The 465609-nt window shown below is 44.3% G+C and overlaps 3 protein-coding genes and 1 long non-coding RNA gene across 22 annotated transcripts in view; 2 read left to right on the forward strand and 2 right to left on the reverse strand.

Moving 5' to 3' along the window:
• LOC104663459 (ubiquitin carboxyl-terminal hydrolase 47) overlaps window positions 1-56430 on the forward strand; it is an 84479-nt gene extending 28049 nt beyond the window's left edge. The window contains exons 6-28 of the mRNA XM_030918400.1: window positions 1296-1441; window positions 1854-1933; window positions 4015-4164; window positions 18724-18819; window positions 18910-19062; window positions 21285-21452; window positions 27982-28113; window positions 28591-28667; window positions 29234-29289; window positions 31529-31641; window positions 32356-32460; window positions 34824-35031; window positions 36812-36927; window positions 38977-39096; window positions 40877-41654; window positions 46468-46643; window positions 47001-47081; window positions 48416-48531; window positions 48891-49009; window positions 51256-51386; window positions 52979-53026; window positions 53117-53247; window positions 54096-56430. Coding sequence (XP_030774260.1) covers window positions 1296-1441; window positions 1854-1933; window positions 4015-4164; window positions 18724-18819; window positions 18910-19062; window positions 21285-21452; window positions 27982-28113; window positions 28591-28667; window positions 29234-29289; window positions 31529-31641; window positions 32356-32460; window positions 34824-35031; window positions 36812-36927; window positions 38977-39096; window positions 40877-41654; window positions 46468-46643; window positions 47001-47081; window positions 48416-48531; window positions 48891-49009; window positions 51256-51386; window positions 52979-53026; window positions 53117-53247; window positions 54096-54270 — 3475 coding nt within the window. The 3' untranslated portion in view covers window positions 54271-56430. The remainder of the gene's footprint in view (window positions 1-1295; window positions 1442-1853; window positions 1934-4014; window positions 4165-18723; window positions 18820-18909; window positions 19063-21284; window positions 21453-27981; window positions 28114-28590; window positions 28668-29233; window positions 29290-31528; window positions 31642-32355; window positions 32461-34823; window positions 35032-36811; window positions 36928-38976; window positions 39097-40876; window positions 41655-46467; window positions 46644-47000; window positions 47082-48415; window positions 48532-48890; window positions 49010-51255; window positions 51387-52978; window positions 53027-53116; window positions 53248-54095) is intronic.
• A 2796-nt stretch (window positions 56431-59226) lies between these two features.
• DKK3 (dickkopf WNT signaling pathway inhibitor 3) lies at window positions 59227-106139 on the reverse strand. Of its 3 annotated transcripts, none has more exons than XM_030918401.1 (8): window positions 105911-106139; window positions 105108-105346; window positions 99112-99249; window positions 95545-95628; window positions 64482-64574; window positions 63051-63195; window positions 61907-62063; window positions 59227-60789 (listed from the first exon to the last, which is right to left on the reverse strand). In XM_030918401.1, the coding sequence occupies exons 2-8, from the start codon at window positions 105318-105320 to the stop codon at window positions 60564-60566; spliced, it is 1056 nt and encodes a 351-aa protein (XP_030774261.1). In that variant the 5' UTR covers window positions 105321-105346; window positions 105911-106139; the 3' UTR covers window positions 59227-60563. The 3 variants fall into 3 exon arrangements, with proteins under 3 accessions (XP_030774261.1, XP_030774263.1, XP_030774262.1); XM_030918403.1 differs by having other exon boundaries at window positions 105777-106139; XM_030918402.1 differs by lacking the exon at window positions 105911-106139 and adding an exon at window positions 105608-105857.
• A 98219-nt stretch (window positions 106140-204358) lies between these two features.
• LOC104668570 (F-actin-monooxygenase MICAL2) lies at window positions 204359-449877 on the forward strand. Of its 17 annotated transcripts, XM_030917640.1 has the most exons (37): window positions 204359-204505; window positions 232365-232435; window positions 255122-255462; window positions 296236-296443; window positions 300374-300490; window positions 301909-302010; window positions 306041-306196; window positions 309313-309413; window positions 313326-313583; window positions 314776-314891; window positions 315751-315877; window positions 316554-316644; window positions 317814-317961; window positions 319289-319488; window positions 320049-320155; window positions 329145-329213; window positions 332415-332564; window positions 334003-334125; window positions 335178-335396; window positions 335629-335730; window positions 336956-337081; window positions 342147-342209; window positions 348625-348732; window positions 349763-349949; window positions 351410-351498; window positions 352736-352838; window positions 368919-369120; window positions 373919-374085; window positions 380084-380161; window positions 385142-385293; window positions 386555-387839; window positions 412573-412688; window positions 417197-417289; window positions 420399-420492; window positions 437258-437357; window positions 442208-442281; window positions 446026-449877. In XM_030917640.1, the coding sequence occupies exons 3-37, from the start codon at window positions 255199-255201 to the stop codon at window positions 446208-446210; spliced, it is 5880 nt and encodes a 1959-aa protein (XP_030773500.1). In that variant the 5' UTR covers window positions 204359-204505; window positions 232365-232435; window positions 255122-255198; the 3' UTR covers window positions 446211-449877. The 17 variants fall into 17 exon arrangements, with proteins under 17 accessions (XP_030773500.1, XP_030773504.1, XP_030773501.1 ...); XM_030917644.1 differs by lacking the exons at window positions 368919-369120; window positions 373919-374085; window positions 380084-380161; ... (6 more) ...; window positions 442208-442281; window positions 446026-449877 and adding exons at window positions 355447-355504; window positions 356526-356750; XM_030917645.1 differs by lacking the exons at window positions 368919-369120; window positions 373919-374085; window positions 380084-380161; ... (6 more) ...; window positions 442208-442281; window positions 446026-449877 and adding exons at window positions 355447-355504; window positions 356526-356747 and having other exon boundaries at window positions 204368-204505; window positions 232365-232439.
• LOC104668569 lies at window positions 367382-374900 on the reverse strand. Its single transcript, XR_748839.1, has 2 exons — window positions 374618-374900; window positions 367382-368036 (listed from the first exon to the last, which is right to left on the reverse strand). It is a non-coding gene; the product is annotated as an uncharacterized LOC104668569 (long non-coding RNA).
• Window positions 449878-465609: the final 15732 nt, after the last annotated feature.

A 465609-nucleotide genomic window follows, 5' to 3' on the forward strand; every position in this document is an offset into this window, starting at 1 on the left:
TTTGTCTTAGATGTATATTATGAATATAGAATTATTTTAAAGACTTTTGTGGGTACATTACCAACTTTAGTACCTCAATCTTATTTCTTTCCATGAGATCTTAAGTTCTTCAGTTGGGAATTCACTTGTTATTGAGACAGTAGCTGTAGCTAGGGCTAGACTGCTGTTTATCATAAGTTTGTGAGGGTGAAAATCTTACCTGAATTATTATTTAGTTTACTCTCTTGTATTTCCTTTTAAAATCTTTTTATTACAGAAAATTTTAAACATTCAATAAAAGGGAAGTAGGCTGAGTGCGTGGTTCACACTTGTAATCCTAGCAGTTTGGGAGGCGGAGGTGGGTGGATCTCTTGAGGTCAGGAATTTGAGACTAGCCTGGCCAACATGGTGAAACCCAGTCTCTACTAAAAATACAAAAATTAGCCAGGCGTCATGGTGCATGTGTATAATCCCAGCTACTCGGGAGACTGAGACAGGAGAATTGCTTAAACCCAGGAGGTAGAGATTGCAGTGAGCCAAGATTGTCCCACTGCACTCCAGCCTGGGCGACAGAACGAGACTCCTTCTCAAAAAAAAAGACAAATAGTGTAATGACTCCCTCTTCACCAGTCATTCAGCTTTGAATATTATTAATATCAACTCATAATCAATCGTTTTTGTCTATACCCTCCAACTTGATTATTTGGAAGCACACCTCCATCATATCATCTGTAAATTACATCTCAGGTCAGGGCTATGATTTCCCTGATTGCCTCGTTTAACAGTTTGTTTAAATCAGGATCCATATGAGCTGTATATTGCAATTGATTAATAAAATTCTTAATCTGTTTAATTTGTTTATAATCCTCTTTTATCTTTTTTCATCCTTGCAATTTATTCCCTGCAAAAAATAGAAAGAAAACTGATGTCATCTATCCTATAGTTTTCCAGTTCGGGTTTTGATGGTTGTATATTGTAGTATCTCATGTAATAGTATTCTTCTGTTTCCTGTATTTTTGTGAATTAATAATTAGGACAGAGGTTATGGTCAGATTCAGGTGCCACACTTAAATGAGCTTTGCCTTTTTTTCTTGAGAACTTTTGCCTTATTACGCCTTTTCTTATTAAAATCAAAAGTTCTTCTGAATTTATGAATTAGGGAAACACTAATGTTTCATTAGATATTATTCATTTCAATTAGCATTCAAACTGTATAGCTTCCAGGATTAAAATCTTACATTATTATGATTTTGATATTAATTATACTTCTAAATAATAAAATTATTTTATAATTTATTAACATTTTGTTTTAATAGGTGGGAATTTGAAGAATCTGAAGAAGATCCAGTGACAAGTATTCCATACCAACTTCAAAGGCTTTTTGTTTTGTTACAAACCAGCAAAAAGAGAGCAATTGAAACCACAGATGTTACAAGGAGCTTTGGATGGGATAGTAGTGAGGGTACTAATTCTCTTGTAATGATAAGTGTTCTAATATTCAGACAATTCTAAGAGACAATAATATTACAAACACATTACACATAACTTAATTACCTTTATCTGAAACCTTTCATTGCAAGTTTGTTGTCCTAGATTTTCTAACACATTTCGTAACTCTACAATGAAAAATAACAAACATGATGAATATTGTAGCATCATAAAGTATATACTATTTGTAGAATGCTGCAATCTCTTTATTTTCTGGTGTATGAATGCCTTTTCGTGACTGTCATATATATTCTTGTGTTCTTTTTTAAATTTGGCATTATTTAAAGTAGACTTTTCAATATTTCTGCCTATTTGCTTTTAAACAACAGATTGTTTCATTACATTAAGTTGATTGCTATTTCTAATTGAATTTTATCTTAAAATAGCTTGGCAGCAGCATGATGTACAAGAACTATGCAGAGTCATGTTTGATGCTTTGGAACAGAAATGGAAGCAAACAGAACAGGTAATTTACATCTCTCAAATCCAGGGGACTGTTTCCTAATAAATCACTCATTACCTTAAATGACTTTTATTCCATTGGAATGTTTTGGAACTTGGGGATTAGTCTCCTGGTTAAAGTACCCAATGGGGAATTGAAAGTACTGAGCTCTCATTAGCCATTAACTGAATTATAAATTCCATCATTAAACCACCCTAGACTTCAGTTTTCTCATCTTTAAGGAAATTGGGCTGTATAACCTGGGAGATGTCTTTTAGCTCTGAAAATTATACATTTAAAAGCTGTATATATGTGTTTTGGGGATGATTTTTGAACAGCATTTTCAGATAATTAGGTAAATTATATGTCCTGTAGTCTGTAACACTAGTCATGAAGCATTACTTTTATTTTGACCAATGGAAGTATAGTCTTATGTATTTGACATTTAGGATCCTCATTAATATGACCCTATTCCTATGTAATGGAAAGAGGAGCAGGTTAGGAGTGGAAAGAACATTAGATATTAGGATGAGGAGTAAGGCTGAATGGGATGGGGCTCAGTACATGGGAGGATTTATGCTGGGTATACTAAAAGAAGGTCACAGGGATAAAAGGGGAGGAGTATATAAGGTAGCTAGAAGGGTCTGATATCTGATTGGAACTACTGTGATGGCTTGGACCAGAGTTTTTCAAAATGTAGATTACAATCTATTCACGGCTTATAAAATCAGTTTATTAGACCTACAACAGTATTTTCAAAAAATGGAATAGAATAGAACATAAGAGAACATCACATTAGAGTAAGTATTATTTTATGAAGCTCTTGTTAAAGTTGCATGCACTAGGTTGCAGTATAAATTACTTTCTTATGGTGATTTGCTATTCAGTATTTGAAAAACACTGGTTTGAACCACTTCAAAAGGCTGGCCTAGGTGAAGAAGACAGTCACATATGACTGATGCTGATGAATGAAGAAGGCTTCATTAAATAAGTGGTATTAGTGTAGACAGTGATGGTCAATCCACTTTAAAGGCTTATAAATCCTATTTGTTTGAAGAAATGTAAATTTATGAAAGAGGCAAAATGTAGTACACTTATCCTCATGCCTATTCTTACTTAGGAGATAACGAAAAAATTTAAGTTCATTTAATGATCTAGTTTCTCTCCATAGTCTTATGGGGCTGTGTTTTAGTAACTATGTAGATGGTATTGGGGGCTGTTTCTTTTTCATAGGTCTGAAGTTGCCCTTCTTCCTTGTTACATCCCTTTCTGTGGGTCAACACTTCCGTTAAGATCAGTTGGGGCATTCCTACTGAGTTCCTAAGTTTTGGAACAAGACTCTTTGGTACAAGACTCTTTGGTTGTTACTTAGGGAGTTACCTGCTGCCTTTGAGTCAGAAAAGCCCTAGTTAACTAAGTTTGGGGACTAGGTGAGAGATCCATTCTTTTAGGTGAGGATATTTTGAGAGAGATGGATTTTAAGATTTTTTTTGAATTTCCATACATTTTTAAAAGATTGTTGTGTAATATTTCTCCATAAAATTGTTCTGTGTATATTACTGAAAGCTAAAAGGTTTGATTTGCATCTTGAGCTAGAGGATATGATTTATACATCAGAATATATTATTGTGAGAAGTGGTGATAGACATATGTAAGTTATAAAAACTCAACCAATTGTTTAACTGTATAATTATTAACATGCCTAAAGTGATAGGTTAGGATTTACTCTCATCTTAATGTAAAGATAATTTGAGGCTTAATGGTATAGTAAATTGGTAACTAATTTCATCAAAACTTACATTAATAGGTTTTCTCGTGATGAGTATTGAAATCGTTAATATTTGCACACTGACTCAAGTTAGTGTTAATCTAATTTTATTGATTTTTTTAGGTGATTTGTGTTTTTTTAATTTTTTCTATAAAATTTTAGATAAATTTAAATATTAAATATATAATAATAATTATAGATAAATATTAATGTTTTCTAAGATTTTAGCTGTAAATATCAATATCCTTTTGTAAACCATTCTAAAAAGTGTAGATTGTTACATGTTTTAAAGATTACTTTTAAGGAACACTTAAAAATGTAAATATTTTATTTTTAGGCTGATCTTATAAATGAACTATATCAAGGCAAGCTGAAGGACTACGTGAGATGTCTGGAATGTGGTTATGAGGGTTGGCGAATCGACACATATCTTGATATTCCGTTGGTCATCCGACCTTATGGGTCCAGCCAAGCATTTGCTAGTGTGGTGTGTACCTTTCACCTGACTGCTTGTGTATCCTTACACAGAATACATAATAGCACAGTGGTATAATCTCTTGTAAGGTAAGTATCATCCTAGATACACCTTCTTGGGTTGTTAGTCATTCCTGCATTTAAATTAGCAAGATCTAGAAGATTTTTGACCCTTCAGTGAGTCCTAATAGTGCATGTATTATAAGAGAGAAAGTGAATGCAAATGTACTGCCTCATGGTTCAGTGTTTTATTCTTTTGGAGAGGTGATTAGATGATTTCACTTTTATCTTTTTTTTCACCTCTAAACAGTCTATGTTATAAATGCTGTTATTATGACCACCTTTTGCATTGGAAAGTACTTTTTTGTTTTGGGGGGATTGTTTTGGTCCACACACTTCTAAAATTGGAAAAAGCACCTCTGGTTTTTATGACAAACAGTCCGTATTTTTAAAAGAAGCATCCCTACTCTAAATATTTAGTTTTAAAAGCATACACTGTAGTAGTAGCACAGATAATTTGAAGAATCAAAACTGTAATCACCTTAATTATTCACATACTGAGTATCTAACTGGGGATTAGCTGAGATTTTCTCATTGTGCTTGTCATCCATTTCTTAATTGCTTTTTAATAATTTTTTAATTGTATTTTATCTGTACGTATGTGTATTTACTTATACGACAGGAAAATCTTGGAAAGACTTAAGTTGATATTTAAAATTAAAGTGCTCAAAAACATTTATTTGAACCTACCATGTACCAGGGGAAGCTTTCAAAGCTAAACAAGATATCTTTAAGAAGTAGAATTTCATTATGTTTTATGTTTTGGTCTTATTTATGTTGTTACTAAACTGATGGTGGCTTGTAGCTAAAAATCAGTTTTTTAAAAGCTTTTCTATACTTCTCAGATAGTGCTAAAAATATGGTTTAGTCCTCTGGCCTCTAGGATGATTGATTCCTTTTGATTTTTTCTCCTACCTTTATGTGGCTGTTAGGAAATAACCAGCAATAAATTATGGAATCAGTCAATGCGGATCCAAAGCAAACATCTAAGTAAAAGACCTTTTCTGGGTAGTGTAAGATCAAGTCTCCTTTCCGCTACTGTTTTTCATAGTCAGCTTCCTGAGTATATTTAAAAATTTTTTTAGATGTTTAGTACTACCTTTTTAAATGGCCATCTAGGTGTGTTAAATGAGCTTTGATTTGGGTGGCTAGTTTTGGTTTTTATTTTTTAAGCCTTATTTTACTTTAATTTGGCAGTTCAAAGTAGAAATGATATACTGAAAAAACCATTGAAAAATAAACATTTGTCTTTCAATGACTGATTTCCACTAATTTTTAAATACTCGCATTTTTCTGACAAAATATACTAGGGAAATATTCGGTAGTCCCAAGTGATATGGACTATTTTTTCTACCTTATTTATTAAAGTATTTTTATGAAAAATTTTCCATATATACATTTAGGTTAGTTTTTAACATATTAATTTGAGTATTCACCGAATATAATTGCTTAGCTAAATCTTTATGTCATTATATATTCACCTGCTGATTTGCCACCACTCTCTTAAGTACATTAATAGACAAAGTAATGGAGTGATTTGGAGGATACTTCTGGGGATGTGAACAGTATCACATTTCTAAATGGAATTCTCCAAAGGTAGTATCCTCCACTGATGATACATAGGTGGTAGTAGTGGTGGTGGTTCAGTGGGAATTGGAAGTTGCAGCTATGAAGCAGTATGTGAGCAGGTCTATAACACACATGCGCTAATAGGGCTTGCGGAAGAGAACTTAAAACTTTCTAGACTTTGCTGGAATCTCTTGAGGGAAATTACAGCAGGTGAAACTACCCAAGATAGGGGTTCTAAGGAGGATACTACCTTCGGAGAACTTTAGTTAGAGGTAAGTGATTTCTCCTTATTTTCTGAATTCAAATCTATAGTCTAACTCTTTTTAGTCCACAAATATCATCATACAGCATCTAAAATTGTCACTGCTTGCCATTTTGTGTTTTGTGAACTGTATATGTTTTAAAAAGAATTGGAATTATGGATTGCAAAAATCTAGTTAAAAGAGGTATCATAAAAATCATTCATTCAGATTATATAAAATTGGCCTGAATTTTAACTGGACTCTTAAAATTATTATTCTACCTTTTTTAGTGGACTGGTATTTTTGCCTTATTTAATATATTAGATATAGATGTAGGCTGGGCACAGTGGCTCACACCTGTAATCCCAGCACTTTAGATAGCCGAGGCGGGCAGATCACTTGAGGACAGGAGTTCGAGACAAGCCTGACAAACATGGTGAAACCTCATCTCTACTAAAAATTAGCCGGGCATGTTGGTGCATGCCTGTATTCCCAGCTACTCAGGAGGCTGAGACAGGAGAATTGCTTGAACCCAGGAGGCAGACGCTGCAGGGAGCCAAGATTGCGCCACTGCACTCCAGCCTGGGTGACTGAGCAAGACACCATCTCAAAAAAAAAAAAAAAATAGATGTAGACATATACATTAGCACGTGCGTGTGCACACACACATACACATTGATGGTTATATATTCTGTTTATTGTATGTTTCATTTAGTGTGCCACAATATTATGGGTTTAATTTCAGATAATTGAGAGTGAGGTCTTTTAAAAATTGAAGGGTTTTTCTTTTTTTCCTCTCTCTCTTTTTAAAAATTGATTAAATATTTGTTTTATTTTTTAGAGATGGAGTCTTGCTGTGTTGACCAGGCTGATCTCAAACTCCTGGTCTCTAGCAATCCTCCCGTCTCAGCCTCTCAAAGTGCTGGGATTTCAGGCGTGAGCTACCACACCCAGCCAGGGATTTTCTTTTTTAAACCTTCATCTAAAATGTCCAATTTCTGGAGTTGTTTTATCTTTATGGTCAGATAAATTAACTTGCAAATAATAGGGAGGATTAAAATAGGACTGAAATTAGCACTCATCTAATTTATTATAATATCCACAATCAATTTTTATGGGACTTTTTTAGTATGATAACAGATTATATTTATAATGAGTGCTGGGAGACTTCTGCCGTTTTAAAAATAAGCTCTGGTAAAGTAGGGAGGCCAAAAAAAGCCTTTTTTATAATATTTTCTTTATTCAATAGATTTTTAGTTATTATAACTGATATTTGTTAGATTTCTGATCTTCATTTTACTCACCCAAGTAGGGAATCAATATCGAAAGGCTATTCTGCCATTCTGTATATCTCAGATTGAGTTCTGTTGAATACTAGTCTGTAAAAGGATTTAGTAAATATTTTGGGGAAAGTGTCCTTGATTAAACAGATTTGGGAAACTATAACAATAATCCTCTTTGGAAATACCACAGTGCATATTATATTGTAAATGCCCCAGTGATTCCTGTAGTTGAGAAGTATGTTTAAATGTGTTTAACCTAGCATTTTCTTTCTCTGTGGGACATCTGTTAATATCTCAAGAGACATTAGGATTCTGAGGAACATAATATGGGAAGCTCTACATTAGATTAAGGTGATTTAAGAATATCACTACTTTGTTTATATTTGTGTCCTTGGGATGTTGAGAGGGAGTGAGAATACTAAAATATGTGTTACAATTTTCTTTTGTTTTACATATTTTTTATTAATCCTGAAAATATCAGCTGAAGAATTACTTGTAGTAATCCTTAAATAATTTTGTTCTTAATGACTTATTAGACAGTTAGAACCTTCTATGTTCACTGACTAGATCAAAGTAACTTTGTGATTATTGCCAACCCCATGTGAGAATGTATTAAATAAGGAGATAGTTCTAAGTACATTCTAGTAATACATAGAAATTAGATATATTAACTTTTTGTTTGTTAATTATGAAAGCATAATTTATAAATTAAAGGAAAACGATGTAGCCTCATGTTTGACATTATCTAGGGAAGTGCTTTTTTATTTAACAGGAAAATTTTAGACACTTGTCTTTTTATTGGTATATTTTGTCATACAACATTTATTTAGTACCTACTCTATGGCAGACACTGTTCTAGGACATTTTCTTTTAGGATACTTTTATTCTGTTACTCATTACATACATTTAAATACCTGTTTATTATGACAAAAAATGTGTTCAAAAGTTTGATCAGGGTTTAGCTGATTAATTTCATATAGTGCCTTTGGAGAAATAAGATTATATAAAAGACTTGTTCCCTAAGTAAACATAGTTTAATGATTGTTTTAAAGTTTTGAATGGAAAATTGTTAAATTAGTAAGTATTTATGAAATCAAAAGCATTTCAACTGTTTACACAAGTTTATATTATAAGTCCTACCCTGACATAACAGGTGGTTTGGACATTCTTACATGGCTGACTCAGCCACAGAACTCATTTGGGTGAAGGAGTGGTCCAGATTTGTCCAAATATGTAAGCATCAGATAAAGAAAAATCTCTTCCACAGACTCTCCCCTCATTTTTCCAGGAATGTGTATGGTTGCACATAGTGGGAACAAGTTTAAAAAGTGGGGACTTCTGCTTTCAGGAAGATGAGGCAATCCCTATTCCTCCCACTAAAACAGCTGAAAACCTTGAGCATTATATATAAAAAAAAACTTAAGAAGACTGAAAGGTGGAGAGAAGGCATACACACTAGGGACCTCAGCACCCAAGGAATAGCATAGTGGTGAGTTCCATGGGTTTTCTTTTTGCCTAATATATCCGAGACTTGGAACTGAAGAAGCTGGCAGCCTGGAAACAATGGGCACAGACTGAAAAACCCTGTTCTTTTTAACTGAAGGACCAGGAAAAAGACAGCCTAGCAAGCCAGAAAACTTTTAGACCATAACTGCTGTGCTCTAACCAAACACCACAGAAAAAGATGGCCTTACATCAACTTGTGCCTGCCAGTGCTGAATGGGGAGCCTAGATTCTCTGTTCCTTCACCACCTCCCAGGGGTAAGGAGACGAGCCCCTCCTGTTTTTGTCAGTGTTGGGGTGTAGTACTGAGATACTCCTGCCCCTTACAGCCAAGGTTGTATCAGCAGAGGCCTACTGAACAGCCAGAATTCCTTTCCCTACCCAGCACTAACAAGGAACTTCCTCCATTCAGATGTCCACATAGGCTAAGTGGGAAACCTGGACTTCTAATGCCATCTAGCACTAATATGGCAGAGCCCTTTCCCCAGATGGTACAGTGTCAAAGGAAGCATTTAAACTAGAAGGTTTAAATATGGTCCAGAATCTCATAACACCTCAAATGTCCAGGTTTCAATTAAAAAATCACAAATCTCAGTTTGAGTTAAAAAAGAAAACCAGTAGGCATGAACACTGAAGTGACAAAGATGTTAGGATTATTTGATAAGTATTTTAAAGCAGCCATCATAGAAACACTTCAGTGAGCAATCCTAAGCACACTGAAAACAATGGGAACGTAGAAAATTGTAGAGAATCAATTAGAGATATAAAGAAATGAAATTTTGAGACTGAAAACTGCAATAAGCAAAATTAAAAACCCAGTGGATAGGCTGAACAGCTGAATGAAAGAGACAGTAGATCGAATCTGTGAACTTGAAGATAGAATGATAGATATTACCCAATCTAAACAGCAGAGAGAGGATAGACTGAAAAAAATATATACCCTCAAGGACTTATGGGACAAAAGATTTAACACTGTGTCGTGGAATACTGGGAGGAGAGCAAAAGGTATAACACTTGTGTCATTAAAGTCCTGGAAGGAGATTAAAAAGGAAAAAGAAGACAGGTACAAAGAAATAATGGATGAACATGTTCCAAATGTAGCAAAAGGCATAAACTTACAGATCTGAGAAGCTGAGCAAACCCCAAACAAAGTAAGCCAGAAGAAATCAGGAATGGCCATGTTAGTGTCAGATAAAGAAGACTTTAGAACAAAGAAAATTACCAGAGACAGAGAGGGGTATTATATTGTAATAAAAGTGTCAAACAACCAAGAAGACAACAATCCTAAATGTGTATGCAGAAAATAACACAGCTGCCAAAATACATGAAGGAAAAACTGTCAAAACTAAAAGGAGAAAGACAAATCTACAATTACAGTTGCAGACTTCAGTATGCCTCCCTGTCTTACTAACTGATAGGTAGAACAACTAGACAGAAATAGCAAAGATGTAGAACTCAGCAACACCATCAACCAACAGATCTAATGTACATTGCTAAAGTGCTTCACCCAACAGCAGCAGAATACACATCCTTTTCAAGTGTCCATTAAATATATACAAGGATAGACCATATACTCTGTACTATAAGACCTCAAAAAATTTAAAATCATGGAATGTGCAATTTTTTTCAACAACAGTGGAATCAGGTTAGCGGACAGGAAAATCACGAAACACTTGGAAAATAACGCTTCTGAATGATCCATGGGCCAAAGAGGAAGTCTCAAGGGAAATTTTAAAAATATTTTGAACTTAATGAAAATTAAAACATAACCAAATTTTTTTGAAGCACAACTAAAGCAATACCGAGAGGGAAACTTACAGTATTAAATGCTTATACTAAAAGACAGGAAAAGGGCCAAATCAGTAATCTCAGCTTCCACCTAACCTGAAAAAAGAAGAGCAAAAGAAACCCAAAGCAAGCAGAAGGAAGGACATAATGAAGAAAAGCAGAGAAATCGGGTAACATTGAAAATGGGAAAACAGTAGAGGAAGTCAACAAAACAAAGGGCTGGCTCTTTGAAAAGACAATAAAATTGACAAATAGCAAGACTGACAGAGAAAAAGGGAAAACAAAAATTTCCAGTATCAGGAGTGAAAAGGATATAACTATAGATCTTGCAGATACCAAAGGGATCACAACAAACAACTCTGCACACGTAAATTTGACAACTTAGATAAAACAAACCAATTCTTTGAAAAGAACTCAATAGGAATTAGATAATTTGAATAGCCCTGTAACTGTTAAGGTAATTACATTTTCAATTTAAAACTTCTTGAAAAGGAAATCTCAGTGTCTGGAATGTTTCACTGGATACTTGTATCAACATTCGAAGAACAGTGAACACCAGGTCTATACAATTTCTTTTCAAAAAAAAGAAAAAAGAGGAGGAAACCCATAGTCGTGTGATACTATTCTTACCTGATATTAAACCAAGATAGTTCTTTAAAAAAATCAGTGTCCCTCATATGTATAGTTGGGAAAGTTCTTTCCAAAATATTAGGAAATGGAATTAAGCAATTTATAAAAAGAGTTATACATTGTGACTAAGTGGGGTTGATTTCCAGGATTCAAGACTAGTCAATATTTTAAAAATCAATGAGTGTAATCTTCCATATTAACAGGCAAAAAAAGAAAATTCATATGATCATATCGATTTAGAAAAGGCGCTTAATAAAATTCAAAATTCACTTATAATAACTCAGATTACTAGGAATAGAGGAAAATTTCCTCAACTTGATTAAAAAACATATCTAAAATATCTATAGCTAACATCATACTTCATGGTGAGAGACTGCTTTCTTCCTAGGGAATGGCAAGCTTGTCTAGGCAAGGATGTCTGCTCCTATCACTCCTTTTCAGCACAGTCCTAGAAGTCCTAGCCAACACAGTAAGGTAAGAAGAGGAAATGAAAAGCACTACTAGACAGAGTGAGACTCTGTCAAAAAAAAAAAAAAAAAAAAAAAGGAAAAGAAAAACACTACTAAAGGAAGAAATAAAATTGTCTGTATTTTTAGGTGACATGATTATCTATGTAGAAAATCCCAAGGCTTCTACCAAAAAAAAAAAAAAGAAAAAGAAAAAGAAAACCCTGAACCAATACGTGAGTTTAGCAAGGTAGCAGGATAAAAATAAACATAAAAAATACATTGTATTTCAAGATACTAACAATAAACATGTAGAAAGTGAAGTTTAAAGTACAATACCATTTCTAATTTTGCAAAAAGAAAAAAGATGGAAATCCAACAAAAAATGTACTGAACCTATGTGTTCAAAACTACGAAACTTTGGAAAGATCTTGTTAAATAAGCTAGGACCAGAAAGACAGATATTACATGTTCTCATTTACATGTGGGAACTAAAAATAAAGCTGATCTCATGAAGGTGGAGAGTAGAGTGATGTTTACCAGAGGCTGGGAACAGTGTGTTTGAGAGAGATGGGGGATGAAGAGAGGTTGGTTAATAGGTGCAAACATGCAGTTAGAAGCAGTAAGTTCTAGTGTTTGACAGCAGAATAGGGTGACATATCGTGTATTTCAAAATAGCTAGAAGATTTTAAATGTTCGCAATACAAAGAAATGGTAAATGTTCAAGGTGATGGATATCCCAAATACCTTGACTTGCTTCTATGCATGTATCAAGTATCACATGTACTTCATAAATATTTACAATATTATGTGTCAAAAAAAACATTGAAAAGAATATTTAAGTAAATGGAGAAACATACTGTACTTATTAATTGGAAGATTCAACATAGTAAAGATAATTACATAGTCTTAATGCAGTTCCTGTCAAAGTCCAGCAAGATTTTTTGAGGACATGTACAAGCTTATTCCAAAATGTATATGGAAGCCTAAGAAACTAGAATAGCTAAGAGTTTTCAAAACTAAAAATGAAGTTACCAGTCTACATGATTTGGAATGGAATACTACTTAGCCAAAAAGATGGATTATATGGTTCTTGTAATCAAGACTATGTGATACTGGCAGAGGGGTAGACAAATAGATCAGTGGAATAGAATAGAAAACCCAGAAATAGATCCACACAAATATGCCTAACTGATTATTGACTGAGACACAAAGGCAAGTCAATGGAGGAAAAATGGTGTTTCCAACAAATGGTGATGGAACAACTGGACATCCATATCAAAAAATGAACGTTGACTTAAATAACTTTATACAAAAATTAACTCAAAATGGGTTATAAATGTAAAATGTAAGACTAATGTAACTTTTAGAAAAAACATAGGAGAAAATCTTCCAGATCTGGGCTAAGCAAAGAGTTTTTAGATTTTCTATCAAAAATACAGTCTGCAAACGGGACAATTATCAAACATTGAAATTAAAAATATTTACTCTCTGAAACCCCATATGATAAAGAGAAGCTGTAGACATTTGCAAGCTGTCTGTCTGACAAAGGACTCGTATCTAGAATATATAAAGTACTCTCAAAACATCAGTTTAGAAAAATTCATCTAGACAATTGACAAAAGACATAACATTTCATCAAAGAGGATATACAAATATCAAGTACAGAAAAGATACTCAACATTGCTGGCTATTAGTGAAATGCAAATTCAAACCATAATGAATATGTTATTCTTTACCTGCCAGATGGCTACAAATAATGATAGCATGGAAAACTGGTGACTATGTGGAGAAACTGTATCACTCATACACTGCTGGTGGGAATGTGAAATGTTATGGGTAGTTTGTTATAAAATGACACATGCAATTACCATAAACTCTAGCAGTTGAACTCTTGGTCATTTATCCCAGAAAAATTGAAATTTATGTTTACATGAAAACCTGTGCACAAATATTTATTCCATCTTTGTTTTTAATATTCAAAACTGGAATCAGCCCATATCTTCTTCAGTAAGTGAATGGTTTGACAAACTGTGGTTCATACAAACCATGAAATAGTACTCAGAAATAAAAAGAAACAAACTATTAATAAACACAAAAAACTTGAAAGAATATCCAGGGAATTATTCTGAGTGAAAAAAAGCCAGTCCCAAAAGGTTATTATATACTTTATGATTTTGATATGACAACAGTTTAGAACTATGGGACAGATTAACCATTACCAGGTCTTATGGATTTGGTGGGAGCAGGGAGAGGAGAAGCAGGTGGTTGTGGCTACAAGTTACCCTTGCATAGGAACTGTTCAGTCTCTTGACAGGCATTGGATACATGAACCTCTACAGGTGATAGAATTGTATGGAACTTGATAGACACATATACACAGGCAAATGAGTGCACTAAAGCTGGGAAAATCTGAATTAGATAGGTGTATGAATATCAGTATCATGGTTATGATATGCTACAGTTTTACAAAATGTTTCCAGTAAACTGGGAGAAGTGTACAAGAAGTCTCTTTATATTATTTCTTACGATTGCACATGAATTTAAAATTGTCTCAAAAGTTTCAATGAAAAAAAAGACAGTTTAGGTAAAAGTATATAGCCCTTTTCCTAGTTAAAAAATAGTAATATTAAAGTATATATTCTGGGAAAGACAGTTGAATATATTTTTAAGGCAAACATCATGTTCCTGTATATCAGTAGCACCAAAATTGCTTAGTACATCAAAATCAGGAAATAATTCTCAGTGGTGGATCTACTTTCTTTTTTTTCGTATAAAAATTGAAGTGTGGTGTTTTAACACTCATTTCTCTATTCAAAATTAAATAGATTTTAATTGATGAATAATTCATATATACATATAAGTGATTAAAAAAGGATTTGTAGGCAATACCATTCCTTGCATATACCTTTCGATTGCACTGTGCCTAGATTATCTGCATTAACTCTAAAATTGGGATAACTCATATTTTTTTTTTGGTTGGAGAACTAAGGATGTAAGAATTCTTTATGTTCTATCCTGAATTCTGAAAATTATAGTGTAAAAGAATGTGCAGGCTGGGCGTGGTGGCTCATGCCTGTAATCCTAGCACATTGGGAGGTCAAGGCGGAGGATTGTCTGAGCCCAGGAGTTTTTGAGACCAGCCTGGGCAATGTGGTGAGATCCTGTCTCAAATTAAATAAATAGATGTGCAGAATTACATTTTGCATGATATATGGGGAGCAGTAAGATCTAGAATATGAAACTGTTGTCACTCTGGAATTATCAACATGGTACTCTGACTGAATTAAATACTCTCAAATGAGCAAAACAGAACCTGGTATCCAAAAACTTAGGCAAGGAAATAGATTTAAAAAACAAAAACAATGCTGGAAGAAATGAAGTGGGAGTTCATCAAATTCAGGAAAGAAACAGAAGAAAAAGACAAAAATATCTTAGATGTGAAGAATCAATTGCAAAATGCTCAAGAGAAAATAGAAAGAATGAAAATCTAATGAATGACACTGAATGGAAATGAAATTTTTGTAAAAGTAAACAGGATCTCAGAAAAAAAATACTGAAAGAGAAGACCAGCAAAGGATGTCCAACATAATTGGAGTCTGTGAAGAAGAAAAATAAAACAGTGCAACAGAACTAATAGATAAACTATAATTCAGAGAAACTTTCTGGGAATAAGGGAAATGTTAAGTCTACCTTTTGAAGGACCTGGAATGATAAACTCTGAGGTGTATTTTAGTAAACTATTAAAGATGAATTAAGGCCAGTCGCAGTGGCTCCCTGTAATTCCAGCACTTTGAGAGGCTGAGGCAGGAGGATCACTTGAACCCAGGAGTTTGAGACCAGTTTGGACAACATGTTGAGACGACGTATCTACAAAAAAAAACAGTGACCAGTTGTGGTGGCATGTGCCTGTGGCCCTAACCATTCAGGAGGCTGAGGTAAGAGAATTGCTTGAGCCAGGGAGTTCAAAGCTGCAGTGAGCCAGCACACCACTGCACTCCAGCCTGGGTGATATAGCAAGACCTCATCTGAAAAAAAAGACGAATTGGGCTGGTATCAAATTTCAGAAGAACAACATGCAAATCCTGCCAACAGAGTAGCAATTTCCAGAAATTCAAGAAAGTACTAGCCAGGGGTTTGATAGCCAGGCAAGTTTTTCTTAATTATGACAGCTATAAAAAGACAAGTTTGAATATTCAAGAACTCATTGGATGTTATATCCATGAGCCATTGAGGAGTTCATTAGAGGATGAGCTCAACCCAATCAACAGATTACTGGGGCAGCTTCAGCAAAAGAACTGTGAGCACTTACTGTATTAAATTAAGGCCTAAATACAAGGGTGGGAAAATGGGTAGCAGAATAGTATGAAATGTTACATGTTAGACAAAGTACAAATAATACCACTTTTCAGAAGGGAGAGTGAAAGGGAAAGCAGAGTAAGATCACAGACTATTGTGTGGGTGGGAAATAAAGGAGACCATTTAAAACTGGCAGACACTGAAAGCTTAAGAAAGTAAACAGGGTGGGGGTGGGTGGGAAAAAGAGGGGTCCAAGGACACTAACAAAACTATAAATGCAAAAGTAACGTAGAATAAAATTACAAACCTTGCTAAATACCAAAAGAAAATTTAAGAAACAGCAAAGGAACACAATAAATATTACCTAATACACACAGTAATTACACAGTAGTGACTGAGATAGAACCAAGCTTGTCAGTCATATGAAATATCAGTGGGTTTAAATAGCCTATTAAAAAGATTTTCAAGTTGGTTCAGAAAACAAACATTAAAATTTGGTTTTGGCAGGAATCTAAGTGGATGTTAAAATCAAGGGTGGAAGATTTGGTAAGGCTCAGGATTTTTACATGGTCTCCGAGTGTCTCCTTACAGATTGCTTATTAGCCACGAGGGTAAAAATAATAACTGTATAGTAGAGAGACTGGACGATACCTTGACCAGATAATTAAAGCTAATATCGCTGAAGAGAAAGTTAGGTACATCATGGCCTGTGACTGTGCTACCCTTAGAAGGGCACATCTTTGCTAATATCATAGTAGCCTAGCAAGGAATGTATAAAATAAATCTAATAATGAAGAACATCAGACAAACCCAAATTGCAGAACATTTTATACAATAAGTGGCCTCTGTTCTACAAAAAATATCAGTATTATGAAAGAAAGGCAAACTCTGGAACACCTCCAGATTAAAGGAATCTCAAAAGACCAAACAAAATCTGTGGCCTTGGGATAGACTGTGTACTAGGTGGAGAGAAATACATTATTAAGGTAATTGACAGAATTGGAATATGGATGATGAAAGTACTTTATCAGTATTAAAATTTCCAGAGTTTGATTACTGTTTAAGAATATCTTTATTCTTAAAAAGGTATATCGAAGTTAAGAGGCAAAGCATAAGGTGTAAACCTACTCTCAAATGGCTAAAACAAAGATAATAATGTTGGGTTGGGCGAGATAAAAGCAAAGTTGGCAAAAATGTTTAAAAGTTGATGAATATGAGTAAAGTATTTGACAGTTCTCTGTTCTTCAAACTTTTTTTCCAAGTTTTAAATTTTTTAAAAAGATCTCTAGGTATTAACTATAAGCCAGAGACCAATATACACACACCAAAGTAGAATTTGAGTTACATAATTGTCTCACTCTCCCTCTCCCCCCATCCCTTTTTGAATATTGAGTTTTTACCAGTTCGAATTACCACTATTTGGAAAGCCTGACATTTAGTATCAGTCTGTGTTAAGCTATAGATGTAATTTCTTTTAAAGCTTGTTTTTCTGTTGTGTTTTTATAGAACTTGCTTTTTTTCCCCTAAAATATGCCTGAGAGAAACAAACAACAACAACAAAAAAAACATTTTCTAAATGTGTCCTTTGACCACCAATAAAATGCATGGTCATGTGGAAAAAAACCCAGCTGTTTGGTTTCTTCCCCACTTGTTTCCTTGTGTTCTGAGAACAAAATAGGGGATCAGATGGGTTTAGACACCTTGGAATATCTATGTCTTTTCTTATTTTTATCTTGTTCCACAGTGAACTCTATCAAACAATATGTGGACAGTAGTTTTCTAAGCTTTGCCAGCTATTTTGCAACTACCACCATTAAGCTCCTTTATCTTTTGAGGAACAGCTTGTCCTATATCAAAAGGAAAATATTTGAAGATACTTTGTCTTAATGATTCCATTTCTTTTAGTTTATGTGTAATATTTTCAGTAGTTCTGCTTAGCCCATGTGTGGAGAAAAGAGAGAACACATCAGATGAAATTTGAGATTATGCATCCAATCATATGCTACATTAACTAGTTTTTAATTGTGAAAAACCAATTATTAAAATAAAAATTAACTTTATGCCACTGATTCTTTAACAATATTTATATGAAGTTTCTTACTTCTGTTGTAATGCTGTATGGAGAAGAGAACCACATGGTTCTACCAAATTAACAATCCAGGAGCCTCATTATACTTTTCCAAATGGAGCAATATCTCACACACACTGAGAAGGTTGCGCAGTGTTTTTCAATCTTTATAACTAGTTCTGTGGCAGATTACTGACTGATCCTAACTATGGCAATTAACGATGCTTACATGATTTTTAAGTGTATGAAAAGTGTGAATTCTTTAGAGAGCATTGATATTTACTGTACAGTTTTAAATGCTTCCTTTTATAAGAAGATTGAAATGATGCATGCAACTGCTTTTCTTAGAAGTGTGGAATTACTTTTTATCTAAGGACTGAGGATTTTTTTAGAGATTATTTAGCCGAACACTGCAATGTAAAGTCAATGAAAATCAGGTTGAAGTGACTATGATACTGCAATACTAAGAAAGACAAATCTTGTGTAGAATGAAATAATTTTTTTTGGTAATTTTTATAGTGATAATACTATTTTACTGTTGATAATTTTCCTGGGTACATTTTGAGTTCCTAAATTTCTAACCATTCTACTTATAACTGTTTTAGTAATTGCAGTCTTTTTTAGTCAGGATTTTGTCATTAATATAATATTTTAAGTAATTATAAAACATTTTTTTCTAACTAGGAAGAAGCATTGCATGCATTTATTCAGCCAGAGATTTTGGATGGCCCAAATCAATATTTTTGTGAACGTTGTAAGAAAAAGTGTGATGCACGGAAGGTAAATGCCATGTACAGATTAATACTTAGAAATCTGAGATAATATTCCGTATTCTGTAGGGTCTCCCCCTTTTTGTTTTTTGTTTTTTAGGGCCTTCGGTTTTTGCATTTTCCTTATCTGCTGACCTTACAGCTGAAAAGATTTGATTTTGATTATACAACCATGCATAGGATTAAACTGAATGATCGAATGACATTTCCCGAGGAACTAGATATGAGTACATTTATTGATGTTGAAGATGAGGTAAATATTTGTTAAAGTATTTTTCATTAATCCACATTAGTCAGTCATGTATTTGAAAGAGCTGTTTGAGGTAATAACACTGATGTCATTTAGACTGTCTTCTTGATGGAAACTTTTTCTTATTTTCTAATGCGGAATTCAATAAATGACTTGCCTTTGTATAAGCTTTTCCTTACTGCATAAATTATATTTTAAATATTCTTGTTTGATCAGAGTAACTTATGATACTCTTTGAAAACACAATAAGGAACTCAGCTTTGGAATTATTTCTTGAAGTTGAGTGATAATCTTATGTTTTATAATTTCGTCGTTATTGAAACCAGCCTGAAGGTAAGCCATATTCATGTTTCTGATCCATAATAAATGCAGACAATGCCTGTGATGGAATGAATGAACCAACTGAATAGCATGGGCTTAATTTCTTGTACTTACTTGCTCTTTTGTATTTACTTACTGTTTTGTCTGTTTTCCTTTTTACTTTTTTTAATTTGAAACTGTTTAAATAATTTAAGCATAGGATTTTGAGTGACATATGATGTAATGCTTATCAATTTTTTCCCACACTTTGGCCTCCCAGAATTCTCTGGTTCCTCTACCCTTATTCAGTGAAAGACTTACAATATTCCACTCTATTATTTTGGAAACTCTTCTGATTTTATTATGTGGAATATTTATAATCACTTAGGCTAATTATTTCAATGTGATAAATCTTTATTATTCTCAGAATTACCCTGAAGCGTTTCTGTTTTTGTTTTTGTTTTTAACTGAAACTGATTACTATAGTTATAAAAAATGCCTTTTCCCAGGAGTTCAAAACTAATTTTAAACATTCACCAAGTTTTATTTAGTACTATTAAGTACTGTGAGGCAGTTTGGTATAGAAGAGCACATGTTTTAGGCCTAGCTAGATGTGGATTCAGATTCTTATCCTGCTACTTGCTAGCCACTTGACCTTGGATAATTCATAAAACCTTTTGAGCCTCATTTCCAGGTGCCTTAGATGAAGTAGCTATTAATTGAATGGTAACTATGACCGATAACATTTTGAAAAGTTTAATTTAAAATAATGTCTCAGACACTTGTGCTTAAGCTAGGAAATCTACCCAAAGTGTGCCAGACTTTCAGAGGAGAAATAATCTTTGTAGGATTTCTACTCAAGTAGAGATCAGTAGTAGATTGGTCTTCTGAATATGCCTAATATATTTCTCATAAAGGAAAATTTTTTCCAAAGAAAGAAAACCTATATACGAAGCTTAGTACAAACTTTCTAGAGAATTCTAGGTTTAGTTCTTGGGACAAGAAATGTTTTGGCTCAGCTTAAGGAGTTTCAGGAATTATATCTCTCTAGACTTAATTCTATAGCTGGATTTCACCTCCATTTTTCCTTGAACCTAACCTTCTTGAGAGATGAAGACTATATATTAGATGTAGTACCTACAACAGAGTTCCTGGCAAAAAGTTTGTGCTTATTGTGTATTGCTTGGTTTCACTCAAGAACTTCTATGCAATGCCTTACATATTTCAAAAGCCTGCATCTTAGAAAATTCTCAAATTATTTAAATAAAAACATTTTTAGGGATGTATATAAAGTGTGAAGAGGGGAAAGAATTATTTGGGGATTTCTAACAAAGAGAATTCTTCAAATTAAATTTGTGTGAATGTGGTTTAAAAACCATAAAATAGAAAAGCATAATGTGCTATAACCATTATATTTCTGCTTCCTGTAAAAAGATGGTAAAGTTCTTAAGGATAAATGCAATGTCTTGTTTCTCTTTCTAATTATCTATAATACCTAACGCACTGATAAACTGAGTTGAACTTTTTGTTCAAGAAAATAAATGATATTCTTTCATGATTTGAGAACACCAGAAGCTCATTTTGGAGCTCAGCTTTTCTGATTTTGTGGATTTTGCTAAAAGAAATGATAATTTCAACCATTACATTGTAACAGTAAACATAAATGAGGTTTAATAGAATTCTGATTCACTAATTTGTTGTATTAGAATTTTAAGGACGTGATAGAAATGCTTTTAAAATACACTTTTGCTTGTTTAATTTTACTTAAGGTCTCACTTTTTAAGAGAAAATAAATATACTTAAAATATTTTTGCTAATAATATGTTAAATTGTGTGAAAATATTAGCAGTATATAGGTACAAAGTTTTGTTGAGCATATTTTCTCTGTATTTGGTTTATAAGTAAGATAATTATGTCTTATTAAGAAATCTCCTCAGACTGAAAGTTGCACTGACAGTGGAGCAGAAAATGAAGGTAGTTGTCACAGCGATCAGATGAGCAACGATTTCTCCAATGATGATGGTGTTGATGAAGGAATCTGCCTTGAAACCAATAGTGGAACCGAAAAGATCTCAAAATCTGGACTTGAAAAGGTACCTTTTATAGTTTTCATTTTTTAGTTGAAAGTGAGGATAATCTCTGACTTGCTATATAATTCTATAGCTGTTGTTACTGATAAAGTTCTCTTTAAAAGAAACTTAATTTCTGAAAGTTAAAACTTCTCAGTTTTTTTGTGCATATATATATATATATATATATATATATGACTATAATTAAACTTCAAGAGAAACTGCTTACAGGTAGGAACATTAATTTTTGGGAGACCATACTGTAACTGTCTAAGCAAGCTGGATGGTGTAGAAAGGATGCCTAGTAGTCAAGAAACCAAGATTCTATTACTACCTCTGCCTTTAAGGTTGCAGCAAGTATCGATAAATTTTGTCTGAGTTTTCTTATATAGAAAAGTAAAATGTTGGATTAGTCATTGATTTTTAAAAGTCTGGCCATGGAACACTTTATGAGACAATTAATAATCTGATCTTTCTGAGTAGGGAAATGCCAAAGCCCCCAGTCTTTCTCCCCTGTCCTGTAAGAGTCCTCAAGACACTTTGAAAAATGGTATAGTTCCATGGATTATCATTTGAAAACCACAGAATTGCATAATCTCTGGGATAGGATCTTGCCTCTGTGTCAATAACTTTAAGGGTTTTTTTAGACCATTTTTTCCCACATGTATTCTGTTTTATTGAGGGAAAGATTATAGATAAAATGTCCTGAGCATGGTTTGACTAATAAACCACTAATGTGAAGACTGATGACTAACCCAAGTATTACAGAGTCATTAAATATAGGGATTTTTAAGACAATATTTCAAAATAGAGTTTTACTTTCATAAAGTCTGTTTTTAGACCAAGGCCATTCTTCTAATTATCACCACCACCCTTTACCTTTTAAAATTATCTGTTTCATTCAGGGCAGACAGTTGAGTGGGGATTGCTGTGTAATAAGTATATTATAACTTAGTATAGAAACATGGCATTTTAGCAAGAGTTGGCAAACTATGGCTCAAAAGCCAAACCTGGGCCCTCGCCTGTGTTTTTACATACACTATAATTTCATCTGCAAATAAAGACAGTATTCTTCCTTTCCCATCTGCATGCCTTTTTCTTGTCTCACTGCACTGGGTGGGACTTCCAATGCAGTGTTGAATAGCATGGTGAGGGAGAACATCCTTGCCTTGTTCCCAGTCTTCAGAGGAAAGCTTTCGGTTGCTTACCATTGAGTGTGATGTTGACTTTCAGTTTTTTATATTCTTTTCCTACTTTGTTGAAAACTTTTATCATGAATGGGTATTGGATTTTTCCAGATTTTTTTTCTATGTCAGTTGATATGATCATGTATGTAATTTTTCTTCTTCAGCCTGAGTTACATAGATTGATTTTCAAATGTTGAGCTATCTTTGCATACGTGGAATGAATCCTGCTTTGTCATGGTGTGTATTTCTTTTTATACATTGTTGATTTGATTTACTAATATTTTGCAGAGAATTTTTGCATCTGTGTTCATGAGATGCATTGATCTGTAGTTTTCCTTTCTCATATTGTCTTTATCTGCTTTTGGTAATGTTGGGCTCATGTAATAAGTTAGGGAATGTTCCCTCTGCCTTTATTTTTGGAAGATATTGTGGAGACTTGGTATTGTTTCTTAAATATTTGGTAGAATTCACCAGGGAAATTATCTGGACCTGGTGCTTTCTTTTTTAGAAAGTGATTAATTATTGATTCAATTTCTGTAATAGATATAGGGCTTTTCAGGTTACCTGTTTCTCCTTTGTGAGTTTTGGTGGTTTATGATTTTTAAGAAGTTGGTCCATTTTATCTGCGTTATCAAACTTGGAGGCATAGAGTTGTACAAAGTATTCCTTTATTGTACTTTTAATTGTCCTTTAATGTCCTTTTAATGCAGGGATGAACCTTCCTTCATTTCGGATATTGGCAATTTGTGTCTTCTTTTTAATCTTGGTTAGCCTAATTAGAGATTTACCAATTGTATTGGGGTTTTTTTCTTCCAAAGGACCATCTTTTGGTTTTGTTCTCTTTTTCTGTTGTTTTCCTATTTTCAATATTGATAAGGATTGCATTGAACCTATAGATCACTTCGTATAGTGTGGACATTTTAACAGTATTAAGTCTTCCAGCTCATGAACACGGGATGTCTTTCCATTTATTTGTGTCTTTAACTTCTTTCTTTGATTTTTTTTTTTTTTTTTTTTTTTTTTTTTTTTGAGATGGAGTCTTGCTCTGTGCCCAGTCTGGAGTGCAGTGGTGTGATCTTGGCTCACTGCAAGTTCTACCTCCCAAGTTCACGCCATTCTCCTGCCTTACCCTCCTGAGTAGCTGGGACTACAGGCGCCGGCCACCACGCCCGGCTAATTTTTTGTATTTTTAGTAGAGATGGGATTTCACTGTGTTAGCCACAATGGTCTTGATCTGAACTCATGATCTACCCACCTCGGCGTCCCAAAGTGCTGGGATTACAGGCGTGAGCCACCACGCCCGGCCTCCTTGATGTTTTATGGTTTTTCAGTGTATGAGTCTTCTGCCTCCTTGGTTAAGTTTATTCCTAAGAGTTTTATTGTCTTTGATACTATTGTAAATGGAATTGTTTTCTTAATTTTCTTTTTGGATTGTTAGTGTTAGTGTAACAATAAATTGTTAGTATTTAGAAATGCAACAGATTTGTGTGTGTGTTGATTTTGTATCCTGCATTTTTTGCTGAATTTACTTGTTAGGGTTTTTTTTTTTTTTTTTTTTTTTTTTTTTTATGCAGAATCTTTATTTTCTACATACAAGACTGTCATCTGTGAACAGAAATAATTTTTCTCCTTTCTTTCCTATTTGGATATCTTTTATTTCTTCCTGCCTGATTGCTCTGGCTAGGACTTCAGTACTGTGTTGAATAGAAGTGGTATGAATGGGCATCTTTGCTTTGTTCCTGATCTTAGAGGGAAAGTTTTCAGTTTTTCACCATTTAATATGATGGTAGCTGTGGGGTTTTCATATAAGACTTTCATAATGTTGAGGTAATTTCCTTCTATTCCTAGTTTGTTGAGTGTTTTTATCATGAAAGAATGTTTAATTTTGTCAGATACTTTTTCTTTATCAATTGAAGTGATCGTGTGGTTTTGTTTTTAATTCTGTTAGTGTAGTGTATTACATTGATCACTTAGTCATGATGTATAGTCCTTTAATGTATTATTGAATTTGGCTTGCTAGTGTCTTTTTAAGGATTTATGCATGAATGTTCATCAAAGAGATATGTTCTATAGTTTTTAGTATCTTTGTCTAATTTTGGTATCAAAGTCATGCTGACCTAATAGAATCAGTTTGGAAGTTTTTCTCCTTTTTACTTTTTCAGAAAGTTTGAGAAGGATTCATGTTAATTCTTTAAATGTTTGATAAAATTTTCTAGCAAAGCAACCTGGTCCTGGGGTTTTCTTTGTTGGGAGGTTTTTGATTACTGATTCAGTCTCCTTACTAGTTATAGATGTGTTCGGATTTTTTATATCTTCTTGAGTCAGCCTTCGTAAGCTGTTATGTTTGTAGAAATTTATCCATTTCTTCTAGGGTATCCAATTTGTTGGTGTATAATTGTTCATAGTAGTCTCTTATGATCCTTTTTATTTTTGTGGCTTCAGTATAATGTCTCCTCTTTCATTTCTGATTTTTGTTATTTAAGTCTTGTCTCTTTCTTAGCCTAGCTAAGGGTTTGTTAACTTTGTCGATCTTTTCAAAAAGCCAGCTCTTAATGTCATTTTTTTTCTATTCTATATTTCTGCTCTAATCTTTATTTCCTTCCTTCTGCTATCTCTGAGTCTAGTTTTTTCGTCTTTCTTTTTTTTTTACATTCCCCCCCCCAGCTTAGTTTGTTCTTCTATTTCTGGTTCCTTGTGGTATAAAGTTAAGTTGTTGATTTGAGATGTCTTCTTCTTCTTCTTCTTTTTTTTTTTTAATGTAGGCATTTACATCTATAAACTTTCCTCTTTTGTTTCATTCCATAAGTTTTGGTATGTTATGTTTTTGTTTTCATTTGTCTCAAGATATTTTCTAATTTCCTTTGTGGTTTCTTCTTTGACCCATTGGTTGTTCAAGAGTGTGTTGTTTAAAACAACTTACACATATTTGTGAATTTTCCAGTTTTCCTTTTGCTATTTATTTCTAGTTTCTCTTCTTCACTTTTAAAGGATTATTTCTCTGGCTATAGAATTCTAGGTTGGTGGTATTTTTCTTTCAACACAAAATATTTCATTACACTCTTCTTGCTTGCATGGTTTATAATGACAGTGTGCTATAATTCTTATCCTTGTTCCTCTATAGGTAAGGTGTTTTTCCCCTCTGCCTCCCCTAAAGATTTTTTGTCTTTGGTTTTGTTCAGTTTGAACATGATATGCCTAAACATGGGAGTTTTTGTATTTTGTTGTTGTTTTGGTTTTTGGTTTATTGGGCAGGTTGGGTATTTATTGTTTGGTGTTGAGCTTCCAGGTCTGTTGCTAAGTGTTACCAGTTTTTGTGAATAAAGATTTATCAGAACACAGTCACTCTGGTTGTTTACATATTGTGTATGTCTGGTTTAGTACTATAATGATAGAGTTGAGTAGTTGCGACAGAAACCGTATGGCCTAGAAAGCCTAAAATATTCACTCTTTGACCCTTGCATTAGTGAGCCAGATGATCTAGATTTTAGTTCTTACTTTGCCATTAATAAACTGTATCACTTTGGGCAAATCATTTAATCTGTGTGCCTTTCAGTTGCTACATTTTGGAGGAATTTGGACTAGATGCTTTCTGTTCTACCCAAATTTAGAAATTTGTAATTCTGTTTGCTAGTACTGTGTTTGAAGATGTATCCTCTTTTTATTAAGAGTAATGTATTACTTTGTTAAATAGTAGTAAAAGAGAAGAAAATGTTAGGACATGTTTTTGGGTAATTTTATTTACACATTATCATGCTAGATTTGGATAAAGGTACTTTACTTTCCTTACTACTTTTTAGCAGTGTATTTGATTTGAAACTAAAACTATTACATTTGAGAACCCTTACTCTATAATGACTGTATTATCTTTTGCTTTAAAATAGATATATACAATTCTAATTTGGAAGGTGTTTCAGCCTTCTGAATATATCACCATTACTGTCGTCTAGAAGTTGCTACTATTAGAATTTTCCAGGAAGATAATTATGTTGGCTTTGATCATTGTGATGAAACTTAAAAAATGTATAGCTGTTGGTTGGCAGGCTTTTTCTGTGTTTATTTTTTTTCTAAGTGGGGAGACTGCTTATCATAAGATACTGTTCATATCATTCAGTGATATCAAAATTTTGTCTAGTGTATTTACTACATTCAAAGCATTTTAATTTAATAACATGGAGTTACCACATTTCATAAGGTGTTCAATGCTTTAAGCACGTTTTGGATTGCAAATAAATTCTGAAACTTCCTCCCTATCACCACTGTGATTAATTTTAGTTGTAGGAATAAAATCTGAACCACATAAACAAGTTTTCAGACATTTTCAAAATTTGTTCTAGAAATTTCACTAATTAACAATATATTGTGGTCAGTTTAAAGTTATTTTAAGATAAATTAGAATTTCTTAAAAATTATAGAAGGCTCTAAAATGCTTTTTAGGCAAAGAATAAAGAAGAGAAACCCTAGTATTTGTAGAAAAGTAAATAAAATAAAGCTTGTCCATCATAAACTGGTAGTCTTCTGATGTCAGACTGCCTTTTTAACCTCCTTATTCTCTGTTTCTGTCTTCCTACCTGTTCTTTTTTTGTAATAGAGTTACTGGTCTGCAAAGTCTCCAGTATCTCAAACTGTCTTAGGAGTTGTGAAGTGCGTGGGCTTCTGAAAGAAAAGATTGTCTTAAATATAAAAACAAGTCATTATAAATGACCTCATTTTTTAAAACAAGTTGCCTCTTTTCTTGATTTTCTTCCACAAATACTTAAGTTTGCCTAAAATAATCTTTAGCTCCAAACTTTAAAGAATTGTTTGCAGCACAGGAAGCTAAAGAAACAATTTTAATTTATTGTAGATATAGTATAATTCAGGATTCATTCTTAATATAAGAGAGAGATAAATCAGTAGATCATGATATCACAGATAATGCATAAATGCATTAGAAGATATTCCAAATAATTATATTCCTCAGCTCTTTTGTAAAGGAAATAAAATTTGAATAAGAAACAGTATGTTACTTGGGAATTTTTTTATCGACTGTGCATTTTAGAACAGCATTGTAATTAGCATCTGCTTCTGAAATGTTAGACTTATTTAATTTTTACATATGTAAGTTTATATTTACAGATATATATGGTTTCAAAGGTTATAGCATAATTAAAATGTGAAAGAATGCACTGATGAAACTTGTGTAACTTGTGGTGTATACAGTTATTTTATAACTTGACATTTTTGTTTTGCCTTAGGGGAAAGTTGACCTATAATATATAGGACAACTAACCATGTTACTTCTCTACGTGTTAACAGAGAATAGGAAATACACAAATAAGGATTGTGTTTTTCTTCTCCTCTGAGTTACTTTTATTTTTTCCCCTTAGAATTCCTTGATCTATGAACTTTTCTCTGTTATGGTTCATTCCGGGAGTGCTGCTGGTGGTCATTATTATGCATGTATAAAGTCATTCAGTGATGAGCAGTGGTACAGCTTCAATGATCAACATGTCAGCAGGGTAAGGAGGTGTCCTTTAAGATTATACTCTGAAAGATGGGAGTAAGAATGCTTCTAAACAACAGTGAGTTTTATTAAGAATGAGTGAATCTGGCTGGTGGTACATCTTAAGACCCATATCAAATCTGTCTAATTTTTGCTTTTAGTAAAGTTCTTGCGTTTGTTTATTATTTCTTTGTTTTGCTTTGTTTTGTTTGGGGCTTGCTGAATATCTCCAGAGATAGACTACCAATTTTCCTCTGGGCCTGAGCCTTCATAGGTGCTACTTGTGCTTCACGTGTGATCAGGAATGCTAGAACTGACTGGCTGGTAAGCAGCCACTGATTATGATTAAATTTTGTGAATTGGTAGCTGTGTGAGCAATCGTGAAGGTCTTTCATATCATTTAACTCTGAGGTTAAAGATTGAGTTACATATTGACATTAATGTGATAGTGTTATAGAATTTGCAAAAAAAAAGTCATGTAACACATTTTCAGATAACACAAGAGGACATTAAGAAAACACATGGTGGATCTTCAGGAAGCAGAGGATATTATTCCAGTGCTTTCGCAAGGTAAGCAATTTCCTAATTTTCAGTGTTTAGAAGTTAGAATTAATTATAGCTTCTCAGTGTTTTTTATCATCAAAGATCTAACCAAGAGATTGACAAACTACAACCCATGAGCCAAATCCAACCTGCCTCCATATTTTGGAAGTGAAGTTTGAACACTGACATAGCCATTTGTTTCTATATTATGTGTTAATGCTTTTACACTATAATAACATAGTTGAGTAGTTGCAGCACAGACCATATGGCCTGCAAAGCCTGTGATTTTTACTGTTTGGTCCTTGCTGGAAAAAACTTGCTGACCCCTGACTTAACTGTTGTATGTAGACATTCCAGTACACAATTTTGTTAAAGACTTTACTGTATTACCAAGAAGAGATACGGAATCTTCTCTAAATGTGATTTTCCTCTTATCTGGAATGTTTTAAATCTGAATGTGTCTGTGAACAGTGGCATGATTTTCTAATTGTTTTTTAAAAAAATCACGATTTAAAGTAAGTACTTCGTGCTTAGAAGTGGAATCTTTATAATCTACTTTTTATCCCTATTAATCTTTTTTATGTTTCTGCTAGTTCCACAAATGCATATATGCTGATCTATAGACTAAAGGATCCAGCCAGAAATGCAAGTATGTTTACCTGTAGTTATTTGATTTTAATTTGTGTTATAAACTAATGTCTTTTGTAAGTATGCAAACCCAGATAACTACTTTTAAATGATAAGATAATTAAGTTGTTTTATGCCTGGAAGAATTATTTACAAAGACTGTTATAAAATAATACCAACTGGTAAGGACCTTAAAAAAATGTTGTTGAATTATTTTTTAGTATATGAAGAGACAAAACTACATTAAATAAATTGAATGTTTATTAGTAGTAAGATTATATTATGTGCAGTCTGATATAGGGATCATAACGTTTAGAATTATTGCTCTTAAAATATTGCAGTGTTTGTTTTTTCTTGCTAATTTTGACGCAGGCTGTATTACAAATGTATAGGGGGCATGTACAGATACATATACAGGTGATATGTTTGCTCATAGTCTTTTCATAATTAAAAAGAGTAATCACAATATTTGATTTCAGTCTATTTCCTTTGTTTAGAAACTACCGTTGCTGTTAGTAAATCTGTTTCAAGCATTATGTTTTTATTCACATTTTTGTAAACCCTCATTAGATGGTGAATTCAGTTGGTACAAGGCTTAGGACTTAGTCATCTTTTCACATAAAGTATATTTCAGGATGTGTCATATAGTAACGTTCAATAATTTACTATGGAATTAATGAAAAAAATAATTGGAAATTATATAAGTCATTTCAGAACAGAGATTTAAGAGCAGAAGCAATCATTTGTACTGTATTATAAAGAAACTATCCCAAAGAGTAAGCTGTCCCAGGTCATAGCTATCTGGAAGTAGAGAGTATTATAATTCATGTCCCTCATGTGGACCCAGCCTTCCAATAACGCAGTAACTCAGCCTTCCTTTACTCCCCCAACTCTAGTTTTGTTATAAAGCACCAGAGGGCGCTGTATTATATGATATGGAATATTTTTAAAATTACAGTTCTTTCCTAGAAGCAACAGCTTTTACCTTTTACAGACACATGCTATTTTTGATAAAAATTATTTTCCCTTTTTCATGCCAAATAATCATTGGCTTCATCAAATGGTGTCATCATTTCATATTGTCTTTGAGTTACATATGAAGTTGTGATTATTAAGAAAAACTTTTGTAAAAATGATTATAATAATCATTTTTTGCATATAATTCTTTCTTTTAACTAATTGTTTAAAAGTAGCCTCACAAATTATATCAGGTTGTCTTCACATTGCTATAAAGAAATACCCAAAACTGAGTAATTTATAAAGAAAAGAAGTTTAATTGTCTCACAGTTCTGCAGGCTTTGCAGGAAGCATGATGCTAGCATCTGCTCAGCTTCTGATGAAGCCTCAGGGAGCTTTCAGTCATGTCAGACGGCAATACAGGAGCAGGCATTTCACATGGCAAAAGCAGGAGCAAGCAAGTTCCGGTTGTGGGGGAGGGGTGCCACACACTTTTAAATGACTAGAACTCATGAGAACTCAGTATCGCAAAGACAGCACCAAGCCATGAGGGATCCACCCTCATGACCCAGACATCTCCCACCAGGCCCCACCTCCAGTATTGGAGATTACAGTTCAGCAAGAGATTTGGGCAAGGACAGATGTCCAAACTATATCACAAATAATCATCACTTTTTGTATTCAAATGAATCTTGACCATATAGACAGGGAGAAATCCAGTAGATGAAGGTGTCAGTTTTATGACTCTGCATTCTTTGGTCAGGAGGCAGCTAAACACTGCTTTGAGAACACGGGAAAGATAATAGTAAACAAATAGCTAGTATTTGGTAGCAGCGACAGCAGCAGCATTTATTAAGTTTTATTGTATCTCAGGTAGTAACTTTATGGGGTAGATGATATTGATAAGCTGAAGAGACCTACGTTGGAGAAGTAAACTTGCCCAAGGTCACACAGTTTGATGGGATGGCATGATTTGAAGTCAGAAATTATTCTATTTTCAAGTTGCAGAGCTTTTTCATTCTAAAATATTAATCCACGTATTGGAGTTGTTCTGGAGCCAAGAGCCATTTTGAATAAATACATGGCTCTTTAGGATTTGAGACCTAACCATGTGTCCCTGTTAACTATCTCTTAACCCTTTTCTGGACAAAGCTTGTATTCCAAGTTGAGAGAGGGATATAATGGAGATATATCTCCATGAGTGCTGTAGTAGAAGTATATACCATGAGAGCATAGTGAAGCAGGATGAATAAAGGGAGCTCAGTTTCAGTGACACTGTTTTATCCTGTTTTTATTACTAATAGAATTTCTAGAAGTGGATGAATACCCAGAACATATTAAAAACTTGGTGCAGAAAGAGAGAGAGTTGGAAGAACAAGAAAAGAGACAACGAGAAATTGAGCGCAATACATGCAAGGTTGAATTCCATCATTTTATTTTTAATTGAAAGTGCTATCTTTAAGCTTGGTTAACTGCAATTCTAATGACTGACTCATTGGGTTGATTCTGTAGACAGTTATGCTATCATGATCATTGAACAGTATAACCAACTATACTATAAAGGTAAAATTTGATTTGATTTGATTTGACGTGTAAAAACCCAGAAACACGTAGTGGCGGTGCTCAGTGCTGGTGAAGCCACAGTTGAGGTAGACACATTCTCTTATCCTACTAAAAGAAAATAAATCAGTAAAAATTGGATAGAAATTGAGTAGTAGTTATCAAGAGCCTTAAGCAAAATCATATTTTAAAATGTAATTTCTCTTATGGAATTATTATCTAATAATCATAATTACTGTAATACTTTGATTACAGGGATATTCATTATAGCATTTTCCAAATTAGGGAAAAATTGGAAACCCAAATGTATATCAGTAGGGGAATGATTACATAAACATACATGCTTTTAAGGAAACATACAGTTGTTAAAATTAATGTTTTTGAATTTTTGTATGGTGTGAGACATAATCAGTGTCAAGTACTAAGTGAGAAAGGATAGAAGAAAGAATGATCTCAATTATGTTCTTTTAAAAAATTAGAGTATTTTGACAATTAGGAAAAAATGCTGTCTACAGAAGAATTGAACTTTGACTCTTGAACTGCAGAGTTGATGATATTTTACATTTTCTAGATAAAATTATTCTGTTTGCATCCTACAAAACAAGTAATGATGGAAAATAAATTGGAGGTTCATAAGGATAAGACATTAAAGGAAGCAGTAGAAATGGCTTATAAGGTATGTTTAACTGCATCATTGGCATTTACTTACTAATACAACAGTATTAACATAATTTCCCAATTTTTTATTATGGATAATGGTTATATAAACACTGGCAGTAACCTTGGTAACCAGTTAATTTATCTCTTACTGAGTATCTCTTAGCTCTCCTTTGGAGCATAGTCAGTTGATTTTGAAAATTTTCTCTCTCTGAAAGCCATTTAAACTTTCTAGATCCCAGAATTAAAATTAGAAACAGAATGTTTATTTGTTCTTTCTGTTCATTTAACGTACATTTCTTGAGTGTTTACTGTATGAAACATTAGAGATATTAGAGTGAATAAGACAACATGAGGTGTTAGAGATAGGAAAGTGAACAAGACGTGGTCACTGCCTTCATGGAGTTTACAATGCATTGGAAAGAACAGACAAAACATATGTAAACATCACAATTTGCAATTATTTTATTATTTAGATGCTGTAAATACATTAGTAGTAAATTGAGAAAATTTATTTTGAGACTTTAACCATGAGAAAGGGAGGCAGCGATGCAAAAAGTTGAGGAGGAATATACTGGTCCATAGTTAGATGCATTACCCACTCTGTCACTGGCCCATGCTCAAGGAAGAATATTCTAAGTAGAGTGAACAGCATGTGCAAAAGTGCTGAGGTGAGGAGATGCTTGGCACATTTAAGAAACTGAAGAAAGGAGCCGTATGTTTAGATTGTTTTAAGTGAGCACAGAGTACCATAAAATGAAATTAGAGATTTTGTGAAATAGAAGTTTGCATTTTGTTCTCTAAGAGTAGTGGAAAGTTATTAATGAGGTTTGAAAGGCAAATGGGGTCACGCTGTTTCACCAGATCGTTCTAAATGTCATTTATGATACTTAACAAATTAAAGTTTTCCCCTTTCCATATAAGCATTAACAGAATGACTGAAATTAAACCATCATTACCTAGAGAAAAAAATTGCATACTACATCATTTTGTGTGTAGTTATAATGGAACCAATAAAATAACTAAAAATAACACACAAGATAGCTGACATTGTTTCTCAAAGTGTGATCCAGCACAATCTGCACCAGAGTCACATTCTTATTAAAAATGCTAATTGCTGCAGATGAATCAGAATTTCTCTGTTGGAGCCTGGGAAAAGGCATTTTAACACATACATCAGGTGATTCTTAGACATAGTCAAGTTTGAGAATCATTTATATTATACATCTGGTCCTGCATAGCACTTATCAGTATTGAAATTTTACATTTAATTGTTTGACTATTTTAATTAATATTACTGTCACTCACTAGACTATAAGCACATACAAGTGCAAAAACCATTCTGGTTTTGCTCACAATTTTATTTTTAGTATTCTTCCCTGGTATATAGAAAAGTCAAAAATGGTTGGGTATGTTGAATGGATAAATGAATGAACAAACATTAAGATGGATGGGTGGCTCTGGATTTGCCTCATTTTGGTAAAAATTCTTTAAATATAATGGTGGACTGCAAGCATTAGTCTTGAAAGTAGGAAGTGTGAAAGTTTGCAAATAAAAAGAAACAGAAGAGAGAAGTCAATCTTATATGCCAGAAATAGAGCTTCATTGTTGTGGATGGGAGTTGGGGAGGAGTAGAGATCAATGGGGATACACTGAGCCTTACAAGTCCTTCTTGAAAATCGTAATCACAACCTTAAATGAACATTGAATACTTTTAAGCAATTCTACTGTGTTTCTCTAGGAGGCTTATTTCCTATCAAGAGAGTTGTTGCAACCAGGGTATGTCATCTATTAGTGACATAAGCTAGAAGGAAATTTTATGATAGAAATTCCTATACCATGAGCTGTAAGTATTCTGGAGGCTAATATTGAAAGGGGATCTCTGGAGAGGAATGAGGTGGCACCTGAGAGACAGAAGCCATACCCTTTGTGATGGCTTTATGAGACATGCTGTCTTCCTGTACTTAGATTGTTACTAGATACACAAATTATCAATTCTACTCCAGATTAGATTAAGAAAACAAAAGATGCATATTCTAGTTGGCTGTTCGGTTGTTTTCCTCTGTGTTTCCAGCTTAGTTGATTACGAACAATAGTTATAATACATTGATTTTGTTTCTACATCTAAAGTTTATTAAGTTTACTTTTTAAAAAATAAAAAATGTATTTAATACATGCTTTATATGATTTGAGGGATAATGAAACATAATTATTTAAAAATAACATTTAAGTTGTGCCTGTAACTTTGATGTCTTTGATGCAAATCATAAATGTGTGGATTTTGTTAGGGCCTATTGTAGTGTTATTACCCAACAGACTAAAACACTGTGTATTTATATATGTATATATATTTTTTCTTTCTGGGGGATTACTTTCTTTTAGATGATGGATTTAGAAGAGGTAATACCCCTGGATTGCTGTCGCCTTGTTAAATATGATGAGTTTCATGATTATCTAGAACGGTCATATGAAGGAGAAGAAGATACACCAATGGGGCTTCTACTAGGTGGCGTCAAGTCAACATATATGTTTGATCTGCTGTTGGAGACGAGGAAGCCTGATCAAGTTTTCCAGTCTTATAAACCTGGAGGTGAGCAATTTTACACTATTTTTAGTTCTACTGTACTTAAAATGTTCATGAGAAAGTTTTTTTTTTTTTATTGTTGAAATGAACATAATTTTCATATGGTCTTAAAATGTAGAATAATTTTGACAGGTTGAGAAGTACTCAGCAACAGCTTGGAATTAAGTTCTAGATTACTTGCAAAGAGTTGTATGCATAATTTTAAAAACAACAAAAAAACAGCAAAACTTCTAGCTTATGGTCTTCAGTGGGTTTTTTCTTCTCCAGTGTGCAGTACAGAATCATTCTGGATGCTGTCAATCCCTAAAGTTATCAATTGCTGTCTTAGGAAGATCTCTCTTTCTCTTTCTTTCTCTTTATAGAGAAGACCTTGGTCTAAAAAAAAGTATATTCCCATAAAATCTTAGAAGTCGAGGCTGTTTTTCAGGATTTCTTTGGAAGGGTGGAATCATTATCCCATCATTGTCAGCATTTAAAATTTTTCTTCATCCTTTCTATTTCTACAGGTCCCAGGGACTTCAGCTTTTCTTTCTTCATTAAATCTATCACATTCACTCAGCACATTGAGTTTTTTGTTTGTTTGTTTGTTTTTCCTTTGAGACTGTTTAGGAAAACCAGAATATCATGCCCCTAGTTTTCCCAGAGACAGTTTCCCTGTAGACAGTTACATGGTCTGTTCATGTCCAGAGTTTTCTATAATTACCATATATAAATTGTAACAAATAGAAGAAAAGCAAAATGTTTATATAATTTTACAAAATCCTTACTGTTGTGTCTTGACCCTAACTCCTTTGCATTAGTGGTTAGTCAGAATTCAGACTTAGGTTTTCTGTGTTTTTTTCCTAAAAGTTGAACTTACAAAACCTTATTCTGCCCTTTTACAATAATATTCATCTGTGGATCCTGTATATCTCCTTTTTAAATGAAGGCCTCTCTTTACAGAGTAGGTTAGATATAGTATTCTTTCAAGGAGTCTACCTCTCTTAAGTGGGAAAATTTTATTTCTGAAAACTTTATGATGCCTACTTCAACTTCTAAGACTCTACCCTATCTATAGAGTCCCATAAGGACATTTCGTTGCTTTTTTTTTTTTTTTTCTTTTTGCTAGACAGGAAAAAGAATGATTAAGATATAACATGAGTCAGCAGTAATACCTCTTATTTGAAAGAGAACTCTAAATGCTAGTGTGGATTGTAAGACTTATAAAGTAGTCTTTATTCATTAATAATCAAGATCTTAGCGGAATATTTTGTCAAATTTAGATTAACAACGTAGGAAAAAAACTGAGGTTTAACATAAAACAGGTTAAAACAGATACAGAATAACTATGTATGAAATACAGTGTTTGAAGATCATTTATTTTTCAAGTGATTAAGAGTTTAGTTATAAACATAACCTCCTGAAAACAGAAGAGAAGAATTTGGGATTAAATTTCAATATAAAGGATTTAAGTGAGAAAACAAAGGCATAATCAGAACAGTTTTTGTGTGGAATTTTCCTTGGGATATAGAAAATATTATTTTGAGGATAGGAAATCTTTGATGATGAACAAGGTCTTGAGTGGCTTAATAAGGGGTTTGTTCAAAAGCAAGCAGGAGTGCTATGTTGCCTTTAGTATTTGTTTTGCAGTATCTGGTGATTTATATTTATTCATTGTTGTTGTTTTCATCTGTACTTGGAAGTTTGGATTTTTCATCTATTAGAAACACGTTAAGAATGTATTACTCATGTGAAATACATTAAAAAATAACCTCCAATTATGTGTTTATGTCTTCAAATGTGACAGAAGTGATGGTGAAAGTTCATGTTGTTGATCTAAAGGCAGAATCTGTAGCTGCTCCTATAACTGTTCGTGCTTACTTAAATCAGACAGTTACAGAGTTCAAACAACTGATTTCAAAGGTAAGTTTTAAAAGAGGTCTGTAAATACATTTTTGAGTGCCTGCTGTGTACAAGACACTGTGTGATAGTTATGAATAAGATACATGCTCTACCTCTAGGAGCTAATATTTGTAGTTAGGAGATAACTATAGTTAAAAGAAACAGATTGAGTAAAGTGTAGAGGTAAGAAAGTGTGAGGCAAGTACATATAACAACTTATATGTGTTGGCTGGATTATCATAAAATATGGGATTGGAAATATAAATACAGTTTATTTCATGAAGAGCTTTAAACAGTAAACACGAAAGTTTGGGTTCCTTTTTGGTGTAGGCAATAAGAAGTTGAGTTTTTGTTTTCGTTGTTTTTAAGCACGGCAATGCTGCATTTAGTGTCTGGTGACAATAGATTAGTGTTCCACATGCCTTGAGGGGAGTCAGGATTGGAGAGGAAGAAACTGTTGAAATAATTCAAGTGCAGGTGTATGACTGGAAATGAGAGAAGGCATAGAGTCCGAGAGAGATAGAATCTGTAGGACTTGTAATTGTTAAATGTTGGGGTAAAGCAGATGCACCAATGACCTGAGCCAGGGGTTTCAAACTTAGGTAACCAGAAAAGTAGAGATACATTTAATAGAAATAGAGGAGGAAGGTGAGGGTGTAGACTTGACAGGGAAGGTGATGAATTGAATACTGGCACCATTATATGAGCTAGTGATAAAGAAAATAGGCTCATTCAGATATTTTGAGCTGGAAAAATATAACAATGAAAACATTCAAATTTTGGAGGGCAAAAGGATTAGTCCACACCAGACAAATGATTATCATCCTTTCAAGGGTCCTATACTCGGCAGAACCTTGAGCATACAAACAGGCAAATTTTGCAAGGTTCTCGAACCATAGGTTAATATCCCCTGGTGTAGTGGAAGTTGTTCCATAATTACAAGTCGAGTCCAGTTTTCAGTCATTCATCTTATAGTAGTCTTGTCTTTCATCTCATTATCTGGGGTTATAAATACCTGTTTAACAGAGTTGTAGTGAACATTAATGAAAAATAAATAAATACTCTGTGGAAAAAAAAGTAAGGTATCATGTAAGAGTTGGTGGTTATTATGTTTAAAAAAAAGTCTGTATTTTGACTTCTATATATGACTTCTAACAATTTTGCTAAAGTAGTAACCAGGAAACAAATCATTTTGTGAAATTTTGTGATGAAATTGCTTGTAAATGCATACTATGTTGTGATAATATACTGTATATTACATTTTTAAAATATGAATGCCAAATGTAAAAAAATTTAGTTTAATGAGCACTCACACATAATACAAAAGAAAGAGATACAATAGTTTCTTCCCCAAGAAGTTTATAATCTTATTGAGAAAAATGTGTCTATAGAGAATAAAGGCAGTCACAAAACATCATGTGAACAAATACAGCATTTTTAACCAGCCTGCTTAAGAATTAGGTATATATAACTGATGACCTTTGTTGTATTGAAAATAAATTGTGTTCTTTTAAATGTAAAGTATTTTTGTCTGCTGCTTTCATGTAAAATTTATAAAATGACTCCAAAAATTAAAGATGTGGACTTTCAGAATAACTTAAAATTTTACCTACTAATCTTCTCATTTTACACAAAGGAAAATTGCTTATTGCTTTGATAAAAGTATTAACAACTATTCACAGACTACAGAAGGGCCTGTCAAAAGCCAAGAAGTTCAACGTTTTGATATCAGCAGTCAAAAAGTCAGTTATGCAGTTTCTTTGGAATCATATCACTCATTTACTTGCAAGTTTGAGAGTAATCGAGTTTCTAGGGGAAAATCCTTACCTTTCAAATAGTTTCAGAGTATATATTTATAAGTGGTACTTTGTTCTCCTGATTTGCAGCATAATTTATGGCTATAACTAATTTTTCCCTTCAATTATTCAAAAATTTTAAAACCTCTACTAAAATTATTTTTCTCTCTGCTGCTTTTGAGAAGAACTCAGCAGTGTCTTGCTTTCCCGTATTTTTAAGTCAAGCAGAATTATTTTTGAAAGAGTACTTTTTATTAAATTGCTTTCATTATAGGCCATCCATTTACCTGCTGAAACAATGAGAATAGTGCTCGAACGCTGCTATAATGATTTGCGTCTTCTCAGTGTCTCCAGTAAAACCCTGAAAGCTGAAGGATTTTTTAGAAGTAACAAGGTATGTCATTTATTTTTTAATTACTATTTTCATTATAAGCCTGGCCTCCACAGCTGTTCAACATCTGTCTGGAACTTAATGTAAAATTCTCAACCCAATAATTACCTTCCTTTGTAGTCAGGTCAGGTCAGCCTCCTTTCTGTCCTGTGAATCAGTCCTACTGGTTCTCCTCTTCTTTGCCTTTTGTTCATATGCACTCCTACCTGGAGTGTTCTTCCTCCTCTCCCTGTATTTTTTTGTTTTTTTGTTTTTTGTTTTCAGTCTCCAGATTAGTCCTACCTCTTTGGTGAAGCCTTCATAACCATTTCTGTCCACAGTGATTATGTCCCCTGGATTTTGTTTTTTCTTGAGCTTGTCCCATAAAGCAGTGCTTCGTGGTGAGGGTAAGAGGCATACCTGTTATAGAGAAAATTATAATCTTGAGTTCACCCAACATTATTCCCTTTGCCTACTCATTTTTCTCTGTTGGAAATGAGAAAGTTCATGTTAGTCCTCTTCTTCTGTCTTGCTATTATTATGTGTTTCATCATTTATCATTTTTCATATATGTTTTTATCACTTTCTAGTCTCATTCATCTTAGTACAGTCAAGTCTTTTATCTCATTTAACTTTATAGTATTATTTTATTAATAATATGTAAATTTTATTCACCTACACTTCTAAAACTTTTGTGTGGTGGGGGAGGGGATGTATGTGTATGTGTATGTGTGTGTGTATATGTAAAACATTAAAATCTCTAATCCCCTCCAGTACTTCTTTAGGGTAAGAACTGGTGTAGGGATCTAACTTTTCTTTTTTCTTAAATGGTTAGCGTCCTGGTTTCAATTTGTAACATTTACTGAATAGGATAATTATAGTGTTATCCTTTTATGCAACACCCAACATGCTATTTATAATTGCCAAATTTATGCCAAATACGAATTTCATTTTAAAAAAAGATGTATTATGGAAAATTTCAAACATAAACAAAAGTAGAGAAAATAGGGAAAATAGAGTGACCCCCCACACATCCCCATCACTCAGCTTCTACAGTGATCATCTCTTGTTTCATCTATAATTTAACCACCTACTTCCCCCAGATTATTTGATAAACTTCCCCAGGATCATTTCATCATTTCATCTATAGATAATATGAACATATATCTAAATGAAGAGAACTTTTAAAAAAATGACAATTACGTTACATACCTAAGAAAGACCTTAATATCAGCCAATATCTAGTCAGTGTTCAGATTTCTCTGATCGTCTTAGAAAATTTTTTTTCTGTAAATTTTCCTGTGTCTTTTTTGTTTGCTTCCTTGCAGTTTATTTATTACAAAGCCAGGTCATTTGCCCATTAAATTTTTCCATGATCTGGATTTTGGTGTTATATTCACAGGGTGTCTTTACACATGTTCCTGTGTCTGTAATTCAGGCTAAACTTGGATTTCCTAAAGGTGAAAGATTTATACAATCTAAAGAAAAACCAGAGTATTAATTTCCTAAAGAGAAGGATATGTAATACAACTTTCTGAAATTGGACAACCCAATAAACAAGATGTTTGTGTGTATGTGTATGTCCATGCCCTCTATCTTAATGTAGTCTTCTGGCTAGTAACAAAGACATATGAGCCTAATATTTATTTTATTCAGTCTGCAAAACAATACAGTGTCCTTCAGAAACTTTATCATCACACATTTTGTAACATAACTGTGTATTGTCTTGTATTAATGCAATATAACGATGATGAATGAGCATGTCACTAAAATTAATATATAATAAAACTGACTTACCATGTAGGTGTTTGTTGAAAGCTCCGAGACTTTGGATTACCAGATGGCCTTTGCAGAGTCTCATTTATGGAAACTCCTGGATCGGCATGCAAATACAATCAGATTATTTGTTTTGCTACCTGAGCAATCTCCAGGATCTTATTCCAAAAGGACAGCATACCAGAAAGCTGGAGGCGATTCTGGTAATGTGGATGATGACTGTGAAAGAGTCAAAGGACCTGTAGGAAGCCTAAAGTCTGTGGAAGCTATTCTAGAAGAAAGCACTGAAAAACTCAAAAGCTTGTCACTGCAGCAACAGCAGGATGGAGATAATGGGGACAGCAGCAAAAGTACTGAGACAAGTGACTTTGAAAACATCGAATCACCTCTCAATGAGAGGGACTCTTCAGCATCAGTAGATAATAGAGAACTTGAACAGCATATTCAGACTTCTGATCCAGAAAATTTTCAGTCTGAAGAACGATCAGACTCAGATGTGAATAATGACAGGAGTACAAGTTCAGTGGACAGTGATATTCTTAGTTCCAGTCATAGCAGTGATACTTTGTGCAATGCAGACAATGCTCAGATGCCTTTGGCTAATGGACTTGACTCTCACAGTATCACAAGTAGTAGAAGAACTAAAGCAAATGAAGGGAAAAAAGAAACATGGGATACAGCTGAGGAAGACTCTGGAACTGATAGTGAATATGATGAGAGTGGCAAGAGTAGGGGAGAAATGCAGTACATGTATTTCAAAGCTGAACCCTATGCTGCAGATGAAGGTTCTGGGGAAGGACATAAATGTATGTACTTCAAAAGAAAAACGGTCCTTGTAACAGCATCAGTTTTTCTCTCAGTTTATTTAAATTTTCAGTTAAGCGTTAGGTACTTAGTTCTAAGATCATTTGTAACTTTCTGGATTATAAGATTATTGACTTTGATTTTCGATGCAGTTATAATGAACACTGTTCTTAGACCTGTGCAATAAATTAGATGGTAATTACATCAGAACTCTGAGATAAGAAGTAAAAAAAAATAGTATTCAATATTAGGAAGGAATTATTATATAATTACTAAGTAAAAAATTAGGGAATATATTAAAAAGTAAATAATATTTTTTAAAAGCTGAGACACTTTAGAAAATTTGATATTCAATGCCCAGGAAAATGTTTTATTTCTACGTGCTCTTCCCTCTCTCCATTTCCAATGCAAACAACAATTCCCTTGCTATACACCCTTAAAAAGTCCATAATTAACTGGGAAAGTCAGAGAAAGAAAAAGCACTCTTAAAAATTTTTTTTGTTACTTTGAAGTAACTCCAAAGCAAGGAGTTACTAGAAATTCCAGTGCATAATCTCAGAAAGATGGAAGAGATCTGAGAGTTTGGGCATTTGGCATAAGCAGTAACAACAAAAACATTACAGCATCGTATGAGACTTAAAATAAAAGAACCTTTATAAAACCTTAGACTAAGGCCAGCCAAATAATTAGCAAGACAACCAGGTTTAAGATATAAAATCTTTCTTCGAGTATAAAAGAGAAGTAGCTGAAAATGTAAATACTTTGCATTAGTTCTAACAAAGAAAATATTAATATTGCCTCCTTATACTTTTATATTTTAGTTTTCAAAATACTTATTTGTTCTCACTTAAAGCTTCTCCAAACTTCATAAAGCAAACATTAGTATCCTTATATGACAGATAAGAAAACCGAACCTCATAGAGGATGAATGACTTGCCCAGAAGTGTATATATAATTAGTTAAGTGGGACCATTACTAGAATTGAAGGCATCTAATTGTTCCTTTGACCTTTGGAAGAGAGTACCACTCTTTATCCATCCAGTCATCCACCCGTCCAAGTAACATTTTCTAAATCCATACTAGATGCCAGGCCCTATGTAACTGTTAGCAGTAGAGACGACTGAGATGCAGCCTTATGCTTCATCTCGTGGGGAGGAGGTGCACAGTCACCCACTCTAAAAGTTAAGTGCTGTGATGCTTGTAGTCTCAAAATTCTATCTGCTAAAAGAAAGTAGTAGAAATTATGAAATAATACAAGTATTTAAATTTGTGTTTTTAACTAGTTGGGTTAAGTAACACTGGAATCATATGACATTCATACATATATCTTGCAAAAACTCAAGTGTGAAAATGTGGATTAGCAGAACAAAATAGAGGAAAATCGTATTATAATAATGCTTTAAATTTCTGTGGAGCATTTACCTCATAAGGCTCACTAGCTTACATTATTTCATTAGTTCTCTTAACAGCTGTGTGAAATTGTTATTGTTAGACCATTTTCACTGATGGCAAAATTGGTCAAACAGATTAAGTAATTTGCCTGTGCAGTCACATAGCTAGTCGCTCACACTGCTAGGATGAGACTCAGATATCATAAGCCACCACCCCATAGCTGCTACCACTGTTCTTTCCTTGCCATCTTAGTAAAGGAAAAATAGTAGTAACTACTCTGCTTTTTTACCATACTCAACCCATCAAGGACATTAGAAAAATTAAAAGTAGTTCCTCTTTAGTAAAAGGTTGGAAGTTTCTTTTAATTGGTTTGTTTTAGAATGGTGTGCTGAAAATTTAACTGGGTGATAGTCTCAACCGTAGGAAGAATTCAATGGGAATACTTAGAATTATAGTTTGAAAAGTCTCATTTCCATCCTAGAACAGTTAATAAAATCTTTTAAATGGAGAATATTGGCCATATTTGTAAATTCATACTAAGCTAATTTACTAGTGTTCATTGAAATAGTAAACATGGTGAAGAATAGAAACCATTCACTACAACTTATGTATTTGGGCTTTTAGAAGCCATAGAAAAGGTCTTGTTTGAAAAGAAAATGTGACCCTGGAAAATGCCTTCTCATGTGTAGAAAACTGGTTTGGAGATAGGGCAGTAGGGATAGCAGCTAGCAACCGGGCTTTTCTTGAGTCTGTGCTAAGACTGATTCATTGCAGCTCCTCAGTCATCTGGAAGTAGGTCCCTGGGAAAACATGTGGATGATGAGTAATAATACACATTCTTCAGAGTGATAAAATGGCAAGGAAGAACAGGTAGACAATGAATTTGATATTTGAAGAATGATGCGCTGTGCACAGTATAGGCAGTTCACTCAGGCAGTGATCAAACTGTATTTAAAATGATGGTCCTTAAGATAGCAGTTTTAATTCAAGAGTTGTTTCAGAGAATAATTGCAGATCATTCTCTGAGAACACTGTCCTGGTAGGACCTATTTATAGTTCGTAGGCACTTGGGTATAAACAAGAAAGCCAAGATAAATAAAGATGGTAGTGCATTTGCACTGAAACTTCTCTGTACAATTTTGGTTACCATTTAAGAAATATGTAACGGTCAGTTACAGTGCCTCACACCTGTAGTCCCTGCAGTTTGGGAGACTGTGAGAGGACTACTTGAACTCAGGAGTTAGAGACCAGCCTGAGCAACATAGTAAGGCCCCGTCTCTACAAAAAAAAAAAAAAATTTATTTAATTAGCCTGTAGTTCCAGCTACTTAGTAGGCTGAGGTGGAAGGATCACTTGAGCCCAGAGGGGAGAGGCTGCAGTGGGCTATGATCGTACCACTATACTCCAGCCTGGGCAACAGAGCAAGACCCTGTCTCAAAAAAAAAAAAAAAAAAAAAGGAAAAAGAATAAAAGAAGAAATACGTAAGAGAAAGGACAGAAAAAGGAAAATCATAAATATATTTTAAGGTTGTTCTGTGAAGACAGACTTTTCAGTGTAAAGAGGTAAATAGGAAAAATGGTGCAATGGTAATCTCTAAAACTACAAAGTAATTATAGCCAATAAATTAACACTCTTTGCCAAAGCTATGCTAAACATTTTACATGTATTGACTCCAGAACACAACTTTGAGATTTAAATACTGTTATCTCCATTTTATAATAAAGGTAATTTAAGTACAGAAAAGTTGAGAAGTCAGAGTCACAAATCTAATATATGAAGAGGAGCCAGGAATTCATTCAGGCTAGGCCCTCAAATTCCAGAACCAATTGGTCGTAATCACCATATTAAGCTATACCAATAACCAACAAACATTTTTGTCTTCCTATGACACGACACTACTAGAGGTTAGGAAAGAAACCAAAATGGCAATAAAAGCTTGTATTTGAGTAATGCTTTAGAAAAGACTTTTACTACATTTGTCACAACAATGTTATATGTTATGATCACATGGGAAAACTGAGGCTGAGGGAGATTGGATGACCTGCCTACAGCCATTTATCAGAGTAAAGTGACAAAACTGAAATCTAGACATAGGCTTTCCATTTCTAATCAAGTAATTTTTGCATTACACCCTTCTGTTAAGAAATTTAGTACCTCATTAGATAGCATAGACAAGCTTGTTTGCCATAAGCTGGGTTATTGATATAGAGAGAGGGGCACTCCTTAAAGCTTAAAAAGTGACATTTTAAACAAATTAAGAGAAATACTGTCTCAAAACTCAAAAGGTAGATAGTCAATAAAGTTCATCACCCTCTTCATATTTTCTTCTAATTTGTACTTGTCACATTTTCTATTAATGAGCCTATATTTTATAGCCAGGAAAACAATCAACATTAATTTATTCAAAAAGTCATGTGAGAAAAATTCAACCCAAGTGTTGCTATGACATGGGAATGTAAACCAGGAGTATTTTAAGGTCTCATCCTTTACCTTCCATGTAGCTTTAGCAGAGAAACCAGACCTAACATGGAGGGAACCTTAGAGCCAGGGAGGTCCAGTGGCCTGAGGCAGCGAGGCAGCCCTGCCTTATTAACTGAGAGTCCGGTTTCTGCTTTCTACTACAATATGAAGATCACAGTCAATAGAAGCATTCCAGATGTGTCCTCATGAGTGGCTTATAAAATTAGAGACAAAAGATTAAAATAATAAGCATTAGAGAAAAACAAAGCTCATCAAAGATAATCCTATTACAATACCAAGAGAGCTTAAATTTAAGCCGGGAAGAGGTAAGAGTTTCTGATCCATTTAAATACAGTTCCTGTTACAGCCCAAGCACTTGATAAATCAGACATCTTAGTATGCCAGTTACAACATTTTTTTCTAGTGAAAATCTGAAAATTAAATAATATTACTAACAGTTGTTGAGGCAATCATGCTGTATTTGGCACTGTGCTGAAAGCATGATAAATGAATTACCTCACTGAATTCACATTGCAACACTCAGGTGGGCACTATTATCATCTCCATTTTTCTAGTGAAGAAATGGAGGTACGGAGGCTGGTGTCCCATATAGTAAGTAAGCAGAAGAGGTGGGATTGGAACCACCAGTGCTTACACTATTACTGTATAGAGCTAGAAGTGTATATATTTTAAAAGAATTTCTAGAAGCTTGTTTTTGAGTTTGGCAACCTAAACAAACAAGCACTTAAATAGCTCAGAACATTTTAAGCTATCAGATAATACCTATCAGAAACTCTGTGTCCATGTTTTTTGTCCATTCAGTGTGGTATATTAGCTAAAGTCTAACTGAAAAGGAATACTTTTTCCTGCATACAGTATAGTAAAAAGTAAATGATCTGTTTCATTTATACTCAGAGGTTTCTTTCACATTTTTGTTCCTGTGTGTTTTTTTTTATGCTTAGGGTTGATGGTGCATGTTGATAAAAGAATTACTCTGGCAGCTTTCAAACAACATTTAGAGCCCTTTGTTGGAGTTTTGTCCTCTCACTTCAAGGTCTTTCGAGTGTATGCCAGCAATCAGGAGTTTGAGAGCGTCCGGCTGAATGAGACACTTTCATCATTTTCTGATGACAATAAGGTTGATTAAAATAATCTTTGAGTAGTTACAGTCAATTTTAAATGATAGATTCGAGAACAGCTTTTACTACTTCCAAGTAAGGTGAAGTAGATACACTGGAAGGATTTTTTTTTTTAATGATTAATGGTAATTTGGGGGGTTTTTTGTTGTTATTTTTCTTCACTCATCTAACAAACATTTGTGAAATGTTAACTGTGTCAGTTACTATTCTAGGTGCTGGGGATTCAGAGGTAAAAGATATGTCTTTTCTCAGAGAGCCTATAATCTGGAGAATTTTGGAAAGTTTAAAAATGGGATGAGAATGGGTTATTTATTCTGTTGAGGCAGCATGTCTAAAAAAATGTTTTTAACTTATAGATTACAATTAGACTGGGGAGAGCACTTAAAAAAGGAGAATACAGAGTTAAAGTGTACCAGCTTTTGGTCAATGAACAAGAGGTAAGTAACACATTTAAGAACAATATAAGGTTACTTTTTACAGTTACTGAAAACATACAGTGTAGAGATTTTATTCATACTCATTTTATTTCTCTGAAGCAAAGGTCAGCAAATTTTTTCTGGGCCTTGTAGTTTAGCAGGCCATACTGCCTCTGCTGCAGTTACTCACTTCTGCTATTTTAGCACAAGGAGCCATAGACGATAATAAACCAACGAGGTGGCTATGTCTCAACATTTTATTTACAAAAGTAGGCAACAGTGAACTTGGCCCTCAGGCCACTGTTTGTCATCCCTGTGCTCTAAAGTGTTGCTGCAAATGCTGAAATGAGACAAAATTTTCCTGCTTTTAAAAGGAAAAAATTTTTTTTCTTTGTGCTTGCTTTCTGGAAACAATCGTATAATGCTACAGGTGAATAGCAGTTGAAAGTCATTTTAGTATGTAACAAGCATTTATATAGTGTCTACTGTGTGCTTTAGGTGCTTACAAATATTAATTCATTTAATCCTCATCAATTAACTAAGATACAAGCACTATTTCTTATTCTCATTCTATAGATGAAGAAAGTTAAAGTGAGGCACAGAGAAGTATTTCTTGGTCAAAGTCACTGCTTGTAAACGGTGTGGGTTAATGATCTAAACAGGCTGTGTTTTTTAAGGAATAATAAAATATTTTAGTCCCTGTGGTATACTAGCCTTACCACAAATACCCAAAAGAATAAGGCAAAGATCATATTTTCAGAAGGTTATAGCATCCTACTATTACAACATTCTGTTACAACATGTTATATCATCCTATTGAACAACTAAACAAATGTGAAAACCATAAATTTATCATAAAATGCCTTTATTCATACAAGATATTTTAGCTGGCACCTGTTACTTCTCTTAATGTGACCCATTACAGTCATTTTAACTTACATATTTCATCTGAGTCTGTGGAAACTGTGTCTCTTTTGAGAATTGGTTAATGTATTTGGAGAATTAGTATACATTTCCCTCATTTTAGTCCATAAAAGTGGTTCTTTTTGCTTTCAAAATTGTAACTATTATAAGAAGGAAAATACAAATGTGTTATCCTATTTAACCTTTACAATGACTCAGTGAGGAAGGTACTGTTCCCAATTTACAGAACTGAGACAGAGATTTTAAGTAAACTTGCTGAAGATAGCTGAGCTCATAAATAGTGGAGTTGAGGTTTCAAAAAAGGGAGATAGAGTCCAAAATTCAGGCCCTTAATTGCAAATAAAATGTTTTGGTAATTTTTATTTTAATGTGTTAATATTAATGTATTAATGTGTAATTCACGCTCTGATTGTTTGTGTTTATATTTCTAGCCATGCAAGTTTCTGCTAGATGCTGTGTTTGCTAAAGGAATGACTGTACGGCAGTCAAAAGAGGAATTAATTCCTCAGCTCAGGGAGCAATGTGGTTTAGAGCTCAGTATTGACAGGTAAAGTAAAATTAATGTCATCAGTGATTTGAAGAAAGACTATGTGGTCAGTTGAAATGAACTGGTATGATTTTCTAAAACTGAGAGAATTAAAATTTCCCGTACTATTCAGAATTTTAGTACGACAGATTAGTTTACAAGGACTAAACAAGAGTATTAAAATTTTGTTTGGATTTCCTATAGAGGATTCTAAATTAGAATTACTAGGAACATTTCTTTATTTCCCCAAATTTTAACAACTCGTTATTTGACTTTTATATTTGAACATAGTTCATTTTTCTTTGGTGTCAGTTTAGTGTCAATCTTTAAATTGAGAGTTTCAAAGTATAGTCGTTTTAAATGTCTTATCACATTTGTAGGTTTCGTCTGAGGAAAAAAACATGGAAGAATCCTGGCACTGTCTTTTTGGATTATCATATTTATGAAGAAGATATTAATATTTCCAGCAATTGGGAGGTTTTCCTTGAAGTTCTTGATGGTATTTTCAATATTTTTGGGGGGAAGTATCAGTTAGAAATACTCTAGAGCTAATAGAAGCCTATAGTTTTTAATCAAATAATGAGTTACGAGGAATCTAATATACATTATAGTGTTTTGTGCTATATTAAGCATAACGATATCCTTATTGTGGATTGATGTGATTCCTACCTACGTCTTATCCCTGGGAGTTTTATTTTCTTCCCCTGTGTCCTAGTGTAACTGCTTAAGTTGTTTGTGAAAGAATAATCGGTGTCTTTCAGCCTTCTCCTATCTTTCTCCTATCAAATGCTACCATTTGCCTTTTAAGTGTTCTTTTTTTGAATGTTGAGAATATTAATTCCCCCTTATGAGGAAATTACAAAGTTAGGTTTTTAATACATTTTAAGAAAACTCTGCTATTATTTTTTTAGCCATGTTCTTTAGTTTCTTTTTTATTATTATGGCTTATTTTGTATTGAGGACATGGTACCGATAATTTATCAGAGACTCAAGAACAATGACTATTCGTGTCCTAAGCCAGGTGGCTTAAAGAATAGAAGTGTATTGTCTCACAGTCTGAGATCAGGCTGTCAACAGGGTTGGTTCCTTCTGAGTGCTGTGGGGGAGAATCTGTTCCATACTCTCTCCTAGCTTCTGTGGTTTTGGGCCATCATTGGCAACCTTGGCTTGTAGATGCATCACCCCAGTCTCTGCCTTCATCTTCATATGGTGTTCTTTCTGTGGGCTTGTCTGTCTGTATTGTTTTCCCCTTTTTCATAAACCACTAGTCTATTGGATTAGGGCCCACCCTGAAGACCTTATTTTACCTTGGGTATCACTGTAAAGACCCTATTTCCAAATAAGGTCACATTCGGAGGTACTAGGGATTAGGATTTCAACATGTCTTTTTGTGGGGGGCACAGTTCAACCCATAACAGTGACCTTGAGGAGGTCCAAGTAGCAGACCTGTTTGTCGCACCTCCCGGTTTTCATTATCAACATTGGTACATCGAAAGTATTGGTTTTTGGAGGGAGGCTCTGGGAGGAAAGTTGGCTTTTAGAAGATCACATCAAGGTAAACAGCTAGTTCTATATTCTTTTTTTGCTGTTGCTTAGGAAAATTTTAATTTTCCTTTTCTTCTATAGAAAGTAAAATGTCAATTCTGGATATTTTGTTACAAGATTATACTAGTTTTTAGAGGGCTCAATAATACCAACACCTCATGTATTTCAGGCTGCTTCAGGTCTAATTCAACCATAAATTTAAATGGTTGAAATTCTGATTGACAAGTTAAGTTGGGAGGTAAGGAACAACTAGGATACCATCTACTATGGTGTGTAGGCAAGTGCTCCAGATTGTGATTTCTTTGAGTATCTGGAGTCTTAGGGAATAATCACTGTGCCTGGGTAAGTCGGGAAGAGATCATAAATGACAAAGAAGTCGCCCTTGTAAGGATTAAGTATATTAGCAGAGATGGATTCATCTGAAAATGGTAGTAGATGGTGGGTGCCTGCATCAGTATTATTTCAGTATATTTTCACATCAAGATAGTTGAGTAAGAAATGTCATGTGATTAAATCCAAGATATATTTATTGATCTGTAAATTGCCAGACACTGCTAATCCCTTGTGCTACAAAAATGAGTAAGAACCACTTATTGCCCTCCAGGTACACACAATCTGTGGAAGAAACAGAACTGCAAACCTGTCATTCTAAAATAATAGGTACTAAGGGACTGAATCAGTAGAAGTTGTTCTTGTGTACACCAGAGAGAAAAGTGACAATTGAGTTGATGCTTGAAAAGTGACATAATGTAAAAGTGACAATTTTGAAGAATCACTAAATTGGGGATTAAATGGAAAGAGAAGAATTAATAATAGCTTGAGTGAAAAAAGAGGATAGAGTGAAGTCGATTTGATTATGATTTTAGATAGGGGTAGTAGCCAATAGGGAAATGATGATTGGAGATCCAGAGAAGAGAGTAACTGGTAATGCAGCGTTCAACAGGAGTCAGGAGGGAGTGGAATTAGGAGTACTGGTTGAACAATAGTTTGAAGAAGAGAGGAATTATCTTCTGAGACTGGAGAGAAGAGTAAATATTTGATTCTCAAAAACTCCTTGGGATAATTGGGCTTTTTCTTGTGCCCACTTTTTAAGAGTAACACTTGAAGTAAATTTTTTTGTTTAGTCAGGCACTAAGGGAAAAGTCGAATTATGAACCTTCAGAGGAAATAGAATGATGGCCTAATCTTGCATATTCTTAGGGGTAGAGAAGATGAAGTCCATGTCACAACTTGCAGTTTTGTCAAGACGGTGGAAGCCTTCAGAGATGAAGTTGGATCCCTTCCAGGAGGTTGTATTGGAAAGCAGTAGTGTTGACGAATTGCGAGAGAAGGTAAGTTCATTTTAAACAAAACATGTATCTTATGTTGTATATATATATCATAATATTTATAAAATATATAATATATAAACAATACATTTTTCCTGTGTTGCCTAAGAGAAAACCTAGGAAGCAGTACCAAACACTGATGCACCAACCTTTCTTTTCGGTTTCTGTCACACCTGGTGGCACACTCTGGTTGTTCAGGCTCTTGATTCTTTGAAAAATTACTTTGGCTCCTGGCCATTCAGAAGTGGATCCTCACTTTCTGTTGCTTGGACCAATTTTGTCCTAAGAAGTTAGAATTAGTTAGAAGTTACTAGATTGAATTGCTGTATGTCTCAAAAAAACAAATGAAGTAGAATTGTATAGAGAATCCAGATAAAGGTCTGTTTTGCATTTTAAGATGGAATATCTAAGGATCTCTGGGGAAAGGGTGAATTAGTCAAGCCGTGGTACCGTGGTACTAGCACAATGAGCATTTTGAAAAAGATTTATTTCCGTACTTCATACTAAACACAAAAATAAATTCTAAATATATTAAGTGTGTATATTAAAAAAGTAAATGTACTAGGTGAAAATATGTAAAATATTAAATACTAAAAATATTTTCATATTCCTGGAGAAAGATATTTGTAAGCATAATACCAGAAGCCAAAAAAAGAAACTATAGACCACATACAAACCCCTGTAATCCCAGCACTTTGGGAAGTCAAGGCAGGCAGATCACTTGAGTTCAGGAGTTCGAAACCAGCCTGGCCAACATGGTGAAACCCTGTGTCTACTAAAAACACAAAAATTAGCCAAGTGTGATGGTGCATGCCTGTAATTTTAGCTACTCAGGAGGCTGAAGCTGGAGAACTGCTTGGACCCAGGAGGTAGAGGTTGCAGTGAGCCAAGATTGCACCACTGCATTCCAGTCTGGGTGACGGAGTGAGACTCTGTCTCAAGAAAAAATAATTTATTTATTTATTTATGTATTTATTTTTGAGATGGAGTTTCACTCTTGTTGCCCTGGCTGGAATGCAATGGCGCGACCTTGGCTCACTGCAACCTCTGCCTCCTGGGTTCAAGTGATTCTCCTGGCTCAGCCTCCCAAGTAGCTGGGACTACAAGCATGTGCCACCACACCCGGCTAATTCTTTGTATTTTTAGTAGAGAGGGGGTTTCACCATGTGCAAGGATATATTCATGGAAGTATACAGTAGAGCTTTGTAACTGGGAAAAACTGAAAACAGTCTCAGTGTCCATCCACAGAAGATAAAATGTATATTGTTCAGTTATTGAAGAGCATGTGGTCACTTTGTATCCTATTCTTCTAGGAACAGAATTATTATATAGAGATATTAATCTAATTTTACATGTTTTTGGAACATGTGGGTGTAGTTTGTGTATGCATAGGGAAAGGTCTGGAAGGAATATACTAACTTGGTGTTTCTGGGGCATAGTATTTGCAGGGTGGCCGCTTCCATCTTTTTCTTCTAATTTTTTATATCAAACAGTTTTTAAACTGAGCTATTTCTATTGGTGGGGTAAAAGGAAAATAACTTTTCCAGGCAAGTTTATTTTTTAAGTGAACTCAAATAAAATGTTTTATTTTACAGCTTAGTGAAATCAGTGGGATTCCTTTGGAAGATATTGAATTTGCTAAGGTAAAGCCCTAAGAATGTTTGCATCTGTGTATTGTGCATGATAAACACAGCTAGTGGCATGATTTAGTCATTCATTCTTTTTCTTTTTAGGGTAGAGGAACATTTCCCTGTGATATTTCTGTCCTTGATATTCATCAAGATTTAGACTGGAATCCCAAAGTTTCTACCCTGAATGTCTGGCCTCTTTATATCTGTGATGATGGTGCGGTCATATTTTATAGGTAACATTCACAATGTTTTTGTTGCTGTTAGTAGTACAGTTTGGGTGTGCATAAATATCTTATTTTACCTAAGTATCTTTACTGTTTTTATGATATGGAGCAGCACTAATGAGTAGAAATACAGTGACAGCCAAGCATGATTATAATTTGAAGTTTTCTAGTTGCCACATTAAAAACAATAAAAAGAAACAGGTAAAATTAATTTTTAAAATATTTTAAATCCAGTATACCCAAAATATGATCATTACAAGTCATCAGTATAAAAAATCATTTATAAGATATTTTGCATTTTTGTATTGTACTGAGTCTTAGAAATATTGTATGTCTGTTATACTTCCAGCACATCTCAATATGAACCAGGCATATTTCACAAGCTCAATAGCCACATGTGGCTAATGGCTGTTGTATTGGACAGCACAGATGTAGAGGAAAAAGAATACTCATTGGAGCCTCACAGATCTGGGTTCAAAACTAGCTTTCTGATTTACCTAGCTCCTCATCTATAAATTTGCAACAGTGATGTCTACTTTGCAGGATTTTATGAGAATTAGAGCTATTGCAGCATGTAAAATAACTGGCACAGTGCCTGTTATAAATAGATGTTCAATAATGATAGCTGTTACTACTGCTCATAATATGGAAATTATTCTCTGCCATTTTTAGAAGCAAGCAGTGTGTTCCTGTGATAAACACCTTAGAAATGTGGGACATCCCAATATATAAAATAATATTACTTCACCTGTAACAGATTTCATTATCTTGCTGAGGAGCATCATAGCATTCAAGCATACATTAATAGAGGTGGCAGGCTCTACTGGCCTAATATGTGATTAATATTTTATGTGTAGGGATAAAACAGAAGAATTAATGGAATTGACAGATGAGCAAAGAAATGAACTGATGAAAAAAGAAAGCAGTCGACTCCAGAAGACTGGACATCGTGTAACGTACTCACCTCGTAAAGAGAAAGCACTAAAAATATATCTGGATGGAGCACCAAATAAAGATCTGACTCAAGACTGACTCTGATAGTGTAGCATTTTCCCTGGGGGAGTTTTGGTTTTAATTAGATGGTTAACTACCACTGGGTAGTGCCATTTTGGCCGGACATGGTTGGGGTAACCCAGTGACACCAGCACTGATTGGACTGCCCTACACCAATCAGAAGCTCAGTGCCCAATGGGCCACTGTTTTGACTCGGAATCATGTTGTGCACTATAGTCAAATGTACTGTAAAGTGAAAAGGGATGTGCAAAAAAAAAAAACAAAAAAAGCAAACCTTCTATTAGAAAAGGGGACAGGGGAATGAGTAAACTACTTCTATTGTGGACAAATGTGCACATAGCCGCTAGTAAAACTAGCCTCAAACAGGATGCTCATAGCTTAATAATAAAAGCTGTGCAAAGGCCATGAATGAATGAATTTTCTGTTTATTTCACTGATACACACATTACCTCATTGACAATTCAGAAGTAAATCCAACATGTGTTGACTCTTGGAAAGCAGCAAAAACAGGAGCTGAAGAAAGGAAATTCTTAGAACCAGCCGTAACCCAGTAAGGAATTGTGAAGTTGTGTTTTTATTTTGTTTCATTTTTTGCAGAGTATTAAGAACATTATTCTGGAACATCAAAACGTTTCCCTTAGAACGCTCCCAGCAGGTGGCAGCTCAGATTGCTGCAGTGTTGTAATTATAACTGATTGTACTTAAGTTATGGATGTAGAGAATATGTTTCATTCATTTATTCAGCATGTAAATAAAATTGATCCTGTTGAGTTATCATAATTGCAGTTCAACTATCTCCCATGGTTATTCTTTTCACGTATCATTCATTCTGTACATTTGTGTACATTGAGAAGTATAGCAATCTGTGTAAACGTAATCCTCAGTGAGCTTCCTTCAGTGCTAGGTCCCATAGGATTGTTGTTGCCCTTGTTAATGAGGTTTCTCCGTTCAGTGGCTTCAATTTTTTTCTCTTTGTACATCTAGTTTTGAAGATTTACTTCAAGTTTGAATCTTCTAGAATGCTTGTAAGTCCAGTTTTAATTTTTAGAGTCAATTTGTAGTTACGTGTAGTTTAACTTTTGGGAAACGTCTTAACATTGTTTTGAATAAACTTGCTAGTGAGGTCAGGTCATGGTACAGACTGATGCAGTCAACATGATTTCATTGCAGAGTTTATTAGTATCAGCAAGTTTTTGCTTTGCTAAATAAAAGTATTCAATGAACACAATTCTACATAAATTTTGAAATACCATCTAATTTATAAAAATCAGTAAAAAAAAAGGTTTTGGTAAAACTTTTTCATGCCAGATGCTGTTTACAACAATGAACATGCCAATAAAACATTTGTTCATTCTGTTGTGTTATTTTAGTCATTAAACTTCTGTGGATGAAGTATCTGGGTTAAGAATAGATTTGTCATCTTTAAATATAACATTTTGTAATGTGTATCGGATATCTCATTTCTACGATAAAGGTATATTTACCGTAAAGTTCTCATAAGAGAAATGAAAAGATGTATTATTATCTAACTTTGGGGAATCCTGTCAGTATTTCAGATCCGATTTTTACCCTTTTTTTTATAAGAAAGATAAAATTAGAAAATACTGTTAGCAAATGTGACTCTGCCATTTGAATATAATCACCGAGAATTCCATAATGTCTTAAAAGTCTCCTGGAATCCACAATGAAAAAAAAAAATCTTTTCTAGGTATTTTTCTGGCCAATTTTTATTTCAAAGAAGCTATAGCATTTAGCTAAACTTGACTGAAGTAATGTTCTGAGTTTGCATTAGTGGGATCGGTGATGGTCTCAGAAGAAAATTGGAAACACTTGTGATGAACTGTCTTTCAGATCACTTAGATTTTCTGATGTAAGAGGACAGCTATTTGGTTCTAATACAGGCCTGCTTACTTGGGATATAGGATTAGTAAATGGGGTTTCTGCTTTAAAGGACTGACTTGCTATCGCACAGAAGAGGCAGATTTGTAAACAAAATGGGCTTTGGAGTTTGGTCTGATTGCGTTTGGTTTAGTATTCCTGAGCGTAAATGGTAAAATTCTTCTGATACCCACTCTTTAGACTGTGCCTTCTGCTCTGTTCTTTGTTTGTTTTATGTTTAATTGCTGCTTATAATTGCAGGTGTATTACAGATACAAATAAGAGTAAAGAAAATATATTTCATTATAGAAAAGAAAACATTAAAAGCTTCTTGCTTTTCAGTGCCTGATAGAGTGAAAACACAATGTTGCACTTTAATAATTTCAATAAAAGCTAATCTGTGTCAGCCTCCCTCTGCTTCAGAGTCAGGTGAGCACCCATAACCTAACAGGCAGAGCCCTAGCAATGTGGATCAAGTTCCCTGAGCCCAGGGGCAGTGGAGCCTCATGATCTTTTATCTTTTGAGGGTGAGGTAGGTCACATGCAACAAATTGTGACCCTGCTCCCCACAAGTCATGCAAAGGTTTTGAAGAGCTTTTACCATGGGGCAGATGAACTTGTGTCAACCATGCACGAGAACCAAGTACCTGCGTTTCTAAGGCGGGCACTCAAGGTGAGGGGTGTATTCTGGCCAAAGAAACAAAAGCTGTGGTCTCAGGACCATGCCGTGTGTAGCTGGTCTGTATAGGACGTGTAATGTAAGGAAGAGCAGTCATGATAGTGATAGATAAAAACTGTGTGAAGCAGCCCTCACACTAGAGTGTTGGCTTTATCTCGTATAATGTAAGGGAAGGTACTTTAAAATTCTTCCCAGAATTAAAGCGATGAACCCAGCCTCCAGTCAGAAAATAATCCAATGAAATAGGCATTGGTTGCCACAGTTAGTAGTTGTATTGTGATACATCTAGAGGCCAAGAGAGCAGGAGAGAGCTACCAACTTACACTGTGGTTTGAGCATCATAGCATTGCAGTGTTGTTACTAAAATCTGGAAGTGATCTGTGAATGTATGGAATACAATAAAATATTTTATTCTGGTTCATTTGCTAGTACTTCCTTTTTGATTGGATACTGTAGTTCTTCCTCTGGATTTTATTTTGTTCAGCGTCAAGGCCCTAATTTTGCAAATGTAGTCTAAACCACAGTACGTGGACTAGAGGATACTCTGAATTAGCAAGTTTTTTGTTTGCTAAATAAAACTATTCCATCTTAATCCTGTGTAATTTTTGAAAAACACCGACATTTTGGTCACTAGTAGTCAAAATCTTATAAGGCCATATGTCCTGAAAGGCAAAACTGTGTGTATGTGTGATTTACCAGGGAGATAGTAGGACAGTTTTTATGAGGGTTTCAAAGGAGTTTGTGGCCCAAATGAAGCTTGTGGCCACCTAGGTTGAGTGTACATGAAATCGGAAGATTCTCCTTGATTGTAGTTCCCATGGGGAAGAGGTAGGCTGTGATCATTTGGTTAGATACAGCATTAATTGTCACAACTTGACTTTCAGAAACAAGAACACTGCACAAAAGCATGCATTGGAGCATGTGTTACTGTTTAGGAAAGAGTGCAACCATCAGTAGGTCAAGCTAGGAGGGCAAAAGAGAGTTGAGAGGAATGCTCTGCCCCTTCCCCAGAACAGCACTGCTCCTTTCCACCTCCTCACCAGCTCACACTGCACAAGAGGAGAATTGATCTCAACTGAGAGCCCTAGCTGCTGGAGGGACTGGGAACAGCTGTTGAGCAGTTTACCTGATAGCATCTGCCATGGCTTGGCAGGAACTCTGGCTCTGGGACAGAGCAGCAGCAAGATATTCAAGCACCACCTCCACCCAGCCCCTCCCACATTTCACTCAGGATTGAGTAAAGGAGACACTCCAACTACTCAGATGCTGGCTTCAGCTAAGCATTTTGCAAAGCCTTTCATGTTCTTAAAAGTTTGTGGCTATCATGACAAAATGGAGCAGCCTACTATACCTGCATATACAACTATGGAGGAACCTAGTTTTATCTCATTTACCACAATGTTTTCATTTTTTGGATGACATAATGTTTAGCCTCTTCTCCAAACACTTCCTCAAGCTTTCCTTGCCTTCCAGCCACTGCAAATGACTTGCAGTTTCCCCTACATGGCACCTGACCCTTGTGCCTCCCTCCCTCTGCCCACAGTCCAGAAAGCCCTTTCCTGTGCCCTCTGGCTTCCTGATAAACTCCTATCATCTTCAAGAGCCAGTTCCCATGCCAGCTCTCCCCATGTGCTCCACTGAGGCTCCCGTAACACCTTTGTTCCCACATCAGGTTGACTGTCTTTGTTTTGTCGTTGCTTGCTCTGGCTGTTCTCCCCCATTAGACTGGGATGCTTTCAAGGTAGGGACCCTATCTGGGTCAGCTTGGCACCGCAGAGCATACCACAGCACCTGGTTCTGAGGAGGCTCTCAGTAGATATCTGTTAAGTAATAAGAATGTAGGGTGGTCCTGATGGTTTTTGACATTGAATAGGAAACAGCTCCCTGTTTGATCTTAATCACTATAACCTGGACATACTTCTGTACTAGATGCTGTTTTCGTCTGACTTCTACTCTGTCCATCTCTTTGCAACTCCATTTGTTCATCCATGAAATGAAGAAAATGCTCATGGAATTCAGTGAAGATTAAATGAATGAATAGAGGTAATCTGGCACTTGCCACACAGCTAACTTCAATATAGTAGCTCTAATATTACGGACCTTGAGGATATTACTGTGTTATGGCCCCAAACTGCATTTGATTAAAGAAGGCTCCCCTAAAAAAAGTCATACGTATTCCATTTGTCCTTTCAGAAGGCAGTGAAGCATTTCCAGTCTTTAAGACAAATTCCCATCCAAAAATAGTTAAGATTTCTAAAATATTTTGATGCTGAAAGAGGTGTGCTTCGGTTGTGTGGAAAATTTGCTTCTATGGAAGAATTTTTAATACAGGTCATTTCTATTTTACTTTTTCTGGCTGAAAGGATTTTACATTTATTCAAAGTCAAGAGGGAAAAGGAATCCAAGAACTACAGAAGAGCAGTTGAAGTGATTTATGCTTGATTTCTAAATGCAACATGTGTTTATACATAATTTAGAACTCAAAGAAAGCATGCTTATACAATCATGTGCAACTTTAAACTTTAATAACTCTGGATGAATACATGGTGGCAACAGTCCATGACACCTGAAAACATCATTTGCGGAGTGGCGTAGAGTTCAATGTTCGCAGTTTGCATATTACAACCATATTTCACACAGCCCTGCTCAGTTTGATTTTCTCCACGTGGTTGATAATGGTCTTCAGTTGCTGCTAAGTGATTTTGCACATTTCATTTATAATCCTCACCCTACAATTAACCTACATACTGTTTCTGCAAGTTAACCTATATGCTATGCTCAGTCATGTACCTTTCAAAGTTACTAATGCAACTGCCAAAGAGGGACAGTGTCAAAACCATTGTTTCCATCAGAAGGATGGCTGCCCCACACTGTGAGAACACTGCTGTTCCTAACAGAAGTTTAATTTCAGAGGAATGTGAGAATTTGTTTGACCTTAATTCCAGATGTGCATGCCTCAAAAGAAAAGTCCCATTCTCCTTCCTTTTGGGGAGTGCTTTTGGTGGCACCAAGGCTGGTATGGGGTAGTGGAGAGAACACTGAGCTTGGAGTCCCAACCAGGTGAAACTGCTCTGGTCTTCACTAGCTGTGTGACTTGGGCAAGGAGCTTGCAGTCTCTGAGCCTCTGAGATCCCCGATGGATAAGAACAATGACCCCCTCCCCAGGCTGTGCTGAGAGAGGGAATTGATTGTGGATACGAAAAACGCTGTCCCAGCACAGAGGCAGGAGCTGAGCAACACTACTGGATGAATAAACACATGTAATGCAGGGTAAAGAGAACATTTCATCTGCAACAGCTTACCTATGCCCATGGAAAGAACTGCGTGGAAAATTCCTTTGTTGTATTTTTGCCAGGCTGATGTTTGCAAAGCAGGGCACTCTTCACATTTCCCCAAAACCCATCATAGGGAGACTCTACATTCTTTCCATCTCCTCCCCTCAAACAATTATCAAAGCCATGTAGAACAAACTGCTGTCTGCCAACCGGTAGAGGCAAAGCAGTCAATAATCTGGACGGGGTGACACCCTGGTCCTGTCTTTAACCCTGCCTGACTTTCCCAAGCACCAGACTGTGACGCCTGGAGAACAGCCTGGGGAGCTGAATAAATGCACAGCACCTCATGCTGTCAAGCCAGAAGGGAAATTTACTGGGAAGATGTAGGAAGAAGCCTGGTCAGCCCACGCCTAAAGCACACACCTGGGGAAATAAATTAGCTATTTCTATTGCACATCTACCCGCAGCCTGGTCCAGATCTAAATCTCTTCCCCTCCCAGCAGTGCGGCGGCGGCGGCAGCCGCAGGCTCCCCCAGCGCCATCTCTTCAGTCAGGCTCCTCTCCAGGTCCTCCAGCTCCTGGCGCACCTCCTCCATGAAGCTGCCAACTTCATACTCATCGGGAGCCTCTCTGGGCAGCAGGATCTCCCCATCTTGGTCACGGCTCCCCACGAAGGTCGGCTTGCACACGTACACCAGGCTGTGGCTGGGGAGAGATGGGACAAAGCCAGGCTGTAAACATGGGAGCCTGCCCAGGCCCAAGGCTAAGGCGCCCTGACTCTGTGGGGCTCTCAGCCTCACCTTTTCACCCCCTCCTCTCCTGTCTCTTCAACAGAGACACTTCACTTCCCATCAACATCTATCTTAAAATGATGGCTGACGGAGGCTCACTTTGGGAGAATGTGCTGGTGGAGGGCAGCTTCCCTCCTCCAGCGCAGGCCTGACCTCCTGTGACTCTCAGGCCTCACAGCCCAGGGGCAGGACCCGAGGGCTGTATAGCAGCACCACAGTTCCTCAAAGACCCTGGCCCATTCGGGCCTCCAGGCAGGAGTTAGCCTGACCCTGGGGTGTAGTCTAGCCACATGCAGGGAGCCATGGACCTCTGTGGGAGTGGGGAGGAAGAATTCCTTTTTTAAAAATAATTAATGTATTTGGTAGAGATGGAATCTGTGTTGCCCAGGCTGGTCTCGAACTCTTGGCCTCAAGCAATCCTGTATTGGCCTCCCAAAGCTCTGGGATTACAGGCGTGAGCCACTGCACATAGCCATGGGGAATGGGAGTTCTGCCTGTCTGCCTAGCAGCCCTGGATTCTGTTGGGAGAGAAGATTGAGTAGAGGCTGCAGGGAGGACAGGGAGATGTGCCCTGAGAAGCTGGCCAGGCCTGAGCCTGATGCCTCACGGAGTCTCAGCAGCCTCAAACACTGTGGGCTGTGCCCTCCACCTTGGTGGCCACTCCTGGCCTCCCTGTGGCCTCTGCCAGCTCCTTTTTCTCTGTGTGTCTGTCATTGTGATTGGTCTGGAGAGGAAGCCCAGGCTTTTCTCCCTCCATGCCCTCTCCCTGGGCCATCCACTCATGAAGCTTCAGCCACCAGCTGGATGAGCCCCAGATCTGTGCCTGCTGGGCAGCCTGGGCTCCAGAGCCCCAGAACTGACTGCTGATTGGACCCTTCCATCTGCATGACCCAATGGCCTCTCAAACCAATCCTAAAGGGAATCTACATCTCTCCCGGGGCAAACCTGCTTCTGCTCCTGCTCCTGTGCCCCTGCTGGATGGTACCTCCTCAGCCCTTGGCTCCCTTAGAGGGAGGGAAAGGGGGCCTCACCTGTGGGGCTGGCAGAGGAGGCCATTGGCACAAGGGCATCGGTCCAAGGCTCCATCAGGCTCCAGCTCCCAAGTGATGAGGTCCAGAAGCCGGCTGGCAGGGTCATGGCAAAGCTCGCCCTCCACAGGCAGGGGTGTGCACACAGGGAACAGCAGGCCTGGAACCAGCCCAGAGTCACCCCTGTGTGCCCAGTGTAGGCAGAAGGGCTCCGAGGGGAGGGGCAAAGAAATGGAGCACAACCTCCTACCTCCCACCGTCAACCCCAAAGTGCAGGTTTGAACACATGGAATGATAGGAAACAAGAATGGCAGCCTGGGCTCAGGAGGGAATGATTGGTAGGGCTGAAGCAGGGAGGACTGCCTGGAAGAAGTGGGCTTCTGCTAGAGCTTGAGGGCCAGAAAGTCTGAAGAAATTAAGAGTGGGGCAAAGGCATTCAGGCCCAGGCACAGCACCAGCAAAGGCCTGGGGTTGAGCTCAGTGGAAAATGTCAGGGCTGGTGAAATTCCCAAATAGGCCAAGGAGTAGTGGAGAGAAAAGGAGGACAAGTAAGTTGGAGCTGCATGAGGCCTCGCAAGACAGCCTAAGGGGTCAGAACAACGTGGGAGACAACAGGAGCTGCTGCAGGTCCCAGAGGGGCAATACCCAAAAAGCAGCCCTTTAGGAAGATAACGCAGGCGGCAGGTATGGGGAGGATTAGCGGGCTGGGGATGCAGAGCTAGGGTGGTGGCAAATGAGAATTTTTCAAAAGCCCTATGGGGGCAGAGAGAGCCTGAGCAGACCTCACCTGGGAGAGGCAGTGAGGATGGAAGATGGGAGTGGAAGTGGGTGATTCACAGGAAAAGGAACCTGGGAAATAAGGAGTGGTGGGAGGGAGGAGGCTGCTAGTCCCACCCATCTGGGGGTTCCTTCCAGACTGGGCTTTTGCATCTTGAAGTCATTTAACTTTTCTGGGGGAAAAAAAGGAGGTGGTCTTTCCACTCTGGGCAGAGGCTGTGGGAGGGCAGCACACACTGATGAGCATTTGGGAGCCTACCCAAGATGTGGGATGTGAACCCATGTGGTTGGCATGGACGTGGCCCCAGGAGGCCCAGTCTGGTTGAGCTTGGGACAGGGTGTTTCCTGCATCTGAGGGGAAGCCACTTACCTCTCTGGAAGGCACAACACAGTCCCGGCTGGCAGTCCCTCTGGTTGTCACAGATGGTCCCATTGCTGCCCCTGGTGGCCATTTTGGTGCAGTGACCCCAGACACACAGCTGGTCTCCACAACACTCACTGTCCCGGGTGCAGAGCTGCGGACAGGTGGGAAGAGCCTAGAGCGGGTGGCTCAGGGACTGGGGGCCTGCTGAGAGCCCAGCCTGAAGATACCACAGATGGGCCAACCTGCATCCTCCCATTGTAGAGATAGGTAGACCAGGCTGAGATTTCAGTGAAAGTCAACGGGACAGAGGTGGGAGCTTGGCTGGAGAGACATGGGGGTCAGAACACTGGAAAAATGACACCGGGAGGACTCATGGAGCTTAAGATTTTGCAAAGAACAGCAGGGGATCTTTGTGGTCCCCACAGACTTGTGCCCTTCTGTCTTTTCCTTAGGTCCCTAGGTCCAGGCCCAAAGAGGCAAGGCCCAATGATGAGCCGATTAAACTAAGGCCCAAGCCGGCCCAAGATGAAGATGGCCAGTGGGTGCCAGGGTCCTGCAGCGACACAGGGCATGGCAGTTAGAGAGCAAAGTGAGGTCCCCATGGCTGTGCCCAGTGATGGCACTGAGTGGGGTTGGCTGGGAGATGCAACAGCAGTGGCCTCACCACAGACAGCCGGGTAAGGTAATAAGAACTGCTTGACTTTCCAAACTTATTAGCATGCTGTGTTATTGTCTGAATAAGGAAAAATGATGAGGAAAAGTCTGCAAGTCCAAGTGGCTTCGTCCAAAATGCCTGTTGGGTGGAGGAAGAGTCTCCTTTGCCCTGGCTTCACATTTCCCAGTGTAACCTACACTGGAGCAGTGCCCTGGCCTCTTCCTGCCCCGTCCCTCTGCCGTCTCTTATTGGCAGATTGGGAGAAAGATCTGGCGGGTGGGGTGCAGGCCCAGAAGGAGAGCAGCTGCCGCTCTCCCCGCTTGGGGGCTGTGGGAATGTCTCTGTTTGTCTACTAGGATGGGTCATCCCCAGGGGAAGGAACAGGTGTAGGGACACCTCCTCTCCCTTCCCTCCCCTTCTTGAACTCCTGGCCTCAAGTGATCCTTCTGCCTTGGTCTCCCCGAAGTGCTGGGATTATGGGTGTAGCCACGGTGCCTGGCCGTCCCTCCTCTTCTCTGCCATCAGTGACACAAACAACATGACCAGAAGACATGGGGTGGGATGGGAGTGGCCCTGGGTCTGCAGATGGCTTCCTGTCATCCCAGACTGGAATGATTTCCTGTTCACTCCAGGAGTCAGTCCTTTGGGGAGCCCTCTTAGGTCCTCCCCATCATGGTGAGGCTCTTCTGGGAAGCCCAGCTGAGAACCCTGGGGCCCCTGGCCTTCTCCCCCAGGTGCCCGAGATCCAGGTGCCACAGTCCCAGAGGCCCTGGCATACTCACTGTCCGCTGGGCCCGGCACGGCTGGCAGGTGTACTGGAAGCTGGCAAACTGGCAGTACTTGCTGGGCCCGCAGTCCTCGTCGATGATGCACTCCTGTGGAAGGGCACAGGGAGCAGATGTGTCAATGGAGAGCACAGCAGCAGGCCCACAGTGCCCAGGAAGGGCTAGGCCGCTTCCATTCCCCACTCTTGACCCCATAGGCTCAGGAGGGTCAGGAAAGGCGTCCAGACTCCAGGTGCTCCTGAGCCCTGCGTGGCCACACTGCCCTTCAGCATCTCCACGCCTAGCAGGCTTGGCGGCCCAGAGCCTGGAGGATCCCACACCAAATTCACACAATCACCATCTGTGCACAGTTCTCCCCCTGCCCACACCCAGGACGGGAGCACAGGGACTCAAGGCTGGTCTTCCACACAGAACAGATGGATTTAATAAAAAGAGCTAATGAGGTCCAGGCCCGCCTGACTGCACAGGAAAGGCTGGAAGCCAGGCGCCAAGGGCTCTGCTGACTGTGAAGACTGGGAGGCAGCAAAGGGGGCATCACCAGGGACCCTGCCACAAAGCCACAGCCCTGCCCGCAGGGAGCGCCCTCAGGGTCCTGGGTCTAGGGTCCCCGCAAGAGGCAAAGGCAGCTGCCAGCATGGAAATGAATTAGAGGAGGCTGGACTCCAGCCCTCCCAGCCCAGGTGCTGTCTCCTCGTGGCTGCCAGCCCTGCCTGGCTGGAGAAATAGAGAGAGAGGGAGTGGGGGGAATCTGTCCACCCCAAGGCCTGAGTCACAGAGCAGGGAGGCATGGCTGAAGGCACTGTGGCCTGCCATGGTCACCGGTCACTGGCAGGAGCAGGGCTGCTTCAGCTCCTGGACCTGCTGTCAGGCTCAGGCCTAGGAACCGGCAGCTTTAAAGCAGGGGAAGGAGAGCAGGGGAGGAGGGAACGTGACGACAGGAATGGCCATTGATCGCCCTTTTGAGGTATCAGGCTTGACAGCCCTGATCTCCCTCAGTGACTCTTCCCAGCGGGCAGCAGGTAGGGGCTGCCTTCTGTATATTGCCAGCCGGGAAATGGAGGCAGAGAAGACCCTCCAAGATAATGTGACTAGTTGAGGTTGGACAGTTTCTTTCCACCACCAGCCCTTGAGCCAAGGGGGTTCAGGGCTCCACATGCAGCAGCCAGAGGTGAGAAGGACCCTCCTGAGGCCTGATATTCTGGGGCCCAGCAGACCTTCTGAAAGGGTCAAGGAAGGGAAGGACCAGCTGCCCCCTCTAACACAGAGCATCCTCCCATCCTGAATGCAGGTGTGGCGCCCCACCTGGAAGAGCCTGGCTGGGCAGGCCTGGACCTCCGGCAGCTGCCTCCAGTCCCCTTCCAGGGACTCTGCTGCTTTGATCAACACTGCAAGTGCTGGCGGCCCAGCAACCAGGGCGCTCCCTTGCAAAGCATTGATACTTTTGTTTCAGTTACTTTCCCAGCACCCCTCAAATGTCAGGCACGACACCATCGCTGTTTTTACGGATAAGAAAACCGAGGCTCTGAGTAGGGTGAACGGCAGCCCAAGTGAAGGGACTGAGTCTGAGCCAGAACCCCAATGGCCAGAGAAGTCCCAGGGCTAACAGCAAATCACAGATGCGCTTTGTCTCAGCCCAGCACACACTCCTGTGCACAGACACAACTCAGGCTGTTCAGCCGGAAGCCTCCTGACATTCTTTCCGAAGCAGAATGGCAAGATGGAGTGGGAGGGATGACATTTGGGAGAAAGGAGGGGCCAAGAGGCACAGAATCCCTTCTCTGAACCAGCTATATTTTGAGGGACTGAGGACACAAAGGTGAATGTGAGGAGGCCTCTGCCCTTAAGAAATTCATAATTCAATTGAAAAGAGAGAGAGAGAAAGAGCAACCCAGTAGTAAAGGAGACAAAAGGGTATGAACAGACAACTTAGAATAACAGAAATTTGCCTCTTCAAATAGAAAGACATTCAACCTCACCAATGAAATCAATGAAGAAATGCAACTTAAAAGAGCAGAATATCATTTTTTTCCACTTAGAATGGAAAAATTAGAAAGGCTGAATGTCTCCATGGTGGGAGGAATAATGGCATCCCCAAAGATGTTCACATCCCATTCCCTGGAACCTGTGGGTATGTTATGTTACATAGGAAGGGGAAATGAGAGGCAGAGGGAATGCAGGCTGCTAATCAGCTGACCTGAAGGTTAGGGAGTGCATGCTGGATTTTCCAGGAGCACCTGATGGAATCACAAGGGACTTTAAAAATGGAAAAGGGAATAGAGGAAGAGTCAGTGTCACAGTGATATCATGCAAGATGTCACAAACACTCCACTGGCCATCGCTGGCTGTGAATATGGAAGGGGGCCACGGGTCAAGAAGAGAATCTCTCTTAGAGCCTCCAGAGAGGAATGCAGCCCTGCCCACACTTTGGTTTTAGCCCAGTGGGACTTGTGTTGAACTTCTGACCTCCAGAACTGGAAAATAATAAATTTGTGTTGTTTTAATTCAGTAAATGTGTGGTAATTTGTTACAGCATCAATAGGAAACTAAAAAAATATTCAATGTTGGTTTCAGGAAACAGATATTGCCAAATGCTTTGGGGTAATTAAAATTGAAGGTTTTGTTTTGTTTTGTTTTGTTTTGTTTTGCAGGCAATCCATCAGCATCTATGAAATAGTTAAATGTATATGTCCTTTGACCCAATAATTTCCCTTCCTGGTGACTACCCTCAGAAACACTTGTCCATATATGTAAATATCTGAGAACAAGGGTATTTAAGGCTATATTGTTATATTATTTATAATCCAGAAATAACAGAAATGTCCAACAAGAGGGAACTTATTATTGTACAGTCATTTCACAGAAAAATCCCTCCGCGCAGACATTAAAAAGAATGCAGTTGTTCTTTGCATAATGATTTTTAAAACAAGCAAGGGTTAGGACCATAAACAAAAGCAGGAAAAAGATGAAACCATATGCTTTTGTAAAGCCCTTCTGTAAAGCAGAATACCACCACACTCATGCCTATGCCCAGCACTGTGCCTGGAACATCGTGGGCACACAATAAATCCGTGCTGAGTGGGTGAAAGCACTTGGATCTTACTGTGGCAAACAGGCTAACAAAATGCTGATCGTTAACAATGATTTGAGAACTAGTGCAAAAAACATACATTCCATTAACTTGGCTTCTCATTCCCCCAAAAGGCCTTCGTAGACTTGGGATTTTCACTATACATTTCCTCTCCTAGATCTTTAATTAAAAATATGAGCTAAGACTCTTCCAGCATCAACTCCTGTAAGACCCTGCGATTTACAATTATCCATCAAGACAAGTGCATTTTCATCCTTAGGAATATCTTCCTTTCCCTAAGCAGGCTCCTGTGCATGACAAAGCATTCCCTTCTAACTTAATTGTTTTTCTAGGTAAGGAAAAAAATTTTTGGCATGGAACTTTGCCAAAGACCTTTGAAAAATCTAAATATGCCAAAGCTCCTGGTTTCCTTTGGGGTATCAGCAAGGAGCACTGGTAGGTTAGTTCCGCATGATTCCCCTCAAGAAAGCTCGAGGCTTTTGTTATCATCAAGCCCACCAGCTTGTCTGGTTGGATGTGCAACTGCCATTCCCAGGAGGAACACACTCTTTAAGAATTATGGTCATACTAGAAACTTCGGGACTCGAAGGTGCACAAACTGAATCCTAGTTTTGCCACTTAACAGCTGTGAAACCTTGGGCTGCTGATTCTACCTCTATTAAAAACAAAGATGAAGGCAGGAGCTGTTTCGCAGGGCTGTTGCATGGAGTTCATGCTCAGTGAACGGTGGCCATAGCAACAGATAGCGATGCATCTGCTCCTCCACATATCTAATGCCTGATCCCGCCATGATGCACCCCTGCCAGGGGACCAGCTTGTGAGCCGAAAGGAAGGTCTAAATCAACAGGGCCCTAAGGCATCCACCAAAACTTGACATCTCTGTCCTGGTCAGCACTTGGGGATCACACATCTAGTCCCCACTTACCTACATCCTGAGGATGTCAAACAGGTGGGCAGCGGCCTGTATGTCCACCCCAGGCAAGTCCCCGGGCAGAGTGACCTTTTGTTGTACAAAGGCCAGGATCTCCATCCAGTAAAGCTGTTTGCATTGAGTCTCTCCTAAGGACCGCTAGCAGTAGGGGCTGGCCCCACCGTTCCCGGTGTTTGTTAGACCTGAGGAGGAGGTCAGGCCCTCTACCCTTAGCAGAACTGAGTGGGTGGGTGGAGAGGACATGTGTCAGTGCCCTCCAAGCACAGCCAGGCCCAGAGCTGAGAAATCCAGGTTTTATTCTTTTCAATAATTCTAATTGCTCTTAGCTATGCTCAAGGGTTCTGTCCACATTTGAGCCAAGGTGTTAAAGGGGCCTCAGCATCCAACTGGGCTCTGGATGGCTGAGAAGCTGAGATCAGAAATAAGAGGCCTGGGAGGGAAGGCAGGGGCTCTGGGCTTGGGGTCTTGTTTTAGTAAGGAATGAGTACCTTGCAGGGCCTCTACCTCTTAGCCCTGGGACTGGAAGAGGGACTCCATTCTGCACCGGGCTAAAGTGAAAGGCGCACCAAAAAGCACTTCAGAGGCTACGCCTACAACCCATCACATGCACGCAGAGCCCTGGCCAGATAGGACCACTAGTGCCCGCCACTTGGCACAATTTCTCTCTAGTCTCCTTGACATAGTCCTTATGCCCACTTCACAGATGTGGAAACTGAGACTGAAGGAAAGAATCTGCCGAGAGGTCACCCAGCTTGATGGGAGTGGAGCCAACAGACTCTTTTCATTTCTTGCTGGGGAGATCACCATTTCTCTCTCCTCTTCTTTAGTCACAACTTAGTAGCACCTGCCCAGGACAGGGCCCTGGGCCTCATGCATCCCCAGAGGCAGAAGGCAGGAACTCACGGTCAAGGTCATAGCCACTGGGCGTCTGGGCCCAAATGTCATATGGCTGGAAGACAGCACCCTGCTGCATGGACTTCAGCAGCTCCTCTCCAGTCCTGGCCACTCCTGTTTGCCCCCACTCCTCCCTCCCATCCTGCTGGGGAAATCTGACAAACAGCCCAGAAGCTGGCCATGGGGAATGCAGTCATTCAGAGGATGGCTTCTTTGTTGTCCCGAGGAGGGAACTATATTTAGAAAGCTCAGAAGCCGGTGGGAGAGAGGGCTGACCGGGAACACGCCATAGATTTGGCAGGAATGTTGGGCTGGAAGCAGCCCCGGTGCTTCGACACTATCATGAAATAGTGGAAAATGGCAAAGGAGTCATTCTGAGTCTTCGATTTTCCAGTTTAGAGTTGATCAGAGGAGAGAGGCTCTGAGAGAGCAGAAGTCAAAACCTGGAGGAGGGAGCAGACAACAAGCAAGTCCCTAGAGGCTTTCCCAGGGTCTGTGGGGGACCCGCAGAGGCACCGCTTCTTTGGGACGCTTTTGCTACTGCACCTCACTCCTCATGGTGGCCGGGCACTTGGATTTCCCACACTTCTCTGGAATCCCAGACATTCTTGTTCACTGGAGGCCCAAAGGAAGAGGCTGCTGGGGATAGATGCCTCCAGGGCCAGGGCCTTCCCCTAGCTCCTCTCAAGCTCATGGCTCTGGAGAGAACATCTTCAGGGCAAGAAGTGAGGGTCAACTGCACGCAGAGTGGAGGCTCAGGACCTCCATCAATAGGATGCACTTGTCCTCAGAGCTCTGCACACTGTGCAGGAGGAGAGGACAAGAGTGGAGGTTTAGAGAGTGCCAACCATTTGCATGCACATGCTTCAGGCTTTAAGTACAGTATGCCTCTCAGATCCTCACAGCCACCCTGAGAGGTCAGTCACCATCTTAGTCCATTTTTACTGCTATAGCAGAATACCCGAGACTGGGTAATTTATAATGAACAGAAATTTATTGGTTCATGGTTCTGCAGGCTGGGAAGTCCAAGATTGAGGAGCTAGCATCCGGTGAGGGCCTTCTTGCTACATCATCCCCTGGCAGAAGGTGAAAGAGCCACAAGAACGGGCAAGAGAAAAGGGGACCAAACTTGCCCTTTTATAAGAAACCAACTCCCACAATAATGGCATTAATCCATGTCTGAGGGTGGAGCCCTCAGGATCTAAATAACCCTTAAGGGTCTCACCTCTTAATACTGTTAAAATGGCAATTAAATTTAAACATGAGTTCTGGAGCAGTCTCTGACTCTAATTACCCCAGCATGTGCTTGACTCACAGCTGCCATTCACTAAAAGAATAACAGAAAGTTAGCTGGGCATGGTGACATGCACCTGTGATTCCAGCCATGTGGGAGGCTGAGGTGGGAGGATCGCTTGAGCCTGGGAGGTGGAGGTTGCAGTGAGCCAAGATTGCACCATTGCACTCTAACCTGGGTGAGACAGTAAGACCTCATCTTGGAAAAAATAAAAAATAACAGAAATAATGAACTGATGAGTAGATGAACCACTGGTCATAGAGCCTTAGAGCCCAACGGTGTTGATGGAAGAAAAGCTCAAATTTACACACACATCCATAAGAGCACAATCCTTCCCTCACAGCTCTCATAAGGAAACAATTCTGTTGACATCTTGATTTCAGACTTCCAGCCTCCAGAACCGTGACAGAATAGATTTCTGTTAAGTCATCCTGGTTGGGGTACTTTGTGATGGCAGCCCTAGCAAACTAGTACATGTGGCTTCCCTCCACACAAGCCAGCAGCCCCAATCTCCTCTGTTTTAGATTTTCCATGCACAGTCAGCTCTGCTCCTAAACCTTCAGCATCTTATTGCTAGAAGGTGACAGAGGGGTGGTCAGTGGGGAGGTACTGGTGCATTCCAAAGGATGTTGAGCCACAGGGACCAGAACAGGGTCTCTTGGCTGAGCCAGGCTCTGGCGCCCCAGCCCCATACACATTCTGGTCACTGAAGGTTTGGGTGGGGCATGTTATCTGTGGATTACCATTTCCTGGCACCCTGGGGGGTGGCATGGTCATGCCAGGCCCTGAGCGCTCCCAGGATGAACAGATGGTATAATTTGTGAGATAAACAAATATCCTCTTCTGGATGTGGGACTGTTCCCAGAACCCATGGGTAGGGAAGCAGCTTGACCCAGGCACCCTCCTGAGCAGAGGTGGTCCTCTGGTAAAGAGCCAGCAGTGTGGGTGAAGTGGCCAAGGTCCTGGTTCACCCAGGGCTAGGGGCATCCTGGGATGCAGGACTTGCAGTGCCAACACTGGGAGAGTCCAGGCACAGTTCCCCACTCCCCACTGGGCCCCCATACTCCCCTCTACAGGTTCTGTCGCTGCACTTGCCATACTGCTCAGTCACAAGTCAAGACCATATGGCACAAGTGTATCGGGGGCCATGTAGGGCTGAGACAGGCTTTTTGCACACACGCCTGGGTTCTAATACACATTCACTTACAAGCTAGGTGATCTTGGCCTAATTACTGAGTCTCTCTGGGTCTTATCTGTAAAGCAGGGAACCTCGTGAGGTTACTGGACAGATTAAGGAGATAACAGATGCATAGTGCTTAGTGGCCTCCACTCACTCTACCCCTAGAGTGGATCTCTATTTGCAGTGCTTAACTCACGGCAGGAGTTCAAAGGATGGCCTCTTCTGAGCTTAAGTGTGGGCCAATGGGTCCATTTTTTAATGAATACATTTCTACTGAAAAGGCCCAGAACATCAGGCTTGAGTCAGTGCCCTGCCCATTACCAACAGCACAACTTCCTGCTTCATCCTAGAGCCCTCTGCTCTGGAGGGGAAGACAAGAAGAAGGACGACAGTTGTAATGGAACCAACAGAGGGCCCAGGATGGGCCAACTACCAACAAGGACAAGGAGACTGCAAGGGACAAGAAAAAATAGACACAATTCAATCACCCCTGGGGGCTAGGCCCCCGGGCATCCATCGCCTCAGCTCATCCGCACACTATCCTGTCTTCCAAAGTAAGCAAGAGAAGCCCCATTTGACAGATGAGGAAACTGAGACAGTACAGTGAAGTCACTTGCCAAAATCAGAAGAAGTGGTAGAGCTGTACTCAAGCCAACTTCTGCTCAACTGCAACCCAGTGCTCTATGGTGCTCTCTCTGGGAGTGGGTGCGCTGGGTCGGGGCCCCAGCCAGGGGGCAGGAGGTGGCAGTGTGAGGCAGGAGGGAGCTCTGGAACTCTCAGGGAGGTGGAGTACTGCCAGTTGTGCCTGCTGCAGGAGGGCAGGGTCCACAAGGCTGGCCCTGGCACAAGGTGACTGCAGGATTAGGAACAGTGCCCTGAGGAAGAGCAGCAGGCAGCCTCCCTTTTATCCTACAGGATTCCCAAGTCAGGCTTTCCCCATTCCTGAGAGTCCTTTTTTGACCTTAAAACCAGGCCAGTCACAGAAGCCTGTAAGATGCACATTTGTCTGGAACACAACAGGGCGCCTCCAGTCTTTCCTGGATGCTACACTGGAAACTCTCAGCCAGCTCAGGAGGTGGGGGCTGCAAATCTCACTGAGGGGCTCGAGCCTGACCCACAGCAGAGACTGCCCTGTGGAAAAACCCAGGCAGGAGCCAGGAGCCCCTCAGTGCCAGCTATTATTATTCTGAAGCACTAATGTCTGCAAAGGCCTGGCTCGCCTGGGGCTGCTCCCACTAATTTTCTTCCCTAAGTCACACAGCCTAGGAAAGAGGAAAATGCACCCCGAGCAGAGCTTGGCACCCCAGTGGAGAACACTGCTCCCAACCCTTTAGTGCCTGTCATGCCTTGCTCATTCAGGAAATAGTCCTGGAGTTCTCTCTCTCCTCCTATCCTCCCTCTTCCCCTTCCAATACATACAGCTCCTACCTCTGGGGCTCCTCTGGGAGCCTCCTTTCTTTGCTGGTCCCTGGAAAAGCTTGTTCCCTCCTCCAGGAATCTTGTCCTGCTGCCAGGCCACCGAGAGCCAGCCCTCCACACACAGAGCCTCCCAACATTCTTTCAGTCTGAGTGGCATTTCCTCTGGAGAAGTCAGACGCATATTTAACTCCAAAGGAAGTGGCTTGTCTCTACTCATCCGAGTGTCTATCATCCCGCCTGGGTTGGCAGCTGTGGGGAGAGGTCTCTCTACCCACTCCCCTCAACACTTCTCCAGGGACTTAGGGTCGGCACAGCCCCCACCACCTATCCAAAGACACACTGTGTGGGTGGAGCGACTGAGTCTGACCTGGGTCTATCCTTCCCCAGACACACCGAGTCCACAGTTGGCACTCCACATGCAGAAGATCAGGAGGCTGACGGGCATTTCAGGCCCAAATACACTGACAAGTCCAGCAGCAATTCCAGGTCTCCCAGACCCGCTGCCTCCTCAATGGCTCCTTATTCCACTTGCATGGGACCGCTTCGTTTAGGGGCCTCAAAGTGGGGAACCTCATGAGGTTATTGGACAGATTAAAGGAGATTTAGTCAAATTTAGCAAATAAATTTTATTTAGCTAAATTTTATTTGCCAGATTTAGCAAATAAAATCACAAGATGCCCAGCCATAGCTGAATCTCAGATAAACAATGAATAGTATTTTCATATAGTATGCCCCAATTATTACACGGGACAGACTCATACCAAAAATTATTTTGGTATTCTATAGGGTGTCTTGTATTTTATGTGCCAATCCGATCAATGTGAAGATTCAACAGGTGCATTTCTTGGAAGAGAGAGAGTGGGGTTGGCCTTGAGCAGGAGAAGGTTGAGAAGGAGGGGCTGGTGGCCATAGAAAGAGAGGTGGCCTCAAAGACATCCATGAAGATAAGAAAACAAGGACATCGGGGTGCCTGCTCCTGACCCCAGACAGGAGCAGACGACACAGCACTCCAGGGAGGAGGCCAGGAAGCCTTCCTCCCCCTACCCACTCACCAACCCAGATTCTGGCCTGTGCTTCAGGAGCTCTGTATGTGCAGCTTTTCTTCTTCTTCCTTTCTTCTTCTTCTTCCTTCTTTCTTCTTTTCTTCTTTCTTCCTCTTCTCTTTTCTTTTCTCCTTTTCCTCTTCCTCTTCTTCCTCTTCCTCCTCCTCCTCCTCCTTCTTCTTCTTCTTTTTTCTTTCTTCTTTTTTTTAACATTTTGTTTGGTTTTGTTTTTATTTTTATTTTTTGTAGAGATGGGGTCTCTGTGTTGCCCAAACTGGCCTTGAACTCCTGGCTTCAAGTGATCCTCCCACCTTGGCCTCCCAGAGTGATGGGATTACAGGTATGACTAACCATGCTCAGGTGCAGCTTCTGTACTTGGAGAAAAGGCCTCTGGATTCTGTGTGATGATAGGGGTTGTCATGAAACAATCATAGCCATAATGGCCAACATTTATATTGCTTCCTAGATATTATTCCCAGAGCTGTCCTGCATCCTAAGCATTAACTCATGTGATCTCCACACAATCCACTGAGAGAGGACTGTTATTATTCCTGTTTTACAGACGAGGAAACTGAGGGACAGAAAGGCTGAGTAACTTGCCAAAGTCACACAGCTAGTGAGTGCTGGAGCTGGGATGTGAAGCAGCAGCTGGCTCTCCTGCTAGGTCAGGCAGCACATGGGGACCGGGATCCAAAAAGATGGCCAGGTTGAGTATCCCAAGGTAACAAGAGCAGCTACAGAGGTGGGGAACAGGTTCACTGACACAAGGAAAGGCACAAATCATGACAGTGAACGCCTCAGACTCTCCCCAGCCTAACTTTTCCCATCTACTTAGGGGCCTTGGCCTCTGTTCCCCAACCCACAGGAAGCTCCAACTGTCTGACCCTTGTGTCAGGAAATGGAGGCTGGGCGGGGAAGCCTTGGCAGGAGCAGCCCCTCGCAGCTGCTGCTGTATATGCTCAGGGCCCACAGGCCTTTCAGCTGCTGCAAACTCCAGGCTGCAAACCCCGCAGGGCCTACAGTGTCTGGATGCAGCACAGGAGAGCCAGCCCAGGTCCGTGTGAAGTCCTCCACGTGACTCGGAGAGAAATGCTTCCGGTCACAGGCGGGTAGCCAAGTTCTCACCAGGTTCTCAGGAACTGAATCTGGATGTGGATCCCAGGAGATGAGTGCCAGAGAGAAAGGAAGCTGGCTTCACTCCTAACTCTACCCTCCTGAGAAGTCTCTATTCCTGCCCAGCCCCTGCTAAGGCCAGGAAATTGGTGGAGAGGGGCTCTGGTGGTTTGGGGCTCACTGTCCTGGGGTTTCCTCCCAGGCAGGGAACGGCCTTTGCTACCCTCACAGATGCTCCCACCAGTCCTACCTCATCCTCTGCACAATGTGGCAGCAAGGAGGCCAGTGTCCAGCCACCAGCCTGCTTCCCTCTCCACCAGACTCCTTTCTGCAGCCCCAGTTATCTGCCTAAAACACAAACTTGATTATGCACATCATTGATCATAATTGTTCAGAAAGCTGCTGCAGCCGAGGGCCCCTGGAGAAGGCTAAGGGTTGCATAAATTCAATCAACACATAATCAGAGGAGGCAGCCCGCCTTGCAGGCCCTGGGAAGAGTCAGCCCGCATCTGTGACTCTGGCATCATAAAAGAATGTGACAAGGAGAGAGGGAGTGAACAAAAGGTGTGTCCCCAGTGACCCGGGGAGAGGGAGGCCTGGAGCTCTGTGGCAGCTCTCTGCTCTGATTGCACCAGGCACCCTGGAACCCACGACGTCCCTTCAGCGATCTCAAGCTCCCTTGGCTTTAATTCTCACTCACCCAGCAACCTACAGAAAACCAAACTTGTCCCCCAGGATGCTGACACCACATAAGGGGCATCCTGGGTGGGAGTCCCCACTTTCCTGCCACTGGAATGAGATGTTCCTCACCCCTGCAAATTAATAACCTGTGCTTTTGGTTTACACATTAGTGAGGTTGGAATTTAGTTAGCAAGATTGCTGAGCAGGTCTGGTCTCTCAATCTGCAAGGCTTATGGGGGTTCTGGACTGTAGCAAATTGACCAAGGTCATGAGTTCCCATAAGACTGTCACCCTGAGCACATTCTACCTCACAACTGACTGTCTCTCCACCTTCTCCGGCAACCATGACCTGGAGTCCAAACTGCAAGGTATACAAAGCTCTTAAGAGTCAGCTCCCAGCCTGTTTTCCAGCCTGATTTTTCTGACCTCCCTAGGACCCAGATTTTTGGCCCATGCTTTTAGAATGCCCTTACCTCCCTTATCTGTCCATTAATCTTTAGGGAGCAGCACAGATGTCTCCTTCTCAAGGAAGCCTTCCCTGACTCTCCCACCAGGCAGCTAGCGCCTCTCTCCTGGGTGCTCCCCAGCCCTGAGAACCCACCCCAGTTGGGTACTGAGGGGTGGGGTGACAAGGGGAGGAAAAGTTCAGGGTTCAAGGACCAACAGGTGGTTATAAGACATGCCAAGGCCGGGCGCGGTGGCTCAAGGGCCGGGCGCGGTGGCTCAAGCCTGTAATCCCAGCACTTTGGGAGGCCGAGACGGGCGGATCACGAGGTCAGGAGATCGAGACCATCCTGGCTAACATGGTGAAACCCCGTCTCTACTAAAAAAATACAAAAAAAACTAGCCGGGCGAGGTGGCGGGCGCCTGTAGTCCCAGCTACTCGGGAGGCTGAGGCAGGAGAATGGCGTGAACCCGGGAGGCGGAGCTTGCAGTGAGCTGAGATCCGGCCACTGCACTCCAGCCTGGGCGACAGAGCCAGACTCCGTCTCAAAAAAAAAAAAAAAAAAAAAAAAAAAAAAAAAGACATGCCAAGACTCATACTGGGAAAGCCAAGATTCAGATGGGAGGGCTGGAAGTGCCCACAGTTGGTTTTTCTCTCTGAGGGGTGGCCCTGTCCAGGCGACCCATGGCTGGTTGATCACTGGTGTCTCCAGGCAACCCAAGGAGGGAAATGCCTCAGTCCCTAAAGCCCCCAAGACCTGCACTGAAATCATTGGCCTCTTCTCCACTTAGAACACTCATAGCTTCTTTGATCAAGGGATTGCTTCTAGAAACAGAAAATAGTAGGGGGTTGGAAGGCAGCATAACAGCCCCTCAATCATACTGTCTTTATCCTAGCAGAGCACTTGGCTCTAACAACTCACTTCTAAGGAACTGACTATGGAGGAAGTAATGCTGCATAACTTCAAGGCTGGGTTCTAAGAGACAACACAGCTTCCATTTGGCTCTTTCCCTCGTCAGGTGCCTGCCCTTTGAACTAAGCCACCATGTTGTGAGGAAGTCCAGGATACATAGCGGGGTGGGGGGGGTGGGGGGGGCAACAGCACAGGCAACAGCTAGGAGCTTCCGGTGAAAAGAGCCTCTGGATGTCTCCAGCGCTGGTCATTGAGTCTCCCTGGCTTCAAGTCAGAGGTCTCAGGCATTACGGAGCAGAGACAAACATCCCCATGGTACTTGTCCAAGTTCCTAACCCACAGAATCCAGGAACATAATAAATGGTTTTTTTATCGCTAAGTTTGGGTAACAGATGCCCAGAACACGGTGCATCCAAACTCACTTTCTGCCTTGCCAGCCTTCCTGCTGGGCACTTTGAAGGTGATGATCTCAGGGCTCGGCAGGTATCACCGATGCCCATGGGGCTGGGTGGGGGTGCTGCTCCCCTGCAGCAAGGCTAACGAGAAGCAAAATCATGGTGGGGTTTGCGCTCTCAGCCATCACACAGTCATCTACAGAAAAGAGGCCTGTCTCATATCCCTGTCTTATCCTTCTCTCTGTCCCTCCACTTTACAGCTCCATAGCTGATGTCAGCAACTTTTCCATCTCCACTTTGCCCCTGCCTGGCCTTGGCTAGGACCCCTGGGCCTTCTTGGTTGCTCTCCAGGCCAAACAGGTTTGATATTATCATCCATGGCTAGCAGCTCCCCGCCCCCAGCAGAGCTTGCATTCCTATGAACCCGAGGACTTTTTATAAGATAGCTGTCCGTGTGGATGTCCTGGTCTCTGGATCAGCTGCTGCAGGTGCTCCCCAGGGTCCTAGTTGGTCTCTGAGTAAAGGACCACCCCCATTCCCCATGCCCCCTGTGATGCTGAAAGTCCATGGTGAGGGCCTCTTTTTTAAAATAAGTGTTCAGGGCAATGAACAGCAAGACATCTGGAGCTGCCTCTGGGGAGTGTTGTGGGTGCTCCAGGGTCATTGGAGGAGTCACGGGGGCCCCTGACCACGATGTGTCAGAGGCGTGGGGACAGCCCTCCCGGAAGAAATGCTGGAGGAGAGAGATCTGGGGAATCGTAACAAGCCCTCCTAGGGAAGATGACAGGCCCTGCTGGGTAAAGGGTCTGGGTGACATGCCAGGTCTCCTAGGAGTTGGCAAGTTAGCAGAAACATGTCCCACCATCTTCCACATGGCGCTGTCTGAAGGGTGGCACCTGCTCTACCCCAGCCTCTCCACATACTCAGCTACCTCCACAAATCTCCATCACCTTTTCCTCCTTTTCTGGCTTCGGGGTGCAAATAGCACTCTGGCTCACAGCTTCAACCATATCCTGCATCTCCTTGTCTCCAGTGTCAGCCACTTTTTGGGACATACCAGAATTGGTGGACCCCTCAGAGCTGACATCTGCCCCAGGCTAATAATGTTGAGCCGTGGGGAGGAGCAGTACCCTGCCGTGGCCACAGAGCTCTGGGCCTTCTCACTTCCATGGGCCAGGGAGACCATAGCCAGTCCTCAGGCCACAAGTGAGGATGATGTCCCGACACAACCGTGGTGGGCAGGGCCCAGGCAGGGCCTCCTCGGTGGCCAGAGTTTGTGTCTCTTTCCTCAGAAAACTCCTCTGGAGGCCCTAATGAAATCCCCTTTCTCTCAAACACGGCAATTAATGGGATTAAGTTTAGAGTGAGTCACACGATTTACCTGTACCCAGTTAAGCCTGGGAGTGTTCACAGGATTGGTTGTGCTATTCCTTCATTCATGCAAGGGAAGGAATGATGCAGGGGATGAGGGCTAGGAATTGGGCAGGATTCAGGGACAGGGTGGAAGTACATGCTTCTGCTTTTCGGTAATTACAGAAAGCCAAGCAGGCTCTGAGAGTGTCCTCACTGCCCAGCCTCATTTTGATCACATTCAGGACACTCCCCCTGCCCTTGAGGATAGATAGAGTTTCTCCAGACTGACTCAGTTGGTTTCTTGTTTGCTCTTTTTAGATGAGTCAGTGAGCTGATTTGGCCTAGCTCAGTCTCTTAAATTTGGTTTTTCTTTGCCTTGGGAAGGAAGTAATAAATGTGCCAAGTCCCTCCACATTCTCAGCACTTGGAGATAGTGCCTATGCAAGAGCTGGTTCCTCAGGAGAGAGTGCTTCTGAGACATATATCCCTAGGCACGTGTCCTTGAGAGAACTGGGAGGTGATGAAAACTGCATCATCTTTTGTATTTTCTCTGTCCATCCCAAAGGCCTAGGGCTGGAGCCTTCCATGGGGCAGGTGAAATCTCTCAGGAAGAACAAAGTTCCGGGGGCTGTGGCCTGTAATCCCTCCTGACATCACAAATCTCCACTGGATGTCATGTCTGCATCCTCCAGCTACACCATGGGTAAGACAGGCCGCAGAGGGAGAAGGGAGTCAGAGGATGCTTCACGCAGCAGTTCAGGCTGCCAAGCTGCGGCCATGGGCCAGGGGCCTTCTCCACTGAAGATCAGCCTTGGCTGCAGTTGTGAGCAGCAGGAGTCAGTGCAGGCCCCTATCTGGGCTACCCTGGTGTCAAACGGTCCATCTGGGAGATCCCCAGGATGAGTTGGGCACTCCTACATCTGAGACTGAGCCCAGGCCCAGCATTTTCAAGATCCACCCACCCACCCAACAACGCTGGTAGTCAGAATCTTCTCAATCTTCAGTTTCTTGAAAATGGCTCTTTGTAGTCTTTAGGATTCAAACCACCTGAATGGGGAGGCTGGCGTGACTCAAGGAACCTCAAGGTTAAGTCTTATCTACGATGGTGGGGATGTCACTCCAATGAAGGCAACAGACAGATCCTTCTACAGCTTCCCTGCTGCCCACTAGGCCATATCTGTATCTGTGACTAGGAGTGACTAGGAGGCCCCAGTGTGGACACTGGCCTTTTAAAAATAAGGGGTCTTAACTTTTTTTTTGTCCTAGGAACCCCTTTAACACTTAGATGAAGCCTGTTCTCCTGTTCTCAGAATAACAGAGTTAGATGAATAAAGGTAAACATACAGGATTACAAAGAAAAATGGTTGCCTTGAAATCGAGTTATTAGAATATTTTGAGAGACAGTATTTTGTGGGCTTCTTATGAATACACTAGATTGCAAGACCTATCGGCAACTCTGACAACTCTCTTCATCTCTAAGTGCTGAGCATAAATGCTATTTTAAGATATGTATAACAACAGTAAGAGAAAATAAAAATATTTGTGATTGCTACTGGTACGAAATACTGCTAATAATACTGTGGTCTGTTGTCTACATTTCAGATTAAGGGAAGTGCTCAATTTAATTTAAAAGTAAGTGAAAATAAAAACGCATTACTTTTCCCATGAGTTGTATCCAGATTAAGAAAATAATTCTGCCATATGCCCAAGGTGAAGAACCACTGCTTCAGTGCCCCTAATCCATTGCCCTCTTTATAAATACAACTCAAAGAATTCGCTCAATTCCCTTAAAAAAAAAAAAAAAAAAAAAGAAAAAGGTGAAGAAAATCTAAAGCAGAACAAAAACAGAAACCAGTTTGTTTTCCCTGGGCAGAAAAAAAGTCACTTCCCCAGCCCCCTGGCAGGCTGCTGGGTGGGGGACTGCACCTGGCATTCCCTGCCGAGCCTCTAAGGAGCGTCCAATCTTCTGCCTTCCAGCCTCTTCCCTGCCCTGCAGAATTATTCTTTCTTTCGCCTCCAACACTACCCACAAAGTTCTTCCACAGTGAGGATGGAAAGGGGTCTCCCAGAATTTTTTAACTTTTCAAGTTAAACCATTTATGCTAATGAGCCTGGGAAAAACTTTAATTTGTTTCAGTGATGGAAAAACATATGCTTTGACCTCATGTTGCTCACAAAAGGCCATGTCAAATCTTGCTTCACTTTTGTGGGATGGCAAGAAACATGGAAAGCTTCAGCTCCAAGGAGGAGGCCATGTGCAGATGGTCTAGGGAAGGGGGTCGAGGCACACCCAAGCTTCCTATTCCAGACACCCTGGAGCCACCCATCCTCATAATGGCCTTGGTGCTTCTTCTGGCTGGAGCTAGGAGATTCCTTTGTGCTCCAGCAGCAAGGAGCCCAGCCACACCACCAGGGCTGCCCCGTCTCTCCAAACCAAGACTAAGACAAAAGGCTCTAAAATGACCAATTCCCTGTACGGTGAGCTCCCAAAGCCTGCTGTCTTCCTCAGTTCTTGCTGGGCAAGACTGGGTAAGTCATTCAACTTCACTGGGTTGCAGTTTCCTCATCTGTAAAATGGGCATGATAAAACCTAACAAGCTATGTTGTCAGAAAGATTAAGGGTGATAAGTATGACCACATTTCATGGCATGTACCAGACATTCTGTTACTATGAGTGACCTTCCCACCATCTGATCATTTTGCAAGGCAGTGTTCAATGTACTAGAAGGTGTCGAGGCTTTGGAGTAAGACAGATTATCTGGAAATAATTATAAATCCCAACTCTGCCACTGACTAGCTGGGTGACCTTGACAAGTCTCTCTGAGCTTTTCACTCCTTATCTTTAACTCAGGGCTAGTACACCGTGCTGTAGGTGGGTTTGGTAAGAGTGAAGGAAAATAGCTCATATGAAATGGTCACACAGCATCTTAATGTATGTGCTTAATGAATGTTTCTTCTCTTTCCTTCCTCTCACCTTCCAAATCCCAGCAAAACCATAAGGGTGCAGGGAGAGGAGAGCAGCTCTGCACAAAGCAGGCACTGAGTATGACTTCTGGCCTTTGATTTGAACCTTCTGCTACAGGATGTGTGTTCTCTCTGGGGAAGGAGGTCCCCACAGATTTAATCAAAAAAGGAGGATCCTGGAAACAATGGAAAAAGCAAAGGCTGCTAGGAATCTCATGCACATGGGGCTGAGCCTAAGTTCTTCTGCTTGCCAGGCATGAGAAGGATAGAATCTGCTGGCCTCTGCCCATCCCAGCCACCCGGGGACCCCTGGCCTAGTGGGCAGGCCCCTCCGCCATCTTCAAGCCAGGGTGTTTTTCTATCCTAGCCACTACTCTTTTGTTCCTGCCTCCTTTCTGGGAGGGCTTGAATTATGAGACTATGGAAAATTCAGGCTGTTTTCCCTGTGGCTGTATTTTCCACATCGCATCACTGAAATGTGTCAATGGCCAACCTCTTCAGACACGGAAGCATGCCACCCACTTAAAATGCCCCTCTCCTGGTTTAGAATGTTCCTTTTCAGCAGCAGCAAGTCTGACACCCCATCAGTGGTGAGAACAAAGGGAAGTGGGTGTGAGATTCCACAGTTTCCTAATCATCTCCCACTGATATCTTCTCCCCTGAGCCCAAGGGGCTCTGCCATCCCTAGGAGGGGAAAACCATACAGTGGTCCTTTGTGATGTTGGTTTTCCATCTGAGGCCTTTGGAAGGGGGAGAGGCTCAATGACTCTTGAGCTCAATGACTCAGTGACACAAGCTGTAACTTGGGAATGGAAGGTTGGGGATCAAAACAACCCAACATTATGGCTGCAAACCATCATGACTTTATCAGAAATATATCTTCTTATTGAAATGGCCAAAATTTACATCTGGGTTCATACTCCAGTTCTACCATTTTACCATCTGCCATGACTTTTGGAATTTAACTTCTTTAAACTCCAGTGTCCTCATCTATAAAATAATATTATATCTACTTCATAGTGTTTTAAGAATTAGAAAATAAAACATGTAAAACACTGGGTATACAGCCCAACAAACAGTAGGTGTCCAATAATGTAGATGAGTGAACAAAGGCAAGAAAAAAAGAGGTTCATTTTTTTAAACAAATCAAACTCATTTACATACTTACAGCTCTTTACAGAATCTTATCTTCAAGGACTTTTACTTCTGTTTCTATTCCCCAATTTGCACCAAGGTCACACAGCTTTCATCTACTAAGTATTATTCAACTACTCAATGCCTATCCATGTCCAGCACAGACATAGGGATACAGAGATGACACACGACAGGTAAAGTCCCTGCCTTCCCAAGCTCAGTCTTTAGACAATTCTTTATGAACTTCTACATTTTTTTTCCCTGGGCCTGAGAACACCCTTTCCTGGCCGGTCTTCACCATCTTTCTCAGCATTAGGTGGCCCATCCTCTCAATTATTAATTTTTTGAGATATGACAAAAACAAGGGCACCAAGACCCTGCTTCCTGAAAAAGGAAATTCCAGGTCCACCATGCACTAAAAGCTGAAGTGAACTGGAAATAAGGGTCCAGATCTGATGGCTGCATGATTTGGAGAAAATTATATCCCCCATCTCTGTTTTCTCATCTGCAAAATGGGAGGTTTGGTCTGAAGCAAGGGTGGAAAATAGGTTTCAAGGATAGTCCTTTTCCAACTGTCAGTTGTTGCTTGAAGTGCTGGGCTGCCTCAAGTGCTGAGATTATCTGGGCTCATAAGGAAACAACTCTGCGATTGATTAGCAATGTCTGCCATGTGCCTGGAGGTGTGGTATGGCAGTGGATGGCCACATGTGTTCCTTCCTGGTTTAGAGGAGTTAAGGGGACCCTGTGAATTCTACCATTTACAATTGTGTGACTCAATGAAATACTGTTTTACTTTATCTTTGGCATGAGGCCTGTCTTTACACAAATAGCTTTTTCATCTGTTTGGTCTAGCACCTTAGCCACCATCACCTTTCAGAAGCCTTCTCAGTTACTGTTTCAAAGCAACAGCAACCTTACAATAAAATAAACATATTTACTGATTTATCACACTCATATTCAGTAAACTACTGCTTCCTGCCACAAGGGGTCCAGGAAATTAGGTCAGAAAGGAGAGTTCACACTTATTCAGCATCTATTAAACACTGTTTTCCAGACATTGCCTCCTACTTGTAAAACACCCTCCTCGAGCAGTCATTAAATCCTCCTTTCACAGAGCAGGAACCAATGCTCACAGCCGTGAGGGAAGTTGCCCCAGAAGCAGGGATTCCAACTTGCAGCAGTTTGGATTCCAAATTCTACCACACTATATTCCCCTAAAACGTAACCAAATATCTTGTTTATTCTTTCTCTTCCAGGAGGTGGAAGTGAAAAATGAAACTGACAGTAGACCAAGCAATGAGATCTGAGCAAACATTTAGATGACTCAATCTCCATCCGTCATTTTTCCCACAGTTTGCTGGGGATGTGACCAAGAGTAGAGGTTTCCTGCCTGATTTGAGAGACCAGTTCATTTATTAGATTTGGGGGCATGACTGTGAATTCCCTGGGAGCATTAAACATGTCCTTTTGCATTCCCCACTTCCCATCCTGACCCAGTTCCCTTCCACTGCTCCTGGCTCTGACCCTGAAAGAGGAGATGGCATGACCAGGGCCTCTGTTGGCACTGTCCCCTGGCCTACCTCCCGGGAAGCCCTCACTACCACCGGTGGGAATTAATAAACAACCATCATCACCACAAAACCTCCTTGGAGGCCTGAGTCCCCCATGGACCTCTTGGGAGTCTGGAGCCCCTTTATAGGGAAGTGGGAGGCCCCTCATGCCTCTGGGGAGTCTTTGAGGACAACATGGAGAAGGTGAGGGTGGGGCTCATAAAGGAGGGTGTGGAGTGGGTGTTAATTCCTGAATGGTCAAGGAAATCACATCTCTGGATCCCCACAATCTCCAAGATGCAGCCTGAGCCTGCATACGTCCAGGCCTAGGAGAAGTTTTCAGCATGTTGGCTATATACCAGGGTGAGGGGTGAGAAACTCAGGTCAGTGGCATCAGTTAAGCTTTAAAAACACTCCCTGAGACTATGGCTGCCACACTGCAGTGGCAACTGCTGGAAGCAGAGTTGGGGAAGGCACTGCCTTATCCAAGGGCAGCAGGGGCCAGGAATTTTGAGACAGTCCTTTAGCTCACATTGGGCACTTATGTCTCTAGTGCCTATAGTCATGAAGACTGAAAGGTTGAAAAAAAACTTCTACTTTGTGCCCTGCTGGTGGGAATGCAAAATGGCGCAGTCACTATGGAAAACAGTATGCTGGTTCCTCAGAACATTAAACATAGAATGACCATATGATCTAGCAATTCCACTTCTGGGTATATATCCAAAAGAACTGAAAGCGTTTGATATGAAAGAACATCAAAGAGATATTTGCATACCTGTGTTCATAGCAGCATTATTCACAATAGCCAAAAGGTGGAAGCAACCCAAAAGTGCATTGACAAATGAAGGGAGAGACAAAACATGGTGTGCTATGTATATACACATGCAACGTATTATCATTCAGCCTTAAAAAGGAATGAGATTCTGATACCTGCTACAACATGGATGAACCCTGACGACATTATACTAGGTGAAATTCACCAGTCACAAAAATACAAATACAGTATGATTCCACTCATATGAGGTACCTTGAGTGGTCAGAATCATAGAGACAGAAAGAAGAATGGAGGTTGTCAGGGGATTGGAGGAGGCAGGCATTGTTTAATGGGTATAGCATCTCATTAACACTGCTGAATTATATGCATAAACATTGTTAAGATGGTAATTTTATATTATATACATTTCATCACAATTTTTATATGTTCCATTAAGAACACGAGTCTTGGAAGTTTTGGAATCAACAAGACCTAAGTGTTTCATTTTATTTCTCTTTTTTAGTACTGTCTCAGCCACCTACAAGTTTTGTTTTATAATTTTCTCTGAGCCTCAGTTACTTCATCTGTAAAATGGGGTCAACTGGGTGTCTGCCTTGTATCATTGTCATGTGGATCATGTGAAGGAATGCAAGTCAGATCCCTGGCACAGTGTCTGACTAAATAAGGGAGTACGAGAAATGTTGTAGCCCTTGATGTTATTTTAAAAACAAAACAAAATGGACTCAATGAGTTTTTTTTTTTTTTTTTTTTTTTTTTTTTTTTTTTTTTTTGAGACGGGGTCTCGCTCTGTCGCCCAGGCTGGAGTGCAGTGGCGCGATCTCGGCTCACTGCAAGCTCCACCTCCCGGGTTCCCGCCATTCTCCCGCCTCAGCCTCCCAGTAGCTGGGACTACAGGCGCCCGCTACCTCGCCCGGCTAGTTTTTTGTATTTTTAGTAGAGACGGGGTTTCACCGTGTTAGCCAGGAGGGTCTCGATCTCCTGACCTCGTGATCCACCCGCCTCGGTCTCCCAAAGTGCTGGGATTACAGGCTTGAGCCACCGCGCCCGGCCTAAAAACTCAATGAGTTTTTTGGAATGATGCCAACAGGTAAAGAAGGACAGGGCCACATATTTGGCAGTCAGGATACAAAGACCCTATGGTGAAGGTTATCCAGGATGGTCTGGAAGGACCCCCAGGTCCTGAGCGCAGTGGACAGCCACACACCTGCATGGAGGAGCTGTTGGGCCCGACATGCCCAGGCTACTCAGAGACCACAGAAATCAGCTTGTTCTGCAGCCAACACCATCAACCTAATGAGATTTCAAGTTCAATCACTGTCACTTATCTGGCCTGTCTACTGGCACCAAGCAAAAGCAGAGTGCTCCATTTCTAAGTAACAGTTTCCAGATTTCAAGGCCGGAAGCCAGGTTTTTTTGCAGGGTACAGGCTTTGGAGCCCAAAGGGGCTCAAGCCCTCAGCTTCAGCAGGATTAAGCAAAGCTCCATCCCCACTAATGTCTGTCTTCGAAACCATGTCTTCCTGGCTCTTTCCTCTAGGGACTGCATGAAGGCTCATTACAGTATACAGCACAGGGCATGGTAAAGTATTGCAGATGCAGGATATGTTCCTAACTCAGCATGTATTCCTAACTCCTTGGCATGGCTCTTGAAGGCCTGCCTGATCTCATCCCTGCCTCTCCCCAGCTTCATCTTCTGCTCCCCCAAGCACATCTCCAGCTCTGGCATTCTAAATTGTTTAGTGTTCCTGCAACATATTCTTATTTCCACATGTCTCCTTGACTTTGAAGAAGAAATACTTTTTCAAGGAATATCCTTCTTCCCCACAACTAAGAATTCCTAGACATCACTCAAAATAAAACTCAACTGCCACGTCTTCCAGGGAGCCTGTCAAGAAGTGTGAAGGGTCTAAGATTCTATTCTATTTGCAAGATGATACATGTGCCTGCCACAGTTTCATGGCTTCTAGCAGAAGACATGAGACTTCCGGGTCAGAGACAAAGGGCTTTATTTCAGCAACACAAAAACAGCATAAGCCTCTTGTCTATATCAGCTCTCTTTGTCTGCAGGTTCCACACTGCTACATGGAGGAGTCCAGGTGGATGCTGCACGTGCATCGGGTTTACATTACACCTAAGGAATCTCAAGCTCAGAGAACCCAAACCTTTGATAATGGACTGCAAGAAAACCTTCCCTCTGCCATGAAGGAAGAGCTACCTCTGTTTATCAAGGCCACTGCCTATAAAACATCCTTGAAAAGAGGGCCTGGAACAAGAGGTCAATTAGTGTCAGATATAGTGTGGATATTTGTCCTTTTTAAATCTCATGTTGAAATTCGATCCCTAGCATTGGAGGTGGGACCTAGTAGAAGACAGCTAGGTCATGGGGACAGCTCTGTTATGGGTGGCTTGACACTGTTCTCACTCAATCGGTTCCCATGTGTTCTGATTGTTAAAAAAGAGGCTGGGCATAGTGACTCGTGCCTACAGTCCCAGTACTTTGGGAGGCCGAGGTGGGAGGATCTCTTGAGGCCAGGAGTTCAAAACCGGCTTGGGCAATATAGTGAGACACTGTCTCTACAAAAACAAAAAACAAAAAAGAGCCTAGCATCTCTCTCTCTCTCTCTCTCTCTCTCATCCCTCCCCCAGCTTCCTCTCACAATGTGACGCCTGCTCACCTTCATCTTCTGCCACGAGTGGGGGCTTCCCGAAACCATCACCAGGTGCAGATACTGGTGCCATGCTTGTACAGCCTGCAGAACTGTAAGCCAAATAAACCTTTTTTCTTTGTAAATTACCCAGGCTTGTGTACTACTTTATGGCAATGCAAATGGACTAAGAAGTGCCTTTGTTTATAAAATGAGCAGAAACAGGAGACCCATAAAGAACTCTCTCCCAAGCAAGTCTTCCGTAGCTACCTGGTTTTGCCCCTGCACCATGCCCCCACAATGCCCTGTGCAACCTTTGCCTTTCAAAGTTGTGCATCCATATTGTAAGGACTTGTTTATTTATATTTTTGGCCACTACTAGCCTGAATGGTCTCTGATGTTAGAGACTGTCTTTTACATTTCTCTGCCAAAAACGTAGCAAGTATTCAAAGAATGTGCAAATAAATGAATGAATGAATACTGATAATTTTGACAGCCATGGATTGGGCTACCAAAATAATCAAAACATAACAAATGCCTGCTATTTACTGACTTCTTATTCTTTATGTTCCAGGTATTGTATAATATATTGACCTGGGTTATTTTATTTTATCTTCATGACAATACTATATAGAAGGTACTTTTATTAAGCCCATTTTACATACGGGAAAACTAAGGCTTAGAGCAGTTCAGGAACTTAACCAAAGGCACACAGCTAATAAGCAATATAATTGCCATTTGAACTGGATCTGCCTGTGCCCGAGCTGTTAACCACCCTGAAGTGCTGCTTCTATCAGCAGTCATCTAAATCTTGTTTGTATTCACAGGGGTGGAGGGAGTAGCCCGCATGTCCCCACCACCCATCCCCTGTGACTCAGCCCATCAGCCGCCTCACATAGACACTGAGCACTGAAATGTTCCTGCTAGGACTTCCCACCTCCCTAATCACCTCACACTGGAATAGATGGTATTTGGTCTTGGGCACGGCCTGGAATGCAAAACTGACCTTTCTCCCTGACAGAGAAAAGAAGGGATAAGATAAATTTGCAGACTCTACATTTGATACAACTTAGAGTTCTCAAACAGCCATCCCCCTTGCTTATATTTCTTTGACCTAATAATCAAAGAAATATGAACAAAAAGAAGATATCTTTTTTCTTTGCCGTCATATGCTCATGCACTGTTAACACCCACTGTAGGTGAGGGCTGGTGAAACACAGCCTCAGAAATTGATGCTAAAAATAAAATGGGTGTAGCCCTCCTAGAGGAAAATTTGTCAGTATCTCTCAAAATTTTAGATATGCACACCCTTTGACTTAGCAATTTAATTTCTAGCGTTTACACTGAAAGTATTTGCAAAACCATTCAAATATATAGAGAGATGTTTACACCAAAATTGTAAATTCACAATTTCTTTTTAAATAAATAAATCTATAAAGGAAAAGTCTCTGCAAGCTTAAAATCCTCTGGAAAGATCTACTAATGATTTAATACACATTTTACCAGGATTTTTTATGCATACTTTTTTTCTAAAAATATTTCATACACCTTATATGTATATTTTATATACTTTAAATATTATATATACTGTTCTGCAATTTTTTTCACTTAATGTTTGATTGAAGACAACCTTTTATACCATCTCCACAGTATTAACTCCACAGTATTTTGATTTTAGATGTGAAATCACTTCTATTTAATGAATTCCTTCTTGGAAGATACTGAGGTTGAGGAAAGTATAACAATATACCAGGTAACAGCACAAAAAGAAATGCCTACCCCATAAAAATTGCTCACCCACATCAACTTTATTTATTTGGGAATTACCCATTTCTCAGAATGATACAGAGCTCTTCAATTTTCCTTATATATATTTTCCTACTGAATAAGGCATGAGGGCCTTATATTTAGCCATAAATCACAAAGTCAACGCAAAATATAAATCTCAAAACACAAATGTACCCAAACTTTGTGTGGTTCTCAGACTATGGAACCAAACATTCACACAAGCCTATGCTGTCAACCTTAGGACAATAAGTGTGTTTCTTTCTGCAGAAACCAGTATCACCCCTTGCCAACTTGGGGCCCCAACTTGGAACTTGTCAGTACCCAACCATCGCCTATTCCCCTGGTCATTCATTATGACCTATTCTTCCCTTTGTCTGTATCACCAATCCCCAACCTAGACATATACGACAGGCACCGTTAGGAACAGCAGCGGGATGAGTCAGCCTCATGGCCAGGAGCACAGAGCTTCTGGCAGAGCACATCACTCAGAGAGCGAGGCAGGCTGCTGCAGAATGAAAAGAGCTCGAGGCTACAAACATCAGAAGAAAGATGCCTGTGCCTGTGGAGGCCTTGCGCATGTCCCCCCAGTCTCATGCCATTCCTTTTGCCGTAAAGTTGCTGGGAACCAGCCAATTAGAAACCAGCTTTAATTACTCTTCAGTAATAATGAACCTCACACAAAGAGCTTTTATAAACTTTGCCACACTAGATTCTCACTCAGTCTTGTGAAAGAGGGATCATTAGCCCCATTTGATAGTTGAAGAAACCGAGTCACAGAGAGCAGAGCTTGTAAAAGTCAATGCAGGGCTCGAACCAAGGTCTGCATCTCACCTTCTTCAAACTTCTTCATTCTGCCTCAAAATGGACAGAAGGGAAGGGCTGCATTTCCTGGGACCCAGCCACCACCCCAGCCTCCCTGGACCTTGCAGGTCTCCCCAGGAAGCAGATCCTCCGGGAACTGATTGAGTCCCTCTAGAGGTGCCCCACCCTCCCCTGGTGCAATTCCGTTAAAATAATAAGCCCCCAGGGATTCCTCATCATGGTACCTTCTGACACTCCATTAAATGAATGGAGTTCAGCATCAAAACCCAGGGCGCAGGGAGAAAATAAAGCCAGCACCCCACTGTCCACACTGGAATGAATGAACAAGTTGGGGTCAGGGAAGAACTTGAGGCCTGAGGGAGAAAGGGCTTGTTCCACACACTTTCCTCTCCCACTTTCTCGCTTGGTCTCTCTGGGTTTGGAGGTGATGGGTGCTCACTACTCCATGGGAAAAGATGGCCACGGTTTAACATCCCACTCTCCCCAGGCTCCAACACATTTAACAAGCAAAGTATCCTCATAACAAGCGGTCTCACACTTGTCGAGAACTCCATGGTCACTCTCCTCAGTCTGCTGTCCCAGTTAAAAAGCCACCACCAGCACTGGAACAAGGAAGTCCCTGGGTCACTCAAATCTCTACAAGCTGGGTGCTTTTGGCAGGAAAATGCATGCACCTGTGGCCTCAGAAGTCTGTTGTTTGTTTGTCTCTAGAGACAGGGTATCGCTGTCACCCGGGCTGGAATGCAGTGATGCAATCATAGCTCACTGCAGCCTCGACCTCCTGGGCTCAAGCAATCCTCCTGCCTCAGCCTCCTGAGTAGCTGGAACCACAGGCACGTGTCACCAGGCCCACCTATTTATTTATTTATTTATTTATTTTTTATTTTTTGTAGAGGGGTCTCAATTTCTTACCCCGGCTGGTCTTGAATTCCTGTCTTCAAGTGATCCTCCCACCTCAGCCTTCCAAAGTGCTGGGACTACAGGTATGTGCCACTGTACTCAGCCTCTCAGAAGTCTTGGCCAGTATCTTGGAGTTGCTTGTATATGATTGAACCTATAGCTTCAAACGAGGTGTGTTCACTTAGATACAAACCAGCTCACTTTTTAACATTATATTCTAATGTGAAACTAGAAGGACAAAACATGCAGGATGTGCTAAGCCTTGTAGCTGTGAGTTGGATTTTAAAGAGGATGTGTCCCATTAAAAGGGTGCCTTGGCTAATTGGGCCAGACTCTTCCTATGTGGGGACACAGTTCCATAAATAAAAGTGTCCTATTAATGCACAATGGCTTGCCCATGCTCTAGCTTCCACATGGAGCGCAAAAGCAGCGCAGCATCAGGGCGTCTGCCACTGACCTGTGAAGTGGGGCAGGCGGCAAGTATAGCACAAAAGCCTCACAACAAAGACATCAGACCACATCCCCATCAGCCGACGTGCTCAGGTGAAATAACAAGCGGCAGCGTCCTTTTCCCCTTTCACATTTGAGTATAAAAACAGACCAGGGCCTTGCACATACTGCGTGCAATTTCTAGACAGGCATATAGTGTTACTCTCTGTAACTTTCTGTGAGCTTCCTCGGGTTACCATACACATTAATACACATTCCAGCATTTGAAGAAAGGAAAGTATAGGGTGTGTGGTGATTACTTTTAATTGAATTCATCTGGAAATTTTAAATCCTGAAAATTCAGCTCCTATGTGTAGTATTTTAAGGTTTACACAGCATATGATTTGTCCTTTGCCATGGCAAATCTCCCTTTTCCCTCTGAGAGAAAGTTTCTGCAGTGTGTAATGCATTTCAGAGTCAACTGTAAAAATCATTAAATTGCAAAATGATAGAATAGGACAGTGGTGAGAATGCAGAGCCCCCTGCATTCCTTTGATAGTAAACTAGTCTTTATCGCTTTCTATTCAGAGAAAGGAGCTCCGTGTCTCTGTAAAGACGTTGCTGAAGCCCTAGATCAATCGTGTTAGGACGACAGTGAGCCCAGGAATAGGAAGGCGGTTGAATGAAAGAATTCTGTGGACACGGGAAACAAGATCTCACTTCCCTGACTCTGGGCAAGCCACTCCGACAATGAGTGCAGCTCTGTAGTGAGGCACACATGCCACCTTTTCTGCCATACGACATCCTTCTCACAGGTGGCTTGAAAAGTCTCCAATCTGTTCTCCAAAGCCCTGTGGGATCTTCCAGATGCTGGCCAGTCAAGCATCAGATGCCCCAGGTCTCCCTTCTAGTTAATCAAATGGGAATTTATTCTCATATAGAAACCCAATACACTCACATCCCGTGGGTCTGAGCAGGCATCAACACAACCTTGGTGAGCCTCCAGCATGTGGGGTTCTTAGATCTACTGCTCTCCCCTCAACCTCCTGCATTCTCAGAACTGTCATATATGGGGGTTCAGATTCTGCCCTGCACACATAGAGGCCAAGGTGTGTCCTCTATCACACGATGGCCAGAGGAGACTGCATGGGCAGGTGTGGAGATTCTGGGCCTCCCAGATGAGATCTGAAGCAGAGTACACAGGGGCACACAAGGCCGTGCATGCTTGGGGAAAGTGACACAGCACAAAAGTGTTGGCAACCGATTTCTGCCCCAAGCATGCCCTTGGCATGTTCAAGATCTTGTCTCTTCCCCATCCCACTCTCAGAGTCTCAGTTCCCCTGACTAAAAGGCACCAACTGGACACAGCTGCCTTGTTGAAGGGGTGGAGGGGGCAGCAAGGGATGCAGGTGTGGCAGCCTAATGTGCACCTGGTCCTCCAGCAGGTGCAGGTGTGCTCACAGGCATGGCTGCTGCCCTCCCCAGAGCACAGCTGTACCATTGTGCAATGATCGATTAAGTTTTTTTTACTTGAGAACAAAAGATTTTTTCCTAATTCACAGCCCTGTGAGTTCTGTTTCCCCTGCCCTTTTCATTCCACAACTCTGCTCAGGCCTCAATGCTTCATCAAACCCCCAACACAGCCTGAGATCTGGAACACTCTAAACCACTTCCCTCTAGAACCATGATCATATCCTATGGCTGGCTGGTTTTTGTTTTGCTTTCTTCTGTCTCTCCCATCTTTGGAAGCTGGCCTTCCTTCCATTCCTGCCTTAGTTAACATTGTCTTTGTTTCTCTCTCTCTTTTTTTTTTTTTTTTTTTTTGAGACGCTGTTTCACTCTTGTTGCCCAGGCTGGAGTGCAATGACACGATCTTGGCTCACCGCAACCTCCGCCTCCCAGGTTCAAGTGATTCTCCTGCCTCAGCCTCCCGAGTAGCTGGGATTACAGGCATGTGCTACCACGCCCAGCCTATTTTTATACTATTAGTAGAGGCGGGATTTCACCATGTTGGACAGGCAGGTCTGGAATTCCTGACCTCATGATCTGCCTGCCTCAGCCTCCCACAGTGCTGGCATGACAGGCGTGAGCCACCGTGCCCGGCCAACCTTGTCTTTGTTTCAGAGGCTACTGTGCTGCCATGGCTGGGAGAGATGATGGACATTGTTACCTCACTTGAAGATGGGGAAACCGAGGTGTCCTGACTGGTAGGACAAAGTGAGGCTTCTAGACCCCACAGCCAGTGCCCTTTCCACTTCACTGCACAGTTCCTCACCCCCACCCCCAGGCTCCCTTGAATGGTGGGTCACTACCATTGCACACAGCCAACTGGACCCCCAGCCTGCTGTAAATGTCGGCCAGCTCCCGACATTTAAGCACTGTGCCAAAAACAAAGAAAAAAATCCATCAGCCACTAACCAAGACAACGCCACCTTCCTAACTGTCATCAGTACACTGGTTCTCTTCCAGCCATAAGACCAAAAGAGGTGGGGAACATCATCAATGCCCTGGGAAGGCTGAGGATGCATAAGCCATCTGGATACAGAGGGGCTGGCTTCTTGCAGTCTCCATAAAAAAGGCACACTTTCCCTGCTGGCCACTCCTCAGCAGGCATGTGCATCCGAAGCCAGCATCTCTTTGAGAAGATGAAGTGCAGTTGAGCCACCTCTGGTATGGGAGTTAGGAGACCAGTGACTCCAACCTGGTCATCCCCTGACCTATGCCCAGGTTTTTCTTCTGTGAAATCACACCCCTTCCAAATTTAGGACTCTATAATTCTGTGAAATCCATCCTGCCTCTGGATTAAGCAACAGGCAACTAACAGAAGCAATCACGGGGGACCAGAGCCTAGCCCTGGAATGGACCAACAGCCTTTTTCCCTTTAGGCCATTGGGCTCCACATAAGGTATTGTTGTTCTCAAACTGCCTGACCAGAGGTGGGATTACAAAAGGGGTGGCCATCCCAGACGCTTTGGGGATTTCACCACCTGATACACCAGGTCTATTACCAAAGTCCCAGTCAACATGTCTGGTACTCGCTTGTCCCCCTTTCAAAGCTGACATGGGCCATGCAAATGACCACTCAATTTAATTTCTCTGTTGTTTCTGATGCCAAGTGCATGAAGGCGTAACCTATTACTGGACTGCATCATTCTGGTCAGAAATGTAGGCACTGAGGGATCTTGGTAGAAATGAGTCAGAAGACTCCACTCCCTCCCGCCCATGGTCTGCATCTGAGTCACCGTTGGCAAACTGAATGAAAGTGAGTGTACTGGGGTGCAAGTACAGGGGAAATTACAACTTACGTGGCTCCTTCTGCCTTCTTCATCTCCCACAGACGTGATAACTGTCTCTGAAAAGACCATTTGGCCAGTCTGATTGTTGGTTATCTGTAGTAAAACAGGTACAGTGAAAGTAAAATAGAAGGAATTCTGGACAAATTCCACAAGTTGTTTTTGTGTTTTGTTTTCCAATTTCTGAAGCAGCGGCATCCAGTATAGGAGTTGAAATGCCCACCCCGCTTTCTTTCTGAGTTCCCTCGGCAGCTGTGAGATGGGCAGCTTCCCCTGGGCACAGTGATAAGGGATGTTAAGAGTCAGCCTCATAGGGTTGCTATGAGGAGGAAATGAGGGGATGCGGAGAAATCACTCCACACAGCGCCTGACAGCTAGCAAAATGCTCAAAGATGTCAGCTATTTCTATCATTCTTGGGGCTCATCACTTGAAACTCAATGTCAACTTTATTTTTGACAAATTACAAGTCTGGGTGTCTAGTTGAACATCTTTCATGAAAAGCAAGCAGGTTTTAGCTCTAGCAGCCCTACCTGATTCGAGTGAATGGTCTCATTTCATCAAGAAAGTGCTTAAGTACAATGAGAGACTTGTTCCAACATTGCTGTATCTATTGTCTGCCTCTGATTCTGTAACCAGGTGCAGGCATCTCAAAGCTAAGTCTAACATAGAACCCAGGCTGTTCCTGCCCCATGAAAGGTCATGTCTAATGTTTGGTTTGGTGATGAAGGATAGAAAAGATGTTTGGTCACCTGACCAAGATGGTGAAACCCCGTCTCTACTAAAAATACAAAAATTAGCCACAGTGGCAGGTGCCTATAATCCCAGCTACGTGGGAGGCTGAGGCAGGAGAATCGCTTGAACCTGGGCTGCAGAAGTTGTAGTGAGCTGAAATCGTGCCACTGCACTACTCCAGCCTGGGCGATAGAGTGAAACTCTATCTCAAAAACAAACAAACAACAAAAACAGAAAGAAAGAAAAGAAAAGATGCTGGCTCAGGAGCTAGGAGATGTGTATTCTTTGAGCTCTGGCTCAGTCGCCAATAACCATCTAGTATGTCACCTAGAACAAATCATATCTTTTCTCTGATTCAAGATTTTCTCACTTCTACATCATCTTTAAGATCTCTGCCAGCTCTAATACCACAGGAATCTGCAGCCAGGACAAAGTGGAAACTATTGTACTAATTTGCAGAAGGGAATCAAATTCTAGCTCTGAGAAGGTAAGGACCACATCTTAATTACCATGCTTTTATATTTTTACCTAAATAATTCCTCTCCCCAAAAGAAATGATCTCTTCCTTTATGCCAGCTTTTTATAGAATTAACCAATGTCACATTTTTAAAAATTCTACAAGCCTGTATGTATGGGTTGCATGACCTATCAGAACCTTTATTATAACAATTTGTATTTTTCTTAAATCTCCAGAAGAAGAATATATAAGATGATTTCCAAATATGTTTCACTACTACTGAGCCCTTCTTTTATGAAGCATTGCATAAGGCTAGTGTTTTTTGTTTGTTTGTTTGTTTGTTTGTTTTTTGACACAGAGTCTCACTCTGTCATCTAGGCTGGAGTGCAGTGGTGCGATGATCTCAGTTCACTGTAACCTCCACCTCCTGGGTTCATGTGATTCTCCTACGTCAGCCTCCCCGAGTACCTGGGACTACAGGTGTGTGCCACCATGCCCAGCTCATTTTTGTATTTTTAGTAGAGACAGGGTTTCAGCCATGTTGGCCAGGCTGGTCTCAAGCTCCTGACCTCAGGTGATCTGCCTGCCTTGGCCTCCCAAAGTGCTGGGAATACAGGCAGAAGCCACTGTGCCTGGCCTTTTTTTTTTTTTTTTTGACAGTTTCGCTGTGTCGCCCAGGCTGGAATGCAGTGGCGTGATCTTGGCTCACTGCAACCTCTGCCTCCAGGTTCAAGTGATTCTCCTGCCTCAGTTTCCCGAGTCGCTGGGATTACAGGCACGTGACACCATGCCTGGCTAAGGCTAATTTTTTTTTTTTTTGTATTTTTATTAGAAATGGGGTTTCACCATGTTGGCCAGGCTGGTCTCGAACTCTGACCTCAAGAGATCCTCCCACCTCAGCATCCGAAAGTGCTGGGATTACAGGCATGAGCCATCACACCCGGCTGAAGATTAGTGTTCTATAAAACCCATTTGAGAACTACTGCACTGTGTTGATAAAATAACTTTATTATAATAACAGTAATAATAAGAATACTGGTTTTTGCATTGCACTTTACAGTTTACAATGAACTTTCATATACTTTGGGTCATTTGACCTGCACAATACTGTAATGTAGATGTTGATATCCTTATTTCATAAATGCAGTTAGAGAGAATCAAGACATTTAAGTAATTTTTCAAAAATCACACTAGAGACTGGTAGGACTCACACTCAGGTATTCTGACATTTACAAGAAGCAACTTTAAGAAGCAACCAAACCTGTTGGTTAATTATTGTCAGAAAGGATGGCTTGATATTGGGTTTGACAAGAATAAAATAATCACCTTGAAAATATTCTCCAGTCGCAGATGAGCAATGCCAAAGGATTGTGTTCTGCAGGTAAACTCATTCATTTACTTGGAGGATATACTGTGTAGCTGATTCATCTAACTGAACCCATTACTATGCATTGGCAGAAGTGCCACACAAAACCTACTTTATAGTCAAGGCAATGGCACGTGAAAATTGATCCCCTATGCTCTGTGGCACAGAAACAAAAGTGAGGCTCTTTTGTGAAAGCCACTGTGGCCTTGCATACAGGAGTTGAGATGAGCTGAGGGGGCAAACTCCTTGATATTCACAATGGGATGCTAACAGTGATCCTGAATATCTGCACAGCACACAGTCTTAGGCAGTTCGCTCTCAGAGTCCTGCCAAATCATGTCAGAGACATTGCACACCAGGGGCAAGCTAATGCTATGTTCCTCGAGATTTGCAGAGCTTTCTTCATCAGGTCAGAATGGGAATGAACCTGGTTGCTCTTCATGCATGATGTTAGACCAAGAGGCACTCAGACACGTGGTAGTTTGGGGAAAAATCTGCTATAGAATTTTGAACGCACAACCAGCAAACGGATGAGAGTTTAATTTTGTGGCAATAGAGGGTTTCTCTTTTGGAAATGGGGTATATCATATTTACATGCCTCCTAAAAAAAAGTGAGGGTCAATTCACCGTAACATGACCTCTAGCTCAATCCCTACTGAGACATACATAAAAACCTATGAGATAGATCAATTCCACAAATGTAATGCTAGGAAAGGGTGTTTTTAGACATTCATTTGCTTTCTTTTTTCAAATGATAATCCCTGGACATTCCTTTGCAACTGGACTGGCAGGAAGCCTAGGGTTAAATATACTGCATAAATGCAAAAGCAATTTAGGATCCTGATACATTGTCTCTCCACTTTAAACAGTAACATTACTCCTTCTGGTTTTCAATCTGTATTTTATGATTCTCAATTGTATTTTGGGCTTGCATATCACATATGAAAAAAAAAAAACAAAAAAGCTTAGTTCTCTGATGGGACTGGACACTATAGAAAGGAGGAAGTGCTGGCCACGACTTACCTTGTGAATTTCTCGGTGCACATGGATGGTATTATTTCCAACCTTGGTGTCTGTGTTGGTCTCATTGTGATAGCTGGGAGGTAAGTTTGCCAGGTTCACTTCTGATGACGCTTTGGCAGCAGCTTCTTCTGCCTCCATCTATTAAATCGATGAATTTAATGAGCAAAATTATTTTCTCTTGTTACAAATGAGAGTCTATTAGAAAAAAAAATCTCTTTTCCTCTTCTGCAATTACAAAGAATCATGATGATGATAGGTGCTATTAATTGAGTACTCACTATGATAAGATATTATACTAAATGTTTTACATATACTACAGCACTGAATTTCACAACCCCTCTGGGAGGTGGGTGTTAATGTCCTCATATTACAAATAGGGAAACTGAGGCTCAGGAAGACTAGATAAATTCCCCAGGTTCCCAGAAAACGGTGGAGCTGGATTTTGAACATGTTTCCATTAGATAGTCTTGCTCCCTGTATAAATGCTGTTGATGCCCTGCCCATCTCCTGGTGGCCTAATCTGGAGGTCACCTGCATCCAGTTCCCATACATGCCAACAACCAACTCTGTCTCTCTCTGAGGGCATTCTCTGGTCACCAAAGTATGCTCAGTCTGCACAGGCCCCAAGTGCTAGGGAGTTAACATCCTAGCAGTGAGAGACAGGCTATGAAGGTAAGCACTCCAGCTTCTCCCTTCGCTAGACAATTCTAAAGCACATAGAATCTACGTAGTCTCCCTCTGAGGCCCCCAGTGGGATGGAGCTCTAGATGCCCAGAGCAGTAACCTGCTTGTGGGCATACCGTTGATTGTCTTTCTTTTCTTTCATCTCACTTCCCCACTTCCTGCTAGTATCTTCTGGGAACACATCCCAAATACACTATTTGCTCTTAAATCCTTGTGGCAGGGCCTGCTGGTGGTGGTGGTAGGGCAGGGGATGGAGGGGACCTAAACTTACTCCCTGTAGGTAGGGCCACAGCTGTGTCTCCTTCCCCACCCTACCTCTTGGGTACCCTTGTAGGAAATTCTTGGAGAGAGATCTTTGTAGAGGGTCAGTTAACCAGTTCCCGGGGTCCACACCCCTTCTGGTCTTCTTGAACGTATGTTCTTCTCTGGTGTCAGGTTTCTGTGGCCACTGTCCTCAAATCCTCCAGTCTCATGATCCTCCATAACATCTATACCAGATATGTCAGTGACCTCATGTCTGCACTCAACTTCCCCTTCCAGATTATCACCCTGTCCTAGCCCTGATGAGCGGGCAGTTGACAATGTCACCTGTTCACAGCTGATGGGACCCAAAGGGAGGCCACATCATAGACTAATTGAGCCAATCAGATACTCTGTCTAGGAATTTAAAATGAGCGACACAAAGAGAAGTTCTACTTGATATATGGCAATTTTCCTACACTGCTAGTTTTGACTGTAGGCTATTTTTATTTTTAAAAAGAATGCTCAAAAAATATTTTCCTATTTAAAAAATCACTGTCCTCTATCCCCTCAAGTACTAGATGAGCCCCTGCTTTAACCACCAGATTTGCTGAGTTGAGGAGGATAAGAGGAAAGAATCCTCATGTCTCAACGCAACACGAAAACACTAAACTCGAAGTGCGAAGAAAACCTGGTAGGCAGAAAGGCTCAACAAGGACTAAGTCAGTGGCCACCATGTACACAGTGCTGTGCTGGATTCTGAGATGGCTGCTGAGACGTTTGAAACTTGATCACTGGCTTCATAACAACAATAATTCTAAGAATAGCCCCCATGTTTGGGGCATTGACAATGTCTGAGCCGTTGCACCAGATGCCTTGAATATTCACAGCAATCTTATGGGAAAGCTGTGATTACAGAGTCACGTCCAAAAGTTAAAAAAATAGATATATCTGGATCCCTTCATGGACCTGCTGAATTGGGATTTCTAGAGGTGAGACCCCCGATGTTACTGAGCTTCTCAGCTGATTCTGAGGATTTCCCTCCCCTCCCTCTGACCCCTCAGTTAAGAATCTCTGTTCCAGGCAATAGGGAGCTACAGCAAGTTCCAGAAGGCTAGAGGGAAAATAATATAACGAGTAGACCAGAAAGAGAGGGGAGTCAGGGAACTGGCTAGAATTAGGTCCAGGAGATGGGAGCTACATCTGGGTAGGGGCCTTCTAGGTTGGAAAGACTCTAAGTAAGTCTAGAAGGATCAAGCCATTGAGAGATGGCCACTGGACGAGTCAAGTCGTTGCCTGCAGCATCCTCAGAGAGGAACACAGTGGAAAGTACCAGGAGTCTGGAGTCAGACAAGGTGGGTTCAAGTCCTGGCTCTGCCACAAAGTAGCTGTGTGACTTTGGACGAGATACCAAATCCCACTAAACCTCAGCTTGCTCATTTGTAAAATAGGGATGTCCTACTTTGTGGAGTAGATATAGGAATTAAGGACCATGACGTAGATATAAGAATTAAGGCATGAAAGACACTACCTGCCACACAGCAAAGATGAAATTCATAGCTGTTTTCATCATACTGCCCTTTAAGAAGGCAGTTTCAAAAGAAGCCAGTTTGTTTTGCCAGAGTTCTGAAGGGAATGGATAGCTAGAAGCAGGAAGAGCAGACAGTTGATATCACGTGTTTGAAGAGCTTGCCAACAAAGGGCAGAAGAAATGGTGCTGAGAGAGAAGACAGAATGGGCAAGAAAATGACTTTTTTTTTTTTTTTTTTTTTTTTTTTTAAAGCAAAGGACCTTGCCCTCAGTTACCACTCTGGTTAGTGACAGAAAAGATACAGCTGGGAAGAGAAGACTGAAGGTGCTGGAGAGGATCCACCCAGAAGAAGAGAATGTTTTAGTGTTTTTTAAATTCCCATAGGGATCAGTTTGGCTTTCAAATAATTGACAAGTTGCCAAACCTAGAGTTTCCTCTAGGCTGAGCAGATAGTCTTTTTATAAAACTTTTCCCCCCAGCTCAGTCACTGGTTATTTCAACAGAATGAGCTAATGGTTCTTAAATGGCACCATGAACTAAAAGTATAGTTTACAATGGAAATTTCAACCGCAACTATTATTGCCACTAGCAAGAGAAACTTAAGTCTGAAGCAAAAGGAGCTGTTTCATAGAGGAGGAATGTGAATGCTGTTAAAAATGGCATTTATAGTTGGTTAAATCTGTGTGTCTGCAAAAGGGGTATAGTAGGAAAAATTAAAGAGATGAATCCAGGCTTGGTATTAGAATTCTTGCTAGGAATAGGTGAGGCAGTAAGAACATTCTAAAACTAGTGAGCTACAGAGCTGGCAATAAGGGGAGAAGAAACAGAGTGGTTATATCTTCAGAATACATTGGTAGCACACAGAACAGTAATACAGGAAAGTAGTAATAGCCCTGATTGAAGCCATTTGAAGATTTGCTTTTCCCAACAATGACTGTACAACTAGACCTGCTTTGTCCTTCCCCTTAAGAAACTTCAACAGCTTGAGCCAGCTGGCACATTGATAATGCCAAGAAGCTTCTTGAAAGCAGATTCATGATGCAACTATGTAAACAAATAATGCATCTGGCCCAGGTCCTTTTTTATTTTTCCCCTGAACAATGACTAAATGCCGATTATCCTGTGTCTATGAGATTTAAGGGGCATTCTGGTAGTCTCTTTACAAAAAATTAATACTAATAACCACAGTCTATTAACAATCTATTGTATTCTGTTTTTGAAGATATCTAAAAGACACTTTTAACATTTTAAGCTTAATTTTTAATGCTTTAAGATATTTTAAAAGATAGATTCTATTGAGAACCACAGGCATCACAAGCTCAATTTAATTTGAAGCTGCAGAGTTAAGAGACATTGGGGCCTATCTGACTCCCTTCACCCTTTAATTGTTCCATGTCATGATTGTTTCGCAGTCACAGGAAACAAAGATCATGGATCTTGGGCTCTGGACCTGACCAGTGGATATTCAGGTCCAGTGGATATTCAAGAACGGCTGCCCAACTCACTGATTTGCTTTACTTGCATCATCTCATTGAATTCTCACCTTACCCTAAGAGGTGGACATTTCTCCACTTCAGACTCAGGATGCCATTGCCAGTAAGTGGCAGAGCAGGGACTGGATGAGGGAAGGTCAGTCCCCACTGCCTGTTCTCCTGCCACGGTATTCAACCTCTCTCATCCTGTACCCACGGCCAGTGAGGACACCTCTGGGAAAGAGTGGGATAGAAGTGACAGCCAGCATCTCCTCTGGTGGCAAACTTCAACCCCCAGCCTACACAGAGCCACATCTAGAGGGAGGAAAGCTGGGGTCTTAGCAAAACCCAGTGTGGATAACGCCCATGGAGAAGACTCCGTCACTAGGTCCCGCAGAGCCCCACACTGCTCTGCTCAAGAAGAGACTGCAGAGGCCCTTGCTGCTCCCTCTCCTGCCTCACCAGAAGCTAACGTCAGAGGACCATGCTGCAGACTTTCTGAACAGTGGTGGGCACAAAAACATAGAGGTGACTTACTCAGTCTTACTAGGAATCTGTGTGCAGGAGGAAAAGTCCTAGAACCTGGATAAGGAAAGCAGACGGCCTGTTCTAGAACCAGAGGCATCGCGAACTCCATTTAATTTGAAGCTTCAGAGTTAAGAGCCATGGGGGCCTATCTGAATCCCTTCACCCTTTAGTTTTTCCATGTCATGATTGTTTTGCAATCACAGGAAACAGAAAGATCATGGGTCTTGGGAACTGGGCCTGTCCAGTGGATATTAAAGGACAGCTGCCCAAGTCACTGCCTCCAAAGCCAGTGTCCCCTTCACTGCAAACTCCACAGGCTAACTGCTGTGGAGTGGAAGGGGAAGTAGCCCCAAACTACAAAGGGCTGCGGGGAGAAAGCAACTTCTCCCTGGAGACAAGGGCCAGCAGTTAAGGCTTTGTCCAAGGTGGCTACCAAGCTGGAGAGAGCAGGGATGTGAAACCAGACCAGGGGTTAACCAGCCTGGACATTAGTTTCCTGCTGGCTCCTTCACTGGGATGGCTGGCTCCTCTCTAGACACAGGCTACAGACAGAGCCGGGCCCAACAGCGCCCACGCCTACCCACCTCAGGCACCAGGGACAGCTCCCCGCACCTGTATGGAGAGGGCAGGGTCAGTGACATCTTCTTCCCAGGCAGCCCTTGGCATGCGTGGGTGCCCATCACAGAGGACAGAACAAGACGCCACCCACGGTGTTTAGACCTGGAGGTGATGGAGGGCAGAAGCTAGGCAAAACCTTGCTAAGGTACGTGGTATCTGATAATAATAGTTGCTAAATACTGTGCACCTATTACTTGCCAGATGCCCACACTTACGACATTTAGTTCTCACAGGGAACTGAGGTGCAGGATATAAATGATTTGCCCAATGTCACCCTGTTACTGAGTGGCAGAGGAGGACGTGAGCCCAGGACAACTGCAAAGCACTGTTGGGTGGAAGGGGGATTGCCTCTCACATCCTCATCCGCTACTCATACAGTGCTGAGATTTGGGATTTCCATCTTCCCTCTCTGCCCCCACATTGCATGAGAAGCAAGACAGCCCAGACAGACTGCCAGCAAAGCTCAGGGCTCTTTGCCTCTTTGTCCCTGCATGGCATCCTAACAAGCGCAAAGCATAACAGACAAGCTAGAACTTGGCGATGCCTGGAGCTTGCCCCGGGTCTCTGTGACACCACAGTACTGGAATACAAGGGGCCCTGCAAACCTCCGCTTACAATAGGGAAGGCCTACGGCATGCCTGACGCCGATTGCAGGCAGGTGGCCCCAGCTACTTAGGGAGGGTCCAGCTGCAGAGCCTCTCGGTGCACAGGCTCGGATCCAGACTTTTCGGCCAGGAGGCAAAACGAGGCGGGAGTAGGGATCACCCTGCGCTACCTCCAGGCCACTCCGCATCGGCTGTCGGCCCTTCCCAGCCCGTTCTCGGGACCCCAGGTCCCTAGTCAGCGCTCTTCCATGTCTTCCCAGCCTTCGCTGTCCCCAGCCTGGCTCTTCCCAGAGCCCCGCGCCGCCAGCGCGCACCCACCTCCTCCACCGCGCTGCGCAATTTGTGCTGCGTGTCCTCCATCAGTTCCTCAACCTCGCGGAACATCTCGTTGAGCGTGGCCTCCTCCTGCGGGTAGTTGAAAGCCGGGCCCGGCTCGACGGGAGCCGAGGTCGCCGTCGGAGCTGGCGCGGGGGCCGTGGGGACCGCCGCCGCCAGCAGCAGGCACAGCAGGGTGGCCCCGAGCCGCTGCATCTCCGCTCTGCGCCCGCAGCCGCCGCCTGTGTGTCCCGGAACGCGATCAGAGGCGCGCGGACCACCCCCCTCGCCTGGCCCGCCGCTCCGCCCCGCTCCGCCCAGCCGCCCGCCCCTGGCGCCCCTCTTTTCCGCACCCGCCCGGAGACAGGAGGAAACTGAGGCCACTGAAAATGCAGCTCCTCTACACCCGAAAAGATGCCACCCCACCCGCTCCAGCCCGAGCCCCGATCGCCCCAGGACCCCGCACCCCCATCTTCCAGCACAAGCTGAGCTCTGCCTCTCACCTGCGATGCTGGAGCCCTCGCCAGAGCAACCGAACCCGGATCCTCTACGCTAATACCTCCCAAGCCCCAGCTCACCTCGACTTAGTCCCCGGTTCAAACCCTAGCCCCTCCTCCCCCAAGTCAGAGTGCCCGACCCCTACTTCCACCCCAATCCTCTCTCAGCCCCTACCTGGGGTGGGCAGAGCACAGGTCAGCCCCCTCCCGTTGGCGTCGGGTCCTACTCGAGCGCCCCGCCCCACACCCACCCAAGGGAGGATGAGCTCAGCCAAGTCGTCCCCTCCCCCACCGCCGCCCCTCACCCACCCCGACTGGACTGAGCTGCGCTGCGGGCTGGACTGGATCTGCTCGCTCCCGCCGGAAGGCCGCCGGGAGGCCGCCGGGCGGCCACCGGGCTACGGGTGCGGCTGCGGCTGCGGGAGCGAGAACGGCGCGGTGGGCGGGCCGCGGGTGCGGGAGCGCAGCGGGGTGCGGCAGGGCTGGTACCCGAGAGAGCCCGCAGCCCGTGCCCTGACCGCCCACCAGGTCCCCCACCGAGCCCGGCCCGCCCACCAGGCCCACCCCGCCCCGCGGAGGGGCCGCAGCCCGGCCATTGGCCAGCCGGGGCGCCGTCCACCTCACGCCCCACACCCTCCTCTTCTGCCTCCGCGACCAGCTCTACGGAAGGCAGCCGTCTCCTTCACTGCTTCCCCCTGCCCCCGAGGCATCCCAGGCCCCTGTGTTCTCTGGCCTCCAGGCTTGCAACAGCCCACCGAGGTTGTGGGTGGGGGGAATGTTCCTCAGTCCCACCTTGGTCTTTCCAAGGCAACCTCCATCCTGTGCAATCTTCAGGAAAATTCCCAGCCCCCCAGCCTGGCGTTCAAGCCATCACCGCTGGCCTTAGTCTGCCATGGTTGACACCGTACTACAGCCAGGACAACGCACTTGCAGCTCCTGGAATGGGAGAACGTCATGAGAAAGTCAGCAAGCTCCTCAAGGGTGGCACAGAGGAGTGGTCTGGACCAGACACCTGCAGCCAGCTCTGCTCCTTCCTACCTTCCCTCCCCGGCCAAGTTACCAGATTTGTGTGCGTCCCAGTTAGCCCTAATGTAAAACATTGACAAGTCTCAAAAACGTAATATGGAGTGGGTAGTGAATCAGAGAAGTTAGACCATCAGGCCAAACAGCAGGTGAAGGCAGGGCTGGCCAGAGGTCCTGAGTGTAGCTGACTCTGCAGTTGGTGCTCTCCAGCTTGACGCCCCAAGACTGCCTTTCTCTGCAGCACTACCCACATTACTGTTAACCGCCAAAACACAGCTTCCAGCCTCTTTCCCTTCTACTTCTGGGCCTGGGGACAGGGCCCTCCTGAACTGCAGGGAAAGCCCCTTTCCGCGGCATCTCCTGCTCTGTCCCCTGGGCATCTGGCAGCCCTGGCTGAGCATTCATTAGCTTTCTGGGGGTGGCTGAGCCCGTCCAGGAACCTGGAGCTGAGTCTCCACATGCCCCAGCACGTCACTTCGGGCAGGGTGGACATTAGGAAGAAACTAATGCCGAACTGGAGGGTGCTGTGGCGGCATATTGTGGGGCCGAGCTAGGAATTGCAGTGGTGCGGGTTTACAGAGCACATCATGCTCTTCCAGTCCTTCGTGTTGCTGGCTTAAAGACCACGAATTTCCCCAGTAAGATTGTCTTCTGCCTTACATCTTTTGCCATGCGGTCTAGAGGTCTTGACTTTCAGACTGAACCTAAAAATCTCTATATATTGAAGTGCCCCAAGTGTCAGGCAAAGGGACACTTGTTTTCTTGTATGGAGTCAACATTTTGTATTCCCAAATGTAATAATTAATCAGTAGTTCAATAATTAGGTTAAACTACAAGCGAAAGAAAGAGAGAGAGAGAGAGAGAGAGAGAGAGAGAGAGAGAGAGAGAGAGAGAGAAAGAAAGAAAGAAAGAAAGAAAGAAAGAAAGAAAGAAAGAAAGAAAGAAAGAAAGAAAGAAAGAAAGAGTAAAGAAAGAGTAAAGAGAGAGGGAGAGAGAAAAAGAGAGAGAAGAAACGGTAAGAAAATCTACAGGTCTCAAATATAAGTGGCTTTCCTGCCCAGCTCCATGCCAGTCCTCTCACCAGCCTGAGACATTCATGGACCTAAAGGAAAAGCCCTGGGCCCAGCTGCAGAGCTGAGCCTAAACCAGATCTGGACAGGGAGTGTCAGCTCCAAAGAGCTCAGACTGGGGAGCCCAGTGGGGTCAGGGACTTGTTAGAGAAAGGGTCAGTCTGGATGGCCTTTGGGAGGTGAGGGGCACAGAGCAGGCAGAGAGTGCAGAGCCATCCAGGACAATCATATGTAGAGTAGAGAACATTCTACATTTCCACAATTCCCATTGTGTCACTGGCTAAGCTCTGTATCCACTAGGAACAGTTGATTTTTTCCTTTGACGGCATTGGAAACACTTTCTGGAATTATTATTTAAAATTTTAGGTTCTCACATTTTCTCTATGAGGGAGCTACCAAGTCATAAACTGGGTTCCCATTTCATGGTTGAGGAAATGGCAGCAAGGCGGATATAACTTGCTGAAAATTGCCTAGAAAGTGCACACAGCAATTTCACATCTAGCTGTCCACCCTCCAGAAACTCATGACCACGTGTAAAAGAAGACATGTATAAAGATGTTTACTGAGGCAGTATTTATAATGGCAAAACATGTGGAAACTACTTGCCCATGTTTTCCAGCAGGAGAATGGATAGACCGGGGCTTCTACGATAATAGAATACTGTACAGCAGGTAGAATAATGAACAACATTTATAGGCAGCAACATCACCAACTCTCAAAAATATAATATGAGGTAGAAAAGGCAATTTGCAAAATGACATATATGGGTTACGATTTGTGCATATCTTAGAAATGCAGAAAAATAGCATGTATTGTTTATGGATGCTCACATATAATAAAAATACAGAAATGTGCAGGCTGCCTCTGAGGTGGGAGGCAAGGAAGGGATGGAGGATGTCTTCAGTTGTATTCATGACATTTTATTTCTTCAAGAAAGGGAGTGTACCAGCATGGAGGAATTCTGAAACAAAAGTTTCCAAATATTCACATCTGTTTAATCAACCATGATTACTTACATCAGGATACATGGGTGTGGCTGGTTCTTTTTTATTATTTGTGGTATATTTTAAGTGTTTTGTGAATAAATTGGTAAATAAAAGCAGAAGGCACCATCCTCCAAACAAAACAAAGCAAAAACAACTCAATAAAACCTCTTGTAGTCAAGTAGACTTTTTTTCTTAGATTTGTTCTTGACAAAATGCTGACCTCCCCAAGGCCCAGCAGTGGCCTCCTTTACTGTGAGGTGAGGAAGGGCATCTACAACAGGCTGGAGTAGAGGTATCACATTATCTGACTTCAAACAATACTACAAGTCTATGATAACCAAAACAGCATGGTACTGGCACAAAAATAGACACATAGATCAATGGAATGAATACAGAACCCATAAATGAAGCCACACACCTACAGTCAACTGACCTTCAACAAGGTCAACAAAAATTAACAGTGGGGAAAGGATTCTGGGAAAATTGGCTAGGCATATGAAGAAGAATCACAATAGACCCCCTGCATCTTACCATATATAAAAAATTAATTCAAGATGGATTAAGACTTAAATGTAAGCTTTGAAACTATAAAAATACTAGAAGAAAACCTAAGAGAAACTCTTCTGGACATTGGCCTAGGCAAAGAATTTATGACTACGACCTCAAAACCAAATGCAACAATAACAAAAATAGACAAATGGGACTTAATTAAACTAAAAAGCTTCTGCACAGCAAAAGAAACAATCAACAGGGTATATAGACAACCTACAGAATGAGAGAAAATATTTGCAAACTCTGCATCTGACAAATGACTAATATCCAGAATCTATAGGAAACTTGAACAAATAAACAAAAAAACTCCAAGTAACTCCATTAAAAAGTGGGCAAAGGACATGAACAGACACTTTTCAAAAGAGGACATACAAGTGGGCAACAAATATATGAAAAAAATGCTCAATGTCACTAAATTCATCAGAGAAATGCAAATTAAATCCACAATGAAATACTATCTCATACCAGTCAGAATGGCTATTATTAAAAAGTCAAAAAAATAACATGTTGGCAAAGATGTGGAGAAAAGGGAACACTTATACACTATTGGTGGGAATGTATATTAGTTTGATATGGTTTGGCTGTGTCCCCACCCAAATTTCATCTTGAATTGTAGCTCCCATAATCCCCATGTGCCATGGGAGCGACCCAGTGGGAGGTAATTGAATCATGAGGGCAGGTCTTTCCCATGTTTTTCTCACAGTAGTGAATAAGTCCCACAAGATCTGATGTTTTTATAAGGGCCTTTTTCCTTCCTTTGCTCTGCACTTCTCCTTGCTGCTGCCACATGAAGAAGGACGTGTTTGCTTCACCTTCTGCTGTGATTGTAAGTTTCCTCAGACCTCCCCAGCCACGCTGAACTGTGAGTCAATTAAACCTTTTTTTAAATAGAAATTACCCAGTGTCAGGTGTATCTTTATTAGCAGCATGAAAATAGACTAATACAGCAAATTTGTGCCGGGTAGTGAGGCACTGCTTTAAAGATACCTGAAAATGTGGAAGTGACTTTGGAACTGCATAACAGGCAGAAGTTGGAAGAATTTGGAGGGCTCGGAAGAAGATAGGAAAATGTAGGAAAGTTTGGAACTTCCTAGAGACTTGGAGGGCTCAGAAGACAGGAAGATGTAGGAAAGTTTGGAACTTTTTAAAGACTTGTTGAATGGCTTTGACCAAAAGGCTGATAGTGATATGAACAATAAAGTCTAGACTGAAGTGGTCTCAGATGGAGATGAGGAACTTGTTGGAAACTGAAGTAAAGGTCACTCTTGCTATGCAAATAGACTGGCAGTATTTTGCCTCTGCCCTAGCGATTTGTGGAACTTTGAACTTGAGAGAGATAATTTAGGGTACCTGGTGGAAGAAATTTCTAAGTGGCAAAGCATTTAAGAGGAAGCAGAGTGTAAAACTTTGAAAAATTTGCAGCCTGACAATGCAGTAGAAAATAAAAACCCATGGTCTGGGGAAAAATTCAAGTCAGCAGCAGAAATCTGCATAAGTAACAAAGAGCAGAATGTTACTCACCAAAACAGTGGGGAAAATGCCTCCAGGTTGTGTCAGAGAGCTTCACAGCAGCCTCTCCCATCACAGGCCTGGAGAACTAGGAGGGAAAAATGGTTTCATGGGCCTGGGGCACCCCTACTGTGTGCAGCTTGGGACTTGGTACCCTGTATCCCAGCCACCCCAGCTGTGGCTAAAAGGGGCCAACATACAGCTCAGGCTGTGGCATCAGCGAGTGGAAGTCGAAAGCCTTGGCAGTTTCCATGTGGTGTTGGTTGATCCTGCAGGTGCACATAAGACAAGAATTGAGGTTTGGGAACTTCCGCCTAGATTTCAGAGGATGTATAGAAATATGGAAACACCTGGTTTTCCAGGCAGAGGTCTGTTGCAGGGACAGTGCCCTCATGGAGAACCTCTGTTAGGGCAATGTGGAAGGGGAATGTGGAGTTGGAGTCCTCACACAGACTTCCCACTGGGGCAGTGCCTAGTGGAGCTGTGAGAAGAGGGGCACTGTCCAGAATGGTAGATCAACCAACAGCTTACACCATGCACCTGGAAAAGCCACAGAGACACTCAATGCCAGCCAATGAAAGCAGCCATGAAGGGGGCTATGCCCTGCAAAGCCACAGGGACAGAGCTACCCAAGGCTGTGAGAGCCCACCTCTTGCAGCAGCATGACCTGGATGTGAGACATGGGGTCAAAGGAGATCATTTTGAAACTTTAAGGTTTAGTGACTGCACTATTGGATTTTGGACTTGTATGGGGCTGTAACCATTTTGCTTTGGCCAATTTCTCCCACTTAGAATGAGTATATTTACCCAACGCCTGTACCCCTACTTGTATCTTAGAAGGAACTAACTTGTGTTTGATTTTACCAGCTCATAGGCAGAAGGGACTTGCTTTGTCTCAGATGAGACACTGGACTTGGACTTTTAAGTTAATGCTAGAATGAATTAAGACTTTGGGCGACTGTTAGGAAGGCATGACTGGTTTTGAAATATGAGGACATGAGATTTGGGAGGGGCCAGGGGTGGAATGATATGGTTTGGCTGTGTCCCCACCCAAATCTCATCTTGAATTGTAGCTCCCATAATTTCTACATGTCATGGGAGGGATTCAGTGGGAGGTAATTGAATCATGGGGGTGGATCTTTTCCATGCTGTTCTTGTGATAGTGAATAAGTCTCATGAGATCTGATGGTTCTATAAAGGTGAGTTCCCCTGCAAACGCTCTCTTGCCTGCCGTCATGTAAGATGCGACTTTGTTCCTCCTTCGCCTTCTGCCACGATTGTGAGGCCTCCCTAGTCATGTGGAACTGTGAGTCAATTAAACCTCTTTTCTTTATATATTAGCCAGCCTCAGGTGTGTCTTTATTATCAATGTGAGAACAGTCTAATGTATAGTTCAACTCCTGTGGAAAACAGTAAGAAGATTTCTGAAAGAACTAAAAATAGAACTACCATTCAACTCAGCAATCTCACTACTGGGTATACACCCAAAGAAAAGAAATAATTTTACCAAAAAGACACCTGCACTCACAGCAGGTTCACAATAGCAAAGTCATAGGATCAATCTAAGTGCTTATCAACAGATAATTGGATTTAAAAAGTTATATATGTATATATATATACACACACACACACCATAGAATATATATATATGTACCATATATACAGCCATAAAAAAGAACAGGCATAAAAAAGCCATTAAAAAGTCATAAAAAATAATGAAATCATGTCCTTTGCACATGTTATTTCCTTCTAAGACACAGTGGGGGTACAGGCATTTGGGTAAATATACCTGAGATGTGTGCGTGAATGCAGCTGGAGGCCATAATCCTAAGTGAAATAACTCAGAAATAGGAAATCAGTAGCACATGTTCTCACTTATAAGTGGAGCTAAACAATGGGTACGCATGGACCTAAAGATGGAAACAACAGGCGCTGGGGACTCCAAAAGTGGGAGGAAAAGAGGGGGCAAGGGTTGAAAAACTACCTATTGGGTACTGTGCTCACTACCTGGGTGACAGGTTCACTAGAAGACCAAAGCCCAACATAATGCACATGCACCCCCTGAATCTATAATTTAAAAAAATAATAATAAAAGGCATCCTGTCTGCCTGATTAGTTAGGTTCTTCCTGCTGTCAGTGGGGATGTGGTAAGGAAAGGGGAATAGATGGGACTTACCTGTCTCTTCCCCCTCAGCCCCGCAGGGATGGAACACTCCTCAAACAAGGAAACCTCAGATATCTAGAACATAAGGGCACTGAGTCTGGATAGATGACCGTTATTCAATGATTTGTAAAACTTTAACCATTCTGAATAGTTAATTAGAAAAGGGGAGAGTTTATTATATATTTCCTTTCCTTTTTTTCCTCTCTTCCATCTTAGACAGACTGCACTGACCATAACTTGAGAAAAAAAATGTGAAGAGTTGTGATCAGAGAGAATGTGCCTGCATGACTATTTAGCATCTGTTGTCTCTGCTAGAATGTAAGTCACATGAGATTGCAATGATGCTGGTCCCTGCAGCCATCCCAAGGGCAGCGCAGGGCCTGCAGAGAATTAGGACTCAATATGGATAGCTGAATAAAGGCAGACCTGCTAGGGGCTGAGATCCCAGCCCTCAAATAATCTACAGTGCAACAAAGAAACAGGTAAATAGGCAATGATGAGACAGTAAGATGGAGGAATGGACAAGGAGAAACTGGCAACTAAAGGAAGGAGGGTGAAGGAAATAATAAAAGTGGACTCTTTTTTGAATGCCCATGAAGGGCGCCTATCCCTGGTCTCACTATAATGGGAGTGGGAGGTCACAAGGTACCAGCATGGACGAGCGCCCCACTTGACTGGACCGTGGGTGAAGATCTGACTAAAGCCTGACCCATCAGAATTCTTCCTTGGACTTTGAAGCTGGAGAAACCATTGAAGTGAGTAAGAGAAAAACTTCGCTGTCCTTGAACCTGGGCGTGGTGGGGGATAGGGAGAGTGGGAGGAAGAGAGTAGCTGTTTCATTCCACAATGTCACTGTTGTTCTTGGTTCCAGCCTTGCACGAGCCTTTCTGACATCCAGCTGCACCATCGGCCCTGAAGGATGGTAAGATGCTTTTGGTGTTCTTCTTGTATACTTCCCTTTTGGTTTGAGCCATGTTTGGTGGCTTTCTGTTACTGTCTATCAAACTGCCTTAATTTAGACACTGATCATTCTTACACATGTTTCTGTTGGGGCTGCTTTTATTTTAATGAGGCATTCCTCTTTGAAGAAGTCCTGCTTTAGAAGAAGTTGCCATCCTGCCTTGAGACCCGTGAGTAGGAATCAAAGGGCCACCAGGTCCTGCTGAACAGGGAGAAGACACCAGGGTCGCCTCCCCCTCGTTAGCCCTCAGTGCCAGCCACTAATATAATGGAGGTTTCCCAGTTCCTGCCTGTAATTTGCTACTGTTCCAAAGAAATCGGTGCCAAGATTTTCTGAGTGGAAATTCCATCTGGCTTTGGAAAGAGTGTTCACGTAGATTCAGGGTTTCCATGAGTAACAGCTACTGAATGTCCAAAACATACATTTAATTTGCCAACTTTCTGTGGGTGGGTGAGAAAAAGAGACCCAGAGGACCATGTTCTGGCCATCACCCTTGAAACACAGCATAGAAGGGACAAGCCTCAAGCCTGGCTGTCTTGCTTTTTTATTCAGCAGGTGGATGCATGTGCTCTGTATTTTCTTGCATGTGTGTCTGAGGTGGAGGATGACTGAGAAGCAAGAGAATTTTAGCAGAATCAGTGCCACAAAAGGAAAAGCAAATAATTGAAGTTATTAGACAATTTCAGAGGAAGAATATCTAGAAATGTGTTTCTGCCCAATTCTCTCCACCACTTGGGACAGAATGATATGTTTATTTCTTCTCTAGAGCAGTTTTGATACTGGCTGCATGATAGCATCATCTTTTTAGAAGTTTGACAAAAAAATACACATGCCTGGGTGCTGCATGTAGAGATGCTGATTCAGTAGCTATGAGATGGGGCCTCGTGATGCTGTGACTGGGTCCTGGTTCTGCAGACTGTAAGGGAAGATACTTGCTGAGGAGTCTCTTATCAGGCCTCACTACCAAGCACTCCTCCCACCCATCAATCTCTCTTCTAACCTATGAATAGCCTGGTCAGGCCCAGCAGTGCTTGCCTTCCTGTGGTTGTGGTTGGAAGCTGCTGGAGTAAGGGAAAGAGCTGAACCTGGACTAAACATGCCTAGGTTTGGGTTCTGGCTCTGACTCTACCTACCATGACTTACCTATCCCAGGGCTCTCCAGTTCAAACCACAGGGCTACTAGCCCCCACCAGCTGTCAATCAAGCCATCTAGGATAGCTGCACGGGATGTGTTTGTGCCTTTAAGATTTCCAGTCACCTTCATTCCCACTATCTCCAGGAGAGTTGAGCCATCTTGAAGACAGAAGCCAAGACTCACAGGTGCTGCTCTCAGGGTGTCTCCAGTTAGGTGGGGCAGCTTCTGTTGATTTTTTGCTATGTTAAGATCCTTGTAGGTCAGCAGTGAAAACCAATTAACCGCTTGTATACACAACACTGTGGATGCATCTTGAATGTATCACGCTAAGTGAAAGGAACTAGATTCAAAAGGCTGCACGCTGATCCCATTTATATGATGTTATAGGAAAGGCAGAACTATAGGGACTGTACATAGATCACTGGTTGCCAGAGGCTATAGTCCTTTATAGGTGGACTACAAAGGAGCCCGGGAACATTTGGAGGATCTTATACCTTGATTGTGGTGGTGGATATATGACATTGGTATACATTTGTCAACACTTATAAAATTATACACTAAAAATATTGAATTTGATGTATATAAATTATACCCAAATTAAAATAAAATGGAAGAAAAGTAAAGTTATTTGCCCAAGATCGGAGCCAGGGATTCAAATAGGTGTGTTCAACCCCCAACTCCTGGCCCCTGACCCCTCAAAACCCTCAGTCAGCTCTATAGGGGAGAAGGGCCACTTCTTAGGCAAGGCAGCTTTGTCTGTGGTCAGGTTTGTCAGAGAAAGAAGCAAGCAGTGGAGCATGATACTGTGGGGAAAGGAGCTGTGTTCTAGTCATGGTTTTGCTACCTTCTAGATTTGTAATATTGGATAAACTAATATATATCTCCTAACATTAATTCTCTCATCTTTTATGTAGTTTCTCCTTTGAGAATAATAAAAGCCTATTTTTAAACAGATACATGTTGAGAGGCCATGCAATTTAATTATAAAATCAGGGCCTTGGGAGCAACCCCAGCTCTGAATTCCTCTTTGCTCAGGTGACTTGGACAAATTTCTCCACTTCTCTGAGTTTCATTTTTCTCATCTAAAAAAGGAGGACGGGAACTGTCTCTGTCTCCTGGGACTGTTATGAGTCTTACAAGAAATGGTTCCTTCAAACACTTAGCAATATGCCTGGCAAGGAGTAAGCGTTCGTGCATGTTAGCTGTTATTATACTATCAGCATCCACATCATTATGAGGCCTAGCCAACAAAGCTTTGCAAAGTGAGTGAGGAACAGAGCTCCCTTTGTGTGTGCCCAGCTGGGGCTCATGGGAAGGCAGGGAGAGGGAAGTGTCCGCAACAATTTTGCTTAGACCACAAAGGGTTATGGAGGGTCTTGGAGCAGACAGCTCTTTCTGTTTACGCAGGCAAACCTTTTATCAGCCTCGGCGCACAATGCTGCCAGGATGGCTGGGTCAAAAGAAGTTCACATAATAAACATGCTCTGTACCCAGAACACGCTCCCATCCACGCCTAGGTCCTGTGGCTGAGGCGCTCATATTTTAGACTCCTTTTTTTTCCCTCGAAATCTCAGGAGCTCCACATTTCTCCCTGAGATATGATTTCCCTTTGGACCTCTGATGAAATGTGAACAAGCTTTGAATTAAGGGACTTGTCTAAAGTCCCACTGGTAACAAGGGAAAGACTTCACAGGGTTGGAACAGTTTGGATAGATACTGCTAAAATTGTATCTTCTCATTTTGATTCCTCTATCATTGCCATGCTCCATTTATTCCTTTCCAGGAGTGGGTGCGTTTGCTTCATATCTCTGCAAGATGATAACCTCTTGCCTGTTTGGCTGGGCTGCTTTGGAAATTCACTCACTGGCCACCACTGCCAGGAACACATATCAACATGTATCTTCTTCAAACTTCAGCAAGTGTCAGAATCACTTGGGGGCAGAGGGAGTGGATGTTAAACACAAGCTTCTGGATTGAGCCCTAGACTTTGCAGTTCTAACAAGTTCCCAGATGATCCTAATACTATTGGTCCAGGGACCAAACCTTTAGTACTGGGGAAACGAGCTTCCCCTGGTGGTAGGAGTGCAGGCATTTCTGATAGCATTCTAGCCCAAGTAAAAGAGAGATTTAGACTGTAGATAAAAGTTGAAGTGTTTTCCATGCTTTACATTCTACTTTCTGCCAGAAGTTTACCCCTAAACATGCTTGATTGGGTTCAAATTATAGGACCAAGAGCAGAGAAATTGGTAAAAATCTGCTTAAGATAATGAACCGATGTAGAGAGTTCTAAAACGCAGGAGGACAAAAAGTGATATTTACAAAACACTGCTGATATTCAAAGAGCAGAACTGAAGAAAACACACTGAGTTTCACACACAAGGCAAAGGGAGATCAGAAACAAGAAGATAAAAAGAGAGCAGATTAGCAACTGGTTTGGATATGGTGCCTGACACATGTTAGCATAAGTGGTTCAGGCCCAGGTATATAAAGAGTAGTGATACAGTTCGGCTCTGTGTCCCCAGTCAAATCTTATCTTGAATTGTAATCCCCAAGTGTCGAGGGAGGGAAGTGATTGGATCATGGTGGCAATTTCCCCTGTGCTGTTCTTGTGATAGTGAATGAGTTCTCATGAGATGTGATGGCTTTATAAGCATCTGGCATTTCCCCTGCTTGCACTCACTCTCTCCTGCTGCCTTGTGAAGAAGGTGCCTACTTCCCCTTTGCCTTCCACCATGATTGTAAGTTTCCTCAGGCCTCCCACATGAATTCTTCCTCCATGTGGAACTGTGAGTCAGTTAAACCTGTTTCCTTTATAAATTACCCAGTCTTGGGTATTTCTTTGTAAAGTGTGAAAACACACTAATACAGGTAGGCAGGTATTGAAGAGAAGTCCGCCTTTACCAGCTGATGGCTGCATACATCTCAGAGAGGACAGCTGATAGTTTAAGTGATCAAATAGGACTTCATACCTCTTAAAACAAACATTAGATGAGCGAGAAATTGTGTTTAAAGGGTCACATTTTATCAAACTACAATGCCATACTGTCTTCACCTATCAGAAGAATTAGGCAGCTCTATCCTCATTCATTCATTCTACAATTGTATATTGGGAGCTTAAATGTCATTGGCTCTGTTCTAGGTGTAGGAACAGACACACAAAAAAACAGCAAAACCCTGTTTTAATACTACCACCACCCGCCCCCCACTCCCCGACACACACAGAGGGAAATAAATAATACTTTAGGTGGTAATCAGTGCTATGAAAAAAATAAAGCAGAAAAAGGGCTGAGAAGAATGAGGAAGAGTTATCTTTTAAAATATGTAGTACTTTGGAAAGACTTTTCTGATAAGGTGACATTTGAGCAAAGACACAAAGAAAGTGAGGGGATAGTGTCTGATAACAATCTGGTATCCAGAATAGATAAAGAACTCTTATAACTCAACTACAAAAAGACAAAAAAGTTAAAAATGGGCAAAGATTTGAATAGGTATTTCTCTAAAGAAGATATATAAATGGTCAACAAGCACATGAAAAGATGCTCAACATCATTAGTCATTAGGGAAATGCAAATCAAAACTACCATGAGATACCACTTCATACTTATTAGGATGGCTATAATAAAAAGGAAATGGAAAATAGCAAATGTTAGTGAGGATGTGGAGAAATTGGAACCTTCATACATTGTTGGTGGGTGATCTGGCTTGGCTGTGTTCCCACCCAAATCTCATCTTGAATTGTAGTTCTCATAATCCCCACGTTTTGGGAGGGATCCTATGGGAAGTGATTGGATCATGGGGGTAGTTTTCCCCATGCTGTTCTCGTGATAGTGAATGAGTTCTCACAAGATCTGATGGTTTTGTAAGTGTCTGACATTTCCCCTGCTGGCATTTCTCCTGCCGCCATGTGAAGAGAGAGATGTTTTCTTCTCCCTCTGCCATAATTGTAAGTTTTTTGAGGCCTCCCCAGCCATGCTGAACTGTGAATTGATTATACCTCTTTCCATTATAAATTACCCAGTCTTGGGTACTTCTTCATAGCAGTGTGTGAGAACAGATCAATACAGTAAAGTGGTACCAGGAATAGAGCACTGCTATAAGGATACCCAAAAATGTGGAAGTGACTTTGGAACTGAGTAACAGGCAGAAGTTGGAAGACTTTGAAGAGCTCAGAAGAAAACAGGAAAATGTGGGAAAGTTTGGAACTTTCTAGAGACTTGGAGGGCTCAGAAGACAGGAAGATGTAGGAATGTTTGGAACTTCCAAGAGACTTGCTGAATGACTTTGATCAAAATGCTGGTAGTGATCTGGAGAGTGAAGTACAGGCTGAGGTGGTCTCAGATGGAGATGAGGAACTTGCTGAGAACTGGAGTAAGGGTCATTCTTGGCATGCTTTAGCAAAAAGACTGGTTGCATTTCGCCCCTGCCCTAGAGATCTGTGGGACTTTGAACTTGAGAGAGATGATTTAGGGTTATCTGTTGGGAAAAAATTCTAAGTGGAAAAGCATTCAAGAAGAAGCAAAGCATAAAAGATTGGAAAATTTGCAGCCTGACAGTGCGACAGAAAAGAAAATCCCATTTTCTGGGGAGAAATTCAAGACAGCTGCCGAAGTTAGCATAAATAATGAGGAGCTGAATATTAATCACCAAGACAATGGGGAAAATATCTCCAAGGTGTGTCAGAGACCTTCATGGCAGCCCCTCCCATCACAGGCCTGGAGGCCTAGGAGGGAAATGGTTTTGTGGGCTGGGCCCAGGGCCCCCTTGCTCTGTGCAGCCTCAGGACATGATGCCCTATGACCCAGCTACTTCAGCTCCAGTAGTGGCTAAAAGGCGCCAATGAACAGCTCGGGACATTGCTTCTTTAGAAAGTGCAAGTCCCAAGCCTTGGCAGGTTCCACGTGGTGTTGAACCTGCAGGTAAACAAAAAACAAGAAGTGAGGTTTGGGGACCTCCACCTGTATTTCAGAGGATGTATGTAAGTGCCAAGATGTCCAGGCAGAAGTTTGCTGCAAGAACAGAACCCTCATGGAGAGCCCCTGCTCTGGCAGTGCAGAAGGGAAATGTGGAGTTGGAGCCCCCATACAGAGTTCCCACTGGGGCACTGCCAAGTGGAGCTGTGAGGAGAGGGCCACCATACTTCAGACCCTAGAATGGTATATTCACTGACAGCTTGCACCTGGAAAAGCCAAAAATACTCAATGTAAGCCTGTGAAAGCAGCCAGGAGGGGTCTATATCCTGCAAAACCACAGGCGCAGAGCTACCCAAGGCTACAAGAGCCCACCTCCTGCATCAGCATTACCTGGCTGTGATACATGGAGCCAAAGGAGATCATTTTGAAACTTAAGGTTTAATTATTGTCCTATTGAATACTGGACTTGCATGGGGCCTGTAGCCCTTTTGTTTTGGCCAATTTCTCCTACTTGGAATGGGTGTATTTACCCAATGCCTGTACTTCCATTGTATCTTAGAAGGAACTAATTTTTGTTTGATTATACTAGCTCATAGGCGGAAGGAACTTGCTTTGTCTCACATGAGACTTTGGACTCGGACTTGAGTTAATGCTGGAATGAGTTAAGACTTTAGGGGACTGTTCAGAAGGCATCATTGTGTTTTGAAATGTCAGGACATGAGATTTGGGAGGGGCCAGGGTGGAATGATATGGTTTGACTGTGTCCCCACCCAAATCTCATCTTGAATTGTAGTTCCCATAATCCTCACATGTCGTGGGAGGGACCCAGTGGGAAGTGATTGGATAATGAAGGTGGTTCCCCCATGCTGTTCTCATAATAGTGCATAAGTTCTCATGAGGTCTGATGGTTTTATAAGTGTCTGGCATTTCCCCTGTTGACACTTCTCTCTCCAGCTGCCATGTGAAGAAGTACATGTCTGCTGCCTTTTCCACCATGACTATAAGTTTCCTGAAGCCTCCCCAGTCACATGGAATTGTAAGTCGATTAAACTTCTTTCCTTTGTAAGTTACCCAGTCTTGGGTATTTCTTCATAGTTGTGTGAGAATGGACTAATACAGTAGGGATATAAAAATGGTTCAGTCACTTTGGAAAACAGTTTGGCAGTTCCTCAAAAAGTTAAACATAGAATTACCATATGGCTAGAAGTTCTACTCCTAGAATTGAAAACAGGGAGTCAAACAAGTACATATACACACATGTTTATAGTACTACTATTCATAATAGCCAAAAGGCAGAAACAGCCCAAATGTTCAACAGATGAATGGATAAACAAATTGTGGCATATCCATACAATGTAATATTATTTGACCATAAAAAGAATGAAGTGCTGATATAAGCTACAATATGGGTGAACCTCCAGAATATTATGCTAAGTGAAAGAAGCTAGCCATAGGAGGACAAACATTGTATGATTCCATTTATATGAAATATCCAAAATAGATAAATTCATCATGATTGCTGTATGCTGGGGAAGGGATGGGAGAAAAGAGGAGAAACTGTTTACATAATCAGTGTGGGGTTTTATTCTGAAGTGATGAAAATTATTTTGAAACTATATAGAGGTGGTTAGGTGAACAACACTGTGAAGGTACTAAGTGTCATTGAACCGTTCACTTTAAAACGATTTATGTTATGTGAATTTCACCTTAATAAATTACTAGAAAAAAAGTGAGGCATGGAATGATGCCAAGACAAATTGCAAAGGCAAAAAAGAAGTGTAAAACACTGTACAGTGTACTGCACAGTGCAGTGCATTACCATGCAAATATCAGCATGGAATTTCCACTATTTATGATTTACCTTTCTGGACCTGATGAAATTTGGTGCATCTATTACCTTTGCAAAACATTAGAAGTTAATTAATTATTTTTAAAAACCAGTGCTAACCTCAGAGTCAGACCTGGGTTGAAGCTCCAGATTGTCCCCTCCCCAGCTGATGAGCTTGTGTTGCTCGAGTTCTCTCAGCGATGAGTTCCACATCTGTAATGTGGAGTGATGATTCTACCTATTTTCCCAGTTGTCAAGTATATTAATGAGATTGTGCGTGTGAAGGTCACAGTGCTTGGGATTCAGTGAATGCTGACTAAGTGGCTGTAGATAGTTTTTGCTCTCATTTCTGACACTAAATATGTGAGTTTTCTCCACAGCAACAAGTTCTCCAACTCTTTGGCTACCAACTGGGTGTTCTAGAATTAAATTCAGTTCCCACAGGTAGTGCAGACCCTACAGGTTTAAGGTTCAGTCCCACAAGACTGCCCCTACTTCAGAAGCCAATGGCAAGTCCCAGCTTGTCACCAGTGCTTCTGACTAATAGGATATAAATGGGGGGTTCCCATGGACCCCTCCTCAGGTTTAATAATTTGCTAGAATCACTCACAGAAAAGCACTCATTGTTGCTCATTTGTTTACTTTACTTATTAATACCAGAAAACTGCTTTGCTTACTGCTACCAGTTTATTACTGAGGATATGACTCAGGAACAACCAAACAGCAAAGACGCATAGAGCAAGGTGTGAGGGGAGGGGTGCACAGAGCTTCCATGTGCCATCCAAGTGCACCACTCTCCCAGCACCCCAAGGTATTTACCAACCCAGAAGCTCTCCAAACTTCATTTTATAGGGTTTTTATGGAGGTTCTAACACATAGATATAATGAATTCAATCCTTGGCCGTTGGTAATGAATTCAATCTCCAGCCCCTCTTGCCTCTCCCAAGGTCGGGGTTGGGACTGAAAGTTCTAGTCCTCTAGTCATACCTTGGCCTTGCTGGTGTTCAGACCTGACGCTATGCAGTGTCCCTCAGCCACCAGTCATCTCGTTAGCATACAAAAGACACTCTTATCACTCCAGATACTCCAAGGATTTTTAGGACCTGTATGTCAGGAATCAGGGTCAAGGTCCAAATATATACTTCCCGTTGTGCCACAGGTTGTTATTAGCCAGGTCCTTAAAAGAAGAAAGAAAAGAGAAAGCAAGAAGAACACCATTTAAACCCTGCTTCCGAAATCCATTCATGATTTTTCATTTTCAATGGTGTAAGAGGCCTTGAGGTTTTGCAAACCAAAGGTAAAAGCAAGGCCATGTGTTACCGAAACACCAAGGGTTCAATCTGTCCTGCTGCTCACTGCACGGTAAGCCAATCACTGAAGAAGGCTTTAATTGGGTGCTGCAGCTGAGGATACGGGAGGTCAGTCGCAAATCCATTTCCCTGACCAACTAAAATCAGAGGTTTATATGGTAGAGAAGAAATGTAACTACATGCAGGAAAACAGGAATTAGGGAAGCGCAAGGAAGAAGAGTTGGTCAACAGGAAGCAAGAGGTCACTTAGGCAATCATGACAATCATGATAGGTGAGGGATCTGGCATCTCATTGTCCAGATGTGATGATCTAGTACGTTTCAGTTCCTTGACACATCTGGGAGGCCTGGTGGTTGGTTTCCTGAGAAAAGAACTCAGATAAAAGAAATGTAACTTTCTTAAATTTTAACATTGGGGGGATCAATTTCTATGTTTATTCAAAAGAAACTATAGAAACCACAGAAACTATAGTTCTGTGGGACAATTGGGCCAGTTTCACATGCATCAGGCACCCCAGTCAAACATTCCAAGTCTGAGAGAGGTGACCACAGCCCATGTACTGGGCTGCCAGTGCACACTGAAGTCAAGTGTATTCTTGTTTGGGCTTCAGGTTAGAGTTTGACCACATGCATAGACACAGAGAAAACCAGCCAGCAGAGGAAGGCAAGAACAAATCCCTCACACGGGGGGATGCAGAGGCCAGGCCCAGAGATGGCACTCCTGTCCCTGGTTCCTGCCCCTTCCAGAGGCAGCCTGCCTCCCCACATCTTTGAGATCCGTGAGGCACTCCTGCCACCTTAGAATGAATTCTTCTTTTTACTGTAATTAGCTCAAATCGATTATGTTACAGCTAGGATTGAAGAGTTTTGGCTTACACAGAGAGAAAAACTTTGGAGACTTCCTTTGTTACCAGCCAGGTCCAGGTCTGTTCTGCCCATGCACACAGTAAATCAATCACTTTAACATGGATTTTGCAAAGGAGAAAAGATATATTCTCAAAGGCACCAAGCCAGGAGGAGGGAGAACAGCTCTCAAATCTGCCTCCCGGAAGATAAGACTTAGGGATATGTATGGGTGAGGGAAGTGGGGTGGTTAAGACATGGGGAAAGACTATTGAAAGTGGATAAAAATGAAGTAACAGGTTCATTCTGCAGAAGCATAGCTGGAGTTCATGGCATTTCATAGGACAAATGTACAGAAAATGACAGCATTAGCGTGATCTGAAAGAGAGGTTTTTGGCCCTCCAACATAAAAGGCCACCTCTCAGGCACGTGCCCAGGCCCAGTTGAAGGATCGGAGGTCTCAACCAGTTTGAACTGGGCAGAAACTGGTCCAAGTTTCTGAAAAACAACAGACTCAAGCATTACCATGGTGGCCTGTGAATGTTACCTATGAAGTAGCCAGTGAAGGTTATGTTTCTGCATTCAGTGGCACAGCCTTCAGCTACCTTGGTCTTCAGCTTAATGGGTAAAGGGGAAAAAAAATAACGAAAAACAAGCATGGCAGGCAGACCTGATCAAATTAACCCCTCGGTTGCACATTTCATTCACATTCCTGGCTTTGTTTAACAAACAAAAAACAAACTCTCTGCAAGCCAGGATGGGCAGGAGTGAGGTAGGCAGAAGGAGGGTTCTGAGGCCTTCCAAATATTAACTTCGAGAGGCAGAGTTGGGTGAGAATAATGGTAGCCCCCAAATGCAAATCAAATACAAATAGGATCAACCTATTTAAAAATAAGAACTGGAAAGGACACAAAAATTCTGATTCTTTCCATGATAGCTCTTTCAAGCTCTCACAAAGCACTTTGTTCCTTTTTTTCTGGTGCCTCCCTGGACCTTCCTTCACCCTCACTGACCACCCCCCAGCCTGGGTTGGAAGCCCCTCAAATGTGCTGCTATGGCACCTGGGACTTACACATGTCCCCTTCCCCTTACCATTCTATAATCATATCTTTGTCTGAGAGCCTTTGGATGTCCAGGACACTGTGTAATTAATCTCAGCACTGGTGTTTAGCAGAAGGCCTGGTGCACAATACCGCCCAGTAAATGTGGAATAAATAGGTGAATTGGTTCTGTGCCCCATCACTCCGTGTCAGATCTCAGAAAAAAACAATTATTTCTGCAGCTTGGTTCTGTCAGGCACCCGCACATTTCCCCACCCCAGTTTCCTCCTCTTCAATCACAAAGTACCACATTCCCAGATGTGGCAAGGCCAAGAGGTGGCTTTGGTGGAGGAGTGACGAGTGAGGGGCAGCTTGGAGACATGTGCTTCAGGCCTACCCTAAAAGCTCCATTGCACCACTGACCAAGATTCTCTCCTTAAATAAACTTTAGTCGGTCTTTCAAATTCTGTTTTTAACTAGGCTCTGACTTTTGGGTTTCTGTGTTTGTTTCTGCATTATCCAATTTTAGTAAGGATCCTGCTACATCATTGTAATGTGCACCCCTCGCCCTCGATATCTGGTCAGGTCCCTCATCCACTATCCCATAGACAATGTCCAAACACCTTGGCCTATCTTTAGCGAGAAATGGGTTGGGTCTGTTTAGCCAGAATTCCCTCATACCCCAATGTTTCCACTTGATATTTTTCCATCCAGTGACACCTATGTGGAGTCCTAATTAGGGAAAGGAGTCAGGCTGGTGTGACCAGGGGAAAGCCAAAAGAAAAAGCAGATAAGCTACAAGTCTGCCTTTCTTGATGGTCCAGGACACAAATAACTCACAATCTTCCTGCGCCCAGCTGTCACCAGACCCTTGGCTGATACGAAAAATTCCAAGTTAATTCACTGCAACCTTGGCATTATCAGTACTGCACATAGCACCCTGTAACCCAAGAACTATTCTGTAAAATCCCCAGAAAGCTTTTGTTTCTTTGCAGTCAGTTCCTCTCTTGCTGGCTGCCTGTTGCTCCCTGGCAATGGATTTTTATACTTTCTGTAATAAATCCACCTTTCTTTATCTACAACTGTGTTGGTAAATTCTTTTACCCCACACCACTGGCCTACATAGCCGCTGCTCACGCCTGACATCCTACACTGCTCCCTAACTTTAAATTCCCACTTTTCCTTGTTGTATTCAGAGTTGAGCCCAATGTCTCTGCCCCACTGCCAAACACCACCGCAGAAGCCCCCTATACCTCTGGCAATAGTTCCCCTGAATTAGGTCTGCCTTGCTGTTCTTTAATAAGTGTCATGAATAATTTTTTCTTTAACACCCCCTGCTCCCAAGCCTTCGCTAAATCAAAGTAATGCTCTAACATATAGGCAGTTAACCTTCCCACTGTCTCATTCAAATCACGAATAAAGATTCTTTCAAAAGCCTTTCTAATGCTATTGCTCTATCCTACGCACTATATCTGCTCATGGAAGCCTGAGGCCTGCCGTGGAGGTGGTTGCTGACGTGCTTCACTGTTTCCAAAGCCACTCTGAGCGTTGGGTATGTAACTGAGAGTGGCAATGCCTACCTTTACATGGCCATGGGCTGGGGATGATGGTTGTGCTGCCACGTGTAGATAACGGAAAGTGTTCCCTTAAGTCTGCCTTTCTTTGGTTCTCAAGATATTTAAATATTTGCCCAGCTACCCTAAATTTGGTGCTATTCTATTTGATCTTTCACACTCATCTGTGAGTCATCCATAACCTCTTTGACCCTGCTGGAATTCTGAATTCATTCCCTATTTCTGCTGTTGGAGGTCCCAGCTCTAATGAATGGCAGTGGTTGGAACCTCCTTGCGGCTCATGGCTTGTCCAGCTCCCCTGTGTCACACTACAGCCTTGTCAAACAAAACCACCCCTCTACCCATGGAAGGGCAAAAGGCAGACCCAGTAAAGTGTAATTAGCGTGGATTTAAAATATTTCATGGAACACAAGTCATACCTTAATGTATATATTCAATGACTATTTGGAAAAACAGCAAGTAAGAAAATAATATGATGCCACCTTTTCATGAGTTTCTATTGTCACCATATATAAACTCACCAATATCGTATTTTTAATTATCTTCCAGGCCAAAATTATACATCAGAAGCAAAGATTAAACATGCTTATTCTAAGAGGAAAGAGCGTAGCTCTTATTTTTGTAGAAAGAGAAATGAAAGGCCAGTTAGTTTTGCCAACTGATATGGTTTGGGTCTGTGTGCCCGCCTAAATCCCATGTTGAATTATAATCCCCAATGTTGGAGGTGGGGCTTGGTGGAAGGTGATTGGCTCATGGGGGTGGTTTCTAATGGTTTAGTACCATCCCTCTAGTGCTGTCTCATGACAGAGTCCTCACCAGATCTGGTTGTTGAACAGTGTGAGGCACCTCGTCTCTCTCTCTCTTCCTCCTGCCCTGGCTATGGAAGATGTGCCTGCTTCCTCTTCACCTTCCACCATGATTGTAAGTTTCCTGAGGCCTCCCTAGAAGCCATCATGCTTCCTAGACAGCCTGCAGAACTGTGAGCCAATTAAACCCCTTTTCTTTATAAATAACCCAGTCTCAGTCTCAGGTATTTATTTATAGCAGTACAAGAATACACTAATACACCAACCTTCACTATACGTTAACAGATGCAACAGAAATGGTGATTTTTTTCATAGGAAATTCATTTTTGTGTGTGTGTAACCCAAAAGAGGAGGAGGAGGAGGTCTTACTCAAAAGTTACTCAAAATTAAAGTAATATGTAGTGGCCTTAGTCATTGATATTTAATTTTGTCCAGTTTCTTAACAGTAGATGCATGTAGAATTTTCTGAGAAGCTTTTAAACTATCAGTGTCTGATCTTCACATCCAGAAATTCTGCTGCAATAGATTGTAGTGCCTACAGTCTAGGCTTTTGTTGTTTATTTCCCCCCATATAAAAATTTTCCCAATAATTCTCCCTTTCCACATTTTGACAAATAAGCTTAAATTTGCAATAGATTGTATCCTCATACAGAGGTCAGACAGTGGAAGCTTAAACATTCCCTGAGAATAACAATGAGATCTAAGAATAGGCAGGAGAACAAGAATGAGATAAGCCACATTTCATTTTTCACCTCTATCAAAAGAGAAAAACAACAAGAACCACCTTGTCCCTATTATGAGAAGAGACTGTTCCTCCACAGAAATTATAGTGGCTTTTTAATCAGTAAGTCTAAGCAGTGGGGAAAATATCCAAATCTGAATCTGCTCTTTCTTTCACAAGTCCTGTCACTTTCAAATGAGCCTTCCTTACATCTCTTAGAGACACACGTCCTGCCACTTTTGGGTCAAGGTGGCCATTCTCCATTTTCAGGTCTTCCTCTGGCTGCTTCTGGGCCCCGTCTCTGGAGGAGAGCAGGCAGCCCCACATCTTTGAGGTTTGAGAGGCATGGGCCATGGGTTAAGCCCAAGGAGAGGGCAACAGGGAACAGAAAATTCCTGAGAGCAGAGGCGGCATTCTCTCTCCCTCCCTGCTGGTTCCAGGGAGCCCACCTTTCTTGACTGCATCTTCTCTTTTTACTGGCAGGCAAAAGTGAGACAGATGGTAGGAGGACATAGCCCAGCAGTGGCATCTCCACACTGGGCAAATCTCCCATTCTGTGTCCTTTAGGAGACATAGAGCCCTGGTCTCCAGGCTGCAAACAGGACCTGGCCCTCCCAAGGATTGGGCTCTAGGTGGCTGCTGTAAAGCAACTCAAAGCCAGACACCTCAGCAGAAGTCCAGTTATACGACCTGGAAAAACAATTCTGAACTGGTTAAAAAACAGAGCAACAACTAGATGCCAACTAGATGCCAACTAGACTATCTGGGGCTTGGTAGGACTTTGGTGTACATTGCTTTGGGTTAGGACTGGGCTTGGAAAGTGGGAAACTGGCCAAGCCTTGCAGGTGGGGAAATAGTTCTGCTTTGAGGAAAGGGGACTGTGGAGAAATCGAAGTGGAGAAAGGGAGTTTGTTGCAGAGGCAGGGAACCAGGAGTCTGACAACCATGATCTTCCTGGGCACCAAAACCTCATTACCCTGCTGGGACAGGCCCTCAGCTCCAGCCTATTCACAAGGCCTCTGCTCCAAGCCTGTCCTCATCATGTGCCACCTGAATTATTCCAAAGGGGCCTCCAGCCTCTCACCCCACAGTGAATCCAGCCTCTTATCCAGTAGTGCTGTCTGATAAAAATGAAACATTAAACATTCTAGTAGTTGCATTAAATATAAAGAAACAGGATAATAAATTTTAATATTATATTCTATTTAATCCAATGGACACAGAATACTGTCAACATGTAAGCAATAGAAAAATTATTGATGAGATATTTTACATTCCTTTTTTTTCATACTAAGTCTTCAAAATCCCATGTGTGTTTTACACATAGAGCATATCTCAATTCTCACTGGCTCAGTAGCCACATGTGGCTGGGGGTTGCCCTACAGAACAGCACAGGTTGATTGGTCACAAAAATGATCTTGCAACAATGCAGAACAGATATTTTCATTTCCCTCTTAAAATGTTAAAAAATATTTGTATACTCTTTGGCACACTAATCCCTATTTTAAGAATCTATTATTGAGAAATATTTACATAAATGCCAAAAGAAATCCAAACAAATATATTTATTATAGTTCTTGCTGAAGAGTCTGGGCTCTGAAGTCAAATTGCCCACGTTTGAATCGTGGCCCTGCCACTTTAGTGGCTGCATGTGCTTGAGTAAATGACTAACTGTTATCTCCCATTTCTTCATCCATAATAGATCTACCCTTGTGGGCTATTTACAAAGATTAATGAAATAATCTACATAAAATGCTTGTATGTGCTTAATAAACCTTAACTCTAATTATTGTTACCAACAGAGAAAAAGTATTACAACTGAAATGTCCAGTAATATAGAAATGATTTACTGAATTATGGCACATTCATATGGTTTACGCTACCTTCAAGCAGGGACTGTGTTTTATTCCCTGTCACATGACACATAGCATGTGTCAGGTACATGGTGGGCACTCAGGAAGTATTGGAAGGATGAATGGCATGAAAAATCTTTAGAATGAATGCAGCTAGTGAATGTATGCATGGAGGCTGGCAGGCCCACACCCGCCAGCACCCTGCACCTTCCACCACTGCCACTGGTGTGAGTGTGGACACTGACAACCTCACCTCCACCAGCACCCTGCTCCCACCATGCTGCCACCGCTGTTGCAATGAGCATGTGCAGGAATGCGGCAGTCCTACTCCCACTAGTGCCCGACCCTAGCTGACATATGCACCCTGCTGCACTGCCGTGACTGCTGGCACATGTGACCAAGCACGGATCATACTGCCATCACCCTGATGAAGTTCTCTAGCTGGCACCACCTTTTGGAATGTTGTGGCCAGTGGACTGGGAACACCTTGACCCCTCCAGTGTAGCAAGTTTCTAGCCTCAAGGGGCCAGAAAACAAAGCTGGGGGGCCAGTGCCAGCCCCCCAGAGTTAGAGCACACAGGCCAGGAGTGCTGAGCCTTGGCCCCCTAAAATCTTGCATAATCATTAGACTGAACCATAGCATAACCAGTAGACTGAATCTACCATATGCCACAATCAAACCCCCAACAGCATCAAGAAAAGATAAAAGCAAAAGTTCCCATCCAAAGGATAGCAACTTCAAAGACTGAAGGAACATTAGTCCACACAAGTGAGAAAGAGCCAGTGCAATAACTCTGGCAACTCAAAAAGCCACAGTGTCTTCTTACCTCCATAACAACCACACTAGTTCCTAAGCAATGGTTCTTACTCAGGCTGAAATGGCTGAAATGACAGAGAATTCAGAATATGGATAGGAATGAAGATTATCAAGATTCAGGAGAAAGTCAAAACCCAATCCAAGAAATCTAAGGAATACAATCAAACAACACAGGAGATAAATGGCCATTTTAAGAAATAACCAAATCGATCTGATAGAGCTTAAAAGATCACTTTAAGAGTTTCATAATACGATCACAAGTATTAACAGCAGAATTGACCAAGCTGAGGAAAGAATCTCAGAGCTCAAAGACCAGTTCTCTAAAGTAACTCAGACCAAAAAAAGGAAGAATGAACAAAACCTCTGAGAAATCAAGAATTATGTAAAGAGGCCAAATATTTGATTCATTGGCATCCCTGAAAGAAAGGGAGAAAAAGCAAACCACTTGAAAAACTTATTTGAGGATATTGTTCATGAAAATTTCCCCAATCTCGCTAGTGAGGCCAACATTCAAATGCAGAGAACCCCTGCAAGATAATATACAAGACAACCATCCCCAAAAACCATAGTCATCCGTTTGCCATGGCCAAAATGAACGAAAAAATGTTAAAGGCAACTAGAGAGAAGGGGCAGGTCACCTACAAACAGAAACTCATGAGGCTAACAGTAGACTTTTCAGCAGAAACTCTGCAAGCCAGAAGAGATTGGGGGCCTATATTCCGCATTTTTAAATAAAAGAAACTCCAAATAAGAATTTCATATCAACCCAAACAAGCTTCGTAAGTGAAGGAGAAATAAGATCCTTCTCAGAGAAGCAAATGTTGAGGGAGTTTGTTACCACCACACCTGCCTTACAAGAGACCTTAAAAGAAACACTAAATATAGAAAATAAAGGCTGCTACCAGCTAATACAAAAACACAGTTAAACACCCAGACCAGTGTCACTATAAAAGAACCACACAAACAAGCAAACATAATAACCAGCTAACAACACAATGACAGGATCAATTCCACACATATCAATACTAGCCTTGAATGTAAACAGGCTGAGAGTGGCAAGCTGGATAAAAAAGCAAGACCCAATAGTATACTGTCTTCAAGAGACCCATCTCATATATAATGACACCCATAGGCTCAAAATAAAGGAATGGAGGAAAAATTTACCAAGCAAATGGGAAACAGAAAAAGCAGGGGTTGCAACCCTAATTTCAGACAAAACAGACTTCAAACCAAGATAAAAAGATTAAAAAAAAAAAAAAAAAAAGACAAAGAAGGGCAATACATATGGTGAAGGGTTCAATTCATCAAGAAGACCTAACTATCCTAAATATATATGCACCCAATGCAGGAGCACCCAGATTCATAAAGCAAGTTCTTAGAGACCTACAAACAGACATAGACCCCCACATAATAATAGTGGGGGACTTCAACACCCCACTGACAGTATTAGACAGATTATCAAAGCAGAATATTAGCAAAGATATATTCAGGACCTGAATTCAACATTGGACCAAACGGATTGGATGGACCTCTACAGAACTCTCCACCCCAAAATAACAGAATATACATTCTTCTCATCATCACATGGCACATATTCTAAAACTGACTATACAATTGGCCATAGAACAATTCTCAACAAATTAAAAAAAACAAACAAACAAAATCTTAGCAACCACGCTTTTGAACCACAGTGCAATAAAAATAGAAATCAATACTAAGATTATGCTCAAAACCATAAAATTACATGGAAATTAAACAATCTTCTGAATGACTTTTGGGTAAACAATAAATTAAGGCAGAAATCAAGAAATGCTTTGAAACTAATTAGAATAAAGTAGAACATACCAGAATCTCTGGGACACAGCTAAAGTAAGAGGGAAGTTTATAGCACTAAACGCCCACACCAAAAAGTTAGAAAGATCTCAAATTAACAACCTAACATCACACCTAGAAGAAATAGAGAGACAAGAGCAAACCAACCCCAAAGCTAACAGAAGACCAGAAATAACCACAATCAGAGCTGAACTGAAGGAAATGGAGATGTGAAAAGTCATACAAAAGAACAATGAATCCAGGAGTTTGTATTTTGAAATAATAAGTAAGATGGAAAGCCACTAACTAGACTAATAAAGAAAAAAGAGAATAAAATCAAATAAACACAATCAGAAATGACAAAGGAGATATTACCACTGACCCTACAAAAATACAAAAACCTTCAGAGACTACTATGAACACCTCTATTCACACAAACTAGAAAATCTAGAAGAAATGGATACATTTCTAGAAATATACAACCTCCCAAGATTTAACCAGGAAGAAACTGAATCACTGAACAGACCAATAACAAGTTCCAAAATTGAATCAGTAATAAAAAGCTTACCAACCAGAAGCAGCTCAGGACCAGATGGATTCACATCCAAATTCTACCAGATATATAAAGAAGAGCTAGTACCATTCCTACTGAAACTATTCTGAAAAACATAGAGGAGGAGGGAATCCTTCCTAATTCATTCTATGAGGCCAGCATCATTCTGTGCCAAAACCTGGCAGAAACACAACAAATAAAGAAAACTTCAGGCTAATATCCTTGATCAGCATAGATACAAAAAAAAAAAAAAAAACTCAACAAAATCTAACAAACCAAATCCAGCAGCACATCAAAAAGCAAATCCTCCCTGCTGAAGTAGGGATGCAAGGCTGGTTCCACACATATAAAAATCAATAAATGTGATTTATCACATAAAGAGTACTAAAAACAAAAACTACATGATTATCTCAATAGATGCAGAAAAGGCATTTGATAAAATTTAACATCTCTTCGTGTTAAAAACCTTCAAGAAATAAGGCATTGAAGGAACATACCTCAAAATAATAAGAGCCATCTATGATGAACCCATAGCCAGCATCATACTGAATGGGCAAAAATGGGAAGTATTCCCCTCGAGAACTGGAACAACACAAGGATCCTTACTCTCACCACTCCTATTCAACATAGTACTGGCAGTTCTAGCCAGAGCAATCAGGCAAGAGAAGGAAATAAGATTAATAAAGAAAAAAAGAAAGAAAATCCAAATAAACATAATCAGAAATGACAAAGGGGACATTATCACTGACCCCACAGAAATGGAAAAAAACCTCATAGACTACTATAAACACCTCTATTCATACAAATGAGAAAGCCTAGAAGAAATGGATAAATTTCCAGAACCATACAACCTCTCAAGATTGAACCAGGAAGAAACTGAATCCCTGAATAGGCCAATAATCTGGAGTTCTGAAATTGAATCAGTAATAAAAAGCCTGCCAGCCAAAATAATCCCAGGACCAGATGGATTTACAGCCTCCAGATAGGAAGAGAGGAAGTCAAACTATCTTTGTTTGCAGATGACATAATTCTATACCTAGACAACTCCATAGTCTTTGCCCAAAAACTCCTAGATCTGATAAACAACTTCAGCAAAGTGTCAGGATACAAAATCAAAGAACAAAAATTGGTTGCACCTCTATACACCAATAACATCCAAGCTGAGAGCCAAATCAAGCGTGCAATTCCATTCACAGTAGCCACAAAAAGAATAAAATAACTAGGAATACAGCTAACCAGGAAGGTGAAAGATCTCTACAATGAAAATTACAAAGCACTGCTCAAAAAAATCAAAGATGACACAAACAAATGGAAAGATATCCCATGCTCATGGATAGGAAGAATCAATATTATTAAAATGGCCATACTACCCAAAGCAGTTTACAGATTAAATGCTATCCATATCAAACTACCAATGACATTTTTTTCACAGAATTAGAATGAAACTATTTTAAAATTCATATGGAACAAAACAAGAGTCTGAATAGCCAACACAATTTTTAGCAAAAAGAACAAAGCTGGAGGCATCATATTACCTGACTTCAAACTACACTGCAAGGCTGCAGTAGCCAAAACAGCATGGTACTGGTACAAAACACACACACAAAGACAAATGGAACAAAATAAAGTGCCCAGAAATAATGCCACTTACCTACAACTAACTGATCATTGACAAAGTCTACAAAAACAAGCAATGGGGACAGGATTCAATAAATGGTGCTGGGATAACTGGCTAGCCATGGGCAGAAGAAAAAACCTCTTCCTCTTACACCATACACAAAAGTCAACTCAAGATTGATTAAATACTTAAATGTAAAACAAAACTGTTAGAAATCTGGAAGTTAACCTAGGAAATACCATTCTGGACATAGGCCGTGGCAAAAATTTCATGATGAAGACACAAAAATGTATTGCAACAAAAAGAAAAACTGACAAATGGGACCCAACTAAACTAAAGAGGTTCTGCACAACAAAAGAAACTAACAACAGAGTAAACAGACAACCGAACCAAATGGAAGAAAATATTTGTAAAGTAAGCATCCAACAAAGTTCTAATATTCAGAATCTATGAGAAACTTAAACAAATTAACAAGCAAAAAACAAAACAAAACCAAAAACCCCATTAAAAAGTGGGCAAAGACGTGAATGGACACTTTTCAAATGATGACATACGCACAGTGAACAAGCATACACAAAAATGTTCAACATCACAAATCATTAGAGAAATGCAAATCAAAACCACAGTGAGATACCATCTCACACCAGCTGGAATGGCTATTATTTAAGAGTAAAAAAATAACATGCTGGTGAGGTTGCAGAGAAAAGGGAACGCTTATATATTGTTGGTAGAAATGTAAATTAGTTCAGCCACTGTGGAAAGCAGTTTGGTGATTTCTCAAAGAACCTGAAACAGAATTAGCATTTGACTCAGCAATCCCATTACTGGATATATACTCAGGAATATAAATCATTCTACCATAAAGCCACATGCATGTGTATGTTCATTGCGGCACTATTCACAATAGCAAAGACATGGGATCAGTTTAAATGCCCATCAATAGTAGACTGGATAAAGAAAATGTGGTACACATACACCATGAAATACTAAACAGCCATAAAAAAGAACAGGATTATGTCCTTTGCAGCACATGGATGGAGCTGGAGGTCATTATCCCAAGTGAACTAATGAAGGAACAGAAAACCAAATACTGTATGTTCTCACTTACTAGTGGGACCTAAACATTTAGTACACATGGACACAAAGAAGGGAACAACAGACATTGAGGCCTACCTGAGGGTAGAAATTCGGTGAAGGGTAGGAGGAGGCTGAGGGTCAAAAAATTACCTATCAGGTATCACGTTTATTACCTGGGTGATGAAATAATCTATAAACCAAACCCCTATGATGCACAGTTTACAAACATGCATGCATACCCTGAATCTAAAATAAAAGTTAAAAATTAGAATAAACCACTCAGGAGAGGTAATTTGAAACTACAATGAGTTACCATCTCACACCCTTTAGGATGGCTTCTATCAGAAAAACCCAGAAAATAATGTGTTGTCAAGGATGTTGAATTAGTCCATTTTCATGCTGCTGATAAAGACATACCCAAGACTGGGCAATTTACAAAAAAAAAGAGGTTTAATGGACTCACAGTTCCACATAGCTGGGGAGGCCTCAGAATCATGGTGGAAGGTGAAAGGCACATATCACATGGAGGTAGACAAGAGAAGAGAGAATGAGAGCCAAGCAAAAGCAGAAACCCCTTATAAAACCATCAAATTTTGTGAGACTTCTTCACTACCACAAGAATAGTATGCGGGAAACCACCCTCATGATTCAACTATCTCCCACTGGGTCCCTCCCACAACATGTGGGAATTATGGGAGCTACAATTCAAGATGAAATTTGGGTGGGAACACAGCCAAATCACATCATTCTGCTGCTGGCCCCTCCCAAATCTCATGTCCTTACATTTCAAAACCAATCATGCCTTCCCAACAGTCCCCCAAAGTCTTAACTCACTTCAGCCTTAACTCGAAAGTCCACAGTCCAAAGTTTCATCTGACACAAGGCAAGTCCCTTCTACCTATAAGCCTGTAAAACCAAAAGCAAGTTCATTACTTCCTAGATACAATGAGGGTACAGGCATTGGTAAATATACCTTTCCAAATGGGGGAAATTGGCCAAAAAAAAGAGGCTACAGGCCCCATGCAAGTGTGAAGTCCAATGGAGCAGTCAAATCTTAAAGCTCCAAAATGCTCTCCTTTGACTCTGTGTCTCACATCCAGGTTACACTGCAAGAGGTGGGTTCCCATGGTCTTGGGCAGCTCAGCCCCTGTGACTTTGCAGGTTCCAACCTCCCTCCTGGCCACTTTCACAAGCTGGTGTTGAGTGTCTGCAGCTTTTCCAGGCACATGGTGCAAGCTGTCAGTGGAACTACCATTCTGGAAAACAGTGGACCTCTTCTCACAGCTCCACTGGCAGTGCCTCGGTGAGGACTCTGTGTGGGGGTGCCCACCCCCCATTTCCATTCCCTACTGCCCTAACACAGGTCCTCCATGAGTGCCCATCCCTGCAGCAAACTTCTACCTGGACATCCAGGTGTTTTCACACATCCTCTGAAATCTAGGTGGAAGTTCCCAAACTCAATTCTTGAATTCTGTGCACCCATAGGCTTAACACCACAGGAAACCTACCAAGTCTTGGGGCTCGCACCCTCTGAAGCAATAGCCCAAGTTCTATGTTGGCCCCTTTCAACCACAGCTAAAATGGGTGGGATGCAGGACACCAAGTCCGTAGGCTGCACACAGCACAGGGACCCTGGGTCTGGCCCACAAAACCATTTGTTCCTCCTAGGCCTCTGGGTCTGTGAGAGAGGAGCTGCCCTGAAGACCTCTGACACGACCTGGAGGCATTTTCCCTGTTGTCTTGGGGATTAACATTCAGCTCCTCCTTACTTAGGCAAATTTCTGGACCAGGTGCGATGGCTCATGCCTATAATCCCAGCACTTTGGGAGGCCGAGGCAGGTGGGTCACAAAGTCAGGAGTTTGAGACCAACCTGGCCAATATGGTGAAACCCCACCTCTACTAAAAATTAGCCAGGCATCATGGCACATGCCTGTAGTCCCAGCTACTCAGGAGGCTGAGGCAGAAGAATCACTTGAACCCAGGAGGCAGAGGTTACAGTGAGCTGAGACTGCACCATTGCACTCTGGCCTGGGCATCAGAAGTGAGACTCTGTCTTTAAAAAGAAAAGAAAAAAAATTCTGCAGCCAGTTTTAATTTCTCCTCAGAAAATGGGATTTTCTTTTCTATTACATTGTAAGGCTGCAAATTTTCTGAACTTTTATACTCTGTTTCCCTTATAAAACTAAATGCCTTTAACAGCACCCATGTCACCTATTGAATGCCTTGCTGCATAGAAATTTTTTCCACCAGATACCCTAAACTATTTCTTTCAAGTTGAAAGTTCCACAAATCTCTAGGGTAGGAGCAAAATGCTGCAAGTCTCTTTGCTAAAACATAACAAGAGTCACCTTTGCTCCAGTTCCCAACAAGTTCCTCATCTCCATCTGAGACCACCTCAGCCTGGATTTCATTGTTCATATCATTATCAGCATTTTAGTGAGAGCCATTCAACAAGTCTCTAGGAAGTTCCAAACTGTCCCACATTTCCCAGTCTTCTGAGCCCTCCAAACTCCTCCAACCTCTGCCTATTACCCAGTTCCAAAGTTGCTTCCATATTTTTGGGTATCTTTATGGTAGTGCCCCACTCCCAGTACCAGACTAATACTGCTGTATTAGTCTATTTTCACACTGCTGATAATGACATACCCGAGTCTGGGCCATTTACAAAAGAAAGAGGTTTAATGGATTCATAGTTCCATGTGGCTGAGGAGGCCTCATGATCATAGCAGAAGGTGAAAGGCACATATCACATGGCCGCACGCAAGAGAAGGGAGAATGAGAGCCAAGTGACAGCGGAAACCCCGTCTAAAACCATCAGATCTTGTGAGGCTTACTCGCTACCACAAGAATAGGATGGGGGAAATTAGCCCCACGATGTAATTATCTCTCACCGGGTTCCTTTCCTAACACATGAGGATTATGGGAGCTACAATTCAATATAAGATTTGGGTGGGGACACAGCCAAGCCATATAAGATGTAGAGTAACTAGAGTCTTTGTACACTGTTGGTGGGAATGTAAAAAGTTACAGCTGCTGTGGAAAAGAGTATGGAAGCTCCCCTCCTCCAAAAAAAGGTGAGTGAAGCTGCCCACAATGCGTTAATATCACAGAAAGATTGTAGAAAGATATGCATAACGGTTGCATTTTCATCGTGGGAAAAATGATGCACTGTATGTATAAAGAGAATGTGTTTGATGATGTAACCATGAGTAAAAAACAGGAAGCATACCAAACTATTAATGGTTCTGAATGGGTAGGCTTGCAACATTCCTTTGTGGTTATTTATGTGCCTGTCTTGTCCCATCTATCTGTCAGACTCCATTGGCTTGTCTTACTCATCCTTGTTTCCCCACTTACACAGCACCTATTCTTGGGGATGTGAGGGTTTAGTAGTTTTGCAGAATTGAATTGTTAATCATTGCTTCCCCCACTTGTTCACCTACACTACAAACCAGAACTTGTTCAACATCATACGGCTACCTTTAAATATTCTCATTTTAAGTCTAAGTTCTGAAATATTATATTAGTAAATATGCTGACTTCCCTTTAGTACACTCCTCAAGACTTAATGCACAGAAATCCTTAGTAGGTGGGAAGAAATGAAAGATTTCAACAATAAAAATGCTGCAGGAGTCCAGCATTGTTTGAAGCCTGCCTTTCTCCAGAAGGTTACTGTTCAGAAAGACAAGAGAGAGAGACCAACACATCTCCCCATGCCTTGACAGCCATTCTCCTCCAAGACATCTATCAAGAGTTTCTGTCTGTGTGGGTTATGGAAATGGTGCTAACTCGTGCAGAATTTTAATTACTTGTCTCAGGGGCTACATGTATTTATGTACGTATCCATGTCATGATTATGTATTCATTCAATGAATGTTCAGAATCCTACAATATACCAGCTATAATGCTTCATCATGAAATGTAAAACTGAAGAAGGCAGGGTTCTATTCTCAATGAGGGAGTCTCTGCCCTCACTTTTGTTTTTCATCACCTGAGCACCAATACTGAGCAGCCTCCTTTTTTTTTTTTTGCTTGTTTGTTTCCCCCCAAACATAGCATAAACTTAACTCTAGACGATTGTGTAGGATTGTCGCTGGAGTCCTGGATGCTAGTCTTTCATTTTGTTTTTTAGTGACACTCACTCACTTTGTGTCCTAAAGCAAGCCCAGTTCCTTCTCTGTGCTTTGGTCTTGCCTCAGCAAACGGGGTATCCATTTGCCCTGCCAAACTCTCAGAGATATTTTGAGGGCCCGACAGGGCAACAGATGCTGAAAGCATTGAAATGAACAGAGCTCTGTAGAAGTGTCGAGCAGTACTGTTCCTCTGCCCCGGGTCACGGTAACTTGAAGAGCATCTAGACATATGTCAGAGAAAAAAAACCCGTTTTTGTTTCTCAGTGAAAATACCTGCCTTTTGAGACTTTCATTTAAAATGAAAACATTCCAAAGTAGTATGTGATCTTGAACAAGACATTTTCCTCTCTGAGTCTCCGTTTATTCTCCTGTAAAATAAGCCAGTGAGACTAGATGGATACATTTCAAATTCTGCTCTAGGAAATTCTTCACTGGGAAGAGATTCTTTTATCCCCACATCTGCAACCAGAACCGCCATTTATTTTTCAAATTTTACCCTCATTTTACTTATTTGGCTTCTACGTGAAATCTTTTTGGTTTTCTTTTTCTTTTAAAGTGAAAGTAAGTTTATTAACAAAGTAAGAAAATAAAAGAATGGCTACTCCATAGGCAGGGCAGTGCAGTTTTTTTTTTTTTTTTTTTTCCCTAAATAAAAAGTCCTGAGGCTAAAACAAAAAAGAAAACCAGAACACGGCTAGATCACCTGTAGGGCCATTCTGCCCGGCCTTCGTGTCTGCACACGGAGGGCCCACGTGCTTCCTGCTTAACATGTGTGCATTCCTCTTGTATGTGTCAGGCGTGCACGGGGCCTCTCAGGACAGAATTCCTTTGTAGGGGGATTGACAGTGAGTCATAACCTGCTTGACTTTTAAGTGTGCACTCAGAGACGACCGTTTTTTATAGCAGAATTCCCGAGTCCAAACAACCTTTGGCAGCTGAAGACTGAGAAAGAAATTCACCAACCAGTCCAGGGAAAACCTCTTCCAAAAGCTGTAATGTTTTTGCTGGATGCAGGTGTGAGCCGTGATCTTGCCGTGGGGGAAGGGAGTGGTTGTGGGAACAGTGCCACCTTGTGGCCATTTTCATGAGCAGACACTCGGTGCTCCCCAAGCTGAGGGCAGATTCCAGGATGGTTACACTCCTGAAGTGGGGACTTTCATTTTGGGATTGGAAAGGGGTCTAGAGACACACTGAGACCAGAGCCAGTTCCCACCTGGCAGCAAGCTCAGCTGCCTGAGTCAGAAGCCCTTCTCCAAAGCTACCACACTTGAGGCCCAGGAAGGCTGCCAGGCTGGGCATGTGGTTACTGGGGGGTCGTGTGGCTGTCACCAGCAGGACCGTGTCTGGATATGTGTGGGAGTGGGAGGCAGAGTCTGAGAGGAGACAGAACAAATTTCACAATGGCCATGGCTGAACCCCAGTTGGGAAGACAGTGACCCAGGAAGTATGCAAAGGGGGTCAGGAAGGTAGTGCCCTCCTGTCCAGAAACCCAGGAGGCCTACAAAGCAGGGAGGACGCCACCTGTCCCCTCACCCCTGACCCTAACCTGGGGCCTGAATGAGCCCTCCTGCTCTCCACCTCCCTGCCACGCCACCATCCCTGGCACAGGGTTGCTGGGAGGATAAAACGAGATGGATGAGGCTTAACACAGCACCTGGGGCATGGGAAAGCCCTCAGACATCCCTGTGCTTGTCCTCTCCCACTCGTACTCTGTGCACTAGACATTGGAGTGACAATAATGAACCCAGCACAGCTGCTGTCAGAACTCACAGCCTGGCCGGGCATGGTGGCACACACCTGTAATCCCAGGACTTTGGGAGGCTGAGGCGGGAGGATCGCTTGAGCCTGCGAGTTGGAGACCAGCTTGAGTAACATAGGGAGATCTCGTTGCTACAAAAGATAAAAAACAATCAGCCAGTTGTGGTGGTATGCTCCTATAACTTCAGTTACTCAGGAAGTTAAGGTAGTGATCACTTGAGCCCGGGAAGATGAGGTTGCAGTGAGCCGTGATCACACCACTGCACTCCAGCCTGGGTGACAGAGCGAGACCTTGTCTCAAAAAAATAAAAAATAAGAAGGACAGGTGTAGTGGCTCATGCCTGTAATCCCAGCACTTTGGGAGGCCGAAGTGGGAAGGTTACTTGAAGTCAGGAGTCCAAGACCAGCCTGGGCAACTTAACAAGATCCTGTCTCCACAAAAAATGTAAAAATTAGCCAGGCATGGTGGTGCGCCCTGCAGTCCCAGATATTTGGGAGGCTGAGGTGGAAGGATTGCTGGAGCCCAGGAGTTTGAGACTGCAGTGAGCCAATGATAATGCCACTGCACTCCAGCCTAGGGGACAAAGTGAGACTCTGTCTCAAAAAATAAAAAAAAGTAAAAAGAAATAAATAAAAATACATTTAATAATATATTTGACCCAATATATCCAATATCTTGTCATTTTAACATGTAATTAAAATAAAATTCAGTAATTAAAATAAAATTCATCAACTTCCCTAAGAGCTGGAAAATTAATGAAATATTTTATATTTTTGTTTTCTGTGCTGCTTGAAATTCTGCGTGTATTTTACACCCACAGCACATCTCAATTTGGACTCACCACATTTCAAGCACTAAATAGCCACATATGGCTAGTGGCTCCTGCACTGGACAGCACAGGGCTGGTGCAAGGAAGGGAGCTCACACACACACACACATACACAATACACACTCATACACAAATGCACACATACACACACATGCATACACACACATATACAGACATACACACAAACACACATACACATGCACACACACACGCACATACACACACATGCACACACACACATAAAAACATATATACACGCACACATATACACACACAGAAGTCAGTAAGTTACTGGTCAGTAACTTTATAAGGGGCACAAAGTTGGCGGGTGATATGGCTTGGCTCTCTGTCCCCACCCAAATCTCATCTAGAATTGTCATCCCCACGTGTGGAGGAAGGGACCTGGTAGGACGTGATTGGATCATGGGGGCTGTTTTCCCCATTGCCATTCTCATGATAGTGAGTTCTCATGAGATCTAATGGTTTAAAAGCATGTGGTAGATCCCTTGCTCTCTCTCCTGCCACCATGTGAAGAAGGTCCTTGCTTCCTCTTCGCTTTCCACCATGATTATAAGTGTCGTGAGGCTTCCCAGTCATGCTTCCTGTTAAGCCTGTGGAACTGTGAGTCAGTTAAACCTCTTTTCTTTATAAATTATCCTGTCTCAGGTAGTTCTTTACAGCAGTGTGAAAATGGAGTAATACAGTGGGGGAGGCTAACTTGGATTGGCAAGGTCAGAAAAGTCCTCTTGGAGGAGGTGCTGTTGAAACCCAGCTTGCTTGCTGCATGAGACTTGAAAGTGAAGTGATGAGGAAAGGCTGGAGGGTGGGAGATGGCTTGGCCTGTTCATGCACCATCCCGGCACCTTCTGATAGAATGAGAGTGAGTAAACTACAGCTCTCAAGCCAAACCCTGCCTGCCACCTGTGTCTGTGTGCCCTGAGAGCTAAGAATGGTTTTCACATTTTTTTTTAGACAGGGTCTTGTTCCCTGGCAGGAGTGCAGTGGCATGATCTCAGTTCACTGCAGCCTTGATCTCTCGGGCTCATTCGATCTTCCGACCTCAGCCTCCTCACCTCAGCACCCTCACCATCCCCCTCCTCTCCACATATCCTCCCCACTCTGGCCACCCTGACCGCTTTAATGCCCCGGTGACCATCCTCCCCTTCTCCTCCAGAGCTTTCCCTGACTGCCCCCTCCACTACAAAGTCCTTTCCTATCCTCTCTCTCCCTGTGGCCAACTTCTCCACCTCAGAGACCAGCCTTGACCTCACATCCTCGCCTGCTTCCCAGTTACTTCCGAAAGGGCCTCTGCCAAGTCATCCTCTCTGGTTTCTCCCTGCAAATCCAGGGCTGGCACAGTGTGAAGAGTGCACGGCGGCCTAGACACCTGGGCTCTGGAATGCTTCCGTTTCCAGACTCAACTGCCTCCCCTGCCTCTTCCCCAGCGCTGCCGGTAAAGTGCCTTTTCCCTGCGGGAGAAAGAGCTGCCCCAGCTGGGCCTGGACAAGGGGCAAGCATTCCCTCACTTGGCTGGCTAGCTGGGCTGGAAGTCTTTGACAGCCCTGTGGTCAGTCCCGGGGACAAGTCCTTGTCCCCTCCTGGCAAATTTATGTGCACCTGAACTCTGCAGGATGCCCAGGAGGGGACGCCAAAGTACTACCAAAAAGAACAGTTTGGCGCCTATGACTCAGACGGCCTCGTAGGAGTGCTGGCTCTGAGTTCTTTTTACCCCAGCCCCGGCCCAGGGCCAGGCACTGTGTGTGGAATGGAGGAAAGGACGCCGTACAAGAACTGACAAAGTCCTGCACATCTCCTATGCTGGCATTTCTCACGATCACAATGACTTTGGTGTTCCAGACCCAGAGGCTGGGAGCTGGCAGGAAGCTTGATCATTGTGAAGAGCTAGTGTGCCTAAAGTGGCCTACAGGTTTGTTGAGGGAGGCTGGGTGGGGCCAGGAAGGCAGGACCCCTTGAGCCAGTTGCCTCTGGCAGCAAACAGCCTCATTATTGCATAATTTGTATTTTCTATGTCGACTTGACAGGGACGTGGTTGGGAAGCACTGTCCAATATGGAAGCCACTAGCCACATGTGACCACAGTACTTAAGTTTTAATTAAGATGAAATAAGCAGGCTGAGGGGTGGTAGCTCATACCTGTAATCCCAGCACTTTGGGGGGCTGAGGTGGACAGATCTCTGGATCTCAGGACTTTGATACCAGGCTGGGCAACTTGTCGAAACCTGTCTCTACAAAAAAAAAAAAATGTAGCCGGGCATGGTGGTGCGCACCTATAGTCCTAGCTACTTGGAAGGCTGAGGTGGGAGAATCACCTGAGCCCGGGAAGTTGTGGCTACAATGAGCCAAGATCACGCCACTGCACTCCAGCCTGGGTGACAGAGCGAGACCCTGTCTCAAACAAACAAATTAAGCTAAAATAAAATTTAAAATCCAGTTCTTCATTAGCCACATTGCAAGTACTCGATGGCCACACGTGGCCAGTGGCTGTCATGTCAGCACAGAAATAAACATTTCCATCGTTGAAAGTTCTGTTGGACAGTGCCACCCTAGAACTTACTCTGATCTCTTGTGGGTAGGGTGTGCTGTAGAATTTCAGAGAGTTCACTCTTAGCACGCTGCCTCCCACAGATATGGTTGTTACAAGGTTCTGAGAAAGGCAGTCAGACACACCTAGGATTAACCCCTGATTTTGCTGTTTACAAGCAAAGTGTCCTGTATTCAAGGGCTCTGCAGGGCTGACTGTGGGACTTGAGCATCCGCAGACTTTGGAATCCAAGGGGATCAGGCAGCCAAACCCCCACAGTTAGCAAGAGACAACTGGACTACTTTTGTGGCTTCAGAGAGGTCACCTGATCTCTTTCAACCTGTTTTCTCATCTCTAAACTGGGGATAATACTACCCTGCTGCCACAGTTATTATTAGATAAGCTAGGGCAGATAAATCACAAAACACAGTGCCTAGGACACAGTTTTGTGGCATTACCACCCTCAGCCAAGTGTGCCTTTCTGCATGCACTCACCCACAAGCCCTCATCCCCTGGCTATACTGTGTCCAGACCTGTGTCGGTTTCCACAGCTCGTTCAAAGGCAGCACCGGGCTCAATGCTAGCCTAGAAGGAGATTGCAATCTAGGTGAGAAGGCGAGATAAAGCCCATGAAGCAACCTGAAAACAATTCTTAGGCAACACACAGGGCAGTGTGTCGTCCCGTGAGCCACAGTCTGATGGGAAAGTTGTGTGGGGCTGGAGGCTCTTCTAAGGCCTCAGAGAAAGTGGGTGGGATTAGAACTGGTCTTGAAGCAGCATAGAGTTTGGACCGGCAGAGCAAATGAGAGAGAAGTGGCAGCAGGGAATGGTGTTAGGGCAGAGGAACAGTGTGAGCAAAGAAATGCTCAGAGGTGGGTAAGGGAGGGGCCAGAGCTAACACAGCATGGGGCAACTTGGCCAAGGTGCTCATGAAGGGGATACACCAAGAAGAGAATTTGCTAAGAAGATCACTCAGATCTTGGAAACCAGGCTGATTTGCTTGAGTTTAATGAGACAGGCGGTCATCAGGCAGGCAGGGGCTTGAGCGTGGAAATTGGCAAGGCCTGGGGAGGATTGCACTGACAGCAGAAGTAGGAGGTCTGTGAGGGAGAGCCTGCAGTCAGGGTGACGTCAGCGAGAAGTGACACCAGAGACCTTCCGGGGCAGTGCATGGTACCATTTACAGAGGGCTGTTAACATAGCCTGGGCTCAAATTGCTGGGTCCTAACGCAGTAACCAGAAACTGGACTCTATTGGTCTACACAAGTTAACATCAAATTGGGAGGGAGCAGTGGGTAGGCACCAAGAAGAGACATAGCAGAGGAAGTGCCTGTCACAGTGTGTCAAGATCTGAGTCCCAGCCCCTCAATCAGTTAAGAAAAAGAACAGGGGCTGGGCACAGTGGCTCATGCCTGTAATCCCAGCACTTTGGGAGGCCGAGGCAGGTGGATCACGAGGTCAGGAGTTCAAGACCAGCCTGGCCAACATAGTGAAACCCTGTCTCTACTAAAAATACAAAAATTAGCTGGGCATGGTGATGGACACCTGTAATCCCAGCTACTTGGGAGGTTGAGGCAGGAGAATCACTTGAACCCAAGAGGCAGAGGTTGCAGTGAGTGGAGATCGCGTCACTGCACTCCAGCCTGGGTGACAGTGCAAGACTCTGTGTCAAAAAAAAAAAAAAAGAAAAGGAAAAAGAAAAAGAACAGGTACAAGGAGGAGAAGGGAGTGTTCAGAAAGAGGACTGCGTGTCTGAGAAACAGGGCTGGGTGTCACATCACACACATACACACACACACTCATATTCACATGCCTGTATACATAAATGCATACAAAGACACATGTATCAGCCCCCCCGACTTACTATTCATGCTAATCATACCCATGCAAATGCACACGCTACATGCAAATGCACACGCATACACATGTACAGGCACACATCGATACATATGCATATATACACGTGTTCTTCCTCAGCCCAGCCTCTCCTGTTAGGCCTGGAGCTGGGGCTGACATCAGGTTTACATCAATCAAAGCCTCCAGGAAACGTCTATCCTGCCTGGGCCCAGAGTCCATTTCTGACAGAGGCTTCTCCAGGCTTTACTTGTAAACACTACTTATTTTGGAAAGCAACTTCTCTGTTTTCAAATAAAACGTTGGGACATGCAGTATTGGATTTCCCTGATCTGACACTGACCTAGAAAAATGTGCTGGCAGGAACAGAAAATGTGATGCCCCACTGTGCTGGCAGGCACAAGAGTTTCCCTCTTCTTGACTTTGATTGCAAAGGTTAAGATGCGAGTGAGAGAGCGCAGTTCCCCCTCCCTGCCTGAACAGCACTCTCCCTGCAGGGCTGGAGGGAGCTGGGGGCCATGTTTAGGGGCTTCCTGCAGGTTTTGATGCTTGTGGTCTTAGGGGCATGCTTCTGGGGGCGGCGGGGAGCTTATCACAGAGGGGCAGCTTGTCACAGGGCTGGTAGCCGAGACCAGTATCTAGAGAACAAACAGCTCCAGGATGTGCAAAACATGAATAGGGCCCAGCTATGGGGGTCCCCATGGTTGTCATCAGGGAAACGGGCAAAGCAACTTGAGCTCTGGGTGAGGTTTGAAGCCAGTTCCTGTGCCCTTGGAGAAGAGCCTTCCCGGAGGCAGACCTGCCAGGTCCAGCTTCAGGTGAAGGTCAAGGCCTGCTGCCGTCTGCAGCGGCCTGGGCACTAGTTGCAATGGTCAGGGGCAGAAGCTGGGAGCAACAGCTGAGGCAGGAGCCCCGCATCATGGTGGGAACCCAGACACCTGTGGTCTGCTTGTGGGGGTGGGTCGTGGTCTAATTCGCAAAGGAGACTCAAAAAGCAATACACAACTCGTTGCCCCAGCTGAGCCACAGAATGTCTCAGAATTCCTCAGCTGCTCCAGTGACTTAATTCTGTCCCTGTTAATTCTGTTCCTATTCCACCCACATCCCTTATGGCCTTTCTGAGGATGAAATGAGATCAGAAATGTAACATGCTCAGCCAGGGCTGGATGCACAGTAGGTAGGCTCAGTAAATGTGAGAGCAAATCCCAGCTTCACCACTCACTAGCTGTGGTACCTTGGGCGGGCTCCTCCTTGGGGCCTTAATTTCCTCATCTGTAGAATGCGGGTAATAACAAAATGTACATCACAGAACTGCTGGGGATTAAACGAGTAAATATTTGTAAAGCACTTTGAACAGTGCCTGGCACTTAGTAAGCATGATAGCTGTTTGCTATAATATTGCATTTATTCTTTTTTTGTGTGACAGGGTCTCACCCTGTCACTCAGGCTGGAGTGCAATGGCATGATCATAGCTCACCGCAGCCTCTACCTCCCAGGCTCAAGTGATCCTTCTACCTCAGTCTCCCAAATAGCTGGGACTAGAGGTGCACCCCACCATACCCGGCTAATTTTTTATTTTTGTAGAGACTGGGAGTCTCATTATGTTGCCTAGGCTGGCCTCGAACTCCTGGGTTCAAACAGTCCTCCCACCATGCCTTCCCAAAGTTCAGAGATTATAAGAGTGAGTCACTGTACCCAGCCTTAAATAGTATTCCTAATTATTCATGTATTTATTCATGAATTCATTCAACATGTCTTTCTTGAGGGCCTACTATGAGCCAGACTCTGTTCTAGTCACTGAGCCTAGGGAACAAGAGACATTAGCCCTATGGTAGGTATAATGATCCTCCCTGCCCTCAGAGATGTCCATGCCCTAATCCCTGCAATCTTGGCTATGTTATGTTACATGGCAAGAGAGACTTAAGGTTGCAGGTGGAATTAAGGTGCTCATCAGCTGACTAGGAGAGAGGGAGGGTGCCTTGGATTATCCAGGTGGGCCTAATGTAATCCCAAGCATTCTTAGAAGAGGGAGGCAAGAGAGTCAGAGAAGGAGGTGCGAGGATGGACACCGGGGTCTAAGTGATGTGATTCCTGGCTTTTTCCAAGATGCAGGAAGAGGCCATCACCCAAGGAAAGCAAGCGGCCTGTAGAAGCTGGAGAAAGCAAGGAACTGGAGTCCCCTCTGGAGGCTCCAGAAAGGAATGCAACCCTGCCCTTGATTTGAGCACAGTCAGGCTTCTGACCTGCAGAACTGTAAGATAATACATTTCTGTGTTTTAAGCCACTAAGTTAGGTTTGTGGGGACTCATTATAGCAGCAATGGGAAACGAATACAAACCCTTCCTCGTGGAGCTCTTATTTTTATAGGGGGAGCTCAACAATAAAATCAACAAAATGCAGTGTGCAGCAGGCAGCAGCAGTCGGACTGGTCCTTCCAAGTTGGCCATCCCGCTAACCATGGCCGCCCCCACTCCTAGTCTCCCTCTGTTTACCCATGGCTGAAGGATGGGGGCTGCTCTACCCAGAGGCTTCCAGGCTCTGGCTGGACACACACTGCTAGAGCTCGCTAGCTCCTGGGCTGGGGAGGGGCAGGTGTGCAGTGTCTAGCCCAGGAGTGGGTGGGGCCTGCTGCCAAAATCTGGGGCAATTAGCATGTTCCTAGATTCCTGTGGGCGAGGAGATGAGAAATCGTGATTTGTCAAGGCCAGCTGGGAGTGAAAGCCAAAGCCAGGAGGCCGCCTCTGAGTCTCCCGGGTCTCTGTAATTTTAAGTGCTTGATTGCGCATAATAAGGTGCATCAGAATCTTCCCATTAGGAGGCCATAAAACAGCCCTTGGGCTTTCATTTTGCCCAGCTGCTTACTGAAGCCTCGCTCTTTTATCTTCAGTGCCTTTAATTTGCTGGTCTGAGCCCAGGGAGCTACTTCTGGAGATGCTGCGGCCTGGGGTGGATCCTGCCTTCTCAGTCCCTCCCTGTTCAAGTCACTGAAGTCTCTGCTGCATCCCTGGGCTTCTGCTGAGCAGGGCTGGAAGGTCTTGGCTGAGGAGCTGAAGCCCACCAGCAGGTAGGGTCTGCCACTCAGGTACAGCTCATAGACCTTGAAAGGATGGTGCCTTGTGGCCCATGTTCAGGAAGTCAGGTTGAGCACTGCTCAAGGGCACCTACATCCACATGGTAGACATGCTAATTTACATGAGCACACTGGATGGCAGATTGACTAGGCCTCTAGGCAGGTAGCTGGGGAGAACGCCCTTTGACCTAAACTCACGGTGGCTCTTGGGGCTGTGCACAAACTGTCTGCACACCTGTGTGCCTCTGTCCCATCTGCACTCCAACTGCTTGATACCCTTTAAGGCCTGATTCCAAGGCCTCCAAGACTTTGACATGATTACCTCACCTGGCGGGGCTGTGGGGGGGGGGCGCGAGGGTGGCACCCAGTGTGTGTGTGCATGCTGCTACCATGAGTGGGCTGTGGTGTGTGTGGACACAGCCAGGGCTGCTTCTACTAACTTGACCTTTATTATTTTACCTGAGGAAGGGACAACCTTTCTTAACTTGCACACAAGTGCCACATGGGCCAGCTGGCCTTTGCAGCTGCCATCTGCATGGTGGAGCCCCACCCTGGGTTTCCCTGGGTAAATTTTCCATTCTCTAGTGGCCTGAACCTTGTTCCCAGGGTCAGCCTGCATCTGACTCTTAGTCTCTCCTGGCTGGGACTGGACACAGGCCTGTGCCATCCCTGGATGTCCCCTCTGGGTGTGCCCTGTGAACTAGCTACCTGCCCCTCAGTGAGGGACACAGGCAAGTGGAGAACTGAGCTGGGAAAACACTCTGACCCAGGCCTAGGGAGGCAGTGGGAGAATAAGTAGTTTGGCAATAGAAATGCACATCTTTCAACACAGTGACTTCCCTCTCGGGAATCTGTGCTAAAGAGATCAAGGATGTGTGCACAAATTTTGCCGAAAGGATGTTTGTTGCAGCATTGTGTTAGCAACCGTTGAAAATAAACCAAGTGTCCATCAAGAGAAGGAGTGACTGAGTCAAAGCAGTGCTTTATGTTCCTAGAAATCTGCCCAGAAGTCAGAGGTTTGAAACTTATGTAATTTATTAAAAAAAAAAAAAACCTGACAGTAGCTTTTAAAGTTATGAGAGATATTTACATCCCACCCCCCAAATTAAAAACGTTATTAAATCACTAATTATTTTTCTCCCAGCTTTACTGAGGTATAATTGACAAATAAAAATTATATATATTTAAGATATATGGCATAATGTTTTGATATTACAGAAAGATTTTGAAACATTGTAAAATGATCACCACAGTCAAGCTAATTAACATATCCATGACTCACATAGTTACCATTTTTTGTGTGTGGTGAGATCATTTAAGATCTACCCTCTTAGCAAATTTCAAGTATACAATTCAGTATTATTAACTGTAGTCACCATGCTGTATATTAGTTCTCCAGAGTTTATTCTTCCTGTGTAATTGAAACTTTGTACCATTTCACCAACATCTCCCCATATCCCCTTCTTCCCCTGCTGCCCAGCCCCGGCAGTCACCATTCTACTCTCTGCATCTGAGTTTGACTTTTTCAGCTGCCATATATAAGTGGGATCAGGCAAAACAGTTGTCCCTCAGTATCCTCAGAGGATTGGTTCTGGACCTCCATACCACCCCCACCCTTGCAGATACCAAATTCTGCAGATGCTTAAGTCCCTTCTATAAAACGGCATAGTATTTGCCTATAACCTGTGCACATCCTCCCATATACTTTACATCATCTTTATTTTGTTTTGTTTTTTTTGAGACAGGGTCTCACTCTGTTGCCCAGGCTGGAGTACAGTGGCACAATCTTGGCTCACTGCAAACTCTGCCTCCTGGGTTCAAGTGACTCTCTTGCCTCAGCCTCCCAAGTAGCTGGGATTACAGGTACCCACCACCATACCTTGCTAATTTTTGTAATAGTAGAGACAGGGTTTTGCCATGCTGGCCAGGCTGGTCTCAAACTCCTGGCCTCATGTGATCCACCTGCTTCGGCCTCCCAAAGTACTGGGATAACAGGCATGAGCCACCGTGCCTGGCCAACTTTATATCATCTTTAGATTACTCATAATACCTAACACAATGTATATAGCTGTTATACTGTATTGTTTAGGGAACAAGGACAAGAAAAGTCACAATCATCATAGGCCTGACTGCATTTTCAATCCACCATCGGTTGAATCCAAGGATGTACTCATGAGTAGAGAGGGCCAATTCCACCGCCTTTCTGTGCCTAACCTTTTTCACTTAGTGTAATGTCCTTCAGGTTCATCCATGTTGTTGCAAATAACAGGATCAAATCACTAAATTGTGCCTAACCTTTTAGATATAATCTTTAATATGTGTCTTAGTTTGTGTTTTCCCAAAAGTAACATCTAAGACAAAAATCTGATTGCAGGTAGTTTATTTTTGGGTGATTCCAAGAAATGCTGACAAGGTAGAGGAAAGAGAAAAAAAGAAAAGGATATAAAGAAAGCTATAATAAGCTGGGTGCAGTGGCTAACACCTGTAATTCCAGCGCTTTGGGAGGCTGAGGCAGGAGGACTGCTTGAGCCCAGGAGTCTAGGGCTGCTGTGAGCCATGATCATACCACTGCACTCCATCTGGGCAACAGAGTAAAACCCTGCCCCCTACCCCCCAAGAAAGAAAGGGAGCTAATGAAAGATGATTTAACAAGCAAATTACCACTTGGCAATACGGTTCTGCAGAGCACACACAGCAGGCCCCAGGGCCCAGGGGAGTCCTGAGGCGAGTCCAGAGGCAGGCAGCCGAGGCCAGGCTTGAGTGCACAGAAACAGTGAATGTGGTGGAGGTGACAAGGAGGGGCACTGATAGTGTCTGTTACAGTGTATTTCTAGATTTTGTATGTTTTTCTTTAATCTTTTTTTTTCCCTTAACAATTGAACCTACAGGTGACAGACAAATCCAGAGGGTATTCATTGAGGATGAAGATTTCCTGCCTCTGGTATACATGATTTCCTATCTTTGTCACCATTTGATTTTCATAGGCAGCAACATTTCTACATTTCTATTTTCCACTGGTTTTTATAAAACAGTAAGAAACCGCTCATGGTGGTGTGCACCTGTAGTCCCAGATATTTGGGAGGCTGAGGTGGGCAGATTGCTTGAGCCCAGGAGTTCAAGACCAGTTGGGCAACACAGCAAGACCCAGTCTCTCTAACAATAACTAGATAGATAATAAGAAATGTTATCTCCATGTAAGTGCTCAAAGAAAAAACAATGGCTAAGACTTATGAACACATACCATAAGCCAGGTTTGCTTCATTCTAATGGCAATGCTCTGGGGTAAATATTACTGTTATTGCCATTTTACAGTTAAAGAAATGGAGGTCCAGGGAGGTTAAGTAATTAGCTCAAGGACACACAGCCATTAGATGACAGAGCCTGGCAGTCTAGCCCCAGAGTCCATGCTCTTAATCAGCCTGCCCTGCAATGGCCATGTGACTGAAATGGTCCCTCAGCTGACTTTGGAAGCCTGAACATGGCATGTGAAAGAGAACTTAGGGGTGTCAGTAATAATGCACACAAATGTAGATTTTTTTTTGTCCAGTTTGAATATAACCGCAGTGTGGTATAAAATGGTTTGTGGCAGGTAGAAATGTTATGAACTTATTTGGGCTAGAAACATACATTTCGTATTTTCTATGACCTGAGCTGAGTTTTATTCTGAGACACACCTCACTGAATGAAGGAAATTAATCTCAATCCCTGTGAGGGCTGCCTTGGCTTTTTCCCAGGGCCAAGGACGGTGTTTAGTACCAAACATGGTGGGGTGGTGAGAGTGAGGTGGTGGAAGGGCGTCCACGCTGAAAGGGTGATATGGTTTAGGTCTGTATCCCCACCCAAATTTCATGTCAAATTGTAATCCCCAATGTTGAAGGTAGGGTCTGGTGGGAGGTGACTGGATCATGGGGGTGGTTTCTAATGATTTAGCACCATCCACCTGTGGCTGTCTTATGATAGAGGTCTCCTGAGATTTGCTTGTTTAAAAGTGTGTAGCACCTCCCCTTTTCTCTCTCTCCTGCCGGCCATGTGAATATTTGCCTGCTTCCCCTTACCCTTCTGCCATGATGGTAACTGTGCTGAGGCCTCCCCAGAAGCAGAAGCCTGTACAGCCCACGGAACCGTGAGCTGATTAAGCCTCTTTATAAGTTACCCAGTTTCAGGAATGTCTTTACAGTAGTGTGAGAATGGACTAATACAGAGGGCCTCCTTGCCGTTCATTACTGGGTCATGGTCCACACCTCCATCCTCACCCTGGCCCTGAGTCTTCTCTGGGCACACTGGCTCTACAACAGCATTTCCATGCCCTCTTGGAATGCAGGGACATCACCCTTAGGCCACTGGCTGTGCTGAAAGACCCAGTTGCCCTCTGCTTTCTGAGGTCACTCCCTACATCTCTACACTGCCATGTGTCCCACCCCATAGGAAGAGACTCAACCTGGGAGAGGGAGGCAAGGGGAGGAGGCACCAAGTCTTTTATTTCTATTTTTGCTTCCAAGGGTGAAAAAAATGGCTCTGTCTAGGGACTGTATACCTCCACATTTGGTGTATCAGCTATCCCAGATTCCTTTCTGTCCCCACTATCCTAGTTGTCTATTGTTACATGACAAACACTGAAACTTAGTGGTGTGAAACACACATATTATTTTGGTCTACACTTGCCAGATAAAATACTGCAGATCTTTTACCTGTAAATACTGTAAATATTTTATCTTCAAGCTTAAAAAATTAACTTCTATCTCTACTACACAGATAAAAATTTAACCTGAGTTAAATCTGAATTTCAGATAACGTACAATTTTTTAGTGTAAATATGTCCCATGCAATTCCATGCAATATTTGACAGATACGTAGACTAAAAAAAATTCCTTGTTGATCTAAAATTCAAATGTGACTGAACATCCTGTAGTTCTATTTGCTAACTCTAGCAACCCTATTTTGGTCGCAGCAGTGTGGGTCAAGAGTTTGGGAAGGGTTTGGAGGGAGCCGAGGGATTCACTTGCAAGGAGGCTTTTCATGCACATGTCTGGGGTGCTGGGGTGCTCCTCGGCCTCCTGCCCTTTCTTCACATGAGGTCCAGTCTCCGGCGCTTCTCCACACAGCTCGGGATTCTCATGGTGTGGCTGCTGCAGGAAAGTCAGACCGCCCACACGGAGGCCCGGGGCCTGGCTCTGGGAGCAGGAGGCAGAAGCTGCCAGTCTCTAATCTTGGGCCTGGCAACTGGCATAGCATTACTTCCGCCCTATTCCATTGCTCAAGCAATCACCGAACCCACCTGACTTCAGCAGGAAGGGGCATGGACCCTGCCTCCTAATGGGAGCAATGGTGAAGAATTTACAGTCATCTTTAATCTGTCATACCCGCTGAGAAAAAATAGATTTTCTGCCACCTGAAAAGTTGAAAGTCAGATGTGTTTATTTCTTACATCATGACTTTCCTGAGGTGATGGCAGCAGCTCAGTCCAGCTGCCATCTGATTGGGCGAAGGGTCCTAGAAGAAGGAAATACAGAAGGGGAGGAATCTTGGCTATTTCAAAATGTCACTCCTTGCATTTATGCAATCAAGGAATCCACGAAGTCAAATAATATGTAACAATTCAAAAGATCTTCAGAAAGATCTTTTTAAAATTTTTTATTTTTTAAAAAGTATGTTTTTTCTTTTGAGACAGTCTCACTTTGTCGCCCCACCTAGCTATTTTTGCATGTAGCTATCAATACTTATGTATTCATGGTTTTAGAAGTAATATCATACTATAAACACATTTTGTAACCAGGTTATTATGCTTACCATTTTATCTTCAAAAGATCTTGGCTCACTGCAACTTTTGCCTCCTGGGTTCAAGCGATTCTCTGTCTCAGCCTCCCAAGTAGTTGGGATTACATGTGTGTGCCACCACACCTGGCTAATTTTTTGTATTAGTAGAGACTGGGTTTCACTATGTTGGCCAGGCTGGTCTCAAACTCTCGGCCTCAAGTGATTCTCCTGTCTTGGCCTCCCAAAGTCCTGGGATTACAGGCATAAGCCACTGCACCCAGCATGTAAAGATCTTTTGATTCTAGCACGTCTTGATGTTTTCTGTTTGTGTGTGTGTTTGATGTTTTATAACATGGATACGCGTCTTTTTTATTTCAGGAGAAAAGAGGTTATAAAACAAAAAGAAAGTGCTGCTACAATGAATTAAATATTTGTGTCCCTATAAAATTTGTATGTTGAAGCTCTAATCCCAAGGTGATGGTATGAGGAGGTAGGGACTTTAGGAAGTAATTAGGTCATGATGGTGGAGCCCTCATAAACAGGGTAAGTACCCTTATAAAAGGGACCCCAGGCTGGGCATGGTGGCTCATGCCTGTAATCCCAGCACTTGGGAGGCAGAGGTGGGCAGATTGCTTGAGTCCAAGAGTCAGACCAGCCTGTGCAACAGGTGAAACCTCATCTCTACTAAAAATACAAAAATTAGCCAGGCATGGTGGTGCATGCCTGTGGTCCCAGCTACTCAGGAGGCTAAGGTGGGAGGATCACTTGAGCCCAGGAGGCAGAGGCAGCAGTGAGCTGTGATTGCACCACTGCACTCCAGCCTGGGTGACAGAGTGAGACCCTATCTCTAAATAAACAAACAAACAAACAAACAAACAAACAAATCAACCACCCCAGAGAGCTCTTGTGCTTTCTTTCCAATAAGAAATTGGCAGTCTGCAAGCCATAGAGGGCCCACAACAGAACCATGCTGGCACCCTGATCTTGGAGTTCCAGCTTCCAAAACTGTGAGAAATAGGCAGGGTGTGGTGACTCACGCCTGTAATCCCAGCACTTTGGGAGGCTGAGGCGAGTGGATTACTTGAGGTCAGGAGTTCGGGACCAACCTGACCAACATGGCGAAACCCTGTCTCTACTAAAAATACAAACATTAGCCGGATGTGGTGGCATATGCCTGTAATCCCAGCTACTCAGGAGGCTGAGGCAGGAGAATCGCTTGAACCCAGGAGGCAGAGGTTGTAGCAAGCTGAGGTTGTACCACTGTACTCCAGCCTGGGCTACAGAGACAGATTCCATAAATGAATGAATGAATGAATGAATGCTTGTTGTTTTTAAGCCACCCAGTTTATGATATTTTGCTATAGCAGCCTCAACAGGCTAAGGCAACTGTCCTGTGAATTATTAACTAGTTAGCTCTTTATACAAATTCTATTCAGCCCCTAGTATGTACCAATTACCAGTCTACTCACTGCCATGAGCAAGTTAGACAGGGTCCCTGTCCTCCTGGAGCTCATGGTCTGGAGAAGCACCTGGACTGTTCTTTGGTAGTGGCATCTGAATCCAGAGCTTCCTGAGTTTTGCTCCTAGAGGACCTTGTGCAGAGCTGCCTGCTGAGGGGGAGCAGCCCAATGGCTTCCTAGTGCACTTGCCAATACCTGCCTCCAAGCCGTCTGCTTTTTCCATCAGGTCCTTGCTTTGGGATCCCAGAGACTTCATTTCCTGCCCTACTTTTCCTTCCAAGAGCTCAGTGGAGAGTTATCTTCCTAAAAAAAGAGAAGCTTACTTCTTCAGCAGTGTTATCTCTGGGTGTCAACCATAAGGCTGGAATTTCTCCCACTCAGCCTTGGGGTGGTGGCCCCTTTCCATCTTCCTGAAGCCAGAGCATGTAACATGTGGTAGAAGCCATTGGTAAGAGACGGGTAGCAGTCAAGGGCATGGCCCCAAGTCTGGACTTGTGGCTACTGGGAAAAAGGGGAAATTGATGAAGCTCCTATAGTGTGACTGCTACTGTGTGCTACATTCACAGAATCCCCAACTGCCCTATAATGCAGACCAGGCTCCCCCAGGCTGAGACATGGTAGTTTCTCCAGATGTTAATGGGTTCTGTGTGCGATTTTGGGAAATGCTATAGTTCTTTGTTCAGTGCCTTTAATAGCCTAATGTGCATTGTGAAACTCAAAGGGGGAGGTTATGATAGGCAGTTTCCCCCAAATTTATTTCACCCAAATGCCCCTATACTAGATTTAATAGTGTCCTCCCAAAATTCAAGTCCACCCAGAACCTCGGAATGTGGCCTTATTTGGAGAGAGTCTTTGCGGGCATAATTAATCAAGGTGATGTGCTGGAGTAGAGGGAGCCCTAACCCAATGGCGGATGTCCTTAGAAGACGAGAAAACAGACACATGGGGAAGAAGGCCATGTGATGAGAGGGTCAGAGACTGGAGAGATTCATCTACAAACCAAGGAACGTCAAGGGATTCCGGCAACCCCCAAAGCTAGGAAGAAGCAAAAAAGGAGCTTTCCCCTCAGGTTTCAGAGGTAGCATGGCCTGGCTGACACCTCGATTTTGGTCATCTAGCTCCAGAACTGAGAAAATAAACTTCTGTTTTAAATCACCCGGGTTGTGGTCATGTGTTACAGCACCCACGGGGAACTAACGTGACCCCTCTACACCTTGAATCCTATTAACCAGTGATACAGGTTACCACTCTGAAACTAGGCAGTGTCGTTGTCTCCACTTTACAGATGGGGAAACTGAGATTCTTTGAGGATCAGTAGCTTGCCTCAGGCCCCACAGAGTGTGGCTTCCATAGCAGTTATGTCTCTGAGTCCCCAGTGTTTAAACCCTCTCTCTGGTGCCACAGCTACATCCTATAGACCCAGGCTTTCCATGCTTTCTATTGAGTCTCAGGTGTCTGTTTCCAAAGTGGTTGCTCCCTTTCCTGCCTGGCACCCGGGAGTGACCAGCCCTGGAGGCCTCTCTATGCAGGATTCTCTCTTCCTCTTGGCCATTGAGAAGGGAAGTGTCCTTGCATCAGGCTGCCTTGTACCAGAATCTCTAACGGACTGAAGATTCCAAGCTGGGATGAGTGGGACTCAGGCCACTGTTTCCAGGTGGGCTCACTGCCATTGATGTCTGCAACTGCTGAGAGGCCCTCTGCATCATTTCACTGAGCCCAGGGTGTACCCTTCGTGGAAGAAACCACAGCCTCTCATCTGACCAGGAGAGGGGAGATCTGCCATCTCTTTGCTTTCTTTATTCTCTAAACAAATTTTTTATTTCATTTTAAAAACAAATACATGCTTTTTGGAAAAAAATAATCGGGCTGAACTCAGTGACTAATGCCTGTAATCCCAGCATTTTAGGAGGCTGAGGTAGGGAGGTCATTTGTGGCCAGGAGTTCAGGATCGGCCTGGGCAACAGAGCAAGACCCTGTCTCTACAGAAAACAATGTTTTTGTTACCTGGGCAGAAGATCACTTGAGCCCAGGTGACTGAAGCTGCAGTGAGCTCTGTTCATGCCATTGCGCTCCAGCCTGGGCAGAAAGAGTGATGCCCTATCTTTAAAAATTAAAAAATTATTATTTTTGAGACACGGTCTCACTCTTGTTGCCCAGGCTGGGGTGCAGTGGCTTAACCACAGCTCACTGCAGCTCAAGTTCCTGGGCTCAGATGATTCTCCCACCTCAGCCTCAGAGTAGCTGGGACAACAGGCATGAGCCACCAACCCCGGCTAATTGTTTTGTATTTTTAGTAGAGATGGAGTTTCGTCATGTTGTCCAGGCTGGTCTCAAACTCCTGAGCTCAAGTGATCCACTCGCCTTGGCCTCCCAAAGTCCTGGAATTACAGGTATGAGCCACTGCACCAGGCCAAAATTTTTTTAAAAATCAGAAAATATAATGAGCAAAGAAGAAAACAGATATTACTTACATAGCCACCAGCAGTTTACTATGTATAAATGTCCAGAAGGAAAAAAAGCTATATTCATATATGCATCTGGTTATATTATATATAGAGAGTCACGCATTCACAGCTCAAATTCAACTGTGTTTAAAAATAAACATTTATATATAAGCTCTTTTTACTCTTGGAGAAATGTGGCCATAATAACAATTTGATACTCTATCCTAAGCATTAACCCAAGTCCTTAAAAATTATTTGTATGTACCACTTAATATGGCTACATTCTATTCTATCAAGTGGATCACCACTTATTAGTCATTTATTACTCTATTGCCAGGCATTCAAGTTGTTTCCAGTTTTTCATTAACTCATAAACAAAAACCACACACACACACACTCTCTCTCACGAGCACAGTTGATGTGAGCCTTTATATACATTGCTGATGGTGCCCTGAGCATGATTCACTGGGTTCAAGGTCATAAATATAACCCTTTCTCTTTTGAGACAGGGTCTCACTCTATCACCTATGCTGGAATGCAGTGGCACAATCACAGCTCACTGCAGCCTTGACCTCCTAGACTCAGGAGATCCTCCCACCTCAGCCTCCCAAGTAGCTGGGACTACAGGCGTGCACCACCACACCTAGCTCATTTTTGTATTTTTAATAAAGACAGTGTTTTGCCATGTTGCCCAGGCTAGTCTCAAATTCCTTGACTCAGGCAATCCACCTGCCTCAGCCTCCCAAAGTGCTAGGATTACAGGCGTGAGTCACTGCACCCAGTCAGAATATAACTTTTTTACAGCTTTATTGAGGTATAATTTACATAACATAAAATTTGCCTACAGTAAATATACAATTCAATGATTTGTAATAAATTTATATACTTTTACAACCATGTCCACAATCAGTTTTAGAATATTTTTATCAACCCCAAACATTTCATGTTGTGCTTATTTGCAGTCAAATATATTCCTACCTTAAACCCAGTCAATCTCAAATCTACTTTCTCCTTCTATTGATTTGCCTTTTCTGGACATTTCGTATAAACAGAATCACACAACATGTATTCTGTGTGGCTTCTTTCCCTTAGCATACTGTTTTTATGGTTCATTCATGTTGTGGTGTGAATCAGTACTTTTTTTCTTTTTATGCTAAGTACTATCTCATTGGATGTGTTTATTACATTTTGCTTATTCACCTGTCAGTGGAGATTTGGATTGTTTCCAGTTTTTGCCTATTAAGAACAATGCTGCTGTGAATATTTGCATACAAGTCTTTGTGTGGACGTATGTTTTCATTTCTCTGGGTTAGATTCATAGGAGTAGGTCATATGATAAGTTTATACTTAACTTTTTAAGAAACTGCCAAATTGTTTTCCAAAGTGGTTGCTCCATTTTATGTTCCCACCAGCAACGTATGAGAGTTCCACTTTCTTCACATCCTGTGGTACCTCTTTGTGGTTGGATTTGCATTTTCCCGATGACTAATGGTGTTGAATGTCATTCATGTGCTTATTAGCCATTTGTGTATCTTTTTTAGAGAAATGTCTGTTCAAATATTTTTCTCATTTTTAATTTGGTTGATTGTCTTAGTGTTGTCAGAGTTCTTGACATATTCTGGAAACAAGTCCTTTATCAGATAGATGATTTGCAATTTTCTTCTCCTAGTCTGTGGCTTGCCTTTTCAGGGTTTTTTTGTTGTTGTTGTTTGTTTTTGAGACAGTCTCCCTGTCACCCAGGCTGGAGTGCACAGTGGCACGATCCTGCCTCACTGCAACCTCTGCCTCCCAGGTTCAAACAATTCTTGTGTCTCAGCCTCCCAAGTAGTTGGGATTACAGGCATGCACCACCATGCCCAGTTAATTTTTGTATTTTTAGTAGAGATGAGGTTTCACCAGGTTAACCAGGCTGGTCTCAAACCCCTGGCCTCAAGCAATCCACCCGCCTCGACCTTCCAAAGTAATGAAATTACAGGCATAAGCCACCATGCCTAGCCTTGTCTTTTTATATTTTTAATGGTATTTCTAGAAGAGCAAAAGATTTTCATTTTGATAAAGTCCAATTTATCTTGTTTTTCTTTTTAGATTGCCCTTTTTAGTGACTTGTCTAAGAAAGTCTTGCCTAACAAGGTTAGAAACATTTTCTCCTATGTTTTCCAAAGTTTTTAAAATACAATTTTAAAATAATTTTTCATTTTGAACATAAACCATAGTAACATTGCAAACAAATAGAAAATGTAAACAAGGCACAGTAGCTCACACCTGGAATACCAGCACTTTGGAAGGCAGAGGCAGGTGGAGTTCAAGATCAACCTAGGCAACATGGTGAAACCTTGTCTCTACTAAAAACACAAAAATTAACCAGGCATGGTGGTGGGCACCTGCAGTCCCAGCTATGTGTGAGGCTGAGACAGGAGAATCACTTGAACCCGGGAGGCAGAGGTTGCAGTGAGCGGAGATGGCGCCACTTCACTCCAGCCTGGGCAACAGAGCGAGGCTCCTTCTCCACCTTAAAAAAAAAAAAAAAAAATTAGCTAGGTATCTTGGCACATGCCTGTAGTCGCAGCTACTTGGGAAGCTGAGGTGGGAGGATTGCTTGAGCCTGGGAGATCAAGGCTACAGTGACCTGTGAGCATGTTACTGCACTCCAGCCTGAGTGACAGATTGAGATCCTGTCTCAAGAATAGAAAAGAAAAGAAGAGGAAGAGAGAGAGAGAGAGAGAGAGAGAGAGAGAGAGAGGGAGGGAGGGAGGGAGAGAGAGAGAGAGAGAGGAGGGAGGAGGGAGAGAGAGAGAGAGAGAGAGAGAGAGAGAGAGAGAGAGAGAGAAAGAAAGAAACAGAGAGAGAAAGAAAGAAACAGAGAGAGAAAGGAAGGAAGGAAGGAAGGAGAAAAGAAAAAATGTTGATCAGCAAAAGGAAGAAGTTACAGATCACTCATAATCCCCCCTGCCCCAAAATTCATGTTTTGTTACACGTGTCTGTATTGGTTACCTATTGCTGCATGACAAATTATTCCCAAAATGTAACAGCTTAAAATAACACATTTATTATCTCAAAACTTCTGTGGATCGGGAATCTGGGAGCACTCTTCTCGGTGCCTTTGGCTCAGGATCACTCACAAGGCTACAGTCAAGGTGTCCCCTGGGGCAGCCATCATCTCAAGGCTCCACTGGGAGAGGGTGATTGTCCAAGCTTGGCCACATGGCTGTGGGCAGGCCTCAAGTCTTCACTGACTGTTGGCTGAAGGCATCAATTTCTTGCCATGTGGGTCTCCCCACAGGGCAACTCACAACATGGCGGCTGGCTTTCCCGAGAGCAAGCAAACAAGAGCAGGCAAGAAGGTGCCCAAACAAGCCACTCCCTTTTTGTAACTTATTCATAGAAGTGACATCCCTTCATCTTGTGCCCTGTTGTATGCATAGAGGTGAGTCATCAGGTCCAGCTCATTCTCCAGGGAAGGGGATTGCACAAGTGCTGAATACCAGGAGGTGGGGGTCGTTAGGGACCATTTTAGAAGGCTGCTACGATGTCCTTCTTGTTATTCATCTTTTGTTGTTCTTATGTATTGGGTGGTAAATCTTTACCTGTGAAACTCTTTCCACAGATGCAGGGGCCCCTTTCTAGATTCTAGATTCTACTGAATCAGGATCTCCAGAGAACTGCAGCTCTCTGTATGCTTATCTCTGAAAAGCTCTGCAGGTCATTCTAATGGGAGCCAAGGTTAAGAGTCACTTATAAGTGAGTATTTCCCATATGGATTACAACTGTATATATGCTTAGAAGCATTTTTTTTTCTTTTTATTCCCTCAAATAGTGTTGAACACAAATGTGTTCCAGGTCCTTGGTTCCCAGTGTGGGGCCATCATTTCCATTTCTCCTCAGGAAGCTGTGTTTCAGGGTCCCTCTGCAGGCAGAGCCCCACCAACCAGGCCTGGCGATCATGACATCCAATTCCAGGGGCTGCAGAGGAGCCCTTCCTTCCAAGTGAGCCACAAGGCTGCCTGCCCTGGTGTTTGGCTTCAGGCAGCTCTGACATCAATTTGTCATTCCAGAGGACACTTTAGATGTAAGTCTGCTGGTGTGCGGACTTTATGAGAACAGGAATCCCTGGCTGTGAAAATGCTGGCATTTCATGATGTGAGAGAAGATTTACAAGCTCCATGCTGAGCTAGGCTCTTAACACAAGCCCAAGCAGTTCCACAACCCAGCCTGCCAGGCAGGCAGAACACGCAGGGGGCAGCGGGTAGGAGGAAGGAGAAGCCGCCACTTTACCGTGTTCAGGACTCCTGGCCCTATTCAAACACCCACTGGGCGCTTAGTGCAAAGTTGCCTCAGCTGTATTCACTGCACTGCATTCACTCTGCAGATCTTAACAAGCAAATGGGCAGTGGTATTTTGTGAGACTATGGATTCAGAAAGGAAGGAATTTCAAAGGTCACTCTCTCCCATCCTCTCCTGATGCTCCGCTCCCACCTTCCTAGCTAAAAGCTAACTCCTACTCCCCGATCCAAAGGAAACACAAGCATGCCCTCTCCCATAATCCTGTTTAATTTTTTTTTTTTTCATAACCCTCTCTACTGTGTATGGTATACTTTTTAGTTTTTTCATGGCTTACCTCTGGCATTCAAATCATTGCTAGACCTCAGTACATCCAGACATAGGATGGGTTGGCCTGTAAGGTCCTGAGTGTCTTGCTTCCAGTACCCAAATATTCATTCATTCATTGAATGAACAGTTTTACCACTGTACCTGCTCAGGTCTCCTAAGCTTAGTGGTGGCCTCATCACACTGATTTTCACCTTGACAGCTTGATTCAATGAATGAATTAATGACTGTTGTGATTCTGCCAGGGGCAGAGAGCTCAGGGTCTTACGGGTCAGCCCAGCCTCGGTCTGATGGCTCTGACTCTTGGCCCCTCCTCAGTTTTTCCTGCTGTCTCCCTGTGTGTACCTGCCTTCATTTTCCTCACTTGTAAGACCACTCTGAACTAGCCTGCTCCTCTTGGAGATTCCAGAGATTCAAAAACGGAAGCTGCATGCTTTTCAAGATGAATGTCTCTGTTTCTTTTAGCTGTCTCTGATGTGTCATTGTCATCCTACTCACCATCCTCGGGAGGGTTCTAGTGAGCCATTGCCCCTCAATAAGTTAGGTTAAGTCTTTGAGATTCTTAGTAAGTCTTGGCAGTTTGCAGATTTTGAGACACTTCCCACTCAACACTTAGTTCACTTCTTCATGCTCAGATTTTTCATGTAGAAAAACAGTCAGTGGGTTTAACTGAGGATTGGTGCTTTTAACCAGTTCTCTCTGCTTCTTTGCCCAAATTTTCTAGTGGACAACAGCCAAAAGTAGGGGCCCCTGGATCTTTGGGGTCAAATGGCCCTGTTGTTTCCCCCATACCAGAAGTATTTCATGGTCCCACCCTACAGAGAAGAGGGGACCAGCTCCCTGTCTCTCACTGAAGGGCAGTCTCACTTGGGAGGGGTGGAGTATGTGGGGCCTTAGACCCCTAGGGTACTTTTCGAGAGTCTGAGATGAAGCGGGTGTGCTGTTTGAAAATGGACATATGGGCTGGGCGCGGTGGCTCACGTCTGTAATCCAAGCACTTTGGGAGGCTGAGGCGGGTGGACCATGAAGTCAGGAGTTTGAGACCAGCCTGGCCAAGATGGTGAAACCCTGTCTCTACTAAAAATACAAAAATTAGCCAGGTGTGGTGGCGAGCACCTGTAATCCCAGCTACTTGGGAGGCTGAGGCAGAAGAATCTCTTGAACCTGGGAGGCGGAGGTTGCAGTGAGCCGAGATTGTGCCATTGCACTCTAGCCTGGATGACAGAGCAAAACTGCATCTCAAAAAAAAAAAAAAAAAAAAAAAAAAAGGAAAAAGAAAAAGAAAATGGACTTATGATATTCTTATTATTCTCACAATTTAATCCACAAATTCAATTTTGTGGCCTTGTGGGGAGAGATAGCTAAGTGTGCAGGTTTATGAAGGTTGGGACACTGGCTGGGACTTGACACCTGTCAGGTCTCCTATGCTTAGAGTGGCCTCACCACACTGACATTCAACTTGCATGTTGATTCTGACTTCCCCCTCTTCCAGCTGGGCACAGTGCTCCTTTTGGCTCCAGGTGTAGAACTCAAGTGTACAACAGGATGATCCCTGCTCTGTCTCCTTGGAGGGGTGTTCCTCCCAGGAGGAAACCCCATGGAAGGGCTTGATAAACTAGCAGGTGGCCAGCAGGGAAGGGTAGGTGTTGCCTCGGGGCATCTGGTACTCAGCCACTGCTCTATCCTGGGTCCCAGGTAGTCTCCAATCTCTCAAGAGGGCCCTGAGCCCTGAACAGGCCGGTGTTTGTTTATCAGAGATTTCTGGATGATCTTGCAGGTGACAGGGAGCAGCAATGATTACATATGTCCCCTGCTTGACAATCATTCCATTCATTCATCTGCCCATTCCCTTGCCCAGCCGACATGTGCTCTGGGCCCATGCAGCCAGGCCCTGCGCCGCGCTTCTCTCTCCTCCTTCCCTCTTCTTGCTGCTCCACCTGCCTTCACAAAGGAATTTATGGAGACTTTCAAATAAAACATTCAACCATAAAAAACTAAATGCCCAGGAACATTCAATCATGCAAAAATGCTGCTTAATTTTCATGAAAAAAAAATTTTAAATAAGAGAGTACCCAAAATTAGAGTTTTGTAGAAACATCCATGTTTCTATCCATTTCTGGCCGAATAAAATACCCTGAGTCATTTCTTATGGAAAGTCTATGCACTTTTCATTTGGTAAAATAATCATGGCTTATACATTTCATAGTGGAGAGTTGAGAGGACAGGGATTTGGGTGACCACTTTATTAAAGGACAAAGTGGGTTTCATTATCCATGGAATTCTGGTTGGGCTGCTGGGATTCAGGTAACTGTCAGTGTCACTTAGAAGGGAGATTTAGGATTATATACTGTCACAAAACAAATAACAAAATTGAAAAGACTGGTTGTTTGGGGGCCTTATGAAGACTCATATCTGTTGTCTTAATGATGAGAGAAGCCCCATTCTATGGATGTGGCTGGGGAATTATGTGGGGGGCCTGCTCTGATGGACGCTTCTACCACCATCAACCCCCTGGCATCCAGAACTCTGAGCACCACCATCCACTACTGCCCATCTGGTTCACAAATGGCAGGGCCCACAACACAGAGGTAAAGTCAAAATTTTATTTGGAGATGTTTACTGCTGCTACTAATTGAAACCCACCATCAGAGCATCAGACCTGTAATGGACATGCTTGGGGACCATAGCCCACCCACTTACAGCCCTCACCAGTTTTTGAATCCCAGGTTAGGTGCAAATCTCTTTGTGCCTCAGTCTCCCCACTTCTAACATGGGTCACTGCACAAGGATTAGCTCTGGGAATCTCATAGAAGCTGCTGTTGTGTAAACAATGAGAGGTTCAGAGTGTTCTGAGGAGACTCCTGCTGTTCCAGAAGGTCTGTGTCATTGGGTCTATGAAATGTGAGGACCAAAGGGCCTCTGAAGATGGGAGCACATTGTCCCCTGCCACGCTGGTGTGCACGCTGTGTACCCTGGCTCTGCGGCTCCCTCAGACATCTCACTCACTCCCAGCCAAGGTTGGCTTTCTAAACCCCCTACCTTCAGAACATTTAGAGCTTTAATTGTGACACGAGGGCCACAGTGCCTCTGCACTCTGGTCTATTTCTGTCAGAGCCGAGTTAAGAGGAGGTGACCTGACAGTCGTGGTGTGTGCAGTCTGAAAGGTGCAGCTGGAGCCTCCTGGCAGCTGTCTGAGCACATGGGCGTTGGCTCCAGGCAGTGCGGGCTCGAATCCCAGCTCTGCCATGAATGGCCACATGCTCTTGGGGCTGACTTCTCTAATCTTGCTGAGGCTCAATTCCCCATCTCTCAATCAGGGGTTAAAAGCACCTACCACACACACAGTGTTGCTGTTCAAACTGAAATAAGTGCAGTGGGCATAGTGCGCTGCTTGGCACAAAACAGGTGCTTGGTTAATGGGAGTGGCCTTCCTCCCTACCAGCTTCCTTCTTGGTGCAGCAGAGACTTGGCAGGTGTGAGCTGCCCAGGCCAGTCTGGAAGAAGTGGCTTCTCCTGCAGTCCTGGGCCCCACAGTGGGGCCAGTTCTCAGACTTGTGTTGCTTGGCCATTGGTAGGGCTTCCAGAACCTTCTATTGTTTTTGGCAGCAGAGGGAACAGGGGCTCCTCAGGACTTGACTTCCACCCAATCCCTGTACCAATGCTGATCCCTGCCTTGAAGTGACTGCTCTGGGGTCCTAGGCTCTCCCCAGCCTCTCTTTCCATGTCTGTATGTACCAGAGCTGGGGGGCCCAGACTCTGATGAACAAGAGTAGGAACCCTCAGCTAGCTCTTACTCTAGCCAGACACGTGATCATCTAGTTGTAAGGGCCTTTGGTCATTTGCTTATGAGGACCATTTTGGAGAATATATGACATTTCCAAGAACACAGGGAATGTTTCTGCCCATACCTCCCCAAGCACCCCCCACCCTACCTCTTTCTCTCCCTCTCTCTCTCTTGCATCTTGGCCCACATAATCCCTAACTCCAGGTGCTTGACTACTGGGCTCATATCTTATTGTTCTTGCTTGCCTGGTTTGGTTTCATTTTTCCTGCAGATTTTTGGGTAAATCATCATTGATCTTTTTGAAAGTAAACAATGAGAAAATAAATCTGTGTAGTAGTTCTCTCAAACATTAACTCCTGTTGCACAGTTAACTAGTTTCTGTGTCGACCTCAGAATCAACCTTTTCTAACAAGTTTGTTGAAGAGTTTCTGGAGCTTACAATAAGTTAAAAAATACTTGTTACCATGTGCGGTTACTAATTTATGTTCATCAGAACTCCTTCAATACTGTATAAGCAGCCAATACAAAACACAGAGGTAAATCAAATGCAGAGGGCGGACTACAGCTTAGTAGCAGGATCCCTGATTTCATTTTGTTGTTGGTCAAGGAAACTTCTTGTTCACATAGAGTTTAGTCATAGACCAACTTATTATGAAAATAAGCAAATGTTGTATTTACTTACAAAATTTAGTACCATGTTAACATTTATGAAGTATGTTTATGCAAATTCTTTTTTTTTAGACAGAGTCTTGCTCTGTCGCCAGGCTGGAGTGCAGTGGCGCGGTCTTGGCTCACTGCAACCTCCACCTCCCGAGTTCAAGTGATTCCCCTGCCTCAGCCTCCTGAGTAACTGGGACTACAGGCACGCACCACCACATCTGGCTAATTTTTTGTATTTTTTTTAGTGGAGATGGGGTTTCACCGTGTTGGCCAGGATGGTCTCAATCTCCTGACCTCCTGATCTACCTGCCTTGGTCTCCCAAAGTGCTGGAATTATAGGCGTGAGCCACCATGCCTGGTCTGCAAATTCTTTTTGTTTTTATTATTATACTTTAAGTTCTAGGGTACATGTGTACAACGTGCAGGTTTGTTACATATGTATACATGTGTCATGTTGGTGTGCTGCACCCATTAACTTATCATTTACATTAGGTATATTTCCTAATGCTATCCCTCCCCACCCCCCTTCCCCACAATAGGACCCAGTGTGTGATGTTCCCCTTCCTGTGTCCAAGTGATATCATTGTTCAATTCCCACCTATGAGTGAGAACATGAGGTATTTGGTTTTCTGTTCTTGCGATAGTTTGCTGAGAATGATGGTTTCCAGCTTCATCCATGTCCCTACAAAGTACATGAACTCATCCTTTTTTATGGCTGCATAGTGTCGCATGGTGTATATATGCCACATTTTCTTAATCCAGTCTGTCACTGATGGACATTTGGATTGGTTCCAAGTCTTTGCTATTGTGAATAGTGCCGCAATAAACATACATGTGCATATGTCTTTACAGCAGCATGACTTATAATCCTTTGGGTATATACCCAGTAATGGGATGGCTGAGTCAAATGGTATTTCTAGTTCTAGATCCTTGAGGAATCGCCACACTGTTTTCCACAATGGTTGAACTAGTTTACAGTCCCACCAACAGTGTAAAAGTGTTCCTATTTCTCCACATCCTCTCCAGCACCTGTTGTTTCCTGATTTTTTAATGATTGCCATTCTAACTGGTGTGAGATAGTATCTCACTGTGGTTTTGATTGCCTGCAAATTCTTTTAAAGTACACTTTTATACTTGCATAATGCCAGTGTAGACTAACCTCTATAACAACCAACCTTCAAATGTCAATGTCTTAATATTTTACTTTCATATCAAAATACAAAGTGACTGAGCAGGGAGACTGTTCTAGGGTCATTCAGGGACCCTGACTTCTTCCATCCTGTGGTTCTACCTTCCTCTGGGTCCTCTTCACTCAACTTATGGATGGGCAAAAGGAAGCTTTCATCTGAGGTGGTTGTGTGAGACTGTGTGAGCTTGCAAGCACTGCCCATCCCTTACACCCACACCCCACTGGCCAGCACTCTGTTCTCTGATAAACAGTAGCGTCGTTATAGTGCTTGACTGCAAGAAAAGGAAGTGTGTGTCCAGAAAAGAGAGAAGACACATGTAGCTGAGGAGTGGCAGTTTCGGTTGTAAATATATAACCTCACCCAAGGGGGTGCTTCATCAGAAAACTTGCGGTAGGCAGAATGATGGTCTCCCCAGTGATGTCCGCGTCCTGATCCCAGAACCTGTGACTATATCACCTTCCATGCACAAGGACTTTGCAGATGGGATTAAGCTGAGAATCCTGAGATGGGGATGTTGTCCTGGATAATCTGGGCAGGCCCAGTGTTGTCACAAAGGTCCTTAGAAGTGGAAGAGGGAAGCAGGAGAGTCAGACAGAGGTTTGAAGGTGCTGTACTGATGGCTTTGAAGGTAGAGGAAAGGGCAAGGAACCCAGGCAGCCTCTGGGAGCTGGAAAAGGTGAAGGAATGAATCCCAGGAGGACGCAGCCCTCCCAACACCTTAATTTTAGCACAGTGAGACCCATTTTGGACCTCTGATCTTTAAGACTATGAGACAATAAATCTGCATTGTTATAAACCTCTAAGTTTGTGGCAATTTGTTACAACAGCCATAGGAAATGGATATGGAGCTCACTCAATGTTGTATCCCTACAATGTGTCTGATCCATTGGAGGTTCACATAGTAGGCACATTTTTTTTCACGTGGGCTTCAATGGGGGAGCAAAGAGCACCTGTGAAGCAGGAACTAAAACGATGGAGGAAGGGGGGTACCATGTCCTAAAGGTTAGGAGAGTGTTTTCACAAAGCCAAGGTAAGATAGGGTGACTGAACTTGCAAAAAGGAGGCGCCACGGAGGGCGGTGTCCTGGAAGCTGCAGAATAAGAAGCACGCCTGTTCCTTTGCTCCTGCCTCTTTGTGCCAGTGTGTGGGGAATGGAGTGGTTTCTGGTGATGACGTGGTGGCATCAGGGGCGCCACGCTTCTCTTCTGGTGAGGGAGGAGTGTGGGAGCAGAAGGATCACAGAGGGGAGGGGGAGAGAACAGGGGAGTGGTTAGGAGCTCAGACTCTGGAGTGAAACTGCTAGGTTTGAAGTCTGTCTTCATTCCCCTTCCTGTTACCTAGCAATGTAAACATAGGTATTCTATCTTCTATCTGTGTAACAAGCCACCCCAAAACCCCGTGGAGTAAACATCCATTTCATTATGCTCATTCTGTGGGTTGGACAGGGCACAGTGGGGACAGAATTTCTCTGATCTATGATATCTGGCCCTCAAGGGGGAAGGTTCAATGTCTGGGGATGACTCAACAGCTGGGGACTAGAATCGCTGGGATTTCCACCTAGGCTGGAACACCTACCTGTGAGCTCTCTGTGTGTGCTAGGATTTCTCACAGCGTGGCAACCTTGGGTCACCAGACTTCTTTCTTGGAAGTCCAGGCTTCAAAGGTAAGTGCTGGGCTGGGATTGGTGGCTCATGCCTGTAATCCCAGCAATCTGTGAGGCTGGGGAGGGAGGATTGCTTGAGTTCCAGAGTTTGAGACCAGCCTAGGCAACACAGCAAGACCCCGTCTCCATATAAAGAAAAGAAAGAAAAAAAAAAAAGACGAGTGCTCCAGCTCATAAGATGGAACTTGTAGCATCTTTTATGACTAAGCCTCAGAAGCCATGGTAGGTCACTTCTGCTTCATTCTATTGGTTTACAGTCAAAGCCCACCCAGATTCAAGAAAGGCATTATACTCTGCCTCTTAATAGGACCCTGGCATGGTCCAAGCAGAGCATATTAGATGGCAGATATTGTTGCAGCAGCATTTGGAGGATACCGTCTGCCACATTTGGCAATTTCTTTATTTCCTCTGAGATTTGCTTTCTTCATCAGAAGATGGTGGTGATACTGTAACATTCTCATCTGGATTAAAAATGAGAAAGCCTTGGAAACAGTGCCTGGTATGTGATAATGTCATAAGTGTCCTAAGACAGCAGAGCTCATGTGTATTCTTTCTCCTGGCTGCATCCACAGTGCCTCCTACAGTGCCTGGCAAGTGAATGAACTTGAGAGGGCTGTGTCAGATTGTCAGTGTATCCAGTAGTTATTGCTGTGTAACAAACCAGCCCAAAACTTTGTGGCTTAAGACAACAACCATTTTATTTGCTGTGGGTTTTGTGATTTCAGCTGGGCTCTGCTCTCCTGGGATCATTCATGCTGTTGCAGTTCCTGGCAGTGTGGCTAAGGCTAGGTCTTCTGAGGTGGCTTTACTCATGCATCTAGCAGTTAGTGCTGGCGGTCACCTGGAACGCCTTGGTTGGCGTCCACATGGCCTGTCCAGCAGGCTAGTTCAGGCCTATTCTCATCCTGGCCTCAGGGCTCCCATTGTAGCCAGGAGAGCAAGCCCTGATAAGTGGGTGCTTCTTAAGCCTCTACCTGTGTCTCATTTGCTCATTTTCTATTGTCTACAGCAAGTCACATGGATTCAAGCCTGGATTCAAGGGATGAAGAAATAAACTCCACTGCTTGGTAGGAGAAACAGTAAAGTCATATCACAAAGTGCACAGAGATAGGAGAAATCATTACAGTGATCTTTGCAAAATTTCCCACAATAACTGAAATAACTGAAATGCAGGCTAGAGGTTGGGAACGGGTGGAGGCTCAGTTAGCCTGAGACGGAGGTGGCGGGAAGAACTGCTGGGCACATGCAGTCGATCCACAGACATGTGTCAGGGGGCTTCACTCCAACTTCTGGCTTACACCACAAGGAAATGGATTGTTTCCCATAACAGGGGGTGCAGAGGCAAGACAAGCAGCTCGGCTGAAATGGCCACTCAGCAAGGTCCTCTGCCACCAGGTTCTTTCCATCCATTCTCTGCTTTTTGGCAAGGGCTTTGTCCCTTAGGCTCTCATAAGATGACTGCAGCAACTACCAGAGTCACATCTAGGTACAGGTCGGGGAAAGAGCAGAAACCTTTCTCTGAATCCAGCCCAGCAGTCTTCCTCTTATGGTTCCTTGGCAAGGACTGGGCCAACAGGATGGTACTACCATGGTTGGCTATATGGTTTCCCAGGGTTGTGTAACAAAGTACCATGCACTAGGTGGCATGAAGAAATAGAATTGTATTTTCTCACACTTCTGGAGACGGGAAGTCCAAACTTGCAGAGTCAGCAGGGCCATGCCTCCTCTGAAGCCTGGAGGGGAATCCTCCCTTGCCTCTTCCTAGCTTCTGGTGGTTTGCTGGCAAGTCCTGGCCTTTGTGGCTCGTAGATGTATGATTCCAATCCTCTGTCTTCACATGGCATTCCCTCTGTGCCTTCACATCAGCTTCCCTGTCTGCATGTCTGGGTCCAAATTTTTCCTTTCCATAAGAATACCAGTCAGATTAAGTCCCACCCAAATAACCTCATTTCAACGTGATCTTCTCTGTAAAGACCCTATTTCCAAATAAGGTTACATTCTGAAGCACTGCTGGTTAGGATGCTGACATATCTTTTTTAAGGGACACAATTCAACCCATTATCCTGGCTAAGAAGATGAATCATCTGAGGTGGAATAGATGTTGGGAGAGAACCACGGTGACCCCTACAGCCACCGAATGAGTCAATGAGTGAGTGAATGGGTGAACATGGTACACAGGGCTTCACATGGAGTCAAGCGATAGCTTTCTGGTGAGCCTTGGAGTATAATTTTAGCCCTGGAACTCACTGAGGATATTTGGGCACTTGTGCCTTCTGCTTACGACAGATTGTTGATCACAGTTATGATTTATCTCTGGCTGCGTCTTTGGGCAGGAACGCAACCCCTCGAGGAGAATAAATCCTGCTCCTCTGGGGAATTTTGACGAACCACATTATGACATGGTTTCAAGGAATGTATCGTGGTGGAAAAGTCCAGCCTGCTTATACAGACACTCAGCAAGTAACCGCCAAGCACCCCCTTGTACACACAAACCATCATCACCAGGGCAACTGCAGGACAGCAGACGGCTACCTAGCAACACGGCTTCCCCATCCAGCACCTTCTATTACCCTAAGGCAGCTCCGCCAGTGGAAAAACGAGATTTCACTGGGGGAGGGAGAGGGCACCTGTGGAGACCCTACTGTCAAAGCTTACTGAAGTTGCCTTGTTGTTTTAGAATCTGCTTAGGTCTACCCTGTCTCCAAATGTACTATGCACTTCTTAAGAAGCGAAACTTAAAATTTGCACCCACCATTGAAAGTTCTGAGTAAATACATAATGCCAGATTAAGGATTGCCACATTTTTGAGTAGGCACTGTGTTCTTTTGAGGAGGAAGGAACAGGGACTTCCGAGTGCCCCTGGGAATGTCTAGAGTTAAAAGTAAAAACCTTATCTTAGTCTTTTAGAGATTCATCATAGTAGATCCTTTAAAATTGCAGTTGTATCCACAGAGAGCTAGCAGTCACTCAGTTTTTATTGGAATTGCTTTTTCTTTCAAGGACAGGTGTTTTGACTGATGGACAGGGGAGAGAAGTGGGGCAGAGAAATCCTTCTGCAGCCTGGGAACCTTGAGGAGGGCAGACCTACACTAACATGGGTACTCAGGAGCTGTTGAGTGGTAGAGAAAAAGGCACAGAAGTGGAAGGAGAAGGACAGCAGAAACCGCTATGATTCTGCCCAGCACAGGGACATGGGAAGCCATCTGTCCTCCCACCTACAGCAACCTTTGCTGGCTGGAAAAGAGTGCTTTCTTTGTCCAGTAGCAGTGCCTTCTCTTAGAGGCTCCCTCTGCTAGTTGATGGTGCCACCATCCAGCCTCCCTTCTCCTTTGTCCCTGTTGTACCTTGAATCCTTCTCTTCCTCCCCATTTCCATGATGATGCTTAATTTAGATCCTGAACTCTCTTCCTGTCCTCCTCCCTCTGTCTCTTTCATTCTCCTCTCTGCCCAGATGGTCTTGCTGAACAGCTCATCCAATCATGCCATTCACACAGGACATCTTTCATTTGCTCATCTGATCCACTCTCTGCCCTTCTCTATCCTGCTTTTTGCCCTGGGAGGCTGACCCATATGGGCCATGACAATGGCCTCCCTTGGCCTCTGGCTTCTGTTCGGTTTGGCCAGTGTTGGGAAACCTGCAGGGGGTCAGATGGTGGGGAGAGTGAGGTTAGAGTATTTATGCCCTAGCTTCCTTACTGCAACCAAAGGCCACAGCTTCTTCCAAAGTGACAACCTTCACATGACTTCAGGAACTGCCCCTTCCAGATCCCTTCCTGCTCGGTAGCCCTGACATCACTTGCTCTGCATAGAGCATTTCACCTAGTAGTGGTACTACACGCTGCCCAAACCTTAGTAAATAGTCCCTTCATAAGACTCCTCAGATTACCCTCGTCTGAATGTGTCATCTCTTTCTGCTGGGTCCCTGAGTGATTCAGTTCTCCTACTCAACACCCTCAATGGTACCCATTGGCCTTTAAAATAAAGTCCCAGGATAGGCACTGTGGCTCATGCCTGTAATTCCAGCACTTTGGGAGGCAGAGGCAGGCAGATCACCTGAGGCCAGAAGTTCGAGACCAGCTTGGCCAACATGGTGAAACCCCATCTCTACTAAAAATACAAAAAAATTAGCCAGACATGGTGGTAGGTGCCTATAATTCCAGCTACTTGGGAGGCTGAAGCAGATGAGTCACATGAACCTGGGACGAGGAAGCTGCAGTGAGCTGAGATCGCAACATCACACTCCAGCCTGGGCAACAAGAGCAAAACTCCATCTCAAAAATAAATTAATTAATTAATTAAAGTCAAGTCCCCATTGATGATTTTGAGATTGAAAGCCCTGTAGCATTCAGCCCCAGGTTACCTTTCCAGCTTGATGCTTGCCACTGGCCCTCACTCCAGAATCTAATCATAGTGAGTCGTTTGCATTTCCTCTCAGACATTTGCACCTCTGCACACACTGTGCCTTACTTCAGAGCTGCCTTTCTCCGCTTATTGGCCTCAGGAAAACATGGTTATCTTTTTAAACATTTTTATTTTTATTTTAAGTTCCGGGGTACATGTACAGGACATGAAGATTTGTTAAACAGGTAAATGTGTGCCATGGTGGTTTGCTGCACCTATCAACCCATCACCTAGATATTAAGCCCAGCATGCTTTGGCTATTTTTCCTAAAGTTCTCCCTCCCCCATCCCACTCCCTGAAAGGCCCCAGTGTGTTTGTTCCCTTCCCCATGTTCATGTGTTCTCATTGTTCAACTCGCACTTATGAGTGAGAACATGCGGTGTTTGGTTTTCTGTTCCTGCGTTAGTTTGCTGAGAATAATGACTTCCATCTCCATCCATGTCCCTGCAAAGGACGTGATCTCATTCCTTTTAATGGCTGCATAGTATTCTATGGTGTATATGTACCACATTTGCTTTATCCAGTCTATCATTGATGGGCATTTGGATTGATTCCATGTCTTTGCTATTGTGAATAGTGCTGCAGTGAACATATGTGTACACATGTCTTTGTAACAGAATGATTTATATTCCTTTGGGTATATACCCAGTAAAGAGATTGCTGGGTCAAATGGTATTTCTGGTTCTAGATCTTCGAGGACTCACCACACCATCGTCCACAATGGTTGAACTAATTTACATTCCCACCAACCGTGTAAAAGCCTTCCTATTTCTCCACAGCCTTGCCAGCATCTGTTGTTTCTTGACTTTTTAATAATTGCCATTCTGACTGACATGAGATGGTATTTCATTGAGGTTTTGATTTGCATTTCTCTAATGATCAGTGATGTTGAGTTTTTTTTTATAATGTTTGTTGGCCACATGAATGTTTTCTTTTGAGAAGTGTCTGTGCATGTCAATACCATTCAGGACAGAGGCATGGGCAAAACTTTCATGACAAAATCGCCAAAAGCAATTGCAATGAAAGCAAAAATTGACAAATGGGATCTAATTAAACTAAAGAGCTTCTGAAAGCAAAAGAAACTACCATCAGGGTGAAAAGGCAACCTACAGAATGGGAGAAAAATTTTGCAATCTATCCATCTGAAAAAGGTCTAATATCCAGAATCTACAAGGAAATTAAACAAATTTACAAAAAAAAAAAAATCCCATTAAAAAGTAGGCAAAGGACATGAAAGTGTCTATCTTTTAAGGCCTCACATAAAAGTGTTAAACATCTAGGACAGTTCCTGGTAATTGGCAAATTCTCAGTCACTACATATGTGATGAATAAATACATAAATAAATAAAAATTATCGAGTGCCTTGTCCTTTTCTTCAGGTTCTGTGTCATTATGTCCGGTATCATGTAAAGGCATGTTTATGGATACAGGACTTGATGCTTAATGAAAGAGATTTCGTACTAACGTAAACCCCAGGCATATACAGTCTTCTGCCCTAAGTTTTGGGGCTGAATGGCGAAGGGGAAATGAGGCTTCTAAGCACAAACCAGCACAAAGTTATATAACCTTAATCAAAGCTTGGGAGGGAACAACGTCATCATCCCCATCAGGCTGTCTCTGATGATTCCTGGATGAATCACTGTCGGAAAAAATAAGAGTGAATGTTCTCAAGCAGCAGACATGTAATCAGTGGGAAAATTCTTCCCTTTAGGGCTTTCTCATTGAGTAAATATTCCTCTGCTGTGAGCTTCCCCAAGAGGCAGTGCCCTGGTGAGTTGCTGGGGGCAGTGGGAGGCAGCCCAGGTCCATTAGCAAGATTGCACTTGGAGCCAGGGCAGGGAGGCATGCTTGGGAGGGCGTCAGAGGGCCTGGAATGTTTTGGATCTGTCCTCATTCAGGTGGAACCTCTAACAGAGCAATTCTCCAATCCTCCTTTGCTCTGGGTCTGGTGGCTAAAGAAATAATCTTTTAGAAAGTAAGAAACTCTGATTAGTGGGTCCCTGTGGAAAGGGAGGCTAAGGAAGAGGATTTAGCTTTTTCTCATTTTTTCTCATTTTTTACCTTTCTCTATAAATAACATGCATGAGGGTTTTATTTATTTATTTGTTTATTTATTTATTTTTTAATTAAAAAAACAAATGTAATAAATACTATTTAAAATCAGTGCAGCTACTGTACTTCTAGGATTTTCTAAGACAGCCCTGAGTTCAAATATGCTATCCCTTTGATCTCATACACTAAAGAAATGTTCCAGAAATTTTAACAACATTTAGAAATAAAACTTCCTCCCCAATTTGGAAGTACCGCCAAATCTTAGACCTCAGTTTCCAATTTCTAGTATAGAAAATATATTCAAAATTTTTCTTTAATAAGAACATTCCTTTTTTTTTTTTCCTCTCTGGGAGTCCTCTCCAAATGCTCAGAATAATTATAGATGAACAGTTTTAGGAATCTGAGGATGTGAACATGCCTTTATAGGGTTGTGTGTGTCTGCCAACCCCTAAGCCTAAGAGAGTAGTTCCCCAGGTACTAGGACCACCAGGGGCACCCACCATGTCCAGAGATGGGGGATACTTTCTGAGTTGTCCCCAGTTATAGATCCTGCTGATGACAGGACTGCTGCTGTCCGTTCCTGTTCCAAGGTCTCGTCTTTTCTGTGCATCTTCATCTTACCTTTTCTTGGTGATTGCTGACTCTCCTACAGCAGAGACAAGATATTCCAAGAACCTGAGTCTGATGATATCATTTAAGATTCTAGATCAAGCTTCTCTTAAAGGCAGGCCTATCATTATATTTTGTTTCAAGTCCACAGATTCTCCTTTTTTGTTAAACTATTTATGTGAGTTTTTGGTCTTGATAGAAAGATTTGTAAGTGCTGTGCTCAAGGCAGTTTGGGGTCTATTCCAGGTCTCTGGGCCTAGTGAGCATCCTAGTATCTCCTCCCTGTGCTGTCCCGGGCTGTCCTGCAGAACCATCATGCCTCAGGTTCCAGAGTTGGCAGTGCTATCCTGCCAACAGCTCTGCTCAAGCCCCCATCCTGAGTCGTCTCCTCTGACTTCCTGTCTGATGGCTGGGGTCCCACTACCCTTGGACTAATCTTCACATGACAACTGTTCACTATGTCCTTAACCAATTGAGTCTGGAAACCACAATGAACTGAACCCAAGATCAGGGAGTGCTGGGCTCAGTTATGGAGGACTGCAGTAGCAGAGTCTGGAACAATGAGGCAGGGACAGGCAGTGAGAAGAGAGAGAAACAAAGGCACATACAGATTAATTTCTCTGGAGAAGTTTTTCCATCTGAAGTATCTCTGCAGGTTGAGCAATTCTGGACCTGTGGTCTCCTTCCCAAAGTATCTGTTGCAGTTGTCTAACAAAGAGAGCAAAGGCACCACAACTTGGAAAACAATGTGTTGTTATCTGGTAAGGGTGAAGAAACACATCCTGTGACCTAGCAATTCCACTCTTAGGTATAAACCCTGGGGAAATATGTGCATATTTGCTTCAGGATATGCATACCAAGAATACTTATTGCAGCATCACAGTATTTAAAACCTGGAAACAGTATTTAAAACCTGGAAACAACCCAAATGTTCATCAATAGTAGTATGGATGAATAAATATGGCATATTTAGCCAGTGGAATACTATACAGCCATGAAAATTAATTCACTACAGCTACCACAACAACATGGATGAATCTCATAGACACAATTGAGCAAAAAAAGCCAGATATGGAGAAACCCCATAAACTCCATAATGTGATTCTATTCATGTAAAGCTCAAAATAGGTAAAATGAAACTATTTTCTTTAGGGATGCAAACTCAGGTGGTAAAACTAAAGGGAAAAGAAGGAGACACCACAAATTCTAAGGGACAGGGGATGAGTGTGATCAGATAGGGCCACGCAAGGGGTTTGGGGTGCTGGCAATGATTCATGTCTTTCTTTTTTCTTTTTTGAAACGGAGTCTCACTCTGTCACCCAGGCTGGAGTGCAATGGCGCAATCTCAGCTCACTGAAACCTCCACCTCCCGGGTTCAAGCAATTCTCCTGACTCAGTCTCCCGAGTAGCTGGGATTACAGGCATGTGCCATGACACCCGGCTAATTTTTTGTATTTTTAGTAGAGATGGGGTTTCACCCTGTTGGCCAAGCTGGTCTCAAACTCCTGACCTCAGGTGATTCACCCATCTCAGCCTCCCAAAGTGCTGGGATTGCAGCGGTGAACCACTGCACCCAGCCAATGATTTATGTCTTGACATGAGTAGTGAGGACATCGGTGTTTGCTTTATAGTTATTTATTAGAATGTATAATTTTCTATGCACTTTTCTGCACATGCATTCATTTCCATAATCTAAAAAGTAGAAGTTGGAGGCAGCCTTGTTTTAAGAGGAGGTTGGATGTCAGTGTCACCCTCCACTTTCTTTCCACTTCCAAATTTACCATTGTGGTCCCAGAAGAGAAGTCTCTGTTTGGTGCTCATGTCCCCACCCTTCTCCTGGATCCCCCATCCCCTGGGGATCAGTCCTGAGACCTCCAGCACTGTCAGAAGCAAACTCATCCTTGACTGCACCTGACTCAGCCATCCCTGATGGCATCTTCTGGGCTCTTGTGCTCCCAAGGATGTAATTGAGTGTGCTATGTGGGGAGACAGTCTGTCGTGATTTCCTCAGTTGGAAACCAAGTGGAAATAAAAATAGTTGTGCCAGATTGTCGGTGTGCATCACAGCTCAGGAGTAGCCCTGGGATGCCTGGGCCTGGGCTGGAACCTGGCATCCACGTTGCATGCCCGATTTCCTCCACCTCCTCCGCTCAGGGTGCTGGTGTGCATGCCAGCTCTCTGACTGAGACAGGAAGATTGCGTTTAGCTCAGGCACCTTCTCATCAAGACTATTTCGGAGGGTTCAGAGGGCTTGTTTCTGAAGCACCCGGCAGGCAGCCTGGCATAAAGCAGGTGCCCAGTGACCAGTGGGGATCAGCTGTCCCTTGCTGCTTTGAGTTGGGCAACACTGAGGGTGGGACTAAGGAGGTCATTGCCCCTTAAGAAGAGCCTAGAGCAAGTTATCTCTGAGGCCCTCAGAAGCTTTGTTCAAGGGACATTAAGTCCCTTTGTTTGGGGCTGGGGAGTACTGAGACTACAGTTTGGGAAAATGTTGGTCTCTGGGATGTAGGCTGTCTGATGACTAGTTGTGCAAACAGAACCTCGGACTTCCCTCCACCTTTCTCTCCTTTGTCCCCAGAAAGTTCAGGGTCAGCAAGCTCAGGGTCGGAAACCCTGCACTCAACTCCTTTGCTAGGGATTTGTGGAGGCTGATCGAAGCACTCAAGGTGGCCAGGGCTGCCGGGCAGTGTTGGCATCCTGCTGATACAAAAAGTCAGCTTTGATCTCCAGCTCCCACTCCTCAGATGAAGCTGGCAATTTCCTGGACCAACCACACTTGGAGAGAACCAAGCTTGCAGGGAACTCAGAGAAGCCTAGGCAGGTCACAGTGGACAGGAGGGATGTGGGACTGGCAGGAGGAAGTCAGGAAGGAGCCTTGATCACTGACTGCAAATAAAAGCTTCATGTGGTGCAATGAAATCACCCTATATGGCTTGAGAGGAAATTCTCTGCAAGGAGCTGCATGCAAATAGGTCATCAAGTAATGGCAAAAATATGCAGCCAAATGGAGGTGCCGCTGCAGTTTCTGTGTCTCTGAGGACTAGATAAACTCCAGGAAGGACTCAGGGCTTGATGCCACAGAGGAGGGGGAATAAGAGATTCTCCTTCTGCCCTCATGAGCCCCTTAGCCAGCATCCTGCCTCCTGCTTCCCATCTTTCCAAGGGGATCCGCCCTGAGTCTGACCAGCATCCCTGTGTTCCCTGTGGTTGGGATCAGGCAGGGACACAGAGATTGCTTGAGACACTCTCTGGTGACTAATGCAGTATACTTGAACAGGAAACAGACTGGAAAGGACTTAGGAGGAGCTATAAATAGCCTGTGTCCTAAAAAAATGAACTTGGGAAGAAATAGAATTAACAAACTGGGAGGAGAATGAACCTGGAGGAGAACGAGGAGATCACAGGCTTCAAGCAAGACCAAGCCTTCTCTTGGGAAATGAGTTTTTCTCCCAGATGGAGCTCCATCTACCCTTGCAGGATCAGCTCCCCTAAGTGTGCCCTGCTCCACCCGGGGGTTGACCAGCCAGCTCAACCTGCCTGCCAATATGATGCCTGGAATTGTCTGTGGTTCTGGGGACCAAACCTTGTCAGGAATATCATGTAAGGGTGTGTATGTGCAGAATGGCAGTGGCTGAGGCTCAGGGTTCAAGGACTACGGACCATGGTGGGAAAGTAGAGAATTGGAGCAGTGACAGGTCAGGGACATCCCTTCTGATGTTCCTCAGTTATCTCCTGTTCTCTGGGCTTCAGCAATCTGCTGTCATCTCGAACCCCGTGAGGGGAGGGGTAAGTCAGGCAGAAGAATGAGCTCAGGTAGGATGGCATGTCAGCAGCCTGGAGTCTGACACCAGCCAAGACACTCAGTGGCAGAGTAATATAGAATAAACATTCTGTTTCACTAAGACTGGTTCCTTTTCTATAAGATTGAGAGGTTAGACTAGTTCACTGGATTTGAAATCTTTTTATTTTTCAAAGCTGCATAACCTTTCTGCAAAGGAAATCACAAGGGAAGAACAGTGCTGCCCTGGTTAAGGTGGAGACTCAGGTTTTCTCACACTTATACTCAACCATTTCCGGTGTGGTAGCCCTGAGAACCTGCCACAGTGCACCAGGGCGTCGCCCAGCACTGTTGAAAGCCACAGGACTGGAGCACTTGGCAAGTTTGGCTGGCCACCCAAACACAACTCCTCACAGTTTCCTTCTGTCTTTCCTTTCTCCACAGAGGCTGGAAAGCTAAACCAGTGAAAGGTAACCCTGAGCAATGGAGGCTTAACTAATGATGTCAGTCAAAACAGAGCAGGAACTTCTAATTCACACTGCCCAGCTAACTTCTTCCTCTTCTTCTTCTTTTTTTTTTTTTTAAAGACAGCATCCTCCTGTCTTTAGGCTGGAGTGCAGTGGCATGATCATGGCTCACTGCAGCCTCAAACTCCTGGGCTCAAGCAATCCTCCTGCCTCAGCCTCCCAAGTAGCTGGGATGACAGAGGCATGCCACCACACATGGCTCCTAGCAAACTTCTTAATGTCCTCATTAGTTATTGTGATAGACTGATTGCAAAAACAGCCACAATCCTCCATCCCTTCAAGTCCACACCCTCTGCATCCTCAATCCACACCCTCTACAATGTGACTATGTAGCTCCTCCCATCAAGAGACAGAATCCATTTCCCCACCCTTTGAATATGGGTCAGCCTTGAAATTTCCTTTAAACAATGTTTATTGAAAGTGACAGTGTGCCAGCTCCACGCTTAGGTCTTAAGAAGCCTTGTGTCTTCTGTCTCTCTTAAACCCCTCCTGCTGCCATGAGAACAAGCTGGGGCTGGCCTATGGGAAATGAAAGATCCCACAGAGCAGAGCTGAGTTGTCCCAGCAGAGGCCACCCCAGGCCAGCCAGCCTCCGGCCAACCTGCCAGCAGACCCGAGATGCATGAGCAACTAGACTCACGAGAAAGAATACATGTTGTTTTAAGGTATATGTTTTGGGGTAGTCTATTTTTGTTCTAGTACTTATTGTAGAGTAACACACCACCCCAAAACTTAGTGATTTAAAACAATGTTTACATACTCATTTATTACAATCTCCCAAGGTTCTATGCATTGACTAGTCTCAGTGGGGCAATTCCCACCTGGGGCTTTCAGATGGTTACAGTCAGATGTCGACTGGGGCTGCAGGTATCTGAAAGGTTCAGCTTGATTGGGTGCCTGGGATAGCTCACCCAGGTGGCTGGCACTGGATGCCAGCTGTCATGCTGGACTCAGCTGGGCTGTCGACTGCACATGGCCTCTGCACGGGCAAGGGATTTTCATATCGTGGTGCTGGGTTCCACAAGGCAGGAAGAGGATGCTAGGCCAGGTAAGAGTTGTGGCAGCACTGGCATGGCATCACTTCCTTTCTATTCTATTGGTCCAAACAATCACAGCATCGACCCTTGGAAACACAGATGTCACTTTTTGATAGGGAAATAGCAAGGTCACATTTCAAAAGAGAATATAGGATGGGAGATATTGTTGGGGCCGTCTTTGGAAAATACAGTCTGCCACAGTTGCATAGCATTATTGAAGCAATGAGTAACAGAGACAGACATTTTTATTTTCCAGGGTTCCCCCTTCCTTGCAGCACTGCTTTCCGTCCAGCCTTCCTGCCTACCCACTTCATAATACACAGGGAATGGCAAACACTGAGCAGCTGGAGAGGAAGGCCTGCAGGGCCCTCCTGAGCTTTGTCACCAGCTCTTGGCTCAGCAGGAAAGAATGCAGTAACTGACCAGTGATCACTGCCTCAAGGGCCAGGAGTAGGTGGGAAGGCCCTGGTATGAATGAGCTTGTACCCTTCACCTCTCTGTGTCTTGGTTTCCTCTTTCACATTTTTCTAAGGATTCTTCAGCATGGGTATGAGGAAATACAATTGTCTAATTTCATTAGTGAGTGGATCCAGGCAATGCAAGCCAAGTGCTTTGCTAGTACTAGGTGCTGTGGAGGAAAAAAATAGATTGTTCACAGGTTCAAGTTGAGATTCTCACCTTATTACTCACACAGTGAGACTAAAGGTATCAATTTCTGCTCTCCCCAGCCTGGCCTACTCACAGGAACTAGAGATCTTCAGCTGTCTTATTTAGCTTCACCCAGGCCCAGGAGCTGCTGAAATTAGACCTGGCCTTGTAGTGGGAACCCCATCTGGGCAGTGGGAGAGAAATGGTTAAGATCTGTGCTCATCGCATGTTCTCGATCAAAAGTGGAAGCCAAACAATGGGAACACACGGACACAGGGAGGGGAACAACACACACTGGGGGCCTGTGGCAGGGGCAGGGGGAAGGAGAGCATCAAGTCAAATAGCTAATGCATGCTGGGCTTAATACCTAGGTGATGGGTTGATAGGTGTAGCAAACAACCATGGCACGTGTTTACCTATGTAACAAACCTGCACATTCTGCACATGTATCCTGGAACTTAAAGTAAAACTAAAAAAATTGAAAAATAATTAAAAAGAAAAAAGATCTGTATTTATGACCCAAGTTTCCTTGAGGAGGCTCCCCGCCTTGGGCCTCCACCTCTGTTCTCAGCTCCAGCCTTTCCCCAGTGCAATCTGGGTAACTGAGCTTCTGCCCCAGGTTTTCCAGTGAGTGACAAGTCCCCTCAACCCCATCCAGCTGAGATTCTATGGTGTTGCCAACTTCCCGTATCATTTTTCCTTTTAGACCACACCCTGTTCCTGAATCCAAAACCACTTCCTGTTTCCAACAGGAAGTTCCTTCAGAAGCTAGATGCTGTCACCCACCTGAAAACAAGTATCTTTGGCAAAAGTCAGAGACTCTTCCTGTCAGAGCCCTGCCCACCTGCCTGAGAGCCCCTGCCAGGTCAACAGCCAGTGTGTTAACCCCCCTGAGGGCCCTCGGCCCCCGCTACTCCTGTCCCGGCATGTCTCAGAGCTGAGCCCAGAGGGTTACGATAGGAAGAAGGCAGATGCCTCCCATACTGACTAGGTTTTTGGCTTGCTTTGGTACCAACATCCTGTCTGCCCTGTTTCCTACTGAGGGGCAAACTGGACTGATTTTTAATTAAGCCCATTTCCCAGAGAGCTTGGGGGAGAGATAGCCTCATAGAATTCCTTCAGTAGTTATCAGAAGGAGCCCCTGTGGAGGCGGAGGTTGCAGTGAGCAGATCGCGCCACTGCACTCCGGCCTGGTAAGACTCTGTCTAAAAAAAAAAAAAAAGAAGGAGCCCGGGTTGGGGGTGGGAACAGGAGAGAGGGAGGGGGGAAAGTGAAGTTGCAAGTCCAGAGTGGTTCCTTCCTGGCTGAATGCCCTAGCAATGCACCTTAGGTAATGGGCAACTCACCTGAGCATCTGAGCCCACAGAAGTGCCAGCCCCTCCCTGCAGTGCCTTCCCTGCAGGGCCCACAGCCACGCCCTCAGTGCACACACTCTCCTTCCTATCTGTCCACTGACACGTGGGGATGACCTTTGAACAATGTCCAGCAAATCAAGCAAAATAAAGGGAATCACATCCTCTGTAATACATCTGCTTGGTAGAACATTTGAACAGAGAAAACATTCCCCAGAGCTCCACCCCTAGCGATAGTTTCTTTTTTTCTTTTTTTCACCCAGGTTGGAGTGCAGTGGTGCAATCTTGGCTCACTACAACCTCTGCCTCCCAGGCTCAAGCAATTCTTCCCCTTCAGCTTCTCGAGTAGCTGGGACAACAGGTGCATACCACCACACCTGGCTAATTTTTTGTATTTTTGGCAGAGACGAGGTTTTGCCATATTGCCCAGGCTGGTCTCAAACTCCTGAGCTCAGGTCATCCACCTGCCTCAACCTCCCAAAATGCTGGGATCATAGGCATGAGCCACGACACCCAGCCTTCTAGAGACAGTTTCTATATTCTAGAGAGGTTTTCATTTTTATTTGTTTAACCAAATTAAACTCTTCAGTTCATCTTTCTGGTGCTTCCTTTGGTCTTTAGCTGAGTTCATCTCCAAAACTAGAGGCCATAGGGTTGCTGTGGTTTTTCTGTCCCCATCATAAAGGGTAGTGCTCCCTCAGTGATTAGTTTCAGGATTCTTCCCAATACAAATCAGGCCTCCAAGAACCATGTCCTCTTTAGAGAGGATTCCTAACCTTCCTCCTCTTCCTCCTCTTCTTACTGCAAGGGAAATACAAGATCAGTCTGGAATGGGCTTCCAAACTCGTAGGACCTCCCCCAGGACACAGACTCTGGGAGAGGGAAGAGGAGGGCAGGTATGGAGCCTTCACCACCACCAGCTTCCCTCATGCCCTCTTCTCTCCCTTCCCCTCTTTCTCAACTTCCTCCTTTCCCTCTCTTCTTTCCATGGTCTCTCCCTGCCCCTGTGTCTCCTCTTCCTTTCCTTCCCTTCCTCCCTTCTCTTCTCCCTTCCAGAGCAGGCAGCAATGAGCAGGTGGCACTGAACTTAGATTCCACCGTCACAGGTGGGTAGATCTTGGTTCACAATCCTGTCATTGACTAGCTACATAGCCCTGATTGGAGGAGTCACTTTAGCTCCCTGAGCCTTTGTTTCTCACCCGCAAAATGGAGATTTTACCCACCACTGTGGTGCAAAGTAGGACAAAGTATCCTTTAACCTAAGGCTTGACACATGACACTCATCAAACATTGCTGAGCTCTAATCTGTATCAGGATGTGGTAAGTGTCTACTGGGTGCTGGGACAAAAGGTACAGAAGAGAGCAAGGCAGAGATCCCTAAACAGACCTCTGTTGTGATCTTTGTTGTAATACATGGTAATTATTTGTTTCCAAAAGAGGTGGAAGGAGACATAAATAGCATCTACCACCAGGCATTCAGGCACCAGCTGTGAAGGCCTTCTGCACATTGAAAAACACACAGTAGCCTAGTGGCTGGAAGGAAAAGTCAACTCCAGTTCCCCCAATAAAATATTGCCCCATTCAGTCTTTTCAGCTCATTGGTTTGCCTGAAATCAGTTGTTTCTCCCTGGGGGAGCAATCTTTAAAATGGTGAGGGGAGTATGCGTCTGATGGGCCTGCACGTGTGCCTGTGGAACAGGGTGGGCTCAGAGCCCCATGCAGGCCCATGAAGTCCCCTCAGAGCCACCAGTAATGGGTTGTCATAGGGTCCCAGAAAATGCCTGTCTGCTTGGTGAGATTTAGGCTGGGTTCACAGAGGTTTCACTTGGTGTGCCTGACTCATTTAGGGGACTGCCTGAAGTGCCATGTGAGAAAGGAGGCTGAGGCCTTTGGGTCTGGAGGAAGAGAGCACTAGGGTGGATTAGCAGTATCTGCCGCAAGTGGAATTTGGAGGCGACAGAAGTCGTGCGTTCAGCTTATTTGCCATCTCTGGGTTGGTCTCACCTTGGCAGTTGGTACCTGTGGCTAGGCTCCACAGTAGCTGGGGAGATGGGGAGAAGGGGAGTGCTGGCTAGTCTCTGCTCACACGCAGTGAGAAGTCTCTCAGAGGCTCTTTGTTCTGCTGCTAGGGATGCCTTGGGAATGATGCCCTGGGGTGCACTGCCACATCCCACACAAAAGGTCTCGATAGCTGGAGAGCCTTACCAGGTGCATGGAGGGGAAGACTCGGTACCATAAAGATGGGGATTCCTCTCAAAGTAATACATGCATTGAATGAAATGCCTACTTCAATAAGGAATTTCACAAACCTTTACAAGCTAATTCTAAAATTCATATGGAAGAGAGAGGTCAGAGAATAGCTTAAATGTCTTTGAACAAGGAGGAGAGACTTAGCTTGCCAGCTATTAAAATACATTATAAAGGCACTGATGTTAAAGAATCATCTCACAAATAGACAAACAGACAACGGAGCAGAAGATAGGGAACAGAAAGAAGCTCACCTGTATCTGGATAACATTGACAGGAAAAACAAATTGTAATGTCACGCACAGGAGTCTTCATGAAGGTAAGGTGTTTAAAAACATTTTTAAAAGTATAAAACATTGTTTAGAAACATATGCCTTTGTAGTAAGTACATAAAAACATGCATTAGAATGATGAACACCAAATTCCAGAGAAAGGGAATGGATTCCTGTGGGACACAGAGTATGCATTAACTATGTTTATGTCTTTAAAGGAAGAAAATATTTGAAGCAGATATGGCAAATGAAGAAGATTCATGAAAGCTGGATGGTGGCGCATGAGCGTTTGCGATGTCATACTTTGTTTCCTTTTGTTTGAAATATTAGCATGGCCAGGCATGGTGGCTCACGCCTGTAATCCTAACATTTTCCAAGGCTGAGGTGGGGGGAATCACTTGAGTTCAGGAGTTCAAGATTAGCCTGGGCAACATAGTGAGACCTCATCACCAAAAAAAAAGAAAGAAAAGAAAATGAAATATTAAGGAAAAAAAATCCCCCATGTCCCTGGTCTGCAGGATTCCCCCAATAGCCTGATTATGGCTTGGGAGGGGAAAAGGAGGGGTGTTTTTGTCTATTTCTCACATATGACACTCAATGACTTCACAATCATTAATTCATCACTCACTAAGGGTCATGCACTGAGGTACCAAGACTAATGAAGGTCCAGTCCTCCCCAGTCTAGGAGGCAGGTAAATGATCATACTGTGACAAATGCTCAAACGGGGATGTGCTTGCAAAGGCTAGGGACAGCGCAGGAGGAAGGAGCAATCCATTCTGCTGAGAGTGTGAGTACTGAGAAAGCATGGCATTGGGCTTGAAGGATGAGGAAAGCGGCACGTGAGTAAAGAAAACAAAGGAACTGTCTGTCATGTTGTGGGCTGGAGGGCAGCATTCACACGGGACAAGTGATTCAGAAAGATCCTTCTGGCAGGTAGTGGGCAGAAAAATGAGTGAAGTCAGAGTGATGGACTAGGAATCCACTGAAAGTGGATTTAAATGAGAAGTGATGAAAAACTCAGCTACAGCTGGGCGCGGTGGCTCACACCTGTGATCACAGCATTTTGGGAGGCCGAGGCGGACGGATCACAAGGTTGGAGTTCAGGACCAGCCTGGCCAACATGGTGAAACCAGTCTCTACTTTAAAAAAAAGAAAAAAAATTAGCCAGGCATGGTGGTGGACACCTGTAGTCCCAGCTACTCGGGAGGGTGAGGCAGGAGAATCGCTTGAACTCAGTAGGTGGAGGTTGCAGTGAGCTGAGATCATGCCACTATACTCTAGCCTGGGCAAAAGAGCGAAACTTAAAAAAAAAAAAAAAAAAAAAAGGAAAAAAACTCAGCTACAATGGAGTGACTTTGGTTATAATTTCCCTGCAAAACTGCAAATTCTCTGAGGGAGGGACAAGCGCTGAATCAGGTTTTTATTTATTTATTTTTTATTTTGTCTCTCCAGAGCACCTACATTGTTCCCTGCTTATGATAGGAGCTCAAACAAATACATGTTGATGGAAGGGAGGGAGGAAGGAAGCAGGCAGGCCCATGCCCTTCTTTTACAGATAAGGAGACAGAGCAGGGATGGGTGGAGGAGTGTTCAAGGACATCCTTGGCTGGAAACTTACTATCTAAAATAGTAAAGAGGCCTCTAACCATTCTGTTGACAAACTTATAAGCACATAAGCTTTGAATAACAAACACTCTGCAGGTAAAGCTCCATGACAACGAATCTTGTTATAAAGTTGTGTTCTTTATAGAGAAGTGCTTTCCTCTCTCCTCAGGCAGGAAGAGTTCCTTTAAAATAGATCGAAATGCTCTGTGATGAATAATACGAAACAGTAAGCCCTTCACCTGGCCTGGGTCCAAATAACAGGCTCTATTCAGGGGCTCTGAAAGCACCTGGTTGTGTGCTGTCGGCATTGTGGGCAGGGCAAGTCCAGCAGAACTTCACAAGTCTTTTGTTCTGCCACCAAGCAGTAATTTGTTCTCCACCCCAGTGCAGTAAACTCACAGCCACCTTAATAAAATTCACCTAACTTACAAAACTGCGCGAGAAGCAAAGCAACTCCCAGAGCACACACAGGTGTGAATATTGTGCATCTGTCTTCTCTGTGATTCCTGTTGTCTTGAGGCTTCCACACCCCTCTGGTCCTTGGTTCATCCTATCCCCTCTGCTCCAGACCCATCTCCCCATCTACTACAGATAAGGAGACAGAGCAGGGATGGGTGGAGGAGTGTTCAAGGACATCCTTGGCTGGAAACTTACTATCTAAAATAGTAAAGAGGCCTCTAATCATTCTGTTGACAAACTTATAAGCACATAAGCTTTGAATAACAAACACTCTGCAGGTAAAGCTCCATGACAACGAATCTTGTTATAAAGTTGTGTTCTTTATAGAGAAGTGCTTTGGGTATTGAATCTGCTTCTCTCCACACCTGTTTCCCCCCTTCACCAGGCTCTTCCTTTTAGCTTCTAAACATGCTCAAGGCTTGCAGCCTAAAAATGAAAATACTGCAAACAACTCTTTATTCTGCTTCTTCCCACACTGTGTCCCTTTCCAGTCATAAGCGATTCTGCAAGGAGCCAGCTAAACTCAGTCTCTACCATCTCATTGCTTGCTACATAGCAAACAACATTCTAAGAATTTTACATGTATTGCCTTATGGAAGTCTGACAACATCACTGTGATGTAAGTGCTATTATTTACATTTTATGGACGAGGACAAAGAGGCACTGAACAGCAGAGTATTTGCCCTGGATCACCAGGATTTGGGCAAAGGTATGCTCTTAGACCTTTTTCCCCACCTTATGCCTTATGCCCATTACAAGGTACTTGAATGAAAAAATACACAAGAACGTTGCATGGACCTGTCTCATTTATTGATTCATTCATTTCTTCATTGTTTAACACTTATTGGAGGTCTACCATGTGCAAGACAAGAGAGAGACATGAGTCTGCCATTGAGATGCTCGGAGTCCAAAAGGGGAGGCAGGCCTGCAATATAGTGTAAGAAGAGCTCTGGTAAATCGGTGGGCAGGGGGCCAGGGAAGCCCAGAGGAAGCAGCTCCCTTTGCTCATAGTGGTGGTTCCCGAATTTCACCATGCATTGGAATCACCTGAGATCTTTCAAAACGGTAAATTCCTGTCTTCCACCCCAAGGTATTATGACTTAATTGACATGGCGGAGGGATTTAAAAGCTCTCCAGGTGATTCTAATGTTCAGCAAAATTTGGGAAACACTGGCTTCAAGGGTAATGAGTAGGGAGTTTGGTTTGTAACAACACAAAGCCCAGCTCAAACTGTCTTAAGAATAGAAAATGAAGTGGGTAAGGAGGTGTTGTGTCAAACCCCTATCGACTCCCAGAGAGATGGCACCAGCCTCAGCAAAACCATGCCGTTTACATAGCATTTTCACTTAACACCCTCCCCTTAACAACCTCCACTTGACAAACTTCATTTAACCCCTCAAATGGGCCTGGATCCCGTGTAAGGAATTGTAGCCGGGCTGGGGGGCTCAGATGTTTGTCATAGAAAAGGAATGAATCTCTGGGTTGGCCACTCTGGGATTCCTTAGCTCAGAACTCTAAACACACATTCAGATGCGTCTGTTTCACAGGGTCATTCTCAGGGTAGGCTTAAGTTACCACTGTCAGGTGCATCTACCATGCACCGATGTATCTACCATAAAGCAGGGGAGCTGTGTATTGGCTTACATTAAATTTTTAAAAGATGGCCAAAGGCTATATAGTTCCGGAAAGGGTTTGATCCGGGTCTCAAAAGTTGTCACCAGGATAAAGTTTTCCTTTTTTCCCAGTGATGGCTGCATTCTAAGTCTCCCCTTGGTTACAAGATGCAGCAGTTCCAATCTCTGTTCCTGCTTCCTTCACATCCTGTGCGAAGAAGAGGTCTGAGATTCTTATATCTCAAAAACCCAGCATTGCATTTCATTGGCTCTGGTTTGGGCTTGAGCCAATGACTGGGGCCACAGAGGTGGAGACTGCTGGTGGTTTAATCTAGTCATGTGTCCCACCTCTGGGGCCAGAAATTGGAGGCAGCCTCACCTAGAAGCCTGTGGTAGAGAATGGAGGATTTGTAACAGATCCTGCAGGGAGATGAGGGTGAAGAGGTAGTCAGGGCTATACAGAGGAGAGTTGCTGTATTTTGTAGGAGTAGAGGCATTTAAATAGGAGAATGACAAGATGACTTTCATATTTTAAAAGCCACTCTGTCAGTTATGGAAAAAACATATGTAACTCTTTTTTTTTTTTTTTAGACACAGTCTCATTCTGTCACCCAGGCTAGTGTGCAGTGGCAAGATCTCAGCTCACTGTAACTTCTGCCTCGCAGGTTCAAGTGATTCTTGTGCCTCAGCCTGCAGAGTAGCTGGGACTACAGGCATGCACCACCACGCCCAGCTAATTTTTTTTTTTTGTATTTTTAATAGAGATGGCGTTTTGCTATGTTGGCCAGGCTGATCTTGAACTCCTGGGCTGAAGCCATCCTCCTGCCTAAGCCCCAAAGTGCTAGGATTACAGGTATGAGCCATTGCACCTGGTCATGAATTTTTTAAAAAGGTGTATAGGCTGCGTACAGTGGCTCACACCTGTAATCCCAGTGCTTTGCAGGCCAAGGTGAGAGGATAGGAGACAGGTAAGTGATCGTACTGTGACAAATGCTAAAATGGAGGTTTGCTTGAAAAGGCTAGGGATAGCACAGTAGGAAGGAGCAATCTGAGTGTGACTTGAGCCCAGGAGTTTGAGACCCTATGTACTAAAAAAGAGAGAGAGAAATTAGCTGGATGTGATGGTTCATGCCTGTAGTCCTAGCAACTCAGGAGGTTGAGGTGTGAGGATCACTTGAACTCAGGAGTTCGAAGCTGCATTGAGCTATGATCGCACCACTGCACTCCAGCCTAGGTGATAGAATGCAACTCAGTCTTTTTTAAAAATGTAATTGTAGTTGTTCAGAAGAGATATTGGGAACCTAAACTAAGACAGCAACAATAGGGATGAATAGGAGGGAGAAGATTCAAGGGATGTGTCTGAACTATAATTTAAAGGATTTGTTAACCAATTGGAAAAGAAGATTTAGGCAAGGAGAGAAACCACAGAACCACAGAAGAAGCACTGAGAATTCTAGTTCAGGAAATGGGGTGGGTGGTGATACCATCAGTGAGATTTGGAATGTAGATCATTAAGAGGGTTTTGAACAATTCACTTTGGACATGTTGACTTTGAGATGTGTTGAAGGCATCCAGGAAGCAACATCCAAGGGCAGATGAACATGAATCTGGAATTTGGGAGACAGCTGGAATTCTAGTGCCCATATGATAGCTGAGACAGGGGTGAGGAATGTGGTCACCCAGGGAGAGACATTGAGGGAGAAGAGCAGGAAGACAAGCTCTTATGGCATGGAAAATTGAGGTGGAGCAGTGGTGTTTGGGAAACAAAGGAAGATGGCTGGGCACAGTGGCTCACTCCTGTAATCCCAACACTTGGGAATGACAAGGCAGGAGGATCACTTGAGCTCTGAAGTTCGAGACCAGCCTGGGCAACATGGCAAAACCACATTTCTACAAATAATAATAAAAAAAAAATAGATAGGTGTGGTGGTGCATGCCTGTAGTCCCAGCTGCCTGGGAGGCTGAGGTAGGAGGATCTCCTGAGCTGGGGAGGCAGAGGTTGCAGAGATTGCACCACTGCACACCAGCCTGGGTGACAGAGTGAGACCTTGTCTCTTAAAAAAAAAAGAGAGAGAAAAGGAAGAGAGAGTTTCAAGGAGGGGTGGTCAGCTATGTCCTGTGACACAAAGAAATTAAGGAAGTTAAAAGTCAAAAGTATATTTGGCTCTCTAACAGGGATTTGACCACTAGGAGGGCTCTGTCATCCTAACAAGAGCCAACTTACAGGGTTTAGGGTGAGTGAAACTGGAGGACACAGAGAGAAAAAGTATGGATGGATCACTCTTAAAGAAGTTTGATGGTAAGAGACAGGGCAGTGGCTCAAGTAGATGTGTCAAATCTTTTTTCATTCTTTTTGTGATTTGTTTCCTTTTTTTTAGTTTGGTTTGATGAGAGAAGTTTGACTACAATTAATGCTGCAGGAAAAACTAAAGGAGAGAGAAAGTCTGAAGATAAAAGATAGTGATTTTTCCATAGAGACAGAAAGCAGATTAGCAGTTGCTGGGGACTATGAGGAAGGGGGAGTAGAGTGACTTTAATGGGCGTGGGTTTCCTTTTGGGGTGATAAAAATGTTCTGAAATTATGTGTGAAGCAGCTCCCATATAAGAAAGAAAAATGTTCTGGAACCAGATAGTGGTGGTTGTACAACACTCTGAATTTACTTTGAATTTTATTTGAATTTTATTTTATTGTATTTTGAGACAGGGTCTTGCTCTGTTACCCAGGCTGGAGTTCAGTGGCATAATCTCAGCTCACTGCAACCTCTGCCTCCCAGGTTCAAGAGATTCTCTTGCCTCAGCCTCCCGAGTAGCTGGAATTACAGGTGTGTGCCACCACACCTGGCTAATTTTTGTGTTTTTAGTAGAGACGATTTCACCACGTTGGCCAGGCTGGTCTTGAACTCCTGGCCTCAAATAATCTGCCCACCTTAGCCTCCCTAAGTGCTGAAATTCCAGGTGTGGGCCACTGCACCTGGCCAACTTTATGACAACTTTATAACAACTTCACTACCCCTATTCGATGAAAGAGGAAGCTGAGGATCAGAGACTCATTTATCCAAGGTCATACAGCTAGATTTGAGATTTCACCCCAAGCTGGTTTAACTACAACACCCAAACCCTTAGCCCTCTCATCTGGCCTCTACAACTACAAGATTTCATAAGTGCATATGTTGATAATGTGAATTGATCCATATTCTCCAAGGTGTAATGGCCCCAATCCCTGGATAATGAGAATGTCTTTTTTTATTTTTACATTATTCCTTTTGATTGACCTTTTTAATTGGGCACAGCTTTGATTATAAAAAAGACAAAGCCTATGTTTAATACAAGGAGGAAAAGATGTTAGAGGTAGGGCGCTTCTCTGAAGGAGGTGTCATAGGCATGTAAGCTACCACTAGCGAGGATGTGAAACTTCACGGGGACATGGGTGAGTCTGTTTGCAGAATGTGGAAGGAGCATGAACTGGGGCAATAAGGAAGACTTTCCAAGGTGGTGACCACAGTCTTCTCACTGGGTGGAAAGGAACAGGGAGGGCCTTTTACAAGGGGAGCACTAAGCCTGAAGCCGAGCTCAGGAGGGATAGGGGAGGAATGGACAGACAGGTTGGATCCATAGGGTGATGTTTCATGCCATCTCTTTCCTGGTCCTTCCTCTGCCCCTCTTCCAGTTCCCATTCCCCCTCTTCTGCCCAGAGTGAGCCATGCAACATAAATTTGCTTTGCTCTTTGCTGTCAACAGAGCAGCTATAGCCTTGTTCTAAGATGCTTCCCTTGGTCCTTAGGGAAACAGAAAACCTCGAGGGCTGGCCGCTCAGGCATTCTTAGAAGGCCGCTGTGGCTCGTGCCTTCCCACTTTGTTCTGGGATCCTGTGACTCTCGGGCACAGACCCAGCACAGCCTTCACTCAATGGCTTCTTTGATTTTCTCCCAGTTGGACTGTCAGAGATTGTTGGCCAGCGGGAAGAATGCTGAGTGGTAAACTGGAGAGAAACAACTATTGCATTTCTGCCAGAAGTCAAATTTCTTTTCAGCCTTGCCTTACACAGAAGGATCAGACCCCTGCACTTGAGATATTGCCGAAACCAGTTTGCCCAATCTGCCACTTACCTGATGACCAGCAAGTCTACAATTCATTTCCTTTCATCAGTGTTTTACTATCTTTTGTGGGGGAGATGGCCTCCTTTTTTTTTTTTTTTTTTTTTTTTGCCACTCCTTTGGTAATGTCTTTGGATATATCTAAAAGTTTTTCCTATTTCTAATAAGTGTGTATCACATTTGCAGCAGTTTTACTGCTAATGAGATATGTACTTGTGATATGTTTCAGAGTGACGAAGTGACAAGAGCTGAGGCTCAGGAGATGGACAGACCAGGGTTTGAATCCTGGTTCTGCCTGTTCCTATGACTTAACCACCCTGGTCTTTGGTTTCCCCAAGTATAGAATGGGGTTAAAAATCTCAGCCTGCTATATGGATGTTGTGAAGATACATAAGGTAATATATGGGCCCACTGTAGGCTCTTGAAAAATGGCAGTTTCTATTTACCTATTGTATCAGTTAAGGTTTGATCAGGGAAGCAAGATCATTAGTATGTAGAAGAGGGAATTACTATAGGAATTAGAGTTCACATAATTGTGGGAGCTGACAAAGAGATTGCAGAAAGCTGTTGCCTCAGTGTTTACTTGTGGACTTGAATTGCTGTAGATCCACAGGGTCATCAGGTGAGAAGAAAACCTGATATGAAGAGGGGCAAATCAAGAGCCAGCTGAAACTTGGACAAATGGATCCCTTGAGAAGGTGGAATTCATGTCTATTTCTCATCACTTCTGACTTGGACAATGTGGTGACCCTTAGAAGAAGGTGGCACCTTTCACCAAATAAGTGAACCTGCACCTGGCCCTAGATTCAGCAAAGTTGAAGGAGGAGAATCTGCGTGAACTGCAGGAGCTGGAAGCCTGGCAACTGCCCCATGCCAGCAACACGTGAGCGGCAGTGTTGCCTGGTGACCTGTGCTGACCTGGCACAAAGATTGCTTCCTATGGCTGGGCGCAGTGGCTCATGCCTGTAATTCCAGCCCTTTGGGAGGCTGAGGCGGGTGGATCACCTGAGGTTGGGAGTTTGAGACCAGCCTGGCCAACACGGTGAAACCCTGTCTCTACTAAAAATACAAAAATTAACTGGGTGCAGTGGCGCATGCCTGTAATCCCAGCTACTCAGAAGGCTGAGGCAGGAGTATCGCTTGAACCTGGGAGGCAGAGGTTGCAGTGAGCTGAGATTGTGCTACTGCACTCCAGCCTGGGCACCAGAGTGAGATGGAGTCTCAAAAACAAACAAACAAACAAACAAAAAAACAGAAAAAAAATCCTTCCTAATTTCATGCAAATATCCCTTATGGCCAGTCCTAATTCAGAACCATCCAGGAAAGGAAATTCTGGGAAACAGGTCTAGCTTAGCAAGTTGCTATAATACAAAGCCACCACACTTATAAATAGGAGGGAAGGCAAGTAACATTAATTGAGAGCCTTTACATATGCCATCTTATTTGATCTGTGCTCTGATCTTCCAAAGACAGCGTTATTATCTCCATCTACTGGCTTGCTCCAAGTCGCACCATTAGGGAGCACATAGGTTGGAATCCAGGCTGTTGGAGGCTGAACTCTTTTCATGGGAGTTTGACCAGTGAAGCTGGTTTGGGCTTTTCTATCTGGGGACTTGGCTCCATCACAGTAATGCTTGGAATGCCCCTGTGGACCTCGCTCACCTGAAAAGGAGGAGAACACCCCTCTGAACCAATCAGAGCCAGGGCTGCCCTAAGTTGTCTCTTGGCATCTGAGTTGTTCCTAGGAGAAAGCTTTTAAGAGAAAAGTAGTTAGGTAGGAACTTAATTTTCATTTAAAAGTATTAATCCACTACAAAATGTACTGCACTTAGAAGCTTACTCTGAGGGCTGATGTGTGAAAGTAGGGGTGGGGAGGGGATAATAGGGGAGGAGGTCAGGATGAAGTAACTTTCCCAGAGGTAAAAAGTATAAATTCCTCTGAAATTTCATATGGGCCCAGGTCTATAACTAGGGCTCAGGCTCATTAGAGAAATAGTGGCTGGGTGGTACAAGCACTTGTCTAGTCTATTTTTTGTTTGTTTTAAATAGTTTCCTTTCATTCTTTCAACAAACATTTCCTGACACCTCCCAACCCTTTGGGAGGCTGAGGCGGCTGGATCACCTGAGGTCGGGAGTTTGAGACCAGCCTGGCCAACATGGTGAAACCCTGTCTCTACTAAAAATACAAAAATTAGCTGGATGCAGTGGCGCCCACTGGTGCTGTTTAAGCAGTGTGCACTGAGGTTACAATGTTGCATACCACACAGAGCAGCCTCCTGAAGAGTTTTAAAGTCAGGGGCACAGATAAGTTGCTCCTGTCTTCACGTGGGTTCCTGCAAAAGCTGACCCTGGGATAAGAGTCTAAATGTCAGCAGTTTATTGGGAAGTAACCACAGGAAGCACCAGTAAAGGACCGGGGAAGTGTGATGGAGAAGTGACAGGGAGGAAGCCAATACAGGTTACTGCTGTGACACGTGGGGCCCAGTCCTGCTGGGGCTCTCTGAGACAGAGGTAGAGATAGAGAACTCACCTTTAAGATTTCTCACATTGAGGGGTGAGAAATTGGGGGTATACATCCACAAACCCTTGCCCACACTGTGTTGAAGGTTGCTCCCTGTGGCGTTAAATCACCTGTATTTCTGGTTTGCCCAGTGCATTCGCTGAGCTTGCTGCTGAGGCTCGGGGAGAACCCTCAGGCAGAGTCCGAGATGTTTGCATTAGAAAGTCAGTGGCATATATGCAAACCAACTGCCTGTGCTAGATCTACCTGACATACATCCATGTGTCCTTCCTCCCTTCCTAACTGCTCTCAGAGTTCACTCAGATGTTCCCCCTCTTCCATGCACCCCAGATGTCTCGGGGAAGCTGAGCCCACCCCAACTCTAGGAGGGGACCTTGACTCACATGGACAATCAGCACATTCCATTCCTCTGGCTATGGCACCAGTTCAACTGGGCATGTGACCCACTTCAATCCGATGAAGCTCAGGACCATGCTTGGAATGCTGGGCCAGAAATATCCTTGTGGATAAGGAAGCGTTCAGCCATGAGAGCAATGGCACTTGCTACCATGAGGAAAACCAGTCTGGAAAGAAGCCAACAGAGAGGAGGGCAGAGCTGAGACAACCGCAGAGAAAGGTGGCTGGAGCTTTCACCCTTGCAGTCTTCAGTTAGAGGAGTCTCTTTCTCTCATTCTCTTCTTGTGGTCAGGTTTCCTCCATTGCACATGGCACACAATTGTTGGTAGCCCTAACTTTCATGGAAAGAGGGCCTCTCTCACATTGTATCTACACATTGGTCTTAAAGAATTCTGCTTGGACCAGGTGCTTGGCTGTTGGACTGATCACCACTGGGGCTTGATGGTTGACCAGGCCTGGGAACTGTGTCCATTTCTGTAGCCAGGAGGGCAGGGATGTTACCAAAACAAGCAGGAATGGAGAAGCTGGCCAATTAATTCCCTCCTCCGCATACAACAACTAGCTTCCACAGTCCCCTGTGTGGTTCTTGCCACCTCTCTAGCTTCATCTTGGATTACTTTCATGTTTTATTCCCTGCTGCATCCCCTCCACCAAAAATAGTGCATAGAACACGGCAGGCACTCAATCAGCATCTGCTCAATGAATGAATGAAGGAATCTCTTGCAGTTCCTCGCTCTGCCCCTCATCTCTGATTCTGTGTTTCAGTTGCTGCCTGTCCTGAGCACTCACCACACTCCTTCCCATCTGCCTGCCACTCATCTCTCACGGCTCAGTGGAAGGAATGCCATCTCTGTGAAGTCTTCCCACTCCCCTCAGCCTCCTCGCTGTCCCCCAGTACCCCAGACAGATCTGGGGAGGCAGTATTGGGAAGTGTAAAGAGCACTGGCTTGGAAGTCCACCAGTTCGATTCATTTTGCGGGATGCTAGCCCCTAGGACACTCTGGGCCAGTGGTTTCACTTCTCCAAGATCCCATTTTCTCATCTCTAAGGAGTGAATGAAAATAGTGCCTGCCTTTATAACAAACACACAAGTCTGAGGCTGGGGACTAGGCAAGTCCCTGACCAGAATTTGCTTACAGAATTGATGCCTCCTATAGACTCTAGTTCTCTATACCCTTAGTGGTATCATCACCAAGTTTATTTACTCAAACCCTTACATATCATTTACTATGTGCCTGGCACTGTTCTAGCATGCATCTCCCCATTACTATTCCCCTACTGCCTGCTGTGCAGGGAGGTTAAGTCACTTGCTCAAGGTCACACAGTTAATAAGTGGCAGACCTGGGATTCAAACCCAGTCATCTTGACTTCAGAGTCTGTGCTATTAATGACTTGGCTATGATACCTCCAGCCTAACTGCACTGTACATATTTCTGGGGTGGACACATGATGGGTGGATAGACAGATGACTGAGTTCCCTCCTTGGACTAGAACAGAGAAGAATATTCCTGTCCTTGCCTCTAGCCAGCTGTTCTGGAGAGGGTTTGGAAGTACAAGTTGAAAGCTGTCTCCCAAGCTCCATCAGTTATAGCAGTTCTGGAATGGGCTTTGGGTTTATGTGGACAGGAATCTGCCCAGGCTGCAGGTATGGCCCAGCCTGCCATGAGGGTGCTCTGGGCTTTGTGGCATCGTTTGATCTCTAGAGGTCAGAATTATATTATGCCCCTGGATTTCACAATTGTCTGTGAATCCCCAGTCTATCTGGGGCTAAGGCTAGACTACTGACATGACCCTATGTTTCTTCCCCTCTTTTCTGCACATCCACTCTGTCTCTGTTTGCTCTGGTTGCTATATCTGGCTGGGATGTCACCTCCTGCCTGCAGCCACAGCTCTCTGCTCTCCAGAACTGACTTTCTCACCATTGCTGGCAACGTGCACACATTCCCCAACATGATGGGGTGCCTCCGAGGGCATTACTGACTTCAGCAGGTCCCAGACAGGTGCCATTTTTCTCTAAACCACCTCTGGAAAAGCCACTTAAGGTGTGGTAGGCTTGATGAGTTTTTAGTGACCTTGAAAACTTTTAGATGTTTTATCCATGAACAAGCAGTTTGTTCTGAGGTCTATGAAGATGATAAAGAGCTAGAACAAGGCCCCAGGGATATTGCTTCTCACACACTGCTGAGTCTGTCTGCGGGAGATACAAATGTTTCCACTTCCTGGCTTAGAAAGTCCTCCGCAGACAGCTCCCAAGGTTCCTGGGGCCAATCAGCCCTTTCTCATCATTTAACAAGGTCACTGGACTCTGTCTAGATACCAGTCTTCCTCTTCCTTCTGAAAGACCAAAGCCCTTTGATAGCAGCTTGGGGAGGAAGCCAGTGAGAACCACACTCATTGTTTTGCCCTTCTCTGGATCTATGGCATTTAGGAAGAGATCCAGAGCCTGGTGCAACTGTCTTCTCTGCCATTCAAACGTCTTGAGAGGCACCCTGGCTTCATTACAGAAAATCTCTCATCAGGAATCCACTTAGTTCAACTCTGACCTTTCTTCAAGCATATTGCTAGGCTGGAAATCAAAAGAAGCCAGAACTGCCACCCCACAGTCCTCTGAACACCATCAGGTGGATAACCGATGGTGCCCTCGAGTACCAGCTGGGTTCTTTCAGGGGGAGGCATGCATAGTGCTGTGGAGGCCATTGCTTCCATCTGAGATGAAACTATATTTAGGGATGAATCTGGGCCTTCCTTCCCTTCCTCCCTCTCATGCTAAGTGGCCATCTGCATCTCCCAGACAACCTCCACAAGCAGCATCCTGGAAAAGTGGCCTGGGGAAGAGGTGGCTATTAAATATAGACTATTGAGCCTGTTGCATAAGGAGATTGAGTTAGTTTGTCTGTCATGCTAAGAGTGAGAAAGGGACATTGCATGCCTGGAACACACATATTCATTCACTCTGTGACCATCAGAAGTGTCCTTCTGTCTCTGGGCCTCCATTTCTTTCCTTTTCTTTTCTTTTCTTTTTTTTTTTTTTTTTTTTTTTGAGACAGAGTCTCGCTCTGTCGCCCGGGCTGGAGTGCAGTGGCTGGATCTCAGCTCACTGCAAGCTCCGCCTCCCGGGTTTACGCCATTCTCCTGCCTCAGCCTCCCGAGTAGCTGGGACTACAGGCGCCTGCCACCTTGCCCGGCTAGTTTTTTGTATTTTTTAGTAGAGACGGGGTTTCACAGTGTTAGCCAGGATGGTCTTGATCTCCTGACCTCGTGATCCGCCCGTCTCGGCCTCCCAAAGTGCTGGGATTACAGGCTTGAGCCACCGCACCCGGCCTTTTTTTTTTTTTTTGAGATGGAGTTTCACTCTTGTTGCCCAGGCTGGAGTGCAGTGGTGTGATCTCGGCTCACTGCAACTCCCACCTCCTGGATTCAAGCGATTCTCCTGCCTCAGCCTCCTGAGTAGCTGGGATTACAGGTGCACACCACAGTGCCCAGCTAAGTTCTGTATTTTTAGTAGAGATGGGGTTTCACTATGTTGGCCAGGCTGGTCTCAAACTCCTAGCCTCAGGTGATCTGCCTGCTTTGGCCTCCCAAAGTGTTGGGATTACAGGCATGAGCCACTGCACCCGGCCTCTTTTTCTTTTCTTTCTCTTCCTTTCTTCCTTCTTTTTTCTTCCCTTCCTCCCTCCCTCCCTCCTCCGCTCCCTCTCTCCCTCTTTTCCTCCCTCCCTCCCTTTCTTCCTTCCTTCCTCCTTCTTTTCTCTTCTCACTCTTTTGTTTTTTTGAGATGGAGTCTTGCTCTGTCACCCAGGTTGGAGTGCAGTGGTGTGATCTCGGTTCACTGTAACCTCCACCTCCTGGGTTCAAGAATTCTCTGGCCTCAGCCTCACAAGTAACTGGAATTACAGGTGTGTGCCACCATGCCCAGCTAATTTTTGTATTTTTGGTAGAGACAGAGTTTCACCATGTTGGCCATGCTGGTCTTGAACTCCTGACCTCAGGTGATCCACCCACCTCAGCTTTCCAAAGTGCTGGGATTAAAGGCATGAGCCACCATGCCTTTCTCCTGCCTCAGCCTCCCGAGTAGCTGGGACTACAGGCGCCTGCCACCTTGCCCGGCTAGTTTTTTGTATTTTTTAGTAGAGACGGGGTTTCACAGTGTTAGCCAGGATGGTCTTGATCTCTTCAAGAAGTAGAGTAGAGAGAAAAAAAAAATAAGCTGCAGGTTTGGGGAGGCAAACTTTCTGTTTGCACTTGTCTGGCAAGGGAACGTGGTGTCTCCTGGAGGTGGTCTTGTGCTGGGGAAATTCCAGCAGCCTGGAGCCACGATACTGTTTCTCAGTGCTCAAGTCTGCCTGTTTTCCTCTGCCTAGGTAGCTCAGTTCAAAGAACACCTATTGATGCTTACGCTGGGTCAAGCCCTGTGCCCTGGGTTCCAGAGGTGAGTCAGACATGGCTCCTGCCCATGGAGATCCCCATTTCATGATAACTGCTACAAGACCCTTTTAAACACAAGGTGTTTTACAGTATTTGTAGTCTACAGAGTGCTTCCGAGTGCTCACTAGGCCCCACTCCATTCACACTGTGTTGTCTGTGAATGTTGCTCTCTGGAGCTGTGGGAGGTAAGGGTAACCCGGGAAGGTGGGCAGAGCAGAGATTAAGATAGGGATCTGACAGCCAAAGGTAGAGGGTGTTTAGGTGATCTGACCAAGGTAACACAGGTAGTCTGCACCACCGCCCCCTTCCCACTAGCTTTAGCCTAAGCACGGCCAGGTAAGGGGAAGATCCTATTAGTTAGCAAGGAAGTTTGCGGAAGCTCAGGGTGGTCAAGGAGCCAAGCAAAGAGGAAGGTCCACAGGACGTACACAGTCGGTACTAGAAGTGCCATGCCGCTCCCCCATGTCCAAAAGGGGATGCGGTGGCTTGCTTTCCAGCTTCGTAGACCAAGGAGCATGAGGCCCAGGCCCTCGCCGCTCCCTTGATACCCGCATACCAACACCGGGGGTTTCATCTCGCAGCGCTACCACGTCCCGCTCCCAGCAGCCCTCCCCTGGTCTCCGACCTGCGCTGGTCAGGGTGGGAGCGCCCGGCCACTCCCTGCGTTCTGGGCCGGGCTACAGCCCACGTGCGCCGGCGGCAGCGGCGGTGACAGCCGGCCCCACGGGGGCGGGGCGCGCTCCGTGCTGTCCTGTCATTGGCCGCGCCGCTGTCGGGGGCGTTCCCCAGCCCGGTCCACCGCGCGGCGCAGAACCGCAGGCGCTCGGCTGGCTAAGCCTGCGCTGGGCCGCCTCGCTTGCTCCCAGCTCCGCCAGTGGCCCGCGGGGCCCGATCGCTGCGCCCGCGGCCAGGGCGGAGGCAGGCGCTGACCCGGAGCCGGGCAGCCCGTGCGACTTTCGGTAAGGCGGGGGCGGCGCTGGCCTCCGGGTGGGGGGGGGCGGGCAGGCGCGGGTGGGGACCGTGCCAGCCCCGGCTGGACTCTGCGGCTTGTCCGACGCCCGGGAGGGTCAGGTGCGGCCGCAGCATTCCCCGCCTCAAACCCACCCGGCGGGGCGCACAGCGAGCAGGTGGCGCTGCCGGGAAGCCCGGGGCGGCCCTGGCCGGCCTCTGAACCAATTAGAACGCAATAAAAGCCTCCCACCAGCACGCCGAACTACCTCTTACTCCGCCCCGCAACACCCAAACCCTGCAGTTCCAAGCCTAGAAAATCCCAAGCGCCACAACGGGGTGGGAGTGACGCGCCTGCAGTGCCGCCTGTCAATGGGCAGAAGACCATCCCCAAACTTCCCAGGATTGGGGCTCCGAGCCTTGCACGCCCCGTTCCAGCTCTTCACTGGGCGCCCTTTTCCCCCTCCCTTGTCCCCTCCCTCTTTAGTAACAGGAAGTTAACTTGGGCCAAATGTCAGTGGCCTGGCAGGCTGCGGTCTGGAGCCGAGTCGGGATGGGGTCGTGGCAGTGGTCCCAGGGCCGCAGCACTGTCCGCTCTGCATCGCGTCCCCTGCATCCCCAGTAGCCCGCGCTCGCTCCAGGCACAGGAGCACCCCCGCGGGGTGTCCGCGGGGCCCGCCCGGTGGGTGCCTGGCTGGTCCCGGGGAGAGGTGGAATCTTGCCCACAGCGTCTAATCCGCTGCTGGACCAGACGGGGCAGGTGGGGTTAATTTTTATTCACCGCCATCCTCACTGGCAGAGCTGGGAACATCCTTTACTGGATGGGGATGAGGGGATGTGGAAACCAGAGTAAACGTATGTCTCCTTCCACATTGTTTATTCTGAGGCCTGGGTTTTTGAGGCGGAAAGAACTTTTATCTGGAAGCCTGTAGGGCCCTGCCAGGCCTACAGCAGTGTGTCGGCTCTCTTGCTGTCATTGTCGCCTGTTAACTACAATCTACAATGATTTTGGTGAAGAATAAAGTCACTAGCCAGGCCCCTTGTGGGCAGATCCCACGGGAGAAAAGCCAGAGGCGAATTGGCCCTCCAATGTTTGTGCCAGGTTCCCTGACCCCTGCATCTACTCTGCCCTGCTCCCCGTCTCCAGTGGCAGTCTACCTAACAAGTGGGCCTCCAGTCTCCAGGGCAGCCCTGCGCGATGCCATGGAGACTTTAATACAATAAGAACTCACTTTTCTTCATGCAGAGAGAAGGCGGATTTATTAAGTGCTTACTGGGCAACAGGTCTTGTCTTGTGGCACTTTTGCAGCCAATTTCATGGTTATTCTCCAAAAACGCTAAGGGTTTTGCCCTCCCCATTTTAGAGATGGGGAAAGAGGCTCAGGTATGGTAGGTGCCCAAGGTCACACAACAAGTGTCTGAGCCCGGTCCTGGCCCTGTCATTGTAAGTCTAGTGCTCTTGTTTCATGGCTGTGGGAAGTGGTGTGCTGTGTGCAGGACTATGGCCCCACAGCGTGCTGACTAGAGCCTCCCAGCCTCAGAAAGATGCTCTCTACCAGGATTTCAGGGGAAAAACAGTTGAAGTGACCCAGGTTAGCCAAGTTGTTCAACCTGCAAACCCCTTATCCTCCCCCTAGTCGAGAGTAGTGGATAGTGTTGGCCAGATTGCTATGGGGAGGGATTGGGTGCTATTTTGGAAGCAAGCCTGCTTCTGCCATTGACCTGGCCTCACCTCTGAGAAACTGGCTTCTGGTATAGTCTAGGAGGACTGTGTTAGCTGAAGTAACCTTTACCTTAGGACTGATTCTAGTTTTGTGGGGCTTTTGGGGGGGCACTGGTGTTGGGGTGTAGTGTTATAGTTGTGGGGTAGTTGAAATCCAGTTTGAACATACCTCTATAAAAACATGACATCACTTTTATCTCCACCCCCCTCTTCCTTCAGGCCTAGGGCTCTGGCTTTCTGCTCATCCCCTCTTTCAAAAGAAAATCACGATAAGTCATGATTTTCATGACTTATTTTCATGATGTCATGAAAATCATGAAAACTGATACTAATCAATTATAGTTTAGTATAAGTCAGCTTTTAAGAACTATGCCTGGTTGTGGCTGTGGCCATTGGAGGCCCATTCCCAGGCTGCAAGGAGCAGCCATATGATCCCAGATTCCTTCTCTGCCTATAATTGGGGTATGTTTCTATTCTCTCCACCCATGTCTACACACACACCTGGGTTTGCCTCCCAGCCATGAGCCTGCTCCCTTTGCTTCCCACTGCTGAAATGTAGAGGTCTTTTCTTGTTGGTGGAAGCCTTGGCTCTGGCAGGACGGGACGTGGTATGGGTAAAAGAATAACTCGGTGGAACATTGCTAATCCTAGACGCCCTCTGAGGGCTAACAGTCTCTATTCTTTAAACAGTCAGAGAAGAGAATACTGTTCATCATGCTGAGATGTTTCATTCTTTACATCATTCTATTGTTTCATTTCACCTCTGAAGAAGTAAGTGGGGTTAACTGCGTTTTACAGATGTGGAAGTTGAGACCCAGAAAGGTTACAACTTGGCTGGGTGTGGTGGCTCATGCCTGTAAAACCAGCACTTTGGAGGCCGAGGTGGGAGGATTCCACGAGGCCAGGAGTTCAAGACCACCTTGGGCAACATAGCAAGACTGCTGTCTCTAGTAATGACAACAACAAAAAAGGTTACAACTTGCCTGCATCACACAGCATGTATGAGTGAGGTTTGAGTGTGGAGAATTAAATGCTATGGGAAGCAGGAAAAGCCTGTGGCTGTCTCTGAACTCTGGAGGCTTGGCAGGTATAGCTCCTCTGCTGCACAGTCATCTCCCTTATCCGCGGTTTCACCTTTTGAGGTTTCGATTACAGTCAGCCATGGTCTGAAAATATTACAGTATTTTGAGAGAGACGGAGACGACATTCACATCGTTTTTATTATAGTATATTGTTATAATTGTTCTATTTTATCATTAATGTTGTAATCTCTTTATGTACCTCGTTTGTAAAGAAAATTTAATCGCTCTTGTATGTATAGGAAAAAACACAGCATATATAGGGTTTGGTGCTATCCAAGGTTTCAGGCATCTACTGGGGGTCTTGGGATGTATCTCCTGGAGATGAGTGGGGCTACGGTACTTACCCTTTCTCACCCTATATTGTAATTTTTTATGAACATGTCTTCTCACCTCACTATGAAATGGCATTTAAAACACTCATAAACTTGGCAGATTTATTTTCTGGTTTTGCAAATCCTCTGTGCTCTTTGCTCTGTATTTTGTTAGCCTTTATTTGAGCTATGTCCATGAGGGTATCTACCAGAATGTATTGCAGTCCTCTCATCAAAAATATTACAAACATTTTCACATACACAAAATCATAATAGCTTCATCAGCCCCATGTACTCATTGCCCAGCTTCCACAGTTATTGAGATTATGCCTGGCTGGCTTCCTCTCTCTCTTTTTCTCCCTTTCCCTCTGAAAGGAATATTTATTCCTGAAATATTTTAAAGCAAATGTCTAATGTCATGTCATTTTGCTTCTATATAATCCAGTACACAACTCTTTTAAAAAGGACATTCTCTTGCATAACCACATTTCACTCCTGTACGTATTAACAGTGCTTCTTAGACGTCACCTGTCCACCTTGATTGTGTCAGAAATGACCTTTAGAGTTGGTTTGTTCGAATAAGGATCCAGTCTGTATGCCGCATTAAGCTGTTAGTCCTTTTATGCCTGGTTTTAGTTTGGAGAAGCGCCCCCCTCTTCCTCTGTGTTAACTGCCCATCTCCCCCACTACATAGGGAGTCCCTTAAGACGAGCTCACCTCTTTGCTGTGCTGGATCCTTAGCATTGAGCGCCGTGTCTGGGACACGCAGAGGCTCCATAAGCATTTGTCCAGTTGTGTCGTAGCTACTCAGGAAATGTGCTTTGAATGAATGAACCCAGTTATGGATTTGTGTGACTACCAGTGCACGTGCTTAGATAAGAGGTTTAAAAAAAAATGACTTGCTTACGTGTGGACGTTTCCTCAGCACGCGTCAGTCTGTAAACATCCTAAAATGATAGAAGAACTATTTGCTGCTCCCCCTCACCGCGCTGGTTTGTGGTGGGGAGCCCAGACAGCTGCATTTGTGCCTTGATCAGCAACTGGCCGCCACAGGTCACATGTGGGGCTGACGGAGAGTGAGGTCACTTCTGTCCAAGCTTTGAATTCCACCACAGGAATGACCATGTTGTGACCCAGAAACTTGGCCCTGGGCTTGGTGGAGACCACTCACCTTTTCTTCTTCTGTCTCTGGACAGTGCTGCTTCTCCTGTGCCTTCCGGAGCCTCCTCTAACCTGCCTTACTCTTGGGCAAGTTGTGGTGCCTTCTTCAAATCATGATTCATCCACAACTGGGGCAGGTACTGATGGAAAATAAGTGTTTATAACCTTCAAGTGTCTTGTCTGAATTTGTTCTATAGAGTTAATACCACCACTGGCACCTTTGTGGGTGGCCTAATGAAGGAGACCAGAGGCTCAGGAGGGCAGGAGAAGTTGTACCTGCTTCTCTTGGTAATGGACTTCACACCTGGTTCTCTCACCAAATGTCCTTAGGGGTGCTGGACACCTTGATAGGCATCTTTTACCCATCCAGTAATGGCCCTTCCCTGCAAACAGCCCTCAACATGAATACATGGTTTGTTTGGGACGTTTTTTCTTTTTTTCCTTTTTATCACAGGCAGGCTTTTAATTTTTAGTTTTTGATTTTAGTAGAGACAAAGTCTTGCTATATTGCCCAGGCTGGTCTCAAACTCCTGAGCTCAAGCAACTCGCCTGCCTTGACCTTCCGAAGTACTGGGATCACAGATGAACCACTATGCCTGGCCCAGCCTTTTGCCCTAGGAGAAAATCTAATGAAGTTTTAAGTCTTCTGACTCTGGATGGCAGTGTTAGAGTTGACTTTTTCCTTTATCTTTTGCTTTTTAGTACTTTTTTTCAAAGTTTTTGTAGGACAAATATTTTATTTTTATAACGGAAAATCCAAATATTTATTTTCTTAAAAAAGAAGACTTCTTTCAACTAATTTGAAGTAGGTAGACAGAATTATACGTGTATTTGGAGTTATACAGGCAGATAAAGCCGCAGCACTATTGGGATTTCGATATTTGCTTGGATCGTTATTTTCACGATGAACATAACCTGCCTTTCTAAAAGTTAGAAAATGAAGAAAACTGAGGATTGGAAGACAGGAAGCTATGAAACCCATGTAGCCCTACCCTCTTTCCTTTATTTATTTATTTATTTATTTATTTATTTATTTATTTAGTTTTTGAGATGGAGTCTCACTCTGTCGCCCAGGCTGGAGTGCAGTGGCGCGATCTCGGCTCACTGCAAGCTCCACCTCCTGGGTTCACGCTATTCTCCTACCTCAGCCTCCCTAGTAGCTGGGACTACAGGCCCCTGCCACCACGCCCGGCCAATTTTTTTGTATTTTTAGTAGAGACCAGGTTTCACCATGTTAGCCAGGATGGTCTCGATCTCCTGACCTCATGATCCACCTGCCTCGGCCTCCCAAAGTGCTGGGATTACAGGCGTGAGCCACCGTGCCCGGCCTCTCTTTCCCTTTCTGCTTCTTCCTTTGCTATCCCCCAGATGAAATCTTTCTAATGTTAGGCTCTTGATTTTGATTTTTTTTTTTTTTTATTCAGGAAGATTAAGCCCTCAGGGGAAGACAAAATGACGCAGACTGCCAAGACAAGGCAGGGCAAAGTTCCACGCTCCAGTGGCCTGTCTTGTCCTCTCAGGAAAGTGCCCAGTGACCAAACACCCTGCTCCCTCACTTTGGGGTGTCTGGACTCCTCCCTCCTCCAGTTTCTGTTTTCCTCCCTACATCCTCCCCAAAGGTCGACAGCATGGCTGGCCTGGGCTGATAAGGCTTCTTCTTCCTAAAATATCGATCACATGGCCTCAGAATTTCAGAGCCGGTGGGAGTGATAGGTGGCTCTGGCCCTCTGTTCACGAGCAAACTTTCATTGCAGGATTGGGCCAACCACGGGGTCTGATCTGGAGGTGCTTCCCTTCTCTGTCAGCTACTCATGTCTCAAATGAAGAGCCTTTTGTGATGACCATGTATGGAATAGTGTCTGAAGTGCCACTGCACTGTACCTGTCTTTGTGTCTAAACGTCACTGCCGTCATCACAGGACAAACTGCCCATCTCAGTGGTGTCTGGCAGTGAGCTGTGTGTATGCGGATAGTGCTGATGTTTTTAGAGTTGGAAATTTTAGTTTGTTCTTTATTTGAGCTAATGTTTCTCTCACCTGAGGGTCAGGGTAATTTCACTACCTTCCTCTTTCTCTGAAATCTCCACCTCCACCTTCACCTCCCAGTGGCTGTTCTGATACCTTGGTGCACCTGCATTCCTTCCAAGGCTTGGTTAGATTTCTTTTGATGAATGACAGAGGTAAGGGCAGGCACAAGAACAGGAGCTGTGCTTCCTGCTGGTTTGGGGCTCAGGTTTTTCTCCTTCGCTGGGCAGGAGAGGATGTCTAGTGCAGACGTTCTTTCTGCTGGCAGCAAGAGAGGGCAGCAAGGGGGTGGACGGTGGTCCCTGGCCCCTGAGCCATTGCAGCAGCAGGTTTGTGGGACATCTCCAGACCCAAGGTCCTGACGCACGCAGCCTGGAAGCCCAGCACATGCCAGAGACACGAATGGGAGTCTAAGAACGCCCTGTTCTGGCCTTGCTGTAGCAGTACCAACATGTCGAGGTGCAGAAACTACTTCTTTGCTCCCATGACTCTGAATGGCTGGCCCAGGCCACTTATCTGAATACTGACTTATCTGGTGAAGTTTTGCGGGATCTCAATATATAGTTTGTTGGAGCCAGGATAATGAGGTGTAGGGGAGGATGAAGAAGCAGCTCTCACTAACAAGAGCTGCCCTCTGAAACAGAGTGGGCCCAGGGTCTGCCAGGAGCTTGGTTGCTGAGCTCTCATTGGACAACTGTTCATCCAAAATGAGCAGAATGGGGATTGGGTGCTGTGTGTAGGGTCTGTGGCTGCTGTCAAGTCAGCTCCATGTATCAGGACAGCCAGGCTTTGCACAATCTGATGCAAAGGTAATAAGATCAGGATCTCCCTGCTTGTAGGAAGGAGGTATCTGATGGCTAAATGAAAGGAAAACAGAATAGAGAAACACACAGAGGAATTTCTGACCTCTTTCCAGACACTTAGGGAGAGGATTCACTCAGTCTTTTTCATCAGGGAATGTCCTGTGAGGCTTATGCAGTTGGAGCTTTGGGGACCATGGGGTCCATGTCGGGAGAGCTTCCCGGCCACATGCCTGGAGTTGCCACACATTACTGTTGTGAAGGAGGAGGAGGAGGAAGCACTGTGTGAAATTTCAGGCTTCTTCTGGATTCGAGGTTTGCCCCAACAAGAGGACTTAGAAGGTCTTACTTGGGTGTGTTGGTTATCTTGTATCTTGGACTTTCTTAAAATGACTTACCCACACATACATACATATATGTGTGGTACTCATCCCACACATGAATAGATGCATAGGACTTACCTTCACACACACACATAGATGCATGGTAAGATATTCACTCAGTACAAAGGAAATTGAAGGAAAAGTATATCTCCCTTCTTTCCTTATCCTCCAGCCCTCAGTTCTTACCTCTTTGGCAGCTGTTGTCCCCAGCCCCCTGTGGATCCTTCCAGACATAGTCTAGGCATGACCTGGTGTCTGTTGCCCTTCTGCTCTTCCTGGGGCCTGCTAAGAAGCGACCAGGATGTAAAGAGACAGGGCCCACAGGGCTGCAGAGACTTGGCCATTGTCTCATTTGGCCAAGGCCTAACTATTGCCCCTTCCACCCTACTCTACCAGCTATCTCCTTTAGGAGTCCCCTTGTGTTCAATTTGGGGGTTCAAAGAGCCTGGACTCTGAGAATAAACCTCAGGGGCATGTTGTGGATGCAGGTGATATAGGCAAAAACAAAAAGCACTAAGACAGACCTGGGCTCAAATCTGAGCCATGTGGCCTTGGGCAAGTTAATGAATCCTAGTATTTTAGTTTACATAAAGGAGGTAATTATACCTATTTCAAGAGCTTGATCTGGAGGTGAAATTAAAATATTTGTGAAGCACCTTGCATGGATACGCACTCCAAAATGTCAGGGTATTTTTGGTGTTGTTGTTTTGTTTTTTCACATTTAATGAGTGACCCATTGCCAGAATGAATGACACTGGTATGGAATTCTCTGGATGGCTTTCTGAAAATCCTCTAGGTGAGTTCCTGAGCTTTTCTTTCCCTGCAGAAGGCAGCCAGTTCTCCATTTTCTACCAAGTTCAGTTGGCCCCACTACTTCCTTCTCCCTGTGGGGAGCCAACCTCCATCCACCCCAGCCACTGGACACCACCTCCTCCTCTGCCCTTGACCCCTGAACCCTCCTCTCCATTTCCCTGGGCCCTGGGTTCCCCCCTCCTCCCCTCGTGAACAGGGTGCTGCCTGCTGCCTAGAGAGTGCTGTGGGCTGTTTATGGCTGCTTTCTGGGGTGTTTATGTTGTATCTCTTCAGAAGCTCCTAGCAGATGTCTGTTTATTTCTGAAACTTCATCTACAGCATGAGAGGAGAGAGGCTATTTTTAAAGATCTTTAATTGGCATGGCTGCACAATACAGCTTAGATTGCCTCCAAGTTTAATTCTTCATCACTCTTATGCTCTATCCATTATGAAACCCTTCAAATCCAGCCTTAGAGACCTTATATGTCCTGATTTTAGACCAGCACTTAAATTTAGCAGATAGTTGTAATCTCTAAAAAAGGTAGACCAAGGAGGTGAAGGCAACCGGCTGACTGTCTTTTGTCTAGGCTGAGACAGATGGCATGAATGAGAGCATAGAATGCAACACCCTCCCCCAACTTCTGCCCCTTCTTTCCACCTGCAGTGGTTGAGGCCTGCCCTCATATGCCGCCTGCGGATTGGCTGGGAGATCTCTAGCTCTCCCTTTCCCTTTGGACTCAGGTGGGGCTTGAGATGACAAGAGAGTGGTATAGTTTCAAATGACACTGACCTCCCAGGAGGGAGGAGGCCACAGGGGCCATGAGTCACACAGCCTTGGGATGTCAGGTTGGATGGGCCTCATGGGATCGTCTAGTTCTCATCCTGGCCACCTTGTTTTACCTATGGAGAAACTGACACTTGGATGCTTCCTGATGCTGAGTGGACAGAGAGGTGTGTTTCTTGCTCAAGGTCAACCAGCCAGGTCAGAGTCAGGTCTCTTTTCCATCTACCATTTCCCACCAGGCTGTGGTCCTTGATCAGTCTTAAGGCAGCTGTGCTTACAGTTGGCTGCCTTTACTGAAGGACAGAGCCTCATCCTCCCTTTCTAAAGCCTCCCACATTCTTTGAATTTATGCTGTGTACACTTGTAGCACTGGCTGGTCTCAGTCCCAAGATCTTTTCTTATCATAAACACCTCCCCTAGAGCCTTGGGGCTTAGAATTCCCACCTTTGTTCCCAGCCCTTGTCTGCAGAGGCCCTTTGTTAAAAATACAGAATTTAACTGGGAAGGACCATATGTTGACAGAGATGAGTTTATCTTTGATTAGCTGTCATCCAAGGGCTGAACCTTGAGAGGATGGGGCATAGGATGAGTCATCTGGGAACAGGAGGAGGAGGGAATCCTTGGAGACTGCAGATAGGGTGCTAGGGGCATCAATGGCCATAGGCCCAGGCTCGGAGCTCACAGTGTGCAGCTGCTGGGCTAGAGTCCCTGTGATGACTGGTGGAAGCTGCCTGCTCTTCTAACTCATGGAGAGAGGTGCATTAGACAAGCTCACCTGTGGCTGAACACCGAGACAGAGTATGGAATGTCCACAGAGTCCCACAGTAGGGGAGCCAGGGGAAGCTTCCTGGAGGAGGTGGAGTTTGTAGATTGAGGAAGGTATTGGAAGATAGTTATGATTTCCATGGGCAGAGATGGGCAGAAGTAACGGCACAAAGAGATGTAGAAAAGTGAGGGCACAGTCAGGATACCACGTGGTAGAAACGGGGCTGCCTAGGGAAGCTGAGGCTGGAATCAGGCTGCTCTGAGGCATGGAGGGACCTGAGTTCTGGGGGTAGTGTGGGTGTGGACTGAACCCAGCAGACTGTGGGAAGCTGTCAGAGAGGGATAGTCAGAGTCATCCTTCAGGGCCCTGCCCTCCGTTCACGGGAGGTGCACACTGCCAGACAGCTGTCATTCCCTGGACTGAGGAGGGCTGTGGGGAACAGGGTGGGGGGCAGTAAGACTGGGCCCCCAAAACTACTTTGTCTGTATCCTGGCTTTTGACCCATAGCCTTCTTTGTGAAGGGAGTCTGCATGCAAAGGGTTGTCTTTGGTTTATCAGGAGGGCAGCCCTTTTTGGAACTCCTGGTTAGGGTCTTAGGATATGGGGCATCCTTCACGTTCTGCAACTTGTGCCCCCAAGTGTTGCTGTGTGAGCTTTGGTGACTCGACTCTGTGTAGCAAACAGCATCTGTTCCACTTTCACCACCTTGCTGCAGGCTAAGCCCTTCACGCCAATCCTTCTCCTGCCTCAAGGTCAATTTGAAGGGAATAAATAGGGCAGTCAAGGTGCTGAGCTCCTCTGGGGGCTACTCCTGGAGCAGGAGCAGGAGTTCCCTGTCTGTGTGTGAGGGAGGCAGCAAAGCTGGGGTGGTGCAGGAACCCAGGTGACCACCTCCTCCAAAGAAAGCGCCTTTGGAAGAATTGGCTCTGTAGGAGTCAGTGGCTCTCAAAACATTTGTACCATCATCTGGAATGATGCTGGTTCTCTCCCCTGCACAGCCTCACAATCACCTGAAGATCCCCTTCAAGTGCATCCTGCCCTGGGTTTCCTGTGTGCACATTGAGTTTCCTTCTCTAGTTGAGGAGGGAGTTTGGGGAGGCTGGCAAACCTGGAGCTGGACTGAATGGCCTGGGCAGGTGGAGCAGGTAGAGGGTTGGTTGCCTCCCAGCCCTCTGGTCATCCTGGCCACAGCGAGGTGGATAAAGGCTGAGCTCAGCTTCTGCCTGCTCCCTTGTTAACCTGGCAGGTGGGAGGCACCACAACCTGGTGCATTTTCAGCTTTGACATTTGAATGGGGCTGGCACCTGTTCTCTACCATGTATGTCTCAGGGAAGCTCTTGCTTTATGTGATGGAATAAATTGTTCCTGCAAGCAGCAAATGTAATGAGTTTAGTGCAATTGATGGGAGGTTTTGATGGGGTTGTGGTGGGGCACCGAAATTGGCTTGCTTTCTTTTTTGTCCTAGGATCAGTGCTACCCATATGAGAACAAGCTGATTTGTTCACTGATTGATAAATTGATCACTCAGTGCATTCATTCTGTCAACCAAGATTTTTGGAGTACTCTCAATTTGAAGCATACTGTCACAGATGGACCATGGGTTTTCAGTCACTGTAAACATTGGACAAGCCACACACATACTATCTCTGAACCTTGGGTTTGTCCTCTGTAAAATGGGAGTGATGCTACTTACCTCACGGGGAGGTTGTGGGGATTAAATGGGGTAATGGACGTAGCACACCTCTCATGGTGACTGGCACGTAGTGGCATGCAGGTGGGCTCTTCCCCTCTGGCTCATTCCTGAATTGGCCCACAGGAGTCTTGGAGCACAGATGCAGGCAGGGTTCCTTGTTGCCACAGGTCTCGCATTCAATACTGGCCCCTAAGTGCTTTTTTACCTTTAATAACTTTTTATTTTATTTTTTTTAAATACAGAGTCTCGCTCTTTTGCCCAGGCTGGAGTGCAGTGGTACAATCTCAGCTCACTGCAATCTCTGCCTCCCAGGTTCAAGTGATTCTCCTGCCTCAGCCTCCCGAGTAGCTGAGATTACAGGCATTTGTCACCATACCTGGCTAATTTTTGTATTTTTAGTAGGGACTAGGTTTCTCCATGTTGGCCAAGCTGATCTCAACCTCCTGACCTCAAGTGATCTGCCTGCCTCAGCTTCCCAAAGTGGTGGGATTACAGGAGTGAGCCATTGTGCCTGGCCTGCCTTTAATGACTTTTTAAAGGGAATGGCTCAGTCAAAGCACCTGTGTGTGCAGTGAAGAAAGATGGGACACCTTTCTCTTCCTGGTGAGAAGGTCTTCTCATACCTTGGAACTGCAGGGCTGGGAGAGCCTTATCATCAACCCCACTGGATGCTTGTTCACTCCACTGTGGTGGTCTAGCCTGAGTTTGTAGGTTGGAGGTGATCCATCCTGTCTTTGAACTCCTCCTGATGGCTTCCTATAGCTTCTGGCATTTGGTCCCAGTTCTTCCTCTTGGGTGCCATGGACAGTAGGTCTAATCTGTCTACCCCCCAATAGCTCTTCAGAATTTTTTTTTTTTTTTTTTTTTTTTTTTGAGACAGAGTCTCGCTCTATTGCCCAGGCTGGAGTGCAGTGGCCGGATCTCAGTTCACTGCAAGCTCCGCCTCCTGAGTTTACGCCATTCTCCTGCCTGAGCCTCCCGAGTAGCTGGTACTACAGGCGCCCACCACCGCGTCCGGCTAGTTTTTTGTATTTTTTTAGTAGAGACGGGGTTTCACTGTGTTAGCCAGGATGGTCTCGATCTCCTGACTTCGTGATCCGCCCCTCTCGGCCTCCCAAAGTGCTGGGATTACAGGCTTGAGCCACCGCGCCCGGCCAGAATTTTTTTTTTTTAAGTCAAATCTCTGACACCATCAACTGAAAGATGTACCGTTATTTCATGTACCCTCAAGAAAGAAAAAGAGCTTCCAATTAAACTGTGGCACAATGCTTTGCCATCGCTTAAAATTTTTATTCTATATTTTCTGAATTTTTTAGATTTTAGACATACTTTTTTATTTTATATCACTCTTGCATATATACAAAAGTAAATTGGTTAAGGCATTTCTAAAACTTCACTTTCAGAATCTAACTCTTCTGAATCACTTTTTGACTTAGATTGATCAATGTCCATGTTTTTCTGACTCATTATTATCTTCTAGTCGAGTGGGGATGTACTTCTTCATCTCTCTTGTCCCTGGAATTTTTTTTTCCAGCTGCTGACACCCATTATGTCAGTTCTGGTGTTTTCTTGATTTTACCAGAAGGCATCAATGAAAGTTTTTTTGTTAACAACCAGGACTCACATTTCTTCCTTAAATGGTTCTTAAAAGTGTTGGCTCCTGAAATGCTTTAAATCATGGTTGTTCAGATATGCCACCAGGAATGAGTCAAATTTCCATATGTGAAGTGGTGACAGCTATGCCACAGCTGCATCCTGGGAGAGACCGTTAGATGTTGGGGGATTATAGACACATTCTACTTTCAGACATTTTATAATGGGAAAAATGCATTTCTAATCAGTGAAATACATTATTTAAAGACAGCCTTCTGTTTCTCTCCTGAGTCTTCTTCCAGATTAACAACCCACAGTGTGGGTTCAGGATTTTTACCTTCTCTGTGGTTTTCCTCTGAACATACCCTAGTTTGTTCAGATCTTTTTATACAGTGAAGGCAGTGTCCAGACCATATATTGTATTTATGGTATGAGGACAGCAGAAGAAGGGAGCTATCACCTCCTAGTTCAGGACATTCTTCTTCTCTTAATGCAACCCAAGACTCTCTGTGCTTTGCTGGCAGTAGCATCATGTCACGGACATTACTGCTGACTAGGTCTTTTTAACATGTGCTGTTGCTAAGCTGCTTCTCCCCTGTCCTAAACTTGTGTGGCTTTAGAATTTAAAGGCAGAGCCTCCTATTTTGCTTCTGCCTAATTCAGAATGATCATTCCTGTTAAGTTTCAACTTGTTAAATTCAGCACAGCCCTGTTTCGTTGATCAGAATCCTATTTAAGTATGCGTTCCACAGCGCTTATCAAAGGGACCCCTCTGTCACACTGCTGGAGTCCTTCCCTCAGTGGACTTCCGATCTTTGACCGGCTTACTTTGGGAAGGGTGATTGAATCTGCCCCTAGCCTAGTCTCTGCCCTTTTACTTCTCTGACCTAAGCCGCCTTTCTGAAGCTGGATATGCCATTCCCATTGCAGTTCTGCATCTGCTATTAAGTGCTTCATCAAGAAAAGACATGAACAGCCTTAATGTTACGTGTTCTCAGCTCCTCGAGGGCTCCGAGGCTGCTTTCAGCTGTTCCTGGGCTGCTCCCCAGAGATTGCACTAGGCAGCTTAGCATCTTGTCTGTGAACATTTTCAGTGCTCTGGGAGGTCACTGTCCCGGGCCAGGGGACTTGAAGTCATTGCAAATGTCTAAATATCTTTTTTAAAAAACAAAACAAAAAAACTAAACTCTTATCTCCTCTCTGCTCTTTATTCCAGTGTTGGTTCTTTGCTCCCCTGCCCCGGTCTCCTCAATTGTTTGACTTGAGTTGCATTCAGAGTCCAAGTCATTAACTTCCTCCATCTTGCATCTAGCAGCTCTTCTGGTCTCCCAGCAACTTGAAGTCTGTGTTCTTGGAGTCTCCAGCACCAACTTCCCCCTTCTTGGTCTTTTGCTAATTTTACAGGAAATGATTGTTTTTCCTCCACAGTTCCTGTGTCCTCCTGGTCACTAACCCATTCCACTATTGTCATGGGAATTAGGGAACTAGGTTAGTCCCCGTTTCTATGGACACATCCTCTCTTTCTAGACGATGAAACTCTCTGCAAGGCCAGGCTTAGCCTTTAGCCACTGGGGTTTCTTGCACTCTCAGGGTGTCTGATCCCAGCCCTACCCGCCAGAGCTCATTTCTGGCTAGCCTGGGGTTTGTATCAGCAGCAGCCCAGTGGGGTCCATTTCCGTGGTATCTCTATGCCTCATTCTTCCCTCTTCACCCATGTGTTCTTCAGAATATTTCTCTTTACTTCATGGGCTTTTCACACAGCTGTACATCTTTTTTTTGAGACGGAGTCTCGCTCTGTCACCCAGGCTGGAGTGCAGTGGTACAATCTTGGCTCACTGCAACCTCCGCCTCCCAGGTTCAAGCGATTCTCCTGCCTCAACCTCCCAAGTAGCTGGGAATACAGCGTGCACCACCACGTCCTGCTAATTTTTTTGTGTCTTTAGTAGAGACAGGGTTTCACCGTGTTAACCAGGATGGTCTCGATATCCTGACCTTGTGATCTGCCTGCCTCAGCCTCCTAAAGTGTTGGGATTACAGGCATGAACCACCATGCCCAGCATCTTTTTTTTGTTGTTGTTGTTATGTAGAGATACTCTATCTCTCTGCCCTGTCTCAAGTCTAGTCCTTTAAAAGATAAAACCTGGGTACAGAGAAGTGTGTCTAGTCTGCTATTGGTTAATGTAAAGAAAAGGACACATATTTATATTTGTGTGTATATGCATAATCATGGTCAGGAAACAGACACAAGCAACTAATAATAGTGGTGACCTGTTTTAGAGTGGGGACATGGTAGGTAGATGGGGATAGGAGTAGGAGGGAAACTTTTTCTGAATACTTTTGTATTTTTTTGACTTTGGAATCCAGTGCAAGTATTTCCTATTCAGTTTTTTTTCTTTAAATAACAGATAATCTGGGATGCCTGATTGGCTAATGTGAACTGATGAGGCCATGTGGAATGAGTGACTAACCTGCTTGAGTCAGGGCTCTGTAGCCTCCTACCCACCTGGGCCTCAGCTCCTCAGGTGTAAAGCTGGCTGGTCCCAGCCCACCTACCTTGCAGAGGGGACACAGGGAGGCTCTCCTCTGGAGCGTGGCACAGGCCAGCACATGGAGGGTCTGCAGTAAACAGGGCCTCCTCCCTCAGAAGTCATTTGGGATTTTAGGACCATTGCAGTAAACTGTAATCTCAGTTTAGTGATAGCTGGTGCTCAAAGGGTGCACCTGAACCTCACGTTGGTTTTCTGCTGTCAATCACTTAAAACTTACACCATGGTTTTTTTCATCTTGTGAGCTCCAGTATTTAAGGAGATTGGAAGCTCTGCATCTCTGGGTTTGCCTGGAAGAAGTATGTACTTTCCTTTGCCAGACCTGAGATGCTTTACAAATCATCTCGTCTGCCCAGTGCAGTGGAGTGAGATTAAAATAGGTCTAACATCCTTTGAAAACATAGGCCCATGGTGAGGTTTGCGGGTAACTGTGATCACAGCTGGCTCTGAAGAAAAAATGCAGCCTCTTGGGAGTGGCCAGTACCTATGATTGAGGAAGTGACCTGACTGGGGAGGTGACTTATTTACCCTGGGCAATTGAGAAGCATTTATTGAACACCTACTCTGTGTCCTAGGCTCTGTGCTGTGGGGATGACAAGATGGATAAGGCTCAGCTTCTACTAAAGTATTTACAGTGGGCTTGGGAAAGCACGGCTTATGTGTGTAAAAAAAAAAAAAAAAACACTATTGAGTAACAGGAGATTTTCGTAACAGTTCAGCTCAATCATAGAAGTAAAACCACAAGGTAGTTCGTGACTAATGTCCATCTGCCTGGAGGAGGCAGCAGTGGGTGTGCGGAGTGTTTTCTGTGGGCTGGGGAGGGCCTGGAAAGCTTCCCGGAGGAGGGAGCAGAGGTGGCGGCAGCAGCAGCGTTTGACCTGGATCCTGATGGGTAGTTGCAGTGCAGATGGATAAGTTGGGAGTAAGAAGAGAGCATCTCTAGTGGGTGTTGAGGCCAGGAGAAATGGGGAATTGCCTGCTTTGAAGGTGGGCAGAGGGAGATGAGGCTAGGCAGGTGAGTTTAGGACAGACGCAAAGAGGATTTAATGAGAGAGAGATTGAGTTGGAGTGTGTTTAACTTTAGAACAGGGAGGATGAAGTCCCAGGGTCTCACAGGGAACTCTTGTAAATCTCAGGAAGATAGGCAAGAAAGGATCTAGCTCCCAAACATTTCAGTCTAGGCATCTCTAGCTTCCAGGAAGGTGGGGACATGCTAGCCATTCTTTCACCATTGCTCTGTGGGGACATTTTCTTCTGAGGCATTTTACATGTCTGCTCAGTCATTCATTCAGCAGGTATTTATGAGCTCTTACTCTGTGGCAGGCACTGTTCTAGGTGCTGGGTTGCAGCAGGGAATAAAACAAAACAGGATAACATCCCTTGCCACATTCCCAGAAGGGGAGAGGGACAATAAACAAGTGAGCTAAATGCGTGGGAGGCCAGGTGATGAGAGGTAGCGTGGGGAAAATCAAAGCAGGGAAGGAGATGGGGTGTGCTGCATGGGGAGGGGAGCAGCTGGGGGAGGGCTGTAATTTTAAATAGAGTGGTTAGGGAAGGTTTCACTGACTCATCCTGTCACTGGGACTTTGTCTGGGACCATAGGGAAAGAGGCAAGGCCAGATCCTACTGGGATCTTGAGCCCACAGTTGATCCTCTTCAACCTGTTGGGGGTCTTCGGCTAGGCTGTTGGGAGCCTTTGAGTGCTCTTGAGCAGAGGAGTGACATGTGTGGGGAGATCTCCCTAGTGGCTTTGTAGGGGACAGGATATAGGCGGCTGAAACAGGGGAGCAGAGATTCAGGAGGAGATGACCACTGTAGACTAAAAAAGTCTACTTATTTGACCCTTTCCTCACTGTGCTGCAAGCTCCACATCTGTAAAATGGAGATAAAATGGTACTTACCTTATAGGCACGTTTTCAAGAGGATGAAATGGGTTACTGAATGTAGAATACTTAGAACAGCACCTGACATATAATAAGTGTCTAAAAATATTGTCTTGCTCGACTATCTGTCCCTCTGTCTGTATATATGTATGTGTGTGTAAAATTAATGTGTTGGAGACATCCTTTCTTGTCCTAAAGGCAAGTCAAATGAAGAAAATAATGATGCTTTTCAGGATTAAATGAGATAATCCACGTAGTGGGTCTAGGTTAGTGGCAGATGAATACTAGGTGAATACTAGTTAAAAGTGCTACTATTATCACCAGATCTTACCTTGAAGAAAATGATTTTGCAATGGAAATCCTTTGTAAAGTCTTCCTATTTAACAGTTGTTTATCAAGACTGCAACATGCCAGTTGCTGGACTAGACATATCATCCCATTTCATCTTTGTAATAACTGCCCAAGACAATCAGTGTTAACCACATCTTACAGATGAGGAAGCAGAGACCCAGAGAGACTAAGACTTGCCAAGGTCACATAGCTGGTAAATGGCAGAACTGGGATTAATCCATGAGTGATCCACTGTGTAAATGTAAACATTGACATACAGGTTCTCATATCAGTCTCCCTTGGTATTAGGTACCCACAAAGAGGTGCAGGGAGAGCAGAGGTGTGGCCAACTTCCAGGACAGATCAGGGCAGTGTGAATGTAGAGGGGAAAGCATGAGTAGGAGACAGTGTGTGTGAGGCAGTACCTTTCTTCAGTGACTCAGCCCTGCAGGCCTTATCAGAGCCTTTCAGCCACCCTCTAAGAGTTTATCTGAAACCCATTTTGGTTTCCCAAAAGGAGCAGAGCCTGACAGGTTCAAATCCTGGCTCCATCACTTACCAGCCGTGTAAGTCCAAGATAGGAGTCAATTTCTTTGTGCCTCAGTTTTGTCATCTGCAAACTTGCTTCATAGGGTTGTTATGAGAATTAATATCAGAGAAGCTATGTGAACACTTAGAACAGTGCCTGGCCCATAGCAAGTACTCTGAAAGAGTTATTACTATGTTAACAATTCTTATATTGTTTTTATATTATAATATTGTTGTAAACGCCTTTTTAATCTCTGAGGTCAGGACAGAATGTCCCATCTCTCTGCAGGATCATTCTGTAACACATTCTGTTTTGCCTTATTATATAGATGTGGGTGTAGGTCTCCCCTTTACAAGACTATGAATAGAATTCAATCAGCATCTTTCTAAAATCCCTGAAGACTTGTGCCTTATCCTAGAAGCTGTCAATAGAGATTTGCGCCAAAAGAAGTGATTCTTGGTTTCCTTTTACCCTTCAAGCCACTTATTCTAACCTGAAGATCCCACCTCCCATGATCTGGAAAATGTCTGATATTTCCAAGGGTGCTTTACAGTTTGCCAAACACATTCCCATTCATATTTCATTTGGTCTTCACAGTTACCCTGTGTGGTTACTGAGTACTCTTCCCAGTGAACAGGTCAGGAGACTGAGGCTCTGCAGGGTTGAATAATTCGCTCCAACACTTGCAGGTGGAAAGTAATGAAACAGGCACCCCCCTTCCTATCCCAGAAAGCTTTGTTCTGGAGTTTCAGATTGACTCTTCCCCTAAAACCATTCATCATTTCCCCCTTAGCCCTTTTCCCAAAGAGGATTGCGGGGAGGTCATGTGACCAGCCAACCTTTATACCTTTCTTTCTCTCTCTTTCTTTCTTTTCTTCCTTCCTTCCTTCCTTCCTTCCTTCCTTCCTTCCTTCCTTCCTTCCTTCCTTCCTTCCTTCCTTCCTTCCTTTCTTTCTTCCTTTCTTTCTTTCTTTCTCTCCTCCTCCTCTTCCTCCTCCTTCTTCTTATTCCTCTTCTTCCTCTTCCCCTTCTTCTTTTTTTGGTGGTCCTCAATTACATGGAGAGTTTTTCATTTGTTTTTCTTTTAATTTTATTATTTATTTATTTATATGAGACAGCGTCTCACTCTGTCACACAGGCTGGAGTGTAGTGGTACGATCACAGCTCACTGCAGCCTCAATCTCCTGGGCCCAGATGATCCTCCCAGCTCTGCCTCTGGAGTAGCTGGGACTTCAGGTGCACACCACCATGCCTGGCTAATTTTTTCTTTTGTTTTCAGTTGAGACAGGGTCTCCCTATGTTGTCCAGACTGATCTCAAACTCCTGGACTCTAAGTTATTCTTCCATCTTGGCTTCCCAAAGTGCTGGGATTACAGGTGAGAGCCACTGTGCCCAGCCTATACAATTCTACTTTCACCCTTTGTTCCCAGGTCTTGTTACTCCCAAACTAAGCACATGGTGATGGCCTTGAGCGGAGCTGATTGATGATTGAAGTTGCTCAAATCATCCCCACTCCATTTTCCCTTCTCTGTGAATCTGAGGTCTGGGCTGGGACTCAGCATTTGGAGCTTGGTGGGGAGTGGGAGACAATGGGGAGAGCATTGTAGCTTTAAGCATTTGCAGTGTCTGAGTATGAAATTGTCCTGAGCATAAATGTGCCCTGAGGAACCCTGCAACTGAAGGTGGAGGAGGCAAGACGAGGAGCACATGCTGAGATGCAGAACCCAGAATCACCACCTGGGGCCTGGCCAGGGGCCTACAGGGGCCGAATCAGAGGCCACAGGGCAGAGGGATGGGATGGGGAGTCCTCACTCCCTGGGAGGCAAGCAAATGATCCTTCTAGCCAAGATGGGACTAAACCCAGGGCTCAAACCCGTAATTCAGACTTGTTAAACTCCTTGGAGTTGTTCCTTAAGCAGAAGAATCTCCTGTTTAGTTCAGCCCAACAAAAGTTTACTGAGGAAGTACCTACAGTGTCCCAGCAGGTGTGAGGAATACAAAGTCCAGCAAGATAGGGACCCTGCCACAAGGGGCTCAGGTCCTACAGCCTCAGCTTTACCTGTGCCTCCTCCTCTCTCCTGCCAACTTTTAATGCTTGGGCGGAGGCTCTGAGGGTGGTGCTTCTTAAGTGCACATGGCAGCATTTTAGCTTCCTGGCACCTCAGCACTTGGGCTAGAATTAGGGCCTGGCAGGTCTGCAGAGCAGCACAGACTGGGAATTGGCAAACACACCTGCTTATGGAGGCGGACTCTGATCCTGCTGTAGGAAGAGAGAGGTTTCTGGGCTTTGGCATCCGGAACTGCTTCTCAGTTCCCACTGTGATGGTCGCGTGACTAGAGGAGCAGAGGCAGGAGGGCCTCTGGGGTGCAGGTGAGAAAGATCCCAGTAGAATTGCCCCAAGGTAATGGCTCAAACTGCCCATCCCTCAGTCAGACCAGCTCCCCCTTCTCATCCTCCAAACTGGCTGGTCTCCTCTCCTCTGCACCTGGGCCATCCCTGGCCCCAACTCTTTGCTTTGGTTCTTTAGCACTTTCCTTCTTCTCTGCCTTTTCAACACCCCATCCTCCAAGTCTGGATTCAGCCCTGCCATCTTCAGAAAGGCTTCCTAAACCCTCTCAGACGCAGTTCCGCCTCCTTTCTCCATATGCTTGCTTGGCAGAGAACCAAGAGCCCCCAGTTCAGCATTTACTTGTTTCCTGGGAGTTCTTTCTCATGCTCTCGGCTTCGTGAAGGGAAGGCAGGGAACATGTTTTGTGCACCCACCATGTTCCAGGCAGTTGCATGGAGGCTGGGTACATCCTAGCTCTGTTTTTTATGAGCTGTATGACTTTCGGTAAGTGTTTTCGTTTCTCTGAGTCTCATTTTCTCATTTGAGATTGAGGATGTGTGATGCCTACCTCAGAGGGAAGTTGTAAGAATTGGATAGAATAATCCATGCAAAGCGCTTTGCACACAGGTCCAGGCTCATAGTAAATGGCTAACACATGGCAGCTTTTGTTATTCTTTGATAGGTATTATCTCATTGAATCCTCACCCTAGCTTTATAAGGTAAGCATCATTCCACAAAGGGGAGCAAATGAGCCTTAGGGCTGAAATGACTTGCTTGAGGTCTCACAACAGACAGGCAGCAAGGCTGGGATCCAAGCCTAGGGCTAGGCTGCCGTGAGGCAACACCCATCCTTCTACCACCTCTGCTTCCTGAGTCCTGGCCCCTGTTTCCCATGCTTTTTAATGTTCCTCGCAGTCCCAGCCAGGACACTCAGCAAATGCTGGTTGAATAATATTTCCTGGCTGGTTTAAGGGAAACCAGGTTTGCGGGGGGGAGCGCAGGAAATGCGACCCCTTGAACATTCCACCCTCTTTCAGCTTTCTGTCTGGTTCAAGTTGCCCATGGATCCCTGCTAGTGTACTGTATGCCACTCCAACACCAGGCAGTGCTATGCTGTGCAGCACCATATCTCACTCAGGAGTGAAACCAAATCATGCCCTCAGGGAAAATGAGCCAGTTCCTTTTTATTTTTTTAAATAGCAGAGAATAAAATTATGAAAAGAAAAAGAAAAGTAAGGGAAATACCTGCCTGGATAATCCCCCATGACTGGGGCAACCACTGTCTGAAGCTGGCAGCTGGAAAACAAGGGAACAGCCGTTAGCTGCCAGCTGGGCCCTGGGCAGTGTGACATTATGAAGCCTGTGTCCTGTGAGGGTCAGCAGGTGAGGCTTTCTGCTTGGGATGGCTTATTGACTTTCCTTATACCCACAGATACAGCCAAGGCCCTGCCAAGGGTTTTTCTTCTTGACATGATTGTTGTCAGGAAGATTTTCATATCATTCCAGATCATAGTTTCCAGTTTAATTCTCCAGCAAACACTAGAGGCTACCACTTCCATCTTGGCTATGTCTTCTTTTGTACCAACTGACACTTGTGTCTTTACTGTTTACTCCACTGGTTAGTTTATGCCTGTGCAGACCTTGGTGCTGTGTTCCCTGGGGCCTGTGGAAGAAGGCGCTTGCCTGTGCTCATTTGTGTGTTCATCTCATGGCCCATACTGCAGGAGAGATGGGCGGTCATCGGCATGTTTTGGTTCTTAGTTTTTGATACCAGGCCATGGATTTTTTTTCTGTTTCTTTATATTTTGTATTATTTATTTTATTTTTGAGAAAGAGTCTTGCTCTGTCACGCAGGCTGGAGTGCAGTGGCACCATCTTGGCTCACTGCAGCTTCTGCCTCCTGGGTTCAAGCGGTTCTTGTGCCTCAGCCTCCCAAGTAGCTGGGATTACAGGCATGTGCCACCACACCTGGCTAATTTTGTATTTTTAGTAGAGATGGGGTTTCACCATGTTGGCCAGGCCAGTCTCGAACTCCTGACCTCAAGCGATCTGCCTGCCTTGGACTCCCAAAGTACTGGGATTACAGGCATGAGCCACCGTGCCTGGCCATTTTTTCCATTTCTTTAAAACCCTTTAGAAACACACCTGAAGGTGCAACTTCTTTTCCTGAAGGGAATTAAACCCATGCTATTAGTAGGCATGGGGTACGGGAATAGATCATCTTTGGGTGCTGTTCCAGAAAGTAGTGAGTAAGTGAGACAAGCAAAGATAATATTGTTTAGCACAATGCTATGCGTCAGGCACTATAGTCGTCCCTGTTAAGTCAGAATCTCTTGGGACAGCTGACTGAGAAAAAAAACAAAAATAAAACAAAAAACATATAAGGGAGATGATGTTTTACAGCCTGTTGACTGCTTATCAGGCATAGGCAAATCTTGCCCTCAAGAGCAGGAAACCCACGGATACATGCCATCCAGTCAAATCACACTAGAGCTCTTTGAGATGGAAATAACTAAGGTCTCAAAAAGGAAACTTGCCCAAGGATGTACCTGGGCTGTCAAGATACTTACTGCCTCTCCTGTTTGTGTCTCAGTGCTGCCCTTTCCTCTGAGTAGCTATGAATAAAGGAGCAGCAGGACATTGCCATCACCTCTGAGGGATCTGAGCACAGATGTGAGTGACAGTGGAAATGGGCTGTGTGAGAAAAAGACCTCAGGCTCCATTGAAATCAGAGTGTACTGAGGAGGTGGAGTGCATTGGGTGGAATAGGCACGAGGCACTAGTGGCATGACCTTTGTGAGTTAGTTATTGACCTTTCTGAGCCTCAGTTTCTTCACCTGGAAAATGGGCTGGATGATCATCCAGTTCCCAGTGTTTCATTGAATATTAGACAAGATTATACAACTCCAAGAGTGTGACCCACAGTGCATGGCACATTTAAGTACTCAAACAAGGCAAGTTTTCTTCACTTATCCATGCTCCCTGCTTTCTTCCTTACTTCCTCCTCTAAAAAAGAGTTGTTTTAAATAGCTATCTGGATTTTTTCTTTTTTCTGCACCACTTCAAAGTCAATGAAAATCAGCTCTAACTTCCTTCTTTCTCTTCTTCCCCTCTCATAATAGGCATGGCCCTGGGGCTGGGTCTGAGGCTCGGTTCTCAGCCAGGAAGCACAGGGCTGGGCTGCTTGCTGTTGGTTTCAGTACCTTCTTCTCCTAGGAAGGGCCCTGGTCCAGGGGCTTGCAGTGGCCTCCCCTCACTTCAGTCTGTAGATACCTTGCCGTACATATTTGCTCTCACTTGGCTGCCTGGGTCTCACCAGGTGTGCAGCTGGCTTTTCTTCCTGGTTGGGATTTGGTGATGATAAAGCAGGTACTTGTTGAGGCTATTATTGAGAGTTTTTTGGTTTCAAGGCACAGGAACCAAACTTGAATGAGCTTAAGCAAAAATGGGATGCATAGCTCATGCCTCTCATACCAACACTTTGGGAGGCTGAGGCTGGAGGAGCGCTCAAGGCCAGCAGTTCAAGATCAGCATAGTCAGCATAGCAACGGCCTGTCTCTACACACACAAAAAAATTAGATTAAAAAGGATACATTGGAAGGTTTCGGGGAGGCTCAAAGATTCAAAAGAGGTGCAGAAGAATCAAGCCCCAGGAAGGCAGCATGTGACCTCCAGCATCCCCAGACCAGAGTCCCCTGTTCAGTGCACCATGGCTGCAGGCAGCTCCCAGCTGACCCCACACAGCCCTGCCGCCAACCTGAGAGGACCAGGCCTTCCCCAGGAGTTTTCAGATTGGAATTTGGCCTGGCCTGGAGCATGTGCACACCCCTCGTACCATCGCTAAGGAGAAAAGATACTCCCATGAGCCCACCTTGAGTCCTATACCCTCCTTTTTGGCTGGAGAGTGGGAGATGGGGTGGAGTCTGTTATCAGGAGAGAGAAAGAGAAGAATACTAGTAATATTAATAATTAAGTATAATACTCACTTTTCTTGAACTACTTTGCAAGAGTTCATTCTAAGCTCTTTACCGGCATAACTCATTTAATCTTCACCGTCAACCCATTTTACATACCAAGAAACTGAAGTAGAGAGAAGTTTAGCAATTTGCCCAAAATCACATAGCTAGTTAGGAGGAGAGCTGGAATTGAATCCAAGCAGAGGGCTCCAGAAGTGCCCTTAACCACCCACTCTGATGCAGATAATATCAGACATCACCTCGAAGCACCTGCTCTGAGCGAGCAGCGGGCTAAGTCCTTTATAGCATTATCTCATTTAATCTTCAGAGAAGCCCTATGGAGTGGATACTAACATCATCCACATTTTAAAATAAGAAATTGAGGCTCACAGAGATGATGTGATTTGTCTAGGGCCACCCAACTAATTTAAAATGACAGAGCTGGGATAGGACCCTTGGTTTGCCTGATGGTAGGGCCCAAGTTCCTAACTGCCTCACTGGGTAACACTTCTCTTGTTCTGTCTGAAGCGCCTCTGGTCTGGCTCAGCACCTGAGTCTTTGTCCACAGTCTGGGGAGGGGCTGGGATGTGGAGACCCCTACCTGCTGCATGCTGCTGAGGGGTCGGCTGTGAGGTTTTAGCTGGTCTTGATATATCTCACACTGACCTACACCAGATGGTTCTTGAACAAGTCTTTAGTGCATTGAAACTCTGAGTTTATTCATTTCTTCATTCAACAAATATTTACTGAGTGCCTGGAGGCTCCAGGTCCTGTCCAAGTGCTGGGGTCCCTCGGGGAAGAACTTAGACTTGAAAAACATCCAAGAGGAAGGTTCCCGGAGTTCCTGTCACTTGGGCCTGTCATGTCCCACTTAATCTCACAGGAAACCTTCCCTGTATCACCCAAATCTGACCCATGAGGGAGCAGAGACCTCATGCTTCTTGGCTTGACACTGGCCTGATGGCAAGTCCACGGAGAGACAGCATTTCTTCATTCTGGTTGAGCACAAAGGAAAATATCGTGTCAGGGAATGAGCATGGGTGTGGACTCAGGCCAGCTCCATTGGCAGTCCCAGGGCTGCTGTGGTCTCTGCTAATTAAGACTTTGGGTGAGGTACTTCGCTGGGCCATGCCTCAGTTTCCCCCTCTGTAATGATACTGTACTACCTGTCTTACAGGGTTGCTGGGAGTATTAGCTGAGGTAGCAGTGTTAACTACCCAAGGCAATACCTGTGCACAGGTTAATCCCTCCCTCTTACAACAACTAAGTAGTTTTGTCGGTGTCTCTGAAAGTCAGGGTACCTGGAGCAGGGCCACTGAATGGGGTCCCAGGTGAGGAAATCACCAATTGTATCAAGCTCCTCATTTTACAGATGAGGGAACAGAGGCCCTGACGCTCAAAGGCCAGAAAGTATTGGACTCTAGGACCTTCCAATTTGTTGGTGTTACAGGGAGCTCAAAGTGTATTTGGCTGTTGGTCAGACAGAGGGTACGAGTTGGTCCCTCGAGTGGCCGGACACTGTGCCCAGGCCTCTGTGAGCATCTGACTGGTGGTCAGCCCTTGTAGCCTGGTCCAGTCATACCTACCTCCAACCCACCATGAAGACAACCCAAGCAGAACCTTAAAGAGCCCCGTGTCCCTGCTGCTGGTCTCCATAATGCCCTAGCGTGGATAGGGACTTCTGTTCCTGAGATCTAGAAAGCATTGACAGGGTCCCTGGCTTCTGAAACTCTGGTTGGACCAATGATGCGATTCTGTACCAGGATGTCCAGCTCCCCACCCACGGCTCCCAGAAGCTCCCCTTGAGAAGCAGGGGGCAGACAAGTCAAGGCCTCTAGCCACTCTGACTTCTGGCTGGAAACAGCAGCACAGAGCCTGCAGCTCAGGCTGATAGAATGTGGCCCAGGCAAGCTGGCCTGTTTGTCAGCTGGCACAGGGCCCGAGGGGTGTGGGCTTGATAATGATGATGACGGGCGGGCAGGGCTGCCGCTTCTGCCCAGGTGGCCGCCCTTGGAACTTGCCAGGCTCGCCCAGTGTGTGGGCCCACCAGGGCTATGCTCAGAGTTGATGTCCAGGACACCTTCCCCTCAGCTTGGTGGGAAAAACCATGAGCACTGGGGCAGCCGGTCCTGGGCTCCAATCCTGCCTTGCTCTGGGGCCTTGGCAAGTGCCGTCTGTTCTGCAAGCCTCTGTTTGCTGTCTGTGAGGAGCCACTGAGATAAAGCAAGTCTAGTCTCCACCCTTGATGGTTCCATGTGTGACCGGTACATAGCACTTCGTAGGCTCTCTCCCATTAACAGGCTGAGAATTCTGAACAGTGAATCGAATCCCATCTCCCAGCACGCTAACGATGTGTGCTGTTTGTGTGCCAGAGAGAGAGAGAGTGTGTGTGTGTGTGAGAGTGTATGTGTGTCTGTGTGGAGGCACCACTCTGTTGAGCAAAGTGTGCATATACCTCCCTGGAGTATGAATATTGCCTCTTATAGATGTCAAATTTCACAACTGTGTTAGTTTTTGTCCCCTTGAGGTTACTTCTTAAACATTTTGATTTATTTTTTAATGTGGAGGTAAATCATTAGAAATATTTTGTAACTCTGGGCTTCGTTTTCCAAACAGGTATAGAGGCATGTTCTGCAGAAGCAATAGGATGTCATCAAATATTGTGGGTCGTCACTAGAAGCCAAGAGAATAATTGGTTTAGGAAACTCAGCCATGATCAGCTGGTGGACTTTCATAACTCCCTAGTTTACTCAGCGTTAGACAATGGGACCAGTTTCACACTGGGGACTTGTTATCAAGTTTTACACCTGCTTGATTTACTTTCATTGTGTCTCATGCTTAGAAATTCTGACACTTTCTGTTTTTACTAAAGCAGCGAATAAAGCTTTGTTTTCCAGATCCCTCCTACTCCTCAGCAAAGTCTTTGTGTAGAGATCTGATAAGCCCTTAGGGTGCCCTGACTGCAGCCAACAATAGAATTTGTTTAGCCATCTTGCTATTCCTTTCTTCATGTGCAAAATGTGTTGGAGCACAGAGAGAGATTCTCTGTCCATTTCCTCTTGCTGGGTGAAGTGTCCCACAAGGCAAAGTGCACAAGCATGCGTGACCTCTTGGAGGAGACTAGAAAGGAGGCGTAAACTAAGATGATGTCACTGACATTAATTGTTGGGCTCTTGTTTTTAAAGGATCATGGCAACCTGTGTGTGTCTCATCCCAGAAAGAGAAGACTTTAACCACTGTGATGCCTGAGAATCCAGTGAGTAAGTCACAGTGGTGGATCTTGTTTACCATGGAGTAGCTCCTGGGGGCTGGTCCTAGGCTTAGGAAAGTGTGGGATGTTCCCACCATCCTGGGGCAGCTTGCTATGCCCAGGGCACGCTGTTCCCTCTGAGTCAGCACCGCCTCCTCTGCACTCCCCTAGCGCTGTGTTCATGCCTCAGATACACCACTGAGTTAAGGTTCATTCATCTGCTTGTCCCACCTACCGGCTGAGGGAGCCTTGAGGGCAAGGAACCAGACTCTAGCTTTCCTGTCTGAGCCAGGCAGCAATTCTCGGCAGGTACAGTACCAGGCACATCACAGGGGACCAGCAGCTGTTTGTGGACTCAAGGAGTCTCAACCCTGAGGTTTGATCAGGGCTTTACGGTCCACAAAGCTTTATCACGGACAGTGTTCCATGGGAACCTTGTGCCCTGAGTGGGGTGGTCATATTATCCTCGTTTATTTTATAGATGGGGAGGCTGGGGTCTGAGGAGTCGGATAGCCTGCCACAGGTGGTAGGCTAATAAGCGCCTAGGACCCAGGTCTTCTGTGTCTCAGGCTAGCCTGGTTTCTGTAATGTCAAACCTTATAATTAGAAAGGTTGTTTAGAGTAAACCCCTCATTGCCAAACAGGGAGACTGAGGCCTGGCCTGAAGATACTTTCTCAAGGTGACAGGACTCACTGGTGTCCAATGGAGAATCGAAATGCAGGCCCTGGACTTCCAGTCTGGCGTTTTGGCACCCCTCCTCCCTCCTCCTCTGCTCTGCTTCTGTATACAGCAATCAGAGAACATTTTGGGACCATACATCTGTGTTTACAGGAGGGCAAAGAACTCACAGAAAGCCATGAGTTAGAAGGAACATAGGGATGAATAAAACTCACCCTTCTCTCCGGGAGCTTCCCTGGACATGTGAGCCTTGGCAGGGCCTTGAAGAGGCTCAGTTTAGTTGTGGGAGGAGGGAGGATGAAGGTGAGTGTGAGGGAAGAGCATCAGGACCCAATCCAAGAAGCCTGGGCATGGGTGGAGGCCCCAGCGGAGGGGCAGCCAGCGTGTGTGTCAGGGCATTTGGCAGCTGGCCTGGTGGGCGCTGAGGGATCACGTGGGGTGAGGAGTCCACGGGAGTCCTGAATGGCAGGATGACAAGGGGTTGACTGGACCTCAGGGAAAGCTGCTCCAGGAGTTCTCATTCTTAGTATCTGGGGAAAGACCCAGACAAAGAGCTGATTGGCCAGTCTGTCACAGCCTGAGAAACTGTCCCCTCTCTGGAGAAACAGAATACAGTTTGTCCACAGAGGAGGGTCGGGCGATGAACAGTGAATTCCAACGTTGTCTGAAATGTGTGTGGGGAGGGGAGCGTGAGCAGTTCTGGCTGGCTCAATGCTGTTGCCCTCAGATGAATTTTGGTTCTGCTCTGTTTCTGATTGAGCACATGTGCTGCTGTTCTCTCTTCCCCTTGGAATCTTGGGTCCCTCCTGGCTCATCCATTCAATCCAGGCTTGACCCAGGGCCAGGTGGGTCCTGGCTACTCTTCTGTGTTCACTCCACTTTTTCTTGCAACTTCCTGGACTTGAGGACTGGGACTGACTGCCAGCTTCATCTCCATTGGCAGGGTGAAACACAAAATCTCCCCAAATTACAGAGAATGTGATGCTTGCCAAATAGGTACCCCGGATTATTTTCCAAAGCATTCCCAAATTATACACTTCTCTAGGGCAGGGGAAGTGTGTCATGTTGTATCATGATTGTTTACACTTCATATTCTTTGCACTTTACGTTTTATAAAGGTTATTTCATCTTCATGATCAAGCAGGTGGACTTCTCCCATTTTACAGATGAGAAATTTGCCTTAAGCAGGCTTAACCTGCCCAAGGCAATGCAGCTGTCTAAGGGCTGAGCTGGGGCATGGCCCAGTCCTGCTGTTTATAAATTCCATGATGTCTCTCCTCTGCTGAACTCCAACCATAGTAAATCCCTGGAGGGCCTGAGACATAAGAGGAGCTCAGTAAACACTTGTGGAATGAGTGACTTTTGGCTCTTTTGTTTTTGGCCACTCTTAACCATAAGTGGACCCTCTTTGGCAGCAAAGAGAACACTACCCTGTGGAATATTTGAGTTTCTTGCCATGATAAGGAACTGGTGAGCTGTCTTCTCACCCACCCTTACCTCTGGGAACTAGGTCATGCACACTGAATAATTAATTTCTTGACTTTTACTTGGAGCTTCCTCCTCCTGACGTTGAGATGATATGTTAGACATTGATCTATGAGAAGTCCTTGGCAGAAGCAGATCCTATTGTTTGTTGTCACAGACCTTCAGTGACCCATCTAATTGCCCATGAATAATACCTGTGGCCTAAACAGGTCAGCCTTCCAGGCAGTTCACTCATCTCCTCCTTCTACCCTTCCCCCACCAACCTTCTCTAGACTGAGGAAGAGGGACAGGTGTGTATTATCTTAGATATGCAGGGTTCTGTAGGTTCAAGGGAGCCTACCTCTTCCTTCTCACTGACCTCTGAACTTTTCCATATTTTTGTGGCAAGGGCTGGAGAAAGAACAAGAAAACCATGTCAAGATGGGAAAGAATTCATAGGCTCCGGAAGGCAGTTATCAAAATATCTGTTGGGTCTGTTCTTTTCCTAAGTGACACTTGGGTCATGTTTCTTAGAGTCTGCAAGGGATCCAGCTGGCCTCGTTAGACTCTTGAGGTCAACAGAATAGAGTTGAAATAAGAGTGGGCTGAGACCAAGAGACCCATGTTCTGGTGTTGGCTGTCCACAGCTTAGCTATGTGGCCTTGGGCGAGTCATAGAACCTCAGCTGCCTTCAGATTTCTTATTCAGGAAGTCAGGGGGTGTGGAAGTTTGGTGGCATCTTAAAGAAGTCTCCTTGACTTCTGTGGTCCTGGTCCTCAGTGCCTCTCTCAGTTTGTCCTTGTGATTAGCACTGTCTTCTCCTCTAGATCACCTCCTCCTCATGCAGTCAGATCTTGCTTCTGTAAGCACTTTCATCCTGACCTTTGTAGCTTTGCCATCTCTCCCCTGCCCCACCCTGAGTTATGCCAGAGTGCAGATAAGAACTCCCTGTTGCTGCCCTAGTCTCCTGCCAAGCATCATGGGAGAAAACTCTAACCTGGTGAGATTGTTAGAGATCTAAGGAGTGAAAGTTGGTTGGTATCAGAGGAAAATGGAATTAAAGGTTGTTGGGATTTTCAAGTCCTTGATGCCCCAGGGTACCTGGATTGTACTGACTTGTTTGATCAGAGGGTAGTCAATATGTTCTTAAGAATATGGCCCCAAGTTGGCCAACCCTTGTGATCAGCGGTGACCAGACACTTTGGAGAAATAAAGGGGATAGCATTGGTAGAAGGTTGCTCAGTGAGAGATGAGAGATATCTCAGATGAATAACCAACATGAAAAGGGGAAAGGCTAGGTCGGGAAGGTGGATTTGTCTCTAACATTTACAATTGTAAAGTATTAAAGCTGAAAAGAACTATAGATCCTTTAATCCACTTCTCTCATTTATTAGTAAAGAAACTGAGGCCCAGAGACATGACTCAAACATACCCATAGAGCAAGCCAGTGATAGAAGTGAGACAGAAGCCAAGTCTCCTGATTCCCAGCAAGTGGCTCTCTCCACAGTTCCATGTTGCCTCCTCATGTGGGTTCAGCTACTGTGCCTTCCTCTTTTCTCCTAGACCCTGCACTTGAATGCCTCAGGTGTTAGCAGGGCCCCCACTGCTCCTACCTCATTGTTTATCAAGGCCTAATAAAACCTGGGTGCAACAGCATGGAGAGGTTTAGGCTTCTCATGTGCAGGCTGTTTTGATTTGTACTTAGTGACTTAACACTGTTGAGTTGCCATTATTCTGTTTTATGATGTGTCTTGGGGTGAAAGATTAATTCAAGACAGGAAATGAAGGCTATATGATGGCCCAGCCTTAGCAGGAGTATCCTCCTGTGAGTTTGCCATTCAAATCAAAATCACATGAGCATTGTTGCTAAGCAGGCCTTGTTGTGAGAACCTCCAGCAAAGGGCATGGATTACACTCTCGCTTGCTCTGAGAGGGGCTCTTTCTGTCAGAGGCTGGCCATCCTGTCACTATGCTGATGGCACGTAAACCAGAATGGAAACCACTCACTTTTTCTGTAGAACTCCATTTGACCCAACACTTCCTGCTGAGCTCAAGGAAATGCATCTTGAGCACTTTGCATTGGGCAAGCACTAGGTTTACATATATTACCTTGTTTTTCCTCATAGCAGCTCTCTGAGAGGTAGGCATGTCTATCTGTTATATTGGGGAGAAAATTGAGACAGTTACAGGTTAAATAACTTGTCCCTGCCCACAAGGGCCAGGACTGAAACACAGGGTATCTGACTCTAAAGCCTTTCCTGGCTCCACATTTCACATGGCTCTCTGCACACAGAAGGGAGGGCTGGGGAAAAATAGGCAAGGCATTGACTGAAGTGTCAAACATTTAATATGGGACTTCCAAATGCCAGGTTCTGGGCTTGGTTCTTGGGATGCAAAAGTGAGTAAGATCTAGTCCCTTTACTCCTAGGACTTGTGACCTGGCCTGGTGGTGGCACAGATGTATATGATGACATTCATAGCTCCCTTATCATCATTATAAAGAGCCATACCAAGTGCTGTGGAAGCACTGAGAGGAGAGCAGCACACAGGGAAGCCTGCACCAAGGAGGGCTGTGAGACTTGGGTACTGAAGGATGATCAGGAGGTTGCCAGGCAGAAAAGGAGGCAGAGAGTTCTCCAAGGAAACTGAGTGGTAGTGTGAAAGGGCCTGATTTGGTTTTTGGAAGTAAGGAGGAGTAGTGTGCATACTTTCTTCTTAGCTGAGGGTGCAAGGAATGAGACATTCAATTGAGAGAGAAGCTCTGAAGTGAGAGAGGAAGGGAGTTCAGAAGTAGACTGTCCAGGGCTTTGCAAAACACTTGCTGCTAGGTGAGATTCATTGAAAGAAACATTAGCAGAGACCAGGAAAGCTTCTCCAAATATGAATTCTCCAGCTGTCTGATGGATGTTTCCGTATAGAGAAAGGAACTTCTGCTGGGGGCTCATTTTCAGAGAGTTTGTGTAGGTTTTCTGCATTTTGTGTCTCACACATGAGTGGAAGTGATTATTGATGGGGCAAAGTGAATGGAGTGGGACAGGCCACACCAACAGTTCATATTTAAAATGTCTCAGATTCCTCTTGCCAGATAAGCTGATAGCAAACACCCTTATGAGTTCCTGCGCAGACTGACTCTCCAGGGATTGTTTTGCATTCCAGACAGGGTCACACAATATTTCTGCAGGAGCTGGGGCTCTGGGGTGAGAAAGCTACTTAAAAATAAAGACCAACAAAAAATATAGTTGTTTTTAAAGATGACATTTGCAAGGCAAAAGTATCCAGGAAGTAGATTATTTGTCATGAGGGTGAGCCAGAATTTTTAAAAATATCAGATCATTAGAGTGGAAAGAATAATGGTGGAGAGAGAGAGAGGAAGAGAGAGAGAGCTCCAGGAACTCTTGTCTCCTGGGTGTGGTTGTCCCTGCACACCCCCACTTTAATGCATACCTTGCCGAGGTCTGCCCCAGGAAATGAGTTTCGAAAACTGAACTTTGAGCCTGAACTGTCTTCTGTGGAGAAGAGCAGACCAATAAACAGAGCGTGATTTGGAGTCTAAGACTTCTTGGTCTTACATCAGCAGTCCCTATCTGCTGCCCTTGGGTTTTGTATCTTTATGAGAAAAGAAAAAAATCTTTTTTGGAACAGTTGGGGCTTATTTTAGTAAACATGTTTTTCAGAGCATGAGCCCAAATACCAAGGAAAGAGTCCAATGTCTTTATGCAGCCAACAGAAATGTATTCATCAGGATGATGAGAGCCTGTCTCCCTCCTACCAGGGAGAAGTCACTAGCGGGGCCATACCTTTGGGGCTCCCCTCCCCTGGGGCTTCTGGATGTTGGAGTTTGGGGCTGGTAAGGGACATTTTGACCCCCTGAATGGTCAAGGGCCTTTCTGGGCCCTGGAACCTATGACCTGGCCTCTCTGAGCTCTCAGGAACGTGGCCTCTGAGTGTGGCCTGGAGAGGCAGTGTTCTTCCCCGAGCCTGTCCCACACAGGTCTGCGTTGCTCTCAATGTGGCAATGAGCTACACTGCTCATACTATACACTGCAATGGTTCTGCAGCCTCCAAGCCATTACCAAATAGGCAAATGTTAAAGGGCTTTCAAACCTTAGTGCTCGTGCGCCTAGTCCAGGGAGGTGAAACACAACCTGTCAGACAAATAACCTCCTCCAGTCAGTTCAGCAATTAAGTGTAAGTTAGAGACTGGTTCTACCCTGTCTTCTCAGACATGCATTTCTGTACTTGCCATCTGTAACCTTACTTGGCTTTATAGACACTTGGGGAGAAGTTCCTGGGAGACTTCAGTTCCTCTGTACAGTAAAGGATTGGGTCAAAACTGTCCTGATCTTTCACTTCTGTTCAGATGTCTGAACTGCCTTCTGATAGCGGCATATTTTCCCTGGGCAGAGAGCTCCTCTCAGGCCACATCCTGATGAAGGAAGGAATCCTTTCTCAGAGCTGTCTCACCTTGCTAGTTTCTGGTCTGTTCACTCTCCTGAGGTTGTACCTAAGAACTGTCAAGCTGGGTTCATGCAGTACATTGCCTGGCACATGGTAATCAATGTTGAATGAATGAATGAATGACCAGCAAGGAAATCCTTCTGTTTTCCAGCAGAACAAAATGGAAGTGAACAGGCCTCAGACTATGTGGCCTGCATGCTGTCAGGACCCAGCATGCACTTCAGAAAAGACCCCTTTGGTTTTTGGCACAAAGGAAGTTACCTGATAAAGACATCTTCTAGGCCGGGACCTGGAAAGACAGACGATGTTTAATCCACATCACCTCAAGATGATGAGTCCTGTTTTCAGGGCTTAAAATGAACAAACATCAATAGTGACAATGAACCACTGGGAATGGTGGCTCTGGAGAAAGCAGGGGAAATCATTCTGCTGGCAACCCCTGCATACCTAGCCAACCCCAGCTGGCTGAATGTCCCATGCTTGGACAGGTCTCCCAGGAACCTCATGATGGGGCTCTTCCTTTGTCATGCTGCCTCTCTACAGCACAGGTGATTTTACATAGAAATCTTAGATCCTGACTTCCCAGGTGTATTGACATTTTGGTAGGCTTTGAATAGCCCATTAGTTATTTCTGACTCAGGCAGGGCTCACCTGTCTGTGCAGGTGTATACACCTGCTTATAAAGGCTGAATGCAGTGTACAGGCCCTTGTGCAGACTCTAGGGTGAGGGACGTGGCCAGCTGGACTGCCAGTTGGGTGAACGGCCCAATGAAAGGAGTGCACAAGCATCTCAGAGGCCAGCAGACTACTGAGAGCCAGGAAGGTGTTATTTGTGTTGTTAATAACATTAATGACAATATAAGCAAGAAAGCTTCTGTAATTGTGTATCAGGAAATTAATCCTGAAATTGGTAGTCTGTAATTCAAATGAACAATTTAGAACTCTTTTAAGTGAACTCTAAAGGTGCTACCGTGGAAGCAGTTCCTTCCCTCCGGAGCCAGATTTCTACTCGTAAGCATTCATTCATTCAACAAATGTACTGCCTGCTGGGAGCAGGCACCACACTGGCACTGGAATTACAAAGATGAAGATCAGTCAACAGCTCATCAATGAGAGAATTAGCTATAAAAGACCACAATCCAGAAATTATTTGAATCTTAAATATTGGTTATCAACTGAGAACCCAGAGCTGGGGTGAATACTCTGGGAAATAGAAAATAAATAAAAAATATCAGCCTTTCCTTAAGGTTACACATTAGATTGTCCAGACAAGATTAATGCACAGAAGACAGGATAGGTTCAAGGCTAAAGGAAAAGCCAAATGGCATGGTCTGTGACCTCTGTGTGGGAACTCTTTGTCTCCCCCATTTCTCAGAAGATGGGAAGAAGCATCCTGTTCCTTTGGCATCCACGGCACCTAGCAAGGCCCCGGTCACAATATAGGTTATCAGGAAATTGAATGAATGGAATTGAATGTGGCTAGTGGTTTCCGAAGTTGGCTGATCAACAGAATTTCCTGGGGAGTTAAAAACATCTTTACCTCTTGGCCCTCAGGCTACAGGGATTCTGTTCGGGAACAGGCCCAGGAAACTGAGTTTTCATAGACTTCCTGGGCAAATCTGCCTGACAGCCAGGTTTGGTGAGCTCAGGCGTAGACTCTGAGTTAGAAGAACACAGGTGGGTAAGGGACGGGGTGGTGGAGGGCTTTTGAACCTGAATGCTCCAGCCAGTCCCTTAAGATCCTGCCCTGATGCCACGTTCTCAGGGAGCTTCTCTCAGGTGCGGAGTCACTCCATCTTCCAACTCTGCATCCACATGTCTTGGCACTCACCTCCCCGGCAGCTCTTACCAATAACTGTTAGTTTGTTTGGATTCCCTGAATAGACTGTGAAGCTCCTAGGGTGCACAGCTCGTAGTAGGTTTTCAGTTAGCACCATGGAGCTGACTGGGCTTCAGAGGATGGGTGAGGTTTGAGCAGGGGCAGAAGTAAGGCAGAGACCTGATGTGAGGGCAGCCACAGGGTAAGCCTGAATGCCTTTGGGATTGAGCCTAACAAGGAAGAGGGGGCTGCATGATGGTGGGTGGGAACCCACTGAGCCTGGCAGGAGGGCTTGGACTTGTAAAAGGGCTGTAGGGAACCCTGAGAGCTCTATGAACAGGATAAAGGAGAAGCTGGTGAGTTGGGAAGGGGGAGATCAGTGAGGAGGCCCATGGTAGCTCAGGTCAGAGCTGGCCAGGCCCTGGATGAAGTGGCAGGGTTGTCGACAAAGGGCAGCCACACTCTAGCCACTACATACCCTGTATTGTGTGTAATACTCTTGATTTGATTGTATCTACCAGCAGTGGTTATTGAGCACCCACCATTGCCAGGGGCACGGGCACCAGGCCCTGGGGCTTGCAGCCTTCAGCTTCAGAGCGCACAGTCAGGTGAGGTAGGAGGGGCCACAAGTAGATCAATGCAAGGGTATTTGCAAAGCTATCCTACAAACTTCCCCAGAGTACAGTGTAGAAAAGGGGGCCTGGGGAGGGCAAAATAATGCTTCAAAGAAGAACAGTGCAGCTAAGGATGCAGCCCAGCCAGGCGTCACTGTGTTTCATCCTGAAGTCACCCAATGGGTCAGGACTGTTATTATACCCATTTTATGGATGAAGAAACTGAGGTTCAAAGAGGTTAGGCAACTCCTGCAGGCTCACACACCTAGTAAATGGTGGGTTGGGTTTGGTGACCAGTCTGCCTGACTCCAGAGTCCAAACTGGGACCTATGACACTCTGCTGCCTTTGATGTTTCAGCCCTAAAGACCACTGGGTTTTCACAGGTGAACAGAGTCCAGATAGAGGCATTCCAGACAGAGGGATCAGCATCAGCAAAGGCATGTGGGTGGAAGTGTGTCGGAGTGCAGTTTATCGGGAAACTGCAAATGGTTCCTGAGTCTAGAGTATGAGGGGGCGGGAAAGTGATGAGAGGAGAGACTGGAGGGGTGGGCTAGGGCTAGATCATGAAGGTAGTTTTTGTTTTGCTTCATTAAGATGTTTGGACTTTACCCTGCTTATTGTCAGGGAGCTGTTGAAGGATTTTGAACAGGAATGGAACCTGACCAAGTGCACATTTTTGAAATAAAGATCTCTCTGGCAACAGTTTGAGGACTAGGCTGGTGGATTGGAGGGAGGTGAATCTGGAGGCAGGAAAGGTATTGAGGAGGAGATTTTGAGTGTTCCAGGTGACAGCAGGCGGAGACCTGACCCTTCTAGGAAGGATGGGAGGCAGCAAATGGGGCTGTTGAAGAGGCAGGACTTGGTGACTGGCTGGCTCTGCAAGATGAGGGAAAAGGGGCAGAGACATTTGACTCCAAGGATTTGGCCACAGAATCAAGATGGTGTTGCTCACTGAGGCTGGGGCTGCAGGAGAAGGAACAGGTGGGGTTAGAAGGGAAATTGGCCACACGTGAGGTCTCTAAAAGCTAGTGAGAGGAGAATGTCCAATTGTTGGTGACGCAGGGGCCTGAAATGCAGCAGGGAGCTGCATGGTGCAAGTACAGCCTGCAGAGACATGGGGACACAGATACAGGTTGAACTGTAGGAGTGTGGTGGTCCATGAGAGTGAAGACAAGAACCTTCATTTTCAGGGCAGTTAGAGAGGGGTCTGCCCTCTCTATGGGGCCTCAAGATAAGGTCCCATAAGTGGCAGTTGCATTTAGCAGCAGTTGGTGGTGATGTTGGCCTGATGCACCGGGTGGCCTGTGAGAAGAAACCAGATTGTGGTGGTTCGATGGATGAGTGGGAGGTGAGGAAGTGCACATTGCACGGCTGGACTATTCTATCAGGAAACCTAGGCTGTGAGGGAAGAAAGAAGGTTGCTATTTGTTTTCTCCCATAAAAGCAAATATAGATCTAACTGGTTGGATTTGTGCTCATTTTGGGGAATGACTTCGTATTGATAAATCACAAATCAGAGAAACAAAAATAAACTTTTGTTGAGCAATGAACTTTTTCTAAGGGTATTTGAGAAAAATGAGGTCAAATGGTGCAGTTCTTCTGAACAGGGGATTGGCCCAGGAGGTCAAGGCTGCAGTGAGCTGTGATCGTACCACCGCTCTCCAACCTGGGCAACAAAGTGAGATCCTGTCTGAAAAAAACAAACAAAAACAAAAAATGCACACAAAAAACAGGGGATCTTTGGGGGACAGACTCCACCAGCTATAGCTGGACTGTGAGCTGCTCTGGATGGGACGGCTCTGCAGTCGTCCTGAGCTCCAGGTGCTGTGCCATGCACACAGTGAACAAGCATAGAGAAATCCTTTTCAAGTTCACTTGGCTGCGACTTCGATATGTCTTCCCCAGCATCCCTCTGTGTCCTCCAGACTAGTATCAAGTCTCAAAGGCCTAATTTCAGCCAGTCAGGAGACATAGTGCCATTTAGATACAAAGGTTCCCCTGGAGAGTGCCATTAAGAGGGTGCTGGGCAAAGACTTGGTGGAAAATCTGTTTTTAGCCGTCTTACTATAACAGAGAGTTGGTTAAGGTGAGGAGGAGCTACTCTCACCTTTTATGTGAAAATGCATCCATTTCTGCCTTGGTTTGGCTTGGGCTACCTAGAGCTTGAGGTGGTAGGAATTATCCCCACATAGCTTCCCGGGAACTGATGCTTATTGAGCTCATCTGTGGACCCAGCGCTGTGAGAGACCCCTCCATTTATTTTTCACAGGAACTCTATGTTGTTTATGACTTGCTCAAAGGAGTACTTAGTGACTCAGAAGCCCATGTTCTTTCCACCACATCACACTGGCTTCCAGGGACTCAAGAGCTGAGTGCCCGGGGGTGTTTCTGAAACCAAGGAAATTAACTAGCTTATCTGTTCTAGTCTCCGTCTCCTGTCTTATGCTATTTGCAAATAGGGAAAAGATGTCTTTTTCAAGATAGGGTGTATATGTGTGAGTGCCTACGTAGAGGGGTGGGCAGGCTTATTTCCGGGGGTCAGGCAACTTTTGCAGGACACTGAGGTACTAATAGAAGGTAAGATGTAAAATGACAGACCTGGTTGTTATTGGAAGTTGGCCTGCAACAGTGGGGTAAGAGACATCTTAATTCCCATGTGGTTGACCTTCACTTTGGGAAGGAATACCTTCTGATCCAGGCCAAATTTGACATACCCACTACTAACACCTACTGTATTAGCTAGGGTAATGCTTCCTGCCTAAGAGATAAGTTCCCAGTTCTCAGTGACTTCACATACTGCACATTATAGCTCACATATGTAAAGTCCAAAACATGTGTTCTGGTCAAAGAGGGCTTTCCCCCATGCAGGCATCCAGGGGACGGGGTCCCTTCCTTCTTGTGGCTCACCATCTTCAACACGCAGTTTCCAAGGTCTTTGTGCCCTGGCAGAAGTAGAAAAGGCACGAAAAATCACTATGGGGGATTCTTATGGGTCGGTCTTAGAAGAGGCATGCGCCGCTCCTGCTCGGATTCTGTGACTTAGAACCTGGTCACCTGGGCTCACAGCTGCAAGCAAGGGTCCAGGAGGAAGGAGCAGTCCAGCTGGTGGTGAGCTAGCTCATCTCCACCACACCCACCAAGGCTCCAAAGACACCTCTCAGCTGAGCTTTCACTGATGGATTAGATGCTGTTCTCATTTGATCTATAGATCCTAGCATTTTGGAGTTTGATGAGGTTAGGAGAGTATCATGAATCAAAGGTCTTAGCTGGGCGTGGTGGCTCATGCCTGTAATTCCAGCACTTTGGGAGGCCGAGGAGGGTGGATCACTTGAGGTCAGGAGTTTGAGACCAGCCTGGCCAACATGGTGAAACCCCGTCTCTACTAAAAATACAAAAATAAAATTAGCCGGGCCTGGTGGGAGGCACCTGTAATCCCAGCTACTTGGGAGGCTGAGGCAGGAGAATCGCTTGAACCCAAGAGGTGGAGGTTGCAGGGAGCCAAGATCGCACCACTGCACTCCAACCTGGGTGACAGAGCGAGACTCTGCCTCAAAAAAAAAAAAAAAAAAAAAAAAAAAAAAAAAAAAAAAAAAAGGAATAAAAAGAATCAAAGGTCTAGACCAGAGACTACATCCCTGATGTGGTGTGCAAGACAGTAGTGCTTGTGTGCCTGTGGCCCCATCTGCTTTATGTGGGAGCAATATGGGTATGCTTATTTAGGGTGCCACCCACTCTGTATAGGAATTGTTGGAACACAGGATCTGAGTGTTCTTCCTGGGTAGGGCGATGTATGCTAGGCCCTGAGAGCTAAGATCAGGGAGCTGGTGCCCAACCTTCCCTGGGGTACTGAAGGATATCTCACAGGTGCCGAGTGGTGGGGGAGGAGTGTACCTGTGGTGAGTCTGGGGAAGACAGAATAGGAGATAAAAATGGGGAACTTGGCAAGGCTGAGCTTTGGTGGCCTTCCTGAGGTCAAATGAGATTTGGAAAGAATGAGAGAAGCCTAGATGACTTTTAAAAAAAGATAAAAAATATTTCATTGAACCAATAAAAAACAGCAAATATCTTTCATTGACCTAATGATTTGTTTATTGTATTTTAACTCAAAAGGATTTCAGAAAGTTAGCAAGATTTTTAATTAGACCACAGATTCTATTCCCTGGCCTTGGGCAGCTCCCACTTATAGGAGGTGGTGATGGTGGTAGTGGTGGTAGGGGTTTTTTTGGTTTGCATTTTATTATTGTTTTTGTGGTAAAATTTACATAACATAAAATTTATCATTTGAACCTTTTGTTTGTTTGTTTTGAAGCAGGCTCTTTTTCTAGTCACGCAGGCTGGAGTGCAGTGGCATGATCATGGCTTACAGCAGCCTTGACCTCCTGGGCCCAAGCAATCCTCCCACCTCAGCTCCCCAAGTACCACAAGTGGGACCACAGACGCACCCCACAACACCCGGCTAATTTTTGTTTTTTGTAGAGACAGAGTCTCACTGTGTTGCCCAGGCTGGTCTTGAACTCCTGGACTCACGCGATCCTTCCACCTTTGCCTCCCAAAGAGCAGGAATTATAGGCATGAACCACTATGCCTGGCCCATTTGAACTATTTTTAGGTGTAAGATTTAATGGTATTAAGTACATTCATGTTGCTATGCAACCACCACTACTGTCCTTCCACAGAATAAACTGAAAGTTGGCACTTCTTTTTTATTTTTTTGAGATGGAATCTCACTCTGTCACCCAGGCTGGAGTGCAGTGGCGCAATCTTGGCTGACTGCAACCTCCACCTCCCAGGTTTAAGCGATTCTCTTGCCTCAGCCTCCTCAGTAGCTGGAATTACACGCACGTGCCACCACACCTGGCTAATTTTTGTATTTTTGGTGGAGACGGGTTTCACCATGTCGGTCAGGTGGTCTCAAACTCGTGACCTCGAGTCTGTACCTATTTTATAATAACTCTCCATTCCCCACTTCCCCCAGGCCCTAGTAACCACCATTCTACTTTCTGTCTCTATGAATTTGCTTATTGTGGGCACCCCTCACTGTTAGTTTTGAGATAGGCTGGCCTCCTAGAAATTGGGATTCGCAGTTCACAGTTTTCCTGGGCACCCAATGTGGGATCAAGATGATTCAGGTCACATGCAGAAGCATCTGCAAAGTTTTTGGTGGTAAGATGAACTCTGCGTGTGGGGTAAGATGTATGTTATTTTGTCAACCAGGTACACAGGTTTCCTTCTTGGGGACTTCACCAGCAGAGGATCCTGCAGGCACAGCTGAGATTTGAGTCGGAGGCAATGCCTTCCCCATTCTGTTCTGGTATGTGGGTGGGAGAGCATGGGCTCTGGAAGACACCTGCTGCACTGGACGCAAGGGCCCTGTAGTCCCTCGAGTGAAGTGGCTAGAAGGAACACAGCCTTGGGGGACTTGGCCCTGACCTGTCAACATTTAAGCTAATTCCTTAAATTAGCACAATGTCAGTGTTTCATTCAGGATGACCCTTTCTGTTTTGGAGAAAGATCACATTGCTAGTGCTGTATAGTCACGAAGGGCCCAGGCCCTGAGTTCCACCCAGCCCTGAGCACTTGTTAGGCCTGGAGAAGATAAGATACAGGAGGCCCACCTCCTGTTGTTAAGATGGCCAGTCAGGGAGAGAAGACTCCTGGCCTTGGAATGTGTATGTAAGAGGGGTTGTAAAAGTCATGCATGTTCCTGGTAGAAACTTTGGGAAATACAGAAAAGTATAGAGTAAAAGTATACTAACAGCTGTCTGAAATGCGATCCTACACACACATCACCACTGTTCACATCTGGCTTATTTCTCTTCTCCTATAGACACTGGACATTATTTTATGGAGTTGAAATTATATTGACTTCCTGGATCCATATCCTGCTCTTTTCACTCTGCATTATGGCATAAGCATTTTCCTATGGATTAAATGGTTTTTATAAATATTATTTTTAAAGGGCTGCCTGATACTTGTTTGGTTGTACCATGACTTATAAGACCATGCCTTATTTGATACTTGTAGATTCTCCAAGCCCAGAATAACTTGAGAGACAATAGAAGTTAACTGATTTAATTTACACAGCAGCTTCAGAAAAGGAAGACCATACTATTTCTGTATATATGGCTCATATGGACTTGGGCTAAGAGCATGAATTTCAAAGTGAAATGGCCTGGGCTCATTTCACAGCATCCCCACTAGCTACCTGCATGATATGGAGGCATTTTTTCACCTCTGTAAAGCTGTCTTCTATCAAACAAGGGTGGTGAAATGAGACAGGGTGGTAAAGGCCTGGTACGCTGTGAGTGCCAGCTGTCAGTGTCCCTCCGTGGGCAGTGCAAGGGGTGGGCTGGGCTTGAACCCAGGTCTCCTCATGCCTAGGCCAGAGTTCTTTCCACCTCAAAGGCTTTCCCTGTTTTAGAAGGTCCTTGAAGAGAGACTTAGTGGTACAGATGAAGATATGGAGTGCTGGCTAGAAATCCTTGTGGAAAATTTTAGATATATATGTATATGATATATTTGCACACACACCACACATACGTGTACATTTACATACACACATATACATACACATACATGTACACACACTACACATACACATGTACATGCACACATGTGAATACACATACATGTGTGCACACATACCCATATATACACAAACACATGTATACACACATGCACACATATACACATACGTGTACACATATACACTCCTGCGAACATGTACACATGTACACATACACACATATATACATACGTGTACATTTACACACACACATATACATACACATACATGTACACACACTGCACATACACATGTACATGCACACATGTGAATACACATACATGTGTGCACACACACCCATATATACACAAACACATGTATACACACATGCACACGTATACACATACGTGTACACGTGTACACTCCTGCGAACATGCACACATGTACACATGTACACATACACATATATACACATTCATACATATATACACACACATATATACATACACATATGCATACATATATACATACATGAAATAATCACACATAGCAAACATAGTTGCATTACAGAAAAGGAAGATAGGCAAGTTCTGCAATTATTTCTCTCTCTTTTTAAGACCTTTGCTTTTTACAGAATAAAAATGAAAAAAGAAAGAAAAAAGTCATACCTCCCCCACGTCCACATAGACGTGTTGCGAGGATTCCTTAGGTTAACACTGGTGAGAGTGCCTGGCTGGTACTGGGCCCTGATGACATTGGCTTCCTTCTGCCATTCCAAGCACTGTGACTGGTCAGCATACAGGTGTTTCTTGATGCCAGGAGGGGAGGCCTGGAGGGTGGGCACTGCCTCATTGGGACTTCCCAGGGCCTGGTACTGTTGAGTGGCTATAAGAAGCAATGGATGAGGTGAGGAAGGGGGAAATGTATGAGGCCCCTTCAAGCTAGACCAGTGGAGTCCACTAACCATTGAAAACAAGTGGGGAAGAGGGCTGAGGCCAGAAGGGCAAGAGCCAAAGAACTTGGGTTCTCAGCGAAGGAGCAGGCATAGAAGGCCAGGGCCTGCAGTGGACCTGGGATCTCTCCCCAGCACTCCCACCCTGGGGCTAAGTGGCAAAAGAGGGAAGGTTTGGGCCCTTGCTACCTCCTGGAAACTTGGTTGAGCTTCATGGTGAGTCTCTTGGGTGCTCTTTCATTGGCCTTTCCTAGTAGGGGTTTCAGACAGCATGTATAAGAGGACTCTCCATGTGTGCCTTCAGTGCGCATGGAAAGGGGCTTGGCTTCCTGGAGGTGATCTCAAGGCAACACTCAGGAGTAGTAGAGAAAGCTTTGGAGAAGTGGAACTTATCTCTCTGGGGAATGACTAAGAAGAATTATCTCACTGAGGCTGTCTTCCAGAGGAGGCAAGGGTGGAGCAGGCAGCCCCAGGAGGCAGTACACACTCCTCTATTTGTGGAAGTGACCGAGTCAAGGATGGGGGACACCTGGATGGAAGGAGATTACCAGGAAGACAAGGTAGCCCTCTCAGTCCCTTCCCAACCCTGAAAGTGCTCCTTTTGGTCAAATTGGGTGCCTAGTGCCCCGGTAGGTGGAAAGCCAGCCCTTCCTGGGTCAAATGGGAAGATAGGGTCTGTCAGCCCCACCTGGGAGTCAGGTGTTCCTGCCCATGGTGGGCTCTGTGGGGATGCACCAGGTGTGGAAGGCATCTCCCACTGCTGAGCCCCTGGCTGGCTCCTGCCACATCTCAGGTGTTGGATTCAGATGGCCATAACTGAGGGTCTTCTGTGTGCGAGAGTTAAAACTGGAGCTTTTTGTTTCCTGAGCACCCTGTGAGTGTGGGGTGAACACCCCACTTCATTGTCAAGAAACTTGGGCCTTGCTCCAGAGCTCCTTAGTGATATAGAGCTTGGAGAGGGAAAGTTTGAACAGGGCTGCTTGGCAGTATATATGGCAAGAGGGTTTTGTGTTTAGATTGCATTGACCTTGAAACAGATTTTGTCTGTGAGCCTCAAGGGTGGGTTGAAGAATGAGCTTTTCTCCTGGGCCAAACTGCTGCTTTGTGGGAAGGTTCTGCCTAGTGTCCACCCCCATCTCTCCTTAAGTTTGTATAAATTCCATCATTTATCGAAAGCCTGGTTGCACTGTCTGATATGCCATTTGGGAGAAGAGGCTCAGGGAAGGCAGGAAGCGTGGGAGTCCTAACTTTGAGGCACCCGCAGACCGGGATGGGGAGGCCCCTCCTCTCATTTGGAGAGGTGCTCAGGGACTCTACATAAACCTTGAGCTTGACTCTCAGATTTAGTGGGGTTAGCCCATTACCAATGTTGTTGCCTGCAATCTGAGGCCCTAAATTTTAATTTTTAGCAGCTAGAGGCAGGGAAAGGAAATGGCTTTGTAACTCATGAAGTCACATAGGCAGGGGAGCAGAAGAACCACAAATAAGAGACTCCACTTGGCAAAAACCAAATTGCTTCAAGGCTATTCTTGGAAACTTAAAGCATCACTTCTTGTTTCTTCCCAGAAAATACAGAAACCCTTATATTTCTGTCTAGTTGGTTTTATTTCTGTTGCACATCAAACCTCAAAAAGACAACAGCTGGGTGGTGGTTAACAAGGAAAACTTTAATAAGAGCTAGTTATCTAGGGTCCTCTGATTTAAAAAAAATTCCTGACTACCTTCTTTTGGGGTGAGGGGAAGGATAGCCACCAAAGGTTTTGCACCCCAGTTCTCTGGAAGAAAGACCTGAAGCTCAGACTCACTGAGTCCTTCTAAGTGCTAGGTCAGCCCTTCCCAGTTCATTCCCAACACTATCCTGAATTCTGTATGTTTTCAGTTCATTACCAAAACTACTTTCTATGAGGTTCCCTAGTTATACACGGGAAACTAAAACCCAAAAGATAAATGATTTGTCCGAGTCTACACAGAGAGGAAGTGAGTTTGAACTCAGATCTTCTAAATGGAAGGCCTTTGTCCTCTAGTTTTAAAGTATACAGGTTGACTATACCTAAACTGAAATCTGGAATGCTCCAAAATTTGAAGCTTTTTGAGTGCTGACATGACGCTCTAAGGAAGTGTTCATTGGAGTCTTCTGGATTTTGGATTTTTGGGATTTGGGATGTTCAATCAAGTGAGTATGATGGACATATTTGAAAAACAAAGAAAGAAAATAGAAATCCAAAACTCTTCTGGTCCCAAGCATTTTAGATAAGGGATACTCAACCTATATATAACTCCTTGACCCAGAAAGCTAGTCTCAGTAGTCTTGAATGATGTTTTTTTTTGCCTTTCCTTTTGATATGATGATGTTTGGGCTGTTTGAAGAATCATAATGAGTATTGGTTATTGCATATGTGATCTCACTGATTCCTTAGAGCTCTATGAAGTGAGAACAGGTGGTCCTCTATATCCATTGGTCGCACATCACAGATACAACCAATTGTGGATTGAAAATATTCAGGAAAAAAAAAAAAAAAAACAGATGGTTCATCTGTACTGAATACGTACAGACTTTTTTCTTGTCATTATTTCCTAAACAATGCAAGGCAATTATTTACATAGAACTTCTATTAGGTATTACAAGTAATCTAGAGATGATTTAAAGTATAAGAGAGAATGTGTGTAAGTTATATGCAAACATGACATCATTTTATATAAGGGACTTGAGCATCTATGGATTTTGGTATCTGCATGGGATCCTGAAACCAGTCTCCCATGGATACTGAGGGAAGCCTGTGTTATCCCTATTTCACACATGAGAAAACTGAGGCCAAGATGGATGAGACAACCTGCCTAGGGTCACACAACTAGCAAGTGCTTGAGAGCAGATTCACACTCAGGCTGCCCTGACTCGAAATATTCTGATGTTAATCCCATGAGGAAAGCTACCCGCCATGGGTGTTGAGAGTCATTTTTAAGGTCTATGACCTAACTTGCAAAGCCAGTTGTAAAGAGTGAGACGGGTGTTTAGATCCAGGGTGGCAAGTCTGAGCCTGGTACGGGCTGCTGGGCTACACATCCAAGCTGCGCTTATCTTCTCCTGTCGAACCATCATCTCCCTCCACCTCCCCTTCTCTCACTCTAGATAAGGACTGGTTCCTGGAGTTCCCACGCCTATCTAGCCCTCAGCACCAGCACCACCTTTAGCTCTTTTTCCACTGGAACCCGAAGACGAAGTTGTTCATTCTTCTTCTGGAGGAGGAGGGGTGGCCATTGGGGTGCAGAGGAGACAGCTTCTTCCAGTTTGTAAATTATTGTTTGACTTGATGCCTCTAAACTGTTCATAATTTTAGACAAGGAGGAGTTGGCAACTTGGAGAACTGATTTACAAAACTATTTTCTAAACTGGTACATTTCCCCAGGTACAAATCTGCCTCCTGTGGGGGATGCAGCATGCATTACCACATCTACTGAGTGCCTCCCGGGACCCGGCTCTGCCATCATCCACATTTCTTGCCTTTCACAGCTACCCTGCAAGGATGAGATTATAATTTGTCTGTTACGGTAGGGAAACCGAGAATCAGAAGTGGCTTATGTGAGGCAATAGCTCTGAAGCCTTACAGTTTTCTCTGTACCGCTTGCCTGTCCTCAGAAAAGACTGTAGTGTAGCAGGCAAGTTCAAATAGCCTTGTGTTTGTTGGCCAGCCACTGCAGCCTTTGTTCAATGCTGGGCACAGAAGTGGTTCCAAAGATAGATAAAGACTGAGAATGTGAATACGCTCTGCAAAGCAAATGAGTCCCGCCTTCTGTTTATGCTCTCTGGGTGGCAAGCATTGCACATGGGGAAAGTGGAGACACAGTAGGAGGCAGTGTTTATGTGAGTCATGTCCAAGTGAGCAGAGTGGACGCTCACAGAGCCCAGAGAGCATCTGTGAAGGAATCCATGCTCGTCGCGCCAGGCAGGGCACAGAGCCCGCTTTCTCAGTCTACTGAAGTTGTTGAGTGTCGTAGACCGAGGTCACTGGGTAAGGCCTCATGGAGGAACCAGCCTGGGTAGGGCAGGGAAGCTGGCTAGGCCTGAGCAGGGAATGAGTGCTAGTCTCCCTTCAGCCAAGCTCAGTGCCAGGCACCTCAGCAGCTCTCCGGGAAAGAGGGAAGGGAGTGTAGGGCCCTAGGATCCCCTCACCCCCAAGTCTGGGCATCCAGTGTCTGAGACCTTGCCTGCCCCACAGGCTCCTCCTGGCAGGTGGTGCCCAGTGGGCTCCTATGCTCCTTTGCATGTGCTGTTCTTCCCCCTTCTCTTCCAGCTCCTCTTCTCATTGCTGCCTGGACAGCCCCTTAGCTGCCTCTTCGCCTCCAGCCTCCTCCTCCAGTCTGCTGCTGCCCTCTCATCTTCCCAAAGACTTGTCTCTTCCTGCTGCTCTGTCTCCTGCGCCTCACCACCCACTGGAGAGGCCAGGCCCCCTCCTTGGCCTGGAGGGGACATCTGCCACCATGTGCGCTGGATATCCCCACCACATGTCCTCACAAATCCTGAACCTTGAACATGCTGTCATTCTACCACTCTCCTGTTCTTTCCACACTCACATCCCTGTGTGGGTATTTCCATGGCCTGGAATGTCCACTGCCCAGTCTTCTAGTAAAATAAATTTTACTAGACTTTAGACAAGGAGGAGTTGGCAACTTGGAGAACTGATTTACAAAACTATTTTCTAAACTGGTACATTTCCCCAGGTACAAAGCTGCCTCCTGTGGGGGATGCAGCGTGCATTACCACATCTACTGAGTGCCTCCCGGGACCCTTTTGACACTTCCCTTTTGCGGCCCCTCTGGACTCCTCAAGGCTCTGTTGGACACCGCCTGCTCTGGGTTTCTATGCCCTTGGTTCATATTCCACAAGCACTTGCCTGTGGTCTTGTAATCCATCTTCCCCTGTGGGCAGGGCCTGAGCCTACATATTCCCAGCCCTTTGAGTGGTGCCCAACTCTTGCTAACGCACCAAAAATTGTTGCCGAGTGAATAAGTAAGAGATTAAGGAGGAAGATAAACACCATTCTCTGCTTTTGGTATCATAAAACCTTCCCACTATTCGAACTTGTCCACGATAAACACTGCCCCTCTGGGGAGCGCAGAGCTGCCGTGAGGCCTGTGCTCTGTGTGTTGCTGACCTCCCCTTGCAGGCCTCTTTGGTGGAGTTCGGTCTGCTGTGTCCTCTTGCTCAGAGACCCCTCCAGCCCTCCTGACAGCTGGGTCAGCCCCAGCTTCTCCACATTTGTCTCCTTGCGCCAGCTTTGGATTCTGGAAAAACAGCTAGTGCTTTGGAAAATCAGCACTACTTTATTTTTGTTCCTTTGAAACTTAAGTGACTTTTCTAAGAAAAGTCTGAGGTTAGAATGGTGCAGAAAGGACCATGGCCAAAGCCCAGGCAAGCTATTTTTGGGATGTGAATGAGCACCCATCGCATTTTTCCCTTCCATCAGCCGAAGCACTTGTTCCAAATAGTTCACAGCCTGGACTTACAAAGCACAGGCCCCGTTTGCACAGGCGGAGGAGGTCCACGTGTCTCTGTCTGTCTGTGAGTCTGACTGAGGTAGATGGTGTGCTTCCAGCGATACCAGGAGCAGAAATTTTGAGAAGATACTGTCATGTGTGTAGTGGAAAGCCCTGCCCTCTGGTAACTAAGGAAGAAAGACTTTAAAGCTGGGTGTCTAAGGAGAGGTGGGCAGTCATGAAATCTAGAGAGATGTTCTTTGGAGTTTTTTCTGTCTGTTCATTAGCGAATTGTGGCTGGGTTATATTCACATCAGCCAACCAACTTGCAGCACCAAGAATGATAGACTTTCAATGGCGCTATATCTAGGGTACTTTTCTGGGAGTTTTTCCCTTTTCCTAGTAACTGTTTGCAGAACCACTTGACTCAGAGCAAGACTGACCAGGTACTATTGTCATTAGCCAGGGCATCGCCTTGTGCAGTGTGTGGTACTTTTCAGCCAGCGAGAGGAGTAGAGTATGGGGAGAGATTACCTGCAATGCCACATTGACAGGCCAAAAGGCACAATTCTATATCTTTTATAAATGTTTATGTTTAGTATTGAACACTAAATAGTATGATTAATATTTGAATGTCTTAAAGAAATTGTATTTTTACTTCTCAGCACCCATCCCCCACCCTACCCTCATTGTCCAAAGCTGACCTCTGCCTCCTCCTACTGTTGCAGGTGTGACGTTTCTCCAGATACTTCATGCTGTTCGCCTGTGTCCTTGCCACACCACTGCCACACACGACTCCTGAACCATGGGGGAAAACGAGGATGAGAAGCAGGCCCAGGCGGGGCAGGTTTTTGAGAACTTTGTCCAGGCATCCACGTGCAAAGGTACCCTCCAGGCCTTCAACATCCTTACACGACACCTGGACCTAGACCCTCTGGACCACAGAAATTTTTATTCCAAGCTCAAGTCCAAGGTGACCACCTGGAAAGCCAAAGCCTTGTGGTACAAATTGGATAAGCGTGGTTCCCACAAGGAGTATAAGCGAGGGAAGTCGTGCACGAACACCAAGGTAAGGATAAACTCTCCTAGTCTTACCTTTGCAGGGCATGTGGGTTGACATTTAGGAGGTTAGGAAGCTGTTGCCATTTGGCACTCTAAGGTTCTTGGGTGTGGGTGTGATGTTGCATTGTTTTCCTCTGGTAAAGGTTTCCTTTGTCTCGAAGCATCAGCTTTTCCTGGCTGGGAGGTTCCCTCCACTCGTGCTGTCTCCAAGGGAGGGAAGCCAGAGGCAAAGTTGAGGGAGAGAAGCCAATGCTTGATATTACCCCCACTTCTATTATTCCTGCTGCCACTACTACTACTTCTGGTAGCTGCTATTTATTGAGCAGCTTCTAGGTACAAGGTACTTTATGGCCATGATTTCCATGAACAGCTCCAGTAGTCCTTCAGGCCATTTTAGAGATGGGGAAATTGAGAAGTCAGTTGTGCCCAAGGTCACACAACTAGAGGGCAATCTTGGTCCATCTGATTCTAGGGCCTAAGTCCTAAATCTCAGGGAGAGGCATAGTTAGAGAGTTGTGTTTCCCTGGGTGTGGACATTTTAGAAAGATCCCCTGGTTTTGAATTAATTGGCTAAGAAATAGGTCTGGGTCCTTACTGCCTCTTCCTCCCTGTCTCTTTCTCTTCTACCTGATACCCCTGCATTCTCCAGCTGCCCACTCCCTTCCTCAGGATGCATTTCTGTACCTAGGGCCGCACTCATAGTTAAGCCTACACTAACCGATTGCATCCCCCATCATTTGGCCATAGACAGCATCGGCAAACATAGGCTCACTATCACAACCTTTCTCTGACATTTGTGAAATGCCCACCACCAGATGGGCAGCTGAGAGTGCAGGCTTCTCAGCTGACTTCCCTGGTGGCCGTTGGGGGCTATCAGCCCTGAGCACTGGTTCAGGCTGTGTGTTTAGGTTAAAATCGAATGTGCTGTATTTAGACCTCACAGGAGGTAGCTCAGCTAGAACCCTAGGAATTCCAGTTGGTGCCAATCCCAGGACAAGAGGATTGAACTCTCCATGGCAATCGGGACTGTTGTGTTTTTGTTTTGGTGATGAGAAGCTGTTGAGTCCACCATGGGATATGCTGCTTTCCACTGCCCCAGGGGAGACAGCTGCCAAGCTCCTGTGAGCCTGGGGCACACTGACACTGCGGGACATAGGAAGAGCATTCCATCAGGTTGAAACAGACCAGTCGCCTCAGTCCAGAGCAGGCTAGCCATCCAGGCAGTACCTGCCCATAATCTGCCATGCTCCAGCTAGGCAAAAGAGATGGGGGAGGTAGGGAAAAGGAAGGGGGAGGAGAAGGTGAGACCAGTGTCCTGGGTGCTACTCCTGCCCAGTGCCTCCCTTCCTCGTTGTTGTGGTTTCATAGTTCAGAGTTCACTGGGTGGCTCTTCAGATTTAAAGGAGGGGAAGCTTTTAGCTTCCAAAGTGTCACCCCTCTTAGTAATTGTATATGGTGGCTTCTGTTTTTTAAAAGTTCCATAAAAGTCAGGTGGCCCAGTTGCACTATGTTCTCTCACAGAGGGTTTTCCGAGCTCTGGTTTTATTAGGGAATGCTATTGCCCCATATACCCAACATGCTGTGGCTGCTGAGGGACCCTCTTGGTGATGTGAAGACAGATTGTCACAGGGAGTCAGTGAGTACAGCGATGGAATGGAGGGCTGACCACCAAGAGGAGACCCTTCTTCCAAAATGTACTAGCTGGTTACCTAGCCAGTGTGGCCAGCCTCTATTTTACAAGCTTTGGTAGCTTGAAATAGAACAGTCATCACATCTTGTGGTTGGCAGGTCACCACTGGCTTCTGAGATACAAAGGGAAAGAAAGCACCTTTTGTTAGGGATGCTGGGTAAGGTGCCTCTTGCCCAGGATTTTTTATGCCTTGTGAGGAGGAACAAGGACATTTTTCACATGTGAGATAACCCATCTCATAAAAACCGCCTGAATGCTGAGGAGTGGAAGATACATTTGAGAATGCATTGTAAGTGTGAACTCTGACTGTGTTAGGCTACTTGAGCTGTGCTTTTCAGAAACCCCGCTCAAAATTACCATAAAGAATGGGGAAATCATTGACTCATATTAACAGGAAGGTCCAGACACTTTAAGTCGGGGCCTTAACTTGGATGCTTGGATGCTTTGCTCTCTATTGGCTCCATGCTTCCCTCCTACAAACACATTTTTCTCCGTGTTTGAAGCCTCTCCTGTACATCTTTATAGCTCCATTCCAAAAGGCTGGAATCTGTCTCTTCCAGGTCAATATTGAAAAAAAAAAAAAAAACCATTGAGAAGGATTCTGATTGGCCCACCTCCGGATTTATTATGGCCAAAACCAGGGGAACTGGTTACTGTGATTGGCAGCCCTTTCAGGCATCACATGATCGACATGAGGGAAGAGCGGGTCCCCAAGGATGTGGCAGTGTGAGACAGATAAATAACAGGTGTCCTGGACTGGGCGTGGTGGCTCATGCCTGTAATCCCAACACTTTGGGAGGCCAAGGCAGGTGGATCACTTGAGGTCACGAGTTCGAGATCAGCCTGGCCAACATGGTGAAACCCCATCTCTACTAAAAATACAAAGGTGTGGTGGCGGGTGCCTGTAGTCCCAGCTACTCAGGAAGCTGAGACAGGAGACTCACTTGAACCCAAAAGGCAGAGGTTGCAGTGAGCTGAGATCACACCACTGCACTCCAGCCTGGGTGACAGAGCGAGACTCCATCTCAAAAAAAAAAAAAAAAAAAAAAAAAAAGAAAGAAAGAAAGAAAGGAAAGAAAGAAGAAAGGAAAAAAATCACACAAAAAATGGGTGTCCTCTACAGTGACTATTGATTTGTATTCTGGCCATGATATAGGCTCCTTGCATATCACATTCATGTGTGGGTGTTTAATGGCCAGCTCCATGAGGCCGGTGCTTATACTCCTTGTTGTGAGTCAAAACACAGAACAGGGGTCCTCACCTCTTCCAACATGAACAGACACTGTCTTGCTCACATACCATGTTCAGGCATCCTTTGGTGTCATGGTTTATGCTGAGCATTAGTCAAGGAAGAAATGCTGGCATTTGCATACATGTGGCTGATCATCAATGCTAAGCCAGATGACACAGTTTTGTCAGGTACCAGGCATAAAGCCAAGCTCCCGGTTAGCCATAGGCAGAGCAGGAATAAATGTAATTCAGTCAGAACCCCGACCTTTGTGCTGATGTGGATGCGTCTCAGCACCACCTGGAGTGGGTCTGGGCTTAAGCATTTCACAAGCATTTATCAGCCCCTGCCATATGCTGAGCACCATGCTCCTGCCTCCATGCCACCAGTGAGTGTGTGTGTGTGTGTATGTGTACACATGTGCATGTCACAGCAGTGAGAGACTGGGGAAGAGGGAAGGGCTCTAGTGGAGGTGCCAGGGGACAAGGAGAGTGGCCTGAAAGTTCTCTAGAGCAATGGCTCAGGTGCCAGTTACAAAATCTCACTTGGGATTATTGTTTATTGTTGATTATTATTTATGAGGGTTTTATTGGCACTGAATATTAATAATTCTTTCCCTCAGCATGACTATGTTTGGATAAGAATGAGGGTGAGCTGAGGATCAAGCCAAATGAACTCTTTCAGGATTGATACTGACTTGTGTATTAGGGTACCACCGGACTCAAATGTCACACCCAACTGAGTAGTGTTCCTGAGGAAAACAACCCAGAAGAACCTGCAATATGTAATTTGGTGTGGGAAATGCTATAATCACAAAATTTTGGACTCTGGTTATTTTTATATATAAATCTTTAATGCTAGAAGGAACTTAAGCAGGTGTTATGTGCAAGCTCTGCATTTAACAGGCCACAAACCAGGGTCCAGAAAGCTGAAGATAGTGGCATTACTGGGATTTGAGCTCTATTTACTGGTTTACCCTTATATTCTTTTATTTGCTCATTAGCAGGTGTTTCCAGTGCCATACACCTTACCAGGCATTTGACAGACAGGATAGTTTGGAAGATGAATAAGATGTGGTTCTTACTTGAGCTTTCTGTAAAGACACATAGGTAATTATTTCTGTATTTACTTATTAATCATTCATCAGGTGGCTATTGAGCAACTACTATGTGCCAGGCATTTGTCTAGGTATCTAATAGCTCTGTGGCCTTGGTCAAGTTACTTAATATCTCTGGTCCTTAGTAGCATTCTCTGTAAAATGAGGATAATAAGAGTAGCTACTTCATGGAGTTACCATGAGGGTTAAATAAGGTAACCTTTGTAAAGTGTAGAAGGCTGTGTAGCATTGTGATAAGTGATCAGTAAACATTTAGCCCTTATTATCATTAATATCTTAAGAGCTAAGAGAGAGGTCTGTACGTTGGTCTGCAGGAGTATAGAAAAGCAAATGACTGATTATGACGGGGGTAGTCTGAGAATGCTTCCTGGAAGAGGAGGTTTGATGTGGGACTTGGCAAATGAGTAGGAGTTTGCCGTGTAGAACTGAGGAAACAGCTAGAGGGAGTGCATATATTCTAGGGAGAGTGTGTTGCTCTGTAATGGGAAAGGAGGCGTGTATGGGGTTTGGGGGAAGGGTGAAAGCCGGAGAGCACAGAGTGGATGGATGGTAGGAAAGGCTGGAGAAAAACACCTCCTGGTCCAGGCTGTGAACAGAAGGTCTGGTATTCAAACAGAGGACCTGGGAATCTGTTAACAGTGAGCCTCTGATTCCCAGTCCTGTCCAGGGTTCTTTCCACCACTCCTCACAGGATTGCTCAGTAGTCACAGGTACCATTACAGACCAGAGGGTATTTGTACATTGTTGCCATAAAAACTCGCAGGGAATGACTCATGGACTCTTGTCACCAGCAGGAATCGGGCCAGCGTATGTAATGAAAACTCTTGTGTTATCTTTTTGGAAGAATGTGACTGTATTTTATGAGTATCCAACAGGGTCACCACACACCTTTTGCTCCTGGGCCCCTCCCCTGTGTGTAGCCCAGGCCCCGGTTTGTGCTCGAGGGTCAGACGGTCCTATGGTCCCCAGCTTCCTCCACAGATCATGCAGGGAGGCAGCGGAGCAGGGTGCGAGGGTGTTAGGGGTAGAAGCGGTGACACCGGGAGCAAAGACGGCTACCCCTTGGCCTGGATAAACCTGTCTGACATTCCCAACCTCTGAAGTCATCCGTCATGGCTTCCCTGGCTCAGACACTTCAAGGGCCACTTTGCCTGATACTGGCAGTTCCAGTCATAACCGATAAAGCAGAAGATGGTCTCTGGGGTGTGAAACTGTGCAAGTTGAAGAAAAAGCTTAGATGAACTCTGGATTTATCTGCTTACCTGACAGTAGACTGCCGGCCCTGCAACATTGAACACATTTCTGAGCCTGGATTGCCAGTCAGGTTGTACCAATGTCTGCATTTGTTACCACAGCTGCACATGGAGTGTGTGGGGTTTGCATGAGTGTGTGCGTTGGGCATTGTATGTGAGCTTGAGGAAATCCAATTCACAGCAATGTTGTATGGAGAAGAAAAAAACTTTCCTTTTTAGCTGTCTTCATAGGAAGTGGTTAATCCGGGTTTACTGAGTTCACTTTGTAAATATATTTCTAATAAAGAATTTTTTGTCTTTTTATGAAAAAACTAGGCCAGGTGGGATGGTTCACGCCTGTAACCCCAGCACTTTGGGAGGCTAAGATAGGAGGAATGCTCAAGGCCAGGAGTTCGAAACCAAATTGGGCGACATAGTGAGACCTGGTCTCTACAGCAAATACACACACACCCCCTTTGCACACATACACCACACACGCATACACTTAGTCACACACACACATACACACCACACACACATATATACACAAATACACACATATACATCACACACATACATACACACACGCCACACACCATACACATACATACCACACACACATACACACATATATACAAATTCACACATGTATATACAAATACACACATACACACACATACTACACACACCACAAACCATACACACATACACACATACCCCACACACACCATACATACATACACACACCACACACATACATACACATGCACTTATACACACATATACATACATACATACCACACACCCACCACACACACAACACCACACACACACTATACACATATCTATTTATTTATATATACACATATATATTTATTTAAATATAAACGTATATTTCTGCCCCCATACTTATCTATATATTTCCATATATATTTCTTTATATATATTTTTTCTTTATAAGAAAAAGAAAAGGTTTCTTTGAAAAAAAATGCCTGCTCATGATAAAAAATAACTCAAGTAGGATAAGAAAATATAGGGTGAGACCGAGCAAGTGGGATGAACACAGTGAGACCATGTCTCTAGAAAACGATGTATTTTCATTAGCTGAGTGTGGTGCGCCCCACCATGCTGTGGTCCCAGCTATGTGGGAGGCTGAGGTGGGAGGATCGCTTTAACCCAGGAGGTCAAGGCGGCAGTGAGCTATGATTGCACCACAGCACTCTAGCCTGGGCAACAGAGCAAGATCCTGTCTCAAAAAAAAAAAAAAAAAGAGAGAGAGGGAGAGAAAAAAAAAGACAAGACAAGACAGAGTGGATTTGAGCCTAAGCCAAGCTAATTAAAAAAAAAAAAAAAAAAAAAAAAGGAAAGAAAATTTAGTGTGGAAGAAGTTTCCTTTCTCCATTCCCCCAGTTTTCCTTCCTAGAGGCAAGTACTCTCCCATTTCTTGTGTGACCTTCCTGAAAATCTCTGCATGTTTGTGGATGTGTGATATGGATACATGCACTGCCCCCTGTATTTTCTTAATGGGAAAAAGATCTACAAACATTTTTTCTACACTTGTTCTGAACTTTTTTCACTGAAAAATGTATCTTCGAGATTGCTTTTTCTCAGTAGGTGTGGATCTAACTCTTTTATTCATGGCCTTTAATGGTTTCCCATTTTATGGCTAGAGCACAATAGCACCATTTCTTTTTTCTGTTTTTCTTTTGAGATGGAATCTTGCTCTGTTGCTCAGGCTGGATGGAGTACAGTGGCGTGATCTCGGCTCACTTCTACCTCCGCCTCTCAGGTTCAAGTGATTCTCGTGCCTCAGCCTCCCAAGTAGCTGGGATTACAGGTGTGCGCCACCATGCCTGGCTAATTTTTGTATTTTTAGTAGAAATGGAGTTTTACCATGTTGACCAGAATGGTCTCGAACTCCTGACCTCATGAACCACCAGCCTCGGCATCCCAAAGTGCGGAATTACAGGCATGAGCCACCACACCCAGTCTATAGCACAATTTCTTTAGCTTAGCTTATTTCCAGTCTATTGCCATTTTAAACAGTGCTGCAGTGCATTTCCTTAACCACACTTGTTTGTATACATGTAAAATTGTGAGACAAAGCGTATGTGTGCTACATTTAAAAATTATAGGCATTGTCAGATTCTCCTCCCTGGAGTGGATACTCCCACCAATAGTGCAAGGGAGCACCAGGAACAGTCCTTCTTTAAAAAGAGAAAGCACAGTAAGACGTTGCCTCCTTAGATTTCCTGGGCCATGCTGAGTGGGCACTGATAGAGTCCTCTGAGTCCTGCAGCCTGGACTAGGTGACCTTGAACAGGGCCACTGGGTGAAGAGCAGTCCAGCAGTGATGTGGCAGGGATTACTGCCATCCTTTTAACAACAACAGTTTTATTACCACCACCAAGCTTTACAGCTCGCAACATAGTTCCATATGCATCGTTTCATTAAGAGGTTAGGTTTGCAAGTCCCCATTTCTCACTCCTATAACCCCAGCACTTTGGGAGGCCGAGGTGGGCAGGTCCCTTGAGCCCAGGAATTTGAGACCAGCCTGGGCAGTATGGCAATACCCTGTCTATACAAAAAATACAAAAATTAGCCGGGCGTGATGGTGCGTGCCTATAGTCCCAACTACTGGGGAGTCTGAGTGGGGAGGCTGACTTGAGCCTGGGAGGTCAAGGCAGCAATGAGCTGTGATTGTGCCACTGCACTCCAGCCTGGGTGAAGAAGAAGACCCCATCTCAAAAAAAAAAAAAAAAGGAAAAAAAAAAGTTTGCTGTATCAGTAAAAGTGAATGTTTTTTAAGAGAAGAGAAGAACACATATAAGTGTATCAGATCGAATGCACTTATATTTCTCTTGAAAATTTCATCAAATAATGGGAGACTTTAGGGCCCTGGCCCACAGAGGATCTGTCCTGTTAGTGCTGAACAGGGGCCTGGCCTGGCTAACTTGTTCTCTTTATGATTCAGTTCAAGCAGACATCACCTCCTCCTGGGAGCCTTCCCTGACTATCTCCTCCCCACTGCCTCCTCTTATTCCATCCCCAGTCTGGGTTTGGTGCCCCAGTGGGCTCCTAGATTCTCTGGTCCTATTGCTATCTTGCTGATCAGTGCCCCACATTGATTGCTTTGTCTTTTTCCCACTCGATGGTGAGCTTTCTAAGGACAGGGAGCGTGCCTGGCTCATCCCCGGGTCTCAAGCCCCCAGCACAGGGCTTGGCACAGGGAAGATGCACATGGATGGAGGAGCGAACTCTATGGCTCAAAGGGCTTCTTTCTGGAGCTTTACTGTGTGAGCTCTGGTATTTCCAAGCTTTGATGCTGGGTTAGCAGAAATCAATACCAGACAATCCTTTCATTTCCTTATTTAAGCATCTGTCCAAGTTTGCATCTGAGCATTCCTTCCCTTCAGGGCGGGGATGGTGGCCACAGCCCTGTCTGGCCCTTGCCTAGCATCTGGCTGCCCGTGGAGCTTTCAAAAGAGACGGGAAGTTAGCCAATAGGCTTGTGAAGCTGGAAGACTGAGTCTCCCTTTACTTGGAGAAAAAAAGAAAACCCTCTTGCAGCTCCTGGCCCACCCAGGGTTGTACAAGGCCCTAGGGAGTCTCCGGCCGGGATTATCCAAATAAATGTGTATCTCTGGGCAGGGAAAAAGGAAACCATGAAGCAGTTTAACGCTCTCCTTCCCAGACTGAAAGGTAAACCCTGGCTTCCCTCTTCTTTGCTCTTTGGAGACTTTTGCTCTGCTTTGATTTTTTCCCACAATTAAAAATATCTTGGCAATCAGTGTATTCCTTGACCAGATAATTGTCCCACTTGGTGTGACTATATCTGTCTATCTCCTACTCAACAGGGTGGAGTACCAGGCTCAGTTCAGCCTCCTGCCACAGGGAAGGTCCTGGGCAGTTCAGTGAGCCTGATTCTCAGGTTGTTCTCCTGCGCTGAATTTGTAAGGTTGTGTTCAGCTGTGGGTAACTGAGATGTGACCAGAGGTGAAAACAAATAGGGGCTTATGTTTTTAAGGAGAAGTCAGGAGAGAGGTGGTGGCTGGAGGTTCAGTAGCTGTATTCTCTGATTCTCTAGGCCAGTGCTGCCCAGTAGAAATATAATGTAAACCCATATATAATGTTAAACTTCCTATTAGTCACATTTTAGAAATATAAAGAAGCATTGAAATTGTAATAATATATTTTATTTAACCTAATATATCCACACTATTTCAAAATGTAGTAAATATAAAAATGATTACTGAGATATTTTGCTTTTTGTATATTACATTTCTGAAATACTGTGTGTTTTACAGCTCATCTCAGTTAAGTCTAGCTACACATCAAGTGCTTACTAGCCACATGTGGCTAGTGGCTGTCAAATTGGACAGTGCAGCTTTTCCTCATGCTTGTTACCTTGTAGTCACAAGGTGGCAGCTGTAGCTCCAGCCATCACATTTGCTTTCAAAGCAGGAAGAAGGTAGAAGGGATTGCTGTAGTTACATACATCTCTTTATCATGCAGGCAAAAGTGTTCCTAGAAACTCTGCTAAAATGTAAGCTCCATGGGCACAGGAATTTTTGCCTATATGTTCTTGGCTGATTCCCAGCACCTAGGATAATGCCTGACACGTAACAGGTATTTGCCTCAGGTTAAGTTCTTCAAATGCAGACGCTTAGTAGGTGTTTGGAGTGCAGGATGTTCCTTAGCAGTCAACACCTGTGAAAGGAATGACAATGATTGAGCTGAGGAAGACGATTGAGCTGAGGAAGAAGTCAAATTGTGTACAAGAGAGCCAAATGTCTGCAGGTTCAAGCAATTAGGTCTCTTCCTACTTGGCCTTTCAGTAAGTGAGTTTTGCAAGAAACAAGGTGGGAGACAGCATGCTTCTTAGTTGATATTAGTGTTTTAGGACTTTCTCCTTAGTTCAGGTGAAAGCCTGGTTTTTGTCACATGGCCATGAAAGATTAGGCTCACAGACACCTTGAAGGGTGAGAAAAATGGACTTTATTGGGCGAAAAGGAAAAAAAAAAAAAAAAACAGCAAAGTGAGAGAGGCTTCTGTTAACGGGCCCCCCGTCTCACACATTGAATCCCACGTACCACCCGGAACAGGAGAGGCCAGGCTCCTCCCCCTGCTAATGGTGCAAACTTCCCGAGGCCCCACCGCATCCTCCCAGTGCACAGGCTGGTCAGAGGTTCTTTGGGGACCTCTTTATACTTGGCTGTCTCATTAGGATGGTCAGCCATAAGCTACCAGCTCTCCATGTAACATGTACTAACATATATCCTGATACAAATATTGAAATATATAACACATAGTTATAGAAATATATACTTAAGAGAAGTTGTAAATATAGTATATACATGTATTTTTATGTGTTATGTATAGAATTAGATTACATTAAAAAGTTACTCATTTCAAACTTCTATGCAGCTTCCTAGAAAGATAAACCTAGTCTATTATAATTTCAGAGGCTGCTCAGAGCCTTTGGCTATATGTGACAGATTTCACTGCAACCTGGTGTATTCTACACCTCCTGCTGTCTTGAGTCTTACAGTCTCAAGAGATGTAAATACAGGATAGTGAGCTATACCAAAGGCTGGTCTATGGGAAATCTGCAGTGGAAAGATTTTATTCTCAGGACCCTTTCTGCAGGGGACAGCTGTCAAAATCTGAGGAACATATAGGGGGAGATTCTTTTTAAGTTCAAATCTATAAGATTTAAGTCCAGAGGAAGTTTCATGTCCCCTTCCAGCCAAGGAGAACTTGCTGATGTTTACTTGCAGCTGCTTATGGATGCTCTCTAGCTTTAAGAAAATGAGCTCTTGCATTTACTCTTCCCCTTGGGCATTCCCAATGTGTCTTTTTAAATTGTGGTAAAATACGTATAACAAATTTGTCATCTCAACCATTTTTAAGTGTACAGTTAATTCAGGGCATTAATTACATTCTGGACGATGTACAACCATCACCGCTTCCTGTTTCCAAAATTTTTCCTCACTCCGAATAGAAACTCTGCAACCATTACGCAAAGACTCCCTCTGCCCTTCTTCCCTCGGCCCCTGGTACCCTCTCATCTTTTTGTTTGCGTAAATTTGTTCGTAGTATTTCTTGTGAGTGGAATCATATCATCTTTGTCTTCTTGTGTTTGGTTTATTTCACTTAGCATAATATTTTTGAGGTTTGTCCATATGGTAGCATGTGTCAGAATTTCATTCTTTTCTTTTTTAATCTTAATAATATATTTAACCGATATATCCAAATTATTATTATTTCAGCATGTAATCACTATGAAATTATTTAAAGCTATTTTGCATTTTTTGTACTAAGTTTTTGAAATCTGGTGTGTGTTTTACTCTTATAGAACATCTCAATTCAGATGCTAAATTTTAATCAGAAATACTTCATCTGTATTTAAATTTTATAAAACTTACAGTTGAAAAAGTAAATTTGCATGTCCAAGTTATTCCAGTCATACTTAAAACTTTTCCAGTACTGAATTGAGTTTGAGGTTTTTTTCAAGCAAAATGTGGTAAAATATACATAACATAAAATGTTAACCATTTTAAAATGTATAATTTGGTATCATGAAGCACATTTACATTGTGGTACACCCATTACTATCATTCATCTCCAAAAGGTTTTCCATCTTGCAAAAATGAAACTCTGTACTGACAATCAGTAACTCCCCACTCCTCGCCACCCCCGGTCCCCACCTACCACCATTCTCTTTCTGTCTCCAGAGTTTAACTATTAGGTACCTTGTTTAAGTGGAATTATACAGTATTTGTGACTGGCTTATTCACTTGGCCTGATGTCCTCGAGGTTCATCTATGGCATATGCCAGAATTTCCTTCTTTTTAGGACTGAATAATATCCTGTCCTGTGTATGTACCACATCTGTTTATCCATTCATCCAGCGAGGAACCCTTGGTTTTTTTTCTGCTTTTTGGCTAAGATGAATAATGCTGTGAGGATCACTGACGTGTATCAGTTTGAGTCTTTGTTTTCAATAATTTTAGGTATTTACTAGGAGTGGAATTGCTGAGTCATATGGTAATTCAACTTTTTGAGGAACCACCAAACTGTTTCCATTTACCCTTATATTTTATATTGCCATCCCTGAGTTAAATTTTTCATAATTATTAATTCATTCAAAAAATCATTTTCAGCCAGACATGGTGGCTCACTCCTGTAGTCCCAGCACTTTGGGAGGCCAAGGTGAGTAGATCGCTTTAGCTCAGGAGACTGAGACCAGACTGGACAACATGGCAAAATGCTATTTCTAAAAAAAAAAAAATACAAAAAATTAGTCTGGTGTGGTGGAATGCACCTGTAGTCCCAGCAACTTGGGAGGTTGAGATGGGAGGATCGCTTGAGCCTGGGAGGTAGAGGCTGTAGCAAGATGAGCTCACACGTCTGCATTTCAGCCTGGGCAATGGAGTAAGACTCTGCTTAAAAAAAAAAAAAAAAAAAAGAAAGAAAATCATTTTAAATATCTGCTACATGCCAGGCGCTAGGGACACAGCCACTATGGATATACATATCTATTTCTTCATGATCATGCCTTAATTCTTTTGGGTATACGGTATACCCAGAAGTGAAATGCTGGGTCAAATGGTAATTCCATTTTTACTTTTTTGAGGAACTGTCTTACTGTTTCAAGTAGTTGTATCATTTTATATTCCTACTAGCAATGTCCAAGGGTTGAATTTTCTCCACATATTCACCATACTTATTTTTTGGTTTTAGGGTAGACATCCTAATGGGTGTCAGGTGGCATCTCATTGTGGTTTTGATTGGGATTTCCCTAATGATTAATGATGTTGAGCATCTTTTCATGTGCTTATTGTCCACTCATAAGTCTTCTTTAGAGAAATGTTTATTCCAGTCCTTTGCCCATTTTTGAATCAGGTTTTGTGTTTTGTTTTTGTTGACTTTTAAGAGTTCTCTATATATTCTGGATAGTAACTCTTGGTCAGATAAGAGATTTGGAAATATTTTCTCCCATTCTATGGGTTATCCTTCTATTGCGCTGATAGTGTTCTTTGGTTCACTAAAGTCTTAAATTTTGATGAAGTCAAATTTGTCTATTTTTCCATTTGTTGCCTGTGGCTTTGGTGTCATATCCAAGAAATCCTGACCAAATTACTGTCATGAAGCTTTTGCCCTACGTTTTCTTCTAGGAGTTTTAGTTTCAGCTCTTACAATTAGGTCTTTCATCCATTTTGATTAATTTTTGTATATGGTATGAGGTACAGGTATGGCACAACTTTTCTGATTAATTTTTAAGAGTCTTATGCTTTATTTTTCTTTTCTGTGGTACATATTTGGTGTCTGAGTTTGTCTCCAATTCCTTTTGTTTCTGTGAGGCCTGCTTTCTCAGGAAATCTCAGCTATACTTGCCTGTCACCCTCATGAAGATGAATCTCCACATTTCTACTTCTGGCCTGTACCTCTCTCTTGAGCCCCATGATCCCATTGAAGTAATCTGATATTGTGAAATATCAGATTTGGTTTTCTCCCCTTGGAATCTCCAGGGTGATAAGAGTGTCCTTTGCATGCTGATGAGATGCTTGGTGGCTGGCAGCCCATAGGCAGTTTCAGGATGAAGATTGCTGCCTGAAAGGCCTAGCCAGTTTCCAGGGAGGACAGAAGGGCTGAAGGATAACTCGCTCATCAATGGCCAGTGATTTCATCAACTGTGCCTACATGATGAAGCTGCCATAAAACCCCAAAAGGACTGGGTTCAGGGATCTTCTGCTAGCTGAACACGCGGCAGTGACCAGAGGGTGGTGTGTTCAGGGACGGCATGGAAGCTGCTGACAAAAAACAAAAAACAAAAAAAACCCAACTTTTGTAAAATGTTTGAAGAGGTTTATTCTGAACTAAATAAGAGTGACCATGGCCCATGACACAGCAGGTCCTGAGAACATGTGCCCAAAGTAGTTGGGTTATAGCTTGGTTTTATACATTTTGGAGAGACAGAAATGACAGGCAAAGACATGAATCAATACGTGTAAGGTATGGGGGTGCAGGCATGGGGGCTTCCAGGTTATAGGTGGATTCAAAGATTTTCTGATTGGCAATCGGTTGAAAGTTAAGCTTTGCCTGAAGAGTTAAAGTTGGCATAAAGAAATATATGAGTTAAGATAAAAGGGGTTATGGAAGCTAAGGTTCATGTTACCTAAATGAAGCCTCCGAGTAGTAGGAGACTAGATGGTCTCCTTAAGAAAAACTAGATGGTAAATGTCTCATATCAGACTTCATTGTCATTATTATTACTATTGTTTTTTGAGACAATGTCTCGCTCTGTTGCCCAGGCTAGAGTGCAGTGGCATGATCATAGCTCACTGCAACCTCTGCCTCCAGGGCTCAAGCAATTCTACTGCCTCAGCCTCCCAAGTAGCTGGGACTCCAGGCCCATCTCCTTTCTTCCTCCCACATGCAATCACACCTTCCTTTGCAGTTCTCTTCATGCTTGTCCCCTGCTCTTCACCCCCACTGCCCCACGTTTGTTCAGGGACTGACTAATTTCTTACTCAAGTGATCACACCTGCCAGCTTCTAACCTCTCTTGGCCTTTCCTCCCCTCCAGTCCAGTACTGGCCCCTGCAGAGTCACTCTTCGCAAGCACAGCTCAGATTGTGACTGTCCAGATTCAAAACTCCCGGTGCCTGTGGATTAAAGTTCCAGCTCTAACCTGGCCCAATGCCCTGTCTGATCAGCCCAGCTCCTGCCTCACCAACCTGTTTCCCACAACTCCCTTCTCACAGGTTGCCTTCTGGGCAGGCTCCTCCCCTAGTTCTCAGCCTCTCCTCTACCTGCCTCTGCCCAGCACTGTAGGCACTTTCTGTGTTCAGTCTGCTGAAATCCTGTCCTTGGAGATCCTCCACCTTTGCAGCTCCAGCAGCCTCCACCTCCTCCCACCTCTCTCCTTCTCCCCAGCAGCCCAGCTGAGAGCCGCACCTAGGAGTTTTCCACTGCCCAGAACTGTCCCACCTAAACTCCCACTGGAAATACTCCTCTCTAACCATGACTTGGAGCTGCTGCTTTTCTTACCGTCTCATTCTCATGAGACCTGCTGCAAATTCACATTCCCATCCTTAGCCAGTGCTTCCCTGTCCTCCTGATCCACCTGCCTCCCAAGGGCTTCATTCTTTTGCCTATCTTAGAGCCCACATTGTGCCTTTGCAATCATGTTCAGCAGCTTCTCAGTGTGCTCCTGACTTCAGGCTGCCCCCCGCCCCCCAAAGAGACTCTGGTGTCTCTAATTCTGTGTCATGCTCTCGAGGGCTGCCTGGCACTGTTAGAGAGAGCTGCAGAGCCCAGCTGATTGGTGTTGTTACCAAGTTATGATAACTTAATGCTGAGCCTCTCAGTGCTGCTGGGACAGCCTTTTCAGAAAATCTAGCCAGTTTCCTGTCTGTATCAATTCCCATAGCAGCTGTTGCCATCCTTTACTTCCTTCTCTGTCTCTTCAGCCCCTTCCCTTTAAGCAGCCATCTGACTTCTTATGAAAATCAATATCATCAGCTCTGTTTCTTCTTCTGTTCTCCACCAAATTTCTGGGGAAAGTAATTGTGTACTCCTTGCTCCCATATCTTCACCTTCCCCTTATCCCCTAACACACTGAAACCAAGGTTCATTCTCCTGTGCTAGTAGAAATGCTTTTTTCAGGGCCACTAGAGGCCTTGGAGTTAGCAAAGATCATGACTTTGTCTACTTGGTCTCTTTCAGACATTGTCCGTGGTGGGTTGCCATCTTCTTGAAGGTCTCTTCTCCTTGAAGAGACACCTTGAGGGAGGGGAGAATGAGGGTTATGCTCCTTTGCAAGGAATTGTAAATCTGAGTTTTAAGAGGTCCAGACTCTTGCAGTGTTTTCATTTTTTTTTTTTTTTTTTTTTTTTTTGGCAGGAAGGTTTCCCATGAAGGGTATACCACTGGTCTTTATTCTGGTGCTGCTGCACGCAGTCACAGGTGTGAGTGACACTGATTTATGATCTCTTGTGCTGAAGGAACCTCCTGTATTTTTGCCTCCCACATTGATTCTGAAGCTCCTGATCATACCAAATGATTTGTCCCTTGTTAGGGTTTAATAACATCTCAATGGTATAAAGTTTTTCTGTTTACAGAGGAATTTTGCATCGAGTATCTCATTTGATTCCCACAATAACTCTCTGGGGTAATAAGGGCTGGGATTATTATCCCCACTTTACAGATGAGGAAACTGAGGCTTCATTGGGTTAAGGGACTTGCCTAGAATTTCATGGGGATAAACGGAAGAATGTGACAGTGTTCAAAACCAACAGTCCTAGACTTTAGTATCTACTCATTCAACCTTTGAGGACTTTAATAGAGAAAATGATTCTGGGAAAGATATGAGATATATCGTATTTTTCAAGTACACTATTTCCTCAACAGTTAATCTTGGGTGATAAGGATACAGAGAGGGCTCAGATATTATTCTTGCCTTTATTTTCCTTTTCTTTTTTCTTTTGAGATGGGAGTTTTGCTCTTTTGCTCAGGCTGGAGTGAAATGGCGCAATCTCAGCTCACTGGAATCTCCGCCCCTCCCCGGGTTCAAGCGATTCTCCTGCCTCAGCCTCCCAAATAGCTGGGATTATAGGTGCCTGCCACCATGCCCAGATAATTTTTCTATTGTTAGTAGAGACAGGGTTTTGCTAATGTTGGCTAGTCTGGTCTCAAACTCCTGACCTCAGGTGGTCCACCCGCTGTGGCCTCCCAAAGTGCTAGGATTACAGGTGTGAGCCACTGTGCCCGGCCTATTCTTATCTTTATTTCCAAAAGAAATTCTGTCAGAAATATTTAAGGAGGGCAACAGCATTATTTTGTATTTATGAATGTCTGGTTTTAGAATTTCACCTGTTTGTTTATTAGAAATTCTCAGTTAAAGTCCTGGTACTATGAATTTGATGGATTTAGTAGTTTTCAATTTGGGTTTAAGGATGGCATTTGTAGCCTTGTATCAGCCTCAATGTCTAATTTATTTTGTTTTGTTTATGTGAACTCAAAATCCATCCAGCCAAGAAGAGAATTTCAAGTAAAATGTTTTTTTAACAGCTTACCTTGCAATCTCTTCAGTTACAATAATCTGTAAACTTGAACATGCAGTAGGTAGATGTGTTTAACTTGCTTTAGGAATCAACCTTGAGACCGAACTTTTCTGCCTTGTATGACCAAGGCAGTATCACCCACTTCAAAGAATAGTTATCAGCAGGACATGAGTTAGCTTCACAGGGGCCTGCAACATTAAAACATTCCATAAATCACAACTGCTATTGTTTTGTCCTACAGGTTTAAGGAAAAGTTAACAACTGTCCCCCATGCTGGGGATTTATGGTAGTGCTGGTCTGGTACAGGGATTTTTAATTTTCAGGGGTCTGTGAACTTGAATGAAGAAAAAACCCTTTATTTTTACTAACCTCTAACTGAAATGTAATATATTCCCCAATTACAGGGACATTGTAGGCAACAAATCCATCTTAGGAGTGCCTATGACTTCATCACTAATAGAAATCTCAAATATTTTCATTCCTTCTTGAAGTGGTTGCAGATATCTCAAGCTAGGATTTACACTTATAACTAGAAATTATAAGTGAATAATTACTGAGATTATTGTAAGGTGTTAGACCTACAACTAGATCTTGTTACTTACTGTTAGCTATGCTAGATCTGTTAATGTTTTGTTTTATGCATTTAAAGAAAATATTCTGAGAAGGTGTCCATAGGTTTTATCAAGTTACTGAGATGGTTTGTGGCATAAAAATGGTTAAGGACCCCTGTACTGATGCCATAGAGCTGGGAATAGAGGGGTCAGGAGCCATGTGGGGCCTGCCAGTGTAGTGGGTGGGGAGTGGGGGAGTTGCTGAAAAGAGCTTGGAAGGGATCCAGGTCAAATCTCTGCTCCTCTAATTTTTAGTTTAGTGACCAGGGACCAATTACTGGCTTGAGATCGAATTTCCACATCTGTAAAACAGCAATATTCTAACACACCTTAGTTGCTTTAACACACACATGACACCATTCCTAGCAATAGGAAATCGTCAGAAACATAAATTCCTCTTTCCCTTCCTCCCAACTCTGTTCTGTTTCCTCTTGTGTGATATGAGAGATTTTAGTAGATGGCCTCTCTAAGGTCTTTTAAATGCACTGTGATTCTACGTTTTTCCTTTAATTAAGGTCACACCACACAGTCCATTGTTTGAGTCAGAGGTGGTGTTGTAAGGCCTCCATGAATGGCTAGTCTTCCCTTCCTGGAGCAGCAGCGAGACATTCAGACCCTTCCTGACCCTCCTCCCACTGTCCACCTTGGCTCTCCCTGGCTCACCTCCAGCCTGAGCTCATTGGTTGGGAATGTGTAGGCTGATTCTCTGCTCACTGGAGTGCTTGCAAGAGGGCCTTGGGGTAACACATTCTGAGACCTATTCCTACACTGCCTGCGCCAGCTGATAGCAGGCCTGGGAAACCCATTAATCATTGTCCTCAGTGGCCCCACAGACCCCCGTTTACTCTCACTGCTTCTCTATCTGCTGTTCCAAGCCAACTGTTCTTAGATGGAAAATGCAGCCTATTGTTGTCTTGGCGCTAAAATGATGGGATGCTTTCTTTGTTCAGGAAGTTAGGAGCATGTGGGGTGGGGGAAATGGCTTAATGCCTTTATGAAACCATGTCCTGACTCCTTTTTTTAAAAAGTCCTGAAACAGAAAAGTTTTGTGGTCACTGGGTTCGGATGTAATGCATTGCTGTGGTTTTGTTGCTCGGTCATTTAACTGACCTGGGCCTTGGAATCATGCTCTATTTCAGCTCAGTTTTCAGAGTGGGTGACATGTATGGTGTGCCTGGCTGACCACTGCATTGCTCGTTAAAATGATTGCCAGAGTCTCGGCCTGGTGGACATCTGTCCACACTCAGCATGTCCTCCCCTTGTCCTGGCCCAGACACAGAGCCTCCACTCCAGTTCAGAGCCCAGAATCTGACTGCCTGTGCCCTTCTCAGGCCCACGAGGGAACTGAGTGTAAGGAAACAGATGTATCTGAGACTGAGCTGAGTCAACAGAGGTGGATGGTACGTTTGGGGTCTTAAATATCACCCATAGGATGCTGGCTAGGGAATGTGGAGGTGAGAGGGACACTCTTGCTTCAGGATATAGGAGAAGTAGGTGTGCTGTGGACACTATTGAATAGACTGCTTTCAAAGCTCTCATTTCTTCAAGCCAGAGTGAGACAGTGGCATGGCACAGGGCCTGAGAACATGGTCTTTGAGGTCAGACCAACCTAAGTTTGCATCCCACTTATGGCTGTGTGACTTTTTTTTATTTTTTGAGACAGGGTCTCACTCTGTCGCCCAGGCTGGTGTGCAGTGGCACACATCAGCTCACTGCAACCTCTACCTCCTGGGCTCAAGTGATCCTTCCACCTGAGCCTCCTGAGTAGCTGGGACCACAGGTGTGCACCACTGTGTTTGCCTAATTTTTGTGTGCTTTTGCAGAGATGGGTTTTGCCATGTTGCCCAGGCTGGTCTTGAATTCCTGAGTTCAAGCGATCCACTCACCTTGATTTCCCAAACTGCTGGGATTACAGGTGTGAGCCACCACACCAGGTCTTGGCTATGTGACCTTAAGCATATTACTTAATTGAAAAATGATAATAGTCTCCGACTTTGAGGATGACTGTGAGGCCTGGATAAATTAATATGTCTAAAGCACTTAGAACAGTGGCCAGCATAGAAGAAGATGATTACCTTCGTCATGATCACTGTTTGTCAGGACTGTTTGAAAGGACTCTGAACAGAGGGCTCTCTATCTGGCTGCCTCCCTGTCCTGCAAGCTGCTTCCTGTTCACCATTCTCCTCCTGGTTAAAAATGGGCATCTCTGTGCCAAGAGAGGGCTCCATTGCAGACCCTGACCACCAGCATACCTGCCCACAGAGGCGGCAAATGTGGTAGTCAGCTGCCTCTCTGAAATTCCAGCCTGGGAGAGGCAAACTAAGGAAATACCATCCTCCTGAGTGTCCTGAACTGTCATCTATCCCAGCAAATGTCTGACACTAAGGTTTGTGATGGAATTAAGCTCTTCTGAGAGATTTCATAAATAAATTCCAGATACAGTAGTAAACCAAGCCCGCTGCTGGGCCTTTCTGTACTTTAACTGTCACAAGAGTGAGCTTGGGGGATTCATTGTTTCAGTCAGTTGCGGGGAGGGAGTTTGGGTGAGTTTAATTTGGTGGCTAGTAGCAAAAGCAGTAACTGACCCATACTGAGCCTTACAGTTTCGAATGCCCCCATCTAGCCTCAGATGTTGGTGAGGTTATCCCATCACACAGATTGCTCAAAGGAACTATCAGCTCAGTTGCCTTGTGCTCAGAATCTCTCTAGTTAGCCAGGCCTCCTGAGTCTATCTGCCTTGTGAGTTTGCATAGCAGGAGGAGAGGAAGCAAGGCTTCATGTAGCTTAGTGAGTTAGGAAAAGGCTGATGGCCCAAGGAGGGTGTTCCTATCGGCCCTCTCCAAGATTCTTCCTGTTCAGAAGAGGTGTTTGTAGAAGGCCTAGAATAAATTAACTTTCATTCAGCAAGACTGGCTGGATGGGTTGGGGAATGGGTGGGTGGGTGGGTGGATGGATTGCTGGATGGCTGGCTGGATGGGTGGGTAGGTGGATGGGTTGCTGGGGGATGGGTGGGGGGGGGAGGGTGGGTCGGTGGGTAGATGGATGGGTGGATGGGTGGGTAAGTAGATGGGTGGATGAATGGGTAGAGTCATGATTGCGCTCTTCTAGATGCTGGAGGTAAAGCAGTAAGCACTCAATAAGCACTACTGGGATAAAAACCATTACTGTTGTTCAGTGCTAGAGGGAATTGTGAAGAAGTATACACATTGGCCATTCCATAGTGCCTTCCCACAAAGAAGTTAAGCTTCATTCCTTACATCTTTTCATCTTGATCCGATCCACTCATGCTTCCTTCCCATCCCTGTGACAGACTCTACCCATCTCAAAGCCATCACTTGCTGTATTGCCTGGGGCTGGAAACTGAGCCTCCTAGCAAGTCTCTGATGTGTGTTAGGTTACTGTTACCATTTCATGGATGAGCAGACTGTGGCTGGAGGAGAAGAGGTGCCTGAAGGGGAGGAGAACTTCAGTGTTTAATTCTTAGTTTTCTGTTCAGCCCTAGTTCTTAGTGTTCTTTGTTCTATACTCTCTGCACTGCTCAGCTCTCCCCGCAGAGGCAGTAAAGACGTCCAAACCCATATACAGTGTGTAAAAAAGATGATCTCGGATCTCTGGAGGCCTGGAGGAAGCCAGAGTGACCCTTTGTACTCTGTCACACTTCCTATAAACTGCTTCAAATTGAACCCCAATGCCAGCCTGCGATCATGTTTTCCAAATACTGCCAAGGCTTTGAAATTCCCTTTGCTACATATGATGTGCTTCCCAGGCACATGGCAGGTGCTCAGCAAAGGAGTCCTGGAACTAATGGGTTGGCCCAGTAGCTCTGACGGAGCCCCAGCTCTGGGCACTGGTGCACATTTCCTCTCTACTTAGGCAGGGAGATGAGAGCCCTTTTGCCAGCTGCAGGGGGGAGGTCTTCCGTTACAGGATTAACTGGCGCCTGCACTTTTGCTGGAAACTTGTGGGAAGTGGCTGAGAGCTCTCCAGTGCTTAAGAAGTGGGTTTTTGGAAAACAAACAAGATCTTGCCTACGCAAGAATAGGAACGAAGCAAAGGTTAGACATGGCTTGGGGGAGCTTTTTTCTTTTCTTCTTCTGTTTTTTTTTTTTTTTTTTTTCTTGATTTAGTTGAATAACAGGCTAGAAGGAACTCTCAAAGTTCAAAGTGGGCCTTAGACCCTTTAAAAGTAGGTCCATAAACTTGTGTAGAGGACAATGAGTTCTCTGTTTAGAGTAAATTTAATGACAACTATCATTTGTAAAAGACATCATAGTTTACAAAGCCCTTTCCACATGCACTGTATGTGTATATAAATACTGTATGTGACCTTCCTCTTTAAGATTATTTATCCCATGATTTGAGGGTGCCTAGCCAATTTAAAAAAAAAAAAAAAAAAAAAAAAAAAAAAAAAAAAAAAAAAAAAAAAACCTTTTTCTTTTTTTGGAAGAGATGCACGGTCTTTACATTTTGCCTGTAGTATAGTGGAAAGAACACAGGCAGGCTTCCAGTCTCTGGGCCTCAGTTTGCCCAGCTGCAAAGCGAGGACAATAGGAGAGATGGATCCAAGGAAGATTTGACTCTTAAAGGCTCAAGAGCCTACTGGGAGTGTGGAGAGTGGGAGCTGAGTTGACTCTGAACATAACAGGCCATTCAAGGGTGCCCAGCACAGGTGGTGGGAACCCCAGACATCAGCGGCAGGGAGGTCCTCTTCAGATGCTGCCAACTCAGAGGATGCAGAGCTGCCTCTTCCTGAAGCCAGGTGGGGAGGCGGAGGCCCACCGGCCTATGAGCAGCTGGGCTGTGTACCCATCTGTCCTCCTACACCTGGTTCTCAAGGTGATCTCCCTGTGTCCCTGTCCCCAACTGCTAATTCTTGAATGTAGCCCCTGAGTGGTGAATAGGATTTCCCTCCATGAATGAGAGCAGCGGTGTGCTTTCTGCCTGGCTCCAGTGAGGACTCTGATCCTGTGTTCCCTCTGCTTTCTCCCTGTATGGGGCTCTGCCTTTTCCTCTTTCTGTGTGTCTTCCTCTGTCCTCTTCCTGCCCTCATTCATCTTTTCTTTCTCTTCTTCCCTCCTCTGGAATCCCATGGAGCTGACTATTTTTTAACTGTATTTTGTGTTTCTTGTTCCTTACATCAAACATTAATTCACTAAATGGTTTTATAGTCAAGGGAGAACATCTCTAAGATTGCTTTATTTGTGAATTATGTGTGCTTCAGTTACTATTTTTTTCTAAATAATTAGTGAAGCATCCTGGCCAGGGTTGTTTCTAAGGGTATGGTCCAGTGTCTGCATCCTTATAATGGGGAGAGCAACACTTCCCCCTCTGGGGCAGCAGTGGCCAAATGAGGAACTGAATGCCTCCAGACAGTGGCAGGCCCTGGTCCTTCCACTTGAGTTACCACTAGGATATGTCCGTTGTTGCTGAGTAGTCCCAGGGAGCGGCCTCGGCTTTTCTGGAACTCCCTCGAGCTGGACTCAGACGCTGTGGTTTTGAAGGCTTAGTTTCAGTGGTTCCTTGGGCTGGAATCGGCCGTGTGTCAGCAGCTGCTGGTGGAGGTGACTGGGTGTTCCCGAGAGTGGATGAGTTGTCCGTATCTGTCTTCTCGGCTATTTTGCTGGAGGCTGGCAGCTGCCTCCCTGAAAGCCCAGGGTGACTCCCCACTGTCTGTGTGGGTGGGCTTCGCAGGGCACCCTCCCTGGGCTTTCCCTCCAGCTTTCTTCAGTCCCATCTTTTGCCCTTGTTCCCTGGGGTAGGCAGATTGTTGATAGGGAGGGGCAGTTCCTGGGGTGGGGTGGGGAAGGAAAAGCTTGAACTGCTAGAACCCCAGAGGTTGTCTGTGACCCTCTCTGTCCACTGTTCAGTGTTGCTTTTGCTCCTCCTCCTCCCATCCATATATGTGGGCAATTCCCTCCTTTTTTTCTCCAGCTCTTTGCTGTTCATTATGGGAGTCACAAGCCACGTGGCTGGGGCACTTGAATTGTGGTAAGTCCACATTGAGCTATGCTGTAAGTGTAAAATACCTCATTTTAAAGGCTTAATATAAAAAATGATTATCAAATATTTTATCAATACTTTTATATTGACTACATGTTGAAATGATAATATTTTGGATATAATAGATTAAAATATTGAAATTAAATTCCTATTTCTTTTTACTTTTTTAGAAAAATTGTGGCTATCAGAAAATTTAAAATTGCACGTGTGACTCACATTATATTTCTACTGCAGTGATTCTTAACTGGTGACTGTTTTGCCTTAGAGGGACATTTGACAATATTTGAAGACGTTTTTTATTGTCACACTGTTGTGGGAGTGGTGTGGTTGGTACTAGCACCTAGCTGAAAGAGGCCAAGGATGCTGCTAAACATCCTACAATGGACAGGATAGCCCCCTACAACAAAAATTATCTGGCCCCAGATGTCAGTAGTGCTGAGGTTGAGAAATCCAGTTCTATTGGAGAGCATTGTTTTACTCTCACTTTTGATGAACCAATCTTCTCTCATTGACAATGACACTAAAATTGGACGTCTTAGAGCATAGTAAAAAGAGCATAATGGCCAGAGTCAGATACCTGTGACCCTGGGCAGGTTATTTAACATTTCAGAGCCTCCACTTCCTCATCTGTGAAATGGACACAATCATACTTACTTTATAGGATTCGTGTTAGGGCTCAATGAAATTGAAGGTAGCATACCTGATACATGGTAGACCTCCACTAAATAGAAACTAGCATTATTGTTAAAATCTGTGTCACTTACTCTGTGGACTCTCTGGATCAACTATTAGGATTTCTATGCATCTTTTAGATTTTCAGTGAGTACCTGACGGACTCAACAAATAGAAAACTAAATTCATAATTTTACACTTCCTCTCCCCTCCCACTCCCTAAATTTCTTCTTTCTGACTTTCGGCCTTAGTGCACAGCATCACCATTCTCCCACTCTGAGAAATGAGTCAATTTCACTTCTTCCTTCTACCCTCCAGCCTGAATGTGTAATCTCTTAACCTTTATACATTAAATGTGTCTCATCCAACCCCTCCTTTACTTTCCTGCCTAGTGGGACCTCTGCATTTGCTGCAAGTGGCTTCCTTCCAGGTCCTTGCCACTGCTCTTTCCCAGTCCCCACTATGTATAAAGTTCTCTTGCTCAGGAACCTTTGGTGTTTGTTGTTGTTGTTGTTGTTTTGTTTGTTTTATTTTTTTTGCTAAAGTGTGAGTACCTGTGGTCAAAAAATGTGATGTGTCCATCTGTATTTCCCTAGCACGCGATATGAGGCCTAGAAAATAGCTGTTCATTCAGTGTTTTTTGAATGAACGCATAGATGAAAAATAAATGATACATATGCCTTTCCCCTTGGTACAGGGGTAGGATCAGGTATTGCAGGGAGCTAGGGTAGTGGTTTCCAAATGCCCGATTTTCCTTTAATAGTTTTGTGGGGTTTAAACTATGTATTCCCTAACCTAACTTATCACACCACCCCCACTACCTCCACCACCTTCCTGATTTTGAGCTGGAGAATCAGTTTGTTTTCTCTGAAGGGTTACAGTGATGATGCATCAGACCTGGGTCCCGGAAATCCTGCCTTCCATATGTGGGCTTCCGCAACCAGCCTGAGCCAGCTATGGCTCACATTCTGCAAGCCCAGGCCTGCCTCCAGAGGGAAAGTGCCCTAGATGCCCAGGCATGCCTTCCTCTTGGTGGCCAAAGATTTCCCAGGCAACTCCCAGCAGGCTATGAGGAGAGGCTTTCCAGAAATTTGCCCTTAAAGATGCTCTGATAGAGAAAACATAACATGTTCTTTGGCAGGTTGTGGGTATCTATCATTCAGTAATCATGGGCAGTCGGGATGGTGTAGGATTGGAGCCTCCCAATGTCTAGACACTTTGGTCTGTTCACAGTTTCAAAAACATTTTAATTACAAACCACTTTATGGTATAAGGTGACCCACTTGGAGTTATCAAGAACTTCTGAGAAAGTCTGCTAACTCCTTTTGTGGCAGCTGCAAGTTGACTCAAAACTACATTCCACTGGTGAGTATGGGTTGTCTGGCCTGGAAGGCATGTGTGAGATGTTCTAAGGGGCTCGCTGTTCTCTTATTATCTGCAAGGCCTCAAAGTTCCTCTAGTGGGAAAGGCTTTCTTCTGCAAAGACACTGGGATTTGTCTCTTGAAGAATCAGGGTTCTGGACTCTCCTACATAACCATCTTCTGTGGGCTGGATATCAGATGTATATCCAACCCCCAGAAGATGGATCAAGGTGCAGTTGACCAAATGGCTTTTCTCTTGGGAAACTTGAGGATTTTCTGTCACCTCTAACTGGCTTTGTGACATCTGAAGTTGTTTCCTGTATCTGAAGCTAGTTATTTCATTGGTAAAGGTAGTAAAACCCCTATTTTCAGCTTTTATTCCTTTTCTCCCCTGACCCCAAAACTTGTGCTTCAAAATAAGTTGTTTCACAGACAAGGTTGCATATGTTAGGTGACAACATCTTCTCTCCATTTTTGTAAAGTGTAAAGTCACATCACTGCCATCAGCATTTCTAATCAGCCACAGATAATTTGTGTTCACACTAAATTGTCACAATCCCATGCAAAATTTAGCAAGAGTGGTGATTAATAGCATGAGTCCAGAGTTGAACAGATTGGGTTTGAAACTTAGCTCTGCCTTTTACCAGATAAGCATCTTTAAGTAGCAGGACTTCAACTTCAATGTCCTCACCTGAAATAAAGAGATAAAATAGTTGTTATTTTATAAGTTAGTTTATCCCTTATTTAATAAGATAATATGTGTAAAGCCCCAAGACAGTATCTCCATAAATATAGACTATTATATTTCAGTCAGCCTCAGTGTACATCCTGATTTGGGGTAAAGGTATGATTTGATTTGATTTGATTGACTGATTGATTTGGCAAATATTTACCAGTACCTGCTAAGGACCAGGAACTGCTCTAGCCTCTGGGGATACAGCTATGAATGAGAGACAAGGCCCCTGCTTTAGTGGAGCTCATGTTCTAGAGGGAGACAAACAAAGTGATCTCTTTAACAAATAGAAAAGATGGCCGGGCGCAGTGGCCCACGTCTGTAATCCCAGCACTTTGGGAGGCTGAGGCGGGCAGATCATTTGAGGTCAGGAGTTCAAGACCAGCCTGGCCAACATGATGAAACCTGTCTCTATTTGAAAAAAAAAAAAAAAAAGAAAAAGAAAAATTAGCCGGGTGTGGTGGCATGTGTCTATGATCCCAGCTGCCCAGGAGGCTGAAGCAGGAGAATTGCTTGAACCTGGAAGGCGGAGGTTTCAGTGAGCCAAGATCATGCCATTGCACTCCAGCCCAGGCAGCAGAGCGAAACTGTGTCTCAAAACAAACAAACAAACAAACAAACAAACAAAAAACATGTAGGCCAGATGTGCCTGCAATCCCAGCCCTTTGGGAGGCCAAGGCAGGTGGATTGCTTGAGTTCAGGAGTTTGATACCAGCTTGGGTAACATGGTGAAACCCTGTCTCTACAAAGAAATACAAAAAAATTAGCTGGGCATGGTGCTACACACCTGTAGTCCCAGCTACTTAGGAAGCTGAGATGGGAGGATTGCTTGAGCCTGGGATGTCAAGGCTGCAGTGAGCTGTGATTATACCACTGCACTCCAACTTGGTCAACAGAGTGAGACCCTGTCTCCAAAAAGAAAGAGAAAAAAAGAGAGAGATGTTGGGTTGTGATAAGCACTATGCAGAAAATAAACAGAAATGCAAGAGAGTAATGGGTAGGGCCGAGAAAGTATCAGCTCCAGGGAGTGGGATGTTTGAGCTCAGACCTGAATGGCAAGAAGGAGCTATGTTCAAAGATCTAAAGGAAGGCCGTTCAGGGCAGGAGGACCAGCAAGGAGCTCCATTAGACTTTCAGAGGTACAAAAAATGGCCTCTGGGCTCCCTGAAATAACTTCCTGGACTCGCCCCCCCGCCACTCCTCCCAAAACCCACCAATGGCAAGGGGTTTTAAGGAGGGATGCATTGAACAGTATGATTTAAGCCCGCGTTTGGTGAAAAGGCTGAAATATTTACTATCTGGCCCTTTATAGAAAAAAAATGTGCAAATCTGAGGGATCTAAGGTCCCTTTCAGCTTGGACAGTGCACACACGTGCAAGTGCAGGTGGGCAGGGCAGCTCGCCAGTGCAGGAAAAGTCAGCTCAGCAGCCTCCTGGGCACCCCGGCTCCAAGTGGGGCTCACTCACCAGCTTGGAGATACCCCAACAAAGGCAGTGTGTCTGTCAACGAATGCAAACTGCCACCAGCCTTGAACTGCTGGGATCACAGTGTCCATGTCCCCAAATGGGATGGACTGGACTCTGAGCTCTTAGAGGTCAAAATCTGATTTCACATAAAGGATTTCTCCTCAGAAGCAAGGCGCGGTGGCTCACGTCTGTAATCCCAACACTTTGGGAGGCTGAGGCGGGTAGGTGAATCACCTGAGGTCAGGAGTTCAAGACCAGCCTGGCCAACATGGTGAAACCCCGTCTCTATTAAAAATACAAAAATTAGCCAGGTGTGGTGGTGGGCACCTGTAATCCCAGCTACTTGGGAGGCTGAGGCAGGAGGATCACTTGAACCCAGGAGGTAGAGGTTCCAGTGAGCTGAGATCATGTCCCTGCACTCCAGCCTGGGTAACAGAGTGAGACTCAGTCTCAAAAAATAAAATAAAGGGTTCCTCCTGAGACAGGAAGGAGGAGAGGAGCCATGGGTCATTGCTACCATTTACTGAGTGCTTGCCACATGCCATACGAGGTTGTTTTATGAACAATTCTGCAGTGTATTGATTCTATCCCTATAACAATCCTGCCTGGTAGGAACTGCTTTATTCCTCTTTTATGGTTGAGAGAACTGACATCAGATGTAATTAGCTGCTGTGTCCAAAGCTACACAGCGAGCAAACAGGCCACCTGCTTCTAATCTCAGGTCCCTCACTATGCAGCCATATACGCTATTTTCCCAGTAACATTCAGTCAAGGGCTGGCAAGTCTTTTCCTGTTTGCAGGCCTGAATTAAGTCATGTTTAGATCCCTAAGCTGTGTTCATTCAGCACCTGTCTATAGGGCAAGAGACTTCATAAAAGGAGAAGGGGGACACTCTAAGGTTCTTGGCAAGGTGGTTAGCTGTGGACATAGCAGCCGGTCCAGATATGGCTGTAGAATAGCATGGTAGCCTTGCACTCCTTGGCTCCAGCTCTGGGCTGCAGGAACAGCTGCTAAGCTCAGATGAGTAGTCTCTCCCTTGCTGACCTTAGAGCAATAGGAATTGGTGAAATTGAAGGAATCCCTGGCCTTTTCTCATGCAGATCCATTTCCAGGCCTCATCATGAGCTTTCTATAGAGGCCAGGCTCTATAACAACAAAGCTGTTGTCCATGGATAGGGTCAGCCTTGTCTGTGGTCATGAGTGGTCATGGGATGAGGTGGTGCCAGTAGAGGATTCAAGTGCCTGTGAGGGAGAGAGAGAAGGAGTTAGAAAGACAGTGGGCCCTAACACTTCAAAGAAAGGTGGCAGAGAGGGCAATGTAGGAGTCTCACCTGGCAGTGACTCCCAGCTCTGCGCTTTATCAGCTGTGTGAAGTAAGGCAGGTGTAACATGATGGATGTGAGTTTCTGCTTTGGAGCTTGACCACCTGGATTCAGATGCCAGTTCCTCCACATGCTGCCTGAGGTGACCTTGAGCATGCTAGTTAAGCATTTCATGCCTTGGTTTCATAATCTGGGCTGGTTGTGAGATTTGAATGAGCTGATACATGTGACACACTTAGAACTGGTGCTGGATATGATGTCAGAGTTCAGCACATGCTGGCTATGTTACATCATTTTGCCTCTGGACCTCAGTTCCTCAACTGCAAAATGTGAGCAGCAATGCCATTTTCTTAGGAGTTCCTGCAGGGACTAAATGAGTGAATATATTTCAAGCAGGTCTGGCAATAATATGGAAGACACTTAATAGACACCTTTGGTGACCTCAAGTGTCCCCTGGCCATGGTACCTGCCGAGTGGAAATGTTTATCATTGGGTAGATTGACAGCATTGCTTGCAGTCCTGCCTGGAGTTCTCTGGGCTAGGAAAGTCTAGGTGGTGGATGCCATTGCCCTCTCCCTGACTATCTGCTGTCATCTCTGTGGCACAATGGTTAAAAGCATGGTCTCAGGCCGGGCGCGGTGGCTCAAGCCTGTAATCCCAGCACTTTGGGAGGCCGAGACGGGCGGATCACGAGGTCAGGAGATCGAGACCATCCTAGCTAACACGGTGAAACCCCGTCTCTACTAAAAAATAACTACAAAAAACTAGCCGGGCGAGGTAGCGGCGCCTGTAGTCCCAGCTACCCGGGAGGCTGAGGCGGGAGAATGGCGTGAACCCGGGAGGCGGAGCTTGCAGTGAGCTGAGATCCGGCCACAGCACTCCAGCCCGGGTGACAGAGCGAGACTCTGTCTCAAAAAAAAAAAAAAAAAAAAAAAAAAAAAAGCATGGTCTCTGAACCAGATACCGGGATTTGAATCCTAGCTTCATTGCTAAATAGCTACAGCCGTAAAATGTGGATGATGTATATGCATTGTTGTTAATACAGCCTTACAACGGGCCTGGCATGTAGTAAAGAGTCTTAGCTATTATTGCAGTGTAGGGACCCCTACATGACTGAACTGATAGACTTGAACAGTTACTAAGCAACTAAAAAGAAAAAGAGAAAATGGCAGAAATGAACTGCTCTATTTCTGGATGTTATATTGTTTATATATTTTAGCTCTGCCTTGTTCCCCACATGTAGGTTATAACCGGCCCTACATTTTTTAGCCTTGAATATATCTTGACTCAGTCCATCTCAGAAGCCTCCCCTCTTCCTCCTAAAAAAATGTAAGATTTCTCTGACACCTCTTTTTGGGTCTTGGAAGACCCTATGTCTCCTGTTCTCCTAAAGAAGATAACTGGCCAGACCCAGGCCTGACTCCTTGACTAGGAGCTCTGTGCTATTAAAAGAACACACCAGGGTACCAGTACCAGAGCCCAGGTGACAAGAACTCACAGAGTCAGCTGAAGAATGACCATTCACAGGGAGAAAACCGAGGCTATAAGAAGAAAATATATTGTAATTTTTCACATCAAATGATATGTTTAAGATATGTGCACCTTAGCCAGGCACGGTGACTAACGCCTGTAATCCCAGCACTTTGGGAGGCTGAGGCAGGTGGATCACGAGGTCAGGAGATTGAGACTATCCTGGCTAACACGGTGAAACTCTGTCTCTACTAAAAATATAAAAAATTAGCCAGGCGTGGTGGTGGGTGCATGTAGTCCAGCTACTCGGGAGGCTGAGGCAGGAGAATGGCGTGAACCCAGGAGGTGGAGCTTGCAGTGAGCCAAGATCGTGCCACTGCACTCCAGCCTGGGTGACAGAGCAAGACTCCATCTCAAAAAAAAAAAAAAAAAAAAAAAAAAAAAAAAGATATGTGCATCTTTCTGCAGTTATATAGGCAGTAGGAACAAAAAGTATGTAGATTTCATTTTATATACATTTTACCTTAAACTCAGGTCAGGCACGCTGGCTCACACCTGTAATCCCAGCAGCACTCTGGGAGGCCGAGGCAAGATGATTGCTTGAGGGCCCAACAGCCTGGGCAACATAGGCAGACCCTGTCTCTACAGAATTTTTTTTTTAATTAGCCAGGTGTGGTGGTGTGTATCTATAGTTCCAGCTACTGGGGAGGTTGAGGTGGGAGGATCATTTGGGCCCAGGAGTTCGAGGCTGCAGTGAGCCATGATTGTGGCACTGTACTCCAGCCTAGGCTACAGAGAAAGACCCTGTCTCTAAAAACCAAACCAAACCAAAACAAAACAAAAACTTGAGCAAATATTGAACTCTAGTCAATGAGATACATCCTAAAATATTTGGTTGGGAGGAAATGTATTGATTCTGCTATTTAGTTGAAATGCACCACAAAATAAGATAAATTGATGAGTGAGTAGAAGGATAGACAGGTGTGAACAGATATGTGCTGAAGCAAGGGGAAGAAAATCTAATCATAGAATCTAGGTGGTGGGTATTTGGATGTCTTACGGTTTCTCCATATATCTGAAAAATGTTATAATGAAATGTTGCCAAAAAATATTGTAAAACTAATAGTTAAAAAACAAAAAAAAAATCACAATGGAAAAATAAAAAAGTAGATGCTGGAAATATTTACAAATGTTTAAAATGCTGTTTGGAAAACTAGAGTTTAATATGAAGACAAATAAAACTAGACCCATGTGTTTTCTGCAATAGATTTCTTTTTTTGTATTAGAAAATAGCAATATATATATATTTAGAGGAAGAGTGTTCTAGACAGAAAACAAAGCGAGGCCAGTACAGCTGGAGTGTGAGAGGAGGGGGTGGTGGGAGCAGAGGACAGAAGGGAAACTGGAGGTTGAGATCATATAGGCCCCAAAGGCCATAGCCACATCCTCCAATTCTGACTTCTGAGTGCCACAGACAGACATGAAAGGATATGAGCTAGGAGTGAGTGACATGATCTGACTTGAGGAGGACTGCTCTGGTTGCTATGTGGGGACAGACTGCAAAGCGACAAGGGTAGAAGCTGGGAGACCAGATAGGAGCCCTGACATCAGGTCAAAGGAGAGGTGGCCATGACTTGGATAAGGAGGCATTGTGTGAGCAGGTGAAAATTGATTGGATTCTATATCTGTTCTGAAGGTAGTCAACAAGATTTATTGGTGAATTAGTTGTGAGGAAAGAGGAGAGGAAACATGCAAGACTGATTCCAGATTTTTGGTCTAAGCAGGTAGAAAAGTAGGTAGCACTTACCAAGACCGTGTTGATGGGGGAGAAGCATGTTTTTGCAGGGAGGGAATAAGAGTTCAGTTGTAGATCTGTTATGTGAGTAGTGCTTATTGGAGCAGGTAGAAATGTCAGTGTACAGTTGGCTAGGGGAATCCGGACTTTGGGGGAAATTCAGGGTTGAGCACCATCAGCATGTAGGCAGGGAAGTAGACGGTGTCAAGGTCAATAAGGGAAGGGTATAAAGGCTGAGCCCAGGCACTCCCAGGTATAGAGGACAGGAAGATGAGGAGCAGCAGCAAGGGTGCCTCAGCAGCTGCAGGGCAGGAGAGGGTCAAGAAAGTAGGTCAACTGTTTCAAAGGCTGCCCTGACTGCCTCTCCACCTCTAGTTTCTTTTCTGTCTTCTTACCATCTTTGTTATTGCTTTGGAACCAATTGTCCTACAGTAGCACCTCCATCCTATTCCAAGCTCATAAAAGCCAAAGTGGGGGAATAAAGTCCAAACTCTTCAGTCTGCCATCTAAGACCCTCCACAATCTGGCTCTTTCTTTCTCTACTGCCTGGTTTCGCCTTCCCCACCAACCCTGACCCTCACTTCACTGGCCACTGCCCTGCAAACCACCTCCCTCTTTCTTAGCATGCCATTTGTTTTCTTTCTCCAGTCTTCAGCCTCAATCCCCATTCATGGTCTATTTCCTGGAGGGATCCTTTCTTGACTGAAGTCACTAATCTGTTCCTTCTGTAAATTCCTAAAGTAGTCAGAGGTAATACCAAACAATCTAGCATTCATCGTATCTTTTTTTCTTCTTCTCTAGTTCCCAGCCAGCCAGTTTCCTGAGGTTTGGGAACATGAACCTGTAATCCCCAGAGCCATCTCACCAGTCCTTTACATATCTTAGATGGGAAGAAGAATATTAATGCCCTGCCGCATAACACTCCATGGAAACCTGGAAGGATTAATATAGGATTGGGATTTTGAGTATGGAGTCAGAGGCTAGGTTCTTCCCCGGTTCTATTACCATGGCCAAGTCATTTAGCCTTCCCAAGCTCCTATCTGCCAAATGGCTATGAACATGCCTAATTCAGGGCGATTGTAGGAATTACTCAGGATGCATTTCTTATAATGTGCTTAGCACACTTCACGTACGTTATAAGCAGGCAATAAGCAGTAGCTTTGTTTTCATTATTGCTATTATTAATACTATTATTACTCTAAGTCTTCCCGATAGAGATGCACAAGCATCAACAAAGATGGGTCTGTGATGGCCTGTTCCCTCCACACTTTCAGATCTCAAGTGAGGTGTTCGACTCTGCTGCTGGCAGGAGTACAGGGGTAGCCCTCACACCCTGACTTCAGGGAACCCATGTGTTAAATGGGGAGATGCCGTGAGACCCAACCAGTACCCAGAGACGTACAAGCCTTGAGGATTGTGCTTATAACTTCTAAACTAGGCAGCAGTGAGCAAACTTCTGAGGCCAAGAGGCAGAATGTCTGCAAATAAAACTGTCCCTGAAAATCCAGACCCTGAAGCTACTGGTTACAGTTGGTCATGGAGGAGGAGAACACTGGCTCAGGATGGAAGGGAAGGACAGAGAGAAACAGAATGTTTCTCAGAGGAATTAGTTGTTTTTTTTTAGGGAACGTACAAAGCATAGGATACCTTTTTCCATTTTCTTTCTGTAAATTTCTAAGATTGAGAAGTGGTGTGTAATTGTTACTCAGGAATAACTGGATACAGAAGAGAGTCTGGAGATGTCAGGGCCGTGTCAATGCAGATGAGATGGAACTCCTTGCCCAGAGCAGCACTTCAAGTTCCCCTGGGGAGCCCCTACTGGCCAACCCCCTCCCAGAGATTCCTCCACAGCTAGAACCTCAGGTGATTTTGAGCATGTTCCCTGGGATCAGAGGTTAGGTTTTCACCCTGGTTCTGTTACCATGGCCATGTCATTTAACCTTCCCGAGCTCCAGTTTCCTATGTGCCAAATGATGATGAATATGCCTAATTCAGGGTTACTGTAAGAATGAAGTGAGATGTATTTCTTCAAACATGCTTAGCACAGCTTTTGTACATTATAAGCAGGCAGCAAGTGTTAGCCCCATCTCTCATGAGTAAACCCCAGCACTGCCCTGCAGGGGTGAGGCCATGCAGCCAGGCCCCTACTGCAAACTCTCCCCCAACACACACATTCTGGCAGGTGGGTGGCACCTTGGATTTGAAAACTCTCCATCCTGCGATTCTGAATCAAGCTGTTCTTATTCACGGTAAACCAGTAACAGCCAGGGGCTTCCTGCCTGGATTCAGATAAGTGGCTGGTCCTGAGAGCCAGGGAGGCTGCAGAGCCACACCAGGAAGTATGGTGGCACGTCCCTGGCACCAGTGCACTGCCCTGGGGAGCTGGCCTGCAGGTCAGTGTGCTGGGAGGGCTGCAGCTACCAGGGAGACGGCACCATGCATGACCTCCCCCATGCCCAGCTTGCTGCCAGGGCCACCCTCACCAAAGGAGGCTTGCATTATCCAAGCCCAAACTCCCACTGTGGTGGCACCTGCCAGTGTGACTTGCACAGGCTCAAGCTCTGTCCAGCCTATGACCTCCCACCCTGTGGAAGCACATGGAGCTCAGGCTGGACATGGCTTGCTCGTTCCATGCAGAGCCCCTGTGAACCAGCCTGAACCCCAGCTCCATTCAGGAGGCCGCAGTGTGCTCAATGCAGGGAAGGAGCCAAGTCCTCTCACTTCATCCTGACCTCACCACTAAGGTCGGGCTTCACTGTCAGTCAAGCCGGTAAGAGCACAGACTTTGGACCAATACTACCTGGGTTCAAATCCAGATCTGACAGCTTATTCGTTATGTGACTTTAAAGACATTTCTTACCCTCTTTACTCAAAAAGAGACTTAATAAGGGTGCCTGGAGGAAGTTGCTTAACTTTTCAGTGCCTTAGTTAACTTCACTTTTAAAATGGGGATGATAATAACACCTTCATGGGGCAGTTGCAAGGAGGAAATACACAAAGCAATTAGGACAGTGCCTGGCAAGTAGAATGTGCTGGGCACCATGCAGTTAGGTCTCACAACCATCCTTTCTAGGTGAGGTGCAGGGTGGGTAAGCGGGCTAGAGAATACCACACCCTGGTCAAGTGCTGGCTTCTGCACTCCCCGTCGCTGCAGTGTCTGCACACACAGCTCTCAAGGAACACGAGGGTGGGATTCAGAAGCGGAAATGAAGCCTGCAGACTGCTAACCCCTGACTTAGGTCTTGGTCCCCTCAGCATCTCCCTCTGGGGGCTGAATCTCTTATGCATTCCTAACACAGCCCCAGCACACTTGTCCACTTGTGGGCTGGCGAGAGGGGCGGCTGGAAGATGCACCATGTCAAGAAGTGGGTTGTGTTTGCAGGGTCCCCTGGGGAGAAGCAGGAGTCACACGTGAGCTGGGGCTGCCCAGTCCTTGTGTCCTGACTGTGGGTTAGTTTGTCACCATCCCCCCATCCTGACCCTTGATAAAGAGCTGATTTTTCCATGTAGTGTTTGTCTCTCCTCTGTGCTAACGTGGAGGCCTGAACACCGCCGAGCTTATCTATACAATGGATTTCCTGCTGGTGTTGGCTCTGCCCTGCTCCCCACTGGGTAATAATTTATGTCACCTGATCACACAGATATGCTGACATCCATGATGCTGGTGGCCCTGGCAGACCCTGGCTCCCCTAGTTTGGGTGGGAATCTGTAAACGTGAATCCCCAACTGGTGTGAACTGAACATCCCAGTTGTGGATGCAGAACCAGAACTGGGTAGGTGGAGAGGGTGTGGAGAGTTCATCCATCAGCTATCTATTGAGGCCTCCTAGGTAGCAGGCCTGGTATTGGGCTCTGAACACACAGAAATACAGAGGACAGGGGCAGCCTTAGAGGAACCCTTGTACTGGCTGTGGGTCAGACACAGACAATATGACCCGCAGAGCTTGTTCTGGGGAAGCAGAAAGGATAGAGCTCACGGGCGCACAGGGAAGGAGCATACAATCTCATTGAGTTTTAATGAAAAGCTTTCCTTCCTTGGACATAAGGCCTGGCTGGGTCTGAGGAAAGCTCCTTCGGATCGAGTTACCACAACCCTTTGCATCTGTGGTCTGTTTGGACCACATCTAGTGTCCAGAGTATCTACAGTGGGCATGCTGGAGAAGTCCTCCTCTCTCCCACTCCTCTGCCCGGGCATGTGGCTGCCATGGTATTTGACCTCTTGTCAGAACACCGAGTTCCCATATTAATCACAACAAGTACGTTCAGAGAAAACCTGGCGTGGCCTCTGCCAACAAGCCGTCTCTCTGGCCTTGATAACATCTGTACCAAATTTTCTCCATTTATATAATTAGGCCCGTTGGTATTTGCTTTGACTTTAGATTATGGTATGACTGGCATCTCTGAAATTTCAGGCCCGAAATATGTACTGGGGCCCAGGATGGTGGGAAAACTGAGTTTTCGCCAATGGGATTTTAGGTTTAGCCAAGAGAATCAGAAACTGTACACCAGCTACTGTTTGCCCGCAAAATGCACGGCAGCTCCCTGACCGGTGGGAAAGGGATCTCCTGCCTTGTCCAGGGAGCAGTGCTGTGTCGGGCCTGGTGGACAGAAGGATGCAGGGGGCTCCCTTCCTTCTTTCCTGCCCCTCTTCACCCCACATCCTTCTACCCCTGCTCCATCTGTGGCCCCAGAGGGACAGAACTCAGCAAACAGGAAAAGATGTGCTAACTGCAAAGAAATGCAGTGAATCCAAACTTAACTCCAAAGCAAACCTCACCAGTGTTGGGGCCTGGAGTTGTGCTTTGAAATGACTGTCATCGTCTGGCTATGTCCAAGCCAAGGAGCTGTTTGTGGAGAGTGAGATAGAGACTGACTAGTGCCGGGCTTGGGAAGTGGGGCTTGGTCCTTTCCCGGTGGCTCTATCCAGAAAGGAAGCACATGGGCTTGCACACCCACTCACTCCCTGAAGTCTTGAGCTGGATCTCAGTGGTGACTTCATTTCCCCTAATTAGGTGTCTACAAACTTTCTGGAAGGTTCCAACCAGTAAGCCACACTGATTGTGGTGTGGGAGCTCCTGATATGCTTGTTTGCATCCTCCCTTTGGGACCCTGCAGGCCCAGCTGAATGATAACTGGATGATGGAACATTTGCTAGAGGAAGGGGAATGTGTTTTTTTAAGATAAGGTTTGATCTCAAGCAGAAGGACAGTTACCAGATGCCTCTGCAATGTCAAGAACTGAGGAGTGGGTGCAGATGCCCTTGCCTGTTGCCTTTCTGCGGGTAGTCAGATCCCCCAGGCAAACTCCTGCCTTAGGAAAGAGTTTCTTCTGATGCTTTCAGCCACAGTATTGCCATTTTCCTCTGGTTTTAGACAGTATTGGTGCTCCTTGTAAGGTTTTCTATGAATGAAAAGGCTTTTGCCCAATATAGCTATCCTAGGTCATCATGTGTCTTCCTTGGGGAAGGATCCTTGTCTTTTTTAGCATGCAGTGTCCATTGAGGACCGAGTGTGGGACTTGTGCAGAATCCTGTTTTGTCACCTCTGCCCAAATGGCCCAAATGCCAAGAGGACCAAGGTCATAAAATATGTCTTTGGCACTTAAGACTTTCACCAGCTGGGCGCAGTGGCTCACGCCTGTGATCCCAGCACTTTGGGAGGCCACGGTGGGTGGATCACCTGAGGTTGGGAGTTTGAGACCAGCCTGACCAACATGGAGAAACCCCATCTCTACTAAAAATACAAAAAAATTAGCCAGGCATGGTGGTACATGCCTGTAATCCCAGCTACTCGGAGGCTAAGGCAGGAGAAGCACTTGAACCCAGGAGGCAGAGGTTGCAGTGAGCCAAAATTATATCATTGCACTCCAGCCTGGGCAACCAGAGTGAAACTGTGTCTTAAAAAAAAAAAAAAAAAGACTTTCACCATTTGACTCCAGACCAACTCCTCTTTTCTCTCCTTCCCGTCTCTTCTCCCAAAGTACCCTTCTCTCCATCCACCTTGAGCTTCTTTCTCTTTCTCTTTGAAAAGGGCAGTTAACCTCTGTTGAAATGTTCTTTTTTCTTTTTATTCCTGGCAAACCAGAAGCAGTCCAGCACGGTGGGCTTTGGAATCAGACTACCTGGGTTTGAATCCCAGCTCTCCCCCTTTCAATCTGTAAAAGCATGAGCCAATTAAGCAGCTGCTTTGTGCCTTAATTTCCCCATCTGTGAAAGGGGCACCATAATAGTTGCTTAGATTTGTTGTGAGAATTAAGAGCTAAAACACAGAAAGCACTTGAAACCGTTTGATCCATAGTAAGTGTTCAACAAATGTAGGCTAAAGTAATAATTTTAAAGACTCTCCTCTGTGAAAATCCTTTCCGACCTACCAGGCAGGATTAGCTTTTCCCTCTGGGCTCCAGAAAAAAACAGCCACGTGAGGTTCTAGTTATTTATTTTATAAGTTATGTATTTTACCCCTAGCCTGAGAATTCCTAGAAGATAGGGCCTAGGTCTCAGCAATAAGAATGACACCATTTACACTAGTACGTGCCAAGCTCTGTACCATGTTTTTTTCTCATGAACTGTTTTTTATTATGACATAATTCACATTTACCCTCTTATCGTACACAATTCAGTGGTTTTAGTATATTTACAAAGTTATGCAACCATCACCACTATCTAATTCCAGAACCTCCAAAAATATACCCTGTGTCCATTAGCGGTCATTCCCCAATTCTCCCTCCCCCATTTACTGGCAATCACTAATCCACTTTTGTCTCATAGATTTGCCTATTCTGGACATTTCGTATAAACAAAATGCAATATGTGTTCTTTTGTATCTAGTTTTTTTCACTTAGCACAGTGTTTTTAAGGTTCATTCGTATATTCGAATTTCTTTCCTTTTCATGGCTGAATAATATTCCATTGTATGGATATACAACATTTGGTTTCTTCATCAGTGGTGGCCATTTAGGTTGCTTTTACTTTGGGGCTATTATGAATTATGCTGCCATGAACAGTCACGTACAGGTTTTTGTGTGAACACGTTTTCTTTTCTCTTGGGTATATATATCTAGGAGTGGAATTGCTGGCTCCTATGGTTTAAACCTCTATGTTTAACTCTTGGAGGAATGGCCACACTGTTTTCATGTATCTGCACCAATTTATTTTCCCACCAGCCATGTATGAGGGTTTCAGTTTTTCCATATCCTCACCACACTTACTGTTCTCTTTTTTATCATAGTCGTCCTAGTGGGTATGAAGTGATTTCTCACTGTGGCTTTAATTTGCATTTCCCTGAAGGCAAATGGGGTTGAGCATCTTTTCATGTACTTAGTGACCATTTGTATATCTTCTCTGAAGAAAGGTCTTTGCCCAGTCTTTAGTGGGGCTATTTGTATTTTTATTATTGAGTTGTGAACATCCTTTATATATTGTGGATATTGGTCCCATATCAGATATATGATTTGCAACTATTTTCTCCCTTCTCTGTGGTTGTCTTTTCACTTTCTTGATGGTGGTCTTGGAAGCACCAAGTTTTAATTTTGAAGTCCCATTTATTTTTTCTTTAGTTGTTTGTGCTTTTCCTGTTATATCTAAGACACTATTACTTAATTCAAGACCACAAAGATGTACCATATGCTTTTTAAAAGTGATCTTATTTACAATAACCTTATGAGCAGATTAGTAGACCCACACAGATAAGGAAACTAAGTGGTCAAATACTGGAGCTGGGACTTAACCCCAGTTCACTTTGACTCTGAACTTCATGTGCATCTTACTGTGCCTCCTTGCCAAGTCCCTTTACCTCTGCACTCCTCACAGGGCTTGGCGCAGTGGCTGGTGCGTGGTAAGCACACAGGTAAGGTACATTGGGTGGATGAATGACAGGCCCTAACAGGTACACAGCTTGCACTTGCTGGTTGGTTCAGGAAGAGTGGGGTTTGTGCCTCAGTTTCCCTGCTGACTGGGGGTTCATGTCTGTGATGCTAGAGGTTACCAAGACTCTCTCTCCTCTCTCACCTCTGCAGTGTCTCATCGTTGGGGGAGGACCCTGTGGCTTGCGCACTGCCATTGAACTTGCCTACCTGGGAGCCAAAGTGGTCGTGGTGGAGAAGAGGGACACTTTCTCCCGGAACAATGTGCTACACCTCTGGCCTTTCACCATCCACGACCTTCGGGGCCTGGGAGCCAAGAAGTTCTATGGGAAATTCTGTGCTGGCTCCATCGACCATATCAGTGAGTGAAGTCTATAGTGATATCCCATGAAGGGAGGGGACTGACCCTGGGTGAGACATATCTCTGCATGTGTAGGAGTCCCCAGCTGGTTCCATCTTAGTCCCTGGGGGCACCATATATCGGACTAACAGATGTCTAGTAAAAGGCCTGCTTTGTGCCTTGTTCTGGGCCCTGGGTTATCCCCCAGTGGACTGTAAGCACCATGAGGTCAGGGACTGCAGTATGCCTTAATCACCAGACTATCTCCAGGACGTGAAAGAATGCTTGACTCATAGCGGATGCTTGATAAACATCTGTTGGATGAATGAGTGAAACAGAGAAACAGAGGCAGAGGTAAATAGCATAGTCTGTACCCTGACAGAGCTCATTGAGATTTTGTTGGTGGTAATGTGCTTTAATAGGGTTAGTTACACTTGCTAAAGGAATTTGGAGGAAGGGGCCACACAAAACCATTAATGGGCCAGATAGTCAAGACCCTTCATACAAAGGAGTTTGGATATTGTGCTGGTGTTGCTGGGGAGCCATGGCAGGTTTCAGAGCAGAGGAAAGAAACAATTGGATCCTTGTTTCCTGATGGATCCCATACCAAAGTTTTAAAAATCCGAGCTTTAAAAAGAGAGAGAGAACATCATGGTGGGACTTCAGCCAGAATAGGAAGGAAAATAGAGAATGTGGACTTCAGGTCCTAGGCATCCCTGAATGCTCATATAGGGAGAGATGAGTGCTGGGGCCCTTCTGCTCTGATATTCCTCAAGCCTGGAGCTCTCAGGACTAGGTATGTGCAGACAGGTTTTGGGAAAGGCAGACTCCCTTCTTGCAGCTTTGCAGCGGGGAGGTCTTTAGCTGTTTTCTATGCAGCTGACCCTTGACCAACACTGGTTTGAACTGCAAGGGTCCACTTATACCTCAGTTTTTTTCAACCAAACACCTGCAGGAGGTAAAACCCACCTATATAGAAAGCCGACTTTTTGTATACTTGAATTCCACAGGGCCAGCTGTAGGACTTAAGTATGCATGGATTTTGGTATACTCAGGGGTTCTGGAACCAATCTCCAGCATATACTCAGGGATGATTTTATAGCAATAGTGACCCATGAAAGGGAGGTTAACACTAGGGGGAAAGCTCAAGAGTTTGAACAGATTTGGGTCCAAAATATGTCTCTTCCATTTCTATGTGACTTGGGGAAAATCCCTTACACTCTTCAGGCCTCAATTTTATCTCCTGTAAAGTGTGATTAATTTCTATCTCCTAGAATTGCTAAGAAGATTAAATGAGGTCAAGTTTGTAATGTGCTTAGCACTGTGCCTAGCACGTAGTAAGTGCTCAGGAAAACGCTTTGCATCCCATGCTGTACAGTGAGCAAGAAGCAGCCATGGTCCCCAGACTTCAGAATTAAAAGCTGCTTTCTCCCAACCAATATTTCTCTGTAGAGGTGGTTGGGAGGAGGGCCCTGAGAGCCATGTTCTTATGAGGACAAGAATTGATGGGAAAAAGGAATGAGGCTTGGGTGGGAACAACTGGAGAGAATTATCAGTCACGTAGGGTATAATTTATTCAGACACAGGAGAATTTACCAGCTGTGGCCCCAGAATTTATTCCCACTTTGAGATGAGAAAATTCCAGGATTCTAGTGGAAATTTGGATTTACTCAGAGAGCTGCAGTGTCAGCTTTCAAGATGTGCTCTCCCACCCGTGGAAGAATGTATGCCGGTTACCAATTTAGAACCACTGTATTGAGCACCGCTTTCTCATCAAGTTCTCTTGGGGGGCAGAGCCAGGTACCAGGATGCCTTGTGGGACCCTGGACTGTTTGGGCTGGCTTCCTGGCCAGGAGCCCTTCTCTGCCCTCATTAACAGGGCTTTAATTGAACCCCTAGTCCTTGGAAATACTGCAGCATGCCGTAGTGCTGGTAGGACTCTAGAAATAACATGGAGACAGTCAGAATGATCATTGTCAAGGGTAGCTCCAGTACTTGTGAGAAAGGAGGCAAGGAGAATTTATTGAGCACCTACTGTGTGCTGGAACCAGACTGAGTAGGAACCTCATAACTATAAGGAGAGGCCAGGCCTCCCCTGGTAGGGTGGTTCATGGTAAGAGGTGGATTGGGCTTTTTAAGCTGATTGGCTTTGGATCACCCCAGCCACATCTCTAGCCCCAGCTGCATCATCATACTCAGCACTGCTCAGCAGTTCCTCATGTCTGTGTTAACATCCTCCTCCACTTCCCATTGTGGCCATTCCAAACCTCCAGCACAGTGACCTCATTCCTAGCAGATGGCCTCCCTCCAGTGCTCCTGGTCTAGGCCCACTTCTCTCCGCTGCTGCCCCAGCACCCATTCCTTCCTCATGTGTCATGCCAAGTCACAGCTGGCACCTCCTTTCCAGTTCCAGTCCCTCTGGCTTCCTTCCTTCCTTTCCACCTGCCCCATCACTGAGTCTTCTTGCTCCTCCCCTCATGCCAGACCTCCAGCCCTATTGTTGCCCCACCACCTTTCCTTGCTATAAGGTATTTATTCTAGAAAGAAGGGCATAGACTTGGTCTATACTTTCCATTCAAACCTCCTAACCTTGCAGTCTGCTGTGTTCCCCACCACTGTGCTAAAGAGATTTTCACCAGGGTCTACAAAAGCTCCCAAACCCCCAAGTTCACTGGCCTCTTGTCACCTTCACAGTCCTTCATCTCTCTATGGGATTTGATATTCTTAGTCCCTCCTCTCTTGGCTTTCAGGACCCCAACTAAGGCCCTGTTCTACCACCACCACCCTCCCCCAACCACCATGTCTTGCCCCATTCTGTTTACCTATGTTCCCTCCATTAGAAGGCGTTTTCTGTATCTCCTGTGCCTAGCATGGCACCTGGCACAGTATAGATGCTCAATAAATGCTAAATGAGTCAAGCCCACCAAATACAGAAGGGCCCACAGAAAGTTTTAAACTTCTGGTTGGGTGTGGTGGCTCACGCCTGTAATCCCAGCAATTTGGGAAGCCGAGGCAGGCAGATCACAAGGTCAGGAGATCGAGACCATCCTGGCTAACATGGTGAAACCCTGTCTCTACTAAAAATACAAAAAATTAGCTGGGCATGGTGGCGAGCGCCTGTGGTCCCAGCTACTCAGGAGGCTGAATCAGGAGAATGGCGTGAACCCGGGAGGCGGAGCTTGCAGTGAGCCGAGACTGCACCACTGCACTCCAGCCTGGGCAACAGAGCGAGACTCCATCTCAAAAAACAAAAAACAAAAAAAAAAAAAAAGAAAGTTTAAAACTTCTCACTCTGCAGAAAAGTATTTGGAGGCATACCCATTTGTGCTGAATGGCAGGAGACAAAACAGAGAAATTAGATTCCACTCACTGCGGGAGTTTTGAAATGTGGGTAAGAGATGGGGAACCATGACCCAGCTTTGTGGGGAGAATTTCCTACCCACTCCTCACCACTGGATGTCTAAGAGCTGAGGCATAGGCCCCATATAATGAGTCACTGATCAAGTACTTCACTGAGATCCTTTACTCTGTCTTTGCCTACTCCTCTTTCCATCTTCACTTCATCAAACCTAGAGCCCAGCTGGGGAAGGAGGCTGGAAAGACAGAGTCTCTCTTGTTACAGCATCGTCTAGCAGCTAGAACAGGGTCTAGAAATTGGACCGACATGGGTTCACGTTCTAGCTTTGCTCTGTGTCTCCTTGAGCAAGTCACTTAACCTTGTTAAGCCTCAGTTTCTCATCTACAGAACGAGAATAACGATTCCAAAGGGCCGCTGTAAGAGTCAGACGAGAAAACATAGAGCTCTTGGTGCATAATCCGGCTCAGTAATGATCATTGTTGGTATATTGCTGTGCTCAAAGGTCACTGAGCAGCAGTGATTACATAGCATTCTGCATATAGGTGGTGTTCAGGCATTGCTGTGACAGTTCCTGTCTCCTTCCTGCCTGACAGGTATTCGCCAACTACAGCTCATCCTGTTCAAGGTGGCCCTGATGCTAGGAGTTGAAATCCATGTGAACGTGGAGTTCGTGAAGGTTCTAGAGCCTCCTGAAGATCAAGAAAATCAAAGTACAGTATAATGTTCTGCCTAGAAAAAAGTTCTTTTCTGCCTAGAAAGCAGATACTACAAAATAGAAATCCTATTTGCTGCTTCCAGAGGGTGTTTCTGTAAGAGTTATTCTTATTGAGAGCTGGTTGGCATAACGCCACTGAAGAGTATTTTACTGTTTTTTGTTTGTTTGTTTTCTGTTTTTTTTGTTTCTTTTTTTTTTGTTTTTTTACCATTGCTATGACTTTAGGTTTGCTCTTTGGTACCAAGGGGATTTATGATTAAGCCATTAAACCTATAATTTGGTTACCCTGTCCCAAGGGGATGCTACTTTGGCAAAGGAAATCTAATCAATAAGTAGGACAGAAGACATAGATTTGGTTGTTTGGTAAGGTTCATTCACGTGTTCTTCAAGCTGTGTGTGTGTTTCACACATAGATATGTGGCTGTACTTGTTATACCCATGGCACATTTTAAAATCCAGTGAAGTGAAGCTTCTGGAGCAACTGTGAAATAAGGTTCAAGATGTTATTTTATATATAATACTCTTAACCATATTGAGGTATCATTTATAAACTATGATATTCACCCATATAGGCATATCTTAATGTTTCTCTTTTTTCCTTTTAGCATATTTGTTTAAATTCTTATCCCTTACACACACCATTGTCAGAGAGTTTATTCCGGATGCCTCTGCATCTTACTTATTATTAAAATCATCTACTGCCTGGGAAGGGCTTTGAGTTTGGGACCAGCTTAGTGTCAGAAACCTTGTAGTTCCCTGCTTAGGGTACATTTCTGTTTTATCCTGTTCTCTGCCTGGATTATTTGAAAATTTAGGGGAGGCTTTAGTTATCTTTTGGAGCAGGACAGCATTCACTATTTGGCATTCAGAGACTGTAATCTTAACCTTTTCCAGACCTCTAGTGGACAGTAAATCTTAATTATCCAGGCTTCACCTGAATTTTTTAAAAAATAAAAGACAGTGTACTGTACAACAGAACATTTTGAGCATGCAATAGAAATTAAAACTGGTTTCCTTACACCCTACACATCCTTTTGGGTCTGTTTAGCAATGAGAGTCACTGAAGAATGTGGGAGAATGTGAAGAGAAGATGGTGGACTCTGCTGAGAAAAATAAGGTGCAAATGAGAGTAGTTTATGGAGCATTGAGGATAGACTCCTAGTGGAGGCCAGCAAAACCAGGCATGGAGTTGGTGTTGCTGGTTTACTTCATCCTAGATTGAACTGACACTCAGGTCAGAGGACACCAGATTAGAGAGTGAATCTGGACTGCTCTAGCCTTTCCCCTGGAGGCTCTCTCTGGGATGCATAGACCTGGCTGCACTGTCCATTTCTCACAGCCACCACACGGGGGGTATAATCACTGTCTTCTTACCTCTGTCTGCCAACTCATGTCATTTCTCTGTCCTGGTAGAAATTGGCTGGCGGGCAGAATTTCTCCCTGCAGACCATTCTCTGTCGGAGTTTGAGTTTGACGTCATCATTGGTGCCGATGGCCGCAGGAACACCCTGGAAGGTGAAGACTCTTCTTGTGGGAATGGAGAATGGGAATGGGAGAGGGTACATTGGGGAAGAGTTGGAGAAAGTGGGCAAGATGCAGATGCCAGAGCTGGATGGAGGTCTTGATAGGAGGGCAGACTGTCCTGTCCCTCTTGAGGTAGAAAAGCCCATCCACCTGTGGGGTGGGCAGTTCAGGGGACAGCCATCTCATTCCGTCTGAACCTCGGTTTTCTCACCTGTAAGATGTGGATCACAGAACCCTTTCAAAGTGTTGTTATGCGGGCTGGGAAAGGAGTAGTGTGTGAAAATGCTTCATAAAGATAAAGTGCCATGGGGGAGAAAATGAACATCCCTTATTGAGCACCTCCTGGAGGGTGAGCCGTGGTGCCAAGCACTTTCATACTTACTTCAGCTAAGATAAGCATTTTTATAATACTCTTAATGGTATTTGCTTACTTTCAAATGTAATATTTATACTTGAAGGAGGAACTCACTTCTTTTTGTAACTTTTAAGTACACCCACTGCTGGGCAGGCAGGTATGTCTTGCCAAACTGTCAAGGTACAAAGGCCACACTTCTCTGAGTTCTAAAGCTGAAGCATAGTGTCTTTCTTGGGGTAAGATCCAGTCAGGTATGAGAGAAACCCCATTGCCAGGAAATGCTTCCACCCCCTCCACCCTAACGCCAAGACTGATCCACCCACAGGCTGTACTCATTGATACTAACCATGCTAAATTGAGACCACGGGTTGTAAACAATGTGGCCCCAGATGGCATCTCTTAGATTAGGGCAGTTCTGCTTTTTGAGCCTGCTACCTCAAGAGCCACAGGCTGCAGACGCCTGACTGAGAGGACACATCACTCTGAGGATGGGACATGCTCCCTGGAACAGGGCTGATCTTAGAAAACTCAGGATTTATGGGCCTCCTGGCCCAGGACCTTCCCATCTGCCACATATCCGGGGCTGTTTACTATCCCCCTTTCACCTTCCATGTCCACCTCCCCAACCATTGGTCATCAATACCTGACAGAGAAAGTTGGCAAGCTGCCAACTTGGATGTAGTACTGTTGGAATTTGCACATTTGATAACAGTGTAAGTTAGAATATTTGAGAATCCAGGACCCATTGTCAGCTTGAGTATAGTTGGGCATTTCATGAACATGGAAAGAAGGGTGGAAAGTGATGGAGCCATTTGAGCCACTCAGGGCCAAATAGGTAAACTAGAGCAGGGCTTCTCAGTATTAATACTGCAGACATTTGGGACCACACCATTCTTCGTCACAGAGACTGCCCTGTGCATTGCAGGGTGTTTAGCAGCATCCCTGGCCTCTGGTCCCCCAGACACTGGTAGCACTCCCAGGTGCGACAACCAAATATGTCTCCACACATCGTCAAGTGGCTTCTGGGAACAAAATCACCCCCAGCTAAGAAATGCTAGATGAGAATAATAGCCATTTCTGACCCTTTTGACAAAGGTCTAATGAAAGACAACTTAAAGGAGGGCTATTGAATAGAAACCCAAGGTTGTTGGCCAGGCGCAGTGGCTCACGCCTGTAATCCCAGCACTTTGGGAGGCTGAGGTGGGTGGATCATGAGGTCAGGAGATCAAGACCATCCTGGCTAACACGGTGAAACCCTGTCTCTACTAAAATACAAAAAATTAGCCAGGCACGGTGGCTCACGCCTATAATCACAGCACTTTGGGAGGCTGAGGCAGGTGGATCACAAGGTCAGGAGATCAAGACCATCCTGGCTAACACGGTGAAACCCTGTCTCTACTAAAATACAAAAAATTAGCCAGGCACGGTGGCTCACGCCTATAATCACAGCACTTTGGGAGGCTGAGGCGGGTGGATCACAAGGTCAGGAGATCAAGACCATCCTGGCTAACACAGTGAAACCCTGTCTCTACTAGAAATACAAAAAATTAGGTGTGGTGGCACACACCTGTAGTCCCAGCTACTCGAGAGGCTGAGGCAGGAGAATCGCTTGAACCCTGGAGGCAGAGGTTGCAGTGAGCCAAGATCACACCACTGCACTCCAGCCTGGGCAACAGAGCAAGACCCCATCTCAAAAAAAAAAAAAAAACAGAAAGAAAGAAAGAAGGAAGGAAAGGAAAGGAAAGGAAAGGAGGAAGGAAGGAAGGAAGGAAGGAAGGAAGGAAGGAAGGAAGGAAGGAAGGAAGGAAGGAAGGAAGGAGGAAGGAAAGAAAGAAAGAGAAACTCAAGGTTGTCACTAAAAGGGATTTTTGACAGATGGTTGAGAATCAACGTGAGGCTGGAGTACATGGTGAGCAGGTGTGCGGGGCATTCCCACAGGTGGCTAAGGAAAGGTTGTATTTGGAGGTCTGCACCTGTGTGACAGGCACCTGGTGTTACACCAAGTACACAGCATGCCTGGGGCAGGGGCACTCAGGAAAGGTCAGATGACAGCAAGATGGGGGACTAGGAGGGAGATACAGTGTTGAAAAGTGACCATCTGTTATGTCGAACCCCTATTAACCTCAATAGGGAAAGTACCAAGTTCAAGACACCGAAGAAGAGACCAAGAGCCAGCAAAATAGACATGGGGTTTTATTAGGGATTCACAAGGGAGAGAGTCCAGTGGCGGTGGGCTGGACAGGTGACCCAGCTTCCCTACAGAAATGGTCCAATGGCGGCGGGCTGGACAGCACAACCTCACAGCCCAGGGTGGCAGCCTGGGCAGGAAAACCACAACTGCTTGTAAACAGCAGGCAGTTTATACAGCATTTTCACTTAACACCCTCCTCTTAACCTCCACCTGGCAACCTTCATCCAACCCAGAACTCAGGGCCTGGATCCCCCTGTATGGTCCGTGTTCCACAGGATGGGCCAGGAGCTCAAATGTCCCTCATAGAGAAGGAACAAGTTTTGGGGTTGGCCACTCCTGGATTCCCCAGCTCAGAACACACATTCAGGTGCATCAGCCATACAGGGTCATTCTAAAGGTATGCTTCAGTTATTGCTGTCTAGTGCATTTACCCTGCACCAGCTGCTATGATCCTCCATAGCACTGCCATTCAAGAGCAATTTTAATGTAAATCATTGAAAACAAGAATTAGAGCACTAAGGCTGGGCAACATGATGAAACCCTGTTTCCACAAACAGTTAAAAAATAATAAGCCAGTCATGGTGACACATGCCTATTGTCCCAGCTACTTGCCAGCTGAGGTGAGAGGATCGCTTGACCCTGGGAGGTCGAGGCTGCAGTGAGCCATGATTGGCACCACTGCTCTCCAGCCTGGGCAACAGAGTGAGACTCTGTCTGAAAAGCAAAGCAAAACAAAACAAAAAATGAATGAGAGCTAGAATGCCATCTATTCATTTATATATGCATTGCAGATGTACTAAGTGCCAGTTACTGGGAACTGGTGCACTATTTTCCTCTTTTCAAAGACACCAGTCATACTGGAGTAAGCTGGGTCCCACTCTACTCCAGTATGACCTCATCTTAGCTAATTACACCTGTAATGATGCTGTTTCCAATAGAGTCACATACTGAGGTACTGGGGTAGGGCTTCAACACATGAATTTGTGTGTGTGTGTTGGAGAGGGACATAATACAGCCCCAAAAAATGGAGATACAAAGAAACTTTGTTAAAATCCCTGTCCTGCAGGAATTCAACGTAATCTACTTTTCAAGGGGGCCAGGGGTGGTGGCACCATGAGAAATGCTAACAGAGTAGTTTTAATTCTATAAATTCAAAGTGTGTGTGGGTCTCTCATGAGTGTATGTAGCAACAATGCCTGACACATCCTTAAAAGGGTTGGGAAGGATCCCTTTGGCCTTCTGTTTGTTGAAGCCTAACCAGGTCCTATAGGTTTTAGAAAAGGACAAAATCTCACGGACTTTTAAAGGCCTTGGGAGCAAACCTCAGCATTTCTGCCCGCTCCTGTCCTCTAGAGATCCAGAATCCTGGTTTCTCCGGCCTGGGAGGCATCTGGGAGCAGCTCTCCCAATAATCGTGTTCAGTTTTCACACCAAATCCAGAAGATAGACCCAGTTTTTCCTTTCTCCTCATGCAGGGTTCAGAAGAAAAGAATTCCGTGGGAAGCTGGCAATTGCCATCACCGCCAACTTCATAAACAGAAACAGCACAGCAGAGGCCAAGGTGGAAGAGATTAGCGGCGTGGCTTTCATCTTCAATCAGAAATTTTTTCAGGACCTTAAAGAAGAAACAGGTGGGACCTTCACCTTTCTCCCAACCAGGCCAAGGTCTAAAGTTTGCAGTTTCTAAGGTGTGCAGAGGCGTATGCTGGCTTTCTGGGCTCTTGGGCCTGGAGGGACTCACTCTGATACAGTGGAAGCAACGATTTTCCCTAGGACAGTGGATACAGACAGGATTCCTTCTGGGACAAGAGAGATTCTTGAGGGAATGTTCTAGATGCTGTACATGAAAGGAGATAGTGGACATTTGCTGAGTGCTCATTACGTGTCAATTCTCAGTATTGTGGGGTACAAACTGGAAGTTGACACGATCCCTCCCACAGTGGCTCCCTGTCCAGTAAGGGATATCTGTATAAACCATTCTAAGGCAGGTGGCCAGCACTGCACCTGAGGTCAGCAGGATATTTAGGGAATGCTGAGGAGGGAGCCAGTCACCTATGGATGGTTCCTGAAGATTCCCAGGTGCTTTTGTGCAATGCAGCAGCTGCCCTTCCCCAGGAGGAACATCCAGGTATGCCCAGGAACATAACCTGTACTGGCACCAGTTGTCATCCGGCCATGGGCCTAAAGGATAGGAGGTATTGATTCATTCACTCAACTAATACTTATTGAATGCCTACTATGTGCCAGATGCTGTTCTAGGGCTTGAGAACGAGCAGTGAGCAAAACACAATCCCTCCCTCCTGGGCTTATGTTCTATGAGAATAGACAGTCAAAACACAAATAAAGCAGTGACTCATCAGGTGGTAATAGGGACAGCAGAGAAAAACAGGGTGAGGGGAAAGGGGGATGAGTTGCCTGTCTCCAATTAAGTAAATTCCAGATGTTTTTCCTTTCTTCTTAAGCTGATTAAAAACATTTATTTCGGCCGGGCGCGGTGGCTCATGCCTGTAATCCCAGCGCTTTGGGAGGCCAAGCCAGGCGGATCATGAGGCCAGGAGATCGGGACCATCCTGGCTAACATGGTGAAACCTCATCTCTACTACAAATACAAAAAATTAGCGGGGCGTGGTGGCACATGCCTGTAGTCCCAGCATACCCAGGAGGCTGAGGCAGGAAAATCACTTGAATCCGGGAGGCGGAGGTTGCAGTGAGCCGAAATCGCACCACTGCACTCCACCCTGGTTGACAGAGACTGTCTCAAAAACCAAAAACAAAAAAAACCCACATATTTCTCCTTGAAAAGCAATGGAACAACAATGTTAAATAAAATCTTTATACAGAAAATAAATCATCCGCAATCTGACCACCTCGCATGGGAATAGTCTTCAGACTCACCTACTCCTTTTCTGTAATTTTCCACTGGCATGCTTGCTTGTTACATGACTGCAGCTGAAATCACGGTGTCCACACTATTCAGCTTTTCTCATTCAGCGTCACATTCCAAACATCATCCTCCTGGTGGTCACTTTTAGGGGCTGTGGAATATCTCATCAAATTGATGTACTGTCACTGCCTAAGCATTGAAACCAAGGATTAGCAAACTATGGCTGGCCACATGGTTCTATACTGCTTTCGAGCTAAGAATGGTTATATATATAGGCTGAAGAAAACAATCAAAAAAATACTTTATGATACATAAAGATTATTTAAAATTCAAATTTCAGCATCCATAAATAAAAGCTGATTGTCACCCAGCCACACATTTCTTTACATGACTGTTGATGGCTGCTTCCACCATGAGAGGTCATGAAAGAGACCATAGGGCCCACAGGCCAGAAATATTTCCTAGCTGGTCTGTCACACACACACACACACACACAAACTTGCTGACCTCTGATTTAGGCCTTCCAGTTATTTACTGTTACAGATAACACTGTTTCTGTTAAATTATTTAAGATCATTTTCTAGGAATGGCATTAGTTGTTGAGCGAGATTGTACCTCTCACTGGCCACGAGGGTATGTGCCACTGCATGACCCTCGGAGTTTCACCTCCATTGCATTATTTCATTAAAAACTTGAATATTTCCTGCCAGCATATGGTGTCTTTTTGAATGATTTGAGAATCCTCCAACCCTCCCTTCCCCTAAAACCCAAGAAAGTAAATATTTAAGCCACTCAATATAAATGAGAGCAGGACATTGAGTGTGTTTTTCCACGTTTCAGTGAACTTCCTTTAAACTTTGCTGTGGTTGTCACCTTCGGCCATTGTTTCACAACAATGCCCTCAGACAGTGACAATTGTGACCTTCCTGATTCTCCTGGGGGCCCTCTGCATTGATGCCTGTTTCCTATTTAACCGTAATAAAGGTGTTCCTAGAGTTACCCAGCACGCCTTGTGTAAATGCTATGTCGCCATGTGGCTGCTCCTTTATCTCCCTTCAAATAAGCCAGTTAGCCTCACACTTGAGTATGAATTGGCATCACCTAGAGCTTGTTAAAGCACAGCGTGCTGGCCCTATCCCCAGGGTTTCTGATTCAGTGAGTCCGGAGAAGGGCCCCGATAATTTGCATTGCTAGTATGTCCTCAGGTGATGCTGATGCTGTTGGCCAGGGACCTCCCTTTGAGAACCATGCAGCTAAGCTCTCATTGCACAGCATGGTTTTAAATGTAGGAACTTAGTGTGTAAAGTGTCTTGTGATTGGTGGAAAGTGCAAAAAGATACAGCCCAGCCTTCTAACCTGAGTTGTTCCTACCACTGCCCTTGGGTTTTCACATCCAAGCAGGGAAATGGTAGAAATATTCCTTGGCATGGTCATTGGAGAATTCCCACAGCTCTATGCAGCCATGGGCGCATGGAGGGCACAGTGGACAGGACTTGGAGCTAGATGGCCTGGGGTTCAAATCCCAGCCGTGTCATTGCTGAGCTTCTGTGGCCATGGCCGGCACTTGGCTTTTCTGCACAATTACCTGCCTCTGACTTATAAATGCTGGCCCACAACCCCTGCAGACATTGTGAGTTTTAACAAGAATAATGCCTCTATGGAACTATAGAAGCTAGCTGCTTTGACTTGGGTAGATTCTAACACTCTGTTTTATCTTTGCCAGCCTTGTATGCCTTAAAAACTGGGCTAACATGAATATACTGCAGATAAATAACGAGACCAATAATGAGGCAAAGTACAGTTCCTGGCACACAGTTGGTGCCGAGGAAGTAACGCTGAGCTTGTGAATGCTTCTCTTTTCAGGCATAGATCTTGAGAACATCGTTTACTACAAGGACTGCACCCACTATTTTGTCATGACAGCCAAGAAGCAAAGCCTGCTCGACAAAGGTGTCATCATTAACGTACGTACCTCTTGGCTGCAATTTCCCGACTTTGTGACCTAGGCTGGTGACTTCGGCAGGTGTGAAAGTAGATGTGGTCCTGCCAGAAACTGAGCGAGGGGAGGAGTGGGGAAGGTGCCACCTGCTCACACCCTTCTTTCTCTTGGTGTTACATGAGTGGTGGATAAAGCAGCCCACGCCAATATGCACAGAGAATTTTCTGCACATGGGCGTGTGCTGTTGTGAGACCTTTACCAGGTGTTAATGTGGATTGACTGAGTCTTTTCCTTCCCAAGTCTCATTCAGCCTTGCCTCTTCTCTGGGAGGTCACATGTCATTTGGAGGCAGACGGGGGCTCCTTGTCGTAATGAGACATAGGCATCCTTTGACTTGTGAATTTCACGCTGTGGACCCTTGTCACTGTGTGGGGGAATTTCATTATTCATGCAGTCAAAGAAGACTCAATCTGCATCTTGACACTGCCACGTACCGACTCCAGACTGTGGGCAAACTATTTATCCTTCCTGAACCTCAGTGTTATCTACAAAATAGGAATGATAGTTTCTGCCTGAAAGGGTTCTTGGAAGGAGCAAAGAGGAGATATATACAGAGAACCTGGCACAGTGCCTGGCAGAGGGTGGGTTTGTAGATTGCCTCTGTAACTTCTCAGCCTTGTTTGCACACTGGCTTTTTTGTCCTGCTGGCTTCCTGGCCTCTGCCTCGTGGCTTTGTGACTTCATGCTTAAACACAGAGCAGGGTTGGAAGGAAGAAACATGGAGTAGTGGCCCCTGACTGGAAGCTTCTTCAGTCAGGTGTTCAACCCTTCCAGAGCCCCTGTTGTTGCTGCCACTGTCACTACTGCTGCTGCCACCTCAAGATAAGGATCATGCAGCCCAAGGTCAGCCTGCTGTCTGGGTGTCTGCCTGGAGCCCAGGCAGCATGGTGGCCATTCATCACTGCTTGTCAGAGAAGAATGCACCCATCTTCTCTCCTGCGTGTGTGGGCAGCCGGCTGGGTGGTATTAGTAACCCAGCTGCCCCGTAGGCCTTCTCCACTTCAGCTCAGGTCTTTGCTGAGAGCCTGAGTTGTGGACGGAGGCTGTGAATGTGGGCTTGGTGAAGTGGGCTGAGCACGCCAGCAGATGGGTGGGTGATGGGCTTCCGCAGTGTTCCACTGCTGGCTGTCAGTCTGGGAGTGGCGGCGTCCCCTTCTTCCCTCTGCCTCGCAGAAGCTGCCTCCTGAAGTTGCCGCCTTCGTCTGAAACTGGGGGGTGCAGGGGTGTAGGGGTAGTGGGCACCTTTGCAGAGGAGGGGCTAGACAGGCAGGCAAAGCTTGATGGGTTTTGTGTTTTGCAGAGCACCCTGGCCTCCTGCGATGCTAAAGGTCACCCTCAGGTCATCCCAGGGTGTTTGCCCAGGCAGCAACCTGTTGCTTATGGCAACTCGCTTCCCTGGCAGTTGTCAAAGCCCCTCCAGGCCCATGCTTGTCTTCATCAAGGCCTTTCTTTCTCCTTCAGAGGCCCCTGAGAGCAGCTCCTGAGGCTGGTGCTGAGGAGCCTAAGGTACAAGATGGGAAAGAAATTGGAGGCCACAGGCTGGACACCTGACTGGAACAAGAGCTATAGCCTGAGCCTCCAGGTGTCCAGCCGAGTTCCCGACCCATCTTCCCTGGGCCGTTTAAATTTACATTCTTCTCTTGCTCCCTGGAGGCATGGCAGGTTTTCTGTTTTCTTCTCCCTACATGGATCCGCATCTTCCTATAGCCACACAGAAGGTGCTGAGTACATGTTTGTTGAATGAATGACTGACCTCTGGACAAGAGATTTTCCTGCTTCCCCACTGATTCCAGCTGATCTCTGGGCTTCTTTCCATGGCTACCGATGGAAGAGCAAAGTTTCTCTTCAAGCAGCCGTGCCTCTGGGCTCTCAGCTGTGTCCATCTTTCTCTTCCCCACAAGGAGGATGTCCCATCCCACAACCTCCCTGGGCCCCTGCCTCTGCTGGCTCATACATGTGTGGGCTGGGATTCTGTCCTCCTGTCCTTTTCCTCATCTGCTCCCTATGGTATTGCTCTTTCTTCCATCCCCCCACTCATCTGGGACCCTCCAGCCGCTAAGAGACCCCACAGCAGCCCTAGGCCACTAGGCTTCCAGCCAGCTCTAGCCCAGTGTCTTCCCTTTACTGGGTCCCCACTCTCCTGCATGAGGCGTCCACGCCGGGCACTGTCTTCATTGTGTAATGTCACCCACTCCATCTTAGGGATGCTTGGGGCATGTTTTGAGGGGGGGTGTTTGAGACCTCTCCCTTCTGTCTTCCCCCATCTCACCTCCATGTCTACGGAGAGAGAAGTGATCATGTGGCCACAGAAACAGGGATCAGAAAAGAAATCAAATAACAGGAATTCCATCCTGGACACTGGGGCCTGACGAGGAACTCTTGGACCAGTGCTGGCTGCAATTTGGGGGGTTTGGTTTGGATGGGTAAATATGAGTTTCCAGAACAGGCTATTTGAAATCATGGCTACTCAGAAAATTGAGGCAGTGGTCAGTCTGGCTGTAGACGCAGTACTCTGTGACTGTCAAGACCTTTGTGATTGAGGGTGCCTTGGCTGGGTCCAGGATATACTTCATCGTAAGCCATATATGGAGCCAGCATGAATTACAGGGTACAGGAATTCCTATTCGTCAGTCACTTCCCACATGGGGCTAGGGATTTCATGTGTACACTCATTCCATCTTTTCACGTGGCTCTGTGAAGTAGGTTTTGATAGTCCCTTTTTACAGATGAGAGAGCAGAGACTCTGACAAGTTAAATAACTGGCCCAGATTTAGTTGGTAAACAGCAGAGGTGGACTTTGACCTGTTGCTCTCACTGACCCAGAAGCCGTGTTCATGTTACACACTGGTCCCCTCACATTCCAGGTGTCTGTACTTTTTGTGTCACCTTTGAGAAAGGTGGTCTTTTAGTTTCTTTAGCCACACGGTGAGCAGCTTGGACTCTGGGGATACACTAAGCTTGTCGGCTCTCTTCAATCCTGACATCCTGTGATTCACTGCCAGTGTCCCTCCAGGATGGATATTCCAGTCCTTGCAGCTCAGGGTTCTGCACTTCCCATGAGAGACGCATAACAATTAGCACCAAAAGCAAGCTACTGGGGAGGCTGAGGCAGGAGAATCGCTTGAACCTGGGAGATGGAGGTTGCAGTGAGCCGAGATCACGCCATTGCACTCTAGCCTGGGAGACAAAAGTGAAACTCTGTCTCAAAAAAAAAAAAAAAAAAAAAAAAAAGCTAAGCTCTGAGGAGCCCTCAGTCCATCAAGTGAAGGGGCCACTGATTTCGGAAAGTGGGAGAGCTTACCCATTTTCTTCTTCTGGTCTTGTTTGACCACTAAGCATGGCATATTTGGATCACAGTAACTTAGCTGAATTTACTATAAAATCACACTTTCTGATGGCTCCTTTGTCTCTTAATTGTACTGAAAGTTCTCATGAGAACCAGCCCTATGAAATGTGCTCGTTGTTTGCTCCAAGACCATTATCAAGTGCACTGTTCATTCCAGCTCTCAACACACCCTGTTGAAATTCCTATGTGAGACAGACCTTTTAGAATTTAATGCCAGGGAAAAATTGCCTCCCCTGAGGAATTTCTATGCTTCCTTCTTTGTGATAAGGAAAGCTCTGTGGCATATCACATTTCCCTTTTGCCTTGGATGCCAGGAAGCTCAAAACCCAATTCGATGCTTAATCACAACTGTGTTAACCCTCACAGCTGGCTGATTTATTTCCTCTTTATTCCCTTGGCCCTGGTTTTTGTATGTCTTTTCTGACTAGCTTCACTGTATAGACCCATTCCAAGTCCTTTTGCCAAGAGGTGGGTATGAAGGCTAGCCCTTTAGAGGGGGAGGTTGCCTCACTGTGTTTTCATCTTCCCCAGGACTACATCGACACAGAGATGCTGCTGTGTGCGGAGAACGTGAACCAAGACAACCTGCTATCCTATGCCCGGGAAGCTGCAGACTTTGCCACCAACTACCAGCTGCCATCCTTAGACTTTGCCATGAACCACTATGGGCAGCCTGACGTGGCCATGTTTGACTTTACCTGCATGTATGCCTCAGAGAACGCGGCCCTGGTGCGGGAGCGGCAGGCGCACCAGCTGCTCGTGGCCCTCGTGGGTGACAGCTTGCTTGAGGTACCGCCTGTGCTCAGAGCCACCACGTTTCTCTACGAGACAGATCCCACATTTGTATTCTGGCAGGCAGTATCTGCTGTTGTGCAGTGGGGAGAGGACAGGCTCTCAGCCAGTCGGCAGGACTCTGCCAAGCCTGTTCCGGCCTCAGAGCCTGACCTGTTGCTGCATTCAGAGGAGCCTGTTTGGACTCAGTGTAGTTAGGAGAGCCTTCTCTTCTATCTCCTGGCTCTTTTGCACTGACTTCTTTGATGAAGTACAAAATCAGGCAGCCCTGGTCTGGGCCAGGTGGCCACGTGGGCCATCCTTCTCAGAGTGTGTGGACCCTTAGCTGGGCCAAGACTTCTTCCTCATGTGGGTGGCCCTTTGTGGCCTTTGAGATCACACAGGGTACAGGACAGGCATATGGGCCCCAAAGTCTCTTTTCCATTCACAGCTCCCCAGCTGAAAATTCTTCCAGAAAATCTGCAAGGGTGCAAAGACCCTTAGATTAAATGAATGTTTTTAGAAAGGAGAAAGTTTTCTCTTTAGCGTAAGCACTGATTATGTATTTATTCCAAGTTAAGAGTCAAATTCCAAACCATGCTTTGGGTGCTCATGGAGCAGATTAGTCAACACTTAGCTTGGTTGACTTAGTCCTTGGGCACCATTGTGCATGGACTCGAACCTAAGATCCTTGGTTGAGCCCTCAGTACCCATCCTGCTGCTGGCCCAGACTGCTTTCCGAGCTTGGTTTCTCCCTACTTTCCTCCCATGCTCCATGTTACACCCAGAACAGATGGCTGTTCTTCCATCAGGCACCAGCATTTTCCAACCACCATGCCTTAGCCCACACCATTCCCAAGTAGATCAGGATCAGAATCCCATCCATTTGTTAAAATCAGCTTAATGCAACTCTTAAGAAGCTTATTCTGATTTCCATCTCCCTCTCCCAGGGTGGGAATTTGTCTCGCCTTTTCTGAGTCCTAAAGCAGTTTTGCGATGACTGCATCATAGCACCCTTTACGTTTGACTTTCAGCTACAGTTATTTGACCTTGTGGTGAATTCTCACAGGTAGCAGCATCCCTGCCCTGTCACCTCTCTGTCCCTCCAGCGCCCTGCACAGGCCTGGCAATCAGTGTGTGCTGGGTACAATGAGATCATAGACTGGGAGTCATCAGAATCAACTGGAATTTTGCACATTTTCTTTTGCAGCCATTTTGGCCCATGGGTACAGGCTGTGCCCGCGGCTTCCTGGCAGCCTTTGACACGGCATGGATGGTGAAGAACTGGAACCAGGGCACCCCTCCACTGGAGCTGCTGGCTGAAAGGTGAGCTTTGACAGCAGGGCTGCTAACGGGGGGCAGAGCCACTCAGGCAGGAAAGGGGGCAAGATCACCCCTCAGGTGACTGCTGGATATACCTGGAGCCTCTGCCTCCTCCATTCTGCCTTCCCATGTGTGGTCTGATTTGATCATCAGCATCCCCAGGATGCTTTCTCCATCATGATCTGACTCTTACAGTGACTTGCTCTGGGGGCCAAGACCTTGGGCCATAGATGACAAAGAGAAATCTTCATCTGGGTTGGCCCTGCAGCTGGCACTCCCCAGCATTGCTCATTCACCCAAGAGCCAGAGAGGTTTATTTAAGGGAATCTTCCAGGGCAGTACTGAGTCCCCTGTCCTGGATGGGGGTTGGATTCTCTGGCTTTCCAGGCCTCTCCCACTGCTGAGATCCTGGGCTTCCTCCCAGACCCCTGCTGCTGGCCACGTGGCTGTGACAGCTGGTGGACGGGGGGAGGTCAGGGCTGCCAGGCGGAGGCAGGCCTCTGACAGTCTTGGGTGTGGAAGCCTGTGGTCGTGGGGAGCAGGCCGCAGGAGGCAGTGTGGCTGAGCACGGTTATGGCAAAACCACAGGCCACCATGCTGCCAGCCCTGCGTCCTTCCCCTCTGCTTGGGTGGGGGAGTCCAACATTCCTGTCACCCAGGTGCCCCTTTCCTCTCAGCTCCTTTGACCTTCTCCCCACTTTGCAGATCTCAAGAACCAGTAGTGTCAGGTATTTCAGGGAAGGGTTAGACAAACATGTCCAGGAAGCCCTTCAACCAGAGGAAGGGGGAAGTAGGGGAGGATGGGGACAAGGCCTGAGGTGGCAAAAGTGATCCCTGACCTCCAGACTCCGCCTCCCTCCAGGGAAAGTCTCTATCGGCTGTTACCTCAGACAACCCCAGAGAACATCAACAAGAACTTTGAGCAGTACACGTTGGACCCAGGGACGCGGTACCCAAACCTCAACTCCCACTGTGTTAGGCCCCATCAGGCAAGTCCATCCCTGGGGCCCTGTCTGAATCACTGTGCACTGAACAGTGGGAAGAGGCGGTGGGGAGGGGTCACATTAAATTTTGGTCCATTCCTGGGACTGAGGCCAACAAGGCCTGCTGGCCTAATGGTGGGACCAGTTCTTCTCCCCACTAGAGTTAGCATTCTTTCTAGCCCACAGGACAGAACTAGAACACATATCGGAGGAGTTATATATATATATATACGTATATGTGCATGTATTTACATATGTTGTCACTATGCATATGCATTGCTGATCTTACCTGTCTCAAATAATTTACTTGGCCAAACATGCTCTCTGCATACCACGCATGGTCCTAGGGTCCATTTCTTCTTCCACTGATTTAAAGCCACCAAACTCTCAACCTCTTTGGTCAATAGAACAGAAAATTGTGTGAATTTTTAAAATTAGCTAATTACATACACACAAATTAGCTACACACATTCCCACTTAGTTTGCCTGCATCTGGGTGGAGATTGAGGCCCATTGCTCTATGACTCAAGTTGCCTGGGTTCCCTGGCAGAAGGTCATGCCTCCTAGCAATAGAGGAAAATGGTGGCAGGCACTGAATTGGGGGTAGGTCAAGTTTAGGGGCCCTGAGACTAGGATTTGGGGGAAAACTGGTGGGCAAGCATGTTGTCTCTCTTGCTCACAGGTGAAGCATTTGTACATCACCAAGGAGCTGGAGCACTACCCTCTCGAGAGACTGGGCTCAGTGAGGAGATCTGTCAACCTCTCCAGGAGGGGTAAGTGGCCTTCCTGGGACCCTGGTGGGTGTCTGGGAAGGGCTTTGAGGGGAGGAGACCTGCTCAGTGGCCATGGTGACACAGGCTCTGCAACCAGCCTGGCTCTGCCCCTTTATCTGTGAGACCATGGGCAGGCACCTCTCCTCTTTGTACTCCAGTTTCCTCCTCTGTAAGACCAAGAGAACCCCTGCCCAGAGCATCACTGTGAGGATGAAAGGAGCTAGTATGTGTCGAGAGCTTCGCACAGTAAACATGAACTGGGGGATTAATTCACTGGGACTTGTTCTTGTTTTCCTCTTGTTTCCAGCATGGGGACCTTGTCCCCTTAAGTAGAAATGAGGTTAATGCACTTCACCCTTTTCCTGGTCATCCTGGGCCTAGCAGTGCGCTGGACACAGGGCCGGTACTCAACACAGGGAGATGGGATGGTTAAATGAGGAACTCCCAGCACTCAGCTCGCTCAGGATGCTCTCCTGCTTAGAGACCTCTTTGGCTACCTGTGCCTATCCAGACTTTGCCTCCTCTCCTTCCTTAGGCAAACTCAGCTGTACTCCTTCTTCCCCTCCACACACCATGACGTGCCCCACTGCTGTAATAAACCACTTACTATAATCAACCATTTCACTGTTACACAAACATAGCAAGTTTTTCTAGATTCTTTGCCACCGCACAGTCCTTTCTGTCTTCTTGGAATGACTTCTTCCATCTGATAAGTTCCTAGATGCTCGTAAAGAACAAGCTCAAACGTACCTCCCCATTACACTTTTCTCTGGAGAATTCCCCTCCCAGAGCAGACTCAGGCAAACCTGCTAATGTGCTCCCACAGTGCCTGTTTCTGCCTCCATTGCAGCACTGTGTCATCATCACCCCCTCTGTGACTGTCTTCCCCACTAGATGAGCATTTTGTTGGCAGGGCCTAAACATAGTAGGTCTTAGGGACTCTGCTGGAAGAGAACATGCTTCCCCTTCCCTCCCGCCACACTCTTGACCAGGCCCCCAAGCAGCAGTCCTCAGGGAGCTGTACCCATGCCAATGGCCCCCTGCCCTGCTCCCTTGCCTTGGGGCTGCTCCTCCTGGTCCCCAGCCATGGTGGCAATGAGAGGGGATCGCCAGGGCAGACTGTGTGAGATTCCTGCAGAGCCTCACTGCCTGTGCTCTCCTTCTTGCAGAGTCAGATATCCGGCCCAGCAAGCTCCTAACCTGGTGCCAGCAGCAGACAGAGGGCTACCAGCATGTCAATGTCACCGACCTGACCACATCCTGGCGCAGTGGCTTGGCCCTGTGTGCCATCATCCACCGCTTCCGGCCTGAGCTCATGTGAGTCGGGGGCCCAGGCTGGCCCCTGGAGACAAGGGATGCCAAGGCTGTTCTGCATGCAGAATCTTCATTACTTGGTTCAATATTTCTCTTTCTGTGTTTCGATTTGAGATTTTTCTTAACATTTATTCTTTTCCCTTTGCACTGATTACTCTGTCAGCAGTGCGTTTGATCTGCGTTCCTAATATGTGAGGATAAAAATTGGTTCAGGCTTAGTGATGATATTCTTGACACCTCACCCCCCGCTACCCTTCCCCCCCGACCCCCATCACCACACTCTTTGGAAATTTGAGCATTCATACTCATAGGTATGGGCCAGACCTAATTCCAGGGACTAGTTTGAGGGTTTTATAGAATTAGGTTTGAGACCCAGATTCATAAGCTGTGTGTCCTTGGGCAAGCCACTTACCTTCTCTGAGCTTTAGATTCTTCATCTACAAATTAGAAAGAGCAGCAGGGTCATTGGGGAGATCAGGTGATGTTTGAGGAAACACTGTGATGCTAAAGCATGATGCATCTGTATTTAAATCAGCAGCAGCAGAACTTCACAGCCAGGTGCAAATCACAAAAAAGACAGACAGCAAACCTACCCAAGGGGTAGCAATTGGTACCTTAGGAAGCGAGGTGACCTTAAGAGGATGGACTCTCCTTTTTTTTTTTTTTTTTTTTTTTTTTTGAGACGGAGTCTCTCACTCTGTTGCCTAGGCTGGAGTGCAGTGATGCAATCTCAGCTCACGGCAACCTCCACCTCCGAGGTTCAAGCAATTCTCCTGCCTCAGTCTCCCGAGTAGCTGGGATTACACCACACCCAGCTAATTTTTGTATTTTTAGCAGAGACAGGGTTTTGCCATGTTGGCCAGCCTGGTCTCGAACTACTGAGCTCAAGTGATCCACCCGCCTCTGCCTCCCAAACTTCTGGGATTATAGGCATGAGCCACTGTGCCTGGTCTCCCTTTTTACTTTATATGCTATATAATTTGATGTTTTTTACAAGATGCCCATTTTACTTTTGTAATTTAAAAAGGGTGATATATTTAAAAGTAAAATAGGTCATAAATGTTCCCAAGAGGTTTAAATCATCTTCTGATGGCTTTAGCCCAGACAGCAATAATGTCATCATGGCCCGAGTCTGATTTTGTCCCTTCCTGACCAGTGGGGTGGTGGGGTGAGAACTGGGGACAGGGGCTGGGGTCACTGTTCCCCCCCTGTACCCTGCCAACACCTGGCAGAGTGTTACCCTCAGTGCTCCTTACCACCTGAAGGTGCTCAGCTCGCTGCACCTCTGCCTCCTCTCCCTGAATTTCTCTACTTTGTTTTGATTCTCTAGCAACTTTGACTCTTTGAATGAAGACGATGCTGTGGAGAACAACCAGCTCGCATTTGATGTGGCAGAGCGAGAGTTTGGGATCCCTCCAGTGACCACGGGCAAAGAGATGGCGTCTGCCCAGAAGCCTGACGAGCTCAGCATGGTCATGTACCTCTCCAAGTTCTATGAGCTCTTTCGGGGCACCCCACTGAGGCCCGTGGGTAAGCACCTGGACAGAGATTTTGCTTGGCCCTTTGGACCATCTCTGTCCTTGTCACTGAGTCTAACTGCTCCTAACACTGGTATGGTCTGTTCTGGGACTGCCCAGTGTGTTCCCCTTGACTGTGAGGCCAAACAGGGGTGACTCCACTCACCCAGCCTGTGCATGTAAGTGGATCTGTATGTCATTTACATCTTGAGTTTGGGGGGACGGAGTCTAACTCTGTCACCCAGGCTGGAGTGCAATGGCACAATCTCGGCTCACTGCAAGCTCCGCCTCCTGGGTTCAAGCCATTCTCCTGCCTCAGCCTCCTGAGTAGCTGGGACTACAGGTACCCACCACCACGCCCAGCTAATTTTTTTGTATTTTTAGTAGAGATGAGGTTTCACCGTGTTTGCCAGGATGGTCTCGATTTCCTGACCTCATGATCCATCCATCTCGGCCTCCCAAAGTGCTGGGATTATAGGCGTAAGCCACCGTGCCCGGCCAACACCTCCTTGTTATAGCCATACTTCCTGGAGCCTGGTTCCAAATCACAGTTGCACTTTTATTTCCCTACAGATTCTTGGCGCAAAAACTATGGAGAAAATGCTGACCTCAGCTTGGCCAAATCATCCATTTCTAATAACTATCTCAACCTCACATTTCCAAGGAAGAGGACTCCACGAGTAAGTTTTGGCCTGGTTTTTGTTTTATTTCCCATTGCACATGGATGGGGTATGAGGAATGGAGATTGTCACATTCTCAGACTGTTGAGGCTAGTAAGTTACATGGATCAGGCGCTCCCGGAAAACGCTAGTAAAACTTGGATTAGTTATGAGTGCTTTTGGAAGTTCTTCCTGGCACTGTGTAGCTAGTTTCAATGACTTCAAAGTGGTTATAGGAAGGACATGGTAGCGAGCTAATAGGACATATTGGTGAATGCTTTCAGAAGTAAATCAGATCAGCTCTGCTTCCTGAGGAATGGGGATGAAATGATTTCTCACTGTGCTGAGCAGTTTAGAACTTGATGGCCATCAGTTTAGTGGCAGAAGTGCATGGTGGTGATGCTCCATTTACACATTTGTTCCATTAATTTGTATTTATTCATTCATTCAACAAATATATATTGAGCTCTCCTATAGGTCAACTTTAGGGCTATAGTTTTCGTTTCTGATGAGGGGAGCAAATATACGGAAGTGAACAATACATGGACCTTGCCTTTGAGGAGCTCAGAGCCTAATAAAGAGGTTCCCAAATGTTCTCAACTTATAGCACCCTTAGTGTCTCCGTAACTTTTTTCATGGTGCCCCTATACCAAAAGAAATACCTAACAGTTTCATTTATTAAGTAGTTAAGACCAAATAACTTAATAGGAGCATTTTTCAAGGTGTCTGACAGACATGATAGTGTTTTCCTAGAAAATTAAAAATATTCTGTGGCACCTCTGTGAGTTCACATGGTGCCAAGGGACATAGTTTGGGCATCACATACCTAAGGAGCAGTGACAGTTTCGTGTGGATGCTAACATCTCCGTGGGAGGCATGATGCCAGTTCTCTTGCTTAATGTGCCCACTTCACAGATAAAAATAGAGGCCTGTGGGCGTAGTGGCTCATGCCTGTAATCCCCACACTTTGGGAGGCCAAGGCGGGCAGATCACCTGAGGTCAGGAGTTTGAGACCAGCCTGGCCAATATGGTGAAATCCCGTATCTACTAAAATTACAAAAAATTAGCCAGGCATGGTGGCAGGCACCTGTAATCCCAGCTACTTGGGAGGCTGAGGCAGGAGAATCACTTGAACCCAGGAGGCAGAGGTTGCAGTGAGCTGAGATTGCACCATTGTACTCCTGCCTGGGCAAGAAGAGCGAAACTCCACCTTAAAAAAAAAAAAAAAAATGGCGGGCTAGAGAGGCTGGGTGCTTCGGCCTGGTCACCTGCTACTCTGTTGTACTTCATTGCTTTGCCCCTACCCCATGCTTTCTTCACACTAATTAGTCCGCTCATTAAAAGGCATTTGTTGTGTGTCTAGTTATAGGACATACAGAAGTGATGTGAGTCTTGACCTTGGAGTCCAGTTGGGAAGATAGGGAGCAAACTGAAAACCAAGGGTCCGAACCTTGGGGAACAATGGAGTTTGAGGGGCTGGCAGAGGCAGAGCAGCCAAGAAAGAAGATGGGAAGGGGAAGGGACAGTTGGAAAGGCAGGGAGGGAGTTGGGAAGCCCAGGGAGGAGAGCACTTCTACGGGATGGGCCCTGGAGACTGTGCCAGGCAACAGGGAAGCCAGCCAGGGTGAGGGCTGAGGACAGGCTATGAGATGTGGATGCATTGGGGCAGATGGCAAATGTCAGAGTTCTAAGACTAGAGTGGGGAGCTCCTGGGGTGGTCAGTGGGAGCAGACAAGAGAAGATGGGTGGAGGAGAATAGGACCAGAGTGAAGGCACTGGAGGGAGCAGGGGTGGCTTGAGGTGGGGGCAGTTGTAAGTACCTGTCCAGAGCTTGCCTGCCCTCCCCAGGATGGCAGGGTGCCCTCCACCAACAAGACAGTGGGCTGGAGGCCTCTGCAAGTTTCTGAGTCTCTCTAGGTGGCCAATAGTCTCTTTAGCTTGGCCAAGGCAGCCATATCCAGTCAGCCCCTCTGCCCAGGGTGGGGTGGGGCTGCCTAGCCTCTTTCTTTCCTTGGGCTGTGTGAGCAGTGGTCACTTTTTCCACTGAGGCCTGAACTCCCTGCTCCCTGGGATGCTGCAACAGCTGTTTTGCCAACTCCAGGAGCAGGATACTTCATGCTTCTGTGGCTCCCTAGCTCTAGGAAGGAATGGGCTAGCAAGGCCTTAGCTGGGCAAGGAAGATGGCAACAAAGCAGTTAAAATGATGAGCTGCACCCAGCCACTCTCCGCCTCTGAGCTGGCCCCACCTAGAGGCTCTGCGTGAGGGCTGCATTGCCCACCGTGTTCCCACTGAGCAAATGGGGCTCTCTTCTGGATGCCAGTGGGCAGCTTGTTCTACCTCCAGCCCAAGGACCCTGTCTTGGGCTGTTTGGCCCCAGGCAAGCCAGTCAGTGTTTCTGGAAGCTCTCTGAGCCAGACATTTACTGCCTTTCTCCATTCACTGTGTCTCTCCCACTTGGCCCACAGAGGGAACTGGAGAGGGATGTTTCAACCTTTCACTCACCACACCTCTGTTTACAGAGTGACAGAATTGAAACAGCCTGGCCAGCACTGGCTTGGGACCTGGGGATGGTTAAAAGTCAGGAATCAGCAAGGCTGGCCAGGCCTTCCAAGGGCTGAGGGCCTTACTCCACTTCCCTCTGGCTCTGCTAAAAATGCTTATGGTGGAGGGCTCTGCCCAGCCCAATTCTGGCCCCTTTTGAATCCTGTTCAGTCTTCTTCAGGGTGTGTCCCTTGGCTACCCATTTTGAGAGGAGTCAAGGCCCATAGATCTGTTCTCTCCCACAGCCTCATTTAATCTTTGCACTCTGCCCCATTTTTGGATAGGTAGAGATGTGGCCATTGAGCGAAGTGCCTGGCATGGCATTACTTGTTCTCAGAGCGATGGAGCATTTCCTCTGGGTGGGTTGGGTGGTTTCATAAGGCTACTGGGTCACTACACTGTGCCTTTGGCCATCACTGAAATACCTCTGCATTCTGTCTACCATTCAATGCCAGCACAGTGATCAGGGCCACATAGAAAGTACCTTCTTCCTTCGTCCCATCCTACCAGATACCTTGTTGTATCTGAACGATTTTTTGATTTCGGAATCTAATGGCAATGCTCTTTGGCCTCAACATTTCCCACTAGCAAAGAATGCTGAATCCACCCTGGTCTGGTCCTGCACAGCCACAGGGGATGTCTGCACGTAAGACTCTGAAATCCATGCAGACTTCCACGTCTGTACATAGGGGCTCCCTCACATTTACACCAAGATATCAGTACAACAAAACACGCAGCCCTCAATGACCTTGCTCATCAGCCCTTCTGGAGTGGAGATGCAGGGCAGGCACGCTTGCACGAGTCTGTACAATAGCCCTCCCCGCAAATACAGACAATATCTGTACATGTAGGTGCATCTGTGTTTGACCTTCCTCCCTGCCCCTCCCTAACTTTCTCTCCATCTTCCAGAGGAATATCTTGATATGGGAACTGAGCTGTGAGTGCACATTTCTTTATAATGTGGCATCTTTATCTGAAGAGGATACACTGGTTCTCTGCTGAGTCAGGCTTAAGAACCTCCCTCCTGATTTTCACTGACGATGTTAAATTCTTCTTTTCCCCCAATCTTATCTTCCTGATAGCATGCAATCCAAGCAAGATGTATCAACTTCAAGCAAAATGAAAGGCTTTTTTCTCCATCAAGGATCTTGTTTACTTTTAGAGAGAGTAACTTTTCCGTCCCACCGTGAGTGGTAACCCATTGGGTTGATTCGTTCTGAAAACTGGGCAGACCACGCCTGGAAAAAGGAGAACTTGGGGACTATATTTTCCCTTAAAAGGCCCTTGGTCTGCTTCTGCAGATCTGTCTGTGGTCCTGGTGAGCACCTAAAAGCCTCATAGCAAGGGGCAGTTCCTGGGGGCTCCAGGGCTCTTATCATCATGCATGCAGGTGACACCTGAACATATAACCATGGCGTCTATCTTTCCTGTGTGCATGGCACACACACAGACATACACCTTCAGACTCACAATACCTACCAGTACTCTCCTAGACCTACCATACATGGTGACACCTGTACTTATGGCCACTATGGTCATTACTGTACACATATGCAGAGCACTACTTTTTGTCCCATCCTGAGCCCACTCCTTGGGGGATAAAACAAAAGTTGTCACTTGTCCCTGGAGAGCTCATCCCAGAAGCCAGATGGGTGGCCCCAGGTTTGATCCTGCTCAACCAGCTTCTCCTCCTCCTCCAGCACTGGTCCCTGACAGAGTGGTATTCACAAAATGTGACGGACACTTTTGTCAGTGTCCGGTCTAAGTGGTCCAGGTTCCCCTCCCCAGCCTTCCTCTTCCTGAGCCACCTGCGCAGACACTTTCTGAAGAGCCGGGTGACATTATGTGCGAAGGTGCCTCTTCCTTCCATCCACTCATTCGACAACCATTTCTCGAGTGCCTATTTTATGTGGCGTTCTCCTCAGTACTGGGGCTGCAGCAGTGAACGAAACAAGCAAGGACCCTGCCTTATGAACTCCTCTCAGCTCACTTCCCCGACTTCTCTCACAGAACCACACACCCAGCAGCCAAAGCTCCCCACTAGATTTCCAAGACTTCTCATTGCAGAGGTTTAAAGAAGCCTTGGGGGAGTTAAGGGTGCCACTTTCCAAGGCCAGGGCAGCACAGGGCCCTGGAGTACCCGTCCAGGCGCCCGCAGGTCATGGCTGAAGCTGTTCTCTCTCCTTTCCTCTGTGCAGTCTCAGTCCAGGATTCAGAGCTGATTTACAGATTGGCAATGCAGTTAGAAGTCAAGCAGACAAACACAGATTTACATCTGCTGGGGATTTGGCAAATGTTCTAGCCTCTCAGAAAGCTCCTTTGCTTGTCTGAAAAATGAGGGTAACAACATGTACATCATAATATTGCAGCAAAGATGAGGCGAGCAAATGTGTGCGGCAGGTCTGAGCACTGTGTCTGGCAGGTGGAAGGTGCTCAGTAAATGATAGTTCTCTTCCTTTAGAAATGATGATTAAATGAAGACACTTATTTTCTCAAAAGATGCGTAAAGCGATCTGGCTTGAACACTTGGTTCTGTACTGCAACCACAATCAATAGAGCCCTTTACAGCATACAAAACACTTTCATGTACATCCCATTTGCTCTTGTCACCTTTGGAGGAAGGCTGGGAACACATTTTCATGCCAGTGTTTAGATGGGGAAACTTGGACTTGGGGAGATTACATTTTGATAAGTCATGCAGGTGGTAGATGTCAAAGCCAGAAGTAGAATTCAGATATTTAAAATTCTGTTACTTTGCCAAGCATGGTATCTCATGTCTGTAATCCTAGCACTTTGGGAGGCCGAGGTGGGCGAATTGCTTGAGGCCAGGAGTTCAAGACCAGCCTGGCCAACAAAGTGAAACCCTGTCTCTACTAAAAATACAAAAATTAACCTGCGTGGTGGTGCACACCAGTAGTCCCAGCTTCTTGGGAGGCTGAAGCACGAGAATCACTTAAATCCGGGAGGCAGAGGTTGCAGTGAACCAAGATCACACCACTGCACTCCAGCCTGGGCAATACAGCAAGACCCTGTCCCCAAAAAGAGAATAAATAAAACAAAATTCTGTTACTAACACTAGCCTCACCAATAGTGTCTAATACTTGTACAGTAGTACCCTCCTTATCTGCAGTTTTGCTTTCCAAGGTTTCAGTGACCTGTGTTCACCCATGGTCCAAAAATATTAAAAGAGAAATTCCAGAAACAATTCACAGTTTTAGATTGCACACCATTCTGAGTAGCATGATGAAATCTCACAGCATCCCACTCCATCATGCCTGGAATGTGAATCATCCCTTTGTCCAGCATATCCATGGTGCACTCGCTACCCACCCATTAGTCACCTTAGCTGTCTCAGTCACTAGATCAAAAAAACAGCATATCTAGGGTTTGGCAGTATCCACGGTTTCTCGCTTCCACTGGGGGCCTTGGAATGTATCTGCCATGGATGAGGGGAGACTACTGTCTAGCACTTTATAGTTTAAGAAGTGTTTTGTATCTGTGATTTCGTTACTCTCACAACAGCTTATGAACTAAACAATAGAAGATCCCTTCTTATAGTTAAGGAAACTGAAGTCAAAGTAGTTGGATGGTTTTCCTGAGATCACACAGCTGGGAAATAATTAGTACCAATACTCAAATCCATGATTCCTTGAAGAAAGAGCTCTCTTGCTGATATCACTGGCCATCTTCCCAACTATCACAGCTGCTGCCCCAATCAACAAAACCATAGCCTGCAATGGCCAACCTCTCCTCCTATGATCCATATCTAAATTATTCCTGGGCTAGGCTATACCAGCTAACTAAATATAAAGTGTATTTGCTTTGAGCTAAAATCACATTAACTCGGGCAGTATGGAAACATGGTTATCTTGTGCTGATCAAATAAATGTTCAGATTGGCAGATCTACATCTTTGATTTTTTTATAGGAAAACCAATTAGTTTAATAAATGCCTTTTGGTATATAGACTCTTTCAAATCATTGGGAAATCATGATAAGAAAGTGTTCTTAGGGCGGAAGAGCTGGAAACCTCAATGGGAAAAGAATGTAAGTTATTTATTCTCATGTTCTCTTTGGGCACAATAAGTATTTTCTTTCTTCTTGTACTTTCAATTCTTTGTAGAGTGAAACAGGGTCTGAGTAAAAGGGAGCACTGAAGCAATTATGGTTCACAAATATAGATATACAGATAAGAAAAAATTAGATAAATCTCTAGGTTCGAATGTTCTTAGCCTTGCTCTTAGTCAGTGCTTCAGTGTTAAATTCATAAGGAAAAGTAGAAACCATTCGGGTATGTGTGTTGCTAACTTTTCCATAGACTACATTTGGTTGTCCCATGGGTCAGGGTGGGTCAGAGAGGCTGAGGTTGTCCCCGTCCATGTCATTTATTCCCCCTGAAGGATTTGGAGTCTTCTTAGGAGCTGCTGGCTGGGCACGGCCTTCCCAGGAATGCCCTTCATAAGCCCATGGCTAATATGGCTGTCTTCAATCTATCTAGGCTCCAGTGGAACAGTCCCCCTTGTTGAGAACAAAAGAGAGTAAAATGTTTTGCTCTTTGGAGGAAAAGCCAAATCCTCATTTAAGGTAGAAACCAAAAAAAAAAAAAAAAAAAAAAAAAACAGAAAACCCTAAGATTATGCATGAAGCATTCTTGTTGGGTAGGACATTCTGTACTTTCACAGGCCCCAGGTTTGGGCTGGCCAGAGCAGCATTCCCAGGCTGTGGAGCTGGGGGTCCAGACAGCCTGTTCCTCTAAGACCCAACATTGTTGCAAATAAGGTCTTCTGTTTCTCTTGGTGTTTGCCCAAGCTTTTGGCTTAAAATCATTTCTGTTCACAGAATAATGCTTTATTAGAAGCTGAGGAAAATGTTCAAGAGAAGGCAGGGCCCTTTGATGTGTTGTTTTGTGCTGCCTGGGGCAAATTTTTGAGCAAATGTCAATGGACTAAACTATGGTTTATCTTGTCTTTAAAAACAAAACAATCTGGTGCTGGTAAATGTGGGGAGAGGGCAGGGGATGAAGAAGAGGACAAGAGACTAGGAAGCAGGTACTTTCCGTTGGAGGGAGGGAGTGCGTACTGGGTTGAGTTTGGGGCACCCATAGCTAGGGTTGTTGTTTTAGAACAAGCCGGAGGTGAAAGAATCCTCCTGTGATTGGGTAGATTAGGATTTATGGGGCTGATTGGGCTGTATGCCTGGGTTTGAGGTGAGCAGGTGGTCTGCAGCACTTCCCCCTACATCCAGAATGGTAGAAAGGCTGGATTTAATGTGGGCCTGCGATGGAGGGCCCCTCTGAGACAGTAGAAGGCTCCCTGAAGAAGCGATCTATGGTCAGTGGGACATGGCTCCCTGGTTCTGACAGAGCTTGCTCTTTGGAGAAGGCTCCAGTGGCTGAAGACTAGTAGCAGAAAGGTCTTACCCTAGAAAAGGATGGGGGAGCCTAGGTGGACCCTAGCCCAGCGACAAGGCTAGACTTACCCATGGGTACAGAGGAGTTACTAAATTCAGTCTTTCCTACTCCAGCCATAGCATCAGCTCGGCCTCCAGAGTTCTGCTCATTCCCTGAGGAGATAAGCCTGACAGCTGAGTGCCCTCAGGGAGCCCTTGCAGGGTGATGCAATGGGCTTGGGTAGAGCAGGGCTTTCTGGATTTCAATGTCCAGATTCAGGCAGCAGAGAGTGGGCTGTGAGGGGTTCTCATAGGGCAACCATGTCATGTGTCATCTAAACCAGGAGACTTCTGACAGTGAAGGGGGCACTGTTAACAATCAGGCTGGGGCTAAAAAGCAGTAAATCAGAACTAACCCCACCTCCAGCAAACCAGGCTGTATGGTCAGGCTAGTCATCAGGCTATAGTTAATGCTTATTTGAAGTTAATAAAATACTGTTTACTAGTATCTGTGATGCTGACTGAATTGCAGACTTGATTTGCCATCAAATCCCTGGGCAACTTATTTGAGTCCTGAGAGTCCGTGTGAGTTGAACCCGGTCACCCTCTTGTAGGAGAGAGGCTCCCTGGGTACAGAGAGACCTCAGGTGGTCTCCATAAGGCAGTACACTGAAAGCATCAGCAGACCTGGCTGTGGCCTTGGGCAAAGCATTGAACTGCTCCGAGCCCAAGGCCACATTGCAATGGAGATCATCCCTGTCCTGCTTATGTCACTGGGATTCTTTTTGCTTTGATATTTCATGAAGATCTTTTGGGATGTAATTCTGGCCCCTTCTGACGAAGCCTTGGCTGCTAGGTGGCGTGAGGTTCTCTCCACTGTGCCTGAACAAAACTCTGTGACAGCATTTGTCACAGTGCAGAGTAATTTACTACCACGCCTGCCTGTAGGCTGACAGCTGTTTGTGAGCAGGGACACATCCACAGCACCAGCTCAAAGCCAGCCCTATACCCTCAGGGGTCTTAGTGGGACTGAAGCCCTTCGTGGCCCCCTGAGCTCACCCTGCTTTCTTGGCCATTGCAGGTGGATGGTCAAACTGGAGAGAATGACATGAACAAACGGAGGCGGAAGGGCTTCAATAACCTGGACGAGGTTTGTGTACACAGTGTGGGTTTAAACAGAGGCTCGTTTCCTGACAACCAGTGGCCACAGGCGGCCTCACTGTGATAGCAGCCTTCCTTCCCTCTCTCATGAACCACTGGGTTCCAAACTTGGCGTGATGGAAAAACAGTTGGGGTTTTGGATCTCACTTCACTATTTACTAGCTATGTAACCTTGAGAAACACAACCTCCCAGGATGTGGTTCATGTCTGTAACATGCAATGATACACTTGAAATACATGAAACTTTGCAGGACTTTTAAAGATGAATAAGATGAACATGGTATCTGACACATGCTAATCAATATACAACCATTATTAATAGTAAATAGTGAAGAGGCATCAGCACTCCCACTTTTCTCCCAATCATCGTTTGTATCCCTTTGCGTTTCCTTCGCTTCTAGTCTTTAAGGCAAATGTCCTGGTGCCCACAAGTGCCACCTTCTGGTGAAAGAAGAAAGTTACAGGTTACTTTGTCAAAGGAGAGCCTGAATCTCTCACCTGCTTCTGAAAAATTGATCAAGCGGAAAGAGTATCAGTTCCTGCTTCCCTGGGCAGCTTTTAAAAGAGACCTGAGATATACACATCATTAAAAAAAAAAACCATTCCAACTCCATAAGCATGCATATTGTCAGCGAAGTGTGGGATGCCAGCTTTCGCCAGCCTTCTGGCTGACCTCAAAATGATGACATAGAGGCATGAGGGATGAGCTGTATAATACAGTGATATCCTATGGATAGGAGGTAGAAGGGACTTTTCTACTGTTTATGGTCAAACAGTTTTTATTGCTGTATATTTGCTGACATGGTTGTTCGTGTCTGACTTGCTGCATCTCACAACAGTGAGCTTTATAATAAATAGAGTCATGAGGTTCACCTTAGGGAAAGCAGCAGCCAACCAGTCAACCCATTATCTGTGATGGTCAAAGGGAAGCACTGACAAAGGAAAACAAGTTTAGTTCACATCTTAAAATATCAACAAACCCATTCTACCCAATCAGTTCAAAACACCTTGGGTTGAACATCTGCCTAGAGCTTCTTGAAGGTGCACTTCAAGAAGCACTGTTGCTTCTCTACCTCTTGGCTGTGGTGTAAGCAAGAAGCCAGCAAATAGAGACACAGAGAGGGAGCAGAGGCTGCACAGGGCTACAGACACGTTCCATTTCCCAGATTACGGGTGTTGGCTCTCTAGCTTCAGGACATGGGATTTGCTCCTGCCTGTTCCCAAGAAGCTTCCCTTGGGTACACTTTGTCTCAGGCGGAAGTCTTTTCCTGCCTTTCACCCATGGCTTATGTAAGGGTATGTGAGTGTTGTTTCTGTTACTGGCAACACAGGAGTTGGAGTGGGAAGAAATCTGGTTTGTGTCTACCCTTTCTGAGATGGCCCTGGACAGTCTCCTGGGGCAACGGTTTGCTTAAACTCAGTTTTAACAAAGCGATATTCTTTCTAAATTCTTGCTACTCAAAATGTGATCCAAGATCCAGCTTAGGGGAGTCTTGTTAGTTAGTCAGCAGCTGGTTTCTTGTTAGAAGTACAGGCTTTCAGGGCCCACCCCAGACCTACGGAAAGCAAATCTGCTTTTGAGGATTGATTTCCTGGTGATTTGTAGGCCCGTTGATGTCTGAAAGTGCTGGCCTATCTGGCCCACTGTCCTGGCTAACTTTGGTCTTGTACAAACAGTGATCACCCAAGTAAGCATACCCCTTCCCACTCAAGCCTGTACTGTTGTGCACAGTTACATTTCACTTTGAAGGAGGGTGTGCCTCTTTGGTTTGTGTTTGTCCGACACTCAGAGTGGCTCTACATAAAAGGTTTCCATGGGGCTGCCACACCTAGGGATCTTTTTAAAAAAATTAACTATAGCTTGCCTTTTCTGGTGAATTTCTTCTAAATGAACACAACTTTGTTGTCGTGAGAATGTCTCTTCCTGTGAGGGACATTCCTGGTGTCCTTGGGAAAACTTACTACCCACTTGCTGCGGCAGCACCATTTATACTTCTGAGGCCTGTGGGAGGAGATCCCGCAGTAAGGGGGAACAGACGTTCTTAGTAAACACTGGTCATTTTCAATTTTTTACTGTTAGCAGATGAGCTAGAGAAATCTTATATGGAACTCTGTTTTATAAAATAGCATAACCAGATGACCAAGGTCTACATCACCACTTATAAGTCACGTTGATATCATGCACCCCGCTGTGCTGGAATGAGAAGAGCCATTTCACCTCGGTGGTGTCCTTCCCGGAAATCTAATCATGAGAGAACATCAGACCAACCCAGATTGAGGGGCTTTCTATAAAACAGCTGCTCAGTACCCTTCAAAAAGTGTCATTCTGTAACAGAAACTGTTAGAGTTCATAGGAAACCAAGGAGACAGGATGATGAAATGCAGTGTGGGATCCTGGATTGAATCCTGGGACAGAAAAAAGATATTAGTGGAAAAACTGATGCAATCCGAATAAAGTGTATAATTTAGTTAATAGTATTGTGCCAATGTTAATTTCTCAATCTTGATGACAGGAGCAATTATTCCAGATTTAACACCGCGGGCAGCTGGGTGAAGGGTATGCAGGGACAGTCTGTGCTATCTTTGCAACTTTTGTGTAAATCTAAAATTGTTTCTAAATTAAAAGTTTTCTTTAAAAAGATAGCAAAAATAGAGCAGGGCTGGTTAAAGCTGGGGGTGGTTACAGAGGAGAGTGGAGAAAGATCTCCAGAGCCCAGGCCTTGCCTGAGTGACCCCCAACCCTGCTTCCTTCATTGTCCCCCCGCCCCCGCTCTTCTCCTCTTCTCAGCCAGATGATGTATTTTTGAAAACCATTTTGTTCAACACTTCATGATTATATTTGGTTTTTGCAGTAATCATGTGAAGTAGATTACTGTTCTCATTTTATACATGAAAAAATGTCACAGAAGTAAAGTAAATCGCCAACATCACAGGGCTAAAAAATGAGAGTCGGGATTCAAACCCCAACTGCCTGGCTCCCAAGCCTAGCTGTGCCCATCCTTTGGAAAGCTGCATCCCTCCTGTGAGCATTGCCTCTGCGGGGTGGCCCTGCTGCCTGTGCCTCCCTTCCTCAGACCATGGAGGGAGCCCTTCTACAGGAAACTAGTCCCACGTCCTGAGTCCCCAGGTCCGCTTTCTGATATCTGGATTCCAGGATCCAACCATCAGTGTCCCGTTTCAACCTTTGCAGCCTTCAAACTTTTCCAGCCGTAGCGTGGGCTCCAATCAAGAGTGTGGGAGCAGTAAAGAAGGTGGAAATCAGAACAAAGTCAAGTCCATGGCGAATCAGCTGCTGGCCAAGTTTGAGGAGAGCACTCGGAACCCCTCACTCATGAAGCAGGTGAGTCATGTCAAATATTCACTGGACCTGACTTCCTGGTGACTTTTCAGCAGGAATGTTCTGGCTACTGGTAGACTTCAGATATGACAGCCAGGCCTGGTCTCAAGGAGACTTGAGCTCCTTCTAGATCAGGAGTCAACAGACTTTTCTATAAGAGGCCAGATAGCAATTTTTTAGTGCTTTGGAAGCCTTACTGTCTGTTACAGCTCTGCCATTATAGTATGAAAGCAGCAGTAGACAATACCTAAACAAACGAGCCTGGCTGTGTTCCAATAAAACTTCATTTACAAAAAAACAGGAGCAGGCCAGATATGGCCCACGGGCCTAGTTTGTTGATGGTTGTTCTGCATTAAATAAATCCATTCCCTAATTTGGTTTTGCTTTCCAACCATGACTTGGTTTGCGGCCAGTTTTGAGATGATACAGTTTGAGGGAGCTTTGAGAGCCTGGCTGGCTGGGAAAGTACAAAGTCCACAGTGAGAAGATCCATCCAAACCAGAGGAACTGAGTCCGAGCTCACAGTGTTGAAGGCCATCTTCCCAGGTGTTTCCTGGCTCTCCCCTCTCTCCCTGCACCAGGGTCAGCCTGGCAGGGCTGTTTTGTCTGATGCGGGTCAGTGTGAGGCTGGAGGAGACGGAATGCTGCCTCAGGCTGTAGGCTTCCTCCTGACTCCGGCTCCGAGGTCTGTGCCTCGTGGTTCCGTTTGCTCCCCTGAACTTCCTTTAGGGTGCTGCTGTCACATTACAGAAGCTTGGGAAAAGAGATTTGGTTTTTCTATGGTGAACACCTGTCACATGACAGAATGAGACTCCTTTTGGGAGGACAAATTCATAGTTAATTAGCTTGAGAGGCAACCATAGATGTCTCCTTAGTCTTGATGTGGACTGTGTCCCTCCTGGGAGAACTGACCTTCTCCAGGAAGGGAAGGGATTTTATTATAAGGGGTCATTTCCTTGAGACTTGTAATTCTCCACAAAGTTTCTTGATTGCCCATTCTGGAGGCTTGGTCCCTCACAGTCCCCAAGTGCTGATGAGGGCTCAATTCCATCGGAAGCACCAGAGCATCCCTGTCCTTGAGTGTACAGGAAGCTCTTCTGTTTCCAGGTGGACTCCTGGGCCAGCCACCCTGGCCTGGCATGGGCTCTGGCAGTGCCTGCTTAAGGCCCTGTGTCTGAGCCAAAAGCAAAGCCACCCTGGGATTCACACATTGTCCATGAGAAGGGGATGCCAGGACTTGCTGTTCACATGGACAGGGAGCCAGGGCTCAAGTTTCCCAGCTGGGCCTGGCTTGCAGGAGCTCAGCCCAGTGCTTCCTCTGCACTTGCAAACTTCGTCTCCCTGCTCCTCTTCTCTCCTCTTTCTGAGCCTCTCAATCTGACTCACCTTTTCCTTCATGTCTCCTGTGGCTGCTTTTTTGGACTCGCCTTTCTTCTCCCAGGAACGCTGTGTCTCAGGGATAGGTAAGCCCATCCTGTGCTCTTCCTCTGGCCCTCCTGTTCACTCTTGCTGCCTCAAGCCGGAGGAGGCCACACCCAGCCCATCACCTCCTCTGAAAAGGCAGGTAGGGCTCCTTCCAGTGGATGCTGTTTTGGTGAAGCCAGAGGGGACTTTGATCCAGAGGGGTGGGATCAGTGGCTCTTCCCACACCACAAGTAGAGCTGATTGTAGATTTTCTGGACATACCTTGATGTCACCACACTTACAGGTAAGAATAACCACGTATGCAACATCACAAAATACATGTTATTGATCCCTTAGCCAGTCAGAGGTATCAATTGACCAAATACCATGTTCTCAATGGTGCCGCTAGGGAAAAATAAACTGTACCACAGGGTATTTTGTATGATGCCCTATGATGCTAAACATTATTTGCAGACCATTCAAATAGGCTGATTTCCATATCAATGAAAAAGTGATGTTGGAATGGGCCCAGGTGGCCACTTGGCTGGACCCATTGAAGGGGTAAGGCTGGGATGTGGTGAAGGCCTTCCTGGTGCCAGAGTAGCTGAGGACCTGCATAGTGGGCAGGAAGGCAGCTGGCAGTCACGGAGTGTGGCTTATGGCAGGTAGGGGTCCTGGGTTTGGAATCTGAACCAAATCACTATCATTGACCATAAGCCACGAAGTTGTCTGGTCAGCATTAGGAGTTGTGTGTTGATCCCAGGTGGTGGAGGTTGAGTAAGGTCGGTGTGAATACAATGCAGCAATTTTATGTCTGTCTGCCTCACCTGGGGAGCTTTTAAAAAACTACCAATGTCTCATGCCCAGTCCAGAACAATCCAATCGGAATCTCTGGAGGTTAGCCCCAGACTTGGGTCTTTTTTTTTTTTTAAGTACCCTAGATGTCAATATGCAGCTAGGATTGAGAACCAGCATTGTAGAGGTTTTGATTCAGAGGCTGGGGGTGAGGCCCGGGACCGTGTGTTGTGAATGAGGAGGCCAGGCAATTTTGCTGCAGGTGGTGGAGAGTCAATACCTGGGGCTGGTTTGGAATCTTACTTAGGGTTGCACCTGGCGCCCCTTTGTCTCCGGTCTTCATGGGGGATCCCTCATGGTGCGGGTGTGTGAAAGGGTCGCAGTAGGGAAGGAAGCTTAATTTTCCCTCTTTCCCAGTTCCCTTCTGTAGCCGTGACGGGGCATGTGCTCAGAGAGCTCAAGCAAGTGTCTGCTGGCAGCGAGTGCCTGAGCAGGCCCTGGAGAGCCAGAGCCAAGTCTGACCTACAGCTGGGTGGGACAGAAAATTTCGCTACCCTGCCTTCTACCCGCCCGAGGGCACAGGCTCTTTCCGGGGTGCTGTGGCGGCTGCAGCAAGTGGAGGAAAAGATTCTCCAGGTGAAAGACTGTTTGCCCTGTCTCTGTCCACGTCTGGGTGACTTCCTTTCTTCCCCTCCCTCCTCCTACTCAGGTGGGTTCCTCCTCCCTCTGCCCACGCCCTGTCTCCCATCCTGCTGTGTGTGGTGAGCAGGCAAGTCCCCCGGCTGCCTCCCTCACCCACTTCTTGGAAGCAACTGTCTCAGTCTCTGTCACTCTCTCTTTTCTTTCTCCTTTCTCACCTTCACTGCAGAAGAGGGCTCAGAACTTGGCCAACAGGGAATTTCACACAAAGAACATTAAAGAGAAGGCGGCTCACCTTGCCTCCATGTTTGGACACGGGGATTTCCCGCAGGTAAACATGGGGCTTTCAGAGCCCCCAGGAACCCAGATGTTAGACGTCCAGCCAGGTGACCTTGAGTCAGGCTCTGAGCTCAATTTTCTTCTCCTTCCTCCTTTTATAGCATGAGGAGCTATTTATTTTTCAAGCCATCAAATAACACAAGCTGGCATCTAAAAAAGACCCAAACGCAAAGATTCAAAATAAGTAAATACATCAAGAGAAAGGGAAAACTAAGACAGGAAAGTAAACTCAGATTAAGAAAGGCATTACTAAACAGAAGCACAAGCCGGTAGACCCTAGATATTTTCCAAGCAGGCTCTGAGCTTCCTAAGGGTCAACACACAGAGGAAACAATCATCAGTTGCAGAATCACAGTGCCTTTACCCAGTTGCTTATGATGTTTTTGAGTGGGAAAGAAATCTCCCTGTGGCCCTGATCAGGAAGATACTGAATGATGAGGCCAACCACATGCGGTAACTGGAGCTCTGCTTCCCCATGGGATAAAGTCAAGCCAACAAGAATGGCTTTGCCTTAGAATTAGGAAGTACAGCCTCCTCCAACCCAGGTACTTATTTGGAAATTTGCGAAAAGAAGATTGTGTGCTCAAGAGGAAATGAGTTGATAATGAGATCCTGCAGGTGGGTGCATGTGTAAAGTCCTCCCTCCCTCACAGCACGCTTGTCCCTAGAACTTACCTCTCCACTGTTATCACTTAGTCTCCTTCAGACCTGCATCTTCTGCTACTTGGTGGAGTCACTGGTGTGGGAAGGATGCTTTACACTTCGTTCATTTTTAGGATTCCACATGCCTGCCAGGACGCTAGCACAGTTGCCTGCTGCAGCTATAGAGGCCCCTGCTGTGGCCACCTGCCCTAAAGCAGCCCAGGGTTCTCCTCTCCTAAGCTCGCAGCTGCTACTTCATACCAAGCTCTAGGGTGAGGGCTTTGGTAATTGGCGTTGGTGTCTGAGGCGGATGTAGGCAGGAACAGATTGAATCTGCATGAGCTATTTTGGTGTGACAAGGGAGCTGGAATAGTTGCAGCAGAATTCTGTATAACCAGGAGGCAGATAATCCTTTCTGGCTCCAAATACAGGGGTTTCTATGTTGTCCAGAGACATGTCCAGACTCCTTTCTTTGCCCCCTTGATTGCACAGGCATGGGACTGCATGATCGAGGCATGATGACCAGGTGTGACTCCTGGGATAACCCTTGTTTCTTCTATTTCTGTTCTGTGCAGAATAAACTACTCTCTAAAGGCCTGTCTCACACTCATCCTCCATCTCCTCCCTCTTGCCTCCCGTCTCCTGATCCAGCTGCTTCTTCCTCTCCAACAACTATTGACTCTGCTTCTCCTGCCAGAAAGGTAGTTGTCCTGAACAATTTGCTTTCCCCATTGCCTGCATCTTCCCAGATGTTCTCATGCTCCACTTGACCTGCACAGACACACATCTTGAGCCTGGCTTGGCTGGAATAAAAATTTGTAAGATATTTTACAATAGTGCTGGATTCGATTTTGTTTTTGTGTTAGAGCACACAACACGGCAGAACAGGCGGCGTACAAAAGCTTGCCAAACAGGGCTCATTCATTCAGCAAGCATTAATCAGGGCCCACCATATGCCACCCTCCATGCCAGATGCTGAGAAAACAGAGAGGGTGGTGCTGTTTCCTTACTACAGTTGAGATGGGAAATAGCACATTAGCATAGAAATAATGACATTTTTATGATACCAAATATCACATCACATACTGCCGATACTTGCCTGTTTTGTCCTCATAAGATGGCAATTTAACATGATAAACTTAACGTAACACCATTCATTCTGTAAGAGGTATAAAGGGCAAGGTTGTAGGAATGGAGAGGGGAGAAGACTGGGAGGTAATACATAGATGGTAATATGGGAACTGAGTGACTGTTGAAGGTTCCATGGGGGGATTTTGCTAGAGAGAAGTTTAGGGCAAGGGCGTTTTGGAGAGGGGCTAGCCTGTGCAAAGGCAGGCAGGCAGAGCTTGCGTGACATGAGAAGATGGAATGTCTAGTGTGACTTGAACTTGGGAATAAAAGCATTTATGGTGGCATGCAGAGTGGAAGTCAGCCCACTCTGTATAAAGGAATTTCATTTTATCCTCTGGGTCATAGGAAGCCACTGCAGGACCTACTCTGTGTTCTAGAAGGACAACTCAGTAGTGCAGATATCGGCATGGAGGATGAGAAGAGTAGGGAGCTAACTTTGATTAAGCAGTTAATGAAATGCACTCAAGAACAATGATTAAGACTGGGTTTGGGGGTGCTTTTCGTGTTTCACTTGTCCTCCTGTTACCTCCTGTGTGGAGAACAATACCAGGCTGGGGTGGGAGACAGTCTGTCTTCTGGGAAGCCTGGCCTCTGGAATGAATGAATCTAGAAATGGGTGTGAAGCCTACCTCATGAGCTGTTGCTCATGGAGTAGGTTTGGAGTCTCCCCCACTCCACCCCGCCAACTGTGCTTCTCTGTTCACAGCCAGTGTGTCTGGCTCCCACCGAGGCTCTGTGTGTCATGCTGAATGTGCCGCTGCCAGAAGGAGTGCTGGTCTGTTTCTGTGCTGTTAAACTGATGCACAAACCAGCTCCATGCTATTGCATTAGTGAAAAATTAGAAACTGCCTCTTGGTGTGTAATTAGGGGTCCCACCCCTGTTGGCCTCCGCCTCTGTGAGGAGAACGGTGTAGGTAGAGTCCCTAAGAAAGGAACAAGGAATCTTACCAGCCCCTCCCCATCTGAGGCCCCCAATGTGAATGGGAAGCACCCCAGAAACGGGTAACACAGAGAAACACAAACATGGTCTTCAGTGCCACTGAAAATAGCCATGGTCAGCATATCAAGATCCCCAGCCACCTGCTCCAGGTCAGCCACAGGCCGGCTGTTTGACCTTAAGTCTCCTGACCTATCTGGGCCTCTTTCTTCTCAGTAAGAGGGGTTCTGGGCTCACGTTCCAGTGAGCTATATGGGTGGAGACAGGCATTTTTGTCATCACCATCAGCAAGGTTGCAGGGTAGGCTTTTTGCCCACTTAGGGAAAGGTGCCTTCCCCAGGCACATACTGCCTACTATGGGAAAAGGTCATGGCACCCTTGGCAGGATGGTGGGAGGGGAGAAGGCACTTGGGCACAGACCAGGCAGTGGCTTGTGCCCGTAGTTGGTCAGCCAGGCCCACACCTTGCTTCTCTCTGGCCCAGCCCCCTCTAGCTGCCTAGGCCCTTCAGGGTAGAACCAGGAAAGGCCTTCTCTTGTCCCTGCCTTTCTCTCATCCCCAGGAAAGTCTGGCATGGTCACTGTTGGGGCCAGAACTGCTGCAAAAAAAGCCCCTACACCTCTGAAATACCCTGACTTGGTTTCCACTGGGCATTAGATCCTTCTAAGAGGGCAGGGAGCAGCCTGCTGGGAGCATGCACAGCTGCTGGGTAAGACAGAGATGCTTTCAGCCACTAAGCGTGTCCCCATCACATCATCATCACTCCTGCTGAGGCCCTGCCTGCTGCTGTCTCTGGCTCTTCAGGCAGCCCTTTCCTGAAGACTTGGCTCCCTATCAGCCATTAGTTAATTTTGCTCCTCCAGAAGGGAAGCCACTGCTGATCTGGCCTGTGGCGTGGCTGCTGGCCATTTGCCATGCTGGTGAGCTCTTGCAAGAACAAGGAGGCACTGAGCATTTGCGCAGCTGGGCAGGGGCGCCCTTCACTGCCCTGGGAACTACCCTTTAGTCCTCCTGGGTCGGAGGAGAACTGAGCATTGCAAAAGGAGCTTTCTCCACCAATGTCACTCTGAAAGCCAATGTGTGAACATTCATTCATTCATTCAACAGATTTAATTTTTTTGCAGGGGGGCGGGGGACAGGGTCTCTCTCTGTCACCCAGCCCAGAGTGCAGTGGTGCAATCATAGCTCACTGCAACCTCAAACTTCTGGGCTCAAGCGATCCTTCTACCTCAGCCCTCCACCCCTGAGTAGCTGGGACTACAGACGTGAACTGCCACCCTCCGTAAACAAATATTTACTGCGTGAAAATCCAATCTTCGGCACTTCAGGCTCTCAAGATATGCATCAATGAATAAGAATTAAATCCCTGCCCTAATGAGGCTTACACCCTAGTAGCCTACAACAATCAACATATTATATCAGTAAATGATATAATGTGTTAGAGGGCAAGACACTATTTCCTATGAAAAAATGAGAGCTGGTGGTGGGGACCTGGAATGCTGGGGAGGGAAGGGTGGCGATTTTAAATGGAGTGGTTGGGTGGGGGCTAGAGAGCTCTTCCTGTGATCGTGAGAACTGAGCAGGAGCAGAGTCACAGATAAGGCAAAGGCTCAGGGAGGAGACTGGAGCCCAGTGTTCCAACTCCCAGGCCAGTGCTCTCCTGTGTCCTGCAGAAGCCACGTGTGCATGGAGGCCTTGTCAGAGGCCCAGAGGCTGTGTCCATGTAAACTGCCACACTCAGGGACAGGGAGGGCTTTGGGGTGGCCAACCCCAGATCTGCTCTCCCCAACTCTACAGCTTTGTTCCTTGCTTCTCCCCAGTTGTGGTAGAACAATTGCCCTATTTTTGTTCTTTTAAAAAATTCGATCTCCCAAGCCAGCATTGGTCGTGAGATGATGATGTAATTGGACTATTTTGACAGCTTCCAACATCTTAATTTTTGGCTAATGTTTCTTTCACAGTATGGCTGGGAATGGTGGAGGAACTCTTAGAATGGACTCTTGGGCAAGTCACTTAGCCTCTCTGTGCCTCAGTTTTTCTGAGTACCTACACTCGCAGGCTCATGCAGGTCACACCATGAGTCCATTTTAGGCAGCTATGGATGGAGTGGTGAGTTTCTAGTTTCAAGCAGTCTTAGAAAGGATATTGCCAGCCTCACCCATTGCCTTGACTTCCCTCCCTCCCCAAACTCTGCCCCACCATTGATTCAGCACTGGGCTTTGCACATGCAGAATTTGGCAGAATGACAATCTTCTCTGGGGAGACAACTGGCTGTTCCTTAAAGTAGGTGATGACTTGGTGATAAACAGATTTATTCTATCCTGGTGCAGCTCAGGGAGCTTCTGTCCTAGAGCCTGGGGCCTTAATGCTTCTTTCAAACAGATTTTGGGCCGCTCTTTTTGCTCAATTGACCCAAGTTTGCCTGAATTCAGTGGAACAAGAGGAAGAAAAATGCACGTGGAAACTGATGCTTAGTCCTTGGCAACTTCCTGACAGGCAGCATGTCTCTGTTCCTGCCCTAGGATCTTCCACACCAATTCCGAGGATGCAGGAATAATCATCTCCTCATGGGAACTGACGTAGCCAAACTTACTATGAGGAGCACTTGTTACTCACAGGGAGGCAAACTTGAGTTGCTGACTCCAAGACAGGGAGCCAGGGCTCTGCCTTCAGACTCCACTTGCCCACTCTCTCAGATTGATATTCCACTTTAAAATTCAGAGTGGTGCTGTGGGTTTCTTGGCCTGAATGGTCACAGGGAGTCTTGAGGGCTCTCACGGGGGGCTCAGATCCTTGGCAGAGTCTGTCTTTCCAGGCTGTGGACTGTGAGACCTATGCCCAGTTTTGTGTCCCCAGCACCATCCCATCAAACCAGCCCTCTTCTGTGATCTGGGCTCCCTATCAGCCATTAGTTAGTTTTGTTCTTCCAGAAGGGAGGCCACTTTGCTGATCTGGCCCATGGGACGGCTATTGGCTGCTGGCTGTTTGCCATGCTGGTGAGCTCTTGCAAGAACAAGAAGGCACTGAGCATTTGCACAGCTGGGCAATCGGGGTGGGGCGGGGGGTGGGGGGTGGCCTTCACTGGGCTAGGAATTGCCCCTCAGTCCTCCAGGGTCAGAAGAGCACTGAGCATTTTAAAAGGAGCTTTCTCTACCTTTGGGGGTGTTTGTTTTAAAACTGGATTTGCAGGGTTTACTCTAGAGATTTGCATAGTAGAAGGAAACAGGGAAATGCTGGGAAGTTTTGTCTGGGGCAATCTGCCTTTGATCTGGTAGGAGGATAAATCTCAGGGACAGGTCTCAAGGCTGCCTCCAACCTCACTGTTCCTCCTCCTATCCTGGGAATAGAGCTAGGCAACCTTTTGGAGGTCTCCTGTGTGCATCCTAGCCTGGGGGGTTTTAATTTGCCGAGTGCTGGTATGGAAGAAGGATGTGAGTTTCAAATCAGACTTGAGTTCAGAGAACAAATTACTCACTGTGTGGCCTTGGACAAGTTTGTGAACCTCTCTGAGCATTAGTTTCTTAACCTATAAAATGGGGAAGAAAGCAGCTACTCCTGAGGGTAACTGGAACACTGCAATGTCCTAACCTATGCAAAATTCCTGAAGTGTCCTGTAAAGCTTCTCTTTCCCCAGTGGAAGAGAATTCTGAAAGAAATCTTATTTACCTAAAAAGCATGTTGATCCCTCTCTTTCTAAAGGAAAAGAAGTCACCTTCAGGGTTCCATTTTCATCCCAGCCATTTGAGAACAGTGCATCCTCAGGTGAGTTAGAGCCTCCCTGAACTTTAGCTTCCTCACCTGCAAAGGGGGATTATCAGACCCACCTGCAGGGCTCTGGGAGTTAAGCGCAATGATCAGCAGCACAGTGCCTGGCACCAGGGGATGAAGGTGGGCAGACATGTGCTTGTACTGGGAGCTCACAGCCCCTAAGGCCTGCCTGCGTCTTAGCTCTGAACTTATAATTTCCAGACATCCTTGAACATAGTGATTTCAGTTCTTTGCCTGCCCTCCTACCCCCAGCCCTGGGCATATGGCTGAGGAATCAGGTCCAACAGGCTGTCCTCTGATGTCTTCTCATCCAGGGACTCCTCAGTGAGGATGTCCTTGCCCAAGTGGACCCAGCAGACCCCCTCTGGCCCTACCTGTCAAAAGCTCCCCTTCCTGTGAGCCCTCCGTTCTGAGGCCCTGCACATTCTGCTCTCACCGCTGCCTTACCCACGTGGACTTGCTGGATGCTCCTGGCAGGCTGTATGGTTGCAGGTGGCCAAACTCAGTAGAGAAGTACAGCTGGGACACCTGGTAATCCTGGCTCAGTTCCAGGTGCAGGGAGGACCGTTTCCATTGTTCTCACACAAACAGGGCCCAGAGCCTGCTTTTTCCTGCATTCACAGTATCTGCCTTGTGCCAAGAATGTCGAGGTGAATAAGACAGGTCACTCAGGGAGTGCAAACTGAGGGGGAGATGGGCCAGCTTGGTGCAGTGTGAGGAATGCTCTGATATCCAGACGAGGACCATCATATTCTCCGCTGGGGTCACAGGATCACTTGGTTGGAAAATGCCTCTTTGTAGAGGTCTAGCCATCTTCTGCAGTCTCTGGCATGGGTGCGTGTAAAAACAGCTGCGTCACCATGATTCTATCTAGATTGGCTCTGGGGAGAGGAGGCAGGGAGCTCATCCTGTGTGGGCCATGCCATTCTTGTGCAGCAGAAAGTGATTTAAGACAAGAGAGAAGTCCTAGAACATGGAAATGCCACGCTGCACAAATGACCATGCTTTGTTTTAATTTTTGTGGTTACGTAGTAGGTGTATATATGCATGGGGTATGTGGTATTTGAATACAGGCATTCAATGTGAAATAAGCACATCACAGAGAATGGGGTATCCATTCCCTCAAGCTTTGGGGAATGGACCACATTCCCAGTGGCTGTGCTTTGGACTCACTATCTGCCGAGTGCCTCCTGCATGGCCCAGGTTCTTTCAGGAGTCTTTTCTGCAGCCCTGCAAGGTTGGTGGTGGTCTCTCCATTTCACAGATGAGGAAGCTGAGGCTCACAGAAGGGAAATGGCATATGTTGCAAGATGATTGCCCTCCTGAGTGTTCTAATTAATTTGCTGAAAAGTAATTAGAATTCAAAAGGGGGGAAAGGTAATGAAATTACCCAAATTCTTGAAAATTACAAGAATATTGAGAGATGTATAAAGGGTTGCAAAAGCAGTCCCTTTGAAATTACTAATTCTTAAATTACTAATTACTAAAATTAAATTACTAATTACTAAAAAGCAGACTTTGAAATTACTAATTCTTAAAAACCTGGTGGCTGGAACATGATCATCTCTGACCAGATCATCAGATTGCCCAACTTTGCATTCAGATGAATTGTACCCAGCCTAATCATAAGCTCTTCTGTTGACCATCCTCCCCAGGAGCCTGGTGGCTTGCCATCAATGCGTGCTTCTCTTTGGTAGGAACCACTGGCTCTAACCCTGAGGTCCACACCAGGATGACTTATCTGGGATTTCTCAATGAGTTGAGCATTTATTTCTCGGCATCCTGAGAACCTGGTGATTCCCCCAGTTGACTAGAGCAGTGCTACTCAAAGTGTGGTCCACAGGCAGGGACTGGGCTATAATCCCATGATAGCAAGTGAGAGAGAGTTAAGTGTTGGAAACTTGTAGAACCATTTGGTATTGCCACACATTCAAGTGTGCGATCGTATTTCTAGATTATTTTCTTTGTATCTGGAAATAACCAGCCATAATGGATTAAATATTTAAAAAGGAAAAAAAACTGTCATTAGCTGCAGGTAGTTTGAGGAGCAATGAGCTAGCAAAAGCCAGTTAGTTAGTTATATCCTCACTCTGAGAGCCGGTAAGGCCATCCTGCTGTCAGGAAATAGAAGATAACCCTTGATGCCCAGGGCAACATTCACCTTCACATTGGCCTTTGGGGTGGGCTTCAAAGGCTCTCCCCTTATCCCGGGAGACAAGTTCTCCATCACCTCATTTCCCTGTGACCTCTCAAAGAAGTACTGGTCTACCTCTTGGTGATTCTGGAATACATTTCATCAGGTTGGGAAGGGCAAGTAGGAGACCCAATACTGATTTCCTTAAGGGTGCTTTCATTTTACTTTAAAAAAAAAAAAAAAAAAAAAGAATGTCACCCTCTCGGGGTGGATGTGTGGGTGCCACAGGGAGAAAGAGGGCTTTTGGACCTAATGATAGGTGGAACCAGGTGTGGTCTTCATCCTGGATCCCCTGCCCAGATGACCCAGACTGTGCCCTGTGCTGTAGGACAATGGAGCAGCTCTGCAACTGCTCAGTTTTGGCAGTACCTCCTAGCAACCTCGCAGCCCTCTGCATGCTTCAGTAATGCCTCCCCAAGTCAGGATTGCTCAGAAGCTCAGTGCACAAAGTGCTTATTAGTTAAGTGGTTAATAAGATCTCATTAGGGATTTGTATTAAAAGCTCCAGAAAGTATAGTCTCTGCTTATTGAGGGAAGGCAGTAATTGTGCGTGGGTATCTTGGCATCACTGTGGTGCCTTTCTGGGAGAATACTGTGGAGCCGGTTCACACACTGGGCCAATGGAAGCAGTCACACAAGGGGCTGGGCAGGCGGTGTTAAGAGTATAACTCACCTCCCTGCCTTTCCTCCCCTTTTTATTTTGATAAAAGCCCAGGAAGTCCTTTGTATCCCCTATCTGAGCGGTCAAGTTGGGGGTCCCAGCAGGGGATGGAACATCAAGCAAACAATGACTTATTGTCCTGAGCTGATACACCTGAACCTTTCTTGGAAGCAGGGGCTAAATTTCTTGGCATTTGTGGCCTCCTGGAAATGGCAGACAGTGTGCTTGGAAGCAGAATCCTAATCCCTCCCAGGTTGGGCCACACTAGAGGCAAGGGTAGAAGGGGGTGCCAGGCCTGACAGCTGTTCCCAAGAAATGGCAGGCTTGGTAAACTCTGATGAGGTCCTATCTGTCTAAGTTCAAGGGATCAGACACTCCCAGCAAGCATGCATCCAGGTCCTCTGCAGGCCCCAAAGCCACACACATGGTCTGGAGTGACCATTTCAAAGTTGCTGTAATGTTGGGCTTCCTAATGAGAATGGGAGCAAGGGGCTCCTGGGCTTTGTTCACACCAGCCTGCCAGGCACTCCTTTTCCTGCTCAGCCCTATATAGTGCCTGTGCTTTTGCTGGAAGCCAGTGAGTTAGCCTTAGGCCCCGAGGATGGGCACTGCTACCAGGAATAGGGGAGCTGTGGTGAGCCTGTCATCTGCTTTGCAGTTCCCTGGACTCCCTGCTTTATATTTGAGGCTTTCTCTTATCAGTTTAGATGTGGCCACCCAAGGGCAGTCTTGGGTTTTGATGGAGGTCATCATTTCACCCACATACAAGTTACTGTTATTTGGTGTGGTGATGGCTATCAACTCTTGCCCAGAGGCCCTGCAGCCTCCATTGCTGCTCTCGCTGGCCACAACTCCCAGAGGCTTGGTTCAGAAGCTGGGGAGGACCTAGAGCTTCCCTCCCTCTACGATCTTGGTATCAGGAGCAGTGTTTCTAGAAGCTCGTGCTATATGTATTTGCCTCCCCCAAGAAGAGACTGCAGCAATACCAGGGTGGGCTTCCAGAGTTGGGGGTGAGGGGTGAAGGGGAGAGCAAGCTGTGGTTTGCAGAAGCTGGTATGTGTAATTGTGCCATGCTCTTTAGGCTGTCAGCTTCCACCCCTTCCCCAGCTCTTTGACACGTTGGTGGGGGTCTAGGCATTTGTAGGTGCCCTCAGGAGCACAGGCACGCATAGCCTGTCACTGGGCCGTGCACCCCATGGCCCATGCAGAGCTGCTGCCTCCCTGTCTCCAAGCTGACCTTGCCGGGCGCTGGCTCTGGAGCCTGCTGCAGTCCCCAACCTGTCCCACCTGCCCAGTATGCGCTCATTCCACATACTGCTGCTGTTGGCAGGGTGGGCTGTGGTCCTGCTTGGAGGGACCTAGGAGCTTCAAAGCAGGCTGGGGCAGGCTGAATCTAGAGGAGGGAAGCGAGGGAGGAATCAAGGTATAAGAAAAAACAAAGCTGCTTCTCTCCACTCTCACACCACTCACCTTTGGTCACCAAATAGAGTGGGGATGTTTCTCCCCACCAACAAAATCTATAAATGGAAATGTTTTCCTTGAGTTCTGCGAGCCATCCTTGCAAATTAGTTAAACCTGAGGAGGGAAACATGGTTACTGGTTTATTATACAGGATCTTATCAAGGATACAGAGGAACAGCCAGGTGAGGAGACATGGGCACAGGGCAGGACATGTGGGAAAGGGTGGGCGCCTCCACGCCCTCTCTGGGGCACTGCCCTTCAGGATCCTCTACATGGTCCGCCCTCCAGAAGCTCCAAACCCTATCCTTTTTGGTTTCTATGGAGGCTCCGTTATGAAGGCATGATCGATTATATCATTGGCTGTTGGTGATTAACTCAACCTTCAGCCCCTCTGACCTCATAGGTCAGTGTATGGGACTGAAAGTTCCAACCCTTTAATCACAGGGTTGGTTCCCCTGGCAACCAGCCCCATCCTGAAGTTATCCAGGAGCTCAAGAGTCACTTCATTCCAGCAAAGGATACTCCTGTCACGCAGGAAATCCCAAGGGATTTAGGAGCTCTGCGTCAGATGCTGCTGTCACTCAGGAAGGTACAAAGGTCTTAGGAGCTCTGCCTCAGGAACCAGGGGGCAGAGTCCAAATATGTATTTCCGATGATATCACAATATCACACAAGGTAGTCCTGGCCAAGAGCCTGCTCAGTGCCAGGTGCTAGGACACACATTCTCTCGCCCAGCCCTTCCCACAAACTCAGGAGACAGGTATAGCTGTCCCCATTTTACTAAATGAGGAACTGAGCTCAGAAGTTCTGTGCTTTATGCCAAGTCTCAGCACTGGCCTGTGGTGGAGCTGGGACCGTACCCTTCCCCTGGTCTTGCTGGTCCCTGAGCGGCTGCCTGCGGCCCCCCAGGGGCAAGGGGTCTCTGAAAGAGGGTGGCCGCAGTGTGGCAGTCTACCTTTCTGTCTGAGGGGACTTGGCTCCTGATTTTCTTCTCTTTGCTTGGCTTATCTGACTTGCAGGTTTTGGGGGCTTTTGGGTAATGATTGGGTCTGAGCACCATATTTACCCCATCCCCCTGCTGAGTAAAGCTGTGAATGCCCCAGGGCTGGGGGGCAGGAGACCAGAGTACAGTCTGGAATCTTAGATTTATTTGCTAAGTGGCCTCAGATAGACCCTTCCTTTCTCTGGGATTCATGTACGCATCTGTGCAATGAGAGGCTCAGGAACTTTGGAAGGCCTTGCACCCCGCAGTGGATGTAACAGTCCTGTGGCCCACCCAGGACTAAAAGGCTTTTGGTTTTTAATCTTTTTTTCCCCATATTTTTTTATTGTGTTAAAATATACATAACATAAAAATTACCACCTTAACCTTGTGTTTTTTTTCTTTGAGACAGTGTTTTACTCTTGTTGCTCAGGCTGGAGTGCAATGGCGTGATCTCAGCTCACCGCAACCTCTGCCTCCCAGGTTCAAGTGATTCTCCTGCCTCAGTCTCCCAACTAGCTGGGATTACAGGCATGCGTCACCACCCTGGCTAATTTTGTATTTTTAGTAGAGATGTGATTTCTCCATGTTGGTCAGGCTGGTCTTGAACTCCCGACCTCAGGTAATCCGCCCATCTCAGCCTCCCAAAGTGCAGGGATTATAGGCATGAGCCACCACGCCCAGCCAGCCTTAACCATTTTTTAAGGACATAGTTTAATGGTATTAAATACATCCTTCGTGTGCAACCCTCACCATCCTCCCACTCCAGAACTCTTAGTTATTGTCAAACTGGAACTCTGTACCCATTAAACAACAGCAACCACTATTCCACTGCCTGTCTCTATGATTTTGACTACTCTAGGTACCACATGTAAGTGGAATCCTACAGCATTTGTGTTTTTGCGGCCACAGGGTTTTATTTATTTTATTTTCTCCATCTCCAGAATCCCCGTGGTCGGCTCCTGTCTGGTTTTGCTTCTCCTGGGTCGTGGGGTGCTATTTGCATGTGGGTGAGGAGCCCTCTCCCCATCCATCCTGCTTGTGTTTTCCTCCTGGGTGCTAACTGGCCTCTACCTTTGTCTCTGTCTCCTCTGCCTCTACTCTTGGTTAGCTGACGGTAGGGAAAGTGTCCAGCGGAATAGGGGCTGCAGCTGAAGTCCTGGTCAATCTGTACATGAATGATCACAGACCTAAGGTCCAGGCCACCTCTCCAGACCTGGTAAGGACATGCACCCCCAGCCTTCACCCACAGACACTGGCTCTGGTATCCCAAGGCGGGCACATGGGATGCGGAGAGGATGCTCTAGCCCTTCCGAGGCTCCTCTTCTCTTGGGCCAAGAGGGGACTGAGAATGAGCTGGATCAGGGCAGAAGTTAGAGGGAACCTACATTTCCTTAAAGACGGATCTCACTCAGGTCCCCTGCGGTCTTTTTGCAAATAGAGATCTTCCTGCTGTCTGTGGCTCTGGAGAACGGCCTGGTAGGAAGGCCCAGGTGAGGCCATGAGCATAATTGAATGGTCCTCACTTTCAATGTTTAGTGTCCAACCTGAACAGACTCTTTGCATTGGATTGAGAAAAAAGTCATGGGGAAAATATCCCTTTGAATTGAATTCTCCCTTTCTCTAAACTAGGCCGCTCGCTGCCATCACCAGGAATTTTAGTGGACCACTCTTTCTGTTCCCTTTTGGCACATTGCCCTGGCATTGCCCAGGGGTACTGCTGCCCAAGCCCATGCCCTCCCAATTCACAATTAGGGCTATAACTGACCAGATTTGATGCCACAAGCTTTCTTCACCCAACCTGCACCACTGCAGGGGAACAGGACACCTAAAACATCCTCAGCAGGCCAGTTTCAGGACCTCTGTCCAGAACCAGGTGACACTTAATCCCAAGGACAGATCCTGGAAAGAATATCATGGGGAGGACACGTTTGAGTAAAGCCCACTCTGTCAGACCAGGATCACTCCCACCCCAAAAAACCAGAGCAGCCAACCTCAGGGAGAGCCCCTCCTGGGCCCACCTTGTCTCCAGCCTGCCTGGGAGTACAGTAAACAGCAGCCCCTGCAGGGTTGGGGTCTGGGTTGAGGGCGTATCTTCCTACCCCTCCCTCTTTGCTGCAGTGGCAGGAGCAGGAAACAGAAGCCCACAAGGTCCCCAGCATTCAGTGTGGAATTTCTGAAAGCCTCGGCCTGGCATTTGAAAGCTTGGGATAAGCCCTAATACACCACTCTTCTCTCCCGATCCCCAGGAATCTATGCGAAAGTCATTTCCCCTTAACCTGGGAGGCAGTGACATGTGTTACTTCTGTAAGAAGCGTGTGTACGTGATGGAGCGGCTGAGCGCCGAGGGACTCTTCTTCCACCGGGAGTGTTTCCGCTGCAGCATCTGTGCCACCACCTTGCGCCTGGCTGCCTACACCTTTGACTGTGATGAAGGTAACCCCAGGGGCCAGGGCAGCACTGGGCTCTGGCCTTGGCCTCAGGTGTGACCTTGACTCAGGTTCCTGTCCCTCTGGCGGCTCTAAGACACCTAAGACACCCCCAAAAGGAAGTATGATGTCATCAGGAAAGCTGTTCAGGGAGACTGGGAGCTCCTGCTAGAAGGGGAGGCTGCGTGTGGTCCCAGGGAAGGGTAGCATCAGCACTGTGGTGTGGCATACCAGGTCCTGGTGGGCACCTGCTGTGTGCCCAGGGCTCTATGTACCTCTTCTCATGTAGCCTCACCACCCTCCATTGTCCCTGTATGGCCAAGAAAATCCAACCCAATACCCTCCATTGCATGCTCAGCACCACACCTGGCATGAAGTAAGTTTCACCATATGATGCAATGTTAATATTATTTACATAGTATGTGTCTTAAAAATAACCATCAAAATGACATTCCCTCTGATAAGTGGCCTAACAAAGACATTGATGGAGGAATCGTGCTCGTTGGAACAAATGATTATTTTCTAATTTTCAGTGCTTGACATTTGCTCTGTCATCTATAACAAGAGGCAGTATAGCATGGCGCTCAATACACACCCTCAAACTAAACTACTACCTCCTAGCCATAGAACCTTGGACCTGTTACTTAAATAGTTTCCTCATCTGTAAAATGAGGTTAATGGTAGTCCTTAGCTCTCAGGGTGGTTGTGAGGACTGACGAGTTAATGCATGTGAAGCTCGTAGCATTGTGCCTGGCATACAGTCATTCCTATGTAAGTGTGCCCTGTTACAATTTTTACTATTGCTACTGTTACCAGCATAGCAGTGAGCAAGGAAGGCTTTTCTGGAAGGTGCACAGTGGTCCTGGGCAGTGGCCAGTTTCCCAGTGTGTGCCCCGTCTGGGTCTTTTCCTCACCATCACTGCTGCCATTTGCTCTCAGCCTTTCCCACCCACCAGGTACTCCACAAAGAAAGATTGAGGGTGTTCATACTCAAAGCTGTCCATTTTGCTGCCTGGCAACTGGTCTTATGAAGAAACTTGGCCTCAGTTTGCTTTGAGGATTTTTTTTTTTAATGTTTTCCTATTTATTATAAAGGAGGCAGAGGAGCAGCCAGATGGAAAAGAGGCATGGGGTGTGGTATGGGAGCAGGGTCTCAGAGCTCCCATGCCCTCTCCAGGTGTGGGCATGCCACCCTACGGGAGCCTCCATGGTTTGAAGTCTTAGCCACATCCCCGGGAGAACCCCCATTGCTGGCTGGAGCTTGTCTCTGAGGCACCTCCTACTTCATCTCAGTGCTACTTCTTTAAGGAAGGTGATGGAAGCCGTTTCCCAAGTTTGAGCCACCCTGGGCTATTTCCATCGTTGCTATTTTCTGACTTGGACAGTGGCGTGCCCTTGGCTTTTGTCTACTATGGCTCTAGTTTATAGGAGAAAAATTTTTCTGTATGTGTGTGCCTCTTTTTACAGGCAAATTTTACTGCAAGCCTCACTTCATTCACTGTAAAAGCAATAGCAAACAACGGAAGAGACGGGCAGAGTTGAAGCAACAAAGAGAGGTATGTTTGTCTCAAACATGCTGGTGAAACAGGGAGGGCCCCTTGATAAGGGTTTCCAGTGATCCTCAAAGTTAGGCCAGCTTTTCTGGCCCTAGAGGGATTGAGATGACTCACAGATAAAGAAGAAAACCTCTGCTTCCTGGTGTGGAGGGTTCTTTTGCTTCAGTCTGTTCCACAGCCTCTGGGGCGTGTCCCATTCCAGATGAGCTCCCAGGATGGTAGCCATGATGACTTCTCATGAGAAGCCTGGAAGAGCTTGCCCATGTGGCAGGGATGGGGTGATATGCTTAGCCACACAAAAGCCACGTGGCCCTCTGTACCTGGAACCCACCTGGCCACAAGGTGCTGTTTGCAAGAATGCCTGGTATAGGACCGACCCTTCTACATTTTCTAAGTCCTCTCCCAGGCTCTCGAAGTCAACCAAGTGACCAGCCCACTGAATTTACAGATGGTTTGTGGAAGCATCTCTTCTGGCATCTCTTAGCAAATATCTTCTCTTGAGCTTGATTAATCATCTACCACTAGCAACAACCCATAACTTAAAACTTTTTTCTAATTACCCAAATATATAGGTTCAATGTAAAAACATGGGAATGAGAGAATATAAAGAAGCAAAGTTAAATCACCTATAACCACTCTACCCTGAGAAAACCTCGGTTCACATTTTGTAACATCCCTTTCCAGACTTTTTTCTATGGGAATATATTTTAACCAAAGTGGAATCCTAAGCCTACAGTTTTATATTCTTCCTTTTCTTCACTGTGTATCAAGAATAGTTTCCCATGACATTAAAAATCCTGTTGGAGCATAATTTTTAATGCCTTTGGAAGATTCTAGTCTATAAATGGTCAATCATTTACTTCACTACTTCTGTACTACTGGATCTTTATGTCATTTGAATTTTTTATCTTACAAATGTTTTTATAGTGTACATCCTGGTATGCATATTGTTATCCGTATTTCAAATTATTTACTTGATATATATCATTAGGAGTCAGATTCCCGATCAAAAGGCATGCATATTTTTGAAGGCTCATGACTCTTATGGTCAGTTGGCCCCCTAGAAAAGTGCCCGTGTTCAGCACTGGCTTCAGCATGAGTGGGGGGGCTGAGATTATTGTGGGGGCTGGTTGCAGGGTCTGGCGAGTTCGGTTTGTATTGGCTCCCTGCTTGCTTTGTTGAAGTAGTCCTCTGGAAGACTTGCAGACTAATGCCCTCATTTCGGTCTCTTTCTCAGGAGGAGGCGACATGGCAAGAGCAGGAAGCGCCTCTGCGAGACACTCCCACTGAAAGTTCTTGCGCAGTGGCCGCCATTGGCACCCTGGAAGGCAGCCCCCCAGGTATCTCCACCTCCTTCTTTAGGAAGGCGCTGGGCTGGCCCCTCAGGCTGCCGAGGGACCTGTGTAACTGGATGCAGGGACTCCTGCAAGCCGTTGGCCTCCATATCAGGGACAATGCTTACAACTACTGCTACATGTACGAGCTCCTGAGCCTGGGGCTGCCACTTCTCTGGGCGTTCTCTGAGGTCCTGGCAGCCATGTACAGGGAATCTGAGGGCTCCCTCGAGAGCATCTGCAACTGGGTGCTCAGGTGCTTCCCAGTCAAGCTCCGCTGACATGCCTGGCTGCCCCAAAGTGCCTTCACATTTCCAGGGAGGCTTCAGATGGCAGTGCATTTGCAGTTTGCTCAGGCTCTGGCCAGGAAGCCTAGCATTCTCTAAGCAATTAGCTCAAAGCCAAAGAGTTTCACATGGGCCACCTCTGCCCGGCCTTATCAGGGTGAACATCTACTCATGGTGCTAGGGCCAGGGATGATATGAAGGATCTTTTCTGTAGCTTTGTACTTATATATATATATACACACACACCAAAGTGAGCCATACTTCTGGGTTTACATTTCAATTTTTTAAATTTTAATAAGCCTAGAGAAAGCATTTTTTTCTATGAGTGTCAATTTTTCTTAACATGGGTTTGAAGCTTATAACCAGTTTTATAAACCCCTTGAACATTGCAGTGAGTTGTCAGAGCCACTGCCTGCAAAGTGGATGATTTAAGATTTTACACATATGAAAGTGAGTGTGCCATCTCCTGACCAGTGCCTTTTGACTTAGGTACCCAGATGCCACTTGTCAGCAGCAGGATACTTTTTACAACACGAAAGCATAATTATTTTAGAAGAAAAGAGTAGAAGGGCAGAATAGAATTCAACTTACAAAAGCAGGGAGTAGTGTGTGTTTGGTTGTTATCTGTCCCCTTGTGGGGAGGACTGTTTTGCTCCCTTGTTTTGATGTTAAATAGTAGCTTGAAGGCTACCAACTCACAGCCAAATGACGAAGAACCATGGGGTTTCAACAGATTCTACAAACATGCATTTTCCCTTTCCACTAATGGGCACTACAGTGAAAGCCCACTGGCATTGACCATGGAGCTGATGCAGTGCTGAAGATGAGCTCTTTTAGCTGATGGCATTTTAGCCCCTGTGGCTCCCAGCAGATCCCCCAGCCCAGGCTACAGGCTGAGCCAAGGCCTTGCAGGGTCCATATTGGTCAGGCCGAGTGGAGTGGAAGACTTCGCCCACTCATGTGGTGTCCTTTGAGACTGAGGGGATTGTTAGCACATCAGGCTATTGCTGGGAAGCGTGGCCTGCCCAGTGAGCGTTGCCTGTGGACATCCTGACGGCTTAGCTGCTCCGCTGCCATGCATATGTGATCAAAACAGAAACCATTTTCACAATGCCCTGGGAAAGGAATAGGTCTGACCTCCAGGGGAAGCTCTACTGTATCTTGACTGGCAGGGAAGGCTGGGAGTGGAAGCTGTTTTTGGACTGATCCAAATGAAATATGCCTTAGTAAGGGTTAAAATGAGCATGTAGGCCCACCTACATTCTTCACTCTGGGTATCTAGAAGAGTCCTCAGCTCTCCCTACTCCACGCTGCCTAGACATACACAGTTGCAGGGTCTGGCTGAACAATCAAGGGGCTGCCAGAGAAAGGCCATCTATAGGGCTCAGTGTATCTGGAGTTGCTGGGCCCAAGATAGCTCTGTGCAGTTATCACTAGAGATGCCTCTGGATTAACTAAGAGGTGTGCCTGGGTGCGGGTGAGGAGCCAGAACCTTTGAGAGCTTTGAGATGACGGTTTCTGTGGGGCGGGAAGAAAGGAGGAGTTGCATTTCTACAAACACTTCCCTGAAATCCTTGGGAAAAACAGAGGCATGGCCATGGCCAACTCTGTGGGAACTGGCGCCTCTGTCCTTGTTGGCACTGTTCTCAGTCCGATGACTTGCATTGTGTTTTCTCCAATTTTTGCTGGGATTTTAGTGTTCAGCATGGGGGGAGGAACCATTGATTCCTTTTCTTTGAGTACAGAAAGTAAATTCTCGAGGTCATGATGTGAATGACCATGTTATTGTGATTATCTTCAGCTCAGGATAGGCTGAGATGCTTTGTGGAGTGTTCCATGAAGCCAGAGTCAGAATCTCTAAGACTGTCATGTGCAGCCATGAGGAGACTGGTTTGAATTACTGTGGTGAGACAGGGTGTGCCTGTCGGAAATCTGAGATGTTTGTATGCTCTGAGATGTTGAACCTTTCTGGTGGGCAGCACCAACACCCAGGGGTGGACCCCAGAGGGTGAATGCCTCTAGGCCTCCACAACATGTTCAAGAATGAATAGGAGACGCTAGAGTAAAATGCGGGCCAAGAGGATATCAGGGAGCAAGATGCAAACTGTGTGCATCCTCTCTTGTAAACAAGTAGCTGGTCACAACCAGAAAGGTTCATCTCGTCTAAGCAAACAGTGACTCTTTCAGAGGAAATTTCCCTCTTTCAATAGTTGCCTTATTTTCAACTCCAGTGCCTTCTCGTGATGTTAATCATTTCCTTTTTTCCCCACACTAAGTTCTCTTTTCTATGTTTCTCTCTCTCTCCAATCTTACACCATGGCCATCAGTTCATTTCAGCCTTCCAGTGCTACACCCACTTCTTGGCTGACACACTTCTGCTCTAAGGTGACTGGTTTTCTTGCCAATTTTCAAAGAGTGGTACTAACCCCCAACCCGCTTTCCACACCCCGTCCTCCCAGCCAGCGGTACTGGTTGTGCTAATTGTGAGTGTCTTGCATGCTAATGGACTCGTACGGTGGCATGGTTGGCTAACAGCATGAGGGAGTGTCCAGCTTGAGACCCATGTCTGTGTTCATTTCCCATGGAGCCGGCAGCCTGGTCTACCCCAAGTGCATGCCCCGCCTCTCCTCTCTCCCTTGGGCCTGCCTGCGTGCATGCTTCTCCAGTTGCACCTGCGAAACCACCTACTTTCTTGGGAGGGTCGACCTTGATCATAAGACAGTACCATGAGGGGGCCTCTGTCACCTTTGAAAAGAACACCTATCGAGCAGCCTCAAAAAGCTCATACATATCAGCCCCTTGTTAAACTGGCTTTAATGTAAAGATTGTTAATGTCATTGATCAAAACCATAGGTGATTCTTTGGAGGGATTTAGAAAACATAATTACTCTCAGGCCTCATCCCAAGCTTGACCCATGCTCTGTAGGTTGAACACATAATCACAAGTATTCTAGCAAATCCTGCCTTGGTTGCAGCCTGCACTGTATATGCAAGGGTTTTGCTGTGGTTCTTCTTATGTCCCTTGGCTCATAAAGCCCCAGATGATGCCAGAGCTTCAATTAGAGCCAGCATCATCCCAGGCAGGGATATCTTTGAGAAATGACTCAGTTCAGCCCCAGGCCCCTGTGACTCTGCTTAAAGCACACATTTCTGCTGACTCTTGCACCTGGGGCAGCAGGATAATCACCAACGTGCTCTTAATGAGAAAAAACACACCAAGCACAGTGGAGCAGTCCTAGGCAACCCTCGCCGGTCTCAGGCTGTGGTGGGCGTCTGTCCTGCATGTGGCCCAGACCACCCTGACTCCTGGGCCTGCCTGCCTGGCCCTGCATGCTGCACGCTCACTGCGCTTGTGCAGATCCTGGCCAGTACGAAGTGGTTGCTCTTGTCTTATCTTCTCTTACAGAGTCTCCCTCCCTTTATAGAATGTCAACCAAAGAGTGCCCTCCTCCCCTCTCAGCCTCCTCTTTAGCTAGCCTCCCCATCTCATCACAACGCATGTCTGTGACCTTTGGTAATCATTTACAGTGCCACATGGAACCCTGTATTTTGCACACAGCAAAACAATGTTTAGCTTTATTTATGGTATTTGATGCTGTAAATGGAAATAAATATTGTTCTTTATAAAGCTTATTGTTTCCTCTCTTCTTTGCCGTGGAAGCTTCTAAAACCTCACACACAGGGATTGGTGTAGGGGGTTCATTTTCCCTAAACTCCTGGCGGGACTTGCACTTGAGGTGACACAGGACTCTCTGGGGCTGCGCTGGGCGCTCTGAAAGGAAATATTACCCAGGGGTAATATTTGGAAACTGTCATCAATGCTCCTGGGCCAGGCTTTGGGGTCTCTTTCTTGAACACTCATTGTACTTTGCTGTTCTAGATGCTGGGCATAGTGAGTGAGGGTCAGTGTCCCCTCAGCGATTAGAAACAGACTGTATTAACAGCTATCTACACCCATTTCCACCGCACACCCAAGCGTGGCTCTACAGGAGAGCTTTCCCTATGAACCTTACACTAATTTAGGCTCCTATTTAGTAAAGGTTGGTCTTGAACACTTCATGCTGGTCCACAGCTGAGTGGCAAGTGGAAGGTAAGGAGGAAGGACTGGGCATCAGTCTGAGGATGGCAATGAAGTTGGCAGTGTGCTCATCGGATGGACAGCCACTGCCATCCTAAGAGACCTCTCCTGTCCCAAAGGCTCAGGGCATTCAGTGCCTATGGTGGGAGGCCCTGCCCTAGTGCCACCCTAAGTAGAACACTCATGGCAGGCCCTGGGCAACTCCAGGCTGTGTTTAAGGGAAAGATTTGGAGCCTCACTTGGCTAGCCTGGGCAGTGCCAAAGTCATCTGGTCCTCAGCCTCCCCTGGGTGAGATGCCTGCCATTTCCTGGCTGGGTGTAGCTGGGCTTCTGACACTGGTATGAAAAGTCACCTGTGGACTTTATGAGGTCCCTGGCACCTCCAGATGGGTGTGCCTGAGGATCTGATCTCTGATGCCTGGATCTACCTTCAGAGCTGCCTCAGGTCATGACGAAGGATTCTGTACTCTTACCCGGGTGACGTATTCCCACTTCCATTCAAGGAGGGATATTAGGGACTATAAGTCAGGTGCTGAGCTATGCAAGTGACTCATTCCTTTATGCATTCATTGATTCAGCAAATGTTTGTCCTAGGCCTATTCTAAGCCCTAGATACATAGCGAACCATGCAAAGTCCCCACACCTCCTTGCACCTTAGAGATGTGGCTGAGTATTGCTGTACTGGATGAGATCTGTTCTATTTTACTGCATGTGTTTATTTGTTTGTTCAACTAGGTGGTATTTCCTGAGCATCTACAATGTGCTAGGAATACAGCAGGGAGTAAAGCAGACAAAAATCCTCACTTTATTGTCAAAGCGTGACACCCCAAGAGGTGCTTCACCAACAAAGGGGTCCATAGTCACGACATTCGAGGGATATTTCATACCAATCTTGCCAGTCCTCCCAAGCCCTGGAAACTCACAAGATTCATTTGCCTGTCAAGTCTCTGTGGCATCCTCGTAGAGAAGTTTAATCAACTTTGTGAAAGTCAGCTGTCCCATACTTATTTGAACATTTTGTTTTGGTTTTGGTTTGGTTTTTTTGAATATTGCATTCTACATACATAGTTTTGGTAGACTAGTCTTTAATTCAGAGATGGATTAAAGACTTAAAATTTCAGAGGTAAAACCATAGAATTAAATATTAAATGAAATTAAATATTGATTAGATATGGGGTGACAACTTTCTAAGCATAAATCCTCTAATAGGAAGAACACATAGGAACAACATGGCACAAATCTGATTATATACATTTTTAAAACTTAATGTAGAATAATAAAATATTAAATAGACCATTAGACTAGGGAAAAATATGAACTAAATGTAATAACAAAGAAGTTCATTGCATGGTATTTTCAAAATTCATTTAAAACAGATGTTCCTGGGCACTCCTCACAGTGTAAATGATCAGTTAATATTTGTTGATTAAAGAGTCAATGATAAATAGGCAAAGGCTATGAATAGGCAGTTTACACTTAAGCAAATTTTAAAAGTAAACACTAAAAAGAAAAAGCAAGTATTTACAAAAGTATTCCTACTTGGTTTTTAAAGGAAGTAAATTAATTATGGTGTACATGGGCCAGGTGCAGCAGCTCACACCTGTAATCCCAGCACTTTGGGAGGCTGAGGCGGGCAGATCACTTGAGGTCAGGAGTTCAAGACCAGCCTGACCAACATGACAAAACCCTGTCTCTACTAAAAAAAAATTAGCTGGGCATGGTGGCACATGCCTTTAATTCCAACTACTTGGTAGGCTGAGGCATGAGAATCGCTTAAACCCGGGAGGCAGAGGTTGCAGTGAGCTGAGATCATGCCACTGCACTCCAGCTTGGATGACAGAGTGAGACTCCATCTCAAAAAGAAAATAAAAATTATGGTGCATCTACTGAATTAGTAAAGAAAAAAGTAAAACTGACTGTAAGAAAAAAATATGAACTTCATCCCAAGTATTGAGTAAAAAGTAAACTGGGAGAATCTTTTCCTGGGAAGCATTGTGGCAACCCTGATTGAGATCCAGAAAAGGGCTCTGACCTCTTGGCCTAATAATTCTACTGCAGGGAATTTATCCTGAGGAAATAATCCAGCAGAAGAAATAAATCTCTGTGAAACTTGAATGTGTAAGTCAGTCAAGCAGAGTGGGTGGGCTGTTCCCCTTTATTTCTGTAAATGCATTCATTTTTACAACTTAAGAAAAAAAAAGGCTTAAGTAAGTAAAAGAAGTTACTACATCTTTTACTGCCCCCCACCCCCCAGCCAGCTGTTATATAGGGAACATTTTCTGTGTGCCAGGTACTGGGCCAAGAACTTTATGTGCAGAACTTCATTAGCTCTTCACCTCCTTGTGTCAGCCTTGAGGTCAGTACTGATGTTAAAGAAGCTCCTGATACTGAGGAGGCAGAGGCGAGTCTAGAGCCACATCATCCACTGTGAAGGGACTGAGTCCCACAGCCCAGTCTAGGAGTCAGGTGCCTGCTCTAAGAGGAACCTCGGTGCATGATGAGGGTCTGGGCTCCACCAAAGACCAGGATTTGCTTCCAGCACTTGGTACTGACTCAGTGGCATTGCGCAGGTCCCTTCTGTGAACTGGGGCTAAGGATGCCTCTAGCGTAGGGTTTTCCAAGGTGTTTGGCTCTCAGGACAGCAAGATCTCTTTGTAATGCTCTAAATAGCACTTTCCTGATTTTGCACAGCACAGAGAGCCTAGAGGAAAACTTTTCGAGCATTCTCTATTAACTGGGGCTCAGAACTCCTGACAGGATACCTTCAGGTTAGAAACTAGACAGCGGTCCCAATTCACACTGGTGGCACCATGTTTTTCTCCAGGTTTCTGATTCCCCAGCCTTCTTAAAGGCAACAGCCACCTCCCTTCAGACACCCAGGCCTCAGCTCTGGAGCTCCCCTTCCCTGCCACCACCTGCCAGCAGACTTTGGTTTTGCCTTAGTGAGTGCAAAGAGGGGGCACAGGCTCTCACTTTGTGCCCAGCTGCCCGCTTAACATCCACACCTGATGTCTATTGCACACATCCAGCCCAAATGTCCACTCCAACTGCTGATTTCCCCAAAACAGGCTCCATCCTTAGCCTTCCCCATTTCTGGAGACTGTAATTCCCCTTTTCTTGTTGCTTGGCCCAAAGGCCCTGGAGTCATTCTTGACTCTTCTTTCTCTTGACCTCACACCAAATCCATTAGCAAATTTGAGGAACATCCAGAACCTGTCCATTCCTCACCACCTCTACACTAACCGACCTCCACCCACTGTCGTCCAAGTTATTGCAGCCACCCCTCTGAGGGCCCCTGCTTCTCCCTTCACCCCTCAACATCCTCAACAAAACAGCTGGATTATCCTTTTATTTATTTTTATTTATTTGTTTGTTTTGAAACAGTGTCTTACTCTGTCATCCAGGCTGGAGTGATCTTGGCTCACTGCAACCTTCACCTCCCGGATTCAAGTGATTCTCATGCGTCAGCCACCCGAGTAGCTGAGATGACAGGCACCTGCCACCACACCCAGCTAACTTTTGTATTTTTAGTAGAGACAGGGTTTTGCCATGTTGGCCAGGCTCTTTTCAAACTCCTGACCTCAAGTGATCCTCCCACCTCAGCTTCCCAAAGTGCTGGGATTACAGGTGTGGGCCCCGTGCCGGGCCTGGATGATCCTTTTAGAATGTATGTTTCACTGCTGCTCAAAACTCCAGCAGCTCTCCAGCTCACTGCATGCAAATGCCAAAGGCATGATGGATTCGAAGGGCTCTGTGGGATCTGGCCCCTACTCTGACCTCCTCTTCTACTTTCCCTTACACACTCTGACCCAGCCACATTCTCTCTTGGAGCGTTTGTGCTGTCTGTTTCCTCTGCCAAGAACGCCCTTCCCTGGCATTCATATGGCTGAGTCTGTCCTTTATTCAAATTTGTCCATGTGTCCTCCAATACCCATAGTGAGGTCTATTTTTAGTCCTGAGACCTGCACTCCCTGGCAATCCTGCTCCCCCTTACCCTACTAGACAGTGTTTCCACTGCACACATTTATTGCCTTCAACATATTGTGTAATTCACTCCTTTATTATGTGTATTGCTTATTTATGTTTTCCAACCTTGCTGGAATGCAAGCTTCATGAGGGCAGGGGTCTTGGTTGCCTTTGAATGCTTTGTATAACCCGATAGAACCGTACTTAGCATGTAGTGGGTCCTCAAAAAATGTTTTTAGGATATATGCCCTCTGCCCTGGGCCCCAGACTGCAGAACATGCAGCCATCTCAGGCTGGGGAAGATCTGGCTGGCATCCAGCGTGGTTCAGGAGGGAGACCAGGAGGAAGAGAAGTCTGACATTGTGTGTCCTGGCTGCCACTGCAGACTCCCAATTGTGAGAAGGGAGTTTTGATTTTGCTTCTGTGTTGCCTTCTGAGGGGCATCATCTTCATGTACAACTCTTGAGAGAGCTGGGTCTGCACAGAACCAGGTGGGCCTTGGATGCCTCCTCTCAGGGACAAGCCAAGGTTGGCAGCAGCCAAGGTTCCAGCAGCATCCCCTTTGGGGCATCAAGGCCCAGGCCACCGGCCTCACACACATCCTCTGTCCCCTGTTCACTGTGCCTTGCTCTGGGGTCTTGACACAGGAATCCAGGTGGCAGATGTGAGACAAGGGACGGGGTGGGGAACACTCCACCCACCATAACCTGGGCTGGAGGGTGCGGCCCCCATGGCAAGGCATGTGGGTGGCTCAGCATGGCTTTGATCCCCTGAGTCCAGTTATCCTCAAGTACCTATAACTGAGACCAAGAGAGGCTGCCTGCCCACCCTCAGATAAACAGGCCAACTCTTCCATTTGTAGGAGTCCAGAAGTGCCAGATCAGATTTTCTCTTTTCCCACCCCAATCCACACCAGGCCCTGGCTGTGACTCCCTTGGGGACATGTGGCAGCAGGATGGGGATTGTATACTCAGTGCTGGGGTCTTGCTGCTGCTCTGGCTGGGATCTGAACAGGAGGGAAGGACGGTGGGCCCCAGGCTACTTCCGTTCCTGCTTTATAGGGTTGCTGCTGGGCTGCCTTCACAGAAACTTAGAGTTCTTCCTGCCCACCTCATTCAGAGGAACGTGGGTATAGGTCCTGGCTGTGCCCAAAGCTCGAGGCTCACAGCTGGCCAGACACAGTGCCTGTAGTGGTGGAAGAAGAGGGAAGAAAAGAGGCAGGGTCCAAGAAAAAGGCTCCAGATCTGCTGCCATTAGCAAAGAAATTCAGCTTCCCTGACACTCTGGAGGCTGCAGAGCTGTTGGGATGATACAACGTGTGCCCCTACCCCTCACCTCAAAGGAGGAGTCCTGGTGTCCAGAGGGAGCCATGTGCTGAGGGCTGGTGCCAGATTGCCGGCCGTCTGTGGCAGAATTTCCCTGTGTCTGGCCCAGCATCCAGAATGAGGGCTTCATGGGAGGAGCAGCTCAGCTCTGCTGAGGGCTGTGGGGAAGGGGCTGAGGCTTGGCACTACCTGTCAAAGGTTGCATCTTCCTTCAGGTTTACATTTTAATTTATTGTTCCCTGCATGAAGGCTACTGCTAGAGCCAGCCAGGGCCCCTTGAATGATGCTATCCACCCTGGCTTGTGGGCAGTAGAGGGTGTGTCCGTGTGTATCTGCACACCTACACACACAGGCCAGGCCCACTCCTGGAAGGAATACAGCAAGGCAGGGCAGCCATGCCCCAGGGCAGAGGGACCAGAGGTCCAGGATTGCCCAACAATTTGTTCACCCCCTGAAGATCCGTAGACACCTATTCCCATGACTGCACTCTGAGGAGTCACTCTCAGAAGCCCCCATGAGGGCAGCTAGCCCATCTTGGCACCTGTGCCTTTTGTCTAAAGGGCCACACATTGTAAAGGACCTTGGCTGTGGCACTGACAAGTCTCCTTCCCAGAGCATTTGTGATATACCCTGGCAGTGGACAGAAGGACTGCCTGCCACAAGCATCTTCCTAGGACCCTCCTTCATCCCTCTGGGGGCTTGTAGTGTCCCCACTTACAAGAGGGCAAAGAGGCCGTTCTGCTCAGAATCCCGGGTATCTGCCTGTGTGTGCTCAGATGCCTTCCCCACCCTTCTCTGGCTGGGCTCTGTATTGAAAAGGCGTATCCCTTGCAAGCTACATTTTCTAGCTCCCTTGCAACTGGCTTACTGTTAGTTTTGACCGCTGGATGCGCTGGTGTGGGGCTGGAGGGCAGAATCCAAGGGGAGGCCAGGGTGTCCCTCCCAGCTCTCTGCCTTGCAGCAGTGTTGTGGCCTCTGGGCTCCGGTGGCACCAGCTCTTCTCCTCATCCCTCTGCTGTTGAGGGACAGTGGCCTGCTGCTGCTCCTCTCTGGGTTGCCTCATCATCCCTGTTAGGCTTTCAGCTCTTCCAGCACCGTTGCAGTTCATTTCCTGTCTGGACGCTTCTGTTGAACTCCCTGGCTTGGCCCTGTCTTCCTGACTGGATCCTGATCCTCTTAGTTTTGCTGCTTTCTTTCTCAACTTTTTTCTGCAGAGAGAACAGTGGACAGGGGCCAGAGATGGCTCTGGCCATTAGGAGCTATGTGACCTTAGACAAGTGTTATAACTCCTCCAAGACTTGGTTTCCTTTCCTGCAAAGTGGGGTTAATAGCAGCCCACAGGAGGCCTGTTGTGTTGTCATCTCCCTGGGTTCTGGGAGTGAGTGGAAGAGTCTCAGACTTGAGTGGAAAGCAGCAGCAATTTCACTAGCAGAACCAGGGAGCCCCGCGCCTCTCCATAACCCTGCGGCAGGGGCCTGGCCAGGAAAGGGCCTTGGGACCTGGCTGCTGGGAGCCGTGTGTGAGGACAGACATTTCCCCAGACCCTGCCTGGCTCTGCCTTTCCCAGGCTTGTAGGTAGGCCTTGGACCCGGAACTTACGATTTTTGGAGTCTTATCTTTTGTCAGGGAGCAGGTATCTGGCCAGACCTGAGATGAGGCTGAGGTGCTCAGTTCTGGGCAAAGCTGCTTCGTGCCACAGGCTGGCAACAGCTGCCCTGCGGGGTGCTGGATCCTTCTCCTCACCCATGACTCCTATGTACCTCCTCTCCTGTTACCCTCCAACCCCCATTAGAGTCCTTGATTCTCCAAATGAGCAAAGATGACTTCAGGCATTCTTAAAGAGCAGCCAGCCTCGGGGAGGCAGCAAGAGGTCTGATGGTATGGGCATGAAGCACAGGTGAGCACTCCTGGCTCTTCACCTGGGGCTGGCCACAAGTGCAGCTGCTCTGTGCCAAGCAGCCGGAGGCCCAGCTGCGGTGACAACCAGCACTGTGCGCTCACTGGCTGGCCTGGTGGGCATTCACTCTTTTCCACTCATCCAGTGAGGATGCTAATACCATTCTCTTAGGGCTGTTGGGATGCTAGGGTGGATGAAGGCATATGGGCACTCGATGAGTCAGTGTTACTGTCATTAGTATTATGTCCAGTATTTGTACTAGTACCACTAGTATTACTACTGTTATACACACACAGATGGAGCTGTCTGGGAATGAAAAGAGATATCTGGAAGTAGCCACTTGACTGTAGGAATTTCTTCCTGGAGGTGGCACTGAACCCCATAAAACCCAGCAGTAGCCATGGCCTGAGTCTTAAACAGCAGAAGCAGGGGAGGAGTCTAGTCTCCTTTGGGGCTTTTTGCCTCCACACATTGGCAAAAGGGGGTCCAGAAGAAGTACCAGCTTCTTTTTTACTGAGTCTTTACCTCAACACCTCTCCCCCTACCCTGATGTCTGGGTTCACTGTGAGAGACGCTGGCCCTAGCCCTATGCTCTGAGAGGCCATCTGTCAGCTGTGCACTCTACCTTCCTGGAGCCCAGGGAGCCAGGCTGAGCCCTGGTCTGTTCCATCCCTTCATGGAAGGAGTGAAGAGAAAAGCAGGATGCTGGGTGTTCCTCACAGGTTTGGTCTGGACTCTGAGGTGTGGTGGCTGTGGGTCTGGTACCTCTACAGCCTGGCATAGCTGAGCTTACCTCAGCCACCTGCAGCCGCCTCATCCCACTAGGCCACTCTAGACTCCACCACTCTCTCCCCTCATCCCCAAGCCCAATCATAGCAGTGCCTTTAACCTAAAGCTGCTGTTGCATGGAAGTCAGATCTCCCTCCCCTTCTGCCTCTTCCATGCCTCACTCTTACATGCTTTATCTTATCATGTAGATATTTGTGAACATGCCTTATTTCCCTTGTGAGACAGAAAGAGATCCTTGAAGGCAGGGACTGTGGTGGCAGGTTCATTCCCAAACCCCTAGCACAGGCCTGGATCTGAGGAGGACACAGCATCTATTGGATATACAAGCATCTGGGCACACAGCTCACAGGCACACAAGAAGCGAGGCATGGAGCTGGGTCTTTGCCACAGTCATTCTATGTAACAAGCCTCCCCAGTCTCAGTGGCATATGGCACCTATTTTCTTAGGAGTCTGTGGGTTGACTGGGTAGCTCTGCTTCAGGCTGCAGGTCTAAAGGGCGAGGGAGGCCCCAAGGGATTGACAGTGTTGACTCCAGGCTATAGCTTGGCCCCAGGTCTGTTCCATGTGCCCTCAATCAGGGACCCCGACTGAAGGGGCAGTGGCCACCCAGGACAAGTTCTTTTCATAGTAACCTAGCAGGAGCATGAGCGACAGCCAACTAGCAAGCCCACTTAAAGCCTCTGCTCACGTCCTGTCCACGGGTTGCCACAGGTCAAAGCAAGACTTGCCACCAAGCCTCACGTCCATGGGGCAGGGCTATACACCCCACCAACTACAACAGGAAGAACTGCAAAGTCACAGCATAGAGCGCAACTCTATTATAGGGAGGGAGTAAAGAACTGGGGGCGCTTTCCAGCCAAAACTCCCAGCACAAAGGTCCCGCGAAACACTGTCCATTCGTGGTTCTGTTGTGCTCACAGACACGCAGACTGAGCCCCGTCCTCTGACAGAATATATGACCATGTGCTGGTGTCTTAACCTCTCTATGCTTGAGTTTTCTCAGCAGGAAAATGGGGGTAATAACAATGCTTTTCTGAGAGGATCAGGTGAGATTTAATAGACTTAATACATGTCAAATGCTCAAACAATTCTTGGTACATGTTGAGCACCCAATAAAAGTAAGCTGCTACTGCTTTTATTATGACTAATGCTGCCACCACCACCACCATCGCCATGTCATTATTATTATTTAGTGAAGCATCCGATTATATTCCTCAAATGCCTTCCATCCCCAGTTACACTAATTTAGAAGTGTAGACACGTGCACACAGCAAACATCCATGCACACCAGGGGGGCTACAAGCTAGCAACCCACTTGCTCAGTCTGCTGCAGACATGTTTTATTTTGATCTGTCTGATATTTTAAGATGAGGATTTCACATAAAAATCAAAATTTCTTGGGTCATCTTCATAGGTGGTAAATATAGTTAGGGAAGAGATTATATCTCCCAGAGAGAACACATGGGTAAAAAGATGAGAGGGCTCAGGTGGATGCATGGAGAACCCAGTTGTTTAAGGGTTGGCTGGAATACTGGATGGCTGAGATGGCCAGCCAGAGGGACAGGGAGAGAAAGTGTCCCCGAGAGCAGGGATGGGGCAGGTTCAAGGACCGTAGGAGGACCCCCAAAGTCCTGTGAATTGGACTTAGCAACAAGGAGGTCACTGTGGACTGTGCTGGGGGCAGTCTGGGAGTGGTGGAGGCACAGGCAGGATTATAGGAATAGGGGGTTCATAAAGAAGAGGAGAGAGAGAGAAGAGTGTAGCCAACCCTTCCAGGAAGCTTGGCTGGGAAGGAAGAAGAAAGAGTAGGCTGGGGGCTTGGGGTGAGGACTGGGATTAAAACAAGTTTTCTTAAGACAGGAGACTCAGCATATTTAAATACAGACAGGAAAGATTCAGTAGACAAATGAGAACACAAGAATGACACTGTGGAGAGGGAGGAGGGAAGTGAGAGGGAGCCAAGTTCAGGTGAAGACTCCACCTCAGGGAGGAAAAATGACACCTCTTCTCTGGGCACTGTCCCTGGAGATGAGGTCACCCAGCTAGTTAGTGGCCAAGACAGAGCTGGGCACATTCGCTCATGAACTCATTCAGCAGACACTCACTGAAAGCCTATAGTTCACCAGGTACCACCCTAGCAACAAATGAAAGACAAAAATTACTGCTTACATTCTAGTCATAGAAGAAAGAGACAATAAACAAAATGAAAAAGGAAATTGTACAGTTTATTGGAGGGTGAGACACGCTATGACTAAAAATCAAGGGGAGTGGACAGCACTGAGGGCATGGGCTGCCATTTTAAATAGGATGGTCAGGGCAGGTGACGTTCCACCAAGGACTTGAAGACAGCCAGTGAGTGAGGCCTGCATGGAAATATCTGGGGATTAACACCTTCCAGGCAGAAGCAAGAGCAGTGCAAGGGGTCTGAGAAGGGCATGTGCCCAGAGTGCTGGAGGAGCATCACAGAGGTGCCATGGTGAGGGCAGGGCAAGCCTGGGGCCAGTGCTAGGAGACAAGGTCACGGTATGCACTGGGGACAACATTATGTTGGACTTTGCAGGCCTCGGTAGAGCCTTCAGCTTTCACTCTGAGTGAATGAGGGGCCATTGGGGGATTTTAAGCAGAGGAGTGGCATGATCTCACTCAGGTTTTAATGGAGTCACCCTGGCTACTGTGTTGAGAATATACTGTGGGGGTGGGGCACAGCAAGAGGGCAGGGACAGAGGCCAGGCAGAGGCAGTTTCTATGATCCAAGCAAAAGACAATGGTGGCCAGACCAGGGGTGGGAAGCAGAGAGGTGGTGAGAGGAGTCTGGATTCCTGACGTCTTTTGAAGGCAGACCCATCAGGATTTGCCGATGCCTTGAATGAAGAATGAAAGGACAAGAGCAGTCAAAGGTGCTGGCGAGGTGTTGGCTGGAGCAACAGGAAGCTGAAGTTGCCATTTACTGAGAGGGGGAAGGCTGTAGGCAAGACACGTTGGGTGGGGGGAGAAGATGAAGAACTCCGTTCGGACTTGTTGAGTTTGACGTGTCTATTAGACACCCAGATTGAGATGCAAGTGAGCAGTGGTCTATATAAGTCTAGAATCAGGAATGTCCAGGCTGGAGATAGAAATCTGGAGGTCATTGTTGTCTAGGGTTATTTAAAGCCATGAGACCAGATGAGGGCATCAAGAGCATGAGTGTAGACAGAGAAGAAAAGAGTTTCAGAGACTGAGTCCCGGGATCTTTCAGTGTTACGAGGTCAAGGGAAGAAGGTGGAGCCAGCAGAGGAAATAAATGAGATTGCCAGTGAACTAGGGGCTGGGGGTTGGGCAGGCCTTGCCATCCTAGAAGCGGAGAGAGCTGTTTCTAGGACGGAGTGACCAGCTGGGTCAAATGCTGCTGGTGTGTCAAATAGTCAAATAAGATGAGAACTGAGATGTTACCACTGGATTTAGCAATATGTTGGATGTTGCCATCTTGACAGCAGCAGTTCAGAGACTCGTTAGCCCAGAATGGCCCCTCTGAACATTTCAGAACCTTCCCTGTGGACTAAATGGGATAATCTGTGTCGCGCCCTACATGTGGGAGATGTGCCCTAAATGCCTGGGCATCTGGCGGGCTCAGGGGTGAGGGTTCCAGCAGTGGCACAGGGGACAAGAAGGTCAGCTTTGGAGTGTCTGAGTAGACCCCAGGCCTAGAGGGGTCCCGAGCCCCTGGAGGAGTCCTGCTGGGTCATTCATTTGCACCATCTCTCTAGACCCTGCTCTCCTCTCAGCAGATGAGCCCACCTCCCCCAAGAGGCCGAAGAGCATCTCTGAGCCACAACACAGTGATGTAGAAGGGGACGCCACCTCTCCCTTGCCCTCCGAGTGGACCTCGGTGAGGATCAGCCCTGGGGAGGATGCAGCTGGACAGGATGTGCTGGCTGTGCGTGTCCTGGTCACCAGCGAGGACAGCAGGTATGCTCAGGCTGCTGCCGGATAGGGACAGAAGCAGGGTTGGAGGAGGGGAATCGCATTTGGGATTGGGTCTTCTCTCTACTCGCTTGCAGTGTGGCCTCTCTGTGCTTCCATTTCATCATCTGTAAAATGGTGACAATCATGGTACCCATCTCAGAGGGAGTTGTAAGATTCACAGAATTCATCTGTAGTAAGTGTATAGAACAGTGCCCACACATCATAAGCACTGTAAGTGTTAGCAATTTTTATTTTCTCAGGAAGGGAAAGGGTCTGGCCCCATGCTCTTCCCAGGAGGCAGTGTCATGCTGACTGTAGTGAGGGGTGCAGAATGGGTGTCACCTGTCCCCAGGGCCTGCCCACTGCAAGATGGTGATGCATGGGGCTGGGCAGGCTAGAATGCAGAGTTGGGAACATGAGGAGTGAAGCCCTGGTACCTTAGGTGACTGTTTCTCAGAGTGCTGTCCTCATCACCTGCATCAGAATCACCTGGAGTGGTTATTAGCCATGCAGACTCCAGGACTCCTCCAGATTCACTGAATTCACTCAAGAGGTAAGTCAACAGCAGGTATTGGTTGCTTATTATTTACTAGACTCTGAGGAAATAGCAGTGGCCAACACAAGACAAGGTCCTTGCTTTCCCATGGCTTTCATCACATTGGGAGCCAGCTAGGAAGCAAGTAAGTAGTTAAACAAGAAAAGCATCACGTATGTGCCAGGTCAAGTAATAAAATAGATACATATGCTAGAGAGTGGCTGGTCAGCTGCCTTAGATTGGGTGGCCAGGAAAAGGCCTCTGTAGCAGTTATTGATGTCCACAATAATGCTGAGTGACAAACCAACCCCAAAGCGAGTGACTTAAACCAACCACCATCCATTACACCATGATTGTGTAAAAAAATAGACCAGAGTAAGCCAAGCCTGACCAAGTAAGCCAGGTGCAGCTGGGCAGTTCTGGTCTTGGTGGGCTCACCTGGGTGTTTGGGCCAGTAGGGTTCTGCTCTGGAGCCTGAGTGTCAGCTGGGGTGACAGAGGGCTATTGGGCCATGGGTCTTTCATCCTCCAACCGGCAGCCCAGGCTTGTTTCCATGGCCTTAAGAGAAAGAGGGGAACCATCCAAGATCTCCCGAACCCCAGGCTTGACAATGCACAGTGCTTTTCCAGTTCTGTCTGATTGGCTACAGCATGTCACAAGGCCTGAACAGATTCAACAAGTGGGGAATAGGCTTCTCTCTTTAGGGGAAGAGCTGCAAAGCCCCCATTGCAAAGGGGCATAGATCTAAGGGAAATGATTGCAACCATCTTTGCCGACAAATTTCCACAGCCTCCCTGAGGAGGTGACATTTAAGCTGAGAATTGGTTGGCAAGAGGGGACAACCATGGGAGAAGGGGAATGCAGGAAGTGACGACAGCTAGTGAAAGGCCCCTGGGTGAGAGTGAGCGTGTCTCAGAGGTAAGAGAAGGTCAGTGTGGCAGGTACACCCTGAGTGGGAGAAGAATAAGAGATTACACCAGGAAGGAAGGCAGGAGCAAGGCTTATAAGACAAGGTAAGGAGTTTAAATTGTGTTCCAGGTATCCAGTCATGCATCACTTAATTAGCCAAGATGTGTTCTAAGAAACGTGTTATCAGGTGATTCTGTCATTGTGTGACCATCATAGAGGGCATTTATACAAACCTAGATGGGTGAGCTCACTCCACACCTGGGCTATACGGTATAACCTATTGCTCCCAGACTACAAACCTGTACACTGTGTTACTGTACTGAATGCTATCAGCAACTGTAACACAATGGTAAGTATTTGTGCATCTAAACATATATAAACATAGAAAAGGTACAGTAAAAATATGGTATAAAATATTAAAAATGGCTCACCTACATAGGGCACTTACTATAAATGGAGCTCACAGGACTGGAAGTTGCTCTGGGTGAGTGAGTGGGTGAGTGAGTGGGTGAAGGCCTAGGACATCGCTGTACACTACTGTAGACTTTATCACACTGTGCACTTACGCTACCCTACATTTATTTGAAAAATATTTTTTTTCTTCAATAATAAATTGGCTTACTGTAACTTTGTTACTTTCTAAACTTTTTAACTCTATTGTAGTAACACAGCTTAAAACACACACACATTGAATAGCTGGAAAAATATTTTCTTTCTTTATACCCTTATTCTATAAGCTTTTTTATTCCTTATTTCCTAACTGACTGGCAGCACTGTAGGTTTTAAACCAGCATCACTGCAAACACGTGAGTGATACCTTTCCCTACAATGTTAACAAGGGCTGCGACGTAAATAGTTGATAGGAATTTTTCCGCTCCATTATAATTTTATGGGATCACCATCATATATGGGTTATATCGCTGACTAAAACATCATTATGAAAGACATGACTGTAATTCAAAGATGTTTTAAGTAGAAGAGTGACATCTCATTTACAGTTTTCACAGATCAGCAGGCCTTGCCTTGGGGAATGGATGAGGCAGGGGTGTGTGAGGATGAAGGCAGGAAGAGTAGGTGGGAGTCTGCAGCTCGGGGTCAGGATGGGAGCAGTGGAGATGGATTTGCTAATGGACTGAATGAGAGGGAAAGAGAATTTCAGGGTCCCTCCCAGAATTTTTCTAGAGTGACTGAATGGCTGGTATGGTCATTTCTAAAGTTACCTTGAGGTGGGGAAGATTTCAGAGAAGGTGCAGGTTAGTGGAGAAAGTCAAGAGTTCTGTTTTGGACATGTTGGGTTTGAGATGCTGGTGTCTGTGTGGATGTCAGGTAAGTGGTCGAATATGTAAGTGTGAAGTTCTGGGAAGCACGGCTGGAGATGATTTTAGAGGCTATTAAAGCCCAGGGCTCTGATGAATTGCTTCCAGAGTAAGAATATCTTCCTGTAGACAAAGAAGAGCTGGGCTCAGAAGAGAGCTCTGGGGCATTTGAACATTCAGTAGGCAAGTGGAGAAGGAGCTAGCAAAACCCACTGGGAACCAGGAGATGGCGGGTGGTGGAAGCCAAGAGAAGAAAGTGTCTCAAGAGGGAGGGTTTGGTTCTCTGCATCAGAGGCTGCTGGAGAGCCCAGTAGGATATGTATAGAGAAATGACCTTTGGACTTTCCAACAGGAGGCTCATTGTTAACTTGGACAAAGTGGCCTCAGTGGAGTAAAGGGGTAGGTGTGGGGGGAACATGCGGGGAAAGCAGGGGCTGCAGTTGTAGACTACTGGCTCTTCAAGTCTTGACCATGCAGACTCTGGAATGGGGCTTGGGAACATAGGCTTGAGCATCCCACAGGTGATTCATTCTGATCCCCAGAGAAGGGAAATGACCTGCCCTGGATCACACAGCCTTCAGAGTCTTCTAAGCCTCAACATAGGCAAGCCTGTTTCCATAATAACAGGCATAAACCTAACTCCAACTAGCTTCAGTAACAAAGGCAAATGCATTGGCTCATGAGACTGGGAAGTCCAAGGGTGGTCCTCATTCAGGCAAGGCTGGAACCAGAGTCTCAAATAACCACTCTCCCTTCCTGCCTCTCTGCTGCTTTTACAGCCATTGGCAGAGAGGCTGTCTCCACACATGGAACTCGGCTACTGAGGGTCTCAGACCATATCCATAAATTCATGTCCTCAGGTCAGGATCTCAAGGCAGGCCCCCAACTGCTACTCCCACATCACATACTTCCCTCTGGGAACAGTCGGTGAACAGGACTGGGGCACCATGACCAGCCAGGCTTGGGCACTCTGATGATGGCTAAGGGGTCTGCCATAGACACAGGTAGATGAGTGGCAGGGGCCTTGCGGAAGGAACCCTGCTAGATTTCCACGTACAGAGAGTGTGTGCATATATATAGTTTCACTAACACGTCACTGCTTGGCCGGTTTTGTACTTTCCCATCCTGGAACTGTGTGCTTAGACTGCCCCTCTCTCTAGGACACCCTGCCTCTACTTCTTTGCCACTTGAATTCCTACCAGTTATTAAAGGCCCATGTTAAATACTACTCACCCCTCACCCCCACCCACGTAGAATTTTCCATTCCCTTATCCATTCCATGGGGAAGAAAGCAGTATTTAAATGCCTGAAGTTTCGAGACCAAGTCCCTAATTATGAGCTTATCTGACCAGACAGACCTTGGGAGTCATGCTCTGGGACAGGTGCAAGTGAGCAGAGCAGGCTTTATTCAAACAGCTCCTCATGCATTGCTGGGCCCCTTCTGCTCTGAGCCAAGCCTGTATTGTTCTGCTCTGAGCCAAGCCTGTATTGTTCTGCTCTGACTGCCATAACAAAGCACCACAGATTAGGCGGCTTAAACAACAGAAATGTATTTTCTCACTGATTGGGAGACTGGAAGTCTGAGATCAAGGTGTGGGCAGCTTTGGTTCCTACTGGAGGATTGGAGGAAAGGATCTGTTCCAGGCCTCTCTCTTTAACCTGTAGATGGCGTCTTTTCCTGTCTGCATAGTGCTTTCCTTCTGTGCATGTGTGTGTCCATACTTCCTTTTCTTAGAAAGATATCAGGTGTATGGGACAAGGGCCCAGCGTAATAGCTGCATTTTACCTTAATGACCTCCTTAAAGGCCTTATCTCTAGATGCAGTCACATCTGAAGGTACTTGGGGTTAGGACTTCAGCATATGAGTTTTCAGGAACACAATTCAACCCACAACAAAGTCTGCAGCTGGGCTGTGGGCACCCAGGACTAAGCCCAGGCCCTCCAAGTGTGCTGGAGGAGTGCTGGGCAGGACACAGTGTGGGTGTATTGGGGCGTGGGTTCTGGGGCCCCGACTCGTCCACCCACTCCTTCCTCCTTCCAGCTCTGACACAGAGTCTGACTATGGTGGCGGCGAGGACTCCCACACAGAGCCCTGTGAAGAGAAACCCCGGTGGCCAGAATCCCCGTGTCTACCGCACACCTCCCTGAGGGAGGCCCTGAGCAGGGCGGTCTCTCCACAGTGCCCTGAGGAGCCCAAAACTGTGCATGGTAAGCAGAGAGCTCACCGGGCTTGATTCTGGGACACGGGGAGGGAACAGAGACCCCCACAGCTGAATTTCCATCATGGGGGACCAGGTGACAGGAGGCCTCGCCCTTAGGCTCCAAGGCAGTGGGACTAGGACCTCTGGGGAGTGGGACGCAAGTGGCAGTGAGGGGACTGGACCCAGGCCTGGTTTCCCTCTCCATGAGAAGCTCTGGAATCCCAGTGGGGAAGATGTCACGGGGCCTGGCCGGCTGTGGTTGGTCACAGGCCGGCAGGGATCAGGAGCCCGCAGGTCCCTTTTGCCTGGAGTGATTTCTCTCCTGCCTCCTGTGTGGGCACCTCCTTAGGGGCCCCTCTGGCATCCCATAGCCCCTGAGGGAAGGGAGCTGGGCCGGGCTGCTGTTGAACAACATGCGACCCTGGACAGCATCATCTCCCTGGGACCATCTGCACAGCACTGGGGCCATTAGCGGTGTTTGGAGCTTGTGGGTTGCACCCAAACTTCTACACAGTAATTAATGCACTTTTACTGCGTACCTGTAATAAGCCAGGACTTTTCCCATACGTGTGGCCCATTTCATCCCAGGATGACCCTGTGGGGTAAGTAGTACAAAGCCTGTTTCACAGGGGAGCAAACAGGCTGAGTGGTCTCCCGAAGTCTCAGCCCGTGCTGGTGACATCGTCCAGCCACCGCCACCCAAGCTCTGGCTTACTTAGAAGTAGCTGTCTTTAGCAGCCCAGCTTGTGTTTAATACAAAGTTGACCTGGAATTGAGTGTTTTGATTCAGTCAACAACTTGGGACCAAATCGTCTGATTTATGGGCAACATCTGGACGAGCCTGGGAAGAAACAGGCTAACCTGACAGAAACTTGTTGCCCAGTGGCCCCACAGCCTTAGCCTGGGAGAGCAGGAGCTCAACTTGTCCTGCACCGCCACCTGGTGGTCAGGAGTAGAATTGCCACCTGGTCCGTGAAGTGTTCCCAGGAAAACGAGGGCTGGGGCAGAAAGAACTCATATAGATAATTTTAAATCCTGGAAATGTTGAATTTACTCTAGAAATGTTTAATTTATCCTCATTTTTTAAAAAGTGACACTTTTAAAAAAGGACAGATTATCATCCAAACACATTTGTTAAGTACCATTTGTGGGGCTGTGTAGAGAGGCTCAGCACTGGCACTGAATCGAGTTCTCTCCTGTGCCCAGCTGGGTCCGGTCCTACCTCTGGTTACTGCGTGGCCTTGGTGTACCCTTGCATCCTCCTGGGCTCCAGCTCCCCATTTCCAGATACGAAGTCGGCCTGCCTTTCATCCCTTCCCTCCATTTCCCCTCCAACTGCCAGAGGGTTTTAGGCAACTTACAAGAAAAACATAAAACAAAATTGTACAACTATAAATGTGAAAGATCAAGCCTCAAAATCAGATCTAACAAAGCCAGTTTAGGAGGGATATACCCCAGAGAGGCAGACCATAATCCTAGACAGTTGCTCTCGTTGAATCATAAGATTGATTCTGAGCTTTCTGGCTTCCAGCGTTCAAAAGGAAACACAGAACATCATTATTCTCATTGTTTATGAGAAAAACATGTATTGGTTTGCAGCAGGTCTCTGAGCAGGCACAACTTCTCCTAATGCTTAACTCTGTCGACAGTTTCCAGCTCGTACTGAATACATGATATTGAGAAATGTGTTAGATTATGTCTTAACAGTTCCTCAGAAAATGCAGCCCTCGTATTCTTGAGGCTGTTTCTTACAGCGTCCCTTGCTGGAAGGTGAGGGCATGACCAAAACAAACAAACAAACAAAACAAAACAAAGAAAAACCTGACTCAGCGATAGCAGTTTTCTTAGTGGGATGGGGTTGGGTTGAGAGACGAGTTGGGTTGCGTTGGGTAGTGAGATCAAAGCATTTTGTTTCTGGCAGTCCAGTTTAACTCCAGAATAAAATATAGAGTAGATAAGTGGGTAGACTGTGTGACTCTCAAACAATTCTTTGTCAAGTTAGTCTTCATCAGTCGTTGTTTGATCATTGCTAGGTGAACCACATTGTACAGTTAAGCTCTAAGTGCTGTGCTTTGTGTTGCTGGTTATGGTAACCCTATCACTTTACCAAATAATGCAGGGTTGACCCCTTGTGTGGGTTTTATGGAGCTTCATTAACTACAATCCTCACCTGGATAAATGCCTCCAAGGTAGACCAAGGGAATGCCAGGCAAGACCAGGATATTGCTTTGAAAAGACTCCTGGTTGCAGTGTGGAGTTTTAAAAAAAAAAGACTCCAGGTTGGTCCAGCCATGCTCATAGAAGCATTATTCCCATTAGCCAAAAGGGGGAAGCAAATCAAATGTTCAACAGACAAAATGGATAAACAAAACACAGTATATCCATACAGCAAAATGTTATTCAGACTTTAAAAGGAAGGGACTCTGACATGCGCTACAACTTAGATGAACCTTCAAAGCATGCTACTCAGGGAAGTAAGCCAGTCACAAAAGGACAAACATCAGTTTGGGATGAGAGCAGAGTTCTGGAGATGGGTGGTGGTGAGGTGGTGATGGCTGCACAGCAGGGTAAGTGCACTTAATGTCACTGAAATCTAGACTTAAAAATGTATAAGTAACAATTTTTATATCATGTATATTTTTTCCACAATTTTTAAAAAGACTTCTGGGACTACCTTGGCACATGAAGGCACCTATTACATCCTCAAAATTCACAGAGCATGCCCAAGAGGGTGGCCTGAAATACAGCTCACACCCTATGTTGTGGAGGCTGCAGAAAGCCCCCTAAAACATCGGGGTCAGTGATTCTTGACAATCTTGTTTAAAAGGCAGATTCCCAGGTTCTCACCATCAGAAATTCAGATTCAGTGGGTCTGGCGTGGGGTCAAGTATGTACATTCTGTGTAAGCATCCCCAGGGGCTTTGGCACCGTGGGCCATGTTCTACACTTTGGGGATTTTGGAAATGCAGCTTTGTGGAAGGCCTGCCTAGAGGAATTCACTGTAAAATCCACGCCCAAGCAACTAAATGAATAGATCTAGTGCATTGGACTCTTGGCTATAAACTAATTAGATTTAGGAGAACAACCTGCCCCAAATTATTCTGGCTTAGAGGAATCGGTATTTATCCATTTTTTTCTGGCAATAATTTGATAACAGGATGGTCCAATGGAATATGGAGGACTCTTATCAGTTTGTAATAATAAAAGGATATCATCAGCACCACATGGCAAAATACCCTCTGACTCCTTTTACAGTGGGTCATGCACTAAGATCTCTGAAAGTGCTCCTTTGAAATAAATAAACACACATAGAATGTAAGCTAAGAAGAAGGGATCAGCCCACTTTATGTTGCTCAGCATTACTAGCCACCCTATTGTTCCCATTGTGGTCAAAATGTGTGCATGTGTGCTCTATTAACACCAGTGACGGAAAATCTCTCTTGAATTTTAGCCATTTCCAATAGGTTCCATTCCACAAAGTTACAAGCTAAGAAGAAGCAATTAGAGCTTTATGCAATTTTTTATTTTTTATTTTTTATTTATTTATTTTTTTTTTTTGAGAAATGTCTTCATTAAGTGATCAAGAGGCCAGCTTTGGCCAGCAGGATGTAGCTGTGCTTAAGACCTGCTTGCTCCTCATGCTTGGAAAGCCCAGCCAGCCAGCACTTGGGAGGGTAGGCTATCCATCTCCTCATGGGGAGCTGGGAAGACTGTGTGCCCATCCACACAGGCTCCTCCTCAACCCCATGGACTTGATTTTGAGAGTAGGCCTGTGGGATTGGGAACCTGCCAGACAGAGCAGGCATGAAGCGCCTCCAAATGTAACCACCCAATGGGTTCTCCTTGCCTGCTGCCTAGACTGAGCTGATTTATCAAGACAGGGGAACTGCAATAGAAAAAGAGTTTAATTTACACAGAGCTGGAGAGTACAGGAGACCAGAGTTTTATTATTACTTAAATCAGTCTCCCTGAAAACTTGGAGGTCAGGGTTTTTAAAGATAACTTGCTGAGTAGGGGTTTGGAAAATGGGGAGTGCTCATTGGTCAGGTCAGAGATGAACTCATAGGGAGTGGAAGCTATCTTCTTGCACTGAGTCAGTTCCTGAGTGGGGGCTAAAAGTCCAGATGAGCCAGTTTATCAATCTGGGTGGTACCAGCTCATCCTCTGAGTGCAGGGTCTGCAAAATATCCCAAGCACTGACCTTAAGCTTTATAATAGTGATGTTAGCCCCAGGATACAATTTGGGAAGATTCAGAATCTTGCAGCCTCCAGCTGCATGACTCCTAAACCACAATTTCTAATCTTGTGGCAAATTTGTTAGTCCTGCAAAGGCAGTCTAGTCCCCAGACAGGAAGGGGATTTGTTTGGGGAAAGGGCTGTTATCATCTTTGTTTCAAAACTAAACTATAAACTAAGTTCCTCCCAAAATTAGTTCAGCCTACGCCCAGGAATGAACAAAGGGTGGAGGTTAGAAGCAAGATGGATTGGTTAGGTCAGATCTCTGTCACTCATAATTTTCTCAGTTGTAATTTTTGCAAAGGGCATTTTCACAAATGGAGTAAGGGGGAGAGAGGAGCTGAAGGAGCTGGTCTTGAGGAAGGAAAGCCCCCAGGTAGTGGTTGACACATGTGCTCCACAGCCTGGCTGCTAAGAAAGAGTTCCACTGTGAGACCTGGCAGGGAGCGGAATATCTAGGACTGTTTCTAGACAGAAAGAAAGACAGAGGGCTGGGCCAGCTGGGCCTTGGATTTAGAGTCCTGGATTCAGACCCTTTCTGCCTCCATCTCCCACACCCACATCATGCCCTTGGGCTTCCTTTCCGTTCATGCTTCCTGGCCCTCCCTGTGTGCACATTCAGATGTTCACCGTCCCCATCCTTTCTCTCCTGCAGTGATGGAGGTGCAGAGGCCTGAAGCCTGAGAATGCATCTGCAGGCCTTGTATGGGAATATGGAACGTGTGGACCCCACTGCCCACTCTCACACCCTAAGTGACCAAGACCTGTTTTTCTTCTGCATATGATGTTCATTTTGCTCAGCTAATCCTCAAGGCCCAGCTGGCAGAGGGGTCTTCCATAGGAAGTACAGTGTCCCGCAAATATGTTTCCCTTGGAACCACGCCAAGGGAGGGCCACAGCAATGATGGTCCACAGTCTCAGTTAAACCTAGTTTCCAAAGGGTTTGGGGGGCTTTGTCAGGAGAGGGGAGGCAGAGAATAGAACTTCCTGCAGCTTCCTGGCTTCAGTTAGAGCAGCTCCAGTTTTTAATGTATTACATATATGGAACATTGATGTTCCATGATGACCTCAGCTTTAAATAACTGTTCTGACATGAATGAATATGTGCATGTATGTATATACACATACATGTGTAAATATGTCAACACATATGCACATATGCATATGGATGCTTACTGATGATCTTAGTAATGATAGTTCATAATTTGAGGCATTCTCTGAGGGTGGTACCTGTCCCATAGCAGGGTCTCAATAAATATTTGATGCCAGGTGTGGTGGCTCATGCCTGTAACCCCAGCACTTTGGGGGCTGAGGTGGGAGGATCACTTGAGCCTGGGAGTTTGAGACCAACCTGGACAACACAGTGGGACCTTGTCTCTATAAAAAATTAAAAATTAAAATTAAAACACTATCTGCATGTGGTGGTGCGTGCCTATAGTCCCAGCTACTTGGGAGGCTGAGGTGGGGGGATCATTTGAGCCCAAGAGGTGGAGGCTGCAGTGAGCCATGACCCCACCACTGCACTCCAGCCTGGGTGACAAAAAAAAAACCACACAAAAATATTTGATGCGTGAACAAATGAAAAGTTTGGTAGTGTATGTTGTGGGGACAGGAGTATGGTGTGAGGGAAGGAGAGGGTTCAATCTATTATAATCATTAGTCTATTAACTTGTGGTAAATGAGCTATAGGAGATAAATTCCTACTTACTGTACACATTAAATGGACTCTTCTCCCACCCCATCTTCCCTGTCCCTTTCTTTTTCCACAGCAGCTCTGCAACGCGCCAATAGCTTCCAGTCTCCAACCCCAAGCAAATACCAGAACTGGAGGAGAGAATTCCGGTGGAGTGAGTCACTAGCTCTCTGGGAGTGGGAGGCTGGGACTGGGCAGAAGATCTCTGGTTATTTCTCAAGGGCAACTGTTCTCATTCCTTACATGGTATCTCTCTGGTGTGGCCTCCTAGTTGTCAGAGGCAAGAAATAAAATATCAGGTTGACTTTATTTCCACTGCTGACTAGAGGGAGCCTTTTCCAAGGGACTCAAGATCTTCCCATTCCCCTCCACCCCTGGCTTAGGAATTATGGAGCCTTAGGATTCTACAGTTTCACTCAGACAGGGCCTTAGCCATCATTACCTCTAAGCTTTTTGAAATACAGACGAGTAAACTGAAGGAACTCTATGATTTGATTCTGTACACTGGAGTGAGACTGGAGCATCAGATTAATGACCTCATGCAAAGCAGGATGCTACAGACAGACACACACGCATCTGCACACACACCCCTACACACACACATACGCACATGCACACACACACACACCCCTACACACACACACACACACACACACACACACACCTGCTCATTTTTCAGAGTCAGACTTGGTCCCAGTGTCCTGGGGAAGAGCAGGGCTGTGGCAGGTGCTGAGGCAGCAGGCCCTGCCAGGGGGTGCAGTGACCACACACAGACTCACAGCGTCTAGGCAGGCCTGGGATCCAGGGGCTGCAGCACTTACTGCGCAGAGTTCCCTCCCCAGGCCCTGGAGCAAGGGGCAGAGACTCTTCATCCAGTTCCAGGCTCATCGCTGCCTTCCACCTCCCCCCACACCCACTCCCTCTCCGGCCTCACCCTAGGAGAGGAGGACCCAGAAAGGCCTTGGCTTAGACAGGGGTTTCTACCAAGAAATGTTGCAGTTGGAACTGAGCCCTGGGCTTCCTTCCTTCTGAGTCAAGGCTCCCAGCCAGTGAGTCATTCCCCCGCCATCCGCAGACCCACCACCCTCGCTCTGGGTCAGGCTGGGACAGGGGCACCTCGGAAGCAGGACCCAGGGCTGCACTCTTGGGCAGGCCACTTCATCTGGGGACAGCCTAGAGTGACTCCTGAATCCTCTGACAGCCCCCAGCAGTGACAGCAGAGGGTGGAGGAGCTAGCGTTGCCACACATGGGTCATCGCCTTTACTGCCCTGCTCTGGCCCTCCCCAAGTCCCTGGAAGCCTGCTGCCCGGGCCCCGGATGCATGGGTGCAGGGTCCATCCCAAGGCATCCAGCCCACTCTACTGTGTGCCGCCAGTGTGGGGGCTCAGTCCGTCCTCAGGAAGCTCTCAGCCTGGGGTGAGAGCAGGGAGGCTGGTGGTAGACCCTCCCAGTAGGGCTGGGTCGCTGGGGGAGGTGCAGGAACAAGAGGACTGCTGAATAGCCCCATGGTGTCTGGAATGGGCCTGGGAAACTCAGCCTGTAGTTATCAAAGAGTGTTGTACAGTGTTTCTCAAGAGTATACGAAAGCTGCTTTGAGGGCAGGGCTTGAGTTTTGATCATTTCAATCAGCCTAGTGTCTAGCATGGTCTGACCCAGAGGAGGAACCCAATCCTTGTTTGCTGAATCAATGAATGAAGTAAGGAACCAAGGAGCAAGCCAGCTGAACTGAGCGCAGAGGGAGCACATGGATTCAGACCTGCTCAGGCTGCCGCCCCTAGAGGGCGCTCCAAGACTTCGAGAGGGATTTGAACCTTGCAAACCCTCCCAAGTTCTGAGAAGCTGCACCCTGAAGTCCCAGTCTCACAAAAATCCCGACAGCTGAAAGCCACGATAGCCATCTTTTGTACTGTCTTTATTTTGCCTAAAAGAAAATCCCAGGGAGCAGGGCTGGCCTTGCCATTGGAAGCAGAATGTGTGGTACCATCCCTCCTGTCCAGAGGCATTACTGCCCCATCACAGCTGGTTCTGGCCCCAAGCCCCAGGTGGGAGGGCTGGAGGGGCTATGTGGCTGCCCTGGGCACCCTCACCAGCTGCTCATGCTGCCAGATGACCTCTAGGATCTACAGGAAAGGTTGCTGCTGCTAGAGGGCCCAGAGAGGAGGTAGCGCAAGCGCCTGACCCAGAGGCAGCCTGGATGCTGAAACTCAGGCCCTGGTGTGCGCATCAGCATCCTTCACACAAAGCAACCCTAAGGTGCCAGGGGCACGTGTGACTGAGACCTGGGCAGAGAACAGGGCAGCCCCAGGTGGGCTGTACCAAGGTTTCAAGGAAACGGCCAGCTGGGAGGGGGATGTGAGTTGGTCAATGAGGAGCTCTTGGCCCAAAAGTGGGAGAAATCATGGCTGTGTAGAGAGTGTGCAGCCCCCTCTGGAATGGGCCAGAGCTTCAGCAATGTGCTTCAGCAAATGTCTTTACCTGGATGCGGCTTAAGTGTGTGAGAGGGTGGGAAACTAATGGAGTTCATATTTTGCCAACAACTAGCTTTTACTTTGTGTCCTGCGCCACTGGGCACCTTTTTTTTTTTTTTTTTTTTTTTTTTTTGAGATGAGGTCTCACTCTGTCACCCAGACTGGAGTGCAGTGGCGTGATCTCAGTTCGCTGCAATCTCCGCACCCCAGGTTCGAGTGATCCTCCCACCTCAGCTTCTCCAGTAGCTGGGACCACAGGTGCACACCACCATGCCCGGCTAATTTTTGTATTTTTGGTAAAGACAGGGTTTCACCATATTGGCCAGACTGGTCTTGAACTCTTGAGCTAAGTGATCCACCCACCTCAGCCTCCAAATGTGCTGTGATTACATGTGTGAGGCACCACGCCCGGCCAACTGGGCATCTCTTTTTAGCCCATGTTATCTGCTCAACCACCCGATGAAACTGCACCAGCCAGCCCACTTTTTGGATGAGGAGACAGGGGTTAAGCAACTTGCTCAGAGCCGGGGAGCTGGTGTGCATGTGAAGGGGTGGACTTCCAGGCTCCCCTTCACCATCTTCTGAGAGGACCCAAAGACACAGTGGGCATCAGGAAGGGGAGGGTTCCCATCACCTCTCTCCCCAGGCTGTGCCCACCTCCCAAGCAGTGGCTTGAAGGGCAGCCCAGGGACAAGGGGCTCGGCCTGAGCTGGGGCTTTCCTTCCCTCGTCTCCTCAAGCCTTGCTGGAGTTCCATCTTGAAGGCAGTGCATGAGGACCACGTGTAGAGAGAAGGAGACCCCCTAGCAGGGGTGGGAGTGGGGATTCGAGAAAGGAAAAGAAGGGAGCAGCTTCTGGGTCATGACCTCGTGAGCCCTGAGGCGTTTCTGTCAGGCTTGGTTCCTGAGGTGGCCCTGGCTTCCTGTCAGGGAGTCCCTGAGGGATCCTCAGGGGAACAAAAAGGCAGTCTGTTGAGCTGAGAGGAATTGAGGCAATTGAGGCAAGTGAAGGAGTTTGATTTAGAAGATGGCAGAGAGGGAGAATGAGGGTGCAAGGAGGAAGGAAGGAAGGAATTTGGCAGGAATTTGGCAAGCTGAGGACAAGGAAGGGAAGCAAGGCAAGGACTGACTCACAACTTTTGCCTTTTTAGTCTTGAACCTTCTAATCGTGGGCTGCGATGGGGGTGCGGTAGCAGGAGGCAGGCCAGCCGCCTCCCTGGCAGCTCCTTCCTGCCACCCTCAGATCAGATCTGTTCCCAGAATTACCTTTTCCCTTCAAAGCTTTCTGCGAGACCTCCCTCTGGGAGCTTGCGTGTGGTGCCATCTGTTCAGAGCCCACGCCTGGGACATGCAGTCACACATGTTCGCATTGATGTGTGGGGGAAAGCAGGGGAGAATATCAAGAACAGTGTGGGCCCCAGGGGTGGAGGGGACTCAATGGAACTCTCCTTGAGATGGGACTTGGCCTGCGTGGGTCCCTGAGGAGGAGCTTATCCCTCGGAGCTTTGGGGAAACTGAGACCAGGGGATTGTGTTGCACTAAGAAGCGGGTGAAAATCTGAAGGCTAGACACCCTGGAGGAAAAAATGAGTCAGCTGAGCGGCCAGAAGCAGGGAGATGGACGAGAGAGCGGACTCGTTCCATGTGGCAGTCCTGGGAAGTTTCTGGGGGACATCCCTGTATGCCACCACAGTTCATGGGAGAGCTGGTTGGGCTGAGGGTAGGTACTGAGAGGGCAGATCTGAGAGGGTGCATGGCATTTTACTGAATCAGTTTGAGCAAGTGATCTCAAATGACCCAATATGGAGACAAAATGTTTGAGATTTTAGATTTAAGGTTACCATGCCTGAGGGAAGGAAGGGAAGAGAGTAAGAAGGAGGGGAGGGGGAGAGGAAGAGAGTATACATATGTGAGCTTGGTTGATCTTGCAGTAGGCTACGACTGTCAGCAGACTAGATGATCTCAGCCCCCCACAGCACAGAACCAGGCCTGTCCTCAGAGCCCTGCCCCACTCCTTTCACTTCCATCTCTTGAGTAGCCACACTGTATCCTGTTTGTTCCCTGACCAACAGGAGCTTGGCATGGGCCCACTCCATATCCTTCAAATGATTTGATACTCACTGAAACCTCCCTCTCTTGTGTTCTCTTAAAATCTCAAATGGCTCTTCCTGTCTGAGAGTCTCTTGGCACACATGTGAGAAGAAAGAGCCCATCTCGTTTGTCATGGATGTCTATCCTGTCTGGGCCCATGGCTAAGGGTCCAGCATCTTGTGGGAAGAAAGCTCAGGTGGTTTATTGACTGAGTGATTTAACACAGCCCAGCTCCCAACCACAATGGTTTTAGGATGCTCTTTGGAGGCAGATGTACATTTCTAAGAAACATTCCGGAAATGCCCTGATACATCTCTCAAGAGCTTCCTCGCGTGAGTCTGAAACACAATGGTTCTTAGACTTCTCACCCTGGGACTTCCTTTGCCCCACGGGACCCTGACACTGCTATACCCATTCCTCTGAGTTCCACATCTCGGGCACCAGGAACCTCTGAGTCAGGCTCTGATATCTTGCTCTTTCTGATTGTTTATAGAATTGGAGCTTCACTTAAAGCCTCCTCTTTTCTTGATAAAATAATAACACCTTTGTAATGAAGAGTGTGTTCTTTCCTTGGTAGGTTTGACGCCAGTGAACAAAAGAACTATGTCACCTCCAAAGGACCCTTCTCCTTCTCTTCCTCTTCCTTCATTGTCTTCTCGTTCATCTTCCCCACCATCTTCTTCAGCCAGTGTTTCTAAGAATGCTCCAGATGGTTCCTCCCCGCCTCAGGTGAGTGTCCTTGAGGTTCCTGCCCAGGTGTCAGGAAGCTGAGCTACCTGTACTCTTCCCACCTTCCACACTTATCTCTGGATTCCATGTGCTCGTAGGTCAACCTAAGTGCAAAGCCAGGGCCAGAAGATACTCTGTCAAGGGTCTACCCTAGCTGCCTTCATGTATACCTTTCACAAAAGCTCCTGCTGCTCCTTCACAGCCATCCCTGAGGACACAGTCATTCCCTCAGCAAACTTTACAGGGCTTAGACTCCATGCCAGGTCTCCATGAGATACAGAGCTGCTAGGACACCTTTCCCTTGAGAACTTGCAAAGGGCATTGAGGAATTTGCAGCTGTAGAATGGCAGGCACGGAAGTGAGGGTTCCTTTGGTAGCATCCAAGAACCTTGGAAGCAACATCTCCCTTGAATATCAAATATCATCATTGATATGCAGGCTGGACTCTTTCCTTCTGTATGTATTTATCAAGCCTCTGTTACCTGCCAGGCCTGTTCTAGACTCTGGAAAGTAGAGTGCACAAGACAGAAAAGATGGGTGCTCTGGTGAAACCCCTGTGCTATTACCTGCCCTTCGGGCACCAGAGCTCTTGGGAGGACACAGCCGCTCCTAGAGTCCACTCATGTTCCTTCTTTGCCAAGGGCCAAGTTCCTGCATGCTAGAAATAGCTACTTTCTCGATGGTGCAAGGTGGGAGGTTAAAAAGGGTCATTGGAAGGTCTTAAGGGCCATTCTTGTGCTACCACAGCTTCAGCCCAGCGGGTGACTGTCGCTTCTTTCTTTGACGGCCTCCAAAGAAGAAGCCTTGGTTTCTTGGTTGTTAGAGGAACATACCTATGGGTGGATCATGCCCTTTAGTAGAGACAATGACTGAGCAAGAAAATGAGGAGCTTATCTTCCCCTATGTACTTGGCCACCCACAGAGGCCCAGCCAGCCCTACCCTCATGGGCCCAGGAGCTTACAACAGCAGGATTCTACCTTTACCTTCCCCCTGGCTTCCAACCCAGGTAATCTGTGATTCAGAAAAGCCTTTCATCAGTGCTGATTTGGGGGTTCTGGGCAGATCCTGGTAGGACCCAAGGCAGCTACTTAGAATAAAGAGTATCCCTTTGAAATCATCTTAGGCAAAATTATTTTTGAATTTGGACATCTGAGATGGGAAGAAAAAAGGGGAAGGGGTTGTAGATTGAGATTTGCTTTAATCATATAAATAAATGGTGAAATTTTTAAAATAACTGCTATTTTTGCCCATCCCATCTAGATGACAGCGTCTGAGCCCCTCTCACAGGTCTCGAGAGGTCATGCAAATCCTCCCACCCCAACCTTTCAAAGGCGAGCCATAGCCCAAGGAGCACCCAGGGAAATTATGCTGTATGTGCCTCATCACTCAAAGCCAGAGTGGGCAGAGTACTGCCTGGTGAGCCCTGGTGAAGATGGCCTCTCAGGCCCTACAGAGATGACTTCTGATGAGTGCCAGCCAGCAGAGTCCCCTCTTGGGGACATTGGAAGCAACCACAGAGACCCACACCCCATCTGGGGGAAGGACAGGAGCTGGCCAGGTCAAGAGCTATCTCCCTTGGCTGGAGAAGACCGGGAAAAAGGGAGTACTGGAGCCGGGAAGGAAGAAGAGGGAGTGCCAGCGCTGGCAAAGGAGAAGTTGGGCCTAAAGAAGTTAGTCCTCACTCAGGAGCAGAAGACCATGTTGTTGGATTGGAATGACTCCATCCCTGAGAGTGTGCACCTCAAAACCAGGGAGCAACTTTCCCAGAAAAGTGCTGAGAATGGTAGAGGAGGCCGTGTGCTAAAACCAGTCCGCCCCTTGCTGCTCCCTAGGGCAACAAGAGAGCCCCTGCCAACCCAGAGGGGGGCTCAGGAGAAGATGGGGACCCCCGCGGAACAAGCTCAAGGGGAGCGAAGCGTGCCTCCACCCAAGTCCCCACTGCGGCTCATAGCCAACGCCATCCGAAGGTCTCTAGAGCCCCTTCTTTCCAACTCTGAAGGTGGGAAGAAGGCTTGGGCCAAACAAGAATCCAAAACGTTGCCCACACAGGCCTGCACTCGCTCATCCAGCCTTCGGAAAACCAATTCCAATAAAGACAGGGACCAGCATTCCCCTGGGAGAAACCGGCCCTCAGCCTTTAGCCCTCCTGACCCTGTCCTCCGCACCCATAGTTTGCCCAATCGGCCATCCAAGATCTTTCCTGCACTTAGGTCCCCACCCTGTAGCAAGGTTGAAGATGTCCCCACACTTCTCGAGAAAGTGAGTTTGCAAGAGACCTTCCCAGATGCTTCTAAGCCTCCGAAGAAAAGAATCTCACTTTTTTCCTCCCTCAGACTCAAAGACAAATCTTTTGAGAGTTTCCTCCAAGAATGCAGACAAAGAAAGGACATCAGGGACCTCTTTGGCAGCCCCAAGACGAAGGTGCTGCCTGAAGACAGTGCGCAGGCCCCAGAGAAGCTGCTGCAGCCTTTCAAAAGCACCTCCCTGCGCCAGGCAGCCCCTCCCCCTCCTCCTCCTCCTCCTCCTCTTACAGCAGGAGATGCAGGTAAGTGGCTCTGTCCTGATAAATGTCTGCACTTCATGCTGGGCACTTAGTTATCTTCATTGCATTGACAAGCAGGCATCTTTCACTTCGTTTTGCTTCTCAAATACTAACAAAAGTAGGAAAACCCTGAAGGTGAAAAATTTGAAAAAAAATCTGAAAAAATTAGTTTTGATATTGTAGAAGGTGTTGAAAAGAGACCAATCAAGTATAACCCTACTACCACTTTCTCACTTATTTTCTTTCTTTCCATAGGAATATTTTTTAGTAAGTTGTACATAAAATTTTGTAGCTCTTTTTTTTTTTTTTTTTTTTTTGGAGACAGAGTCTCACTCTGTCACCCAGGCTGGAGTGCAGTGGCATGATCCCAGCTCACTGTAACCTCTGTCTCCCAGGTTCAAGTGATTCTCGTGCCTCAGCCTCCCAAGTAGCTGGGATTATAGATGTGTGTCACCACGCCCAGCTAATTTTTGTATTTTTGGTAGAGATGGGGTTTTACCATGTTGGCCAGGTTGGTCTTAAACTCCCGGCCTCAGGTGATCGGCCTGCCTCAGCCTCCCAAAGTGTTGGGATTACAGGCATGAGCCACCATGCCCAGCCTCTGTTTGTTTGTTTGTTTGTTTTTAGAGAGAAAGGGTCTTTCTCTGTCACCCAAGCTGGAGGGCAGTGGCCTGATCATGGCTCATTGCAGCCTCAAACTCCTGGACTGAAGCACCCGGCTAATTTTTTATTTTTTGTGGAGATGGAGTCTCAATATGTTGCCCAGGCTGGTCTCAAACTCGTGGCCTCAAGCAATCCTCTCACCTTGACCTCCCAAAGTGTTGGGTTACAGGTGTGAGCCACCATGCCTAGCCAAAAATTTTTGTATCATTTAAAAGTCAACATTATATCATAGATATTATGCCAATTACCATGTAGTATACATTAATGTGATTTAATTGAATATCCTGTCTGGTGGGTATGTTATTTAATGAACTATTGTCTTATTGTTTAACTTATATTTGTATATATGTTATATATGCATATATTTATATTTTATATATGGTGTTGAATGAACATCTTTATGCATATGTTTTTCCCTTTAAACTCCTACCTAAACACTTATGCATATTTGCTTACCAATGAAAATGTAGGCTTTTTAAATAATTTAAACCTGATTAAAATTTTTAAATTCTAAAATTAATGTGTCAAATAATCAGAGTAATCCAACAATATGGAAATATCTAATAAAAAGTAAAATGTATTATCTCATCCCCTCTCCTCCTTGCCAAAGTTTTAGTCTATTCCCTTAGAGACAGTTTAGCTAAACATTCACACGAGTTCTTTTTGTTGTTGATACTTATTTGACTGCTTTGAACAAACTGTGATCCTACCATCCCTATTGTTGATCAACTTTGTTTTTCTTTTTTCCTAAAAAGCCTTTTTATTTTCTTATTTAACTTTTGTTTTGAAACATTAGTTTTCAAGTAATATATTATTTCTCTTCAGTAGTACCTTAATCAAACAGCTATATGGATTAACAAGAGATTTTATTTTCAGCCAGGTTCATGATAAGCATGGACAGGCTGAAGTATAACTCTTACACATGCATAACAAATTAATAAACTATTAAACTTTTAAATAAATTAAATAGATTATTTAATAAACTATTAAAAATGCATAACACATTAAATTTTATGATGTGTGACATAATATACCCTTATGTCACACATCATAAAATTTAATGTGTTATGCATTTTTTGATAATATATTTGCATGGTTCAAAATCAAAGGGTACAAAAGGTTCAAAATAAAAAGTCCTCTTTCCCTTCCTTGTCCCTGAGCAATCCAGGTCCTATCCTGGTGACATTGTCATCAGTTTCTTAGGCATTCCTGCAGACAGAATTTATGAATGTAAAAGCAAATTTGCATATTATATTTTTTCTTTTTTTAACACAAATGATAGCATGGCAGCATGCTGTGTGCACTCTTTTTGAACTTTTCATTTTATTTTGGAGCTCATTCCATATTAGTACATAAAGCACTTTCTTCTTTGTTTTATAGCTGTACAGTATCCCACTGTGTAGATGTAACATAATTGATGTAGCCAGCCCCCTATGATGCAAAGTTTAAGTAATTTCAAATCTTTGGCTATTGCAAACAGTGGTACAACAATTAACTGAGAACTTAGGCCATTAAGCATATGTGTGAATTTATCTCTAGGATAAATTCTTAGAAGTGGAAATGCTGGAGCAAAGGATATGTGAGTAGGGAATTTTGATAGATATTGTCAACTTGTCCTTCATCACAGTGTGCTTGTTCACATTCCCAGCAGCAAAGTATGAGAAATCGATTTCTACATTTGCACTAACTGGTGTGTTACTGATCTGATGGTGAAATATAGATCTCGGAGTGGTTTGAGTTTCATTTTTTGTTTAATAAGGTGATTGAGCATCTTTTTATATGTTGAGGAGCCATTTGCATCTTCTTTTTTGTGACCAGTTGATTCCATCCTTTGTCCAGTTTTCTAATGGTTTGTTGGGTTTTTCTTAATAATATGTAGGGATTCTTTATCAAAAGGGAAATTTAGCCCTTTTTTGTAATGATGCAAATTACAAGTTTTTTTTTTACCAGTTTCTTGTTTGTGCTTGACTTTATTTATAGTGGCTTTTCTTACGTAAAATTTCTAACTTCATATAGTAGTTTGAAACATTTTTATTGTATGGCTTCTGGGTTTTATACAGTAGTTAGAAAGAGCTTCTTCCAAGTTTGTAGAAGAAATTTCTCACAGTTTCTTCTAGTCTTCTTGATTGTTTTCAATATTTTAACATTTAAGTATTTACATCAAGAAATTTTCCTAGTATAAAATGTGAGCTATAGATTCAGCCTTACTTTTTAGATGTTTCCCTGGCTAGCCTAAAAAATTAGTGAATAATCTCTCTTTTCCTCTCTTATGTGAGATGACACATTTATCACATATAAGATTCCTGAACTTGGACTTATTTCCACACTATCTATTATATTCAATTTAGTTGTCTGTTATATGTCAATACCACACTGTTTTAAATATCTAATTTTATGTATTTACATATTTTTTTATTTTAGGTATTTTGCTATCTGGTAGGAAGAGTATTCCCATTATTGATTTTCTTTTTCTAAAATTTCCTGACTCTTCTTGCTCGTTTGATATTCTATATGAACTTAGTATAGGCTTGTCTATCTACCAAATAAAAAGTCCTGTGAATACTCTTATGGGATTGAGTTAAATTTATAAGTAATTTGGCAAGAACTTACAAAATTATGGTATGAGTTATCTTTCCATTTGTTCATGTCTTTTTTGTGACCCTCAGGAATATTTTACACTTTAGAGCATATAGATCTAGCATAATCATTAATTTTATCAATAGATATATTAGTTTTTGTTGCTATTGTCAATATTTTCCAGTTTATCTTTCTACTGTTGTTTGTATATATGAAAGTTATTGATTTTTGTGTAGTAATTTTGTACTCATCCATTTTATTACATTCTCTTTGTTGTAAAAGTTTTTCAATGGAGTCCCCTGAGTTCCCCCATATATACAATCATAACAACTGCAAATTATACCTTTACTTTTTGCTTTTAAATTGTATACCTCTTATTTATCTTGTCTCCCTGGTTTCTTTTGTTTCTAGAATCTCTAGAATAATGTTAAATAAAAGTAGTGATAATTATTTCCTTAATATATTCCTACTCATAATGAGAATGCTGCTGGTATTTTTCCCATTTAAGCATGATAACTGGCTTCTGGGTTGACTGAGATATATTTTATCATTTTGAGGAAATAGCCATCTAGTTCTATTTTAATGAGAGTATTTTTAATCACAGATGGATGTTGAATTTTGTCAAATGTCTTTTCAGCATCTTTTGAGATGTCTGATTTTTTCTCCTTAATTTGATTAATATTATGAATTATATAGTAGCTTTATGGATATTGAACCATCCTTGCACTGCTGAGATAAATACCACTTGGTCATGATGTGTTATTACTTTGTCTTATTACTTTACATGATGTCTTATTACTTTTTGATTTTGTTTGATAATTTATTTAACATTTTGGATTAAATTCATAGGTAATATTGGCCTACAGTTCACTGATACACATTTATATGATTTCTGTATGTGCTAATTACAATAAGTTAGGGTAAATGTATTTTCCTGCTTTGCTTAGCATGGAGAGCTACATTCATTTATATTCATCAGAAAATAGTATGACTGCCTTGCCTTGGAACAGACTGGGAATGTACAGAATGGAATTAGCTTGGAGTTAGTCAGCTCTGGAAGTAGTGCCTGCACCTCTCTTAGAAGAGTTTTGTGTTTCTCTCAAGTCTTATTAGGTCAGTATCCTAAGAAAGTAAAGATTTTACCTAACCTATCAGATTAGACCCATCAGTCTTTTTTTTATTTTTTCTTTTCTTTTTTTTTTTTTTTTTTTTTGAGACGGAGTCTTGCTCTGCTGCCCAGGCTGGAGTGCAGTGGCCGGATCTCAGCTCACTGCAAGCTCCGCCTCCCGGGTTTACGCCATTCTGCTGCCTCAGCCTCCCGAGTAGCTGGGACTACAGGTGCCTGCCTCGTTGCCCGGCTAGTTTTTTTGTATTTTTTAGTACAGACAGGGTTTCACCGTATTAGCCAGGATGGTCTCGATCTCCTGACCTCGTGATCTGCCCGTCTCGGCCTCCCAAAGTGCTGGGATTACAGGCTTGAGCCACCGCGCCCGGCCCAGTCTTTTTTTTAAATTTCCTTTCTCAGTTCACCAAACACACACTCACATATATGCACTGACACTGTTGCCTCCACATTGAACTTGGGAGTGCACACTTCCATGCAATGGAGAGAGAAAACAGTATCATGCTCATTCAAATTGAAGTACCTAACGTTTATTATCATTTGAATAAGAGCCAGGCTGAAATTATTTAATTTGTTTGTATTTTTACAAGACAACTTTCCAATTAAATTAATGGTGTACATAAACTTATCGGCGTATTTGAATGACTTGGAGTCATAAACTAATTTCAGGTACTTATCAGTGGTCATTTTATAGAAACAATTTTAATGCTAGTTATCATTCTTGTGTATAATTAAAGAACATGCCCTGAGAACCTTCTTTAATTTTTTGCATAAACATTTTTATTGCAGTATTACACGCATACAGTAACATCCACAAATGTTAAGCCTACAGCTGATGAATTTTTGCAAAGTGCGCATTTGTGTAATTTTCTCTGAGATCAAGCTATACAATGTTATTAGCATCCAAAAGACTCCCTCATGCTTTCTCCCCATTATATGCCTTGCCCAGCAAAGGTACTTAAATCATCTGCCTCTTATCATCTTAGATTACTCTTGCAGTTTTTGTTTTGTTTTGTTTTACTTTACAAAAATTGAATCATTCAGTAATGTGGTAGGCAGAATTCTAAAAGGACCCCATGCTTCCTTCTCCCTAGTGTGCTTGCTGTGTAGAATCTAGTCATCTGGACTGGGCACAGTGGCTCACAAATTTAATCCCAGCACTTTGGGAGGCTGAGGCAGGTGGATCACCTGAGGTCAGGAGTTCAAGACCAGCCTGGCCAACATGACGAAACTCCATCTCTACTAAAAATACAAAAATTATCTGGGCATGGTGGCAGGCGCTGTAATCCCAGCTACTCAGGAGGCTGAGGCAGGAGAATTGATTGAACCCAGGAGGCAGAGTTTGCAGTGAACTGAGATCACACCATTGCACTCCAGCCTGGGCAACAAGAGCAAAACTCCATCTCAAAAAAAAAAAAAAAAAAAAAAAATCTAGTCCTCTGGAATATGGTGGGAACATAAATATGATGGATTTCATTTCATCCCATGAGGAAGTTAGGGGATTATGCAAATATAATTAAGCCCCAAAACAATTCACTTTGAGATAATCAAAAGAGAGATTGTCCTGGGTAGGCCTAACTGAATCAGGTGAGCCCTTAACAAGGACTTGCTGAAGTCAGAGACTGGATTCAAAGCTTGAGAGAGATATGGTCCTCCTGGCCTTGAAGAAGTAGTAAATCTGCCATGGTATGGGAGGGCCTATGAACAAGAGGCCTCTAGGAGCTGAGACTGACCTCCAGCTGACAAGCAGCAAGAAAACAGACCCTGTGCCCTCCAACCACTAGGAACCGAATTCTGCCAACAAACTGAATGTGCTTGGAAGAGGACCCTGAGCTATAGATGAGACCTGCAGCCCAGCTGACACTTTAATTGCAGCCTTGTAAGACCCTGAGCAAAGTGCCCCATTGAGCCATGCCTGGACTTCCAACCTACAGAACTGTAAGATAATAAAATGGTGGTGTTGTAAACCTGCCAAACGGTGGGAATTGGTTCCACAACAATAGAAAAACCCATACAAGTATATACTCTTTTGTGCCTGGCTTCTTTCATTAAACATTCTGTATTAGTCCATTTTCACACTGCTGATAAAGACATACCTGAGACTGGGAAGAAAATGAAGTTTAATTGGACTTACAGTTCCACATGGCTGGGGAGGCCTCAGAATCATGGCAGGAGGCAAAAGGCACTTCTTACGTGGCAGTGGCAAGAGAAAATGAGGAAGATGAAAAAGTGTAAACCGCTAATAAAACCATCTCATAAGACTTATTCACTATCACGAGAATAGCACAGGAAAGACTGGCCCCCGTGATTCAATTACCCATCCCTGGGTCCTTCCCACAACACATGGGAATTCTGGGAGATACAATTCAAGTTGAGATTTGGGTGGGTACACAGCCAAACCATACCACATTCTTTGGGGGGTATTTATCCATGTTGTTATGTGCAGAAGTGGTTTGTTCTTTTCCATTGCTCCATTTTATTCCATTGTATGACTATGTGCCTTCTGGTTTTGGGTATTGAGGTTGTTTTCAGTTGTTTTGATTGTGAATAATGCTGCTTTGAGCACTCTTATACGTATGTATTTTTGGTGCACGTATGTACTTGTGTCTGTTGAGTATTGCCAAAGATAAATAAAGCTAGACACTGGTTAAAACGGTAAGGGCAGATTTTAATCAGTAACATGCTATTGCAATAAGGTAGAGGTTCCAGTGTAAACTGAGCTCAACTTCAATTTCTACAGAAGCGACTGAGTGTTTTATAGGGAGAAGGAGGGCGTAGGGAGGTGGTCAGGCTGGGGCTCAGTAGAGTCAGGGAAGTGAAAAATCACGAAGGGCTGGTCAGTGGCCATGCGGATTAGGCCAGCTGCATCTGTTAGCTGGCAGTTGACAGAGTCAGAATTCTGTCTTTCCACAGAGACTGGGAGACAGTGGCCCCCTGATGATTACATTTCAAAGGAATGGCTTATCAGGTCCTTGAGAAAGACACTCCTGAGTTGTAGGAGATATGCATATGTCTCACAGGGACAGAGGAAGGATTCACAGTTGTAAGCTTTTTATTTAATAAATGTTCTGAGAACGAGTGACAGTGGTGCCTGTCATCACGTGTTGGCTAAAACAAGCAGTCCATTATTTTGGCAACCTTAAGTTTTCTTAGGGAGGCACTTCAAGGGAGGTTATGGCCATCTTAGTGATTGGATCTTGAGCTTTCAGAAACTATGTTAGTGTTTGTTTAAGCCTTTCAATGTGGAGAGAAAAGGAATGGACAAAATCACTTATGTCGAGAGTGTTCTTTTCATAGGCCAAGGTGAGGCCTAGTTAAGAAGAGGATCAGAGGAGCCTGGCTTGGGTTTGGTTAAGAAAAGAACATTAGCATATACCTGGAAGTGAAACTGCTACGTCACAGGGTAGGTATGTATGATAGTTTTAGTAGATACTATCAAAACAGTTTTGCAAAGTGATTGTACCAATGTATATACTCTCAGCAAGGAATGAGAGCTCCCCTTGCTCCACATCCTTGTCAACACTTGATAGTCTCCACTTTGTTTTGTTTTGCTGATATTTTTATTTTTACAGGTGTACAGTGGTATCTCATTATGGTGTTAATTTGCATTTACCTGATAATGATTTTGTATAACTTTTCACATGCTTATTTAGATATTCTTCTGTAGGAAGTCTCTAGTGAAGTCTTTTGCCCATGCTTTTATTGTGTTGTCTTCTACTCTTTGGCTCCCTTTTTCACTCTCTAATGATGTCTTTGAATAAACAGAAGTACTTTTTTTTGAGAGACAGTGTCTCTAATAAAAGCCTGGGAATGCAGTGGCACAATCGTAATGCACAGAAGCCTCAAACTTTTGGCTTCAAGCAATCCCCCACTTTGACCTCCCAAGTAGCAGGGATTACAGGCAATGCCACTGCACCCGGCCAGAAGTATTTATTTAAATAAAGCCAAACTTACCAATGCTTTCTGTATTAGTTCTCACACTGCTATGAAGAAATACCTTACACTGGATAATTTATAAAGGAAAGCAATTTAATCGAATCACAGTTCCACATTGCCAGGGAGGCCTCAGGAAATTTACAATCATGGTGGAAAACACCTCTTCACAAGGCAGCAGGACAGAGTGAGTGCAAGTAGGGGAAATGCCAGACGCTTATAAAACCATCAGGTCTGTGAGACTCACTCATTATCACAAAAACAGCATGAGGGAAACTGCCTCCATGATTCAATTACCTCCACCAGGTCCCACCCTTGATACATGGGGATTATGGAGATTACAATTCAAGGTGAGATTTGGGTGGGGACATGGAGCCAAACAATATCACTTTCCTTTATTGCTGTTAACGTTTGCATCCTGTTTATGAAATCTTTCCCTACTCCAAGGTCATGTAGATGTTCTCTCTTACCTTCTAGAACTGTGCTGTCCAAATACAGTAGCTACTATTTCATACTTGAGTTGTAGCTAGTGTGAATGAGGAACTGAATTTTTAATTTTTAAAATGTTAATTTAAATTTAAAAACTGAAGCAGTGTAAAATGGTTTTCTATTAAACACAACTTTATTTGATAGGGTTACATTTCACTTTAACCATTTAAATGTGTCATCTGAACAGAGACATACTATAAGTGTAAAATATGCATCAGATTCTGAAGACTTAGTATGAATGAAATAATGTAAAACATCTCACTAATCATTCTTGGCTCAATGCAGTGGCTCATGCCAAATGATGTTGCATAACTTTTCACATGCTTATTTAGATATTCTTCTGTAAGAAGTCTCTATTGAAGTCTTTTGCCCATGCTTTTATTGTGTTATTAGCCCTTTCGTCACTGATTTGTAATCTGTATAGATTCTGGATATAAGTCCTTTGTCAGGTATATGCACTTTGAGAGGCTGAGGAAGAGGATTGCTTGAGTCCAGGAGTTCAAGACCAGTCTGGGCAACATAGGGAAACCCTGTCTCTATAAAAACTGAAACATTAGCCAGACATGTTGACACATGCTAATAGTCCCACCTACTCGGCAGGTGGGACGATCACTTAAGACCAGGAGGTCGAGGTTCAGTGAACCACGATTGCACCACTGCACTCCAGCCTGGGCAAGAGATCAATACTGGTCACAAACCAATAAACAAATAAATAAATAAAACAAGTTGAAATGATAAGATTTTTGGCCGGGCGCGGTGGCTCAAGCCTGTAAGTAATCCCAGCACTTTGGGAGGCCGAGACGGGCGGATCACGAGGTCAGGAGATGGAGACCATCCTGGCTAACACCGTGAAACCCCGTCTCTACTAAAAAATACAAAAAACTAGCCGGGCGAGGTGGCGGGCGCCTGTAGTCCCAGCTACTCGGGAGGCTGAGGCAGGAGAATGGCGTAAACCCGGGAGGCGGAGCTTGCAGTGAGCTGAGATCCGGCCACTGACTCCGTCTCAAAAAAAAAAAAAAAAGAAATGATAAGATTTTTGAAATTGGGGGTAAATAAAATATATTAAAATTAATTTTATTTTTAAAATATTTTTAATGTGGCTATTAGAAAATTTTAAATTATATGCATGACTTTTATTATAATTCTATTGGACAACACTGTTACAGAAGCCTTATTATTTTTCCTGTCACAGTCATATCTATGATGAAACTAGGATAGATTTTTGGATATTCTGTGAGGTTAGATTAAGGTTTACTTTCTTCCATGTTGTTATCCAATCAGTTAAGCAGCATTTATTAAAAAGGCCATTCTTAAGCAAGGCATGTGGCTCACACCTGTAATCCCAGCACTTTGGGAGGCTGAGGCCGGCAGATCACCTGAGGTCGACAGTTTGAGACCAGCCTGACCAATGTGGAGAAATTCCATCTCTACTAAAAATACAAAACAAATTAGCTGGGCGTGGTGGTGCATGCCTGTAATCCCAGCTACTTAGGAGGCTGAGGCAGGAGAATCACTTGAATTTGGGAGGCCAAGGTTGTGGTGAGCCAAGATTGCACCATTGCTCTCCAGCCTGGGCAACAAGAGTGAAACTCTGTCTCAAAAATAAAAAAAAAAAGAAAACACACACACACACACAGAGAAAAAAAAAATTATTCTCCTCCCACTGATTACAGTGACAGTTTTGTTATAAATTAGGCAGCCTGTTTTGGGGCCTTGTTTTCTGTTTCGCTGGTTGGTTTGTCTGACCTTGTTCCCGAATCACACTGTTTTCATTATGTGGTTTTATAATAAATCATCGTAGTCTAGAGTAAATCCTTCACTTCGTCCTTTTTCAACATTGCCTTAGTATTATTAGCCTTTTGCATTGCCATGTGACTTATGGAATGATTTCATCAATTTCTACAACATTTGCTGGGAATTTGAATGGGATTGTATTGAATCTATAGCTAAATTTGGGGAGAATTAACATCTTTGCAATACAGTAGTTTCCCCCTTATTTGCAGGGGGTACGTTCCAAGACCCTTGTGGATACCTGAAACCATGGATAATACTGTATTAGTGCATTCTCACACTGCTATTAAATATACTACCCAAGACTGGGTAACTTATGAAGGAAAAAAGGTTTAATTGAGTCACAGTTCCGCGTGGCTGGGGAGGCCTCAGGAAACGTACGATCATGGCAGAAAGGGAGGCAGGCGCATCTTACATGGTGGCAGGCAAGAGAAAGCGTGTGTGAGAAGCAAAGTGGGAAGAGCCCCTTAAATAACTATCAGATCTCGTGAGAATTCACTATCATGAGAACAGCATAGGGGAGACCACTCGCATAATCCAATCACTTCCTTCTCTCAATATGGGATTACAGGTCCTTCCTTTGACACTTGGAGATTAGAATTTGAGATGAGATTTGGGTGGGAACACAGAGCCAAACCATATCATTGTATTTGCTACACTTTTTTATTGTACATACATGCCTATGATAAAATTTAACTTATAAATTACCACAGTAAGAAATTAACAACTAATGATAGAATCATTATAACAATATACTGTAACAAAAGTTATGTGCCTGTGATCTAGCTCTCACAAAATATCTTACTGTAGTGTACACGCCTATTTTTTGACCACAGTCAACTGTGGATAACTGAAACTGAGGAAAGTGAAACTGTGAACATGGGGTACTACTATAGCAAGTCTTCAAATCCATGGACATGATGCATCCCTGAATTTATTGAGGTCTTCAATTTTTCTTAATGTCTTGTAGTTGTGGAGACCTTGTACAATTTTCATTAGATGTTTTCCCAGGCATGTGGGGTTTTTTAAATGCGGATTTAAGTGATATGGTTTTTAATTGATTAAAGACATTTGATAGCTTTAGAATATTGAGTCTTCCCATCTAAGAACACCCTATAGCCCTCTATTTAGTCAGATTTTTAAAAATTATTTACATTGTATAGTATTGTTCATAAAGATATTTTGCATTTCTGAAGGTTTATTTCTAGATAGTCATTTTTCTTGCTTATAACACACAAAAGAAAAATACTCATAAATATAGAACTTTTCAAAAATTGAACACATACATGCAATAGGAGCTAGATGAAGGCATAACATTACCAGAACCCCAAAAGTCCTGTGTTTCTTTCAGTCGCTAATCCCACACGGCTACCATCTACCATGAGGATAACTGCTGATTTCTAACAGTATTCTGGTTTATTTGATTCAACATTGTTTTTATGAGATTTATCCTCATTGTTTCTTGTGGCCATATTATTCTCCTGGTAAACTATATTTCATTGTGGGAATATACTGTGATTTATCTGTCACATCTGTGATTGACTATATGGTCATTTAGGTAGGAAAACAATTGAATTCTACTGTACCAAACTCTAATTTGTTATTGAGGTATAATTTACATGCAATAAAATTTACCCTTTTAAAGTGTCCAGTTCTGTGTGTTTTTGCAATTGTGTATAGTAATGGAACTGCTTCCAAAATCAAAATAGACATTATTTTCACCATCCTGAATGGTTTTCTCATGCCTCTTTAGAATCAATCTCCTTTCCATATTCCCAGTCCCTGGAAAACACTGATTTGTTTTCTGTCTCAATAGTGTTGCCTTTCCTAGAATGTCATATAAATGGAATCATATAGTATGTTGTATTTTGTGTCTGGTTTCTTTCACTTAGCATAATGCTTTTGAGATTTGTGCATGTTGTTGCCCATATCAGTAATCCATTTATTTTTATTGCTAGTAGGATTTCATTGTATGGATGTGCCATCATTTGTTTATCCATTTACTAATTGATAGACATGAGATGGGGTGTAGTTTTTGAACACAAATAAAGCTTCTATGAACATTAATGTACAGGTCTTTGTGTAGAGACATGTTTTCATTTGCCTTAGCAAAGTTCCTAGCTATGGGCTTGTTTGGTCATTTGGTAAGTGCATATTAAATTGTATTTTAAACTTGTCAATTGTTTTCCAAAGTGACATGCCGTACAACCATGCACAAGGTTTCAGTTACTGTACATCCATGCTAACACTTGACATTGTCAGACTTAAATTCTAGCCATTCTAATGCCTATAGTAGTATCTGATTGCAATTTTAATTTGCATTTCCGTAGAGACTAATGATGTTGAGCTTCTTTAAATGTATGAGTTTTTTATTTGTATATTTTTTGGTAAAGTAGCTTTCAAATCTTTTGCCCATTTTTAAATTGTGTTGTTTCTTAGTATTGAGATTTAAGAGTTCTGCATATAAATCCTGTATCAGATATATGTTTGCAACATTTTCTCCTAGTTAGTGGATTCTTGTTTCATTTTCATTACACTATCTTTCAAAGAGCAGAACTTTTTACTACGATGAAGTCAAATTTATTGATTTTTTCTTTTATAATTTGAGTTATAGTTAAGATATCTTTGCTAAACTCGAAGTCACGAAGAATTCCTCATATGTTTTCTCCCAAAAGTTTTATAGTTTCTAGATTTTAGGCTTCAGCGTAATCTGACTCTAGATAATGTTTTATATTGCAACGAATGCAAAATTCTAGTTAATTTTTTATAGTGAATATAAGTCATGGGTTTTTGTTGTTGTTGTTGTTTGCCCATAGTATCTAATTGCTTCAGTACCACTTGTTGAAAAGACTATTCTTTCCCCATTGAGTTACTTTGACACCTTTATATATAATCTATTGACCATATGTGTGTAGGTCTATCTCTGTACTCTCTAATCTGTTCCATTGATCTATATAATCATCCTTACACTAAAAGCACACTTTCTTGATTATTGCAGCTTTAGAGTAAGCCTTTCTTTTTCTTGTCTTGTCTTTGAAACAGAGCCTCACTCTGTTGCCCAAGCTGGAGTGAAGTGGCTTAATCATAGCTCACTACAGCCTCCAATTCCTGGGCTCAAGTGATCCTTCTGCCTCAGCCTCCTGAGTAGCTGGAACTGCAGGCACACACCAGCATGCCTGGCTAATTAAAAAACTTTTTTTTTTTTTTTTTTTTTTTTAGTAGAGACAAGGTCTGACTATGTTATCCAGGCTAGTCTTGAACTCTTGAGCTCAAGTGATCCTCCTATCTTGGCTTCCCAAAGTGCTGGGATTATAGGTGTAAGCCACCATGCCCAGCTAGAATAAGTCTTGAAAACAGGTAGGGAAAATCTTACAACTTTGTTTTTCTTAAAAATTAATATGGCTGTTCTAGGTCTTTTGTGTTTTCATATAAATTTTAGAATTAGTTTATCAATTTCTACCAAAGAAGCCTATTGGAATTTTGCTTGTAATCTATAGATCAATTTGGGATAAACTGACACCTGTTTGGTCTTTGAATCCATAAAAATGGTATATCTCTCAATTTATTTAGGTTTCTTTCACTTTAATTTAGAATTTTTTTTTAGTTTTCAGTGTGTGGATTTTTCACACATATTAAATGTATCTTTTAAGTATTTCGTCTTTTTGTTGCCATTGTAAATAAAATTGCTTTCTTAATTTTGCTTTTAAATTGTTTGTTATTAATATGTAGAAGCAAATTAACTTTATATTGACCTTACTAAACTCACTTATTATTGTAATAGCTTTTGAATAGAATTTAACAAGATAATCATGTTGTCTGCCAATAAAGACAGCCTGACATTTTCCTTTCCAGTTTGTATACCTTTTTTTCCGTTCTCTTGCCTTATTGCACTGCCTAGGACCTTCTATACAGTGCTGAATAGAAGTGGTGATAGTGAACACCATTGTCTTTTTTCCAGTATGAAAGAGATTGTATTTCACCATTGAGTATAATGTTTGCTACAGATTTCTTTTGTCAGTCCTTTATTAGATCAATAAAATGTCCTTCTATTCCTAGCTTGCTATGAGGTTTAATCATGAGTAATGATAAATGTAAGCAAATGCTTTTTCTGCATCTGTTGGATAATCATATGCTTTTGTTACTTTAGTCAATATGTGCTAAATGACATAATTTTATATGTAACATTTTTGTATTTTTAATCAACAAATCATAGTTTTATATGTGTTTGGGATACATGTGATGTTTTGATGCATACATGTAATGTGTCATGATCAGATCAGAGTAATTGAAATATCAATTACTTCAAACATTTATCTCTTCTTTGTCTTAGGAAACTTACAATTCTTCTCTTCTAACTATTTTGAAATTTACTATAAATCATTGTTAACTATAATTTTCCTATTGTACTATCAAATATTATAATTTATTTCTTCTACTAATTGTATTTTGTACCCATTACCCAACTTCTCTTTAGCCTTCCCTCCCCACTTCCACTTCCCTGGTAACCACTATTCTACTCTCTATCTCCATGAGATCCACTTTGTCATTTTTAGCTCCTGTATAAGTGATAACATGTGATATTTGTCTTTCTGTGCCTGGTTTATTTCACTTAACATAATGACCTTCAGTTTCATCCATGTTGATGCAAATGACAAGATTTTATTTTTTATGGCTGAATAATATTCCATTGTATAGATATATATGCCACATTTTCTTTATTCATTCATCCATCGATGGACACTTAGGTTGATGCTGTATCTTGGCTATTCTGCTGCAATAAACATGGGAATGTAAATGTCTCTTCAATATACTGATTTCCTTTCTTTGGGTTATATACTCAGCAGTGGGCCTGCTAGATCATATCGTAGTTCTGTTTTTAGTTTTTTGAGAAACCGCCATACTGTTTTTTCATAATACTTTTACTACTCTACATTCCCACCAACAGTGTATAATTAAAAGTTCCCCTTTCTCCACATCCTTGCCAGCATTTTTGATTTTTTGGTCTTTTTGATAATAGCCGTTCTAACTGGGGTGAGATGATATCTTATTGTGGTTTGAATTTGCATTTCCCTGATGATTAGTGATGTTGAGTATTTTTTCATACACTTGTTGGCCACTTGTATGCCTTCTTTTAATAAATATCTATTCAGGTCTTTTGCCCATTTTTTATTTGAATTATTTGTGTTTTTTTGTTTTTTTGTATTGAGTTGTTTGAGTTTCTTATATATTCTGGTTATTAATCCCTTTTCAGATGGATAGTTTGCAAACATTCTTTCTCATTCTCTAGGTTGTCTCTTCATTTTGTTAATTGTTTCCTTTGCCGTACATAGGCTCTTTTGTTTGATATAATCTCAATTGCCAATTTTTGCTTTTGTTATTGTGCTTTTGAGGTCTTTCCCAGAAAAATCTTTGCCCAGACCAATGTCCTATAGCACTTCTCCAATGTTTTTGTCTAGTAGCTTCATAGTTTCAGGCCTTAAATTCAAGTCTTTAATTCAGTTTGAGTTTATTTTTGTGTATGGTGAATGGTAGGATCTAGTTTCATTCTTCTGCACATGAATATTGAGTTTTCCCAGCACTATTTATTGAAGAAACTATCTATTCCCCAATGTATGTTCTTGGCACCTTTGTTAAAATGAGTTGACTGTAAGTGTGTGGACTTATTTCTGGGTTCTCTGTTCTGTTCCATCGGTCTATGTATCTGTTTTTATGCCAGTATCATGCTTCTGGTTACTATAGCTTTGTAATATAATTTGAAATCAAGTAATATGATGCCTTCAGCTTTGTTCTTTTTATTCAGGAATACTTTAGCTATTTGGGGTCTTTTGTGGTTCTGTACAAGTTTTAGGATTTTTTTTTCTACTTCTGTGAAGAATGTCATTGGTATTTTGATAGGGGTTGCATTGAATCTGTAGATGGCTTTGGGTAGTATAGACATTTTAACAATATTCTTCCAATTCATGAGGATGGAACTTCTTTCCATGTCTTGGGTGTCCTCTTCAATTTCTTTCATCAGTGTTTTACAGTGTTTTTTGTAGGGATCTTTCACTTCTTTGGTTAAATTTATTCCTAGGTGGTTTTTTTATTTGTTTGTAGCTGTTGTAAATGGGATTGCTTTCTTGATTTCTTTTTCAGAAAAGAATCTTGATTGCTCTTAGTGTATAGAAATGCTACTAATTTTTGTATATTGATTTTGTATCCTGCAAATTTACTAAGTTTATCAGTTCTCATAGGGTTTTTGTGTGGAGTCTTTCAGTTTTTCTAAATATAAAATCATGTCATCTGCAAATAAGGATTATTTGACTCCTTCTTTTCCAGTTTGGATGCCACCTATTTCTTTCTCTTGCCTAACTGCTAGACTATCTAACTACCTAACTGGCTAGGACTATCTAGGTTTTTGAATGTTAAATCATTATTGTGTCCCTGAAATAATCCCAGCTTGGTCATAATGTACTACCTTTTTATGTATCACTGTGTTGAATTTACTAATTATTTTTCAGAGTTTCACACCTGTGTTTTTAAATGATGTTGGCTTAAATTTTTCTATTTATTTGTTTATTTATTGAGACAGAGTATTGCTCTGTTGCCCAGGCTGGAGTGCAGTGGCACGATCTTGACTCACTGCAACCTCCGCCTCTGGGAGTCAAGAGATTCTCCTGCCTTAGCCTTCAGAGTAGCTGGGATTACAGATGCATGCCACCACATCCGGCTAATTTTGTATTTTTCTTAGAGACAGCGTTTCACCATGTTAGCCAGGCTGGTCTCAAACTTCTGACCTGCCTCAGCCTGATCCACCTGCCTCAGCCTCCCAAGGTGCTGGGATTACAGGCGTGAGGCACCACACCTGGCCAAATTTTTCTTTATATCTTTATCAGGTTTTAGTATTAAGCTTATGCTAGTCTTATAACACAGCTTGAGAGTGTCCTTTTTCTGTTCTCTGGAAGAGCTTTTTATTTTAATATTGGTGACATTTTTACTAAACATTTGGAAACAAATGAAGTCATATAACCTAGAACTGTTTTTATGGAAGGTTTTTAATTATAAATTTAGTCCCTTTAATAGAGAACTAATCAAATTTTCTATTTCTTCTTGTGTTTGTTTTGGCAAATTTTGTTTTTCAATGAATTTATTCAACCTAAATTTTTAAATTTATTATTATATAATAGTTTATGTAATAACTTCCTTTAATAATACTCTATAGCACTTTTCGTCCCTAATATTGGTAATTTTTAGTTTCTACCCATTTTATTCTTAATAATTCTTAATCAATTTTGTATTTTTAGAGTCAAATTTTCACTTTGTTAATTTTCTATTTTATTTCTGCTTTATCTTTATTGTCTTTCATAATCTGTTCTTATCTTCATTATTTGCTTCCTTTTATGTTCTTTAGGTTCAATTGTGGTTCTTTTTCTAGCTTCTTGAAATGGATCTTAGAACATTTCTCAACTTTTTTTCTTTTTTTTGCATGATGTGTGCTTTATGTAAGGCTCTAAATTTCTCTCTAATTACTACTTTAACCACATCCCAGTCATTCTGTTATGACACACTTTTATCGTCAGTTTAAATTTATTTATATTTCTTCTTTGATCCATAGGATGTTTAGAAAAATATTACTTAATTTTGTCAAGTCCAAGAGAAAACTTCCCCCCACCCTCTGAAAGGTTGCTGAAAATCAACAAAAGGCAGTTTAACAAGAGAAAAGGCATACAAATTTATTTGATCATAGTTTTATGTGACATGGGAGTTTTCAGAATTCAGACCCAAAGTTAGAGGGAAACTGTTCATTTTTATGCTTGGGTTCAACAAAATATGGATAGTCATGAAGAAATATAATTGGACAAAAAGAGTAAAATCTTATGCTAATAGACTGGGGAAACCCAGCAAGGCCTGTCTCTTCAGATCCTTCTTGGCCTCTCCGTACAGCATTCCTTCATTTTGGGTATGGGGCAGGATCTTCTCTGGAATAGGAGTCTTAAGATCTAGAGTCAAACAAGGCAAGTCAGATCATTTCTTTATGGCCAGTTTTTACACAGAAATGTGGGTGGAAAGTTAGAGTAATATTTTTAGATTTTATGTCTGGCTTTGAGGGAAAGGGGTTCTGGGAGTCTAGTTTCTATGGATAGCAGCGGGGAGAGAATGAGAGGCCAGGAGGGCAGGAGGTCAGAGAAAGCTGCTTCTGAGACCCTACAATTTCTACATTATTGTATTGATTTCTAGCTTAATTCCACTTTTATCCAAAGACATACTGTGTGTGACTTAAGTCCTTTGAGATTTGTTGATACTTGCTTTATAGCTTGACATATCATCAATTTAATAAATGTTTCTTATGTACTTCAAATAATATATATGTGTGAATATGTACATAGATATTAATATATATTCTCTAGTTATTGGATGTGATATTCTGTATTTGCTTATCAATTAGGTCAAATTTATTAATAGTGTTTAGTCATATCTTCTATATCCTTACTGATTTTTTTCTTTTGTCTTTTTTTTTTGTCACTTACTAAGAGAGCTTTGTTTAAAATAGCTAACAATGGTTGAGGGGTTTGACTGTTTCTCTTTTTGGTTCAGTAAGTTTTTGCTTTATATAGTTTGAGGCTATGCTGTTAGGTATGTACACATTTATGATTGTTATAGTATACTTTTGAATTGATGCTTTGATAATCATTAAATGTCCCTTATTTTTGTTATATTTCTGGCCTTAATGTCTCGGTCTGATTTTTTTTTTTTTTTTTTGGATAGCTATACAAACTTTCTTTTGTTTTTTCACATGATATCCCTTTTTCCTTCTTTTTACTTTAATGTTACTGTATTATTATATTTAAAGTGTCTGTCTTATAAGCAACCTATAGTTTGGGTTTTTGAAAATGCAATTTGATGGTCTCTGTCTTTTATTGTGAATATTTAGTCTACTTACAGTTAACATAATTACTGATATATTTGGGTTTAAATCTATCAGTTTACTGTTTGTTTTTCATTTGTCTCATCTGACTTGTTCATTTTTTCTCTTTTCTTGCTTTATTTTTAACTATTCTGGAATTTTAAAATTCAATTTCTTCTCTTTATTATTTATGTAATACATAGTATATAGTGCCTGTAATTATGTAAACTTTGTTCATTATTATTTTGGCGGTTACCCAAGAGACTATAATGTTAATTGATAACTAAAATGAATCTATATTAAATTAATTCTCTTATCTCCTTCTGGATAACCTAAGACTTAAGAAAACTTTAAACTCCGTTTACCTTCTTTCAACTTTTGTGTGATTGCTGTCATATATTTTAATTCAATACATCTTTTAAACCCATAGACATTATGATTATGGTTTGAAACAGTCCTGAATGTGCATGGATTCATGCACATTTTCTGTTTTACTGGTTCTTCATCTTTTTCTGCATCACTATACTTTCATCTTAGATTGGTTTTCTTCTGCTTGGAGAACTCCCCGTGGCATTCCTTTAAGTGTGAGTATGCTGAGGATAATTCTGCCAGGTTTTGTTTGAAAACATTTCACTTTTGCCTTTGTTTTTAAAGGATATTTCTTTAGAATATGGACTGCAAGTTGACAGTAGGCATTGTCTTTCATCATTTGATGATACATGCCATTGTTCGTAGCTTCCGTTGTTTCTCTTCAAAGTCAATTGTCAGTCTTATTTTTACTTCTTTGAAATTGATTCATATTTGTTAGCTTCTTACAGTATGCTTAAATCATTGATTTTAAACCTTTCTTCTGTTCTAATATAAACAATGTAAAGCAATGCATTTGCCTCTGGGCACTGCTTTAGCTGAATCCTACAAATTCTAATACGTTGTGTTTTCATTCTGTTCAAGTTGTTCTTAATTTTCTTTGTAGTCTGGGTGACAGAGTGAGACTCTGTCTCAAAAATACATTGTTTTAATTTTATTTGTGATTTTTTTTTTGACCTATGGGTTATTTAGAAGTGTGTTATTTAATTCTCAAATATTTTGTGGATATTCTAGAGTATCTTTCAGTTATTAATTTCTAATTTCTACTTTAATTGTCTTGTGGTCAGATAACATGGTTTTTATTATTTCAATCTCCTTAGAACTTTATCAAGATTGTTTTAAAGCCCAGGATATAGTCTAACTTAGGAAATGTTTCCTGTGCCCTTTCAAATCATCTGTTGCTCTTTGGTGAAGTGTTCTATGATGTGAAATAGGTCAAGTTGTTTAATAGTGTATCCAAGTAACATACTTTTACTTTTGTGTACTTATTCTTTCAATTTCCAAGAGAAAAGAGTTAATACCCCTTAGCTATAATTTTTGAATTGCCCATTTTTCTTTTCAGTTTGGTCCATTTTTGCTTCATGTATTTTGGAGCTCTGTAATTAATTAATATTTAATTAAGCATGTCTATATTTTATTTCTTTAATTAATCAAGTGCACACATCTTTAAAATTGTTTCATTTTCTTAATAGGTTTACCTTTTATTATGGAATGTCCCTCTTTATCTTTGTTAATATTCCTGGTCCCCAAGTTACTTTGATACAGTCACATGATCTTTCTTATAGAGTTATCACACTCTAGTTTTTCTAAATTTGTACTTTAATTTCTCTTTATATTTAAAACGAATTTATTATTGACAATATATAGCATGTTCTTGCTTTTTTAAAATCCAATCTGACAATATCTTTTTAGTTGCAATTCTTCAACTGTATATATTTAGTGAAAATGTTGACAGTAATTGTTTCCATCCATGAACATGAGATATCTTTTGATTTCTTTGTGTCTTCTTCAATTTCTTTTATTAATGTTTTATGATTTTCAACGTATAGGTCTTTCACCTCCTTGGTTAAATTTATTCCTAGGTGGGTTTTTTTTGAAGTTATTATAAATGAGATTTTTTTCATTCTTTTTCAGATAGTTTGTTGTTAGTGTATAGAAATGCTCCTAATTTTCCTATGTTAATTTTGTATACTGCAACTTTACTGATTTATTATAATAGTTTTTTTGGTGGAGTTCTTGAGCACATTTATGATAGCTATTTCAAAATTCTCGTCTGCTATTTCCATCATATCGGTCATTTCTGGGTCTGCTTTTATTGACGAATTTTTCTCTTGATTATCAGACTTGTCCTGCTGTTTTACATATCTAGTAATTGTTTACCAGCTGCCAGACTTTGAATGTTACATTGTAGCATGTTTATATTTTCTTTAATTAAGGAATTAAATAGGCAATAAAGAATATTTGGCAGGCAGTAGAGTAACTTGCAGATGATTTGTTTTCCTTTCAAGACTTGCTTTTACGCTTTGTTCAGGTGAATCTATAATAACCTTTACTCTAGGGCTAATTCATTCCCTGTAATTTTTCTGTGGTCTCTATCAATGCCTCAAATTTTTGTTCTACCCTGGCTAGGAAGAACTTGAACATCTCCCAGTCCTGTAAAAGCTTTCAAGATTGTTTAGCCTACAACTTCCCAGCAACTATTTGCCTAACCTCATAGAGTTTCTCTCTATGTATCTATAGTTTACTATAAGCAATAGACTCGAGGGGATTTCTATGCTTAGGTGTAAATTTCTTCTTTATATAGATCCCTCTTCTCCAATACTCTGTCCCACATATTCCAGCTGTTTCAGCCTGCCCAAACTCTCATCTGTCTTTTCAACTCAATGAATCTGTTATGCTTTATTTAGCTTCTTCTTACCTGTACTGTGTTCTGGAAAGACCCTCTAAGCAGAAAGCTACTGTGATTGTAGGACTTTCCTCATTTGCTTCTGTTCTTGCCTTTATCACAGTTCTGCACTGCACTGCACAGTTGTCCCATGCCTGAAAATAGATGCTTCATGTATTTTGTCTTAATTTTCAGTGCTTTGTGTTGGGAGATGAATTCCAGAATCAGTCATTCTAACACAGCCAGAATGGAACAATGCTGCAAAGTCTTTAAGATTTTACAAATGAAAAGTGTACTAGGCCAGGTGCAGTGGCTAACACCTATAATCCCAGCACTTTGGGAGGCCAAGGCAAGTGGATTACTGAAATCAGGAGTTTGAAACCAGCCTGGCCAACATGGTGAAACCTCATCTCTACTAAAAATACAAAAATTAGCTGGGCATGTTGGTGGGCGCCTGTAATCCCAGCTGCTCAGGAGGCTGAGGCATGAGAATCACTTGAACCTGGGAGGTGGAGGTTGCAGTGAGCCTAGATCACGCCACTACACTCCAGCCTGGGTGACAGAGCAAGACTCCATCTCAAAAAAGGAAAAACAAAAAAGTACTAGAATGTTTGGTTCTGTGATGGAGAGGGTAACAAGAAAAAGACTCAGTGGCAACTATATAACTTCTTTCTTGCCAGAAGTTTAAGAAATGCATTATCTTTGGAAGCATTTTCTCCTCAATTTCAAAAAGAAATTTCAATGGAAATATTTGTTTTTTGAAAGCTAGAAGAAGTTTCAACTTTAGGTTTATATTTCTTCCATAAACAAAGGATAACTAGGCAGTTTTCTAATGTTGCAGTATTGTTATGTTAGATCAGTGATGATGATCAAGTGGTTCCTGCTGCTCTTGCTGCTGCCAACAATAAGAACATTTACTTTGGCACTGCTAATATACCAGGCATTGTGCTAGGCACTTTCCACTGATTATCTTCACCCTTCCACAACAATTCTGCAAGTTAGAAATCATGATCCTGAGAAACTCAAAGAGGTAAAATTATTTCCTCAAGGTCATACACTAAGAAGTGAACACTCAGTGACTAAATTACTCAGTGGTCATTTAGTGGCTAGAATTGGGAAACAATCTCAGCTCATCAATAGCAATGCTTCCTCTCATATTATACTGCTCTCTGATTCTATCTTTACCTGAGCTTTCCATCTGGCAAATTAAACTAGAAAACAGCAAACCCCCTCCCCGGAGAGATTATATTATTATATAGATGTTTTGCACTATTTTGCTTTGAATAACAACATATGTAAATGTGCTCCTGTAGGCTAAAATACCCTTATTTTGTCAAACTTGGCCTCTCTCACTAGGGTGAATAGTTGAAAATTTTAGGGAGGAAAAGACAGGCTGGAGAGAATGTTAGTTGACTCGGAGGTGCTTCTCCTTTCCTCCGACCCAACACCTATTTCTATTCAGACATAAGCAGCCACAGCAAAGTAAAGATTAGTCAATTTCCTATCGTGGAGTCCTAGCTGGTCCTGATATTCAGTGATCGGAGTGAGTTAATCCAGCTATTACTCATCAACTCTGCATCATGTTGATGTGTAGGGGCAGATGTTCTTGCTGAGAAGAATAAAAGCCTCCTGTGGCACCTGGAACACCTTATCACACATGGTCTCTGGCCGCATCACAGAGTGATTCTAGTTAACCTGGGCACTTTGCTGCCTCTAACCATTTACCTCTTGTTCAGAGGTTGGCATATCTCCTCGACTTCAGCTCTCCCTTGGGCCCTGTATTGTTGAGCCATCCCTATCTGAAACTGCCTTTCCTGGCATTTGAATCACCACTTCGATGATGTGATAATATCTGCAAGTTGGGAAAATAAAAATGGCATTTGTTTGGCCATAATTAATGAAATATTTATGTTGCATGAGACTATGTGATAAAACCTTAGGCTTAGAGTCCTTTTGCTTCTGATTACATTTGGGATTTTTTTTTTCTATGACCAGACATTCTGACGCCAGCTCTTTTACACTGAGCAGATGTCATGTAGTAAAAATGGGTGCCAGATGCTGTGAGCCACAGAAGGGCGGTTTGTTTAAGAGCTGGCTCCAACTTTTTTGCATTCAATTACTCTGCAGAATGAACCTTACACAAGCATTTAGGTAACTCAACTAACTTCAGACATGCATTTTAATAATAGATTTTATCTCTGAATGCATTCTGAGCAACACACCATATAAATGGTGTTTAAGGAATTAATTGATTTCTGCATAATACCTTGGCTTTTTTTTTTTTTTTTTAATGTGAAAAAGAGAGCTGCAAGCTCTTGGCAGGGACCCAGAAATGTAATTAATGCGGAGGGCCAAATTTTCAGTTGCCCTTAGGTACTGTTGCCTCATGCTCACGGCAGGTGCAGTGAGGGGAGGGCAGGGAGGAAGGGAATGAGAGTAAGGGGGGAGGAGGAAGCAGCAGCTTTGGTTCATAAAGCAGGAAATGAAGCTAGCAGTTCATTGAGTTTTTCTGTTCCCATTTCAGACTCCAAGAGCTTTCCCCTCAGAGCACAGGTAACAGAGGCTTCCTTTTCTGCCTCTTCAACCTCCTCCTCCTCTGCAGATGAAGAATTTGATCCCCAGCTTTCCTTGCAGTCAAAGGTAACAACACTTGACCAGCCAAAGAGGGCCTTGGCTGGTGGGGACTGCTTACCATCCAGATTTCAGAACCAATGTGGGCTCCAGCTGCAGTGGTTTCGTTAACAGGATCATGTTTCATTGCATCTGACAGGGTGCTTTCTTTACCTTGAACACCCAAAGAATTATCTTCTTTAAAAAAAAAAAAAAGCTTGTAGAAGTTTGCCTTTCTCAGACCCAAATTGGAGAAAAAAAAAAAAAAGACATATTTACTTGAAACCATTTGGTGACGGCAACTCTTAAAGTGGGTTTAATATGTGGTCCAACAAGCAAACCATCGAAAACATTACAACAAGCAGATGCATATTTCCCTGGGGGAAGCACAGCTTCATTTAAGAAGCACTAGAGGCAGATTGCATGGAAAATGTTATGTTTATTCTATCAGAAATATGAAATGAACCATGCAGTTTCATCTAGACATGGATACTCCAAGGATCCCTGCTGTGGAAGGGACAAGCCCCGTGCCAGCTGGGGAGACGATTGACTTCTTTTCTCAATGAACATTAATGTTTTTGGAGAACTCTAAACAACTCTTATATCTGTAGATTAAAAAACACAGACATTGTATATGTCTGTAAATGTCTGTATGTCACATACACAGAGACAGACGTCCCCTAACCAAAGCCCGCCATTATTTTCTTTATCCACTGAAGCTGGAGCATTTTCACTGAGACAGTAGAGTACTTGGTGGGGCAGGTGGGGGCAGGGGTTACTGAGTGGTTGGACCCAAAATGCTTCCCGGGTAGAAAGAGAAGCAGTTCACTGCTCTGGCAGTGTTTATTTTTTGGAGTAGTGAGGATCTGGGGAGGGAGGAGGAGAACCAAATTTATTTACTTACTCTCAACTTTTCCATATCTGGCATTAGGAGCTTTGGCATCATCTCAAGTCACTCTGGGGTTCCAACTCCCCATGGCCCAGTTTGAAGCAAGGCAGGAGGGATCTGGGATGTGTAGGGGGGAAGGGGAGGAGAGGGGAAGAGAGAGGGAGGGAGAAGACAGACAGAGAGAGAGAGAGAGTTGAGAGAGAAAGATGTATGAATTTCTCATTTCTAACAATGGTGTCCCTAATTAATTCAGTATTCAACACAAATGAATTATGTGTGTGTTGTGTTGATTTCTGTGGTTTTCTTACTGCCCCTCTCATCCCCTTGAATGACCCTGAGTTAATTCTATATTCCAATTAGGCAGAGATCCCAGCCCCAGCCATCTTGACACTCATGGAGAATAAAAGAATAGAATGGCCCAAACATATTGAAATAGCAAGACTGTGGTATCTAGGACCAGTCTCACAAATAGCTCCTTATCATCCTGCTGGCCCAGAACAGAGCCTGCCACCATGTCAGCTTGCCAGGTGGTAAAGCATGCCTGCTTCACCTGGCTTCTGACCTGGCCTACTCTTACACGAAGGGAAGCTGGCAAGAAGATTTCTTTTTTCCAACCTCTCGAGGGCTCACACTGAAGGAATGAGAGGAGGTTTTCGTCCTCTGGTTTCTTTGTCTCTTCTGTCCCATACAGGTGTGTCCCCAGTCAGGTGGCACAGAGCCCATGACAGCTCAAATGAACCTTTGCACAGGAAACTGGAGGTAGAATGTGTCCTCTCGGCCCCTTCCCTTTGCTTGACCCTTGTTCCCCACTGCCTTTCCTCCCACACCACCATCCAGATCTAAGAGACTAAGGCAGGAAGAGACACAGCATCTTGTCTTTGATTCTGCCGGGTTTCTGCTTCTTTTCTTCCATCGCCCTTCGCGTCTTTCCCTCTCTGCATCATCACCATCAGTGAGGATATAAGAACCATGCCTTGTATATGTAAGACTATGTGAGTGTTTATTAATGAAGCATCCTTCTTTTCTGTATCAGCAACTTTTTAATAAAAGGCAATAAATGACTTTCTTTCCTCCTCTAGGTTCTGTTTTGCTGACTCTTGATAAAACAGTCAGAGTTTGATAGCTTTGCTGCTGGGAAGCACTAAGACCACATGATGCTGTTGAGGCAATTCCCCCCACCTTTCGCCTGGGAACTGCATTCAGTGGTCTTCATTTAGGGGAGGCATTGGCATTTCTTTTCTATAGTCCCACTTTAGAGTAGGTCCTTGTTGTGTCTAAATGGCATGTGGCACAAGGAAAGGCAGTATAGACTTAATGAAATGTGGATACTAGATTCAGGCTACCTGTGCCTAACTCCTGGCTCTGCCTATTAATAATTGCATCATCTTGTATAAGTTAATTTCCTCTCTGAGTTTTTATTTCCTTACCTCTAAAGTAAGTGCAATTTGAGGAATAAATGGGATGATGCATGTGAAATAATTAGTACAGTGTCTGACATATAGCATTTAGTAAATGTGAGGATTTATTACATAGGTTAGTATAATGGAAGCTCAAGGAGCACTTGCTAATAAATGAACTGACTCCATATAGACTAAGTTAGACAATCTCTGGATGACAGTTACCATTGATCCCCACCACCTCTCCTCTAGAGCCTTTCCAGAAAGATCCTAGCTGCCGCATGAAGAATCTCCTGTGCAAAAGGTCTGGAATCCCCATTCAGAGTGATTGACATTCAATCTGGTAGTCATCTCCTGTAAACAGGGATGATATGATATGGAATAATTTGAGTTCTGAGAGTAAAATTTTATTCCAAGGATGAAGAAGATCTTTAGGATTTCAGGTCCTAAGGAGAATTCCAGAAAAATAGCCTGTAGGCACCAAGCTAGCTGCAACAATTTTTAAATTTCATAGTTATTTCTTCCAGCATTAAAAAGAAATGTCTAGCATGCTCTAATCCTCATCCTAGTATACGGAAAGTTGATGTGTATGCTCAGAGAAGTCACACAGAGTAAAAATAGCGCAATTTGAACATTTATTTTGTAGATACAGAATGTCTGTGTGTGTATGTATAATATATACTCCTACACACAAAAATCATAATAGATTTTAGTAAAAAGTGATAATCATGCTAATTTAAAATATAATAATATAGGTGTGCTAATAATAATAAAAATCATGCTCTTGGTATTTACTGAGTGTTCATCCCATGCCTCTTTCAGGTACTCTACAAAAGGCTTAGTCTTGTTATTTCATTTAGTCCTTAGTATATCCCCACAAAGTAGGCACTAAATTCTTCTCATGACTCTAAAGAGGGCACTGAAGTTCAGAATGTTGTGTGACATTCTGAAGCTCGCACATCTCAGTTGGGATTGGATGCCAGCTTTGCCTGTCTTGTGGTCCCAGTGCTCAACCATTAGTCTCTGCTATTTCTCCCATCAGAAGTGTCTCCTGAACTTTCCAGTGTGTGGAATTAGCCACACCATCACTTCTCTTTTCTCTTTTGTCTAAAACTTGGAAGTGACACTGTCAAGCTCTAGACTTCTACTTTATATGCATCAATTAAAAAAAAAAAGTTTGGCCGGGCGCGGTGGCTCAAGCCTGTAATCCCAGCACTTTGGGAGGCCGAGACGGGCGGATCATGAGGTCAGGAGATCGAGACCATCCTGGCTAACACGGTGAAACCCCGTCTCTACTAAAAAATACAAAAAACTAGCCGGGCGAGGTGGTGGCGCCTGTAGTCCCAGCTACTCGGGAGGCTGAGGCAGGAGAATGGCGGGAACCCGGGAGGCGGAGCTTGCAGTGAGCTGAGATCCGGCCACTGCACTCCAGCCTGGGTGACAGAGCAAGACTCCGTCTCAAGAAAAAAAAAAAATAAATAAAAAAATTAAAAAAAAAAAGTTTTAACAAGCACAGGTACACACACAACCCGGTGACAGTAATGCTATAATTGTATAAACAAAGAGAGGTAGGGAAGAGAAGCAATATCATGCTTCCCTCAAGCCAAAAAACACTTTCATTGGAATGATACATTTCTCCATTTCCAGGTTTAATTAGCCACTGTAGACTCAACCTAAGCACTATTTAAAGTTGTTAACTGGTTTTCCATGTAGTGAGAGAGAGCATGTGTGTGTATACCTGTCTGCTTGCCTGCCTGTCTCTCTCTCCCAAGCCCCTCATCCCTAGGCCATATTGTAGCACCCCTGTAAAGTATAATTCTTGTATCATTCCTTCTTTCAGCTGAACCCAGACAGTGTTCTATTATAGCAATTCCCAGCTACAGACCTGCACATAGACTCCCTCCCAATACACACATAGCAGCTTCCCAGTCCAGAACCTACTAGCAACATGTGGCTACTTAAATTTACATTTAAATTCATTAAAATTGAATAAAATTTAAAATTCAATTTCTAATCCACGCTCACTTCAAGTGTCCACTAGCCACATGGGGCTAGTCGCTTCTGTATTTTAGACAGCACAGGTATAGGTTATTTCTATCATTGCATAGAGTTCTACCAGATGTCATTATTTTAGAAGGTAAGCAGTGGCTAGGAATCATTAGTTGGAGAGGGCAGAAGCTTATAATGATACATTGTAAATTTCAAACCCATTTTTACCTGACATAATTTTTTTTTTCTATTGGTTTTCATAGGAGAAAAAGACACTTAGAAGAAGAAAGAAGCTAGAAAAAGCAATGAAGCAGATGGTTAAGCAAGAAGAATTGAAAAGGCTCTATAAGGCTCAGGTCAGTAAATAAACTGGAGATGAGTGAGTGGGCTTGGGTCCAGGATCCTGGGACTCTGGATGGGAAAGAGGTTTGAGAGTCTGCGTTGTATTGGGGAAAGCAGGCTGGAGAAAGGTCAGTCTTGTTCTCTGAGGGACCAGATTTGTGGCTGTTTTAAAGAGGCTCTGGCTTAGTTTCAGTAAGACTCTGGGTCCTGGAGAGCCCCCATGTTAATCCAGCCTATTCTCAGCCACCCCTCCATCTGCAGACATGTGAGGCTGGAACAAGAGCCAACGCATGGCCTTGGGAGTCATCCCTGACAGCCACATAGCAGTGACCTTAGTTTTGTCCTCTGTGAGGACACAAACCTTCCACCAACTCCCTGACAGTGTCTTTACTAAACTGGCAGCTATTAAGGGCTGTCTCCATTTCAAGATTAGTTGAAATCATAAGTATCTAGCATTCCAGTACAGATTTCCTGGCCTGATTGCTCACTTTGAACACTTCCGCCCAAGTTGCTCAGCCACAACTCCATCACAGACAGGCAAAATGAAGCAGAAAGTCAAGGCATCCTCCATCTCTCTGAGGAACCCAAGCCTAGTCTTGAACAAGGGTTGGGTTTTAGGATACACAGACTTAGAATGACCACTCACGTTAATCCAGTATACCCTCACATCCCTTTCTCCATTTAATCCCTTTATCTGGCTAATAATCCTACACACTATTTCTGACCAGAGTGATGTCATTCAATCCACCCTCCTTTCCCCTTCCCCGTGGCTGGCTTGGGAGTCACCTCTTTCACCTAGCGAATGGGGAAAAGTCACTTCTGTCCACTTGCAACCTCTAAAACAGGTTTCCTTGAAACACTGCAACTTTTCCTTCCAAGAACAAGACAAGTCTTATGATATTGATTGGCAGACTAAGCAATGCCTCTTCCTTGTATTTTCATCACAGAAAGTTATGGTAAGAGAGGAATTACAGTGGCCTTTTGAGCCCTGCTGGCACCCATAGCAGCCCTTTTGAATCTCTGAGACTTTCAGCCTTAGTTGTTTTTTGTTTTATTTTTTGAGACAGAGTCTTGCTCTGTTGCCCAGGCTGGAGTGCAGTGGTGTGATCTCAGCTCACTGCAACCTCTGCCTCCTGGGTTCAAGTGATTCTCTTGCCTCATACTCCCAAGTAGCTGGGATTACAGATGCCTACCACTGTGCCCAGCTAATTTTTGTATTTTTAGTAGAGACGGGTTTTCACCATGTTGGCCAGGCTGGTCTCGAACTCCTGAGCTCAAGTGATCCTCCCACCTCAGCTTCCCAAAATGCTGAGATTACTGGTGTGAGCCACCATATCCAGCCTCATGCTTAGTTTCTAAAGAATGACCACTGTATTCATCTGCTTGGGCTGCCATAACAAAGTACCACGGACCGGGTGGCTTAAACAATAGAAACTCATTTTCCTCACGTTCTGGAGCCAAGAAGTCCAAGATCAAGGTGCTGGCAGGTTTGACACCTGGTAAGGCCTCTCTTCCTGGCTTGTAGACAGCTGCTTTCTTCACATGTCCTCACATGGTCTTTCTGTGAGTTCCCATGAGCAGAGAAAAATATCTCTGGTGTCTTTTCCTCTTGTAAGGACAACAGCTGTGTTGGATTAGGGCCCCAGCCCTATGACTTCATTTCACCTTGATTACCTCCTTAAAGGCCTTATCTCCAAATATAGTCACACTGGGGATGTGACAAACATATGTCTTTCGGGTGGGACACAATTTAGTCTCTAAGAACTAGATAGCTGTAACTGCACAGTGATCATTAATAAAGCCATTTAGGTGCTTCCTTTCTTTAGCAATTCTACAGCATGCCAGCAAGAGATGGATTTATAAAGATGTAATTGTCTTTAAGGGAGAGACAGGAAGAGGGCATGAAATTACAAATAGTTTTAAGTAGACTTTCCATCTATTTCAGATATTATGTTGGGACTTAAGCACTCATAGCTGGGACAAGAAGAGCCAGGTGGTTGCACAGGCCCCACCCCTCCCTGCTTGGGTCTCTTTCCGGGGTTGGAGGGGTCTTGGCTGCTGTACTTGTGATTCCAGGGGAGATTTAGAAAGATGTGGGGTTAAGGAAGAAGGGAGTGAGACAGAGTAAAGTAAAACAGAGAAGGAACACAGGCATTCTGCCTGCCCAAACAACTGACAGTTCCTTGAATATACCTGTTCTGCCAGGTACAAAGTCTGTTCTGCCAAGGGATATGCCTTTTGACAGCATGGTATTTGAAAGCAGAGAAAATGGATGGGGATGAACAAAATTTATATAGGAATGGCTTTTCCCTAACTTTCCTTTGTAATATACACAAGAGATTAATAGTAAAGAAAATAAATATGTAAATGCAAATGCAGTCATGACCCCAGACCTTAACAGGTGTCTATAATGAACCTAAGGAGAGGATGATGTCATCCCTAACAAGTTAAACATCTTGTGTCTTGCCTTAACAACCTGCTAGTAACAAAGCCACAGTACACTTCCACAATGAAAGAACGCTGGGCATCTGCCCATGGTGCAATGAAAGAACAGGTACAATTTGTAGCTAAGGACAGGAGCAGGACAATCTAAAACAGGAGCACGAAACCCCAAGAGCTGACCCAGTTCTCTTTCTCCAGACTGACTCCTTGGGAGGTATAGGCTGGTTCTTCTTGGGGAAAATAGATTATGCAAGTACCATGTTTGCCCCTGGACCCCCTACCTTACTCTGAACAGTGGCTGCAGCTCCAATCATTATGCCATGGCCATAGTCAGGGGCTGTTGGCTCCAAGGAGTCCAGGAGCCATGATGACTGCTCACCTCACCCAACAGCCTCTGTCTTGGAGGACATCTGTGATTGGCCTTGTCTAAGGGGACTGTTTTAATGTCTACTTAGGGGCCAGTTGAACATACACACAGATTCCTTGCTTTATGTTGCATGCTAAGGAAGGGAAACATCAGGGTATAGTTGTCTGGGATTCAGAGGTCCTTGCCTAGTTACTCAAGGCAGGACCATCACAAGTGAAAGGGACTCTTTCTCTTGGAAAGTAATTGACAGAATCGGCCCCTCTTGGGACTTTATGTGGAAAGTCCTTGTGTGACATCTGATCCTGGTGTTGCAGGCCATCCAGAGGCAGCTGGAGGAGGTGGAGGAGCTGCAGAGGGCTTCTGAGATCCAGGGTGTGAGGCTGGAGAAGGCGTTGCGAGGAGAAGCAGGTATGGCGTCCCAGCAGATCCGGAGCAGTGGGCGTGGTCTGAGAATAGTACTAGTCTAACCATCTGAGGAAAACAGACCTTGTCACCTGCTGGGGAGCTGTTAGCATGGACATATGGTGCTAAATCCACAACTGCTGCACACTTTAAACATCAAACTATTGCTTATCGGCCTTTTGGCCAAGATCAAATGTAAAAATCAAACTAGTGGCCCAATTTGAAATTCCCAGGAGCATTGGTTAGCCCGTGGACCTTGTAACTGTGCTTCTATTCAGCGCTACCTCTCCACTGGCTGACATGAATGTTCTTTGTAATTCAGGGATTAAAATAAATTCAGGAGAAATATATGGGTATTGGAGCAGTGTTGGTAGTAATTCAAAGCCCAGAGTGAGTCAATGTCCTGGTTTTTCCTTTACTACCTGTGTGACCTTGGGCCAGTCACATTATAAACCTTTATACTTTTTCGTTTTCTCCTCTAAAATGGGGATGATAGTGTTTTTCTCCTTTATAGAACTGATATAAGGATTAAAGAAGAAATTATATATGATGCTTAAGTTAACACATTGCCTGGCCCAAGGTAAAGCAATAAGTGGTAACTATTCCAGTAATAGTTTCAGATTCTTAGATTCTTAGATTCAAACAGAATTCATCTGGTGAAGACCTACTATGTATTAGACATTAAAACACTGGGTCTGTAACAATGAGTATGAAGCAGTTCCTACCTTGAGAAGTTTATAGTCCATTGAGAGACACACATAGGTAAAGAGGTAAGCCACAATACAGTATGACAAATGCTGTGCAAGGAACAAGCATTAGGTACAATATGAACAGAACCAAGAAGTGCCTAAGTGATCTTGGGGCAAGGGGAGCCAGCGGGCAAGGCTTCTGGGAAGGGGTGATCTATACGATGAGAACCTGAGGAGGAACAAGAGTTAACCAGTGAAGAGGAGATTGTTCTGGCAGAGGGAACAGCGCCTGCAAAGGTCAAATGTGAAAAGACATGAAATATCTTCACAAATGAGCCAGTGAATGGGTTTTCAGGTAAGGAATGGCTTAAATCTACATTTTCGGAAATCTTCCAGTAGGTGTGTGGCTCATGAATTGGGGGGCTCTAAGAGTTTGTTGGGGGTATTGTCTCTTTAATTTTATAATGTAATGTCTTCAGCCTTCAGCATTTGGGATATAAAAGGTGAAAAACCGAGCACTGAAATAATGTGCAATAATATAAATAACAGGTTACTTGTTACTTAACAAGTGAAACATTAGGATTTCAATTATTTAAAAGTCCGGTTATGTGACAGCGATGACACTAGCAGGTGCAGACCCAGATTTCCTGAGGCCTGGAGTTCATGCAAAGTCATGCATGTAAAATTGTGAGGGCTGCTTCCAGAACCTTGCGAAGACCCATCCAAGTGAGGGGTCCTGAGGTTTCAGTTTCATTAACGTGGTTAATTTAGGACTAGATTTCAGGGAAATGCTAGAGTCAGACTTTACCTCTTCTGTGCCTCAGTTTTCTTGTTGGTAAATTGGGAGTGATAATAATAGTTACTTGTATTTGTGGTGAGGATTAGCTAAAATAATTTATGTAATATTCATAGACCAGTGTCTGGCTTGGAGCAGATGATTAACCAATACGTTTGCTTTTTCACTAAAATGCACTGGATTTCCTTGCAAAGATGACCCAAATTTGCTTATTAGAAGTAGGCTTATTACAGGCTGGGCACTGTGGCTCATGCCTGTAATCCCAGCACTTTGGGAGGCCGAGACGGGCGGATCACGAGGTCAGGAGATCGAGACCATCCTGGCTAACATGGTGAAACCCCGTCTCTACTAAAAATACAAAAAATTAGCTGGGCATGGTGGCGGGAGCCTATAGTCCCAGCTACTTGGGAGGCTGAGGCAAGAGAATGGCATGAACCCGGGAGACAGAGCTTGCAGTGAGCCGAGATCACGCCAGTGCACTCCAGCCCGGGCGACAGAGCGAGACTCCGTCTCCGGAAAAAAAAAAAAAAAAAAAAAAAAAAAAGAAGTGGGCTTATTACAAATATAAAGAGTTTCTTGCTGCCTGGACTGAGAGTCACTGTCCATCTCTACAGCTGCTGTGGGGCTTTCGGTAGAATGAACTTACGTTGTTTGGTGCTTGGTCATATTCCCAGTCCAGAAGGCTCTGGTCCTTGTCTTTGAGAATCTGCTGATCTCAGTGAGAGTGTTAGAAAGGGAAAGGAAAAACCAGAAAAGCCAGAGTATGCTTCAGTTTGCCGCCAGCAACATAGGCCAAGAGGTGGCATGGTGGAAAGTGGGGAGCTACGGGTGCCAACAAGTTCTGTGTTCAAGTTCTGTTCCACTTCACTTAGGCTGAATAGTCCTGGGAAAATCACTTAACCTCTCTGGCCCTAGATTTCTTATCTGAAAAATGAAGATACTAATCCCCATATTACCAGGTCATTTTGAGAATTAGGGGTGTTGATAGGCAAAGTCTCTGCCAGAGTATTGACTACGTTGTAGGCATTCAGTAAACACTACTCACATCATTTTACAAAATATTACTAAGTATCCACACACATCTTCTTTTAAAGAATTTGTCTAATTTTTACTGCTTGAAATTTAAATGATAGAAACCAAAATTGTAAAGCATCTTCTAAAAATCTTCCTCATCCCCAAATATTAAAAAAAAAAAGAAAAGAAAAGAGAGAGCTATTTTCAGTTATAGCAAAAGAAATCTGGCCAGCTTGTGATGTTTCAGAGGTGTGCCAAGCCAGCCAGAAGATGGATTCCATTCATTCCCTTTATATCCTTGGTAATTTAATTCCCCTGTTAAGTTTATGGGCCTTTTTCCCTTGATTGTCCTTGTGTGGGTGATAGATGCAGATCAACAAGGGGCTGGAGACTAAAAGAGTCAAGTCACGGAGAGTGGCCTCAAAACCAAATAGAAGTTTTGCAAACCAGGCACCAAAATTAATATACTCTAACTTGTAATAACATTTGTGCAATAATAATATTCCTTGGTGGTTTAGTATTCTATTCAGTCTCTCTAAGAGATTGCCCTGTTGCTTAATGAATGACCAATGCTTATTAGGTTAAGTTGTATTTGAGCTGGCCTGTGCTGCTCCGGTTCAAGTGATTTAATGGGAATTATTTAATAGGTATTATTAGGATAATTAGAAAATGATCACAGTTAGGCAATAATATTGAGCTATAAAGGTTGTGAATAACCAAATTTAGAGACAGACCTGAAACCATGAGTAGTCTGCGACAGTTATGCAAGGCTCCTCTGATAATTATGTAGGCCGCCTGAAAGGGGCTTTTGTTCTGGGAGTTATTCATTAGGCGGGCATTGAATTAGAGGAACATGCGGGGGTGCGGGATGGAGGGCAATGATGGCTGATGAGCAAAATGAGGCTTTGATGAGCTCCTCATTGTCGTGACAACAATTCCTGCTTTCTTTTTTCCAGCAGTCAGAAATAAGCTCTCCCGCCCCCGGGAAGGGTTTTTCCCCATTTTGTCAAGGAAAGGGAAACAAAAGAAAACAAAAATCTAACAATCCACCCCAGATGACAAATCATTATGTTTTGCAGGACGTGGTGGAGTGAGTGAGTGTGTGTGTGTGTGTGTGTGTGTGTGTGTGTGTGTCTGTGAGATGTCTTTGACAGAGGGAAGAAAGTCCCCTCTTGGTCCTAGCTGGCCAGGTGAAGGACCAGGATATGCAGTAACCTGATTCCTGGGGGCCCTACCATCTTCTGGAAAGAGGCCAAGCCCAGCTCTGCAGCCACTTAGACTCTTGTTGGTTGAGGCACTGTTTGTTACCTGCTGGCGTGTTGCTTGTCAATATGATGATCAGTGTTACCTACTAGGGGCATGGAATACCATAATCTAGCAAGAGACCACCATTCAAATTTAAGTGGTCTGGATAACACAATCTGGGCTTCCCTTCAACACCTGGAATCTGATGAAAACTGAGTAACTTCGAAGGAGAAAGGATTTCTCCCCAGGGGAGGTGAATAAGAATAATTATTCCCTTATAGCTTTACCAGCTTTGGGGAAGATTTACCAGCTAGTTGTCTGCATGGAATTTCTCGCCTTTTTTGGAGCCAGATGGTTTCTACTTCCCGGAGACTGAGGGGTTTACCAAGGAAAATTAGGATGCGCAAGGTGCCAGCAGGTGGCAGCAGGAGCACACATTTTGTGAGAAATGCCAGCAAAAGCCTCACTAGAACCAGGGAAGTAGTTGGGCTTAGACTCCATGGTTTTCGCTGCTGCTGAGGACCCGAGGAATAAAAGTTCCTGGATAATGTACAGTGAGGTGTCCTGGACAGAGCACAGGCATTAGAGTCAGACCCTCCTGAGTTTGAATCCCAATGTAGTCCTTATACAATTATTTACTTTTCTGCCAGATTTTCTCATCTGTAAAATTGAATGAATAATACCAACCTCACAGGGGTGGTATGAAGAAAAGATTAAGTGAAATAATGTTAGTAAAGCACCCAAAAAAGGGCCTGAAATACAGATAGGTATTCAAAAATATTTCTTCTCTTTTCTTTTATATCCCTGTTATTATAAAACACAGCTGGATGGTCAATGACTACTCAAATTGTATTTATTTGTTCATCCATCCACATTCATTTCTAACTATACTCCCTAAAAGAGATTTAAGCTGGTTTCTGTAAATATTTGTAATACATGAATTTTGCATGCCTGGTCCAAACAAGGATCTCAATGAAGACTCATTGTTATCACTCCTACACCCCCACCATCACTGCCCCCCCAAAACAACAGCAATGCAATAAAAGCTGTTCAACAAAGATAGCAGACTATGGGTTTTGAGGCATGCCTTTCTGACACTCTGCCACAATTTGGGAATGGGTTTTAGGAAATAGATATTCTTTAGGTTTCCTTCCATAACTATTTGTTCTCAAAAGGTACTGGAAGGCAGTGGGTTAAAGGTTGTACCCTTTCATCCATCATTAGATATGGCTGGTTACTGTGTATTCATAAATCAGCAGAGCAGGGGAAGGGTTGAGATCTTCTGTGATTCTAAAGGAGTCTCTCTAAATACAGGTAGCCATGAACACAGAAACACAGATAATATTATTTTGTCACATAATATAGTGAGATATTGTCAGAAAAGGACACCAACCTTATAGATAATGGCCAGGAGTAATAAGACTTCGAAGTGCATGATTAAGCATGCAAGAAATTTGGGTTGTTTGCCACAATGTTATAGGTGCAAAAAGTAAACAACAAAATTCAGTACATCAGAGCAAGAGAGTTTATTATTCACAGCATAGCAAACAGCAGGAGCATCAGCATGGTAGCCCAAGTTGCCCTGTCCCCAAGTCCCATGGTGTGACATGATGAGCCCAGATGGCACCTGTGCATGCAGTGAGTTGTCCCGTAGCTAGGGAGCCCCGGGAAAAAGACTCAGCAGCTTTTATAGCAAGCAGTAAATGAGCCATTTCCCCTTTCCCAGGAAGCAAGTAGTTGTGCAGTAGTCACACGGTAGTATCCTGACCCACTTCTCGGAATTCTCTACCTGATTAGTTAGAGGAATGGCTCAGGTTCAGAGGATGGTAGGGCCTTGCAGTTTGGCTCACTCAGCAAAGATGTACAGGAACACTCCTAGTCTATGGAAGACTGGTTCACTCAACAAATACCAACAGTCCACTTGCTATGTATTCGCCTCTGTTTCCAGCTTCACTGACCACTCAGTAGGAAGTCCATGGCCTCATTGCAAGCCAAATATTGAACAAACTAATAAGAGACGAAAGCTGACCCTCTTAAGTTGTTTTTTAAAAACAAAACAGAAGACAGAAATAAAGAAGAAATGGAAAGGGCAGATGCAACCACAGATACAGCAAAGATTCAAAAAGATAAAAGAATATAATGAACACTTAATCCCAATAATTTTTAAATCTGGCAATCTGAGGGCGATTTTACAACTACCATATTGAAAAATTAAAGAGGAAAATCTTATGGTCTTTTCAATAGAAGAAGGAAAATCATTTGACACAATTTAACATCCATTTGCTAAAAACTTTTAGCAAAAAAAAAAAAAAAAAAAAAAAAAAACACGATAGAACAGAATAGAACTTTCCTAATTGAAACATATCTTCCAAAACCATGCAGCAAACATCACTGTTAAATAGAAGCATTTCTTCAAAAATCAGTAATAAGATAATGTTGCCTACTCTTAAGTCTTCTATTTAACATTGTGCAGGAAATCCCAACAGTGTGGTAAGACAAGGCAGAGAAAGGCAAGAGGTTTGGAAAGACAGAAAAAATTTTTTTGTTATTTCTGGATGCTATGATTGTTTATTTGAAAAAACCCCCAAAATGTACAAGTAAACTGTTAAACATAATAAGGACCTAAATAACAGTGACTGGATATAAGCTCACACTAGAAAAAATTGCATTTCAGTATCTCAGCATCAAACACCTAGAAAATGAAGTAACGAAGATATCACTTATATTAGCATCAAAAATATAAGGTACCTAGTCTAGCAAAAAACATGTACTATCTTATGGAGCCAATTTTAATACTTTGCTGAAAGTCACCAGAGGACCCAAACATAATCTCATATATATGAAAAGTTGATATAAGCCAGCAGTAGCGTTAGAGATCGCAGGAAGTAAGTGATTCTGAGACAATTGGTTTCCATAGAGGAAAAAAACGAAATTGAGTCTTGTTTTGTACCATACAAACAAATCGATTCCATAAAGATTAAGGACTTTAATGTGAAAATTGAAACTTGAGATGTTAAGAAGAATTTTTCTTACCTCAAGTGTTAGTCAATAGATACTATAAAGGAAATGAAAAGCCACTCATTTGGAAAATATACAGTCACACTCTGTTATCCACAGAGGATTTGTTCCAGAACCCCTGAAGGTACCAAAATTTGAGGATGCTCAAGTCCCTGATATAAAATGGCGTAGTCACTGCATATAGCCTATGCATGTCCTGTCGCATACTTGAAATCTTCTCTAGATTACTTATAATACTGAATACAATGTAAATGTTGTGTAAATAGTTTTTATACCATATTGTTTAGGGAATAATGACAAGGAAAAAAAAGTCTGTGTATGTTCAGTACAGACACAACCATCCTTTTTTTTCTCCAGAATATTTTCAATCCACAATTGGCTAAATCTGAGGATGTAGAAGGCTCAGATACAGACGGTCAACTGTGTTTGCAAAAAAATATAACCAAAAAAGAATCAGCATTCTAGAATATTTCCACTCTTACGAATCAGTAAGAAATAGGCAAACAACCATATAAATATAGACAAATGACATAAATATACTTTTCACAGAAGAATACTAAATGTCTAATAAACCTAGGAAAAAGACAGGAAAATACAAGTAATTCAGACTATAGTAAGAAATTATTGAAAACTATTAAATTATTAGAACTTAAAAAATCTGATAATACTAAGTACTTGGCAAGAGTGAGGGACAAGAGGTGTTCTTATTCAATGTTAGTGGGAGCATAAATTGTCACAACACTTTGGAAAACAATTTGGCTTTAGGCTGTAAAGTTGAATATGTGCATACCCTACAATTTAAGAATTTCATTCCTGATATATATTCCAGAGAAACTCTTACCCTCATGGCCAAAAAGACACATAGAAGAATGCTCATAATAGCAGAACTCATAAGAACAACTCAGATATCCATTAACAGGAAAATGAATAATTTGTGGTATAGTCATACAACTGAATATTATATATACAGCAGTGAAAATGAATCAGTCACATGGATGCATTTTTACAACATAATTTTGAATTTAAAGCAAGCAAGTTGTGGAAGAATACATACAGTATAATACAATTTCAATAAAGCCCAAAGTCAAGAAAAATTAATTGTTTTGTTTCTGAAAAATATGCAGTTTAAAACAAAACAAAAAAAAGTAATTTAAAAGGGAAAGATTAGAATTTTTATTTTTCAGCTGCATGCTCTGACTCCCAGAACAGAATTGTGAGCTAGCTACTAGCATCCTGGGCTTGTCAAGACTGAATCAGGCCAGATCCACAGCACAGCTTTCTGGATGATCATCATTCTATGTAAGGAGCCTGTGGGAGACAGACATACCCAGAGCTCCAGGTATGAAGGTTGGTAGAGACTTGAATGAAACAGGTCTGTACATGAGCTCCAGAGTGGAGTGCTGACCAGAGACCAGAGAACAAAAGGCAGGGACCAAAACCCAGCCAGTCCAGGGGAGAGGCCCTGCATACTGCTATTGAGAGTTCCTGCCCCACTTTCTCTAAAGCCCCTTGAAGGCCCCTACATCATCAGTGAGGATGAAGAGTACATCAACAAAATTGCAGCGAACACTGAATTAGGACTTCTCACAGATTCTAAGGAGGTGCAAAAGCACATCAAAAGGGATAGATAGTTATGAACCACACAGCAAAACAGGACCCAACTTGGAAAAAAAAACACCAATACATAATCAGAGAAGCCTTCAGCATTACCTACAAAAAAAAAAGGTTAAAAACAAACAAAAAAACAAAAAAAAGACATGAGTCTAAAGAATAAATAGATCATTTTTTTCTCTACTACTATCCATTCCAAAAAATGTTATTGGCCGGACGCAGTGGCTCATGCCTCTAATCCCAGCACTTTGGGAGGCCAAGACAAGGTGGATCGCCTGAGGTCAGGAGTTCAAGACCAGCCTGGCCAAGGTGGCGAAACCCTATCTCTACTAAAAATATAAAAATTAACTGAGCTTGGTGGTGCGTGCCTGTAGTCCCAGCTACTCGGGAGGCTAAAGAAAAGAATGGCTTGAACCTGGGAGGTGGATGTTGTGGTGAGCCAAAATTGCACCATTGCTCTCTAGCCTGGGCATCAGAGCAAGACTCTGTCTTAAAAAAGAAAAGAAAAGAAAAGAAAAAAGTTGTTGACCTTTACATGCCAGTCACCCTAGGGTAGGTAGGGACTAAGATTTATCAGTCTTGGTGTTTGGGAGTGACATAGTGTGCTTTGCAATTTTGAGAGCACTGTTGGGCAAAAGTGAGCCAATATAAATGACTCTATTAATAAAAAGTCATTTTGTGTTGGGTTTTGATCATTTCACCTCAGCAAGTGGGATATTTACATTTTTCACAGGAAAAGTCATGTGATGAGGACACAGGAACAATTGAAGAGCCAGTTGACAGTGGACCCAGGCAGAGGGTGAGAGGAAGAAAGGGCTGGAGAACTGGGCCATTCTGTTCACAGCCAGTGGCTGCTTGCCTTTTGGCTGCACCATTGCAGCTGCATCCTGGTTCCTAACTGCTCATGAGAGTCCCCTGAAAGGGTTTTCCATGCACCAGCAGCTATGGGACCAGATGGAGATGTAGATAAGCAAACCATCGCATAGGTACCAGGTGTTCGTGTCTTCCCAAGAAGTGCGGATGATCCACACAGCCACGTGACCTTTTCATGTACATGAAGCCAAAAAAAAATTATTATTTATGAGTTTCTGTTAACTTCACGTTAAGTTACAAAATAAAGTTTAGCCACGTATAATCAAGGCAGGGGTTATACTCTAGCTGAATTCTAAAGGTGAACAGAAAATAATCCATAGTGAACTATAGAACTAGATGTTGGAAGAAATGGCAAGGTAGGAGTAACAACGGTATAGTTTACTGAGTGTTTACTATGTGCCGAGCACAATGCTAAGCATTTGATAGGCATCGGCTCATTTAATCCAATTTATAAGGTAGTACTATCATCACCATCCCCATTTTCCACAGGAGGAAACTCAGGCAGAGAGATGTGAGGTTATGTGCCCAAAGTCACATGTTTCTAAGTGGCAGAGCAAGGTCTAATTGACTTCAAAGCCCATGCTTCTTTCACTTTGCTCTATTGCATTTATAGCGAGGGGCAATGCTGCCTTCATCAGGACCCACAGGAAGGAATCTGATGGGGAGGGGCAGGGAGCTGATGGAAATCGTAGAGGAACCTCTTGGTGCATGGTTGGAGTGGAGAGCAAGGCAAGGCTGAACTGGGCACAGTCACCCTGAACCCAACACTTTGGGAAGGCAGACTCCTGGAAGCCTGCACTTGATTCTACATCCAAAGATCCCCCAAAGTGTGTTTGACTACTGAAGAAAGGAAGATGCTGAAAAATAGGCTGGGCACCGTGGCTCACACCTGTAATCCCAGCACTTTGGGAGGCCGAGGCGAGTGAATCACCTGAGGTCAGGAGTTCGAGACCAGCCTGGCCAATATGATGAAACTCTATCTCTACTAAAAATACAAAAATTAGCCAGGCATGGTGGCAGGTACTTGTAATCTCAGCTACTCAGGAGGCTGAGGCAGGAGAATTCTTGAACCCAGGAGGCAGATGTTGCAGTGAGCCAAGATCATGCCATTGCACGCAAGCCTGGGCAACAAGAGCTTCATTCCACTAAAAAAAAAAAAAAAAAAAAAAAAAAAAAAGAACTGTAGCCAACAAAATTACAAGTTATTCCACTGAAAAAATAATTAAATTCAGTGATTCTGTTCAACCTGTGTTTGTCAAGTACAGTGTTAAGGGGAATCACTGTGGCAGCACAGAGAACTCTCTAACAGGCCAGATTTTAGGACACAAAAGATTGAAAAAAGGATATGTAATCCTGGATAAAAGTCTAGCTAGAACCTGTGGGTATAATGCAGCAAAGAGGCTGAATCTGAAAAACAACAAAAAAATGCTCTAAAGACAGCAAAATAGTGTCTTGAAAGCTGCTTCTTTTGGATTGAGAACAAGAAAGGATAGGCCCAGTGTGTGTGGCAGATGGTATAATGTTAGATGACGAGGAAAGGCAGAATTCTCAGCTCTCAGCTTTTCTGTTTTCTCTATCAAGGGAAAACGATCCTCAATCTAGAAACATTAAACAAATATCTAAAAGGGACTGAATCTAGACAGGTGGAAAAAATGAGAGAGCTGTAAGCCCAGGTGAAAGATGGAACATAGAATGATGTCTTGCATGTAGCATTACTCAATCAGAAGTTTCTGAGTTAAGCCCCTGCTTTTGAAATATCTTGCACATTGACCGGGTGCAATTGCTCACACCTGTAATCCCAGCACTGTGGGAGGCTGAATCACTTGAGCCCAGAAGTTCAAGACCGGCCTGGGCAACATGGCGAAACCCCATCTCTACTAAAAACACAAAAATTAGTCAGGCATGGTGGCACTGCCTGTAATCCCAGCTACTCAGGAGGCTAACACAGGAGACTCTTTTAAACCTGGGAGGCAGGGGTTGCAGTGAGCAGAGATCACACCACTGCACTCCAGCCTGGGTGACAGGGTGAGATTCGTTCTCAAAAACAAAACAAAACAAAACAAAACAAAACAAAACAAAACAAAAGGAATAGCTTGTACGTATGACCTCAGTCTTTGAAAACTCATGGAGAATTTTGGAACCAAAAGACTAGAGGTTTTGGAGCACATTTTCCACTTTTCATATGGCAAAGAAACATGAATTATGACCCTTGTCAAAATTCTAGAAACAATTATTATTATTATTATTATTATTATTATTATTATTTTGAGATGGAGTTTTGCTCCTGTTGCCCGGGCTGGAGTGCGGTGGTGCAATCTCGGCTCACTGCAGCCTCCACCTCCCAGTTTCAAGCGATTCTCCTGTCTTAGCCGCTGAGTAGCTGGGATTACAGGTGCCTACCACCATGCCAAGCTAATTTTTGGTATTTTCAGTAGAGACGCAGTTTCACCATGTTGGCCAAGCTGGTCCTGAACTCCTGACCCCAGATGATCCCCTCGCCTTGGCCTCCCAAAGTGCTGGGATTACAGGTGTGAGCTACCACGCCCAGCCTAGAAATAATTATTAAAGAAATTGTGGGCCAGGCACGATGTCTGATCACAAGGCAGGAGATTGAGACCATCCTGGCTAACATGGTGAAACCCCATCTCTACTAAAAAAAAAATACAAAAAAATTAGCTGGGCGTGGTTGTGGGCACCTGTAGTCCCAGCTACTTGGGAAGCTGAGGCAGGAGAATGGCGTGAACCTGGGAGGTGGAGCTTGTAGTGAGCCAAGATTGCACCACTGCACTCCAGCCTGGGCAACAGAGCGAGACTCCATCTCAAAAAAAAAAAAAAAAAAAAAAAAGAAAGAGAAGAAAAGAAATTGTGAGTATTTGAGATTACTAGGAACCACTAGTGTTTACTGAGAAGTTGTAAAAAACAAATGTCATTTCTTTTTCTGGGTGGAGATGCAAGGTTTGTAGTGCCAATGAACGTGACAGACATTGTGGAACTTCAGTTCAGGAAATTATTTTGACCTTGATCATCTTTCTAACACCCTCATAGACAAGATATAGCAATGTGGGCTGGATGATACGTTTGGTGCATATAGAGTCGGCTTCATCCAAAGGCTGAGAAAGGTCCCTAATGATGGGCCAGATGACTGTCTTCCATGTCCAGTTCCATCTGACATTTTGCTTTCTAATATCACATAAGTGTACAGGATGCCCATTTATCAATTCTGCAGAAATCTCAGAGTTAGGAGAAATGTATCAGCTGGATAAAATATTCAAAAGATGTTTCCATAATGGGCCAAATAAATAAGGTGATATTTAACAAGATGCATATAAAGTCTTGAATTGGGTTATGAAAAAGATCAGTTGCACAAGTAGAAGATGAAGGTATCAGACTTAACTACCACCGTTGTGGAAAAGCCAGAGTTCATTTACTGGTAAATAAGAGCCCCAGTGAAAATGCTGCTAAAAAGACTTCTCAATCTCTGGGCATAGGATGAAGGTGTGAGAGGGTCTTTCCATTTTGGGTTGTTTATATATTGTTTAATTCTAGACTCTCTTTAAGATATATCTTGGAAAATTAGAGGGTAAGTAGAATGGGCATCCTTCCTATGACAAAATGACAGACGATCTGGAGGCACTGTAAAAAGAGCAAACTTCAGTCAATTGTGAGACGTGTCCTCAAATATCTAAAGGTCTGTCATGTAAAATATACAGTTACTGTTTTCCATCCTCCTCCAGGGAGAAAAACTGGAATCAGTGGCTAGCTGTCAACCCACTGAAGGCCAATAGAAAGAAGTTTTCAGGACTTAAAAGTACACAGCCCTGCAGTAGACTTCCTGAACAGAAGGGAGCTCCCTCATCCCATGGATAATTATAGAGCAGTCACCTGTCAGGGAGGAATGGAGGGAATTCCTGCATTGGCTCATGGCTGGACCAGATGACCCCGGAGGGTTCTTCTACCAATGTGTATTGTATGATTTCAGTAGTGACAGTTCCCATTTATTGAGCTTATACTATGTGCCAGGACTGGGATAAGGGCTTTGTGTGCATAATCCCACTGCAGCTGCATGGCAAATAAAGAGACTGAGGCTTAGGAAGTCTATGATAATCACTCAGGCCCACACAATGGGAAGTAGAGGAGTGGCATTTTGATCCCAAGTCTGAGTTTAAAGTGTACATTCTTAACTTCTATGTTCTATATGATCTCTGGCATACATACTTCATTCTTTCATTCAATAACAAATGTCTGTGAATGCCTTGTTCTTTCCCTCCTCTCCCTGGCAAACTCACTCATCCATTTAGACTGAGTGCACCTGCTGTCCCCTCTCTGAGGCTTTCCCTTGCTTTCTCCACACACAATTAATTGCCTGCCTCCTGTGTTCCCACAAGAGACATGTTGTATTCTATTTGGCTATGTTGGTTTTCCCCAATGGACCATGCGCTACCAGTTACCTAAAGAGCTGGAAGCAGTGTTTACTAGCCCCTATCTGGCACCACATACAATGCTTAGAAGATGTTGGCCCTCAATGTTTATACATTTGCTTGCTCAAACATTCATTCACTCAAGAAACCTAAGAAAGAATAACACCTTATTTCCCTCCCTCCTCCGTCTCTCACTTTAGTCCTTCACACACGACACTTCACACATCATTCTCCTACTCCACCTCCTTTAATGTCCCTTTGTGTTCTACAGCATGAAGTGCAAATGCCTTAGCACTATTCTCTGTGATGAAACCATCAAAAAAATGCCAGGCCTCCGTGCCCACCCCTCTGTGCCCCTCAGTCCCCCCAATCTCTGTCTCCACCATCTTCTTCCCCATTCCCTCCTCTTTCCTCAAGTTGTTCCCTCTTCTTGAAAAATGCCCTCTTCCACCCTCATTATTTCCTCTCAAAAGTGTTCCAGTCCCTCAAAAAGTCCAGCCTCACACCCTGATCAGGAAAATCCTCCCTCTCCCGTGTGCCCACAGTGCTTTTTGTTGCTTTATTGTGATTGTTTTCTAATATTATATTTTATTCTAGCTCTTTGAGTCCATCTGATCCAAAGAGCATCGAAATGATATCCTTTTTGGTAGGCACAATGCCTTACTATCTGCAAATTTCTCATGCAATGTAACATTATATATCACTATATCTCCAGTACCTAAGGTAATACCAACACATAGGAGATGTCTGATAGATAGGTGTTATTAAGTGAATGAATGAAACAGAAGCCAAGCTCTGCATTCTAGCACCAGTTTGCCCATAAAGTGAATAATCTGGGATATTGCATATACAGTTCACCCTTCTGCATCTGCAAATTGAAAATATTTAGAGAAAAATTAAAATAATACAATGAAAAATAATACAAATAGAAAAACCAATACAATATGGCAAATATTGACATGGCATTTATATCATATTCAGTATTATAAATAATCTAGAAATTATATAAAATATACTAAAGGATGTGTATAGGTTACATGCAAATACAGTCACCTCTTGGTATCTATGTAGGACTGGGTCCAGAACTCCTGTGCAGATACTAAAATGTATGAATGCACAAGACCCTGATATAAAATGACATAGCAGGCCAGGCGCGGTGGCTCACACCTGTAATCCCAACACTTTGTGAGGCCAAGGCGAGAGGATCATCTCAGGCCAGGAGTTCAAGACCATCCTGCCCAACATGGTGAAACCCCATCTCTACTAAAAATATAAAACTTAGCTAGGTGTGGTGGTGCACACCTGTAGTCCCAGCTACTCAGGAGGCTGAGGCAGGAGAATTGCTTGAACCCAGGAGGCAGAGGTTGCAGTGAGCCAAGATCGTGCCACTGCACTCTAGACTGGCCAAGAGAGCGAGACTCTGTCTCAAAAAAAAAAAAAAAAGGCATAGTATTTGCATATAACCTATGCACATCTTCCCATATTTTAAAATCATGTCTGGATTACTCATAATACCCAACACAATGCCTACAAATTACTTCATTTGTATAGATTCAACATAGTACTTGAAGTGCAGCAAATTTGTGTTTTTTGGAACTTTGTGAAATGTTTTTTTCTGAATATTTTTTGATCCACAGTTGGTTGAATCCACAGATGAGGAACCCACAGATTTGAAGAGCTGACCATACTATGTCATTATATATAAGGGACTTGAGCACTCATGGCTTTTGATATCCAAGAGGGGGTCCTAGAACAGTCCTCCATAAATACTGAGAAATGACTGTAAATCTTTCTGGGCCCCAGTTTCATTATCAATAAAAAGGTGGTCCAGGAGACAGGGAGAAAAGGGAACTAAGTTTTATGGATTTCTTGCTATGTGCAAGGCAATGAACTAGGCGTATTATTTACCTTAAAAGACGACTTTAGCAGGAGGGAGGGAGAAATATACATAGCAGTGAAGACACAGTTAAGGATCAGACACAGTTAAGTTCAGGCTCTAGCTCTGCTGCTTACTGTGAACTTGGGCAAATTTAATCTTTTAAACCTCCATTTCTTCAGCTATCAAGTGGTGATGATAAGTGTATCTACAGAAAAGTTTGTTATGAGGATTAAATTAGATGCTGCATATAAGGCACATAGCCCATCAATTGTCATGTAATCACTACAAAATAAACAGCAGCTCATTATTATCGTATTGCCTGTGTATCTTCTCATTCCAGTTTAACTAGTGAAGAAGCAGAGGTTCCGAGAAGTTAAGCAACTTGCACAAGGTCACACAAAGCTTCTGTCTGCCTTGTTTTCCCCTCTGTGTATAGGACCCTCCAGGATAAATCCTTCTAGGATGGCCATGAGCTTTTGCCATACAACTTGTGTTCTCCCTTCAGGGTGAAATATTCGAAAGCCACCTTTTAACATTTTAGTACCTAGATGTTTAGTGTCTAACATTAAATATCTAAGAAGCAGTGCCAGTTTTCTCATGATTCTTCTTCTGTTTAATAAAGGTCATAATCTAAGTAATAAGAATATATGGATATAACTTTACCCCCATGAGACACAAAGCTAATAACTTCTTTTGTTATTATTTGACTTTTCTTTGTTCAAAAAATCAAAATGCCAGTCAACACTCCTCTGTGACCAAATGTGGCATGAGCTTCCCTGCCCCATGGAAGGAGCCACATGCCACCTGGGCACTCAGTAGGCATTTGATCTGGGGGAAAAAAAAGAAGAAGGAAATGATGACCAGCAGCTAGGGTTGTCCTTGGTGAAGAATGTGATGCACATACATGTATAAGTTTTACAAAGAATATACGAGTAGACAAGGGGAAGGTCGTTTGTGGTGGGATGTTATCATGGTTATGTGACCATTGGAACTGGAGTGGTCATGCCCTAAGTGTCCGAGAAGACCCCCCCACACACGTACCCAGAGCATGCACAGATGGGTTTTATTTGTCATGCCCATAACCTGGAGGCATCTACAGAGTGTCAGGCAGCTGCTGCCTGCAGAGCCCTTCTCACTACAAACATAACCTGCTAAAGTGGCTCAAAGCAGTTTGATCATGGGAAGAGAAATGCCAATCTAACCCATTTGCTGTTGATTTCTTAAGCAGATTCAGGCACACAGGATGAAGCACAGCTTTTGCAGGAATGGTTTAAGCTGGTTCTGGAGAAGAATAAATTAATGCGATATGAGTCGGAGCTCCTAATCATGTAAGTAAGGCAACACAGATACCAGTGAGTCCTAAAAGCAAAGGGGCAAAGGGGGGTGGCTTACCCTCCTAGGCTGAAGTCTCGGGACTTTTTCTCCTTGTGCATACAGAATAGTGATTGAGGCAAATTGATATTTTATGTCTTGCATATCATGCTGGCATTAGTGCAAAGAATCTTTAGCTGTCTGTTCTCTCTGCAGAGTCCTGTGGCTAAAATAGATTTCGGGTAATGGGTCTGGAGCTGAAAGTCATTTGGATAAGGCATTTTCAATCCATCTCTGTTCCCTGGGCCCATGTTAAAAGAGTGATCACACACTTGCGATGGGAAGGCTGTGTCTGGCCTCTGAGTGTAAATCTTGGGAAGGACTCAGTGACATATGCCTGACCACTTCCTGTGGCTTTAAGAGAATGAAGAACTAAGATCTGGCTGACTGTCCTCTCTGAATGCAGTTGCAGCCTCGTTGGGAGATCAAAAAGTGGAGATGGATCTCACCACATTCTGAAAAAGCTGAAGGTCACTGTACCTGTCATCATTCTAGAGGGAAAAAAGTAACATGTAGTATAAATTTAAGTGCCACAAGTCGTGCTGGGTGCTTCCATTTATGCTGTATCATTTCATTCTTGCCCCAACCCAGGAGGTAATTTTAAGGACTTTTGAAGGGGTGTAATAAATACTACCACTCTTCCCTGCCTGGGTTCTGAGCCAGGTGAGAAATAAGACAACCAAGTCAATAGATGGAACATCAAAATATTATCTTTATTACCAATAATGGCTGATATGATAATGGCTTGTACATGGCTAAGTATCACAGCCCAGATTGGCTTGCTACCTGTATTCATTTCCTAGGCTGCAATAACAAATTACCACAGACCGGATGGCTTACAACAGAAATTTATTCTCTCACTGTCTGGAAGCCAGAAATTCAAAATCAAGGTGTTGGGAGAGCTGTATTTCCTGCAGAAACACGAGGAAGGACCTAGGGAAGGACCTGTCCTAGCCCTTTCCACTTTTTCCAGCTCTGCGCTTTCCTGAGTTTGTGACTGCATCACTCTAGTCTCTGCCTCTGTCTTCACACAGCCTTCCCTGTGTGTCTGTGTCTTCTCTTCTGCTCTTATAAAGACACTTGGGTCATTGGGTTTAGGACCCACTGAGAAAATCCAAAATGTTCTTATCTTAAGGTCCTTAACTTAAATGCATCTGCAAAGACCGTTTACAAAAAAGGTCACATTCAGTTTCCATAGGTTAGGACGTGGACATGACTTTTAGGGGGTCACCATTCAACCCACTACACTAACCAACCCCAGAAGTAGACATATACCTACCTAATCACAAAAGGTAGTAGACTCACCTGCTCCTTAGGGGCAAGGCTGTTATCCTAGACCAGTGGGGTTCAGCGAGGGGCAATAACCTCAGAGGATATTTGACAATGTCTGAAGACATTTTTGTTGTCATATCTAGGGGCAGGGATGCTACTGATATCCAGTGAACAGAGGCCAAGGATGCTACTAAACATCCTACAAAGTACAAGACAGTCCCTCCCAACGAAAAAGAATTATTTGGCCTAAAATGTCTAAAGTGTCAAGGTTGAGAAACCTTGTCCTAGAACTATGGCAAGGCTTATTGAGAACAAATGTTTGCTGAAGACTTACTGAGCCTGAGAGAGAAAGAGAGGAGTGAGTTGAGCTCACATAGTCTATTTTTCCCAAATTTACCTCCCCTGGGGTGAGAATAAGAAAGGGTAGGGTTGGGAGAGGTGGCCCGGAGTTACGTTCATTGAGTTCCATTGACATGGAAGGTAATGCCAGGAATTGGGAAGAAGAGGAGTCATCTCTAGTGAAGATTTGTTTCATTATAACCTTTTTTTTTTTTGTTTTTTGTTTTGTTTTTGAGACAGAGTCTTGCTCTGTCACCCTGGCTGGAGTGCAGTGGCGCGATCTCGGCTCACTGCAGCCTCCACCTCCTGGTTTCAAGTGATTCTCCTGCCTCGGCCTCCCAAGTAGCTAGGACTACAGGTGCACACCACACCCAGCTAATTTTTGTATTTTTAGTAGAGACAGGGTTTTACCATGTTGACCAGGCTGATCTCGAACTCCTGACCTCAAGTGATCCGCCCGCCTTGGCCTCCCAAAGTGCTGGAATTATAGGCCTGAATCACCACACCCAGCCTTATTACAACTTTTTAAGTTGATGCGTGTAATGAGATTCAGGGCAACTAAGTAATTTGTCCACTCTACCTGACTACAAAGCCCTTTTTATATAGCTACAGTGTCTGCATTGAGGCCAGGTATAAATGATAAATTATAAAAATGTAGAAATTATTTTAAAAGTGTAAAAAATGTATCAAGCACATTCTATGCACAAGGAACTATGCTGGGTTCTGTGGAAATAAAGATGGATAAGGTCATAGACTCTATCTTCTAGGATCTTGTAGTTTTGAGGGAAACAGATAGGCACATGCATAGCACAGTAGTAATAAGAAAACACAGAAGAGCTCCCTGGTGATAGAAGGGTCTGCCTGAGAGTCAGGGAGGCACCGCTGCTGCCTGTGTCCCATAACTGCAGCTTCCCTGGTCAACGCGCTGTCGGAAGGACTTTCCTCTCCAAAGGAGGGTGAACAGGAAAACGGGCATGTGAACTAGACAAAGGCTGGTAGGAGCTCTGCTAAAGGATGGGGTTTAGTTTGGAGAAAGCCCTGAATGAGCATGGAGAAATATCTTACTGGTATCTTGATTCAGTGCTTTTGGGAACCAGATGCCAAGACACTTCGAAGAACAAGAGGTCTATTGGAGAAAATGCCTGTGAAGGGAGAGGGAGCAGGAGGAAGTGAGAAGTCTTCAGACTCTACAGCAGTTCTTATGCCTGTAAAAGGAGAGTGGGGAGGGAGAAGAACTGGGCAGGAGGAGCCCTGGATGCGGCGCAGGTCTGAGAAACTCTTGGCTAGGTCAATGGGAACATCAGTCCAAAGAACCACCCATCGATGAATTCCATGCAGGGCAGGAACAGAGCAACTGCAACACCTCCTCTATGCTCGGTCTGCATGACATGGAAGTGGATCTTGCAGCAGTGAGCTCACTATGCTTCTCCCAGAAGTTCTCTTAAAGGAAGACCTGACCGGTCCATCTCCATTGACTACCACAGTGGGCCACAAGAAGTTCAGGGTTGATAAGAAGCAGGGACCTTGGCCCATGTAGTAGCAGATGTAGTAAAAATAACGCCAGTAACAGGGTATAACAAAGTGACCCCAGCACTCATAGGGGTGATGCATGATACACATGCAGATGGCAGGTGGAGGCTGGAAGAGAAGACCCCACCAGGTCAAACCCAGGGATCTAATCTCAGCCCTCACCCTCTTCAAGTCTCTGTTGCAGTGAACACCCTTGACCTTTCTCTTTTCTCTCAAAACATCCCTTGCTTGTCTCTGTGATGGTGCGTTTCTTGTTTTGTTCTTCCAACCTTTGGATGACTTCTTCCCTGGCTACCTTTTTTGTTTAGCTTCTAAGTGTAGGTATTTCCAGGCTTCTGTCTTCCAACTTTCTTTCTCTATAGCCTTCCTTTTAGGGGTCACACAACTTCAACTCTCACCTCTGACCACTGCCACATCTGTGTGTGGTCCTCAGTTCTCCTGAGAACTCCAGAGTGGCATTCGGGAGCGTCCACATTACCACATGGGCTAGCCTGTGGGGAGCTCACACACCCACGGTGATATCAATGGGGCATCCCCCGGCATGCAAAACCTAAGTTCCACCTTCACCGAGGACTCACTTCATGTCTTGACTTTGCTGCTCCTCTCAGTGGAAATGCTGAGCCCCCAGCACCCAAGCTCGTCTACCCCAAAGCATCACTGACTCCACCTCTCCTACAGTCAGCTGGAGAGTTGCCTGAGTTTTAACGTCCTCACTCCACCCAAACAAAATATGTCACTTTTGTTTCCTCCATTTTGTTTTCTCATGTACCACAGTCAGAGACTTGGGCATCATTGGAGATAATGCTCTAAGTCAAGTTACTCCTAAAAGAGAGAAAAGCTTTTGATTGTCATTGCTTCTCCCCAGGCCTATGCTAGTCATTTCTTCACTATTCTCCTCATCCCCACCCCATCCCAAAAGGGTGGTCTGGATGGCCTTCCGAAGCCTACTGAGAGCACATTGCAGCCTTCAGCTGCTCCCTCTGGTCTCTTGAGTTCAGTGTATCTCAGCAATCTTTCCAGGTACCTACAGAGATCCCAGCAGCAGCAGAACCTTCAGTTTAAAGACAGGCTAAGGCCGGGTGCAGTGGCTCATGCCTGTAATCCCAGTACTTTGGGAGGCAGAGGAGGGCAGATCACCTGAGGTCAGGAGTTCGAGACCAGCCTGGACAACAGGGTGAAACCCTGTCTCTACTAAAAAGACAAAAATTAGCTGGGTGACAGATGCCTGTAATCCCAGCTACTCGGGAGGCTGAGGCAGGAGAATCGCTTAAACCTGGAAGATGGAGGTTGCAGTGAGCCAATACTGTACCATTGCACTCCAGCCTGGGTGAAAAAAGCAAACTCCATCTCAAAAAAAAAAGAAAATTAGCCAGGCATGGTGGTGCACGCCTGTAATCCCAGCTACTTGGGAGGCTGAGACAGGAGAATCACTTGAACCCAGGAGGCGAAGGTTGCAGTGAGCTGGTGCCACTGCACTCTAGCTCAGATGACAGAGTAAGACTCGGTCTCAAAAAAAAAATAATAATTGTAATAAAAAATAAAGATAGGCTAAAACTCCAGTTTTAATAAGGAAAAAAGAATGCTGTAGCTACTCTCAATGGGCTTATTCATCAATGTTTCCTCACAAATCTATAGTGTTTATAAAGTTTAACATTTTATCACCCAGGGCCCAGGAACTAGAATTAGAAGATCACCAAAGCAGACTGGAGCAGAAACTGAGAGAGAAAATGCTCAAGGAGGGTGAGTATGCTGATGTCTTGGGTCCTTGTTCAGAACTTTCCCCCTGAAAGGCTCTTGAGCAAGAGTGTGCCACAAATCCCAGCGTGGGGCGCTCTTTCTGCCTGCCAGCCTGCGAGTCAAAGGAAAGTGCAAAGCCAGCCTGCCTCCCACCAGCAGCACCACAAGCCCCATTTAGCCTCATTCACTTGGGCTGTGAGGGCAGTGCTTTCCCCCATCACATGTGGCAGTAGGAACAAAGTCCTATGTTCACTTATTCATTCACGTATCCACCCATTCATTTAACATACATTTACTGGGAACTGTGGGCCTGGTTTATGATGAAGGACAACCCCTGCCCTCTAGGAGTTTGTGGTCTCACTGGGGAGACTAACACCCCCAGTCCAGTAATGCTAGTTCAATGAGATGAAGGCCACAACAGAAGGGCTTTGGGATCACAGAGAAAGGCGGGTCTAGGCTGGGCGCGGTGGCTCACGCCTGTAATCCCAGCACTTTGGCAGGCCGAGACGGGCGGATCACGAGGTCAGGAGATCGAGACCATCCTGGCTAACACGGTGAAACCCCGTCTCTACTAAAAAATACAAAAAAACTAGCTGGGCGAGGTGGCAGGCGCCTGTAGTCCCAGCTACTCGGGAGGCTGAGGCGGGAGAATGGCGTAAACCCGGGAGACGGAGCTTGCAGTGAGCTGAGATCCGGCCACTGTACTCCAGCCTGGGCGACAGAGCGAGACTCCGTCTCAAAAAAAAAAAAAAAAAAAAAAAAGAGAAAGGCGGGTCTAGTGCTGCCAGGCACTAGAGCTGGTAAAGGAAACATTCCCTCCCAGCGTGGGCAGGGCCAGGGCATCACACATGAGAAAATGATTCCACCAGGAAGGAGGGAGAGTGGAGATAAACCCAACTGACACCATACACTGCTGTATGCAGTTATTAGTTCCCGCCAGAAAGGCAGATTCACTGTTTTGTGCCTGTGTGTTTGCAGTACCAGATCCACGCATGACTTTCCTATATGCAGACCTAGATCTAAAAGAACAGCTTAAAGAATGTCTATACTTAATGGATATCATACTGCACCTACCTTATGAGGTTGCCCAGTGTAGGGCAAGTACTGAGCAAATATTAGGCATCATTATCCTGATTTTTATTTATGTATTTTTGCGCCCAGTTTTACAAATTAGAAAACCGAGTCTCTGAGAATTTAAATAACATGCTCAAGGTGAATGGTAGGGCTAAGATTTAGGAATAGATCACAGATCAGGGTCTCCTGTTGTTTCCCATATGGCAGTGATTTGCAGGCTGTTTCTTTATAGCAACAGAATTCTAACAAAATCCTTATGCAGCAGCACTGTACAGACTAAAGTGGTATAAATCATTTTTCATATGTCAGAGGGGCTTAGATGGGTCCATCCACGACAAGCCTAAACTGAGAGAGGATTTTTTTTTTTAATTTTTCTGTGCTGTTTATTAAATGAGTAGTAATCCTGGACTTAATAAACCATAGGGTCTAACTAATGTCTAACTTGTATATCAGATTTGAAAAGTTTAATTTGTTCTGTTTCAGGATACTAAATAAATACCACCAAAGACTATTTGCCACCTTTGATTCTTTTTTAAAAAATTCTTACTAAGGAGTGAAGGTCATATGTTTTCCTCACCCCTCTCAGATGTATCCAAAAAATGTAGTTTCTTTATTCTGTCTGTACCTGAGCTCATCTTCCGCCTATGCATCCTCCTGCTAATTAGCAAGGGGAAAAAATAGGAACTCTTTATCCCTCCATGGTAAACTTAATCTGATGCAATAACTTAAACAGTCCTTGTAGGAGATGCTCGGTCTCTTTGGGATGAAAATGTGCAGTCTTGAAGATGCCACCCCTCCCTTCTGCGTCTCTTCCCAGGGTGACTGGCAGGTAATGGGAAGAGGCAGGTCTATGTGACCTTGTGGCATTAGGACTCTGTGCGGAGTGCTCTGCTTAGTGAGTCCCCACATGGCATCCCCCATCATTGGGCTGCATCTCTCTCTGGTGGCATCTGCAGCTGAGGTGTATGCTGATCTCATCCGTAGCCTGCCCACTCTCTCAGCATGCCTGGGTGCCTACAGGCATTCCTGGCTCACCCAGCCTCACTTCAGCACATCTCCCATTCAGTCTCTTCTCTGGGGTCACTTTGCCCCATGGGGGAGCCCTGTGGCAGGTCCACTAGCCAGCTGTCTTTGGTATCAGTGGGGCAAATGTACCCTTCTAGGCTCCACCCATGCCACATACAGCACACCAAGATCTGGGGGGCCACACTTAGACCCTTCTTCTCTACCCAAACATGAAGTACTGTCCTATGTTTATACATAGGGGTGCCCTTTAAGCTGGCTTCTTTCCAGAATTCTGAACAAGGGCAGGGCAAGAGTCCTGTGCCCATCCATCTCCCACTCCCACTGTTCCCATCAAATGACATATGACATTTCCTGCCCCCTGTGGGGCTTCCAAGGCCCAGAATGGAGAGACTGAGCATGGGGCTCTAACCCTCTGCCCCTCCTGCTTCTCTCTTCTCTCTGCTTAAAACTTGAGGTACAAAGGGGTGGTGTTTCTTTGTCTCCCTTTCATCAGACCTACCTGCTCCCTGGCCCAGACCTCAGAGCTAAGCCTGATGAGGGACAGTGGCACCCTCTCTACTCTGGGATAAGGCTCCTCACCCAGTCCTCCGTGGGTTAGACAGAGGGCTCTAGGAATTTAGAAAGACTTCTCCTAAGGCAATCATCTGCTTGACAAGACTTAAATCTGGCTTCAGAATCCTGTGTTCTGTGGCCAAAGCTCATTACTACTTGTTTCCTACTCTCTCCTTTCATTTTCTAACAATCCTATCTCCCCCAGGCAACTGAATGCCTCAGGCCAATTATCAAGAAGGTCAGGTACTCGAGAAGACAAAGGGAAAAGCAAAGTCAGTGTGGAAACACCTTTCTATCAGACAGTTGTAGCCTCACTTTGCTTCCCTGTGGTCCCTACACAAAAGGCTACAGTTTGTCATTAACTACACGTGAAAAAGATTCTGGCCGGGCGCTGTGACTCACGCCTGTAATCCCAGCACTTTGGGAGGCTTAGGTGGGCTACTCCCAAGGTCAGGAGTTCAAGACCAGCCTGGCCAACATGGTGAAACACTGTCTCTACTAAAAACACAAAAAATTGACCAGGCGTGGTGGGAGGCGCCTGTAATCCCAGCTACTCAGGAGGCTGAGGCAGGAGAATCTGGGAGGTGGAGGTTGCAGTGAGCTGAGACCGAGCCTGGGCAACAGAGTGAGACTCCATCTCAAAAAAAAAAAAAAATTCTGATCATTGAAAGAGTAGCCACTGGTGCAGCTGGTTTACTTAGAAACTTCTCACAGATTTCTTTGCTGTGGCTCAGATATGTTTATGGGAACCACCTTTTTGTTGTTTTGTTAGTTTCTCTTTGTGACAGAGGGAAGGTTGGGGGACTTGATAGGGTTTGGCTGGTATTAAATTCTTTTTGTTACAAAGGGGTTTTCCCTGTCACTTTGTACATATCTTCAAGATGAAAACTGAGTGAACTGCTTCACCGCACCCACCTTTCTCATCTCTCGCTTTAAGGGTGGTAATAGTTCCTTGGTGTTAAATTCATTTCCTTGTTTTCTCCATTAAAATTAAAGGCAGAACAAGTCCATAACAATTGAGAATGTCCATGCCAAGAACTCTCCTGGGGCCCAATCTTCCCTGAGCCCAATGTTGTTTTTCTTTTTTTTCTTTAGAGAGCCAGAAAGATGAGAAGGATCTAAATGAAGAGCAAGAAATATTCACCGCGCTGATGCAAGTGATTGAGCAAAGGAATAAACTCGTCGATTCCTTAGAGGAACAACGCGTCAGAGAAAAAGCCGAGGACCAGCACTTTGAAAGCTTCGCATTCTCCAGAGGCTGTCAGCTGAGCAGGACTTGAGGAGGCCCATAGTCCCTCTCCCTGGCTGCACATTGGGACCGGATCAGGCCAAGTTCACCACACACCCTCGTGGGTCCTTCTGCAGGATTTATCATCCCTGGAACTTAAGTTATACCCTACTGCATTTCTTAAAATTAAAATTCTCTTGCACGCATGGCAGCTTCCCAAGGTCCTTCCAGAGATTATAATGAAGAAAACCCAAAAACTCTTTGGCAATTGGCAGTCAACTTCAGCCAGGCTCTCAGACTGGAGGTGTTGTTGGCAGATGACCAGCATTGTTTTCCCTAGAAAGGGACACAAAGACTTGACTTTGCTGCTGCTTTTATCATTTTCCTTCCCAATTCATTGAGTTACATACTTTAAGATTTTTGAGAAGCTGCCTTTTCATTAATATATCCATATTTGCCTTTTTTGTATGGATGACCGGTTTCCAAATGTCAGAAAGAAGCAGCCGCAGTTTAAAGATTAGGTTAATATTTAAATTGTGTTTCCAGAGAAAGAGGAGAAACCTTGAGATTACTGATTACATAAAGCAAATAACTCATATAGCAGGTGTTAATTCAATCCAGGGTGAATTTCATTTACCAGGTGCATTTATAAGCCTTAATATAATATACATAAGCAATGAGAGCTTAATAGAACATTTGAGCCTTAATTTTATTTTAAGAAGAAAAGAAAAAAGGAAATAAAACTTTAACTTTATACCAGTGGGATTGTTAGTGTTCACCAAACACTGCTGGCTTAGAAAAGCTTTTTGTCCCCATGCTATGCTTTTTATGGACCCTGGAAAATAACGAAAAGCATTTTCAGAAAGAGAATGATTTTAAAGTACTTTTTAAGTAAGTGTTGATGACGGCACAAAAAAAAAGGGGGGGGGATTTCTTTTATTTGTTGATAAAATATTGGTGATATTGGTGCTGCTACTGAAACTGAGCACACTAGGGTACAAGAGAAGGAATGCTTCTTGCTGGTGGTCTTCTTAGACTCAAAGAGAGAAGTATCTCTCCCTCTCCCCAGGAACTCTATAGAGCAAGGACAAAACCATTTCTGACTTTGAGGGAGGGCTGAATGCAGTAACCCTATTTACCAAATCCCAAACTGGGTCATGGATTTTTTTAATGACATTTCAGTTTGAAAAGAAAGCTGGAAGACGGAGTTTGTGTGCTGACATGTTGGAATTCCTGGGGCATTATGACAGTTCCCATGGGGGCCAAAGAAGAGAAGATTTAATATGGTAATGTGTTGTCATAAAACATTTGATTGTTTTTGCTCAATGGGATTCTTTGAAGATTTAGTCTATTATTGATAAGAGAAACACTAAAGAACTCTTGGTTGTATATTTGGCTGCCCTCATTTCGGCAAGTGTTTAAATGTGTCATTAGACAAAAGGTGCTCTTCAACAGTTGGCTCTGACTGGAGACCAGATTTCTCTCAAATCGATCCATGAACCACTTCTGTCAGAGACGCTCTCTGCGCACACCAATCTGGCCAGCTGACAAGCCAGAAATTAGATGTATAACTGAATTTCCTCTGAGTTAGCCAATGCTTCGGATTACATTGAAGTACAACCTTTCTGTGTTATACCAAGTTCCAAAGGTTGCAGTTCTTTTTCCTTTTCTTTCCTTCCTTCCCTTTTTTTTTTTTTTTTAAATAAGAATCAGGTCTTCCAGTGCATGAATTCTATTATTAGGCAATATGAGGAGGCACCTACCTACTACCTACCTACCTATGAAAACTGTACCACTTCTGGATATTTATCTATTTTTATTTATTTGTGTATTGGTGATAATTGATAATATCATTTCCTCATAATTCAGGTTTCCAGGTGTTATAATTTGGAGAAGACCTATTAGCACTAAGAAATTGGTACATAAGCTATTTAATATACAAATAACCCAGATGTTTGGGGCAGTGAGTTGTATAGTATTAAAGATTTCAGCTATCAGACATTTAGAGGTAAGATTATAGATGCACAGGAATATCAACTCATTATAAGAAAAAGATTTATAATTTCAGTTTTCATTCTAGAATATGCAGAAATATTCAGACCTCAGGCTTTTCTGTCAGTTGCATAAAAGTGCATCCTTTGACGCTTGCATACATTTAACAGATTATATTCAAAGTGTGTCATATTTGAGTTGTTATTGTGCAAGAGAATTAATTGTCACTTATTTTAATTTGTTATATTTCCATCCCAAAGAATGAGTCTCCCAAGAGGGCCAACAGAGAAGGTGGTTTGGCCCCTAGTATTCTGTTAATAGATGAGAGAAACAATTTGTTCACTTTCTTTCACAGGCTGTGCTCTGTGGTTTATGGCTCAGTTTTATCTGGCCAAGTTAAAACATAAACTTCATCCTTAACAGTTTTCTACATACACTGGGTCTTTCTGTTTTACTAGTACATAAAAACCATTTCAACATTTCCAATGGACACAAATATTGTGTCTGTTGAACTATCTAAAATGATTCCATTCCTTATTTGCAAGAGAGAGCGTTCTAAGACTATCAAAGTATAAAATACTGTACATTTTGAAGACAGTTTCTTTGTATGCAATATGAGTAGGATTATGATGAAAAGGCACAGAGTCTGCACTGCCCCATAAAAGGGCACTAGTGAATGTGATCAAGGCCAAACTATATAGGACTCCAAATGGGACAGAAAGCCCAGCCTCAGGTCGTATTTCACAGTCAGTCTCACACAGTTTCTTGTTAAATCAAAGTGTTTATGATAGTTATAAGGGCAGAATTGTACCTAAGTTGGGCCAAGAGGACATTTCTTAAGCTTGCTGTCCCAAACCATTGATTTATTAATCTATTTATTTAACATCCTCTGAATGCCCATGGGGTTCTGCAGCCCTGTGCCAGATGCAGAGATACAGAAAAAATATTAGTCCTTAACTCCACCTCCAAATAAATACAAAGATCAAGAAATAGGTACCATCCCCAAATACAAAGATGAAAAATCTTTTTTTATTATAAGCATCAACCTATTCTACTCACGTTTATCTCAAGCATAAAGAATATCCCCCACTATCACAGTGCTTCTTTGGCAATAAAAATAAGTTTGTGTTTCTAAAACTGAAAAATAATATCAGGTTGTACTGTTTCATTTAAACCTTGACTTTGGCAGTGTTAGGCTGCTTGGAATCAATCAATGCCAAGATGCACCATGTTAGTTGCAACTGAGAAAGGAAGTGGCAGGTGTTTCCAGCCCTGATGAGCTGCAATGAAATTGATGTTTTCTGCATTCTGGAGGCAAATGACAATTCAGCAGTGTCTCTCTTCCCTAGGAAGCAGATTTACAGGCTTTTCCTTCCAAACTGAAAATGGCAGCATGCCCCACCCTGGTGGTTGATCAGAGAACTACCCCAGTAGGGCAGAGGTGGCAGGGGGCAGGCGGGGCCGCCACATGAACAGAGAGCGGCAGTCATTGGATGTGGTGAGCTCAAATGTAGGAGTTTATTGTAATAAGAAAGTTCACATACAGGGGAAAGTGTACGATTTCATCTACTGTTTATCTTCTAACCTCACTGCTGAGTAGCTTGTAAAAGATTAATTTGCTCCAACAATTGGGAACTATTCATGTGGATGGAAATGTGTTATTTGTGCACGGCTATAGATACTGAAATGAATCAAAAATAAACGGTTTTGTGTCTCAGAAATCAAAACATTTTCATGTGGGCTTGGTTTGGCACCTCTGAGGGCAGCATCCATTTCATTTATTTCTTCTCAGTGAAAGAGCCTGGGCAAGGCTTTGATTTTGTGTGGGAATCTGTTAATTAACCCAGGAGATTTTATTACCACAGGGCATCTGGAAGGACTTACCTGACCAGCAAATTGGATTTGAATGGGGGGAGGAGCGAAGAAGGCTCACCTCAGGTGTATTCCTTCAACAAAGAAAGCTGTTTTCAAGGCTGGGGAAGGGGAGGGATGAGGCTTATGGTAGCCCCAGGCTCCCCCTTTCTCTCACCTTTCTCTCACCTGGTTTTGCATTTAATTCACTCAACAGGAATGTTTCCTTCTACGCAGAACTAGCCTCTTCCTTCAAGTCACACTCTTTTAGTTTGTTCGTTTTACCTCTTTTCTTAACCCCAGAACATGCATATTCTTAAACTACGAGTGCAGGATACACCAGAATTGCCACATCACAGTAATCAACCCGTCAGTCCCAGGAGCTCCCATCATTCCACATGAAGGTGCCCCCTTTGTTTGAAAGCTTTTGTCTGTTGATCAAATATTTGAAATGATTTATTTTTCCATTGAACATCAACAGCAAATACACATAACTGCAGATGAAAGCTCCTGTTTTACCAGCACTAATGTGTGCAGTGAAGAGCTCCAAGCAACAGCCACCTCTGATGGCGCTTTGCAAGTTTTCCTTGGGGCTCAGCTGACCTCCTTATGCTCCCAGAGCTGCAGACTCTCAGCCACTGCTGCAACTCACCATCTCTGAGCCTTCAGGGCACACTTGGTAATTTCATGCTCTCTCCCTCTCCCAGTTCACTTAGAAATAAAAGAAAGCAAAACCAAACATCACAGTGCCCTTCACCCAGCCCTTCTAACCCGGATAATGGTAACAGCTACTGTGAACTCAGCTCTTCTCACCTACCAGGTGAACTAGGCCAGGAAACTCACTCCTCAGAACTCTGCCACCTCTCTGATTTCGTCTGACTCACTAGAGTGCTCGTGGAATCTCTTTGGAGACCATCTCTTTGGACTGCCCTCTGCTGACTGGATGTCCAGCCCCTCGCACAGCTCTTTGGCCAATTCTCTTTCAAGTATACCCTTTAGTGTTTCCAGCAGACAACATCTGGCCTTGGTGATTTGGTTCCATTTCGTTGTTAGATATAATACTTCCAACCTTCCTCCCTAAAAGGAAACATCAAACGTCTGAATAGGCTATAATATCTCCCCCAAAAAAGATGGAAGTGGAGTCTCTCACTCCTCCAGATCACACCGACCTAGGAAAGAATTAGGGAGGGGAAAATCAAGACCGTGGGTATAATCTCAGTGGCCTGGGACATGGACCACACACCAGTATAATCACTGGGGCCCCAGGTATTCCCCCTTGCCTGGCTGGGTCTGCAGTGGCTCATACCTACTGCTTTCTGCCCTTAAAAGCATTGCTGTGCTCTTGTTTACCTGTGTGTTCTTCATTCCTCTGTGAGATTACCCAAGGAGGAACTACTGATTTTAGGGCTTCACTTCTGCAGCTGGCCCTCAGCTATCATGCTCAGGTGAGAAAAATCTCTCCACCACCGTCTATAGTTCATTATTACTCCGAAGGGTAGGTGAGCAGATCATCTGTCTCACAGAACTTTGGACTCATTCTCCCTTGGCTGAATCAGAGACTATTTGAGTGGCATCATCCTGTGTGATTCTCAAAAACAGCCCTGCCCTCACTCTACCATGTTACCAACTAAGGCTGAGGTTGTCCAACTTCCTCCTGTCCTGTGACTTCCCTGCCCAGCAAGAGAAGTCCTATTCTCGCACTTCATCCCTGCCACCTAGACAGCCTTCACCCAGGCAGGTAGAACTCCTGGAGGACATGCTCACCAGCAGGCTGACCTTCAAAGGCCACCACCAATATCCCAGAGTTCCCAAGGGGGACATGCAGTGAGGTTTGTCCCTTAAGACCCCCACTCCACAGGCATTTCATTTCTCACACATTCCTTTCATCCTAAGAGCACACCTTGCTTGCAGTGATCAAAGAGATCCCCAAGAGGCTCTGGCTGGCTTCTCTCTTCCCCATCCTGCTTTGCTGTGGTCAGATAACTCTGATTATTGATTGGGACCCAGAGCTTTTATAAAACCCTCATCTTGATCTGCAGGGGATGCCATTTTGTCCCTTAGATGGTGTATGGTCTATGTCCCAGGCCATTGAGATGACACTGAGTTCTTGATTTTCCTCTCCCTGATCCTTTCTGAGGTCAGTGTGATCTGGAAGAGTGAGAGACTCCTAGGGCTGCTGTCACAAAGTACAGCAGGTTTAAAACAGTAGAAATTTATTATCCTCCAGTCCTGGAGGCTAGAAATCCAAAGTTAAGGTGTCTGCTGAGCCATGAGTTCCCTCTGAGACTCTAGGGGAGGATTCTTCGTCGCCTCCTCCACATTCTGGAAGTCCCAGACATCCCTTGGCTTGTGGCTGCATCACTCCAATGGCCATCTTCTTCCTGTATCTTTGCATCACATTCCCTCTGTGCATGTCTGTGTCCATATTTTCCTCTTCCCATAAAGATACAAGTCTCATTGGATTAGGTGCCCACCATATTCCAGTATGACCTAAATACAACTTTTAACAACTAATGACATTGGCAATGACCCTACTTCCAGGATCCCATTCTGAAGCACTGGGTGTTAGAGCTTCAACATATCTTTTTTAGAGGACACAATTCAACCCATAACAGATGGCCTTCACATTTAGGAAGAATATCTTTTCCTAGTGAAAGTCACTTTGCGCTTGAATTTTGCCTTAATTTGCTTTGATATGATTGGTTTACCTCTCTTCTGGGTTTTTAATCTATTCAATAAAAAGCAACCCAGTAAAATAAATAGATAACAGAATACAAAAGAAAAGCTTCCTTCTACATGACAGATATAGATCACATGTAATTTATGAAATCTGAATGGAGCACCTAGACTCCAATTTTCTTTCCATTATCTTGGTACTTATAGTTACTCTTTTATTATTCCCTTAATGGTTACCCTAGAGATTATAACATAATCTTGGATTTATCAGAGTCCAGTAGAAATTGCTACTTTTACTTCTTCCCAGACAATGCCTGGATCTTAAAACACTTAACTCCATGTATTCACCTCCCAATTTGAATGCTTCTGCTCTTGTGTATTTTAATTTGATTTATATTTTAAATCCTGTATTATTTCTGTTTATTTGTATAGTGAATAGGCTTTTAGGCTTACCCATATACTTACCCTCACTTGGGATGATTTTCCTTCTGCCATTCACTTCAGTATTTCCTCTTGTTTGGATCAACTATTAATATTTTTTCTCAGTTTTTTTTTTAACTGAAAATATTTTTATGATCTCCTTGTCGAGTAGGCTCTTCCGGGTTTGTTCATTTGTTTTTTAGAAACAGTCTTGCTCTGTTGCCCAGGTGCTCAGTGGTGTGATCATAGCTCACTGCAGCCTCGAGCCCCTGGGTTCAAGAGGTCCTCCTACCTCAGCCTTTGGAGTAGGTGGGACTACAGGCATGTGCTCCTACACCTGGCTAACTTTTTTTCTTTTTTTCTGGTAGAGAGGGTCAGGGGTGGTCTTGGTATGTTGACAGGCTGGTCTCGAACTCCTGATCTCAAGTGATCCTCCCACCTTGGCCTCCCAAAGTGCAGGGATTACAAGCATGGGCCATTGCACCTGGAGAGTGGACTCTTTTGGAGGGTTTGCTGGGGGTTCCCCCATTTGCGTGGCACCTGAACTTTTTTCTACTTGTCCTTGTTAGGTTGGCACAACTTCTCCCCGTCTCTGACTGCTTCATCTGAAATTAACAGATGTCCCTAAGGGAAAAGTGAGCCCAAAGCAGCAGGCTCTCCTCTCTGGGGATTTTTTTCTTTTCCAAGATCTTAGCCCTGTGAGTTTCATTTGCTTTCTAGTGCTTTTTTTTTTTTTTTTTTTTTTTATGTTGTCCAGCTTTTCCATTTGTTCTCAGTGGGAGAGCTGGCCTAGATTATATAGTCTGATAATATGAGAAGCTGGATATCCATTTCCCATCTACCTTTTTAGGACAGTTCCTGGAAGCTGCCACATGACACTCTTGTTTACATCCTGTTGGTCAGAATTTGGCCATGTGATCACACCTAGCTGAAAAATATAGTCTTTATTCTGAAGGATGATAATCTTAGTTAAAAAATATGGATCCTATAGATATTTGACAGAACAGATCCTGAAAGCTATAGTATTAGTCTCTAAGTTATTGGCCACATGTGATCTCTAGCCCATGATTTAAATTCTGGGTTTTGAATTACTTGTCCATAAAATGGTGGTGATGGTAATATCATGCATGAGTCTCAAATGATATACTAATAGCTTGGCCGGGCCCAATGGCTCATGCCTGTAATCCCAGCACGTTGGGAGGCCAAGGCAGGGGGATCACGAGGTCAGGAATTCAAGACCAGCCTGACCAACATGGTGAAACCCTGTCTCTACTAAAAATACAAAAATTAGCCAGGCATGATGGTGTGCGCCTGTAATTCCAGCTACTCAGGAGGCTGAAGCAGGAGAATCGCTTGAACCCAGGAGGCGGAGGTTGCAGTGAGCCAAGATCATGCCACTGCTCTCCAACCTGGGCGACAGAGTGAGACTCAGTCTAAAGAAAAAAAAAAAAAGGGTGCTTTTAAGATGGCTAAATAAGAATAGCTCTGGTCTGCAGCTCCTAGTGAGATCATCACAGAAGATAGGTGATTCTTGCATTTCAAACTGAGGTATCTGGTTCATCTCATTGGGACTGATTGGACTGCGTACAGCCCATGGTGTGTGAGCTGAAGCAGGGCAGGGCGTCACCTCACCCAGGAAGCGCAAGGGGTCAGGGGACTTCCCTTTCCTAGTCAAGGGAAGCTGTGACAGGCTGTACCTGGAGAAATGGTACACTGCTGACCAAATACTGTGCTTTTCCCACAGTATTAGCAACTGGCAGACCAGGAGATAACCTCCCATGCCCGGCTTGGCAGGCCCCATGCCCACAGGAGCCTTGCTCACTGCTACCATAGCAGTCTGAGATTGACCTGCGACGCTGCAGATTGGTGGAGGGAGGGCTGTCTGCCATTGCTGAGGCTTTAGTAGCTCACAGTGTAAACAAAGAGGCTGGGAAGCAGGAATTGGGCAGAGCCCACTGCAGCTCAGCAAGGCCTACTGCCTCTGTAGATTCCACCTCTGGGGGCAGGGCATAGTAGAACAAAAGGCAGCAGACAGCTTCCGCAGACTTAAACATTCCTGTCTGACAGCTCTGAAGAGAGCAATGGTTCTCTCTGCATGGTGTTCGAGCTCAGGGAATGGACAGATTGCCTCCTCAAGCAGGTCCCTGACCCATGTAACCTGACTGGGAAACACCTCCCAGTAGGGGCCAACAGACACCTCAAACAGGTGGGTGCCGCTCTGGGACAAAACTTCCAGAGGAAAGATCAGGCATCAATACTTGCTGCTCTGCAGCCTCCACTGGTGATACCCAGCAAACAGGATCTGGAGTGGACCTCCAGCAAACTCCAACAGACCTGCAGCTGAGGGGTCTGACTGTTAGAAAGAAAACTAACAAACAGAAAGGAATAGCATCAATATCAACAAAAAGGACATCCACAACAAAACCCATCGGTAGGTCACCACCATCAAAGACCAAAAACCACAAAGATGGGGAGAAGCCAGAGCAGAAAAACTGAAAATTCCAAAAAACAGAGCATCTCTTCTCCAAAAGATCACAGCTCCTCACCAGCAACAGAACAAAACTGGATGCAGAATGAGTTTGATGAGTTGACAGAAGTAGGCCTCAGAAGGTCGCTAATAGCAAACTTCTCCGAGCTAAAGAAGCATGTTCTAACCCATCACAAGGAAGCTAAAAACCTTGAAAAAAGGTTAGACAAATGACTAACTAGAATAAACAGTGTAGAGAAGACCTTAAATTACCTGATGGAGCTGAAAACCACGGCACGAGAACTTCCTGATGCATGCACAAACTTCAATAGCCAATTCAATCAAGTGGAAGAAGGATATCAGTGATTGAATATCAAATTAATGAAATAAAGCAAGAAGACAAGATTAGAGAGAAAAGAGTGAAAAGAAACAAACAAAGCCTCCAAGAAATATGGGACTATGTGAAAAGACCAAATACATGTTTGATTGGTATACTGGTGAGTGACAGGACTAGCTGGATTTCCTAGGCTGACTAAGAATCCCTAAGCCTAGTTGGGAAGGTGATCACTTCCACCTTTAGACAAGGAGCTTGCAACTTAGCTCACACTCAACCAATCAGATATAAGAAGAGCTCACTAAAATGCTAATTAGGCAACAACAGGAGGTAAAGAAATAGCCAATCATCTGTTGCCTGAGAGCACAGCAGGAGAGACAATGATCAGAATATAAACCCAGGCATTGGAGCCGGCAACCACAACCCCCTTTGGGTCCCCTCTCTTTGTATCGGAGCTCTGTTTTCACTCTATTTCACTCTATTGAATCTTGCAACTGCACTCTTCTGGCCCGTGTTTGTTATGGCTTGAGCTGAGCTTTCGCTTGCTGTCCACCACTGCTGTTTGCTGCTGTTGCAGACCCGCCACTGACTTCCATCCCTTTGGATCCAGCAGGGTGTCTGCTGTGCTCCTGATCCAGCAAGGCACCCATTGCCACTGCCGATCAGGCTAAAGGCTTGCCATTGTTCCTGCATGGCTAAGTGCCTGGGTTCGTCCTAATCGAGCTGAACACTAGTCACTGGGTTCCACAGTTCTCTTCCGTGACCCACAGCTTCTAATAGATATATAACACTCACTGCATGGCCCAAGATTCCATTCCTTGGAATCTGTGAGGCCCTGAACCCCAGGTCAGAGAATATGAGGCATGCCACCATCTTGGAAGTGGCCCACCACCATCTTGGGAGCTCTGGGAGCAAGGACCCCCTGGTAACACCAGAAAGTGATGGGGAGAATGGAACCAAGTTAGAAAACACTCTTCAGGATGTTATCCAGGAGAATATCCCTAACCTAGCAAGGCAGGCCAATATTCAAATTCAGGAAATATAGAGAACACCACAAAGATACTCCTTGAGAAGAGCAACCCCAAGACACATAATTGTCAGATTCACCAAGGTTGAATTGAAGGAAAAAAATGTTAAGGGCAGCCAGAGAGAAAGGTCAGGTTACCCACAAAGGGAAGCTCATCAAATTAACAGCAGATCTCTCAGCAGGAACACTACAAGCCAGAAGAGAGTAAGGGCCAATATTCAACATTCTTAAAGAAAAGAATTTTCAACCCAGAATCTCATATCCAGCCAAAGTAAGCTTCATAAGTGAAGGAGAAATAAAATCCTTTACAGACAAGCAAATACTGAGAGATTTTTTCACCACCAGGCCTGCCTTACAAGGGCTCCTGAAGGAAGCACTAAAGAAACAATCAGTACCAGCCACTGCAAAAACATCCCCAAATGGTAAAGACCAATGACACTATGAAGAAACTGCATCAATTAATGAGCAAAATAACCAGCTAATATCATAATGACAGCATCAAATTCAAACATAACAATATTAACCTTAAATGTAAGTGGGCTAAACTCCCCAATTAAAAGACACAGACTGGCAAATTGGATAAAGAGTCAAGACCCATCAGTGTGCTATATTCAGGAGACCCATCTCACATAGTATCAAAATAAAGGGATGGAGGAAGATCTACCAAGCAAATGGAAAGCAAAACAAAACAAAACAAAACATCAGGGGTTGCAATTCTAATCTCTGATAAAACAGACTTTAAACAAAGATCAAAAGAGACAAAGAAGGCCATTACATAATGGTAAAGGGATCAATTCACCAAGAAGAGCTAACTATCCTAAATATATATGCACCCAATACAGGAGCACCCAGATTCATAAAGCAAGTCCTTAGAGACCTACGAAGAGACTTAGACTCCTGCAGAATAACAATGGGAGACTTTAACACCCCACTGTCAATATTAGACAGATCAACGAGACAGAAGGTTCACAAGGATATCCAGGACTTGAATTCAGCTGTGGACCAAGCAGATCTAATAGACATCTACAGAGCTCTCCACCCCAAATCAACAGAATAAACATTCTTCTCAGCACTGCATCACACTTATGCTAAAACCTACCACATAATTGGTAATAAAACACTCCTCAGCAAATGTAAAAGAACAGAAATCACAACAAACTATCTCTCAGACCACAGTGCAATCAAATTAGAACTCAGGATTAAGAAACTCACTCAAAACTGCACAACTACATGGAAACTGAACAACCTGCTCCTGAGTGAGTACTGGGTAAATAACAAAATGAAGGCAGAAATAAAGATGTTCTTTGAAACCAATGAGAACAAAGACACAATGTATAGAACCTCTGGGACACATTTAAAGTAGTGTGTAGAGGGAAATTTATACCACTAAGTGCCCACAAAAGAAAGCAGGAAAGATCTAAAATTGACACCCTAACATCACAATTAAAAGAACTAGAGAAGAAAGAGCAAACAAATTCAAAAGCTAGCAGAAAGCAAGAAATGACTAAGATCAGAGCAGAACTGAAGGAGATAGAGACATAAAAATGCTTTCAAAAAAATCAATGAATCCTGGAGCTGGTTTTTTGAAAAGATCAACAAAATAGACCATTAGCAAGACTAACAAAGAAGAAAAGAGAGAAGAATCAAATAGATGCAATACAAAATGATAAAGGGGATGTCACTACCGATCCCACAAAAATACAAACTACCATCAGAGAATACTATAAACACCTCTATGCAAATAAACTAGAAAATCTAGAAAAAATGGATAAATTCCTGGACACATACAACCTCCCAAGACTAAACCAGGAAGAAGTTGAATCTCTGAATAGACCAATAACTGGTTCTGAAATTGAGGCAATAATTAATAGCCTACTGATGAAAAAAAGTCCAGGACCAGACGGATTCACAGTTGAATTCTATCAGAGGTACAAAGAGGAGCTGGTACCATTCTTTCAGAAACTATTTCAATCAATAGAAAAAGAGGGAATCCTCTCTAACTCATTTTATGAGGCTAGCCTGGTAGAGACACAACGGAAAAAGAGAATTTTAGGCCAATATCCCTGATAAACATTGACGTGATAATCCTCAATAAAATACTGGCAAACCGAATCCAGCAGCACATCAAAAAGCTTATCCACCATGATCAAGTCAGCTTCACCCCTGGGATTCAAGGCTGGTTCAACATATGCAAATCCATAAAGGTAATCCATCACATAAACAGAACCAATGACAAAAACCACATGATTATCTCAATAGATGAAAAGGCCTTTGACAAAATTCAACAGTCTTTCATGCTAAAATCTCTCAATAAACTAGGTATTGATGGAATATATCTCAAAAAATAAGAGCTATTTATGACAAACCCACAGCCAATATCTTACTGAATGGGCAAACCCCGGAAGCATTCCCTTTGAAAACTGGCACAAGACAAGGATGCCCTCTCTCACCACTCCTATTCAACGTAGTGTTGGAAGTTCTGGCTGGGGCAATCAGGCAAGAGAAAGAAATAAAGGGTATTCAATTGGGAAAAGAGGAAGTCAAATTGTCTCTATTTGCAGATGACATGATTGTATATTTAGAACACCCCATCGTCTCAGCCCAAAATCTCCTTAAGCTGATAAGCAACTTCAGCAAAGTCTCAGCATACAAAATCAATGTGCAAAAATCACAAGCATTCCTATACACGAATAATAGACAGAGATCCAAATCATGAGTGAACTCCCATTCACAATTACTACAAAGAGAATAAAATACCTAGGAATCCAACTTACAAGGGATGTGAAGGACCTCTTCAAGGAGAACTACAAACCACTGCTCAACGAAATAAAAGAAGACACAAACAAATCAAAGAACATTCCATGCTCATGGATAGAAAAAATCAATATTGTGAAAATGGCCATACTGCCCAAAGTAATTTATAGATTCAATGCTATCCCCATCAAGCTACCACTGACTTTCTTCACAGAATTGGAAAAAACTACTTTAAAGTTCATATGGAACCAAAAAAGAGCCTGCATAGCCAAGACAATCCTAAGCCAAAAGAGCAAAGCTGGAGGCATCATCTACCTGACTTCAAACTACACCACAAGGCTACAGTAACCAAAACAGATATATAGACCAATGGAACAGAAAAGAGGCCTCAGAAATAACACCACACATCTACAACCATCTGAGCTTTGACAAACCTGACAAAAACAAACAACGGGAAAAGGATTCCTTATTTAATAAATGGTGCCGGGATAATTGGCTAGCCATATGTAGAAAGCGGAAACTGGATCCCTTCCTTATACTGTATACAAAAATTAACTCAAGATGGATTAAAGACTTAAATGTAAGACCTAACAACATAAAAACCCTAGAAGAAAACCTAGGCAGTACCATTCAGGACATAGGCATGGGCAAAGACTTCATGACTACAACACCAAAAGCAATGGCAACAAAAGCCAAAATAGACATATAAGATCTAATTAAACTAAAGAGTTTCTGCACAGCAAAAGAAACTATCATCAGAGTGAACAGGCAACCTACAGAATGGGAGAGAATCTTTGCAATCTACCCATTTAACAAAGGGCTAATATCCAGAATCAACAAAGAACTTAAACAAATTTACAAGAAAAAAACAACCCCATTAACAAGTGGGCAAAGGATATGAACAGACACTTCTCAGAAGAAGACATTTATACAGCCAACAAACATATGAAAAAATGCTCATCATCAATGGTCATCAGAGAAATGCGGATCAAAACCACAATGAGATACCATCTCATGTCAGTCAGAATGGCAATCATTAAAAAGTCAGGAATCAACAGATGCTGGAGAGGATGTGGAGAAATAGGAACACTTTTACACTGTTGGTGGGAGTATAAATTAGTTCAACCATTGTGAAAGACAGTGTGGTGATTCCTCAAGGATCTAGAGCTAGAAATATCATTTGACCCAGCTATGCCATTACTGGATAAATACCCAAAGGATTATAAATCATCCTACTATAAAGACACACGCACATGTATGTTTATTGTGGCACTATTCACAATAGCCAAGACTTGGAACCAACCCAAATGTCCATCAATGATAAACCAGATTAAGAAAATGTGGCACATATACACATATACACCATGGAATACTATGCAGCCATAAAAAAGGTTGAGTTCATGTCCTTTGAAGGGACATGGATGAAGCTGGAAACCATCATTCTAAGGAAACTATCACAAGGACAGAAAACCAAACACCGCATGTTCTCACTCATAGGTGGGAGTTGAACAATGAGACACATGGACACAGGGCAGGGAACATCACACACCAGGGCCTGTTTGGGGGTGGGGGCTGGGGGAGGGATAGAATTAGGAGAAATACCTAATGTAAATGACAAGTTGATGGGTGCAGCAAACCAACATGTCTCTATTTTTTGTAGAGACAGGTTTTTGCCATGTTGTCAAGGCTGGCCTTGAACTCCAAACTCAAGCAATCCGCCCAGCTCAGCCTCCCAAAGTGCTGAGATTACAGGCGTGAGCCACCATGCCCAGCTGTAGATTTTTATTGAAGTATAAAATACATACAGAAAATTTGCTGAAAGTACTATTTGTATGTCCCATTGATTTTTAAAAGTGAGTTTATCTATGTAACCAGTACCCAGATCAGAAAACAGAACATTACCAGCTCCAGTGGTCTCCCTCATGCCGCCCATCTCATTCTAGTCACTATACCGTCCGAGGCTAATCAATATCCCGACTACTAACATTATAGAATAGTTTTGCCTGTTTGTGAACTTTATGTGAATAGAATTATACAGTATGTGCTCTTTTGTGTCTGGTTTCCTTCGCTCAACATTATATTGTAAGATACATTCCTATTGCTGCTTGTAGTTGCAAATTGTTCACTCTCATTGCTGTGGTTATCACAATCAATTCAACTGTTAGCAGGCACTTGAATGGTGCTGCTGTGAACTTTCTAGAGCCTATATCTGTGTGTACACATGTACTCATTTTTGTTGGGTATAATCCATAATTGAAATTGTTGATCATAAGGTATGTATGACAGTTGGCTTTAGTAGGTACTGCCTTGGCTTCATTTTATAGATGATGGGAAAAGTAAATGCAGAAAGGGAAGAGATTTATCCAAGATCACCTGGCTGCTGAGCTAAGATTGGAACCTGACTTTATTCTCTTCCAGTGCATTTGTCTAGGCCCCAATTTCAAGAAGAGGCAGCCTAGAGATTCAGCAGAGTCTTACACATCATACATTTAATTGATGATCTGTCCTTATAATCAAACCCCTTGTGTAAGATGAAAACAAAGACCAAGCATGAGAGGGGGTGCTGTTCAGTGGGGACATAGTTGTAAATACCAATTTAGATTGGAGGGAGCTGGTACAAGGTCTTCTCATCCTATCAAAGAATAGCATGCAGCATGTCTCTAAGTAAGATTTAGATTCAGCCTACTTCAGTGCCAGGCCCTGTAGATGGTGCTTTCTCATAGATTATCTCATTTAATCTTCCAAACAAAAAACAGATCAATTTGCATTCTTAAGGATTCTAAAAGCATTATATCAAATGAGAGTAGATGAATTCTGTAAGCAAACAGGAGCAATGTAGAACAGTGCTTCTCAAACAATCTGCTAAAGGACCAATTCATCATAGAGCAATATTTTTGTAAATAAAATAAAAATAAAACTTACTAGAAAAATAGAATGAAAAGATATTCAAAATATATGCTCCTGATTTTTATTATTAGATTAAACAGACATAAAGTGTTGTTAAATTGCTATAAAAGTTTCTAAAAACTCTCAATTTCTACATTTATGTCATTGGCTAATTGTTGGGAACAGGCCCCCCAAAATCTGGCCATAAACAAAATCTCTGCAGCACTGTGACATGTTCATGATGGCCATAACACCCATGCTGGAAGGTTGTGGGTTTACTAGAATGAGGACTAGGAACACCTGGCCCACCCAGGGTGGAAAACCTCTTAAAGACGTTCTTAAACCACAAACAATAGCATGAGTGATCTGTGCCTTAAGGACATGCTTCTGCTGCAGATAACTAGCCCGACCCATCCCTTTATTTCGGCCCATCTCTTTGTTTCCCATAAGGGATACTTTTAGTTAATCTAATATCTATAGAAACAATGCTAATTACTGGCTTGCTATTAATAAATATGTGGGTAAATCTTTGTTTGAGGCTCTCAGCTCTGAAGGCTGTGAGACCCCTGATTTCCCACTTCATACCTCTATATTTCTGTGTGTGTCTCTTTAATTCCTCTAGCACTGCTGGGTTAGGGTCTCCCCGACCGAGCTGGTCTTGGCAGCTAATAATGGTATCCAGATCAATACTGGTTTGCAGACTACACTGTGAGTAGCACTGATTTATAATTCACCACCCATTCCCACTGGCCTTTCCAGAAAGATTGATAATGATCTTACCAGTAGAAATGCTTGAATAACAAGATATCGGCATAATAATGAGACCTTGGAAACCATTCCCACCAATGCAGGTTACTGCATACATTAACAGGACTTTATCATTCCCCTGTCTGTCTTCCAAAAATTTCTTGCCCAGGAAGATAAAAGCTATGAATAGCTTTCTTGTTCTTTTCAAGAACTTCCCACCAAATCTCATCGAAATGAACATAAACCCATTACACTTTTTAATAGATAGCATTAAAAAGACTATTTACTCTCCAAGAATCTTGGAAAGCTTTGCCTTGGGTCTACCAGTCCTAATCTATCATATCATGATCCTTAGTCAAACTTAATCAAGCACCATTCCACTGAAAGACCTGTCTTCATCAAGATTCCAAAACTTTATAAATATCCCTTCCCCTACTCCCAGATGCTACTGAGACTCTGCCAAGGCAGGGCTCTTCTTATCATGGTATACAAAAAATTCAGCTTTGCCTTCTTCCACAGCTTATTTTGCTGATATTTTCTGGGAGCTGGCATTCAACAATCAAGACTTTACTCTTCCTTTTAGCCTTGCTCAGTGGTTTTCAAAGTTTAATGAACATAACAATTACTGAGGAGTATTATATATGTAAAAGCATGCATGGGCAATTGAAGGAATCTCCATGGGTAATTTTGATTATGCCACATTTAAGACTAAGTCTTGCATATAGAAATTAGCAATTTTTGAAAGAATAAAGAACCACAAATTGTTAGAGCTGAAAGTAGCCATAAATGGCAAGACATCAGTGTGTGAATCAGCTGTTAGTACATCGAAATCACCTGATGGAGTCTGTTTAAACACCTATCCCTTGGTTTCACCTGAGATCTACTGAATCAGAATTCTGGAGATGGGGCCTGTGAATGTAACAAACTTCTAGGGGACTGTGATGTACAATCAAGTTTGAGAACCACCCTTCTGTACCAACCATTTCATTTTGTAGATGAGGAAATGGAGACTCAGAAAAGGGAGTAAACCTTTCCAAGATCACACAGCTATTGAGCTATGTGTCCCTTAATTCCCTGACAAGAGCTCCAGGTGCTGGAGATACGCTTTTGAAGATGTCCTACATCTGATATCCTGAATGAAAATGATTAATGATGTAAGCAAAACACACTTCTATTTTGGGTTCTCATCATCCCTTTAAGATTTATTGTCTGGGAGGAGGAGTTGTAGTAATCCTCCCAGGCTAGTGGGCATCGTGACTTTTCTGCTGTTAGGTAAGAGGCACCAACTAAAGTAGAATTTCCCAAAAAAAAAAAAAAAAAAAAAAGTAAAATTATGACTCTCAAGCAAAGATAAAATGAACCTATACAGTGTTGAGACTCTATTGACTGTCTTGTTTGTTAAATTTTAGTTCTACTCAGAAACTGTTGCTTGTCAGTTTATTTAGTCTAAGGTAAGGTGGATGGGTTAATAAAAGGCTGAGTAACAGCTCCTGGGAAGAAGCACATTTGGCCTTGGCAGGAAGTGCAAGTGGGGTCTGGGAAAACATTTGAGGTCCAAGCAGCTACTCCCCACGGTTTCCAATACACAGACCAAGTGGCTTCTTGAGCACACTTCTTTGCTCCTTTCTTTTGTTTCCCTACTCGTCAGCAAGCACGTGGTTAGAAACAGCTACCCCAGTCTTGACTGCGAGTGATCATCAGTCAGGAGCACAACTTCTGACAACAGTCTCTCCAGCTTAGTGCAGAGTCTTAACTGGGGCTAGCCAATCAGCTGCTCTTCAGTAAAGCAGTACCGCCCTTTGGATTAGTTGTTCACCCAGGTTCAATCAGCTGCAGCCTAGAGGGAAGGGGCCATAAGGAGGAAACACAGTTGCCAAGGCGCTGTGAGTCCCTGTGTGAGAGAGACAGAGGGACAAACAGCCCGAGTGAGAACTTGAGATGGGCAAGCACAATAACACGTGCCTTTTAATCATTTCCAGTATGGGAGTCCTTCAAACATTGTGCTTTGTGTGATTCCCCTGTTATCTCAATGAGTCTGGTTGTCACTCTCTTGCTTTTATTTAGCAGGATAAATTTTGGGGGAGGTCCTGTAGGAGCTCATGGTTGTGCTTTTCCCATTCATGTTTCCACCACCATGTGTGATCTCCCTTTATATAAGCTGCTAGAAACACGGATGTCTTACAATAAGCAGCCTCGGCTTTACCCTCGTGCACTCCAGGCTTCTCAGTCTCGGATGGGAGTAGATAAGAGGAGGTTGACCATCATGGATAGGTTCAGGAGTGATTGGTTCTGCCCAC

This window comes from Rhinopithecus roxellana, chromosome 15 (genome assembly GCF_007565055.1).
Source record: "Rhinopithecus roxellana isolate Shanxi Qingling chromosome 15, ASM756505v1, whole genome shotgun sequence".
NCBI classification, from domain to species: Eukaryota; Metazoa; Chordata; class Mammalia; order Primates; family Cercopithecidae; genus Rhinopithecus; species Rhinopithecus roxellana.

Bases quoted from the DNA above. Each gene is read 5' to 3' on its own strand.
- DKK3 (XM_030918401.1), bottom strand. From the start codon at position 105,320: ATGCAGCGGCTCGGGGCCACCCTGCTGTGCCTGCTGCTGGCGGCGGCG. The intron at 99,250-105,107 runs GTGGGTGCGCGC...TCGATTTAATAG, and splicing joins TGCGCAGCGCGGTGGAGGAG to ATGGAGGCAGAAGAAGCTGC. The intron at 60,790-61,906 runs GTGAGGCCCCCT...ATCTCTCCCCAG, and splicing joins CTCCTCTGCCAGCCCCACAG to CCACAGCCTGGTGTACGTGT.
- LOC104668570 (XM_030917640.1), top strand. From the start codon at position 255,199: ATGGGGGAAAACGAGGATGAGAAGCAGGCCCAGGCGGGGCAGGTTTTT. The intron at 255,463-296,235 runs GTAAGGATAAAC...TCACCTCTGCAG, and splicing joins AGTCGTGCACGAACACCAAG to TGTCTCATCGTTGGGGGAGG. The intron at 296,444-300,373 runs GTGAGTGAAGTC...CCTGCCTGACAG, and splicing joins TGGCTCCATCGACCATATCA to GTATTCGCCAACTACAGCTC.